Here is a 576,716-nt window from a genome sequence, read left to right as displayed (position 1 = left end):
ACCATCTATATTTATACTCAACACTTTATTTAATCACGACATTATTATTACAACAGCCTCTAATTCTTTAGAGGTGAAATTTAAGTCTCATTTGCACCCCTCTACCATGACTTGGATCTTGTTCCCACTTTCCAAAGAAGCTACCTTTTCCTTCACTTTCAGAAAATAGATACTCAGTTCCACATACTTCCATATAGGAGAAGAAATTTCCTTTAGCACCTCTTTTACCCCATCCTCAAATTAAATCAGTGCATAGAGAAGTCCTCCTCATACAGAACATCAGGTTTTCAGATGCTGAGAAAGTGCTTGACACTCCTGACACTTTGCATTTGCACTAATCATTCTCCAGTGTACTCCTTCTCTTCACATCTTAGAATTTCTCTTTCTTTTTTTCCTTTCCTTCCTAAAACTCTTACCTTCTCTCTTAGAATCAATACTGAGTATCAGTTCCAAGGCAAAAGAGTGGTAAGGGATAGGCAATGGGGGTTAAGTGACTTGTCCAGGGTGACACAGCTGGGAAGTGCCAGAGGCCAAATTTGAACCCAGGATCTCCCATCTCTAGATCTGGCTCTCAATCCACTGAGTCAACTACCTGCCCCCCAGCCTTATTTCCTTCAGAACCCAGTTCAAATGCCACCTTCTAGATGAAGCCTTTCTTGATTTCCCTCAGTGTCTAGAGCATTCCAAATTACCTGGTATTGCAATTTATATGTGTGCATGCTGCTTCCTCCAAAATAATTTAAGCTCCTTGAGTACATGGATTGTTGCATTTTTGTTTTTAAATGCTCAGAACCCTGCATAATGCCTGGTACATAACAAGCACTTGACAAATGTTTCCCGTTTGCTTCATTGATTCATTGAACTTATGCCAAGCTAACATCTAGCCCAAGATTGGGCAGAAGAAAGGTGGACAGTAAAGAATCAAGGAGTTTAACCAAATGTCCTGTAGCCAATGCTAGGGACCAGGGTAAACCATGAGAACCTTCCCAATTAAGGAAACAGCTGGTCTTACAAACCCCCTGCCTGCCAAATGAGGTGCTTTCCTATATTACTTCGTAGAGGATGGGGAGAATTTTTTGCTGACTGTTGAATAGTGGGATTCCAAGGTGGAAGAAGCCCATTGTACACGCCAGAGCCCCATGATTTCTGTTTGATTCTTTTTTTTAAAAGGTTTTCTAGTTATTTATTTTTTGGATTGACTTCAGTTTCAAGTGGACACAAAAGCACTCATTTTCAGAACAGGCAATGTGAAATAAAGAAAAGAAGGAAACTCTCCAAATTTTGTAGAAAAGTACATGCGCCACAAAGGATGATATCTATATCAGGTACATTTTCCATGTTGGTATGATCAAGAGTTTCTGCTTCTTTTCATGATTCAGACTTTGGAAACCAGAAAATTCATCAAAATCAAGACAAAAACTTACTAACTTTTACCATCTTATCCTATTTATTGAATTGTTTTTTTCCCCCAAACATGGGGTCTAATTCTTTCATATACTGCAAAAGATGGAGGAAACTGAAGGAAAAGGGAACTGAGAATTGCCATGTGAAAGCCCAGCTACCATGAGTTTTTTTTTTTTTAAACATTATTTTATTTGGTCATTTCCAAACATTATTCATTGGAAACAAAAATCATTTTCTTTTCCTCCCCTACCCCCCCACCCCCCACCTTCCCATAGCCGGTGCATGATTCCACTGGGTATCACATGCGTTCTTGACTTGAACCCATTTCCGTGTTGTTGGTATTTGCACTAGAGTGTTCATTTAGAGTCTCTCCTCAGTCGTATCCCCTCCACCCCTGTAGTCAAGCAGTTGCTTTTCATCGGTATTTTTACTCCCACAGTTTATCCTCTGCTTGTGGATAGTGTTTTTTAGATCCCTGCAGATTGTTCAGGGATCATTGCATTGCCACTAATGGAGAAGTCCATCACCTTCAATTGTACCACAATGTATCAGTCTCTGTGTACAATGTTTTCCTGGTTCTGCTCCTTTTGCTCTGCATCACTTCGTGGAGTTTGTTCCAGTCACCATGGAATTCCTCCACTTTATTATTCCTTTGAGTACAATAGTATTCCATCACCAACATATACCACAATTTGTTCAGCCATTCCCCAACTGAAGGGCATCCCCTCATTTTCCAATTTTTGGCCACCACAAAGAGCACAGCTATGAATATTCTTGTACAAGTTTTTTTTTCCTTATTATCTCTTTGGGGTACAAACCCAGCAGAGCTATGGCTGGATCAAAGGGCAGACAGTCTTTTGTCGCCCTTTGGGCATAGTTCCAAATTGCCCTCCAGAATGGTTGGATCAATTCACAACTCCACCAGCAATGAATTAATGTCCCTACTTTGCCACATCCCCTCCAGCATTCATTACTTTCCATAGCTGTCATGTTAGCCAATCTGCTAGGTGTGAGGTGACACCTCAGAGTTACTTTGATTTTCATCTCTCTGATTATAAGAGATTCAGAGCATTTTTTCATGTGCTTCTTAATAGTTTTGATTTCTTTATCTGAAAGCTGCCTATTCATGTCCCTTGCCCATTTATCAATTGGAGAATGGCTTGATTTTTTGTACAATTGATTTAGCTCTTTGTAAATTTGAATAATTAAACCTTTGTCAGAGGTTTTTATGAAGATTGCTTCCCAATTTGTTGCTTTCCTTCTGATTTTAGTTACATTGGTTTTGATTGTACAAAAACTTTTTTAATTTGATATATTCCAAATTATTTATTTTGCATTTTGTGACTCTTTCTAAGTTTTGCTTGGTTTTAAAATCTTTCCCTTCCCAAAGGTCTGACATGTATACTATTCTGTGTTCGCCTAATGTTCTTATAGTTTCCTTCTTTATGTTCAAGTCAATCACCCATTTTGAATTTATCTTGGTGTAGGGTGTGAGGTGTTGATCTAAACCTAATCTTTCCCACACTGTCCTCCAAATTTCCCAGCAGTTTTTATGAAATAGTGGATTTTTGTCCCAAAAGCTGGGTTCTCTGGGTTTGTCGTATACTGTCCTGCTGAGGTCACTTACCCCGAGTCTATTCTACTGATCCTCCTTTCTGTCTCTTAGCTAGTACCAAATTGTTTTGATCACCATTGCTTTATAATATAGTCTGAGATCTGGGACTGCAAGGCCCCCTTCCTTTGTATTTTTTTTTCATTGTTTTCCTGGATATCCTTGATCCTTTGTTCTTCCAAATGAACTTTGTTATGGTTTTTTCTAAATCAGTAAAAAAATGTTTTTGGAAGTTCAATAGGTATGGCACTAAATAGATAAATAAGTTTGGGTAGGATGGTCATTTTTATTATATTGGCTCGTCCTACCCATGAGCAGTTAATGTTCTTCCAATTGTTCAAGTCTAGTTTTAGTCGTGTGGAGAGTGTTTTGTAGTTGCGTTCATATAGTTCCTGTGTTTGTTTTGGGAGATAGATTCCTAAGTATTTTATTTTGTCTAAGGTGATTTTGAATGGGATTTCTCTTTCTAGTTCTTGCTGCTGAGCTGTGTTGGAAATATATAGAAATGCTGATGACTTATGTGGGTTTATTTTGTATCCTGCAACTTTGCTAAAGTTGTTGATTATTTTGATTAGCTTTTTGGTTGAATCTCTAGGATTTTTTAAGTAGATCATCATGTCATCTGCAAAGAGTGATAACTTGGTCTCCTCCTTGCCTATTTTAATGCCTTCAATTTCTTTTTCTTCTCTAATTGCTACTGCTAGTGTTTCTAGTACAATGTCAAATAATAGAGGTGATAATGGGCATCCTTGTTTCACTCCTGATCTTATTGGGAATGCATCTAGTTTATCCCCATTGCAGATTTCTGTTTGATTCTTAAATAAGACTCAATTTAAAACAACTCTCAAAGACGTAAGAACTCTAGTCAATGCAGTGACTACCTATTTTCCAGAGGACCGTTGATGAAGCTTGGTATCCACCTCCTGATAGATGAGCTCAAGTTGAGACATATATTTTTGGATATGTGCCAAAATAGGAAGACTTGTTTTTGTTTGACTGTGAAGATGGACAGTGCTTATTTATTTTCCTTTTCTTAAAATTCTCAATAGGTAGAGGGAGTAGGAAAGATGAGACTAATAATAGCTTGTCCAAAAAAAAAGCTTAATAGGAGTTTGAGAACTGACTAGCATCTTGAGTTTTAGAAGTTCAGAGGGGAAAGTGTGTATTCCCTTTCAGTCAAGAGAATGACTGTGACTATCATGATCTCTGAGCCATAAGGCAAACACACACAGAAGTCAAGAGAGCAGATGGAGAGAATGGAGTCAGAGGTGAGTGGCTGTACAGCAGCTGTGGGGAGACTCCCCAGACCCACCTGGGACTTAGGTACCTCCATGGAAAGAATCAGAGGCATAAGGACAACAGACAAAATGAAACTGATAGGAGGGAGGAACTGTAAGCAGAGCAGGGAGAGATCAAGATGGCCCACTGGGCTCTATAAGCATCCCTGAACAGCAGACTCTCAGTGATACTCAACTCTTTAAGGACTGATGGAAGTTCCAAAAAGTTTTCTCTTTCCTCGATTTCTCTTCCCCATGCCTATAAAGTAGGTTGTTTAGTAGTTTTTCAGTTGTTTCTGATTCTTCGTGACCCCATTTGGGGTTTTCTTGGCAAGGATGCTGTAGTGGTTTGCTGTTTCCTTCTTAAGGTTATTTTACAAATGAGGAAACAGAGGCCAGTAGAGTTGAGTGACTTGCCTAGGGTTAGACAACTAATAAATATCTGAGGCTGGATTTGAATTTAGGTTTTTTTTGACTCCAGACTCGTAGTTCTATCCCTTGCATCACCTAGCTGCCAACCTGTAAAGTATAGACCCTGTAAAATATTCTGCTTACTTGTTTACTCTAAACAGATCCTGTATCCTTGGGAAGATCATGAAAGTAAAGGGATTTTAAAATTCTGAACTAAAAAAATACAAAAAAGAGAATTTATGTATACTCAAAAAACTTCAAGAAAATATACATCTTCATTTCATATTTCTTAGTTTTTGAAAAATATATGTTCTATACACTACTTTCAAAACTTTTGCATTTTGTGCTTCCTTCTAAATCTCAGTTCTCTTCTATTCATTTAAAAAAATTTCAGCGACCCTTTTTTTGGCATTACTTTTTACCCTGTTTCACTCCACTCCATTAAAAACCATAAGGAATAAATATCAATTTAACAAATAGTCCTTTTTATAAAGTAGTTCACGCAGTAGCCATATCCGAAAATGTCTGTCTCTTTTTGTGCCTTGAGTTTATCACTTCTCTAAAAGGAGGTGAAGACCATGTTTCATCAAAGGTTCCCTGAAGACATAGTTGGTCATTGCATCAATAGTTTTTAAGCTTTTCAAAATTATTCTTCTTTATAATTTGGTTCTACTGATTGTAGTCTTTTCATTCTGCATTGGTTTAGTATTACATATGAATGTCTATAATCTCTTTTGTCATTTCTTATAGTGCAATAATATTCCATTACACTAATATGCCATGGTATGATTGCCATTTTCCAATTATCTAAAAGATGATTTAAGATAAGGCAGTTAGTTGTCCTAGTAGAAAGAGTGTCAGGCCTGGACCCAGGAAGATTCATCATCCTGAGTTCAAATTTGACCTCAGATACTTACTAGCCCTGTGACCTTGGGAAAGTTACTAAACTTTTCTTGCCTCCGTTTCCTCATCTGTAAAAGAAGGTAGAGAAGGATATGGCAAACCATTTCAGTTTCTTTGCCAAGAAAACCCCAAATAGGGTCATAAAAGTCAAATGCAACTGAAACAATTCAACAACAATCTAAATTACTCCATCACACTCAGGAAATTAATTTTGTTTGCAGTTTTCCCCTCTTTGCCATTATCTTCTTTTTTATTACCTCTTTCTCCCTCCATCATCCCTTCAAAAGATAGAGATTTTGGCCACAAGTCACCGTAGAACTCTTTAAGTCAGAGAATTGCAGAGCTCATCAAAATGGCTATCTGAAAAACCAGACTAGCCAGTCATTCACTCACTAGGAAGCTGCATTGTTCAATAACGAGGACACAGCTCACTGTATCACAGTTCAGATCAGCCCCCTTATGCCAGGGAAGCTGTTAATACAAAGTATCTACAAAATCCCCTCTGGTTTTCCTCATGAAGCTACAGGTGGCAGCAGAGAGCAGCAGAGTTATGAGAAGTTCGCCTCTCTCCAAACTCTAGGTGGTGCATAAAGGTAATAACTATCATTGACAATCTTGGCCAGCGAAGTCAGTTCTCTCCCCTAACAATCAGGAATCACTGGGCTGAAGCCTTCTCTCAGCTGATTGTTTTTGACTCCCACTGCTTCTGATTCCTACATCTTCATTTCCCAACAGCTGCACTCCTTGGAATGAATTCCATCATGGCCCCGGGAAACCTCATCACCAGGAAACACATCACTTTCCAAGACTGCATCAGCTTTGGTACTCATACCTCATCAGTGCCTTCTGCCTGACTGATTGGAGGGCTGGGGGGTGGAGCAAAGAATTCCTCCCAAAGCATCCATTTAAAGAAGACTTTCAGGCTAGCTAAGTCTTAATTTCCCACCAGCTGTACTCTTTGGACTGGATTCTACCATGGCCCCAGGAAACCTCACCACCAGGATACTCATCATCCTGTGGCATGGGCTTCCAAGCCAGCCATGTCTTAATTTCCAACCAGCTGTACTCCTTTGGACTGGACTGTTCTTAGTCTGGGTACCTTCTTCCTCCTCTTTTCAGCTTCCTTTTGGGCATTGTCTTTCCCCATAAGATTTTAACCTCTTTAATGGCAGGAAACCGTCTTTTTCATATTTGTAATCCCCGTTCCTGGCATATAGTAGGCACTTAATTAAATATTTGCTGGCTAGCAGCTTCACGGGAACAACTTTTCAAGTCATTCCTCAGCTTTTATTTCACTTTTTCCTCAGGTTATTGTACCTGGTTCCTATATACTAGAATGACTTAAGTGAGATCCTTAATGACTCACTTTTCACTTAAGTCACAATTCCTCAAATTTTCCTTATCAAATTAATAGTCCTTTCCAAAACAGCTTTCATTTTTTAGCCTTCAAAATTTTCACATGTTTTGGGAGTTTTAATTTTATTTTCCTTCTTTAGTTATAAAAAAGTATATGCAAATGCTGCAGTATCCCTAGTAATTAGCACAACACCTGGCACATGGTAAGCCCTTAATAAATACTTATTGACTAATTAATACTGAAAATTTAAATTCTATAAGGATAAAATAACTCCCCTTCATTTTTAGGAATTTGAGAATTTTTTTGAAGAAATAAATGTTTAATAGAAATTGGGATTATTTTTTAAAAATCTAGACCTGTGATTTCAGTAGCGTGGGGGCTACCTGGTTGAAGTCTGTTCAGAGTGACAACTCCTCTATCATTATGTTCTTAGAGTCACCTGGGGGCAGTGAGGGGTTAAGTGAGCACATTTGCTATGTGTGGCATAAACAGAGGTTAAATGACTTGTCTATGGTCACATAATCAGTTTGTGTCAGAGAAAAAGATTTGAGAGGAGAAAAGAAAGGAGTGGCTGGGGAGAGGTGAGGAGAGATGGAGAGGAATAGGAGGAGGTGAGGAGAGCCCATGCATTCTCCTTTTCCCAATTCTCAGAGTACCATTTTGGTAAGTCTGCTAAGATAGCAGCTGTGCGTGTATATACATGTGTATGCCCATGTGCTCTGCATTTATACACACATGTTGGTTAATTACTACTCAAAAAGCCCGTCTTGTTCTCTTCAAAGCCTGGCTCCTAGAAAATTCTGCACATGTTACGACTTTAGTCAAAGATAGAGTTGGTAAAAAATGGAGACTGTCCCAATCAAGTCACAAATGATATATAGTCATGTATGAGCCCTTGAAACTGCTTTAAAATAGCCTGGAGTATTTTATACATTTTAAGCAGAAACAGCACAGAGTTTAATGAACTACCATGGCCAGATGGTAGAGAGTATCTGATTATCTCTGCAGAGAAACTCCACTGTAGAACAAAAGGGGATCATTCCCAAGGGCTTCCTGGGCAGCTGCTGCTGTTGGGGCTTGCAAAGAATCCTTGAAAAACTTTCTTGATCTGTAACTGCTTCTGTGGGTGGGCTAAGTGCTAGGAAGAGCCCATACTCTGGGTTAATCGATAGGATGACAAAAGCAGCAATTGTTAGAACAGCAAGAGTCAGACTCAGATAGCTTCCTTCCTTTGATATTTATGTAAAACTGGTAACATTTAGCAAGAATGCTCTTTCTCTGTTGTCTAGTAATCATGGGGGGTGATGGAGAGTGGGGGTTGGTTCTAGAGAAAGGGAATAAGCCATGGGTCATCGAGGTGGCACCCTGGATCTGGAACTTAGGGAGTTTGCTCACTGAGAGTTCCATATACTAATGAAATCAGATCCAATACATTTTTTAAACCCTTGTTTTCCATCTTAGAATCAATATTGGATACTGGCTTCAAGGCAGAAGCGCAATAATGGCCATTAAGTTACGTGACCATGGTTTTACATCTCAGAAGTGTCTGAAGCTAGATTTGAGCCCAGGTCCTCCCATCTCTGGGCCAGGAGCTCTATTCCTTGAGCCATCTAGCTCCCTTGCACCCAATACATTTGTTTTATTTTTTTTTTTTTAAGCAGCTAGATAGTACAGTGGATAGTGAAGCAGGCTTGGAGATGGGAGGACCTGGACTCAAATCTGATCCCAAGACACTTCCTAACTATGTGACATTGAGCAAATCACTTAACCCCAGTTGCCTGGCTTTTACCTTTCTTCTGCCTTAGGATTGATGTGGTATCATTTCTAAGAGAGGGTAAGGGCTTAGAAAAACGAAGGTAGAAACAAACAAAGGAAGCAAAAAAGAAAAAGAAAGGGAATAAGACTGAAATTTCAGTGGTTTAGGGAAACTAGCAGTTAAGGGAATCTTTTTCCAATGAAGATTAGCCCCTTTTATGCAACATAGTCACATAGCATTTGTTAATGACTTACTATGTGCCAGATTCTGTCTTAAGTGCTAGGGATACAGAGAAAGACAAAAGACAGCCCCTGCTTTCAAGGAGCTCACAGTCTAATTGAGACAATCTGCAATTACAAACAAATTATAAACAAGATAAAATGGAAATAACCAATAAAGAAAAGGTTATAGAATTAAAGGGGATTGGGAACATCTTCCTGTAGAAGACAGGATTTTAGCTGGGACTTGAAGAAAGCCAGGGAAGCTAGGAGGTAGAGATGAAAAGGGAGAGACTTTCAGGCATGGAACACAACCAGTCAGAGAAAATGCCCAGAGATGAGCGATGGCCTGTCATGGATGAAGGACAGGAAGGATGCTAGTGTTGTTGGATCACAAAGCTTGACAGGGTTGACAATGTCAGAACACTGGAAAAATAGAAAGGGGTCAGGCTAGGAAGGTTGATCCTAATAGGGAACCATTAGAGTTTATTTAATAGTGGGGTGATGTCTTCAAACCCTCTGTTTTAGGAGGATAAATTTGAGAGCTGAGTGGAGTAGGGAGAGACTTGGGAGAGGAAGAGCAACCAGGAGGCCATTATTATGGTTGAGGCATGAGGTGATAAAAGTCTCAAATTTATTATAATTTATTCCAGGGTTGTTGCAGCATCAGGGAAAAGAAGGGGGCATACAAGAAAGATGTTGCAAAGGTAGAAATGATAGGAGTGGCTAGGTAGCACAGTGGAGAGTCAAGCCCAGATTAGGGAGGAACTGGGTTCAATTGGCTTCAAACACTTCCTAGCTGTATGATCCTGGGCAAGTTACTTTTCCTCAATTGCCTAGCCCTTTCCACTGTTTTGTCTTAGAATTGATATCAAGACAGAAGGTAAGGGTTAAAAAAATGAAAAGGAAAGAGAAAAGGGACAAGAAAAGGAGGACAAGATATGAGGAATGAGGGAGAGTAAGAACAGAGGTATAGTGGAGCAATACAGAATGATTTTAGAGAACAGATTGTTAAATTTTCAGTTAAGTATTAAATTTCAGAGAATTTACATCTTAGTTATCAACAAAACACTACCAATCAGGGTTTGACCTGTTGTCCTCTTGATTATCTAATCACTTCCTTTGGTGAAAATTATTAATCTTGTATATTAAATTTCTCTTTAACCTGGGTTTCTAGAAAGTCAGTTGTTCAATATTTAAGAACATATCCATGGGAGAAATAAAAGATTATCTCTAACTTGTGAGCCTGGATGACTCTCAGAGAGTTGCTTAGAGAGTTAAGAATTTAGGTCCAGGGTTCCATTACTAATATGTGTTAGAGGCAGGAGTTGAATCTCGACCTTCCTAACTCTGAAACCAGGTTTTCCCTTCTCCCTCTTTCTTTTCCCTAGTTTTATTAATAATATGAAATTTTTATAGCCCTTTTAGGTTTGCAAAATGCTTTGCACATATCTTATTTGAGCCTAGCAACATCCTTAGTATTAGGTATCATTATGCCCATTTTATAGATGAAAAAACTGAGGTTAAAAAAAAGGTTAGGTTACTCCCCCAAGGCCACACAGCTGGCAAATGTCTGAGGCAAGATCTAAACTCAGGTCTTCCTATTCCCAATAATGCCAACTAGCTCCCTTGAAGTATTCAATTTCCCTAGTAGCCATGGATTCATGAAAGTGCCAATTCACAACTAATCCGAAGCTGTTGGAGGAAAGGGAAGCTTCAGCATGGTTCCATTGGAAATACTTTGAATAAGTTTCCTGTCTAAGCGATGCAATTAGATTTATTTTAGTTGCCCTTTTATTGTAGTAGCAACTTAGATTTGGAAGGGAGATGTTGAAATCCTGTGTCAGACACTTCTGGCTGTTTGTATTTCGTATATGCTTATATATAAATATATATGTGTACACACACACACACACACACACACACACACACACAAAGAAGTAAACTTGTGTAAAGCCCTTACGGGGAAGGGAAGAAAGAAATAGCGCTAATCCTCAGCATTCACTTTGGGGACTTGGAGCACGGCGGCCGCGGTTTCAAGGGGAAGCTCATTTTCACCTTCTCAGCTGACCTGGGCTGGACGGGAGGAAGTTCGGGGCTCCTGCAAGGACAGAGACGCCCCGCAGGGTCTGTGCTTTTCACGGGGGAGGAGATCAGCCGCAGAGCCAGAGTGGGGGGCTGGGGGGGGGAGGTGGCAGGTTGCCCCTTCCCCTTTGGTCCCCGCTAGCTCTTCTGACCTCGCTGGCCCTGCCCTGCGGCTCCTGTTCTGGTGTTCTGGGTGGCCTCTCCTCTACATTTTCGGGGGTATTTCATGCCTCCTGTGTTAGGAAAAGTGCCGGGAATCAGAAGTAGTTTTTTCTTATGAAGGATTAGAGGCAAAAAAGTGTTTTTTTGACAATCTCTAGTGAAAGGTTCCGTTTGGGGCCATGGCAGTCACCTAACCTCCTACTTACTCTAGTTCAGTGTATCAGTATCCATGCTTTGGCTTTTTGTGCCATCTTCTAGGAACAGTTAGTTTCCCTTTGAAAGTGGAGGATTGACTGTATTTATATAGTACCTAGTTTGTCCTCATCACTTTTCAATTAATATTTCTTTTGATCCTCATAACAATTCCAGAAGGTAGGTGCTATTATCTCTATTTAACAGATGAGGAAACTGAGGCAATCAGTGTTAAGTGACTTTCCCAGGGTCACACCACTAGTAAGTGTCTGAGGACCTGACTTAAGTACCTTGCTTTATCCATTGCCCTGCCTAACAGCCTCTTATGGCAAATTTTAAAACACTGCGTAAATGCTAACTATTATTGTTGTTATATGGGTACAATCATTTCTCTTGAGCAATATAAACCCTTTAAAAGTCAAAAGACTGACTTACTGATTCATTTTTGTTCTTTGTATCCCTAACTCTACCATCAAAGTGGCACAATGTTTGTAGTCAGGAAGACTCATTTTCCTGAGTTTAAATCTGATTTCAGACACTTACAAATTGTGTGACCCTGGGCAAGCCACTTAACCCTGTTTGTCTCAGTTTCTCCATCTGTCAAATGAACTGGAAGAAGGAAATTGCAAACAACTCTGGTATCTTTGCCAAGAAAATCCCCAAATGGGATCACAAAAGTCTGAACAGCAACAAATCCCCAACTCTTAAGGTGTTACATAGTAGGTGCTATGTAGACTGATTAATTAATTGATATTAATAATGAATCTGTCATTACTCCGAAACCCATTCAGAGTAATTAGCTTCTGAAAGAGAAGTTTTGTCACTGACTTCTCCCTGATCTCAGCCAGCAGTCTTCCTAATATATAACTTGAGTGATGAGGGAAATGGGCTGAAAGATCATTAATGATTGCAAATTACAGCTATGTAACTGGGTCCCAATTAGTGCAAATAATGAATCCCCTCAAGAGGTTCCATCCATTCCAATTCTCACTATTTGAAATTGTAATTATGTAAAATATTGTAATTGGTTCCAGACCCATGGATATATGCAATGTGGATTTGAATAATGTGAATGCTTTGGGGGATCCATTATTCAAACCAACTGGTACCTAGTTGTATCCTACTACTAAAAGTAGATAATTCATTTTGGAAATCAAAATGAAGTCCATGTCTGAACACAGGAGTTCAAATCCTGGTCCTGTCATTTATTTGTTGCATAGCTATTTTATTTGTAAGTCATATTTTCCTTATCTCTAAAATGATAGGGATTATCAACTTCAGAAGATTGTTGGAAGGATTAAAAGCATTATAAGCTTTTAATTTATGTAAGCTATTATTACATTTATGTAGGCTGTTATTACAGTTAAAAAAAAAGAAGGGATCTAATATTCTGCTTATCATCGATCCATAGTTGTTGTTATGTCATTTTACAGTCATGTTCACTCTTCATGACCCTATGGGGGGGGGGGGGTTCTTGGCAAAAATATTGGAGTAGTTTGCTGTTTCCAGTTCCAGCTGAGGAAATTGACAGGGTTAATTGTTTTTCCCAGTCATACAACTAGTGTCTGAAACCAGATTTGAACCCGGGTCTTCCTGCCTCTAGGTCTGGCACTCTATTCATAAGGATCCTAGAATATGAATCTGAAAGAGACCTTAGAGATTATCTCATTTACCACTCACTTGTCAAGGTTAATCTTGAAATAGAAAGAGCAACCCAGAGAACCATAGAATCCTAGCTCTAGAGCTAGAAGGAACCTCAGAGGCTACTTACTTCAACAGTTATATATTGTAGGTGATAAAACTGAGTCTCAGGGAGACTGAGTGACTAAGGAAATGAACCTCACAGGAAATGAGTCTTTGTGATGAAATTTGAACCCAAGTCTTCCAACTCTGGAGCCTGCACAATTCCAACTAAACCATGCCTTGTCTGCAATTAGTCTATTCTTTTCTAATGACCCAATTCACACCATCATTGGAGAACCCAGTTTGTGTTTATAAGAAACAAGCATATGTTTCATTGTATGATTTAAGTTAGCCTAGTTTCTCATCTGTGGCTTGGTGACACTGCATTTTGTTAAATTAAATGAGAGGAGAAATGTAGTTTATGGATAAAAGGATTTCCAACTTTTTTTGTGACAAGGCGCCACCAGAGGAGTCCTTAAATCTCTTTAGAGAATTAAGTATGATAGTCAAATCCTTGAACAGACCAGGACAAGCTATATCATTGCTGCCTGTACTCTCCCTGTCCTAGAAACCTTGGCAAAATGTTAAGAGAAGGCAATTGTGGCAGCAGCTGAGTTATTGATCTACCAGGTGAGACTCTGAGGTATGCCTAGACATTGTGTAATATTTATTTGAGGAAAGATGGGGGGATTGGAAAAATGGGGGATATGGAAGGTTTGTAGCAGGGTACGGAGGAGTTGAGGGGAGAGAGGGAATATTGCTCGGTGAATCAAAGGAGAGAGATGCCCCCTGCTGAGAGGAAGCAGTGGGGGTCCAATAAGGACTGTTTGTCGTTGAATTGTAGCAGTTAAAATTTAGTTTCTCTGCTAGAAGTATTATATTTTATGAGTTTATTAAAGGTTAAGAATTAAAGAAAATACAGAATAAGAAAACACATGTCTAGGCCCAGAGAGCCCATTCACAACCACTCACATCTTGCCTGCTAGGTGGAGAGTTGCATCTGCTTGGAAGTGGAAGTAGGAAGAGAGCGAGCCGAAGGCAGAGACCCTTTAAATAGTAATTTGTTCTCGGCCTAGGTGGGAAGTCAGGTGAGGTTACAAAGCATTCTGGGAAGTGACCAAGGACTTCTGGGGATTGAAGTCCGGGGTTCAAATCTCCATTTTTACAGAATGACTGAACTGATGTTCAGCTCCCTCTTTGCCCCAGAAAAGATAGTCCACTTATCTGACTGTGAATTCAAATAAGATAAAGTTTAATAACCAGTTTAGATTTTAGAGGTATCAGGAAAGAGGGGCAAGGGATGTCCCTAAATAAGGTTGGAGTCTTCCTCAGCTTTGGAGCTAAGGCCAGGCCTTACAGGCTGGTGGAGGGTTTCTCCCATGCCCGTCTACTCTATATCTGTGTTAGCTTTGTCAAATTCAGAAACTTAGCAGTAGACAGCAAGCAACCAAGGAAAGTTCTAACTTTAAGAGTTGATTGGGCCTGTGTCTTCAGGCTGAACCAAGAAGAGGCTCTCCGAATCCAGACTGGGAAGCCAACACTCCTCCCACCTCCAACACCAGGAAGGAAGTAAAGCCAGCAGGAAGGAAGTGCTAGTCACAAGACCCAACTGCCACTCCCAGTTGCCCCTTCCCCCACCAACTGTCAGTCTTGACAATTTCTTCTGTCTTGATATTCCCTGGCAAGAACTCTCACCGACAAATGCCGACAAGAGCTGCAGGCATGCCAAGACACCAAGACACCAAGATGCCCAGTGTGCTCCCATCAGCCACACCATTGCCAAACAAAAAGAGTGTAGAGAAGATGTTTAACCTATCACATTAAATATTGCTCTAGTGCTCAGCTCAACCTGGCAGGGCTCTAATCTCTCCAGAAGCCAGGAAAGGAAGGCCAGCTACACTCACCCAAGAAACAGTCCAAGAGCCAAGGTTTCAAGTTGAAGTTGATGTCCAAGTCCAAAGTCACCTCCAAGAGGCAAGTCACCAGCCAAAGACCCCCAACCAAAGACTTTTAGGACTTTTTATAGTCACCTCCTGTCCCTTCCCCTCTTCACAGGGGCTCATCATAATTTCCAAATTGCCTAGCACTGCCCAGGGGGTAGTGTTTGTGGGAACCAGTTCTCATCCTCTGAAGGTGTCAACTCTTATCATAGGCCTCTGAAAGTGTCAACTCATCATAGGATTCACAAGTTTCTGATTGATTGGGTCAACAGGGTGGAGCTCTCCAAGTAAGTGACTATGAACTCCCTTACTTAGTATTAAGTAGGACTTAAGTAGGGGTGTTTTCAGTGTGAAGATTAAATTTAACTCTCCCCTGATTGTGAAAATGAAATTAATTAAATCTCCCCTGATTATAAAAATTAAATGAACTCCCCTGCCTATTTTTAGATTTAATCACCAAAAATGTAAACATGCTACTTAAGGTTAAGTGGGGAGATCTGCCCATTTTTAGATCTAATCACCAGAAGTGTAAACATTCTACTTAATCATTTAGTGGGAAGGTCTGTGACCCATGTGTGCAATAGTGCGTGAAGAATCAGAATCAAACTGACTTCTCTGTGGGCCATCCTAAGCAATGCTTCAACTGTGATTGGTAAACGTAAAATTAGGGAAAGACACAGGAAGTGACACCAAAGAAAGTGTCTTTAAAAGGGAGTTACAACTTCCTGAGTGGAATTCCGCTTGGACTTTGGCTTCTTCTGGAGTTTTGAGTTTGAGTTTGAGGCTGGTGAAGAATCTGCTGACTGGACCTGAGACCCTGTTCCTGGTGAGACTGTCCTTAAATCTCTCCCTTTGGACTGACACATGGTGAGTGAAAAAGCTGACTCCTTTCCTGTATTTTCTGAAGAGATTAGCCTCAGGAGAGACCTATCTCTTAAGAGAGACTTCCCCAGATCTTCAGTTCAAAAGCGGAGGCCTCTCTGGCTAAGGACTAACTCTCCCTACCCAGGTTGAGCCAGGGGCCAGGAGTAAATTACTTAGTGCTTAGGCTAGATATCTTACCCTATCCTCTCTCTGATTTTCTTACTTCATTCTTTCTATATTTTGTAAATAAAATGTAAATAAGTCTCTTTGGAATAAATTAAATTCCTGGAGACCCTATTCTTAAATAATCCAGTCCAACCTTTTACAAATAACCCCCTTTTCACCCTTACATCAGTTTTTGGTTGGTTAAATTAAAAGTTGCTCATTGATAAACAAAGAAAGTTTGATTCACACTTTACACTATCCACTGAGTCATCTCACTGCCCCTATATATCTTAAATGGATCCTTAATACAAATGGCCAAAATGACCTACTGAAAATCATCCCTATCTAAAATGAGGACAAGAATTTGTAATCACATGGCAATCACTACCTCTGATATTACTCTAAAGTAGTATGCAAATTCTTTCTTTTTGAAGTTATGTATGATTATAATGCCATGATTACTGCAAAAGAAAATAGCAAGCAAATATTTAGAACATGGATTCCTGAATCTGAGATCAAGGTTTAGCCCTCTTAGCTGCTTACCTTTTGCCTGAAATGACCTCTCCTGAATTATGAGTCATGTTTCAAGTAACTATAAATTAAGAAAATATTAAATATTATGGTTCTGGAAAAGTAAGGAAGATTTTCTTCCCTTTAATCTTGTTTCTACAACATCTGTTTAGATATTACAATGATTAGCACCCTGTAAATAAATAGACAATTATTTTCATATAATTTTGACTAGAAATTTTTTTTAATTTGCAGACTACATTCCAGATGATTGTCACAAGCAATGTGACACAATGTTGTTTTTTTGGATTCTTTTATACAGAATACTATGCTCAAATATTGATCTACTATAGAACTTTTGAGTTGGAAAAAGAGCTCAGAGGTCATCTAATATAATGCAAGAAATTTGGATATATATATCCAAGTCAAATGAACAAAAAGAAACTCTGTTTCAAGACTCCTAGTGCCATCAAATATCAGCTCCTTAGATAATCCATTATATTTGTGCATAACTCTAAATTGTTAGGACTTTTCTCCTTATATTTATTGAAGCAATATCTGATCCTCTATATCTTCTACCCATTGACATTTTATCTTTTGGAATTACAATGAATGAATTTAATCCCTTTTCCACATGATAGCTGCTTTCAAATAATTACTTTTTTGGGGCTCATGATCATATGTAAGAATTTTGTACAAACTGGGTCCCATAAATACTCAGGGACAATTTTTAAATTATGTTATTCCCCACCTTTTGCCTGAAATTTTTTTCTAATTTTGGGACTGAATAGTTTCAATTAATCATTCTCTATATTTAATTTGTTGTTCATCTTCCTCTGGATATATTCCAATTAGTATACTTATTCAAATGTGGCACACACAGAATTTTAGAAATAGGGCAGAGAAGGGTGGAACTATAACTTCCTTTGATGTGGATACTATATTTCTACTTATGTAGCAAAAGTTTGCATCCTAATGCAAATGTTCTATTCTGATGCCTTGCCATGATATTGAAATGAATCCTGAATTTTAAAAGCGAGGCCAGCAGAACACAAGTTTTCACAGTCCTGCTAAAGTGGAAATATTGTGAGTATGGCCCTAGTTATTAATATAGCTATTGTCCAAAGACAAGCCTAACAACAAACTGGCTGGAGGAACTCCAAGTTTAATGAACCCAGAAATTCAGTCATCAAAGTCCATTGTTTTAGTCCTTAGAAAGAATCTTGCAAAGAGATGAGAGAGAGGAATTCATATATCAAAAAATACCAGCTGAACTATATATGAATACATGTGACATATATTATGTATAAATATAAATTTATTCATTTAAATATCTATCTACTTATCAATCTATATTCATGTATATACATATGACCAAACATGCTGTTCTGAAAAAAAAAAGATGGAAAATCAGTTCATGCCATAAAATAGCAGATCCTAGAAAGCTATTCTTTTCATGGGAAAAGACATCTTCTCTAGTATTAGGCTTTCTGGAGTTCTTTCTGTAAACAGAGTTGGATAGAGTACAAACTCAGTAATTAAAAGAAGTTGAATAGGGCAAACAATTTCTCCTAGCATGGAATGAAGATGTGATAACTCAGTGATCACAAACTATTAGGAAAAAATAAAACTACTGTTTCTCCACCTTCTTTGATGGCTATTGAGGGGCTAATTTCATCTCAGGCAACTCTTTTTAAAGTGTTCAGTACCTGTCTGCTTTGGAAGATGACCTTTCATTATGAAACCACAGATGTGGACCAAAACAAAAACCCACAGATGGAGAATACACCAGCACAAGAGGGGAAGGGCTTGGGCAGGGGAGCTGTGTATCATTTACACCATGGTTTCAATATTACAGAGGGTAATTTATATAAACAAACATTTGGAGATGTAGGGTTGGAATATGTTCCAGGTATGTGGGATAGCCTATGCAAAAAGCATGGAGGTAGAAAGAGGAATGCTAAGTTTAGACAAGTGGACCAATTTTTATTTTTTCTCCTCAATTAAATATAAAAAGTTTCCAATATAAAAAAAAATGTCTCAAATTTTCTTCTTTCCTCCTTCATCCCCCAATCCTCAAGCTCCCTTGAGATATAGATATAGCAATCTAATATAGATTTTACATGTGCACTCATGCAAAATATTTTCTCTATATTAATTCGTTTGTGGAAGGAAATTCAAATAGAAAAAATAAGGGAAAAGGTTTGTTTTTACTAGATTCAGACTCAATTCTTTTTCTTTGGAAGCAGATGGCTTTTCTTTTTTTAATCATAAATCCTTTGGGATAGTTTTGAATCATTGTATTGCTAACAATATCTTTTATTTATAGTTGTTCATTGTAAGTATTACTGTCACTGTATAGCATTCTCTTGGCTCTGCTTATTTCCCTCTGCTTCTTATAGGTCTTTCAAGATATTTCTGAGCACCTCCCTGCTTGTCATTTCTTACAGCACAATAATATTCCATTACGATCACATACTACAACTCAGCCATTCCACAGTTGATGGGTATCCCCTCACTTTACAAATCTTTGTTTCCCCAAAAGAGAACTGATTTAAATATTTTTGTACATATAGGTCCATAATGGTGAACCTATGACACATATGTCAGCACTGACACATGTGGCCATTTTTGATGACACATGGCCATATGCAGGCTCAGCAGGTCTTGGGGCCCCACACACCCTCAGTTGTGACTGGGGCCATGCCCTGACTGGGGGGCAGAGGTCTGCTCTACATTCTGGCCATGGGGCATGGGGCAAGCAGTAGGCAGTGAGCCAGGTGACTGGGGTGTGTGGGGCTCCCAAGGTGGCAGGGAAGAGGAGCACACATGTGTGCCTGCACACTTGGGCAGGCAGGCTGGAAGGCAGCAGCTGCTGCTCTTGGGTGACTCTGGGCCAGTCAACTGGGGAGGGGTGGGGCTTCAGCCCATGTGCAAGGGAGGAGTGCCTGGAACCCATTACCAGACACTTTTAGCACCCTGAAAAATATAGCAATGGTTTTACTCACAATTTTTCCCTCTACGTGCTTTTGTGAGACCTTATTCTCAATGTTAAATAATATCAAAACCAACAAAAGAAACAGATTGACAGATGAAGTTAGTAGTGCTTGCTTGGGATTAAAGTATACAAATACTAACCTTCAATTGAAGATTTAGCCAATGAAATTCAGCAACAAAAAAGTAACTAATAGGCAGGTTAGTTAAAGAATTTCCCTTCCTCCTCACTTATCTTAGTTCACAGCATGCTACACAAGTTAAATAATATCAAGACCAACAAAAGATACTGACTGACAGATCAACGAAGTCACTAAGCAAGTAAGTAAAATAATTAGTTTTTGGTTTATTAAATACAATTATATATTACAATTATACATTTTTGTTATTTAAACTATAAATATTGTGAAATTATGGTTTTTTTCTCAAAGTGACACACCACCCAAGTTATGCTTGGTTTTTTGGTGAATTTTGACACACCAAGTTCAAAAGGTTGCTCATCACTGGTATCGCCTCATCACCTCCCTGCCTTTTTTCCCTATATCTTTTGGATAGTAATGGAACTGCTGGGTCAAAGAGTATGTACTGTTTTTTCACCCTTTGGACATTGGTCCAAAATGCTCTCCTGAAAGATTGAATCTATTCACAACTTCCTCAACAATGCATTTGTTTCTCAGCTTTCCCACATCCCCAAGTTTTGTCATTTTCCTTTTCTCTCATAATAGCCAATCTGATAGGTGTGGAATGGTACCTCAGAGTTGTTTTAATGTGTATTTCTCTAATTAATAGTGGTTTAGAGCATTTTTTTTGCATGATTATAAAGAGCTTTAATTACTTTGAGAACTGCTTGTTCATCTCCTTTGGCCATTTGTCAATTGGAAAATGATTTGTTTTCAGATATTCAACTTATTTCTTTATGGTTTTGAAAAATGAGGCCATTATTAGAGAAATTTGTAAAAAAATTTTGCACCATTATGATTACTGTGCTATACTTTCCATGCCATTTATCACTGTTTAGTTTCTGACCTCCATCTCCACCAATTTGCCCCCTTTTCTATCAGTCCCCATCCTCCCTTTCTTCTCTTATCCCTTTTACCTCCTATTTTCCTGTAGGTTAAAATAAATTTCTGTATTCAGTTGATTTTGCATGTTTTTCCCTCATTGAGCCATTTCTGATGAGAGAGAATAAAAAGTTCACATGCTTTCCTCTCCTACTTCCCCATCTTCCTCCACTGTGAATGCTTGTTTATGTGCAATAATTTAACCCATCTTATTTTTCTCTTCCCACTCCTCCCAATGCATTCTTCTTTCTCTTGTCTTAATTTAATTTTATTTTCAAAAAAAATCATCCCATCATATTCAATGCACACTCTCACCCACTGTCTATGTATACTCTTTCTAACTGCTCTAAAAATGACAAAGTTCTTTCATGTTACAAGAATCCTCTCCACTTGTAGGGATGTATACAATTTAACTTATTGAATGTTTTTTTTTTATTTCTCTTTCCTGTTTACCTTTGTATGATTCTCTTCAGTCTTTGAGATTCAGGTCTGGTATTTTCATCAGGAATGTTTGAAAAATTCTCTTTTTCATTGAGTTGTCCCCCCCCCCCCCTTTTTTTTCTCCTGAAGGATTATGTTCAGTTTTGCTGAGTAAGTGATTCTTGGTTGAAGTCCCACCTTCTTTTTCCTCTAAATATCATATTTCAGACCATCCAATCCTTTAACATAGAAGCTGATAAGTTTTGTGCTATACTGATTGAGACTCCATGATATTTGAATTGTTACTTTTTGGCTGCTTAGCATATGTTCTCCCTAACCTGGGAGTTTTGGAGTTTGGTCATGATATTCCTGGGAGTTATCCTATTCTTTCAATTTCTATGTTGTCCTCAGATTCTAGAATATCAGAGTAGCTTTCCTTGATGATTTCTTGAAAGATGATGTCTAAGGTCTTTTTTAGATAATGGCATTCAAGTAGTCCAATAATTCTTAAATTATATTTCCTGGATTTATTTTCCAGTTTAGTAGTTTTTTCCCCATGAGCTATTTCACAATTTCTTCCATTTTTTTATTCTTTTGATTTCGTTTTATTGTTTATGGATGACTTATGGAGAGTCTTTAACTTCCACTTACTCAATTCTATTTTTAAAGCATAATTTTCTCGAGTTAGCTTTCATTTCTTTTTTCATTTGGCTAAATATACTTTGTAAAGAGTTCTTTTCCTTAGTGAATTTTTGTACCTCTTTTTCCAATAGGCCAAATCTGTCTTTCAGGAAGTTTTACTCTTTAGTCATTTTTGTATATCTTTTTCTATTGGGCCAATTCTGCTTTTTAAGTTCTTCTCCTTTGATTTTTATACTTCTTTTGCCAATTGGTCTATTGTGTTTTGTTAAGGTATTAATTCATTCAGTATTTTTTTTTGTCTCCTTTTAGCTGTTGACTCTTTTTTAATGATTTTCATATGCCACTGTCATTTCTTTTCCCAATTTTTCATCTACTTCTCGTAGATTAAAAAAAAACTTTTTGAGCTCCTCCTTTAATCCTTTTTGGTCTTGAGAAAAATTAATATTTTTCTTGGAGGTTTTGGATGGAACAGTATTGACTTTGTTTTCTTCTGAATTTGAGTCTATCCTATCACTAAAATATCATTCTATAATGCCTGCCATAGCACTACTGGGTTTATACCCCAAAGAGATAATAATGGGAAAAAAAACTTGTACAAAAATATTTATAACTGCACTCTTTGAGGTGGCAAAAAATTGGAAAATGAGGGGATGCCCTCCAATTGGGGAATGGCTGAACAAATTGTGGTATCTGTTGGTGATAGAATACTATTTTGCTCAAAGGAATAATGAACTGTAAAAATTCCATGTGAACTGGAAAGACTTCCAGAAATTGATGCAGAGTGAAAAGAGCAGAACCAGGAGAATATTGTACAGAGAGACTGATACACTGTGGTACAATTGGATATAATGGACTTCTCTACTAGCAGCAATGCAATGATCCAGGACAATTCTAAGAAACTTATGAGAAAAAATACTATCCACATCCAGAGGAAGAACTGTGGGAGCAGAAACACAGAAGAAAAACAACTGATTGATCACATGGGTCGATGGGAATATGATTGAGGATGTATACTCTAATGAATCACCCTAGTGCAATTATCAATAATATGTCAATAGGTCATGATAAATGATACTTTTAAAACCCAGTGGAATTAGATGTCAGATACAGAAGGGGTTGCAGGGAGGGAAGGAAAAGAACATGAATCTTGTAACCATAGAAAAATATTCTAAATTAATTAATTAAATATTTAAAAAATATATCATTCTATAGAACATTTCTTTTTGTTGTTGTTGTTTGCTCATTTTCTTTTCTTTTTGTTTAAAATACTTTGAAAGTTGGGCTCTGAAACTGTGGTGAAAGAAGCACTGTTAAAAGCTTCAGGATCTTTATGCAGCTGCCTTCAGAGCTACACTGGACCTATCTACTTTCAGTTCTTCCAAGGTGGTATATGTAAGAAGAGGTGTGTTTAATACTTAAAGGTCCTGTGCTCTGATCTGTGAGTAACCCCAAGCACTCTTTTACCACTTGCAGCTGTGCCCAGGTATCCTGCTCCTCTGTGGAATTGTGAGTCTTGGTATCTGCTACAGTTTCTCCTCACCTTGTGATTGCACCCCAGGGCTGTGACCTGGTTTTGCAGATGGGCAATGTGACAAGCATCATGCACCCTGAACCAGCAAAAGAACTGAGCAATTGTTCAAACTCCCTTAAGCGATTTTAGTTGAATGATGTGTTTAGAAGCCAGATTGTCGTGTTCACGAGAGAATGAGGAGACATCTATTGAGATGGCTTTCTCAAGGAAAAGTGTTTAGCCACAAATGAGAAGAAATATAGGAAGAGAGCTCATAGTGGCCAAGACCTCTAGAAGCCTTAGCTGCTGCTCCAGCTGTGCCCAAGGCCTGAAGTGGGTCATGCCCTCCATGTACTCCAGCTATACCTTTGTACATTAGATCTCTTCTGCAAGTCTTCCAAGTTGTTTTGAGCTGAAAAATAATCTCACCATATCGTTTTGTGGGTTATGCTGTCCTAGAATTCATTTTGAGGTGTTTAACATTGCTTTTTGGAGGGTAATTTGGTAGAAATAAGATGGGTATCTTCTCCGTCATCTTGGCTCTAAGTGGGCCAATTGGACTAGGACAGAAAATGCATAATGAAGAGTAAGTTAATAAAGTCTAGAAATAGCAGTTCTCATAGTTGGACCATGTCAATATAATGCAATCATCAGTAGTACATAAATTAATTTTTATATATTACATTAATTTTAACAATTATTATTCAAAAATTACATTAATAAAATAATTATTACTACATAATAGAATTTATATATAATATAGAATAAATTAACTGATGGAATTTATATGTAGTACTATATCAAATTATTGCTGGGATATTTTTTAGAGCAGTCAGATAACAAAGATTAACTAAACACTTCTATGTGCCAGACACTGTGTTAAGCACTGGGGATATGGCCAAAAGCTACAACACAAATCCTGCCCTCAAGAAACCCACATTGTTATAGGGGTAGGGCAACAAAGCGACTATGTACATATAAGATGTATACCATATAAATGGGAGGTAATCTGAAAAGGGGGGAGGCAGTTAGATGGCTCACTGATAAAACCCTAAGTCTGGATTCAGGAAGACCTGAGTTCAAATCTGTCCTCAGATGCTTACTAGTTGTATGACTCTGGGTAAGTAGCTTAATCTCTGTTTACCTTAATCCTCTAGAGAAGGAAATGGCAAATCTCTCTAGAGTCTTTGCCAGAAAAAATCCCACAAATAGCCTAGGTTTGTGGTGGTCCATGGGGGTCATGAACTATTGGATATTACCGAACAAAAAGGGAAGTCACTAATCAGGATATTGGGAAGAACTGGGGGATTCTCTTGCAGAAAGCAGAATTTTACCTTGGTCTCAAAGGAAGTCAGGTAAACTGAGAGGCAGAGGTGAAGAGGAAGGGCACTCAAGGCACAGGACACAGTCAGTGAAGAGTCACAGAGTCCAGAGATGGAGAACTCTGTCTGAGAAATAGCAAAGATGCCAGGATCTTACAGGAAGTGGAAGGGAGTAAAGGAAAACAAGATGAAATGGGAAGAAGGGAGTGGATTGTAAAAAGCATTAAATGTTAAACAGAAGATTTTATATTTAATCTGAAGGTGAAGCCATTGGAATAATAGAGTTATTGAATGGAGAAGAGGCACAGGAAGAGGGACCATGGTCAGACAGGTTTTATGAAAACCACTTTGGACCGAATGGAGGAAAGATTAGAACTGGGAGAATCTCCAGGCAGTAGTCAATCAGAAATCTAATGCAGTAGTCCAAGTGTGAGGTGATTAATTGGTAAATCAATAACCATTTATTAAGCACCTACTATGTGCCAGGCACTATGCTAAGAGTTTACACAAATGAGGTGACTCTGGAGAGAAAGGGGCATAAAGAGAAGATGGGAAGGCAGAAACATCAAGATTGGATATGGAAGGTGAATGCAGAAACAAAGTTGAAGATAACACTTAGGGTTCAAGTCTGAGTGACTGGGAGAATGGTTGGTGCCCTTGATAGTAACGGAAAAATAAGAAACAAGAAATGTCTTGAGGGAAAGATAATGAGTCTTTTTAGACATGATGAGTGTGAGATATGTGAAAAGCAACTGTTGCTTCATAAAATAGAAGAGAAATCTGTACTGGATCAATAGAAGTGGGATAGGAACTCAATGAGAGGGAGACAGCCTAGAGGGGGAAAAAAGAGGATAGTTCAGGATAGACCTTTTGAAGGTGTGACCTGGAGGAGGATCCAACAAAGGAGACTAATTTAAAAGACAGTTAGGAGGAGAATCAGGAGGGAACACATTAACCTAGAGAGCAGAGAGTATTTGATGAGGATGATAAAATGTCAAAGGCTGCAGGGAGATTAAGGAGGATGGGAACTGAGAAGGACATTACATTTGGCAATGAAGAGATCCCTGACAATGTTGGAGAAAGCAATTTCAGTTGAATGATGAGTTTAGAAGTCAGATTGTAGAGTTTACAAGAGAATGCGAGGAAGACGGCACCTATTTAGATGGCTTTCTCAAGGAACAGTGTTTAGCTACAAATGGGAGAGAAGAAATATAAGAGGTCATGGGAATAATCAGATCAAATGAAGGTTTTTAAAAGGTGGAGGAGTGATATGGATGTATTTGTAGGCATCACACAATCAGCTAGTAGATAGGGAAAGATTGAAGATTAGCGAGAGAATGGAACTGACAATGGAGACAATCTGCTGGAGAAGGTAGGATGGAATGAAATCAAGGGTGCATGATGTAGGGTTTGCCTTAGGAAAGAGAAAGACCATTTCTTCATGTTTGTCTTAGCAAAGAGGCCAGTTCATCAAGGGTGAAGGAGGAAAAAGAAGCAGAAGGTATCTGAGTGATGTAAGATGATGAGAAAGGGAGAGTTCTTGGTAAATGGTCTTCAACTGTTTTTTGAAGTCTGAGGTGAGGTTCTTAGTTGGACAGTGGAGGTAGGAGGGAAGGAAGAATGTCATGGGTAGCTTGAGGAGGAATAAAAAGGTTTTGGTACAACCATTGTGGTGAATGGGATAGAGCCACAATGTTTTGAGACTCAAGAGAATAAGTATAAAAGTGTCTCGCAAACATAAGAAATATTATATAAGTGTAGTTGTTCAGTCCTTTTAGTCATGTCTGACTCTTTGTGATCCCATTTGGGATTTTTTTTGGCAAAGACACTGGAATGACTTGCCATTTCCTTCTCCAGTTCATCATAGATATGAGGAAACTGAGGCAAATGGAAGTTTAGTGTTTAGTGGCACTTAGAAAAATATATCAGGGCACAGACAAGCCAATCAAGAAACAGAGCTTTGGTTCCTAACATTAGCTCAGTGACTGATAAAGTGAAGAACATAAATTACCAGGGGAAAAGGCTCTCTTCTTGACAAGAGCTGCTGTGAAAACTGGAAAGCAGCTTAACAGAATAGCTTTAAATAAACATTTTATACCATATCATAACTACAAGCTCTAAAATATAAATATGAATATAGGTCATCTATAAAATATAAAGGGTCATGTAAAAATTCAAAGAGAACAGCTACCTTTCAAAAGTATTTAAAATGAGAGAACTCTTAACCAAATGAGGGGGAAAGCAGAGTAGAAAGGTAAAATGGAAAATGCTGATATTGTAAAATTTAAAAGTTTTTGTCTCAATAAAATAAATTAAAATAGAATGAGAAGAGCAAATTCTGATGCCCTAAATATATATGTGTATATATATATATATATATATAGGCTTAAATATATGTAACACCAATAGCTATTCCTCAACAGATAAATAATCAAAAGATACGAATAATTTTCAAAAGAAGAATGAAAAAGCACATTGAAATTCACTGGGAAAAAAGGTTCCCTTAATCACTAGTAGTAAGAAAATACAAATTAAAACAGCTCTAAGGTTTCTACTCACACTATGCAAATTTAGAAAGATGGATGGGAACAATTCAAACATTCTGGATTTCAACTCAGAATTATTCAAGAAAAATGATTAAGCTGTCCATATCCTGTGACCTAGAAGTCCTGCTATTTGGCATTTATACCAAAGAAGTCAAAGACGGAAACAAAAGACTAATATATGCCAAGATAATCATAGCAGTACTTTGAGGTAGTAAAAGATTAGGGCCAAGTGGATACTCATTGATTGAATAAGCAAGAAAAATTATCATGTACAAGAGAATAGAAGATTATAGATTCACAAATAATAGATATGAAAAATTCTGAGAAACACTGTAAGATGTGGAATCTTCTGCATAATCGAAGGGGAGGGGTATCATGGGATATGAATGACATGTGCTAGACAGATTCTAAACTTATTCTCATACTCTCTACCCTGTTACACACACACACACACACACACACACACACACACACACACACACACCACCTTCACAGGCAGAGTTGATCCTCAGAGGGCGGCTACTATATAGGGTTAATTTTTTGGGGGAAATGGCAAACCACTCCAGTATCTTTGCCAAGAAAACCACAAATGAGGTAATGAAGAAGAGAAGATGACTGAAATGATTGAACAACATATTTAATTTAGATGTGATTAGAGGATGCTCAAACCTGTGGCTGATTGATTGTTCTCACTTGACATAGGTAACTTGTCATTGACTTTAAGAGGAACTGAGTTATTGATTGATTTAATCAACCCCCATCATTAATACACGAATGGAATATGAGTGAATTGAGAGTAGTGAGAAAGAAAGCTTCTGCTTAGGCAACCTATGACTGAATCACAGGGTTTTTGAGTGGTACCATACATAGTACAGAAAATTGTTGTACCCGTCCCAGTAGAAATGATTTAGGGAAAGGGGTAGTAGTGCTTGAGTGATTGTGTGTAACCATCCCTTCTCATCTTTGTTTTCTATTTGGTAATGCAACACATGATGCGGTAGGATGTTTGGATCCAGTATTATGGATGGAGAGTTACTGAAAGAGAAAAGGAGTCTGTTTTAGAAACCTTAACAATTTTTTTTTCCATTCTACATGTGTTTGTTACCTTTTTTCTAGTTTTCTCCTTAAATGTCTTTGGGATCATCTTACTTAATTGAATCTCTCATAAACTAGGCTTTTTTTACTCAATTGCTTCTTGTTGTATTATGAGGTAATAATCATCCTAATCTTCCAACATCTGTCCCCGTAAAACTTTACAAATGAGTTTATGTTTCAAGCTGTTACTGGCATATCTCTCCACTTGGCAAGGAGATGGAGTATATCTGTGGTGAGGTGGCTTGTCCGCTGTCTTGATCTGCTAGTTGATTTACATAAGTTAAACTTCTTTAGAAAATGGTGATAGTCTACCTCAGTGTCTATTCTTTTATTAACTTACCTTTTTTTTCATCAATGTGTTTTAAATTGGTTTGCCCTAAGTTGCCTCAATGGCATGCCATGTATTTTTGTTTAAAGTCTTCTAGTCTCATATTGAATTTTATATTTGCATCAACAAATCTAATAAGGTTCAATGTGCACAGTTAGTTTATTCAGAAGTGATTTACTATCAATAGCCAGCCATTTTTACCTTTGGAATGTTATGTGGTGCTTTTTGTATCCATAACACACAACCAAGGTAAAAAACTCGAAAGGTCAAATGGCTTAAATTAGAACAAAAAATTTGTTACAAAGACAGTATATAAAGAATTACAGGTATACAAGAATATAGAACTAGAAATTGAAAATCACACAAGGAGAAAAGAGAAAAATAAATTAGGTGAACAACATTCTTTTCAGTAATAATTATCTGCATATTTAATTTTATAGTATTACATTTGAACCAACTTGTAGTTTCAAGGGATAATTATAAGAATGGACCTCAGTGGATTGAGAGCCATGCCTAGAGATGGGAGGTCCTGGGTCCAAATCTGAAGCTGTGTGACTCTGGGCAAGTCCTTTAACCCTCATTGCCTAGGCCTTACCACTCTTCTGCCTTGGGATCAATACACAGTATTGATTCTAAGATGGAAGGTAAGAGTTTAAAAAAAGTGGACCATATATATGAAAATTCTTTTTGTAATGTCATAAGGAATAAGAATTTTCCCCTTAAATACCCATGTACTCTAAATCCAAGATATTTCTTGCCCCATTTTAACTCTGGGCAAGGAAATCTCACTTGATAGAAAAATCAGAACCTTTTATAAAGTGTAGGTTTTGATATTCATGAGCCATTAAATTTTAGAGTGAAAAGGGATGCCAAAGGTCATCTAGTCTAACCCTGGTGGCTTGTGCATTTAATTCCTGAATTTTATCTTTTGTATAACTCCAAAAGAAATTAGTAACAGATAAGTTTTTTAATTAAGTTTATTTATTTTATTAGTTAATTTAAATATTTTCCCATGGTTACATGATTCATGTTCTTTCCCTCCCCTCCCCCCCCCCCCATAGCCAACAAGCAACTCCACTGGGTTTTACATATGTCATTGACCCACACCTATTTCCATATTATTGATATTTTCATTAGGGTGATTGTTTAGAGTCTACATCCCCAATCATATCCCCTTTGACCCATGTGATCAAGCAATTGTTTTTCTTCTGTGTTTCTACTCCCACAGTTCTTCCTCTGAATGTGGATAGTGATATTTCTCATAGATCCCTCAGAATTGTCCTGGATCATTGCATTGCTGCTAGTAGAGAAGTCCATTATGTTCAATTGTACCACAGTGTGTCAGTCTCTGTGTACAATGTTCTCCTGGTTCTGCTCCTCTCGCTCTGCATCACTTCCTGGAGGTCGTTCCAGTAACAGATCAGTTTTAAATGAGTCATTGAACGTTCCAACTTCAATTGCATCACCTAGAATGGTTTGGTTGGTTGTTGTCCTTCCAACTGGAAGAGGATCAAAATGACATCACTGGTGGTGTTTTTGGACTCATGAAAAAATTGAATTTAAGAGAAGCAGAGTGGCACAAAATCATCAGCCTCACTCTCACTTCTAGAATCAGAATAAAAGCCATTCAAAGCATTCATTTAGGTGCATTTCATTGGAATAGACAAATAATGCTAATTTGTATGACACTTTATAGTCAAGTGTTTTTAAATGAATTATCTTCATAATAGCCCCAGCAAGTAGATGGTCAAAATATCATTATCTATCTTTCCTACCATCCATTCATTCAATAAACATTTATTAAGCATTTAGTCTGTGCTATGCACTGTGCTAAGCGACCACTGGCGATGTAAAAAAGAGGCAAAAACTCGGTCCGCAAGGACCTTGCAGTCTAATGGGGCGACAGTGTGAAAATAAGTGTGTATAACAAGCTCTCTACAGGATAAATAGGAAGTAGTTACCAGGGTGAGTACAGGAACCAAGAGGGGAAGGCTTCCTCCAGGAGGAGGAATTTTAGTTGGAACTTAAAGGGAACAAGGGAGGTCAGTGATCAGAGTGGAGAAGGGAAGGGTTCTAGGCATGGGGGACAGCCAGAAAGAATGCCAGGAATGGAAAGATGGAGAATGTTGTTCTTGGAACAGTCAGGAGACCAATATTGCTGGATTCAAAACTGAAAAGGTAAAAGGAGGAGGGGAAAGGATTAGGCTATGAAGGGCATTGAATGCCAAACCGAACATTTTGAATTTGCACCCGAAGGCAATAGGAAACCCTTGGAGTTCATGGAGTAGGAGGGTGACATAATCAGACCTGCATTTTAGGAAAATCATGTTAGTGACTGAATGGAGGGTGGATTTGGGTGGGGAGAGACTTGGGGCAGACTTATTGGGTACAACAAGCAATCCATTGCAATAATCCAGGTGTGAAGTGATGAGGGCAGTATCAAAGGAGGGAAGGGAACATATTGGAGAAATATCACAAAGGTAAACTCAGTTGGCCTTGGCCACAGCTTGGCTATTCAGAGTGAGAGTTTATTAATCCTCACTTTATAGGGATATAAATAAACAGAGGCTTTGTGGTTCAATGACTTGCCCAAGACCACACAGATAGTCTTACCTCTGGTAAGTGGACAGAGTTCTGACTTCAACTGAGGCCTTTGACTTTGAGTTCTTTGGTTTTTGTTGTTGTTGTTGTTTTTTAGGATTTCATATTGTCTGCCAAATGTTGTGTGGGATTTATCATGATAATATAGTAATGTGTAGGTACCTAAAATATGAGATTTGTATATTGCATGGATGCTCAAGGTTATTAAGAAACCAAGTATGAAAAGTGAGGGAACTTTTCATTTATGATTAACTAAAGAATATTTGTGTCTGTTGCGGGGGCACATTTCTATGGATCTACAGATAATATCAATGTGGATACTATTTCCAGGGTTTCTGACCACAACTCATCCCCATCTTCTCATCCTTTATTGTTCCTGTCTGTGTTCTTCCATGAATTCTTCATAAAAATTTTACTCAACATTTTGGAGGTCTGCCTCTGATTGTTTTAATATTTCATGGATATCAATGAAGAAAGAAGGAAGCAAGAAGCATTTTTTCAGTCCCTCCTATGTGCCAAGTTCTCTGCTAAGCACTTTAAAATTATTAACTCATTTGCTCCCCATGATCACCTGAGAAGTAGGTGTTATTCTCTTCCTCATTTTATAGATGAGGAAACTGAGCCAAACAGAGATTAAATGACTTGCTCAGGGTCACCCAGCCAGGAGGGATTTGAGGCTGGATTTGAAATTAGGTTTTCCCAACTCCAGGTACAGACTCAAAATCAGGTTTGTTAGAGGTATTATAAAGAATTTCTTAACCTTATATATGTAGGTTATCAAACATTAAAGTTGCATCCTAAGACTTACGAGAAAGAATGCTCTCCACATCCAGAGAAAGAACTGTGGGAGTAGAAACACAGAAGAAAAACAACTGCTTGATCACATGGGTCGATGGGACTATGATTGGGGATATAGACTCTAAATGAACACTAGTGCAAATATTAATAATATAGAAATAAGTCTTGATCAATGACACATGTAAAACTCAATTGAGTTGCTCGTTGGCTATGGGGGGGCGTGAGGTGGGGAGGGAAAGCACTTGAATCATGTAACCATGGAAAAATAGTCTAAATTAATTAATTAAATAAAAATTTTCAAACCAAAAAAAAAATAAAGACATTTCTAATATTAAAAAAAAAAGTTGCCGCCTAAGCTCTTTATGATTAGTACTACAAATAGTTCACTATGTGGGATTTTCTCATTTGCATTAGAACACTACCTGCTACTAGGCTTAGTATTCCTATCATACCCTTCCCCAAAGACTCTTTACACACATGGAAGATGGTTCTCCAGGGTCTATTCTATTCCCCTTAAGCTCTGCAGGGCTTTACTCTATGAAAAACATAACCTTCTTTCTTGCTGAATATCTAGAGAGAGAAAAGTTATTGTTAAACATATACACTCAAATCTACATCTCTTATTATGCCCTGTTTTAAAGGGGCACATTGCAAGTTATTATGTATTGTCAAAAGACAATCAAAAATCAAAAGAAGAATGAATTAATGTTAGGGGATGGGACTTTGGCAACATGACTTCCTATTAGTCTTTAAACTGTGGTGTTGAGGTTTAAGACAGCTTGTCTGGTTTTTTAGTAGCTTTCATCCTAATAATATTAGATTAATGTTCCAGTCATGCTTTGACAAAAATAAACCCCTCAGGTGTGCTCATTTGAGCACTATAGAGCAGACCAGGCAAATATTGAATGTGCCAGAATCCCACGATTGGGTTTAAGCAGCAGTAAACTAGTCCTTGATCTCTTTCCACCAACCTTTCCTGCCCCCGACCTCTTGAGCTCTCATCAGAAAATGCCAAAAGAATAGATTATGCCAAACTAAGCAATACATTTTGCAGTCTCCCCTTTGGAGTAGCTCTTATAAACTACCACAATACTCTTCAATATCCTTTAGTGTATTGTCTATGTTCATTAGAATGTAAGCTCCCTGAGGGCAGGGCCATCTTTCTTTTTGCCTATATTTGTACATCCTGTGCTTATTATACTGTTTATCACAGTTTCTTTCACATCATTCCTTCACATTATCATATTAGTTTCCTTCATTGAGAAAGAGAGAGAGAGGGAGAGAGAGAGAAAAGAGAGAGAGAGAGAGAGAGAGAGAGAGAGAAAGGGAGAGAGAGAGAGAAAGGGAGAGAGAGAGAGAGAGAGAGAGAGAGAGAGAGAGAGAGAGAGAGAGAGAGAGAGAGAGAGAGAGAGGGAGGGAGAGAGAGAGAGAGGGGAGAAGGGAGAGAGATTGCATTAAGTGTTTGCTCAAAGGAGTAAAGATGTCATGTCACATGCAAGGAATACGAAAATGGTCAGGTTGGCTGGATCAAAGCATGATAAAGGAAAGAAATGTATAATGTGAAAGGTAGATTGGAGCTAGGCTGAGAAGGACTTTCGACATTAAACAAGAGCTTGCATTTTGAGCCTGGAGGTAATAGAGATCCCTTAACTATTATATTGTGCTGGAAAGGGATGTTTACATGAATTGACTAATCTAAAAACTGGAGCATTTTAATAGAATGTATAAGAACTACCCTGCATTTTACCTTTTTGTCTTCAAATAGCTATATTGGGGGAACAAGAAGTCCAAAGAAGTTGTGGTCTTGGCTAGGGTCACCTAGCTGGTGAGTGACAGAGCTGGAATTTTAAGCCTTCTTTCTGATTCCTACACAAGTGTTTTTTCTCACTATACTGTGCTGCCTCTCTCAGGGGCTTCAGAAATGGAAGAGGTCCCTACTTCTGGTGACTTTTTTTCCAGAGCATTGCATGAGAGTTCTACTGGTCTTGAGGATCATGAGCCTTTAGGGGTTAACTCTGTGTTCCAGCTGGGTGGGCACAGTGTTTAGAGCACTTGGGTTCAGGGAGACTCATCTCCATGAGTTCAAATCCAGCCTCAGACACTTAGTAGCTCCATGACCCTGGGCAAGTCATTTAATCATGTTTGCCTCAGTTTTCTCATCTATAAAATGAACTGGAGAAAGAAATAGTAGTAAGTCACTCTAGTATATTTGCATAAAAGATCTTAAGTGTGGTCATAAAGAGTCAGACACTACTGACTAACTACTGTGTCCCAAAAAGCTCCATATTATTGGCAACTATTTATGTAGAACTCTACTATTAGCTTCTACTTATCTATAGAATTATAAATTTAGAATGGGAAGAGATCTTGGGAGAATTTAATCTGACCTTATTTTTTTACACATGAGGAAACTAAGGTCCAGAGTCGCTAAAGAACTTGATAAATGTTGCATAGGCAGGAAGTCTTGCAAGAAGGCACTCTAATTTCTTCATCCAGTGCATTTCAATGCATCCAAATCCACTATATGATGCTACCTTAGCAATTTGATATGATAGCATAATGATGAAAATATCAAAGAAAGATCAAATGATATTCATTATAACTTTAGTCTTTAATATTTCACTAAATGCCCTTACAAATGGGTTGTATTCAAGGAGTTCATTTTTTAAGTCATTTCTTAAAAACCCCAAAGATTCTCCCCTCACTGAAATAGGATATTGGTTAGGTTCTTGCAACAGGTCCAAAATCCCTAACTGATACCTCATCATGTTGCTTAGAGTTACATGGGATGTTCAGGAAGGACTGGCATCTCTGGTGTGAGGGCTTGTTGAACCGTTTTCAGGGCTTCTCATCCTCCTTTTGTGTTTACCTGCCACCCAGGGCTCACTTGTGGCTCCAGGAAGCTGCAGCCTGCGAAGCAGTCACACTGTGATAATACCATCTCAGCAGATGGGCTAAACCAGGTTGAGGGTAATCAATAGGACTTAAATCTGTCTGTGAGTTACAGGAATGTCTACCTCAAGCATGTGAAGACTTCTGGTGGAATGGGCTAATGGGAAAAATGTGTTCCAATAAGCCATGAAAGAAGCTAAAGCACACTCTGGAGTGCTTGGAGCTTCTCTAGACATCAAGGATGCCAATGTCATCCACTGTACCCTGGGCTATCCCTACTTTTGACTGGCCACTGGACTTTGATGACTCTGGAAGAGAGAGCGAAGCTGAGGACTTTATCCAGCTCTGTCTCCCTTAAATCCAATCCACTTGCAAGTCATTTGCATTGCCCTTTCTTGAAAAACAACAGTGAAGATGCTTACAAGGACTGTTGCCCTCCCTCCAAACATACACACACATCCAACCATTACTCTTAAGCTTTGAAAGGCTATGGATCAAAGCATAAGGCCTTGAGGGTAGATCCAGTGACAAAATCTGTGACTGCCTTTGTAGCATTGGCAGAACTTATGAAGATCTACCTCAGTGCTACTAAGGCATGGATTGGATGCTATCTGTATAGGTGGATAGATAGCTTGGTGTAGTGAACAGAGTGCTGAACTCAAAGATAGGAATATCTGAGTTTCTAGGATGGAATATGAACAAAGGAATAAAATGTTCATAAATATTCATTTATTTGATTTGTTATTGGTTTTGTTGGCATATAGTTGGGGGAAATAGTTTTTAATAATATCCTTTATTTCTTCATTTGTTGTGAATTCTCCTTTTTTCATTTTTCATGCTGGTAATTTAGTGTCTAGAGAATTTAAACAACTTGGTTTCCAAGAAAGAAATTTAATAATCCTTAAATTAACTTCCAAAGAAAAAGACTCCAGGACCAGATTGATTCACAAATGAATTCTACCAAGCTTTCAAAGAACAATTAATTCTAATATTACATAAATTATTTGTCAAAATAGCAAAAAAAGAGATCCTATCTGTAAGAGTTAAAATTTTGAGGAACTGAGGCAGGTAGAAATTAGTTTCTCTCTTCAAGGAGTATTATTTTTATGAGGTTTATTAAAGGTCAAGGGTTAAAGAAAATACAAGCAAGAGAAGCACATGCTAGGTGGGCCATGAGGCCCACCCAAATTTCACTCACATCATGAGATGCATCTGTTTGCCAGCGGAGAAAAGACCCTGCTGTGGGCGGAGACCCTTTAAATAATGATTTTGCTCTCAGCCCAGGTGAGAATTCAGTGAGATTACAAAGCATTCTGGGGAAGTAGAGCAAGGACTTCTGGGGATTAAAGTCCTGGATTCAAGTCTATTTTTACATATCCATATTCTTCTATGACACAGATATAGTCTTGTTATAGAAACAAGGGAGATACAAAATAGAAAAGAAATATATAGACTAATATCCCTAATTGAACATTTTAAATAAGATATTAGCAAAGAGACTAAAACAACATATCACAAAAATTTAACTTTATGACTAGGTTGAATTTATACCTGACATACAAGGTTTATTTAATATTATAAAAACTACAAACTTAGCAATAGCAAAATCAAGTAAATAATTATATTAATGGATGCAGAAAACGTTTTTGACATTCATTTTGTTAAAAAAACACTAGGGAAAAATAAGAACAAATGGATCTTTCTTTAAAATGATGTATAGTGTATATCTAAAACCAAAAGTTACTATTATTTGGAATGGAGATAAACCAAAATCCTTTACGACAAATTCAGGGATAAAACAAGGTTGTGCAATCCAGGAAGTGGAACTTTGGAGGGCATTTTTCTCTTTTCTGTGGCTAGGAAGTTGATATTAAGTAATGATGATTATTCTGATTGAATGCAGCTCTGGAAGAACCTGTAGTTAAATAAGCATTTAGAGAACATGACTAGATGCTCTAGTAGTTAGTTACCTCAGGGATTATCTTGGGTTCATTTGTGTCCCCTGTGTTATGCTCCCAGACAACACGATTGGGCATCCTATTATAGGAGATGTGGTTAAACTCTTGAAGTTTGGAAATTGGCATGAGTTCGAGCCTTTGCTATGGAATCTCAGTTATAGTACCAATCAATGGCCATCGTGACTTATTTCTGAAAAGTATTACTTTGTTTGAATGATTTAACAGGTCATCTCATGGCAGAAAAGGGAAAGTCTAATAACAGAATCTGATAGAGGATGTTGTTCCAAAAACAATAGGATGAATTTAGCAATGATATACACAGAGCATTAAATGTTTGTCTTCTGACAAGTTTTTGTTTTTCTTATTGATTAGTTTCAGGAATGATTGACTCTTTACGAACCCATTTGGGGTTTTCTTGGCAAAGATATTGAAGTGGTTTGCCATTCCTTTCTCCAGCTAATTTTATAGATGAGGAAACTGAGGCAAACAGAGCTAATAAGTACCTGATGTCAGATTCAAACTCAAGATTTCCTGTCTCCAGACCTGGTACTCTATCCACTGCACCATTTAGCTGCCCTCCAATAACAATAGATAACATTTATATGACTTTTTTAGGTTTTCAAAGCACTTACTTGTGTTATTTCATTTGATCCTTAGCAAAGTGATATTATGCAGGCTAAAGGGTAGTTTGGTCTTTATTCTTAGAGAAGAAAAGAAAGGGTCTTGAAACAATGTCTAACCAGATTATCAGGGAACTGAGTCAAAAGGAATTTGAATGATTTAAGGAAACCATAAATCTGAATTAGAAATTATGACCCTGAGCAACTTATTTCCTCAGTGTTTCTCAAAAACATTTTTTACCAAAATATTTGGTATCAAAATAGAATATGGCATTTATATGGAAAATGAAAATTTCATAAAACGATTTTGATGATGGAAATAGGAGAAGACTTAAGAGATCGCTTAATCCACCTTTTCACTCAGTCTTACAAACAAAAAACCCAATGATTGACTTATCCAGTCATGTAAGTAGCACTCTCATTTCCTTATCTGTGAAATGGGCATAAGATTGGATGCTTTCTAAGACCTCTTCTGGCTCTCAATCCATGACCCTTTGATTCTTTGATGGCAAATCATTTTATAAAAAACCCTTACCTTCTGTCTTAGTATCAGTACCAAGTATCGGTTCCAAGGCAGAAGAGTGGTAAGGCTTAGGCAGTTGGGATTGTGACTTGCCCATGGTTACACAGTCAGCCAGTAATTGAGGCTAGATTTGAACCCAGGACCTCCCATCACCAGGGCTGGCTCTCTATCTAGTGAACCACCTCACTGTCCCTTGAAGACAAATTCTTGCAGGATCCCATATATTGACACCAAAGTCTAAGATTTCTTATTCAAAAGATTTTTTGAGTTCTATTATTAAGTTTTTATTGTGAATACACAGAGAGGTTATTGAATTGACCCCAAGGAACAGAGCAAGGCTGGAAACTATGCCCTTTAAAATTCTAGTGGTTTGCTTAACCTGTTTGTTTTTCTCCTTGTTTCTTACCTGGACAGATTCTGGTCCTCTCCTCTGGAAAGAAGAGCTTCATTAGTGGGAAGCTGGGCAGGTGTGTGGGCTGTCGGCATCAGCAGCAGCTGGGTTAAAGCCCTTGTCCAAACCCACAGTGCCATGAGGAAACAATGCTGGTTCTGTCACAGAGTCCAGGAAAAGCACAGGTCTGGAGTCAATCTCATCTCACCTGCAGAGCAAGAATAGAGCCTCAGTTTTAGCACTGCTGGACCAAAAGAGACTTTGGCTATTTATTGTACGCCAGAGTGCACTAAAAAGCATTCTTCTTCAAAGACTACGTTTTCTAGGTAACAAAACATGGCACAGTATCAAACTGGAAGGAAGCTTTTTCAATAAACCTTGTGCCATCAAGGAAGCAAAGCTAAAAGAGTCAGAAGAAAAGGCATGATGAATTAGCTAGGATGCAATATTTACTGGAGAAGAACTGGGTAATAATATTAAGAGATGACATTTATGTAGTACTTTAAGGTTTGCACCATACTTTTACACATTATCTCATTTGATTTGTACAATACTATGAGAGAAGTGATGCAGGTGTTTTTAATTCCTATTTTACAGAATCTTAGAAAAATTAAGGGACTTGTCCATGGTCCCGCAGCTAGTCAATATCGCCAAGGAAATAAATTGTTCAGGGTCATGAGTTCTAATTCAGATTTATGGTTTTCTTAAATCAAATTCCTTGTGTCTCAGTTCCCTGGGAACCTGGTTAGACATTTTCCAAGACCTTTTCTTTTCTTTCTAAGAATAAAGACCTAATTCTACGTCTAGTAATCTCTCTGCTATGAAGAGGCAGCTAGATGGTGAAATGGATAAAGCACTGGGCTTGAAGATATGAGTAAATACAGCCTCAGACATTTACTGGCTGCATCATCCTTGGCAAGTCACTTAACCTCCATTCTCCTCAGTTTCCTTGATTGTGAAATAAAAATAATAGTAACGATAGTACCTACCTCCCAGGATTATCTTAGGAACCAAATGAGACAATATTTGTAAAAAAGCACTTGGTATAGTGTCAAACACATAATACATGCTTTATAAATGCCTATTCTTTTTTCTCCCTATCCTATGCCATGTGGTCTTTCAGTAAGCCTATCAAGGGCAAGAGCAATCAGCAAAATAGACTTTGAATCTCTGTACCACTTCTATTCCTTTGATCTACCAGGAGTTACTTTTTCAATTTATTAACCATTGTATCAATTCTATTTTTTAGAGGAGCCACAGGTTAGGAGCAGACAATCAGAGCAGACGTTAGGGAATACTGAGTGGCCAGCCTTTGAGTCACCCTAAAGAACCTGTACATTAACACATAAATCCTCTTAAGCAATTCAATTCAGCTTACGTTTATTGTGAAGCACTTTTTGTTTATTTTTATTTTCAGTTCCAGATTTTCTCCTCTCCACTCTCTCCCCTGCCCATTTAAAAGTCAAGATATTTGGGTTCCATTTTGCATATGGAGTTATTCTTCTATGTAAAGTTAAGGGGCAGAGAAACTAGAAATGAATTTTATTTCATTAGAATATATTGATTTTATACTTATCCTCCTAAGCTGGCTTTGTTTTTTACTGCAAAAATGTGGTGAAGTTATAATTATTTGGGTTAAATGCTTTAAGAAGGTAATGTTGAAAATAAAAAATTGAAAATCTTGTGGTGTGTAAAGTATTCCTTAAGATAGCAGTTTAGGAGTTCAATGCCCTGCCTATTTCCAGTGACTCACTACTTTATATGGCGGAATTTGTTTAGCCACTGCTGAATAACTGGGAACATATTTAATCTTCAAAGCAAAAACTCCAAAAGCAATAATTCCTTTGTGCTTTCTTTGTCATTTACCTTCTTGGGATATATGACCAGTAATGGGAATCACTGGATCAAAAGGTAACACTGCTTAGTAACTTGGAAAATTCCAAATTAATTTCCAGAATGGAAATCATAGGCCAAATCATAGATCCACTAATGGTATATTAGTGTGTCAATTTTCCCATATACCCTCCAATATGTAAAAATATTATTATTTTAGATTGCAAAATTTAAATTCCTTTTGAGAAGAATTTTAGGTTAAGAAACAGACTACCTCTCTGAATCCAGAAATTGAACTGTTTGGAGAAGACACCATGAAGATGCCTACAGACCATAAACTGCACAAGAAGATCAAGAATGAACTTTGGGTGTGGTTGAGTGAACATTTATTTGTATGTATACTTTCATGCCAAAGGGGACTGCCCCCTAACTGGTTTTTTATCAATGTGTCTAGCAATTATTGGTTTTGTTCTTTTTTCCTCTTATCCTCAAATTATTGTAATCTTTAAGTTGATTATGTTTTCATGATCCTTTTGGGGAAACTGGTTTCCCAATAACGATCAAAGGGGAAAAATGTAAAAATGGAGATTTGAACCCCAGAATTCAATCCCCAGAAGTCTTTGGTACTTCCCAGAATTCCCTATAATCTTACCTGAGTCGCCACCTGGAGGAGATCACAATTTATTATTTAAAGGGCTCTCTGCCTCTCAAGAGCGCTCTTCCTCTACTCAGAGATTGCAACATCTTGTAAGTAGGCTGTGAATGGGTTAATCGTGCCCTAGGCACATGGCTTACTATTTTGTATCCTTGATTTCTAATAATCATTAATAAATCTCATAGAAATATAATACTTTTAGTAGAGAAACTAATTCAATTTTTACAAATAGTGACTATTTCCATCTTTCATCATCTCTGCCATTTTAATAGGGGAGGCAATATCTCTAGGTTATATTAATTTGTAGTATTTTATTATTAGGGATGTGAAATATTTTACATGTTATAATTTATATTTTCCCTTTTAAAAGTTGTTCCTATTTTTAAATGATTGGTTTGTGCTTTTTTTTCAATTCTTTCTATATTTTCAATGTCAGATTTTGTTTAGAGATGTTTCCCCAATCAATAGCTTCCTTTCTTGTTTGTTGTTCAGTCATTTCAGTCATCCGCAACTCTTCATGGACTTAGTTGGGTTTTCTTGGCAATGGTACTGGAGTGACTTGTTATTTCCTTCTACAGCTCATTTTACAGATGAGGAAACCAAGGGAATGGGGTTAAGTTAGTTTGTCTGAGGTCAAACAGCTTAGCAGGTATCAGAGGCTGGTTTTTAATTTAAAAAGATGAGTCTTTCTGACTTCAGCCCTTGAACTCTAGCCAGTGTACCACCTACCCTTCCTCATTTTTAAAGATAGCTATTGAGCAATTAAAAAAATATGCATCAAAATGCTCTATTTTGAATTTCATTACCTTTATTCCTCCCTTGATTATGAATTCTTTGATCCTCAAGTTTCTTGATCTGTAAAATGAGAGAGTTGAACTCTAGATGGTTTCTAAGGTCTTTTCCAGCTCTAGATCCATGACTAGATTCTCTGACTTGTATGAACGAATGCAGAAAGAAATAAGTGAAACTAGTAAAACAACATATAAAATTAATATAAAAAATAATCAAACTAAGACAGACATTATGTAATGATAATTTTGACCTTAGAGAAAAGATGAGGAAATGTCTCCTTCCTTTCTTTGGAGAAGTGGAGGACTATGGATGTGGAATGGCAGGTCGGTAGCCCAGTGGATGGAAGTAGCCCAGAGTGGGGAAGACCTGAGTTCACCCTCAGACACCTATTAGCTGTGTGACCCAGGGCAAGTCATTTAACCCTGTTTGCCTTAGTTTCCTCATCTGTCAAAGGATCTGGACAAGGAAATGGCAGACCACTCCATTTTATCTTTGCCAAGAAAACCTGCAAATGGGGTCACCAAGAGTTGTCAGTGACTGAACAACAATTTTTATCATCAGCTCTCTTTATATTTGCCTTATTTAAAGTGAAGTAAATAATACAGGAGCTCCAGCAGGGATCAAACCTGATGAATAATGCTAAATAGGAAAACATTTAATGGCTCAATTGACTATTCTTAAAATGTTCTGAACAGATTTCCTCTTGACATGCATTAGACCCACACAAAGCAGCCAGAATCTATAGTAACATTAACAATTAGTTAACTAAAAATGCTAATCCAATGAAAACAAAGAAAAGCAAAGATAATCTATATCACAGACTTTCTAAGGCTTTGAAATTGTACTTGTGTCCAATTCAAATCTCAATTTACTAACTACCTGTCTTCCAACAGTCATTACTAAATAAAACTTGTTACCTTTAAAGCTGATTGGGACTTTACAGAAGAAAGAAACCTAATTTTAGATGTACTGCAAAGGCTACATAATCCTTTAAGTATTTAACCTTCTATCCAAACAAGAAAAAATAAATTTTATTACATTAAAATATAGATGTCACAACTTTTTTGTCTATTTCTACCATTGTCAAGCAATATAAAACACAATGAATGTTGCAAAACCTTAGAAATAACTATGAAAATATTGAACTGGAATAATATACATCTATATAGTCTGTCTTATTTTTGACATTATTTTTAAAAGATTTAATCAAAATAATTATAATTTTGTTATATTTTACAGCAATTTTTACAGTTATATTTTACAGCAAAAAGAAAACAAAAAAAATCAAAGCCAACCCAATGAGATAGCTATAAAACAACATATCATAGTGAAATCATCTCCAGTTCTGCTATGCCTTGATTAAAAAACTTCAATAATGTTAACAATATTTGACTCTAAGCCACAATAGGATTTCAATAATTGATTTCCTTTTAAAGGGTTGTTGGATAAATAATACATAAACTGAGTTTTCACCTCCTTCTACAAAGTTTCCTTGGGAAAATATTTTATGTCAGAAATCTTTAGACCCCTATCTGAGGATTTTGGTAATGGATATACAGAATTCATGGTTTGGGAGATCTTTTTCATTTTTCTTTCATTTCTTTCATCCACAGAAAGGGGTGATTAACTACTTTAAAAATATTTTGAATAAATTTTCTTTTGACATTTTTTAGAACAATACAAAGCAGTAAAAATTCATAATAATATAAATAATTGCTATACATAACAGGAATTTCTGGGTCAGTGTTCTTGGGAGTAAGCATACAAAAAAAATTGTATCTTTCCAACTGATGTTCCTTCACACATGACCTTTTTCCTGACTGTCTAAACTAGTGTTGTCCAATGTTGGAGTTTTGGTTTGATTATTATGTTTCTTGGTAAACTAAACTTGGATCTTCTCTCTTATGACATTTCACAGATTAAGTAGATGTATATTTTACTCTTTCTTACTTTGGTGTAATAGTCTAAATATTTTATTTTTCCCCAATTACAAATAAAAATAATTTTAAACACTTGTTTTTAAAAATTTTGAGTGCCAAATTCTATCCCTCCCTCCTATCCTTCTCTAATTTTGATATAGATTATACACGTGCAGCTATTCTGTGCAGTGTTCTAACTTTTCAAAGTATGGTATACAGACTTCCTTATTTTATCATTTTTTCCAGAAAGAACTATAAAATCTTTGATTATCTTTTCACTCCAAATCTTTGGCTGGGAACATTCATGTGTGTCCTTCCAATCTTGTCTTATTTAATTTTATTCAACCAATCTTTCCTTATAATATTGCATTTTTCAGTTCTAATGCTGCTGTTATTTTCAGAGGATCTATTCTTTGGTAGAGATTCATAATTGTTTTCTCTGAATTCTCTAATATCTGTTTGCCTTTTTTTATTTATGAGTTCAGATAACTTATTCATACTTTCTTTTCCCCTAAAATGGATTAGAGGACCATACAGCTATAGCTGAAAGGGACTACAACCAGACAGAATTTGAACCCAGCTTTCCTGATTTTAGAGCCAGTGTTCTTTCTATTGTACATTATTGCCTCATGGCTACCACCCTAGTTTAAACCCTAATTATCTCTTTTCTGGACTATTACCAGAACCTCCTAATTGTACTCCCAATTTTAAGTCTCTCCCTTCCCCAAGGGGTCTTCTACACAGTTGTCCCCCCAAAGTCTTCTTAAATCTTAAGAACCTTCACTGGATTCCGTATGCTTTTTCTCAGCAATTTTCACTGTGTAAAGCCTTTTATAACCTTGTTTCATTCTTCATTGCCAGAATTGTTGCCCATTACTTTCCTTTATATACTCTCTATTCTAGTTATTCTTGATAATTTGCTATTTCCCTCAACTCAGCATCCTATCTCTGGCAACTATAAATTTGCACAAGCTGTTTCCTTTGCCTGGCGTGCACTGTCTCCTGTTCTCTTACCATGAAAAATCTCTAATTTTCTTAAGAGTTCTTCTCATGTCGCACTTCCTCTGTCAACTTTTTACATATTCCTCTGGTTTTTGTATTCTCTTCCATCTTTCATTATCACACATATATACCTGTTTACTTGCTAAGTAGACTAGAAGGTCCTTGAGAGCAGAAACTGGTTTTAATATTGCTTTTATATCCCCAACACCAAATATAGAGCTTTAAAGATGTTGTTCAGTTATTTCAGTCATGTCCAACTCTTCATGACCCCTTTTGGGGTCTTCTTGGCAAGGATACTGGAGTGTTTGGTCATTTCCTTCTCCAGCTTATTTTACAGATGAGGAACTGAGGCAAACAGGGTTAGGTGACTCAACCAGATTCACACAGTCAGAAAGTGTCAGAGACCAGATTTGAACTCAGGAAGATGAGTCTTCCTGATTCCAGGTCCAGTACTCTATCCACTCTGCCATCCAGCCTACCCTTAAGAGGCTCTTAATTAAATCCTTGTTTGGTCAGATTGGATTACTTCAAAGTTCAGAATTATATCTTGAATCCTATTCTTATTTCTTGTTGAAATTCTTGCATTGTTCTTAATGATTTCTTCTGGGGGTTTAATTTTTCTACTATCCTTCCTAGGCATCCAGTGTAATTAGTTGTGATATTTTCCCTTTCATCAGGGATTTTCAAGTCAATTTCCTTCACTCTGGCAGTATTGACTCATTGTATTGGGCCCTTATCTTGCTCATATGCCAATTTCCCCTTCATTCCAGTCTTTCTCCTGGCATTTCCATGATGTCATTGCCGGAATTAGTTCTTTCTTATTCATTCTTTTCTGTTTCTTGCAATTTATTTATACTCTATGGTTCATTTCTGACATTTTGAGACGATGATGGGAATCTAGGTTTAGACACAACCTCCCCTTCGCCCATCTTGGCTGAAACCCCTTGTAATTGTGATTGTCTGGAGAGTCCGATGTCCCATGATTCACAGCGCTGTAACGTTCAGAGAATATTGATGTTAAAAAGATGGGCTTTCTGTAGCAGCAAGCAGATTACATAAAAGTGGAATTTGTTACAAATAGTTTATTACAAATAATGGACAGCCCTGTTTTCAGTAAGCAATTCAGTATCTGTGTTTCTGATGTTCGCCCAAATAACTGCGAGGCCCTGCCAATTTGTGGCAAATACACATTGATTTTCTGATGTACTAGCCACTCCACTGGGGACACAGTAAAGATGAACAGTATTTCTTTACAGGAGTTGATCTAGCCCATGTATCCGGGAAGTAAAAGACCATTTATCAGTAAAGTAAAATGGAACTTTCTGCTAGAAAAGATCCTACAGACATACCAATAACCCAAGATGAGTGTGTCAGATATGGCGTGCTGCATTGAAGTACAAATGCGCGCGCGCGCACACACACACACACACACACACACACACACACACACACACACACACACCCGTGCGCGCACACGTGGAATTTTGTGCTAAGAAGCAAGCACAGATAAGGTATCTTACACCCAAACCTGTAGGCAGTAGACTGAAGAAAAAAAAATCAATGTAAACAAAAGTGGTTCCAAAAGAAGTAAATTGGCATGAACACTGCAGGCTCAAATGTTTTTCTAGGTAATAATGGGGAAGTTAACATTTCTTTTTCTCTTGTCCCTGTTCTTGACATTTTTCAATTTGGGACTCATCCATTGTGGGGATAAAAGATTGCTATCTGTTGTATCTTCTCTCCCACTATCTGCCCCAGTTACACTATACATCGGCAGACTCTACCACACATTTTAAAGAGCCATCTTTTTCCTTTCTTGTTATCACTATCCTCATTTTTTTTAAAAAAGGCAAAGACAATTGAGGAAAACTAGTATGCCATGATACACCAAAATGTCACATAAAGTACTGGCCAGGAAAATGGAAATTAATATTAGAATTGCCTAAAAAGGTAGCATCAACCCAAGCCTAGAATATTCCATATTTAAGTAATGGAGAAAAAGGGAAATACTTTCTTTATGCAGGATTATTATTACTGTGGAAATCTTATTTGTCATTTTCAGAGAGTAAGCAAACTGATGAGAGTAGAAAGTCCTAGAGCTGCACTTCAATGCTCTACCCTTTATTTCTACTGCTGTGTCTATGCAGAAGACCTAGGTGACAGGTTGATTGTTGTTGTTTCTCGGCCATTTTGGGGGGATCTGACTCTTTGTAACCCCATTTGGGATTTTCTTGGCAAGGATCCTGGAGTGGTTTACCATTTGCTTCTCCAGTTCATTTTACAGATGAGAAAATTGAGGCAAACAGGGACTAACTGATTTGACACACAACTATTATGTACCTGAGGCCAGATTTGAACTCGCCAAGACAAGTTTTCCTGACTCCATGTCTGACACCCAACTGTCCCCAGATGAGAGGTTGAGTAATGCCATAGATGAAAAAAGTTTCTGTAATGTGAAGTTTTTGTTTCATTTATTTATTTATTCATTCATCTATTTATTCATTCATTCATTCATTCATTTATTTATTTATCTATTCATTTATTTATTTATCTATACATTTATTTATTTATTTGTTTATTTGTTCATTCATTCATTCATTTATTCATACATTCATTCATTCATTTGTTTATTTATTTAGTTACATTTTTTGGCATCATTTTTTTCTTTTAACCCATAACTTCTGTCTCAGAATTAATACTTTGTATTGGTTCCGAGGCAGAAAAGACAATGGGAATTAAGTGACTTGCCCAGGGTCACCAGGCTAGGAAGTTTCTTAGGTCATATTTGAACCCAATATCTTTTCTTTCTTGGCCTGGCTCTCAATCTACTGAACTACCTATATACCCACTGTCTCACAGACTTTTAAGGGGATGTTTTTATCCCCAAACACACTCTCTACTTCCCAATCTGGCTAAGTCTTTTGCTTCTAGAATTTTCTTTTTTTTTTAAACATTATTTTATTTGGTCATTTTCAAACATTATTCATTAGAAACAAAGATCATTTTCTTTTCCTCCCCCACCCTAACCCCTCCCATTGGCCATGCTTGATTCCTCTGGGTATCACATGCTTCTTGAATTTTCTATGGTAAATCTTTTAACTGAGTTGGCTTCCTTCTGCCTATTACCCAGGACATAACTCAGTTGGTTCCTTCCTCAACTTAATCAGTATTTGTAGAAAAGCAAATTTCCTTAGGAAGGAAAAAAGATGACTACCTTTCTAAGGTGAAAGAGGAATAACTTTCAGAAATTCTAGGTCATTGGAACTATTATTCCACTCTCCACATGGGGAAGACCTAGATTCAAGGTCTGACTGGTAGCACAAAGAGTATGTCAATGATAAAGCAAAACATCTTTTTATTAATTGTGAATTATGGGAATGCCTATAAACATGTGCAGCGATATGGCACAGTGAATAAATAGTGAGTTATGCCTGAAGTCAGGAAGACTCATCTCCCTGAGTTCAAATCTGGCCTCAGATACTAGCTGTGTGACCTTAGGTAAGCCACTTAACTCTGTTTGCCTCAGTTTCCTCATCTGTAAAATGAGAAGGAAATGGCAAACCATTCCAGTATCTTTGCCAAGAAAACCCTGAATGGGATCAAAGTTGACACAACTGAAAAACACATCAGAACTGAACCTGTAATAACCTCTATTCTCTTCTTGGGTTCAGTATCATTTATTTGTTGCCAATTTCTTATTGAATCTTGAAGACGTCACCACTCAGTACATTTTCTTGTCTAACGTCTGAAGAGACCTTATAGATGATGCAGTCTGATTGTATGCTCATGGCTGAATGACAAATGCTCTGATAAAGAGGCAGCATAGTACAGGGGTGTAGATGTGGAGACAGAGACTGGCTTCAAATCCTGTCTCTGACCTTGGCCACCTCATTCAATTTCTCTGAGTTTTAGTTTCCTCCTTTGTAAAATCGAGATAATTATATTTGGTGGTACCTACTTCAGTGGGTTATTGTGGGGCTCGAGGGTTTATGACAAGTGCTCAGAAAACCATTAGGGTATTGAAATATCAGCTATTGCCGTGTAGTTGTGTTTACTGCCCAATTATCGTACCCTAGTACATTACACTTTGTGAGTTCTATGAAGTGAATGATGTTTATAGGAGACCAATTGTCATTTTATAAAAATGCATTGGCTGGGGCATTTGGATCATCTGAGTCATAAAATGTTTGAGATGCTCAATAAAATGCCAAGCTGAATTTCCCTTTTTCTCTTTGCATTGAGATGGGCATCCATTTTTCTTCACTACTGATTATTCATCACTATATATTGTATTTACTATTCTCTGAGTAACACAGAGACCTCGAGACTGAAAGAATAACCCAGCAGTCACCTTGTCTTGCCTTGTTGTGGGGACGAAATTCTCTGAAAAATAAAAGTGATCCAAGGAAATGGCAAACCCAATATTGAGGTGGGAGGGAAGGGGAAAGAGCTGGTCTATATTTGAGAATCATTTTTCTTCCATGCCATCCCCTTCATTTTACAGTGGCAGAGACTGATGGGGTGGTTCAGTTTGCCTTTATAGACTGAAACCTTTGTAAATTCCACTGGGGAACAGCTGATCAATCACTTCACAGAAAGGGAAAAGGGGAAAAATGTTTTCTCTCTCTAGTCTCTTATCAAATCAGCACCACATCCCTTCCCCACTTCCCAAACACACACACACAACCAAGCTGTTCTCTCACACCATTTTTGATTGTAGAAATACATAAACTAGAAGATTTGGTGTTTGTTGTAAGGCTTTTAATGGAATAATTGCCATGGACTATTACAGCTTTGAAGCATAGAATCTTAGAGGTACTTAGGCAATACAAAAGGTGGAATGTGAAGCCTAGAATAGAAAAGATCTGAATTCAAATCCAGTCTCTGACACTATCTGTGTGGTCCTGGGAAAGCCACTTAACCACTGTTTGCCTCAGTTTACCCAACTATAATGGGGACAATAACAAGATCTACTTCTCAATGTTGTTGTGAGGATCAAATGAAATATTATTTGTAAGGCACTTAGTGCAAAGTACTATATAAATATTCATTCCCTTCTCCTGTTAGATATGGAAGAAAATATTGAATTTAACCAATTCAACATGCTGACCAATGAAGGAGTCTCTAATAATAATAATAACATAATAGCTAATATAGCACTTGACAAATATTATATTATTTGATCCTCACAACAACTCTGGGGGAAGTCTGACTATTATTTTCTCCATTTAATAGAAGAAAACTGAGTCAAAGAGGGGCTAAGTTACTTGCCCAGAGACACAAATCTAGTAAAGGTCTAAGGCAAGACTTGAACTCAGATCTTCTTGATTCTGTGTCTATCACTCTAGATATTGCATATCAGAGAAATGTTTTTTCCAACTTACACATTCATAGGATCATAGTTTTGGAGGTAGAGGGGGTTTTAGACATTGCCTAATCTAATCTCACCACTTTACAGATGAGGAAAGTGAGAGATAGTGAGATTTAATGACTCGCTACAGATCAGAACTCAAATTTGAACCCAGGTCTTCTTGATTGCAAGTCCAATATTCTTACCAACCATACAACAAGTTAGCCAGTTCCATCTAGAGACAGCTCTAATTCTTACAAAGTTCCTCCTAATGTGTTGGGGATTATCCGACTTCTTCCTCAATTTGATGAGCTTGGTCTTTGAAGAGATTATGAAAAGGCTTGTATCTTATCAGAAGGGGTACCTCCAATGGAGAACCCTGATACTGGAAGCAACTTCTGCTTTTGAGCAAAGGGCCAATGGAAAGGGCTAAAATGGGGTAAATAGGCTCATCTGGGATGCAGGTACTGGAAGACTGGGGAAGAAATAATAGCACCTATGGGATATTACAAGTCTATGCTTCTCCCCCACCCCCCACATAAGGTCATTAGCTTGTGGCTATAGCTACAGAAGAAGAACACAAGAGAGAATTATTTCCAGTGACTATCTTCTTGGCAATCTCAAATTTCCCACTCTGGGGCAGAGCCTTCCCCTACTCCCACCCCTCCTATAGCTCTCCTTAAAACCTGTAAGAAACACTGTTGTTGGGGACTGCTGGGTGCTCAGTGAATAGAGAACCAGGCTTAGAGATGAGAAGTTCTAGGTTCAAATCTGTTTGGTCCTAGGCAAGTCACTTAACCCTATTCTTCCAAGGATATGGTCTTACTCCTCTTTTGCTTTAGAACCAATATATAGTACTGATTTTGAGATGGCAGGTAAGGTAAGGGTTAAAAAAAAAGAAGCCCTATTTTAAAGTTGGGTCCTTCAACTACTAGGGTCAGATTTATTAATTTTTCCTAGTCCAACTACAATTTTTATATTTATTGTTATTAATTTTAATGGGCTCAAATGTCTTACAATACGATTCCAGTTTCTCTTATGCACTATTTTAATTGTTTCTCAAAGCTTTGTCATACTCAAATCAGATAAGCATCTCATCTAGGATTTTGTTCAACTCTTTAAAAAAATCTATGAAAAAGATGTCTTTTTCCAGCATTCCCTATGCCAATGCAATCACAAATATGGATTAAAAAATATTTTCTATTAATCCATATTCAAATTCTTATTAGATTTGGCCAGTAAAAATACTTTTCTGATATGGTTATCCAATTATCTATTTAAAAACTTAATTGTGTTAATATCCAAATCATACTTATCTTTGTAAAGAACTCCAGAGTCTTTATGCCATTGGCCCATATCTATGAAAGATAGAATAATTATGAATAATATCCATTTTATCTCCTCCTACTGCCAAAATTGGGCTGGGTGACACAAGATAAAAAAGAGTAAATATTGAAGGGACAGATCAATACTAAAATACTAACTTAGAGCTATAACTTGGTCCAACCATTCCGGAAATTAATTTTGAATTATTCTTTTTTTAAAAAAGGTACTAAAATGACCATACCCCAAGAAGACCAGAGGCAGAAAGATCCTCTATGCATAAAATTTTTCATAACAGTACTTTCTGTAATAATAAAAATTAAAAACAGAATACTCATCAACTGGGTAATAGTTAAATTATATTTCACAAATGTAATTCATGAATTGCAATTGAATTCTAATATTATTATATTATAAGAAATAATGAGGATGAAGAATTCATAGGGAGCAGCTAGGTGGCCCAGTGGAGTGAGAGTCAGACCTAGAGACAGGAGGTCCTGGGATCAAATTTGACCTCCAGTACTTCCTAGCTATGTGACTCTGGGCAAGTCATTTAACTCCAATTGCCTAACCCTTATTGTTCTTCTGACTTGGAACTGATACTTAGTATTGGATAAAAAAAAAAAGATAAAAAAGAATTCATAGAAGCATAGGAAAATTTATGAGAAATAATGCAGAACAAAGTAAACAGAACCGGGAGAAAAATATATAGCATGACTACAGTAATGTAATTGGAAAACAACAAATAAAACTATAAATTGTACAATTATAATAAGTGAGTTTAGCTCCTGAGTCTGAAAGCAAATAAGAAAGTACAGTGATCCCTCATCTATCAAGGGATTTACATTCCAGAGGACGCCCCCCCCCCCAGGTGAAAATCCAGAAGTAGCGACATTATATTCATTTTATTATTTAGATATATTTGTAAGGCTCTCATAAACTCTTCCCACGCTCCTATAAACCTTTTCCACACTCTTATTAACCTACAGTTACTGAGCCAATCAGTGCCCAGGATTCAGAACACAGGTGCTGTGGTTGGTCACCTTTTATCTATCAGTCAATAGTGTGCTGCAACAAGTATAACTCCATGATACAGAATTATATATATATATATATATAATTCTTATTAGAACGAGAATAATGATATTATATATATATACATATACATATATATATATAACATATATAAACCCATATATAGTGAAGCCTTGATAAGTGAACTGGGATATAGTGAGGGATGACGGTATATTCTCTCTTCTTTGCAAAGTCCAGGAACACAAGATAATGTGTGTATACTGTGTATACTGGGGCAGCTAGGTGTCACAATGGAGAGCGGGCTGGTCCTGGAGTCAGGAGGACCTGAACTAAAAATCTGGTTTCAGACATTTAGCTATGTGGACGTTGGGCAAATCACTTAACTTTTTTTGTCCCAGTTTCCTCATCTGTCCAAAAGTTCTGGAAAAGGAAATGGCAAAGCTCTCCAGTATCTTTGCCAGGAGAACCCCAAAAGGGTGTCAAAAAGAGCTGGACACAGTGGAAAATGACTGAACAAGCCAAGACTAGGTGCCCAGGACTGCCTCCTTCTAAAACATCTGTAATGTTTTTCCAAGGAAGGTGTTGGAGGAAATAGGAGCTACAGGACGAAAATGGTAGTCATGGAGGTAGGCAGATGTTTGGAGTGTTGAGGAGTAAAGAGTTCCAAAACAAAGGAAAACAACTGTAGAGGCTGGAACTAAAGAAAAATGAGGTACAAAGCCACCATGCCACCTGTGCTGCTGGGACAGAGTGCTGGATTGTTGGCATCCCCTTGGCACTCTTGTCCCCTCCATCCATGGCCAAGCTTTCCAGTGCCTTCTTGAGATTTCTCTGGGTCTCAGCTATTTGCCATGGTCTGGCCCAAGTCATTGAGAAGCTGACAGAATTTGGAGAGGCCAGTGGAAAAGACTTTAAGTGGGTTTTCCCCTGCCTCAAAATGATTCAGTGGGAGGTACTGATCCCATGTGCATATGCCAATGTTTTATGACAAGTGCTCGAGATGAAACCTACTCACATGAACTAGAGGGCTTTGGTGATAAGTCACGTGTTATACTCCATAGAACATCTTTCTAGAACACTAGAAGCCTTTCTCTTATTCTTTTTGTATTTTGAGAGGCCAGCACATTAATTGTCTCTCATCTGTTGATCTTAATTTTGCTACTTGATCTGCCACTCTCTAGGCAAACATTTCTCTCTCTCCTCTCTCTCTCTCTCTCTCTCTCTCTCTCTCTCTCTCTCTCTCTCTCTCTCTCTCTCTCCTCTCCCTCTCTCTCTCTCTCCTCTCCCCCTCCCCCCCCCCCCCCTCTCTCAAACCCTTACCTTCCATCTTAAAATCTATACAATGTATTGGTTCCAAGGCAGAAGAGCAGTAAGGGTTAGGTGATGGAGGTTACATGACTTGCTCAGGAAATGTCTGACCTAGGAAATGTCCGAGGTCACATTTGAACCCAGGACCTTTAGACTCCAGGGCTTGGTTATCAGTCCACTGAGCCTCCTAGCTGCCCCTTGAAACATACCTCTATAATCCTTTCATTCTTCTTCCTGAAAAGAAGTTGACTTTAGTAACTACTTATAGTCACCATGAATTCCTCCATTGTCCTTTGAATTATTTGTAGTTATAACTTATCTGTGTGTGCGTGCTCCATGATTCATGGTTATACAGCATCACCAGGAAAATACTGGTGTTAAAGAGACAGGACCTTGTTGTGATCAATAAAGATACCGTGTAATTTCCCAAATGCCAATTGATCCAATTTTCTCTTTTTATTCATTTTTTTCATAACAGATTCCTTTCCTTCTGCCTTAGAATCAGGCCTGTGTATTGGTAGTGATTCTAAGATGGAATGGAAGAGAAAGAAAGAAAGAAAAAGAAAGAAAGAAAGAAAGAAAGAAAGAAGAAAGAAAGAAAGAAAGAAAGAAAGAAAGAAAGAAAGAAAGAAAGAAAGAAAGGAAGGAAGGAAGGAAGGAAGGAAGGAAGGAAGGAAGGAAGGAAGGAAGGAAGGAAGGAAGGAAGGAAGGAAGGAAGGAAGGAAGGAAGGAAGGAAGGAAGGAAGGAAGGAAGGAAGGAAGGATAACTAGATGGCATGGTAGATAAAGCACTGGGCCTGGAGTCAGGAAAACTTGAGTTCAAGTCGAGCCTCAGATATTTATTAACTGTGTGACCCTGGGCAAGTCACTTATTCCTATTTGCCCCAGTTTCCTCATCTGTCAAGTGATCTGGAGAAGAAAATGCAAACCACTTCAGTATCTTTGCCAAGAAAACCCCAAATGGAGTCACAAAAAAGTTGGACACAACTGAAACAACTGAACAATAAAAACAAAATGTATAGATAGGAAATGAAACTAGGTAAGATTATATAACTTGCCCAGGGTTACATAGCTGCCTCACTTAAATCCAATTCACACAGCAGACATCATCCTTAATGTCATTGGTCCTATTCGAAAGTAGAGGACAAACAACTACACAAGTAATAAATGTCACAGCCAGAACTCAAACCCATGTCTTAAGATAGCAAATCTAGTGTTCTTTTCATCTTATCAAACAGAACTCTGGGTTTACATTTTGTCACTTTTTTATTGCTATCCAAGTATTTTGTGACGCAAAGGGGAAGAACGGTATCTAAACATTTGCTAGTGTTTAGAAAAACTTGCAGTAGGTAGCTGAAAGTTTCCAAGCAAGGAATTTCTCTGCAACCCTGAGTATTTGTGATGTTTTTAAAACAGAAAATATGTTCCTTGCTTGAACCGATTCCCATGTTAAATGTCTGCCTTCATCATTCATTTTTATTATCCAGTCTAAACACAGACTGTTTCAATGAAGGCCATTTTATAGCATACAATAAAACTGATTCATTACTCATTTTCCTCTTATTATCTTTCAATTGGTATAGCTTTTGATACTGCTTAAAGTGGACATTAGGCCCCAGTAGCCAATACGTTGCAGTAACACAATTGATGATAATACTTACCCTCAAGCACACAGACAAGAGAACTCCATCCTCTTCCTCCTTCCTTCCCTCCCTCCCTCTCTCTCCCTCTCTCTTCCTCACTCTTTCTCTCTCTCTCCCTCCCTCCCTCTCTCTCCCTCTCTCTTCCTCACTCTTTCTCTCTCTCTCCCTCCCTCCCTCTCTCTCCCTCTCTCTTCCTCACTCTTTCTCTCTCTCCCTCCCTCCCTCTCTCTCCCTCTCTCTTCCTCACTCTTTCTCTCTCTCTCCCTCCCTCCCTCTCTCCCTCCCTCCCTCTCTCTTCCTCACTCTTTCTCTCTCTCCCTCCCTCCCCCCTCTCTCCCTCTCTCTTTCTCCTCTCTCTCCCTCCCTCTCCCCTCTCTCCCTCTCTCTTTCTCCTCTCTCTCTCTCTCTCTCTCTCTCTCTCTCTCTCTCTCTCTCTCTCTCTCTCTCTCTCTCTCTCTCTCTCCCCTTCCTCTCCCCTAATCCCTTAATATGTTCAGCTTTTCATCATATTTACTATAATTTTATATCATTATGCTTCACATTTTTCATGGAAAGTTCTCTGACTTTCACCATATGATGCTTCCCTGTTAGTTTGCAACAGCCACAGGCTCTGTTTGGAAGCCTTAATTGTCTTCTGTTAACACACACACACACACACACACACACACACACACACACACACACACACACACACACACCCACATTACTATCATAATTAAATATAATTTCCTTAGAGACAAGACAACCACCACCACAAAAAATTAAACCTGAGATTCAATTACAATGAGGTAGGGGAAGTGGAGGTAATATAATTTTGGCTGATTGTCAATTGGTGACTTTACAATCCAAGTAGAGATAACAGCCTCAGTCAGGCATACCATCTATCCTGTTGCCTATTGACTTCTCGCCAAGCTATTTGTTATCTTTCACTAGATTCACAACAATGGTACTTTGATATTTGGAGCCGAGTCAATGTATCACCATTCTCCAGAAAGAAAAGATGTGTCCACATTACAAATGGAAGCCCAGTTACATGGGGCTAAGCATAGGCAGCCCCTGTGTTCCTTGCCTGGCACACAGTAGCAGCTTTATAAATGTTTGTTCATTGATTACTTGATCGTGATGTAGGGGGAAATAACACTCTGGAGTCACCGAGTAGTTCAGATTTCCTCCCATCTGTCTTTTGCCCTGGGTCCCTGTTGGACTTGTGATCCCCTTAATTTGCTGACACTTGTGTAGTATTTGTGCAAGCAGCCCAGATTTGCTCAAGTATTTCCTTCTCTAAGCTTCACCAGAGTGTGAATTATCTAGCATGGAACTGAAATATCTGCGTTTCTCATGAGGTGGCATTTTACTTGCGCCACTCGCTCCATGGACTTCTCAGTTCCTCTCTAGTGTATGAATGGGGCAGGTTTCTTTTCTTTTTGGAGGGCGGGTATAGGTTTCTTAAAAGCCATAGCAGACCCACTGGTTCCACCTTCACTGGCCAGAATCAGAATTAATATAGGGGACGAAGTGGCCAAGACAGTTTTACTGGAATGTGGCCTCAGCAAACGCTACAGCTTCTCGGAACCACCGGTTAGGTGACACATGGAGATCAATGGCGGATGAGCAGCCCTGAAAAGGACTTAGCAAATCATCATGCCAAAGGTGCTGATTCTCCTCAAACACCCCCTACAGATCATGATAAAGCGTCAGCTAGAGTTTTTGTGGCCTGGCCCAGGAAGCTAATGAACATCCTTTATCTGTTGGAGGAGAAACTTTTGAGTTCTAAAAAACTGATTTAAAAAGGAAATCTGAACTCCTTGACTATAACTGATTTAGAACCCTGGAGGAGGTCTAGCTTCTTTTCACTAGTCCTTGGACCAAGTAGGACAGGCTAGGATGCAAGTGCTAAAGGAAGGGGGGCGGGGAGAATTTCAGTGATTAATTTCAATAATGCTTTACTCAAAAATACAGTTAAGCAGATTAGGAAGCAGGAGGAAGATGTTTCACCAATATTTCCATCTCCTTAACTTCTTGCAGTGCCACTCAAGACCTGAGCGCACACACACATATATCTATAGATCTACATATATGTGTGTATATAAAACATTCTCCTCTTCATTACTTATGCACATGTACTCCAAAAATATACATATATGCATATATGTGTGTGAAATGAAGGGAAGAGCTGTGATTTCTCTAGTCCTGGAGAAATTCCAGTGTAGGAATTCTTCTCAGTAATCACAACCTAAGACTTGAAAATGAAGGAATTAGAATGGGCAAAGAGGGAATAAAGCTATCTCTTTTTGCAGATGATATGACAGCATCTATGGAAAATCCTAGAGATTCAACTAAAATATTGGTCGAAACTATCAATAATTTTAGCAAAGTAGCAGGTTACAAAATAAATCCACATAAATCATTAGCATTTCTATTTCTAACCAACAAAGTTCTTCAAGAAGAGAGAGCAATGGATAATTCATTCAAAATAATCATACCAAGAATAAAATTCCTTGGGGTATATCTGCCAAAACAAATGTAGGAACTACAGGAACATAATTATAAAACACTTTTTTATACAAATAAAGGCAGATTTAAATAACTGTAGAAATATTAATTGTTCATTGGTGGGCATTAAAATGACAACCCTACCTAATCATTAATCAAATAAATCAAATAAAATAAAATTCATTTGAAAAAACAAAAGAATAAAAATATCAGAGGAATTACTGGAAAAAATGTAAAGGAAGAAGGTTTGCCAGGATTGGATTTTATTTTATTAAGTAGTAATTACCTAATGTATCTGGTATTGACTAAGGAAAAGAAAAAAATAGATTGAATACAACAAACATTAGTGTTTGACAAAAGTAAAGACCCAAGTTTTTTAGATAAGAATTCATTATTTGGTAAAAATTTTTAGGAAAATTGGAAAGTAGTCTGGCAATAACTAGACATAGAGCAATATCTTACACTATTTACTAAGATAAGATCAAAACAAATATATTTAAGTGATTGTGAACCAATCCAACCATTTTGGAAAACAATCTGGAAATATGTCCAAAGAGTTATAAAACCGTATATACTTTTTGACCCAGCAAAAATACCAATATTAAGTTTATTTCCTACGGTGATCAGGGAAAAAGGAAAAAAAATCCTTTATGTTCCAACACATTTATAGCAACTCTTTGAGATTGCAAAGAACTGGAAATTGAAGGGATGCCCATCAGTTGGGGAATGGGTAAACAAGTTGGGGCATATGATTATGATGGAATGCTATAGCACTGTAAAAAATGACAAACAGGTTAATTTTTTAAAAACATGGAAAGATAGGACATTATGAAGAGTGAAATGAGAACCAAAGGAACATATACAGTAACAGAAATATCACTGGAATTTGTTTGTCCACTGCCAGAAGAAGAACTGATAAATAGAAACAAGAAAGACAATTTTATATATAATTTTTTTTGTCAAAAGATGCCTTCTCTAACTGGGGGAAATACAAGGAGGGAGGGAGTTAACTGGATATTTTAATAGGGAATATATGCACATGTATATACATATACACATTGGGTATATATGCATATATATATACACGCATACATATATTTGCACATATATATGCATCCTTCTACAAAAGGTAATTGATTGCTATTGAGGAGTTCTCAGTTGGTTAGCAGATATTGGGGAGCTAATGGAAGAGTTGCTCCCTTGCCTAGCAGGACTGGATTCCTTATGGTTTGGGTCAAGCAGGTCAACCAGCTGCTATGGTGGTACCTACTGGTTCTGCTCGTCATTGGGACTATTTTGATGGATTTCCCAGTTGCCTGGATGTGTCTATCTGAGGAAGCTCATTTACCAAAGATCAGGAAATAAGAAACACAGAGGTGCCATGAGTTTGACATGGTGGGGAGACAAAGCAGTTGAGGCAGCTGCCTCTTCCCCTACCCAGTTCCATAGCTACTGTGGTGGTGGTTGTTTATTCTTCATTTAGAATGTTTTTCAAAACTCTTACCTTCTGTCTTAGAATAGGTATTAAATATTGATTCCAGGGCAGTAGAGCCATAAAGGCTAGGCAACTGGGGCAAGTACCTTACTCAGAGTCACCCAATTGGGAAGTATCTGAGACCAGATTTGAATCCAGTGTCTCCCATCTCCATGCTTGACTGTCTATCCACTGAGCCACCTTATTCTTCATTTCTGAAGAGGACCAGTGATATCACGAGGTAGTGTCTTGATTTGTGCAAGAGTGGATTTAAATAAGGCAGTGTTGCCTGAAATCATCAGCTTCACTTTATCTTCCAGTGTCATCCAAGTCTAGCGGTCTAGAATTATTTTAACTGTTTAAGAGAAGTTTTGAGGACTGAATGGCATCTTGAGATTCATAGTTCAGTCCTTAAAATGATCTGAAACTGATAATCTTCAAACAGAAGTGTGATCAGATTTTTTGAAAGGGTCACAACGTTTTTGAAACATAGAGAAGGAAAAAGAAGAAACCTCAAGAGCTAAGAAGCAGTAGCAGTGGAGCAAAATCACCCTGGTCCTTCCCAGGACTTAATGAGCTGAACCAGAGAGCATCATCAGCTTGCCCAAAACATGGAGAGAAAATCCAAATGGAGAAAATAGCAAGGACAGAATAAAAGGAGGGCTGAGCTGCTTTAAGGAAGAGAGGTATTGAGACAGGGTTATCAGCTTCCCACAGATAGGTCAGAAAAAGAAATCTTGGGCTAATGGCACCAGTTGTACCCCCCTCTTCAGGGATTTTGTGAAATCCAAAAAAAGAAGGCCTGCTTTTGGCAACCTTCTCTCTCTGTACCTTTCTAGTAACTATATTATTGATCATATATTCTGCTAACTTCTTTTATCTAAATATTTCCTGTTTCCTGAGTTTTGCTTCAAATACGAAGAGGTAAAAGAGTTGTTATAGTTCAGTTGTTTCAGTCCTGTGGTTTTCTTGGCACAGATATTGGAGTACATTTCCTTCTCCAAGTCATTTTACAGATGAGGAAACTGAAGCAAATACGGTCTGAGTGATTTGCCCAGGGTCTCACAACTAGTAAGTGCCCGAGGCTGGATCTGAACACATGCCTACCTGATGCCAAGCCCAGTGCTCTTTCCACAGCACTAGAGAGAATCACAAATTTAAATTAGGTAAAGAATAAAACTTCTGCTTAAAAATTAGAAATTCTAAAAATTGGAGCCTCTGAGTTATTGTGATTATATTCCTAACTTTTCATCTGATATAAATTCTACTAAGCAGAAAGGATAGGACAAAATGGACTTGATAGTCCATTATATGGCCCCTAAGATTAAAAAAAAAAGGCAAGCTAATTATTTTTAACATAATGTAGCTGATGAAATCTCCAGAGACAAAGTGGGTAGGAGTACCTACCAGTCAACCCTCTGCAATGACAGTCATAATTATCACCATTACAACTTAACTAAATGGCATATCCTTTAGATATAATTCACTCTGGTACTCTGATTTCAAATATGGATTTAATGGACATGTGAAAGTTGCTAAATTATTCATACCCTCTTGGCCCAGTGAATATCCCCACTAGGCTTATAACTCAAAGGAATCAAAGCAAGATGAAAAGGATCCATATGTCCAAAGAAGTTTTGTAGTGACAAAGAACTCGAAACTAAGGCAGTGCCCATCCTTTGGGAAATGACTGAACAAATTATGGTGTATGCTTTTAATTGAATATCATCGTCCAATAAGAAATCATGAAGGGAATGGCTCAGAGAAAATTCAGGAGATTTATATGAACCGATGAAGTAAAGTGAATAGGAACAGAAATTTTTTTTCTGCTAACAGCAATATTATGAAGACAAATAACTTTGAAAGACTTGAGAATGCTGATCGACATAATGACCAACCATGCAGCCCATCAGAGAAGTGATAGACTCCAGGAGGAGGATGAGATATTTTTTGGACATGGCCAGTGTGGGAATTTATTTTGCTTACCCGTGCAGATTTGTGATGAGGGTTTTGTTTTTCCTGATAGGATTAGAAAGAGGCAGAGGAAGGAAGTATATTTTTGTTAATTAAAAGGAAATTAAATCTCAAAAGCCAGAAGTGTTTTAGAGGGAAGAAAAATTGAAGCACATAGATATTCAGATAATATAAAACACATATTGGTCAAATATTATAAAATATTATGAGCAACATTACAGGACCAGTGTATGAATGGGTCTCCATCTGCAAAGATCATTTATCGGGTTTTCACTCCGTGCATAGAGCTACATAACTACACAGATCCTGTTAGACATGGTCCCTGTCCATATAGAAAAACAACTCAGATGTAGAAAATTGCAAGTAAGATACACTGATGTGTACAATGGTACTAAAACTGAATGAACACACATAGTAGATAGTCTACCAACAATGTACAGAGCTTGCTAATAGCATTTCTCTGTTGCACTTATTATATAATATGACTAATTAAAGTTTGAACCCATTTTTCCCTGCTAGACCACAAACTCCTTGAAAGCTGGATGTGTATGGTCCTAAGCGTTTTGTAGGGCACTCCAAAAATACAAAGAACATGCTTAATAAATGTTCGTTGAATGAATATTAAATATTAAGAGAAGTTTGGTGTTTGATAATCAAATTATAATATTTTGTATTGTAAATACAAAATATAAAAAAAAATTTGTATTTGTAAAAAAAAATCAAAATACAATAAACAATATCTGGGCATAAGGACAAAATGCCATTACTTTCCCCCCCAAAAGATACATATAAGTTAGTGAAAGTTTCTTATCTCTTATTCTCTTTTTCTCTTCCCCCCCAATTGGGGCAGTTTTCTTTATAAAAAAGTTTAGACTACATTTTCCATTTACACATGGGAAAAGCAGGCTAGCATCACAAAGTCACATGTTACTCAATAAATGTTTATTGTTGAGAACTGTATTCCTTTTGAAAAGTGCCTTTAATGTGGTGAAAGAAAGAAATGAGAAGGCTAAATGAGTTAAGTGAGCTCAAGCACACTTCGGTCTGCATAATGACTTCACTGTAGGGTGAGCTGGCCCTTGTCTACTTCTTGAGCATTTGTACCAAAGAAGGATTCCAGCAGGAGTGGAGAAAATGGAGAAGAACTAACCTCTCCATACAGTTGCCACCATGGTGTTCATAGCTATGTCCAGAAAAAAGAAGTGAGCCTTTTCTAGTCAATTTAGGATAGGAGAAACAAAACTTCTTCCATCTTCCCAATACACACACACACACACACACACACACACACACACACACACACACACACAGGCACACACATGAATTACAAAGACATCATAGGGTATCATGCAGATGTAAGCAAAATACCATGTTGTGGCTAGTTGGTACCTTTTAATAATGTATTTTATTCCTAACTCAGCAAGGGAACAGTGGCGAGTGCATCAATTTCTCTTTCTGACACTCCCACTTAAAGGAGTCTGGAAAATAGGTCAATAGATTTTTTTTTTCCTGAGTGTAAATGGAATGTGAAAACAAGGCTGGACGGTTATGAAGGAAAATGAAGATTTAAAAACTGCAGAATCTGCCTCTCCTTCCCTATGGACTTTGAAGTCTTAAAACTGAATGTTAGTTTGAAAATTGATCTTAATTATGGAAATATAAGTAATTTCTAACAATGCACAAATGAACTTGGAATATAAATTGCATTTTCATAAAATTACCTTTGTCAGTGCAGCAGGGAAAAATCCTGCAGGTTATTCCTGTTCAGCTTTGGCTTTCTCCATTTTAAACACAATTGCTTCCCAGTTCTCTTTACTTGCTTCACTTGTGGAAAACTGTTTGCTATATTGAACATTTCTCTCTTTGTTTATCTTAATGTAGTAAACTGTCTCTAGTGAATTCTGGCTTAACATAATATTAAATAGTCACTAACACCATCAATTATTTTGCCAGCAGGAATGACTTGTTTGCTTAATCTCACTTTTTAAAACACAGTCATTTCTTAAAAGGCATTTCATACCGTACTTATTTTGACAGCGGCAGGAAGCTCCATTGTTAATCAGAAGCACATTAAATCAGACAGACATATATAAAGGCAATGGCCAAGATTTGTCAGCTGGATTGACTTTTATGGTGGAAAGCTGTAAAAACATTTTAGAGTAGGAAAATCATATAGCAACCCCACAAATGTAATAAGACAGAAACCAAACTCAATTGTATCTGAGTGCCAAGACCACAAAATAAAAGATCAATTTCATTTTAATATAATTGTTTTTGTGGAACCAGAGATTTTGGAAATTAAATACCAGTAATGAGAATGAATGGTGAAAATTAATAATAGTTATTAGACTGAGAGATTCATTCAAAAAACACTTAAGTGACTACTATATGCTAGGTACCACCAAGGGAGATATAAAGATAAGTAGGATATGGCTCCAACTTCATGGAATTTATAGTGTAACTTGTAAGAATATAAAAATTTAAATTTTTATGCTAATATGAAAGTTCTAAAGTAATATTGTGGTCACCTTTGTAAAGATATTATAACAAGTCAAAAATGACTTTAGTAGATTTATTTACAAAGAGGTAGATAGAGTGAAAATGGAAAAAGGTAGTTAAAGAGACAGGTTTTAACAAGCCTACTAGCCCTTCTCCAGTGAAGTGAGGCTCAGCCCTGCTAGGGCTTCCCCATGTCTGGTAGTGTCTTCATCTAGAGTTCCACCAACGCAGACTCCTTCAAAGCCAAGGCAGGAATCTTTGGAACCAATCTTTCCAGAAGTCTGGAAAGGAAGGCCAGCTCTACTCACCCACCCAAGATGATCTCCAAAGGAGAAGACTGAAGGCCAAGTCCAAAGAAGAATATCCAGGAGCAGTCCTCCAAGAAGTAGTCCAAGAACCAAAGTCCAAAGTCAAGGTCAAAGAGAAGGTCCCTGGACAGGAAGTTCAGGATCTTTTATAATCCTTTTTTCCATGTCACTTCCTGTCCCTTCCTCCATTTTCTGGGAACAAATTGCAGTCTTTCAATTTGCCTAGCACTGCTCAGGGACAGAGCAATGGCTTCTGGAGTTGTCACTCACTTTAGCAAATGACTTGAGAACTCTCTTATTTAGTGTTAAGTAGGGATGTTTAAGCTTTTGATTGATTAATTTTAAAATTGCTGATTGATAGACAAAGAAAATTTGATTCACTCTTCACAAGCTGGAGACACATCACATAGATTAGTATGTGTTACTGTATGATATTATACAATAACAGTCATATAGAAAAGAATATGAGAGGTACGAAGTACTTTGCAAAATCAGAGAGAGAAAAGTTCATTTCTGATAGGAAATACTGTAGACACAGTGTGTCTGGATTTCAGTAAAACATTCATTAGAGTATTTCACAAGTCCTTGTGAATAAGATGGGAAAACATGGGCTAGATGATAATAACTAATAATAACTACTAGTATCTAACATATGTTGATTAGTGAAGACATATTTGCATGGAGAGGTCTACATAGTTGCATACAGCTTCTTTTATTTTTTGCCCTACACAAAAACAAAATTCAAATTGGAGGCAGCTGGGTGGCTCAGTAGATTGATAGCCTGACCCAGAGATGGGAGATCCTGGGTTCAAATCTGGCCTCAGACACTTCCTAGCTGTATGACCCTGGGTAAGTCACTTGACCCCCATTGCCTAGTCCTTACCACTCTTCTGCCTTGGAATCTATACATAGTATTGATTCTAAGAAGATAAAGGGTTGAGGGAAAAAAAAAAACAACCAAAGATCAAATTTATGGATGAAGCAATGCTGGGAGGGATGGCTAACACAAAGTCAGGTTGAATCTGATAGGATAGAAATTTACTAACCTTATCACATAGAGGAATGGATTTTAATTGACTGAATGTTCGATGAGTCAACACTGTTGGGATGGGGTGAAAGAAGGTGACATAAACTCTATTAATAGGGGTACAGTATCCAAAATAAAAAAATAATGGGCTGACTATGATCTGGATTGGTCAGACTCCAACTAGAATACTGTGTTCAGTCTGAGTCTTAGATGTTAATGAACTTGAAAGGGTCTAAAGGAAGCCAACTAGAATGTTGCAGGCAGACAACAACAACAATAACAATAGTTCTCATTTATATCATGCCTACTATGTGCCAAGCATTATACTAAGTGCTTTACAAATATGTCTTTTGATTGTTGCAGTATTGATTCCAAGAGAGAAGGTGAGGATTTTTTTTTAGAAGAATGAATTGTTATTCAAGCTTAAATGTCAATGAAATGAGAATTTCAGAGAATCTATTATCTGATTCTATTGCTTCAATGTCAGTATTTATCTGACGCTTTTAGAGGATTATCATTTTGTGAATAGGACCTTGTGAGAATCATTACTATTAGATACTATAAACCGTGCTATTAATTTATCACTCCAGTTAGACAATTCACTTAGTTTCTTTACTTTAATTTTCCATGTATGAAATAGGTGGAACAGTTTCCTGGGAAGAGAAGGAAGAATTTTATGTTCTCTTCTTGTAAAGGGTCTCTATATAAGGGGGGAAATGTCATGTATTAGGAGATAAAAGAAGAAAAACATATGTAGATTTAAATGCTGAAGAAGCTCTTGAAGAGTAAAGAAAAAATATCACAGGCATATGATTATCTCTTTACCTCTAGAAAGATACACACAGCTAAATAGATTATAGTACAATTGTAAAAGATATGTTAAAGGGAGTTTGATGACATCTTCATGAAATTTAATACAATATTAGCAGCAAGGTTATTTCTAGACAATGCAGAAATTCTAAATTAAACCTAATTTCAAAGATGCTGAATGAAATAAGAAATTAGTGAATTCAACCTAAAATCTAAGAATCTAAGAAATGTCTCAGAAATGTAAGGGGAAAAGTCATATTTTGGAGAGAGGTCTGTATAATCATTTTCACCATATAATTAAGGCAATCTCTCTTACATCTCTCCCATTAGCCTGGAATATCCTAGATAATTGAGGAAAATACACCATTATTGCTATTGTTGGAGAGGATGACAGTTGGCAATCTACAAAAGCAGATGGCTATTCACATAATGTTAGTTAACTAAAAAAGTTTCCATCCTTCCATTTTCTTTTTCCTTTACAGATAAAGCTTCCCTTTGTGACACCAGAGAACGAGAGATAGCTTCATGGTTTTTTACCTCTTCAAACTCCAGGCAATTGGTCTCACAGGTTCCCTCTAGCCCTTTCCCCCAGCTATTTTGAGGAGCTGATTAAGGCAAATATTCATGGAATTCAGTAAGTTGGGACAATAAAAGTCACCTTATACTTATCTGGAGACAAAATCCATGGCAAAAGCCAAAACATTAAGTAAATGAGGTTTGAAAAGATGAGGAAACTCCAGATATGAGGCAGCAATGTGGTGGTAGTGGGTTGCAGTGAAGAGTAGATAAGTTTACCAGGTCTTAACAGCAATTACAGGACTGGCACTTTTAGATAATCAGCAAGTTCAGTACAGGAAGATCACTCCTTAGGCAGATCACTGAACTAGGCAAGACTCCAATTGCACATGATTATCATTAATTCTATAGCCAATCTAGGGTAGCAGTAGTCTTGACCTGCAATCAACTCCCACCACACATGCATATATATATATGCATGCCCCACTTCCTCACAGAGCTGTGAAATTCCTGGTCTCCCTTCTTCCATGTAGTTCCTGCCATGGAAGATCCTTCCATCTCTTCTTTCATCTGGGAAAATTGCATTTCTCAGCAGCCCCTGATATCAATATAGGGCTTTAAAGGGCTAGGAAAATACCTAGACATTTTTGCAGATAATCCAAGCTATATACATAGAAAGATTCATATTTTCCAAGGATTTTTAGAATTAACATGCCTTGTTTTGCCAAAGTAGAGATGAAATAAAATAGAAAGTCACCAAACAGAAACTATATCTCCATAAAAAAATCTGATGATAATTATTGTCAACCACTAGATGAATAATTTACATTCTGAGATGTCCACAAAGTCCTAGAATTACCTTGAGTCTGTACTTATTTTTTTTTTCATCAGTTCTATCAGCGTCTTAGTAGTGTTAAGATTGAGATGTCTCAAAAACAAGTCAAACAGATACATTACATGGGGAAAACTCTTAGAGGAGATCCACACTTAGTTTTTTTAAAACCACAAATCAGACGACTTGGCTGACTCAAGTGGCAAACATTGGCAGAACATTTTTCTCTCCCTCTCTCTTGATTACTCTGTGAAGCAGGAAACAGGCAGATCTATAACATTACTTGATGTGCCACAGGAAGGAAGGAAGTCATAGTCAGGCTGTCAATATAGCATTTATTTAAAAACACCTACTATGTGCCAGGAACTGAACTAAGCCAAGGTGAGAACAAACCTAAGCTCTTAAAATTTTATTTCAACCTTTTTTCTTCAGTATAATTTTAGCTATGGGGGATTAATGCTGTCCTGCTATCAACTATTATTTTATTTCCTATGGAAATTTAAATATTCAAGCTACTTCAAGACACCAATTAACCAATTATTAAGCATCATTAAGAATTAGTAGTAGGAGCAAGTATTATTAAATGTATTATAAATGGTGAACATGTTCCTGAGATGAAAATATAAATGCTTCTTTTCTTTGAAAGGAAAAAAAATCCAATAAAGACTTATCTGATTTGAAACTATTTAGAAATCAATTGAGAAATTAAAATGAGTGATAATCACAGTGTGTGTGGCACAGACATTGCATTTAACATACGTATTTTTAGACAAGTATTACATCTTAAATATAGTAGTAATTATCATATCATGGGGAAGACAGCCTAACTTTTTTGCATTTGCACCTGAAGGCTGGGGAGAAAAATATGTAAAGGAAATGTTACTGCTACTAAGAAGATAAGAGAGAGTATTGATTTTTATGGATAAAGGTGCCTAGGGAGATATAGAACTGCCTGGTCCAGTTAAATCTCTTATACAGAAATGAATGTTAGTCCCTCTTTCATCATTACTTATTACTATCATTGATATAAATTGGAATTAAGTACAAGCTTCTGTTTTAAGTTGCATGGAAATCCCTTACATATAAAAATGTTAGTTCTTTAAGATGAACCCACTATTAATTAAATGATGACACTATTAGCTTTTCCCTCTCCATTTACCAAATTTTCCATTTTTCTATTTGAGTCCATTCCTCCATTTCTACATTACCCTAAATAAACCTCTCCTTCATTTTAATTTCTAAAGGATCTTTATAGGCTACTCTTTGCTGCCTCTTTTGAATGGTAGGCATTCCCAACTTTTAATGAATTCAGGCCCCAAACATAGAAAAGGCAAGTTGAGCCCACTTTAATTTGAGACGACAGAACTGGCATTTACACAGTTACCTCACCCATTCTCCCCATGCGATATTTTTATGTTCTTCTAGTACCCAATTAACACCTCATTAAATCACAAACATGCAGTACATTCCATTGCCAACTCTTACAATGCATCCCTCACCTGCAAATGAGAAAAATCTTACAGTTTTTAGATGAGGAAGGGTGGTCCAGAAGCTAGAGTACAGGGCTGAGCTTCAAGAAGTTCTTTTCACTCTTCTTGATATAAAGAAAAACAATCAGAATTATCTGAGAATGGAAGATTGTTGGAAGTTTTCAAACAAAGCCTCGTGTCGAGTGTGTTGCATGGGGATTCCTTTTCTAATGTAGGGGTACCCCAACTATGTATTTGAATGATGAATTCCCCAGGCAAAGCAGATTCAAGGTATTCAAAAACCAGAGCTTAAGAGCCCCCATTACTACATGTTTATCTTTACTCCTCAGCCAAAAGACATAATTAATTCAAAGCAAACGCATTTAATGAACTTGTAGTGTAAGAAAAATAGCAATAAAGTATTGTTTGTAATAAAACAGAGGACAAACTCTCCTGCAAGAGAACATACATGAAGAGACACACATGTAGGGAGCCCATGATCAAGATACATACATGAAGGGATAGAAGGGTAGACGCCCCCCTCAACCTGCTTTACCCATTTGTCCAAACAGTTTTTAATGGGGGATGGCCAACTTCTGGGAGCCACAGCTGCAAGCTGGGTAGCAGGTGGACACCAGTGGGGGATCAAAAGAGCTCTGCAAACTCACACCAGAGGTACTGATCTTCCCTGAATACCCCACATATCCTGGATAAAATTAGTGGGAAATAATAGAGCAACAGCATCAGAATTAGAAGGAATTATGGGATAGAAGAATGATCCAGAGACTCTGAGGGACAAATTGTGTTAGAGGGCTGGTTTGGGTATAATGGTGGAAAAATGGATGATAAATGCCCAGAAGGTAGAAGGAGGGTGAGATGGATTTCCCCCTTCAGTCTTCCCCAAAATAGGTCTCCCCAATAAACCCTGCCTTTACTCCCTTCTAATAACTGATTTTAATGGGTGAACCTCTTCTCTTGGGGAAAGAGAGGGAAATCAGCTCTCTCCCCCTTCAATATGACAAGGAAGTCAATTTAAGATAACTGACAACTTTATTCTAACAAGTGGTGGTCAGGGGTAAGATAAGCAAGATGTCTGCAGTTTGGATTTTATAGGAAAGAGGGTAAAGGAAGTCCCTGTCTGTTTAAACTATCTTTTTCCGGGGGGGGGGGGGGACTGGGTAGCTCAGTGGATTGAGAGCCAGGCCTAGAGATGAGAGGTCCTGGGTTCAAATCTAGCCTCAGATACTTCCCAGCTGTGTGACCCTGGGCAAGTCACTTAACCCCCATTGTCTAGCCCTTACTGTTCTTCTGCCTTAACCAATACACAGTATTGACTCCAAGACAGAAGGTAAGGGTTTAAAAAAATAATAATAAAACAAAATATCCTTTTTCCTCCCTCCAAAGTTGAGAGACTCAGGCTTGCCAGCCTGGCCTCTAAGAGACTCAGGGTTTTGTGACCCCTGGTCTATCACAGCAGAGCCAATGTCCAGACTTAGGGGGTCCCAGGAGCTGTGTGAGATTTTCTGATGCTGTTCTTTTCAGGTTCTGCCACAATTCTGGGATCTTTGGGGGAAATGATGATTAGGTTCATTGAGGGATTTGAATAGCTCAGGAGAGAAATCTCTGAATCAGACTGTCACCTTGGCTTTCTCAAGATAGAGATCTCCCCCCTGGAATCTCTCTTCCCTCAAGATTCCAAGCCTTCTCCACCATCCCCCACTGTGGATGCAAATCTGGGCATGTCTTCCAGGCTCTGCCCTTCAAAGTCTCTGGATAATTCCTCTATCACAGTTATGGATATGCACACGAGAAACCTCTTTCTCTGGTTGCCTTCCCTAAACAGCAGGGCATAAAGATGCCCTTGGAAGGAGGGCATCTAGTGACCCACCAGTGTCTGCCTGAAGACTTGGATGTAGGCATGGCCTTTTCTATCACTTTAGTCTTCCCTCCACCCCAAAACAAACCCAAAAAACCTCCCCCCCCCCTTGGGGATTTAATCCTCTAGGAACTGTAATAAAGAGATTTGCTAAAGCTAAGAACAAGTTTTTACACAGAGGAAATGGTCTGGATATTTGGGATTTTTTCTTTCCCTCTGCTAATTTGGAAAGAGCTTCAAAAATAAAGATGATCAATACACAGTATTAATAAAATTATAACAGCTCATCAAGGTCCTAAATGGCCTCTGCTGCTAAGCTGGAAAGGAAACATCCCAGCCAATTAAATCTCAGCTAATTAAATTAAATCAGTCCGACAGCCAACCACTTCCCTATTTGTGCTGCTGAACACAATTAAAGACGCAGAACAATTCAGATCCAGCTCATCTTCTATCAAGAGAAATCAAGTTTAAGGTACTATTGGAGCAGTAAAGAACAGCTTGAAAGGAGATGGGAAATCTCGATGGAAGCGTAACCTCCATAAAGGGAGAGGGGAAAGGAAAGTGAAAAAGAGGAGGAGGCACTTGATCAGCTACCTGGCTTCTCAGCAAGGGCAAGTTTACTCATGATTGAGTTTGCCTCAATCTAGTCACCCGCTCGTGTCTGTTTCTGGTAAATAAGAGCACTGCTGCCTTGGCAGAAGCTGGCAATGCTCAGTGTCATTCTTATCTGTCTCTGCGATCTATTCATCTGGACATTTCTCTGACTCAGAAACCCAACCCCAAGTTAAAAGCTTCCCAGGCTCTCCTATAGCCCCTTGATAGCCCCATTTCTCTCCAGGCTACAAGACTACATCTCCCAGGGTGCTTAGTTGTTTGTTTCTTTGCCTACCAGAAGACTGGCTCCTTTCAGAAAGTTTAACTCAATAATGAATTGGTTTCCTATTGCTGTTTTTTTTTAATTGATCAAATACTAACCTACTCTATATGCCTTTGGTTCAAATTTTGGATTTTTTATTCTATTCCACTGACTGATTTTTCTTTTTGTTTTATTCATCATTTGTTGATTACAAAAAAGCATTTTATTTGAGAGACCAAAATGTTGCCTTAAAGATTGTCCTCTGACAAGGTGTCTTCCATGCACATGCTAAAATCATACAAGGTTCCTCAAAAATATATATATAGCAGAGATTACCTTGTTTGACAACCTTTTGAGTATTAATATCAAGTGTGACATAATACAGGGAAATATGTGCTTACCAACTGTGTTTGTTGGTCTGGTGGAGGATATCCAGTGCAGCATCTAAGTCAAAGAAAGATTCCCTATAAATGGTGAAGTCCTCCAGATGCTCCTCTTTGCAGACAATTCTGTGCTTATTGCATTAAGCTCCAGAATTTTGCAAAACTCTCTAAATGAGATATATCCATTCTATAGGAAAAACCGTTTGGATGAAGAATTCTTTTTGCCCAAACTATGAAATATAGTTGGATGGAAAAGCTTTAGAGTTTATCAGTATATGATTCTTTTAATGACTCTAAGCTTCTAGCTGAAACCAAAGTCCATTCTTATTATACCACTATTCTCCTGGTGGTATTGTATAACTGGGCAGCTAGGTGGGACAGGGCAGTGGTTAGAGCACTGGGCTTTGACTTGGGAAGACTCATCTTCCTAAGTTCAAATCTATTCTTAAATATTTACTAGTTGTGTGACCCTGAGTTTAACTCTGTTTGCCTCAATTTCCTCATCTGTAAAATCAACTAGGAAAGGAATAGCAAACCACTCCAGTGTCTTTGCCAAGAAAATCTTAAATAGAATCACAAAGTGTCAGATATGACTGAAGGACTTGAACAACAACAACAATAAATGATATAATGATGTGTCCTGGAATATTACAGTATTTTAAGAATTTAAATTGACAGCAGTTACCCAAAGGTAATATTGGTTGGGTGTTGACAGCAACACATTATAATTAAAGAATTATGCAGGAAGAATATAAAGGGTTTCATCAAGGAAAAATATGACCAGAAAAGAAGATGTGAGAAGGAGAAGTAGTCAAAGTATACACCTCAAATACTCTGTTGGCATTCTTACAATGTCAAAAGAATACGAAGAAGGTCCTTTACAAGTTGGGTGAACTTTCTGGAGAACATGGATAAGTCATAGAGATGGGCCAGGAATTGTAATCAGCATTGTGGGAGGAAACATCTATAACCGCGAGATCCCAGATACACTGAAACATGAGAATATCTGGTATTAACTATTTTTTTCACTTACATGTAGAAATAATTTATTTTCTGATATTTTGCAATTCAGATTTTCTTCCTTCCTCTCTCTCCCCCATTCCCTGAGGCAGTAAATAGTCTGATATAGTTTATACTGGAGCTTTCATGCAATACATATTTCCATTTTATCAGCTAGTTTTGATAATTACTACTTTATAGTGTAGTTTGAGAGTCTGACATTACAAGTATCCAATAGCGTATATTCAGCTTTACAGTTAAGCCTTACCACATATATAATCTCACTCTCCACAACTCCTGTTAATAAGCTATATAAGTTTTATCTTCATTGTGTAGATAAGAAGATAAAGACCAAAATAAATTTTACAATTTGTACAAGGTCTAGCTAATACCTGGAAAAGATAAGTCTAGGACGCAGATCTTCTGTTATGACATGGAGTGTTCTTTCCATAGGAACTTGAACTCGTGTCTTTTTATTCAAAGTCTAATGGTCTTTCCATCATAGAGGGAGTCAGAGTCAGCAAATATTCATTAAACACCTTCTATGTTCCAGGCACTGTGCTAAGCACTGGGTATGCAAAAAGAGGCATAAGACAGTCCCTGCTCTCAAGTTATTCACTGTAATGGGGAAGACAACATGTAAAAAGAGGCAGGGGGATTTTTTTTGCCTGGGGGACACATTGTCATGGAGCCAGGGGTGAAATGATCTGAGGAGTGAAATAGATCCTGCTTCTTCTCCTCAATGTGGCCAGAAACCCCCCAACTGCCACTGCTGGGAACATTCTGTTGGAACCTTCTCTTGATTGACAGCTAGGTCTCCAGCCTTGGTCCTTGTGTCCTCTTTCTAGCCTCTACCACAGGAGGTAGGAGTTTCTGAGTTGATTTAATCTTACAAAAAGAAAGGTTGTATTACATACTATCTAGGATTCCTTCTAGCTCTGAATTCTTTGACCTGCCCTAAATTCGATATTATTGAAGATGAGATAAAAAGTGAGAATATCAATTATAATAAAAGGGTTGACATATCCTCCCTTCTCCTCACCTCTCACCTGTAAAGAGGCTCCTCTGATTGAGTAGTGCTTGATTAGGAGGGAATCACTCCTGTCATCACCCACTTATAGGAGTGAAGATAACATTTTGTGTGTTCCCAACTCATGCACAATCCCTTTGTATTATCTCCCTGAGTATAAACTATAAGAAACCAATACCTCTCAGAAGGGTCGAATGGAAGGAGAAGGGACTGAGGAAGATGAAAGATGAGCCAATCAGTTGTTTAGCTTTTCTGTTTATTTTTCAAATTCCTCTTCCTCTCACTCTTAGAAACGGCACGGGGGACTTTCTCTGCAGATGGTTCCCTAGCAATTCTTCTAGGCAAGAGGGAGATCACTTTCAGGTATTGTTGTTAGTATATATATATATATATATATATATACATATATATATATATATATATATATATATATATATATATATATATATATAAAGAGGACCAAAAATATCATGAATGATGTCTTGACTTGAATCTGAATTGGCTCTAAATGAGGTAGAGTTGCCCAAAGTCATGAGCCGAACTCTTCCAGAGTCATCAAAGTCCAATGGCATGACAAAAGTCAGCACAACTGGCAATGGATGACCATGGTATATTCCATGGCGGACCAAGCTCCCAGCATTCCACAGTGCCTGCTTCAGCCCCTTCATGGCTGTTGGAACAACAGTATTCTCATCTGCCCACTTGAAAGGGGCAAGTCTTTATATGCTTAAAATCAACTTCCCACTTGACTCACCCACCTGCCAGTGACCCCCCAACTTCCCTTAGTCAAGGCCAATTCCTGGGGTAAATCTGAGAGGGCAGAAAAATAGTTTTCTACATTTCCATTCTCAGAATGACACCCTTCGAGTGCCCTCTTGAAAGTGAGGGAGAGAGTCATAAAATGTAGAGCCGGAAGGACCTTAAGGATCACTTAGTTTAACGAAGCTCCTGACTTTACAAGAAGTGTCCCTGTGGTGAAGTGACTTCATGGATGTTACACATCTAGTGGGTGGCAGCAGAGACCTGAACTCTGGCCTCCTGACTCCCAAGTGCTCTTTCTGCTATGGCCAATGAAAATCAAATCATCACACAAATTTTGCATATGTTAAGGATTGCGTGCTATGTTCTCTGGAGAAAGTAAGCTGGTGACCTCACTGTACTTCCTCTAACTCTCATGACCACTTATTTAAACAAAGTAGAACATTTAGACAACTTGTAGTGAATTTGGACTGTCTTTACATTCATTTTAGATGATTTATTATAATAATGAAAATTATGCTTGTTTCACAGCTCCCTTCTGTGTTAGCACCCACAGCTTTCATTACTTCTTAGCCCCTCCCCAACCACTACCAAGTCATTCTGATTGACTGACTAGATGCCCCCAATGTATTGGATAATTACATAACCTTGTGATTTACCTTGGTTATATAGAAATACCCTCAGAGCATTGAAATGAGGCAGAAAAGCAAATTGCTGTAATAATTGCTTCCAGACAGCACACAGTATTACTTTATGCTGTGAATGTGTTCCCAAGAAAGAGTGTGTCTAGGAAAGCACTGGGTCACAGGAGGAAAAAGCCCTGGAATGAAAGCTGGGAGATCTGGGTTCTGATTCTGGTTCTGTCCCCAAGAGGTTGTTTGATTATACTTGTCTCTCAGAAGTATACGGTCTGAGAAATGGAACAGAATCTTAGAGGCACTCCAATTTCTGTTTGTTTTTCAATTAGAAGTAAATTGTCTTCATTCATTTATTTTGTTTAGATTGTAAGCTCCTGGAGGGCAGAGACTCTTTTTTTTCCTCTATTAACCTCAGCACTTAGAGCAGTGCCCGGCACATAGTAGGTGCTTAATAAATGTTTACTAATTAGTTATATGATTCTTCTGCCTTCATTTAATTCTATCCATTCCCAGAGAAGAATCCTCTTTACAACTACAAGAGCACGTTTTTGCCTAGGGTCTTCTAGCTTTGAAGAACTCATTATCTTCCAAAGCAGTCCATTTTAAGTGAGAGCAGAAATTGTAAGGAGAATTTTTTTTGTTGGTGTTTCACTGAACCAAAATCTTCTTTTCTGAAATTTCCATGCATTACTCCAAGATTTGCCCTCTGGGACTAGTCAGATAAATCTAATCCTTATTCCACTGAGCAGGACTCAAAATTCTTAATGACAGTTATGTCCCTCTTTAACTTTCTCTTCTTCAGATAAACACCACTAATTCTTTAATTCCCACCTCATCATCCTGGTCATCTCCAGATAAGATTTGTCAGTGTCATTCCTCAAATGGGTTTCTCACTTTGCCTTTCTGGGTTTCGGTTTTTGTTCATTTGTATATGAAAGATGAGAGGGTAGGAATAGATGATTTCTCATGCTTCCTTTAAGTTCTTAGATACTGAATTTTGGTAGATAGAGAATACCTCCCCATTGACATGTACAGATTATAAATATATTTCCAAAATATGTTTTACTGATGTGTTTAAAAATCATTGCTGTCATTTGCCATGGCCTCGGAGAAGCTGCTGGTAACCGAGAAGTTCCCTAAAGTGAAAAAGTTGAACACGTTACCTGTGTCTGATGACCTGTGCCTTATTATGCACCAAAGGCTAGCACTTCTCTGCACAGAGCTGGGATAGATCTTTCATTGTCCTCTAAGTCAAGACTAGAGCATTGACTAGAGTTGTGATGTCTTTCAAAATTGTCTTACTTTACGATATTGAGGTCATTGTGTAGACTGTTTTCTTGGTTCTGATTGTCATAGTCTCACTTCAATTCACAAGAGACATCCCTGGATTTTCCACTCCTTCATATTCCCTGTTTCTTACAGAATATTATTCAATCTCTGGTACTCTTCTAGTTTATTTTAGAACATAATCTTTAATATCTAGGTCACATATCTCTTTTGATTGTATTGTGATATGTGGCATAAATATTAGTCTAAATTTAATTTCTGCCAGTCTGAATTTCAGTTTTCCCAACAATTATTATCACATGAGGGATACTTTTCTAGGAAATTTATATTTTTGTGCTTATTATATCCTGTTATTTAATTCCATTATTTCTGATTTTTCTTGTCTAGTATATTTCAATAACAAATATTCTTTCTTTTAAACTAAAAAAAAAAAGAATATTATTCAATCACATACATATACCACAATTCATCCAACTGTTTCTCAATCAATCAATAACTGCTTTGTTTATAGTTCTGTTTTAGCCTAGGAACCCAATAATTTCTGTGTCTTAGGGATATTCCCCTTGCCTTTGACCTTCATTGTATGGATGTTTTAGTGATACTTCTAGAATGATTATGAATTGCCTTCCAGAACAGGGGGATCAGTGCGTAGCTCCATCAGGACTGGATCTTCCACCAGTACTGGATAGCTGTGTCTCATTTCCTACAGTCCTAAAAAAAGTTATCAGTTTCACCCTTTGTAATTTTTGTTTATCTGATGAATCTGACATAAAATCTCAGAATTGTTTCAGTTTGTATTTCTTTTATTAGTAATGATTTGGGGCATTCTTTTATGTGGCTGTTGAGAGTTGATATTTTTCTACCTTTGAAAACATTCCATTGATATTGTTTGACAACTTTTTCTCCCAAGGAATGGTTGTCTTGTGTCAATTCCCAATACACCTTGGAAATCAGACCTTAAATCAGAGGTATTTGCTACAAAGATTTTTTTTTCTGAATCGACAGTTTTTCTTCTTAGTCTATCTGTACTATTTTTTAATGGATTTCCCCTCAATTTCATGGAGTCTGAATTCCATATTATTCTTCTGTGACCACCTGTATCCTTTATTTAGTTAAGAATTCTTCCCTTAGCTATGATCGTGCATATTACTCTTTCTACATTTCTCTCACTTATTTTGATGATGTGAACTTTTATATTTTTTCTAAAACTTATTGTGATAAGATGTTGACCTAAACCTAATTTCTACAAATTGCTTTCCAGTTTTCACATTTCTTATCAAATAGCCTCTTCATCCTAGCAGTTTATATTATTGGTAAACATGAAGCTACTTTGACCACTCTTAATCTTCCCTACCCATTCTGTTCCATTAATCAGTTTTTGTGTTTTTTTTTGTTGTTGTTGTTTGTTTTTCTTTTAAACCCTTATCCTTCATCTTAGAATCAATACTATGTATTGGTTCCCAGCCAGAAGAGCAATAAGGGTTAGGCAGTACAGGTTAAGTGACTTGTCCAGGGTCACATTCCTAGGTAGTGTCTGAGGTCAACTTCTTGTATTTTTTTTAACCAAAGTCAAATCCTTCTGATGATTATTGTTTTATAATGTTGTTTGAGATCTTCATTTCCCTTCATTTCTTCTCCCCACCAATTATTTCCCTTGAGAGTCTTGACTTTTTATTCTTCAAAATAAATGGCTTTTTTATTTTATTTAGTTTTTAAAATAATCCCACAATAGCTTAATGCAGCTCCCAAAGGAATTGACTACATTTCCCCTTTACAGTTCTAGGGATACCCCTGAGGGATTGGACAGAATGTTTTTCTAATGTTATCAGATCAAGCCCCCACTCTAGTGTTTTCTCCTCTGTTACTGTTAATAATTAGCACCTCCATTCTATATAGCCAATTAACATCAATTAGCCTTTACAAAAAGATGTCTGCTAGAAAGATATAGTAAGAAAAATGTTATAAATGGTTTTTTTTCCAACCCCCTCCCTTCTACCACCTCAGTCTCTGAGGAGAGTAGGCTATGCAATTTCCACAGAGCATTTGCCCCAACCAAATTCATTTCAGAATGGGGTATGGCCAATGATTGATGAGTGCTAGTCTTTATTCAGATATTCCCAAGATTTGGTTGTCTCAGGGGACTAAGGGCTCAGTCTGTTGGTCACTTCTCCATCATCTAAGTACAAAGCAGATGAGGGGAGTGGGTTTGGGAGGAGGCCTTTCAAATGCTTGGCTGGTGGAGAACAATGGGAGTGGGCAAATCATTTTGAAATCTCCTCAATGCCTATCCTTGTTGAATATCCTCAGTTTGCTATAGGTAACTTTTTTTGTTGTTGCTAATTGTGTCATGATTTATGAGTGTCCTATTTTGTTCCAATATTCAGCCTGTATGATTAAAATTAATATCCAATAGCTCCAAGTACTATATTTTATAAGAGTTATTAATAATCACTTGAAGTAGAGGAAAAGTATAGCCTGAGTAAAGAGCAGTATTTCCCTACCACATTCACGGGAAAAGAGAAAGTGTCCAAAACGCAAGGACTTATGGTGAGGATGAAAGTGGGATTCTGGGAAATGTAGTCCTGGGGTACAAAATTCTAATTATACAAGCCTAAACTGGCAGGGTCCTGGCTCAGACCTGAAGACAAAGTCAGTCATCTCTGTTTTTGTTTGTTTGTTTGTTTGTTTTTTCCACCTAAAAAAAGACACACACAAAGACACAAAGGCTACAAATTGGCCCCAAATGAAGAGGGACCACACAGCATTATCTTTCTCACTTGAATTCCCAGGCATGAAAAAATTAGAACCAAGAGCAAGGACCTAGTCCTAGGAGATAACACCTTCTGAATTCATCCAGTTTAGACTCTGCAGCCAGTCAACAATCCATTTTTTTTTTTCACCACGTAGTTAGACTAGATTGCTTTGTTATTGAGTTGTTTTCAGTTAAGACAAAACTCTCACCTCATTTAAGGGTGTTTTTTGGGTTTTTTTGGCAAAAACACTGGAGTGGCTTGCCATTTCCTCCTTCAGCTCATGTGATAGATGAGTAAACTGAGGTAGGCAAGGTTAAGTGATTTCCGAGGGTCACACAGCTAGTAAATATCTGAGACCAGATTTGAACTTAGGAAGGTGAGTTTTCCTGATTTCAGGCCTGCCTGGCACTCTATTAACTGCCAACTAATAGACCAGAACCAGTTACAAAATAGCTCCAACTTGGGGAGCAATGTACATCCACTGGACCTCATCATTCCTTTCTGGAATTAGGTTTTCTAGATAGAATCATTCTCCCTCACCCTTCCTTTCCCCCTTACACTATGGAGATTATTTGGTAACTTTATTCGTAGTAGACATCAATGTCTTGGTTGATTCTTCCATATTTTCTCTGATTTGCTGACATATTTTTAGAAGTATGTTATCTCCACTTTTGTTTGATCTTCCACTGGCAGTGACTTCTCTTACTTTATTTAATTTTAAGCTTATCTGATAGCTTTTCACTGCCTTCAAGCTCTCCCTCTCCCCCACCAGTTAATGATTTCTAATCCAACACTTAAATTAATCTTTTCCTAACTACTTTTAGCCAGTAGTTAATCTATTTTTCCATTGAATTTTTCACAGATCTCATAGCTCTTTCTATGAATTTATTCTCTTTAATTTTGCATCATAATTATGGGTTTGTGCCATTTGTTTTTTTGTTCTACATTATAATTTCATTGAGTGTGATTATTATGTTTTATTCATCATTATAAGTACCTCTGGTCACCTATATGGTACAGAGGGTAGAGTGTTGGGTCTAGAGTCAGGAAGACTCATAATCCTGAGTACAAAACTGGCCTCAGACACGTCCTAGCTGTGTGACCCTGGACAAATTACTTAACCCTGTTTGTCTCAGTTTCTTCATTTGTAAAATGAGTTGGAGAAAGAAATGGCAAACCACTCTAGGGTCTTTGCCAAGAAAACCCCAAATGGGGTCATGGAAAGTCTGAAACAACTAAACAACAATAATAACAAATTTTCTTGATTTATAATCTTTCAAATAAGGTAACATCTTTGGAATTATTTTTTTTTCATTTGTCTCTCTAGAGACCAACTCATAGGAGGCACTTGATGGATACTTATTGGGTGATTGAGGAAGTAACTATTCCTGAAAAGATTTTTATAGGGCTTTAATGGTAAGGGTGATGAGATGTAGTAGAAAGAGCACTGGATTTGATGTCAGAGAATCTGGTTCTGCTGCCTGTAGTGATTTTAGACAAGGCATAATTCTTTAAGGTCTTGGTTTCCTAATCTGTAAAATGAGGAGGTTGGCCTACATGATATCTGCAATTCTTTACAGATGGATAGGTAGCTAGGTTTTGCAATGGATCAATCGCTGGTCACAGAGAGATATGTGCTCAAATTTGGCCTTAGACACTTCTTAGTTAAGTGTCTCTGAGCAAGTCATTTAACTTGCCTCTCTCAGTTTCCTTCTTGGTAAAATGGAGATGATGGTAGCTGTGAAAATCAAATGAGGTCATAAAGCATTATGTAAACCTTCAGGTTCTATGTAAATGCTAGCTATTATTATTATGTAGTACCTAAAAACTAAGATTCTGAGTCAGAGGACAAATGGGTTTTTAATCTTGGCCCAGTTATTTACCAATTTTGTGATTTTGAGGGAATTATTTTTCTCTTGTTGCCATATCAATAAAGTTGAGAGACTGATCCAAATAGGTGTTTCTTAACCATTTATTGTGTTGTCGAAAGTGAAATTTATTATTTATTTATTTATTTATTTATTTACTTTTAAACATTTTATTTTATTTGGTCATTTTCAAACATTATTCATTGGAAACAAAGATCATTTTCTTTTCCTCCCCCACTCCCACCACCCCTCCCCTAGCCGACGCGCGATTCCACTGGTGTCCTTGATCTGAACCCATTTCCATGTTGTTGGTATTCGCATTAGGGTGTTCATTTCTTGAAAGTGAAATTTAACAAAAAGGTAAACCAAGGCACATTTCTCCAGGCAAGATATTTTATTAATAGGGACATGAAACATACCAACCAAAAGGTCAATGGCTCTCCCTCTGGTCAAAGATCCTGAGCAAAAGGATAACTCTTCTTCATAGGTTTTGGGGATACAGAATGAAGAAAAGAAAGAATTAGAGGTTACCATGGGACTGAGGACAACATGGCTGGTTACATAGCTAAGGTGAGGGGGGACTGACATGATTTGGTTGAAAGTTTGATAATGAGGAGCTAACATGGACCATGTGTGACTAAGAAGTGCTCATTCTTTGAGTCCAGCTGTAAATGGCATCCCAGACTTTTTGGTCAGCCAACCAGACATCCTTAAAGGCTAGCTTGGTGGTGTAAAGATATCAGACTGGATGCTGTCATGGAAAGCAGCATCCTAAATTCTTTGAGGCAAGAAAAGAACAATAATTAGTAGAAGAGCTGGATTTTTCAACTTAACCATTACATTACAGGGCTCCATCTCTGAACTAAGTTCCCTGACTTAAGTAGTTCTAGACAATATCAATTAATTGTCAATAGGGTCAAGAAGAAAATGATACAGGATCAATTTTAATCTTCTCAGGGTTATGGTTCCCTATAGCAATCTGATAACCATTTAACCCTACTGAGAATGTTTTTAAATATATAAAATAGGGGGCAGCTGGGTAGCTCAGTGAATTGAGAGCCAGGCCTAGAGATGGGAGGTCCTGGGTTCAAATCTGGCCTCAGACACTTCCCAGCTATGTGACCCTGGGCAAGTCACTTGACCCCCATTGCCTAGTCCTTACCACTCTTCTGCCTTGGAGCCAATACACAGTATTTATTCCAAGATGGAAGGTAAGGGTTTATAAAAAAAATTTAAAAAAGATATATATTAAATAAAAAATAGGAAACCAATTATATTGAAATATAGCTCACCCCCCTTTCTCATAAACATTCAAATTCAGAGACTTCGGGTTCAGAATCCCAGATCCTAGATCTCTAACGTTCTGCTTCTCTCTAAAGCATATGATGTCTTCTCAAGTTTTAACAATATTATTTAAAGGCACAAACCTTGTCCTGAGAGGAGCTCCATCCCTTAATTTTATGCAGAACAGATAAAAGCCTGCCTGTTCTGAATCTTGTACAAGTTAGATGAGACAGAGCAGCACTGACCAGATACCATCTGAAATAGAACCAAAGTACACAGACTTTATTACTGTCAGCCACATGGCTGCTCCAGTCCTACAGGATTACTCTTAAAAGTTCATCTTTCTGCAAGGGCCTCTATTTATAAAAGGAGCTTGAAAGTTGCCTTCATTCAGAGAAGCCTCTTAAGGTAGTTTGTGAAATGATACTTATAATTACATTGGGATCTGCAGATGAGTAAGGCATGGGGAGGGGTGGGAGTGTGACTTCTTAAGGCTCTGAGTGAGATTTGTTTGGGACCAGCCTGTTTTGTCTTTTGAAATTCTTTCCAATTCTTAGACTCGGTTCAATTAAATTACTGCACCTCATAAAACGATAAGACTTAAAAATATACCAGAATGTTCTCTCCTCTAAAATGCAGCTTTAAAAAATACATTAAGTTATCAAAGACCCCAAAAGGGTGATTTCTATCCACCAGAAGAGATCTATTCCCCATCCTAGAATAATAGGACAAAAACAATGAGGCCTCAAGACTGAGAACAACAGTTCTGTGGAGCAGATCCTAGAAGATGCTCATGTCGGTAATGTCTTCTTTCACAAAACAAAAACCTACTGTGCCTTTTCTTCCAAGAAGCAAAAATGTGGCAGTGCTAGAATGGCTTCCATAAAATCTCTCATGAGGGAAAGGTGACAGATCATCTCTGGATGCACATTTTGTACAAGGGACTTCTCAGGCATAAGTCATTCCATGCAGCTTTCTTCTTTTTTTTCTTTATTTGTTATACCTTCTGTCTTAGGCTCAATACTGTGTTATGGTTCCAAGGCTAAAGAACAATAAAGGCTAGACAATGGGGGTTAAGTGACTTGCCCAGGGTCACACAGCTAGGAAGTCTCTGAGATCAAATTTGAACCCAGGACCTCCCATCTCTAGTCTTGGCTCTCAAGCCACCCAGCTGCCCCCCTCAGTTTTTTTTTTTTCAACTCTAAAATGAGGATAATAATAGCACCTTCCTCCCAGGGTTGTTGAGAGGATTGGATGAAATACTATTTTTAAAGTCCTTAAGCACAGTGTCTGGATGTAGCAGTAGACACCTAATAAATGTTGATTCCTTCCCTCCTTCTCTCCCCCTCCTGTTCAAGGAGGACAAGCCAGAGGAAAAGATCTTATCCATAGACACATACACATATATAATATAGATTTAAGTACACACAATATCCATTTCCTTGGTAGGATATAACTGGAAGCAAAACTTATTGTCAATAACCATTACTTGAGAAATGGGTGAACAAAATACTATTTGAATATAATGAAATAATATGATAAAAGTAATAGGGAGTTACTGAAATTTATTGAACAGGGGAGAAGCATGTTCAGAACTGTTCTTTAATGATAGCACTGGCAACTATGTAGAATATAGATCAGAGAGGGGAAAAATCTGAGGCTGGGATATTAATCAAGAAACTATTGAAGAAGATAAACTGTGGGAGTAAAAACACCGATGAAAAGCAACTGCTTGACTGCAGGGGTGGAGGGGATATGACTGAGGAGAGACTCTAAATGAACACTCTAATGCAAGTACCAACAACATGGAAATGGGTTTGAATCAAGAACACATGTGATACCCAGTGGAATTGTGCATCGGCTGTGGGAGAGGTGGTGGGAGGCGGGGAGGGAAGAAAAGAAAATGATCTTTGTTTCCAATGAATAATGTTTGGAAATGACCAAATAAAAATAAAAATAAAAAAGAAACTATTGAAGATTGATGACCTGAAGGATTTCTATATAAACTGGGAGAACCTCAGTGATCTGATGCAGACTGAAATGAGCAGAACCAGAACATTGTACACGGAAAGTAAAACACTGTGGAACAATCCAATGTAATGGGTTTTGCTATGCAACAATCCAGGACATTCCTGAAGGACTTATGGGAAAGAATGCTATCCACATTGAGAGAAAGAACTATGGGAGTAGAAATGCAAAAGAAAAACATTTGACATCACTTATCACATGTATATATGGGGATGTGATTTGGGGTTTAGGCCTTTAAAGGTCTCTCTATAGCAAAAATGAATAATATTGGAAATAGGTATCAAGTGATAGATAGAATAGAATTGTTTGTTGGCTCTGGGAAGGGGTAGGGAAGAGGGGAGGGAAAGAAAATGAATCATGTTTAAAAATAAAAATGTAAAATTAAAAAAATTAAAATAAAAAGAAAGAAATTATTGAAGAATTTTTGAAAAAAATCAGAAATTTGACTCATGGTTCTATAAGGGCCCTGCTCCTTGATCTTCCCTTTTAAGAAATGAATTTTAAAATACAATAAAGAACAAATTTAAAAAATGTTATTTTTTTGGATATCTTTAATTTTCCATTCCTTTTACTTCCCGATGTATACTTTCCTTCTCTTCTAGATCTTTAAAGGGGACAAAAATATATATATATATATATACATATATATATATATATATATATAAAATATATGTTATATATATATATATCAACTTTGGTTCTTTTATTTTTTTCTCCAGGCAAAGCTTGGACATTATAATTTTACAATCTTCCTTCCTTCCTCCTTCCCTCTATCTCTCCCTCTTCTCTCTTTTTTCCTCTCTCTCCTTCCTTCTCCCTCCTCCCTCTCTTTTTCTTTCTTTCCTTCCCTTTCCCTCCCTCTTTCTCTTCCTTTCTTTTTGTAACATGTGAGATATGGTTCTCTCTCCCCGATTACACTGAGGCTCTGAAATAAATCAGTGCTTAAGCAGGTTGTAACATTTGACCAAGACTCTGTAAACCTTAAAATTTCTTAGACTTGTGAATGTTGGAAATTTCACCATTGGAAGATTTCATGCTTGTAGGGAATTTCATACTGATAGTGGGAACTCTATTGGAATGTGAACCCCATTGGCAAGGGAGGTTCCTCCTCCTCCCTTCTTAAGATTACTTTAGGACAGAAACCTTTTGCTGAACAATGGAAAGGGCTGCAGCATAGATCAAAATTTAATTATTCCAATCTCCACCCTACTCAGGGTAACAGGATTTAGGAAGGACTGCAGCAAAGGATCAAGATTTAATTATTTGAGAATATGACCTTCAACAGACATGTGCAAGGCCACAGACCTCTGGGTGGTCCTGGGTTAAGCTAGAGCCACCATTGGCACAGGGAAGACATGGACAGTGATTGGTAGATGTGAGAACTGAGGGGAGGGAACTTGGATGGTTTCCTTAAAGATAGCAGGTCTGAGGACTGAAGGGAGGTTGGTTGGAGGAGGTTTTGCTCTGAGCAAGGTGGCTCTGAAGGAGGACTGAGGAGGTTGCTCTGTGGGAGGACCAGGAGAGAAGCCTGGCTCTGAAGGAGGAGAATTCTCTGGAAACATTTCTTGAAAGGAGGCTCTCTTGAAGGTGTAGCCTGAGGTTGGCATGAGAAGCCTTACCTAGAGAGATCTTGGGTGAGTGATAAAACCAACTGACTGATTTATTCATTCTTATTCCTTTCTTACTTTCTCTCTTTTTCTATTGATTAATCTGTATATTATAAATTAAATTTCTCTATAAAACCCAGTTGGCTTGGGCATATTCATAAATTAGAAATATATTCCCTGACAACCATCTTATATTTATATAAAACCAAGACACAGTAGAAAACATATTTCAGCAGTCATAATTGATATATATATTTCCCTTGCTCCCAAACATTTTAATTATCACAACTCTGACTCTCAGATTCCTGAAACTTATTTTCCTGACCTTTTGAAAACTCCCAGTGTTGGAGGGCCACTGGTCACAATGAGAGAAGGGGCCATCCAGCTCTCCTAGAAGAGCACAAGACAAAGAAATAGTAGCTACAACTGACAAGATTTTGTTGTTGTTGTTGTTGCCTCTACAGTCAGTCACTTTCCCACATGGTTAACTAATTTCAATCAGTTACAGAATGTCTATGCATTCACCCCAGTCTGTCTCTCCAAGGCAATTTCCTTACTCATCTTCAATATTCTCCTGGAAGTAGGCTTCCCAGGTTCTCCAGTGAGATAGGCTATCCCAAGTGCTCTGCACATGTGCCAACCCCCCCCCCCATTATGTTAATATTGCAACAGTCTCCTTGTCTCAAGTCTCTCCAATCCACCCTCTACACATCTGCCAAAGTGATTTTCCTAAAGCTTCTATTTGTCCATTTTACCCCCCTACTGGATACACATAACCTAGGATCAAATATAAAGCCTTCTGTGATATTAAGCACTTCACAATTGATCCCTTTCCAATCTTTATAGTTATCATCATCATCATCATTAGCATTTATATATAGTCTACTATAAGCCAGGCATCATGCTAAGCAATTTAAAAATATTATTTCATTTGGTCCTCTCAACAACCCTTGAAATATCCCTATTTTCCAGTTAAGGAAATGGAGGCAAACTGAGGTAAAGTGACTTGCCCAAAGTCACACAACCAGTAAGTATCTGAAATGGAATTTGAGCTCATGTCTTCCTGACTCCAGACTTAGTGCTTTATCTACTGTGTCATCTAGCTGCCTAAACATTCTTAAGCATCACTGTCCTCCAAGTCCTCTTTGGTCTAGTCTACTTGCCCCATCTCCTAGCTGCATCTTTGTCTTTTCACTGGCTGTTTCTATGCCTGGGATCCTCTCCCACCTCATCTCTGTCTCTTAGAATCCTTGTCTTCTTTCAAGACTGAGTTTAATCCTGTGTTATTGCCTTTTCCTCTAAGCTAACCTCATACCAGCTTTCTGTGTTTCTTATATATTCCTTCATAGAAATGGCTCAATAACAACAAAACAAAATTAAAAAGGTATGTTTATATACACTTTATAGGTATATTTTATATATGGGTGTATTCTTATATATACTTCTAAAGGAGGGTTGTCTCCTCCCATTAGAATGTAAATACCTTGAGAGGTGGACACTATTTCTACATTTTATTTGTATCTCCAGAATACATCAGAGTACATGGCACATGGCGAGCACTTCATAGATGTTTATTAATTGATTGGTTGCTTCATTTAAATTTCATATTAATTTTTTCTGATCCTTTTCTGAATTTTCTGAATCCTTTACATTCAGGAGCCAGAATTTGTTTAACCATTTTCCAATCAATAGTCCTACACTTTGTTTTCAATTCTTTGCCATTATAAAAAAAATGTTTCCATGAATACTTTGGTGAATATGGAAGAATTCTTTTAACTTTGAAATCTGCTGGGCATATAATTATAATGGAATCTCTGGGTTAGAGGATATAAATTTGAAACTTTTTAGCATAATTTAAAATTCCTTTCTAAAATGTTTGGACTAATTCATAGTTCTACTCAATGGGTTTTGGTGTAGGGTGTTTTTTTTTTCTTTACCATCTCTAATAATGACTAGTTCCATCTTTTTGTCCTGATTGCCAATTTGTTTGGCAAACCATCAGAACTATTTTGATTTGCATTTCTCTTAATACTTGGAATTTGTAGTAGGTTTTCATATGATTTTTGATATTTTTTACTTCTTTTGAGATTTGTTTGTATACATCTTTTGAACACTTCTGCACTGGGAAATAGAGCTTGCTCATATATTTGTGGTTGTTTCTGCATAATTAGAATTTTCTCCCCAGAACTCTTTCCCAGCTTTCTATTTTCCTTCTCACATTATGTGCTTATGCTTTAAAGATAAAGTAGTGAGTGTAGCTCCTCCCACTCTCTTTGCTCCCAGGAAAATGGTTGTGGAGGTTGGGAGAGAGCCAGGCAGGAGAATTTTACTTATATGGTATTACTCAGATGTTTTGTTTTTTTTTACTTTTGTTCTTTTATTTCTTCTACTTCAAGTAGTTACTAATAAATCTTATAAAATATAATACTTGGAGTTATTGGATATTAATTTAAATTTTACATTTTCAATATATTCCTTATCAAAGGTATTCCTGGCTGCATTGATTTTGTTTGTGTAAAGCTATTCAATTTTATATAATTGAATTGATCTAGCTTATCTTTAAAAAAAATCCCTTCTAATCATTGTTTTCTACTAGTATAATGCCTGGCATATAATAAATGCTTAACAATTTTTTTCTGATTGGTTGGTTGATGTAAGAATTCTCCTACTAGACATTGCTATGAAAGGTACCTGATTCTCTTCAAATTTCTTTTTCTTTCTTTCTTTTTAAAGTAGTGTAAATTTTTTTCTATTCAGGTTGCATATTGAATTTGAGCTTGTTATCATGTAATGAATAAGGAAGTAAGTCTAACCTTGATTTTTTCCCAAACTACTTTCTCAGAAGTTCTTGTCAAAGAAAGAGTTCTTCAAGTAATTTTAAAAGAACAGATTTATAAGAGAACAGTAATAGCAGTAAGCTGCAAAAGAGCACCCCCCACCTCATTTCAATGAGTCTTTTTCTTTCTTACCTCCATCATAGCTTATCACTCAATGAATCTACAGTTTAGCCCTCATTCACAATCTAGCACCATGTTACTATTGGATTTGGGAGCCTTGAATGAAGGGGTAGCATTTGTGATGTGCTCACTTGTGTCTACCTCTATGGTGTTTACTTACCCTTCTCTTCTTTGGGGGTTGTGGTTTATGGAGCACAGCCTGTTCCTTCTTGGGCTCTGGACTATCTATACACTAGTCTATTTTATCAGGATGAGAGAAAGCACAGTGTTCATTATTGGCTCCCATGACTCATGGACATTTTATCCCACTAGGAGTTCTCTTGGTTATTCTGGAAAGGTGGTTAATGATTTAAAATAGCCATTTGGCAGGAAAACTCCACTTTCATTCATCTGTATAAGTTTCCAACTAATCCTGCATAAGGGACTAGGGTAGGGTTTTATTTGAGTAAACATCCTACAGGTGCATAATGAAAATTTAATTTTTGATCTTTTTAATATCAACAAGAAGAATAGGGAAAGATGGATAATTTTTTAAAAGTGAGAAAAAGTCAGAAATAGAATTTAAACCAATGGTTCCCAACATTTTTTGTTCCATGAATTCCTTGTAATAACAACAAAATGTGTTGTGAACCTTCAGGGTAATTTAATATACTATTCATACAATTATTTATTGCTTACCGAGCTATTAAAGAATTTTTAGAGAGAACCCTTTTGACCATTGTTGTAAACCCAAACCACTAAATGGGAACCACTGATCTAAATCAACAAATTTATTGGCAGATACTCTGTCAGTTTCTATAAGAATTGCAAGGAAGTATAAAATATGGTCCCTGCTTTCAAAGAGTTTATAGTCTAGTTGAAGCAATATATAAGAACATAAAGAATTAATGAACAATAGAAGCCAGTAGTTGATAGAAAGGATAGTGTGGTACAGTAGACTGAGAATCAAGAGACAAATTCAACCCTTTGCCTTGCTACTAATTAGCCGTACAACTGTAGGCAAATAATAACCTCTTTCAGCTTAGCTTCCTCATTTGCAAAAACAAGGGAAGTTGGAATGAATACATGACCTCAAAAGTCCAATAGGGTCTACTTTTGTGATTCTAGAAATAGCCAGGAAATGCTATGATGAATTAACATTACAGGATTTCATAACATGGAGAGGTAACTCTGAACTACTGGGGATGCTATAGAAAGTCAATAGTAGGACTGAAGCCAGAGCTTGAGGTTTTACTAGTTTGTAGACAGGAAGAAAAGGAGCATGCTGAAAGGAAAGAAGAGAAATGGTGTGAGCAAGTTTGGAGAAAAAATTCATAGTAAAAATTACACATAATTAAAACTTCTGTTGAGAAACACTTCTTTTTGAGAGTTACTTCTAGTCAGGGACCCACCGGCGAGACAGTTGTAGGCTTTGAGAGTTCTTTTAGAAGTCTCTAGGCAGAAGTTCCCTCTCCAATTTACACTTTGACTTGGGCCTTAGACTGTTGCTTTACTGTAGAAATACGGACAGTGAGATGATCCAAGGGATGGAGTCAGGAAGACCTGAATTAAAAATCTGGCCTCAAACACTAGCTAGGTGACCCTGGGCAAGTCACCTAACCCTGTTTACCTTTGTTTCTTCATCTGCAAAATGAGTTGGAGAGGGAAATTGCAAACCACTCTAGTGCTTATGCCAAGAAAACCCCAAATGGAGTCACAAACAGTCATACACAACTGAACAATGAGTAATATAACAGTGCCTTGATTACAAAATGCTTTGTTTACCTAGTCTACACATTTTAGACTCCTCCCTGATCCTAATATAAATGCTATTTTGTAATTTAGGCCACCTATATCAAGTAGAAATTCTCTAAATTCCTTTCTGGGCCTTCTGCTAGATAACTCAGGGCCCAGAACAAAATCCTAAGGAATTCTGCCTAATATCTCCTGTTGATTTATCATCAAACCACTGAACAGTCATTCTTTTAAAATGTTTTGTAACTCTGTCCCTAGTCTCATATTCCTCCTCCGATGCCTCATTGAGATGTGAAGGTGATTCTGGGTTGGTTTGGATAGATTCTATGCACCAAATAGAAAAAGGTTTGGTGAGAGACTGTGTGTTGACCAAGAGCTGGCCTGTCTAAATTTAGAGGAAAAAGGAAAAAAGAACCTATATGTTTAAACATTTTTTCCTCATGAGAGGATGGCTGAAAAAGCTGTAGGATATGATAGTAATGGAATATTTTTGTCATAAGAAATGATGAACAAGATCACAAAAAATCTGGAAAGATTTCTGTGGAAAGGAAACTAGACTATTAGTCTATGTCTACACACTTCTATGTAGCTATGCAAAGTGAAGTGAGCAGAACCAGGAGAATGTTGTACATAGTACTAGCCATTTGTATGATGGTCAATTATGAACGATTTAACTATTATCAACAAGACAAGTATCCAGGACAGCTCTAAGAAACTTGTAACAAAAAAGGATCTCTGGTGTCATAGAAGGAACAGATGGAGTTTGAATTCATTCAAAATACATGAATTTCCTCCACAAATTTTTCTCTAGTGTAAGCAATATGTATCTTGTTTCACAACAGTGTAGTATATCAATACATGGGCAACAAGTATTACCTGTTGTATAATTAGAATCTTGTACCCTTGGACTTCATCTCCCAGAATCCCTTTCCATTCATCCTCACGTTGCATCCTTACATTTTGAAGATAAGTTTGTGTAACTCTCCCCCTCCTACACACCCCCTCTCTTTCTCTTCTCCAGCATGCATAGTCTGGGTAAGCTTCTCTTTACTGAAGGTTTTTTTTTCTTTCATCTACTTTAAAAGATTATTAATAAATGTTAGAAAAATATAATACTTGGAGTATTAGATATTCATTTTAATCTTACATTTCTGGCAAGCCACAAAAGGATAGAATCCTTGAAAAAAAAATTTTTAAGAAAGCCTTTCAATAAGGACAGTAAGTTTTTCCTGGTTGTAGGGCTCTGACCACCATGAGAACCAAGAGTGGGATTGCCACATCTCCACAAGCCCTGTGGTCTCCCAGCCTCACTGCCATTCTGGCTCCTGCCCCTCTGTGGATGTCAAACTACTGCTGATGCTCCTGCTCCTGCCAGAGCTGCTGCTGCTGCTGCTGCTGTCACTGCTGTTAATGCTGTTGCACCCCTCCCTTCTGCCCCAGCCTCCCTACCGCTGTGGTGTGCTGGGAGGTCTGAGAGTTGTTTGGAAGCTCCTCCTTGGTCCTGTAGGAAGAATAAGATCCCAGTTCTGTTGGCCATACCCCTCCCCACCCACACTTAGGTTTCAAAAGAACAGTAGCCTCTTCAACACCCAGCTTCCACCTGAGGTGGCTTTTAGACTCCTGACCAGCAAACCCGTGTTATCCAATCTCAGCCCCCTTCTAGCTTCCAAGCTGAATTTTTAAAGCTGATCCTGAGCTCCTGGCTGAGAGGGTTGCCACTGAGGGTTTTTCACAGGGGGGGCCACGTGCTGAGTCAGTGGATTTCAAGCCAATTAAAAAAAAATAAGCCTCTAATATTTTTTTCTTTTTCTCCTGACCAAAAACACCATGAGAAGCCTGTATTTCATATTCAAATATCCTATTGTTCTCCCTGGCAGTTTTGCCCCTGGGGAGAAGGGAAGGGAAAGGAAGGTTACTCATCCAAACCTCTTGACTCTAGGCAGTGCTACTAGGGTAGCACCACCTCTGCACAGGAAGTAGAGATTGCAAGCATGGCCCAGTTTCCTGCTTAACTCAAACAGTTCCTGTTTCTGGAGAGCCTTACCAAGCTCCTGCTGCTTACTGCATTAGGATGCCTTTTCTTACTTCTGTTCATGGGTATATTGATTGGATATCTTGCAGTTGATAGCTTGAGTAATTCAGCTCCCTATACCCCTTTGTCTTTTTTTTGCCTCCCCAAATCTCTGCTATACATCCAATATGGGATTTGTCTACACTATGCCCAGTATGGCTATGGGGAACCCCAGAAGTGTGACCAAAGGAATCTAAATGGATGATGATACTGGGGAGGGGAAGGAACTATAATGAGCTCTTGAGGTGAATTTTAAGCCTTTTCAGACTCCATTGTTTTATTGATGCTAACTCGTTCAGTTTTGTTCCCCTCCTAATAGTGGACAAGTCTCTATTAGAATTGGAGAAAAGGACTCCTAAATTCAATGCTTGTGTCCTATCACACTTATTGTATTTGCTGAGTGTTTGATTTAAAATTCAGTTTTGTTTTTTTAAGTTCACATATTAATCTGATCTATAGTATTCTGTTACACTAAATCATTTTCAACTCCTGTGTTTTGGCTATATATGTTCTGTCACACTGTTTTTACTTGCACCATCCTACCATCTTTATTTGTACCTCCCCTATGACTGTACTGGAAAAAATACCATTGTAAAAGCCCATAGTCAACTTGTACATACCCCTTACAATGGCAAAACCATACATCCTTATGGATGCTGGGTTTGTTACCAGATCTATTGAGGTCACATATTGCCTATACTGCCTTTTGTTCCATTTTGCTTTTGTTAATTGTCACATAGATGATGGCGGCTGGACTCCATCAAACTGATTACAACCTATATATACAACCTTTGGAGAATTTAATGAGATAAATATCTCAATTGATTTTTAAAGGGTTTTCAGATATCTAGTAGCATTCCTACCTCTGACTGATCATTTCCCTGCCTCTGAGTTGTTGTAACAAGAGGTAAGGGTCCATTTGTAGTTGAAATTAAGTACAATAGCACTTTTGTGTTCCCCATCTCTGCATTTATTAAAGATGTAATGGACGAGACATCTGAAGTGATTTTCACTATTTAGACCTTGGCTCCACATTGAAATGGATGGGACATATTGGAAACAGGTCTTTTACACTTTATAGTCTCATACCAGAGGGGGGAAGGTACCCCAAAAAGGGACTTGGCTACCCTGTAATGGGTTATTATCTCATCTGGGAGGTGTGAAGGATTTTTCTGGGAAGCCTAGTAGCTTCTGATTGGGTTTTTATATTTGTTACTCTTCAGCTTACTTTCCCCTTCCACCAGAATGATCTAAATTTTTGGTGACATTTTTATACCCAAAGGTTTTCATCAGCAGTACAGAGGCTTCTGTGTGTTTTTTTCCCCTGGGATCCTCTGCCAAACTTTTGAATGATGGCAGTAATAGGCTGTTAAAAATATCTCAGCTAAGGTTGAAAGACTGACTAGATCTATAGAACTTGTGACAAGTATCCATGAACTTCAGAGGTTTTTTAAATGTCACACAGCAAGTGGATATATAGACTCATGTGAATCCTAATGATAGCAGATTTCTTTGCTATTGTCATGAAGGGGGTATTTGGGAGGAATTTTGTTATTTCTTTGAATGTGCATTAACTGCTGTACTATTGTTTTATAAAGCTGTTACTTAGTGAAAATCATTTGCATTCATACTGTGGATCATGGCCAAGTTAACAAGGAAATGGATCTCATTTTTTTGAGTGAGAAACCTTTGTATTCTACCTCTCCTTGACTGACACAGTATGTCACTGATTCCAAGCTATATATATTCAATTTTTAAAACATTTTAATTTTGTTATTCTTTTTCTTGTCTGTGCAATACAGTATTTGAGTTTTCTTCTTTTTTCTTTCATTTTTTTGTACTTAAAGCACATGTTACCAGTATTAAGGTTTTGTGTTTTTTTTGCACTATATTTAAAATGTCCATTAGCTCTAATATCAATGCATACCCAAAAGCTTTAGACTATGGAAACAGTGCCATTGATTGATTAAAAATTATGGGACTTTGCTTAATGATTGTGTCTGATTCCAGGAGGAAACACATAAGAGTCACTGCACAGTGCCAATTGAGCACACAGTCAAGGAAACCAACCAATCCCAGTGGGATTGATGAGATTCTGCGCCAAGCGTATTTGAACTTGCTTGAGGTTCAAGGTTGTGGCTATTTGACATATGTTAGACATAGGACTTACTGATCCCATATTCTACCAAGCACCTCACTTTGACTGCCATCCTGGCTCCCCTATCTCTGAGAGAAAAGGTAAAATCAGGCCATGGAATGCTATTTCATATTTGCTGCTAAAATCTAGTCCCTTTTCTGTCTTTCATAGCATGGCAAATTTTCTGTAGTCCTGGCTGATGTGAATTTTAGATTTACTCCACCCTGCTTAGTCTTTAGAATTCTAGCAACCAGGAATGTATACACACCCTCTTAAGGATTAACTGTGATGAGGATGGCCTGTGACTGATATGTGCTAGCAAGTGACAAATCAGAAACAACTGACAGACCCCCTGAGCTGTCCTAAACCAAGCTTAAGCTACCACTGGTACATGTGAGATGTCTGAAGTGATGTAAAGAACTGCCTATTTATTTCGTGTCACTTCTTTTCTCCCTCTCTCTCTCTCTCTCTTGGCAAGGTTGGTCTCTCTTGGTGATGTTGGACTCTCGCGGTGGCATTGGGAGCTCTGGGAGGCATTTTGACGTGCTTGTGGCATTTATCTCTGTAGTGTGGTTTAAGTGAGATGTCTTCCCTGAGTGACCTTGGTGAGTGGTTAGGCTGATCCCTCCTTCCTTTGACCTCCTGAAAGGTACTGTCCTTTGAGGAAGCCCCTCATCTTGGATGAGACCTTGTGGCTGGAAGCTGAGCTAGATTTAATCTTCTGAGAAGGCCTCTTGGCTGAGTCCTCTGAACTTCCCTTGGCTTAGGTTAGGCCGGAGAATTCTTATACCCTTTCCTCCCTCTTCTCCTTCTAAATTTCTTCCTTCTATTGTAATTAAACCACCATAAAAATCCCAAACTGACTTGAGTATTTTATTGGGATTGAATTTTAATCCCTGGCGACCACTAATATATTCAGTCAACAACCCTAATTTTATCCCTAATACTGATGATTGGGTAAGTGCATAATTGCTACTACAGGCTTATGTGACATATATCACTTTAATTGGGTCCTGATTCAAGAACCTGTTATAGGTTTATTTTTCCTTAACTTAAAATTTTTACACATAAGACTTTGATAGTTTATATTTCATGCAGAATCTATTTTTTCTCTTTTATTTTGATTTTTTTTATGTTTTTTATTTTCTTATGGCAATTGATTCATATACCTCATAACTCAGCCATGTATCCCTGTGTGATCCCTGTTTGTCAATATCCTCCTGGGGTGGGGGGCAGGGGAGGGGAGATTGGGTTATTATCCTATGATGCAAAGTTTAAATTCTTTTGAGAGTAATTATAGGATAAGAAACTTGCTACCTCCCCAAGTCCAGAAAGTGAACTGTTTGGAGAAGTCACCATAAAGATGCCTGCAGAAACCACACACTGTACCAGAAGATCCAGAGTGAACTTTGGGATGTGGTTATTTGAACTGTAGAGGGTTGAACACATTTGTTTTGAACATGATTATGCCAAATGGGACTGCTCCTTATTTGTTTTTTTGTCAGTGTAGCAGTCATTGATTTTGTTCTTTTTCTCTTTTATTTCCCTTTTATCCCCAAATTATTGTAATTTCCCTTTAGAAACTGCAATATTATATATACCTTTAGTTAAAAAATCTTTAGAGATATAAATTGATTATGTTTAAAATGATCCAATGGGGAGACTAGTCTCCCAAAGGATCACAGAGAGGAATGTGTAATTAGAATCTTTAACCCCTGGACTTCATCTCCCAGAATCCCTTTCCCTTCATCCTCATGTTGCGTCCTAACATTTTGAAGATAATTTGTGTAACTCCACCCCCTCCACCTTTTTTCCCACATGTGTGGTCTGGGTAAGCTTCTCTTTACTGAAGGTTTTTTCCTTTTGTCTACTTTAAGTGATTATTAATAAACCTTATAAAATATAATACTTGGAGTATTGGATATTAATTTTAATATTACACTGTCTTCTTGGAGAGGGAGACAGGTGGGAAGAAGCAAGAAAACATGGATTGTAAAATATCAGAAAGGGAACTTTAAAAATTGTACTGACATGCAATCTGGAAAAAATTAAAAAATAAGATAATCAATTGTGGGGCATGATATAGAAAGCAACATATGTATATTCTTAAATAACCCATAAGCATATGTGAACCCTTAGGTAAGACAAACAGTAAAAACATTATAAACAACAACAAAAATTAGAGGGGGTCATTATTCCAAGAGTCTCAAAGTGATGAAATTTTTGGCCTCTGAAACTTTCAAACCAACTACTAAGTTATACAAAAATTGGTATAGTCCTCAGTGGAAAGAGTACCCTCAGCAATGAAATCATGGGTCCTAAAAAATGGATAGATTCCCATAATAAGGCAGGTTGGTATAGTGATAAAAAGCCAGCCTGAAAGCCTGGACAAATCTCAGTTCAAGTTTCACCTTTTTAACTTATTGTCCATGTAATTCTAGATAAGGAAACCCTAACCACTTTAGGCAACTCTTTAGGACTCCAAGTTACAGAAATGGTGATCTTCATGGGAAGAGAGAATCTCTGCATCTGGAAATTCCCTACATCAATGAAATCACAGATCTAGTCCTTATTCCAATAATATAGGAATATTACTATGCTAATAAGAGAGAAAAGGCAGAGGCATGTAGAGAACTGAAAGTTCATTAAGTTAACTACAGAGAATTCTTTTATTTTTGTGAGATATTGCACAGTATTCAGGAAGACTAAGAATGGCTATGAATTTGCATTATGTCTTTGGAGAAATAATGTTTTCTGCTGCTGTTTATTTTGGGGGGATAGTTGTGTCCATTGCTCAGATCATAAATGATATTCGTTACAATAACTTCGAAGGGTATATTTAGCACATTCCTATCCAAAAGGACAAAGTAATCCTTTAAATCAGATGTTAGTTTTTGTTTTCCATTAGTTAATCCTTTCCTCTCCCTGCCTTCTTAATGGGCAATATTTTTTCTTTGAAAAAGTTTTCCTCTTCTAGAATAAATTGGTCTAAAAACATGAATTGGTTGGAATTAGTTGAAATCTTAATCTTTGTCATGGAAAATCTCTCAAAACCTGCAGAATCCTTTCTCCCTACTGTGGAAAAGAGAGGAAATTTAAAAAAAAAGAGAGAGGAAATAATAATTTCTAATTTCCTCTCTTTTTCACACTACCCATTTCAGCAGTGTTTACAGAAACACAACCAGATTTTTACTGAGGCAAGAAAGAAAATTCTAGTCCTTTGTTACCAACATCTTCATTTTCAAAAGTGGAAGTAGCAGGAATTATCATTTCAGAAATATTGGCAATCATAAAAACTAATTTCCTTTCTAAAAGTTTGAAACAAATTACATTTGGAGTCTATCCTTGAGTATAGTTTTTAAGATACCATTTGTGACCAGTCATTTAATACTAAATAATATAAGAATATAATTCTTTCTGTGTTGTCCATACGTTCCCAATAATGCTCCTTCCTTTAAAATTAAACTCTAGATACTTGAATGAAGTTAATTCAGTTTGTTTTTCCAGTAGATGGCACTATATATCAAGGCTTTACAGATTTCACTATGCTAGTACTTTTATCATTTCCTTTTATTATCAGTGGTGTTAGTAGTAGAGTAATAGTAGTAGTAGTAGTAGTAGTAGTAGTAGTAGTAGTAGTAATAGTAATATTTTAAGTAGCCAGACCCTCATGGCCATCATTTGGGGCTCCCATGATAAAAGAAGTCAGTCATTCCCACCAAATAGCAACCATTTGTTATCCATAAATATGGCAAGCCAGCCTATCTGAAGCAATGGGGCATTCTGCAGGAAAGACAGGAGGCATCCTAGGCCATCACCACCATCTTGGCAGTCAGTCCATCAAGGGTCCTGGGTCCAAGAGTTTTGGTAATAGAAGTATCCTCTGAAGAATCAAACCAGACCCACAGCCACCACTGAAGGGAGAAATCACTGCAGAGAAAGCCCCCCACCCCATCCCATCCCTTCCTCATTACCATCAAAAACAACTGCTGAATGATGGCCACCAACTGGCAGATAGGACCCAAGAGCCCTGGTGGTGTCAGCAGCTCTCAGGTCCTCAGTCCTTCTTCCAGCACATTCTTCAGTGTCATTATCTGGAGAAACAACTTCTATGAGAAAGGGTTAGCCCTCCCCACTGACTGCAAACCAACCCACAGAGCAAGCACTGAGACACCCTGAGAAAAAGATAGGAAGCCACGTGTGTCAAGCAAGTCAAAATATTCCACTACCATCTTTTTGACATGCATCTCTTCTCAGCCCTTGATGGAGACAGTTCAAGATCCTGAACCCAAAGGCCTTGGGAGTAACAGTGCTTCTAGCCTGTTGGCCTTAGCCATCATCCTGAGGAGCAGTCACACAGCTATTGGAGATCCCCAAAAGAAAATCATTGCCACCAAAGTTCCTGGCACTCTTAAATGGCTCAACACCAGAAACTGATAGGATTGCATCATTGGAAAGGACATGAAAGAAGAGACATCAGCCTTTCTATTTCCCCCTAAGGACAATGGGGCCATTCCATCCAACTTGCCCCCAAATCTCCCATCTATGTCATCTTCTCCATTCGAATGGGAGCTCCCTGGGAGAAGGGACTCTTACTTTTGTTTGTATCCCTAGCACTTTGTACAGTAAATGCTTAATAAATGCTTCATTCGTGTATTGGATAATCGGAAAGCATAGTCACTGACTTACAGAAAACCCCCCACGAATGCTCTGGAATCTTTGAAGATATGATAGAACAATACTCTTATGGTAGCAGAACATAGATACCACCTAGCCTGCATATAGATATAGGTGTATATATATTGTGTAGGTGATCATTTAATAAAATTGTTGTACTTCCAAAATGGAAACTGTCATCTACGTTTAATACTAAATACTAGATGCATTTAATGCTAAATACTAACTAGATCAATACTACATTCTGCATTTAATACTAAATGCATTTAATGCTAAATACTAACTAGATCAATACTAAATTCATGCATTTAATAGTAAATGCATTTAATGCTAAATATTAACTAGATCAATACTAAATTCTGCATTTAATACTAAATGCATTTAATGCTAAATACTAACTAGATCAATACTAAATTTCTACATTTAATGCTAAATACATTTAATGCTAAATACTAAATAGATCGATACTAATTTCTGCATTTAATACTAAATAAAATTGCATTTAATGCTAAACATTAAACTGAATACTAAATACTAAATCTGATATGGATTTATGGTCACTTGGTTTAATTTAATTCAGTCTACTTTTATGTTGTAGTCTGAAGGGTCTCCTGATAGTTTTGTACCTTGACAGATTCACACCTGGGTCAGTTAGTTTTTAATAGGAACCCTTCCTCCCCCAAGACAAACAAATAAATCTTCCATGGCCAAACTGTATCTTTAATCCCTTTTAGCTTTTCATAAATGTGTACCCTTTGTCAAAGACAGCAGAGGTAAAAGAATGGATAGGCAAAACAACCCATACTATTAAAGAACCACACAAGTGTATATCCCACTGAGTATTGGACAGAGCTTATCACCTGTTTGCAAAGGGTAGTATACTTTAAAATACTGGTATTACATATTACAGTATATTATGCTGTATATTCCAAAGGAGTGTAAGATTTATTCAGTCCTATTGAGCTTGAATGGTTAGAAATACAGACTTACCAGGAGATTTTTGTTTGTTTTCTAAAGAATAGCCTAGTTGAGTCTGGAAAGATTCTTCACCAAAAGGTTGGCAACCAGATTTTGGCCAAAGCAACTCAGGAAGCTCCAGTTCCCAAGGAATATTTCTAATCAGTGGAGGGAGCTGAAATTAGTAAACTAGTGTTATATAGAGACTGGGTAGTGAAAGGAATAGAACACTGAACAAACACTGGCCCTGTATTCAGGGAGAACCAATTTAATAAAAATCTATGCTAATAAGATCTGGCTTCAGGTATTATAGGTATTTATTATGTGACCCTGGGTAAGTCACTTAACTTTTGTTTGCCTTGGTTATGTGTTATATATAGTCATATATATATATATATATATATATATATATACATATATATGAGGATATGAGGATATGTAAAATGGGAATAATAGTACCTGCCTCTCAGGATTCTTTAAAGATAAAATGAGATAATATCTGTAAAATACTTTGTATACCTTTAAGCTATAGTTATTTATTGTTTTTGGTCATGTCCATCATCACCCCATTTGGGGTTTTCTTGTCAAAGATACTGGAGTGGTTTTCCATTTCCTTCTTCAGCTCATTTTACAGATCAGGAAACTGAGGCAAACAAGGTTAAGTGACTTGCCTAAAGTTACACAGCTAGTAAGTATCTGACTTTGAATTTGAATTTAGGAAGAGGAATCCTCCTGACTTCAGACCTAGAACTCTATCCACTGTACCACCTAACTAATCCACTATTATTATGTAGTGTATTAACATTAAAAAAGGGGCTTGAACATAAGTACATTGGAGTCTCTGCATTCAAATACATATGACAGAAGCTATAGAAGTTTGTGACTGATTTCCATCAGAGAATTTATCTTCCTTAGGGAAAAAAGGAATCATTCATCAAATCTGACATACTTGAAAGTAAACCATACTAACTCTAAATAAATGTCATTGGAAAGTCCAGACATCCTGTATTTTTTCTTAATATGTGCTAGAAGCTGTTTATCTAATAAGGAAAGGAATTCCTTAGGGTCATGAAGACTATAGTCCTGGGACTTTGATAGTTGTTATATTCAATCAACAAGCATGTTATTTATCAATCAACCTACCAATACTTATTAAGCAAAACAAATACTGGGCTAAGTGCTAGGGATACACAGAAGAAAACCAAAAACAGTTCCTGCTTTTAAGGAGCTTATATTTTCATGGGGGATATATATATATATATATATATATATGGACATAAAGATATATTTTGAGAGACTCTGATCAATGGTTTAGTGACTTTTTCCATCAGGTTGCCACAGAATTGGGACAGAGAAAGAGACAGAGACATCATGATATGGAGGGGAAAGCTTTGGACTTGGTATTGAGAGGGCTTGAGTTTAAATGCCACCTCACTTATTAACTATTTATATGTTATTAAACAAGTCACTTAATCTGTCTGGTCTCTTCTTTCCTCATGTGCAAAATGAAGGGGTTAGATCCAATCACCTCAAAGGTTTCTTTCAGCTCTAAATCTGTGATCCTATGATTCTTTTTCCTCCCTCATTTTTGGGCCTAGGATTTAAACTTTTCTCCTACTTATAGAGAAAAAATAAAGTTAAGGGAAGATTCATAGAATCATAGAACTTCAGAATTAGAAGGGAGCTCTCTGGCCATATGAGTTCAACTCATAGCCAAAAAAAGAATTCCCACTCCAATATATTCTATAAGCTTTTGCTTGAAAACCCCTATTGAGGAGCAAACTACTACACCCTGAGATAGCTCATTCCACTTTGGAGGTGATGTCTGCCTTTGAATAGAGATTGAATTTTCAAATCTTTGCACTGGAAGGTACTTGGGCATCATCAAGTCTGACAGCATCCTTTTACTGATGAGGAAAACTGAAACCCAGACAGAGTTAGGTAACTTGTCTAAAAGGACACCTGAATATTAAATGACAGAGATGTCATTAGGCATTCTGAATCTTCCACTTTAATTCTTTTTATGCTCTGTTTGACAAATGTTTATTTTGGGAGGAGGGAAAAGAGGAATGAGAGATGGAGTAAGATGGGGAGGAATCTCTCTACATCTCAGATCTCCCAAGAAAACAAACAAACCCTAAGTGAGATTCTGATACATTACTATAGTAGAAAACAGGTAAGGTAATGATTGACAAATGCATTTAATGCTGCCATGGAGGAAATCTGGAACCAAGTCCAAGCTGAAGAGCGATCTATAGATAATGAAGTCCTCTAGATGTTCTTCTTTGCCAATGACATGATGATTAGGTCAAGTTCCTTTAGAGAGGAAGTATCATGAACAGAGATGAGTAAGTACGAACCTTAGGCAAAACAATTTCTTAGGGGAGAAGGAACTAGCAAATGTAGTAATCAGGATAGACCTCATACAAGAAGAGGCACTTGAAATAAGTCTTGATTGAAGGTAGAGTTTCTAAGAGGCAGAGTTGAAAAAAAGGGGCATTTCAGGCTAAGAAGAAAGGTAATGAATGCTAAGAGATGAAAATGGGGAATGGAATGTTATGGGCACATAATAGCTAGTAGGCTAGTTTGGCTAGAATAAGACTGAATGGCTTTAAATATCAAACAGAGGAGTTTGTATTTGAACTTGAATTAATAGGGATCCACTTGAGTTTATTGAGAAGAAAAGTAATATAGTCAAACCTAAGCTTAGGAATATCAATTTGGTAACTGATGGATGGATTGGAAAGGAAGATGAATAGAGGATAGATTGGAAAAAGGAAGAGTTTGGGAAGCCAATTAAGGGGTGATTACAATAATTTTTGTAAGAGATGATTAGGTTCTAAACAAGGGTCCTATGAATAGAGAGAAGGGAATGGATGTGACATATGTTGTAGAGATAGAATCACATGACCTGTAAACTGATTAAATATGGTGAATGAGGGAAATGGAAGAGTCAGAGAATATTCTGAGGTTGCAGACCTGGGTGAATGAACATATGGAGGTATCCCCAATAGAAATAGGGAAATTAGGTACAGAGGAGGATTTTGGGGAGAAAGAATAATGAGTCTTATTTTGGATATTTCAAATTTAAGATACCTTCATGACAACCATTTGGAAATGACCAACAGGCTTTTGGAGATACGGGATGGGAACACAAGTAAAAGATTAGGTCAGTACATATTAATGTGGGAATCATCAGCATGGAGATGATAGCAGAACACATGGAAGCTAATCAGATCACTAAGAAAATGTTCAGAGAAGAGAAAAAGGTCTGGGACAAAGTCCTGGAGAACATCCATGCCATGGGATGATCAATGAAGAAACTGTGCAGAAGAGGCAGTCTGGTAGGAGGAGAATTCATCAAGAGCCATGTCATAAAAACTCAAAGAAGAGGAGGAAGGACATGGTCCATGGTTTCAAATTCTGTAGAAAGGTCAGAAAGAATAAGACAAAATTGGAATTGGCAATTAAGAAATCAGTTGTGATAAGGTAGTAAGATAGATTGTAAAGGTCTGAGAAGAGAGTAGAAGAAGACATAGAAACAAGAATAAATATTTTTCAAGCACTTTGAAAGATATTTTATATATATAAGGACATATAGTTGGAATGATAAGATCAAGAGAAGGTTATTTAAGGCTGGAGAACCTGTGCATGTTTGTAGGTAATAGATAAGGAATCAGAAGATAGTGAAAGATTAAAAATAGAGGAAGGGGAAATGATTGTATAGGCAAGCTACGATAATAGAAAGGAGTGGGTGAATTCAAGGACACATGTCCCATTAATTGAGAGAATGTTATTGAAAAATGTAAAGGTCAACCTTTATCATTTGCTTAATTCAGAAGCAAATCAAGAAATGTTGGGAGATGAAGTCAAGAGGTTCTGAAATGTGTAACATGAGAGAAGATGTAGTTCACAATGAATGACTACTTTCTTAGCAAAATTATGAGGTGAGGTCCTCTGTTGAGAGGGAGGAATGAGGATATAGTTTTAGAGGCAATGCTTAGCACAGAAGAAAAGTTTTAGAAGAATCTGCCTGTGAGGCAGATAGTCAATTAGAGAAGATGTGCTGAAGTGGAGATTCAGATGAAATTAGATAATTTCATATTTATTATATAAATTATATATATATATAATTATATATAAATTATATATAAATTATATAAATATATAAATATATATTATATAAAAATACATATTTCTAGTGGACCCAGATAGCACTAAGTGACTTTTGTAGCACTAATTCAGCAGCATGAGTAATAATAGTGAAGGTGAATAGTGAGGAGGATATCCTCTTAGTAAGGCATTGAGTAGATAGGACAAAGGGCAACGGAGGTTGTGTAGAGGACAGTCTTCAAAGAACTCAAAATAAGTATTTTGGAGGAAAGTGGTTATATTTGGTCAGGCTGTAAAACATTAGAGCTACAAAACAGAAATGGAGTAAAAGTTATCAACAGACAAATGTATGTGTATAAAAGGAAGATGGAAGAAAGAAAAGATAAACTATATGCCAGTTTCTTTGCTAAGTGCTGGGGTACAAAGAAAAGCAAAAACAGTCCTTACCTTCAAGGATCTAATAATCTAATGGTGACAATATTTTTATTTATAAATGACATGATTCATCAAACTAAAGGAACAAATTTTACATTTTATTAAAATTAATTAAGCTTTACTGTAAAAAGAGAAAGGAAAAATAGAAATTAAGCACAATATTGTTTGAGAAATTAGGATGAGCTCAGGAACACCTGGCATGTCATTGGAGGGAACAACGACCCCACCCACTGAGAATACAGGTGTTCTGAGATATTAGATTAGATCATAGAATCCACTCTGTAGCACCCATCCTGAGGCCCCTGTTGTCCTGATTAGAGTAAATCACAAGGTTCAGTACAGTTAGCTGGCCCTATCTATCTTTTATTTTACTCTTGGACCATCTTCTTGTCTGCTACTCTCTCTCCCTTCCCCTCTCCCCTTCACAAAATCTCTCCACCTGCCAATTCTGGAACCATAATCAATTCAATACTGTCATGGAAAAGGTATGCCATTCTATTCTCCTCTAATCATCATTCCCGTGACTTTCCAGACCAAAATACCCTGAAATGTCCACCACTTTTGGTAAGATTTGTTGTTTTCTTTCTTATATTCCAGCACTCAATATAGTGCTTAGCACATTGAAAACAATGTCTCCTTCCCTTCTTTTCCCTTTCCCTCCCACCCTCCCTCCTTCTCTTCCTTTTCTTCCTCCCTCCCTCTCTCCCTCCCTTCCTTCCTTTCCTTCCTTCCTTCCTTCCTTCCTTCCTTCCTTCCTTCCTTCCTTCCTTCCTTCCTTCCTTCCTTCCTTCCTTCCTTCCTTCCTTCCTTCCTTCCTTCCTTCCTTCCTTCCTTCCTTCCTTCCTTCCTTCCTTCCTTCCTTCCTTCCTTCCTTCCTTCCTTCTCTCCCTCCCTCCCTCTCTCATTTCATATTTTTAGAGCTAAAAGGGACCTTGGAAACTATATAATCTAACTCCTTTTTCTGATGAGGAAACAGATCTAGAGAAGTTGCCTGCTATCATAAAGGTGATATACTTCAGAGATAGTATTTGAACCCAGGTTTTCTGACTCCAGTTAGTATTCTTTGATCCTGGGAAGTACTAAAGTTTTCCACTGGTTGGTTTTGATAAAATTTGAGCTTTTTTTTTTCTTTTGTTCTAAGCTAACACTTTAAGCATGTGGTCATATTTGAGTCACTGGTATATTAGGGGGAAAAAAATGATGGCTTCTCTCCCATACGACATTTATCTTCTTCAGTGGGGAAAGATAATTTAGGAGAGGCAGAGCTATGAGTCAGTTGTCCCAGCTCTTCCCATGAAGTAAAGATTAATATCATAAGAGATGTTATCCTGGATCTTTCGTATAAAGCATCTACATATAGATGTGATAGTATCTAGATTTTGATCTCAAAGGGATCCCAGGGGTTATCTGAGTCAGTCTCCCTTATTTTATAGATGGGGTAATGGAGGCCCAAATAGGTTAAATGCTTTGCCCTCAGTCATAATGTAATCAGTGACACAGCAAAGATTCTGTGCTGCCCTTCATCACCTTTGAGGTGATACTTGGGAGGATGAAGTATGCTTAGCATGAGTGAGAAATATGTCTTTTGACTTTCATTTTTATTTCCAAAAAAAATGATCCACTGGCTATGCATTACTAAATTTCAGTTTAAAACTTATAGCATATAAAGTGTTAAGGACATGATAAAAAACATAATTTTTAATGTAGTGTATGTAGCACTATGAATCCTGAAAGTTTTTCAAAGACTTACAAATAACACTTTAAAAAATACAGCTTTGTTTTGAAAGGAGTAACTTGCAGTTTATGGTCACATGGCAGACAGTGAAATAAAAATTTTAATCTATGGGTATGGTAAATGCTTATTGCTATATTTAGGGTAAATGTTTAACATTGTACATAGGGATTGGTGGTATTAATGGTATTAATCATAATGGGGTTTGGTTGGCTAAATCTCCTTTCATTGAAAGTATAATTCCCAATAAAAAGCACATTAAGTCTCCTTGACTTGGGAAAAGCATCCGTGGGTTTTGCCAATGTTTTAGCTTTGGCCAGTTATTCTTTTTTTTTGGTGGGGGGTGCGGTTAATTGATTTACTGTGGCTCCTAACACTGAATATCTATATCCCCAATGTACCTACTTGTGAAATAAAAATTAAAGTTGGAAGGTATTGGAATGGGAGGAAGGGGCCACTTTAATTGCCTCAGGGAATCACCTAACCAATTTTCATCTTTCTCATTGGTGTCCTTGGAAAAAGGAGAATGGGGAAGAAGTTTAAGGAAGAAAACCAAGGAACTTCCAAAAGCCATGAAGGAACAAGTAGAAAAAACAAAAGAAGGCTCAAAGGGAAAATGGAGCTTCAGGCTTCTGCTCTAAAAATGGAAATACTTTTATGTGACTGCCAAATATATAGATTATACTCTTAAAAGTTGGACATAGTTACCTTTAGTTAATAATTTGTATAGGGACAACCATGAAACCCTGTTATGTGTAGCTATTTTAGGTGTCACCCTCCCTGAACTAAATGGAATTAAATGCGACTCTTATAACACTTTAGGCACAGGTGTCAGGTATCTTAACCACCAGGGTCTCAATGCTAATATAAATGAAGAAGCATTTAGAATTGGTCCAGTTCGCATACATTGGTAAACTGTAACAGCTGTCTGTCTGGGGACTGAATGTTCTTTGCCTATCTGTTCACTCTGTTGAGAAGGACTTTTCCAGACCCGTAGAAGTCCAGGAATTGGATGGGAAAGACTGGAGATAATAGAATGAGTAGCTTTCCATTGGCTTCTCACACCCCATCCCACGGCTGCAAGGACGCACTTCAGACCGGGAGAGAAAGCCTCCCCCCACCCCGAGAAAACACCCGGACTTCGGAGCAGTGTCTGGGAAGCTGAAAGGGCAGCCTTTGGCCAGCCTCTCTGAAGATGGAAAGAAGGGTTCCGAGAGTCCACCCCAGTGAATTGGGGCAGTGCTAAGGGAGTGCGCCGGCTGAAGCAGGGCTTAGCAAGTAAAACTTTAAGGCTCCCACGCGTACCGGGACCAGCTCTAGAGCCATTTGACTTGCTGCCATCTCTGGGTTTCGCCCTGATCTTCCTTCCACACGCTGCGACCAATGCGCACAAGGTCATTCTCAGCTCCTCCGCGGTGTAGCGATATACTAGGATGGGGAAATGCTGGTCTCAGGAGCCTGGCTCCATTCTCTTAGCTGATCGGGCTGTGAACGTCCGTGACTTTTGTTGCCCACAAGGGTCCCAGCTATGCAAAGTATCTGCAGACCAATCCCGCAAGTCCTTGGGATGAATTGGAGGATGACTTGTGGCGTGCGCATGGGCTTGGAGAGTGGTGGGGGAAAGCTGGATGAGAGAGTCTTTCCGTCCAAAGGGTATTTGCGTCCATTCCAGGCATTGATCCCACTCTCCCTAGAGTTAGAATCCCGGGATCAGATGGAAGTTTTGTTGGGGGAGGGGAGGAACAGACGGATTTGGAGGAGCTACGCGCCCCGAATCCACCGTTTTGGCGAAGGGGGAACTTCTGAGAGATTGAATTTTGAAGCATATTCTTCCTCCGGTCGCCCTGGCATTCCAGCCGATTGTTCTTCAGAGCTGTTGGACTGACACCAAAGGGTGAAGGGAAATTCCGGTTCCCCTCCTGAACCCCGTCCCACTCCAACAACGCCCATCCTCCCATCTTCCATCCTGACCCAGAGTCACCACTTTAGTCTTTGAACTTGTGGACCACACTTCGCTGATTCTCTGTCCACCTCCGGCAGTCAACCCTTAATACTGTCCAGTAGCCCGGAGGCTAAACAGAGGTTAGAGCAAAGTACTCAGACAACCTTCCTGCCAGCCTGAATCCTGGAGGTTACTTATCTCCAGGGGTGAGGGTGGGGGATGGGGAGGAATGGGTGGAGCAAGGGATTAGATTGGGTTTTACCTAATGGACCTTTTTCTATGCTGAGACCATTTCTCTACCACCCGGGCCATAGAGGTGGAAGAGAGAGGGAGGGAAGGAAGCATCCAGAAAACCCAAAATTTTCTCCTTCGGCGACAATTGAGGGGACTTTCCCCCCCTTTCCACCCCTACATCAGCTTCCCCAAGGAGAAAAAGTACACGCAAAAATTCCCTTAACATTCAAACACCAACTACCACAAAGCCTGCCTTTCCCCTCTAAAACCTAAACTCCAAACCACGCGCAAAACCTAAATCCAATCTTTTAAAAATAATCAGTCTTATTGACCACCCCATTCAATCTTCTGTACGGGGAAGCTGAGATTTCATCAATCAATCAAGGATGCCCCCCTACCCCGCCCCCCAAGGGTAGGGAAACTATGTCCTTCCCTATCTCCAGTCCCAAACTGCTTCTTTCCCTGGCAGCTTTGGGATGAATTCACTCCGAAAAACTGCGGATTGTAAATTTTCGCTGTCGCTGGGTCTCTAATGTTTCACTCCCAGTTTATCTACCTTCTTTTCTCGACGTCTGCCTTCTCTCCAGTCCTGACCCGGAACCTGGAGCCGCATACCGCCGGGGCCGAGCCCTCTTTACTGACAGGATTATAGGGTTTTTACAATGGGAAGTGATTTTAGAGTGTGACCAGTCCCAAACTCCTACCTAGTGCCGGACATCCCAAAGTTCCCACTTGAATCTTTCTAGAAGATGTCAAATAAGTAAGACACCTTTGTTTTTCTCTCCACAAATCATCTCCCCAAACCGACGATAGCAAAATACAGCTCTGGGAACACCTAACTCATTTCCTATTCGTTGGGAAAGTTTCCCCCATGTGGTCTCCTCCATTCCCTGGACTAGACTCAATTTAAGTCAAGGGTTGGGCACAACGGAGTGGGCGGGGTAAAAGTTGCTTACAGTTATGTTATTTCTCCACACTTGTAACAGAAAACACACACACACACACACACACACAACTTTCGAAGAACCTGCAAATTTGTGCACTTGGACCAATTTAAAAAAAAAAAAAAGCTACTTAAAGAGTGAAGGAAGCAGCCAACGGACAGAAAGCCAAAAGGACCCAGTCACATTTTGTACTTGTCAGTTTTACCGCTGGCGACTTAAACTTTCAGTTGCTCGCCCATGAAGAGGATCTAAAGAAAAGGAGGAAGGGGGAGCTGGGTTGGAGTGGGGTGGGGAGGGGCAGGTGGGAACTAAGGGGGTGCAGAAAGGAGTGGGTCTAGGGAGTGGGCGGGTACAGGGAAAGGGAGTCTATATTATTAACGTAGGCCATTTGTTTTAAGAAATTTTGCAAACGCTGGAAAAGGTCATTGAAGGAATTGAATGCAAAAAAAAATCATCTTAAAAAAGAGTACCGGGCATGCGCAGAGAGAGGATGCCATATTGGAATGAGTCTGTAGTGAGAGAGCGGGAGGGAGAGGAGAGCGCAGCAAGCAAAGGAAAGGAGAGAGAGAGGGAGAGAGAGAGAGAAAGAGAGAGAGAAAGAGAGAGAGAGAGAAAGAGAGAGAGAGAGAGCGAGCGAGCGAGCAAGGGGGAGAGGGAGGGAGAGAGAGGGAGAGATTGAGGGAGAGAGAGAGAGAGATTGAGTGAGAGAGAGAGAGAGAGAGAGAGAGAGAGAGAGAGAGAGAGAGAGAGAGAGAGAGAGAGAGACTGATCGCCTTTTCACAACTGAGCTGAGGGGGGCTTTGCCCTTTTAGAGACTGGGAAAAAAAAAAAAAAACTTCATCCAGGTAAGACGTCGCTCCGGGCGCTGCTTCTCCAGGCGTCCCACACTTAAGCTTGGTTTAGGAAATCTCTGGCTGGCAGGTTGAGCGCGCAGATTAGCTTTTTTTTTTTTTTTTCAGTTTAGAAAAAAAAGGGGGGAGGTGGAAGGAGAGCTTTGGGAGCAAGGGGCAAAGGCTATTCTTGGAAGGAAACCATCCCAACCTTAAACTCTCGAACTCTCTGATTGCCTGCCTGCAGTGGTTTTTAAATTTTAAATTTTTTTTGCCTTTTAAAAAATCTTATTCCCTTCTTTGAAAAGCGAGGGTAGATGTGCAGGAGATCCAAGCACCCTAGTTGCAAAGTGTTTGCTTGGTTTTGTAAACTGCGTCTTCCTTATCCTCGGACCTACTGGCCCGTTTTACACCTTTATTGCTGAATGTCCTTTCTGCATTGGCAGCACTATCCCCCTTTTTGTAGTTTTTTTTTTGGGGGGGGGTGGCATAGGTGAGTGGGAATAGAAGCTGGAGAAGGTGGGGGCAAGGATGGTTGGAAGAACAGCTAGTGAATTTAAAGATATATATGTACACAGATATGCCTTTATTAGTATTGGGAAGAATTTGCAGATGCAGCTAAAATGAAATAATCACTAGTTCTGAAGGGTGTTTTGGGATGGATGGGCTCTCCTTTTTTCTTCTATTTTTTTAAAAAAGTAATATCCTGCCATTTGGGGCTTTCCTGTTCATGTGACTTTCTTTCGAATTGACTAGACTTGATCTCTCTGTAGGCTAGTTTATTTTCTTGCTTTTCTTGGTGCTCTCCCCCACCAAGCAAAAACTACACGAACTGTTTTATTTATTTATTTTGATAAGGGCTACAGAAGGGAGTTAGCAATAGGAGTGTGTGTGTGTGTGTGTGTGTGTGTGTGTGTGTGTGTGTGTGAAGGTGCATGAGATGTTAGACAAATATCTAGAGCCTGATCCTTACGTATTTTCTCCGAAGCTCTACAACTGCGGTAAATGAATATTTATAAATCGTGTCAGTTTCAACATGGCGGGCTAAGGTGTCTTTTAAAAACTGAAAATAAAGATTTTGAGGTGGGAAAAAATCCAACCAGAGATGACACCCCTTAGGTTCTTCTCTCTTTGGTTACCCCAGGAGGTGTTTTAGCGAATTAAATGGAAAAGCAGAATAGGGGCGAGCCTGCCCTAGTTTTTTCCGCGGTAAAATTCTCGGTGTGTAAAGTCCATTACAGGAAGGGAAGGGAAAGGAAGGAAGGGGGAGAAGACAGCGAAGTTCCCTCCTCGCGTTCTGGGTCTGAAAAATACATGGTGATAGATGTAAGAATTTATTTCAGGTTTATATGAGATAACTTCTTTGCCCCCCCCCCCCCCTTTTCTGTGTTTATGTTGTGGTCTTTTCGCTGTCAAAGGCTCTCAGTAGGTGGAGCAAGGAGGTCCCTATTAAAAAAGGCTAATTGTCCGGTGTGTGATGCAGTTGTGGTTGGAGACGCTGGTGGCTTTTCTCCCCTTCTTCCCTGTGCTAGGAGACATGCTGTGCTAAGAATTGGACTGCTCTTTCTTTTTCTCTGTGTGTAGAGGGGAGTTGTGGGCTGGGGGGTGGAGAGGATGGTAGCGCTGAGTGTAGAGCATCCGAGGATGATAGGACCTTAAAAACAGCGTCGAGGTTGCTGGTCAAGGAGTTTATTCCTGGTTACTTTTTGGAGATGCGCTTATGGAAGCCAGGAGATGTGGAGGGAGAAAGGTTTACGTGGAAGAATGGGCTGCTCTTTGTAGGTAGCGTTTGGTTTTGGAAAGGTGTGATGTAGGGGTCCGCAGGAAAGGGGAGTGATGGAGGAGATGGGGTGGTGTCTTTGAAATTGCAGGTTTAGTGCCTCTGGGGTGTGGTGGGTGGGAGGGTTGCAATCATTCCGAAGGGCTGGATACATCCTGGGGGGGGGGGGGTTGCTCAGTCACCCCAGGGAGGGGGAATGGAAGAAGAGTCCCGAATTTGGGGGAGTATACTTTAGAAGCGTAGAGAGAACAAATATAGAAACAAACCCAAATTATGGGGATGGAGAAACCCAAAAGCTGAACTAGTGTAATGATTTCTTCTGCCAGGGAAGCTCTGGATAGGATGCCTCAGATGCTAACTGTGTGACCTCGAGCAAGTCACCCACCCCTCTTGGTGCCTCAATTTCCTCCTATGTAAAATGAGAGACTTGGACTCCGGTCCCTTCCAGCTCAAAATTCTTTAATCCTTTCTGCCACACCGACAGGGGTCGCCAAGAGTCACTATGCAGCCACCGCGGCGCAGCGATTGCTTCTAGGGTAGTAGCGGGAGAAATCCTTCCCCCCGAGGGAGTGGGGGCAAGGTTAGTGCTCTAGCGTAGGGGAGGGGGAGGGAAAACGGAAAGAAGAGGGAGGGGGGCGTAGACCAGCCAGGCTCTGCCTTCCGCAGTGTCTGCAAACTTAACCAGAGCGGAGCCGGGCGCACCATCGTGCAGAAGTGAAAGTTAGTGGATTTAATTTTTTATTTTTAAAAATTAGGTTTAAAAAAAAATATAGAGCTATTTTGGGTAGGGTTGGGAGTAGAAGCAGTAATATGGCCTTTAGGCATTTGGAGTGGCGTGGAGGAGGGATCGATACAGTCTATTCTTTCTCCCTTTTAAACGGATGCTTACATTGTGTGAAAGGTCCTTACAATTCATTTGGTTCCGGGGGTCTTTTGGGAGGGTTTGGGGGAGGGAAAAGGGGGGGGGGACTGTGGGCGTGCGCGTGTAAGTGTGTACAATGTGTGTGTGTATTGCAGAGGTGGTGGTGGTGTGTTTGTGTGTGTGTGTGTGTGTGTGTGTGTGTGTGTGTGTGGCGGGGCGGGCTAGCAAAGAGGGAAGGAGCGTAATTTTAGCCCCATCAGTATTGCAGGGGCTTGGAGTTGAGAAAATATAAAATAAAGAGTTTTGATAACGGAGAAAGCAGCCGTGGATCCCTCCCCGTCCCATTCCTCACCCCAACCTCCCCTTCTCTCCTCCCCTTGTTCCAGATTGCCTGTGGGAAACAGAGGAGGCTTTGGTAAAGTAGGAAACCAGCCTAAAATGGCTCTTTGCTCGTAAACTGCAGTTTCAGCCGGGAACACCTCCCCTCCTCCTGACGTCGCTTATGACAAGCAAAGAATTAACTCCAACTCCACGAAACCAGCATTTTTTTTTTTTGCATCGTGCTCATACTGTGGAGGTGGAAATGCATTTGTGCGTGTGTTTATCCAACTGCTCAGTTTACGTGTGTGTGTGTGTGTGTGTGTGCGCGTGTGTGTGTGTGTGTATTAGGACTTTTCTTTTGGGAGAGAGAAAATCGAGAGGTTGGTTGTTAAGAAGTCGGGCCAGACCCACCGCCTCTTAACTAAGCTACCCTGAGAGCCAGCTCAGCTGTTTCTTTGACTGGCAAGGTTACTAACCAACGGGTGCCAATAAATGGATTAAATGACGTGGAAACGGGGATCTTTACGAGCAGAAGAACCCAACCACCCTCTTCATCCACCACCCCCATCTCCCTACCCCGGGACATCACAACTTGGCTTTTTGTGACTGGGGAGGCCACAGGTGACACTCTAGGCTCTGGGGGAGGGGGGGGGGCGGTTCCCTGGGAAATAGGAAGAAAGCATCCCCAAACTTCTTGCAGTTTCACTTTCAGAATTCGAATTCCTCCCTGCTTCCAGGATCTTTTATTTACAGAGTCGAGTGGGGACTCTAGGGAGGCTGGGGGTGACTTTTTTTTGGGGGGTAGTACAAGTAGGTGCCGTTCTTAACAAAAGCCCTACACTTTGCCGGAACTTTTTGCTTCTCCATCTTCTCGAATATGCCCTGCCTTGATAGAGGGATATTTTTTCCTCGGGACTCGGAGCCCCCCTCCTTCCTTTGCCCCCTTTGCCTGGCGCAAGGACGCGGAGAGGAGACAGCCCCCGGCTCCAAGGAGAGTCTCCCCCGCACCACGTTTTGTCAGTTTCAGCAGTAGCGCAGACGCGGCTGAATCTGAGCGGATTGGTGGGAAACCGATTTCCTACGTAGGGCCGAACCTGCTTTAATCGGGATCAATCGCTTCCCCTTTCTCTTCCTTACCCTCCCCCTTTCCCCTAGATGCTTCTAACCCAGTAGAGATTTGGGAGCTGAGAAGGCGAAGCCTGTGTCCTACACCAAGTAAATGGTCCAGGCTTTTCATCCGGGTGGAAAACCCAGCGAGGGGGCTTAAATCTGGTATGCTTTTTACTGGGGAGGGGTAATGGGGAGGGGGGGAAGGATGGGGAACTGTTGGGAGCCCTGGGAGCCGGGAATACGCCCTTGGCTAGGGTAGGAGGTGTGCCACTCTTTCCTCTCCCCCATTCCCCTTTTAGCTTTTCTATTTTACATCCCCTCCCACATCTATACCTTTCCTAACAAAAACTGGCTTACCCTAAAAGGAGCCCCTTCCACTCCCCAGCTCTAAACTGCCCTACAAAGTATATTAAATCTCTGCACTGGGTTGGTCGAGCACTAGACTTTTACAAGATCAGGAATTCTACCCAAACTGAGAACCTGACAGCCTCTGAGGCCTGAAATTGTGATTTTGAAGCCCCCTGCATTCTGACTTGTTTATGGCAAAAATATTCTGGAGAAAATCCCGGACCCTAGGGCTTGGAGGGGGTGGGGCTTGAATCACCCCCTCACTTTTCTCCCCCCACTCCTAGAGTCTTTGAGTAGCTGAGACTCCCCATCCCCCCCCTTAAGTTTTAGCGTACCCATGATAGGCTATCCCGCTAGGGACTGAAATGCGCCAGTGATGAAGAGAAATTGATTGGAGTTTTTCATCCTCACCTTTTCTTGAAGCAATTATGGACTAATTTTTGAACTCTCCTGGCTATAAATATCCCTAGACTGCATGATTTTTTATTTATTTTTATTTTGAATGGCAGAATGAATTCTAGGGGAGGACTTGGTGGCCCAGGACTTTTCCCCTTTTATCCGGAGTCATTCTAAATTGCCAGAATCTCTTCCTGCCCAAAATAGCTGAGGAGACATCTTCTGGCTTTGTTTCTGTGATCCTTCTCCTCCTTTCCCCTCTCCCCATCATACTTTATCAGTATGGGGAATCATACATAGTGATGATGACTTTTAGCAGCAAGTGAAAGGGAAGGATGTACTTCAGTTCAAGTGGTGAGCTTTGGAGGGTTTAGGAATTCTATACAGTTAAGAACAGTCTGGGACCATGCTAGATCCTAAAGCTCTTCTCTTGCTTGTCTGCTTCCAGAAAAGAAAGGTTTTATTTATAAGGAATCTGAGCAGTAATAAGTGGTTGAGTGTAGCTTGAGAGTTAACACCTCTCTTTGTACTAGATTTTGTACAGTTTCTGTCCCCACTTTCCATCCTGTTAAAGAAGATTGGGCTTGTCACTTAACCTCAGTGGGCCTTAATTTCTTTACTTGCAAAATGAGAAAGTTGAACTTGAAGATCTTTTGAATTCAAAAATTCTTTGCGTTTCTTAGCCCATGTAGATGGTATACCTAAATAACCTATCTTCTGAACTGAAATTAAATAATAAGAGTGAGACATAGATAGGTTCTCTAATGTGGCCCTACCTAGTCCTCAGAGAAGTCATTTAGTCTCTTTAGGCCTCAGTTTTCTCTTGTGAAATGTGGTGGTTGAATTAATTGATCTCTAAATTAACCTATTATGACTTAGATTTCCTAAGTGTATGGGTGTGCAGCTGGCCTAGAGTGGGCTAGAGAAATCAAAACAGAATAGCCAAGTGTAGAGTTCACAGATAATGTAGGAATATGGGATATATCATTATGTGTTTGTCTAAAGGTGAAAAGTCTTCTGAGAAGTATGTGTGACTGGCTTCAGCCATCAACATCCCAGGGTTTGAAGAAACCATTCTTCACTTAGAATCATTTGTGGCTGAAGAGTATCAACATTTTACTTCTAAAGAATTCTAGCGATGGACATCCCATATGGGCCCCTTCACAACTTATTCCATTTTTTAATAGAACCAAAAATGAAGCTCAAGACTTTCCCTACTCCCTTTGGAAAGATCATCAGGAGAAAAAAACACCCCAATGCCTCCTCCCCAACTTGAGGCAAGTTCATAAGAAAGTTGAAAAATGGGGAAACTGAGGGCGTGCAGTAACCATATTTGTATGCCAGATGTTTATTAGGAGAGATATATACTGCATACCAGGGTCGATTTTCAACTGACAGCTTTGGATAGGACATGAAATCTTATTCACTTTTTAAAGTTGCCCAATATAATTATTGAGTGTCAGTGAATCATGGAACACTGTAGTCTCTGAGGATTTAGAAATGAGTGTCACTCAAAAGGCAATTAAGTGGTGTGTGGTGAATAAGAGCAAGTAGCAACGTATAACTGATAAGGAACTCTGGAGAAGAACTTGAGTAGAATCATCAAAGAAAGGTATGATTGATATGGGCTTGGTATGATTGGACGATGGACTTATCCTAAGGTAAAGAGCTAAGGAATAACTAACTGGTGGCACTCTTTTTTTAAATTATTGGATTAAAACTTGACTCCATTGGTGTAAAAGAATTATTATAGTAAACATACCATTTTTATATATTGCCATTCTTTTTTCCCCTGTCCTCTGTATTATATAGTGAATTCTTAAAAAAAAAAAAGGCCATACCAGCACACTTTAATTTTTTTATAGCTCTTGGCACCTCTATAAATGACAGCTATCTGGGAGTCCATAATAATCAAACTGTCTTCACTTTCATGTCACTTATTCTTATGACAAGATGCCATCTTTTGACACTGGCATGAGAAAGGAGCTATTGTATTTATTTTCTTTTTCATGTATTTTTGATTTATATAAAAATGATATGTCTGTCTAGATACACGGTGTTTATCTACTGTAATAAAAAATTCTGCAAAGTAGGGCAGAGAATGACATTGCAGACTGTAACTATAGAGAAAGTACAAAGAGATGTACTGTAACTCCTCATGGGGAAGATTTTCATCCTGTGAATTTTCTCAGTGTGTTTTATTGGCTGAGAAGAGCAACAACAAACAAACAAAAAACTATTGACATAGTCCTATTCCTCACTACATTTGGTAGTTTTTCTTCCATTTCATTCAAAATTAAGTAGGAACTGAGAGTCTAAATTCCTTGGTTTTCATATATGATCTGTGGGTATCTGACTTTATTGTCTGCTGCTTATTTAAAAATCAAGGATGCTATGTCTGATGGGTAAGGGGATTAGGGACCAAAAAGTGGTTCTGAGTTGATCTTTTGACATTGTTAATTTTATCCATGTACTGGCCTATAGTATTTTAAAATATCTTATTGGACTAGCTCTTCTAATAGAACCTTCCCCTGTTAAACAGAAACTACAGAGAAAAATAAACATTGTCCATGTCTGACCACTTCCATGGACATCATTTCATAGCCATAGTTCACTATTTTTCTGCTGAGAAGAGGAGGCAAGCTTTACCAACAATCCTCAGAAGTCAAAATTATTCACTACGATGATCATAATTTAAATATTTTTTACTTAAAAAAACCCTTACATTATTATGATCATTTTATGAAATATCCTGACTCAGCCTACTGTGATGTGCATCCGTTGATATATGCTTTTTAAGTTTCTCTGAATTCTCCCTATTTGTCCTTTCTTATGGAGCAATAGATTTCATGCCATTCATATACCACAGTTTGTTCATCCATTCCCAATTGATAGATATCCTTTTTGTTCTCACAAAGAATACTAGTGTAAATTTTTTTTTTACATGTGGGACCTTATATCCCATATGTCCTATGGGAACATACCTTCCCAGTATGTTAGCGTTATATACCCAGAAAAGTAATAATGGCTTGGGTCAAAGGATACCTACAAGTCAGTAACTTTTACATTGAAATTAGTGTAGTTTTTTGAGTAGTTTAGGAGGTATAATAGAGAGAACACTGAACTTGAGAGTCAGGAAGATCTGGGGAGGAATTCCACCTTTGATATTAGCGTTTTTTTGTTTTTTTTTTTTTACTTTATGCAAGTCATTAAAACTCTCTGAGGCTCAGCTCCTTCGTATTTAAAATGAGGTTGCTAACTCCAAGTCCTAGGATTATTTTGCTGATCAAATGAGAAAATACATATAAAATACTTTGTAGAACTTAAAATATTACATTTATATAACAGATATTTATCTGTTATTATTTTCTAAAGTAGTTGAATCAACTCATAGCTACCCCAATAATGTATTAGTGGACTTGACTTTTATCAATTTACCATTGCAAATCTGATGTATTGAAGGGGAAGCTTTTGGCTTGTATAAATTTTCATTTTTTCTTAATAATACTTCCTAGCATCCTTTTTTTTTTAATCCTTACTTTCTGTCTTGGAATTAAAACTGTGTATTGATTCCATGAAAGAGGCTAGGCAATGAGGGTTAAATGACTTGTCCGAGGTTACCTTGCTAGGAAGTATCTGACGTAAGATTTGAACCTAGGAACTCCTATCTTTAGACCTGGATTTCAATCTCCTGAGCTACTTTGCTGCCCCTTTGAGTATCCTTTATATATTTGTTGATAGTCTGCTCTTCTTTCTTCTTGCAAACTTCCTCTTACAATCCTTGGAACCCTTTTTTATGGCTCAAATATTTGTAGTGGACTTTCTATATGTCTTGGATAGCAGATCTTTATCAGAGATCTCCTGCAAAGATTTTCCCCAGGTTGTAGCTTCTCTTTTTGTAGCTGCATTGATAGAGATTTTAGCACCTCAGCCATCAAACTACTTATTTAAATAAGTTACATTATAGAACTAGAAAAAATAATAAAACTAATTTGGAGGAACAAAAGATTAGGACTCTCAAGAAAAAGGATGACAACCAGTAAGAATGAATTAGATCTAGCATGACCAGAACTCAGTCAGTAGTTATCAAAACGATGTTTTTAGATTCATCAGTGACTTCCTCAGTACGGTGAAGCCTGTACTAATAATAGGAAATAATCTCTCCTAGTGTTGATCAGTACCCGTTTTATCATTTCTATTCCTAGAGAGTTTGCCTTTGGCATTTTTCACCACGTAGGGGTGATGGTAGTAAACTCCTAAGTGGTATCTGATCAACACACCCCAAGAGAGGATGCTGGTTTGCTACAGCCCACCAGCACAGCTACCCTTTCTCCATGGCAGAGCCATCCTCCTCTCTGTTCCTTCCTTTCCTTGTCCAAGCTCCCAGTCCTCCCTAGGATGAGCCAGGGATAGGCTTTCTGGGGCGGTGATTAGCCAGACATCCACAGCAGCAGAGATGGGAAGGCGCTGCAAGGAAAGCTTTCTACTACCTTCAGCTTATGGGGAAAAAATACCCATGGGGTGAATGATCAAAAAATGTGGAGACCATTGGCACTGAGAGAAAGGGGCTCAGCCAAGGGCCTGCGGACACAGAGTATGACCTGGGCCTTTCTCCCCTCCTGTCTACTGCTCCACCTCGGTCCTGATAAAAAAAAAAGAGAGAGAGAGAAATTGACGGGCAGGGAAATGAACAAAGTTGCTTGGTGTTGTGTTAACATAAGAACACAACTTATTGAAATCAAAATTCCTTACTTACCTCAGTCTTTGGGGAGAACTGGAAAGCAGTTTGGCTTAAATTAAATTTAGGTGACTGCTTTCTACATTATTCCACTCTTAAGTTCCAAGTGGAGAGATGAGCTAAAATGAAATGGTCACATCATAAAATCATTAGAGGAGAATAAATGGAGGCATTTTATAAAACTATAGCTAGAAGGAAAATTTTAATTATACAAGGGATAGAGGTGATAATAAAAAGGAAAATAGATAAATTTGCTTGTATAATATTTTTGTGGAATGCTTTCTTCAAACCAACACGTTAAAGACTGGTTTTGAGCTTTGGTGGTGTTTCTGAGAGGCCTTCATTTTACTATGGGATGAAACTAGAAAAGAGTACATTGATTAAGTGATCATTTCATTTAGGAGTTATTGGTAGGAGGCCCAGGCAGGAAGATGCCAAGGCAGCCCCACTGGAAGCACAGCAGGCATCAAATAGCCTTGATGCTAAGTGCATTAGCACTTAATGGATCAGGCCAATGTGGACATCAACTCTGCAATGTTTAATTCATTTAATTATTAAGTGTCTACTGTGTGCAAAGCACATGTTGAGTTCTAAACACATGAATGCTAATGTGATTTTTGGGTAGACTAGAATGATGTTCACTGACCTGTGACTTGAACTATAAGTGGTAATGTATGGGAAATAAACTTTGGAAAGGTTGAGTAATGAACAAGGCTGAGATGTAAGAGTTTTGGGTCACTAAAGATTTAAAAAGATTTGAATTTCTGAAATTACAGTTAAGATCCTAAGAAGAATTTGCTTTTAATTATAACGTGATTTCAGTTTTTCTCCTCTGTCAGTGCTGCCCCCTCCCCCATCCCCCAATATATAAACAAGAAAAAAATAAGGAAACTGTCTTTTGGAAGGAGTAGAAAATATGAATCAAAAGACACTGCTGAGGGGTTGGCATTTTCATTTTCTAAAAAGTGTTGGCAGTTGATGAAAACAGATTTTGGATTCAAACTTAAATTTTTGGCTTTTCTTTTGTATTTTATTTTCTTGATCATGAAGAAAACTAAAGACAAAAAACAAAAGCTGGTATTTATGTTAGTCCTACATAAACACCGTCTTGTGCTTCCTCTCTTGGCTCATCAGCTGTTCGTAGACCCTATTCCCATGGCAGAGTTGACCTTAGGCAATGATGCTGACAAAACAAAGATTCTTTACTCTTTATGAATGAAAATTAATTTCAGCTCTTTTCAAAGCACAAGAGAAAAATCAATTTTTGCCAAGTGGAAGTGGCAGAATTTTCAGAGAATCATTTGGCTTTCATTTTCCTTAAGAGTTGAAAACGGTGAAGAAGGTGATGTAGTCTGGTGGTTAGCATACACCAGATACATGGAATTCTGAAGTTCATGCTTTTTAAAGAGTACTTTTAGTTTTACAATGCACTCTTCTTATAACAACTGTGATGAATACAGTATAAGTATTACCCCCATTTTAGAAGGAAAGAAAGTTGGGGTTAGAGAAGTACAGTGACTTGTCTCAGGTCACATAACTCAATACATATTTAAGCTGCAATTTGAACTGGGCTTTCCTGACTTGTCAGTGAATTGCTTTTTCCACTTCCGTTTAAAAACTGCTTTCTAGGACACAGAGAATCATAGGAAAGGAATTAAGAGATCTAGTTCATCATCTCATTTGATGGATGAGAACATCAAGGCCCAGAGAGATGAAGTGACTAGTCTTGCAGTCGAGGCAGAATTCAGATTCCTTGACTCCAAATACACTAACCCTTTCTTACTAGTGTCTCCAGTTATAAATGACCAATTACGATTCTTGCCTATTTTCTCATAGGACAGTGGTGAAAACTCAAATCATATTTTATGATAAGCATAATAACCTTTATAACAAATTTCATTTGGTTTTGCTATTTTAAAAATTTTGTTTATCCATTAAATTAAAAATTTTCTATTTCAAAAAATGTGTTTGTCCATTCCCTGGGATTTCCCTCACCCCTCATAAGTGTGTGGTTAAAAATCCACCTTTCTTATGATCCATTATCATTTATTGCTACTAAGGCAATCCTTTTTCTAGATCTGTGTCCTTAGGATCTTCTCTCTTCCTCTCCTCCTTTTCCCCATGTTCATACATTCTTTGTCCTGGGAAGCACTAATCTTACTCCCAAAAGGAAGTTCTCAGGTATCCAAGTCAGATTCCTTTGGCATACTGGTAAAGTTCTTTTCTCAGAATCATGTTTTCAAATGTATAACATAAAATACAGAGGATTATAAAAGAAACTTGTTATATTGAAAAAAAGGGTTTCTTAAAACTCCAGATTAAGAACCCTGACCCTAGACAAAATTCATTCATTATATTACTCTTATCACAGACATACACTTTCCCTCCATTCCCTTGGGTGAGTTCTTTAATAGCATCTTTCATTTCTTCTTCAAGGGAGAGATCTTCCTTCCAATCTTCCCATCCCAGGCTTTCCTCTCTGTTGCTTTTACCTAACTATTAGAGCCACCTATAACTGTTTAGGCATTAAATTACTTTTCCACTTACCTCTGGACTTGGTGGGATGATACTTTCAGCCTCCTTCTGTCCTTTACCTCCTCTGGGCTTGAGTGACTTCCCACTGTGCTGCTGCCCACACAGAAGATACTGATTTACTTAGAATGGGATTGAGTCCAAAGAATATTAATTCAGTTCTTTTTTCCTCTCTCCTGATTGCTTAAGATCCTCTTAAACCTTGAGCCTCTTAGATCTGTTTTTCCCCTTATTCCTCTTTTTCCCCCCTTCCCATTCCATTTTTCTCTTTTTAAAGAAATAACTCACAAATAGGAGAGAATTGATGCCATTTCTTAGTCTTTTCTTGGTAATTATATTTGTTTATACTTCTTGTTGGAATGCTGGAGTTAGATGTTCTACTCATCTCTCTCTCTCTCTGTTTTCTCACTCTCTGTCTCTTTGCCTATCAGTCTCACTTTTTGTGTTTCTCTTCCAGATGTCTCACAAATGCCTCTTGCTGAAAATCTGCCTTTTTCCCCTCCATGAATCATTAGCCTCAGCTTTGCAGCATGTTGTTTGGAGTTGACATTTGAGTTCCTTTGTTTTTTGGACCATTCTAGCCTATTATTTTCTTTGATTTCTTGACTATGAGTAATACTGAGTAATTTGAATTGGGATTATTTCATAGTTGAAGACCTTTCTCCTGGTCGCTGGCAAACCTGTCCAGTACTGAAATTCTGAAGTATTACCATTACAAGCCTTGGGGTTTCAAGAGTAAAATTTTCCTTCTGTAATGATCTTTAAAAAAAAATTCAACCAGTACTTTATTGTCTGTATTCAAAAGTTCAGGATATGTTTCTTGTGCTATTTCTTGTCATACGGTCTGCATGTTTATAAAGTTATCAAGTCCTTCTGGGTGAACTATGGTCTTTAATTTTTCTCTGCACATGTCTTCAAGGTCAGTTACTTTGGCTTGCAGAGAATCATGTGCTCCCTTTTCTTGTTTTTATTGATATTTAACGTTTTTTGCATCATGACAGTAGCCCATGCAAACCTTCCTTCCAGAGAGCCATCCCATATGACAAATAGTATTTTTTTAGAATTAGAAAAAAGTCTACAAAGCTGATTAGTACATTGAAAAAATTTGAAAATGTGTGTAATGTGTAATATCTGTGGACCCCCCATTCCCATGAAAGGTTAGATTGAGAATATTTTCTTCATTTGAGTTGTTTGTGAGTTTTATACTTTTGTTACATTTGTTTGCTTTTGATTTTTGGTGTCATTATTCTTTCCATTTTCATTGTTGTAGTTACTGTGTATATTGTTTTATTGACTTTGCTTATTTCACTCTACATCCTTTCATATAGATCTTTCCGTGCTTCTCTGTATTTCTCACACGAATAATTTCTTACAAGACAGAAATATTATAGTCATGTAAGCAGAATCTATTTAGCTATTCCTCAATTAATGGACATCCACCTTGCTTCCAATTATTAGCTATCACAAAAAGTGCTGCTATAAATATTTTGGAGTATATGGAGACTTGGGTCTTGTTCAAAGGATCTGGATGCTCTAGGCCTTCTATTTGCCTAATTCCAAATTGCTTTCCAAAATGGTCATACAATTTCACAGCTCTCCTGACAATGTATTAGTGTGCCTATCTTCACATAATCCCTCTAACCTTAACTGTTGACATTTTAGGGTAATTTTTGCCAATTTTTAGGGTGAGAGGTGAAACCTCAGAATTGTTTTGATTTGCATTCCTCTCATTATTAGTACTTTGAAATTTTTTTTTTGCCTCTGTGGTTATGAATACTTTTTTAGCTCTTGTGAGAATTGTTTGTCCGTATCTTTTGAATCTTTATCTTCTGGGAAAAGGCTTTTAGTCTTATATATATACTTATTAATTGTTTATGTATCTTGAATACAGACCTTTATCAGAGAGATTTGATACAAAAGATTCTTCCCATTTAACCATTTCTTTTCTTATCCTAGATGAATTAATGTTATTTCTATAGACTCTTGCCTCGATATCTTATTTGTTAAGGAATATACTATAGCTGCTAGAGGCATATGATTTTTTTATCTTCTAATTTTTTAATAGTATGATCTTATATATTATTAATATTGTTACTAAAGTCATATCCATTTAGAATGTATTACGAAATGTGCTGTAAGATGTTGGTCTAAGACTAAATTATGCTTTCCAGTTTTCCCAGATGTTTTTAATCAAATAGGAAGTTTTTCCTTAGGTGATTTATATTTTCCACTTTACACAACGCTCATTGAGTACTCTTGTTTCTGAATCTTCATTGTCTAGTATGTTCCATTGATCTATCCTTTAACCAAATACCATATGGTTTTGATGATTGCTACTTTATAATGTAGTTTGAGGTCTGGAAGTTCTGTTCTCCCTTGTCCATACTTCTTAAATAATCTCCTTTCATACTTTAGATATTTTGTTTTTTTTAACGAATTTTGTTATTATTTCATTAAGCTCTGTAAAATATCCCTTTGGTAATTTGATTGGTATAGCAATAAAAGTATGAATTAATTTTAGTACTATTGTCATTTTTATTGTATTAGCACAGCCTAGCCATGAGTTCTGAATATTCCTTGAGCTACTTATGTTCTTTATTTCTTTAAAGAATTCTTTGTAATTCAGTCTGTACAAGTCTATTTTTTACTTTGGAGGGGAGATAGATATTTTTGTGCATCTTGTAGTTATCAGTATGGGATTTCCCTTTCTATTATTGCTTCTTGTGTTTTGTTAATATGTGTTGATATTGTATATTGATTTTGGGGTATTTGTTTTGTAGCCTGCCACTCTGATGAACCTAACAGTTGTCTCAACTGGTATTCCTGGGGTTTTCCAAGCAAACCATTATATCATCAGCAAATAGGGATAGTTTTATTTCCTTTTATGCTTTTAAATCTTTTCTCGTCTTTTTTGCTATTGCTGGCATTTCCAGATCTGTATCAAGTAATACGAGAGGAGAGCAGGTGTTATTGTTTTACTCCAAAATTATTAGAAAAGTTCAGTGTATCCTCATTGTATGTGATGCTTCATTTTCCTTTGAGATGCTTTTCAATATTAAAAGTCACTCTATGTTTGTACTTTATAGTGTTTTTGGCATAAAAGGATGTTGTATTTTGTCAAGGGCTTTTTATTCATCTGTTGAGATGATCATGTGGTGTTAGATGTTTTGGTTTTTAATACTATTAATAATGTTGATTGTTTTCTTAAAGTTGAAACATCTTTGCATCCCTAGTGTAAATCCCTCTTGAGCTTAATGAATGATTTTTGGGATTAATTGCTGTAGTTTTTGATAGGATTTTAAAAATTCCTGTGTTAGTGTTAATGAATGATTTTGGCCTTTGGCTTTCTCTGTGTTTTATCTTTCTCTGCTTTAGGTATTAGGATTGTATTTGTCTCATAAAAGGATTCTGGTAAGGTCCTTTCTATCTCAGTTTTTGAGAATGATTTACCAAATATAGGTACTAATGGTTCTTTAAAAGTTTGACCGATTTTTTCTGTGAATGCATCAGGACCAGGAGTTTTACTGCTAAATTTATTTCCTTTTCTGAGATCAGATTATTTAAGATATTTATTTAGTTTCCTGGTAGTTTAGATATTTTACATTTTTAAAGGTACTCTATTTGTTTTGCCTTCTTAATTTTGTTACTTTATTTATCAAATATATTCTGATTATTCTTTTTATTTTTGTTAGTTTACTCCTTGCTCATTAGCTATTTTAATGTGATTTCCTTCTCTCTTTTTAGTCAAATCAATTAAGTTTTTTTTTAAAGCCAATTGATCAAATACCAACTTGTTTCCACAATGCTCCCTAATCATGTCTTTACTTCATCAGATAATCTGTTCTCATCCCTTGTGTACATTTAGAAAAAAGTCTTCTTTTGGTCTCTCTGTTGTTGTCTTTGCCTGGACTATTTCTTTTGTTTAGAGTGACTGAGAAGTAACTATTCTCTTCAATTATGCTTTTCTTTCTAAAAGTATTTCAAACTCTTCTTTCTTTTTGAATGTACATAATTTTTTCTTATATGGTTAAGCACAGATTTTCAGGATTGGTCACTGTGGGCTGTATTCTGGACTCCACTGCTCTTCAAAATACATTATTCCATTCCCTCCTATGTTTTCTGGTCCTTATGGAATAGTCTTGCATTATTTGAATATCTTTTCCTTTGTATTTGAAGGTATTTTTTTTTTTTGATGGCATGTAGAACCTGTTGTTTCTGTGTTGAATTACTTAATTTAGCCAATATGTGTTTTGGAGTTTGCAGCCTTATTGTTATTTTTTCTGGTGGTGATGTGTGAATTCTTTCAATGGCAATTTCCTTTTCTTTATTAATAAGTTGAAGATAGTTCTCATCTATTATTTACTTCACTATGGGGTTAAGGTTTTTTGTCTTGGGTACGGGAGACCTATGATCCTTAGGTTGTTTCCATGTGTTATATCTTCAAGATCAGTATGTTTTGCTTACATAGTTGGAGTATTTTCTTTTAATATTTTTTTCTTGTTTTAGATTGTCCCTCACTTTTGGGTATTTGTATTCCCAGTTGATTCTCTTTTTGGTTTCTTTGGTGAGTGATTACTATCTCAGATTCCATTTTTTCAGTTTTGCTCATCATTTTTGCTGTGTAGGCCATCAATTCTGCTCTTGTAATTTCTCTTTTAAACCACTCAGGATCAGTGTGTTGTGGTTCCATATTCTCCAGAAATTCCACAGGGTCCTCTGTCTCTTCAAGTGTTGTCTCATTTTCCTTCATTTTGCAGCAATTATTCAGATGCTTGAACTCATTTACTAGACCTGGAGGCCACATTTCCTTCTGTTACTGTTTTTCCTGTTGGTTTATCTGTTTCTGTTCTAGCTTTTTAGGTTTTAGTCTTCCTGAAATATTTGACACCTTTAAACCCACCCCACACTCCTTTCTTTTTTCTGTCACTTATTTTCTAGCTCCCCCACCTCTCTGACAGTGGTTTTCTTGGGGGGCCGGATCTCAAAGCATCTCTTCCTCCTCGTGGGCCGGGCAGCTCATGGTTTATGGGCCTAAGCTTCTGCCCTAACTAACTTTGGAGGGGTCGCTTGGCTCGATGGCTGTGGGTACTTTTCCCTTCTGTCTCCGGGACTGGGCTCAGCCCTCCACACGGTTGGTGCCTTGTCCCTGTGACGTGCTCCTCTCTCCCTCTTCTTTGGCCTGGAACTGGCCATTCAGAGCTATCCCTTGAGGGCTGCCAGGCCAAAGCCCTTCAACAGGGCTGGGGCCTAGCGGACCACTGAGGCTGGAGCAGAAAGAAAACTTTTTCAGACTGGAGCTGAGATTTCCAAGCACTGGAATGAGGCAGGGGAGAATGGGTTATGGGGGTAGCTTTTGTTGTAATTCTCTGGGGTGTCCTTGGGGCTACTAATGAGGCCTCAATCCTAGAGGAAGAGGAAAGAGTGAACTCGGGGTCAGTGGGTGTGGGGTCATTTTTTTTTTAAACTTCCTTTCCATTCTCAGTGTCCTAAACCATGGGGATAGCTGAAATTGCTTTATTTTGGGGGCACAATTTCTGTTTTGGAGAAATTCAAATGGACTCAGGAAGAGAAGGACATGTCCAGTCCATCATCTATGTTGTTCAGGTGACCCAGAAGTCTTCTGGGTCCTTTTAAAGCTATTTTCTTTTTTGTCACTTTTTTCCACTTGGATATTTTGAATTCTCTTCAAATATGCCCTTTTCATGCTCCCTCAGTCTCATGTTTTAAAGAGATTCTCTAGTGAATATTCTAAGTTTGTCGTTTGATTCTTTTAATTCTGCTTTGGGAGCTTTGATTTCCAGCCCAATTCCTGCTGTTATTTCCTTTAAAAGTTTTATTTAATCTTTGAACCATTCTGGAGTTTCTCACGATTGTTCTTTGATCTCTGCTGCATCTACTACAATTTTTTTCCCCTTTGGAAATTTTGGTATCCCCCTATAATATTTATTCAATGTGTCCTTTGGAATTTTTAACTCATTTTTCTTTTTGTCATTTTGCGAGCCTACCTGTTGATTGAGTCTATCTGCTTGGGAGTTAGGCTTCTTTTTTTTGTGTATTTTTTTCTAGTAACTTTGATTCTAAACTCCCTTATAATGATCTGCCCCTTTCCCTTCTATTGCAAAGTCTCCCTGCTCTGAAGTAGAACCCCAGACATAGAACACTGAGATTTAGTTTTCTGCCTCCTGTGGCCTGGGAGAAGAGCCTTCGTGGGGAACTAGAAGAGGCCCCAAAACCAGACCCTGAAACACAATCATGAGCTTTCCTGCGTTGGCCACAGTCTATTCAAGGGTGGGAACAGGGAAAGGGGTTTAGAGCTTTTAAAGTATTTTACTTCTCAGATATTATTTCATGAGACTATTATCTGGTGTTTCTATCCTCATCCTCTGGGTTTCGGCTTTAATTGCCTTAGATTTGGCATGCATTTTTCTTTTTAGGTTTTTAGGTTGGAGTTATATGGAAGTCAAATACTCTGCCATCTTGTCCCAAATCTCTCAGGTTTTAAAAGAATAAAGGAACATCCATCATTAACTCTTTTACCAGGTAGAGCACTTAAAAAATTGCAAGAGAAGCATTTGTATTGCCACTGAATTATTTTTCCTTTTTTCCCCCATTTCCAGATTATAAAGATGTTTCTCTTAGTGTGTTCCTTTTTTAAAAGTAAGCAAATGAAAATCCTTAAACCTTTGTGTGATGATAGTAGAACTAAACAAAAGCAGAAACTGAATATCTACAGAAAATAAAATCTGTCATTTGATGTCAGTGGTGCCAGTTTTCGTGTGCATGTCTTGTTTTAGGCCCCAAATCAAAAAGCAGATGTTCAGAGGCAGTTATCTTGAACAGCTTTCCAATGAGTACTCAGTCTGCAAGAGGGGCAGGCTGCTACTTATTTGGGGATTTCAGAGAAATATTCCCTAAAATTGAAAGCCTTCTAAAAAGTGCAGTGGCATGGGCTTTGGAAAATTGAGATGGATAGATAATGATATCCTGCTGCCAGTATTTTGTATGCTGTGGGCTTTAACCCAGATTTTATAAGCCTCCACCCAGTGATTTTTCTTTTTTTTTAATTCTATACCATATTTTTCTCCTACTAAATAACCCAGTGATCAATCCAACTCATTGGATATTGATTAGATTTATCAGTTTGCTTTGATCTGCATTTATTTACTCTTGCTGGAAAGCTGTTCTGACTTAGCAGCTACTAGAGAGGCAGGAAGTGGCAATAAGGAATTTGATGATAGGAAGCAATAGTTCTCATTCAGAGATCCTTTTCTTTGATTATTCTACCCAGAATCCTTAGCTTAGTCTTCAATGGAAAAATGAATGGAAATAAAATGAGTGATCAGCAGGTCTTCAGGTTACTCTGTTCCTATTCAAGAAGATGTATCTTTAATAAAAAAAAAATTAAAATTGGAAGAGACCTTAACTAATATCTAGGCCTTCTCCCTTATTTTATAGATGAAGAAAATGAGGCTGAGAAATTAGGGAAATTAGTAGCATCAGAATTAATCATCAAATACAGAAATGCTCAATAAACTCTTGTTTTCTTGTCTTCTTCAGAAAATGGGACCTTGGACATAGGAATTTAGATACTTGCTTGCAGAATTGAATGCTGTTTCCTTGAGCTTTCTTTCTTTTTCTATTTTTTTTAAAATTCTGTTTCTTCCTCCATGTATCATACCTCCTTCTCTTCTTCCTTTGTAGGACTATATAGTACATTTTGTTGTTATTCAGTGGTTTCAATTGTGCCCAACTCTTCTTGATCTCATTTGGGGTTTTCTTGGCAAAGATCCCAGGATGGTTTGCCATTTCCTTGTCCAGCTCTTTTTATGGATGAGGAAACTGAGGCCTGTAAGTTTAAGCAACTTACTCAGGCTCACACAGCTAGTTGAATTCATAAAGATGAATGTTCCTGACTCCAGACCATACACCATCTTAACTGCCCAAAATGCATTTCACTCAATGCCCAATTTACTCAAAATCGGTAAAAATCATAGTTATATAGCACTTCATGGTTTGCAAAGCAAAGAGTGAATCCATGTAGTAAATGGCAAAGTTAGGATTTAAATCTAGGCCTTCCCTGACTTCCACAGCTAGCACTTTTCTATGATCTAGGCTTTATTTAAAATTGTGGACTTCTCTTCTTCCTTAATCCTCACCTCCTAAGAGCAATGATGGAGAAACTCTTCTCTTGACTCCTGTGAGTGGTCATTTAACCTCTATTTCAGACAAGCAAAACCTTTGAGAAGTCCAGTGAAGCTCCCGCCTGCCCCCAAATTCATGTCCTGAGTCAAGATTTTGCCGTGAGTGTTTAAAGCCTTGTCAGGCTAGGCCATCCCTGGCTGATCCTCTGAGGAGGAGGGAGGAGGTCATTGATAAAAATTATCAGCGACAGGCTAATTATAGAAGCAAAACCAGCTGGTGATGGTTTAATAGAGAATCTGACAGTTTTCAAAGATTCTTTAAGGCCCGTGCCTCAGTGGGTGCGATTTCTGCCAATGGCGCCCCTTCCGACTTTTCCATAAGGAGACGTGGATGGTTGGTGACTGCCCTTTTAATAACATTTGACAGTTCTCTAGCGCATGGATTCTTCCTGTCCTCCTCCATCCTCTCATCCATTCCTTGTAGCATCCTCTTTGAAATAGAGCCCTCTCTGGGGTCAACATGGGAGTGGGAAGGGTCTCTGCCAAGACTGTGCTATTAAGTGGAGAGAATATGCTTAGACAGTTGGAAAACTTAGATTTTCTATTCTAATTGTTCACAGAGTTGTTTTTTTTGGGGGTGTGTGTGATTATCTTTGGCCCTTCGCTTATTCGTTTTTCTAGATTTCTCCCCCAAATGTTTCTCTTAGTTTCCCAAACTTCCGTTGTATCTCAGAATCCATCTTTGAATTCTCTAGGAAACAACACAATTTTAACATGTTATCTTCTTCCTTAATAAGCCACCAGAGGTACCAATTGCTTGTCAAACCCAACTCCATGGGCTTTTCAGATCTCTTCATTAGTTGGCTTCTATGATGTGCCCCCTGTGCCCAGACACGCACTCAGTCCTTGAATCTGACTATTTTTCTTATACCCATGCTAATGCTGTTTTCTTGTAGTGCCCCAAATGCTCCCTCCTTGAATTCAGCCTCTTATTTTTCTTTTAGGGACCCACTCAAGATCTTTCTCCTTCATAAAACCTTCCGTGACACGTCCCCATCACTGAAGTTTATTCTCCTCTCATTTATATTGTTACTGTTATCTTTAAATTTCCAATTAATTAATTAATTATAATAACAAATAATATAATATATAATATATTTCATAATAAACATATTTTATAATATATAATGTTATATTTCTTATAATATATTTTATTAATGATAAAATATATATTATATTATACTATATTCCCATGTTCTATTATTTGCTGTTTTATTTAAGTACACCTAGCTTTAGTCTTATAAATCAGGATTTTCCCACTTCTCTGTTTTGTTAGCTGCGATTGTTTCGTTTTAGGCAGTTCCGTGTCATGGAGAGAACTGACTTCAAGCAGGATGATTAGGTTCAAGTCCTGTCTCCATAACCCTTGGCAGGTTTCTTAATCTTTCACTTACGTGAATTCTCTAGGACTGTAAATTAGAGAGGAGACATTGATTTGCTTGGGTAGAGGACGTTTATTTTTCCCTGTGAAGGCCCAGGGGGAGTTCCTCTTACTGGTGCTAACTGGGGAAGGCCGGAGCTGTCATTCTAAATTTGGTATTTCTTCGAGCTTTTTGGAAGCACATCTTGTACCTAACATGGGGAAATATTTTTTCTTTTTTAACTTGTGTGTCTGTTTGTCTTCTCCATTTGATCCTATATTCCTGAAGGTTGGAATTGATTCTTTAATTTTTTCCCATGGTCTAATTGACACACAGTAGGGACTTTAAAATGTTCTACAGAATGAGATCTAAAAAGATTTTTTGACTAATATACAAAACATTTGTAAAAGTTCCTTGAGTGCCATGAATGAAACTAACTAACTACATGGGGGGATGTATTACCACTGAAGATCTGTTCTATTTGTGGAAAACTCCACATACAAAAATATTTTCTTGTTAAAACAGAAACATTAGAGGGTGATGACTGGCCTAAAAAAAATTAAATAGAGAAATTCAATATGTACTTTGATTTAGACAAATTGTACTTGTAGACACATCTATTATGTATCACATATGCAGTATGTTTGTATTTATTAGAGATACAGGCTGATTTATGATTTTGTTGGTATCCCACTGTGCCACCTGGCTGCCCAGAACATAGTTCAGGTACTTAATAATAAAATTAAAAATAAATAATAAAAAATAAAAGCAAATAATAGATAATAAAATAATGATAATAATAAATAAAATTAATAAATAATAAAATGATAATTATTAAAAGAACAAAATGATGATACTAAAATAGAATAAATACTAAAATAACAATAAACAAAAATTCTAATAAATAAAAATAACCAATCAATCAACAAGTCCCTGTAAGCCCTGGGCAGTGCCCTCTGCCGCTGTTGGAATTCAATAGATATTTGTTGCATGAATGAATACTGTGGCCCTTGAGACACCCAGCTGATCAGCCAGGATTTTGAATAACTAGCTGTTGCTTTATTGTAGATGAAGGCTGCTTTTCCATTTCATGGACTGCAGGGCCATTTCTAGGGCCTCACAGTTCACTAGTCGTTTGTGATTGTAAATCAAATTCAGTTTTAATTGGATGAGAGGACTTGCCACTTAAAGAGACCCTGGAGTGAGTTTTGTAAAGTAAATGATATTTAGGTAATGTGCAAATACTAACAGAACTGGATCTCTTTGGTAAAATTAGAAAGGACATAGTTAGGGAGGAAGGTGAGTGCGTAGGAAAAAAAAATCAGAAGTTATTAACTAATTAAAGCAAAATGTTAATTGAGTGTCAACTGTTGTGTGGGGCACTCTACCAGGTGCTGGGGATATGAAGATAATGAATGAAATAATTCCTACCTTCCTCAGAGGAGAAGCATCCATTCTAAGGCAACCTGTTGACTTTGGCCCTACCTCATGAGGATGGGTTGGAAGGGGAGATTATTAGAGAAAAAGATGATTGAAAAAATATCAATTACCCCTGTACCTCTACTTTTCTAGTTCTACAAAGCCTTTGAAAATTACAGCACATATATACACATCAGTATGTACACAAGATGTCTATTGAAACTGTGTGTAACTGTGTAATGTGCATTTATGCAAATATATTTATTTAAACTTATAGTGGCAAGGAATATTTACTTTAAAAATATCAACTGAGAAGCAGCATTTTTCTTAGGAAGACTTGAATAATTTTAATTAGTTATAAGTATTGTTTTTACATATTTATTATAGTCACATCTTAAAGTTGCCTCATTGCAGCTTCAGTCCTTCTGTGGCTGTGGCTTTTGCTTTTTGTTTGAAATATACCTTGTACAGCTTGACGACAGTCTCATCATGGGACCTAATTTATTGTGATGTTTGAAATGTTTTGTGTCATAGCAGAGATTAATCAAATAATGTCAGATATGTGTTTCTCAATTTGAGGAGGTTTGCTTCCTAGCAATGTCCAGGGTTAACTTTCATGGGAATTTATGACCATCACATTGGCCAGATCCATCTTTCTCAATGATTTTTGTTTGTTACATCTAAAATTCCTTATTTGAGTTTCACACTGTAAAATAAGTTGCCCTGACTCAGGATGCCGTGTCTGATACTCAAAAGTTACCCTTAAGGAAGAAAGTCTAAAGCATCAATTCTCCCTTGCCACCCCCATGGGCCCACCCTAAAGGTCTCTTTTCAACCCATAAGAAGTATGTGCTTCCCAGATCGGGGTAGTCCCAGGAAGCCAGCAATTATGAAGCATTTATTATTATCTTGTTAATTTCATTTAGTATATTATTAATATTAACACACTATATTAATGACACATTATTTTCATAGGAATGTAATTTATTATATTATTAATTATATAAATATACATAAATGAATTACACATTAATTCTACATTATTAATAACATTTATTAAGCCAGGCACCGTGCTAAGTGCTAGATTAATTGATTGGGTAGGCACTGACTTGCTCTGTGATTCTGGGAAGGCACCACATTCTGGGCCTTATTTTCTTCCTATTTAAAATGAGGTTGGTCTTGTGGAGCTTAAGGCCCTTTCCAGGTCAGGCTGTAGGAGTGGAGTCCCTGCCTAATCAAGTCTTATTTGGTTTTGTAATCGTAAATACATATTGAATGAATATGGCAGGGGGAGGCAAGAAAAACAGGGCCTTTCAAAGAAATGCAAATCAGGCCTGGACACCCAGGTTGGGATTTTCTCTTTTCTGGACCCACAACAATTTATAGCATTTAGCTTCTTGTTTCATATATTTCATATCCAAACAACCCATGTAATAGTGGCCTTTGCCATGGACCCTGTCCTTAGTGACTGCTCTTTGATTGGGGGACCTGGAAGGCTTCACATCCTGGTCTTTAGTTGTCATTGTGGCCATGGTAGGTGGCCTAGACCTTGCTGTTCACGACAGGACTCTGCTCTTATTCTGTATTATGTTTCTTCTCATGGAGGTGTGAATTTGCTTGCAAAAAAAAAAATAGTCCTCTCTCAGATCTGTCTGTTTTAAATGAAAACCAAAGAGGGCATTTGGAGGAAAAAAGAAAAGGAGATTGCTTTGCTAATCAAGGAAAATCAAACCCCAAGCCTGTGAGGTTGGTGAAATTTCACCAGCTTTCTACCTGCAGTCAGCTCATTCCACTTGCAGAGGGAAGGAGGCAAGGCCTGTGGATGTTCTTGAAGTATCCAAAGTCGGAGGATGAGGGTTGAAGGCTACTTTCTTAGACATTTTTCTGAGTGATCTTGGTGACAGTACAAATAAAAATAGATAACTCACAGCAATAGTACTATATAGCCCATAGCACATTGTTTGTCATCCTCAAAGCTTATTTACAAATATTGATCTCATGGAATTGTCTTGAGATGGATCGCTGTGATTTCCTGTGAGATCTGCAGGGGAAACTGAGGCTAGAATCACTGAGAATTTGTGTGACATTTTTCCATCAGAGAGCCCTCTTTTTTCAGTTTTTGAGTTTGGTTAAGTTTCCCCCCACCCCCACTCCCCCAAGTTTTCTCACAAGCTGGTTTCTAGTAATCATTTTGAATTTCTCTGAATGTCATACGAGGTCTGTTTTTTGAAAAACAGCTTGATTTCCAAGGGTAGTTGGAATTGTATAAATTCTCACTTTTTAAGTTCCACATCTTTCTGTCAGACAGAACTAACAAGCAAGCTCTTTTCCTCTCAAACTGTTCCTCAAAAGTAAAAGACATAATAAAGTGACTCATTTAGATTCCTTTGCTTAGGTTATTCTGAATTAGGGAAGTCTCTAGGATAAGGTACCAGTGCAGTATTGCCCTTTTCAGACCACCTTCAGAACACCTTTGCTCAGACCATTTCATCGCCCTTCTTTTACATTGTTGATGGTTTCTTTTGCCACTTTAGGAATAAAGGCCTTTGTTGGTTATAAGTCCACTAGCCTTCATCGTTTCCTTTTCTTTCCATTTTCCTTTAGGTCACCCGAAATTGTCATTCTCTTGAGATCAAAATGTTCTTTAGTTTTGGAACTAATAAAGGATAAACTTTGTGGCAAAGAGAAAATTGGGCTAATTGAAAGGGATGCACCATTTCCCTGATTCAATCCAGCCTGCTTTGTTATTTCTGTTACTTCTTTTTGGTTTTGGGCCTAAGTCATTTCCACCCTATCTCTCCTCAGGGGAGAGAATATAATGTGCCCAGAATCCTATCTGGAGTCTTTTCTCTTCCTAGAATGCTCCTTGTTGTTTTGTAGAGTTATATGTGCTAGTCTTCTCTTCTGTTTGACGGTGGTTTTTTAGAGGCTTGTCCTCTGAGGCTGGTTCCCTCAGTTAGTCCTTCATAATTGATCATTGTGTAATATCTCTGTTAATATACATATGATGTATATTTGTGAAATGAAACCTTTGTCAGAGATACTTGCCATAACATTTTTTCTCAGTTTTTTATTTCCCTCCTAATCTTGGTTGATTTTGTTTGTGCAATAACATTTTATTTATTTATGTATTTTCAAATATTTTTCCATGTTTCTATGATTCATTTTCTTTCTCTCCCCTCTCCCCTCCTAGAACTGACAAGTAATTCCACTGGTTATACAAATGCTGTCACTTGATACCTATTTCCATATTATTCATTTTACAGTAACTTTTTAATTTTATGTAGTCACAGTTATCCATTTTACTTCTTATGGATCTCTGTATACTGTTTGGTCATGAGCTCCTGCCCCTATCCATAGATCTGATGGGTAGTTTCTTTCATACTCCCCTAATTTGCTTGTACTATCACCTCTTCTGAATCATATATCCATTTTGAGCTTAAGCTGATTTATAATGTAAGATGCTGATCTCTGCCTAGTTTCTACCAGATTACTTTCTAGTTTTCCCAACAGTTTTTTTTTCTCAAATATTTACATTTGTGCCCCTACATCTAGGATCTTTGAGTTTATACAACACTAGGTTACTGTGCTCATTTGCTTCGGTGCATTGCGTACCAATCTTTTCCATTGATCAACCACTCTATTTCTTATCTAGTGCCAAATTGTTTTGATGGTTACTGCTTTTTCAGTAGAGTTGGAGATTTGGTACTGCTAGGCCTCCTTCTTTCATACAACTCACCCTTCATTGGTTCCCTTGATATTCTTGTCCTTGTTCTTCTAGATATATTTTATTTTAGTTTTTCTAGCTCTATAGAGTAATTCTTTGATATTCTTTTATTGGTATGCCACTAAATAAGTAAATTAATTTAGGTAGTATGTCATTTTTATTATATTGACTTGGCTAACTCACAAGTAATTAATATTTCTTCAAATGTTTTAGATCTGTTTTTAGTTGGGTCAAGAGTGTTTGTAATTGTGTTTGCATAGTTCCTATGTTTTTCTTGTCAGATAGGCTTCAAAGGATTTTATATTGTCTACAGTTATTTAAAATAGAATTTCTCTTTCTCTCTCTGCTGGGTTTTGTTGATAATATGTAGAAATGCCAATGATTTTGTGAGTTTATTTCGTATCTTACAACTTTCCTAAAACTGTTTCAGTTAGTTTTTCAGTTGATTCTACAGGTGTCTCTTAAGTAAATCACAGCATCCACAAAGTGATGTTTTGTTTCCTCCTTGCCAGTGTTTATTCTTTCAATTTCTTTTTCTTGTTTTATTGCTATAGCTAGCATTTCTTGAACAATATTGAATTAATAATGCAAACTGTGGACATTCTTGCTGCACTCTTGATCTTATTGGGAAGCTTCTAGTTTATCTTCATTATAGATAATGTTTGCTCTTGGTTTGAGACAGATACTCCTCATTTTAAGGAACACTCCATTTATTTCTGTGCTTGCTAGTGTTTTTAATAGGAGCAAGGGAGTTTTTTTTTTTGTCAATCTTTTTTTTTTGCATCTATTGTGGTAAACTATTTATAATTTTTGTTATTGATGTGCTTATAGTTTTCCTAATATTGAACCAGCCCTACATGTCTGGCAAAGATCCATCTTGATCATAATGTATGATCTTTACTATACCCAATAAAAGTTTCACTACTTAAAACTATAGTATTAAGAAATCATCCCTGGCCTCAGATATTTCTTAGTTGTGGGACCCTGGGCAAGTCACTTAACTAATCCAGTTGTCTAGCCTTTACTCTTCTGCATGGGAACTCATCCTTGGTCTCGATTCTGGGACAGAAGGTAATTCAGTCATGAGCAGTGTTGAATAAGCTCTCAAGTTGCAAATGTCATTAAGGGATAGTTTGAAGCAATGAGAATGAGTGGAGTAAATGTAGACATACATGAGCCAAGAGCTAGTTTATGTAGAAAAGACACTTTGACATGATTAACTTATGGGTGTGTCCCATCAATTTCTTCTTAGACACTCACATTTTTTTTGATATTCAAAAAAAATTTGATATTTGTCATACTAGACTTTACTGTAAAAATAAGTTGAAGGAGTCTGGTGGAAAGTCTGTTGTCATATATGACTTGGGAATCGAGAAATGAAAGATGCATATGGATTCCTTAGAGCTTTCAGACATGAATATTTCCTTTGAGAAGGGAATTGGAAGGTGCTAGAAATGATGATCCTTAACTGAATCATAGAATCTTAAATGATTGCTCATGAGGAGAGGGACTGGGCAGAGACAAAAATGATCCTTCTAGAATCTTTTATCCCTCCTAGATTTTTTTTTTTTAATTTCCCTATTGCCTAATGAGTGAGTCCTAATAAATACTCAATAAAATGGATCCATTTTGGTGGCTTGGAACAAAAGTCAAAGTCAACACTCATGAATAAGAAAGGATAAAGATAGAGAAGATGCTGCTGCTTGAACAAACAATTGAATTTAAATAAAATTGCAGTTAGTGGGCCACCTTCTTTGGGGAAGATAAAAACTGATATTTTCCAAAGAACTTGACTGGAGACCAACTCCTAACTCTGGGATTCCACCCTTCCAGAAGAGCATTCAGGTTTGTTTGTATGTTTCATTTATAGAGTGTATTTCTGCGCTGAGCACTGCCTCTTGTTATTTCACTGAGTGCATTATAGTGTATTAAGCCTGACCTAGCATACATCATATCTTCAAAAAAGTTCCTTTGGCTTGGGGTGCCTTCCTGCTGGTAAAGCAGACTTCATCCATGTGGACTGCCTGGGGGCGGGGAAGGGAACCAGATCTCACTTGGATTCCTTGTGTTGGATTTCTTCCCTAATAACTTTCAAAGTGGAGCCATTAGGGTTTTAAAATTTTGAGTAGCAGAAGAACTTAGAACAATGGTGTAGGAGATAATAGACATTTCAAAGAAGGGTGGGGAGCCAAGTTATTCTGAAGAAGGTAACACATTGGCCCTGGGGAAGGGCAAGGTTTTTTTTTTTTTTTTGGACAATATTCAATAAACTAATGAAGCAGTTTGGAAAACTTAAAGATGGAAAAGGAAAACAGTTTGTCTTCTTTCTTCTATTACTTCTGCTCTTGTATTTATAAACCAGTTGTGTTAATTTTCTTCCAAGTGTTTTTTAGTTACAGGACATGGATTCTATGATCTATCTTCTGATGATACAAATGTACTCTTCCTGGGTCTCAGTTTCCCCATCTGGTTGAATCAGAGGATATCTGATGTCATGCCCCTTTCATCTTTAAATCTATGATTCTAGGAAATGGCCCACAACCCCATGTCCCTGAATCTCATCAGCTCCTCTGGATTTAATTAAATTATTTTTAAATTAATTTTTAATTAATCCTCTGGATTAATGAAATCATCTAGGTGCTGATGATGCTCATGTCTATTGCCTCCTCACTTCCATTCTCACATTGATGCCTGCCACTTTGATACCCCAAACTGTATATTCTCTAGAGAGCTTAAACTTAATGTATCTAAAGCTGAATTCATTCTCTTCCTCCACCAAGTTCTCCTAACCCCCTTTTTGAACTTCGGATTCTATTGAAGGCTTACACCATTCTTCCAGTTACCTAATGTGTGGCTTAGAGGATGCCCTCCCTCCTGGCTTCCATCAAGTCTTAGTTAAAATCCCACCATTTGCAGGAAGCCTTTTGCAGCCCCACTCCATCCCCTAGTGCCTTCCCTTCTGAGATGACTACTCTTTGCATTGCATATGTGCCCTATTATTTTATATATTGGTTCCTCCATTAGATTGTGAGCTCCTTGAGGACAGGGACCATACTTTTACCAAGTATATGCCTGGCATATAACTGGGTGATGAATAATGCTCATCACCTGCACGTCTTTGATCCGCTGTATGAAAAACTAGATATGACACTAAAAGAAAACCCAGATTTGAGGAATATCTGTCCAGGCCAGACATGTATACACAGGAAGTCTGTATTGGAGGGAGTAGAATTTTGAAGACAATAATGAATTGATTTTTATTTATTAAAGAGAATATTATTATTAAACATTATTACCAAATAAGTGATGAAGAAAATATTGATAACTAGAACTCTAACCATATTCTTCCTTTTCCATTTTTGCAAAATTGCTGTAAGAATAATGTTATGAAAAATAATAATGTTTGGAGAGTAATTTCTACCTTCATCAAAGATAGTTTAGATGAAAATGTGAAAAGGGAACAGACCGTCAGAAGTTATATCCTATAGCAGACATTATTTTTACAATTAAACTGACTGAAAGGGCTAGAAAATACAAGATCTCATTTGTTTGTCAACTGCAAAAAACAATTTGATTTGGTACAGCAGAATGTTGCCTTAAAGGCTTTTTATTCAACAAGCTGTCCCTTCAGCATATGTCAAAAATCTTTTATAAAATAAATAATTTATTTATAACATGCATTTAAAAAAATTGAGTTCTGTATTCTTTCCCTCCTATCACATCCCAATTCACTGAATGTAAGAAATGTGGTTATCAGTGAAATAGTGCAAAACACCTTTCCATATTAGCCATGTTGCAAAAAAAAAAGCAAGAAAAATAAAGTAAAAAATGTTATGTTTCAATCTGAATTTAGACTCTATCAGTTCTTTCTCTGGAGGCAGATAGCACATTTTATCATAAAGTCTTTTGAAATTGGCTTGGATGGGGCATCAAGGTTGTTCAGTAGATAGAACTAGGCTTTAAGTCAGGAGGTCCTGGGTTCAAATATGACCTCAGATACTTCCTAGCTATATGACTGAGGGCAAAGCACTTTACCCCCATTGCCTAACCTTTACGCCCTTCTGCCTTGGAACCAATGCACTGTATTGAATCTAAGAGGGAAGGTAAAGGTTTAAAAAAAAAATCATCTTGGATGATTTTCTTGATCAGAAAAGGTCACTCACATAAAATCAGTGTATAATGATGCTGTTACTCTGTACCATGTTTTCTTGGTTCTGCTCAGTTTATTTTGTATCATTTCATATAATTCTTCCAGGATTTTTCTGAAACCATCTTGCTTCTCATTTCTTTATCCATCAAAGTCATATACAACATCTTGTTCAGCCATTCTCCAAATGATGGGCATCCCCTCAATTTCCAATTTATTGTTACCCCAAAAAGGGCTGCTGCAAATCTTTTTATACCTGTAGGTACTCTTCCTTTTTCTTTGTTTTCTTTGGGATACAGACCTAGTATTGGTATTGCTCAGTCAAAAGATTCACCTAGATTTACAGCTCTTTGGACAGAGTCCCAAATTGCTTTCCAGAATGATTGGATCAATTCACAATTCCACCCCCAGTGCCTTAGTATCCTGGTACCCCTCCCAACCATTTGTCATTTTCCTATTGTCATTTGCCAATCTGATAGGTTTGAGATGGTACCTCAGAATTGTTTGAATTTGCCTTTCTCTAATCAATAGTGATTTGGAGCATTTTTTGTATGAATAGAGAACACTTTGATTTCTTCTTGTGAAAGCTGCCTATTGATATCCTTTGACTATCATTTGGAAAATGACTTTTATGCCTATAAGTTAGACTCAGTTTTCTATATATTTGAGAAATGAGGCCTTTATCTGAGAAATTTGCTGTTAAGTTATGCACTCCTCCCCTCCAATTTCCTGCTTTCCTTCTAATCTTGACTGCATTAGTTTTTTTTTTTTTGGTGTGTAAAACCTCTTTAATGTTAACAAAATGATTCCTGTTATCTCTTGTATGATTTTTTTCATCTCTTTTTTGTGATAAATTCTTTCCCTACCATAGATCTGAAAGGTAAACTTCCACGCTTTCTGCATTTGCTTCTTTTACCTTTTATGTCTAAATCATGTACCTGTTTTGACTTTTTGGTCTACTATAAAAGATTTTGGTCTCTATCCAGTTTTTGCCAAACTGCTTTCCAGTTTTTCTAGCAATTTTTGTTAAATAAGTGAGTTCTTAACCCCAAACCTTGGATCTTTGTGGGGATCAGACATTAGATTATTATCATCATTTACTCTTGAGCATTGGCTACCTAATCTATTCCACTGATCCACCACTCTGTTTCTTAGCCAATACCAGATTATTTTGATGATTACTATTTTATAAGATATAATTTGTGATCTGGTATTGCAAAGCTACCTTCACATTTTCCCCCCCAGTGATTCCCTTGATTTCTATTATTTGTTTTTACAAATGAATTTCATTTTTTTCTAGTTTTAGAAAATAGTTTTTTTTTTTGTATTTTGATATGGCATTTCAATAAAAAAAATTAGGTAGAAATGGCACTTTTATCATATTGATTTGGCCCACCTATAAACAATATTTCTCCAGCAGTTTAGATCTCTCTATATTTGTGTGAAAAGTGTTTCGTCATTGTGTTTATAGAGTTTTTGAGTTTGTTCTGGCAGGTAGATTACTAAGTATTTTACATTGATTGCAGTTATTTTAAATGGAATTTATCTTTCTTTGTCTTCCTCTTGGACTCTGTTGGTAATAAAAATGCTTATTATGTATTTTTATTTTGTATTTTTCAACTTTGTTGAAGTTGTTAATTGTTTTAAACTAGTTTTTCAGCTGATTCTCTATGGTTCTCTTCAAAGAGTGATAGTTTTATTTCTTTAATTCCTATTCTAATTCTTCCCATTTTCTTTTCTTCTACTGCTCTAGCTATCATTTCTAGTACAAAAATTGGATCATACCCCAGATAAACATAGATAATGGGTATCCTTGCTTCCTCCAATCTTATTTTGGAAGACTTCTAGCTTATTCCCATTATAGTTAATGCTTGCTGATAGTTTTAGATAGATACATCTTAAGATTTTAAGGAACGATTCATTTATTTCTAGACTTTCTAGTATTTTTAGTAGGAATGAGTTATATTTTGCCAAAACTTTTTCTGCATCTAATATGATAATAATACGGTTTCTGTTATTTATTTATTTATTTGCTGATATGGTCTATTATGCAGATAGTTTTCTTGATACTGAACCAGCCTTGTATTTCTGGTATAATTTCCACCTACTCATAGTATATGATCTTTGTGATATATTGCAACCGGCAGTGTTCCTCAATCATAATCCCTCACCTCTGGAAGGATAGGAGGAACTTTGTTTTCTCAGCTGTTCTCCTTTTGCCATGATAACATTCTGGTGTGTGGTGCCACCAGAAGGAGCCAGAGAAGGGTACCATTCTGTTTCGCATGTGGGGGGATGCTTGGTGACTGCATGAACATCTATGAGAGGCAGATGGCTCAGGCTTTGCTGCCTCACTTTTGACTGATCTCTGGTTTTATCTGAGGAGGTAGGACATTTTTTTATGGGTTTTGCCAATAACTTTTTTCTTGAGAGGCTTTTGGCTTGCCTAAGTTAAATGCTATTTCAAAATCAGAAGTTGACAAAGCAGGATCTTTTGTTGTATCTGCCTCTCAGTTTTGTTATCAATAAAGATGTAGTTTATGATAGAAACAAGCCTGTGACATTCTTCTTTTTTCCTGGATGTATATTTATCAAGGATTACTAAATTTTTAGAGGGATGGGAATTTATGTGAATGAGTGGATGGATTTAGGGATGGAAGGTATATTAAAGGTCATCTTGTCCTACTTTCATTTTATTGATGATTAAAAAGCAACTTTCCCCACAGAAAGTAAAAGTGACTTTCTGACCCAGTTAAGGGCATAACCATAAGGGGTTGAATCCAAGTCTACTCATGCTGAGTTCCTTTAAAATGATGTCACCACTACCACAATTTTTTTTCTGTGTGGCCCAGAAGTTTTTTCCCCCCTTTAATACTAACACTGTAACTTTCTCATACAATATACTGAGAATTTTGTGGTGTTGAGTCCAAATGTGGTTGTTGTGATTTCATGGATGATTAGTTTAGTTCACCATAGAAGTGCCAGAAGATTTGTTCCATGTGGTCTTTCTTTCTCATTATGTTTTCAGTTTCATCTCTCTTGGCTGAGTTTCACACCAAGCTCTTACTTTTCCTCTCATGTTTTGTCTTTTTAAATCTTCTTTTTGCATGACCACATAGCTTGTATCTTTCTGTATCTTCAAGACTTTGCAAATGTGCTTGAGTTCTGAATAGGCCTCCACCCACCAATTAAGTGCTTGCTGTCCCAGGTAGTTTCAGTCTTCTTCTGGTCTCCTTCTTGTGGTGACTTTTTATCATCAAACTTCCCAAAGAAATGGTAGTAATTTGACTTGATGTTTCACTTGTTTGTTTCTTAAATTTTTTTTTTATCTTCAGTAACTTATTTCATTAAATTGTATAGACAGGTGCAGCATTTTTCCAACTTTATCCTTCAAACTTGATATTGATTTGGTCTAATCAATTGATCTAATTGCATAGATAAATGATTTTGAAATGACATTGGATGGTTATTTCTTGTCCATTAAATTCCCAAAAAGTTGCTTAATAATAATTATCCGCATCTACAATGTGTTTTACTTTGTGTTTAGAGAGTCAGGAAACCTTGGAGTCAGGAAAACCTGAATTCAAATTCCAGTTGTGTCAAGTACTAGCTGTGTGACTTATGTAAAATTATTTTTAACTTCTTGGTGCTACAGAGCAGTTGCTGAATCACAAAATCACAGGTCTAGTTCAGCAATCAAACTATAAAGCAAAAATAATTTAAAAAATAGGTTTAAGTCACTAAGTTGTATTTTTCTGGGGTATTTTGTATTGCTATCTATCCATGAGTTCTGTTGGAAATGATTTGCTTCATTTATGTTAATTTCTTAAACAAACAAAAGACAGGAAATATCCCAAATTAACTTCTCTGCACTATCTTGATTAGAGTCAATTATATAAATATCTTAACCATTAAGGAATAATAAAAGCTTTGGTGCTTAACAGAAGTTTAATGTAGGCCACTTATATTTAGATGATTTATTATTAGTTAGATTTATGGAAACTGCCCTGTTCTTGGCATTTTATTTTTTCCAGGAAAAATTTTTACTAACTTTTTTTTTTGTTTGTTTTGGTGCTGGTGGTGGTAAATATTTTTTTTTTCCATTCAGTGTAGAGTTAAAAAAAGGCATGACTGATGATTAGCTTTTGAGAGAACTTTTAAAAAATCATTGCTGTAAATTCCTTTTTTAGTAAGACTTTATATGAACCATTTTGATGGGAAAGTCTTTTTTGAAAAGCTATTGCCTATATTGAGTTCAGTATATTTTCCTAAGGTTTTCTTCTCTTGTCACTGACCTGAATATCTTATAAGAAGTCTTAGAATTTATGACTGATAAATAAGTATGTTTCAGACTCTTAATTTTTCACTCTGGATTATCCATGCTAAAACTAGAATGCATAATGCAAAAACAGGAGATAATCCTTCAGCATTGTCTGTTTGTAATACTTACTTGATTCCTCCCTGCCACACACCCTACCCCCCCTCCCTCTTTTCCCCAGGAGATTTAGTTTTTCAATTTTGTTTTGCTTAGCTTAGTATTAAAATTAGTTTATATTCCCTGAGGATGTTGAAAGTGATGGCAGGCAGGTAAGAGAATCCTAGCTTTCAATGTGGAGAGAGTCTTGGAGAAAGCTAAGCAGTTCAACTGTCCTCATTTTTTACACTTGGTAAAATTGAGGCCCAGAGATGATAAATGCTTTTCCTTACATCTCACAGCTAATGACTAGCAGAATTAGGATGTAAACTCAGGCTCTTTGATTCTTCCTACCTGGGGCAAAGTGGGGATCCAAGATAGATTTTCATTAGTAATGGAAAATGTTGAGAATTACTACATTTTTGAACAAATAATGATGGAGATGGCATGTGATTCATTTCATTAGAATATGCAACAAGGGAATTTTAAAAGTAAATATTTATTAACTATTCAGCCATAAATGATTTTATTTTTATTCATTCAATAAAATAAATTATAATTTTAAAATTAGCAAGTAAGCCACTTAAAAATGCAAACTTTTCAAAGGACATTTTAAATCAAACCCTTCACCATCATCCTTTTCAACCTGATCTTCTTTGCTCAAAAATGCATCTTTCCAGCTGGGTCTTCCTCTTCTAGCCCTGCACTTGGCCATAAAGGGCCTGCAGTGCCATTGGTGAGCTTTTTAACTTTCTTTGTAATTATTGCCAAGTATAGGTCTGGGAACATATTCTATGGGCTGAACCATGGAAAATGAAATTGCTAGAGGTATCATAGGGGAAAATGTCTCCTTGATTTTCCTCTGACCCAGCTAGGACAGGTTAGAGAACTCTGGGCAAGAGATGGCCCTCTGAGGCGGACAGGAGAGCTGAAGCCTGCCTGATAGTGCTGGAGAAGAGCATTCCTGGACCAGGCCAGCCTTCACAGAGTGGAGAGTCTGGAAGGGTGCTGGAGGGGGTCCTGAGCTAGACTAGAACCTTCTGGAAGCTGTGGAGGGAAAGTGAGTGGGAAGGGGATGAAGGAAACCAGGAGAAGCTAGAGAAGAATTAGTAGCCAGGGGACCACAGTTTGGAATGAGAGGTTTGGTCCATCTGATAATCAACAAACAAAAAGAAGTCTATTTTACTGTAGCTTGGAAAGTTTATTCAACAGAGACAAAGAGCATCTAGATCACAGAGTGGATGAAATGTTGGACTTGGGATGAGGAAGACCTGATTTCAAATCCTACCTATCAGATATGTGTCTCTAGCAGTGCCAAACACATACAATACCTTGTTTCAGAGGAGTTAGGTGCTCATTAAGATATCTCTCGATTGGTCAGTAACAGTAACTGACTTACACCAAATGACCTTCATGTCCCGTCCCCCCCTCCCCCCCCCCCCGCACCAATTTAAGGAAAATAGGAAATAAGTGATTAAGAAAATGATAAAAATTAGGAAAAAAAATTTAGGAAATTAGAATTTTGGCATTAGTGGCAGGCCCTTTGTACCTGGGCACTTAATGTTAATGGAAGGATGTAGTGTTTTAAAATGTAAAAAATGTAAAATATTATTTATTAATTTTTCTTAAATTTAAGAAATGTTAAGGAAAAATCAATTTAAAGAAAATAGGGAATAATAGAAAAAACATAGGAAATTAGAGATTTGGCATTAGTGGCGGGTCCTTTGTACCTGGACAGTTGATGTTAATGGAAGCATTTTAAAATGTAAAAAATTTAAAATATTATTATTTATTTTTTAAGTTTAAGAAATGTTAAGGAAAATCAATTGAAATAAAATAGGAAACAATAGAAAAATATTTGAAATGAGAGATTTAGCATTAGTAGCAGGCCCTTTGTACCTGGGTACGTGATGTTAATAGAGGACTATGGTATTTTAAAATTGAAAAAAGGAAATTTAAGGAAAATAAATGCAGGAAAAGAGGAAGTAATAGAATAATTTAGGAAGTTAGAGTGTTAGTGTTAGTGGCAGGCTATATTGTATCAAGGCAGTTGATGTTTAAAGGGGGGCTCCAACATTTTGTTTTGGGGGTAACTCAGGGCAGTATTGATGGTTATGTAATAGAATGAAGGAGCCTCCCAAACTCTGGCATTGCTGGTCTACGCTCCTATTATTGGGAAAATCCTGGAAGCTCTGTTCCTGTTCTTTATTCTGGCAAAAAGAAGACTGATCCAGCTAAATATCTTTGCCTTATTTGGGGGTGGCAGAGTGTGTTGAGGGACAGGTGATTCCAATCAATCACCATCATTTTCTCTGATCCCAGGTTGTCTCTGAATGATCTCAACCCATTTCCTACCCTGGATAGCAAAGGAGATCCAGTCGTCTGCCTGGTAGATTGGAAAAGAGATCCAGAGCAGAGAAGGGTGGAGGACCTGGGAAGTTTTAGCTGACAGAAGAACAGATTTGAGGAAGGAAGCCTTCTTCAGTGATGGGAAGGCTCTTGTGACATGTTCTGCTTGGCCTTAAGAGCAGAGGGAGGGTGTTGCAGAGAGGCAGATTTAATCGGAAATTAGAGCTATCCCAAAGTGGAATGTGCTGCTGTAGGAAAAGGCGGCTTCACCCCCACTTGAGGTCTTCCAGGGAGGGCTGAATGACCTTTTATTGGTGATGGCTGTAGAGAGGGTTTGTCTTAAAGTTCAGGCTGTGACATCTGAGGCCCCTTCCTGCTTGGCTTAAAGATGCCAGTGTACTGACCAGTCTGCAGTTTTTAAAATAGATCTTCCCCAATAGGATGTTATCTTAGAACTTTAAATATATGTAAATATACTGTATTAAACTGCTTTCGCTGCTGTTTTGCTTTAGCTAATGTTTTAATTTGGAACTTGCTCCCTTAGGGGATTTTTTGGTGAAGGTATGATTAAGAAAATATACAGATGTAGATATATAAATGGTAAGAGAATACAATTGGGAGAATGCAATTTTGCCCCTTTGGCATGTGAGTGATTTAGAACATTAGGGTTCCCAGAGTACATATTTTCTGTTCCCAGTCCTGTGTATAAGAATGTCCTCTGGTAACCCTCTGTTAAACCCATCTGTCCATTAGGCAATTTCCTTTTAGTTAATGATATTTAGGAACTAATTATTCAGGAATGGAGCTTATCAAGTGATTCATTGGCAAGAAGAGCCTCGGCTTTCTTTTTATACTGCCTCTGGGATGATGAAGAAAGTGAGATCCTAATGGTGGGACAAATCATTCCCATGATATCTGCATGTACTGTTGAGTTGTTGGTGTTGGGCTGCAAGTTTGTTGTGAGAGACAAGAGTTGAGTACTTGAAATGCCCAGTAAAAGCATGCTGCATTGCTCATCATCTTGACTCTTGCCTTGCTGCTTGACTTTGATGACAACGGAGGAGAGTCTTGGGGCAACTCTGTCCTATTTTATGGTTCCGTTTGTTCTGCCATTCCATGTATTTCACTCCCATTTTATTGATTTTTGCAGTTTCGTATCTTTTGCAGCAGTGGGAAACTTGGGGTAGTAAATGAAACAGCTTAGCTATGACAGTAAACCTACCGCTTCTGTCCAGATTAGTCTCTGTCTCTCTCTTTGTATAAAGAAAATAATCACATGTTAAATTCTTCAGAAACTTTTCCTCATTTACTGGCAAACCTTGGTGGTGGTCAGTTTTTTTTTAGCATTATTTTATTTGGTCATTTCCAAACATTATTCATTGGAGACACAGATCATTTTCTTTTCTCCTCCCCCCTCCCCCCATCTCTCCCTGAGCCGACGCACGATTCCACTGGGTATCACATGTATTCTTGATTCGAACCCATTGCCATGTTGTTGGTATTTGCATTCATTTAGAGTCTCTCCTCAGTCATATCCCCTCCACCCCTGTAGTCAAGCAGTTGCTTTTCCTCGGTGTTTCTATTCCCACAGTTTGTCCTCTACTTGTGGATAGTGTTTTTTCTCCTACATCCCTGCAGATTGTTCAGGGACATGGCCAGTTTTTTTTTTTTAAAAGAAGGATATTGTAGTCCGTTGATACACACGAGGGTTCAAATAAAACAGATGCTTTCTGATCTGTGCGATCAGGGGTGTCCCCTCACTTCTTGGAGATGCCTCATCTTTCAAATCAAGAGATAATGATAGCTGTCGTATTTATACTTCCCATGCTCATGGAGAAGAGCAAACGATACAAAGTATGTGTAAGGCTTTTGCAAACCTTTAAATGCTGTATAAATGTCATCCCTTAAAGGAGTAAGAAACTGGTGTTATTGGAGGACTTGCTGGGGTTGGAATGTTGACTGTGAAATCAACTCTGACATGATTCTTGGTACACTTTCGCTGAGTTAATAATAATAGTGACGAGGGTGTATCCACTGCTTTCCCCTGCCTTCTTGGGATGCCAGCTTCCCAGAGAGGAGTGCCATTCCCCTCCAGGTTCCTGGGCTCACGCTGAGGGTTGGAGGCTTCTCGGGAGGTCCGGTCTGGTACCCTCCCCATTAGCCATCAGGTTGTTTTTATAAGAGGATATTTCCTGAGAAGGTGTATGAAGCAGAGCGATGGGCATCCCCCTCTCCCTCCAGCGTCCCTGGGACTCCAGTGTCCAAGTACGACTGAGGGGTGCCCCTCCTCTCCTGTTTCCCCCTTTGGAGGAGCTCCCATGGGTATAGCGGACAGACGGCTGTCCCCAAGGGTCCAGCCAGAGCCAGGCGCTCCCTCCGCCTTCCCCACTAGATTTGGCAGTTAATGAGTTGTCTGTGGGACTTCTCTGATCTCTCTTTGTGACTCACTCATCACGGAGGCACCTTCATCTCAGGATGCTCACTGTCCGACGGCCGGGAGAGAAGCAGCATCAAAGACTTGGGCCCCAGACCAGGACTGTCGGACAGCAGACATTTCCTAAAGTGCCAGGTGATCAAGAGAGGCAGAAGGAAGGTGTCGCCTCTGTTGTCCAGAACCTCAAGTGGTCTAATTGGGAGACAAGAAGTGGACAGCTACACAAGGGCTGAGGGACGTCTAGATGGATCCTTTTGGACCAGGGCTCGGTTCTGGCCCACTATCTTCTGACATTTCAGCCAACCAGAGGACTGTTCTTTACCAGGCGGCACCTTCCCGCCAGAGTCACCCCACGCCGATGGAAAGCCACCGGAGAATATTTCTCAAATATTCTAATCTCCACCAGGAAGCCCAGCCCCCAGCCCCTCCACCCTAGCCATCCCAGGAGCTCCCCTTTACGTCTCGCTTTAAGACTGGCCAAGTTCTCAGCATGCATAGTTATCTCCTTGGATCCCCACAGTGACCCTGGGAGGGAGAGATGATTATCCCACTTTACACAGTGGCTTTTCCTTTCTAGCGAGTAGCCCAGGCAAGACTCACACTGATTTTCCTGCCTTCGGTCTGCCCAGTGTCCTGTAAGTGGCATGCATCGCCCCTCCATGAGAGCTGGCCAAAGTTAGGCGTTTGACTCCGCTGTTTCAGTTTAGTGACACGACCTCGGGGTTCTGATGGCTGCAGAGCCGCAGGGAGCCAGAAAACTTTAGATTTTAAGAGTTATGATAAAAAAAACGTAGTTAAAATAAAAATCTCTTATTCTGGAGAAATAGGAAATAGGTTGACTTGATGATCCTATCCTAATGCTTGATTCTGTTGTCCTGAATGTTGCCATTTTTTCCTTTTTAAAGGAACGTCTTCCTACAGGATGAAATAGGGAGCAGAAGATAGTTTTCCTTGAATGGAGAGCAGCGTGTCTTTGATTTCCACCATGCAAGAGACGTCTCATTTGTCATTGGAGAAATGTAGCAGTCCAACGAATGGTAACAATGAATATGATTCAGGTGAGCTGAGTTATCCAGATTCACTTTATTATTTGAATTATAGAATCATTGGTTTGTTTTATTTATTTATTTAATTTTTGGTGGGATAGGAGGAAGGAAATTCCAGTTTTATAGAACTGAATGGAGCTATCTCTTTCAAAACCATATCTGACACATTGTGGATGGTTAGCTTTCATGTTTTTAAGTGTGCCTTTTGCAAGGTGACACTTAAAATGAGCAGCATCATCTTCATCCCCAAATCTGAGTATATCGAACGTGAAAAGTTTATTTAATTTAATTTATTTAATAATTTAAAGAAATTAAAAAATTGCAAATTTACAAAAATTCTTCCTTCCTTGCTTCTTTCTCTCTCCCATTCCCCATCTACCATATAGTCCAAGAGGTAAGGCCTTCCATTGAGTCCTAACATTTTGCCGATCAATGGTAAATAGTATAGAGCTGGGGACATTGTTTCAGAAAGACTTGAGTCTAGAATGAACTGAAGCTCCAGGAAGAAGCTAAGAACAACAAGAAGGACATTTCCCCTCACTTTCTAAACTCTTATATTTCATGTTAGAATCAATACTGGTATAGGTTCCAAGATAGAAAAGTGGTAAGTGCTAGGCCATGGGGTTTAAGTGACTTTCCCAGGGTCACACAGCTAGAATAGGTATGAAGCCTGATTTGAACACAGGACCTCCTGTCTCTAGGCCTGGCTCTCAATCCATGGAGCCACCTATCACCCCAAAAAGGAATGGAAAAAAAAAGGACTGTTCAGAGCAAAAAGAATTAAAGGAAAGCTAGATCCACGGTTAAGAATACATTGGTATCATGATAGACAGCAGAGAGAGTGCAGTTACTTAATTTCTGTTTTGGTTCTGTCTTCACTATCTATGAGAAGATAGGGAATTTAAATGCAAGCTAGGTGATGAGATAGTAAGAGAACCTCTGACTATTTGTAAGTTCTAGATCATTGGTCCAGACAAATTTTATCTCAGAATATTGAATGAATTGAGTTGAGCCCACTGAATTGATATCAGTAATCTTTATTATATAATTATATATTTGTAGAGAATGAGTTATATCATATTACATTATGTTATTATGTAATAACATATATCATATTATATTACACATACTAATTATATACATTATGTAATTGTGGAGAATGAGTGAGTGTCCAGAAGACTGGAAACAGGCATATAATGTCCTGATTTTTAAAAAGATGGGTTCTAGACAGCAGATGGGGGGCAACTAGGAGGCATAGTGGATAGGGCGTGGGGCCTGGAGTCAGGAAGACTTATCTCCCTGTGTTCAAATCTGGTCTTAGACACTTACTAGCAATATGACCGTAGGCAAGTCACTTAACTTTGCCTCAGTTTCCTCATCTGTCAAATGAGCTGGAGAAGGAAATGTCAGACCACTTCAGTATTATTGCCAAGAAAACCCCAAATAGGGCCACAAGGAATTGGACAAACACTGAAATGGCTATTCAAAAAGGACAACTAGACAGCAGTGATAGAATGTTGACAGAATGGTTATTCCAAATGGATGGCTTGTAGACACTCAGCGATCTCCAGGTTCCAGCTTGGGCTTCTTGACCAGGAACTTCATTCCTTTTTTGATGAGGAGGCCGTTAGACCGCTGGATTTGGGAAAGGCTCAGAGAAGGTTGTATGTGGATTTCAGTAAGACATCTGACAAGATTCTTTCCAGGAATCCTTATGGACAAGATGAAGAGAATTGCCAAGGGTCTCCAGCTCAGGAAATGAGGTTTCTCAATGAGTGTTGATTATATGGAACGTGCTTGGCAGTGACACAGATAAAGATGTAGGATTATCAAATTTTCACAGAACACAAAAAAGATGAGAGGGTTAACCAATGTGCCGGATAACAAAGCCAGGATTCAGATAGATTTGGACTGAATAAAAGAAAGTCCCGAAATGTCCTCTGGGCTAGGGGCATCCTGGAGCTGGCTAATCATTTGTCCAGTAGATGGTTAAATTTTCAGTGTGAGAATTTACGCCATCGGAATCTGTAAAGGCTACAAATTGGGGTCTGCATGATCATTTTGTTGATTGTTTAGAGACTTTGGAAAGTGAAGGATAAAATGTTAGTGATGCTGATGAAGTCTATCATGAGGACATTTTTTTAGGGGGGTGGGGAAGAACTGGTTGTTAAATATAAGCTGTGAAAGTGAGAAAACCCAAATGGACAAAATTCCTTCCCCAGGGGAAATCTCTAGAGTTCATTTTAGACCTAATCTTTAGGAATGTTATAATCAAACTGAATATCTCATTAGTTCTTTTTACACCTCCTTAGTCTGACTGCTACAACCTGTAGGAGGCATTTCTTGAACTCTTTCCCATTAACCTTCCAACTTCAGGGCAATCAGGACTAAGTTTTAATCTAGCTTCAGACTCTTATTTAACCTCTGTTTGCCTTAATTTCCTCATCTGTAAAATGAATAATAGCACCTGCCTATTAGTTGTTGTGTGAGGTGTTGGGCTTGGAATCAAGAAGACTCTTCTTCCCCATTTCAAGTCTGGTAGATGACTTAACCCTGTGTGCTTCAGTTTCCTCATCTGTCAGATGAGCTAGAGAAGGAAATGAGAAACCACTCCAGTATCTTTGCCAGGAGAACCCCAAAGTGAGTCATGAAGAGTCAAAAAGAACCTGAATCATAGCTGTTACGTATTTACAATAATAATTGTGAAGTACTTGGCACCATGCCTGGTGCATAGTAAACATTCTATAAATGTTAGCTATTGTTTTTATTGTTATTCCCTTGATTATTTCTCTGGATTTGTCTCCCAATAAATGAGCGGTCCTTGAAGGCATTTATTTTTCCATTTTGTCTTTTCTTCTCCAGTCCTGGGTATGCAGGAGGCACTAAGTAATTGCTTGCTGGATTGGCCTGAATGAGTGTCTTTTTCTCTCTTGTACCCTTTTCAGGCATTTCTTAAAGCCTTTCTTTTCTCAGGGCTTGCTGAACAGGATGGGTTCAACTCTTAAAGCTTCTGGCTTTGACCATATCTTGCTTCGCCTATCACCCCAAAGCCATCTGCCTTCAGTTGAGGTGGGGCCCCTTTCCACAGAAGTGTTCTAAAGCCTTTAGATGCCAGCTAAGTACTGGCTTTTCACTTCTCTGAAATCTTAACTGTTTCCTTCTGTGCTTTCTTCTATTCATTCATGACACTATCATGTTAGAAATTTGATACCTTTCCTACTGGAGGGTGGCCTCCTGTTCAACGAAAGCCTGTTCTGACATGGTTTATGGGCATACTGCAGACAATTTTTTCCTCTTTGGACTTTTTTTGGGATATAATATCATATAATGAAATATGATATGACTTAAAGGTGTGCAAAGTGCTTTACGTGTTATCTTATTTAGTCCTCAGAAAAACCTAGGGAGATAGGGCTGTGATCATTTCTAATTTATAGAAAAGGAAACTGAGGTTGAGAGGGGTTAAGTGACTAGGGGCTTATATGAAATACTAAAAGTCTGAATCAGGATCTTAGACTGTTGGGGGTAAAATTTAGGGTTGTTGACTGTATACATTATTTTAGTGGTCGCCAGGGATTTTTAAATTCAATCCCAATAAAATACTCAAGTCAGTTTGGGATTTTTATGGTGGTTTAATTACAATAGAAGGAAGAAATTAAGAAGAAGAGAGAGAGGAGAAGGGAATTGGACTTCTCCGGCCTGGTCTGAGCCAAAAAGGAGTTGAGAGGCCTTGGCCAAGGGACCTCTCCAGAAAGCCAAGGGAAAGGGGAGTCAGTCTTATCACTCACCACGTGACTGTCTAAAAGGAAGCAGTCTGAGGAGCTCCTCCAGACTTGAGTTCCAAGCCCAAGTCCGCCAAAGCTCCCAGCGCTGTCCAGAGAGCCCAGAGAGCCCAGAGAGAGGAAGTGATGCGAAATAAATAGGCAGTTCTTTACACCACTTCCTGAGTCTCATATGTACCAGTGGTAGCTTAAGCTTGACTTAGGAAAGCCCAGGGGGTCTGTCAATTGTTTCTGATTTGTCACTTGTTAGCACATGTCTGTCATAGACCATCCTGCTCACAGTTAATCCTTAAGTGGGAGTGTATACATTCCTGGTTGCTAGAATTCTAAAGACTAAGCAGGGTGGAGTCAATCTAAAATTCACAGTACTCAAGTCTTCCTGACTCTCAAGTCTAGTGCTCTATCCACTGTGCCACCATGCCCTTGAAATCCATGGTGTATTTAATTTTCTAAGGATAGGGTTCTTTGATTCTTCTCCTGAGTATTCCCTATCATTTTGCCTTCACAGGTTCATCAGGGGAGCCCTTAGTGACTCTCAGAAAAAAAAAAAGAAACTTTGTGAAATCAGAAATAGTGTTAGAATTAGACTCTGGAAGGAAGAACAAACCCAGTCACTTTGTAGTCAGGCAGAGGGAGATGCCACCTTGGATAGACAAAGGAATGGGGGGGTGGGATCTTAATTTGGTTTCATCCTTCAGTGATAAATTAAAATCATGAATACAGTAAATGCTAAAGTTTGATATTTACTAATAAAATAAAAAAATACTAATCAGATTTACTAATAAAAATGAATCCTTTTCAATTCTGGAGCCAGTTTTGGAAAGCTTGCCCAGGATTTGCCAGGAGTCTTTCTTATGTTGAATACTGTATAAACATTTGGTATGTCCTGATCCTATTTAGGAGTCTATATACTCCCACAAACCCATACTGCACCTCTAGGTATGGCTATTTTAAATGAACATCTATCCCACTTTAGATGACTTCAAATCTCCAATACTTTTTTTTAATAACTCACAAGTCCAAAGAGCTGTGATATGGGGCTCAGTGAGCTCTTCTGTCTTGGCACGTGATTTGTTTCCTTCCATCCCAAAGAGAACGCAGTTCCTTTTCAGACAGAATCTTGGGACGAAGAAGGGTAATGGCTCACCCTGCCCTGCCCCAGGCTCTTTCTCCCATGTGTATCTCTCTGCCTGTTGCTGGTCAGGCAACTGCTGTGATCCCTGACAGTGGTGGGTTTTCTGAAACGAGTCCGCAGGTTAAAACAATGGACTTGGAGCCTAATTAAAAACCTTCTTCCCTCTCCTGCCCTGGTCTCTTTTCCTTAAGAAAGCTCAAATAATAGTGAGGCTGAGTAAGTGACACCCAAGTCATGTAAATGAAAGAGGCACAACATAAAATTACTCCTCATCCTGTGAACACAGGAGACGTGCCTGGAATGAGCACAGATAGATGAGGTAACCTAGGAACTGAAGACCTCTCCAGCAGACAAAATTGACAGCATTATCACAAGAAGCACAAAGAAGAAAATATACTAAAATACAATTTCTGGGAATTCTCAGCTCCTTCAATTTCTATGTGATAAAAGCAAGCAAAACAATATTCTGACACAGTGATAAATGGATTCCTTGACATTATTTCTACAGACACAATAAGTATAATTTCCTGATGAAGACTGTAGATAAAATGTTGATGTAAATTTCAGTGTGGGGGAGTGTCAGGAAGACTAGGAGGCCTGTCTCTCCTTCCCCCCCCCCCCCCCCCCGGGCCTCCCCAATGATGGGAATAGATCAACCATTGTTTTCTTGGATTTTTCTTTTTGGGAAGGAAGAAATCAAGACTCATTGGAAAGCCTGACCTTTTTATTTTACCTGTATCTCCCTTATTCATTTTGGGATTTGGTTTTGTGTTACTTTGATGGGGTCATTTCCTATTTCGTGAAATGATTCAAGTAGGACTTAATAATATTCTTTTTTCTCCCCATCTGCCCTAATTTAATTTTATAATATATAAAAGTGGTTTTATTAGGATTTCCCCAGGAATCTCAGCCAGCATCCTAAAACTGTCACAGGGGCTTCAAGGGCCACTGCATGTACTTTTACTCATTTAGAGATTCCTGACCAAGATTCTCAGAAAGAGATGTCCCAGTTTTTTCTTCAGAGCCTTGAGTTTATCTTATGTATTGATACATTCAAAGGTTATCTTCTCCCATGAGATGGCTAAATCTTTTTTGTATAATACTAGAACATTACTACCTAGCAGGAAGTTTTCAAAAAGATGAGGGAAAAAAATATAACAGTAACATCATCCAGAAACTGCTCAGGTGAGAAGCAGTTTGCCTTTCTGGATTTCAGATTTTTTTTTTTAATCCCCAGGATCATGCTTAGCATTTCATTCAATGCCACTCAGAGAGCTTTCCAAAGGTCAGAAACTTATCAACGTTTCTTTCTCGGTATTTACTGTTTTTTCTTTTTTAAGGTTGTACAAATTGAATTCTTACTGACAGCATTAGGGCTGAAGGATAATCAAATAAAATAATATTAGTTAATATAAAAGAATGTAGACAAAAACATGTACTTTTTTATCCCATCCTCCCCCCTTAATTCTTATTTGCTTATTCAGGAATATGTTGTAGTTTTAAAATTAAACTTGATTGTAATGGAGTAGATAGGGCACTGGTTTGGGAGACCAGAAAATTTGGTTTTAAATCCCACCTCAGATATCATGACTAGCTTTGTGACCCTGGGCAAATCATTTAATCTCATTTTTCTCATCTGTATAATGAGATGGTTGGACTTGATGGCTTCTAAGATCCTGTCTGCCTCTTGATCTATGATTCTGTGATACTAAAAGTATCTTTATTTGACAACAAAATAATCTATGTCCATATTTTTTCTTTTTCCTCTATTAAAACATTTGTATTGCAAGTTCTTCTGGGAAAGTGAAAATGATTTTCTTTTTTATAGCTGTAATATTTTGGCCCCCCACATAGCTATCTGTTTTCCAAATCAAGAGACTTTACAGTGATCCACAATTGATTAATTAATATACCTGTTTTTCTTCCAAACTGAAGAGTTATGGGTTTTATTTATTTATTTAAAATATTTTCCCATATAACCATGATTCATTTTCTTTCCCTTGCCCCTCCCAGTGCCGACAAGCAATTCCACTGGGTTGTACAAATGTTGTCACTTAATACCTATTTCCATATTATTCATTTTTGCTATACAGAAATCTTTTAAAGTCTAAACCCCAAACCACATACCCATATATCCATGTGATAAGTGATGTCATATGGGTTTTCTTTTGCATTTCTTATGGTTGGGATTTTCTTGATGGGCCATTCAATGGACTTTCATTGCATCAATAGGGACATTTTGTTGAGTAGCCCCTTAGCCTAGTGCCTGGCACATAGCAGGCCTTTATTAACTACTTATTGGTTTGGACTTGATAAAATGTTTGAGTGTAAGAAGTTTATGGATCAGCTACAGAAACATGCTCTGCCTTTATTTGTCTTACACTGAAAATATTTTCTGCACTTTATTTGGAATTTCGTGATGATGTATCTTTAAAGAATTTACTGGTCTCATTAGGACGTAGTATATTGGACACAAATTTTAAAGTCTTCAAATGGGAGGAAGAGGCAGCAAGATAGTGCAGTGGATAGAGTATTGGGCCTGGAGTCAGGTAGACTCATCTTCTTGAGTTAAAATCAGACCTCAGACCCTAGCTAACCCCTGTTTGACTCAATTTCCTCTTCTATAAAAAAATGGCAAACTTGTTCAGTATCTGCCAAGAAAATCCCAGATGGGGTCACAAAGAGTTGGATATGACTGAACTACAACCACAAATGTGAAGAAGCCCAAATTTTTAAGCCAGTTGTAGATATTTTTTCAAAGTGGTAGTCACAGAGAGGCTTAAAATCTCCCTTCCTGCTGGTTTTTTTCCTCATCTGTCCTATGAAGGCAATAGCACTGAGCTTATCAAGCTGAACGAACATGAAATGATTTGTAAAATGTTTACGTTTGTTGTAAGAACAGTATTAAGTTATGTGCCGGGCACTGAGCATAGGTTTTGAGGGTACCAAACCCCCCTCTGTCTTTCAACAACAGCAACAAAAGCTAAACCCCATCAAAAATCCAGTCCTTATTCTCAAGGAATGTAAGTGCTGTCAGGGGAGGCAACATACACACATGGAAGTAGATACAAAGTGGCTGCGAATTATAATGAATTGAGAACATTCCTGGAAAGGAAAGAATATTGATATTGATAATTTATTAATAAAATTTTTTTACATTATTTTATTTGGTCATTTTCAAACGTTATTCATTAGAAACAAAGATCACTTTTTTTTCCCTCCCCCCTCCCCCCCAACTCTCCCATTGGCAATGTGTGATTCCTCTGGGTGTCACATGCATCCTCAACCTGAGCACATTTCCATGCTATTGGTTTCCATACTAGGGTGTTCATTCAGAGTCTCTCCTCTATCATATCCCCTCCACCCCTGTAGTCAAGCTGTTGTCCTTCCTAAGTGTTTTTACTCCCACCCTCTGTCCTCTGCTTGTGGGTAGTGTTTTTTTCTCCTTGGTCCCTGCAGGTTGTTTAGGGACATTGCATTGAGACTAATGGAGAAGTCCATTACGTTTGATTGTGTCACAGTGTATCAGTCTCTGTGTACCATGTTCTCCTGGCTCTGCTCCTCTCACTCTGCATTAGTTCCTGGAGGTCGTTCCAGTCTCCATGGAATTCCTCCACTTTATTATTCCTTTGAGCACAATAGTATTCCATCACCAACAGATACCACAATTTGTTCATCCATTCCCCAATTGAAGGGCATCCCATCATTTTCCAATTTTTTGCCACCACAAAGAGCGCAGCTATGAATATTCTTGACAAGTCTTTTTCCTTATTGTCTCTTTGGGGTACAAACACAGCAGTGCTGTGGCTGGATCAAAGGGCAGACAGTCTTGCCACATCCCCTCCAGTATTCATTACTTTCCTTCACTGTCATGTTAGCCAATCTGCTAGGTGTGAGGTGATACCTCAGAGTCGTTTTGATGTGCATCTCTCTGATTATCAGGGATTTAGAACACTTTTTCATGTGCTTATTAATAATATTGATTTCTTTGGCTGAGAACTGCCTGTTCATGTCCCTTGCCCATTTATCAATTGGAGAATGGCTTGATTTTTTGTACAATTGATTTAGCTCTTTATAAATTTGAGTAATTAGACCTTTGTCTGAGATTTTTGTTATGAAGATTGTTTCCCAATTTGTTGCTTCCCTTCTAATTTTGGTTACATTGGTTTTGTTTGTACAAAAACATTTTAATTTGATGTAATCAAAATTATTTATTTTACATTTTGTGACTTTCTATGTCTTGCTTGGTTTTAAAATTTTTCCCTACCCAAAGGTCTGACATGTATACTATTCTGTGTTCACCTAATTTACTTATAATTTCCCTTTTTATGTTCAGGTCATTCACCCATTCTGAGTTTATCTTGGTGTAGGGTGTGAGGTGTTGATCCAAACCTAATCTCTCCCACACTGTCTTCCAATTTTCCCAGCAATTTTTGGCAAATAGTGGATTTTTGTCCCAAAAGCTGAGGTCTTTAGGTTTATCATAGACTGTCTTGCTGAGGTCACTTACCCCAAGTCTATTCCACTGATCCTCCTTTCTGTCTCTTAGCCAGTACCAAATTGTTTTAATGACCACTGCTTTATAGTATAGTTTGAGATCTGGGACTGCAAGGCCACCTTTTTTTGCATTTTTTTTCATGATTTCCCTGAATATCCTTGATCTTTTGTTCTTCCAAATGAACTTTGTTATGGTTTTTTCTAATTCAGTAAAAAAGTTTTTTTGGTAGTTCGTTGGGTATGGCACTAAATAGATAGATCAGTTTGGGTAGGATGGTTATTTTTATTATATTGGCTCATCCTACCCATGAGTAGTTAATGTTTTTCCAATTGCTCAAGTCTAATTTTAATTGTGTGGAGAGTGTTTTGTAGTTGTGTTCATATAGATCCTGTGTTTGTCTTGGGAGATAGATTCTTAAGTATTTTATTTTGTCTAAGGTGATTTTGAATGGGATTTCTCTTTCTAATTCTTGCTGCTGAGATGTGTTGGAAATATATAGGAATGCTGATGACTTATGTGGGTTTATTTTGTATCCTGCAACTTTGCTAAAGTTGTTGATTATTTCAATTAGCTTTGTCTAGGATTCTTTAAGTCTCTAGGATTCTTTAAGTAGACCATCATATCATCCGCAAAGAGTGATAACTTGGTCTCCTCATTGCTTATTTTAATGCCTTCAATTTCTTTTTCTTCTCTAATTGCTACTGCTAGTGTTTAAAATGTTAAATAATAGAGGTGATAATGGGAATCCTTGTTTCACTCCTGATCTTATTGGGAATGCATCTAGTTTATCCCCATTGCAGATGATGTTTGCTGATGGTTTTAGATGTATACTGTTTATTATTTTTAGGAATGACCCTTCTATTCCTATACTTTCTAGTGTTTTTAATAGGAATGGGTGTTGTGTTTTATCAAAGGCTTTTTCTGCGTCTATTGAAATAATTATGTGATTTTTGTTGGTTTGCTTGTTGATATGTTCAATTATGTGGATGGGTTTCCTAATATTGAACCAGCCCTGCATTCCTGGTATGAATCCTACTTGATCATAGTGAATGACCCTCCTGATCACTTGCTGGAGTCTTTTTGCTAGTATCCTGTTTAAGATTTTTGTATCTATGTTCATTAGGGAGATTGGTCTATAGTTTTCTTTCTCTGTTTTTGACCTGCCTGGTTTTGGAATCAGTACCATGTTTGTGTCATAAAAGGAGTTTGGTAGAACTCCCTCTTTGCTTATTATGTCAAATAGTTTGTATAGTATTGGGGTTAGCTATTCTTTGAATGTTTGATAGAATTCACTTGTTAATCCATCTGGCCCTGGGGATTTTTTCTTTGGGAGTTCTTCGATGGCCTGTTCAATTTCTTTTTCTGATATGGGATTATTTAAGAATTGTATTTCTTCTTTTGTTAGTCTAGGTAATATATATTTTTAAAATATTCATCCACATTGCCTAGATTGGCATATTTATTGCCATATAATTGGGCAAAGTAGTTTTTAATGATTGCCTTAATTTCCTCTTCATTGGAGGTATGGTCTCCCTTTTCATCTGTGATACTATTAATTTGCTTTTCTTCCCTCTGTCTATTTTGTTTGTTTTTTCAAAGTACCAGCTTCTTGTCTTGTTTATTAATTCAATAGTTCTATCATTTTCAATTTTATTAATTTCTCCCTTAATTTTTAGGATCTCTAATTTGGTTTTCTTCTGGGGGTTTTTAATTTGTTCACTTTCAAGTTTTTTGATTTGCATGTCCAATTCATTGGTCTCTGCCCTCCCGAATTTGCTAATATATACACTAAAGGGATATGAATTTTCCTCTGAGTACTGCTTTGGCTGCATCCCATAAGGTTTGAAAGGATGTCTCACCATTGTCATTTTCTTCAATGAAATTACTAATTGTTTCTATGATTTGTTCTCTAACTAACCAATTTTGGATTATCATATTATTTTATTTCCAATTGAATTTTTATTTTGCTCTCCACATACCCTTACTGATCATTATTTTTATTGCCTTATGATCTGAAAAGATTGCATTAATTATTTCTGCTTTTCTATATTTGCATGCCATGTTTTTATGAACTAGGTTATGGTCAGTCTTTTTGAATGTGCCATGTGTTGCTGAAAAGAAGGTGTATTCCTTTTTGTCCCTATTTATTTTTCTCCATATGTCTATTAACTCTGATTTTTCTAAGATTTCATTCACCTCTTTTACCTCTTTCTTGTTTATTTTTTGATTTGATTTATCTAAATTTGATAATGGTTGGTTTAAGTCTCCCACTAATATGGTTTTACTGTCTATTTCTTCCTTCAATTCTCCTAGTTTCTCTATTAAAAATTTGGATGCTATACCATTTGGTGCATACATGTTGATTAGTGATATTTCCTCATTGTCTATACTCCCTTTTAACAGAATATATTTACCTTCCCTATCCCTTTTGATTAGGTCTGTTTTTGCTTTGGCTTTGTCAGATATCATGATTGCAACTCCTGCCTTCTTTCTATCAGTTGAGGCCCAAAAGGTCTTACTCCAACCTTTAATTCTAACCTTGTGAGTGTCAACCCGCCTCATATGTGTTTCTTGAAGACAACAAATGGTAGGGTTTTGAGTTCTAATCCAATCTGCTATTTGTCTACGTTTTATGGGTGAGTTCATCCCATTCACGTTGAATGTTATGATTGTCATTTGTGAGTTCCCTAGCATTTTGATATCCTCTCCTAATTCTGAGCTTTCTTCTTTTGCTATTACCTTTTAAACCCGTGGTTTATTTTAAATCGGTCCCCCTAGTCCCCCTCCGTTGTTATGCTTCCCTTTCTAGCCCCTCCCTTTTTGTTTCCTTCCCCTCCCCCCTCTCCTTCCCTCCATTTTTGTGTTCCCCCCCTTAATCCCCTTGGTCTTCCCTTCTCCCTTACCCTGTTGGATAAGATAGAATTCAAGATCCCAATGGATCTAGATGCTCTTCCCTCTCAGAGTTGATTTCACCGAGAGTAAGGTTTTAGTATTAGCAATTGGCTCTCTTTTCCTTTCCTTCTTATGACAGAATTCTTCCCCTCCCCTTCCCATGTATATCTTCATGTGGATTGTTCTATTTAATTTATTTCTATTTCTTCAAGAATATCTTAGTACCTTCATTGATTCTCCCTTTCCTTTTTCTTTCTTTTTTTTCTCCCTACCCTCCAAATCTTGTTAATGCCCCAATCTTTCCCTATGAGTGATTCTTCTGATTACTCTATTAATGCATACAAGTTTTGAAAGTCACATATAACATTTTCCCCATATGTTAGTATATATAATTTGATCTAATTGTGACCCTTATAGAAGAGAGTTTGAATAAAAGAAAAAATAAAGCACTTTTCTACTTTTTCTTTTCTTTCATATTTACCTTTTCATGTTTCTCTTGCTCTTTGTGTTTCTATGTCAAACTTTCCACTGAGTTCTGGTCATTTCTTTATGAATATTTGGAAATCTTCCTCCTTTGTCAAATGCCCATACTTCCCCCTGGAAGTATATAGTCAGTTTTGATGGGTAGCTGATTCTTGGTTGAAGACCCAGTTCTCTTGCTTTTTTTGTGAATCATGTTCCAGGCTTTCTGGTCTCTTAGTGTTCGCTGCTAGGTCATGTGTGATCCTTATTGACACGCCTCTGTATCTGAAGTTTCTCTTCCTAGCTTCTTGTAATATTTTCTCCTTAGTTTCCAAGCTCTTGAATTTGGTGATTACATTCCTGGGTGTTGTCTTTTGGGGATTTAGTATAGAGGGTGTTCTATGAACTCTTTCAATTTCTATTTTTCCCTCTTGTTTGGGAACGTCAGGGCAATTCTCTTCAATGATTTCTTGTAGTATGGCATCGACGTTTTTGTTAATCTCTGTTTTTTCAGGTAGACCAATGATTCTCACGTTGTCCCTCCTTCCTCTGTTTTCCTGGTCTGTCACCTTGTCAGTGAGATATTTTATGTTTTCTTCTATTTCATTAAATTTTTGACTTTGCTTCATTAATTCTTGCTGTTTTGCAAGATCACTGTCTTCCAGTTGCTTAATTCTGGTCTTTAAGGACAGGCTTTGCTTTTCAGCCTTCTGTTAGAGGCTTCTAGCTCTTTCTCCAACTGAGATTTTGTCTGTCGGGCTGAAGATCTTTTTTTGAATTTGTTCCCATTTTTCTTGCCAGAAGGTTTCCATCTTTTGGATAAGCTCCATTTTGAGTTCTTCCAGAGCTTGTGGGTAGTTTCAATTTTTTTGGGCGTGTTTTGATTTTCTTTGCATTTCATCCTCTTTTTCGTTTGTAGCCTGGGTTTTCCCTCCATAAAAATTTTCAATAGTCACGTTTTTCCCTTCCTTCTTGGAGGGTTGATCTTGGGCACTCTGAGCCATCCCTTTGGTGGTTTTCCCTTTCCTTTTCAGTCCAAAATCTGAGTGAAATGGGCGGATTTTGATGTTTTTTCCTCAGGCTGATTCTTCCCAGCCTCTGAAGTTTGTTAGCTCTCCCTCCCACACAGTCAGTGTTCTCTTCTCCCCTGGGCATGCAGGCTTCCCCTGTAAAACTGTTCCGCAGGGTAGTTCCCTGGTAGTCCTTCTCAGTTCCCAGGGACTCTGGCTTGCCCCCCTCCACCCCACTACTGCGTGGAGTGGAGGAGATTTTGCCTCAGGCTGTTTCTAGAGCTTCCGCGGCATTCGCAGTTTGCAGGAGCCCCCGTGGTCTATGCGCTCTCCAGTGAAACTGCTCTGAGGGGTAGTTCTCTGGGAGTCCTCTTTAGATCCCAAGGACCCTGGAGTGCTCCCCACTCACTACAGAGCTGTTCCTCACTCACTCACTGTCTCCAGCGAGTGTGCTGGTCCCTATTCTGGGGTGTGGGAGGGCAGCTCAGCTCAGCTCACACTTGGCAGTGAACTTTCTCTCCCTCTTATAGTATGGAAGTGTTCAAACCCCACGTACCTTCATTGCTGTGGGCTGCTGGAGAGTCTCTCCGATCTTCTAAAGATGATTTTTATGCTCTTTTGAGGTAGTCTATTTCATTCGGTTCAGGGGGGAGGAAGCAATTCACATCTAGATTGCTACCATGTTTACCAGGAAGTCCCCCTTAATAAATTTTGTAGTTATAACTAATAGGAAGTTTGCTGGTAACAGAGTGACATCAGATGAAAATTCTGTCATCAAAAAAAGCTGAAAAATAGGTAGAGTTTTAGGTTCTGCCCCATTAGATTTATTTATTTTTCCTTTCCATTATTGGGGAGGTGACACCCCCCCCCCCCCATTTTTATAGAGTGGAGGGCCTTTTGAAGCAGAGACTTTTTTTTTTTTAAGTGAGAAAGGCATCCCTGTGCAGTAAGGAAGAACAGTGAATTGGGAGGGCTGGAACTTCTAAGTCTGCTGCTCATCCTGCCACCAGTTAACCAGGGGGACCTTTTTTTAGTATAGTAGACTTTCAGTAAGGAACCTTTGAACAACCTCTCTGTTGTCATTTCCTCATGCACAAAATGAAGAGCTTCAATGACTCTAAGAAGACTGATTCTATTTACTGTATTGTCCATAGAACTCAATATGGTGCCACGAACCTAAAGTAGGAGGAATGTATAAAAAGTCAGGGGGCTCGTATTTGGGGAGACACATTTCATTGCTACCTCAGTTCCCATGGACATCCCCCTGACGTCTGCGTAGCTACAGCTGATAGCTCCAATCCAGCACTCGGCAAAGATGTCAGGGAAAGTCCAGAATATTTGAGAGCAGCTCCTTTTGTTCCATTCAAAGCTTATTAAAACCCTTTGACTCTGATAACATCTCAGAGTGGAATTTCTTCATGGCTTCATTTCCCCAGCAGTCATCTTGATAACTTGCAAACCAAAGCCATCTGTAGAATCCAACAAAATCCCTGTAAGCCAGTGTGTCAGTTTGCATTAAAGATTTTTCTAGTCTGAGGAGCGCTTGCTTTTACATATTTCACTTTGGGATTAGTATTTTTTATGTTTTGGAGGGAATTTCTTTTGGTTTAAACTCTACCTTGTTTTATTTTTATTTACAGATGAAGGTTCAAGCATGGAAGATCCTGACTTTAATTGGGGTGAATATTTGGAAGAAACAGGTGCAGTTGCTGCCCCTCATACATCATTCAAACATGTATGTAAAACATTTTTATTTCACTTTGTTTCTTCTTGTTTTGCATTTAAGTGGTTGGTGGGGGGTGGGGTGGTGAGTATAGAAATAGATACTAAACAATGACCAAGAGACAAAAAACCATTGAAAAGTGTAGGATGGAAGGAAATGGATTTTTTTTTTTTGGTTTGTTTTAAAACAGAGCTCACGAGGAAATATGATAAATTGGGTTTTACTTGCATAGGCTCTACTATGGAGGAAACCCTTGCACTTAAACATATTATCTTCATTGCCATCAAATAATATGGATTTAAGCTTACCAGTCTAGGCTGTAAACTTGCCCATCATTTTTCTTTTCAGACATCATAGCACCTAATTGCAGAGCTTTGCAATGGTGGGCACTCACTCAGTGATGGTGGTGTGCTGGGTGTTGTGCAAAACAAATTAGACAGATGTTGTCCCTGCTCTCTGGGGGCCCACAGCCCAAGGCAGGTGCCATTAATACGGACAAACAGAAAGTCAGCAAACAACCTGAGGAGTTCTGGGGATGCTCTGTTAAAACAGCCAGGTAGACAAGTGTTTGTTCAGTTTTATTTTTTACTCTTAGTTGGGTACAAAAGCATTGTCTTACGTGAATATAGGAAACTTTGGACCAGGTGAAAGGGGATGACGGAGTATTGCTTAAAACATGTTTTATTGCTGCTCTTTGTTTTTATATCACAATTATTTCTGAATATCCCCTCCCCCAATGAGTACCCCTTATAACAGAGAATAAGCATTCCGTAAAATTCTGCAGCGCAAGAGCCCCTGCCTCCCTATGACATCTCTGTTCCTTGGGTCCAAGACTAATGATCGTCATTATGATTGAGGAGAGTAATCATTGTCTTAGTGTTCTTTTGATTTCTATTCTTATCATTTCTTAGATTGTTCTGTGAGGTTCTGCTCACTTCAGTCCATTCAACTTATGTAAACATTTCCATTCTTCTCTAATTTTGTCATGTGTCTTTTTGTTATTACAATTACAATTCTTAAATTGTAAGCTCCTGGAAGGCAAGGACTCTCTTTTACCATTTTTTTTGTATCCTTAGAGCTTAGCATACTATGTGGCACTTATTAGGTGCTTAATAAAATTTTATTTATTCATTGATTGATTATGGTGCGTTATTATTATTCTCTTGGACTCATTTTCCACAGTTGTTTCAGCCATTCCCGAGTTGTTGGGCACCTCCTTGATTTCCAATTTTGGGCTCTTACAAAAAAATGCCTCTCTGATTTATATTCCTATGTACGAGGTCTTTTATTATTATTTTTTTCTAACTGACCTCTTTGGGGATATTGCCAGTGTCAGTGTCAGGATAGGTGAGTCAAAGTATGAACAGTTTGATTACTTTTTTTTTGCAAAATTGTTTTTTTCTGAGCAGTCAGATGAATCCATAGCTGTACCAACAGTGTATCACTCTACTTTTTCCTCTGAAGTTCCCCAAACATTCACTATTTTTGCCTATTGTCATCTTTTGCCGATTTGTTAGATATGAGGCAAAACCTCAGAGTTGTTTTGATTTATATTTGCTTATTATTACTAATGTCAAGTCTTTAAAAAGATGATTGGTGATAGTTTGTAATTCTTTTGAAAACTGTTCACGTCTTCTGACTGCTGGTCTTTTGGGAGAGATTTGCAAGAAAGTCTGTAGATTGGATTTAATGAGTTTTGTATAGTCATTTTAAAGAACAGGGTTTATTGAGACCTCCAGCTAGTGGACTGGGGGCTTGGAGCCACTTTTTCTTGACTCTGTAAGAAGTCATGTGATGAAACGGAAACCTTTATTTTTTCTCCGTTACTTTTTTCCTGTTCTCTTTTCTGTTTCTATATAGAGTGCCTATTGCTTCCATCAAGGGGTTTACTTTTATTCTGTATTTATTAATATTTTTCAAGATAGGATTTAGCTTTTAACTTGAAGCATAGTGGCTGAGGTTCAGCAGTTGGAGCAGGCAGGGGATGCTTATGTGGTTAGAAAGCCTTAGTTATAAGTCACTATACATTCGCATAAAATTTAATGAATATGAACCAAAAAAACTGGTGCTTATCATTAGCATTGCTCTTCCAGAGAGTACAGATGATATATTTTCCATTGTCCAAGCTTCTAAAGAAAGTCTGGCCCTTTTCTTAATTGGATGATTGCTAATAAGGAAATTTTATTTAATCGCATCATGGAAGAGGTTAAGCTTCAGGATATGTGCTTTTAGGTATTATAAACATTGCTTTGTAGGAAGCAAGAGTTTGTCTGAGGAACTTGTTCCATCTAGGGCAACTTTCTTAAGTGTCCAAGGCAAAAACCAATCTGAGCATTATATACCAAAATTAGGGTATTTGGTGCCTCTGCTGAATCACTAGGTTTGGCAATTATGTTGGAAGAGAGATGTTCCACCTTTGTTAGTCATCTTCTCTACTATAAGGTATGCTTCTGCCCCTACCTTTAGGGAATGGAACTTTAGTGCTTAAGAATGACTGGCAGCTTATCAAACTCCCGAGTCTTAAGAATTAGGCACAGCCTGACAATGTCAAAAGAACCAAGTCTCAGACCTGCTTTTCTTAGAAGTCATTTCATTCCTGTGTATAGAAGGAAGAAAACAAGCATTTATGATGCCTCTACCAAGTATGATGCATACACCATATGCATATTTCATTCGATCCCCACACCTCCCCCAGGGACAGGTATATGCTATTATTATGCCCAATTTATAGATGATGAAACTGAGGCAAATAGAAGTTAAAAAATAACTCATCACAGTCACAGAGCTGCAGGCCCATCAGTTTTCCACCATGCCACCAGCCTATGATAAGTTTTACTTCCATACTTCAGAGATCCATGATTTCATTAGTATAGGTATGCTGTTCCCTGACACAAATCACAACCCCATCTGTGCTTTATTGGTGGTTTTGAGTAATTGCAATAGTTGAAAGAAGTAAACCACTTAGTGGCCCACTTAGAACTATCCTAGCTCCCTCTTTCAGGCCCTGGATGTTTATATCCTATTAGACGGTGAGTTTCTCAAGGGCAGAGAACATTTCTTTGTCTGTGTATCCTCCATAGTCCAAACATAGTGATTTCCACAAATTTGGTGAATGCCAATGGCTTTTGACCTATCATCGATGGGACACTGAAATTTAGACCCAGCTTGGGATGTTTTTTTTGAGCTGACAAAAATGTTGATAGATTTCTGGGTTTAAAAAATATTGATCTGCTGGGGTTTTTGAATAATAATAATATTAAATTTGTACATTCCTTTCTTTTTAAAAATTATCCTTTTATTTAATTAAATTAAGTTAATTTTAATTTTAAAATTTAATTAATTCTTTAATTAAAGAAAGAAATCTGCCCTAGAACAGATACTACTATGAGTCTGGTAAGGGTTAGCTATTGGGATTAAGTGACTTGCCTGAGGGTCACCCCTCTAGGAGGCCAGACTTCCCCTTTGGTACTCCCGTTTCCGACCTCTTTGCCCCCATGCATGACTTTGCACAGTGGTTCTGGGGTGGCCTGGCCTTGGCTGTAGACCTTGGTTCCCCTTACCACTCTCTCTGTCATCATCAAGGTGTACTTTTGATTTTTTTAGGTTGAGATCAGTCTCCAGAGCAGCTTCCAGCCTGGGATGAAGCTAGAAGTGGCCAATAAGAATAATCCGGACACCTACTGGGTGGCGACCATCATCACAACGTGCGGCCAGCTCTTGCTGCTGCGGTACTGCGGCTACGGAGAGGACCGCAAGGCTGACTTCTGGTGCGACGTCATGACGGCCGATCTCCACCCGGTTGGATGGTGCACACAGAACAACAAGGTGCTTCTACCCCCAGATGGTAAGCACCACTCCTCCATGCGCCACTCCTCCGTGCGCCATTTTGAAGACTCCTTATTGTGTAGGAGTAGAAAGGAAAGCATGTAGCCGTTTCAGATGGGAACCAGTAAGGAAAACGTCTCTGTAATATTTTTTGGAGTGTTGTTTCATTATCTGTGGAGTAGGGCTTTTTTTGGTGGGGGAAGGGGAAGACGAGGCAACCACTTCTAGAGGTCAGAGTCTGATCCAACAGCCTCACCATCCCTGGCCTTTCGCAGAGCAGGGTATTTTGAGCATGGAGCTAACATTGCTTTTTTGGATGCAGTGACAAGAGCGAACCAAGGGACATGGAAGGGGGTGTGCCAGAAGAGAGTCTGGTTGTCTCTTTGGTGCTGGAGGACATCATTTTTTTCTTCTTCCTTGGGAAGCTGACATTTTGAAGGCTGCCACTGAACAGCTTTTCTCTACTAAGCTTTCATTGGCCTCACCAAGACACAATGAGAAGTGTTGAGAAAACCATGCAGATGTGGATAAATTACATCATCTATCCCTAAGGTCACTTTAAAACTGGGATTAGGCCAAATGCTAGAAAGAGAATTTGCTTTAATTAGAAAATTGATCTGTTCTGCTTTATGGATTAGCACGTTCAGCTGGATTGAAAATATATGATCCTGGGGGCAGCGAGGTGGCCCAGTGCATAGAAATGGGAAGTCCTGGGTTCATATCTGGCCTGAGACAGTTCTTAGCTAGATGACCCTGGGCAAGTCACATAACCTCCTTTGCCTGGCTCTTATTACTCTTCTGCCTTGGAACTGATAACACAGTATTGATTTTTTTTTTAACCCTTCTGTCTTGGAGTCAATACTGTGTATTGGTTCCAAGGCAGAAAAGTGGTAAGGGCTAGGCAATGGGGGTCAAATGACTTGCCCAGCGTCACACAGCTAGGAAGTGTCCAAGACCAGATTTGAACCTAGGACTTCCCATTTCTAGGCCTGACTCTCAATCCACTGAGCTACCCAGCTGCCCCCCATAGTATTGATTTTAAGATGAAAAATAAGGGTTTAAAAAAAATCTGGTGTTACCTTTTTCCTTGTAGTTACTTAATGTAAGACTCATCTTCATGTAAGACTACTAGGTAGCTCAATGGATTGAGAACCAGGCTTAGAGACAGGAGGTCATGGGTTTAAATCTGGCCTCAAACACTTCCAACCCTCATGACTTTGGGCAGGTCACTTAACTGCCACTTGCTTAAGTCCTTACTACTCTTCTGCCTTGGAAGCAACACAGCATTGTGCAAAAAGTAACAAGAGGTGTTTTGCGTGAAATTTCAAATCTCTCTCATGTATTGTTATTATTGTTCATTTGTTTCCATTGTGCCTGACTCTTCCTGACCCTATTTGGCTCGCCACTTTCTTCTCTCATTTATTTTACAGCTGAGGAAACTGAGGCAAACAGGGTTAAATCACTTGTCCTGAATTACACAGCTAAGGAAGCGCCTGAGGCTGGATTCAAACTTGGGTCTTTTTCTCTGCATATCTGGCACTCTTTCCACTGCACCACCTGGCTGTCCCTTAGTCATCACTTGTTTTTTTGTTCAAGTATATTAAATTTTCATCTTGTTACTTTTTGCTCTGTCTTGTTTGTGATTCTTTCTGGACTTCCTTTTCTTCTATAAAATGCCTCAAACATAATTGATATGAGCTATTTTAACAGTAGAATATTAAAAACATTTCCCAGGTGATAATAATAATAATAATAAAAATAAATAGCTAGCATTTAGAGGATGCTTTGGGGTTTTTAAAGTGCTTTACAAATATCACCTTACTTTATCCCTATTTTTATAGATGAGGAAACTGAGGGGAATGACGTGGCCAGAATCACATAGCTAGCAAGTGAGGCTAGATTTGAACTTATCACTTCCTGACTAGCACAGATAGGTGACTTTTTCCTTAAGCCACCTAGTTTTGCCATAAAGTTGCATTGTGTATCAATCATTTATTATTTTTTAAATTTAATTTAAATTTTTTAAAAAAAATTTTCCATGGTTACATATGTTGTCTCCCTCCTCTCTCCTGGAATTGACAAGCTCTTCCACTGGGTTATACATATATTATCACTCAAAACCCATTTTCATATTATTCATTTTTGTAATAGAATAATCTTTTCAAACCAAAACCCTCAATCCTATACCCTTAGAAACAAATGATAAATCACATGTCTTCTTCTGGATTGTATGAGTCATTTATAATGATGTCCTTTTAGTAGAAGGTCATTTGGTCCCTTGGGAAGGGGTCCAAGTTAGCCCCATTTTAGAATGAATTCTCTCTCGTGAGGAGCGGTGAAATTTCAGGGCTCCAGAAGAGCTAATGGGCTCATTCAGTAAAGGATCCCTGGCCAAAAAAAAAAATAGTGTGTTGTTCATTAACTAATTCTCTTTTCTCACTTAGATGACATGTGTGTCAGCAGTCACAGTTTCAAAAACACTCTCCCATGTATAACCCACTGACTCATACAGTGAAGCAAGACCCAGACATCCTACACATGACAAATTCAAGATGAAAAACGGAAAAACCTTTTAAAAAAATAAAAGGAAACCAACAAAAAATGGGGCCTAATAACTCCACACTAATAGAGTTGAAAGGTTTATTATCCCAACAATAGTAAATTATGTTAATTTGAGGATGTTTCTCTTTTATTATTCTTTAAAAAAAAAACCTTAAATTTTAGCTGATAATCAATATGACTTAGAAATCTACAGCACAGAGAACAAAGTCAGGAAATACCAAGGTCATGGGGCAAGAGGTTTTATTGATTGCTGTAGTACAGGATAATTATTGCTTTGTAGCCGGAGGCTGTTTGCTGTTCTTTGGGGGAACAGGAGAATCTCCTTTTGATCCAGAATTCTTGTTTTTGGATTTTTGAGCTTTAGAAAGGCAACTATAGACCCTTTAAATGGTATAGTTGAAGCTTGTGACTGTTTTAGGTTAGGTATGACTAAATTGGGAAGGTAACATTGTTGAATGCTAATTTGAATGATGAAAATGCATGATGTGATCTGTCTGTGAGTTGCGAGAAGACATTGTAGACATTCTTGTATTTGTAGCGTATATTAGAGTGTAAAAAGCCTTGGACCCAGGAGTCAGGAGAAATAGATTTTGGTTCTATCTCTGGCACTCAGTGAGGTCTGTGTCCTTGGATGAGCCACTCCTTCTCTAATCTAACATTTCTAGATCTATAAAAGAAGGAGATGGAATATAAAGTCTTTTCCTGGGATCATCTCTATTGTCTCTTTGGAAACAACTCAGGGCTACAAGATTTTCTCCCAGTTTCACATCTGTGTACCCTGAAGCAAGGAGAGATTGTGAGCTTAAATTGGAAGAAGTTGTTGGTTCCATGTTGGAATTTGAGAGCGCCATCTTGGTCCCTTGAAGCCTAGCCCAAGGATTCCATATGGAGCTCAAGAGTCAAGTGGCGCCACTGGAAACTATAAATTTTGAATTGACTCATGTGTAAAATCCATAGTGAGAGATTTATTTGTGTGTGCTTTGACCCAGTTCTCTGTTGCCACTGTATTCAGATGATTCTGGCCACTGAGTAGAGAGACTATGGAAAACACAAGCCACATGTTTCCTATAAATAGAGAGAACAAATGCAACTACTTGAGGCTCTGATTTGAGAGCAGAGTCCACCAATAAGGGGGTGATTACTGCTACAAAGCAGGGCTGAGAAGAAGGGCATGGGGCCGTTTCCAGCTTTGGGGGGTGCCAGTGCTTCTTTAGGGCAGGCACTTGGGGGGGGGTCATGAAGGAGAGGGAAGACGAGAGAATACACATTTATCAGTGCCTACTATGTGCCACACACTGGGATAAGTGACTGCCTTTCTCTGAAATTCAAGGGCCCCTTCCGTGGGTTGTAAGACACACACTGGTATTCTGAGATTATCAACAGGGTCATTATGCATTTCTCAAGTCATTTTTGTTGTGAGGGGAATTTTATTATTTTAGATGACAGTTTTACAAAGCATTTTGAGCTCTTCACATTGCCATATTTTCCTGCATTGCTCTTTTAAATTAATTTTATCTGTGAATTAATGGGAGCAGCAGTTATTCCATTAAGTGTTATGAGAAGGCAAACAGCATGGCGGCAGCTCAACTATCTGTCATTAAGATTTGATTTTAATCAGCCGTTGGAGAACTCCATTAATAAGGATCTGTTGGAGAGGCCCAGGTTTTAGTCACAGATTGCCTATTCAGAGAGCCATGTTCTTGCTTGTGAGCTACATAGGACTAATCGGTACTAATCTTTCATATTAAAAGTATTAAGAAAAAATACTACATTTCTGCAGCAGAAGATGATGGCTCTTATTAGAGGAGTGAAATGTAAAACATTTTGGCCTAACAAATCAATAATGCCTGATTTATTTATCAGCACATACAGTGCTTGGAAAGGGCAGCTGCCAAATAATTATTGTTTATGGTGATAATGTAAGGAAATCATTTAATCCACTGACTGTTTCATTGTTATTTATTGAGAGAGAGTGACATTACCTCATAGCGTAGTATCTGTGGGCAGGAGCTGCCTTGCTTTGGCAGGTGCTCTTGGCATCCTTACGAGATGTCACTGTAGAGGTCCATGTCTATCTGACCAGCCCATCGAAGCACAATCCCTTGTTTCATGAACCAAGAAGGTTTTGTGTCCGCTTGCTGTGGTCAGCACGAAAGAAGCAGCCTCCTCCAACATGCAAAACCCAGTCCTCGGTTTTGTTTTCTTCCTTATCACTTCTGTGATTTGAATGACAAGCTTAGCCCTCTTGGCATCCTGACTTTTGGTTTACTTACTCAAAAGAAAAGCCGCATTCCCAAAATCAGAAAGCACTTATAGCCAGACTTCCTCCATTGTCGTTTCGCTCTATCATAGGGTCGGGGCAAGAAATTAAAAGAGAATTTGGGGGGAGTTTTTTGGAAGCTGCAGATGCCATGCAGAGGCCGGCAGGCTTCACGGAAAAAGTTTAGAAGCTCAGAAATGCTTACGTCACCCAAAATTTATAATAAGGTACCGTAAATGCCCCATAAAAGACAAAGAAAAACTTCAGAGTACTTCTCTGCTACGAAGGGAGGGCCAAGACGTTGTCCGTGGACCCGGGAGGTGCTGCGTCCTGGCCCCCAGGACGTTGAAGGGATAAATGTAGAGACGGAGTGACCAGGCCTTTGGCATGGCTTGTTCCAGTCCAGAGCCCAGGATGGGAGTCAAGATGCCCAGACCAAAACGAGGCAGGCCCTGCCCTTAAGAAACGTGCGCACCTTTGCAGGGAACAAGAGAAGGACATGGGGATATATAACTTTATTGGAATAAAGAAATGGTGGTGAGGAGATGAAAAAAGACTGAAGCCAGCCTTGGGCCCCGTTCTGTTGTTGCTGCGGACTTCCTGGGATGGATTCTTCCTGACTCCTTTTGATGCGATCGTGGAAAGGAGCAACTGCAGGATTTGTCTGTGGCTCTTCTTCCCTCGGACCCCTGAGCTCATTGGGTGGCCGAGGACGGCAAGGGTCAGTCTGGACGAGGCGCCCTTTGGGGAGCGTAAGAGAAGTCTAACCGACCTTGGCAGCCTGCCTAGACCAGCGAGCGGCGGGGAGGGCCGTGGAAAGCAGCAGCCCTCCTAAAAAAGGAACAGAAATAGCCACGGCGCAGGTGCCAGAGGGGGAAGGGAGCCCTCTGGAGACGCTGCCTTCTGCTGGCAAAGAAGCTAACGCCGGTACAGGAGGGCCTCTTTTGATGGGCCCCGGGCATTCTAGGACCCTTTGTGTGAACTGAAAAGGGTGCGCAAGAGCAGACCCCACTCTTTAGTAAGTATTTCTTATTTGAACATGCCTAGGCACTTGAGGACTTCTTAGGCTTCTCTGAGCCACCGGCACCACCCTGTTGTACTTTGAGGCCAGGCCCCTATTAATAACTAAACGGCATTCACGACACAAATTGAAGCACTTCTGATAACGCACGGGCTTGTTACCGGCGAGAACCCTGGACAAGGACGGATGCAGGAGTGACGTTCGGTGCAAGACGGTGTCATGACTCCCCTTAATGGGGAAGGAACGTTCATTGGATTGGCTGAACAGCGTGCTGAGAGTTGACACAGCTTGGGGAAATGGTGCCGATGTGGTGTGCCGTCCACCATGGTGACTTTACCTATTTTTCTGCCTCTCTTGTTTTGGCGGCCAGCCCCCTAGACCTGAAAAGGAGCTCCTCCTGTCATGCTCCATAGTAGGACTGCAGCAGGTGGGACATCCAAGCCATCCTTCTGGGTCAGTGACCTCAAAATGGATCAGACATTTGAAGACACAGCAATAACACCTGTAGGATGTTTGGAATTTGTATAGAGAATCCAGAAGAGGACGGTGAGAATGATAGGAGGGTTGGCCGTCGGTCAGCCGGAGGACCTTAGGTTACTATTTAACTAGCGTAGACTTGGAGAGGTGATGTTTGGTTTCCTTTTCACCTAAAACATTGCATCCTTTTGGTCTTACTGCCCAGGGGCCAGGAACTGGTCCTCTGACTCTTCACTAGGACAGAGTGTAGAATTAGGACTCTGGGATCACATTCCACTCACTTTCTAGTTGGATAATTTTGGGCAAATCGATTTCTCAGGGCCATCCATTTCCCGGTCGGTGAAAAGACGGGGCTGGACGAGGTGCTGTCTATGGTCTCTGCTCGATTTGGATCTGCTCTTGGGGGGTTCTGACAAGGATTCTGGGGAAGGTCTGGGGGCGGACGAGGGGCACGGGGTGTCCGTCTGTTTGTCTGTGGTGGGGAGTGCAGGGAGGATGTCAGAGTGGTGACCCCAGTGTGTAAGCAGGTTGTCTTTAGAACCATATAAAGCTCGAATGCAAACATTCATTTTGTGCTCCATGAAGCACGCGCTCTGCTCTTGTGATGGACAGCTGGATTTGGTACGGATTTCCGTCTCACAGCTGAGCCAACAGAGCAGAATCTCCGGCGGCATTATCTTTGCACCTTCTCTGGGATGTATTATAGGCGCTAAACGAGGAGAGGGCTGTGGACGTGTGTGATTGCCGTGGTAGTTTTTGTCTTAACATTTTTGACAGACAATAATTCAATCACGCGGGTCTCAGAATATTATGATATTAACAGAAAGCTCGCATGGAGACCCGAGAGGTCCTAAGAACAGTGGGAACGTATTCCTATAGACTTGTGTTTTTGATGCCTTAAAAAATACCTGAAGACATTTCCTGAATTCAAAATAGGTTTGCCTCCACCTCCCATGATAGGGGGCCTGCAACCCCACGTCCCCCCCAACTTGCTCTCTCAGAAAGATCACAGGATCATCAATTTGGAGGTGCGAGGGACCTTCGAGGGCTTTGAGCTCCGCCTCATCCTAGCAATGAAGAAACTGAGGCTGAGGGAGGTTCAGTGTCTTGTTCGAAGTCCTAGAGCGAGTTAGAAGCGCATTGTCTTTCCTCCGGAACCAGGTTAGCTACCTCTTAATGCTGCTTTCATTTACATCTTTTGTACTTGTTTATTTATGAAGCTGTTCAGCAGTACTGAACCTGAAGTCCAGAAGACCTGAGTTCAAATGTGGCCTCAGACACATAGAGTAACTGTGTGACCGTGAGTCAGTCCCTGAGCCTCACTTGACCTCAGTTTCATTTGTAAAATAGGGATCAAAATAACACCTACCTCAGAGGGTTTATGCAGGGATCAAGTATTTGTATACTGCCATGTACACCATAACATGCTTTATAAATGTTAGTGATTATTATTTTTTCATTGTTTTCATTTTTTCATTGTTATTATTTTATTTAAAAAATCTCAATAACAAATTTCCACACAAGTTTTCCAAAGTTATAGTATCCATATTGTCTCCCTCCCTTCTTCCTTCCCCTCTCCTGGAGCTGACACACAATTCAATCTAGGTTATATATGTATTATCATGGAAGACATATTTCCATATTATTCATTTTTGTAAGTGAATAATTATCATTGCTATTATTTTATGTTTTAATTTTAATAAATTTCTACATAAATTTTCCAAACTTATATGATCCATGTTGTCGCCTTCTCTTCTTCCTTCCTGAAGCTGACAATTAAATCTTGGTTATATATATCATGCAAAACATTTCCATATATTATTCATTTTTGTTAGCAAATAATTATTATAATTTTATTTTATTTTTATATATTTTTATTTTTATTTTATTTTTTAATTTTAATAACAAATGTCCACATAAGTTTTCTGAAGTTATACAATCTATTTTGTTTCAGTTCCTTTTTCCCTCCTGGATCTGACAAATAATTCAATCTGGTTTATACATGTCTTATCACATAACACATTTCCATACTGTTCTTTTTTTAAGTGAATAATTATCATTATTATTATTTCTTTTTATCATTGACCTCTTTTGTGGGATCATTGAGTCAAAATATAGGATCGGTTTAGTGACATTGATAATGGATAGAAAAGTTATTTCTTAGTGCTTTTAATTTTTTGTGGGGAGAGAGAGTGAGGAATGGTGAGTGGGAGATGAGGAAAGGGAGGTGACATAGTGGATAGAACATTGGGCTTGGAGGCAGGAAGACATTTATTAGCTTTGTGACCGTGGGCAAGTCACTTAATCCTATTTGCCTCCTTTTCCTTATCTGTAAAAAAATGAGCTGGAAAAGGAAATGGTAAATCATGCCAGTATCTTTGCCAAGAAAACTCCAGATTGGGTCACAAAGTCAGACATGATTGAAATAGTGGAATGACAACAAAATGAAGAGATGTGTTTGAAGCTAAACAACATAGCCTAAATAGGTCAATTTCTTTGAAACATAATCACAAATTATGATAGTTTTTCCTTGAGCTTTAACGCCTGAGTCTCAGTAGGACTGGATGCTTAGCCTGGTCTGTTCCTTTAGTTGCGTAATGTTCACCAGGTACACAGGTCTTTCAGGGTTTACCTACAAATAATTCATCTATAAATATCTTTCTGGTATAGAAGTGTTTGTTACAGATTTGAATAAGACAGTTACTTATGTGCCTTCATTATGAAGTGTGTCTGGGGCCTGAATTTGCTTTTTGGATTTTTTCCTTAATTCTCCCATGAGGAGGCTGTCAGATGTTGCTTCTTTGTGCTGCTACTAGATAACCAAGCCTTTTAAAATGAAAGTATAATTGGGTAAATAGGCTTTGAGCGATGATGGTCCAAGGACAGGCTCCATGGAATAAAATACAGATGTGTATACTTTACAGGTATTTCTGTTGCTCAGAAGCTTTCAATAAAAATGAAACATTTTCATTAAAATTGAATACTAGGCATCAATACAACTAACTCAGCTTTCTTTGTAACTATTTACATTTAAACTAATTTTAGCGCATGAGATAGAAAGATTTTAAATCCCCCCCCTCAGATTTCTTGTCCATTCGGTCTCATTCTCTTTCCTTGTGTTGGAACGTGGCCCCATTCTTCTGGTTTTGCTTAGAAAGGCCCTTTCAGATTTCTGTGTCTTCCTTCTTGTTTGTTTCCATAGCGTCCTGTCGGTGGCTGGTGTTTCCTTCCCCTTCCCAGTGTCTGTCCTTGCTATTTGCCCCTTCCTTTCCCTTCTTCTTTCCCCTCACCTCTTCCCTGAGTGCCTCAGCAAATTGATGGTTTGACAGACCATGACTCTCCAAGCAGTTTAGTGGATACCAGTTGTCTCTGGGTGGAAATGCAAATTCTTCCATTTGGCATATTAAACCCTGTACCACTAGGCTCTGGACTGATTTCTTATTCCTCTCCTGTTATCTCCCTGACTCCCCAGCCAAATGGGCCTTCTCGATGTCCCCTTGACGTGATGGGCTACCTCTTCCCTCTCGGTTTTTGTACAGGTTGCCCCTTCCCCTCCCCAGAATCCAAACTTCCTTTTCAGGTCAGCTCTGTTTCTTCTCCCCATGCATTTTCTGCATTTTCTACTTAACCTGCTAGTTGCCAGGCTATTCTCCCCCCCCCCCCCCCATCCCCCCAGTAGACTATAAGTCCTTTTAAGGCAGGAGCAGTTTTCAGAGATATCTATTCCTAGCGCTGGGCCATTGTAGGTGCCTGCTTGATGCTTGTTGAATACCTGTTGAATACTTTGGGGCTAATATTTGACTTGCCAGTGTTATTCATCTTAGAAAACCAAATACAATACCTGATATTGGGACAGTACAGACTGGACAGAAGGGTTCTTGAGGTTCCCTCATCGTTCCTATTTCCTTATGGCAAGTGTTAAAATTAATTGTGGTTGAGACTGAAATACATTAATTAGGTGGTCGTCAGGAATTTAATTTCTAAATCCCAAAGTGAATTACTAAAGTAAATGAAATTTATGGTAGTTTATTTACAGTAGAGGGAAGATATTAAGGAATGAGAGAGAGAGAAAGAAAACTCTGGCTTCCTCTGAGCCAGGTAGAAATACTAAGCCCTAATCAGGCAAAAGAGTCTCAAGATGATGGGCTTTTTCTTGGAGGTGTAGGCAGGGTCACTAAGTCAGCCTTTCACTTACCAATGGTGACCATCTAAATGGAAAGAAGTCTGGGTGTCTGTCTTCTAGTCACTCTTCAAGTGTGTATCTTCTAGTCTCTCCAAGTCAGAGAGCTCTTTGATCCCCTAGAATCGAATCTTGAATTGAATATATCTTCTTCTGGCCTCTTTTAAAGATCTTTTTCTCTTGTGTCACCTCCCCTAAATTTCCTGTCTACCAATCACAGTAGATGCTCCTCTCCAGGACTGCCCACTCCTTAGTTCACACCTTCTTTGGTTAGAGTATACCTTTTATGGTTATTTAACACCTTTTTTGGTTAGTTCACCTTTTGTAGTTAGTTAACACCTTTTTGTAGTTAAAATGGGTAGATGTACTTCAAATACTGAGTTACCACATTTTGGGGATTAAAATCTAAAGTAGACTGTGGATTACAATTCAATCTTCACAATAAAGGAAGAGCTAAGTATCTTCATTGTTACAGTCAGGAGATAGCTAAATCCAATCTTCATACTAGGCTATAGATACCTGATGGTAAACTTGAGGCACTTGTGCCAGAGGGGCTACTACCCTCCCCCTCTCCACTGTGTCTGAGGACATTTTTCACATGACTCATTCCTCTGCCCAGCAGCCAATGGGAGTGCTTTCTCCCTCTCCTGTTTGGGGAAAGGGGGGGAAGTTTGGGTACTCTGTCTCTAAAAGGTTTACCATGACTACTGTAGATGAACCAACACAACCAGACAGGAATCTCCACCATTTTAAAGTAACAAAAGCAAGAGGGTCTGCCTGGGGCTTGGATTCTGACTGAAACATGAATTCTGTCCCTTTGGGCAAATTACCCGCTCTGAGCCTCAGTTTCTTCCTTTGTTAAAAAAAGGTGATGATGTAACATCTCTGCCACAGTCGTCATGAAAGCCCCTTGCAAGTCCTAAAGCCTTGTATTTAATTTGGAGTTGTTGATGGACTTTTTGAGAGGAGGATACATTTTCACGGGCCCCTCAGTGACCAGGCTAGTATACTTCACTGTCAAGAAGTCGTGTCTTAGAGATTTAGATGCTTAGAAGTTTAATCATAAGAGTCTTTGCAGTGGTTCATTATCACTAATAACTTGTAGAGCAAATGCATTTATGTGACTGGGATGACCCAAGTGTCTACCAAGAGAAATGGGAATATTTCAAGTAGTCATTTCTTGACACATAAGAGTTGTTTTACCAAGAAAAGTCATGGGGAACCAAGAAAGGAGAGTTAAAAACATTCTGGAATCATTTTCAGCAACAGATATTTCAATAAAAAATATTAGTTATACATTTGTTTCTGTCAACAAGCATGTGAAATCATATGAGAGGGAAGTGATTACCAAGATGAATTTAAATGTTTTAAAAAATACTTGGTTTCATTAAGATAAACCAAAATGTACTACAAAACTGAGAAGCACTGATTTAGACATTATGAGAACATATAGTTACATGTACATTATATAGTAAATAGTGTTTGAAAAGGGAAAATTCACCATTATTATTTGTTCCCCCTTATTTGTTGATTGTGAGCCTTATTTTGTTATTCTTGGTTCTGTGAGGTATACAGAAAAGCTGAAAGTTTCTTCTTTTTCATGTATTGGCAAAATGTAGATTTGTAATAAAGCAAGCATTTGGACTTTTAAAATGCACCCAGATGACACCCTCATGGGTCAAATTGATGTTTAATTGGTTAGACACTCATGTTGGTCATCCAGGCAACAATTCATTTTGGGTATATTGGCCTTTTCCCTTTGGCATCTTACATTCTCATCTTTTAAAAAATTTAGTACAAAGTTATTTTAATGATACATCATTTTACAGATAGGGCAGCTTGTCTGGAGTCATGAATACCTATTTATGGGCATGTTGTCTCCCCGTTAGAATGTAACTCCCTTGAGGGCAGGGGTTAGTTTTGCTTTCTCTTTGTACCTCCAGGGTTGTGGAGAGCCCTGATTTTGATACTTTAATTTAACTTTAATTAATTTATTATTATTATTATTATACAATGCAACATATAATAATACATATTATATTTATTATTAATTAATCCTTTAATCAGTATTACTCAGTGATTGATGTTGAGATCAAATAGAGTAAAGATGAATAGGTGACAGGTGGATTCTTAGTTGATTGGTACATTATGTAGTAAGTGCTAATTATATTTCTGCTAATTATAGGCATACGGTAAAGTCACATAGACTCCTAGGCGTATTATAGATGATAAAGCAAAGTGATAGGACTGTGTATTGTGTAACATTACTCCTAACTTGTTATTGTAGCAGCGATGCCCCTCTGCCCAAGAGCCCCCGCCACCTACTTCCTCAGTAACCTTTCCGTTTGCCCACAAGGTGGCGATCTCCCGGGATAGTGTTGGTCAGACCTGCAGTTGGTGGCAGAAGATGCCCGGTCCAGGGAAACCCGAGCTGGGTGACCCGCGGAAAGCCTGACGACGGGATATTGGTCATTGGTGACCGGTGAAAAAGCCAGCTGGCCAAGTGGTTATGATTGATGTGCGTGTCCCTTAGCCAATCAGAGGGACTTCCCCACTTCTGGAGGTGACCAATCAGGAAATCCGACGCCCTATTCTATTTTTGGTGCCGCCTTAATGGCTATAAAAGAACTTTTCCCCTAAGCAGAGCCAGCCTCAGTGAGGAAGGGCTTGGACCCAGTTGATTAGGGGACCATCAGAACCCCTCTTAAATGGATTGGTCATACCCAGAGCTTTGTGACTTTGATTACAGATTGGATATTTTTGGCCCAACAGGGCTTTAACACAGTACCTGGTGCTTAGGAACCAATTAATTAATGTTTGTTCACTGATGGTCGGTTGAGTTGCCTATATCTCTGTCCTGTTGAAAGGCTATAGAAATGGTGTGAAAATGCTACCTTTCAAAAACCTGGATAGTGCATTATTCATTAATTTAGGAGACCCTTTCCCCCTCCTTTTCAATTAAAAAATACGTATCTGTGTCTGTCTCTGTCCATCCATCCATCCATCCATCCATCCATCCATCCATCCATCCATCTATGTACACATCTATCCATCCATCTAAAACATCTTAAAGGGGGTATTAGTTTGTAGTGAAAATTTATGGCATTTGAACTGACCTGGTGCAGGCACAGTGACCTATAACTTCTGCAGTGGTGGGTCAGTGGCTACTAAATTGAAAGGTCTCTCTCTAGAGTATAATCTGCCAGTTTTAAATCAAGGAAATTGGACCCGAAAGAATGGCAAACTCATTCTTTCCTTCAGATTGACTAAAAGACCTTTTTGTTTATTCTAACCTACTCATTCAAGGAAATGGGTCTATTTGCAACTGAAATTTCTTGGACTTGGGCAAAAGGGGTGGGGGAGCCCTTTGTAATAGAGAGAACACACCCACACTGGGAAGGGTTTATATTCTAAAAGGGGCATGGATCAATGAATAGCAATAATGTTTATTTGGAGGTCACTTATCCAACACTTTAAACTATCCAGAATATTGCTGAACCTGTAAAAAAAAAGATCTATTCTGATGAACTGGAATTGATGTCACATTGGCTAGGTACTTTTAGCTAATTTATACTCTACTCATATTTTTATATTCAATCCTAATGAGCTTGGTTAAATAGTTTCCAAGCTCATGATAAATTAGAAAGATTGGCAGGGATGGAAGAGGACTTTGAAAGTGTAGGTAACAGTTGATAGTAAAGAAGGAGCTAGAAAAAATGTTATTTTTAAAGAAGAGACTTGATATCCCATTACAATGACTTTGGAGTAATTTAGCCTAGGGGTAGAAAACCCTATACACAGGTTAATGGTCGAAGAGGGCATCTCTCTATTATATATAACATAATTTAGTGACTGATACTATTAATAAACCTCCCCCAACTCATTAAAAAAAAATTATGTTCAATATACTTTGCTTGCAAAAGTGATTTGATGGAGTGGAAGACACACTCAATTTGGAGCCAAAAGATCCAAGTTTTGATTCCAGGTCTGTTCTGAATTGGCCTTATGGCCAAGTCACTTTACCTTTAGGCCTCTGATTCCTTATCTGTAAAATGAGGGTTTGGAGGGCCCTTTTAGCTCTAAATTTTGTTTCTATAGAACATATTTTAGAATCTGACACAATATGGTTAAAGCCATAAAGAGCTAGAATTTTTAAAAGGGTTTGTACTTGAAAAGGGTACATTTAAGTTATCTGAAGAATTCAGTATGTGGGTAAAAATCCAGTTCATTTTCTTACAGTGTTGAATTAATGAGGTCCTAGTATGTTTTGGTCAATTAATTAACCACAATAGTAGCCTCCTAAATTACTTACCTTTTAGAAGGTGACTGAGAAAAATGAGATAATAGAAAAATGTTTTGAGCTCTTTGGCAGAAGGGTACTGTTTGAGTTACAGTAAAATGACAGAACTGTAGTTCAGCTCTCCTGGTGGTGAGTGGGACTCTTCCAGGCCTTCCCCCAGGCTGATCAAAGTTCTTGGATGAGCCAGCAGACACCAACTAGAGTATTTCCCATATAATAGAGAATCTCCAGGACTCCAGATCGCTGGGCATTGCCCTTTGACCAGTGCCTACTTGAGATGCCCTGAACCTTGCCATCGTGACGTCTGCTACACATTTAGACTTGATGGACCCATTCTGTCTCTGCAGCTGAACTCGATTTTAGATATTCTTTTTCCCAATTGGAGTAGAAACTTCTTAAGAACAGGAACTGTCTTGGTCTTCTGTGTTGTCTCTCCAGAACTTGGTATCTAGTAAGACTAATTAAGGCTAATTCTTTTATGACATGAGAAGCAGGACTTGTCCATTGTCCAGGGTAACACAGGGCTCTTTTATTTAAACCCAAGATTTCCTGATGACTAGCCCAATGCTCCATCCATTATGCCATTTTCCCTTGGATATAAGAATTACATTATAACCTGTTATTAATACTTTTTTCCCAACATTTGCATTATCAAAGTTTTTTGCCACCAAATGTTGACAATCTGACATTATGTTATCATTTTTACTTTTGCCTCATCTTAGCCCCTCACTCTTAGAACTGAGTGTGGAGGGATAGTCGGGATTAAAATCTATGTCTCTTGACTTTCCACTCACTAAGTAACTTCTACATTGCACAATGGGGCAACTAGTATATATCTTGTTTTTTTAAATAGGTGAACAATGTGTGATAACATAGCTTGTTCTCTGGTGTTGTTCAGTTTCAGTCACATTTGACGCTTTATGACCCCATTTGGAGTTTTCTTGGCAAAGATACTGAAGTGGTTTACCATTTCCTTTTCCAGCTCATTTGACAGATGAGGAAACTGAGGCAAACCAGGTTAAGTGACTTGTCCAGGGTCACACAGCTGGTGTCTGTGACCGGATTTGAACTCATGAAAATGAGTCTTCCTGATTGTAAGCCCAGGGCTCTATCTACCTGACCACCTAGCTTTGCCACAGTAATAGTGCCATGTATTTAAAAAAAACCACCAAAACATGTAAGGAAAAAATACCCACACTTTCCCTTACTCCCTTAGAATCATAATGTCAAAAATATATTAGAAATGATTAGGTCAAATATGTCTTCTTTTAAAGTAGTTATCAAGTGCCTACAATATTTTAGGCACTAAACTTGAAAAGGCCCTTTGTTACATTTAAAATTGAACTAAAAAAGAATTTTAAGTGTGAATTTTAGAACTTTTACAGAAAAGGTACCTATATTTTATAGACATATCCCTGGCATCTTCTGAAGTTGTTGCCATGATCAACCTATATCTCAAAGCTCATATGACTCCAGAGGGGTTCCATAGTGTTGAAAAGGAAGGTGTATATTAAGAAATTCCATAATTGTTCATTTTTCTGATGACCTCTTATCAACCAACAAAGCTGTTAAGGATAGTTGAGTAAACAATGCTAATTTAAAAAAAGCCCATAATACCATATTTACACAATAGTTAGTAATGGTTTCTTAAAGCCCATCACAGATTATAGAGTACATTATAGCCATTAAAAAATCTGTAATTATTTTTCCACAATAGACATTTGTTTTGTGCTATTAGCATCTGTTCTGTTCATTTCTCAGAAAATTGCATGATGAGTTTCTTTTAAGGCTATTGTAACGCAAACCAAACTGTGCAGAACACGTCATCCAAACAAATAAACAAAAATCTTCAGAAATCCCCAAAGGCAGTTTAAATTCATTTAACGGCTTTTCTGGCTCAAGTTTTTTTTTTATTGCTCTTTAGAGATCAAATGATAATTTATATGCTTTGTTTAATCTGATTTGCAATATTATTTAGTCACAGATGTATTCTGTGAAACTGAAGAAAACAGTATTTTTTACTTTAACATTGGGAATATCAGTGAAGGAATTGCCCATTTCCTGGCACATTCTTCATCTGTTGGTCTAGTGTGTAATTTGTTAGCCCATCAAAATTAATTTTAGATCCTCTAATGTACGTGGATCTTTAGATTTATAAGTACTGTTAATGGTCCTTTCAGTTAAGTGTATGTATTTATGTGCCTTTCTAGAGTGGATTTCCGTGAAGTATTATGCAGGGAGGATGTTAACATAAATAATCAGGCAGCAAATAAATGTCAATTAAATATTCTATTAACATAGCTGGTAGAAGCCCTTTAACATATAAGTACAGAATATTTCGATCAGATTTTATTTTTTGAAAAGCTTGCTTATTTAGCATTTTGTAGCATTTCTCTCTCCTGCCCCCTTTCTTCTTTTTTCTTTTCTTTTTGGCTAACAAAAGAAACTGTTTATTTTCAGAGAAATGTAACTCTGGGTGTGAACACAAATCCTCTCTGTTTTAGCCATATAGAGATTTTCAAGTGATATTTAAGATGTAAAATCAGTGAAATAAACACATTTTGGTAGTCTTTTTTTAAAATACCATTTTCTTTTTTTGGGGGGGGGGGATCCTGACCTTGTTCTTCTCCATCATCCCTCCCACTTCCCATTTCCCAGTTTCTAACTATATTGAGGCACTTGATTAGATGCCTCATTTAGCTAATTTGGATTTACCTTATAAGATGATGGTTTCAGCCATAGAAAACATCTCAAAGACGATGTAAGAAAATTCTTAGATCTAATACCCCAACCATTTTCTCTTTGCTTTTCCAGGACCAAAAAGGCTTGCTTTTTTCCCAGTCAGTTTAGTATGTTGAATTTTTAAACTTGCAGTTACTGGTGTTGATTTAATGGGAGATGTACTTTCCCCTGTATTAACTTTTAAAGAGATTAATGACCCACACTGTTATCTCCTTCCCAATACTTGGGATAAATCAGCGATACTGTTTAGCTGTTCCACTGACTCTGTATTGTGGCAGAGCTATAATAGTTAATGCATGAAATCAACCACTCTTTGTGGATTCTTAGGCCACTTAAGGAATGGGGGTAGTTTTGTTTTTTGTCTCTGTACATATACAGAGGTGAATACAGATGTAGCCCACATGCCTATAGAGCTCTCTGCTATGTATCTACTTTTACTTTCCTTCATTTCATGAACTTGGATTTCTGCGTGATTGGCTCATCGCCATATGGTCAGACCGGGCCGCCAGTGCATGGACATAGATACCCACACGCACGTTGGCCCCAGGGCCCATACAGAGGCTCAGGGTGCGAGTGTAAGAGAAAAGAGCGTGACTGTCGGCCCGGATCTGCTCCTGGGCTCTCTGGGGTCTTGGACGAGTCATTTTTATTTCACCGACTCCTAATTGGTTAAAAGAGAGGGTTGGGCTGACGGATCCCTTTCTTTCCTCAGATTTTATAGTGCCACTAGAGGCTTATTAGATTACTTTCCGCTACTGGGCCCTGATTCTTGTTGTCTCCAAACTTTGGGGCCTGCTGGTCAGTATTTTCATTCTAAGTCATCTATACAGAGCCACGGAGAGAGTCTGCTGTCAGGGTCTTAGTTCTTGGTTTAAGAGAATAAGCTTTTTTTTTTTTTTAATCTCATTGGGAACTTGATGGATCTTTCTGCAGATGGGAATACTGAATAAAGAAGGCTGCGTGTCCTTTTCAGCAAATGAGAGAGCCACAAATCAAGGCTGTAAGGTTGAGGGACAAGGACTGTGCCTTATTTTGGTTTGCTGCCTGGGACTTTATTTGCACTTAAAACAGGGCATCTGTTTTCCAGGATGCTGATAGAACTAAAAGGAGGAGGCTGGACTAAACTGCTTCTGAGGGCCTCTTAGAGTATTGGAACTTTGTTGGGGCACAAGGGATGTCCTTTAGACACTGAACTGTCTAAAAGGTAGCTGATAATTTCTGTAGGTTTTTTTAAAACTCTTGCCTTCCATCTTAGAATTAATACCATGTATTGGTGCTGAGGCAGAAGAGTGGTGTAAAGGCTAGGTAATGTGGGTCAAGTGACTTGCCCAGGGGCACAGAGCCAGGAAGTGTCTGAGTCTAGATTTGATCCTAGCACCTCCCATCTCTGGGCCTGGTGCTCTATCTACTGAGCCTCCTAGCTTCCCCCTTCTGTATGTTTTTTATGAAATAAGAGAAAGACTTGGATGAATTTAGGTAGATCTCTTTGAAACAAGGCTAGCAGACTCCATGACTTTTATCAAGACTTTTTCCAGCTCTTTTTCATTTTTTTCAGTTCTACCTCTCATGTTTCTAATTTATATTGTAGAACCTTTTGACTATAATACTTTTTTTTTTTTTTTGGTAAATCAAAGAAGGGGAGTATATACAGTGTTTATTTTTTGAGTTTAAAATAAAATTTGCAGATATCAGAACTGCCACTTAGAAGAAATATTCAGTATTTTCTCAGAATACCATTATGAGAATGCTTTGTTTTGGAGATCTTCTGGTTTGCAGTCTTGTGGTCAGCCTTCAGAGGTTGCAGACTCCTGTGGATGTGAATTCGGGGAACTCTACATCCTAGGAACTGGTCATCATGGCATACAAACCTAACACATCTCCCGCCACTGACTGTGACACAAGCACGTTGATAAACACATTATGGCAAAGAGTGAAATGGAAAGAGGATTTCAGTGGACAGTCTCAATGCTCACCTCGGCACATCCCCTTCCCCGTGAATTCTGTGACCACTGCATTGGTACAGTACTTAGGGGGAAAATATCCTTAAAAATTAGCCAAATGTGGGTCACTGGGATAATATTCCAAGATGAGCATTCATTCTCTAGCCTTTCATTCCTACTTCATTGTCTCTTTACCTTTGTTCTTTCTCATGTGATCGTGGATGTCAGTTTGTACCTAAGAATGATAATAATATATAACTATATATAAAATGTAAATAATAATAATAAAAAGAATAATAAGAAATAACCACATTATTTTTGAGAAAATCCAGTTTTGTAGTGGGTTAGGAAGGAGTGAGTTTTTGGTTCCCTTATCTTTGTTTGTGTATGGCTTTCTTTGATTTTCCAAATTAAAAAAAATCATTAACTCATTTGGTTAAACTTGATACTGTTTTTTAAAAAGAGAAATTGTTCTGATGATTTACTCTTTTCTTCATCCATTTTAAAAATAGCTTATGAAGTTCTTCGGACAATGTGCTAATAGTTGTGTCATCTCTACTGCGGCCTCCCGTATCAGTCTGCCTGCCATACATTCTATGTCATTTCAGACATTATTTTCCTGGCAGGATTTTAAGTGAATCAAGAGAAGTGTGTCGCCATACTGTATTTCTTACCACGGTATGGTGAAGAGAATATACTCTTTTTAAAAAAAGAAGAATCGATTCATTGGAAGTAAATTGTTTTCTAAGTTGTTGGTTCTCTTTGATTCTAAGAGAGGGGGGTGTTTTTACTTTTTTGACTTCATGATGATTCACTTGTCGAGTTTCCTCAAGTGTGCAGTGTTGTGAGCTTGATTCAGAATATTGATGCTTTAGGCAGCTGTAATTTTAAAGTCACCAACATTCAGAGTTGGAAGGGGCCCCAGTGACCAACCTATACCAGAAAAATCATTCCTTTTCCGGCATATTGGAAAAGGATCATATAGCCCTTGCGGAAATCACTCCCATGAGAGGGAGTCTACTGTTCATTTGACTTTTTAGCACTTGTAAATGTTAGGTTTTTCATTATATCAATTATGCTCAGAGTTTTTAATCTTAAGTCACCTTTTTATACCCTTAAAGATGGTCAAGCACCACCCCTTTCTCTCCCATAAAGAGCTTTTATGTCCGTCATTTCTGTTGATTGATATTTATTAGAAAAACAGGGTCTTAGTATTATTATGGAAATAGTTTTGACCTTGCTGACCCCTTGAAAGGGTCTCAGGTCATAGACCACACTTTGAGAGTCACTGCATTAGAGCAGGCTTAAACCTCCCTCTTGGAGACTTTTACTCATCATTCCTGGTTGTCCTCCTGAGCTCAAGCAGAAAGTGTCACCATCTGGAATTCAGAACTGGTCTCAGATACTTCCTAGCAGTGTGACCCTGGGCAAGTCCCTTCACTCTATTTGCCTCAGTTGTTCATCTGTAACATGAGCTGGAGAAGGAAATGACAAATTGCCCTGGTATCTTTGCTAAGAAACCCCCAAATGGGCTCACAAAGGCTTAGATGGGTCTGAAGAGATTAAACAACAGCAACAAAATAAGTTGTCGGATTGTCTCTGAGAAGTGGTGTGGCTTCATTGCCTTTCCACCTTGATAAGGAGCCTCCCCCCCCCCCCCCCCATGGAGCTAGCTGGTGCTTCAACATCGTTTAATCCTTCATTGGGCTCATACTTGAAGCTTTTTCAGCATATGTCTGCAGATTTTGTATTCTTTTGGCACAATTTGAGCCCCCCTAGAGTCACCTCCAGGATGGGATCCATTAATCAGTTATAAAACGTTTATTAGGCCCTACTATTTGTCAGGCACTCTGTCCGGTGCTGGGGAAAGACAAAGAATTAAACCATCCTTACTAGAGGCAGCAGTGGATAAAATGCTGGGTCTGCAGGCAGGAAGGACCTGAGTTCGAATGTGATCTCAGACATTTACTCTGTGACCCTGGGTGAGTCACTTAAGCACTCTTTGGCTCAGTTTCCTCAGCTGTAAAATAGAAATTATAATCCTCCCAGGGTTGTTGTGAGGGTCTAATGAGAATATATTTGTCATGTGCACAGTGCCTTGTACCATAGTAGATATTGAATATATGCTTTTTTCCTGTTCCTTACCTAAACCGATAAAGAAGTTACTGTTATTGGCTTGTTTTCATAAATTGACATTGTAGTGAAATGAAGAAGTTAGTTATTTTAGTGCATTTCCTTGAGAAGCCCATGATATTCTAAACTAAAATAAAGCGACTTCTGTATGGATGTCATGCATGTATGCATGTCAAAATGAAGGCCACCATCGACTCTCCATTATGATTCCTATTTTTTAAAAAATCCTCATTTGAATGATAGTAAAACATTGAGTTGCTACTCTTGGAATGTTTTATTTTGGTTTCATTAAAATTTTTAAATATACATATAATATTGAATAGAAGTTAAAAATCTGACATCCTCAGCACCGAAACAAGATACAAAGCAAGACTTTGGTTTTGTCACGTTGTAGGACAGTTGAAAATTTAACTTTTCTTTCCTAGACCCAGGATGAATATCTAGATTAAAACTCCTTTCTTTGAATGTAACCATTCTGGGCAAAATGACTTTGTCACCAAACAGCTGTGCAATCTCCATGTTATGTATTTATAAATGTCTAATAAATTCAATAGTAATCATTAGTCCACACAATAGTAAGATGTTTGGCTGTGATCCTTGAATAAGCCAGGATATCATTAAATGCCCCAACAGTGGTAATTTTCCAAATGATCCCCTGAAGGCATTCACTTACTGCCTGGGGATGAGCAGCCTGCTCTGGGAATGTATTTATTGGACTCTCAGATCAGGCCAGTTCTTTGAGAGGATTCTTCTGAAAATTTCAAGAAGAAAGCCCCACTGTATGGAGTTCTTCTGTGTTATCAGGTCCTTATCTGGGCAAATAAAATACTCTTTTCTTTTTCTCATTCTTTGTTTCTGGCTAGGCTTCAAGTACTTAAAATAAACCCTGGGCTATTTTCTTGCATAGCCTTTCCATTCATATATCTAGATCTTTGAATTGTAACCTGATTTGGGAAGTGGGAAGAATGCTGTTCTTTTTTCTTTTTTTCTTTTAGAACATGAAAAAGTGGTATCATTAATCTATTTGATATTAAATTGAATCATGACCTCCCTTTACACAGGAATAAACAATTTAGTACCCATGTATTCTAGAATGGGATCAAGATGTACTCCACAATTGTGTCTCAAATTCTTTTTCTATTTTTCTCAGAAATATTTCTTTCTGAATGGTTGAACGTCAAAACTGTATCTTTAGATTGTGCTCATTTAGTAAGTGTTTTCTCTCCCTACTGCTTCCAGACATAGACACCTATGGCATCATATATTGTAACTATCCCATATTGACTTTTGGTACCCTCTACATTACTTACATTTTTTATCTTTCTTTTTTTTTTGCATCAAAAATGTTAAGTCTTATCTGGGATCAGAGCTATAGTTATTTTGTTAATCTCTCTGCTTGACTTCTCCCTTGTTACACAAACCCCAGTGGTTCTCTATTACCTCTGAGATCAGATAGGAGCTCCTCTCTTTATTTGGCACTGAAAGGTCTTCACAATGTGGACCCTTCCAGTTTTTTGGGCTTTCCTAAAATGGGCTGCTGTAAATGTATTGTCATTACATGGGTCATTAGCGAGATGACTGGGTTAATGGGCCTGTACAGGGACCTGATTTAACATTTGCTCCACAGGCTGTTTCTTTGTTTTTCTTCACTACTAAATGTTTTCTTCACATTTAGAGTTGAGAACACTGTTAGTTGTTGTCAGTGAGCTCTGTAACCACGGGCCGTCCTAAAGCAAAGTTCCCTGTCTCTAATGAGAAATTGGCATGGGGGGTGTGGGGAACAGCCCTAGGAATACCTGTGAGGCTGTGGTGGGGGCCTAATCATCTCAGAGATTCTCCTGGTCCTTCCCTGCTCTTATGTAGCCTGAGGGATAAAAGGTTCCTCGTGCAGAGTGGATGGGGAACACGGCCAACGTATTGGGTGCTCATTCTATTGGTCAAACTTCTCAATTATGAGGAAACTTTCCGTTTGACTCTTGAATCCATTACAAATTTAAGTAGAGACTGTGAATTGGGAACTTGAGTCAATTTATCGCTGGTCGCAGAACTATTTCTATGAGTAGGACTAATAATTGACATTTATTTGGCATTTGCTGCTGGGCACACAGTTCACTGAGGGGACCCTCTGTTGGAGATATAGGAATACTCTGATGGTTCAACCTTGGGGAAGCCTGGCCTCTCATAGAAGGGAGACTGTGCTTCCTTTCCTCCTATTCCTTCGTTCCTTAGGACCCTACCTGGGCACCCTCTGGACAGTTTATCTAAAGCTCAGCTCCCAGCTCACTTGTAGGCTTTCCCCAGGAGTGTGTGTGTGTGTGTGTGTGTGTGTGTGTGTGTGTGTGTGTGTGTGTGTGTGTGTGTGTGTGTGGAGGGGAACCGTATTAAAAAGATACTTAGTGAACATTAGATAGGGGACAAATATTTATTTACTCTCCATGAAACGGAATGTGGAGCACAGAATGTTCACAGGCGCTCCGCTGATAAAAAACAATCTTTAAAGGGATTTGGTAAAGGTTTACAAGTACTGTTACACTCTCCTAGGGAACGTGGGTGAAACCTAGAACAGAATGTGGTTTGTGGGCATTTTACACTTCACCTCCCATCTGCACTGTCTAAACAACTCCCGTGCGTGGTGGATGGCCAAACAGCCTTTGATTCAATTCAGGGAACATTTACACTAACTTTGTCTCAGACACTGGCTGTACAAGGATATTTTAATATGATCCGGTCCCTGCTTTCAAGGAGCTCATCATTTAACGTGCACCGTCCGGACCACTTAATTCACACACTTGGGCATGCCAGTCTCTGGATGGATACTTGCTGCCTCCAGCTCACTAGAGAACAGGCTCTGAAGAGTAGGGGGCAGCCAAGGGCTCAGGTGAAAGCTTGGCCAGCTGAGTTTCTCTTGCACTACTTCCTGCCATGTGGGTGAAATCGTCAGACTGTACCACAGAGGAACAGGGTCTGATTGTCTCCTCCCCACGTTCTCCGAGTCATATTTTGCTCCCTGGAGGACTGAGGTGAGAGCGGGTAAGCCAGAAGCCACCTGTCTCACTCTCTTTCTGTAACTGATGGGGCACATCGCTGTTGTCGTCCCAGGGACCGCAGGGAGGACCAAGAAACCACTCAAAGGTTTGCCGCTTCATACTACAACTCAAAAGGAGTTTCCGTGTTCTATCACCATGTGGCCAGAAACAGCCAATGTAACTAATGCTTTGTCCCATGTACCCAGGCCTCTTAGAGAACCTCAGGGGCATGTTCCTGGGATGGCTCCAGCTCCTGCTGAATCCACCTCTTATTGGATCTTCACAGTAATCCTGTGAGATAGGTGGTGTTATCTCCATTTTGTAGATATGGGAACCGAAGCTCCCAGAACAGAGGTCATCATTACATAGATGAGTAAAACATTGGTGGTACAATAAACATGTGTCTTTCCTAATCTCAAGTCCACCACTCTTTCTAGGATACTTTATTGCCTTTATTTAGTGGGTACTCTCATCTGTTTTTTCAATAACCGTATTTTTTCAACAGCCATTTGTTTCAGAATCAAACCTATTTTAACCAAATTGAATTTATTCTCCTTTGGCATAACAGAAAGACAAAGTGGAAGATGTACTTTAAAGTTGTTATGTATGGTATTTGAGGTAAAGATTTGTAACAGTTAAAATTAGTTTCTCTGCTAAAAGTATTATATTTTTATGAGGTTTATTAGAGATTAAAAATTAAAGTAAATACAAAATAAGAAAGCATGTGCCTAGGAGGGCCTAAAGGCCCATTCAATTTCACTTGCACTACATCTCAAGAGAAGCGTGTGCTAGGAAATGGAAGCAGGAAGACAGCAAGTTTAAATAGAAATTTTGATCTTGCCCAGGTGGGGATCTCAGTGAGATTAGAGGGCATCTTGGGAACTAGAGCAAGGACTTCTGGAGATTGAAGTCCGGGGTTCAAATCTCCATTTTTACAGATTTTATTCTCAATTATAGTTCTCCCTCTTTTATCTCTTCTGCCCCCAATCCTCTTAGCTTTTTCTTGGAAAATTCTAGGTATATGAAATTCAGGCATTAAAGCGCAGTTCTAACTTTCTCTCTTAGCATTTGTTACTTGTTACCAGAAGGTCAAGACAACACCTTGTGATGTCATGACAATTAGTCCTCTTTGGAAACAAAGGACCATTTCCTCCACCACCACCACCACCACCACCATGAAGAGTATCTTAGTGCAATCTGTATCTTTGCAATGCTCCAATTTTCAAGTCTTAATATTATAAGCTTATAGATATAGAACCGGAAAGAATTGTTTGAGATCATCTAATCCAACCCTTTGGAGAAGGAAACTGAGATCCAAAAAGGGTGAAACAACTTCTTTAAGACTTCAAGGGTTGAAAGAACCAGACAAGTTCAAACTTAGATCCTCTGACCCTATATCTGCCTCCCTTTCCTTTGTTACCAAATTAACTGCAAAGCAATTACTTTTTAGTTAATTAATTTAATTGTAACTTATTCTGATTTTTTTCAATGGATATTAGTTCCTTCTTACCTTTTCCCCAAGCCATTTGACAATGAAAGAAAGAAAAAGAAAAAGTAAAACCTTTATGACAGACATATATAGATGAGCAAAACAAATGCTTGCCTTGGTCATGTCTAAAAAATGAAGGTCTCATTTCTGTTTCTCAAGTGCATCACTTTTTTGGCAGGAAATGGATACCATGCTTTGGAGGTTCTCTGAAGTTGTTGATTATTGCTTTTATGAGAGTTCTCAAGTCTTTCAAGATTGTATTTATAATGTTATGGTTTTTACATACTTTTTTCCTCCTGATGATTTTACTTCATATCATTTCATATAAATCTTCCTGAGTTTCTCTGAAACTGTCCCCATTGTCTTTTTTTTTTTTGTAATACAATGGTATTTCATTGCATTCATGTACTATAATTTGTTCAACCATTTTCTGATTGGTGGAATTCCATAGTTCCCAGGTCTTTGCCACTTCAAAAAGAGTATTTATCTATCTATATATCCAATTTTTATAAATTTGAGTTCTTTACAATTCTTTGAAATGAGGCCTATTACCAGGAAAACATGTAGGAAAGTTCCCAAGTAACTTTCCTTAGTAATTTTAGGGGAATTGGTTTTGTCTATGCAAAAGCCTTTAAATTTTATGTAAACACAATTATCCATTTTATAATTAATTCTCTCTGATGGTTGTTTGTTCAAGAATTCTTCCTCTGTCCATTGATCTGAAAATACATTTCTTCCATATTCCTCTACTTTATTTATGATGTGGTCTTTGTGTATAAGTCATCTACCTAAGTTGAAAGTTATTTTGGTATATATATATATAACTTGTCTAATACATGGCTGAACTAACTCATTTTCTCCGGTAAGAGTCATATTTCCTAGTTTTATTATATGTTATTTTAGTTTTTAGTGAAATGTATGAACATTTTGAAGATAATTAGTCAGTCACCAGGAGTGCCTACTGGGTGTAGATTGTGCAGTTGTAGGAGAATGTTATGATAGTAGAAGATATTTTTAAGAAAATGACGATAGAAAGCTTCATAGAAGTAAAAAAGCAAGTAGCTTTTGAGGGCTTGTGGGATTTCATCACTTGGTAAAAGCAAAAGATTTTGGGCAGAGAAGATGGATTGTTGACATTGAACAGATTTTAGTAAACAGTGTGGTCACTTCTAAAATCACCTGAATGAGCTTCCACATCAGGGGAGGAGAGTTATGATGTAATAGATATGTGAAAATAATGTAATAGCTTTCTTCTTTCACTAAGGATTGAAGCAGCCATTTCATTCTTTGGCACTGCATAAGAAATGTCACCAGCTGATGCCTCAACTGGGAAAGAAAATTGTGTCTAAAATGTAAAGGAAACATACATTTTTAAAAAAATTAAAAATATTACTTTTTTATTTTTTTCTTAAAACAAAAAACCTTACTTTCCATCTTGGAATAAATACCGTGTATTAATTCAAAGACAGAAGAGTGGTAAGAGCTAGGCATCAGGGGATAAGTGACTTTCCCAGGATCACACAGCCAGGGATTGTCTGAGGCCAGATTTATGCCCAAGAACTCCTGTTTTGAAGCCAGACTCTCAATCCACTGAGCCACCTAGCTGCCCCATAGCATTAGTTTTAATATAACATGTTATTGGCACAGGTTGACCCAGTGAAAATACAATCAACTGTCCAATGGAGGCATCCAGAATCACTTTGTCTAGAACCAAAAATCCTCTCTTCCTTGACAATGTTAAAAGATACCCGTGTTATATAAGGATTTGATGTTTGGCTTAAAATAAATTGTATAGATTTCTAATAGAAGTCCAGGATTGAAGAGCATATAGCTGGTGGTTAGAACCATTCCTTGTGATCTCCTTGTTTTTTCTGAGTCTTGTGGGATTCTTGGAGAGGGCAGGTCTGGATGGAGATGTGTCATTATATGTCTTGAAAAAAACTTTCTTGAGGTCTCCTCTGCTCTTCCCTTCCTTTTCAGGACACCATGCTTCATCTCTTTTGACTGTGTCTTTCTCTTGGGGATCATGATGGTGAGGAGAATTATAGTAAGGTTAGGAAGGAAGGAAACAAGCGTTAAGTGCCTATTATATGCCAGGAACTGTGCTAAATGCTTTACAAATATTCCATTTACTCCTCTCAACAACACAGTGAGGTATTATATATTGTTATCACCTTTTAAAGCTAAGGAAATGGAGGCAGGCAGAGCTTAAATGATTTGCAGGGAGTCACAGCCAATAAGTATCAGAGGTAGGATTTGAACCCCAGGTCTTTCTTTCTTTTTTCTTTTTTTTAGGTCATTTTCAAAGTATTCATTGAAAACAAAGATCTTCACCCCCCATACCCCCCCCCCCTCCCATAGCCAGCGCATGATTCTTCTGGGTATCACGTGTGTCCTTGATCTGAACCCATTTCCATGTTGTTGGTATTTGCATTAGGGTGTTCATTTAGAGTCTCTCCTCAATTATATCCCCACAACCCCTGTAGTCGAGCAGTTGCTTTTCCTCAATGTTTTTACTCCCACAATTTGTCCTCTGCTTGTGGGTAGTGTCTTTTTCTCCTAGATCCCTGCTGATTGTTCAGGATCACTGCATTGACACTAATGGAGAAATCCATTACATTCAATTGAACCACAGTGTACTAGTCTCTGTGTACAATGTTCTCTTGGTTCTGCTCCTCTCACTCTGCATCACTTCCTGGAGGTTGTTCCAGTCTCCATGGAATTCTTCCACTTTATTATTCCTTTTAGCACAATAGTATTCCATCACCAGCAGATACCACAATTTGTTTAGCCATTCCCCAATTGAAGGGCATCCCCTCATTTTCCCCTTTTTTGCCACCACAAAGAGTGCAGCTATGAATATTCTTGTACAAGTCTTTTTCCTTATTGTCTCTTTGGGGTACAAACCCAGCAGTGCTATGGCTGAATCAAAGGGCAGACAGTCTTTTATTGCCCTTTGGGCATAGTTCCAGATTGTCCTCCAGAATGGTTGGATCAATTCACAACTCCACCAACAATGCATTAATGTCCAGACTTTGCCACATCCCCTCCAGCATTCATTACTTTCCATAGCTGTCATGTTAGCCAGTCTGCTAGGTGTGAGGTGACACCTTAGAGTTGTGTTGATTTGCATTTATCTGATTATAAGAGATTTAGAACACTTTTTCATGTGCTTTTTTTTTATTTTTTTGATTTCTTTATCTGAAAATTGCCTATTCATGTCCTTTGCTCATTTATCAATTGGAGAATGGCTTGATTTTTTTGTACAATTGATTTAGCTCTTTGTAAATTTGAGTAATTAGACCTTTGTCAGAGGTTTTTGTTATGAAGATTGTTTCCCAATTTGTTGCTTCTCTTCTGATTTTAGTTACATTGGTTTTGTTTATACAAAACCTTTTTAATTTGATGTAATCAAAATTATTTATTTTACATTTTGTGACTCTTTCTAAGTCTTGCTTGGTTTTAAAATCTTTCTTTTCCCAAAGGTCTGACATGAATACTATTTTGTGTTCACCTAATTTACTTATAGTTTCCTTCTTTATGTTCAAGTCATTCACCCATTTTGAGTTTATCTTGGTGTAGGGTGTGAGGTGTTGATCCAGACCTAATCTCTCCCACACTATCTTCCAATTTTCCCAGCAGTTTTTTTTTTTTTAAATAGTGGATTTTTGTCCCAAAAGCTGTGGTCTTTGGGTTTGTCATAGACTGTCTTGCTGAGGTCATTTACCCCAAGTCTATTCCACTGATCCTCCTTTCTGTCTCTTAGCCAGTACCAAATTGTTTTGATGATCACTGCTTAATAGTATTGTTTGAGATCTGGGACTGCAAGGCCACCTTCCTTTGTGTTTTTTTTTTCATTATTTCCCTGGATATTCTTGATCCTTTGTTCTTCCAACTGAACTTTGTTATGGTTTTTTCTAATTCAGTAAAAATTTTTTTTGGAAGTTCAATGGGTATGGCACTAAATAGATAGATAAGTTTGGGCAGGATGGTCATGTTTGTTATATTTTTTCAAGTTTTTTGATATGCATGTCCAATTCATTGATCTCTGCTCTCCTTAATTTGTTAATATATGCACTCAGGGATATGAATTTTCCTCTGAGTACTGCTTTGGCTGCATCCCATAAGGTTTGAAAGGATGTCTCACAATTGTCATTTTCTTTAATGAAATTATTAATTGTTTCTGATTTGTTCTCTAACTAACCGATTTTGGAGTATCATATTATTTAATTTCCAATTGATTTTTAATTTGGCTCTCCATGTACCCTTACTGATCATTATTTTTATTGCCTTATGATCTGAAAAGGTTGCATTTATTATTTCTGCTTTTCTGTATTTGTTTACCATGTTTTTCTGACCTAGTATATGGTCAATCTTTGTGAATGTGCCATGTGGTGCTGAGCAGGTGTATTCCTTTTTGTCCCTATTTATTTTTCTCCATAAATCTATTAACTCTAATTTTTCTAATATTCCATTCACATCTTTTACCTCTTTCTTATTTATTTATTGATTTGATTTATCTAAATTTGATAGTGGTTGGTTCAGATCTCCCTCTAATATAGTTTTTCCACCTATTTCCTCCTTCAATTCTCCTAGTTTCTCCTTTAGAAATTTGAGTGCTATACCATTTGGTGCATACATTTTGATTAGTGATATTTCTCCATTGTCTATACTCCCTTTTATCAGGATGTATTTACCTTCCCTATCCCTTTTAATCAGGTCTATTTTTACTTTGGCTCTGTCAAATATCATGATTGCAACTCCTGCCTTCTTTCTATCAGTTGAGGCCCAATAGATCTTACTCCAACCTTTAATTCTGACCTTGTGATTATCTACTCGTCTCATGTGTGTTTTTTGAAGACAACATATGATAGGGTTTTGGATTCTAATCCATGCTGGTATTCATCTACGTTTTATGGGTGAGTTCATCCCATTCACATTCAAAGTTTATGATTGTCACTTGTGACTTCCCTGGCATTTTGATCTCCTCCTTTTAAACCGGTGGTTTACTTTAAATCAGTCCCCCTAGTCCCCTCACTTGATATGCTTCCCTTTCTAGTCCCTCCCTTTTTGTTTCCTTTTTTTATTTTAATTTTTTTTAGGGTCTGTTAATTTCCCTTACCCCTCTCCTTCCTCCCTTTTTGTACTCCCTCCCCCCTTCTCCCCTTAATTTTCCCTTCTCCCTTACACTGTTGGATAAGATAGGATTTAAGATCCTAATGGATCTAGATACTCTTCCCTCTCAGATTTGATTTCACTGAGAGTAAGGTTTAAGTAGTACCAATCATCACTCTCTTTCTCTCCTTCCTATAAGAGAATTCTTCTCCTCCCCTTCCCATGTGTATCTTTGTGTTACAAGGATTATATTATTTTATTTGTTTCTCTTTCTTCAAGTATGTCTTGATACCATCATCGATTCCCCCCTCCCTTTTTCTTTCTTTTTCCCCCTTTCTCCATATCATCTTTATGCTTCAATCTTTCCCTGAGTGATTCTTCTAATTATTCTAATAATGCATTCAATTTTTGAGAATTACACATAACATTTCCCCCACATATTAATATATATATAATTTGATCTAAATGTAGACCTTATAGCAGAGAGTTTGAATAAAAAAAAAAAACATTTTTCTCCTTTTCCCTTTCTTTCATATTTACCTTTTCATGTTTCTCTTTCTCTTTGTGTTTGGATATCAAACTTTCCACTGAGTTCTGCTTTTTTCTTTATAAATACTTGGAAATCTTCTATTTTGTTGAATGCACATACTTTCCCCTGGAAGTATATAGTCAGTTTTGATGGATAGCTGATTCTTGGTTGAATACCCAGCTCTCTTGCCTTTCTGAATATCGTGTTCCAGGCCTTGTGGTCATTCAATGTGGAAGTTGCCAGGTCTTGTGTGATCCTGATTGGAGCTCCTTGGTATCTGAATTGTTTCTTTCTGGCTTCTTGTAGGATTCTCTCCTTAGTTTGAAAGCTTTTGAATTTGGCAATTACATTCCTGGGAGTTGTCTTTTGGGGATTTAGCGTAGAGAGTGTTCTATGAACTCTTTCAATGTTTATTTTGTTCCCTGGTTCTAGAATCTCAGGGCAGATTTCTTGGATGATATCTTGTATTATTATGTCAAGATTCCTGTTTATTTTTGGCTTTTCAGGTAAGCCAATGATTCTCAGATTGTCTCTCCTTCCTCTGTTTTCCTGATCTGTCACCTTGTCAGTGAGATATTTCATTTTTTGTTCTAATTTGTTAATTTTTTGATTTTGCTTAATTAATTCTTGCTGTTTTGCAAGATCATTGTTTTCCAGTTGCTTAATTCTGGTCTTTAAAGACTGGTTTTCCTTTTCAGTTTGGTCTTTTCTGCTTTTTGTGTTTTCCAGCTGTTTTTCCACTTGGGAGTTCTTGTCCCTCACATTGTTAAATTCTCATTTTATTATTTCTCATTTTTCCTGCCAGAAGGTTTCCATCTTTTTGATAACCTCCAATTTAAATTCTTCAAGAGCTTTTGGACAACTTCCATTTTTTTTTGGGAAGATTTAGGAGCATTCATTTGGGTTTCCTCTTCTGCTATTTCCTCTGTATTCTGTATTTTTCCTCTGTAAAAAAATTTTTTCTCTGTAAAAAAAATCCAAAGTCAACCCCTTCTTCTTGCTTTTCTTGGTGTTTGGAAGTTGTTTTTGGGCATGTTTGCCATATCTATGGTTTTCCCTTCCCTTTCCAGTCAGAAATCTGAGTGAGGAGGGTTGGCTCTCTGTGTAGTGATCTAATGGCTCAAGGCTTTTTGCCTCGGGCCAACTCTCAATTCTCCACAGGTGGGTTATCTTCCTGGGGGAGCCCAAGGTATTCCCTCCCCTGCCTGCTGGCATTTCAGGTGTTACTGCTCTCAGGGGTGAGTCCTTGGTGGTCTTAGTTAACTCTCAAGACCTATAGGTGCCCCTTGTTCACTTTAGGGGTACATTTTGCACATTCATTGATTATGGGGTGCTGGTTCTGAGCACCTGAGGTCTGCACTCCCCTTGGCAGCCAGCCGGGGTTTTGGGTGTTACTGCTCTCAGGGGTAAGTCCTTGGTGTTCTTAGTAGCTCTTCCAGACCTGGAGCTGCCCGGTGATTACTCTTGGTGAACCCCTCCCTCACTCATTGGTTCTGGTGCACACTGACTTTAACTCTGGCTCCGTAGGTGTGGTAGGGGAGGGTAGGAAGCTTTTTCAGCTGTAGATTCCCTCCGTGCTTATGAGGATGTTTTTTTTTTTTGGGTCTTTTGAGGTTGTCTGTATCATTGGGTCTGAGTAGGAGAAGTGAGCTGCGTCTAATTTGCCGCTCTGCTTACCCGGAGGTCCCACCCCAAGTCTTTCTGACTCAAGTCCTAGCACTTTATTCCCTGAGCCACCTAGGCTGCTTCAGGGATAGGAATTGGACCTTTGATTTTATTGGTTTAGGGAATTCCCAGGTGAGCAAACTCCTTCTAACAGTGTGGGTAGGTACCTTCTTTTCAGCTTAGCTGTCTATGAGGGTTTAAGTGATTTGTCCTGGATCATGAAACCAGTATGTGTTTGAGGCAAGGCTTGAACCCAGGAATTCTCAGCTTTGATACTAGTTCTTGATCCACTACACTATGATCCTCTTTAAAAATATTTTTAAGGTTAACTTTTAAAGATTAGTCATCAGATCATAACTTTAAGGAAACTTGAACATATTTTACATGGTCTATGGAGATTTGTATAAATCACCTGCAAATTAACTGCTAGTTACATGTAAATATACTTTTATTCATCAGAATGTGGGCCTTAGGAAAAATCCTGTTAGTGATAATTAGCTTAATTTGTTCTCATAGTCAGTGACTTTTTTGGGGGAACACCTACTTTGTAGAGATGTCTGCAGAAGTACTGTAGGAGATAGAATAATTATTTAAGTATGGGTCTAATTTTCAACGGACATGAAAAACTAAGCCTCAAATAATTTGTAACTTGATCACAATCACAGTGCTAGTCAGTGGCAAGAAGAATCCTGAATGAATGTGAAGAATGGTATTGCTTTAGGTTGAACATCAAAGAGAGAATTTAAAAGATTCATATTCTTAAAAAGGCCATTAGTTGCATATGGCTTGGATAGTGGTGCAGAGAGAAAATCAACTAAGAGGAGATTGAGATGGATTGTGCTTGGAAAGGTGTCTTGGATCATCAGTCATTCCAACGTGTTTTCCTGCCACCTAAACCCCCTTTTAAAAATATGAAATGCCTACAGATTCTGGAATTCCAGAAGACTAAAAATGGCAGACTCTGGGAAGGTTCATGGTGGTGGAGAGAAGGCTGGGACACAAATATTACTAGTAATGATTTGCTTTCAAGAAGTGGTATAATGTCCCTCAGGGCATGGAGGACTGGAACTGTATCTTGGCTTGCTGATATGTTGAGAGTGAAGAATAATAGTTGAAAAACCTGAATGTTGCATCTATATCCACAAAATGTAAAAAGAACAAGAGGTGGGTCTTCAGTACTTCTGGGGAGATTTTCTAGGCAGGATTTATGGAAAGACATGAGTAAGAATCACACAATATGAGAATGTATAGATTGTACATTGTGTTGGAATTGCGTGAGGAAGACATGAGTTGAATTTTAGCTGTAGATACTTTTTATCTGGGAGACCATGGAAAAGTCACTTAACCTTTGCCTCAGATTCCTAATGTGTGAAAAGAGTATAATCATGGAACCTACCTCTTGTAGTTGTTATGAGTAGGAAATCAGATTTTTTTACTTTGTAAACTTTGAAGATTCATCTAAATGCTAGCTATTAGTTATTATTATCATTAATTACAATAATATTAAATATAGAGAAAATATACCAAAATCAGATCACAAATCCTTCAAAGTAATGAAGATATGACAAAATCAGTTTACACAATAAAATATGAATCTGATGATCACTGTTAACAGTAATTCTACAAGAGATTAATTGGGGTCCAACAGGAGGAAGATCTGTAGACCATATTTGAGAGCTACTGTTATAAGGTGACCTTAGAATCAAAGTTTCCCCTAGCTGAGAGTTTATCCATTTTTTTCTTTCTGAAATAATGTGCTCCTTTGAAAAGGTGCTCCTTAAAGAGACTTTTAAAAGGTTGTTTCTTCATTTGGAGCCTTCTTGCTTGAATGAATTTGTAACTGTAGGGCAGTTAAATCATAGAAAAGTTAATTTGTGCTGATGAACCTCAGAATTACTTTAATTTGAGCATTGCATGTTTTATCAATAGGACTAGGAGGCATTTCAGCTGAGCACACCTTTGGACATTCTAATAAGGGCCACAGTGTCAGCAGTTCTGAATATTAACTTCTAGATTAGAGTTTATGTGAATGGAACATAATAATGACAGTAGTTCCCTGCATTTATATAACCCTTAATAGCCACAACACTGCTTTATAATTTAGTTCACTTTTCATAAGTTAGCTTATTCTTCTGACAAAACAAAAACCAAATTTAGTTGGAATACTAACTCAAATGAGTCAGTTTGGGCAGTGGGACTAGCAGAGGACTCAGTACCTGGTGTATTTTTACCTTATTTCTCCCAAACAAGACTTCCCTCCATAGTGGCCATAATCAAATAACAGTTTAGTTGAGACTCATAAACAGCTTTAGTAAGTCGAAATAGTCATTATAAAAGAAAAACATGGCCTAAGTCAATAAAAAGTAATCAATGAGAAATCATTCCAAAATTTCTTCAAACCCCCCCCCCCCCCCACCCCCAAGTTTGGAGGATAGTCTGCATCTCTGTCAGGATTCTGAACTTAGAAGGAATTTTCTGGCTACCATTATTACTTAGAATTTTTTTTTCCCTTCAACCCTTTCCATCTTAGAATCCAAAGGGGAAGAGTGCTCAGGGCTAGGCAATAGGGGTTAAGTGACTTGCCCAGGGTCACACAGCTAGGAAATGTCTGAGTTCAGATTTGAACCCAGGACCCTCCATATCTAGGCTTGTTTCTTCAATCCACTGAGCCAACTGACTGAGCTGAACTTTTAGAAGGATACTAGAGATATCTAAGAAACTGAGGCACAGACTGGGGTGCATTCTGCCCTTGGGTAGAAAGAATTTGGAGATGGAACATTAGTTGTAAGAAGAGAAGTATGATATAAAAAACCTGGAAAGGAAGACTAGAAAGAGACTGAAGGGTCTTAAATGCCAGGGACTGGAGGCAATAGGGAAAAGTGAATTTTTTGAGCAGGGAAGTGACATAGACTCTGTAATGGAGGAATTGGAGAGGGGGAAGGCAAAGGAGACCAATTACAATTAGCACAGGGATTTTTGATCCATTAATTTGTTTTTAAAAATATCTTAATAACTGTTCTAGTAAATTGATTTTCTTGGTAATCACATATGCTTTATTTTATACATTTTAAAATATTGTTCTGAGAAGGAATCCAGGCTTCACCACAGTGCCAAAGAGAGCCAGGACCCAAAAGAGGTTAAGAGCCCTCCTATTAGGGAGATGATTGCTGGAATCCAGGGGAAAGGGGATGAGGACCTGAATTAGGATGGTGGCCTATCCCAATTGTTAGTGGAGAGAAGGGGATGGATGTGGGAGATGTGGAAATCAAATCTTCAAGGCATGTCCAATCAGTTGCTGTGCATTTTCAGTCTTTGGTACTTTCATATGCTAAATGGGGATGGTTGTATGGATTAATTAGTTAATGTTTATAAAGCCTTATGTAAGTGCCAAGCAGGATTATTGTTAAGGGTTGAGCTCCAGCTAATTCTAGTGTTAAGAAAGCAGTGAGGAAGAAAACTGGAGAAAAGGAAAGGTAATTACACAGAAAATAGGCTTTTATGACTCAATTTAACATATTAACATACTCTTTTATTATTATAAAGTAGAATTTTATTTTAAAGGGATCCTATGCCTTCCCCCTATTATGCAAATAGAATTATTTAGAGGTAAGTTGAATTCTAAAACACTTTGATTTCCCTTTAGTATGTTTTCCTGAATTTTGTACAAATCAGGAAACAAAATACTGTATAAAGAAGTGCTACTTTTTATTTTGAGCTGGTTTTCTACTATTCCTTCTCACCCTTATTTTTTTTTTTTTGAATTAAATAAATGTCCCTGGACAACCACAACTCAAAAGTATAAAAGATATGTGTTAAAAGTTTAAAGTATGGATAGAATTTCAGTATTTCCCAGATTATTAATTGAATCAATTAATTTACTAAATTTTAAATGATAGTTTAGAAGGTCACAGAACAGAATCCTTTGCCAGGCTTTTTTGGGTAACGTACAAAAATAGAGTCCTTTGCCTGTTATTTGCAATGTCACTTTTAAAAAGGACCTTTGTTTAAGAAATCTACAATTGATTGGAATGTTGCTCATTATTTATGTTGTATTACTTATACGAATAAAACTGAAGTGATTTCCTTTCTAACATTAACACAGTTTTTATTCCAATTTGCATTTATCCTCAAATAAGCTTTTCAAGATAAATTCCTGTCTCAAGGAAAGGAATGCATTTAGTTTGAAAATTTAATCGTGATGATCAGCACATTCTCCATAGCAACCTAGAAGTACATACTGCTTAGATTCTTTAAGCCCAGGAGCATAAGCTAATTAGGGTCACCATAAAATGTTAGATTGCAAATCATATCATGGAAACAACAACATATTGTAATATATTGCCTTCCCAAAGACAATGTGAGCGAATTAAATTATAAGATACTTTAAAAGTTCACTTACATGTAAATTTAACCTATGCCTTTTAGGATAATAAGATCATAGTTTTAGAGCTGGAAGGGAGTTTAATGGCCATCAAGGTCAGGTCCTTTATTTTACAGTTGAGGAAATTGAGGCAAAGACAGATTGAATAATTCGCTCATGATCACCTAGTATCCATGAAGGAATTTTTTTTTTGAGGCGCGCGTGTGTGTGTGTGTGTGTGTGTGTGTGTAGTTAAAATAATAAATTAAATGAAATTAACTCAGCGTGGGAAATAAAAAGTGTGTTGAATGCATTTTGTGAGAACTGAAAATGGCAAGTTAAAATAGACATATCTCTTTAGCTGAAGGTGAAACAAAGATATTGTAGTTACTAAGAGCTATTGAAAAACCTTTATGCTGGCCATCAATATAATAGCATTTAAGGCTAAAGTCTGTGCAGGTAAAGAATAATGTTCTTAATTAACAGTGCAACCCAGGGCCCTGGGAAGATGATTGGGAACCCTCTGGAACACTTTATTCACCTTCTAGCTATGGTGTCTTTAATGATGCTGCCCTACACCTCTGTGCCCTCCTATGAGTACAGTGAAATGAAGGAAGTAATTTTGAGCTATACCATCGAGATACTACTCTGAAAATCCAAAGCAACAAATAAATAGTAAGCTTTAGTGCCCTGCTCTGGATGCTTTGGATTCTGGATTGGAGTCTTCATTTCTTTTTGGACAAAAGGAAAACAAAAGTGTGATGTCTGTGCAATGAATGCTTGGTGTTCCTTGGGCCAGGGGTCGCTGACAGGGTGTTGTTGGGCCAGCTGTTGATAGTATTTGATTTTTCTTTCATTATACAGTATTATGTTGGGCCCATAGTCATCATTTAAGGGTACTATTGTTTCCTGAATAAACTGAACGCTCCTCAAGTCTAAAAATGAAGTAGTAAACAATAATACAGTAGTATTATTGTTTGCATGTAGTATATATAATTATGTAATGTGTACATATACAGATTAGTATGTAGTAAATAATAATACTGATTGAATTTATTCAAGCACATGTGGTGGGGTTGGGTGGAGAGGAGGAATTTTTTTGGAGAAGCCATTAAAAAGTCATCTACTTAAACAGAATAGATTACTGAATAATCTCTAGATGGTATTCAAAAGCAGTTGCTCTCAAAGGATATGCCACGGCACCCTTGGAATAGGTGTAACTGAGTTGTATGGAACTCGCACTTGTAATTCCATGCTGCCTGGGTCTCTTGGGTGGGCATTTGTAATGACAATGATATTAGGCTTGGAGGAAAACAAAAGAGGAATACTGTCCTTGAACCACTTATTCCCAATGTATGTGAAAATCATGGGCTGCCGGATTATTTTGATCCCGTAATCATCTTTCCCCCTCCAAAAGTGTATATAACGCCTCACACAACTCTTTTCTTTTTTTTTTGGAGGGTGGAGGAACTGCTCTGAACGTGTGATTTCAAAGATATAGGAAATTCCCAAGGAGGAAACCTACTCCTAGTGCCCATTGGGAAGGGAGGAGCACAGTCATTTACCTAGCACCTACTAGCAGTGACTATTGGGAAAGGGAACGAGCACTTATCCATGCATCTATAAAGTCTTATGGATTCCAAGAGCTCCCCAAACAGGCTGGTTATTACTGCGATCATTGTTATTGGGACGATGGTGGTAGTGTAACCCATCTGTAGCTCTCCATGCTTGATGCCCCCGTGGAGTCCTATACTCAGAGTGAAGCTATGCACTGTATCCAAGGTATGAAGTTGCTGCTTTCATGGTAGCAAATACAGTGAGGTCTGTTATTCTCTGGTTCCATCTCCCATCAGAAGTCACATTTGTAACAAGTGTCATAGATGTGACTGTGACAGGGATGTTAATCCAAGGAGAGATTTTACAATAATTATGCATTCGTTGTTCACCTCTTTAATTGAGCCTGAGGTAGGCGAAAAGCTGGAGGGTGGGATCTGATAAAAGCATTTTCATTGTTTCACAGGAGAATAATAACACACTTGGGGTAGTAGAGTGGCACAGTGGATAGTGTTGGACCTCGAGAAGGGAAAACTCATTTTCCTGAGGCCTGGCCTCAGACACTTAGCTATGTGATCCTGGACGAGTCACCTAACTCCATTTGCCTCTGTTTCCTTGTATGTGAAATGAACTGGAGAAGGAAACGGCAAACCACAGTAGTATCTTTTCCAAGAAAACCCCAAATGAAGGTCACAGAAAGTTGGACACAACAAAAAACGACTGAACAACAACAAAATGACACACTCAGTTGGATACAATGAAAATAGGAATGATTCCTTGGAGAAATTGTCCTTTTCTCCAAGGAACTCCGCTCACATGAGGAGCATCATTGACTTCAGCCTTGTGGCATCCCAGTGTAGCAAGAGATGTGATACAACGCCAATGCCTCTCGATAATCTATAAATGTCAGCCGGCCAATCGGCCCACGTGATAAGCTCTAGCTATGCGGCAGGGACAGCGCCAAGCGTTAGAGATGGGAATCGATGTGTCGTTCCTCCCTCAAGGAGCTCACCGTCTGATGGGGAGAGAATTGCCAGGAACTGTACATGGAGAGCAGAGTCACGCTGGACCCGTCAGGCAGTGTGCAGGGAGCGCTGGCAGTCAGATGAATGGGGACCAGCTCCTGGAGAAGATGCGGGCCGACTTTGGAAGGAAGTCAGAGAAGGGAGGAAGGAGGTGGATGTTGGAGCGAGAGCAGAGCATTCAGGTCACGGGGGACAGCCAGCTGGTGCAGAGGAGTGGAGGCACGGAGATGGAGGGTTGTGTGTGAGGCACTGCAAATAGGCAGTGCAGCCAGGGCCTGGAGGGCATCGGTGGCAGTCAGTTCTCAGAAGACTAAAAAGGCAGGAAAGATCCAGATTGTGGAGGGCTTTAAATGCTAAACAGGGTTCTTAAACGCAAGGTAATAGGGAGTTGCAGGAGTTTATGAAGTAGGACACGTAAACCAATTGTGTGTGTGTGTGTGTGTATAAGAAATTAATCCACTGGGCTGGAAAAGCTTCTTCATTAAACCTCCCTTTCCAATTAAAATATTTTGTCTATTATTTGTTTTAACATATCAGATTTTCCTTAAATAGGTATATCTATATCCCTGTTTTTATAGATGGGTAGAAGATGATCAAGAATGACAATTACAAAGTTTACACTATACATGCCTTTCTGAAGTATGGCAATCCTTTCCCTGTGAGCTCCTCCCATTCTCTCTAAGAGCAATATGGTACTCAACTGAGAGTCCAAAGACACAGGAAGAACTGGTCCTAGCATGGGCATTCATTTCTGCATTGTTTTGGTCCATTAAAGGAACTTAAACAGACATTTATTAAACTCCTGTTCTTTGTTTTATTATCTTTTATTTTCCTTCATAATATTCTATTTTTCCCCAATTACATGTAGAAGCCATATTTAACACTTCACATTTCAAGTTCCAAATTCTTCTCCTCCATCCCTCTTCTCCTCTCAAGTGCCTATTGTCTAAAAGATACTTCACAAATTGTCCACCGTTTGGGGAACTCTGCTTCTTCTTCTGTAATAAATAAATAAATAAGGAGTTGGAGTAGATGACTGAGTATCTAAAGGGCACCTCATAGGTGTCCAGTCTGATCACCTCATTTTATAGAAGGGAAAACCGAAGACAAGAGAATTTCTTTCTAAAATCAATCTCTGAGACCCACATCACTGTTTCTTGTATGTTCTGAGAGTGGAAGACCGTGTTTGATAGACATGTTGGTGACATCTCGAGCACCAAAAGTGAGAGTTAATAACACGGATCTAGATAAACACAGGTGGCTGACTGGAGGTGCAGGAACAAAAACCCAGAACATATTACAATGTCAGCTCCTTTTGAGGAAGAATAGTTCCTTTTGTGGGTCAAGGCAATCCTGCCATATTTACAATCCATAAAAGAGATTTGATGCTTCATTTCACAACTCCTCTGGGTAGCATTTCTTCTGTGCTAAAAGGTAACTTTGCATTTTATTTTTATCCCATACTCTTAGCACAGTGATTGGCACATGATAGGTGCTTAATAAATTCTGTTGATTGATGATACATTGTGTTTGATAGTTGCCTTCTTTGATGAGTATGATGGACATACTTTGTTTGAATTCCTCATTCAATCTGTATATGTTGTCTTTCTATCATGAAACATAAACTGCAAAAGTAGTACGAGTGTGTTTGGCATTAATTTATATGATTAAATGGACTCCAAAGTGATGGAAGGGTAGGATAAGATTTTAGTCTTTTGGGGATAAATGAGATGGTATAAAATAGCGGGTTGTAGTTCTGGCTTTACTTATTACTTCTTAATAATAACAAGAGGCTAAATAAAGATTCAACAGACTGTAATCCCTTTGTGAGAGCACAATCCCAAAAGAGATCCAGACAATTGTGCTGATTTTAAAGATAGCTAAGAGTTAATGTAATATCTGTTCCTGGTCTCACCAAGGGTAAGTGAGGGTTGTAATGATGTTGTACTTGGATTCAAGGCATGTTATATCTGGGTTTCACTGTACCTGTGTTTGAAAATGATTTCAAACATGCTGACAGTCACTCATCAATAAAGGGTTTTTCTGTGCTACAAAAATCAGACACACAGAGAGAGTAAAGGAATCAAAAGTCAAAGATTAGAGAACTTGTTGTTTTTTCCTGTCTCTTGACAGCAAGAAAGATATGACAGTATGTGATTGGTTTTGTGACAGCAGCAAAAATTAAATTAAGCACTTTTGACAGGGGAAAGGGCATGCTAGAGACAGACAGAAAGACAGAGAGAGAAAGAGGGGGGGGAGAGGAGAGAGAGAGAGAGAGAGAGAGAGAGAGAGAGAGAGAGAGAGAGGGAGAGAGAGGGAGAGGAGAGAGAGAGAGAGGGGAGAGAGAGAGGGGGGTCGGGGAGAGAGGGGGGAGAAAAGAGGGGAGAGAGGGGGGGAGAAAAGAAGGGAGAGGAGGAGAGAGAGAGAGAGAGAGAGAGAGAGAGAGAGAGAGAGAGAGAGAGAGAGAGAGAGAGAGAGAGAGAGAGACACTACCCTTTTACTAGGACAAAAGGTGACTTGATGGAGTTTTTCTTGATTATGTAATTATGGTGATTATAAATTAACACCTTGTATTTAGCGTGTAATGTACCTCCTGGGGTTATGCTGTGTTGAGGATGCATGATTAAAAGTATGAAAAGATATGTGATGTATGTCCATAAGGCCACTGGGGTGCTGATTTACTTGGCTTAACATGCTATATCCTTATGGGACAAAAGGGGATTAATTAGTATTTGATCATAAGAAGTCAGGTGATGTAATTCAAATTAATTATGGGCTGTGTTCTGGAGGGAAGAGTGGACCTGAAACAGTTGATTTTATAGGCTCTCAAAATAGCAACCACAGACCTTGCCTGAGTCGTTATTTTTGAAAATAATGAGAAATGTAATAAAGTTGGCTGATGGTATCGATTCATCTTTCACTATGTACAAAAGGGGAATCTTGAGAAATAGGCTGGCTACATGGTGGTAAGAGGGAATAATAGAAAGCTCCCCCTCTTTAAAAAAAATAATAACAAGCAAAGCTTCACTGCCATTCTTCTGGCAAGAAACAAGGGAGAAAAAAGGATGAGACCTTCGGACCTGCAAGATGCTCCCTAGGGCAGGGGCAGCAGAATCTGCTCATAGTCCTGGAAACATGTTGCCTCGGGGGTTTCTGAGATGAATTCCAGTGGCCTTTCTCTTTGCTTACTTTCACCTTGTCTGGATCCAGGTGGAGCAGGCGTCACCCGTAGGCATAGATGATGTCTGATGCCTGGGCAGCACCTGAAAACTTGGGTAAAGTCATCAATTTGGCAAAGCCTGTTACACAGATAGTTTCAATTTCATCCCTGTAATGTAACTCTGTGATAATAATAATAATAATATTTAGTGCTTCAAAGTTTACAAAGTGCTTCACATGTATTGAGGGAGGGGTTGTTATCTTCATTTACAGACAAGGAAACTGAAGCTAGAACAGTTAAGTCATACAACTAGTACATGCCTTCTGAGGCAGGATTTGAACTCAGGTTGGTCCTTCTGACTCCCAAGTACGATACTCTCTCCACTGCTCTCTAGCTGCCTGAATATGACAGGTGTCACTACCCCCATTTTACAGATGAAGAAATTGAAACCAGTTTAAGGACTGTGGTCACAGAGAAGACAATTCAAATCTAAAGTTCTTTTTTCCTTAACTGTAAATCCAGCCTAGTTCTCCTATACCATGCTGCCTTTTCTGATTCTTCACCAAAGGGTTGATCACCAGATATTGACTTTCTGACTTTGTTGAATCTTTTTTGTCTTTGTATCCCCAAATGCTGCCTGTGCTGTAGGTGCCTGATCAGCCATTGCTGGATTGAATGGCCAGTTGGTTAGCTACCAGAGAATGAGTGCTCGCACCATGACAGTTTATGGAACCTTTCTAAAAGGCCTTGGGCAGGCTGTGATCTATATTGGTGGGGAATGTGACAAGCTACAATCACTGATCTTTGAGAATTTTTAGCAAATGGTCCAGAGCACCAGGCCTCTCATTTCATAGAACTTATTTATTTTTTAAAATCTTTACCTTCTGTCTTAGAATCAATACTGTGAATCTGTTTCAAGACAGAAGGGCTGGGCAAGGGAGGTTATGTGACTTATCCAACGTTTGAACCCCAGATCTCCCATCTCTACGCCTAGCTCTCCATCCATTGCGCCAACACAAGAGGTAAGCATCAGAGGAAGAATTTGAACTTGGGAGTCAGTGCTGTGCCCAACTCTGCCTTTGATACATTCCATCCAGATCTTGCCATAGTTCATCAAAGGAAACACAGAACTGCCTCTGAGGATTTCAAGTTTAATTTTGCAGCTCCGGTGTAGCTCTCAGCTCTCCGTAGATGATATTTTATTACTTATAACAATATCATCTCCGTGTAGTACTATCCTTTTCTCGGCTCTTGAACATTTTCTCCTACTTTATCTTTGCTAGAGGGTCTCTGCGGCGGGGGAAGATAAGCATTTTAAATGAAAAGATATTTTAAAAGAATATGGGTAGATCCAGTATAAGGAAGAAAACAAAAGCAAAACACTCAATCCAAATCTAAGTGTTAACATGAAAAAAACTGACCAGGAAGAAAATGCTTTTTGTTGTGGTTGTTGCTATAGGACTCATGCTCATCTCTTGGAGGGCTTTGACCACCCTGATTTGTTCATGCCCATTTTCTCTTACCCATCATCTACATTTGTGTCTTTCCTTTTATCTCTCTTCACAACTGTCCCCTACACCCTGTGCCCTCATTTCCTAAATGAATGATTAATTAATGGATTGTTGTTTATTTGCTGGGTTTGGGATAGAGGAAAGCCTCATACAGAGAACATTGAGTCAATGGATGCTTCTGAAGCAACAATTTCATTCCCAATCTAGTAAGGAAATGCATGAGCCTGGATGGAGATTTGGCAAATATCCTGATTGTGTCTGTCTCCATCGGGCATATCATTTTTGACAGGATCTGAGACTCAGCTTCTGCCAAGATGCTTGTACATGCTGTGGCAAAGCTTTAGGGCAAACTCTCCTTTTGAAAGGTTGGATGTTTTTACACAAGGGTTTTCTCCTATTTCCCTCCAGAATGATTGTGAGCTTGTATTATACATGAGTAATTCTGTAATAAAACTTGTCACATTATTAATTAAAAACAACACATGGAGGGTCCTGGGGGAATAGGTTATAGAAAAAGTATTCAGTGTAATGTTGAATAGGAAATTTTTTTGAGATGGTCTGTTTCATTCTTTTTATTATTCTGACCAGTGATAGCATTGGTGACAGATATAGCAGATAGGGAAAATAATCCCGTTATTGAATGACTTTATTGGGTGGAAATCTTTGGACTGCTGGAGTATACAGATAATGAATGAACAATACATTTCCTGCACTTGGGTAATTTTGGTTCTAATCATTGAGTTGGATTTCGCTAACTCTGTTAGTGGGGTGGATAAAACTCCATTTGGAATCTTTTATCATGTTATACACCTCTTCCCCTGGATTTCCCATTTAGTTTAGAAAATACCATTTTCTTAGCACCTCTTAGCAAAATCAGAGGGAAGGAGCTTAGTTTCCAATGATAATTAGAGGTTCAACTAATTGTGCCTGATTCAGTGTATGACTTGGAGAAATGGCTCAAGTATTTTAGTATCTCTGTCTTCTTTCTAATGTTTATCATAGGGAGGATACCCAAGAATATATTGTATGATTCTTTTAAACTCTTTGTGGAAGCTACAACTCAAAATGTATGAGTTACTAATTAATTTAAAATAGCAAATGCTCTGAAAAAGACACATTTCTGGTTTGATACTAAAAAGAAACATGCTCAGTGAATTAAAGTTTTTTAGTATGTATCACAGCTTATTTGAGTAAATGAAGGTAATTCAACTTTTTATTTCAGTTTGTAAGGCCTTTGAGCTCCTTTGTTGTTGGGTTGCCTAGTTTCCATGACCTTTTTCCAGGGGGAAGGAAGGACCAGGATTCTACTGATTTTGTTTTATTTACTAGAAGCAGATGGGGAAAATACCAGGTATGATATAGTCTTGTTAAATCTAGAACCCAGTTTGTTTAAATGTAGGATTTTGAACCATGTCATATAAAATATGAGACTGTACTTTGATGTAAACAATATCATGCTCCACAACAGTTCCATCTGGTCTCTTTTACCTTGAACTTGCAGTTAATATTTATTAATTGACTACAAATATATCTATAAGTTAGCAAATCCTGTTAAAAACCTTTGATCAAATACAGAAAATAGAAAGATGGGTCTTTATTCTTTGGGAGAGGTTCATGAGATTCTAGTTTTCAATGAGTACAGAAAGGGGATTTGGAGGAGCTGTACGTGATAGTAATAATCTCATTGGAATTAATTTCCTCATTTCTTCTTCATTCTTTTTGTCCCTATTCTTTCCTATACTCTTCACTTCTAGTTCTTGCTGTTGATATCTGCTTAATAAAGAGCTATTGGCTCTTTAAAAAACTATTGGCATTAAAATACACATGATTAGCTGGGCCTGGACTTAGGAAGACTTATCTTTCCAAATTCCAATCTGGTCTCAGACACTGTGACTCTGAGCAAGTCATCCTTTTTGCCTCAGTTTCCTCATCTGTAAAAGGAACTGAAGCAGGAAATGTCAAACTGCTCTAATACATTTGCCAAGAAAACCCCAAATGGGACCACAAAGAATCAGAAACAATGAATGAACAAGAGTTGTTCATTCAAATGAAACTTGAATTGGTGGAATATGTAGTTGAGGTAATTTTAAATTCTTTTGATTGTCTTGTCTTGTCCTTGTCCTTGTCTTGTCCTTGTCCTTGTCCTTGTCTTGTCTTGTCTTGTCTTGTCTTGTCTTGTCTTGTCTTGTCTTGTCTTGTCTTGTCTTGTCTTGTCCTGTCCTGTCCTGTCCTGTCCTGTCCTGTCCTGTCCACTTCTCTTCCTTTCTCTCCTCTCCTCCCCTGCCCTCCTCTGAGTTCAAATCCTTTCTTTAACTGGGTACCTACGTGACCTTATACAAGTCTTTAACCTCCCGAGGCCTCAGTTCTCCTCTGTAAGTTGAAGGAGGGGCGGACTGAATGACTCTTGAAGTCCTTTCAGTTCTTAGTCTATGATCTGGTACTCCTGTGAAATGTAACATAACCTGCACCCAAATAAATAAGAAATTTCTTCTAGAAATCCTCAAGAACCAAGGGGGTGATTTAGCATTTTCTCAAAGACCTCTAGTGAAGAGAAACTCATTACTATTCATTTATTATTAGTTCATTATTCTTTGGCATTGCCTCACTACAGTTTCCATCCTCCTCCTTCCTCATCATGTAGTGCATCCCCTCAGCAACATGGAGACAGGCACGAAGGTACCTGCGTATACATTCTTGGTAGTACTGAAGTTAACAACTGTCACCAACATGGCAGGATTGTTTTGATCCCAAACTGGCCCCAATGAGTCATTTGGATTAGATTTATGAGGTGATTTTCTATTAAAGGGGCAGGAACCCTTTAATTCAAAATGGATTCCTTTCTTGAAATAGAAATGCATTCTCCATTGACCTCCAGAGCTAGAAGGAGTAGGAATGTAGAGAGCTATTTTGAATTCGTGTAAACTTTTACTTTTGTCAGTAATAAATTTCTTATTATTAGATTTGGATGTAATTTACAGCCCAATGGGATCTTGTGGAATCCTGATTCTGTCACCTAACTTGCTCTGCCTTTATCCAAGTTATGAACATATTGTTTCTCCTGATAGACTATAAGGTCTTTGAGGACAGGATGTTCCATTTTTTTTGGGGGGGTATCCTTAGCATCTAGCTCAGTTTCTTCAACATAACATATTTTATAAATGCTTTCTGATTAGCTAAAAAGATATTGCAGTGGCTTAGGGTCAGGGTCAGATTCTCAGTACCTTCCATAAGTACTTACTCCAAGTTGACATCTACCCATTTATTTTTTTTCTCCTGTTTTAAAGGAATTATCTGAGTGAATTCCATTTTGAGCTAATGTTCCATTTTCTTTCACTCAAAGAAATTATTTGAATCAGACAATCTTGCAAAGGAAAGAAACTCAATCTATGATGTATAAGCAGAGGGGAAATTGTTAACATTCTGCTTAATTATCATGTTTGGGTCTTTTCTAAATATTATGTCAAGTCAGTTGGGCACCATGGCACTTTTGGTGCCAGAAACTGCATATATTGTCCTCAAGCATCAAAATCAGTTGGGTTGTTGTATGCTGTCCAAATCAATTCTCCATCAAAGCAGCTTCATAGCCTTCATCTTGTTTGCTTAATCCAGTATAAAGCAATCATAAATGCCAGCTAGAATTGTTATAATATCTCTTCTCTTGTCTTTATCTCTTACATCAGATTTATATTTATATTTATACATTTATAGGATTTAGCTAATTTTATCACTTAGATGTAAATGTTTTTCAAAGAATTTCTTAATCTTTTCTTTCTAATTTGGTAGTTTGTCTTTACGTATTGTTATTGTATCCATTCAGCAGTAGTTTCTTTCTGGGTATTTTTTGGGTTTGGGTTATCCTCATAGTTGTCAGCATTCACAACCTTAAAAACTCCCATGGATGTTCTCAGTTAGTGGCTTGCACGCCAAGGTTCTAATCTGTGAGGCTTTTCCCAAATTCTCTGCAGAATCATCCATATTCAAAACATCCATCATTTTCTGCTTTATGGTGAGCAGACAGACTTTCTGGAGAGCTCCTCGTATACAGTTCTCAGAGAAGGTCAACTCAGCCTCCTACTCATTTATTATTACTTTGAGGCTCTTGCCACTTCAACCAGGTCCAAATCTACCTATTATCCTCTTTTTTTTTTTCTCAGAAGAAAAACTTTATCAAATGCTTTGCTGGAGCATTTTAAAACTATATAGCTCTCTTGTTATTTTACAGTTTAATAACTAAAGAACTAAAATAAGGTTGATCTACCATGTCTTTGTCTTTGTGAAACCATTCTAGTTGTTTGTGCTTATTGTTTGTTTTTTAAATGTAAACTAAATATCCTATTATTACTATGTTTCCAAATTTTGCCTAGAATTAAGTCAAGCTTGCTGGTCTGGAGTCTCATCCCTCCCCTCCCCTTTCTTTTAAAAAAAAAAAAAATATATATATATATATATATATATATATATATTTACCTTTCTCTTGTAATGAGACTAATTCTATTTTCCCAGGGTCTTTCAAAGATCACAATAGTGACTCAGCAATTACACTTACAAATTCTTTCACTCATTACCATTTCCTTTGGACCTGATGTTGTGGACTCCTCAGCTATGCTCTCTTTTCTAAACTCTTTGCTTTTCTTATTAGCATGAAGTATCACTTGTGATAGTGACTATCCAAAATCAGAATGGAAACTCCATGGATACAATACAATTTAATTTGACATGATGTATTTGGTACCTATGGGAAGTCAAGAAATCTAGAAAAGGACCATTCAAACTCCCAATACCATATGTCAGAAACAGAAGATTTTTTGAAATAATAAGGATAATGCTTGTTATCCATCACTTTGTATTTTTTTATATTTAGCCTCTTGTTTATTGTACCCTTAGGATATTCTCAAGGATGTCTGAATGTAATATTCCTTTCTGGACTAGCCTCCATATCATTTGGGATGTTTTAGGTGGGTGCTTTTATGGAAATAAAATGTCATAGGGACATCATTGGTTTGTTTTTGGTCAGCTGAGCTTTTTCTCTTTATTAAAGTAGGGAATATGAAGTCAGTCATTGAGTACAATAGTAAATTGATCACCAATGGAATTCTGCAGAGGGAGGAAGGAGGAGTCATGCATTTTTTGCTTTCTTTGAAGTTTCTGCTTTTTCTTTGTGTACATCTCTGTGTGTGCACGAGTAGGGAGAATTGGGAGTGGTGTGCACATGTATTCTAGCATATTTTTAAATTAGCACTGCTTAGGGTCCCAATTTTTCTAACTCAGATTTGATTTAGTTCTTTGTGTCTGGACATGAGCATATTTGTTTCCTCTTTCTTGTGCAGGCATGTACATAAACTTGTTGACATCAACCCCCAAATTCTCTCTGTAGCCATCGACTTCTTTTTTCTGTTGCACATTTTCAGTCACTGGACCTAGTTTATTACCTTGTTCAGGTATTTTTGACTCACTTCTACAGTGCTTTACATGCCTGTTTATTCAAATTATAAAACAGTCCAGTGGTTTCTTTGCTTGAAGCTGAGATGATATTCTTCTGCATGTAAATCCCAGTGATCAAATAATCATTAAGAAATCAGAGTTTGGCTGCTTGATTAGTCTTGTGGAAGAACATTCGTTACTGATGTTCAGTTGCCTAGAATTTACACTTACATTAAGTAGCAATAATGCAACAGTGGCCTTGTTGTTTGTTAATGTTGTGTGGATTTTTATTTAACTGCTGATACCAGGTTTGCAGATTGAATTATTTTGAAACCAAGCAAGTGGAAACAGCTAAGCCTGTTGAATGTTGTAAGTTCCATCTGTCTTATTCCATCTGCTGCCCTTTTGAAAAGAATTTTTTTTTCCTTCTGACAATGGAGTGAAACCTTTTTTTTTTTAAACACTTTTTTGGAATAATGTATAGTTCATAGACTTCCTACGTTATATCAGGCTTCTAATATATTTATGTTTGACAGGCATGATCTGACCTGTGTACAGGTCTGAAGCCATATTATATTTGATATTTATATTAAAATAATTTATTTTTAACTGGCATAGTTATTATTAACTGGAGAGACTTACCTCTATAAGATGGAGGAGTTGTAGATTAATAGCAGTTTGTTTGAGGCTGGATTTGAACTGAGGCTTTCCTGGGCCCAGCAGTCTATCCACGGAATCTCCTAGCTGCAAAGAGGCAAGTTTGGACTTCCGATGTATGCTCTACCTACTCAGTCATTAGTGCTAAGTGGAAATGGAATGAGCTGCCCCAGTAGGTGGTAGGTTCCATCTTCCCTGAAGTCTTTAAGGAAATTCTTGTTAGATGTACTGCTAAGGTATCTTTTTTCAGGTGCGGAATGACACAATTGTGAACTAGCTCAACTCTAAAATACTGTAGTTCTATGGGTTGTACTGGTGGTATTAATTATGACGAAGTCTATTGAGCCAAGGGATTTAAGTTTGTAAATGTGGTATTACCATAAGACAAGGAGATGTATTTTGGGATGCTTTTCAAGAGTCCTGAGAATAAAAGAAGTTTAGAGGGAAAAGCGATCTTTACATTTCAGGATCGAGCTCTTTTAAATCATCACAATATAGTCTTGATCACTTGATCTCTTCTTTTGCTGTCAGGGAAGGAATTCTTTAGGTCTACATCCCCCATTCACTGCTCCTGGGTGGGAGATTATATCCTGTTGGTATTAAATACTGCTTTGCTCTGCTTATGCTTGAATATGCTATGTGCCTAGGACTTAACTTCAGGATTATTCTTTTCCTAAGTTTAAGGCTAATTAAGACTAATGGGGGAATTGAACACAAACATAATTTTCATCTTGCCAGAATCAACAAACATTTTGATGTGCTAGAAGCTCCCTAGAAAGGCAGGCATCACCCATTGATTAAATTAAATTAGATTGAGAACAAATGTTAAATCGGGTCAAGATCACTCTTTTTTTTGTTCTTTAGATATTCAATCTACAAGTTATAGACCACAGAACAGTTAAAGATATAGCATCCATTGACCAGTTCACATTTTCAAAGTACCTCAGTGATCTCATCAATGTGCCTATTGCCTCTTATAACTACCACTCCTTGTTCTTAGTTCTTTCTTCTAAGGCCAAGCAGAATAAATCACACCCCTCTCTCCCCCTGCAGTCCTTCCCATCCTCGAGGACAGGGACCATGTCCTTCTGAGTGTTCTAGTCTTGGCTCATCCCCATGCCGCCTGCCCTCTTTGGGATGCTCTTTATCTTTCCTTTATCAATTTCCTTTCTAACATGTGACACACAGAACTGACCAAGTTTTGTTCTGTTCCCCCCATAGGGGAAGAATACAGCAAAAATGATGATTTATTCTTAGAAGTTTTGACTCTCTTTTAATAGTCTCATCAAAGTTTGACTGTCTTCATACATTGTTGACTCATCTTTTTCAAAAAGCCTTAGAGTTGAGAAGATGATTTTTTAAGACCCAAGTCTGTATCTATCCTTACTAAATTTTAATTTATTAGATTCAGCTAAGTACTTTGGTCTGTTAGGACAGCTAGGGGACAGTGCATAGAACACTAGACTTAAATTCAGAAATATTTAGTTTGTGACACTTTATGTGACTGTGTACAAGTCACTTAACTTCTCTCTGCCTTAATTTCCTTTTTTGTAAAATGAGGTTTTTCAATCAGTGGCTTCTAAGGTTCCTTATAGCTTTAAATCTGATTCTATGATATGATTTTTTGCGGGGGGGAGAGGGAACTAAATTGGCCACTTGGTAGGTGAATTATGTCCTTCATGTTTATGTCAGGTGGAAATTCTATAAATACGGAAGCTTTGCCTTTATCCAAGTTGTTGATAAAAATGTTTAAATAACAGAGTGGCATCAGTCACAGGACTTTATCTCCATCAAGCCAGTTTTGGGTCTTACTGCCTAGTTTCCTATTCATATAATCTGACCTTTAATTGAACCTGTGCCTCTCTCTCTTCTTCACAAGAAGAACATGATGGGATTTATCAAATACCTTGCTACAGACTTAGGACAATAATCTCTATAATGTCTGCCATATTTACCTGATTTGTCAGTTTGGTTCTTCCATCAAAAAAGGAAAACACAGTCTAGCATGAACCTTCTTTGTATTCTTAGACTAGCCCCAGTCAGCTATAGCTCCTTCTTATTTAGTTTAATCCAGTACTCTTGTTTGGGTGTAAGGATGAGTTAGGTATATGGTGAGAGTGACTGTGGATTCAAGATTGACACAATATGAGCAGCAAAAATGTGTGTGTGTGTGTTTTGCCAATTTTATGCTGGAGGACAGTGTGTGAATATTTGGTGAGTGAACTAGTAAAGTCGATTCTGAAAGGAAGAGAATTAAAGCCAATGATACTTCTTGATAGAAGGGGAATTGTAGAATTTTCTTTGGAATCAAGGCCAAGCTCAGGGGTCTGTGCTTTGCAGAATCCTCTTCCTCTTTCAGTTCCCCTTTTCTGGCAAGTCATTGAACCCTGTTTGCCTTATTTTCCTCATCTGTAAAATGAGCTGGAAAAGGAAATGTCAAACCACTCCATTATCTTCACCAAGAAAACCCCAAATGGGGCTACAAAGAGCTGGACAGAATTGAAATGACCAAACAACAAATTTGTTTAAGTTCTATAGTGCCTGCACTTTAGGAATCATATCCACTTGCTTTAATGTTATAGGATATATTTTCCTAGACTGGGTGACATATTGAGATGAGTGAGGTGCTCTCTTAATATTACCTGGCTTCTATTGGGTTATAACTCCCCATGAGTGACTTTTGTTCTTTCTTCCCCATTATGAAGGTCATTCTTTTTAGCAGAAAAAGAAGAAGCAGAATAAGCTTTGACAAGTTCTGCCTTTTCAGGGCGTACTATTATTATTGCTCTTCTATCCTGCCTTGGGCATAACCCTACAAGATTTCTTTTTGTCAACAACCCTAACAGTGAGCCACAGCTCATTCTTAAGATTTATTGTCCTCTTCAAAGCTCCTGCAAGACTTTGCCAATCTTCTGTATTCATTCTTACTTACTTACTCTTATTTCCATTTTCTCTACTTGTCTTAAATATATGTGTGTATGCTGTTCTCTTTGGACAGCTTCCTCAATTCTCCCGTAGCAGAACTATTTCTGTTAACAGTTTCTGAATTTCATTTAAAATGGCTTCTCATTCCTCTTGAGCTGTCTTCCTTCTCTAGCATCTTCAGCCAGGAGATTCAGTCTTTCCCTTTCCTAACATCTACTCTCCCCAAATTGGAAGCCTGGGTCAGCCCATACCCAGATTTCTTTTCCTTCTCTTTGGCAAATTTTAAGAGGGAGCATCACTCACCAATGCTCCTTTCATTTCAGCCTCCACATCTGGGGCTTCCTTGATGTTTGGAATTAGGTCTAGAAGAGCATCTCCCCTTGTTGATTCCTCTGCTTTCTGAAAATGAAATGCTCATTGAAGCCATACAGAAATTTATGAGCAACATTTCATATTGTTGGGGTAGAGCACCTGCAGATGCCTGGATAGTAAAAGTCCTTCATCACGGCTCAATCGTGTCTCCATGCCAAGGGGGTGATCTGTTTACAGATTCCTTATCTAGTCTCCCCTTCTTCCTAAGTCATGTGGAGCTCACTCTGGCATTTCAGTTCCTCTTTCTAGTCCTCTGTACTGAAATGATTTCTCTTAGACTTCTTCCCCTGGATTTCCTGAAGCTCTGCTGCCACCACCACCACCACCACCACCACCACCACCACATTACTACTACGGCCGCTGCTGCTCCTCCTCCTGCCACTACGACCACTGCTACACTGCTACTCACTATTACGACTAGTACCACCACCATTTATTTATTTTTGCTGTTCTTGAATCCCGTCAGTCATGTCTGACTCTTTGTGACCCCAGTTGGGTTTTCTTGGCAAAGATGCCAGAATGGTTTGCCATTTCCTTCTCCGGCTCATTTTACAGGTGAGGAAACAGAATGAAGTGACTTGCTCTGGTCACACAGCTAGGAAGCGTATGAGGCTGGATTTGAATTCTAGAAGATTCATCTGCTGTCCACTGTGATTTATGGAGTACTTTAATTTCTCAAACACGTATCAAATATTATCTCACAACAATCTCAGAACAGTGAGCTCTGTCTGCTACTGCTTCTTTTAGAATTAAAAAAAAAAACACACCCTCCCTTACTTTCTGTCTTAGAATCGACTTTCCCAGGGTCCCATGTTCAGCCGCTACTTCTTAACATAGCCAGAGTAAAAATCCCATTAATCTGATATTTCTAATTAATTAATCTAATCAGTATATTTTAAATAAAGAAAATGAATGCATTCTTGCTGGTCAATCCCCCAAAGGAAATTGAGAATTAATGCATGGCATTGTCTTGATATATCATCAGATCATAGCTTTTAGAGCTGGAAGGGATCTTAGTTGTAGGTCATTCATTGGGTTTATTTCACAAATAAAGAAATTAAGGTACAGAGTAAATAACCAGGGGCACACAATTAATTAGTCTTTGTGGCAGGATTTGAACCCAGGTATTCCTGACTCCACTTTTAGTGCCAATCCACTGCTAAGTAGGTGCGGCTATTCCTACCCTCATTTTATAGATGAGAAAACTTGAAGCAAACAGATTTAGTGATTTTCCCAAGGTTACATAGTAAGTGTTTGAGGCTAGATTTGAACTCATTTCTTCCTGATTCACACTGCACCACTCTCACCTAGATGTCTCTTATGTATAGGGCCACTTTAATCCATTCTTTCCTCATTATCAACTTTTGAATAATATCCCTCCCTTCAGAACAGTTTTCCCCTTAGGAGTACCTTTCTTTCCAAGCTTAATGACTTAGGCTGCCCACTGAGGTTGTTTGGTGCTTTGGGAAGTGGTAGGAACCTTTTTATTTTTTTGCTTATGTGGGTGATGATGGCAATTGTATAGGGCAAGATCCTTGCAAGGATTACGAATTTATAGTTTCAGATGTTGTTATTCTCTTATTTATAAAGCTCTCCTCTGACTCTGGCACTAATATGAATCCTTTTAGAGGCATTAAAAGATGGCTGTGACAACTGTAGTCACAGCAGATAAATTTAGCTCTTATATTTTATCTACATAATCTGATTGTAATTTATATGTCTTCCGTCTAGATAAAGTAAAGCCATTTCTCATTACCAAATTTTTCTTTTTGCCAACATGATGTGAGTGGAATATTGACTTTAACTGAAGGCTGGTGATTAATCATAGCCGTTTGCAGGGAAATCATTTATTGCTCTGGGTAGCTCAGTGACTGCTTGGATAGTTGGACTTGCTGTGAGTCAGTCAAAATAAACTCAGGTGGGTTCGTGCTACCTGGATTCCAGTGGAGGGTGTGAAGGATTTATTAGCCAGATTTTCTTTCTGAATCATTTTACATTCTCCTTAGTTTAATTGACAAATAGAAGAATTATGAGTCTCTCTCTGTGGAAGAATTTATCAACTGTTACTCCCCAGGAAAAAGCTTCTGCATCGAGGACTGATGGTACATCCCTGGCCCCTAGAAATGTCTGTTCTGTGCAAGAGTTCAGAAGCTCCCTTCTGGATTCAGATATATTGCAGATTATTAAAAAGAAAATAGAGGATTCTCTGTCTGTTTATGCACGGGGTTGTCTTTTGAGAAGTCATATGGTTGTGGGAAATTATGTGTGGATTTTCCAAAGCAGATTTGAAATCCAGGCCTGTTTCTTCCTGCCCCATCACAACTTCAGTTTGTTTAATATATTGCTGCTTGGAAATCACTTTGCTTATAGCAACCTGGGGAGTGAAATAGTATTGGTGTGACTACCACCATTTTACAGATGAAGAAACTGAGTTAATTTAGCTGTAGTTAAATGCCTTTCTTAGAATTATTTAGCTAGTCAGGGCCAGAGTTTGGACTTGAACCTGGGATTCTCTTTCTCTAAGACCAGCTCCTTTTTTTGTTTGTTTGTTTGTTTTTGTTAATACCATACTCCTTCTTCCTATCCTTAAGACCTCTTCAGCCCTGCTATTACTGTGTATTCAGGACATGCCCATCAAGTTTGATATTAGTCCAACTGGAAGGTGATTAGAAATATAGCTTGCTTAGAGCAACCAGCCTGTAACATAAAGAGATTTTAGATTGCTTATAGTTTTGACTCTTTGTAACACTTTTTCTCCATTCCCGTGGCTTATTGTTAGCTTGCTTACATTAGTTTAACACAAAGGTAGGCTTTTATTAAGAAGGGCACCCTGGGGAGATGGCTGGTTGGAGTTGGGAGGAATGCCCAGGCTCCCCTCTCCCCTCTTAAACCTGACTGTGGACAAAGCACCGCCTCTCTTGGGCATCTTTCTATGATCACAAGTTGCTCTGGAAGTTCCTATGATGCAAAAACAGGTCCTTGAGCTACTAATGGGTTGAGCTCTGGGATGGAGTCCAGAAGTTCTGCATTCACATCCTGCTACCAGTCAGAATTAACTGTGTGGCTGGTCAAGCAATGACCTGCCTCTAAGGGCCCTTCCAGCTCTAAAAAGCTACAATCCTGTGATTTTGTTATTTATTTGTCTCCGTCATGTTCAACGCTTAGTTTCCCTATTTGGGGTTTTCTCAGCAAAGATACCGGAGTGTTTTGCCATTTCCTGCTCCAGTTCATTTTACAGCTGAGGAAACTGAGGTAAACAGTGAACCAGTATCTGATATTAAATTCTGCGCATAACCTTTGGCATTTGTGGTGGTATTTAGGATTTTCCCAAACCTGAGGTGGTCACTGCTGTCTCCTTCTAGTTAATTAGAAATTTTCTCTGAGGAAAATGAGTGATTGCTTTTAAATTAGAGGGCCATCCACACCCCAGATAAGTTTAGTGAAAAAAATAGTAATTATCAGCTCTATCTTCTACCTGAATTGTCCTTTTTCTCACTAATGTTCTAGCAATGGTGCGTCAATGGCATCACAGAAAAGGTGAATGACAGCCCCAGTATAGTTCCACAAGGCAGTAAAGGATGGAAATGAGATTTAATTCTGGACCTCTGACTCCAGATCCATTATTCTTTCCATAGTACCAGGCTCGCTTTCATGACCGAGGTGGGCTCCATGAAATTTAGGGGAAGCCAATAAGGAAATGACCTGACTGTTTAAGAAAGTGAGGCTTTTGTGTTCCTTTTTAATCAAGGCACTTACTCATTTGACATAAATATCCATTTCTGAAGGGATTCGTTTCTTAAGTGTAACAGAAAATGCACTTAATCATCAGACCTATGTTTTTAGCCCTACTTTTTAGATTTAATAGGTATGTCATTTTAGTACAGTGGATTTTTACTACTACTTATTTAACAATGTAACCTTAATTAAAAATATTCTATTTTCGATGCCTTTTGTTTTTATATTATCTGAGTTTAAGATGTCTGGTGCTCAGCAGAGAGGTCATTCATGTAGCAAGTGGCAGGCCCAGGATTTGAACACAGGTTCTCCTATTATAAAGTCTTTTTTCTTTCAATTGTACTCGACATCCTTCCTTGTCTATAAACAAAGACTTGTTTGCAGAAGTTGATGTAGTGTTTTCATGGTTGCAAAGCTCTTGGGAAACATTCTCTCTTTGTATCCCTCAACTAGTACATAGTAAACATTAATAAATGATTATAGTTTGATTTCCTGTGACATTCATTCCATTCTGGTATTTATGGTGCTGGTGTTGCTTTTGAGGAGTATCTTTGAACTGATGCTCTTATTCCCTCCCCTGGGTGAACTATGGAGCTCCTGTACCCTCTGTAATTGTACATTTCTTTTATTTTTCACTGACAAAATACAATTAAATCTCTCTCTCTATATATTTTTAAACCCATAACTTCCATCTTGGAGTCAATACTGTGTATTAGCTCCAGGGCAGAAGAGTGGTAAGGGCTAGGCAATGGGGCAAAGGGCTAGACTTACCCCGGGTCACACAGCTGGGAAGTGTCTGAGGTCAAATCTGAACCCAGGACCTCCCGTCTCTAGGCCTGGCTCTCAATCTACTGAGCCACCCAGCTGCCCCCAAATCTATATTTTTAAACACTTAGCTTCTTTCTTAGAATCAATGATAAATATTGGAAGGAGTAAGAGTAAGAGTGAGGCAATTGAGGTTAAATGTTGTTTTTTTTTTTGCCTCTGGGGTCATCTAGAAATGGTTGAAGTCAGATTTGAATCCAGGTCTCTTATCTCAAGACCTGGCTCTCTACCCACTGACCCACCTTGCTGCCTCCATAAAATTCAATATTGATGGGAGGATAAACATAGTAATCGGAGTCTAGCTGATCATTTAGATGGGGGAAAAAGTTCTACCACTACCCCGTGAGTTGCGAAGATTGAATTTAATTTAATTATTGGAGGAACATGGAGCCATCTCCTGTTCTTCTGGGTTGCAGAATTTGACAAGACATTGTGTGCTCCTTTTTCTTTTCCTCTAAAAACTCCTGAGAAAGTGAGGCTGTACCATTCATTTTGGAGAGTACGGCAACCACTTTTCAGTCCTAACCGATCGGTTCCCATAATCAAAGCAACCTTTGGGGACAAGATGTAGTTAGAACATTGGTGCCAGGACGTCTCGTGGCGGTGAATCCATTCAAATCTTATTGCAGTAACCAGCGACCCTGGCCTCGAGGCTTTGTCAGGGGAACACAAGACCTCACGGGTTGAGGACCAGCCTAGGTCAGCTTGGATGCGCTCCTCACCAGAAGGAGAGGCAACCGGGACATTCAGCCCCAGCAGGTGCGATCTGGGCCAGCTCAGGCTTCGTCTTCCTTGGAAGTGGAAAAGCAAGCAGAATATTCCAAAGCAACAAAGATGGCTCTGTCTCCTCTGGGTAGTTCTCCTTTGCTTGCTTCACTGTGGGGCTCTAGCCTAGAAAGTTCCGCAGTGTTCACTGAGCTCTTGCTAAGTTCTGTTCGTGGGATTAGAAAAAATCTGTAGTGATAACTTAAGATAATGAGACACTAGACACAAGAAGCAGGCGACACAAGAAGAGGGTCAGCTCTGGAATACCGAGTGTGAAATCCCAGGGATAGGGCAAGTCAGAGTATGAAGGCAATTAAGTGCAATGAAATCCAAGGATGGCGGAATTTAGAAGTGGCTGAAACATTAATGATGTATTAGGGGTGTGTGCTGATAAATGTTTTAACAACCAGCTCCCCTCAAACAGATAAATAAATAAAAGTACATAGGACCCTTTTTCCCCCCATAGGACTTTTAAGTTTAATCTGTGTCATTAACTTCTCTCCATCACTTCCTCAGGTTTAGGCAATTAACAGAACAATAAATCAAGCCCTGATTGGTAGTGTTTGAGATTTTCCTGAGTGTAAACGCTCACACTGAAATGTTAAGCTCTGATTTGAGCTGTTTCCAGAAAACCCCTGGATCTATTCAAACAGTTTTAAGTAAGAGAAAAGGAAGGCATTGGATCCAAAATAGACTCCAAAGACTAACTTAAAATGATAATGATGTTAGCGCTGAAAGGTTTACAATGGCCACCATGAGAAGTAAGTGCCCCAGTTATTATTGTTTCCTTTTTTACAGATGAAGGATTATAATCAGAAAGGTTAGGTGACTCATGCCATGACAGTAGTTACATCCCTAATGAGTATCAGAGATGGGATTTGAACCCAGGTCTCTTCTGACTCCCAAATCTAGTTTTGCATGAAAAAGGAACTTAGTGAAATAGCTTTCTTTGGTACCTTGGGGCTTTTCACTGGAGAACCCTGTCCACTGGCTTTCCTAGTGTTCACAACTGCAAGTATATGGAGTATTTCGATGATGTTGCTTGTGTGCTAACACCTCTTTTTAGAGTTGTTTCCTTAAGCATTACATGTGCTCTTGTTTAGGCTAGTTGATAGAGTATGATTCCATAACCTTGCTAGACATTTTCAAGTTTAGCCTGTAAGAGGAAGATTTTCAAAGGGATTGATTGCTCAATTGCAAACTGGCTCACTTTGCATTTGCTTTTTGTGCAATTAAGAAGTTGGTTACACAAGCTTCATTTTTGCAGCACTACCCTCCCTCCCCCCATGGGTTTGGTTAAAAATGACATATTTTTTCTAATTCAAGAACTTGGAAAAAAGAAAAGCAAGAGAGAAACTGGTTGTTTTCAGTGTCTATTTTCAATGGAAGTTTTTGAAGAGATCTGGTTATTAGAGAGGGAGAGAGAATGCCTTGCCAAGTGCAGATGCCACTCCGGACCTGACACACCAATGCAAGCTCTTAGGTTTTCCCACAGACAGGTTTCCGTTTATTTAGCAGTGTTGAATGGTTTTTCCTAGTTGATAATGTAAATGGAGACGCCTACTATTCAGAGAGCTTTTTGGAAACCGGGAATCCCTAATTTTCTCAGCAGTTGATTTAAGAGCTAAGAGTAAGCCTGGCCTCTGGCGCCTTCCCCTGGTACCCATCTGAGAGCTGGAGCCCCTCATCAGTGTATTTCTTCTCTCATCCTTCATTTCAGGGCAGGGGGGTGGGGAGTGGTGGCTCTGTAGAAGTACTTTTTGTCACGCAGATATCCAGTGATCCAGTTTTGTTGGCCCAGTATCATCTGTTCCCTTCAGGGGACAACCAAACACCAGACAAAAACCATTGTGCTTACTTTCTCTGCCCAGCTGTTACTGCTTCTGGGACTGAGGAAGCAACTTTTTAACGTGCCTCCCAAATGTCCTATGGGGGCTGGGGGAGGGGAGGGTGAGTAAAAAGCCCAAATAAAACTAAGCCCCTGCCAAACACTGGTACCCATAATGCACAACAGTGTTTGCATGTGCATAACAAAATTTCTGAGTTAGAACTTGGCCTGCAGCATTTACCCATCAAAACAATGTTGATGGTTACTTGTAGGTGAAATGGCTTATTCCCCTGGCAATGGTACAAGTGACTATTATTTCTATGTGAAAATATATTCTGAATTGACTTGCAGATTAGTGTGTGGGCTGCAGTCTGTTTGTATATTGGCAAAAGTCTTTAATTGACTTTTTTAATAAGCCACATATGTATGAGTGGTATTTTTGAATTGAAGTCTTGTATCTACACAAGACTACTCACCATGTTTTCCTCATCCTCCATGCCCCTTCAGCCTGTTGGAGGACCCTTTTCACATTGCTGGATAATCTTATCACCATTTCCCTCTTCCATGTTTGGTAAAACCAGATCTGATTGATATTTAGGAAAGCACATTTTGGGAGTTCTTTTGGAATGGACTTAATCAAGAGTGGAGTCATCAAATTATAGACTACATTAAATTAAATTACATCTGGAAATAGCTTTAGATACATAATCCAGTCTTTTGTTGTAGGACAGCTTTAGAAGGCTGAGGCCCAGTGAGCAGAAAATGACTTGAGTGGAGTTTACTCAATTTCTTAGTGGAAGTGTCATTGTTCTGTTTCTCCTCAGCGGTTAAACTTTTGCCTTTTCTTCTCAATGACATCCATCTCCTTACTGGACTTGTATCCAAAGAGGCATCTCCTAAAAAGAAAGTCAGATGGTGTCCTAAGAGGATTTGTCACAGTAGCACTGTTTCTGCTTTTCTCTCCCGGTTGCTTGTTGATTACAAAGATGGCTTTATCTGTGGAGAACATTTCAAAGGACTGGTACCTGGCTGGATAGGACTCCCTGGAAAGGCAGATTTCCACATTTATTCTCAATATTCACAGAATTTGAGGGATTCTGTTGCTTGCAGGGTTGTCTCTTGCAATACAAAAAGCGGTAAAAACGGCAAAGAGCTTATGGGAATTGTGGCAGTATGCCTAGTCGTCTTAACCTAGCTTTCTGATGAAAACAAATCCTACCTAGCCTTGATGTTTCTTTTCTTCCACCAATTAGCTTGCCTTCCCCAATGGAGGTATACTGTGAATAAAATAAGGGAAAAATTTTTTTTTTCTCAGTTAGCATGAATTTCTTACCCAGCATAAATAGTTGAATAGCTTTTCTAGATTGACAAAATGGCTTTATTTTGTTAAACTCCCAGACCTTGTTTACTGGGGTTTTAGAATTCAAATGAACAGGCACATAAATGGGTATTCGTCACAATGTTATCTTATTTAAAATAATTCCCATTGTAAATGCATATTTCATCAAATATCTTTTGATCTCATTTTATTAATAGAGTGAAGATTTGGGGAATTTGCCCAGGCTCTATTTATAGCTGAGTTCTTGAACTGCTACATGCAGTGATTCCAGATGAGTTCTATTTGTGTAATAAAGCAGGCAGAATTTATGGTACACTCAGAATGAATTACCGTCATGCAGAAAAACGCCATATTCTTATACATACAGTGACCCTGCTACACAATGGTTATTGAGATGTTTTATGATAGGTTACAGTGTAGGCTTATTTTTTGGTGGTGGTTTGCTTATTTTTAAGTACCAGAGAGGACAAGTCCTTAAGGTTCTCATCATTCTAAACAAGCTTTCTCCTCTAGGAACATAATGAGGGCAAGAGTTAAAGCAGTTGGTGCACCACTGTTTGTTAACCGAATATAGAGAATGCTTTAAGTATTTTTGCCGGAAGTAAAAACTTCCTCAGGAGCCTTTATTTTATTTTTTTTTCTGTAGGAGATACTTAAAAACCATACTTGAGCTGTTCTATAATACTTCATGCATAAACATTCTTTAAAATCATCCTCTTTAGCCATGATTTCTCAAATCCTTATTTGGTCAATCTGTTTCATTGCTTGAGTATCTCTATAGGTTGACCACAGGGAGAACTTTGGAGAATTGACTTCAGGACACACCGAGTCATTGTCATACTTGCCATTAGTGTACTGAGCTCCTTCTCGGGTTCCTCATCCTAGCAAGTGTCACTAGATTGCCACAAAGTTGATCCATTAATAGTAATTCCTCGTCACATTGCGGTTAAGCAGATACTATGATTGTGACCATGTTGATTAAAATTTAGAAGGCAGATTATTCAAGTGACTCTGTGATTTCATCTTTGAAGTCATTCCCTCCATGGATGAAGATCCGTACTTGCCCATCCTGGGTCACTCTCGTCCATGATCCACCCTAACGAGGCTTGGGGGTGCAGCCAGTGTGTAGGACCAGGATTTTCTGGAATTCTGCCAACTTTGAGAGGAATTCCTAGCCTCTCTCGATCCTTGGCTTTCCTTTTCCATGCTTTCTTTTTAGTCGCTGAAGATGATTTTAGGACTTTTGAACTCAAGTCACTTTAAGCGTATTTTAAGGACATGTATAAGAGTGGCCAAATTTATGATTAGTAAAATTAGTCTGTGAGTATTCAGTTCGAGAAGAGGACAGGAATCGAATCTGCCACTAGGTATAATATTTAGGGTAGGGATAGGCAATAAGGGACTTTAAAAGAAATTACAAAGGGGAGTTCTGAAATTTTCCTAATTGGATAAGGTTGATGATAATAATACTAATGATGATTACTAGCATTTATATAGTGCTTTAAGGTTTGTAAAGTTCTCTCTGCTATCTCCTGTAAAAAATAGACTCGAATACAGGACTACAATCCCCAAGAGCCTTTGATCCACTTCCCCAGAATGCCTTGTAATCTCACCTGGGCCAAGATCGAGAAGGTAGTTAAGCTGATTCAAAGGCTTTTGAGGCTCTCTCTCTTGGCTCTTTTTGGACTTCCGTTTTGGAGCAGGCGGTCTCTTGCGTGATGTGAGGTTATTTTGTCTAGGCCTCTGGCCTAGGCACATGTTTCTTACTTGTATATTCTTTAATCTTTAGCCTTTAATAAACCTCTAAAAAATATAATACTCCTTGCAGAGAGAAACTAATTTCTACCTGCCTCAGTCTCCTTCCTTCCTTCCTTCCTTCCTTCCTTCCTTCCTTCCTTCCTTCCTTCCTTCCTTCCTTCCTTCCTTCCTTCCTTCCTTCCTTCCTTCCTTCCTTCCTTCCTTCCTTCCTTCTTTCCTTCCTTCCTTCCTTCCTTCCTTCCTTCCTTCCTTCCTTCCTTCCTTCCTTCCTTCCTTCCTTCCTTCCTTCCTTCCTTCCTTCCTTCCTTCCTTCCTTCCTTCCTTCCTTCCTTCCTTCCTTCCTTCCTTCCTTCCTTCCTTCCTTCCTTCCTTCCTTCCTTCCTTCCTTCCTTCCTTCCTTCCTTCCTTCCTTCCTTCCTTCCTTCCTTCCTTCCTTCCTTTCTCCTTCCCTCCGTCCCTCCTTCCCTCCGTCCCTCCCTCCGTCCCTCCCTTCCTTCCTTCCTTCCTTCCTTCCTTCCTTCCTTCCTTCCTTCCTTCCTTCCTTCCTTCCTTCCAGGAATTATGGATCCTTTAATTACCTTCTTAATATGATTTGAATTTGCTTTTCAGAATTGCCAATCCATTACACAAATAAACCACTTCACTTTTTTCAGTGTTTTGAATGTTGGCAGCCTAGCTCTACCCAACCCTGTTCCATCTAGCTTGACTCTAGGAATGGAACATCTGTTGAGCTTTGTCTTTTTGCATTCACTAGTCAAATATATGCACATCCGAATCTCTGTAATAGCAAAACATGGATGCCAAAGTCCCAAAGGTATAATAGCTGTTTCAAAGATAAAATTCTGGAGTTGACAAGAGAAGAGATAGGAGAAGGAATGAGGTCAGTCCTTGGATTGAAATGGAACCTCTGACATTCCATTGCTGGGAAATATACACTCAACTTGTGTTTCTCATTTTTCAGGGCAAACGCCTATGTAACCAAAATATATGTACATTCTTCTCCTTAATTTTCTTATGAATGACCCTGGTAGTTTTTAGCTTTAAATATTAATACATGTTGAAGACACCAAATATATTTGTGATTATGTTTATGTATGTTTGTATATATATGTCTTAGGAATAATAAAGTACATTTGGAGCAATCCTGAAAAGAATTTAAATCTGCTTTAACTGTAAAAATTTTGTTTTGAGACAATTGAGCTTGTGTAAATAGTAGAAAATTTTCTTTTTATGAAGAATAATGCCTTGAATTTCTACTTGTTCCCAAGGAGCAAAGATTGCTTCATAGACAGAATTCTAATTATTTTTGAAGCAGCTTGTGAAAGCAGGTAGTGGGCAGTTTTTCTTTAGCAGTACAAAAATTTGACTACATTCGAAGGGCATGATTTGCTTGCAGACATGCCTGTTAACTCCCACCTGTCTAGCCATTTACTTGATTGCCTTACCAAATGCTTACAGGAATATTGTGCTTAATAAAGCAGTACTTCATTGTTCACGTACTGAGCATTTCTCATGAAGTGCAGGCTTCCAATCTTGTTCTACTTTTATTGAAGAGAGAAATTTCATTGTGTATTAGAAACATGCTAGATCTTGGGTTGCACGCTTAGAATCGTTATATTGACCCTCTTCAATAAGAGTTCATTGTTTTTCAGAGTTGTATGTAAAGATAATTGTATTTACTGTTGCTGAAGGTAGAATCAAAATGGATTTTTCAAAGTCATAAATTAATACTAATCTGATTTGCATCTGTTGAGAGGAGTATTCCATGATCTCTGTCACAAAATTTAATTTTTTTTATTAATAATATAATGGGTTCCAGATGGATTAAATTTAATTGAAGCATTTATTGAGTACCTACTCTGTACAAGTCACTCCGTCTGGGTGAAAGATTTTCAAAAAATCTTTATTTGTAATAAAAATATGACATTTTATGTTTTTGGACCTGCTGATCTAGTATAATTGGAAGATATTTAAAATCTACATGAGAAGTCAGTGACTTAGAGATATTATATTTGAATTATAAATATATCCTAATTAGTTATGTTTTGGATCAGTGAACGTGTATTGTATTGTTATTGGTTTCTCTTGGCTCTTATGTGCATCTTGACCCTAGTTAACCAGTTCAACTTTGCATTTTCTTGTACCTTTGAGTTTTTTTCCTCTTTCTTCTGTTGCTGCCTTTCCTTTTACAGACTCCAACTCCTGGATTACTCCCGTCCTCAGCCTTTTTAATTTTACACATGCACCACTGATCACTGTTGGGAGAAGAGATCTCATGATCATGCTAACTGGGTTCACTGCAAATGTGTGTAATGTTGTTCCAATTGTACATTCTTTGGGCTTCATGCTAATCCTTTTCATTTCCCAGAGTCACTCTTTATTATCCTTGGCACCTGTTCTATACCTTCTCTTCTTCTCCTACCACCTATAACATCCCTGCTTCCTTCTCTTTCTGTCTCTCTGCCCCTCTGCCTCTGACTCTTTGTCTCTGTCTCTGTCTCTCTCTGTCTCTCTCTCTCTGTGTCTCTCTCTGTCTCACTGCCTCTCTCTCTCTGTCTCTCTGTCTCCCTTCCTTTGTCTCCTACCTCTCTCTCTTCCCCTCCTATTCCTCTGCCTCACTTCCCACCAAAATTTAGCTCCTTTCAATCTGACTTCAGACCTCATTACTCACCTGAAACCGCTCACTCTCTCTCAAGGTTAACAATAATGTATTAATTACTAAATATGATGACCTATTCTTAGTCCTTACCCCAGGGGTCCCCAAACTATGGCCTCGGGCCACATGTGGCCCCCCAAGGCCATGTATCCAGCCCCCACCAAACTTCTGGAAGGGGCACCTCTTTCATTGGTGGTCGGTGAGAGGAGCATTGTATGTGGCAGCACTGCAAAACACGGCCTCACTCACATACAGTACTACTTCCGGTGACATAATCCTTTGCCTGGCACTTTGTTCGGAGAGTAACTGAAGGAGAATCAGGAGCCGCACAAAGGCTTATGTGGCTGCACAATGGAAGAAGTCAGCATAGTGAGCGGCAGTCTGGGGGAGGGAATTCCTCACTGTACATACTGCTGCCTGATATAATGGTGGTGGTGATGGTCTTGTGCAAGGTGTGGCAGGCCCATCACCGCCAGCACTGCAGCTCTGCTCTCCCAGACAGCAGTATACAATGTCACAGGCCCAGCACCACCTCCAGTACTGTATACAGGCATCGGATAGCAGTGATCTGACCCTCCAGTGGTCTGAGAGACATTGAACTGGCCCCCTGTGTAAAAAGTTTGGGGACCCCTGCTTTACCCTTTTTGACCCCTCTAGCACTTGAGCTGTTCTGTTATCCAAGTTATACTCCTAGATCAGGGGTTCTTAATCTGGGATTTCAGATTGTCTGTGAATTTAGATTGAGAATTTAGTCTGAGAATTTAGATTTATTTTCATTAACTTTTAACTAAAAATTACCATTTTCAATTATACATTAAAAAATACCCATTATTCTGAGAGGGGGTCCGTAGGCTCCACGAGACTACTAAAGGGTTCCATAATACAAAAATGATTAAGAATCTCTGTACTAGATATTTTCTCCTACCTTAATTTTCATGTTTCTGCCAATCTCCACATCCTTTTGTCTGACTTCTCCTTGGTCTCTTTTGTCAGAACATCAGCCATTCCCTAAAGTTGTAAGTGCTCTTTCCCCTCTGAAATGATTTATTATATATTCTATATTTAAATTTTATATTTAAATTTCAGTATATACATTGTTTCTATCATATAACATCTCCCAGCAAAAGTCATTTTTTGTTGTTTGGGAGTATCTAACGCCCATTGTAGTTTGATTGCTCATGTATGAGAAAAGCTTGATTCACTTTTGCAGTAGATGAGTGCTTTAAATAAATTGTGTAAACACAAGTAGAATTTTTTCTAAATCAGATGACATTTCAAATCCATGAAATCTAAATTTAAAATAATCTTGTGATATGAGCCCATCCTCTAAAAACACATCAAAGAATCTTCTAACAGTATATATATATATATATATGTACACACACACACACACACACACACACCCTTCTGTTTTATCCATTTTAAAATTCAGTTTTTTTGTATGTTTTGTATGTAAGAAAAGGAAGTAAAAATTCAAATATTATTCAATAGTTCCCCTAACAGTTATAGTTTAAGTTATTTAAGGTTCATCTAAATTAAGACACAATGAATGTAATTATTTTCTGGCTACCTTTTAACACATACATGCATAGATATTCCATTAATATTTTATTGATTTTCTGTTTGTCATTTATGAATACTAGTTCCCCATCAAAACCTTCCTTCATGACAGAGAATTATAGTTGATTAAAAAAAAAAAGAATCTGCTGACATCTGCTTCATTCCACACCTGTAATCATGACCATGATCTTCTCTACAAGAGAAGTTGTGTCCTCTTGCATCAAGGATAATCCTCATGTTGTTCAGCATTCTGCCTTTTAGTGTTTATGTTATCGAGGCCATTGCATATATTGTTCTCTTTGTTTCAGTTCAAAAAAAGCCCGAGTTTCTCTGAATTTATCCATTTCGTTTTTTTAGCAGTCTGTTAAGTTAAAACATTTCATTATATTCATTTCCTTCCATGTCTTCATCCATTTTCAAATGATCAAGCACCTTGCTTATTTCTAGGTTTGCTTACTAACAGCAGCTCCCTCATGACTACTTTGGCCCCTTAGGAGCCTTTCTGAATGGCTTTGACCTCCTTGGGCCATCGGCCTGGCGGTGGTGTCTCCCTGTGTCAGACTGTAGGAACGGTTTATTTACTCCTCCCGCGTAGTAAGCATTCACTGTGCTGTTGATGCCCAGAAATCCTGGAGATCCTGCGGGATAATGTCATAATGGCACTTTTTAGACACAGAACCTGCAACAAAGTGTGTGGCCTCTAGAGGAACAGGAGCGGCTTGGTTTATCTCCCAGGTTTGTGGTGAGGTTCAGATCAGATCCTGTGAAAGCCTTTTGTAAGATGTAAAACTCCATCATAATTTAAGAAATAATCATTAAGAAATGATTCGGTATTCATGTTTGAGATTGAATAGTGATGTGGATAATTTTTTACCCTGGATACTTACTGTCCATCCCTGTCCGAGACTCTGCTAATTCATTTTTAAAAAATGGATATAATAGGGACAATGAATAGAGCCCAGAGAATGGAGCGCCATGCCTGGAGTCAGGAGTCCCTGGGTTCAAATGTGACCTCGGACACTTCCCAGCTGTGTCATTCTGGGTAAGCTACTTGGCCCCATTTGCCTATGCTCTGCCTATCTATCCTAGCGCTGTTACTAGGATAGAAAGCAAGTGTTTAAAAAGATGGGGATTTTGCATGTTGGTTAGGGGGGAGGGGTGGGAGGAAGGGACAGAATGAACATGAATCTTGTAACCACTGAAAAATATTCTAAATTAATTAAAATTTTTTCAAAAATTAAAAAAAAAATTAAAAATGGGGATAATACCCACAGAACCTACCTCCGAGGGTTATTGTATTTTCTAAACTTCTCCATCATCATGAACATTATGAACAAATCAGCAAGGTCGAAAAATGCTTTTGCTCAGAACATTTCCCCTGAAGAGATAAAATGGTGAGATCTCCCACTCTCCACCGGGAAGCTATGGAACTCATCCGAATCTGTAACATAGTATTCCTAATACTATTGTGGCCTAGGGAACATGTCCCCCTTGGTCTTCACTACTCCTGCTTCACCTATTCTTTTTTTGTTGGACTTTCTGCTATTTTTATGTACTTACTGAATGATGTGTACTTCAGTGAAGGAGGAAGTGAGGAAAGTCAAGAAATATTAGCCTTCATTATAATGAATGTAATAATATATAATATATAATAAAAATACATATATATTTATATTCACATATAAATAAATAAATCATAAAAATAATTAATAACAATTTTAACTTGAAAATTGCCTGAAAACAAACAGAATTATTTATTTGGACACAGGCAATTCTCATGCTCATGTGCCAACTTTATGCATGTTCACTCATTGTTCTCTGATTTCTTATACCTAAATGTGGCATTTTGAAAAGTCACAACGAAGCCAGTTTTATTCTGACACACAAAAATTATTTTATGAAAGTAAACAAGAGAAAACCCTCAGGGCACAAAATTTTTGGCAATCGGGTGTCTAATTCCATTGACCTTAGTACTGTGGACTTTTGGCGACTTGTCAGTTTGGATTTGATGGCTTTGGGAAATAGGTCCTCAAGAAAACTATGAGGAGAAAGGAAAGAAATAGAAGAACCTAATGCCTTAAGAGGAAGTGATTTCAAATGCAGGAGTGCTTTGAGCAAAGGATTTAAAATGAATGTTGTTATTTTTATTTCCAACCCAAACATGCATCCAACTTGTCATGAAACTTATGGAATTTGGAACAAACTCTACATCTACATTCATGATATTAGGCAATTGGTTCCTGGAAAAGATTTGGAGGAAAAGAACAACAGCAGCAATCCAATTTTTCCTACTGGATGAAATCTCTATAAACGATGGGCCATGCCAAGAGTTTAAAATTCTCTTTAATAGTTTTAAAGACCACTTAACTTCTTGGTCCCTTAAATCTAGCCAGATGGCAGGAGGTGTACCTAGACTCTATTAGAAGCAGGTGTTAACATTAATTCATTGAAGTAATTCCTTTTGCTTACTAGACCTCCGATGACTCAGATGAACAAGCAGGACTTCAGAATCTTCACAGGGAACAATGGATCCCATAGGGGTGGAATTATGGCACTCTGGAGCCTCCTTAGTCTGGGCGTACGGCCCCTCGCTGAAAAGGGACCTTCGTTAAGATGCTCAGAAGACCACAGTTAAGGAAAACTACAGGGACTCCTTTTAAGTCCTTGATCCTGTACTTGATCCTTAAATTCTGAACCATGCCAACTTGATATGAATATGGGAACATCTGTTACAACAGAAAAAATATAAATTAAAATGTGACTGAGAATGTAAACATTACATATGTATGTGTATATGTTATATAATAAATAATTATATAATAAAATATAAATAATTTATAGAGAGATATACTTTTTTTTTGAAATCAGGCAGAAAAATATATATGAACATAAACTATATTGCTAGTTAAATCTGATGTTATTGAAGGTTATGCCAGCAAAACTACATATGAGACCTGTTGATGATACATAATAATTGCAACTTGACAGAACTTCAGTAAATTTTATCAAGCACAAAAATGTATAAAACAGATGTTTCTGCCAGTTTGTGAATGCTGCTTTTTGCTCTGTTTGAGATTATTTTGGGGGGTTATTTTATTTGTATCCCCCTCATTTTAGAGGAGCAAAGATTATAGGACAGAGAGAGAAATGTGGGTTGAAGGAGATATTGTAGTGAGGACAGCTTTGGGTGAAGGAAGATGAATGAGGCAGCTGACCTGGGCTTGGACAGAGAGAAAGAGAGAGACAGAGAGAAAGGGGGGAGGAAGGAAGAGAGAGAGAGACAGACAGACAGAGAGAGAGAGATTGGTATAGAGAAAGTAGAGATTCAGGATCCTTGGTACAATCAAAACTACAATCTATACATCGAGATGCAGAATCTTTGTCCGGAGGGATCACTTCCTTCAGCTCTGACTCTGCCACTGCAGCCCTATATTATAAGGAAACCAAAAAGAAAATAAGAGGATGATGATGACATCACATGTGACAGTTTCTCCTTACAATGAATTGGGATCACCTATACTAAGGAGTTATGTATATTAAGGAATAAATGAATAATAGAGTGATGAAGCGAATGGTAAACACAGATACACAGTTTGAATCGAGGTCAATCTCTTCCACATTGGATGGATTTTATGGTTATAGTTGTGTTCATGTGTAAGAAATTAGAAAAACATCTGACTATCATATTTTTCTTTTTAAAAAGTGCTTTACTACATGACTTGAAAAGCACTAAAACACATACATCTGATTTAAATGGAGGAAAAATAGCCAACTGATAGGAAATAAAGTATGAATCCCGTGTGTATTTATGCATTTGTCTTGATGTAGGTGTAGTTTATACCACGGGTACAATATTGGCTTTTTTTTTTCATGAAAATCAAATTAATGAACTATCTGGTATAAGTCATTTTTTTATTTGTAATTTTTAAAACTTTTTTAAAATTTATATGTAGAAACAATTTCTGATAATTTTTTTGACATTTTGTGATTCAGATTCTCTCCTTCCTCTTCCCAGCAGTAAATAGTTTGATATATGTTATACTAGTGCTTTCATTCGATACATATTTCCAATGCCATGACAGAAGATACATATCACACATTCAATAAGAAACTTATGAAGGAAAAGTATGTAATTCCAGAAGTAAAAGATGGCTTGACTTTGATCTGCAGTCAGATTCCAACAGGTTCTTCTTTGACTGTGGATAGCATTTTTTTATCCCAGGTCATCATAGGGTTATCTTAGGACCTTGTTTTGCTGAGAATAGTTTAATCTTTCATAGTTGGTTAACATGTAATATTTCTATTACTATATATACTGTTTCCCTGGTTCTTCTCACTTCACTCTGTATCAATTCATAGATGTCTTTCCAGGTTTTTTTCTGAACCATATACATTTTGTCATCTCTTGTGGCACAATGGGTATTCCATTATAACTGTGATATGATAGCTTTTTAAAAATTGTTGATCTTTTGTCTGAAGATTGTTGCGAAGGTAAATTAGAGATATTATTTAGTAGGAAAAGACCAGGTTTAGAAGATACTTTTGACTACTTTAAGAAAAAAAATTGAATTTAATATAACATGAAGAAACATTCAAGTTAATTTTATTTTTATTTTCCAGTAGTTTCCTTGATTCACAAATGATTCTAAACAGAATTGTCATAGCCAAATTAGTGCAGACTTATAAACTCATGATCAAAACGGCTATGTATAGAAGAAATTGTACTCTGGGAAATAATTTTTATAAAAAATAATTCTCATAAAAGTTATGAACTATATAATTTTGATGCTTAGAGTCATCAGATTTGTCACATAGAGTATTGGAGCATTGCTATTATTTTAACCTATATTATCAGTAGATTGTTTTAAGTTTCAAAAGAAAAATAATAGTTTTAAAGTTAATAAAACTTGAATTTCTAGAAAGGGAAATGATTATTTAGATTATAAAAAAGATTCTTCCCTTCAAAGGGGAACTTGTCTGCTTTTGAGTAATGTTTTCTTCTTGCATTTCAACTGCTGTTTATTTAAGCTATTAAAATAAAAATTTAAATGAGACTTTTCAGAGCTATTTCTCTTGTATAGGTACACTCACATTTTCAATTTGTCTTTTATCATGTCTGTCAGAAAATGAATGATTCTCTTTTGCTTTAGAGATCAAGGTTGAATAGACTTCTAAGAATTTGTCCAGTGAATGAAACACAATCTCATATTCATAGAATAGAATTGCAGTTCTGAAATGTGGTTTTACTCCTAGGTGAAACAAGAGAAGTGAAAATTATACAATCATATACCAATTATGTTATAGAGTAACAATATTGCTATCTAAACCAGCTTTTTATTTTTATTTTATTTATTTTTAACTAAAAGCTTTATCTTCTATCTTGCAACCAATATTGTGTATTGGTTGCAAGACAGAAGAGTGGTAAGGACTAGGCAATGAGGATTAAGTGACTTGTCCAGGGTCACATAGCTAGGAAGTGTCTGAGCTTAGATTTGAACACAGGACCTTCCATCTCTGGGCCTTACTCTCAATCTACTGAGCCACCTAGCTAAATGGAGGCACATTCCATAGATTAGGTGGGAATTTCCTTGAAAGTATAAATTGGAAAGAGAAAATTTTTCTTTTTAAGAATTGTTAATTGAAAAGAGCTTATGGGACAGAATTCATCACTGACTGTGTCACACATTTAAATTAGTCCCAGGTTTTATTCTATTAGGATATTTGTAGGTTTATTTATTTTTGTTGTGGTGGTGGTTCATTAGTTTCAGTTATATCTAACTTATGGTGACCCCTTTTGGGGTTTTCTTGGCAAAGATACTGGAATAGTTTGCCATTTCTTTCTCCAGCTCATTTTATAGATGAGGAAACTGAGGCTACAAGAAGGATCAAGAGACTTGCCCAGTATCTGTGGCCAGATTTGAACTCAGGAAGATGAGTAATTCTGACTCTAGGTCTTGGGCTCCATCCACTATGCTACCTGGTTACTTAATTTGTTTATTTTACCTTTATGTCATTTTATAATAATAGATAGAGGCCTAAGATTTACAAAGAACTTCATGTGCATTATCTTGCTTGATCTTGAGACCTTGTAGGGCATTTAAAAAATACTTTGATGAACTTGTGTTGTCATTGATGGATATTCTCTCTCTCAGTGATGCGGATTATAGTTCTTCCATTCCTTCCCTTTGTGATGTACACATAATCCTCTTCAAGAGATTATTCCAGCCTGCTTGGGTGGCTTTTCTCTAGGACTTGTCAAATTGTAGGAAGACCAGCAAAGTAGAAGTGTTGCATATTGGTTATAGCTTGCTCTCAGTACATGGTGAGTCTGCCTTCTTTTCTAGTCTTGCAGCTCTCAAAGTTAGCCTTGACACTACTTCTTCTACATGTATTTTTGATGGGATACATCACTGCCTATCATATCTGCCATCGTCCTTAATAAGCCCTCTGACCGGAGAAATAGCGGACCCCTTCAGAGCTTTGGAGACCATGATAGAGCTGTGCAACATCCCCCATTTATGTTCAAAAGATGAGCCCTTATTGAACAAGAAGCAGAAATCCCAGCCCAGTTCCTTAGGTCCATCTAGCCCTTTTTTTTCTCTATTTGATGCTGCATCCAATTTGTTACCCACCATCGGTTCTGTTTTAGATACCTGTACTAGTAATTCCTGCTTCTGTGGGTTGTCCTCCCAACTGTAGAGTCTAGGGCAGTGATGACAAACCTTTTAGAATCCAAGTGCCCAAATTGCACTCTCATGCCATATGTGAGGCAGAGGAGTAAGGAAACTCTCCCATCAGTCTGCTGGGTAGAGGGGTGGGGCATGTGAAAAATGCCCTCCTCCTGGGTGGAGAGAGGAAGATCTTCCATTGGGCTGCTGGGTAGAGGGGCAGGGCTTGTGAGAAATACCCTCAGCCTGGTTGGAGAGAGGGGATGGAGAAAACCCTTCCATTGGGCAGCTGGGCAGAGGGGTGGGACATGTGAGAAATGTCCTCAGGTATATTGGGAGAGGGGAAGGGGAGCAGTCCCATTGGCATGTGTGCCATAGGTTCCCTACATAGGCCTAGCATATGTGGCAAGGTAGCTACTTCAGGCGATATTTTCCTTATTTTACAGATGAAGAAATTGAGTCTCGAAGGTTAAGTGGCTTGTCCAGGTTCATACACTAATAAGTGTCAGTCAGGGTTTAAATGTGCTGAGTCCAACAATTTTTACTACTCCACATCCTAATTTCTCTCTCTTTAGATTGTAAGTTCCTTAAAGTCAGAAATAATGTTCTCTATTTCCTTTGTGCCCTTTATCCTCCCTAGTATTATCATGCTTCGTATGCAGGCACTTACCACGTGCTTTATTTAATCGATCAAATCATGGAACTGAGGGCTCCTCTGGACTCGAGGAGAGAATCCTGTTTGTTGCCCCACTCTTGTGTGAAGCCACCATGAAAGATTTTGTTGTTTTCTCCTTATAAGCCTCTGGCTAACACAAGTGAGTTTCTTAGTGATTCTATCCCATTGAGTGCAGTCTCTCCCCGCCCCCTCCATTGACCCACAACACAACTTTTCTATCCCCCCCGTGACCTGAAATATGCCACCGTCCATTGGTCCTGATGCCCAAACTCTGTTGAGCTGGGAAGATCCTTGGACCGCAGACAGAAAACCCAGCCCTGGGCCCACCCTCAAAGGGCTTTCTGCCTTGGTAGCATCCTTCAAGGCTACTGGCACAGTCTCTGAACATTTGGTGTTCTCTCCCCTCTCTAATGACTTGTCTGAATAAGACTTGAGGAGAAGGACCCAGTTACTGAGTGCTTGAAATGCCTTTACTGGCACAGTGTCCCTGCAGGGTGTGTGGTACAAGTACTGCCACATTTTATTCATTAGTCAGTTCATATACATGTATCAAGCACCTGTGCAATGCCAGGAATTGCTCTAAGCACTGGGAATTCAAAAAGAGGCAAAACGGGGGCAGCTGGGTGGCTCAGGGGATGGAGAGTCCTGTCTGACTTCAACTGTGGCCTTAGGCACTTCCCTGGGTTCAAATCTGGCCTCAGACACTTCCCAGCTGTGTGACCCTGGGCCAGTCCCTTAACCCCCACGGCCTAGCCCTGACCGCTCTTCTGCCTTGGAAGGATTGAATGTAAAACAGAAGGCTAGGGTTCAAAAACAAAAACACCAAAGGCACAAAACATAAACCCCTCTGCAAGCTCACACTCTCCTGGATCAGGAGATTGAGATTCCAAGAGGGAACATTCCAAAGAGGAGACATCTGAGTCTCAGTCCGGTGATCTGCACGCGGGAGGCACCTTAGAAATGTTTGTGGATGGACCCTTTCCTCTATAATGTCCCCTAACTTTGGGTGGTAAAAATCCAAGAGTGCCCCGCCTTAAGTTTCCAGGTGCAGCAAGACACCGTGGTCCGTAAGCTCTCTCCTTCGCCTGTGTGCTTTATTGGAGCATCTCCTGTAATGGGCCTTTTCCTGCTGTTAACAAGGGTGAGTTTGAATGGATCAATTAAGTCACAGATGCACCTTTTAGGAAGAGATGACTTTTTCCAAGTGGGCACAGTTCCCGCGTAGAACGTGAATTGCCTGGAAATCACCCCTGTCACCCTAGCTATTGATACGTGGGCTTGTCTTCCCCATTCAGCCCTTCCTCTTCCTTCTTGGGCATTGGTTTTATTATTGTGTGTGTGTGAGTGTGTGTGTGTGTGTGTGTGTGTGTGTGTGTGTGTGTGTCTGTGTGTGTGTGTGTGTGTCTGTGGGGGATTCTTTAAATGGCCAGACTATACTGCAGCATGTTGTGCACCGTTGACTGCATTTTTGCTACAGATTTCTTGTGCCTGCAGGAACCATGGCACATTCTTAAGATTGTTACAGTCCATTAGAGATGCTGAATTAGGTTTTTGCTAACATAGTGCCAAATCGCTTTAAATTGTGTGTGTGTATGTGTGTGTATGTATGTATGTCTATGTAACAGTGCAACACTAGTTAATGGAGTTGTTTGATATTGTGCAGAAACCTGTTTTGAAAACTGTTGTTTAAATATATTTTACAATGGATTTGGACCCTTTAGGAGAGAAGTAGGAGTCTAGGAACCACTGGTTGTTGAAAAAAATTATTTTTAAAAAAGAGAATATTGCTGGAAAAGAAAACCTCTTTGATATTGTAAAGAACAAGGAGAACTTAGGTTGAGAGATGAAGTAACTTGAATTATTCTCTATTTCACTCAGGACTGTGACTTATAAATATCTTTTGAGGAACATAGTACTAACCTAAAGAAGAATTCTAGGTAGGTAGCTAGCTAGTCTTTTATATGTGGAGACATTTTACTCTTAAAAACATTTTTAAAAAATTTTAAATGAATGAGTTATTTTAAAATATCAAGTTAATGCTCTCCTTTCCCCTCATTTTAAGAGAAGACATCATTTGACTAAAAGATATTTGTATATATAAATGTCTCACTTATTTCTATGTATCAGTTCTTTCAGTGGACATAGACATAAACTGTCATTCTTCAAATGATATTTCTCTGGCTGTATAGAATGTTTTCTTGGTTCTGCTCGTTTCACTTATAGTTTCATGTAAGTCTTTCCATGTTTCTTTAAAACGAACCTGTTTGTCATTTCTTACAGCGCCGTAGTATTCCATCCCAATCGAATGGCACGGCTTGTTTAGCCATTCCCCAACTAATGGGCGACCCTTCAATTCCCAGTTCTTTGTCACCACAAAGACAGCTGCTATAAATATTTCAGAACGAAATTCTTCATAACTCTGCATACCTTTTGACCTGGCTATCCTGCTATTAGGTTTATTTCCTAAGATGATCAGGGAAAAAGGAAAAGAACATCTATGTTCTAAAATATTTATAACATTTGCTCTTAATAGTGCATGCCCATCACTCTGGCTCATCATGGAGCTTGTCTTGTCTGTAAAAGTAACGTGATAGAAATTGTGTTTTCAAATTATTGTTTATGCTGCATTAGCCCAGGGGTAAATGACGGGAAATTTGGCTTTTCTGAGAGGAAGCAACTGCCTGCAAACAAGTAACAAGTATTTCAAGAGAAAATGAAAAGAAATTCCAGTTTTGTTATTTTGTAATCCAAGGAATTTCCTGACTGCTTGAGCCTGAGTAGAAATATTTCAGAATGAGACTCATCTGTATTTCAGAAGAGAGAACTCATCCCCCTCCTGAACTCACAAAACTGAGGGAACAGCTGATATGTTTAGGATACGGCGTTTAAATGGCTGTCTGCAGCATCAATCAGAGAGATAAGGGGAGTAGGTTGTCACTTTTAATGTACTTGACCTCCAGCACGCAGCCTGATTGTTCAAGGGAGAGGGCCTGAATGTGCTGTACCGCCTGGGAGCTGTGCATGGGGAGGCCAGTTTGTCCTGAAAAGGCTTCCCTGAAAGTTGATGAGTTATTGGACTATTTACACCCAGCTGGCAAGCTGGGTTTGAAGTTCAGAGTAGCCACATCTTCTCTAATTTTAAAAGCTTGAATCAGACTTACCTGGCGCACTATCTCCTGTCCTGTGCTTGTTTTCTTTCAGAAGACATTTCCAGTTCTGATTAAAATAGGTAACATTTTCCCGTCATCTTGGAAATACACTCGCTAGAAATGATGGTGGTTTGGAATTTAGATTTACTCTTGTGCTTATTTCTTGTTGGGACATGGGACTTCTTCATTGAGGCCCTGCCGTGTAAAATCATGTTATTTTAATATGCTATTGGATTTACAATTGCCTTGAGTTAAATAAGATTTTGAAATAGCGTTTAATGATCTGCCTGGTTTTAGTCATAGTCGTAAGAATGGCTTGAATAGATGCTGGGTTGATAGGGCTATCTGCTGGAGGTTAAAATGACTCCCCTTAATATTGAAAACATGGCCGTTTGATGATTTTAGGAATAGCTCAATTTCCTTGTTTCCAGAAAGTTTAATAAATGGACAGAAGTTTATTAAAAAGAGCTGCTTTGTAACATTAGGCATTTCTGACCTCAGTTTGAAACTACAAGTAAAAATGGACAATATGAAGATTTTATTATTTATTAAGGACCAAGCATTTATGATTTGCTTTAAGTGCTCTATCTTTAAATGTTTAAAAATATATTGATTATTGCAAAATATTATCTTGTTTGATCCTCATAAAAACCTTGAATTGAATTATTGATTATATATAATATATTTGATATATGTACAATATGATTATTATTCTTATTTTACAGTGGAAGAATTCAAGGCAAACAGAGGTTGATATTTATATTGACTTGCCCAAGGTCACACAGCTTGTCAGCATCTGAACTTAAATCTTCCTGACTTCTAGTTCAGTTCTCTCCACTGTATTCCCTAGCTGAGAATACCAAGATGCTGGAGAGTATCTTCCTGGACATTTATTCTCTGTGGATGGGTGTCCTGTCCTCTTGTCTCCAGCCGCTGTCATTGTTTCGCCCTTGCTGTCTCTTGTAAGAGGAGGGCCTTCTTAAGAGTGCTGGTGGCGAAGAACAGGAACATTTTTGAAGTTTTGTGTCCCTCTAAGTGTTCATAAACAAATTTTATATATGATTTTGCAAGATTGTAAGAAATCTTCCTTTAGAAAAAATTCAGTTACCGCATAGGCAAGTGTTTGTATTTTGTGCCGATTTGTACTTTGTTGTATGTGAAATAATAGACCCCAACTCGGTGCATCCTAAGACACTCCCAAACTCTGAGTGAGTCTTTGAGTTCCTCCCAGTCTGTCTCATGGTTAACAACCAAATGTTGTTTATCCTTCCTCAGAAAGAGTCTCCTATTTGTTTTTTCCTCATTCTTAGCACTCTAGCAGGCTGTGCTAGGTGATGCAGCAGAGAGGCATTGGGCTTGGAAATCAGGAAGATTCAAATCCAGCCTCAGACTCTGGCTGTGTGACCCTGGGCGAGTCTCTTAACCCCTGTTTAACTCTGTTTCCTCATTGGTAAAAACCAGCCGGAGAAGGAAATGGCAAACCACTCCAGTCCCTTCGCCAAGAAAACCCCAAAAGAAATCACAAAAAGTCAGAGGGTACGCAACAGCAAGAACATCCTGTTCATAAGGCTGTCCATCCTCCAGGGTTCAGGTCCTGCCACCTCCCTCCTGGCATCCGGCTCCCCTCACCCTAGCTTTTGCCCTCTTGGTCCCAGTCCCCTCCTTCTGCCCATTCAGAGCCTTTCGGGGCTCGGCCCTTTGCTCTGCATTTTCTCCAGGCTGGCTCGTCCTCACCAGGTTTTTCATCTCTGGATTTCTATGTCTTGCGTGTGCCCTTCTGTTCGGCAACCTCTCGTGGGCTGGTTTGGTTCCATGTTGAATTCCCATCCATCTCCGGTCTTTATTCAGCTGGTAAAGTTCTCCAAAGCAAGATCTTCAGCTCTCGTTGTCCTTGTTTCTCTAGCCCTGTGTAGTGCTTGTCCCAGCGTCGGTCAGGCCCTCCGGATTGCTCACCACCTGTTGGAGTCCTGGAATCAGCGCTGGGGCTTTGGATGGGTTGATTTCTTCCTGTTTCAATGTTCCTTCTTCCTCTTTTCTCTTAACAGCCATCAAAGAGAAGTACACCGATTGGACGGATTTTCTCATACACGATTTGACTGGCTCTCGAACAGCCCCTGCCAATTTACTGGAAGGTGTATGTATTCTGTTGCTTTTTGACTTCTTTTCTGGATTGGGGTAGTCAGTTGAATTTACTGGTGCAGACTCTCTATCTCAGGACCCCAAAATGTCAAATGTGTTCTATTTGGCAGGAACGTTTTTGATCTTGAGCCTGTGGGCACTTAAAATAGCTCTGCAGGAATCTTGGCCACTTATCCTCGTGGCAGTACAGAATCTCCATCTGTGCCAACACGTGCATCAGTCATTCTGTTACTTACTCTAGGACCTCGTGTTACCACCGAAGTTATACACATTCTAGTGCAGACTCTCGGATTAGTTTAATAAATGGTTCCACACTAAATATTTTATTTCAGGAGGATTACCCTGAGGTAAGATAGCTCAAGTGAAAATTAATTACCTAGTAAGCTTTCCTTATACAAACCAGAATGGAAAGACCTTACTATTTTTTTAAGGATTAAGGTTAATATTAGACTTTTGGTATTAAACCATAGGCTGTGCTGAAGAAAATAATATTATAGCTGACAATCATGAGGGTGCATTTGGAAACAATATTTTGCAGTGACAGACTGTTATGACAAGACATATTTGTATATTTACCATGTAAAATGAAAATAACAAAATTATTGTACAGAGGTACAAACCATTATTGGACTGAAAAATGAACTGCCAAATGTGTTTCATCTGGTTTTGCAGAATCATTTAATAATCCCCTAAAAAAAGGCGCATTGTTTTGGTGCAGCACCTTTTGTACAAAAATGCTATTCTTTTAGGTTTCTAAAAAGTGATATAGTGTGTGTGGGTGATTTTTGTTAAGATCTTTCTCCCTTTACAACACACACACACACACACACACACACACACACACACACCCCTATTAAATACATGTCTGTATCTGCCCTCTATTAGCAAATGGCCATCAATAATTCAAGTGAATAATTTTGACATTTTCTTAAATAACAGAAAACTCCAATGTTCTATTTAGTTGATGACTGCTGTCTTCATTTGGTATGATTAGCAAATAAAAATGTGTTAGAGATACATTGCACTTTATATCATTCTTTTCCCAGCAAGCATAATTATTTAAATACCTTTTAATGTGCTAACAATAGTAATGAGGATTTCAATTGCGGGTTAAATAAACCATCAGGCCAGTTTGAGAAAAGAAATAACTATTGAGGCCTGCTCTACAAATTAGTCCATTATTGATGGACATTAACCATGACATATATCTAGGAGAGGAGGGACTAGTTGGTATCTAACCTAATGCTAATACTTAAAGGAATATTTTTGGAAGAGTGATGCCATGTCATTTTAATGACCCCTATTATAACCATCACTTGAGAGAATAGCCTTTTCTCCATTAATGAACACATGTCTTATGCCCCAGCATTATTCTCTATCTTAAAATTAAAATGATTCCCCCAAATATCTTTACTTAGATAGGGAAGGGAGGTGGGGTGGTGATGGTGGTGGTTTATTTGGTAAGAAATAAATACAAACTGTCATTTTCTGTTTATATGTGATTTTGTTGCTAGAATATAGAAATTGGCAAAATAGATTTGAGTGTGTGTGTGTGCGTGTGCGTGTGCATGTCTGTGTGTAAGAGGGAAGTGTGGGGGTTGTCTATGGAGAGGATGGGGTGGGGGAAGGGAAGCACCAGACTGTTTGATGATAGCTTGGATGGTAGTGTGAAAAAATATAATCTTCTGCTGTCATCTGTTTCCATGAGAAGTTTCAAAATAAAGTTTAAAATAAGGAGTTTTGCTTCTGTTTAAACAGCCTCTGCGAGGGAAAAACCCTGTAGACCTCATTACAGTTGATTCCTTAATAGAACTTCAGGATTCTCAGAACCCCTTTCAGTACTGGATAGTTAGTGTGATTGAAAATGTTGGAGGAAGATTACGCCTTCGCTATGTGGGATTGGAGGAGACTGAATCCTATGACCAGTGGTTGTTTTACTTGGATTACAGACTTCGACCAGTCGGTTGGTGTCAAGAGAATAAATACAGAATGGATCCACCTTCAGGTAAAAGTTAATGCGGATAATAACATTTTAATGTGGACAATGTCTTCCAAAAGAATTTTCCCTCCTTAGGGTAATATGAGTGTCTGGGTTCATTTTTGGATCTTGGGAGATAAATTGGTAACTAGAAAGAAGTTTGGGCCTTGTGTGGCCTTGCCTGTCTGTAGCCATAAAGTTTTATTTCATGTTCTTCTTCTTTCTGGCTGATTAAGCTAGAAAAAACTGAAATTCAGTGGGGTGCCCTTTAAAAAAGGGGGAGTTTGCATTATCTGCTGAATTATGTGCATATTGGACAGACTTCTAGTTTCTTTATATTCCAAATACAGAATGCTGAAGGTTAAATAAACATTTGTTAATAGCTTCTAAAGACTATAATTCTAGAATTTAGTAAATATTATGTCTAAGAAGGGCCAAAAACCCTTCAAACTATTTATTAAACACATACTGTGTACACAGCCCCCTGCTAGGTGCCCTAACATTGGAATTTACAGTTTAGAAGGGTTTAAGAGGTGACAGTTTGGTACATTCAAAAGACCTCTGTCCAAATCCTGACTGATAATTTATTGCTTGTATGACTTTGCAAATAGCTTAATCTCACCAGGCATCAGTTTCCTTGTTTGCAAAATGAGGAATTTCAATTTGATGATGGTCTCTGAGATTCCTTCCAGCTCAAGATTTATGATCCTCTCAGAAGTTGCAGAGTTATAGGAAATGAGAGCGGTGATCAATTCGGATGAGAGACAGAATAGGTCATTGAACGTTGTATGGACAGTTGGAGCTTTTAGAGTTCTTTCCAATTTTCCAGGAGTTTTTCTTTTGACACCAATTTCTTTTAACCAGTTGTATTGCAGCCTCTATTCGGACAGCTGCTTAACACGTATATGAGGAACACATTTATTATTGGCTGTGGGACATTTGGCAGTATCCCATTAAGTGTCTCACAGCTTATGGGCCGTATCAACATTTGGATGTGAACATTTCAGTTAGAAAGAAATGGAGTTATTGAGGAGCTAAAGATACAAGGGAAAGTATTCTTCCCTTTTGAAAACCATCTTTGGAAAGATACTCTACTTCTCATGTTATTAAAGATATTATAACATTTCCCATAAATATTAGTTTCTTACAAGAGGCACCATAGGTCAGTGGTTAGAGTTGGCTTCAGAGTCAGGAAGACCTGCATCCAGTTCCTGATAAACGCATACTGTTTATATGACCCTTTGGGTAAATCACCTACCCTCTCAGTTCTGTAGGTAACTCTCAAAGACTGTAAATACCAGAGGAGTTGCTGATCAGCTTTAGTAGAGATTTTTTTTTAATGGATCCCATTAAATAGAAAGCTCAGACCTTTCCTAGGAACGTCCTCCTCATATCCTGAAAAAAATAGAGAACAGCTACTTAATATAGCTCTGATCATAATACAAATCCAAGTCTCCCACCACCCTGTAGTTTTTTCCAAGGATGTTTAATTGAAAAATATTTTTGCCCTAGCTCTCTTCCCCCAAGTATTTGTATTCCTTTTAAAATTTGTGAGAGTATAGAAATGTTAGATGGTGTTTCATGATTATTGTTGCTGGCAACAATTTGAACGGCAGCCAAGAAATCTATTTATAACCTGGGTCATTTTGGAGTATAACAACAATCCATTTCTATAGGCAGAGAAACAAAGGGCACTTTAGTATTGTGAGGAAGTATCTAGGATTGGACCCCATGGAAAAGCCATCACTTAGCAAAGAAAACTGGATTTGGTGTAAAAAGTTGACTGTGTAAATATTCAGGATATGATTACTTTATAACATTTTGGAGGAAATTCTTTTGTCATTCATTTTGAGAACTGATAACCAAAGAAAGAATGTTTAATGTTTGGGGATTTTCCTAAAACTCTGAAATCATCAAATCACCTTCAATTAGAAGGGATGGAAAATGTGATTCTGAAATATTTGTCTTTGGAATCTGTACTGTAACTTCCCTTTAGCAGTGGATGCCTTGTTTAATATTAGAAAAAAATTTTTTTTCTAGACAAATAAATGTAGTCCTTTTTTTCTCTGGAGAGCTCTTGGCACTGTTTAAAGATGTGAGAAGAGCCTGTTCATCATTTGAAACTTTTCTTTCATCATTTTAATTGGGAGAGAGGGTGGGATGGGAGGAAGAAAGAACAGGAAATGGAAACACAGAAGCAGTACCTTTCGATTCTTCTCCAAATATAGTAATTACAAGATGAAAACTTGATTGTAGTTTTATTAAGGATATCACTATCCTTTGAACTAGGAGGAAAGGTATTATCTTTGCATTAAAATTGGGGAAATCGAGAAATCGGGTTGTTGCGAGTATTTAAAAATTTATTTTAAAGACAGAAATAAATACTGTGCTTATGTTAAAATCTCATTTCCCTAATTCCAGAGAAGGTGAATTACAGTTACAGGCTCCATTCAGATAGCAAGGATACTTTATCTGACCCCTTTTACCCCTCACATGGGTGTTGCCTCGTTTGAGCTCATCACTGGCTCATTGTGGACAGCTAGGGAGATGTGATGAAGATAGTCACTAGTTGGCTGGTATTCTGCTAACTTCTCCTCACAGTATTTACTACTCTTCTCTTTAAGAAAGCTCTTTTCTTTTTTTTTTCCTTCTCTCTTCTCATTTTTCTTTTTGTTTCTATCTTCCTCTGTTTGACTTTCTCTACATTACATTTTCCTTCCCCTCCTTATTTCCTGAAGCATTTCTTTTGGCATGTGAGTCAAGCTTTGAAATTATAAAATGTGGGGAAGTCAGAACCTATGTCCTCTGACATCATTTTGTTAGAGTATTCCCTAAAGCTTTGGGGAATATATGTGCATTCAATCTTAGATCTAAAGGAGTATGTGACTTTAGAATAAGAGAACAAAAGGCTTGGCTGGATATGTCAGGAGACCATAGATGTCTCATTCAGGTTCATCTCTTCCTGAAGGTTTCTGACAACCCTTTCAGTTTCCCAAGAGGCCATCTTTTTACAAATGGGAAAATTAGCTTGATGTAGTTAATTTTCTTAAACCTGTCCTGTAAAAAAATTTTTGCCTTTTTTATTTTCCTGTTTTTGTGTTGGAAATTCTTGACATGGGCATAGATCATTCTCATAACAGTTTTGTAGACAAAAGAACGTAGGCATATAGGTCAGTAATTACTTTGTTTTGAGGGTAAAAATCATATTGTTATCTCCAGTTTTTTTCAGTATCTTCCCTTTTTTAGTATCCTTGAAGAGTAATTAGGGGGTAGCTAGGTGGCTTAGTAGATAGAAAACCAGGCCTGGAAAATGAGAGGTCCTACTTTCAAATGTGACCTCAAATACTTCCTAGCTGTGTGACCTTGGGTAAATCACTTATCTCCTATCACTCTTCTGCCTTGGAACCAATTCCTAATATTGATTCTAAGACAGAAGGTAAAGGTTTTAAAACCTGCTTTTCAAATGTGGCTTTTTGCACTGCTTCTTTTTTTTTTTTAAATATATTTTATTTGATCATTTCCAAGCATTATTCATTAAAGACATAGATAATTTTCTTTTCCTCCCCCCCCCCCACCCCCCATAGCCAACGCGTAAGTCCACTGGGCATTAGATGTTTTCTTGATTTGAACCCATTGCTTTGTTGATAGTATTTGCATTAAAGTGTTCATTTAGAGTCTATCCTCTGTCATGTCCCCTCAACCTCTGTATTCAGGCAGTTTGCACTGCTTCTTAGTGGATCTGGTTATGTTCATCATAGAACATCAGGTATGAAATTCATGAAACAGTTTTTAGAAACTACATTCTAATACAAAGTGGCGAATGAAGGCAAAAGGAGGCAAAAGTAAGAAGGCATTATCTTATTATGACTAATAATAGAGATAACAGCTAACATTCATTTTTATTTTTTCTTGTTTGCACCTGGTTTATTCTTTGATTTAATTGATTAACTTAACGCAGAGTCCAGGTAAGTTTCACTCATACATAAATGAGGAAATTGAATCCAGGAAAAAGAAGGCTTTCTTTTTACACCCAAAGGACACTGTGTCACTTAAGCCTAGAGTTTAGGTCTTTTGGCTTTCATTCAGTACTCTGCATAATATGCTATTAAGTTAGCACACTCAGCAAAAATCTTTCCTGGGCCAAGAAAAGATGGATAGTTAAAAAATTGATGATGATGATGATATTGATGTTGATGACATTGATGATGTTGCTGATGATCTTGATGCTGCTGCTGATGTTGTTGACGATGACATTGATGTTGTTGTTGATGGTGTTGTAGTAGATGAGGTTGATGATGATGATGATGATGATGATGGTGATTGGAGTTGGAGGTTTTCCTTCCATTTGAACCTTTCTGACTCTTCCCACTATAATGATTAAAATTTTCTTTTAGTCTATTTCCAGTCTCTTTCACCTTTCCATTGTATTGGTCTTCTTCTCCCTTACCCCCATGTGCTTCTTTATGAAATATAAAATTACCCCATTTTATTTCTTTTCCCCTTTCTCTTTTTTTACCCCTAGTTTATATATATATTTGACATTTAATCCTATACAGTTTGTCACTGTTCCCTCTAAGTATACTTCTTTTAGCTATTGTGATGATGATAACAATTTTTAAGAGTTAACAATATCATCTTTTCTTATAGAAATACAAATCATTTGAACTTATTTGGTCCCTTCAAAAGTTTTTCCCCCCTTTCTTAATTACCTTTTGGTGATTCTCTTGAGTTCTGTGTTTGGGCATCAAATTTTCTGTTTCAGTCAGGTCTTTTTTTTAGGAATGCTTGGAATTCTTCCACTTTATTCAATGACCATACTTTCCCCTGCAAGAATACTTTCAGTTTTGCTGGGTAAGTTGATTCTTGGTTGTAGACCCAGTTTCCTTGCTTTCTGGAATATCATATTCCATGCCTTCTGGTCCTTCAATATGGATACAGCCAGGTCCTGTGTTATCCTAACTGTGATTCCATGATATCTAATGGTTTCTTCTTAGCAGCTTGTAGAATCTTTTACATGGTCTGGTAGTTCTTGAATTTAGCTATAACATTACTGGGCATCATCAATTGGGTATTAAATGCAAAAGGTGATCTGTGGATTCTTTCAGTTTCCACTTTTCCTTCTTGTTCAAGAATGTCAGGGCCGTTTCCTTGGATAATTTCCTGGATAATGATGTCCAGGCTTTTTCTTTTGTCATGATTTTCTGGTAGTCCAATAATTCTTAAATTGTTTTTTCTGGATCTATTTTTTAGGTCTGTAGTTTTATTAATGAGATGTTTTATATTTTACTCATTTTTTTCATTCTTTTTATTTTGTTTTATATATTCTTGCTGCCTTGTGAAGTCATTTGCTTCTAGTTGTTGTATTCTGATTTTTAAAGACTGAATTTCATCTCTGGCTTTTTGGTCATCCTCCTGGTCTGTTTTTCTTTGTACATTTTCTTTCACTTTCTTTGCCTCATTTTCAAGTTGGTCAATTCTGGCTTTCAAGACACCATTTTCTTGTTTTAGTTCATGTGTCTCTGTTTCCAGATGAATTATTTTGCTTTTTAAGTTCTTTTCCCAATTGTCTTCAGCCACTCTTAATTGTTTTTTGAATTATGTTTTGAGTTCTTCCAAAGCCTGAGTCCAGTTTGCTTGTGTTTCTGTGTTTTTGCTTGGTGTTCTCTGGTCCTCCTTTGTTCCATTCGCTCTTTGTTCATTACCTGGATAGAAGCTGTTGATTGTAATTTCTTTTTTTCTTTTTCTGTTGTTTACTCATATTTTTTCCTTCTTTCCCCTCTTTTTGACTGTAATCTTGCTTCTCTGTTTATTTGCTGGATCTGTGGGTTTGGGCTATTCTGTCCTGAAGGGGCTTCTTCTCTGCTCTGCTGATTGCCTAAATTAGGCTGATCAATAGCTATCATTTATATTTGCAGAATGACTTACCAGTATTCATTTTAATCACATAACAATCCTCTGAGGTAGGTGCCGTTATTGTCTTTATATTGTAGATGAGGAAACTGAGGCTGACAGAAGTTAAGTGAATTGCCCTATTAAGTGTCTGAGGCAGGATTTTAACTTGTTTCTTCCTGATTTCAGGTCCAGCACTCTATGCACTGACCTATTCAGCTGCCTTTACATAAATATATATTTTCTCCTCTATATAATATAATCTCTTTGAAAACATAGACTGTGTTACTTTTTGGTTTTGTAGGTGTTTGTTGTTGTTATTCATTTCAGTGGTGTCCAGCTCCTTGTAAAATGTTTTGAAAGCTTAAAGCTCTGCATAAATGTTAGTTTTTACTGTTATTATTCTATCTGTGGTTTATTCTAAACTTGTTCTCCTACCCGTCTGACCATTCCAATTTCCTCGCCATTTCATTATGTCTCTGCTTCTGGCTAAGGGTAATTTTCCCCCTCTGACTGTACCTTTCTCCTTTTCTTTCTGTTTCACCTGTGACTTTGTCACCATGGGTTCAATGATCATTTCTATGCTGATCATTCCCAAATTGATAGAGTCAACCCCCTAAATCTCTTTTCCCATTTCCACATCACCAGTTGGACATCTGCATCGGGGTGTTTCCCTGGCACATCAAAGTTAACATGCCCTGATTGCAAGGCACCATGTCTTCTTCCTCCTTCCTCATTCTCTCTCCTTTAAACCTGCCTATTCTAAGGATGCTTCTCCTACTCTCCCAGCTGGGTAACCTTGGCATCATCCTGGATTTTTCCTTCTACCTTCTACCTTCTACCCCTGTACTAAGGGCCGAGTCTGAAAACAGGAATGTGGGCAATATATCCCCCAATCTCTTGTCTCTCAGTATTCCATCTTTCTGTTCAAGCTTGACTTGGCCATTCTGCAGTCCACCCTTCCCCCCATTCTTGCCAACCATTAATATTCTCACCCTCCTCAAAATTTCTTGTATTTGCTTATTTAGGGGAAAGGAATGAGAAGTAAATACACATTTATGTGTGCCAGCCACTGTGCTAGTACTGGGTTTCTTAGCTATTTCTGTGTCATGGGCATTCTGATAAAGCCAGTAGACACCTTCTCAGAATAATGTTTTTAAAAGCAAGAAATAAAATAAGTAGGATCACAAAGTCCACAGGCCTCAGGTTAAAAACAAATGGAAGCTTCATGAGAGCAGGCACCATATATGTCTGTCCTTCTGTCTGTCTGTTTCTCTCTATCTTTCTATCTCTCCATCCATCCATATATCCATCTCTCTCTCTCTCTTTTTGAGGGGTGTTGTGGAGTCTTTTTATTCTCCTGTGCCTTGAATAAGCGGCTTTAGACCAACAACTAGTAGGAGTGACATACCTATTTCTGCTACCCAAGGCAGTCAGTAACCTCCCAGTGCCCCAGGCAACTCCCCCAAACTCAGCACTTATGGAGTAGGCACTGATCTTCATTGGTTGAGGAGTTTCCTTACTGGGTGTTCTCTATACCAGTGAATCCTGCCCCCCTCCAAAAAAAAAAGCCCAACAGAAGACCAGGAACAAAACCAACAACCCCCAAATCTGTGCCTAGCATGGTACCTTGCGTAGAGTTGACTCCTCGTAATTGTTTGTTGATTTGAAGAGAATTGTTTGGTCTCTGGTTTTTCCAGGTTATTTTTTTACACTCTTGCTTGCAGTAACATTTGTTATAAAGCAGCCTGCCAAATCCTACAAAGGAAGATTGCCTCATTTTCATGTAGGCTTCTAGTTAAAGATGAATCAGGACACATTTTAATTGCTTATTACTTCCCCTAAACACACATTGACATGGTGCACTTTGTTAAATTACCTGCAACACTAGCATTTTAAGAAAATGCTTTATGCTCTTTTAACAGTACTGTTTATTGTCCATAAACTTGCCAGTGTAATCTAAATGCCTCTGTCTAATGAATTGCACACATGTGCAATTCTGCTTATTGAAACTATTAGGTGTTTAGCTTCTGCAGGTGGTTGAGTATAAATGACAACAGTGCAGTTAATTTTCACCTTTTAAAAAAAGAGAAATAAGCCCTGGGGTTAAATTCCATGTTCCTATGCAATATTCCTGGAAAGAGGACAGAGAGAGATTTTCCTTAGACTAGTGAGAGTGCACAGTTTGGCTTTGTGATTTCCCCTCATACTCCTATGCCCTTGGCCTTGGAGCTTTGAAAGGAATTTCAGTAATCTCTAGTTTGGAGGTAGTTTGAAGACTTATCAGTGTCAGAAATCCAGATGGAGCCCTTCTCATGGGGTGCCTCAAGGGCTGGAGAAACAGAAATTGCCTATTAGTCTGGTGAAGTTGAGTAGCATTTGGTCTTGCCTTTAAACAAAAGGTCAGTGCTTCTCCTGCCCTCTCGCCTTCCCATTTCTGCTTAGAGAGTACCTTGTGTTCCAGAGAGTACAGGCCATACCTAGGAGATCCCTAGCTTTCCTTTCTCTTTTTCATTCCCCTTTACCATTCCCAAAATGCATTGTGACCATTGCAATACATCATAGCCACTCAAGTGCTCAACTCATCTTTACTATATTATGAGGGAATCTCAGGACATGCTATAATTTATTAATATAGTAAATGTTAATAGAATTTTATTGTCATTATTTTGTGTATTTGTTTTATTATTAACATAATCAGGTAATTATTAATTGAATTATGAGTAAATAAAACATCATAAACCCATAACTTTTCATTAAGTAGGCATAGAATTAGAGCATTAAAGAGTCTCTTGGGTGTTGCTTACTTTTATTTCTTTTCTGGTCAACAATTATTATAATAATCCTTGGGGTCACTGCCATTCCTTATAACTCTGTCTTGCTTCTATTACAAGCCTAGACTGAGTAGTCTGAAGAGAAACCTGCAGGCCCTTGGCATAGTAGAGTTCTTTTGTAGCTGGACCTTGGACCCTGTGATTCAGGTTGAAATTGTTCTCTTGATGAAACTTGACCTGGTGACTTAATGTCTTTTAGTCTCCCTCCACAGGAATCTCCTATTTTTTTTTGGGTGAGGGGCTCCAAAGGATACAACCTTTTAGCCTGATTCTCTCAGTTTAGCCACACATCTAATTAAATTGCTTTCTATCAGCTGATTATTACCTCTACTTCTCCATTTTTCATTCATTTTTTCTCAGTTTATTTCCCTCTCTGAACCTAGTTCCTTTAAAAGGTTTCCTATAACTTGGTTCCTCTCAGTAATTAGCATCCTGGGTGTGGCATGCTGGCGCCATGTTCCTGTCAGTACCATTCCCGGCGGTTCCCCCTCTGGCATGCCTCTCTTTACAGGAGGCATACTCCTAATGTGAAAGATGACCCACTTTAAGCCCTGTGCATTTTACTCTAACCACCCTCTGGCTTCAGTCTGGTTACCTGCTAAGCAAGAGATGAGCTTTCTTGACTTGATATAGATAGAGAGCAGCCCCTTCCCACTGTTGCCCCCAAATAGCTCTCCTTGTCCTTGCTGTCCCTGAAGATCTGTTGGGGTTACCTCTTGTCCCTGGTGTGACAAGGGAATCACTTTAAAAGACTGATATATATTAATTTAAGGTCGCCAAGGAATTCAGCTATGTAATTCCTAAATGAAAACTCAAGTCAGCAGTAAATCTTTTATGGAGTTTAATTACGATAGGAGTAAGAAAGGAATTAGAGATAGAGAGAGAGAAAAAGGGAGAGAAGGGAATAGGGCTTAAATACCCCTTCTGTTTAGGCTGGGCCAAAAGGCCCAAGCCCTTAGATAGCTGGGGCAAAGAAAGGAGATCAGTCCCTATTACTCACGTGACCAAAATGGAGAAACAGTCTCAGAGGCCCCCACTTTCAGCTTCCTTCAGAGCAAGCTTCTCAGAGCCCACACGAACCACACCAACCAACTTCTCCACCACACCGAGTCTTCAGACCCCCCTGATCTTTAAGGAAACCATCCAAGTTGCCTCCCCTCAGTTCTCACATTTACCAATCACTGTCCATCAATTTCCCTGTGCCAATGGAGGCTCTAGCTTAACCCAGGACCGCCCAGAGGCTTTGCACATTGTTGTGTTGTGTCTGTTGAAGGTCATATTTTCAAATGATTAAATCTTTGCTCCTTTGCTACAGCCCTTTCTAAATCCTGTTAACCTGAGTAGGGTAGAGATTGGAATAATTAAATTTTGATCTAGGCTGCAGCCCTTACTCAATCCTGTTAGGACTGAATAGGGTGGAGATTGATTCCAAATATCTCCATTGTATCAATTCTAAAATCAATCATGACTCAAAGAAATTCCTATTCTATGCTTAAGCATAGGTCAAAGTCTTTTCCATTGTTCAGTAAAAGGTTTCTGTCCTAAAGTAATCTTAAGAAGGGAAGAGAAGGAACCTCCCATGCCAATGGGGTTCCCATTCCAATAGACTATCAGTAAGAAATTTTCCAAGTATGAAATATCCCAATGGTGAAATTTCCAACATTTATAAGTCTAAGGAATTTTGAGGTTTACACTGGAAAACAAAAGACACCCAAAGAGTGTGCACAAAGTTGTCATTGCTATAAATTTGCATTCTTTGCCAACTGCCAAAGTCTTGTTCATACTCTATTCATCCACTCGTCTTCCCATCCTCCCCCTCATTCTCTGCCCTCACTCCCCTCTCCCCATCCAAGTGAAGGATCAGCCCTCATTCTTTGCAGTGGTTCTAGGTCTCTCCACCATCAAGAACATTCAGAGTTTTAATCCTCCATAAGGGGATCCCTCTTTAGCCTGGACTCTGCTCTGGAACTCCTCCATGGTAGTGGTAAATGCTTTGCTTTTATCTCCCCATTTTGTTTCATAGAATGATATTCCAGGTCACACCTGGAGAGGCTGGGCAGGAAAAGCCTTTAATATCCTTTATTATATATGAATAACATTAATTTAATGGCAATTAGTATTATTAATAATAATTAATATAACATTAATAAAATCAATATCCTTCCCTCAACCCCAGGGAGGAGACAGGATGAGAGCAATGATATGGATCACCTTGTAGATGAGCTACGAGTCACCCAGTACAAACTTTCCAAAAAATATTGTGCGGGCTTCTGAGTCCCAGCCCCAAATCTGCAGGTGCTCCAAGCTACTTACTCTGTTCTTCTGCTCTGCCCCCCTGATCCTTGATCCTGCCATAAAACCCACCACTGACCTCCAAATTCTTTTTTATGCTTTGTGATCTGCTCTTCAACTCTGTTAAGGTTTTTCAGACCTTAATATCTGCCCTAAGGCTGAACATAACTCCTCCTATTTAGAGTATAAGCTTTTCATGAGTTCGGGATGGCTTTATCCTTTGAATTTATATTCTCAGAATTTAGCACAGTGGTTGACACATACTATTAATAAATGCTTTGTCATTCTTTCTGTTAATTAATTAATTAATTCATTAATTCAGTCATCCATCCACCCACTGAGGATATCTTTTGTTCGATCTTTCTGCAGCTTTTGGGTAGCTTTGATATGTGGATAAGCAGGCACCTTGTTAGAAGAAAGTGTTCAAGGCAGTCTTTTGATCTAATGAATCAAATGCTTTTTTATCATCAACATTAAAGGAGAATGCAATGCTTTATTTGCTGTATCTTTCTGAGAATTGTATGATGGTGTAGGTGTGGTCCATTAGGTAATGCCGCTTGTGAGAGCCTGCCTGCTCCCTTCTTACACCCTCATCAAAGAGTGCTCTTGATATGTGTGTAGAGATTATTTTCATAAAAAGTTTATGCACATGTGAACGTAGTTATAAAATGGTAGACCTTCTCCACACCTTTGCTCTTTCCCCCTTCTTTGGTTACTATGTGTTTGTGTCCTTCAATACCCTCACAATTTTGTCATCACCAACAAAGATCTCCTCTATGCACAGTTAGTCTATTCTAAATTCTTTTCCTTTGTCTCATTTAATGTCGTTTCTATCTCCTTTATAGGGGCATTTAGGATAGCAACATTAGAGTCGAAATGGGATGACTATTCCTCTTGATGGTGATAAAAAAAGATTGTAATGAAAGTCTAGGTCTGTTTCATTTTTCTTTTGCTTGTTTACCTTCCATTTTTCATGTCTAAATGCTCTTGGGATTATTTCCTTATTTAGATCAACTACTACAAAGTTTTATTTAAACTTATTTTACCCTTAAGTGTGCCTGTCTGATTTGATATAGTGCCCATAAGCTTCATCAGCCTTGGCCATAAGATTTTACGAACAGTTTTTTTTCTTCCCTTAACCAGTGTTGTCTTTTGCTCTCTTCACTTGGGATTAAATCCAGTGTGTGCTGATTCAGAAACCTTTTAGGCCATTTTGTGGTCTCTTTGTTATGGTAATTGATTCCTATTGGAAAAATTTCTGAATAAAAATATTGTAGTTTGTGGTTTGTGTTCTTTCTTCCATCTGTATTCCCCTTCCCTCCCCCCCCCCCCCTTTTAGGTCATCAGTAATTATATTTGTCTACTCAGATGGAATTGTTTAGTTGTACACCATATATTTTTTCATTTTTATTTTAGTTTTGTACTAATTTTGTAGTTGGCTCTAACAAGTCAGTGGTCTGACTGTACACTGTCAGATGATTCAGGAATGACTCCTGTTATCAGTAGTGAATCATTTCCTGTCAGTTAACATATAGCCGACTTCATTATTTTCTGTGTGTGTTGTTTAGCTTATTGTGTTTAGGGCCTACAATTTTTTTTTTCTCCTGGAGGAACATCCTATGATGTAGAGAGGGGCATCTGTTTAGGCTTTACATTTTGGACTATCTCATTCTTTTTCTTTGAATTCAGACTTTCCAAAGTTTCCTCTCATCCTCACCTTTCATCTTGCATTAAAGTCATCTAGTATCAATGTGGGTATATATAATTTGGGGGATCTTACTGCGTTCTTCATAGAATTTTTTAAAACCTCTTCAGCCTTTTGATTAGATAGGCGTGGTACATAAGCTATGGTTTTTCTGATGTTGGTCTTGTAATCTCTGCAGAGGAACAATATCTCATGGAGTAGTGTTTCTAGTTGCCTTTGAGTAGGCGTAGGATAAAACTTTCTGCCTCTCTCTCAGAATCCTCTGAGCCATCTGCTCTTTCATTATTTCACCTTTCTGGTTCCATGTAGAGTAAAAATGTCAACATTGATAGGATTTAGTTCTTCTAGATAATATGTTTACTCGTTGATCATTGGTCAAGGATCTTGCTTTCAGATGACTAGGTTAGAGTATCATTTGTGATAGAGCAACCTTCACACAACAAATTTTAGACAGGCAAAAAGGGATTCTTTTACTTTTTTGAATCATGGACCACGTTGGCATTTGGAATTTGGGCAATATTTTGTGCCCACCATAAAAAGGTTTTGAAAATAATAAAGAAACAATGTGAACACAGGTGTATCCTACAAGGGCTCAAAGTACAAGATGAATCCAGAAGCATTGGGCATATAGGCCTGCCTATAGACATCTTCATAAAATAATATTTTTAGATATATAAAACATATGAAAGAATATGATTATTTGAAATACAGATCTATCTGTCCATCCATCCATCCATCCATCCTTCCATCCCTCTCTTTCTCTCTGTCTCTGTCTCTCTTTCTCTTCCTCCTTTCTCCATGCCTTTTGTTTTTGAATCAATACTGTATTTTGGTTCCAAGTCAGAAGAATAATAAAGGCTAGATAATGGAGTTAAGTGACTTGCACAGTATTACATAACTAGGAAGTGTTTGAGGTCAGATTTGAACCCCAAATCCCTTATCTCTAGCCATGACTCTCAATACACTGAGCCACCTGGCTGCCCCCCAGTCACTTCCCTTAAAAAAAAATTCTCCAATGCAGGACTTCCCTCACAAAATACTGAAGTATTGTTTGTACTCAATTATAGGCTGCCATTATTTACTAGCAAAAGTAAGTTACATCTTGCTTTTTTGTTGCCTGCTTAGGCACCAGTGCCTCGGGGGGAGGCATTGATGGTTCAGTGATTTTGGGTAGCATTTTGTACTCATCATAAAAAAGTATTGAAAATAATGAAGAGAAAATGAACCCAGGCACATCCTACAAGGGCTCAAAGTACAAGGTGAATCCAGAAGCATTGAGCATCAAAATATATGGCCACATGTTAAAAAGCAGACAGACTAGGAATTAAAAATATAGCCCCAAATGTTTAATGTTGCCTTTTAACTGTACTTAAATTCATATTCATATCCTGTCTGTCTGTCTAAAGTAGCCCAGGTTGATATAGTGATGGTATAAACATATCCACTTCCAGTGAGTGCTTCTGCAAATCCTATTTTGATAAGGCCTTAAATCTGTTGAGATCAGATCATAAAATTTCCTTGAAGTTTCAGCCACAGGTAAAAACATTACTTAACAACTTCTTACTTGTTTTTTTTTCCTCCAGTTTTTATACTCAGAATGAATAACCCACATGGTTAATTCCTCCCCCATCCTCAGAAACAAATATGGGTAGCATGTGGGGCATTAGTAGCAACCTTTCAAGTGTCAATATTAAATTTGGTTGGTAGATTTTAATGTACCTTTCAGTAATTTTATGATTTACGTGGATCTCTTTTTCAACATGCAGAAGGCTTAGAGATTGGGTGGTAAATGTGCTGCAATAATGGTGACTGATAGGCAAAAGAACATTTTTTAGGATGGAAATGCATCCGATATTAAGTTCCTTCATCAGTGGATATTGTTTCCTAGGTGATTTGTGGGAAGTGCATCACTGAAGGTCTTGCTAATGTGATTAATACCATTAAATCCCTTTTAGAATGCTTGTAGAGTGTATGCAAATGCTCTCTTTACAGGAGCCTTGTTTAGCCCATTTTGCACATTGTATAATGCAATTCCAAGTTGCCATTAATCTCACAAATTTGGGAGTGGGTCTTTGTCCTGGCTACCCGGAGACTGCCGTGGTTATTAGGTTTTTAACTGAGAGTTTGCAAAGTTAACACTTGTGAATGAATATGCAGAGCTGTGGCACTCTTTAACCTCTACACTGTGATGTGATTTGTTGTTGTTCATCTAGAAATCTATTCTTTGAAGACAACATCTGAATGGAAATGTGCTCTGGAAAAATCCCTTAATGAGGCCGCAAAATTTCCTCTTCCAATGGAAGTGTTCAAGGTAAGCTGTTCCTTCTTCTCTAGAATCTGGGTTTGGACAGATGAGGAATGGATGAATTTCTGAATGTTTTCCAAGTCACACAGATCAGCATGCGTATTGCTGTTCCAACTAACCATTTCCCCGTTTCCCATGTGGGAAAGCTTCATTTTTGGTGATGTCTCCATTTAAATAGGAACCATTTAGGTGGAATGCTATCATCTGAGTCAGGAGGCCTGGGTTCTAATCCAGGTTTGTTCCCTGTTTGACCTGAGGCAAATCCCTTCACATTCCTTAGGCTCCCTCTTACATTTGTGTCATGAGGAAGTTGTCCTCCCTGTGGATGGCTTTCTTGCTGTGTAGATCTATTTAATAAAAGGAATCAGGTTTCCTATAGGAAGTCCAGTGTGGAGTCACTGCCCTTTTTAGGCTCGGTTTTCATTCCGCAGACAGTATTTGTGTGTAAGGCAGCCCTGTGTAACTTTTGCAGCCTTTCCTTAGGATTACCCATGAGGATAAAGGTATGGATTATTGAATAGATGCCCAAGAGGGAGTTACATACCTGCTGGTGATAATGAAAGGAAATTGGCAACATTTCCGTCAGTCTGAAATGGATTGAATGTTCAATGCTAAAAAAAAAATTAAGAACTTTATTTCACAGGCATATTTTTTTCTCCTGGGGAAAAAAAAAATATATATATATATATATATATATAATTATAGCATTTTAGAAAAGAAAAAAAATCCCCTGTGTAGATGAGGTCACTGAGGCCCAGAGACATGGAAGCTCCTGGTAAAACAGAGCCTAGAACCCAGGGGTCCAGGCTCTCAGGCCAGCGGTCTTTCTCCTATATACTGGGCAAAGGGAAAACATTGCATCTAGCATTTGTTTAGCAATTTGAAGGTTTGCAAACCACTTTTCTTTTTAATCCTTACCTTCTGCCTTAGAAATAATGAGTAGTAAGGATGAGGCAGCTGTGATTAAGTGACTTGCCCAGGGTCATGTAGCTAGTAAATATCTGAGCAAGGATTTGAACTTAGGTCTTCTTGATTCTGGGTGCTGTGCTTTATTTCATCCATTTGTATGATGCAAAGTACAATCTATAGAAGAATAGCATAGTCCGGTGGAAAGAGCTTTGGCGCTATAGCCATAGGCCTTCAGTTTAAATTTCAGCTGAACTAAAGGCCTGTGTCTATAGAGCCTAGGCTAGTACCCCTGTGGCCTTGCTTGAGATCTTTAATTTCTTTGGGCCTCCATTTTCTTACCTGTAAATTGGGGAGGGGGGTGGCAACCAGGTGGCACAGTGAGGAAAACTCCTCTTCCTGAGCTCAAAACTGGTTTCAGACACTTGCTAGATCTGTGACACCGGGCAAGTCTCGTCACCCTGTTTGCCTCCGTTTCCTCATCTGTAAAATGAGCCAGAGAAGGAAAGGACCAGCAAGTCCTGTCTGTTTTTGCCAAGAAAACCCCACGTGGGGCCACGAGGCCAGATGTGATTGAACGCTGACGACGCTGACGACCAGAGAGAGCGAGGAACGGATTAGATGATCTTCGATGTCCCTTCCAGGGTTCGATCGAGGATCCTTTGCATTCTAGAAATGGTTCTAGTTCATCCCAAGCCAGCCTAAGAGGAGTTCACCTTCTAGACTGGAAGAGCACGGTTGTGTTTTAGAGCGATATCGGCAAAGGTTTAAATTTTTTTACAATGAGTTTTGTAAGCTCTTTAAGCAAAGGAATTGTTTTCAGAGCGCCCTGTGGAGAGCAGCCCCGTACTCTACACTGGCTCGCAGAAGGAGGAGGTACTCCCGGCTCTGGAGGTTTGGGTTTGGGTCTCATTTCCATTCCTGATCCAGTTTTATGGCAGTTGAGAAAAAATGGCTCATCTCTCCATTTTGTAATTTCTCTGCCTACAAATGGGGCTAAGAAGACCTGTGTCTTAATTTACTATACAGGTAAGCAGGGACGGCTTGATGTGTTTACAGCATTTTAAGCTGCTTGACTGAAGACATTCTTGCCCCCGCAGCAGGCATTGCTCAGGGCTGCCTAGGCATTTTTTTTCTGACTGATTCTGTTAATAAAATAATGTCTAATCGCTTCAGATAACGTAACACGCCATCCTGGGTGCTTTCCTGAGGTAATACTGAAAAATGAAGCCATACCGAAACCTCCTTAACGTTCTGATCCCAGTTTTAAGGAATTTTGTCTCGAGTTAGTGTGATGAGGGCATCATCAGAGGCGCAGTCTGATTATTTAGAAGTACTTTTGAAAATGCTTATGTCAGGGGCAGCTGGGTGGCTCAGTGGATTGAGAGCCAGGCCTAGAGATGGGAGGTCCTAGGTTCAAATCTGGCCCCAGACACTTCCCAGCTGTGTGATCCTGGGCAAGTCACCTGACCCCCATTGCCTCGCCCTTACCACTCTTCTGCCTTGGAGCCAATACACAGTATTGATTCCAAGAGGGAAGGTAAGGGTTTAAAAAAAAGAAGTAAAATAAAATGCTTATGTCAAAAAAGTGAGTAAACCTACTAGTAGTTTTGGTTGTTATTTGTTTGAATTAAAAAGAAAAATGCAGCCCTTCTTCCTGTTTCAGTAGCTTGCCTCTATTTTCTAAAGTATAATCTTTTCATTCTTTTGACTTCTGCTTTGACACAGGAAGTCATTTTCATGAGAATTTGTCTCTGATTATTTTTCTTCTGCCTAGTCTTCCCTCCCTTGATCAAAATCTCTTTCAGGGCAAAGTCTAGGTAATAGGCCATTTTTGTCTCTCAAAGAATGTCTGTCTAACCCAGTGTGGGTCATAGAGGAAGTGCCCAATAAATAGAGATTTGCATGCAGTCTTAATGGCTGGGTTTATTGCTCCAATCAATAAAATGGAAAAGAAATATTGACACAAATTCTCTTAATCTTACGTTTTAATGAAGGCTATAATTTCACATCTTAAAACCTAATTTGGTCCACAGTTACAACATTTCTTCCTTTCTTTTTAAAATATCAACTTCTATTTGCCCTACTTTATGAAATTATCACCTTATAATATGGAAAGATTTCTAATTAGTGAGCAGGGAAAATCTTAAAAGTCTTAATGGTATACAATGGTATATATACCAGTCTCAGGCTGTTTGTGGATTCACCTTTTTTGCTGGGCACTGGTCCAAGATTTTGTACTCATCATTTAAATGTATACATATTGAGAGTAGCTCCCTGAGGGAAGGGTTTATCCCTTTTTTTTTTAAACCCTTACCTTCCATCTTAGAATCAATACTGTGTATGGGTTCCAAGGCAGAAGAGTGGTAAGGGCTAGGCAATGGGGGTTAAGTGACTTGCCCAGGGTCACACAGCTGGGAAGTGTCTGAGATGTAGTAAGGAAATTAGGAAATATATTGATTAAGTACTGATAAGATAAGAACTTTAGGAAAGGGTCTCTGAGGCTGCAGCTAAGACAGAGTGCTGTGCATGAGATCAGAACTTGGAAGGAGGGAAACAGGCCAGAGTTGAACCCAGGATCTCCTGTCTCTGAGCCTTACTCTCAATCCACTGAGCCACCCAGTTGCCCTCACTTCTTTTTATCTTTCCCAATATAATCCTTGAAACATAGGAGGCAATTAATAAAAGCTTCTTAATAATGTTCTAGGATACTGAAAAATGTTAATTTTTAAAAGTTTGGAATATTCAGCCAAATTTTGTTGTAGGAAGTTATATTCACATGAATTAATTATTAAGCCTAAAGAAATGATATGGATCTAATGTCAGATTACATCACTGGTGGTCATAATTTACCAAAAATAAAAAATATAAGAAATGAAAAAAATTTTTTTTCCCCTTAAGTTTTACAGCAGGCAAATATGTTCCTGCAGAGTCCAGAAATAGATTCTGTATTTTCCCTGTTATCACTGTTTGATCATCACTGTTTCCCAGCAGGCAAACTTATTTCTAGTTATTTTCATTGTGGTGCAAGGAATATATGTTTGGATTCAGCCATGAATCATCCTAGATGCATGTTGTGGTGGGAAATTGTCGTAATGTTCAGCTGTTATGAGACACAAGTCAAAGCTAAGCACGTTTAATGGGCTGAGATGAGCAATATTTCAAGGCCATTCTTTTTACACTTCAGATAAATGGGTGTTTTGATGGGATGAATCACATTAGCCAGCCAAAGTTTTTGGAATCTAGGAGGTGTGTGCGCTTCTGTGATGAGCCTGCCTTCGCCGCGGGGGTATACAGGCAAGCCTGGCGAAAGGCAGACCCACTCCTCATTCCTGTGGGCACCGCCGTTCCCTCTCTTCACAACGGCACGATTTCCCCCTCTTTTCATGAAGGACCTCTTTCTCTTTCCCATTTCTTGGATGGAGGTGAGAGTGCCTGGGAAAGAGAAGCATGTCTACACCTACAACTATCAAAACAACTTGTGTTTTTGTGGGGAAAATGGGTGGCCTTTCTTTTACTGAAACTTTTGGCAAAATATGTCTTTCATGAACCCTCTGTGCATTAATTAGCTTTGAGCTAGTCCCTAATCAGTGGATAGGATGGATAAGGATCAGAACGGCTCATCTTTCTGAGTTTGAATCTGGCCTCAGACACTTACTAGCCCGTGGCTCTGGGTAAGTCACTTAATTCTGCTTGCCTCCGTTTCCTCATCTGTAAAATGAGCCGGAGAAGGATGGAAAACCATTCCACTATTTTCCAGGGCAATCACAAATGGGATCGTGAAGAGTGATGACTGAATGACAACAGTCCCCCCCACAGCCTTAGTTTCCTCATCTGCAAAATGAGGCAATGGGACTAGATTATTCCTGAAATCCCTCCAAGCTTGACCTTCAGATGTGATGCTAAAACTGACCCACTAGCGGGTGGCTGCTTTAAAAGTTAGTTTGGCATATCATTGAGTCTTGAATACATTGTCTTAAGCGGGGTAAGTGTGTAATCATCAGATCTCCGGAAAGACTGACCATTGACTGAGAATGTATGAAAATATCTGGCAGCCAAAATGGCCAAATTAATTTCCTACTGAGCCCTTCCAGGCAGTCCCGGAGCCATCCCGTGCTTCCTGCGTCCCTCAGAGGGCCAGTCTTTAGTCGTGAAGGTTCAGTTCTGATCTGGGAAGTGGCTCTGCTATCCCAGGGTCCCTGACAGACTCGGCCCACACGGAGACTCCTACGATTCTATTATGTCATTGCCTCTGGAAGGGAAGGCCCTCAGCAGATGGGTCATTGTGACCCCAGCCTCCTGCGAATGACTATTTTAACTCTGGGATTCACTTAAGAGTATAGAGATACCAACTAAATGTGTTTGAAAATGTGTATCATTCTAGAAAGATTTTGAAGGAATACTATGTGCATGGTGATAGGGTAGAAAAATACATTTATTGAGAATTAATGGAATATATTTTCTGATCTTCACAGATCCATGTTGTTTATTATAATTTATATTACTTTTCATTCTTTGTAATTTTGTAACTTGTAATCTACACTCTACCTCACTTGCTTGTAAATTTTAAATTATAGCAGCTTCACTGGCAGCTAATGTATCTATCACAGATGTTCTGCAAATGAAGAAAAGTATTCCCAATTTGCCATTTATTGGCAAACTATTTCTGTCTTCCAAGGAAATGCAAATTTCTGAAGTTGGAGGGGAGAGAGAAGGAAGGGATTTGTCAAACCATCCTCATTAATGTGTAAGCGTAAGGAAAGAAAAACATTGTTTGAAATGCCACCAACCATCCATTATCCCTTTTTACGTCTTTAAGAAATGACATCGCTTGATCCTTTTTTTATCCTCTGTGAAAATGTTTGAAATGTATAATAAGTGACGGAAACACTGAATGTGCTTGTGTTTCATTTTGAGGTAGAAAGAAAGGTGTTGGTAGCTCAACCTAGGAAATTGAATTTGAAATACAGAAATCATCCCAGCTGAAGAGAATTCGGGGAAATCTATTAACTGTTCCATGTATATGGCTGCACACGTGTGTATAGAAACCTTTGGAGAGAGAGAATATAGAGTTGCAAGAAGAGGTAATGCGGTCGAGTGGATAGAGAGCTGGCCTTCAAGTCAGAAAGACAATGTATTTGCGTGAGCCTGGGCAAGTTATTTAACCTCTCTCTGTCCCAAACAGTCCAGTGAGACTGTAAGTTGCAAAGAAGGTTCTGACCTGCATTGTCAGATGGAGTTCCTTTTGAAAGAGTTCATTCTGGGTATATATCTATAGCTCCTTCCTCCCTCCTCCCCCTCCCTTCCTCCTTCCCAGAAGGGCTAAATGCCATAACTAAAATGGACATTTTCATTACCAACTAAATAGCACAGATTTGCCCAACTATATTAGGATCACTGTGTTTTTAAAAGAAAAGAAAGTCCAGTCGGCTATGGGAGAGGGAAAGGTGGGGGGGGGGGGAGGAAAAGAAAATGATCTTTGTTTCCAGTGAATAATGTATGGAAACAACCAAATAAAATAATGTTTAAAAATTAAAAAAAGAAAAGAAAAGAAAAGAAAGTCCAGTTACATAAAACCTGAGGGGGGGTGGTGGTGAAATCCATCCTACGTTCAATATTATCAAAGCCACATTTTATGTGATCACATCTTATGCTTATATATGCATTCTTATATAAAATAACTTATTTATACTTATTTAGATGATTGCTTAAATCAATCAACAAGCATTTCAGTGCCTATTGTGTTTTAGGCACTGTTTTGGGATCTGAGGGTCCAAATATTCATGATGAAATAATCTCTCTTCAGAAGGATCTCATGTTCTGATGGGAGAAGGAATTCATTTATAATATACCTACATAAAATAAGCAGAAAGACAATAATATAAAGAAATAAGAATTTTGGAAAGGAGAGCAGCAGCAGTGGAGAGATCAGGAAAGGCGATCTTCAAGGAGAAGAGAGTGTTTGAGCACTATCTTAGAGGAAGAGAAAGAGATGGACTTTATGAGGCAGAGGTGAGGAGAGTCCATTCAAGGGATGGGAGATGGCCCGGGATGGAGATGCAGACATGGGAGATGGAATTGCACGTGTGCAGAACAGAGAGAAGACATTGTAGATGTCGATGATTGCTAGATTTGGCACCCGAATTAGGACGCTGAGGGAGAATGAGGAGTTGAGGATTATGCCGAGGTGATGAGCCTGGAAGGCTGGAAAGATGGTGAAACCTTTGATAGAGGAGAGGGTTTTGCAGGAATGATAGTGAGGATGGTTAGGAAGGGTGAGTCAGCACAGGGAAAGATGGAATGATGAGAGGTTTTGTTCCGAGAGAAGACCATGAAAAGGGATGAACTGAAGTTTGCACATTTTGGGAAGACTGAAGGATCCTGGCATAGTTCATCCAAAGCTGAACTCAGGGAATGCTTGATTTGTTAGGCAAATTTCAATCTGCCTAACAAAGCCCTGAGATCTATTTAGGAAAGGCATTTCTGATGGTATATCATAGTGTGAAAGCAATTAATTAAAGCTAAGTGAATCTGGTCTCCAAGACCTCTCCCAAATATTGTTAATCCTTTCTTTAGTGTACTTCTCCTTTTCTATAGATTACCATGAAAAATATTGTGTGTAATATTGATCTTTTTAGAGACATTGAAAAATGCTTGCCATGTGCATATTTCCATCTGATTAAGAATATTCAGACAATTTGACCACAGGACATGCTGAGAATTCTTAACCCTATTATTAAATTCTTCTTAGATATAAATGTATAACTGTAAGCATGCATATAGACTTAACCTTTAGCAAAAACATCTCTCTTCCATTTTCCCACATGAGGCTAGGGTTTGGGTCTGTGAAAGAAAGATTAAGAACCACAAAGAGAGAAAAGACTTTCTTTCTCACTCCATCTGGTATAGCCAAAGGGGTAAGAAAGGATGTACACCATTAGAATTTTAGCATGGATGGATTGTGATTTTGCAGTTTCTATGGTGATTAATATTTTGTTGTTCAGCAGCTTAATACATTAACTACCAAAAAAAAAACAACAAAAAACCTGTGGCCATGTCTAACGACAGACTTTTCTTTCCCTGATAATTTCTCTTATCAAGAAAAAATGCAAATGGTATTTTGGAATTAGATTTGTTTGAAGGTTGACTTTCCTGCATTTGTGTGGCAGCTTGCTGCTCTTTGCATTTGCCAGTCAAATAAAATTTTGCAGAGAGTCTCTCCATTATCTCCCAAACCAATTCCCCTGCCCCCTCCTTCTTTAGAAAAGCCTTCATTATGAATATTTGGTAGAGAGGAAGGGTTCTTGTTAATGATTTCATAAATAGTGCTAATACTATTGGAGTAGTAGTTCTAGCTACTGTTTATTTTCCTTCTGTGTTATAGGTAATAGTTTGCTTTGGTAGAGTTCCCAGATTGGTAAATTGCAAACAAATGAATCTCATAGAGAAATTACTTTTAGTAAGACATGAGGGGGAAAAAAAGGTTATTTCTAATAAGACTTAATTCTTTTTAAAAGTTGAGAGAGGTGCTTTTTCAGTAGTATGGAGGAAGGAGCGTTTTTGCTTTTTTTATTCATTGGATCTTGAATTTTGAAGCACTTGAATGTAGATTCCAAATGGATTGGAGGAAACATTGACTTTTATGGAGCCATGACCAAACAATAATTATAGCAGGAAAGTTCCTTGGGATATATGTAGTACAATATGATAAAATCCAAATCCCATAGTTATGTCTATTAATAATATGATAGGGTCATAGATGTAGAGCTGGAGGAGACCTTAGACTCCAAGTCCTTGATTTTACAGATGAGGAAACTGATTTGTGAAAAGGTTAAAGGATTTGTGTAGGGTCTGCTGGTGGTAGATGGCTGTGTTGTTGTTCATTTCCTCATGGCTTCGTGGCCCATCGTGAACATGGGTTTTCTTGGCAAAGATTTGGGGACCGGTTCTCTATGTCCTTCTCGGGGTCACACAGCTCCTGGGTGTCTGAGGCCAGATTTGAACTCTGTCCTTTTCTGACTCTGGCATTGAAAGTCAGGGGTTATGGCTCCCAAGGCCAGCATTTTTTCTAATGCACCATTCTTTCAATGGCATTCATTCTGCCAGTTTTCATTCTAATCACCGAGAACTTAATAACAGAGCAATTGTTCAATGATCCATTCTGAACTCTCCTTTCTGGATCATTTTTTTTTAATGTCAGCCTTACCCTCAGCGGATTCAGTTCTTTAAGGATTTGCCGTCCCCCTCAGTAGGAATACGGAGCACTCATCTCCCTAGTCCAGGTCCCAAACCCTCTGTCGTCCCTCTGTACCACGTGTCAGAAGGTAGTCCTCATACACTGTGGTGACTGTAGAAGATTTACTGGCCTTAGGAAGCCTTTGCAGCGGGGGAGGACCTGCCAGAGCTTCATTCCCTATTGGAGCCTTTGGGAAGGCCATCAGTAGTCTAGGATAATGGTTGGAAAATGTAAGGTATTTTATGGCTAATTTTGGACAAAATGAAATATAATTAGGAAGAATATTTTTTTCTTACCCCAAACCTCTTGTAGTAGCAATTTTGGCCACATACACATACACACATGTGAGCTCTCCTTCCTGTTAAAAAGAATAAAAGGTGACCATTCTCATTTTATGTCTGTGAGAAGGCATTAACCACACTTGACATCAGAAGTTCAATTTGAGCATCAGATGTGCTATTTATTTACTTGTATGGTCCTAAGCAAGTAATTGAACCACTTCGAACCTGCATCGTCTCTAAAATGTTTTGGTAGATTCTGTCTAAAGTCAGGCTCTCAATATCAGCCACCTTTCAGATTTCAGCGAAAAGACCCATAATTAGACATAGATTTGGTCACCAAATATTTTCATCAGTAGGAAGGGAAAGGAGTTTTTGTTCAGTCGTTTTACTTGTGTCTGAGTCTTACTCGAAGGGGTTTTCTTGGCAAAGGTACTAGAGCGGTTTGCTGTTTCTTTCTCCATTTCAGTTGACAGATGAGGAAACTGAGGCAAATAGGGTTAAGAAATTTGCCCGGCTAATAAGTGTCTGAGGTCCTATTTGAACCTTGGGTCTCCCTGACTCTGGGACTGCCACTCTATCCGCTGTGCCCCCAGCTACCCTTAGGAAAGGAGCTAGGAAAAGAAAACATGTGAAGGTACAAGCTTTCTCTCGATGCATACGTGGAGATTGTATGTAGGCCATCTCATGTGACCTTTAGCAGAAATGTTCCCTCTCTCAAAGCACAGCATCTCCAAACGCCTATGCACATTCGAAAGGGACTAAGCCCGGGGACAGCCCATCTATAAAGATGGGTCATGCTGCTGGATTCAGATCCTCACAGACATCTGGGCCATCTGGGTGGCCGTGGTCATACATGGGCACGGGAATCACGATAGCTCTCTGCAGGAAGCCTGTTTCACCTATTTGCTACCCAGCCTTGGTGAGCAGGGTGCCCAGCGTCAGGCAGGGAGGCCACCAGAGAAATCGGTGCCCTTGTCACGGACCCCTTTGGTGCTCTTGTGAAGCCTGTGGACCCCTTCTCAGAATGCTGGTTTTTTTTTTCCCCTCCTAAAGTAGATGGTTGATAATCAGTTTGAAAGTAAAGCAGGAAGCAAAAACAAAATCACAGCAGAACGTGCAAAACCAGAATGCTGTTTTTAAATGCACAAAAAAATAGGCTTGCAAAGGAAGCCAGTTGTATTAAAATACGTTTATAAAAATATCAAGTGCCAAGTTAAGATCCCCTTGTCCTAAAGGGACTGTGCAAAAGATACCTGGCTTCCCCACAGCAGAGCTCCTGGTGTAGAGTCGTTAGCTTCTCTCCTGAGCAGACCCGTGTCATTTTAAGGACTTTTCTTTTGCTTTCATTCCTGAAATAAGATGAGGTCTTGATTCCCTGTGTTTCTCCATTTATAACTTCAAAAATATGTGTCCACGAGGACCCTAACAGTCCCACAACACCTGGCAGGGATTGGAGATACAATCTTCCACATCAGTACTTATTGCCCTCCTTGCACCATTTCTCTTCCCAGAATAGTTGTTGCAGTTGTATGATTTCGTTGGTACAGAGAACTCTTAGTGAAGAAAATGCCCCTCCCAGCAACTCTCCTATGACCTGTGCCTTAGTGACCCGTGTCCCTGAGAGTTTCAGTGGCCCAGCCAGGACCAGGCACCACTCCATAAGAAATCAGTCCTGGAGGTAACCCCCAAAGCCGGGGAGATGTTACTGTTGCGTTGCAGAGATGGTGAATGACTATCTGGAGACAGAAAGAATTTGTGGTTACCAAATGTCATTCCAACGTCATCAAGAAAGATCTTGTCAAATCCACCTAAATTATTTTTCTTTTCTTAAATAGGCTTTGTTGTTCTTTAATCATTTCAGTCATGTTCAACTCTTTGTGATTTAATTTGGAGTTTTCTTAGCAAAGATACTAGAGTGGTTTGCCATTTCCTTCTCCAGCTTACAAATGAATAAACTGAAGCAAACTGGGTTAAATGACTTGCTCAGGGTCTCACAGCTAGTATGCGTTTGAAGCTGAATTTGAATTTAGGTTTTCCTGACTCTTTGCTATGATTAAATAGGATTATTACTCTAACATATCAGAGGAATTCTATAGATGGGCTTTATTTATATTTTAACAAAGTACCTGGAAAAGTCTCATGCCATGCTTTCTTTAGGGCCACTAAATATGAATCAATAGGAATGAGATTCCTCTATGTTAGTTTGAGGAATTTTAAAAGGAGACTTCAACTCATTGTAGCCCCCACTTTAGTTCTCACATTTAGCAGTAAAGGCCTCTTCAAATGAGTGATTGATTATATAGCAAGTTGGATAATTCCATATTAATGAAGGCAAAAGGAGAAAGCCTGTGTGTAAGACTTTTATGTTCGAATGAGATATGTTTAAGGAGATTTGCTTCAAGGATCAGGTGGGGCAGAGATGGGAAGAAGGTTCTATAGTTTCTCAAAGCTGTTTTCAGATCAAAACATATATGTGGATCCATATTTGTGTTTACACATACATAAATATATAATATATACTAGCTATTATGACTTTTCTGTAATTTCATATCAAAATAAAATAAACAAATCATTGTCTTTTATTGAATACATAATTCATTGAATTAATTAGGTATAAGTCAATGAATTATATATTTTGTAAAAGATGGGTGATGTTAAATGTACTGTGACCTTGGACAAGTTATTTAATCTTTCTAGATCTCAGTTTCGTCACCTACAAAATGAAGTAGGGGTGATGGGGTGATTTCTGAAATCTAAAATTCTATATTTCTACTCTTTTCTATGCTTCTCTTCATAATTTTGCATTGATAACAAACGACTAATCTTATTTCTATAAGGAAATGGGGATTGCCAGTTGAGAGTAACCTTATCTTGGAGAATGGGGTTCGTGTTAGGCATTTAAAAACCTTGGTTGTATTTTTTCAGAGTACTTAGTATCCAAGTAGCCTAGCATATTGAACCTTCTAGCATCCTAGATATAAAGAGAATAATGAGGTCATGAATAATCTGCCCCTTGCCCAAGCCCCAAGTTTACTGAATGAGGTGAGAAGTCTATATGCCCTGCTTTGAATTGGTATTTAATATTGGTAGTTAATATGCAAACGAAGCAGAGAATGGTGAATAAGTCACGGGATTCTGAATGGGAGAGTAGTCCATGTGTAAAGAAGCCACAGGTTAGCTTTTTCACTAGTTATTTGTTATTCGTTTGGCAAATTAATGTTACATTCCTTAGTATGTAAGCTCCTTGGTTGTTGCCTTTTATCCTCACTGGTTAGCACAATTTCTAGACCTTCGAGCCCTCATTAAATGCCCGTTAATGGATTGATTTGTACCATTTCTGACTGTAGACTGTGAGCTCTGTTAGGGCAGGGATGGTGGCTTATCTAAATTCATCCTCACTCCAGCCTTCAGAAACACTGTTTTGCATGTAGTAGGCACTCTGTATTTACAAATGTTTACTGATTTAACCCACATTTCCAGTGGGCCTAAATAATGACCTCCATCATCCTGTGCCCGAGGTCAGAAAGAGCCTCCCTTTTCCTAAACAGAGACTCAATTATTTACAGGATGTTGTTCTCTGTTGGGATAAAGAAAACTTCTGCTATTCAACAGCCTCTCCCTTTCTATAAACATAGATTAAACCCTATGAGATAGATACACCGAGGGGGTGTCAGGACCATTATTCTTTTTTTCCTGAGCTCTTTTCCAACAGGCTTTCCTTATATATGAGCGACTGTTTGTCTGGCTTTAAAGAAGGGTGACCGCAGCCCAGAATGCCATGGCATAAGCCGCCATGGGAGGTTGGCAGTGGGACAAGAGCCTGGGGCCGTGGGCAGCGTCCCAGAGGGGCTGAAGGTAGCCTGGGAGGCTTACCTAGGGAGGGAGGCAGGGAGACCAAGGCAGGGAGTAGACGGGACGGCCCTTTGAGGAGGCCGGAGCTTGCCTCTGACCCAGGCCCACAGATCACAAAAGTCTACTTTGTCCCCTCTGCAGGAAGGAGAGGGGTACCAGGTTGAAGCGGAGGGCAGCAGGAAGGAAAAAAGGACATGAATGGGCTGGGTGCAGTATCGATCCCTTCCCAGGGAGGGGAGAGTAGGCAGGGTCTCGGTCCATTTTATTCACGAGATGATGACTCTCGGGGGTCATTTTTCAATAGCCGCTGGATCCACAACGAAGACAAGAAGGAGAAGCAAGATGGTGCATTTTGTGGGGACTTCCCTCCCGCGCCCCCCTAAGAAATGTTCGTCGGGCCTCCTTCCTTCTTTGAAGGGAAAGGGCTGAACGAGGACTTGGTGGTGGGGGCAGTCAGTTAAGAACATTCAGTGATGTTTCCATGGTAACAGTTAGTTGTCTCCATGCCCTCGGCAGAAGGGGCACACATCAGTAATTCCACCAGCTATTTTCTCAGGGTCGGGGTAGGAAGCTGGGTGTGGGGGGAGATGGTCCAGCAGTGACACGGCCATGCTCTCTCGCAGCCCGCGGTACTCGGACTGTGGGCAGGGTTGCTGCGGTAACCCGGGAGCTCCTGGTGCAGGGGACAGATTGAAGGAGAGCGGAGGAGGGCAGGGTGATCCTTGCTTGTAGTTAAGTCACCTTTCTCCAGATGAATCTGTACCCTTTTAAGTATACACTCCAGGCCCTGGAGGCTATCTTCCAATGAGAGCAGTTAATAAGGACCCTCCTTTATTGTATCCGTTTATTTACAGGCTTTGGAGAGTGTCTTGTTTAGAATATTGTAAAAATAGTCATTTCCAGTGAGAAACAGTGTGATTCAGGTTACAGAGGGTGGTTCTCATCACAAAATTTTTTCAAAAGCATTTTTCTTTAGCTTTTGACTTGTAAGAAACAATAACGAACCTTTTATTTTGCGACCATAGGCAGAAAATGAAAGTGCTTTTTATGAGTTTGACTTATAGAATCTTACATTTTTGTTATAAATAAACCAATATGTTGTTATAAAGAGTTCATGGGTTTGATTTGATTTGTTCTCAGAAAATGGAAATCCTGTGATCTTATTGATTTAATGAATGCTGGCATCATAATGGCTGTTTGAGGATAAAACTAATATTTAAGGGAGTAATGTTTTTATTGCATGAGGTTTAGTTTCAAAGTTACCTACCAAATTGGATCATTGATAGAAAGAAGATAGCAATAACACAATAATTGGGGTGGAGATTTTTAAGTGTGGCATACTACCATCCCTATTTGAATAAAGAAAGTAAAGAGCAGTTCATTATGTATCAGGTTGAGTGTAATACTAATTTAACAGCCTTCACTGAAACCTATTCTTAGAAATTATGTAAATTAATTGGGGTCTTGAAGAGAAGCCTATGCAATGTTCTAATTCCCTATAGACTAAAGCAATCAGAGCATCAGAACTGAAAAAAAAAAATTCTTGTGTGGTACAGCAATGCTTTTGATGAAAAGATGATATACCCTCATATATTTTATTACTCTTTTAAAAGATTTTTCTGCAGCTATATTATTTTTCTTCATTCCACATCATGAAAAATAGAGAAGAAAAGTAATGATGGAAAGAATAGTTAAAAGTTTGACTTAGATAAGGCCTTAGCTGTATAATATTCAGTAGTGGACCCTTCTGTTAGTGTGTTGATTTTTGTGTTGTATGTTATTTTTTCTTTTAAATAATATCCTTGACAAGTACTTTCAGAAATGTTTGTGGTGACTATTTGGAACCTGTTCTACCTTGTACCAAATTCTGCCTTTGTATATTTATATATGGATGTATGTATAGAATGCCCCCAAAGTCTCAGCACAGTTTTAAGCTTTAATAGCTCTATTTTTCGGTGTATTTATCAGATGGGATGGGGTCATCCAAGGGGGTAAAGAAAGAAAGAGGCATTAGTTGATAACTGTAATTCAAATTAAAAAGAGCACAACTTGAAATTTCTCAGTCATCTGGGATGACAAGAATAGTTCAACTCTAACATGACATACATGTGAGAAGAATTGAGTTTAAAATGGCCCTGTGTTGTGTTCTGTTCCTTTTCCTTCTTTTTAAATGAAATAAATAAAATACTCTGCTCCCTACAACACAAGCTTGGACTGGAGCTTAAAGTAAAGCCTATCATTTATCAAAAGCTTCAGTTTGTCATGATATAGCTTGTTGTCATTCTGGGGAAAAACAAACAAACAAGCAAACAACCACCAACCCCAAACATTGTTTATGCTCTGTCATTGTTGACTGATACCAAACCATGTCTTTTGGCAGTAGTATTTTATTAATAGCTATATTTATATAGTGTGGCTTTCATCCAAGTAAAGAGCAGGCACTACCATAATCAAGGTTTTATTTTATTTTTCTAGAAGGAAAAAAAAAACCCTCTACAGATAATTAATATGATTCATCATTTTTAACATTTTTTTCCTAGGAGTTAAGTGAGTTTGGTCATTCACCTTTTCTGTATTGTATAGATGAGAAAACAGAGGTACCTAGACAGTGAAATGCATCTTTTGTGAAACTTAATCATAGATGCTCCAGTTCCTACAGTTGATTTTAATTTGTCATAATTTGAGTCTTTTCACCCACCATCCTGGACAGCTTCCCCAGAATATATTCTGTCTTAGCACAGTGCCTTTCTTAAAGTTCGGCATAGAGGCTTGGCCGTAATACTCCGAATGTACTTTACCATGACACAAGACCATGGAACTCTCCCTTCTTCCACCCTAGCGTCCTACGTCAGTGGATCTTTGATCTTGCTGATGTGGTGATTCCTGATATGACACATCACAACCCATTCATGTGTTCTTCAGTCTGTACAAATCGTACCCACATTCTCTTATAGACCCTTCACTTAGAATCCATGAAGTATCTTTATGGCTTTTCTTCCTGCATTTTGGGTATCCTGCTTGTGGCACTCATAGATGCCTTTGATAGAGCAGCAGACCAGGGGCCAGGAAGACCCAAGTTTAAATTTAGCCTCAGACACTAACTTGGGCAAGTTGTTTTTCCTTTCATAGCCTTAGTTTCCTTATGCATAAAATGTAAGAGGTTGGTCTCAGTGGCCTCTAATAGCTCTTTCAGCTCTGAATCTAGCATCCTGTGCTATCTCCTGTGCTGCAGCATCTTCCTTTCCAGTACCCTTCCCTCCGAGAAAGAGGTGTCCTCTCTCAGGACATCACTGACCTTTTCTCCATGAGCCCCCTCTCTCCTCCTCCTCGCTCTCTTCCTACAGCTCGCTCCATCATCCCTTCCTTCTTTTACTCATCCTCAGTCCCTCTCTAGCTATTAAACCAAACCAAACCATGAATCCACATTTCCCCAGTTTAGCATTCCATTACAGTATCTTAGAAAGGTGAATGTGACACCTTTAACCAGTTATTTTTGGTCATTACAAATAAGTGCCTTAGAGAATTAAGGAAATTCAGACTTTGAAGGAACACCCGAGGTTATCCACTACAATTCAACTCACACCTAGGCACTGGTGAGAAGAAAATGGATTGAAATAGGAATGCAGAAAACAAGTGAAGGCTTTTAAGGTCCCTTTTTCAATGTCACTAGTACTCTACTTGACTAAGAATAAGCTCCCTAGAAGAGAAATGGTTACAGCTACTTGAAAAGTCATTCCTCAAATAAAATGAATGGCATTTTAGTTTTGATCAATATGAAACTACTTTAGGGCAAAAATAAAATGTGTAGTGAATGAATGTAGCTGGGAATGGGATTACCAACATGTATTAAGAAGTAGGTTTTCTGCATCCCATTTGACTGGATTCTAGTATGTTTAAAAAATGACCCTTTTTTGAATAGATCTCACATATTTGAGAATTTTCTGAGGCTTTAGCAAGTACCAAATGATTTTAGGTATAATATCATTCTTTATTTAATGATATTGATATTTGAACTGCACCCCAGAATTTATCAAAGGCAAAAATGAATCTTTCATAATGAGTTCTCAGTGATCAACAAGCAAATATTCTATTCTGTGAGTCATCTGCAAGATCTGCAAGAACCCTGAACCTCATTTCTCATATTTTTTTAGTAGGGCTGGACTCAGGCTGAGTCTGTTCAGAATGAGTTATCTCTCTGATTTCATCCCAAATTTAATAGTATGGCTAAGGATAATGTGCTGTTTTCTTTTTCCCTACACTGGTAGTGGGAGGAGGGGAAGAGGAATGGGGTCTTAAAACTTTGCATATGACAGACTTTTAAAAAAATTGGTTAGTTTTGCTGTATTGTTAAAGATTATCTCCCTGATCTTTTATTCATTTATGAAAATTTTAAAATAAGGGAAAGGCATTAGAAAATATAGGTAATGTGAAAACATAAGAAATAAAAGTTTATTTCAAAAAATCTAAATTAAAAAACTCATCATGAATTTTTCCCTAGTTGAAGCAACATTTGTTTTTTCCTCAACATATTAAACAGGGAAATATGTATTTTATGATATATGTACAACTTACATTACCCACTTTCTTGGGGAGGGGGGAGAGGAAAACATGAGAAAGATTTTTGGACATGGCTAATCTAAGAATTTGTTTCTCTTGGACAAGCATATTTATTAGTATTTATTATATATTTATGACATTATGCATTATATTATTGCTACATTACATATTATGTTATATATTAAAATGATATAAAAATAAAAGTAACTCAAAAAACCTCCCAACACCCCTATGTATGTGAGATTGTCCCTCGTCAGTATTACTATTGAATGAATTAGCTTACAGTTTTTAGATGTACAGTACTGTCATTTTAATTAGCATCCTACATCCTTGCCAGTGTGGTCTGTGAATCATACAGTCATTTTTATAGATGAGAAGAGAGACGTTAAATGATTAATTTAAAGATACAAAGATGAAGAATTAAGGCTCCAGGGAGAGATGCTGTGTCTTATATAGAAGCCAGACTGCTTTCTTAACCCAGAAGCCTTTCCTAGACCACCAAGCAGAAAAAGAATAAATAACACCTTGAACAACCCACTTACCTTGGAGTTTGCATCCAGGAACATCAACCCTGAGGAGGAGCGCCATGGCGGTAACTGGATGGAAGAGACCCAAAAGTCAGAAAAGCCTCCGAGGAAGTATTTTTCTTTAACTCGGTGTCACTTATTCCAAAAGAGAGGCTCTCCCCCAGACAAAGGGGAGTGAAAAGAAGACAGCCCAGCAGATGCGATGGACTCCTGACATCGGCCCAGAGTTGTGGGAGATGGGGAGGAGAGCGAGGACTTCATTGGTGGAGGGATGCACTGCAGGGGGGAGATCATGGGCCAGGCCTGGCGTCCTGTCATCCAAACAAGGTCAGCTAGGATGCAAACCCATGCAAGGGTCAGGCCAGGGAGAAACTTGGAGTGAACGAGGTCACTGCAGTTAGCGGTATCCTTCTGTTAAGAGAGTGCAGAAACAGGACATTGACCAACAGGCAGGAGGACAATTTCTCATTTGTATGATAGTCACGGAAGGGCAGCTAGGGGGTGCTATAGAGAACAGAGCACCAGGAAGACTCCTCTGCCCAAGTTCAAATTCAGCCTCAGGCGCTTCTTGCTATGTGATGCCTCAGTTAATCTGGTTTGCCTCAGTTTCCTTACCTGTAAAATGAGTAGGAAAAGGAAATGGCAAGCCTCTCCAGCACCTTTACCAAGAAAATCCAGATGGGAGTCTTGAAGAGTAAGATTTGACTAAAACGACTGAAAAACAACCATCTAGAATGGATAGAAAGTCAGACCCATAGCCAGGAAGACACGAGTTCAGATCCCACCTCTGACCCATACTGGCTGTGTGAGCCTCTGCAAGTCCCCTTCACTCTCAGTGCTCTAGAACTGTTGTGCAGAAATGGGTAGAAAGGGATAATGGCAGAAAGAAGCTGATTTTCTCCTGGGAGGGGAGAAAACATGTACCTTAATGAAATCCCATCTGGGTCTTACATCCCTCTTATCACCATTGAGGTTCACAGGAATGGCCCTGGTCATCGGGTTGAAATTACTTTTAGCCTTCTAGGCTGTTCATAGAAAAAGAGCCTCTCTAGAATACAATTTCAAAAAATTTCCATGAAAAATGTTTTAAGGTTTTAGTGCTTAAAAAATCCCTAGTTCTCTGTAATTCGGAAGCTCAACTTACATAGGAAAAGGAAGCATTTCAGTGCTGCTAACTGATTGTTGACAATCTAGAGTGCCTCATTCACAGTCTGTAATTTTGTCCCTGTTCCCTCCATTGTCACAGATTGAAAACCTTCTTCCATAATTAATAGATGAAGTGCTGCCCTGGAGAGAAAATTCATCCCCCTGATCCAAGTCTCTCCCAAGTAAATGCGATCAGTCCTCAGTCCTCAGATCATAGGCAGGTTAGAGTCACTCACTAGGGTGCTCTAGAAAGCCTTTCCACTTGGGAAGCACTGTCGGAGCTTAGGGGCAGCTGGCAGGGCCCCCAAGACCCTGGGGGGTTTTAAGACATCAGTGCAGGTGTGATGCCTGTTCCTTCTGCTGCTAAGACAGACTGCCCCCAGCTCTTGTGCCCAGGGTCCAGTTCAGCCTCATCCTCTCTGGATTTCTTGCTTGTCCATCTTCTCCAGCCTCAGATACTTAGTTGCTTAAGGGATCTTGGCCAAGTCACTTCCCCTTTCCTTGCCTCAGTTTTCTCAGCAATAAAAGGATGGTAATAATTGCCCCTCCATCACAGGACTACCATGACGATTAAATATGATATTTGTAAAGCACTCAGCACAGTATCTGTGGCATGGTAAGCTTCATATTATTATTATTTCTCTTTTCTGTCTTGTTTTGCTGAGAAACCTTTTTTTAATGATTTTTTAAGAGGGATGCTGGTTCTTACTTTGAAATGTAAACTGTGTAACATCTAAATTTTATAAATTGTGAATTTTGGGTGTGGCATGGAAATATAAACTTTGTGAGGACTGAGGCTGATTTTTACAATTCTATCTTTTCATCCCCCTGACCTTAGCATACATAGGATGCACTTAATTAATGCTTCTTCATTGGTCCAGTAAAACAACAATTTTTAGAGTACAATAAGGCCCCTGTATCTACATCTGCCGGGTTATGTCCCAAAACCTTGGATAGAAGCGAACACCTGCTGACCCTGTATATAGTCACAATTTTCTTGTACATACTTATGTTTAATAAAGTTTAATTGATCAATTAAACACACGGTAAGGCATTACTAATGTTAAATACAGAAATAATAAAGTGCATCATACATTTATTATAGAGTATTTTACAGTAGTCTCCCCTTTCCCCCCCAAGACCTCCCAGGGAATGCCTTAAACCTCAGAGTACTCAACCTCAGAGAGACATTTCTTGCTTTAATTTTTAATACCTATTTCAACTTTGCCATCAAATACTGTGTGCTTTCTCCTCACAACTTCCATTCAGCTTGGCCTCTATTTCCTCACACATGCAAAAAAAGAACCTTAAAGAAAAAACTCTCCCAGTGAGAGCAGAAGAACTGAGTGCTTGCCCTGCCCACTTCCGGCAGCCTTCAGGGCACATAGGACCCTGCCTGGAAAGTGAACCTTTGAATAAAGGGCGAGGGGGCCACTCTATTTCCTTGTGCTGCAGGATATGGGATAAAAAATTTAAGGGGGAACAATGGGTTCTGGGCAGGCGTTGATAATACGGGTTCCTATAAGGAAAGTGGAATGGGGAAGAGCAGATCCTGGGGAAAGGGGTGGGAACAGGCTGCTAGAGGCAATTCTAGATCATTAAATGGTTCTGAGTTTGGGGACTTCACAAGACCTCATGCTTCCCTTTGAGCATTGTCCCCTTAATAAAATATATTCCAGAGAGGTTTTCTCTGCATTGGGTGGGCTCTGTAGGCTGTCATCTAACCTCTTTTAGCCAAGCTAAATTAATTAGACTAGCTTTTAATTGGAAGGAAAAAAGGAAACGATGATGACTCCCCAGATTGGTCTGTGTGCTTCACACTCACCCAAAGTAAGTATTTTGAAATGCTAGAATTTATCTGTGGCCATTATTTCCTATGGGTTAGGCTATAAATACATCCATTTATCTACCTCTATTTATATAGCCTGTGAGTGATGAGGTGGCCTTCATCTCAGAAAGATAAATCCTATTTTCAAGCTCCTAGCCAGCTGTATCTATAGCTGAATGACTAAAGTGAATGTTGGAATTTGTTTTTCACTCTGAAGGGGACTACAGCGAGGAGGTTATAAATCTGGCATTCCAGTAGTAAACAAGAAGAAGTTCTTTAACTTATTTAGTAGAGGGGAGTTCTTGATTGCTCTATGCAGCTATTGGCAGTCTTTTAAGCACCAATCTCCAAAATATATGTGATCAATAAGTGTTTATTGATTGATTGGGGAATAGGATACATTTAATGAAGGAAGACAGGGTTAAAACTGTGTTATCCATAAGATGGGGGCTAGAGCATCTTTGTCAGGAATCCTTTGTCAGTCTCCTGTAGCCTAGGGAGTCCTTCTTAGAATGTTGTTTTTAAATGTGTGAAATAAAACACTTGGGATTACAAAGAAAAACGGTTATATAGAAATGCAGTTAGCACATGTTTTTTAAAGTTCAGACCCCAGGTTAAGAACCCACACTCTTAGAGTAATTGTGATCTGTAATAGAAAAAAAAAAAATCCTATAATTTAATCATGTTGCTGCATCTGCCTTAAAAAGAATGATTGATTTTACCTGCTTCACAGTGTGGTAAGGAAAATGTTTTACAAACCTTAAGGGCTATCTAAATGTAAGTTGTTGCTATTCTTATTCTTACTATTAGTACTATAACTGGGCTATATATTATTTTCCTTTGGAGTTATATTTATTAAAAATTTTTTATTTTAAAAACAAATTTCCACATCATTTCCCCAAAGTTATAGAATCCAAATTGTCTCCCTCTCTTCTTCCCTCCCCCCTCCTGGAGCTGACAAGCAATTCAGTCTGCGTTATACATGTATTATCATATAAAACATGTTTCCATATTATTCATTTTTGTCAGTGAAAACCTTATAAAGCCAAAATCTTAAAACATATACCCAAATAAACAAGTGATAAATCATGTGCATCTGCATTCTTACTCCAATAGTTCTTCCTCTAAAGGCTTTTTCATAAGTGCCTCAGAATTGTCCTGGATCATTGTTTACCTGTTAGTAGCAAAGTCTATCACATTTGATCATTCCACAATATATCAGTTACTGTGTATAATGATCTCCTGGTTCTACTTATTTCACTCTGCATCAGTTCACGTAGGTCTTTCTAGTTCTTTCTGAAATCATCCTGTTCATCACTCATTAAAGCACAATAGTATTCCATCACCATCATATACCACAACTTGTTCAGCCATTCCCCAGTGGATGAGCATCCCATTAGTTTCCAATTCTTTGCCTCCACAAAAAGAGCAGCTAAATATTTTTGTACAAACAGGTCCTTTCCCATTTTTTTTCTCTCTTTGGAATATAGACCTTGTAGAGGTATTATTGGCTCAAAGGATAGCGTTCTTTTATAGCCCTTTGGGCATAATTCCACTTGGTCCTCCAAAATGATTGGATCAGTTCACAATCCGCCAGCAACGCACTAGTGTTCCAATTCTGCCACATTCCCTCCAATATTTATCATTGTTGGTAGTATCTCAGAGTTGTTTTAATTTACATTTCTTCAGTCGAGTGATTTAGAACTTTTTTCTTTATTGATAGCTTTGATTTCCTCATTTGAAAATTGCATATTCATATCATTTAACCATTTATCAATTGAGGAATGACTTGGATTCGTATAAATTTGACTTAGTTCTTTATATATTTGAAAAATAAGACCTCGATCAGAGAAATTTAATATAAACATTTTTTCAACAGGGCTATATTTAAACTAATATTTCCTTCCTATTAGGAGCAAAGCAGTATTATGTGAATTTGTTCTTTATTCTTTCTAAATCCAAAGATTAGTTTGGACAAAACCCTTTTTCCCTCCCTCTAAATTCCTGGGAAAAAACCTATTCATTTACTGCAGAAAATAATCAGTTACTATATGTTACAGTAATTAGAAATTTGAAGCAGGGAGAGTTAATTATTTCAGGCAGATTTCAGTTGTTGCCAAATAAAATGTTTGAAAATATCATCCTGACAAGTCTCTGAGTTAATTTTCAGCACTGTAGTTGCATTCATTCTTTCTTTCCCCCTTCAACAGGATCATGCGGATTTACGAAGCCATTTCTTCACAGTTGGTATGAAACTAGAGGCAGTGGATATGAGTGAGCCCTTTAATATCTGTCCTGCATCAGTGACTAAGGTGAGCCCCCCTGAAAAGAGGATTAAAGAAGGAGTTCAAGCTCAAAATCAGGCCTCTGAAATTTTTTTGGGGGTGTGGGGGGGTCCATGGAGAGGCAGGAGGGGCCATCTAGAAGGAACACACATAGCTACTTCCCCATCTGGCACTATTTCTCATATGGCTAGAGGTTCTTTGAGCCATTTAGGGTGAATCCCATTAGATGCCTTCTGTATAAAATGGGGAGTGATACATCTCCTTCCCGTCTTCCTGGGATGATATATTTCCAGGGTTTGTAAGTAATCATGTCCCTGAGCTTGGAGAGAAGATCCTGTCCCTGTCACCTCCAGGATGAAAAAGAAAATCCTCCAGCATTCAATGCCCCTCATAACCTTCAAGCGGGTAGATGAGGGTCGAATAGTGTCCCCCAATAACAGCTTCAACATGGTTGTTCTTTTTCCTTTTTTTCCCTTAAATTTATGCAATTTGGAAGCCCCCCCCCCCTTTACCACCGCTTTGATGCTTCATCATGGTGCAGAGTTGACCATGTGTTCTTGGAAGCAGTTGGTTCTGGCAGAGCCCACCCCTTTGGAAGGGCTTCAGAGAGAGGCCTGGCCACTGGCTGTCAGTCTGTCGCCCGAGGAACAGCCTCGCTAAATTTGGGTAGACTCATCACCATATTGGCTGCAGGGTGATGAATTTTTCAGCCATAACAAATCTCAGAGACCTGCCTGCTCGGGCACACAGGGCCTGGTGGGATGTGTGTGAAGGGCGGCAGTCCCCCTGGAGACCAGATTATGGAACCTCGAGGTACAGAAGCGAGAAACACTGCCGGTCGCTGCCCTGGGTCACCCTAACCGGTGAGCTGGGCCCTTGGCTCCAAGGTTCATTTTTTAACCATTTCTTCTTGAGGAGTTTTTTGCTTTCTGATAGAAGCCGTCACTTTCTAGGAGCCGCTAATCCTTACCATCTGTCTCCTTTCAGTTTTTAAGTCCCTAGATACTATGAATATTGTAGAAGATGGGTGGTTTGGGGGTTTTTGCATGGTTTTTTTTTGGTGGTGGAGGCAGAAGAGGGAAAGGATGGAGAAACAGGATTCAAAATTGAGAAATTAAATAGAAATTTGAGGGATGATAATCCAAAAGGCAAAGTACATAGGTTAAAAAAAACAAACATTCCCCTCTCCTATGCTGGGTCATCTCACCATTTGGAGGCCTTCCTACTGTGCTGCTTTTAGGGTTAGCCTATTTTTTCCAAATGCTGAAGAATGATAGCTTGCTGGAGCCTGGCCAGTTCTTTCTAGGAACAGTTGACACAGTAATGTCAGCTGCAGGTTTATTTGTATTATTTATCAGGTTGTCTTAAAAGACAACTATTTCTGCAATGTCACCTTCACCTGGTGCTTAAAGAATAACAAAATGGGATGACAGCTTTTAGGGAGGGCTAGCATGGTGCTACCAAAGAGTCTACCTCTGCCCTACTTTTTTAGGGTTAGAGTTCATTATTATGGATGAAGTTAAATCATAGTTGCAGAGTGAGAATGGAAGTGACACTCTAATTCTAATTGGTGTAGCTTTGTGTCTGTATGTGTTTCTGATTCCTTTTTATTCCCAGACTAGTTGGAAATACCTCTTTTGGGGGTTTTACTTGTGGGAATTGTTTTTCTCCATTAATCAGTCCTATTTGGAACAAGTTTCCCCTAATATTTTAATTGTTTTCTTTATCATCCTATTGTTCTTTTGTATAGAACCCTTGTATCAAAGATTAAAAAAACAATTAGTCATCCTACTTAACATTTTGCCCCTCTCATAATCATACTTCTCAAACATTTTATGCTTGCAGTGCAAAGAATTATTATGAGTGTCTATCCTATGTTGATTCAAGACTCATCTTTCAGTAAAGAAGCACCATAAATTACCAGAATTGTCTTATGTATCAGGAATTTTACAACTATACATTTCCTTTTAAATAGAGGAAACATTTTAGAATGTTGCCCTATACAGTATTATATAAACCATATTGTTATGACTACTATAATTTAAATTGCACTTTTTGGTCCAAGGTTCTTTTTAGAAAATTGTTTAAAAGGAAAAAAATATAATAGTGTAACACAGAGACAAATGTGGACAGGCATGAACTGGAACTTTTAATAAAGAGCCCCACTGGAGCATTAAAGGAAGCATATTCTTGTGATTCTAAATAAGTGCTCACACCTTTAAGGTAAAATAGACAGAACCCAAAATGGAAGTGAAAAATTGTGACTTTTCATCTGGACTCAGGCCTTGGACAAGGCACTTATTCTCTCAAGGCCTCAGTTTCCATCTCTGGAAAATAAGGGCTCGTTGAACGAGATGGTCCCGCTCCATGGTTCTGTGACATGTATATAGCATATACTGGAAGCAAGGAAATGGGCCAGCTGGCCTCCTGAGAGCTGGGTAGAATCCTAGTGGTACTACTTAGGTGTCAGAATGATCATTATCACATTGTCTGTTACTGAAATTGACCACAGAATTGAGGAACTCGTCCTCAATCTTCTCAGACGCCGCCTAAGACGTTGGCCAGGAACCCTCTCCTCAGAAAGATGACTTTTGTATTTGGAATCATAGACAAGCCAGGGAGAGTTTACTTTTAACCTTTTGGCATTATTTTGATCTTCTCTTTTCATCTTTCCTTCTTTTGGAGGTGACCCTTTTGTCCTGTTTGTACACATTGCTTTAACCTCTGAATGAATTGCCCTTTTTTCTAATTTGGTCTTTCACATTGCCTGGGACAGTGAGTGGTTGGAATCCTCCTCCTCATCCCCTCTGCCTTCTGGCTTCCTCTTAAGACTCAGCTCAAATCCCGACTTCTCCATAATGCCAGGTCCCAATTACTCCTCCTCCGTGATGAACTCCAGGGATGTTTTCTACATATGTAGTGTTTATCTCTTGTCTCCCCCATGCCAGCGGGAGTGCCATGTGACCGAGGGGCGAAATTTCTTTGTAGCCCCATAATTTAGCCCAGTGCTTGTTGACTGGACACCCGACAGATCTTTCTATGTCCATCTTCATTTTCCTTAAGGTCCCTTCTAAGTGTGCTGCTTCTGTGTGTTTTTTCTTTGTTTTCCCAATTCTCTTGATGTTCCCTCCCTCAACCACTCTCATCTCTTTTAGATTGGATTTTCCATTATCTTCTTTATCTGCCTTAAAAAAATGTACCAGGAACCATTAAAGTTTCTCTTTGAAAAAAACTCAGGATTCATATCTCTCCTTTTTTTTTCCCCTTCAGACTGATTCAGTAATATGTATGGAACATAATAGTTTCTGATTAAATCATCACTATCAAAAGACATTCATTGTCTGCCTGTGCATAGAAATGTGCCAATATTTAATGTGTAAGGATTCAGTAGCATAAGACTAATATTTGGCTTCCTTTTTTCTTTTACCTTTAGGTTTTTAACAATCATTATTTGCAAGTGACTATTGATGATTTGAGACCAGAAGCTAAAAAAATCTCAATGCTGTGCCATGCGGATTCCTTAGGGATTTTACCTGTACAGTGGTGCCTTAAAAATGGAGTCAACCTCACACCACCCAAGGGTTGGTATTCACTGATCTCCGGCTTTGACTTGGGGTGCATGGGACACGTTTGGGCAGTTTTGTTTTTGTTTTGTCTAATCCACATGTAAATAATGCCTTTGCTTAGGAGAATAATGGCTAAACAGGAATTGCCAATTGTTGTAGAAAGTAATGTAAAGGAGCCACAGTAGAGGTGACTACAAAAGCAAAGGTGGTATAGGTCTGAAATTGTTTTTCCTTGAACCACCATTCAATACTAATTCCCTAAATCCTCAACTTCTCTACTTTGTGTGTGTTTTACTCAATGGACTCATTCTTCTCAAAGATCCCAGTTCTCCCCAGTGCCTATCTATGTCTGATACATTAAAGATCATGTAAAGAAAAGGTTAAATGGATTGTTGTTGTAAATCAGGGACCAGCAATTCCTTTCATTCTTTTTACCATTGTCAGACGCTATAACTTAGTATTCTCATCATTCCAATTTGGAATAGTTCAAAGACCTGGGTTCAAATTCTGTCTGTGCCCTATGTTTGCTTGTGAACTAGAACAAGTCACTTCCCCCTTTGAGGCTGTAGCTTCTTCATCTGTAAAATGATGTGATTAGACTAGTTAATGTCTAAGGGTCTCTACCTATTTCTTGCTAAGATTCTAGCTCCTTTTTCAAATCTAAGGCAGCATACCAAGTCCAACTTTCATTTCTTCTTCCTGCACCCCCTCCCATCTCCTCCGTCCCCATAGCAACCGGGAAAACCAACTGTGATAGGAAAGGAGAACCAATTAGATTAGATTTAAAGTTGAATTTGAACAGATAATGAAGGTAGCTCAGTGGATATGAGGAAGCAAGCGATTCTAAGTTAAGTGAACAAAATTAGAGGAAAAGACTATTTATTTATTATTAATTCTGGTTGACTTTAAATGCCTCCCAGTTAGGTGTGTCATTTGTAATATACTTGAAATTTGCCCCAGAAAATAAAATATTGAATTTATAAAGAAAAGCTACAAAACTATAGAACATTTGAACCAAGCAAGTCATGTATTTCAGACTGTTCAGTTGTTCTTCATCTTTGAAGATCTCTCCTGTCACTTTTAACTTCAAAGAGGTTTTAATATAAAAGCTAAGAGATTTACTTTTGACATACGGTATTGTAATAGTATAACCACACAAGATGGCATTGGATATAATGTTTTAACTATATCGCTTTCTAGGGTCCCATAATGACCATTTGTATGTATAATAGTGTCAAAAATATTCTGATTGAATTAATTGTATTGAACTAATATGTTTTTTTGAAGAAAATGCTAATATTTCTTTGCATCTCTACTTTGCATTTCTCATTCTTAGTCAAGTAAATTTTCAGTTATTCTCAGAAGTTACCTATTTCTCAACTTCTCTTCAGACTTTTTCTTCCTCTCATCATCTGGAATTCAAGATTCTCAACCAAAACTCTAGTTTTTAATTTCAAATTTGTCTTATTTTCTCTCTTATTTGATATTTGCCAGCCAGGAGCATTTTTACTGGTTCTCTCTCAGCCCTAGAATTTTTCTTCCTTCTCAGTCAGCCTCATGACTTTTTTCAAGCCCCAGCTAAAATCCCATCTGATAGGAGAATCTTTTCCTGATCCCTTTTAATGCTAATTTTTGTTGTTGTTATTGAGTCTTTTCAGTCATGCCCAACTCTTGGTGTCCCCATTGGTGTTTTCTTAGTAAAGGTAATGAAGTAGTTTGCCATTTTCTTCTCTATCTCTTTTTACAGGTAAGGAAACTGAGGCAAATAGGATTAAATTACTTTTCCAGGGTCATACAGCTAGCAAATGTCTGAGGTCATATTTTGAACTTGGGAAGATAAACCTTCCTGACTCTGGGCCCAGTACTCTAATACCTGCGTTTTCCTTCCGTTGATTTTCTCCAGTTTGTCCTGTATCTATCCTGTTTATGTGTAAGTGTTTTCCTGTTTCTCCCTCATTAGACTGTAAGCCCCTGGCAGGCAGGAGGAGAAAACAGTTTTCCTTGGATACCTGGCACTTGGCACAGTGTCTTTAATGAATGCTTATTTCTTGGCTGACTTGACCGACTGAAAACTGAATCATGGACTGTTTCTGTACCCCCTCCTTCATGGACGAGCCGGCCTCCTGGGTTCCTTCCAACTCTCTGGAGTGGTTCTATAAAAACTGAGGTCCACGGTCACCGGCCAGTGCCTGACCCACCTATCTGATACTTCAATTACAGAGCAGCCTCAGGGCCTTCCGAGGCCAGACTTCATAAAATCAAAGTAGGAACAGTCCCCGGGGGGCTGTCGAGCCTCGTGGTGCCTGGACGAGAATCCTTTCTAGACGGTCTCTGACAAGTGCCCGCTTTACTTTGGATCCCCACGGGCGGCAGAGCCCAGTGTAGCCCGTTGTCCTTGTGGAGAGCTCTGCTCCGTGAAACGCGTAGCCTTGTGCCTGAGAGCACGCAGATCCATCCAGGCTCATCTTTGCGGGGCAGTTCTTCCATCCCACCTCGCTATTTGTCCTGGCTCAGAATAGCGGGGGAAGCGAGCTAGGCAGAGAATCGCTAGAAGAGAATTCTGGCAGGTATTCCCTTCTTGAAGTCGGGGGAGGAGAAAGCCTGGCGACCGTGCTCAGGACAGACGCGGCGACGGAGGCCACTCGTCCCAGAAGGCTTGCCTGTGCCGGCGGTGACCGCTTCATCTTCTGTGCCTCCCCATCACCGTGTTAGTGGTTTACCTTTGGGGATTAATTGGATTTGGGCATTCATTCCAAAGTCAACCCATGGTTATTGGCTACAGATCCTTCCCACGTTTCCATTCTCATTGCTGTTTGCTAAGGTTAGATTCTCTTACTGAACGCTTGGAATTTTGAATGTTCCTGGTCCCCCTTCATGACCCCAGACTTTCTCTCCTGCCATTGAGCTTGCAGATCCCCACCAGACTCTGTCCTAATGTTACATTTTTATTCTTCACTCTGCTTCTTCATGCCACCGTGGAGTCGCATCTCAGGAGGAAAACACACACATTCAAGAGGGCTGGGAAAGGTTTCTTGTAGAAGAAACTGACTTTTGAAGACATCCAGATTGCAGAGATGGAGAGCATTCTAGACCCAGGGGGATAGTCGGTGAAAATGCAGGGGTGGCCGGTGGGTGTCCTGCTTGGGAGAAAGCAGAGCTCTCAAGTGTCCCTGGATCATAGGGCACACGGAAGAAAGGCACTGAATATGGAACAAAGTGATCCTGTTTTCTAAGGACCAGTCTCATGAAAACAGAGGTGCTGACGTCGCCAGGAGGCTTGCCGCTTGGTGATGAATTCTTTGGCCCTGTGAAGCAAAAATGTAAACGAGCCTGCAGGCCTGTGGAATTACAGGTCACGAGCTTCTGTAGTCAATGGCAGCTGAGAAGATAGGCGTGCTAAGGATGATAGGGATTTTGATGACAACAAAGATCTACAAATGTTTTTATATCAATTTTTTTTTCACCATTAAGGACAGTAGAGTCTCATACTGTGACTCTAATTTTAAAGAATAGTAAGAGAACAAAGACAGGAAAAACAGCTGGAATTAATCTTTTTTTTTTTAATAGAGATCTATACCAGGTGTGACAATATAGTTGTATGGATATTTAGGGATCGATTCACAACATACATATGAGTGGAGGCAGGGCAGGAGACCAAAGTTGAGAGAAGAAATCTTAGATATTATTATTACTTTTTTTAAAAGACTGAAAAGCAATTTGATAGAGTAAAAAATCTTGCAGTAAGACATCTCCCACTTCAAAACTATTCCAGCTGTCCATCACGTTCTTTTTCCACATGAGGGAACTAAGAATGTTAAAAGAGTTGACCAGGGAGCAGCTGGATGGCTCAGTGGATTGAGAGCCAGGCCTAGAGAGGGGAGGTCCTGGGTTCAAATGTGACCTCAGCTGTGTGACCCTGGGCAAGTCACCTAACCCCCATTGTTTAACCCTTACTGCTCTTCTGCCTTAGAACCAATACACAGGATTGATTCCAAGATGGAAGGTAAGGGTATTAAATCAAGAGTTGACCAATGGCAGAGAGATAGCAAGTGGCAGAGGCAGAATTTGAACCCGCGTCCTATAACTCACAGTAAGGTGCTTTTTCCCCACCCCACCATCATGATTATCACGATTGCCATTTTTTGCATCTGCCATAGTGCTCACTGCAGCGCTGAATGCATGGTTGATTCCTTTGAATAGCTTGAGTGCTCTCCCAGACACAGGTAACAGAACGGGGAGCTCTCCTGCCCAGTGCCAGTTAATTTTGGTAGTAAGCAAACGCATCCTCTATTACATCCCCCTTGGACGGCGCCGGTCACAGCTGCATCCTGATCAGCCAGGCTCGGCTGTGGTGGAGCGGGCTCCCCTGGCTGCTTAGTGCAAATCTCGAGAGTTCTCAAGTTCTTCACCCCCAACTTGCTTTTCTTCTTCTTTGGGGTTTTAACCACATTTTCCTGACGTCAGTTAAGCCGTGTTCCTTCTTGTTCTGTCTCTCTTGATTAATGAGGGTAATTGACCCCTGTCTCTTTATAACACAATCCAAAGCAATTTGTTTTTATATAGTGGTTCTCCAGGAGCTGTCACAAAACTGCTTTACCAAAAGAGCTCATTATCCAGCCTAGACGAAGGAGACTTTAAAGAGATGAAGTGACTCGAGGTCCCTTGGGGAGGAAGGAGAAGTCTAAGCAGGTGGTGCAGCACTAGGAAACAGCGCTGCTCCTGGGGCATGGGAATGAGCGGCCTGTGCTGAAAGGAAGGGACTGGGCCAAAGAATCACTTGGGGTTCCCTCCATCCAACTTGAATAATTCCACGCGTCTGACTCCCTGAAGAAGTAGGCATGATTTTAGGATTCTGGGCAAAAGGGATAGGATGGGAACCTGGTTTTTTATGCTTTCATCTAGTTGGAATAAAAAATGAATATTTATTAAGCTGTTCCTTATTAAGATAGTTCCTAGGTTATCCCCCTCCCCCCCCCCCCTTAGAAATAAGCCCTTTCCTTCAGGAGCTCACAAGGGGATGCAGCAGGTATAAGGAGAGAAGGGAAGAGAGGAATCGGGTCTCAGAAAAGGCGGTGGTGCTTTTCAGAAGCTTCGGATTGCGTCAGGTGGTGTGTAGGATTGCCTACACGAGGAAAAGTAGGTAAAGAATTGAATTAGGGCGCATGGAAAGAGCTTTGTTTGGAGAACCATTGTGTATTGTTTTGGGTCCAGAAACGGGAAGGATAGGTCCTTGATGACTTTGCTTTTACTTAATGGACAATGAAGATCGAGGCAGTTGTGCCCATCATATAGAGCCAGGCTACATAAGCCATTGGGGATTTCTTGGGATTTATCTTTGTTGTCACCTTCATTTTAACTTAAATGTTCCATGACTGTTCATCGAGGGATTCAGTGACTGCAGGTTGCTTGTTCCAGTGTCCCTCAGAGCTAGCTCCAGGTCTAATTGTAACCCTCATAACGAATAAGGGAAAAGAGAGGCCCAAGTAAGGAGGTGTGGAAGTTAAGAGAGGACCATGAAGGAGGCGGACCCGGCTACAGAAAGGTCCAGGAAAGAGACCCAGGGAGGCTAACAGCCGCTGCATCTGAGAAAGTCCAGGCATGGATGGGGCAGTCATAGAGGTCAGCGTCCGGGGAAGGACCTTTGGAGGATAGAAATACTGAGGTTAAGAAATCAATCTAGATGCGGACTTTTCTACATTTCTAAATGATACATTTCTGAATATTATAATAATCTGTTGTTTTTTGCCTTCAAGCTTAAAGTCTTTTCCATCTCTAGAAAATGATGACATACACTTTCTTCTCTTGAAAGGGAGAGGGATACTGCTGGTGCCGAATATTGCTTAATGTTGGCATCTTACACAGGCTGTCACATCAGGGTTGTTCTGTTTGTTAGTTTTTCATAACTATTTCTTTTCTTTTGCTGGTTGTGTGTGATGTGTTTGGGGGGTTGGGAGATAGCGACAGATGTCTGTGGTGTAAAAACAGAAGCCAACCATCCAGCTTTAAAAAATAAGCTAAATTCTCTCAATTTGAGATTTCCTAGAATTCTTTTTTTTCCATCATCTTTGAATCTGAAGAAGCAAACCAGTCCTTTACCTAAAGATCCCAGGCAACGGTACTAGTAACTCACATTTCTATCCATTTTACATCCTTCACTTGGACTTAGTGGGTGCTCGTGTGGAGACCTTCAGGACGTGTGCTGGACTCCAGCGGCCTCTTGTCCAGTTTTCTTTTTCCCTCACGGAGAGAGAAGAGGATGAATCTTATGCGGAGAAAGTTCTGCTATGTCAGGAAAAGGAATTCCATTGATCCAGATAGCTTCGGAGAGAAGAATGTTAGGCCCGGAGGGGACCTTCACAGCTTTGGTTGTGTGAGTTCCCTCCTTTTTATGGCTGAGGACGTTAGAGCTAAGAAAGGTTGGTTGTCCAGGGTCACACAGCCAGTCGTGGCACATCCAACGCTTCGTCCCAGCTCTCTTTCCCAGACGTGTTCTCTGAATCTCACCGTGCCCCCACCTCACCTGGCGATGCTACCTTTGACCTCGAAGACAGTCTCCAAAACTAGATGATTATAGACTCTCTCCAAGAAATCAACTCAACCTTAAAAAAGCAACAGACCAACAATAACAACTTTTATTATTGCAAGGAAAGGGGTTTGGTCCTTTTAAGAAGTTCGACTGTAAAGTGGAAGAACTTATCAGCGGGACAGAGAAGCTCCAAGGGAGGCAGCAGAGATGGAGCCGTAAATGTGGGGGCTTCATGTTTCTTTGAGAAGGTCGGAGATAGCTGTAGAGGCACCAGCCGAGGCACCATTTCAGTCAAGAAAAAAACAGGGCAACAGAGAAGCGTTAAAGGAGTTGTTAACCTTTTCTTTCTCTATTGACTTGGGGTGGTTTGGAGGGTGGATAGCCCTGACGTGGTTACAGATAAATGTTGGGGTTTGAATTTTGGCCTTTATTTTAACTAAAGCACGACTGCTTTCAAAGGAAAAGGAAGGGAACGTATTCTAATTTCTTAATTTTTTTAAAGAAAATTTTCAAGCGAATCGAACTCGATGCCTTTTTTTCCTCTTAGCTCTTCATCCCTATATAAACCTGCCCACTGATCCAGTGCTACTGTGAACATAATCACCACCATCTGACCTCGAATGCAATCCACCTGCCCCCTTCCTCCATTTCTAGTCTTCTTACACCTCACATCCTGACTCTCATTCTTCCGTCTAGTGACCATGGGCTCCTGGCTGTTCCATGAACAAGACACACCGTCTCTCATCTTAAAGCCTTTTCTCTGACTGTCTCCCATTCCTGGAATGCTTTCCCCTCCTCTCCTCCAACTGTGGACGCCCTTGGCTTTTCCCTAAGGGACAACTAAAACCCTCCCTGCCCTAATGCCTCTTACTTACTTTCCTTTTTAAGTTATTTCCTATTTATCCCATACAGCTATTTAATTATTTCCTTTGTAGTTTATTTGTTTTAATTCCTATTTATTTTTATTTATATCCAAATATATAACTTGATATACATATATATCTATATCTATTTACATGCTATTCCCCCTAAACCCCAGTAAATTGTAAAATCCTTGGGGGCAGGAATTTTGTTTAACCCCTTTTTGTATCTTGGCACATAGTAGGTGCTTAATAAATATTTCTGGTTTAATCAATTAAAATTAATTAACTATTAGGGCTAGGTTTTAACATTGTTATTATTTATTATTATTTTTTATTTACCCATTCAACAGTAGAAGTATCAGCAAACTACTTGACTATCTCTAGTTTGGCCTAACAAGTGCTCTTTCAATCTGTTTTATCGTATACAGGTTATACTGGACAGGACTTTGACTGGGCAGATTATCAGAAACAGCATGGTGCCGAGGCTGCGCCTCACTTCTGTTTCAGAAATGTAAGTGTGTTCTTTGTTACTGAAAATAAATAAGATTTTTGTCCAGGGTTGGTGCTCTTTCCTTGGTTGGTTGACATACTGTTTTCTTTCTCCTCCTTCATGGCATGTATTAAAACTTGAACGATTATCTTTTGTGGATAAGTATCCTGTCTGTTGGGGCTCTCGTGGAGGCCTGAGACACCAATTTGCTCAGTGGATCCATAGGCGAGTCATTTAGCCTCTATCTGCCTTGGTTTCCTCAACTGTAAAATGGGGATCACAACATCTGGTGTTCTGTTTCCAAGTTCTTTTGTAGCGTCTCAGGAATGTGCAAGGACAGGAGACATCATGATCTTGTCCTATCCTAAAAACATTGGAATTTTTTTAAAAAATTAAAAAAATTGTTAATGCATTTATTTAATTAATTAATTTAGAATAAGAGTTTTTGAATCAAGTCTCTGACCTGGTTGCCTGTGAGCCTTAAATGCTATCCCAGGAGTGTTACAAATGACTGAACTCTGCCACCTCCCAAGCACATCCTGAAAGCACATTCTCCAAACCCCCTTAAACATGTACCTATGCTTTAGTTTGAGGAAATTCAAAGACTTTTAATTGGCTTATTCTTTTATATTCTCTTCTTACCTAGTTTATTTCAAGGCGCTCTTATTGGTATAGGCCATGTTAACCATAATTAAATATGAGAATACCTTATTTTACATACAGTGATTGCCTCCTTAAATAGTTTGTGGAAATGATTCATTTTTTATTTCATGGTAGTCATTGGAAACAACAGGCTCATACATTTAGCGCTAGAAGGGACCTTGGAAGTCATTAAATTCAACCAATCTCTTTTTGCAGATAGCAAAACGCGTCTCCCCTCAATTTGAGTGACTTGCCCAAGACCACAAAGAGTGAATAGTAGAGCCACAATGGAAATTCTGGTTCTCTGATTCAAAGAAGGGGAGGGGATAAAGCTTTATAGAACACTATGTGGAATTGAGATTTTAGTGGACTCCAGGCTCAGAAAGAGTCACCACTGTGACCTGACAGTCCAAAATGCTAATTGGATTATGAGTAGAGTATAAAACATCAGTACAGGCCCAGCCTATTCCACACTGATCACACCCTATCTGTAGTTTAGGCAGGCACCACATTAGGGAGGATATTGATCCATCCGCTGTATTCCAAGGAGACAAGCACCTGCGATGTACCAGACGCTGTGCTAGGCCCTGAGGTCAGAAAAAGAGGGAAAAGCCTGACCGGCGTTCAAGGCCAAAACCATGGACTCTCCAGGCTGTACAAAGAAAGACTCCCAGGCACAGAACATCCGGCCTTCAAGTATTTAAAGGGATGGTGGGTGGGGAAAAAGTGGTGTTTCCTCTGCTTGGTCCTCGAGGGCCTTCCATCCAAGCAGCATTTATTATGGCCTTACTGTGTTCTAAGCATGTCTACTGAGGCCTTGGGATACAAAAGACAAGCTGAAACAGTTCCTGCCCTCTTGGCCCCTTTGGCTTCCATTCCAGTGGGGGAGACAGCATTTATAAATGAGTCCATAGGAGATGAATGCAGGGCAGAAGGGTGTATAGTATCTATGTGTATGTTCTATATCCTTCTGCACATATATATGCATATGGATGCTATGTATTTTCTGCAATAATAGCCTCTGTATCTGCATGATATTACATGTAGACGCTATGTATTTTCTGCAATAGCCTCTGTATCTGCATATTACATGTAGACACTATGTATTTTCTGCAATAGCCTCTGTATCTGCATGATATTACATGTAGACGCTATATATTTTCTGCATGAATAGTCTCTGTATCTGTGTGATATTACATGTAGACGCTACATATTTTCTGCATAGACTGTCCTGCATGTATATTTCAGACATATAGGTTATATATCTTTTAGCATGCATATTCCCTAGATATCCTTCTGTGTGTGTATATATTATATATGCTACACATATAAATATGTGTATGTGTGTGTGTATCCCTTATAGCAAGATTCTTTCTGTGACATGGATTCCTTTGGCAATCAAGTGAAGTCCATCAACCCCTTTTTAGGAAAAAAAAAAGATTTATAAATATCTAATATAAAACTCATGGGATTACAAAAAACAAACCAACAAACTATGTTTAAATAGTTATTGAGCTGTTTTTCTAAGTCCATGGATCCTCGGTTAAAAATCCCTTCCTCAGAGGGGAGGCACTAGTAGGTGGCAGGGAAAGGGGAGAAGGCCTCCTTGGAGGGAGGCATTGATATGTTTTGAAGGAAGTTGGATAATTTTTTTTTAATATTGTATTTATGTAATTAATTGATATAACTAAGTTGGATCCTCTCTGAGGCTGAAGTGAAGAGGGGGAGGAATATCCCAGGCACAGGGGCCAGCCAGTATAAAGAAACAGATGGTCCCTGGACTGTCATGAGTGATGAGGCGCTAGTAGGCTAGTATAATTGTACTGTAGAGTGTTTTTAAAAGAAATAGTCTCTTAAGGCTGGAAGCTTAGGAAGAGGCTAGCTTGTAAAGACATTTAAATAGCAAACAGAGGTGTTTATGGTTGATTTTAGATGCAATAGGCTTCTAGGTTCATCCATTATACCCCCAGGAACCACAGAGAACTCCCTGAGAGTTTTCTTACTGTAATTTTTTTTTCCCTGCCAAAGGAGATATTTCCACAAAAGCCTTTTTGAATCCAAACATCTCTACCTAGTTTCCATTTTTAAGTGCCAAGCATCCTTCCTGACTTTAGACATTTCCTTAGTTCTTCCATCACTGGGACCCTCTGCGACTCTGCCTCGGCTCCTCCCACTGTCACAAAAGCTTTAAAATAGAGGGGCTCCCACATGGCCACCATCCCCCGCCAGCTCTTGAACCTTGACGGATGTTCTCTGAAGATGAAATTGGTTTTAATGAGTTTGTTGTTGTTCCTGCTGCTGCTGCTGCTGCTGTTGTTATGTATTCATTAGTAGAACGCTCATTGCAAAAATGCTCCCTTTTGTTGACTGGCTCTCAACTTATTTAATAGGCAGGATTATAATCTGCCTGTTGGCATCTGCCTTGCATTAACTGGCAAGTTGTTGAATTTGTCAGCTTGCTACAAGCTCCTTTGGATAGAATGCTTATTATAAATTCATTCTTTAATCACACATCTCCAGTGTAGCACAGCCAATCTCACATGGAAGTGCACGCATTGTCGCCATTTCCCTGGGGATGTTTAACCATTGCAGGCAGTTATGAAATGGAGAGACACAGCCAAATGCTTAGTAAAATAAACTCACCGGTAACTGTTTTGTTATTGATCCTTTACAAATTAGCCTCAAGCAGGGAGTTGATATGAAAGTAGGTTGTATAGTGATAGTTTTTCTTGGGTAACTAGAAGAGGAAGAAGCCGTGTAACTCACTCACCAAGACGGTTAGGAGGCATCCTGGCAGGTGTTTAAAAGAAGCTCGATGCCCAAAGGACAGGGAATGTGTTTGAGTCAGACTTCACAAAGAATAATAATAGCATGGAACCAACAGCGTGATTCAGATATAATTGGGTGCAAATAACTTCCATTCCCCTCACATCGAAGTATATGTGTTTTCTTCCGCTTAAAGACTCTATCTGACTTTAATTGAATGACACAGAGGTGTTACACAGTAACGAGACAGATTTCTTTGACATGTGACGATCCGGGTCATTACTTTATAGTCTTGTATCGTGGGCGTACAATACCAGATATGCATATTTTTCCTCAAATATTTTAATTCACTCTATACAATTTTTTGGACTAAGTAATCTTTGGGTAAGCAGGTTCATGCTGAAGCAGTTGTAGGAGTTGTTACTATCCATCTAAGTAAAGCATGGGAAAAGAGGTAAAGAGAGTCATCCCACTAATCACTGATTCTACTTTAATTTCATGAATTTTCTAGTTTTTCCTTTTTCTTACTTTTCTTTTTTCTTCCTTTGTTTGCTTTTGGTCACTCCTTGTTTCATTAGTAGCCCTCCTTTGCCTGATCCCCTCTATATAATCTCAATCCTATTTATATATTAAGTATATAATTCTATATTATTGTAATTTAAGTTAGTACCTGGGCAGAATGTTGCTTGGGGATACTAGATGTGATATTTGTGTGTGTGTGACCAGATAACTCAGTTCTTTAGATATAATCAGGATTCTTATTATCTAGCAATTCTCTTGGATTTGAATCCTGTATGAATTCACTATGGATTCATTATAAATTCATTATAGATCATTCCTTAATGATAGATTTTTAGATTATTTCTTTAACTCTGCAAAAATATCTTAGAGACATATATTATCCACCATGATCATACAATTATGGGAGTATAAGAACTATTATCCTGAATATAAAAGCAAAGCAAATCTTTTTTTTTTTTTAAACCCTTACCTTCCCTCTTGGAGTCAATACTGTGTATTGGCTCCAAGGCAGAAGAGTGGTAAGGGCTAGGCAATGGGGGTCAAGTGACTTGCCCAGGGTCACACAGCTGGGAAGTGTCTGAGGCCAGATTTGAACCTAGGACCTCCCGTCTCTAGGCCTAGCTCTCAATCCACTGAGCTACCCAGCTGCCCCCTCAAAGCAAATCTTAAAAGTCCACTCAGGGTGGGTCAGTCAGTCATCTTTAATTATGAATGGTTATTTAATTATCTTCAGAAAGAATGGACTTCAAAAAAGGAAGTGTTCATTATGTTTCTTGTTCCTGGGCATTATTTTTAAAGATTGGTCCAGGAAGGACTTTGAAATTGTGGATTAACAGTATTTATTAAGCCTGTATTATGTGCCAGGTACTGTGCTAAGTGCTAAGAATACAAATATAATGTAAAACCCAGTGGAATTGCTTATTGGCCCCTGGAGGGGGAAGGGAAGAAGGGAGGTAAAGAATATGAATCATGTAACCGTGGAAAAATATTCTAAATTAATTAATTAAATAAAATTTAAAAATGAAATTAAAATTAAAAAAAGAATGCAAATATAATCTGAGCGAAAAACACTTCTTGGACTCAGAGATCCTACTTTCTAAAGAGGGAACTGAAAAGTTGGGTTTTGGGAATGGAGTCAATAAAGAAATTCAGAGAGTTAGGCATTGAGCCAGAAGAGGAATTCTGGAGGTCCTTCCATTTCTTTAGGAATTAGGAAGTAACTCCCCTAGAAGAGGAGACCAAAAGAGTAGAAGGATCTTCTGGAGAGAGAAGGCTGCTGAGCCTGATGGAGAAAGATGTCTGTAGAGACAGGAGGGATGCCCCGGAGGAGTGACGGATGTTTGGGAGAGGACGTCCTCAGGGTCTCCCAGTAGCACCCATCATTGAGAGAGGACCCTGCTCAAGAGCTACAGAAAGAAAGATATCATTTGTACTGAGCCAATACTTGTTGTAGCACTTATGTAGGTCTACATTCTTTGGACCTTGACTCTAGAAAATAGTTATACCTTGGGGACCTTTTCCAAGTCTCCCACTAACACGTGTTTTCTCATAGTAAAGTGGGGTCAGCGAGGAGGTTAATGTCCTTTTCTGACAGAGGGATGTGGAAATGAAAATGACGTATCCGTTTGTGGCGTGTTCTCATTTTTGTTTCTCAATGAAATGCCATTTTGGTAAGTGATCATGCGATGATCGGGACAGGCTGCGTGGCATCATGAAAAATGACTGATCTCAGGGTTAGGAAGAACTGGGTTCAGATCCTACCTCTGGCACACTTTGGAGGAATCCCTTAAACCTCTCAGCACCCTAGACAGCTTTCTGAGTCCACAGGCTGGGAAGAGAGGGCCCGTGTCCCTTCCTTATGAGGGAAAAAGGCCCAGGCCCCAGCCTTCTCTCTGGCCTCACACACCAGGCCAGGAAGTTTAGGCTGAGATAAAGCCCAGCGTCTCAGATTTACAGGGATGTGGCAGGTACCACTGGCATGGGTCTATTGCTTGCCATTTCCAGAAACTCTGAAAGCCACGTAAACTCTGCACATGACCCAAGAGCCACCAAGCCTGAGGGTCTCTGCCATTGCCAAATACTTCATAAACTCACACGCTCTTTTGTTCTTTTGCTATTGATCCCTTATGAATTGCTTTCCAGTAATTGAGATTTGCCCTTTAATAGGGCGTCAGATAAGTTCTAATGGATATTGATGTAAAAATTGAAATTAATGAACATTAATTTAAAATATTTTATTTATTTTATTTCATTAATTTATAACATTACTTAAAATATTTAAGAGATTTATTAATGATCATTAATACATTGGGAAGAAGGTGGAAGAAGACACGGTTTCCTGCTTCCTCCATTTTATTGATACAAGAAAAAGAGCTGAAATAGAAGAACTAACAGGTAGAGGAAACTTTGAACTCAGTCAGAAGAACCTAGTTTGAGTCCCAGTTCTGTCATTTAGCTCTTGTGCGTCAGTCCCCCATGATCTCGATTTTCCTTAAACTATAAGAGAAGGGGGTCGGATGAGTCCTCCTTAGAGCTTTGATGCCATGAAATCTTCTATTTCCTCTGAGCCTCAGCACTCCGTCTCCCCATGGTCTGGTCCGTCCTGACTCACTGTGGGTGCTTTATTCCTTTCAGACATCATTCAGCCGTGGATTTACGAAGAATATGAAGCTTGAAGTCGTAAACCCCAGGAACCTGGGGGAGCTCTGTGTGGCCTCCGTGATCAGTGTGAAGGGAAGGTTGATGTGGCTTCACTTGGAAGGTATGTATACGCATGTGTCTGGAGCCCTGATTGGCTCCTCCAATTGCTTCTCCCCCAACACCATGCCTTTGAGCTGCCTTTATGCAAATGAGCCTTAAGTTATTCAATATTCTTAAGTAAGTGAAACTAATCAAATATAAATTCATTCCGAGCTTCTCTTCTTAACTAATAATTTCATGAAATGAGATGTTGGTGAGATAATTATGTTTGGAACACAGTGGTCTTTTTGCTTGTAGGATCATAAAAGCTAATGCTACAATCAGATTAACATGAGTCACTAAAACTGTAGTGTTGGGCTCTTATTATCTAGATAAAATATTTGCATGCTTGCATTATTTTTTTGTTTGCATTATTTTTGCTTCATTATCTTTAGTAGATGCTTTGTTTCGTTTTCCAAAAAAAAAAATAGAAATGATTAGCTTTTGTCTCAAATGTATAATAAATAGGATTTTAGCTGAGTGTGTATAGATCACTTTATGTATGTTCTGTAGGGGAGTATAAACATGATCAGTGGAGTTGGGAAGATTAAGAATTGTATTTTTTTGAAGAATGGAACACTAATGAGATTTTGGATACCTTAGAAATAAATCCATAGTTTTCATTTGCCACTTTTTCAGGAGGAAATAATTAGAATGGATTTGAGCTTTTAAAAAAACACTTCATTTTCTCCTAACATTTAATTTTGTTATTTTAGGCACTTAATAAGATAAGCGTATCTTCCTGAAAAGAAAATGTAAAAAATTAGTTTGTGTTGGTGTATTGGAATAATCTTGGCTCCGAAGGCCAGTGGTTTTTTATCTTACAAGCTTTAACAATATGGGCATCTAAGCAGAAAGTAGAAAAGCTCATTGAGATACCTTTGTCTTTCTTTATTTCCTAGAAAATAAATTTACAAAATCAAGGGTTCCTAGATAGGTCTATGGTTTTCCAAGTATCATTCCCAGCCTTATGATATTTCACATTCTAATGTTGGTTTGGCAAAGGTGGGGAGCAACTGTTCTGGGCATTAACTTTTAAAGAGAATTCTATTTGTATTGGCACCATTAGTACCCAAGAAATACTTTAAAATTCACTAACACTTCATTTTAATGACTCGTCAGTTGGATTGTAGCATTGACTTTTATGCTCATGCAGTCCATGTACTGTTCTTTGAGGTCCTGTTAAATGATATAATAATCCTCTAAAATGTTCAATTTCTCAAGTTAGTGTGTCTCAAAATGGCATGGCCTGTTAGGGTTAAAGAGAAGAGAGAGATTACATTTTGTTTTCATTACCACATTTAGGACCGAGTTGGCTGTCCTCTGAGAAATAAGATTTTTCTTGTATTTCCAAAACACTGAATTTAATTTGCACTGGGATGAAACATGTATTCCAAGGCTTAAGGTTTGTTTACATTCCTCCTTTGAAAACAAAAACGGTAAAGTTGGAAGCCCATGTTTCATTATTATTTAACACATTATGTTTAAAATTCCTCTGCAGTCATTATTTATTTAGCAGCTTATATTTTCAGAGTGCTTTACAGCTGTTAATTAGTTAACAAACACAGCAGTAATAGTGTCCTGAATTTTATAGGTGGGGAAACTAACAGAGCCATTAAGATGTGCCTGGGATTCAGTTCCAGGGATTTTGATATCCTATCTAATGTCTAGTTCACTAGATTCCATAAGTTCCCTGACCTCAAGCATTTATGAGCAACATCCAATGTTTATTTAATTTTTTATGCAATAATCACCTCATTTCAGTAGTCTGCCTTGTATGCTGTTGTATAATGGAATGAATACCCTTCAAAGATATTTCAATCAGCTTTTTATTAAGTACTCTTCACACTTCCAAAGTGGTGGTCATTTAACCTGTCATGTGAAATCTAGTTAATATAGAATATGTATACTAGATTTGGAAAGCAGAAAAAGCCCAGCTTTCTAGACCCTACAAGGGTATTTAAAAAAAATTTAGTATTCTCACCTATGTTTTAAAACTTTTAATATAATGATTTCAGTGCAAAGGATGGGGGAGAATGACAAAAATTATGTTAAAATATGCCTCAGGTTTAAGAAACAAAAGAAGTCAAAGGCTTACAGATTATTCAGAAGCCTCATGCTTTTGTATCTTGCACAATTTCTTGCATGAGAGACCTAGAAGGTGGTGAGAACAATGTAGTATTATTGTGAACTAATATCACAAAAAAATAAAGTTCATTATAGCCTAACTGAAAGGAAATGTCTGGTTATTGATGTGGGAAGTTCTATCAGAATCAATCATGCATGCAGGTAGTCAAACATTCAGCTACTTAGATCAGAGGTCAACCTCAACAGCAAGTCACTTGCATATAGTTATAATGGTTTCAACCTGACATATCAAAATAAGCCATCAGTGCCAGGAAATGGAAGAAGCAGAAATATTGACCTTAATTACCAACAGTTTCAGAAAAAAACAAAAACAGATGTAAATCATTCACTGCAATAAGGAAGCACTAAGACTCCTAAAACCATATTAATGATCATAATGCCAAAGGAAAAGACTTGGAAGTCAAGGCCAACCTTGGTTTAGAATAGAACGATATCTGCAAAACACTACAGAAAAGTGTTCAGAATGTTAGAAGCCGCAGTAACTCATAAAACGGTGGAAGCAAGGATGAGTCTTCAAAATGTATGGAGTAAAAGCCAACTGTATACCACCTCCTCTATATGGTAGATGAAGGACAATAAGATTCTGGGAAATGGAGCCAATGTTTTATAGCTTCTTAGTGGCTTAATACCAGAGGAATTCCTCTTTTAGGAAGTAGAAGTGGTGCATGAGAAAATGAAAATAGCAAAAGTAGTTAGAGCAAGCCGAGAATACAGGGAGGAAATCTGTAGACTTTTGGTCTCCACAATCATGGCCCCCAGGCATGGTCTGTGCTGTAATCTGCCAAACAGAAGGCTCCTCTTGAGCACCGCCATTCGCCCGGTATTGGCTTGGCACCTCCTCTGCGCTGCCCTCTCTCACTTCTTCCCATCAGACAGAGGTGGGCTTCTGGACATAGTTGTGCTCGAACCCGCTGGGCTACCTCTGCCTGTCCCTATTCAGGTGCCATTGGGAAACCTTCCAGCTCCTTTTCCTTGCCCCTGTTGAGCATCTTAGAGGACGGAGACTGTTTGCTAGGGCGGTGACTCATGACCGAAAGCCCTCCTGCCCTCTCCTCTTTTTGATTCTGTGTGACATAGAGTAAATCCAATGAGATGGCCCGCCGTGAAGGGCTTGCCCTCCGCATTGAGATCTCATTATGTTCTTCCCCCCACCCCCATGATAAGCCCCTTTAAAATTTCTCTATATCTGGGGGCCGCTAACTGGCTCAGAGATTTGAGAGCCAGGCTTGGAGACAGCAAGCGCTGGGTTCAGATCTGGCCTCAGATACTTCCTAGCTGTGTAACTCTGGGCTCTTCTGCCAGGGAACCAATGCAGAATATTGATTCTAAGACAGAAGGGAAGAAGGGTTTTTTTAAAATTCCCTATTTCTCTTGATGGTTCTACCTTCTTCCTAAGTGTTCCAGTGCGCTACTCAGTTCTCAGTTGTCACATCATGTCTTTTCAGTGTCCACGTGATTTTTCTCACCTCCATCCCTTTCACTCCTGTGGCCAGCACTCTGCAAGCCGGCAGGCACCTTGCCCGGGTGAGGACAGCCTCTCCCTGGTCCATTCTTCACATACACGCCAAAGGCCTGACTGCGTCTCCCCCACGGGCTCCCTAGGGCTCTCTAGTCAGTCAGCTGCTTTCTCTGGCATTGGAAGCCTTCACAGCCACCCTTAACCCACCTGCATTCAGGAGGTCAGCCCCATCTTGCCGCTTTCTCACTCGTACAGAAACAATAAGAAAGCTAAACATCACTAAGAAATTAACGTGTCTAAGCAGAACCACATAAGGAAAGAGAAAGAATTTAAACTGAGGACTTTCTGTGGAGATGAAATCAGGCCCACTCACTTTGTTTGCTTTGTGCATGAGGATATATATGGATGCAGATATACGCGGGTCTACACACACATCGATATGCAGAGAAACATGACTCCTGCTGAGAAGCTGTTATGTTTTCTGACTTTATTATCTATTATTTTTGATTGTCATGTTGTAGAGTAATTGATAAAAACTAAACAAAAATTAATATACTAGGCTAGCTACATTGATTAAGTTAACTGAATAATGACCATCTTTTATTTTTACAAACATACAAAGGACATAATACACTTAAAAAACCCAACGCTGATTCAATCCCTTTATAGTCATTGAAAAAATATTATACAAATAGTAATTTTATTAGAGGTTGAAAGGGTTTTTTTCATCTTAATTTTAATTTAAAATTTTAATTATTTCATTTATCTCATTTTAAATTTATATTTGTCCGCACCTTTTGATGTCATATATATATTTGTATATGTTTATTATGTAGGATATACATATATAGGATGTTCATATTTATATGTCATTTATAAATATGCACATATTGGGTGAATGTGCTTAAGAAATGCTTACCAATAAGTATCCATAATCAGAAAAGTTTGTAGGATGCTGATAGAGATCATAATTATCTTGAAAATATCAAGGGATCATTTTATAAGATATTTCAAGATAATGATCCCAAAAGAATAGAAAAACCCGCACAGCTGATAGTATTACTCCAGAAAGATGATTGAGAGTGCCTGAATAACCATGTCCCCAAATACCTTTTTGCTCATATTTTACATAATCATTATAAGAATAATATAGATACATATAGAAGGGTGCCCCGGATTAAAATAAGAAAAGGAGAAAGGGCAGCGGCTGTTGTAAATAATTCTGTACAGCAGTCTCTGTGTATGCGGTTGCATTACTGACTGAACTGTGCAGCAAACACAAGATTTTATTGTGTGTATGTGTTCATTACAGAAAAGCATTTGATTTAATAGAACAAAACTCATCTCTAAAGTCTTTTTTAAGAAGGGATCTGTCATGCATATGTTGAAATCATACAATCTTTGAGAAATGGAGCCACAAGGTTATCTTTGTTCAGTGACTGATGATTAGCATCAGGTAATGCCTAAGACAGAGAGCAGTATAATCACCAAGTTGCTCCTTCTGCTCATGGAGGCCGCCTTCCACAAGGTCCAAATGGAGACTCTCTCTTGATGGGAAGGTATTCCCAGATGTTACTGGTGGTGGATGGCATTTTGCTTCTTGAATCAAGCCCCAAGCCTCCCAGGACCTCTTTTGAGATCCACGAGATTACACAAACAAGATCTTTGGAACCTTCCAATTGGATTATAAAAAACAAAAAACAAAAAAATGCAGCTACCAATTGTCCAGATTCTAGATAAGTTCATTTATTCAGACAGGGCACTCGATCTTGTGTATTGGCTCTAGAAGGGAAAGGGATGGCTTTGTAGAAAATGTATTTTCCTTTTAACAGTCTTGGCCCATGAGTCCATCTATTAACAGAGTTCTTCTCTTGAGGATGACATTACATCTGTGAATCTTGAAATATCCCAGCCTCCGAAGAAAACAAAACAGAATAAAAACAAACAAAAGAAAGAAAGAAACATCCCAGCCTCTGAAGAAAACAAAACAAAACAAAAACAAAAAAGAAATATCTCAGCCTCTGAAGAAAACAAAACAAAACAAAAACAAAAAAGAAATATCTCAGCCTCTGAAGAAAACAAAAAAAAACAAAAACAAACCAAAAAAAAGAAATATCCCAGCCTCTGAAGAAAACAAAACAAAAATAAGAACAAAAAAGAAAGAAATATCCTAGCTCCCAAAGAATCCACCTGGTGGGTGACCCTCAAGGCAGCAGAGAGACTCTGCCTGGTGCTGTAGCATCTTTTCAGGGGCAGCCTCTGTCATAGGAGGAATATGGTACGGGAGAAGAAAGATGGGCTGACCCTGGGCTGAGAGGGAAGGCCCAGGGACCTAACAGCCTCTGTGCCACCCTGATCCTAACTATCCTTCCCTATGTAAAATGATAGGGAGCCTGGAATCATTAACATGTGGAATAAACTTCCACTGGAAATGTATTTATTTATTTGTTAAATGTTGGAGAGAGTACACAATAAGCTTGATCTGCCCTGATGGAAGGGAAAACGTGTCAGATGAAATCACAGATTCACTCAATCAAACAGAAATCTAACCCTTGTGCTGAAAAGATTTAAAACCACTGAAAAACTTCAGGAAAATCAGGCCTTTCACCCATCACTTACGAAACAAAAATTCCTGCTGGTCTTTCCTTGATTGTTTTGCCCTTGTTTAGCTTTTCATGTTGGAAGTGACAGATTAATCATACTTCTCATTAATCATAGCTTCACTATTTATTACTTTTTCTTTTCTCAAGTCCAGAGCGGGGGTTGGGGGTGGGGAGACGGTGACAAGGAAGGTTCATCCTGGTCACTTTGTGGATGTTAAATTATTTTTATTATGGTAGCTTTTCTGATTGTAGAGCATTGAAATCACACTTTAAATTTGCAAAGTGCTTGTCACTAATTATATTAGTTATTTTTATGCATTAAATTGATTTGAAGTATTTTTACCGAGTTGTTGATGGACCACTTTTAGATAATTAAAAGGATCATTTTGGTATAATGGTCGACTCCTCTGAAGTTGCATATCCTTTCAAGGGCTCGTAAAAGAGCAGATGTTGGAGGGTGAGGAATGAATAACAGATCTGCGGGTAGGATATTTTTATTTTAGGTGCACGTTTGGAAATGATTCCAAGCTCTTTCATAAAAGCTTCTGATAGTCATCAAGAACAATTCGTGGTGATGGGACTTTGTGTTTGGGAATGGGTTTTCTTTTATATAAACACTAAGCTTTAGATAATCATTTCTATTATTGTCATCATTGCTATTATCATTAGGACTAATATTTATTCTGTCAGTGCCAACAGCATAGTAGCCACCCTAAACCAGGCACAGAGAAAAAAATCCTCAATAGCCTGATATGCATTTAGATTTCCTTTTAGGACCAACATGGATCAGAGGAGCCTCTGAAATATTATTTGGTAGACTGGCTTGCCTTCATGACTCCATGTGTATACCTTAGCCGTGAAACTTTGCAGGTAGAAACTGTGTTACTCTTGGAGGTGACGTCTCCTGAGAACAAATGCTTCTAAGACCCTTGAAAAAAACTTCCTTTTCATTTTAAGCCAGGGGCAATCAGACTTCCCTGCCTCATGCTCAGGAGCTGATGTTTAGGACAGATCACTTCTTTTGAATATTTTGGTTTTTTGGGGTCCTCTGTGGGGAGGAAATAGAAATCTGCATTTGGATATGGCAAGGATCTTTCACATACATGTCCATATGATCAGACAATCCTCATTAGGCACCTCCAGGTAGGGGCAGCTAGGTAGTTCAGAGGGTGGAGTGCTGGGCCTGAAATAAAGAAGACCCAAGTTCAAATCCGGCCTCATACGCTTCTTAGCTGGAGAAGGAAATGGTGAACCACTCCAGAATCTTTGCCAAGAAAACCCCATGGACATGCTGTGGTCTGTGGGGTCTTGAAGAGATGGATACCTGTGGCTGAATGAACAGTCTTCTAGGCACTGTGCTCAGCATTGAGGATAGGGAAAGGCAAAAAAAGTCAGCCCCTGCCTTCAGAGTGCTCACAGTCTACTGCGCAAATAACTGCGTGCAGGGAGATTGGGAATAGTCCTTAGAGGGAAGGTGTTAGAATTAAGAGGGCTTGGGAAAGGCTTCCTGGGGAAGATAGAATTTTATCTGGGGTTTTAAAAAAAGCCAGGAGGGTGTGTCTGCCCCAGATTGCGGGGGAGGGGGAGCTAGCAAAAATGCCCAGAATCGTGGGGTAGGATGACAAGGAACTGAGGGACCAGATGGCATTCTTGTGTAAGGAGCAGGGAGGAGGCCAGTGGGTCACAGCCCATGGGCCACTTTCATTTACAGATGGACAATGGCACTTGGAGATGTTCAGTCCCTTTATTAAGACTGGAGACTGGGTCTTCCTCTCATGTACCTTTCATCTCCTGATGCTCGGAAATCCTGCTTCTCTCGTATCACTCCTGCTGGGGGCGGGGAGGGGGGTTCCTGGGGTGGACCAGTGGACCGAGCGCCAAGCCTGGGGATGGCAGAATGTAGCTTCACGCACATCCTACCTGGGTGGCCCTGGGCAAGCCACTTACTCCCAGTTGCCCAGCTCTTATCCCTCTTCTGCTTTGGAACAGATGCTTATTCCCAACTCTAAGACTGAGGGTAAGTGTTTAAAAAAAAAAAACACAAACAAAAAACACCCTCTATGACGGGTCATTTCTAGTCCTGCTTGCAGTATTGTATTGCCCCTCTCTACTCCCATGTCATTCCACTGGTCTAGAACCATGAACCACGATCCAATCTCCTTTGTCTTTATACTTGGATGGAGCATGTTAGTCTATTCTTCTAAGATCTACTCATCTTGTCTTTGTACACCTAACTGTCCCCCTCAAGCCCGTCCCCACTCCCATTTTTGTTGTCTCCCCAATTAGAATATAAGTTCTTTATGGGCTGTGACTGTTTTGCTTTTTGTATTTGTATTATTAGCACTTAACATAGTATGACACATGCTAGATGCTAAATAATGCTTGTTAATTAGTTCACTTATTTATTTTCCTTAGGCCTATGAGGGATTAAGAATCATAGCTGCTGGGTCCCAGAAAGAGAATTGGTCCAAAAGGGGGTTATTTTGCTAGCCATTGAGAACAGACACAGAATTGGCTCCGCCTAGAATGGGTCGGAGGATATTGACCTAAAGTCAGTGAGGAGACTGCTAAACAACGTGAACGACATTGATGGATACATTTTGTGGTCTAGTCCTGCTAAATTCACATCCTCGCCATATTCCCTGTGGAAAGGGGGTTCCTATACAGTGATGGAGTTCTCCTGGGCCTTGGAGAGCAGCAGTTGGCTTGAATTGGATATTTCCCAGTTGTCTGCCCCCAGAAGGAACAGCAAGCCCCTGTGAGAAGACTGGAAGGATGGGGATGTGTGTGAAGATACAAATCATAATTAGAATGAAAGGCACGAAGTGTGAAATCCATGTAGGTTCAGAGGATGATCCAATCATTTTATTGGGATCCCAGGGAGTGGTTAAAATGTGAATTAAATATATGGTTTCTTTTTCAATTTGGCTACAAGGCATAAGCCATAGATATCTTGATATTTATGTCTAGCAAGCTCAGAAAAGCCTTTTGCAATTGGAACATAAACTGGGTACCCCGACCAATAAAATTTAAGAAAGACCATTTAAATAAAAAACATGCTCAAATAGAAATAGGGAAGACTTGGGAGTGGGCTCGTAGGGTAGTATGCATGCAAGAATGAATCAGGATATTTTGTTGAATAAGTTGAAGAACACCAGGAACTACAATGAGGCCCCCCAGTTGAGGAAGGTCAGTGATACAATTCAGAGACATTGGCAGTGACTGCAGTCCTACATGTGGGTGCTACTAGGAACCCTTTGGACCTTCACAGGGTTCAGAACAGTTCACCGGGTCCTGGTCTCTGGAGGACCAAATGGTCTAACTGTAGTGTCTTAGATGGTGGTGGAGTTGTTTTGTGAGACTGTGGTTCTCTCTATATCAGAGAATTATTATATTCTTCTTTGATGTAACAGCAGCCTCTGATGAAGTTGTCAGGAAGTAGACTTTTCTAGCTTTGGACAGTCCATTACACAGGACCAGTTGGGTTTATATAAGCAGATAGAATTAAAAACAAACAAAACAGTGATCAGCAGAGTTGAGTTTATCAAGTCTTCAGAATTATCCTTCTCTACATTGTAAGAGAAAGTATTTTACCATGCCATTTTGGGAGAGTGGGTCATCACAGAATTAAATTTAATTATGTATGTAATTATGTGTCTGTGTAGGTTGGAAGGTGACATTCAGTACGGGACCATATCTGTTAGGCATGATAGAGTTTTAGGTATTTCATCACTTGCAGTTTTTCTTCTTTTCTTAAAAAAAATGATTTGAGGAGGTTGGCTATCTTTCAGAGTTTGAGGGAATTAACAAAGGCTCCTAGAAATATGGCTCTTAGAGTTGGCAAAAACCCCAGTGGGCATCTAGGTCCCTTCCCCAGTTTACAGGTGATGAACTAGAGGCCAGCAGAGAGAGTGATTTATTCAAGATCATGCAGAGAGTAAGCAATAGAGATGGAATTTGAACCTGGATCATCCAACTTCAGTGTCGTACTTCTCATTGTACCACATTGCCTTGTTTTGGGGTAGAGGTATTAGACTAAGTGGATTTAGAGGTTGGTTTTACCCATTTTCACACTGACAAAGGCCCTTTTTGATGAGTCAGTCAAAATCCACATGATTGCATTTTGAGTAGAATTCTTCCAATCTACCAGGGAGGTTTCAGAGCTTAGATAGAGGAACCCATTCAGAACAATAACTTCCTTTTGTCATCTACATATCTAAATATTTTAAAGCTCTCCCCCAGTGAGAAAGCAAAACGACAAGTATTTGTGAGATGTACTGCTCACAGCTTTTCACTGTAAGCTCATGGGGAGGGCGGCCCCCAAGAGCCACATCTAATGACTCTAAACTTTATATAGCACTTTGTACAGGATGAGGCACACAGTAAGCGCTCATGAAATAGCCACTTAATGATTTTACAAGAGACTGTAGTCATGAATAGTATTTATAGTAACATTTTCACGATGGCCCTTGGATTTTATAAGATTAGTGTCAAATTTATAAAGGACCTCAGCGACCATCTATCCAGCGTACCTGTATCTGATGAAGAATCCCTTCCACAGCCTCTCCAGCCCTTTGCTTGGAGACCCGGGCCCTCCGTCCCACAGCTCTTAGATGCCTTGTGGTCAGTCGGGCTCTCCTAATACCAACCCTCCATTTGCCTCTTGCTGCATTCCACCTGCTACCACCTAGATCTGCTTTTGGGAGCCAAGCAGAAAGCATCAATTCTCTCGCGTACGTGACAGCCCTTAAACTATTTGAAAACAGCTCTCATGTATTCTCATAAATGGGTTCTTTTACAGGCTAATCACTCTGACTCCATCGAACTGCTCCTCTCTCAGGACATGGTTTTGCGTTCACTTTCCTGGTCCTTATACACTAGGCAGATTCCGCCTTGTTAATGCCCTTCCTCAACTGTGGTGCTCAGGAAGTATCTCAGTATGGCCTGAGGACCCAAGAGAGAACCCTGGGTGCCCCGCCTCCTAATGCATTCTAAGGTCACCCTAGCTTTGGTGGCTACGTCTACACAATAGCTCATGTGAAAAAAATCCTGAGGAGTCGACCATGAACTCATTATGAGTTACCAGCTCCATTCAAAAAGCACTCACTAAGCTCTTTCTATGGAGCAGGTCGTGGATGGCATGGCAGCCACCAATTTTCTTATACTTGTGAAATTAATTTTCTTCACCTAAATTGTTCATAGTTGCCTTTGTCTATAGAACTTTCTATTTATCTATATAGCTATGATCTTCACATTTATTTATTTTATCTTGCATTTCATCTTATGAAATTCACCTCAATGTTCTAGTCTGTTGAGACCTTTCAGATCCTGATTATTAATCCTCCCAGCTTTGTGTCATCTGAAGATTGGATAAGCTTGCTTTCCATGTCTTTATAGAAATGATTGCTAGAACTATTAAATACCTAAGGGGAAAGGATAGCTCCCTCATATTCTGTCAGAGATCTTTTTCTAAGTTAACATTAGTCTGTTAATGACGCTCTATTGTGTTTGTCCATTGAGATCATTCTAAATCAGCCTCACTGTATTACCATCTAGCCCCTGTCTTTCCATCTTTTCCATATGGATAGCTTGAGAGAGTGCCAAGTACTTTGCTAAAAAAAGAAGGACACTGACCCTATGACTCTCTGCTATGTTATATATTTGTAAATGACTCAGATAAAGGCATTGATGACATACTTTTCCAATTTGGAGGTGACCCAAAACCAAGACTCATGGCTAACACATGGCTCGTAGGATTTAAAAAGATCTGGACGAGTCATAATTTCTCAGCTCTTTCTACTGATATCATACCCTACGCAAGTCACATAACCATTTATGAGAAATTCAAAGAAGGTGACAAAAGTCAATACATTTTCTCCCTTCCCATTCTGTTATCACTCAAAGTAAATAAGACTTCTTAGGTAATAGAGTGGAAAGTACCTTGGATTATGAATAAGTGATGCAGTTTATGTTTTTCTGAAGTTAATGAAGACAACAATGATTATGTTTCTTTTAGCAAGTTGTAAAATGGGAATAAGACTGTACTTGTACCACCTTCCAGTCAGGGGGGGGTGGTGGGGGGAGGGAAGCATTGCACTTTGCAAACATTAAAGGGATTAGGATAAAGGCTAGACGTGTTTTCAAAGATGTTGGGAACTTCCCATGGGGAAATTCCCCATAACAATTCAGATTGGCATCTTATATGCAGCTTAGAATTCTGGAGAACTGTTTAGAATACAGAGAGCTTCTAATTTGTCCAGGTTCATCTAGCCCCTATGTGTTAAAGTCTGGACTTGAACCCAGGTCCAGTCTTATGTCCACTACACAATGTTTCCTTTCTGTCTCACTATTAGCTTCCTTCTAGAGGCTTTTAGACACCTTCAACTTCACACAAACTCTTAAATCTAAAAAAAAGTGGGCAACTTTTGATTATTGATATTATTTTTACTTCATCTTTCTGCTTCCTTCAGATTTGTAGACAGTTGTAAAGGGGAACCTGGACCAAATGATCATTTTAACCAAATTAGAGCTGAAAGCAGGATTTTGAAAGGCAGGTCAGTGGGTACTGAGAAAATTCCCATAGAATCTATATTAACTTTACTTATAATTCTAAACTTCCACGGACTGATTTCATTTCAATTATGTTTTTATTTGTTAGCTGTAGCAGCATAAGATTGAAATAGGAGTGTGTGTTTGTAAAGTGTTCTTACAACAAACTCCTTAGTTTGTAAGAAAGAAAAAGAAATGTAAGGAAAAACAAATAGCAATTGATACTCCCTAAATCAGTAATGGTGTCAAGATATAGAAACGATCGAATCAGATTGGGCACGTTAATGAGAGGGAAGACGTACTTGCCAAGTGAATTTGTTTACTGTATAACAAGAGTATGTTTTGTGAGAGGACAGAAAAAGCTTTTTAGTTACTGTGTAGTTTTTAGATTATTTATGTTTATATTGAACTACCTTGCCTTTATGTTTAGGGCCTGGAAATTCAAAGTCATTGAATTTAGAGGTGCCATTAAGGAAACGGTGACCTTGTATTACAAAGCAACTGGTCCATTTAAGACATAGGAGACTGGCATACGGTCAGTAAAGAATGGTGGTCCATTTTAGCAGTGAGGCAGCGAGACAAATTATACTTTCCTTCTCCACCTCGAAAGGCAGAATTGATTCCATCTGAGCCCCTGGAGTTCTCTTCTGGCTTAAGCTGGACCTGGAAGATCTGATTTGGTAGCAAGTGGCCCCTGTTCTCATTCCAGTCTCAAGATGGGATCACTTGATGTACTATGGGATGAGACAGTCATTCTCATTGACTCTGAGTCTCGTGGTGCTGCCCTCAGATGGCTCCCAGGCCTCTGTAGAAGGCCTGGAATCGATCCGAGCTGACAATTGTTAGGGTGAAGGGAGATTGTCCAATGGACCGTGGTACCGTGCTGGCCAGAGCCTCTGTCAGGCACGTCATGATCTAGAGCCTCATTGACCTGAGGTGGCAGAGAAAGAAGATACTGTGCACCCCCAGCATCAACTCAGGGTTCATTGTTGCTTTTCAGTATTTGTGGAGATGGATGCAGGAACCTAATTTTGAGCAGTAATTTTAAGGGATGGAGCACAGGACTGGTAGGCAGAGTCCACCCAGGGATGAGATTCAGAGAAGTTCAGAATCTGTGCAACCAAAAGTCAGTATTGTTTCCTCCTTCCTATTATTCTCATCACGTTTATAGGCAGCTTAGTGAATAGAATACACAGGATCTTGGATGGTGACTTAGGCAGTTACATCATATTTTCTAGTTAACTAAAAGAGAAATGAAGATTTTTCTTTTAATAAAGTAATAATGCAAGACATCACATGTCTATTAAGCCAACCTGTTTGGGCAAGCAACTAGTCGATGAACTTAATGCATTCAATATCACTAATTATATACCTTTATATGACATGCATTATGCCCATTTTTATTAGTAGTAATTACCTTTCTCACTTCCTCATTTCTCTCTCTTTTCATTCCCACCCCTTTCAGATTCTGCCATCACCTCTGCTAAGAGGGTTAATATGGTTATTCCCTTTTATTTTTTCTCTACCTGAAGCATTTTCTTTTTATAAAAGGTTCATTTGTTTTTCCAGTATTTCTTCATTCTTCCTTTCACTTGATAATTTTCATTCTGTTGGATAGAGGTCCATGGAAAGCACGTTCTTTGAGCAAGAAACAACAAAATAAATGCTTGTACTTTTAACTGCTGGGAGAGCAAGAGCAAAACAAGGGAATGAAGGAACACCATTTTTCTGTTCTTCACAAAGGATGAAGCCAGCTTTTCATCATTTTGTTTTCTTATTCCTTTGCATCCATTTTTGCTGAGTATGTCTAAATTTAGAGATCCCTTTGGATTTTGAAAAAGTGAGGAATAAAACTAGAAACTGATCCTCAAATTATCATCTCTGATTCGTCCCACATTAATATTGAACTAAGCTGCAAAGAGGAGAGGATTGTGAAATAACTGAAGAAAAAACACAGAACCAGGGAGTCAGGAAACCCAGCTTCCTGTCCTAGTGCTATCCCTAATGCATTGAGTAATCATGAGCAAGGTTCTTCACCTATCTAACCCTCTCTTTTCTCCTCAATAAGTAGGAGGGGATTAGATGGTATCTAAGGTCTAAATATCATGACTTTAAATGGTAGTCTTTGTCTTCTTTCTCCTTTAAGTTGCTTCTTAATTATCTCTACCTCTTATGTGCTTCTGCCTTCACTTTTTAGCTACTGTCTTGAATATAACTTCATTAAGCACTCAGAAAACTGATTTTTCTGTCATTTGAACTATCCTTCCAGAGGAAAACACAACATAAACAGAGTGTAAACTTCTTTAAGGCAGAGAGCCCTCTTTTATTTGTCTCTTTGTATCCCCAACACCTAGCAAAGGGCCTGGCACCTAATAGAAACTTACCAAATGCTTGTTGAATAAACTAATAGGATGCATAAGCTGTTTATATATATATATTTGCTACAATATTACTTGAATTAATTCCTAAATAGAACTAGACTGAATTCTGTTCTCAACCCGAGTTGTTTGTGTCAGCAGTCAAATGATACCATGCTGCATTGATTGCTATTTGGGAGGGCAATTTGAGCTTTTTTGGAAAATGAAAGTATCAGCTGATCTGAGATCATACCCCTGCCCTCCCATGTCAAAGAATAGAATTCTTTTAAGCTCTAAAAATGGACCACGGCAGTTAGCAGGATCATCATGCATCAGAAAATATTCTTAGATCTTTTATTATTTTTATCCCATTAAGAGGGAAGTAGTCTGTCACTTTGGGAAATGGCTTACTTCACTTCCTGAAGGTAATTTGACCTTCATTCATGTGACCTTTAAATGAGCTTTGCAAAAAGAAACAGACTTTTTCCTCAGTTATTATTTATTGAGTGACTCATGAGTATGTAGCCTAAAGGGCTTGAGTTCAGAACTGAAGTAAGGTGGCCTTCATGGATAAAGAGTGACTGTAATGAAATAATTTTTTTATGTGAAGATTTTCAGTTTGACACAGATAAATAAATATGGATAATAAAACTCTAAGTGGCAATTCAGTAATAAGGTTCAGAAAACAATTAAATGGAAAGTGAAAACACATTTTTGGTTGCCTTTAACATAAAATCTTTTGAGCACTGTAAATCTCACTTGTAGCAAAGTATAAATTTGGATGTATAGATCAATTTAAAAACTGAATCTCAAGAGTTAATGAATACATCCAGCGGTTGTAAAGTAAGTAGTGTTTTATGTTATCCTTTCAAATCCCTTTAGCAGTGTCTTCCTGGGGAGAATAAAAGACACAGTTTCTAGAAAAGGGTAAAGACATTGAAGAGTTTGCCATTTCTGGCCACCTTTGGGAATCAAGATTTTCAGAAGAACAAAAGTCACTTTTCCATCTGGGTTCCATTAATTTAGAGCAGTTATTTCGGCACTTGCAGGCATTTTGGGGATTTATTACTTGGTTTTGCTTTTTGCCAACTGAGTTAGATGTTGGACTGGAACGATTTTTAATCAGTTCCCTTTGTTGAAAAATATGCTCCAGAAAACCTGTTCTTTTGCTTAAACTTACACGCCCATCAAATTATGGTAGACTTGAGCAAAGAAAGTCAGAGTTGAATAATAATTATAATAATTTTGTGCCTTTGAGAACAAATTGAAAGTTCAAGGTAACTAATAATAATGGTAATGTGTATATGTACATAGGAAGACCTGATTCATATTTCAGGGTGATTTTATCTATGTCAGTCGCTTTATTTAACACTAGGTTAAGAGCACACACTCTGCTAAGTGATGTATTTAAAGCCTTTCACAATCTGTCTCGAGCCTATATTTCCAGACTGATTATACATTACTCCTCCTCATGTACCCTGCACTCAAGCTTTCCTGGCCTACTTGCTGTTCCATGCATGCCTTCCCCATCTCCCACATCAGTACCTTGGCAGAGCACCTTCCACTCCCTCCCCACCCCCCCACAAGTGGAATTCTTTCCCTCTGCCTGTGGGCACCCCTGGCTCATTTCTCAGTTCATGGACCCATGGATCAGTTCCAGGGCCATCTCTTTCAAAAGACCGTTCTCGATTCCCCATGTTGTTTCAGTCCTCTCCTCCCATCTCCAGGCATTATGCACTTATTTTGCATAAACCCTCTATGTGTGAAAATGTTTTATATGCCCCCATTCCTACAGAGCAAGGGCTGATTTAGTTATGTATTTGCATCTCCAGCAACTAGCAGAGTGGTATGTTATATATGCTTAATAAATGCTTGTTAACTGATTGATTAATGTGTGCAATCCTCAAACCATTTATTTATAATAAATCAAAAACAAATGAATGAAAACTTCTCTATAAATATTAGGGACTACACTTAGCACTTTAAAAAAAACAGTCTCTCAAGCTATTACTGTTAGACATTTTCTTCAAATAGGTAAGGGAAATAATTTAATTCATAATATGAGTTGGTATAATAATAAGCATGTTCTAATAAAATTTCACCATTTCATTTCATTTCATTGGAAAAGCAAACACAAAATGATTAAGTGGTTAGAGTTAGTGACTCAGTAGCCTAGTTATTTATAGATCTCTTATCTTTGGATCTGTGGTCCAAGAGTTACTGGGATTCCCTCCAAGTATTTTCTACTCCATAAGAATGACTAATTCTTTATAGGCATTCTGGAAAATGATGATTGCTTTCTTTGATTGAAAAAAAAACTACTAAGTATTAAACTTGTTTTTTTACCAGTAATCTGCTTGGAATAGATTTCCCCTTATTGACTGAACTTTCGCAACTGTTTTCCTCATTTCATAACTAAGCAAAATTACCATTGCTAAACAGGATGAGGTAGTTAAGAATACTGTAAGAAGTCATTGCTACACAAGTCTACTTTAGTATATTGGTGAAACCCTGCAGACCATCAATCAAGAATTTATTAAGTGACTTCAGTCAACCTGATAAGTTAGCAATTCTCTTGAGATACTGTCTTTTCTAAGTTTATTGCTTAGGATTAGCTTTATTAATTTTTATTATTTACTTTCAGCTTTAAATCTTAACATTCTTGGTTTGAGTAGAAACGAATAATAGCAGATACTCAGGCAGAATTAATAAAGTTTCATACACATTCTAATGCCCTTCTGTGCACATACCTGTAGTTTCTATGGGAGGGTGTTAGGGAGAGAAATTTTTATTATTTACTTTCAGCTTTAAATCTTTAACCTTCTTAATTTTAGTAGAAAAGAATAATAGCAGATACCCAGATAGGCAGAAGAATAAAGTTTCCCACACATTCTTTTGCCCCTCCTTGCACATACCTGTAATTTCTATGTGAGGATCTTAGGGAGAGAATTAGGTTTTACTGGGTAGGATTTGTCAAGATTTGGATTATGGTGTTTTCCCTAGATTAACTGGGAAAGGGTATTGGGAATCTGGAATCATGTCCTTTGTTTGCTTTGAAGAGACAAAGAAATCGGATTCTTCTTTCCTGGCTACATTATTTTGTTGTCATTTGCTCATTTCAGTCAGAGCCAACTCTTTGTGATCCCATTTGGGCTTTTCTTGGTAAAGACACTGGTGTGTTTTGCCATTTCTTTTTCCAGCTCACTTTACAAAAGATGAGGAAACTGTGGCAAAAAGGGTTAAGTGACGTGCTGAGAATGAGTATCTGTGGCCAGATTTGGTGACTCTGGACCTCATGCTCTCTCCACTTGTATCAGCTCACTGTCCCAGACATGCCATTAAACCCCTACAAATCTCCCTTTTTTCTTAAGGTGTAAATATTTTCAGTAAGGTATTTAATAATAACTTCCAGCCATGAGATGTAACATTATACGATATGTTATTGCTTGGTCATTTCTCTGAGTCTTGCTTTCAAAAGCCTTTCTCTCTTATTGCACGGCTCTCTCATGGGCACATTGGCCCGTGGTTCCTACAGAGCAAAACCTCAAATTGAGTTTCTTTATAGTCCGTTCTGGTGCTGCAGGCGAGTCGGACCATTGGAGGAAGTATTTATCCTGGAGAAGAGAAGATTGGGAGTGGGGGAGCAGGGGAGAGTGGGACACACACTAGTTGGCTTTCAGGTTTTTTGCAGGGCCAGCGAATGGGGTTAGACTTGTTCTGCTTGGTCTCAGGAGGAAGAAATAGTTGCGATGGGTAGAAATTAAAGAACGCATTGTTCCTCGGTGTAAGGAAGGAGAAGCTTCCTCCAAAGTGCGAATGAAAGGTGGCACACTCTCTGTCACGGGAAATCTTCAGATGGTGACCGAATCGTGGATAGATTAGGAATGTTTCAGGACAGATAGATTAGATGCTAACCCCAATCTTAGGATTTTGACATCCATTTTAACTCAGAGATCCTGCATTCAGGGATATTTCCTAGAGCATAGTTTTCCAACATAAAAAATGAAAGGATGTTACCCCCAAGATACAAGCAAATAAGTGAAATAGCAACTGTAACTAATGAAGTGAGGTGGAAAGCTGTTGGACCATCTTTTTGTTTCTCTGTAGGTTTCCCAAAAGGAAAGAAACAATGGCCTCATCATTTCTTCACCTACTCCATTGGAATTATGTTCTTTAGTGTAGAGAAGAACAAAATTAAAAAAAATAATAACAATGTATACATATGTAGATCCATTTGGTGTGGTATCCATGAAGGGTACCAAACAAATAAATTATTTCCCTATGGCTTCATCTAGAGGAAATTTAGAGAGCCGGTTATTGGTACAACAACGTTACGATTGAACTTGCTTTGTATTATAAATGATCAGATTTTCATGTCAGAGTTTCTAACACAGATGAATGGTGAACTTGATCAGTGGAATCATTCCCAGTGAAAACAGGAATTATCTGCCAAATTAAACCTAATAACTTGTTTTTGACATTGTGGAGGATTTGTATTACCTAATCCTTTGAGGGACATTATTCTTCAGATATTCTGTTATTTCTTATAATTTCATTTCTCTCGCTGGTGAAGAATGTTTCAGATGTGTAATGAATGACATCGCTTCTTTCCTCGGCAGGCTTGCAGCCTCCTGTTCCAGAGTATATCGTGGATGTAGAGTCTATGGACATCTTCCCCGTTGGCTGGTGTGAAGCAAATGGGTATCCCTTAACTCCACCCCATAAAGCCGTTTGTAAGTACAGTAACTATGGAAAGCTCTATAAAGGAAGAAGTTTATCACAATTTTGAAGCCATGATCCTACGGGGTCTTTCTATGAACTGATTTCCCTTTTTTTTTATTCATCCCTTGAACATCGGGCAGTCATTATGGGCCATTTCACAGGCTGGACATGGGGTGGGGTAAAGGGAAGAAAACAAGCATTTCTATATAACCTGCCGGCACTGTGCTCAAAGCTTTTACAAATATTACGAAATTACAGACACCAGAAGTCCTTATTCCATATTTACTGTCTAACCAGGAAATGACCCTCAGGCCTTTAGACCAAGTCTCCTTTGATTTGTGGGTCTGTGGTCCTTCTGCTCCTCTCTATATCTTCATTGTAGAGGAATTCCTCAGGGACTTCCTGAAAAATAAATAAGAACTCCCATGGATGACAGGCGGCATTTTCCAAAGTGAGGGGAGCCAGTGCAGGGCAAAGGGCGCTAGGCCTAGAGTTCAAATCCAGCATCAGACAGCTGCTTAGCTGAGTGGCATCCCTTCCCCTCCATCTCCCTCAGTTTCTTCAATTATACAAGAATAGCACCTACCTCCGGGATCATGAGGATCCACTGAGATAGTACTTAGGAAGCATTTAGCCCAGTCCTGGAATATAGTGGGCTCTTAATAAATGCTGCTTCCTCCTTCCTTTCATCTCCACCTCAGAGAAGTATGAGCAGAAAAACACAGTTTTCATTTCTTTCCCATTGTATTCACCATGCACAAATAGCTGCTGTGTGCACAATAACTTTAAAAATCTTTCATGAGATGGAGCATGTATTCAGGTCCATCTTACCCTAAAGTGGCCTAAGTTTTATAGTCATCATCATCATTACCATCTTTAGTATATGTAATATATATAAACTATTATATTTTTATTTACAAATGTACTTATTATATTAGTATATATCTATTATATATTATAAACATATCAAATAAATGTTTACAAAATATTATATATATATATAATAAATATAATTTATAAATAATATTTTAAAAATATATAATTGTTGAGCTTCTAATTCCCATGGAAGTCTGGCCATGAGAGAGAGCTTGGACACAGTAGAAATATGAATAGAATGTCAACATTGAGGAAAGGGCAATAGGGAAGAAATTGGATTTAGATCATTATTTGACATGTTATTCCAAGATAAGCTCCAAATGAATATGTGACTTAGTTATAAAGGTCACATTATAAACATAACAGATAAACATGAAAAAATTACTTGCCATATCTTTCTATAAAATAAAGCTTCATGACTAATAAAGGAATAAAAAGGGTATTATTCCACAGGCCCAGGTAATGGATTTACTGCATTGGTTCTCTTTCCCTAAGGTTCTCACTTCAACTTTTTTCTACAATTCTATTCTAAAATGTAATTAGCCACAAAAGTAATTCTATTACTACTACTACTAATTGTTAACATTCATATAGCACTTTAAGGTTTGCAAAGTACTGTGCCCATCTAATTTAATTTTCATGACAACCCTATTAGGCAAATGGTTTGATCCCCGTTTTGAAGAGAAGGCTGAGGAAGATGAAGTAACTTGGCTAGAACTGCACAGCTAATGTCCGAGACAAGATTTGAACTCACATCTTTCTTGAGTCCTAGTTTAATGTTATAACCCACTATGACCCTTGGCTTCCTTAAATACTACTAAGTGGTTTTTACGATCTTAACAAAGTTTCCCATCTTTTCTGGGCCTACCCTCTTTGTGATAAAAATGAAAAAGTGAAGTAGCGCCTGTGGTCAAAGAGCTCACATCCTAATGCAGGAGATCATATGCATAGGATAACTCCTTTAGGTGAATGGAAATCTTGAGTAATCTTTAGGGCACACTTATAAACCAGCTGATAAATATTCAATAATGTTATTTTAAAAAAACTTTACACTCATCTTTATATTTGTTGTTTGAACCTGATTGCATAATTGTTCCAAATATCAATGAGAGCTATGAGGACTCAAGGACATTAATCTGGTTGCATATCCTTGACATTTTGAATTAGAAGAGTTTGAGTAAGTCTGTTATCCTTGAAAATACATTACAGTTTGGGGATGTAGACTCTAAATGATTTCTCTATTGCAAATAGTAATAATATGGAAATGGGTTTTGAACAATGAATGATACATGTAAAACCCAGTGGAATTGCTCATTGGCTACGGGAGTGGGGAGGGAAAGAAAATGAATTATTAACCATGGGAAAAGACTCTAAATTAAATAAATAAAGAAAAGAAAATACATCACAGTCTTTGATAGGCCACTACAATTTCCTTTTCCATCAGGCTTTCTCTATCAGAAGTTCAGAACTCCTCACCTACTCATTATTATAAAAACCTTCCCAAGTTCTGCTACACTCAGAGACTGAAAAGCCCTGTTTTTGGAAGTGTGTTATTTTCCCTGGAGTCAATTCTTAGGTGCATGAATATATTCCTGAAAATTATCCTTTGTGACCCTGCGCAAGTCACTTAACCACCCCTTACCACTTATCTGCCTTGGAACCAATACACAGTGTTAGAATATTCTAACACAGGTTAGCATTTAAAAAAGTAGATGTCTAGAGTGAACATTTATTAAATATCTTCTATGTACAGATAATACAATTTCCTTCATTCTAGACATCCAAAGAAAGATACATTGCCCTTGATTTACTGAGATTTAAGTAAAGTTTCCTCTAATGAAGTAAGATAACTATGACTTAAAGAGAAAGGTGGTTACTGAAAATGACATGTCTGGTTAAGGGGCCATGAGAAATTTAACTAAAGAAAGAATCCCTTGGGGAGGTGAGAGGCTAGCAAAGGCTTTGTTGAGCCTGTGGCAGCTGAAAATATGCAGAAATTTCACTGGCTAAGGATCAATTAAAGAAGATTTTGTGGGGGGGGTGGTGGGGAGGACAAAAGGGGAGAGAGGGAGAGAAAGTGAAAGAGGAGAGGGAAAGAGGGGAAGAGAGAGAAAGAGAGACAGAGAGAAAGAGAGAGAGGTGGGGGGACAAAAGGGGAGAGAGGGAGAGAAAGGGAAAGGAGAGGGAAAGAGGGGAAGAGAGAGAAAGAGAGACAGAGAGAAAGAGAGAGAGAGAGGTGGGGGGACAAAAGGGGAGAGAGGGAGAGAAAGTGAAAGAGGAGAGGGAAAGAGGGGAAGAGAGAGAAAGAGAGACAGAGAGAAAGAGAGAGAGGTGGGGGGACAAAAGGGGAGAGAGGGAGAGAAAGGGAAAGGAGAGGGAAAGAGGGGAAGAGAGAGAAAGAGAGACAGAGAGAAAGAGAGAGAGGTGGGGGGACAAAAGGGGAGAGAGGGAGAGAAAGGGAAAGGAGAGGGAAAGAGGGGAAGAGAGAGAAAAGAGAGACAGAGAGAGAGACAGAGAGAGAGGTGGGGGGGACAAAAGGGGAGAGAGGGAGAGAAAGAGAGGGAAAGAGGAGAGGGAGAGGGGAAGAGAGAGAGAGAGGAAAAGGGAGGGAGAGAGAGAGAGTGAGGGAGAGAGAGAGAGACAAGGAAAGAGGGAGGGAGAGAGAGAGAGATTGAAAGAAAGAGGTAGAGACAGAGACAGATGGGGGAAGGGAGAGGCTGGATCAGAGGAATGAATACTAGGGCTATAGAAAGTAGTTCACTTTAGCCAGGAACATAGCATAAGTAAAGGGAAATGGTGTGAGACAGGGCTGGACAGATTACTTGGTGCCTGAATCCAGAGGCTGTTGTGTAACAAGATAAGAGACTGATACTTTCTTCCCTGGGCAGTGGGAAACATTGGGGTAATTAGAGGAGTGCTAGGCTCAGCCTGGTGTAGTGGGAAGATTATGTGAGCCACAGTGTGAAAAGAGGAGAACTGGCTACAGAAGATCAGTGAGGAGGTATTTACAGTAAGTCCTGCAGGTGAGAGATAACGAGGGCTTGAACCAGAGTGATTGCCGTGAATGGCAGAGGGGCACTTAAGCTTGGCATCCAAAGAAGTGTGGAGCATGAGGTGGCTTTTGAATTGCCTCCCATTCCCGTTTGAGAAACCCCCTCTCGCAAAACCACCACTTGCTGGTGTTTTAAGATGAGAAGAATCCTTTCATCCCCAACAGCTGGTGTTTTTGCCTGATTTGATGGAGTTTTCTCACATCAGTTCTATAGTGTTGCCCTTTATGAACAATCTCAGATTTCATCAGTATCAGCTGTCATTGACTTGATCCACATTTTCTTTTCCCACTAAATTGGGTGTGTTTATGGCTGATTCTTCTCTGTAAAAGACCTTTTGAGTTTTTCTGTGTGGAGAGGCTACATAAATTAAAGGTGAATGTGATGGTATTCCCACACCCTTGAAACCTGCTGTGTGTAGTATTTACTCCCTAATTTTATTAACAGGCTTTGATTATAAGAAGAATTCTAGATCAGTCATTGAATCTAGAATTTCACAGAGCTGATAGCAATTTTTGGTTATGGAAACTGAACATTACCAAAGGGAGTGAGGTTTTATTGACTATCTTAATTATCTCTAGATCCTGCCTTATTTGCTGCTACTAGCTTCATTTTTTAGAAGTAAACATTTGGGCTCATAGACAGCTCTCTGGAAGGGACCTCAGGGGTTATCTAGGCCACCATTCATTTTAAAGTTGAAGAAACTGAGGCCTAGATTTCTTAGTGCCTCAAAGGCAAAATTCAAACTGGAAGCACTACTCTTTCCCTTGTACTATAGTACATCGCATAGAAGGCTGGAACTCCAGTGATGGAAAGAAAAGGGTTCAACAGTAGCCTCCAAAGTAACATACTGCCATTGTAACCTTATAGAAATCATTTAACTTTAAATTCTTCAGGCAATCTTCTAAAACTAGAGGGTTTTCAGCAGCAAAGAAGGTCTATGGAGAGAGGGCATGTGTACAACCAAAAGTTCCCTATTTCAGTGACATCGGAGGTCCAGATCCAAAAGAAAAAAAAAAAGACTTACAGTTAATAATCCAAAATATGTCCCACTTCTTTACAATTTTCCCAGTTTTGATGTATTAGAATTAGTTTCTGCTTATTTAGGGGGAGAAAGAGTTAGTTAATGCCAAAATTAATAAGTACCAGGAAGTGATGGTCTAATTTTATTAAGATGAAGAATAGACAGTATTAAATCTAAATGAAATGGGTTGTTTGCAGAAAAACATCCTCAAATGAGAAAAAAAAAATCAATCTATGTTCATATTTGACAGCCAAATTTGAAATGCATCACCCATCCCTTTTAAAGAGCAAAATATATTTTAGTTAAAAATCATACTTAATTGAGATTATAGAAGTGTAGCAATAGTATTCAGGTTTTACAGTTTTTATAGAAAAAATGCTGGGTAATCATGCTTGCAACAACAAATACTGTGTATTTCGGTGTGGTACAATATTTGTGAATTTTTCCACTGCCTTTTCTTAAAAGAAGATTTAAAATACAGCACATCATGCAGTCAGAACATTAAATGTATTCTGTACTATTTAGAACTTGTTTCTGATTAGCTTATAACTTATATGAATTTATTATTATTTATATGCATCTATATGTTTTGTATTTATTACATAGTACCTAAATATAATATATGATAAATATAAAATGAAAAATCTTACTTTATATATGTAAATATATTATTATTATTATTGGTTATAATTTACATATAATTTAATATACAATTGCAGCCTAAGTAACATTTCTCTGTTAAAAATGTTAACTTAAGGTCATTATATTTTTATAAGTATTTTCTTAAGGTACACTTGCCTGAGTGCCAGAATAATGGAATTCTGTTTGTTTTTTTTTTCCTTTTGCTTGCTCTTTGTGTAGTACAAAAGAAGAGAAAGATTGCAGTCGTACAACCAGAAAAACAGTAAGTTCCCCCTCCCTCCCCAACTACACTATTGACATTTCTTATTTTGAGAGATATTGTAAGGAGCGGTTGAGCTGACATCGCTGGAGAGCTAATAAAATAACCAGTCTGGTACCACATCTTTTCCTTTGTTCATTTAATGCCTGCTAATTAAGCTACTAGTGTAAGAAATTCTGCTTAGCTCTTAGGATCGAGAATATTAAAACCCAAAAGAACCAGGCCCTATGCATGTGGAATTGCAGGATCCCAGAGGTGCTGGGGATCCCCTGTGCTAGGCTCCTGTATCACCCCTGGAGCCTCCTAGGTCTTCCTTATTATGCTGAATAGTCTAGCCCTGCCTCCGTCCTTGGGAAGCCCAGGTAGGGGATTTCCATTTCCCCGACTCCATTTTGCCTCATTTGTCTGCTGTGGAGTTTGTGGGTCCTGACTCCTTGGCTGTCTCTTCTGGCTTTGGGATGTGTGTCCCTGGGATAAACCCGCCATCAGTCAGACCCCGAGTGCTCTTGGGGATCCACAGGTGTTTGGGGAGATCTTACCCGGCTTCCTCCAGAGGTGGGGAGCCATGTTTTAAGCACCAGCACAGGGGACAGCGCCGTCCCAGAAGTCACCAGGAGCATCACTCCAGACCAGTCCTCAGGATTATTAGCACAGGAGGGAGAGCTGTGAGGAGATGAGTGAGTCAGGGTGAAGAGAGCAGCAGCAGGTGGTACCCAGCAGCGGGAGGAAAGCCCTCCCCTTCGGGTGGTTGCTGTGAAGTCTGGGAAGAGAGTGAGACAGTTTTGTCAGTAATTCAGGGCCCCCACTCAGATTACGGGGAGACAATATATACCTCTAAGAGGGCAGCGGAGAGAGCATTGGGCCTAGAGTCAGGAAGATCCTCTGCAAGTCACCTAATCCTTGACCTGCCTTAGTTTCCCCAACTCCTAAAAGGGAGTGGTGATAGCAGCAACCTTCCAGGGTTGTTTTTTTTTTGTTTTGTTTTTTAAACCCTTACCTTCTGTCTTAGAGTCAATACAGTGTACTCGTTCCAAGGCAGAAGAGTGGTAAGGGCTAGGCAGTGGGGATAAAGTGACTTGTCCAGGGTCACACAGCTGAGAAGTGTCTGAGGCCAGATTTGAACCCAGGACTTCTAGTCTCTACATCAGGCTCTGAATCCACTGAACTTCCTGACTCTCTGAAGATAATATTTGTGCAGTGCCTGGCATATAGTAAGGACTATATAAATATTACCTTTTATTTGAATAAGGGATGAATTCAGAGCATCATTAGGGTATGATGGCAAGTTAGATGGCAGTAATCTGGAAGGCACAAAAACAGGGAAAAGAGTAAAAGTTGGCGAACCTTAGGGAGCAACGTGGGGACATAGGGTAATGCTCATGGGTTCACCATTTTTCAACTTAAATCTCTTTTCATTAGAGAGGCATCATGGTAGAGAGCCAGCCTCAGAGGCAAGGAGACAGGGGTCAGCTCTTGCCTCTGTCAGTATGTGGCTGTAAGACCCTAGGCCAGTCCTCTAACCTTTCTCTACCCTAGATCATTCTGCCATACCAGATGTTGTAGAGAAGCTTCTACCCTGCCTTAGTGGGAGGAGTTTCCTAGTCAAAGAGTTATCCTCCTCCACCCATCAATGAAATTCCAACTCCCATCCTCATCCCTTGATTAGACTTACAAGATGAGGTAGATATATTAAAAAAAAAAAAAAAAGACCTCTTTAGATAACCCTTTGTCCCTGGCCGAGTTGCTGTTGTTCCTGTTTTGAGCTATGGTCCGGAAATCCAAATCCATTTATCAGATACCACCTTCTCCATCATCTGTTCAGTTTCTGAATCCACCGTTCATCATGTCCTTGCCAACAGAAATTGGGGTGAGGGACCCCTCTTTGTTCCTAAGGTCTTTGGTTTCTTGCCCGGCTCCTGTCCTCGTGGGTCTTACACTTCCCAGGAGGCCCATGAGACCTGTGTATGGACAGAAACACATAGCTGTGACCCCATTTGGGGTTTTCTTGGCAGAGATACTGAAGCAGTTTGCCGTTTCCTTTTTCAGTTCATTTTACAGATGAGGAAACTGAGGCAAACAGGCTCATATAGCTAGGAAGTGTCTGAGGTCACATTGGAACTCAGGAAGATGAGTTCCTGACTCTAGGTTCAGTGCTCTATCCACTGAGCCATCTAGCTGCCCCTTTATATTAACAATTACATTTCAAATCAGGCTTCAAAATTTCTGGTTTCCTTTATTTTTCCAAATAAAATGTACTCTGTTTTTAAAACATCAGCACTGTGCCACGTGACCCTTCTGAAAGAGAGCACGACAGAGCTGATTTGCAACAATAGGTTGAAACAAATTTGGCCTCCAGAATCTGGCATCAGTCTCTTTTTTAATATTGATAGAGGTGGCACAACAAACAACACAGCATGATGGACAAAAGTCTGGCCTTTGAGGTCAGGGTCTGCCTCTGAAATATTCTAGCCCCATGAGTAGTCATCATACCTCTTAGATTCTGCCGATGATGTGCAAGAAGAGGCAAAAGGTAGTCCCTGCCCTCCTGGAACTTACAATCTAATGGGGGAAATATTTTTATTTTGTCCATCTTAAGTTATTATTTATTCTAGAATATTCTGTGGCTTTTATATATTTTATTTCCCTCAACTTTTTTGTTGTTACAGGTAATTGTTAAAAGGTTATGCTTGGAATGAGGGGGAAGCCTAGCCTCGATAGTTCTCTTTTTCCTGATAGTTTAAAAAATATTACGGACCAGAGGGTAACGGGACTGTTTCCTGTGCTAGCAATACCCTCTCTAGAAGTTGCTAGCAAGCTGTTTGAACAATTGTAATTGAAATCTATGAAACATAGTCGTACACCCGATCTTGTGTCTTTATGCCCCACTTTTAAAGCAGCCTCATAACATTATGTTTCATAATAGGCTTTTTACAGTATTATTGATTTGTTATTTCTTCTTCAATCTTTTAAAGCAGATTAGTTTTGTGGTTCCCATGTTACTTTGGAGGGAATTGATATACAGAGACATTAAATAGTTTCCCTACTCTTAAGACTCGATGCTTCTGAAAAACAAGTAAAAAAAATAATGAAAATGACCAGTGAGCTGTTTTGGAAACACTCCATTTTATGTGATTTTATAGCAGGAACAACCTTTCCCCCAAAACCCAGACGACAAAACATTCCCCAAATCTTCACTGTAGAGAAGTGGTTCTTCAGGACAGGTACTTGACAGACCCACAAGGTTTCTCCACATGTTTTACATGTTTGACTTTATTTTTTTTTTAAACTTGATGCTTGCTTTCACTGGCATGGGAAACTCCCAGTGCGAAAGTTCTCTCTATCACTGTTCTCCTTTTGTAGTCTTAGAGTCATCCCTCTGGTTCTGAGCCATCAGAAAGCCTGTGTGTCTTTAAGAAGCAAAAACTCCCTCAAACCACGCGCCTCCTTCCGGCTCAATAAATTCCAGGGGCTCCCTGTGGCCCCCAGAAGCAAATACAAAATGCCCCTGTTGGCATTCCGAGGCCTTCATGGCCTCGCCCCCTCCTGCCTTTCCAGTCTTCTTATACCTTCTCCCCAGCACACATTCCTTGTTCCAGTGACTCTGATACAGAGTCACTGGAGGAGGCTCCATCTGCCAGTTCCCGGAAGGCTCTCCCTGGCAAGGAAAACATAGGAACCCTTTTCCTGTTCACTCCAGTGCTTTCCCTTCTTTTTCCCATTCTCTCATCGGGCTGGTATCTAGTTGGATTTGCAAGTATTTGTTTGCTCTCAGTCTCTCCCCATTAGATTGGAGGCGCGCTGAGAGCAGGCGCTGCCGCTTGCCTTTTTTATCTTTTTGAATCCCCAACCTTGAGCGTGGCACTTAATGAACATAGTGGGTTGATTGGACCCTGGGCCTTCCTCATTGGGAGCTGACTTTTCTCCGGCACACCACGGCGCCCTCCTCAACAGCTCTTACAGGCCTGACGCGGACGCTCTCTGCGCCTCATAGTGGGACTCGAATCGATAAATGTTTTACTTAATGTAAAACAGACTTGACATAATTAGTGTCTTATCAGAAGCAACACAGAATTTCCCATTTATTGTGGTAAATCTTACACTAGCAAATGAGAGCGTGCGGATGACAGGCTTCTTTTCCTGCAGGGCTTTTTGTGGATTAACATTGACGGTGAGCAACTCTTCTAAATTTACCTTTTCAGAAATTATTATTCACACGGCTCACACACACAAACAGCGCTTCTTGCTCTCGCTAGAGTCGCCACGCATGAATAATCAGAGTTGGCATTTCTGTAGAGTCTTTGGGGCCTACAGAGGCCTCTGCGTCCCCTCATTGACTCAGTTAGCTAGCTGCTCCTGGAAGGGCCCCCGCGGTATGGTCAGGGGAAGTGACCGGCTCTTGGGGTTATATGGAAGCAGGAAGGGGCGAGGGCCGGAGTGGAAGCTGGGCCTGCTCAGGCCTGGAGGCCGGCAGCGAGCTTTCTGGACCCTGAGACTCCCTCAGAACAAAGTAATCAGGCTGGGGGGGAGTCACGAAGCTCGAGCTCCCTAGCCAGGCTTGTTTGACTCGTGTTCTCTTCTTTATTAACAGATTGCCATCCACAGTGCCTGTTGAGAAAATACCTCATGATCTTTGTTCCTTTCCTCAGCCAGACACCACAGGTGAGTTAAGGTAGCTCCGGCCTCCTACATCCCTGGGCAGCAGGGACCCTCCTAATGTCTCCCTCCTCTTTACAGCTTCTTTTGTCAACCTAGTAATCATTGGTTTTGTTCTTTTTCCCCCCTTTTATCCACAAATTATTGCAATTTGTAAGTTAGTTATGTTTCCATGATTCTTTTGGGGAGACTGGTCTCCCAGCAGGATCACAGGGGGAGTATGTGTAGTTAGAAATTCTTGAACTCCTAAAACTACATTACCCAAAATTCATTTCTGTGCCTAGAACCCTTTTCCCTTTTCCTGCATCCTCACGTTTATGGGATGGTATTTGAGTTTGCTGTGACTCCTCCCATGTCCTTTTTTTACTCACAACTGGGCTGAGTTCAGGTAGTTCTTTTTCTTTAGTTTTTATTAATAAACTTTTAAAATATAATACTTAGTTATTGGATATAAATGATAGTTTTCCACTCTTCTGCTACCTTCTGCTCAGTAGCTGTATAAATTTTTGTCAACCAAAGGACACATTTTTATCGGAGTATGATAGATTCTTTAATTATTGGATCAATTCCTTTTTATGACTCTTTCAACTTTGAGAATTGGCTGTAGATTGTGTGGGTTTTGGAGATGGGGGAAGGTGTTTTTTCCTTTGGAAAAAAATTAATATGATTTCTTAAGAAATCTTTATCCTCTGAAAATGCTAATATTGGTTACCCTTTGTTAATCTACAAAGATAATAGCAATGGTTGTGTATTCAGTAATATTTGATACAGGAATTTGATTTGGTCCAAAAAAACATTAGCTTTGAATTCTTTGAAGTTCAGAAACTTAGAAATCTTAAAATACATGATCCTAAGTTTAAAAGCTGCAAGCTATTGAAAGAATGACTTTATCTAAAGCTATCTTTGTATTAACAAGAATAATTTTATGGATAGACTTACTAAAATTATTTTTCTATGAAGGTCTTGGCAGGGTTAATCCTACTGAAGAATTTTCATGTAAATGCAAAAGCTCACTTAATAATCTTACCAGTTGTGTAAAATTCAGTCTAAAGAATGGTTCAAATAATCATGTCAGCCACTTTTTTATAGTCTATAATTGTTCTTTTACTCACATTTTCCTGTAGGCAAATAACATCTTTTCCTTCTACCTTTTGCGTCCTTTGTTGGAGTCTTCATGAGAACAAGATTTATTGAATGAAATCTGTTAACACTTCTAATTCCAACTAGAAATCATTTCAGCTGAAACATCAGTGTTACCTAGAATTTAGAGCTGATTTAAATCTCTCTTCAGCCAAGCTTTTTCTAATAACTTAATTTTATCCCCAAATTATAAGAGCTTGCAGGAGACAAGCAGTAAACTCACCTAATGAGTTATTACTTTTGCTGCTGTACACACACATCAAAAAGTACTGTCCTTTATAATTATCCAGAAAATAAATTTTACCCATTGGCGTTTTTCCAGAGACTTGCAACATTAAAAGTTAGAATTTTTTTTTAAATTTTTATTTGTCCACTTATGTCACATAAAGATTAACTGACTTGACCCTTGTCTTTTAATAACAACAATAAACATTTGTAATGATGCATTAAGGGTTTGTAAAGTATTTTAAATATTTTATTTTATTTGATAATTAGAATAACACTATGAGGTCGATTTGATTTTTACCCTCATTTTTCAGATGAGGAAACTGAGGCTGAGAAAGTGGAAGTGACCAGAGTTACATAAATAGCAGCTCAGACCCTATTGATTCCAAGTTCCTCTCTGTGTGTGTACTGTAAGAATTCTAACTGCATTTATAGAAAGGCATTGTGTCTTATGCTTACAACTTTGGGCCTGGATATTTCCCAAGTTGCTCAATAAGATTTTGACTGGAATCCCTGTCTGCAGCTTGATTTTTGCCCTGTCTCCTCTAAAACTTGCCAGGTATTCCACCCCTGCCTCTGGACACTATTCTCTTTTTAACTCTGGATTTTCTATCAGTCAGGATGTCTGATGACTCACTTCTTCAGGGAGCTTTGACAGCCCAATGAACTCACCTGGGTCCTTGCTTGTTTTCCTGGTGCACAGAAACAGTGATCTTTAAGCAGGAGTCATGTTAATCTTTTTCCTTCAGGTACTGTCAATGGGAAATACTGCTGCCCTCAGCTTTTCATCAACCACCGGTGTTTCTCAGGCCCCTACCTGAACAAAGGAAGAATCGCCGAGCTACCTCAATCCGTTGGACCTGGCAAATGTGTGCTGGTTCTTAAAGAGGTATTCCATTTTCATGATTCTGGATTATTTACTTTAGAATATGGATAAAATTAGTTTGATACCATGGTTGGAATTTGAGGGCAAAACTGTGGGGGGAAATAGGGTAATAGACCCAGTTATTGTTGCACACCCTACTTTTTTTTTCATTTTTGAAAATTAAAAATCTGTCATTTATCCTCAATATTTATAAATGTAGCTACAAGAATGATGTGCAGTTTACCTTCTTGTACAAGTGACAAGGAAGCCATGGTTATTTACAGAGCAGTTTGTAAAATTAAAATTTACATGGTTATTTCTTAGACAGGGCCCCCCCTTCAGCGGGTGCTTGGATGGCTTTTGTGCCAGAGGAGCCCCTGCACCCCTGATGTGGGCACAGCAGCTTGGTCATCACCCAGCTTCCACCATCAAGGTTCCACCACTATGCAGCACATGGGACTGTGGATGAACACTTAGTTTTATTGTCTATCATATTCCATCACATACGCTCCAATAGAAAAACATTTTATTTCATTGTCCTCCTTTCTATGAGAGGATAGCTTTGATGATTTAAAAAAAATCACTTTTAATGATGCCGGTTAGAATTGGATCCCCAATAGCAATTCTTTTCATCAGTTCTGTTACCTTTTTTTGGAAGGATGAAACTGTTACTGGGAAAACAAAAAGTGAATGGTTGCTCTGCCTTTAGCATTATGCCCCTAAGAGATGGCCGAGTGATTGAGGTTGGCCATAAATGCATCACGCTTCTATACTGGACCTGTTAGGTCTTCTAAACTCCTCTTTCCCTTCTTTCTATCCTGTTGTTCTGTAGTATATTTTCTTGTTTCTCCCTTCATTGTTCGTCAAGATACAGTGTTTCCTACAACTGTTTTTTCCCCATGATGCTTAGATGAACATCTCTTAAGACAGAATGATACTCCCCTCTCCCCACCCATCCATCTCTCATCCTCTCTTGTGCTCTTCTTTCAAAGAAGGCATGGGTCTCCCTGGTATCTGTGAGTTCAACTGTGCCTGCTTCTATTTGGATTTCTAATTCCCCATGTCTGTTATCTGTGTTTTGTGTGTTTGTGTTAGCTAACTAAGATATACCCTTGACTGTTCTTTTTTAGGATAACAGGCAGTAGCATTATGTGGCAAGCAATGCTAGAGTGGAAAAAATCGATTGATTTGGTGTCAGGTTCCAAATTCACCTCTGGATCTTACTAACTTTGTGATGCTGGGAAAGGCATTAAAAACAAACCAACCTTCTTTTTGTCTCAGTTTCTTCATCTGTAAAATGAGAGGGTTGGATTTGATAACCTCCAAGGTTCCTTCCAGCTCAAAGTTTTTGATCCTTTTTAGGATAGTATTATCTGGAGTTGTTGTCTATTATCCTTTGATCACTATAACAACTCTTTAGGTATCTAGCCTTGTATCTTGTATCTCCATATATTCCTCTTTGCTTTTTAAGCCTTTTGACTTACAAGGCTACAGGCAAAATGCATTTTTTACCCCACCCTCGTCAGTTATATTTCCTCTCTGGTCATGAGATAGTGTTCTTATTTTTTAAGCCCAATGATTCAATCCAAATCTCATTCTTGGTCACTATCACTTTAATCAACTATTCATGTCACAGATTTGCTTTCCTTTTTTTTTTAATCCTTGAATTTGACTAGAAACAACAATAAAAACGACGTATCACCTACTTTCTTCCTTGGGGTTCACAATTTTCAGCTTTTGGCAATATACATTTTTTACCACACGAAGGACCAGAGGTAGGTAGTGATCATCAGTCTTGGCAAGTTCTTGGTTGCCCCCAAGATCTGTGAATTCAGAAGACAACAGACAGACCTCACTATTATTAATGTCAGGTTCAGGAATAGCACCCTCAGTGCTCCCTTCTCATCAGGAGATTCTTCAATAGATGTTTGTACATAAGAGGACGGAAAAAAGGGGGAAAAACACCCACCCACCATTCCTATCTTACTCCTATCCTTTTAGGTTATCATGAGCTCCTCTCAGTTTAAGTGCTCTGTGGTCCCTTTCTCCTGTTTCTTTTGTATCACATTTTTCTACTGTCAAGTCTCCCAAAATATTTTAGTTCCTCAGCTACTTTGGATCCTTTTTAACTTTTATTTCTGTTTGAAAATTCTTAATTCACTTTTTATTACCCCCTTGATCAACTCCTCAAAAGCCTAACAAATGTGGATGCTCAGGAATCCAAATTTATACTTCACATGAGGGAAAATTAGATCTGAATTACAGTGGAGTGGTCTGTCCAAATGGCTAGAATGTGATGCCATTACTAGAAGTCTTTAAGGAAATTCTAGATGACCACTTGTAGGGGAAGCAGTAGAAGGATTCCTTTGCAGGGGTACAGCGGCCTAGTTGACCCTTTAAAAATCTCTTCCAACTTGATCATTCTTTGTGATTCTGCCTCTTTCTAGGGGAGCTTGTTGTACCAGTACCACTAAGTTGACTAATGGAGGCTACAGACCAGTCTCTGAACTTTTCTTACAGTTAGTTCTTTTGTTTCCTTAGGCATCAAGGTTCTCTCTTAAGCAGAGGGCCAACAACATCCTTACTTTTCATCTTAGAATGGATACTTTGCAGAAGTTTCAAGGCAGAAGAGTGGGGTTAAGTGAAATAAATGCCTGAGGTTGGATTTGAACCCATGATCTCCCATCTTTAGATCTGACTCTCAATCCACGGAGCCCCCTCACTGCCTCCCTCTCCCCATCTTCATTTGTGACAAATATTGAATAATGACTCCTTTATGGTTAATATGTCTTTGAGGACAAAAAAAAAAGAACATGAAATGGAACAGCAGCAAAATAAAACAAAATTAAACCCTCTCACCCCAAAGTAATTTATCAGAGGAGAAAAATACAAGATGTTGATCCTATTGAGTAGTCCAAGCTGGCTGGCTGAGGTTCTGGCCAGCTGAGGTAGAAAGTAGATGCCATTATTAGCAGGGACTCTCCAAAGCTGTTCTAGGTAGGAAAGGAAATGGGATATATGATATGATGCCTTGATTAACAATTTCCATACAGTTTACCAGGGGACCACCAACCCAGAAGAAATTAAGCTGAGCCAAAAAGAGATCAGATTGTTAGGCACAAGGAAGAATTTTAATAAAACTTTAAAATGAGATCCTCACTAGTTATTGCCTTCCTGCTAGCTACTACTCCTCGGGTGCCCACAGGCACATCTTCCTTATGACACTGTGTGTGGGTGGGTGTGGGTGTTTTGAAAAGGCCTGGGAAAAAATGTTGAACTAATGGATTTTTCAAGGCTGTTTCTGAGTGAATTGTCTTTTCCAGTTGTTGAAATAAGATATTCAGATATCTGTCAGGTATGTTGGTCAATGGGGCAACCTAAGGTTAAGCCCATTCTATGCTTGGATTGTTTGACTTTTATCAAATGATTTAAAAAAAAATCAAAACTATAGTTATTCCTAATCAGAAAGCTCATGGTGTGATAGGTGACAGTGGCTAAATTTCAAAGCAAAGCCCTAGCAGTTTGCTGATGGTAGAACTAGTTTTCTGCTGATGTTTACAAAGTGCGTCAGGCAGAGGATTGCAAGCTCTTCAGTTCCATAAGTGTAAGAAAAATATGTTATACTGAACCAATATTTATGCTAATGCTTTTCCCCTTAGCACCCGTGCCTCTGTGTGTGAATGTTCAACATTTAACATTGTAAAGGTAATTGAAGGGAAGGCAAAGCATCTCTGCTTCTCTTGGCAATCTGTGGTCATGTCTAAAAATTTACAGAGATGGGTTGTTGAGACAAGTATGAATTATTGCATCTAGTGTCTTTTGGATTTTTTAATGTATTGATTGGTTCAGGTGAATTTTTTTCTTTTCCTCTTTAAAAAAAGTCTTAGTCATAATTGATGGCTCTCAGAGGATATGGAACAGGAGAAATCACAGTAAAGTAAAAACAAAGGATATCAGTATAAGGAAATTCGTATTGCTAACTGACCATTAATTTCCCAGTAATCTAAAGGAGCAACAGTGGTGTTTGTATTTGTATATACATAGGAGTGGTCTTTGGAAAGAGAGAGCCCAGGGTGAGAGAGGAAATCTGAGTTAATAATTAAGTGCCTACTATGTGTTAGGTGCTAGAGATACAAATACAAACAGTGAAAAATCTGGACTGGAAAAGATTGCATAATATTACAGAGGAGTTAAAAGGACTTTCACAAATATGTTCAGCATAAATATTGAGTTAATACATTGGTTGGGAAGGCTGTTTGGTAAAGCTTTGATGTCAATATAACAAAAGGATATTTATCAGTGAAATTTCGCTGCTTAGTGTATTCCACATCCATTTAAAAAAACAGAAAATAAAAATTGCCTTTATTAAAGCCTAAAATATGGTCATCTTTCTTCTTACTACTTGCCTAATTTTTAATACCTAGTTACATCTATCATTGAATGGCAACTACCTCATGAGCAATCTCATCATCAAAGCTCTTATTAAGCACTTATTGGTTACCAAACGCTGTGCTAATAAGCATAGACAATTAAGGCAGGCCAATCCAGCCCCTGCCCTCAGATGATTCACATGAGACACTGAGGCTAATCTCAGAGGGGAAGCCTCTAGCAACCAAGGCAGAATGAAGATGCCTCTGGCAGAAGATGTGACTTGATCTGAGTCTTGAAGAAAGCCAGAGAAAATAGGGAGTGGAGGGAAGGAGGGGGAGCATTCAGGTGGGGAGACCTGCCAGTGGTACGGCGCAGAGAGGGGGCAAGAAGAATAAGTAGCAGCAGTTAACGGGGAGGATGGGAACAACATTGTCAAGAATGCCCTTTAGGGATAAGGTCACTTTGGCAGCTGAGTCACGGATGGATCTGAGTAGGGAGAGACTTTGGAGAGAAGGAGGACAACTGGAAACTTATTGCCAGAGTCCAGGTTTGAAATGACGAGGGTCTGCGTCAGGTTTGTCAGAAGATACGGAAATATTTCAGCTATGGCACTTGGTAAACCAAGACTGGGATTTGTGGTGTGAGAGTCGGGTGTCAAGGATTGTGACAAGGAAATCACTTTAAAAGACTGATATATATTAATTTAAGGTCGCCAAGGAATTCAGCTATGTAATTCCTAAATGAAAACTCAAGTCAAACTCAAGGTTTACAGGATGGCCCTTGGGTAACAAGCCTGGCTGATTAGGAAGATGGTGGTGCACTCAATAGTAATAAGAAGGTTTGGAAGAAGGGATAGTTTTAGAGGAAAGGTAACTTAGTTTTGGACAGGTTGTGCTTCAGATCCCCATGGGACATCTAGCTTGAGATGTTCAAACAGCAGGAGAAAGACTAGGACTGGATATATCAATCTTAGAATCATCTGCAGAGGGAGGATAAATGAACTCGGGGGAACCGAGATCATACATAGGGAAAAGAGAAGAGAACCAGAAAAAGAACCTTGGGTGAAAGCCATCCTTAGTGGGTGTGACATTGTGACGTGGTTAAACATTCAGCCAAGGAGACCCAAAGTCAGGACTAGGAAAGAGCAGCATCACAAAAACCTGGAGGACAGAGACTTATCCCAGAAAGGACCGAGATCCAAAGTATTAAACATCGCTGAGAGGTCAGCAGGGATCAAGACTGGGAAGGACCATTAATTAGGCTGAGCCATGAAAGAGGTCATCGATAACTGTGGAGAGAGCATTTCATTTGAATGATGAGTTTGAAACCCACATTGCTTTGCTTTCAGAAGAAGGTAGCAGAGCCAGACACTTTGCCATGCTGGGATTCACCTACAGGGGCTATTTCTCTCTGTCTTCACTCACAGAGGTTTAGCTTTTGCCTCCGTCCTGGCTGTCCTCCATGCTTGGAATACTTTCCCTCCGAACCTCTTCCTTTAAGATGCAAGTCAAGCACTGTCTTCTCCATGAAGCCTTTCCTGATTTATTACCCTTTTGCTGTGTCCTCTCTCCCAAACTAAATTGTATTTAACCGCTTTGTATTTATTCCCTTCATTTTAATCTGTATATTTTATTTATTGTCTCCTGTGTGAGAAAGTAAACTCCTTAAACATAGATTGTTTCGTTCCTCATCTTTGTTTCCCCAGCACCTAACGGAGGCTTGGCACACAGTAGATACTTAATAAATGCTTGTCGATTAACTGATTTACTTACATCCCTAAGTGGCAATTTTGGAAGGCAAGTTGTGCTAAAATAAATCATCTGGGTTGTGGGAGAAATTAGAAGCCAGAGTTTCAGTGTTATCTTATCTGCTGTAGGTCCTGGCATTACAACTGTACATAATAGAATAAAAATGCCTCCTTCCGGAGTATGGCCTTTATTGAGCAACCTTTCAGCCCATTACTAACCTGACTCTTAGGATTTGTTAGAGATCACAATCCATCATTGCAATTCTTCTCTCCAGCTTTCTTGGGATAATAGAATATTAGCAAGTCTGCAAAACGTTGCCGTCTTGTAATTATCTCTGGATTTGAGATGGTTCCAATAAGTATGACAAATATAAGCCAGTCAAGTGGATTATGATTTCCAACAACACAGTGGAGGATTGAAATATTGCCCATCCACACCATCTGAAGTGGAATGAGAGGGAGCAGACATGCTGTCACTGAGGATTCCGGGCCTATTGCTACCCTTCTTTGCTTCACTGACATGTGAAATAGGTTTGAGCTGGAAGCCCCAATGAAATCTCAACTTGTTACACCGCACTGAAGCTTTATTTGGTCTCCATGCCCCAGGATTCTACATTGAATGGAGTCATTGCTAACCTCCTGCCTTAGTTGTTCTTCGGGTTAGGAGGGTGCTTTGTCCAGGATGTTATTTTCTATTCACAGGAATGAGGCTATCCAAAAAATGGTTTAAAGACCAGAGGTGGATCTTCCTCTTAAAACTGACTGTATCTACTTCTTGTTCTTAAATTTTTGGTCAGTAGGAAATTTTATCCAAGTTAAAATTTTTCCATCTTTGTCATGGTTTTTATTTCCCAGCCAACAAAGTTGTTCTTTCCTTGTGAAGTCTACTTCATTGTATATTCTGCAGTTTATATTGGCTTCCTCTCCTAACAGGTTTTAGAGAAGAATTAGCAAATTTTGATGACAAAGAATGCAAGAAGGAAAAGAATCTTAAATAACCTATAGATCATGCTAATTTAGGAGACATGGAATTGGGGCAGCTAGGTGGCTCAGAGGACAGAGAGCCAGACCTAGAGATGGGAGGTCCTGTATTCAAATTTGACCCTCAGATACTTCCTAGCTGTGCCACCCTGGGCAAGTCACTTAATTCCCATTGCCTAACCCCTGCCACTCTTTTGACTTGCAACCGTATTGATCCTAAGACAGAAGGTAAGAACTTGGGAAGGGTGTGGGGGGCAGGACATTATATATATATTTTTAAGAAAACTTGGAATTAACTAATTTGTTATAAATTTTGATGTAGTATATGAGTAGGGAACTCATAGCACCTGTTGCTCTTCTTATGCTCACTGCCTACTTTGGAATAATTCCCTTCTAGTTCTACTATTGGAATCTCTCATCCCCAACCCTCCTTAACTATACCCTTGCTGCTTCAGTCTCTGTCTCTGCCCACTGCGCCCTCTGGAATTCCAGGATGAACAAATGGCTTGCTAGTCTTCCCTTCCTCCTCTCGTACTCTCAGCTCTTTCTCCTCGGAGACCTGGCTTTTTCCAGAGCTTCCTCCATCCTTGGCTGTTCTCTTTAGTACCAGCTGTATGCACCTTCTCTTATACCCCCCAGTACCCTGGCCCCAGAGAAAGAGTCCGACATTCCTTGCTCCCAATGCTTCTTTGTAAACAGTGTCGATGACTGCCTCTCCTTGGAAATTCATTCCTTTTTTACCCTTCCCATTCGAGGGTGCTGAGGATTACCCCTGCTCTGTCTGCACCTTCCTCCCCTCCAAACCTCAGCCTCTTCATTAATCAGTTCAGTTCCATAAGGCCTCCGACTGATCCTTTGATCTCCTGTCCTTTTGTCACAGTCATCCCTTGGCAAACCCCAGCCTTGGGTCATTCACATCATGTACTACCTCTGCAGCTACTCCTAGCCTGCTTATGCAGTGCACATGTGATCTAGACCCTCCCTGCAGCAAGGCATTCCTTTGACTCCTCTTTGCAAACACTTCTGAAAGCTCCCTGCAATTCCCCCTACTCCCATCCTCTCAGCTGAGACGCTTGCCTCTTGTTTCACTGAGAAAATCAAGCCCATTAGCTTTAAGTTCCTTATTCTCTCTTTTCCATCCCAAGGCCCTTGACAGGATTCCTCCCTCTCTCTGCATTCCTCTAGCCTCTTAGAGTCAAGCGGATCTTTTCCTTGCCAAAGCCAGCTCCTCTACATGATGTCATTGAATGTCCCATCCCTTCCACTTTATCCACGAGATGACAGCTGTCTCTGTCTCCTCTCAAAAAAACTATCTGTACTCATTGCTTCTTCTTGGATCTTATCTTCGTCATATTTCTCAGCCTGTCTGCAGCCTGGCTTCTCACCTTGTCCTTCCTAATTACCACATCTCATAGTCTTTTTTCAGTCCTCATCCTCTCCATCCTTGTATTCAATACTATTGACGACCCCCCTTACTCTCCTCTCGGGGTCTTTGAGACCTCCCTGCCTGTCTCACTGCTCCTCCTCAGATTCCTCAGCTACATCATCATCCCTATCATAATCTTCCTCTGCCCTGGGAGTTCCCCAAGGTTCTTTCTTGGTCCCTTTGATCTCTCTACACCCTTGGGTAATGTCTGAGCAGATGACTCATGGATCCATGCATTCCTTCTTAGTCTTTTGCCTGAGTTTTGGTTTCACCTTACTCATTCCCTGTTTGACATTTCAAGCTGGATCTGAGACAGACATCACAAACTAACAAGAATTGTTTCATTTTTTTTTTGTCTTTGAGTCCCTGGCACCTAGTAGGCATGAACTAATTACTTGTTCATTGAAGAGATTGATTTGTAGCACTTATCAAAGCTGTGAAAGTTCAATCTAAAAAGGCCATCTCAGATTGCTGGGATCAGAACAAGTTTTCATTAATAGGAGACTGACCACATGCTCCTTGAAGGATGGGTAGGGTTTGGCCAAGAGAGATGGGCTACGACATTCACTAACCTCCTCTCTCAAAACTCAAGTGAAAAGAATTTCTAGCTGCTATTCCACAAAGAGAAACATCCCAAAACATGTGAGTTATAACAAGGAAGAACATGTATTGAATGTAAATAATAATCCTGTTATTGCATTAGGTCCTGATATTGCTCTGCTCTCTGGATTTTCACACAAGGAAATCTTCCAGTAAGAAAAGTGAAAAATGTCACTGCAAAGTCAAATTGACCTCTTAAACTCACTTTTCTCATGTGTCCTTATGCTTCATGCCTCTAGTTGACTTCATGGGGAATTGAGTATTCACTACAGAGTAGACCACGGTCATCTGGTACATTTTACTCTGTTCTTTTCCCTGGAGAAACATTTTTTCAAGTATTGTCAGTTTTCCCCAGTGCTCATCTGTATGTGAATGAGATTAAAAGATAATGTCATTGGAACAGGACATTGCTAATATGATAATAGAATCCTGCTGGGAGGTGGAAGGAAATAAATAGCCTTTCAAAGTAAAGGTGGTTTTGTTCAAATGATATATTTTCAAAGGAAACCTTTTTGAGAATCTCAGTACTCAATTTGAACTAAGTTACCAAAATAAAAACTATGCTTTTGGAGCTCTGTCAGACGGGACTTGCTGAGCTTCCGAAGCATTTTATGATACTACCTGATAAAGCTTCCATAAACTCACACATAAAACTCCATTCATTGTCAGCTCCCCCACTTAGGAAGAAATTCATGATTCAGCCAGGACAGGGTGGAAGAGCTTCGGGGGAGTTGTCCTTGCATTCCTTTTTGGACAAGGTGGAATATATGAACCAAATGAAATCTGGTTGATCTTGGGAAGAATTTGAAGAGAAGAAAGGTTTTTGTTATGCTTGGTTTCTAGGCAATGTTCAAGCGACATAATTAGGAACTGCTAGCTGACTGAGAAACCGAAAGGACCCTGACATAAATCTAGACAGAAGTGACGAAATGCTAACTCCCTAGTAACAGTCTCATTCCAGACACTACAGAAGAGAGAATCCTCAGTGGATTAGTAGATTTTTTTTTTTAATCAACTAGTTAAACCTCTGTAAATTTACTTGAAGTCAGAAGATTTCAAGACCATAAAGCCTTGATTTATTGTTGTACTAAGTAAACTAGAATCAACTTGGAAGAATCATACTTAGTAAGAGTGGGAATTTTTTTTAGCTCTGGCATGTAGCTATATATATATGTATATATATATATATATATACACATATACATATATATAGTGCTTAATAAATGTTTTTTTATAGAATGATTTATAGAAACATTTTTGTATTTTGACCTCTTGGGGACCAAAATATCTCATCATCATAAAATGTATTTGAACTTTGACCCTACAGAATAGCAAAAATGCCTAAATTATATTTGGTGATGTGTAAGCAAGAGTTCCTCTCTTGCTTGTTGGAAAGCCTATAGGTCATGTAAGAATCAGCAACAAAATTAAAATGTAGTTCAATTTGCATAATCTTTAGGCCAGGAGGACATTGGGCAGGGGCAGGTGGCAATCTTAAACATTCAGGTTGCAATTTAAAATTTTAATTTGTTTTATAATACCCAAAATTAATTTAGCCTTTTAAAGTGATTTCTAGAGGGCAGTCATTTAAAAATATTTCAATTAAATAGAAAGGTGATACAAGTGATATGATTAAGTTTAAGGCCAAATTTCACTCCTTTTATTAATATTGGCCTCCTGAAAACATGTAAAATATATTGTAGAGATTATGAGTTAAAAAGAATGATTGAGCTAATAATCATGTCTTATTTGATGATGATGGTCATAATGATGTAAATGATGTAAATATAGCACTTAAAATTTGTAAATCACCTTGCAGAGGTAGCTATAGCAGAGAGTATCCCCATTTTACAGGTAAGAAAACAGACTGACTGGAGGTTAGTGATTTGCCAATGGATGCATGGACTCCAGGAGTCTGAAGCCATGTTTTTCTCACTACAACTTCAGTACTTGTCTGTTATTCCTCTCTTTAGGGCATTTTTTAAAAAAACAACTAAATATATCTTAGTTAAAAAGTGCATCTTTAGTGTCTTGATATGATTTAAGGATTCTTAACTAATCTTTATAAGGAGTAAAGAAAAAGTTGAGTTCTTGTTAGAGCAATTCTAGTATTTCTTGAATCTCAACTTTGTACCTTTTGTGGTTATTAGGTGGTATCCTCCAATTCTGCTTGGGGTTTTCTTGGCAGAGATACTGGAGTGCTTCGCCATTTCCTTCTCCAGCTCATTTTACAGATGAGGAATTAAGACAAACAGACTTAAGTGACTTGCCCACTTGTCACACAGCTAGGAAGTATCTGAGGCCAGATTTGAACTCCAGGAAATTAAATCTTCTTGGTTCTAGGCCTGGAACACTATCCACTGGGCCACCTGGCTGGCCCCATGTTCCTAATTCTCCTTAAGCCACAGGAGGAGCAGAAGAAGAAATCTTTGACCTGAAGATGTGTATTATTGATTTTTTAAAGAAAAAAAGTCATTTTTAGGTTAACCAGAATATGATTGATATAATTAATGACAGGAAAATGGGTCACAAAATAAGAAAATCCAGTTAGGGTTACTACTACTTTTAGTAAATACATAGAGAATTAACTACTTCTACTCAGAATGTTATATTGTATACACATACACATTGGTTGTATGTGTATGTGTGTATATATATATATATATATATTTTTTTTTACATATTATTATAAATTATATTTTATATTAATCATATAACTATAATTTATATTTTTCTAAATATAATTTCTATAACATGATATATAAATGATATATAATTACAAAGTATACATGTTTAAAATATGATATATTATAATATAAAATATATTATGTAATAAATATACAAATAATTTAAATATAAACTAATTTCTAAAATTATAAATTTTTAATTAAAATATAAATTATACATATATAGATTTTTTGTGGGAGAGAGTCTCATTCATCCTCTTTCAAGGGTTTTTTGAAGTCTTTTATGAGCCAGAGATCATTGGCCCAGGGTATCAGATTATTAAAAAAAGAAAGACTTGAGAGTTGGAGAATAGCCTAAAGCTAGGGGAATATGATAGAGCAGTGTATTGGTAGGATGTGAGATACTTTTAAAAGTTTGGGTGTGATCAGAGGAATTTAAAAGGGAATTAGACTATTACATGGGTTGAAATTACTATCTCCAAGAGAAAGTTGGAAAAGGAGGCATTTTAACATGTTGCTCTAAAAGGAAAGATCATTTATATTCAATATCTGAAACATTTTTAAAGCCTCATGAGCACAGACCTCAGTATAAGATACTTAGTGGCTAAATGATACCATACCATTTGTTCTAATGTTTATAATAAATAAGATCAAGGTTATATTGATATACATCAATATTTGTTATTTATAGTAACGGTTCTATATGAGGGTAGGGACAGGGTAGAGTAACAAGAATTTAAGTGTATATTCCAAAGTCCCTTATTGTAGAATCAAATATGCTACACATTTTATATTGGGGGGAACTGTGAAAAATACATGTAGACGGAATTATAAGGCTATGTAGTAATGCACATATGTAATCTGGGTACAAATAATTTACTACATAGTAAATGATAGGTCTACAAGATGGGAATTCACCTTATTAATTTATTCATTGTATTTTAAAATCAGTTAACTTGTGAATTTATAGCGGTGAAGGCCCTTTGAACCAAATCACATTCCCATATAACATATGTAAACTAGATTCAAATAAGTAGATAATACATAAATCACATTCATTAAGATGTTAATGAAGTATCTAGTATATGTATTTTACAGATGGAAGAATGAGTCTGAACTGAATTTGTGGTGTTTTTAAAATTAAAAAGCTCCAACTTTCTCCCACACAAATGGATTATATCACCACAACTTGCCTGGGCAGGGAGGGGGGTCAAATATTTTTAAAATAAGTAAATAAAAACTCCAATAACAAATAAACACACCAGAGGAGAAGAGAAAAGCTAAAGCATTCATACCCATTTACATATTTTTAAATGATCAAAGCAAAGTTCTGTTTCAGTTAAAAGGATTATAGATGAAAAGTTCTTAATATTTTGTCTGTCATGGACCCCTTTCTCAGAATTACACATTTTAAATGCATAAAATAAATATATAAGATTTCAAAGGAAGACAGTTATATTTACACACACAAACACACACACACACACACACACAAACAACTTCATGTATGCAAGGTTATGATGCCCCTACTTTAGAGCAAATGAATCCCCTAAAGTACCAGAAACAATGGAAACGAAACTCGGAACTATATATAAACTATCCTAAAGACGTATTCAAAGGATAATTCAATGAAATTACAGAGCAGTTTTCTACATTAAAAAAGGACCAATTTGGGAAATAAAACTTAAGGGATTTTTTAAAATCATAAGTTAATCTATAGGAAATTGAGAGTTAGGAAAAGCATATGAATAAATAATGAATACTGAAGTGCTCTGCTGGATGTGCTAGACTTGGATTCAGGAAGACCAGAGTACAAATACTCCCAGCTTTGTGTCCCTGGATGAGTCTCTGTCTCTCTGTCTCTCTGTCTCTCTATCTCTCTATCTCTCTCTCTCTATCTCTCTATCTCTCTATCTCTCTCTCTCTCTTTCTGTCTCTCTTTAACTGAGATAATGTATGTAAAGTGTTGCATAAATGTAAGATATTCCTGTTATTGCTATTAGTATGATTTTTATCATAGAAAAACCTCACAATCCAAACAAGCAACTACTAGCAGACTTATTCCAGTAGAAAATTGAATTGTACATGATGAGGAATAGAAAGAAAATAGGAACTCCCCCCCCCCCCAATCACTGAAATATTTCAAGTTTTATCCATATACCTCAACCCAAGCAAAATAACAGGAAGTCAGATCATGACAAAATAATCACAGGATTACTAATGTCAGAGAATTGAGGGAAGAAGGAAAGGATCTGGATATTATATTTCAGACAATCATCCAAAAAATTTCTCAGAATTAAGTAAAATGCCCAGGACTCCAGTAAGAAAGAATCAGTATTTAAAATATACATGCATGCATGTACACAAATATGTGTCTTTATATACATATATATATATATATATATATATATATATATATATATATATATGATAGTTAAGCTTAAGTGCTCTAACACTAAAGAAAAATACTTCAGTCTCCTAGAAAAAAAGAAATAATTTACCTCAGATCTCAATGTTTTTTTGTTTTTTTTTCATGGAGGACAAAGGAAAATGAGATTTTGGAAGATAACATAGGCTACAAATACAGAATTATCTACCCAGTAAATTCAGCAACTTTATAATGATGGGGGAAAGATTTGGGAAGCTTAGAGACTGAAAATTTTATATAAAAAGCTAACTACTTCAAGGAAATATTTAATAAGCAAGATTCCCAGCTTAAAAAAAAAAGAATATTTAAACAATTAAGGTAAGACCATTGATCACAAAATGGGAAAATACTTAGATTAATGCATTGGTTAAATCACTAGTCCTTCAATGGGCTGTCAGAGAAACAGAGGCTGGGAAGAAAAAAAAGAAAAGAAAAACTTAAAAGGGCAGAATAAAAAAAAAACTATCCTTTAAAAAAAAACCTTTACACTATAAAAAGTAAATTTCAAGGCATCTTATCCCATCTCTCCCATCACCACACCATAGAAGGCATCAGTCAACAAAAATATGTACATAAATTATTTCTTTTGTGTTTCTGTTTACCATTTCTTTTTCTGGGAGTGAGCATTAGCAAATTTCTCTTCAAATATCAATTTTGTAGCTGTATATACTGGTCTCTTGTTTCTCCTACATTTACTTAACTTTATTATTTCATGTAGGTCTTTCCAAATTTTTCTAAAATTAGCCTGCTGATCATTTCTTACAGAACACTAGTATTCCATCACAACAATACATTTCCCAGTTGATTTGGATATCTCTTAAATTTCTAGCTCTTTGACTAAGACAACTGCCATAAATATTTTACAATGTTCTTTTCCCTTTCCCCTGATCTATACAGGAAAGAGATCCAACAGTAAGGGTATACGTAGTTTTGTGACTTTCTGGGCATAATTCCCAATTGCCCTCCAAAATGATTGGGTCAACTTGCAATTCTACCAACAGTGTATGAGTGTTCTCACTTTTCCACATCTTCTCTAACGTTTGTCACTTTGCCCTTTTGCTTTAGCCTGTCTTCTAGATGATGATATCAGAACTGTTTTCATTTGCATTTCTCAAATTAGTAGTGATTTAGAGCATTTTTCATATGCCTTGGATGTCTTTGATTTCATCTAAGAACTGTTCATATCTTTTGACCATTTATTAATAGGGGACAAACTATTATCATTGATACAGGTGAAGTTCTTGTTAAAGTTACTAATAGCAGGAATAACTGCCTTCAGGGCAATTTTGTTAAATTTGAATTAATACTAAAAAGTATATGAATAATTAAGACTACATTCCCTTCAAAGAGAATAACTGGACACCATTTACTAAGAATTGTAAGATGAAATTTTTGAGTAAATGTGAATTGTACGTGTGTGGCACTCAGACTGTTCATCTGTCCATGTTATGTTAGGTCCATGTTCTTTTCCAGATGTGTAGTTCCTTGATGATATTTGTGACTTTCTTCGTTTGCAAGTGATACAAACCTGATCTCATTTTTCTTTACCCTCAAGGCGAGTCCAGGCACCCAGGTTTGCCTCCTAGCTGTCATCCTTTCTCCTCATTCTCTCTCATTCCCTAGATTGAATCTGTCTCCAAGTTCTGACAGTGCTGCCTTCAGAGCATCTCCTCCTCATCACTTATACCTTGTCTGTTACAACAGCCTTCTGCCTCCTCTCCTTCCTCTTTGGTCCTCCACTCAGCTCTCCTCGAGAGCTTCCTAAAGGTCTGTGACCCTATCACCTCCATCCCCTCATCCCTTCTGAGTAAACCCCAGTGGCTCCTTGTTACCTCCAGGATAAATATTCAAGTCCCTGTTTGGCTCCGAAAGCCTTTCCTAACCCGTGCCCTTCCTGCCTTCCCGCTCTTGTACCTTATGCTTCTCAACATTCTCTGTCTGCAGGCTCAGGACATTCCATTTCTAGGGCTCTGAGCATTTTTCAGTAGCTGTCCCCCGTGCCTCTGATGCTTTCCCTCAGCTCAACCTCCTGGCTTTCTTTAAGCCAACACTGTAATCCTGACTAGTTCCTTTCCTTTTCGGAATTATTTCAGTCTGTCCTTTTATATATCTCTTTTGTATGTAGTCGTTTCCATATTGTATCCCCCATTAGTCTGTGAGCTCTTCAGGTGAGGATCTGCGTTTGGCTTTCTTTTTATCCTCAGTAATTAGCAAAGTACTGGGCACATAGTAGGTGCTTTATGAATTCTTCTTCTTGTTGACATGAAGTCATAAATCTTTTTGCCACTTTAACTTTTCCAGTACAGTGTGAAGGTCACAGAAGAGTGATGTTCAGAGCCAAATAATATGAGGCTTACAATAAAAAAAGATCCAAGTAGATTTCAAGTAAATAGCTGCTCTAAAAATTTCCATGCTGTTGCTGAATCATGAAAAGCGAGTGTGGCACGGGTATCAGACTAAGTTAAATTCAAACTAGAAAGTATTACAATGAATAAAGGATATGACAGCAAGCCTGAAGGCTCTGGGTAGGTAGAAGGAGAGCCTATCCATTTTAAATATAGATGTAAATAGTAATTTATTTTTCTTTTAGATTACTTTTTTTATGGAAGTAATCATTGCTACCAGCAGTTAAACCAGTCACACACATCTCTGCTGCCCATTAGGTCATTCATAGTTTTTGATGCTTCAGAGATCACAGCTTTCCATCATTCATAGCCACAAAGCATTGGCATTGAGTGATGATGGACTTTTTTTAAACTCTCATCTTCCGTCTTAGAATCAATATGGTATTGGTTCCAAGGCAGAAGAGCAGTAAAGGCTAACAAATAGAGTTAAGTGACTTGCCCAGGGTCACTCAGCTTGAAGTGTCTGAAGCCAGATTTGAACCCAGGAACTCCCATCTCTTGGTCTGACTCAATTGACAGAGCCACCTAGCTGCTCCTTTATGATGACTCTAAAAAATATAAATATATATGTACATTACATATATGTATATATTAAAGTTGTGTCTGTATATTAGAGATCAGCTTAAGATCTTTGGAAATACTGTGTGTAATTTCCCTAATTCAGTCTGTTCTCTTTTTCTGACTCGAATCTGGGGCCATCTCATTGCTTCACTGCTGTGCCTGTTCAGAAGGGTAAAGAATCTCAGAATTCATAAGGATCTCAGAAACAATCTAGCCCAACCTATAACTGAACAAGAATCCTCTTTATGGCATACTCAACAAGTAGCAATTCAGGCTTTTCTTGAAGATTTCTAGTGAAAAGAATTCCACCTGAGGCATCCCATTTTACTTTTAAATAGCTCTAATTGTTGGGAAGTCTTTCCTTCACATCAAATCTTAATTTTCTACTTGGCAATTTCCACCCTTTCCCCCTACTTCTGCCTTCTGGGTGCAAGCTGGAAAAGTCTAATTTCCTTTTTGTTGAATAGTCTTTCTAATATCAGAAGATAGCCATCATGTTCTCATTTTCAGGATAAATATCTTCAGTTCTTTCAATTAGTATATTGCATGATGAATGAGAGATCCTTTGCCATCGTTGTTGTCCTCTTCTGAATGCTTCCCAATTCATTAATATCCTTGCTGATACCGAACGTGGTAACCCTAATGTGATGTGATCTGGGGACAATACATCCCCTATTATGCTTCTTCCATAGGCTGCACCCTTCACTGACTTGGTTTTTTTTTCTTAGGTGGCTGTGTGGAGAGAGTGGGTCAGTCTCTTTTGTTTAAGTAGGAGCTTCAAGAAGGATATCCTATTGCATTTTTATGTTTTATTGGCTTTTTTTTATTACGGACATTTCTGGAGAAAAATCCTCTTTCCGCTCTATATTGAATCCTTTATTGCAACAAAGGAAAAAAAACAATTGAGAAAAATGTCTAATATAGTGACTACATCTGACAGTTTGTAAAACGTTTTGTCCTAGTAAACTCCTACATCTTTACCTTGAGGAGGAAGAAGTGTTTCATTAGCTGTTCTCTGGGGCCCTAATTGGTCTCTTGCTTCACTTTCCTGTTAGTGATATTTTTATTTACATTTTTGTCATCATTATATTGTTTTCTTGTTTCTAGTTATTTCACCCTGTATTATATATAAGTCTTCCAGGTTTCTTTGTTTTTTTTTTCTTTTTTGAAATTTGTCATCCCTCATTTTTCAGTCATATTCCCATTATATTCATATTCCACATTTTAGGAATTTTTAAGTGATGAACAAAGAGTTCTCCTAGTAATATAATGTGGGTCTTGTAGTATTTTAGGTATAATACAGTCAACATAACATCATTTTCAAACAGGAGCACCTGTGGACACATCCTCTTATAAGAGTTCTTAGAAATCTTTTTGTGTGTGTGTTTTGGACCACTTTGGACAGTCTGCTAAAATCTCTTCACTCCTCAGAGTGCAGATCTTTTTAAAATTCACAATTGAAAAAATGCTAAATATCAATTAGAAGTTAGTGGGAAAAAAAAGATATGTTTCCTCCTTTATTCAAGTTCATAGACATCCTGAAAACTATCTATAGACCCCCATAGTGTTGTAGAAACCTCTGGGAAACCCGGGTTTAGAAGGAATTTCTCACTTGTATATATTAGAACCTCTTCCACATTAGGGGGATTATGGGCATGGTGCCACCTGGCTTCTGGAAAATCCACATACAATATTTTTGGCTCTCCGGTACCAGAAAAGTCCAAATTTTGTCTTTTTCTTTTGTAGGAATGTATTTTATTGTAAAATTTGGGTTAGTATTTGGTCACAGGCAATATGTAGGTTAATGTTAAGTAAAAATGAGTTTCTAAACTTTTTCTATGGCTTCTGCTGGCAGTTGTATGTTGTCTACAGTTTCCACAAACCTCCTTAAAATTTCCTTTTTAATTTCTTATGCCAACCCGTAATGTATCAAAACCTTGATGGGGAAAGTCACAATGTGGAAGTGATACTTGTACTCTGTGCAGAATGTTTTTTATGATAATGATACGTATCTTTGGTGAATAGAGATCTTGTTTGATGCCTCAGTTCATAATTGATTATTAAAAATTAGTTGGAGTGCAGCTAGGTGGCTCAGAGGATGGAGAGCCAGACTTGGAGACAGGAGGTCCTGGGTTCAAATTTGATCCAGACACTTGCTACTTTGTGACTGAGCAAGTCACTTAATCCTTATTGCCTAGCCCTAATATTCTTCTGCCTTAGAACCAATGCAAAGGGTTTGGGTTTTTTTTTTTTTAACTTCTCTGAGCAAAAGTTACCTCTGTGTTGATGTGTATTAAAGAATCTTCTACATTCTTAATATGTGTATGGGAGACACCTTAGATTATCCTTTAATGATGCTTTTTGTATTTTGTATTATCTCTTCAGGATATAGTTGGATGTTCTTGGTAAGAAAGAAAGAAAGAATAGCTAGCCTTTATATTGCACTTTAAGATTTTTGTATAATGTATGTTAAGATAATAGTATTTCATTTGATCTTCACAACAACCTTGTGAAGGAGGTGAGAGCAGGGTGTCTCATTTTTAGAGGTGGGGAAACTGAGGCTGAGAAATTAAATGATTTTACCAGGGTCATGTAACTAGTAAGTTTCTGAGGCAGTATTTGAACTCAGTTCTTCCTAAATCCGTGTTTATATTCTTTCCAACAAAAGCACCTTGTATTTTCTACCTTTTCCATTTATTTGTGTCCCTGTGAAAATGTGTTTGCTTTAGAAAATTGTAAAAGCTTGCCTGTTTCTCTTGTTTTCTTCAAGGATAAGTAGGAAGATGACTCTAGACTTAAGAAAGTAGATATTTGTATTTGTAATTGTCTTCCGATTAATCTCCCTTCCTTCCTCCCTTCCTTCCACCTTTTGTATCTTTTTGTTACCTTTCCCTTCTCCAAAATATCTTAAAAAACAATCCTTCAGTGCTTTTACGGTAGCCTTGCCTATGGCATGGATTTGGTACTTGGTCTTATGAATCTACTTTTCTTTATTTCATGGTCATAATATTTCCATTTTCTTGAGTTTTGTGCTGCCAGACTCCAAATTTGGTACTTCCATTGTAATTGAGGTTTACCCTTGATTGCCAGATTTGTAGAATGTCTGTCTTGATCTGATCTCATCGATAAATTTTCTTAGGATGATTTAGTTGATCTGATGATAAGCCTTGTACAGCTGTACCCCTGCCTTTCTGCTGATTTACGAGGCGATACTGCTTGCCTTCTTTTTCATCTTCCTAATTGTTCTACAAAGAAGCTTGGATCATAAGCCAGTGGTGTCTAATGAGAATAGAAATGGATGGCTATGGGCGGCGTATAGACGTGGGAAACCCCAAATTCACATTTTCTAGGTTGTATTGGATTTTTATTTAGTTTGTTGAACAGATCCCAGGTAATCTGGTCCTGGCTGTACTGTAGGATTTTGTGGGGCTGCTTACCACTGTCTGCTCTGCTCTCAACCTTGTTGGTTTTTGCTGCCCACCATGTCTTTGTGATTGGCTGGGAAACCTGTACAAGATGCCTTTCCAGCTCTAATCTCCTTGTACTAATGACTACTTCATAATAATTTAGCTTTGCATAAAATTATGGACAGAGTCACTGTCATGACCCTTTTCCCAGAATTTTAACAGCTTGTTAAAATAGGTGGCAATGGAGCGATCATAATCAGACTGAATATCTTTTGCTTTGCTCTAGGTTTTTTTTTTCTCATTTGCCTCCTTACAAAAACTTTCCACGCTGTTTTGATACATTTTGTTCACTACAAACATTCTTATCATTAGCTTCTATAAAACAGCAATTAATTTCTGCACTGAAACTATTTTTCAAGGCTAAAAATTAAATTCCAGCATGCACTTGGCATAGGGACCAAGTATTTATGGGAGTAGCTGTGTGAAAGAGAACATAGAGTTACAGTTACAGTTGAGCTATTTCATAGTCTAATTCCCACTATATTATTGCATTAGGCAGAATATCAAATTATTATACTCCACATAAGGTGCCATTAAAAATTAATCTTGTATATTTTCTTTAAATTTTTTTAAACCTTAGATCTTATCTTCCAAACTCCTTCACATATTTCTTGTACGCAGGCATAGTCTCATATTTCTTTTAGTCTTTGGTGCAATATACATTTTAGTTATTCATTTAATACTTATTGAGTAACTGATTTGGATGTTATTAAAGGTTGCATTGATTTGTTTAGAAGTAAGGGGAGTCTATTTTTGGTGTGGCAGTAGACATCCAATTGATTTTTGAGGATGATTCCACAGTGAATTCTCGGGGATCCCTTTGGGACTGTGCATTATAAGAAGCATAAGACTCGTTTTCACAATGCACTTTTTGCAACCTGCATACCTGCAAATTGGGATTAGAAGCTCTGTTGATTCTGCATTTGTGACCCTTCCCCTCTTATCCCAGATGCCTGGGGCACCATCAAGACCGGTGCTGCCCTTTTCTTATCACTTGGCATCCTTAGCATATACACTAGAAACCCTTTGAATATGCATAGCAAATCCAGATAAGCTCTTTGGCCATTGTACCCTCCCTAACTATTTCATGGGAATGGCTAAAAAGTCCTGCAAGCTACTTAAGGGAGAGGTTTCAGTTCTTTGTAAAAAAGGCTGAGAGAATTTGGAGATGAATGATATGTTACACCCTTATTTTTAAGGTACAGCATTTGATGTTTTTTTGTACTATGTAATTGCTGCCTACTCCTGTATTAAATTTAGCTAGATGGGTCTTTTTTTTTCCACAAGAGCAAAATGCATTTCAGCTTACTGCAATGTAGCTCTTGGGGTTTTCTCAGCAGAAAAGAATGAACAGAATCAGCTGAAATTTTATTGTCTGTTGGTAAACACTTTGTACATTATTTCAGCCAGCTCTAATTAGATTTATTTTAAAGCTCAGTTCCCATAAACTGTAGTGACAGCCACCAATAAAAATCAAATGCTGATTCTAATAAAAACACACACACACATACATTCACACTAGAACTGTTTGTAATTCATTCTTGTGGCCTTTTAGCATACCTACTGAAACATGGTGTTGAGGAAGAGACCTTTGGGGAAAAAGAGGTGTACCTGCCTTGAAGCTTTTATGTCATGAAAGAAGATGTTATAATTGATTTCTTAAATGTGAGGACCAAAAAAAATTAATTTGTTTTCTGAAATCAAGGTCCAAACCTAGTTGTTTGCATTTAGAGAGATTTCCTATTTTGGGTGCAGCTAATATTTGGAAGTCATCTGTGGTTGGGTCATTATGACATTTCTTCAAGTGCTGAGCATTCATCTTTTGCCTCATAATGGCTCCCCTACCCATGTGGCATTGCTTTAATGGCTTTGAGTGTCAGTTCACCAGTGAAGTAAGACATTTTTTCTCATTTTTAGAATTTATTTTGTTGTATAAAATTTTCAGACTTTTTCTATCATCTAGAATTTGTATATTTCTTGAATTCAAAAAATAGCAAACTTAAATACTAAATTAAATGAACATTTCTTTTTTTCATAGAACAGGAGATTGTACATGAAATGAAATCTATTTTATAGGACTTGTTTTTCTTTTTAAGTATATAATAATTTAAACATTCAGCTTTCAAAACTACTCTACTTATGTGTAAAACCTTCTAGCCTTTCTTTTCTTCTCTGCATTAAAAAAAGTTTTAGTTTCCTTCATTCATTTTTTTTCCTTTTTTTCTTTATTTTTTGAGGGGAGGAGTAACTATCCATAACCCCTCTGCCTCCTGTATATTTTTTTTTCATAATGATTTTTCCTTAAAAATTCTTTGGTCAGCCCATCTAATTAGAAGCACCTCCATGCTATGAATTCAGTAAATATAAATAAATGATGATAATGTATTTATTAAAAAAGCAAGTATGCCAGAGCATCTAGGTTTCCCAGTTCTCTTCATCATTAAAGCATACTGAAATCAGTATGGCCCTTAGTTCATCTGGGAGAGCATGCAATTAAATGCTCAACCCTTGAAGAAGTACTGTATTGGTCTGAATACGTGTAATTCCCTAAATATATAGAGACTGTACCCACAACATGAAATCTCTGGAAAGATAAAAGGGAATTTTGATATACACTGATTTAGGCTGCACTCAAGTTTATACTGGTTAGACTTGGGGGAAAAAAGTGTCTCATGAGATGAGTAAGTTGTGCCATGAAAAAAAAAATGAGCATGTTAGGTTCCATATATATATTGAAATGCTCATAGAAGCCCTTTTTAATAGAAGAAAAAACAAATATGAAAAGAGTGGTTACCCATTAATTGAGGATCGATTGAGCAAGTAGTAATAAAATGTGATACAATATATAATGATGGGCATGAAGAATCCAGAGAAACATGGGAGGATATGTAGGAAATATGATTCAAGGAATTTGTAAAACCATATAAATAGTGATTACAATATTGTAGATGAAAACAGGCTATGGAACTTAGATTAATTACTATGACTACGTTTGTCTCAGAGACTATATGCATTCCCTTTTGCTGGCGCTCTCAGAAATGGTTGTTTTGGCTCACTTGTGCTTAACCATTTTTCTTTGTGTCAAGGGAGCCTTCCCTTTGGGGTGGTATACCACAGGAGATGATGGTGGTATTAAAATAAAAGATTATTGATATAACTTTTTGAAAAAAGATACTCTCAGATATTTGTTTCCTTGGCCATTGAGTTGGAGTGACAAGTTGGGGCAAAGGTATGTGAGAATTAGACCCAGAGCCAAAACCTCCTGAATAGATATGTTTCTGGGGAAGTTTGCCAAGGATTAGATGTTCAGAAATTGGAACAATTCCAAGGAAACTGCAGAGGATTGTTACCTAGCTACACCTATTCAGAGGTCAGGCATAAATGAGTCTGTCAGCACAGGAAATGGCAAAACGAGTAGGTTGTCTCATTTTTATTTGTTCCATCTCTGTATTTTAGTTCTTAAACAAAGCACTTATCAGAACAACAGAGGGGAATACATTATTCTCTTTTTTTAGAAGTGGTTTAATTCATTTATCCTGGAAGAATTAATGAAATACTTTCACTCTCTGTAATGAGTAACCAGTGGGATTGAGGTCATCACCTGCTGTATCCAATTGATGGGGAACCAGCTTAGTGTTATCTTTCAAAATGATTTCGTTGTTTTTAGCCAAGATGTTTCACTTAACTTAGGTGAAACAGTTATTGCTTTAAGTGTCAAGGGGGTGAGGGTGATGGCTTGTTTCTGTACAAATGAGCTTCATTGACGTTCACCATGATGATTGTTTTGCTTTGTGTTTATTCTCCCCCATTAGGTTCTTAGCATGGTAATTAATGCAGCTTACAAGCCGGGAAGGGTATTGAGGGAACTACAGCTTGTGGAAGACCCACAATGGAATTTCCAGGAGGAGACCCTGAAAGCAAAGTAAGTGCTTTCTACTCTGGGAACCCGGCTTTGAATAATGCTTAATTTGCTATGTCTTATTGACCCAGTAATGAGCAATTAAAAAACTAAAGGAAGTTCAATTATTGTCCAGAAGTTATACGTGCCATGTATAAATGTAGATTTATGTGAGTTTTATGATCTCCAATTACATTTAGGACACAAACTTAAGTAATAGATTTATGTAAGCATAGATTTGTAAGTTTTTTTTTTAGTTGTTCAGTAGCAACTATTTGATTGCACTGAAAAGCAGACAATATGGTATCTTTGATATCTTTGATATCAAGTATGAATAACATACTTGATACAAGTCTTGATTAGTACAAATAATGAATCCCCTAAAGTGGTCATATATATTTGAATTTATATTTTCTGAAGTTATAATTTAAAATATGGTAATTGGTTCCAGCCCATTGGAAATACGCAAATGACAATAATACACCTACCCCAGGGAATTCATTTTACAATCATCTGAACCTAGCTGTATTGATATCTGTAGTTAAGATATTGGAAAGAACACATGGAAAAACACATACCTTGTTCTCTGGACGTGTTCTTTTATTTTAGGACAATGGATCAGCATTTCTTTAGGGCTGATTGAGAGGGGAGGGTATTGGCGATTGTGTCTTGGAATGGCAGATATTTTCTTCTGATCTTCATTTATTTGCAAGTAAACTTACTAGATGAGTAATTTTTACTTTGTTTTTAGTGCCTTGAAATATGAATTTGAGATCCTGTAGCCAAATGTTTGATGGATATGAGTACATAGATAGAAAATATACTTTGCTCCAGGCAAGTAACTTAACTATATGCTGAGCAAATACTCTGAAACTTGATTTTTTAAAAAAATACTCATTGCCCTAAAATAGATTGGGTTTTTTTTCTGGCTTACTTCCTCTGGAATCCATATTTCCTCCTAACTTACTGTACAAACACGTTTTTCATCCTTCGCCTTGGCACATTGTGTATATTGAAGACAAGTTGGATAGAGAATGAGTGTATCTCTCCAGTCCAGGAGTTCTTAACCTGGGATCTGTGGACTTTTTAAACTATATAATAATTTCAACATAATTGGTTTCATTTGTTATCCTATATATTTTATTTGATGAACTTACTGCATTATTCTGAAAAGGAGTCCATGGCACAAAAATGGTCAAGGATCCTCTGATCTAGTGTGCATATCTCCCTCTTGGTGAAATTACACCCTGCACAGAAGGTACCTTAATTCTAGTCTTTAAAAGTCCAGAGAGAACATGCTAAAAATGTTAAGAATCAAGAATTTCTCACTTATAGCTAAACTAATTAATCCTTCTTCAATATAAGTTCATTATCTCCTTTGGATGCTCAGGTATATTTGAAAAACTAGCACATTGCATTGTCCTCATCTTGAATATACCTTGAATACTTATTGACAGCAATTGAGTGTATTCAGGGCCATCTTTTGAGTGTGACCTGTTGAAATCACTGATAGGCTAATGAAGCTATAAAGATAAGACAAGATAGAAAGTATATACCAAAAGGAAAAGTCTTCTTTTGGTTGTTTTTTCTTTTTGATGGATGCTGTGGCATGTCCATCCTACTCAGTGAAAAATTAGTAGATTTTTCCTTCTGCTCTCTTATTTCTCAAATATTAGCATCACACCATTTCAAATACTTGGTTTTTCTGTCCAAGGAAGTTTTAGGGAAAGTATCTGAAACCATCCTCACCAACCTCATATTTGACACAAGAAAAAGGAAATGGGGATTTTTCTCTTCTAAGAGCATATTTTTTTCTGCTCCACTGAAAAAGGAATCAGTAATAGTAGAGTCTTCATCCCATGTAGTCAGTTCATAATGGTAGAGAATCATAGTAAGTCTGTTCGTTATTAGAAGGTGACTCTTTATCTGGGCAGTCAGGAAAATCTCTTATTGTTTGGTGTTTTTTGTCCCCAGCCATAATCTCAAATTCAGTACACACAGAATCCATCTAATATCCACAGATAAGAGTATATTTTAGTGGATCTATGATCTCAGTGATGCAGGTATTGATGCAGGTGCCTTTTCATCTATCCGACTGTTGTCCAGACCCTTCCATTCATTTTACATGGGGGATCCCCCTCATTCCATGGGGCCTTTGTAAGAGCCTCCTGGCATTTCCTGGATACCCCAAAGGCCTCTGGACTGTTATCCCCCTCTCTTTATACATCATTTTGCCATATGTCTCTTTAATAATAATGTATGTAATATTCCATTCATGATGCAAGTCACTGGTGCTATTCTGTAGCTTATTAACATTCACTTGCATTTTCCCTTGCTTTAGGGAGGACGTGCCCCAGTTTGATTTCCCAGATTTAGGGTTCCATCATTCAAGACCCCACGCCATCACCAGAAAGTACTAGACTGAAGGTTTTAGGCTTTTATTTCAGGAAGACGCTCAAAGCCATTAAGAGCACCATTTGCTTCAAATATCTTTCTCTTTAATACTGGACCGGTTTATCGTCCCTCTGTAGTGTCCATCCAAGAGACGTAGACCTACATAGATAGCGTATGACCGTGACTCCGTCTGGAATATTAGAATACCGTACAAAACGATACGTGTCTGCACACATCCACACATGCTCGCGGACGGGTCGGCTCGAGGAGCTCGCCTTTTCCTGGCATCTCATCGTTTGGGAAGCGGCAGTCCTGCAACCGTTTGCTTTTAGCTGTGCAGATGGTTGGGTTGAGCTTTTTGGAGTGATTCTAGATCTTAATCGAGGAGATTCTACTGTGTCGGGATTGGCTTTATCAGCAGAATGTCATCTGCTTTGCTGCAGCAATTCCTCCTCAGGTGGATTCCGTCCTGAGTGCCCCTCTCGCAGAGGCACCACTCGTGCCGAACCCTCCAAGGCGGGAACGGCCCCTTTTGCAGAGCTGGCACTAGTTCTTGTGCTGCCGGGGCGATCGGTGCTTTGATGAAATCCAGCCTAACAAAATCAAAACAGGCTTTGCGAAATCTGGCTCTGCCCTATCTAAAAGCAACGCCTTCCCTAGTCGATCAGCTCTGACAGTAAGTTCCACTGCAGAATCTTCCCAGCAACTTCTAATGAGAAAATGTCTGTCTCCACTGGGCTTCAAGTGCGCTCGATCACAATAGCATCTTTGAGCAGCTGCTAATGATGACAGGTTTATAGTCAGCAGGAATGTTAGTGTTATCATACTACATGTTGAGTCACCTCCTTTCTGATGTAGAATGACAGCTTTTTAGATCTTGACAACTCGGCTGTTTACTGGAGGAGGAAAGGAGAGAGGGAGAGCGCGATTTCCCTCTTAGCAGAGAGGCAGAAATCTTTGCTGTCATGAATAAATTAACTCACATTTAATTCACTTAGCTGTCAAAGGTATATGTCTCAGAATCCATTGAAAATGGCGTTTCAAAGAAAGGTGGGAATCGTTTTTATTCTCCATGAGGGCGAGGCGATGACTATCACTTACCATTCCCAGTTCCTGCTTCACAGAATGGTAAAGACAGACCTACATCCTGGACGAGTGTAAAATATCCTTGAGAAAAGGGTCTTGATCGATATGTAAACGTTCACAAGAACTACCATATGTCTTCATAGGAATCTTCTAATATCTTTTTATTTACATTTAATTTATAGTCTGTGAAAAAGATGCTTGTCATTCTTATAGCGTTCAAACCGTATAGATGTTTGTCCATTTATTATTGTTTACTGAATGCCAGTGATGAAAATGTAACTTACGTGTGTAGTTCAGTCAGCTGCAATTAGATATTTGGAAGAAAAGACTCTTTTATTGTATTTCCTTTTTCTCCGGTGACTTTAGACATGCTGCTTAAGCCTACTTTTTCAGGATTGTTGTTAGAATCAAATGAGAATAATTGTAAATGCTTAGCACAGTGCCTGACACATAATAGACATTATATAAATGTTAACTGCTGCCACTGCCATCAGCCCCAATGCCAGACTGAAGAGTTCCTTCCCCACTCTAGGTTTGGTTTGGTTTGGTTTGGTTTGGTTTGAAAATATACCTTCTTTCTTAGAATCAATAACATGTATTGATTCCAAGGCAGAAGAGCAGTAAGGGCGAAGCAATGGGGGCGAAGCGACTTGGCCAGGGTCACCAGCTAGGAAGACCTCCCCTCTCTGAGACAGACTCTCTATCCCTTGAGCTATCTAGTTGCTCCCTCCCTCCAGTTACAGGTTTAAAAAAACAACTTTTTTTTTTTTTAATATCAAGCATCCTTCACTAGTTACATATTATTTTGAGCTTTAGTGCTCTTGATACTAAAAACAATTTCATGAGTATCCATCATGTCTGAATAGATCTATCACTACCAACCTACCCAGAAAGCTACCTTTTGTAATAAGTTCTCTTAAAGAAGATAAAAAGCAATTTGGCACGTGTAGCCAGCATGAGGCACTGAAGAACAGAAAAAGCCAGGGCAAGAGGGGTTGGTGGCAAGGTGGGAAAGAACCCAGCAACCATCTAGAGCCACTTGTGTTCCCCAGAAGTCACTGAGGGAGAAGGTGATGTGGAGGCTAGTGAAATAGGAAGGTTGGAGGTAAAACAACCTCATAGGGAATGGAGTCTGAAGGGGAAAATGATTGGGGGAAATCTGAAATGACCAAAGAGATCAGGAAGTAGAAGACTCTGAGCATCAATCAACAGATAAATCAGATGAGATACTAGTAACAGAAGGGAAAATAGCCTCCGAATCAGGGAAAAGAATTCAAGCATCTATGAAGAAGGGCAAGGTGGAGGAGAATACATTAGTGAGGCAGTGGACTCTATGGAACCACAGCACATTGTTCCTTGATGGTTTAAAAGAGAAATAAGAATTGTGAAAGAATTTGTGGACTGCACAGGAAAAAAAAATGGTAGAATAGATAAATTTTAATCCGGAGGAGTAAGTCTCACCAGAATAAAAACAAAGAGAATAACTGGCTTGGAATGTGTCTATGGAAGTAAAGGACAATCTGAAAGGAAAGAAGCAAAAAAAAAACAGTTAAGAGTTAAAGGAAATGTGGTCTTATCTGCAGGATAAAGATGCATAGAGATAATTTAAGGATTAAAGATCTCCCAGAAAAATTAATTGCAAACTCAGGGGGCCACAAAACTGAACCTAGGCAGGTTGCCTATTAGAAATTAGAAAAATTAGAAAAAATATTAACAGTATTTATGATGTGTTGTATTTTTATTTTTGTTCAAAATTTCCATATTATATTTTAAATTAGTTCAAGCACTGAGGTTTATTTGATACCTCTATCCCAGAAGAACAAGGTAGATTAAAAAAAAAACAAAAACCCTGATATAATGCAAGAAATAAATATAAGAAAACTGCCTAAAATGTCTGAATACAGAAAGCAACATTTCCTTTAAGTCTTAACTCTTTTTTGCTTCTCTCCTTTCAGATTGTCCTTTACTTCCATAGATTTACGCTCCAAATCAGTTATTCTCTCTTTGAATCTTTGATGGCTCAGTGTCAGGTTTTCCATCTGTTTCCCCTCTTTCATTCGAGGTATCTATTCTGACAACTCTTTTAGTCCTCCCAATCTCCTGACATCATTGCTAACCACATACCATTCAGGGCAAACCTCCCTGAAGAAAACAAACAAACAAAAATAAAGGTTTCTAAAGGAGAGCAAGAGAAAGAATTTAGGTGAAAGATTTGCTTCGAGTACCCTAGCTAGGAGCTGCCTGAATGGGTATTCCCTCTTTCATGCAAGATGCCTTCTGGACCACTTTCTTTGACGCTATCTTTGCCATTCATCAGTTCTGATCCAGTGATCTGTCCATTTTATTTTCCTTTCCTTCTTTCTGAGATGATTTATAATGTCAGGGACTTTTCTATTGTGTACCAGCTTAGTTGTCTGCTTTACTATCTCTCCATTGCTTTATCTTTTCCTTACATGTAAGATATTCTTTAAAATCTTCTCTTAGTGTTTACTCTAGCCTATATGGGCCATTTAATAAATTATATGGCTAAAGATTTTTTTCTCTTCAGTTTCATGGCTGCAGGAGAAAATGTGAAACCATGCATTTTCAGCAGTTCCTCTTTGTAACCAACAAAAGAGTTATTTCTTTGCTATATACTTCCCCTCAGCTCTGGGGAGAATTTCGCCGGATGAATTCTACATAGATTATAGTGTTTCTTTGCAATATGATCTCGTATTATTAGGAATCCAGGACTCTGGACTATAGTCCTAGCACTACCTGATTGGTTATATGAGCTCAAATACATTGTATGACAATTGAGACCATTTCCTCCGGTCGTTTGCCCTAGGTAAGTTATTGAAGTGTCCTGTGAGTCTTAGTTCCCTCTGTAAAATGGGAATATTTATAAAAACTTTCCTACAGGACTAAACAAAAGAAAACATATGAAGATGTTTGAAAAATTATTTAAGCACTCTACATTTACAAACTGTTATTGTTCATCGTCAGCAACATCCAATTTAGCCCTTTGATACCAAAAACTCAATTATCCTTGGCCTCTCTTTCTTTATTATTCTTCAGATTTCTTCCTGTCTTTAATGACACACCTCACATGCTGCCACCTCTTGTGAAGTCCTCCTAAGCAACCTCCTTCCCTTTGCCAATCAGAACTCATAGAATGTCTTACACTTTACCTCTTCATTTCTCATGTTCTCTGGCATTGTTTTTTGCATGTCTTATCTCCCTAACTACATTTTAAGGGCCTTTAAAACAGGACTAACATCTTAGTTATCTTATTATTCTCATTCCCTGACAAACAACAATAATAATGATGGTTTTTGTGTAGCATCAAAATTCTGCCTAGACAAGGTGTATAATTACATCAACATTCAATAAATACATCAATACATAATTACATCCACAAATATAATTTATTGGTTTTATATTGATTTAAGAAATATTCTATAATTAACCTTTTCTTGGGTTTTATAGTACTTTCCAACTGAATCCTAAGAAACTATCTTCTTCCACAAGATCAAAATATACTTTGAGGGACCTGCTCTCCCCATCCTTTCTCAGACACTTGAATCTTTACCCAGTATGCACATTGGTCATAGCATAACTTGTTTGACCATTTGCAGTAGGAGTCTCAGAGACTCAATTGTTAGAGAATTCAGTAAACATGTACATATTTGTGAGTCCCGGCCTCTGCACTTTAAGCCTTGAACCCAGGCCCTGTACTTCAACTTTATATAAATTTTAATGTTATCCCAAAGTTTGGAGTTTAACCATTTAATAGAAAACCTCAGCATCCCAAAGAATATTAAATTAGAAGGGATGACAACAACAAGGGACAAATGTACAGTTTGGGTGTCATTTTAACCTTTCTCCCAAAGACTTCACTTAGGTCATGCTACCTACCAATTTGATGCTATTTTCATTTTGAAACACAATGAATGCTGTTTGTGAGAGCCACCCAAGAGTGAATCAGAGGCCCTATTAAATCTAAGGAAGGAAGCTCCTGATTAGAAAGAAAAAGTAAGGGTTAGGGAAGTTGAAGCCTTAGAATATGGTCTTAATGCCAAAGATTTTAAATTCTTGAATTTAATTTAATTTTAAATAAAAATATCATACCAAAAGTTAAGTTTAGCATACCATAGGGGCTGATCATAGAGGTAGAATTGGGATTTGAAAGTGTACAAGGTCACTGAAGACAAATAGATTTTTTTTCCTAACAATGTTGGGAAATAAAAAGCATTAGAGAAAGCTATAACCCTGTGGCACAGGGTAAATGGGACCTTGATAAAGAATGATGGACAAAAGGCAGAACTATTTAACTCTTTTATTTTCCTTTCTTCTTTAGACTGAAAAGATAGCACAAAATATATCTGATAGGGAATTGAAACTCAAGATGAAAGCGTTTAGAAAGAAATGTTGGATGGAAGCATTGAATTACTTTTGGTGACTTCTTCAAGATTATAAAGAATTGGAGAATTGTTGAAAAATGGGAGAAGGGCAAATGACCTGAGGGCGTAGGCTCTAGACAGTAGACAACTCTTCCATCCACTTAGAAGGAACCCATGGCATCATCTTAACCAGAGATGTTGTTGCCAGGGCTGAGTTATTCTTTGCCACATTATATCTCATGCATGTGGTTTCTTTAAGGCTGTAGCATAACTCTTCAGCAAAGAGCTCTGAGCTGGGCATCAGGACATCCACCGAACTTGGGAGGGTTATATAAACTTTCAGTTAGTCTGTTTCTCTTCATTAAAAAAAAAAGAGATGAAATGTTAAGCTTTGATATAAGGAAAATTTCTGACTTTCACCAAAGCTGTATCTTCTTGTTTAAGTAATTTCAGAAATCGTGACTATATAGAAATTATCTCTCTTAACTTTAATAAGTAGTCAAGCTATTCTTGAACAATAACACTAAATGAGAGATCTAAGTACAGTGGTTTTTGCTATGGTCACATGTCTCATTAGAACTGACACTCCCTCATTACTTTGTTATTTGTTGCATTTGAGATTTGCTCTGGGCTCTTATTTTGCTTTCTTTCTTCATTGTGTTTGTCTTTTAAAAAAGTGACCATGCATTATTTGTAGGTCTTTCTCCCTGTCACTTCTTTGGAGAAATGCCATTTTTGAATAATAAAAATCAGTTGAATTACTAGAAGCAGATAAGCAATCTTTTCCAAGACAAGATTTCTTTGTCTTGAATTGCTTAGTTTTCAAAATGATAACATAATTACTTATGTACCCAATTTTTCAAAAATAAAATGTGATGATAAAAACATTGTTTCATTTCATAACATTTATTTTTGGAACTAATATTCATTAGTTTATATATCATGTATTAACCTGTAGTTTACCAAATGAGAATATACTTAGTGGAAAACTTTATTATAGTGGATTATTTTAACAGTTTTTTATATTTTTGATTTATATACACATTAATTATTTATACATAAAGTTCATTGATGTTACAGCATAAAAGTACTTCATGACTTTGCTACTCACTCACTTCCATTCTCATTTTTCATTCTTGCCTCATCTTCTTGTCTCCCATTTTAAAAATAAAATTCTCTCTTCTTCTACTCATTAGTGCTGTTGGAAATCTTTTCCTTCAAGGCCCAGCTTCTGGAGTTAGACACCTCTCCCATGTAGCTTTGTCTCATTCCTTCGACTAGAATTGATTTCACCCTCTGTAAATTTCTTGTACTGTTTTGCATGGCCTCACTCCTTTGTAGGTCATGACTAATGTATATTTTGTGCATCTGTTACTATTTCTACTATATTCTAAATTCTAAGCAACTGTCTGATTTCATCTTTGTGTCCCCAGGGCTTCACACCCATGTGCATGTGGGCCTTAGGAATTTTTTGGCAACTAATAGATTCTTACATGTTGGTTGAGTAATCAAATTTGCTTAGAAATATGAAACCAAATAAATTAAGCCATTTTGCATTTGCTTTAGTTTAAAAGGTTAATATGATATGTGTGGAACTTGACCTAGAAACTGATCCTATGAATAAAAGTTAAGTTTTCAAAAAGCATTTTTCCTCTCTCTCTTCCTAGGTATAGAGGTAAAACATACAGGGCAGTTGTCAAGATTGTACGAACGTCTGACCAAGTAGCAGATTTCTGCAAGAGAGTTTGTGCCAAGCTGGAATGCTGTCCAAATCTGTTTAGTCCTGTTCTGGTTTCTGAGATCTGCCCAGAAAACTGTTCTATCCATACCAAAACCAAATACAGTAAGTCTTAATTGTGGAACTGGCACCAGCCAATATCTTCCTGCCCCCCCTTCCCCTTCTCTCACCCCCACATCCCTGGTCTCCTTTCCTCAACTCCTCCCCCTCCAAAACAACCACATAGGCTATAAGTTACTCTTCCTCTTATTTCTGGTCATTTTCCAATAATTTTTATAGCCATGTCTATGGAATGATTCTGAGTATCTGCCCTAGACAAATAGTAATAGTATGAGTTGGGAGGAGGGTTTTGGCCAAATCTGTGTTTTTACTATTTTGAAGAACTCCCTTTACTATTGAAAATCAACAGCCATTCTGAGTAGAGAAGAGAGGGAAACCTTAAACTTCCGTGGTCGACTCTTTATCCACTGAACTACGCAGCCTTTTAGAATGGCTGTATTGGAATAGTAAGAGATGATGAGAAGGAAGGATGATTAGGAAGAGGCTGGAATTCATTGTAAATCAAATAGAAAGGCTGAATGATTTTGAACATCTTAAAGACAATCCAGAGTATAAAATAAGAAAGGGAATACCTTTGTTGATGTACAGATAAAATTTGTTTAACTTCGTAGAACAGTAGTAGTGTAGTCGTTTCATTCGTTATGTTTGCCAAAGCAATCTAGTTTATAGACCATTTGTCCAAATACTCCGGGGCACATATATTATTTTCCTTAGGTCATTTGGGAAGCGGTGGCTTTTGCGAAGGAATATGCTCTCACGAATGGCTGGACTCCTCCTGCAGGGATGTGGCCGTCTCCTTATCTGTCCATCTTGTGCTAGGTGTTCCCCTGTAAAGATCACCCCTTGTCTTGGTTCGTGGAGTGCCTGAGAACCTCAAAAACACCATGGATGCAGGATGCTTATAGGACTCGATAGGCATCAGATATGGTTTATAATCTAAATTGCCACCTGTCATTTTTACCCCCCAAAGTCCTACTGACTTCCAGCTCAGCTTGTCTATTCTGGCAGCAAATGATTAGCTCCAAGAGAATAATCTTTACTGAACTGGACTGTCTGCTTGTACAGGATCATGGACAAGATTCTTCCTTCTACAACACTACTCCTACCTATTGACCTCTCCAAGCTTCCCCCTCCCCCCACTCTTCTTCAAACAATGTCTATCCAGTCATATTGGTCTTCCGCTTATTCCTGCACGGTTCTCTGAACTCTCCCAGCACACTGTACCTTTTTTAAGCATCGATCCCATTCTGCTTGGTATGATAATTATTTGGGTGATGCTGCGGACTGTCCCGGACCCTTTCGTTTCTTTTCCCTCCTCTCTTCTGGAAGGGTCAGAGCTGATTCTCAGCTGTTTCACCTACCTTACCTTTGTTGTAGTTGTTCCATTGTGTTGTTGGAGTGTTCTGGGCGGAGGTACTAGACTGGTTTACCATTTCCTTCCCTAGCTTATTTTACAGATGAAGAAATGGAGGCAAAAAGGGTGAAGTGACTTGAGGAGGGTCATATAACTAGTATCCGAGGCCAGATTTGAACTCAGGAAGATGGATCTTCCTGACTCTAGGCATGGTGCTCTATCCACTAGGCCTCCTAGCTGCCTTGGCCACCTTTACATATCTTACCTTTGTCTTGCCTACTCGAGGCTAGAATGCCTAAAAAATGCTTGGCCCCCTTTGCATTCTCACCTCAGAGGCTAGTTATTTGATGAGCTACATGGATTATAATTCATTGATCACTCCTAGGGGCAATAGAATATCTTTTTGGTACACATGGCTCCTTTTCTCAGCTCTTTTTATGGATTTACTATTAGATGAAAAAGTATGAACACAATTACAATAGCTCAGAGCCCCCAGTTTAAAAAAACAAAATCCTAACCTTCAGATGGAGATTTGTCTCTCTGTTGTAATTTAAATTTAATTTAAATTAAGTTTTGTGTATCTGTTAATTAATCCCTGGTATCTTTATGTTTGAAGTAGCATCATGACACAGGAGACTTTTCTATTACCGAAGAATCTCAGTGAGAGGAAGCTGAGGAAAAGAGCAGGTCTCCAGGGGAGCCTCCTAGGGGCCTCGAGGAAGTAAATACAAGCAATGCCCTGACTCCTCTGATGGGTGATGCTTACAGGGAGCCTGGGGACCCTCCTCATTCTCTCCCTTCTCTGCCACCTCAGACTTTCTTTCAGATTTTTCTTTAAGTTGTCATCCTCACTGGCCACTCTCCCTAGCTCGTGTCAGGAAGCCTGTGGACAGTGCTCCCTGCTGCCGCTGATGGTCTTCCGCTCTTACTGTCCTTTTTCTTCCTCTCTTGAAGACTGTGTGGCTCCCTTCTGGTACTCCAAGCATGACTAAGATCTGCCTTCATGTCAAAGAGTTCAGCAGGCCTGTGTTGCTCTCAGGTCTCCCAGGAAATGTTTGTCCCTCTGCAAATTTCAGGATTCCCATCAGTTCTCAAACTCCTCTTCTGCACGCAAGCCCCAGACAAATATGTCTATATGGGTGTGTAGTTAATTTCTGTACCCTAGAACTCCAATTTCTAGCATCCCATGTTCCTTCTCATGTTACATGCTAATGTAGGGAGGATATAAATTTGGTGGAGCCCCGCCTCCTCCTCCTCCCTCCCCCTCCTGTGATCCTGTCTGGTGGAGGTGTTGTGAGGTGAGTGGCAGGAGAATCTATTCATGTGGCCTTATATTTTGTTAGATAATTATTTTTTATTCCTTTACTTCAAGTGATTATTAATAAATATTATAAAATATAATACTTGGAGTATTAGACATTAATTTAAATCTTACATGGGTCTATGTATTTATGTATACACATCCACACATATATAAATAGGAGTTATCCTATGCATATAATTATTTGTTTACACATCTTTTTCCATATTAAATCATAATGTCTTCCAGAGCAGGGACTCTATTTTATTTATCTAGATATTCCTCTCAGAACCTGATATGAAGCCTTGCACAGGGAGGAAGCTTAATAAGTCTTAGAATTGAATTGGATGGCTCTAAAACTTGGATTCTCTTTGTAGGATTACAATGAGCTAAGTGTTCACAGAATTGTGGTCAAGTCAGCAACCACCAGCAGTGAGGACAGCAGGACATCACTGAGGGCTCACCTTGGCCTCTGATATTGAGGGGAAAAACAAGCTACCCTTTCCACTTAGGCTTAGGGTGGGGGGAGCAGGCAACTGCAATTAAAATTAAATACTATTAAAAGTGAAACTAAAGATTTTTCTAGGTCTGGCTTTCGAAGCTACACAATCTTTTAAAGTCCTTTGGGTCAGCTCACAGTGAACATTGCTGATGACTGAACTGAATTTATACAGAGCCAGAGGGAAGAAGATAAAACAATCTTTGGATAGACTTTTGAACAATAAGTGACAACAGTCATTGAATGAAGTTCAAAAGCTGGAAAACATGCCACCCTTTCTACTTCATTCAGTAAAAACAGTCCTGATTTCTGAAGTCCTTCTAAAAGTCAGACTTCAACAGACTTTGCATAGCCAGTCTGGAATTTCCCAACGTAGGTGGATACTTGTTCACTTGTATCTTGTACATTGAGCTAGATAAATAGGAGAGATTCTTCATGTTACAGTAGTTTGTGCATGTTCAGCAACTTGTGTCCCAGGGGAAATAGAGAGAGAGCTATATAATAATTCCAGGTTCCTGGGAGGTATTTTGCCTCTATTAAGAGACTGATCCAAAGATGATGATAAATCATATTTATGTAATGCTTTGTTTGGAACCTTATCAGGTGGAGAGTGCAAATATCTTCCCTAAGAAATTTTTCACTGTGACTCCACTGAATCAATGGGGTTAAAAATTACTTGCTTTCATTTACTTCCATAATGTATGAATATGGGCCATTGAACATATAGGCACTAAATTCTAGCTTGTTTATGAAGGAATCATTTCATTTAGGAGGAATATTAGAAATCCTCTGACCCTACCAATATCCCATAATAGATAACGATTTAAGGTTGTAGAGATCATTACGGATCAGACAGTTGCCCCTAAAGTTGAAATTTGAAGAATGGTTTGGGTTTTTTTCATGACTTCTCCATCCACAAATCTTCCTTTGCTACATTTCATTGTTCTGTTATAAAATGAGAACCACATAGTGGGACAGATGAGCTTCTGCTTAATTAATGAGCTCTCTTGTTCATGACCCTAAGTATTTCATTCTCAGTAGTGATTTTAATTGAGTAATTGATTATGAGTTTAGTTCATATAATGAATACATTATTCATCAGTGCTGATCCAAGATACCTTTTTCTCTCTGGAATGTTGGCATGTATACTGATAACTACTACTCACTATTTAATATGTCAGAAAGCTAAATTCTCTGTTTTGTTGAGTAGTTGAGTTGGAAGAAAGCCAGAATTTTTAATGATAGTAGCTAATATTTTACAGCACTTTAAAGTTTGTAACCTGCTTTACAAATATCATTTCATTTTGTCTTTATAGTAATCCTGGGGTGGGGGGTAGGTGCTGTTATTATCTCCCATTTTAGGTGAGTAAATTAAGGCAGCTAGAGGTAAGAGACTTATCTAGGGTCACATAGCTAGTAAGTATTAGAAGATGTTTTGCCCTGTACTCTGAAATCAGTACATGTTTGTATTGCTCAGATTAAGACAGAGAGAGAATAAGGTCCCTTCAAGAACACTCTATTCAGTGCTTCTCAGGAAATATGTATGTCCTCCAAAATTCAGACTTTAATCCCACTGGTAAGAATATTCCACTTAATTGCTGTTGCAGCAACAAAATGAATAGGACAATGCAAAGACCACAAAAAGATATGCCCTATATCTGTTTTTTTTTCTTAACTCTTACCTTCTGTCTTAGAATCAGTTAATTTCCAATGAAAAGATGGAATTTTAGTTGAAAAATTAAGGAAAGCTAAGGAGATCAGTAGGCAGAGCTAATGCAGCCCTGAGGGGCAGTTCGAGAAAATGGTCAGAATTTTTTATCTCTGTTGATAGCAGAAAAAACACCATATTAGTCAATAAACTATTTATGAAAGCCTTTTGTTCATTGAGTTTTTGCTTTTACCTTTCCTATAGCTTATTATTATGGAAAGAGAAGAAAGATTGTTAAACCCCCAATTGGAGAAAACAATACTGAAATTGGGCCCCCGAAGCCCACTAGACGAAGGAAACGACGGAAATCGATCTTTGTACAGAAGAAGAGGCGATCCTCTACGGTAGATTTCACAGCAGGATCAGCAGAGGTGAGCATCACTCAAAAAAGTCTTAGCTCCCCTTGGATGAACATGACAGTTGCCTAGAGAAGATTATAAGAGTTATATAGTGATTGTTGCCTAGAGAAGATTATTAGTGTTATGCAAATTTCTGAGCCCCCAGTGATTGTTGTACAGAGAAGATTATTAGTGTTATGCAGTGATTCTTGCATAGAGAAGATTATTAGTGTTATGCAGTGATTCTTGCCTAGAGAAGATTATTATAAATGTTATGCATTGATTGCTGCATGGAGAAGATTATTAGTGTTATGTAGTGATTATTGCCTAGAGAAGATTATAAATGCTATGCAGTGATTGTTGCATAGAGAAGATTATTAGTGTAATGCATTCAGTGATTATTGCATAGAGAAGATTATAAATATTATGCATTGATTGTTGCATAGAGAAGATTCTTAGTGTTATGCAGTGATTGTTGCACAGAGAAGATTATAAGCAATATGTAGAGCTCTGAGCCCCCAATGATTGTTGCATAGAGAAAATTATTAGGGTTAGGCAGTGTTTGTTGCCTACAAAAGATTATAAGCCCTATGCGTAGCTCTGAGCCCCCAGGTGCTAAACTGGAGGATCCTAGCTGTGGAGCATACACAATCATGTGTGGCCTGGACCAGAGGACTGGGAGCAGAGTATAGAACACACATGAGCTTTCCAGGCCAGGCAAGCTAGGAGAATGCAGCATCCCCATGGAGTCACTGGTGAAGTCTTACAGGGCCTCCTGGAGAGACAAGAAGCCACAGTGAATCCTTGCTTCTTCCCAGCCCCAGGTAGGAACACAGCTCTCCTCTAACTTTACCCATTAGTGCGCATTCCCTTTCTGTGTCAGGAAAGTGAAGAAGAGGACATGGATGCCATGGAAGAGGACACTGGGAGCGAGGAAACTAGCTCAGAGCTCCGAGATGACCAGACCGACACGTCCTCAGCTGATGTCCCCTCAGCCCGGCCCAGGAGGGCCGTCACCTTGCGCAGTGGCCCAGAGGCAGAGCGGCCCCCACCTGTGGAGAGGGCCCGGAGGAGCCGCAAAGCCCAGGCGTTCCCCTGCACAGAAGGGGAGCGATGCACTCAGGTCAAACAAGAGAGGCTGGAGGTGAGACTGGAGGAATAGGGTAGCCAGGTGACTATTAGTAGGAGGGTATGAGGTTCAAATCTGGCCTTAGAGACTTCCTAGGTCTGAAACCCTGGGCAAGTCACTTTACTCTGTTAGCCTCAGTTTCCTCATTTGTAAAATGACCCAGTGAAGAAAATGGCAAAGCAAGCCAGCATCTTTACTAAGAGAACCCATATGGAGTTACCAAGAGTGGGATGTGGCTGAACAATAACAAACAACTCGATCACTTCCTGCCTTTTTATTCCTATGTGCTACATTAAGCTATTGCTTATATACTGCTTTTTTTTTTTTTTGCTCCAATGAGCCTTGCTCGGAAGGCACATCCCTCCCTGAAGGCATGGCCCTGACCCTCATCATTGATGGTATATTTAATGTGGCCTGGGGACTGGAGAGAGTTAATTTTTTTTCTTTAATTTTTATTTGGTCATTTCCAAACATTATTCATTGGAAACAAAAATCATTTTCTTTTCTTCCCTCCCCACCTCCCACCACCTCTCCCACAGCCGACGTGCAATTCCACTGGGTATCACATGTGTTCTTGATTCAAACCCATTTCCATTTTGTTGGTATTTGCATTAGAGTGTTCATTTAGAGTCTCTCCGCAGTCATATCCCCTCCACCCCTGTAGTCAAGCAGTTGCTTTTCATCGGTATTTTTACTCCCATAGTTTATCTTCTGCTTGTGGATAGTGTTTTTTAGATCCCTGCAGATTGTTCAGGGACATTGCATCGCCACTAATGGAGAAGTCCATCACCTTAGATTGTACCACAATGTATACATTGTGTATACTTTGTGTACAATGTTTTCCTGGTTCTGCTCCTTTCGCTCTACATCACTTCCTGGAGGTTGTTCCAGTCCCCATGGAATTCCTCTACTTTATTATTCCTTTTAGCACAATAGTATTCCATCACCAACAGATACCACAATTTGTTCAGCCATTCCCCAATTGAAGGGCATCCCCTCATTTTCCAATTTTTGGCCACCACAAAGAGCGCAGCTATGAATATTCTTGTACAAGTCTTTTTCCTTATTATCTCTTTGGGGTACAAACCCAGCAGTGCTATGGCTGGATCAAAGGGCAGACAGTCTTTTATCACCCTTTTGGCATAGTTCCAAATTGCCCTCCAGAATGGTTGGATCAATTCACAACTCCACCAGCAATGAATTAGTGTCCCCACTTTGCCACATCCCCTCCGGCATTCATTACTTTCCATAGCTGTTATGTTAGCCAATCTGCTAGGTGTGCAGAGAGAGTTAATTAATGGTATCTTCCATCCTACAAATGCCTTCTGTTTGGGACGATTTGGTTCAGTAGCTTTCAGAATTAATCAAAATAGTCACAGAAGTATTTATAATTTCATTTGACTCATTTTCACATTTGGATTTCTGTAGGAAGTAAAACATGAAGAGGAAGAGAAACTTGTCCTGGAGAGTAACCCCTTAGAATGGACGGTAACAGATGTTGTGAGGTTTATTAAACTGACAGATTGTGCTCCCTTGGCCAAAATATTTCAGGAACAGGTACAGTATTTTATTTTATTCCTTTGCACTTCTTCCTTGAACACAGGAGGTGTTTAATAAACTTCTTTAAAAATTTAATTTGATCTTATTTGAACATTCATCAGATATGTTGTATTTGGACTTCTTACTCCATGATGAGTTGGGCAGGATGCCCTCGGAGGCCCATTCCAACTCAGATTCATCTCATGAGTCTTCCTTTCCTTCTCCTACTAACTTTCACTATAGCATTGCTACCGATTTGGGTGACTTATTATTTTATTGCAGAAAGTGTGCGTGGGGTAACTGGGAGAGCCTTGCCAAAAAGATGCAACAATATTTTCTGTCTATATAACCTGCAGATGGACATTTTCTTAGGATTTCAACAAAAAGGTTAGAAGTTTAGGGCTAAAAGGCTCCCTCTCATTCTACGGATGCAAAAAATTGATGCTAATGTTTCCTTTGTTCTAATTGTAGCATTTCCCTTCTAGTCCATTAATAAAAAGATGCGATCAAAATTTTGCTATTCATCACAGTAAAGGAAATAAGGAAATTTGCTTTCCTTGGAGGCACATTATTTCTGATTAACACCCATGACTGACTTGTTAGCCTTATAGAAAAGTTTAAGCCAGTGAGTGTTTTCTTTTATATAATGCTCAATGTAGCACATTATCTGTATTTTCATAATGTTTAGTTACAGTGTGATTAGAATAAATAAAAGCATATTTTAAATTATCTTCACAAAATAAATTAGAAAAAGGGACAATATGTCTATAATTATGACAGTATGAACATTCAAACAGTAAAGGGAGAAAAATTCTACCAAATTTTTCATAGTCATTTGCATGTCCCTTTTTCACAAGAGATATGGTAAAATGGAAGTGAAGCAGAAAAATTAAGGAATAGAAGGGACATGAAATTTTTTTACCTGGTACTTCTGGTCTGTAACAGGGCCAGAATATATATATTCCTTAAGTTTCACAAAATTATACATGTATAATTTTGTGAAACTGAAAGTTTTAGGCTGATTCCATAAAGTGGAGTTCATAGGCTCATGACTTGGAAACCTTTGGAGACAATAGCCCACTCACTTTATAAATTTAAAATCAGATCTTCTGAGTCCAAATTCAGTGTTCTTTTCCCTCTATACTACATTGTCTTTATTCTGGCCCTACATATTAGATCTGGTAGATTCCTTAATCCCCAGCTGGCCTTTCCAAAATCAATTAGAAAAACATGAATCCAAATATTGACCATTGAGAATATTATTATTTTTCCCCTGAAAGGGAAGATGGAGTAGTTTTAATGGAGAGTATACTTATCCATTTTAAAATTCAAATTTAACATTAAGCATTTTATCTATCAGAGTAGAAGGCTATTACTTACTGAACTTCAAATGTGAATGGGCACTTGACAGCTCTCTTTTTGTTCAATTAGAGCTTTAATTACTATACTTTGCTAATTAGTTACCATTATTGGGCCAAATACTAAGACTCTGATTTCTCTGAGGTTTCCTTTGGGTGACGTTCAAGTATTTTAAATGAAACATATATCCCCACAGACTTTATCATTTTTGTTTTTAACCCGTACCTTTTATCTTAGAATTGATACTAAGTATTGATTCCACGGCAGAAGAGTGGTAGGAGCTAGGGTGTTGGGGTTAATTGACTTGTTTAGGGTCACATAGCTAGCAAAGTGTCTGAGGTATTAAAACATATTTTTTAAAGGTGAAATAGTTATACGCATTTATTACTTTTAATATCTTAAACTATTAGATTGTTATAAACAAAAAGAAACATTTGCAAGAATTACATATTATTCAATCAGATCTAAAATTTTGTAGCTCTTCTGAAATGGGCTTTTTAAATACTTAACATTTCATGTTCCTTCTGCTCTTCTGAAATGGGCTTTTTAAATACTTAACATTTCATGTTCCAAACATGCACATTTATATACCTACTATCCATAGAACAGAAAAGCTTAAATAACTTGATCCTGGGATATCAATTTTCCAATATATTTTAATAAAAAAGAGTCCTTGATAGAGAAATTAGCTGAATATCCGATATCTAAAATGGGAGAGGGGCACCCTTTTTATATCCTCTACCCCTACAGAAGTGTATATTAATAATTATTGTTCAAAATAATTATCCTGAACCCTTGCAAAATACTGAATTGCCTTCAAAACCAAAGATTAAGTTTTAATCTATGTCAAGTCACAAGTCATTTAGTAAGTGTGCATGATGTGCCAGGAATTGTGCTAACCGTTGAGTGGTTCAAAGAGAGGCAGAGACCTCTCCCCACCCCCACCCCCCCAATCTTCAAAGAAGTCCCATTCCAGTGGGAAGACAACATAAAAATAATTGTGTGCCTATTTGGTGGATTCTGGGAGAAATGACATAATTCCATCATGGATCAGATACATGAGAAGGAGACTTGAAGAATTGAGGGGGGTGCCAGGATTACAAGCCTGGGTTGTGGGTACAATGAGGATCCCCTTTGACAATAATAGGGAAGTGCAGAGGACACAACTGTTGGATCATTTAAGTTTTTCATTCTCAGTGTCAGAGTAGCAGGCATAGTTAGTGCGTAATAAAGACGCACGGTACTGACCTATGGGAATGTAATAAATCAGGTGGCACAACAGATACTGACTGGATCTGGAGTCTGGAATTCCTGAGTTCATATCCTGCCTTGGAGACGCCAGGCCAGTAAATTAGCCTCTTTCTGCCTTAGTTTACTAATCTGTAAAATGCAGACAATAATAACATCTCTTTCCCCTGGATTATTGTGAGGATAAAATGAGGTCATATGTATCAGTGCTCTGCAAACTTTAAAGTGATCTATAAATGCCAGCCTCTTATTAACAACATTAATAATACTAATACTACTGATAAGATTTTCATTCTACCTGCTTCAAGGACGTTACTGACTCGAATTCCCACTCCCAATGTGGTAAATGTGCATATAAAGTCAGGTGTCACCGGTTCAGGCTAGGTCGCTGAATTACTATGTAACCTTTGGCAAATAACTTTACTTGTCTGCTAGGCACTAATAGGCATGTTCTGAATGTATAAATTTATATATAAAATAGAAATGTTCTGAATAATAAAATTAGATACTACAAGTGGAAATAAGCCTGATTAAACACAATGAATAAGAAACTGAAGTTTCTGTGAGTTAAAGCTTATAGCATCAAGTTTGAATTTGGGCTGACGTGTGTAATTTATAGTCACAAATGCAATCAGATTTGAATCTTAGAGATCATATAGACTGGCCTCTTTATTTGACAGATGAATCAGGGCACAATTCCCTAAGCTCCCTTTATGGCCCTAAAAATCTATCAAAACTCTGCATCTTTAGCAATAGGGCAGTGATTTCTTGATATATGTCATCCCTACCATTTGTCAGAGATCAACAAATTAATGGACTGTCCTGTTATCAACATGTCTGTACTCAGCCCTCTGGTTTGTTTATAAATCTGGCAGTGTTCATTATTTTAGTGTGTGAGCACATAAATATGACAGTTTTGAACTAGACCAAATGGTAAATAAATGGTCCTTGTGTTTAGTCTTTTGTTCCCAAGATAGAGGGACCATTTTCTGCCAGAATTCTGATCACTCAGTTCAATTGGGAGACCATTACTTTGAAGACAGAAGCCTTTGCACAAACAAAATAAACTAATCATTTTCTGTTTGTGGATATTGGCCATGTCTTATACATTACTTGCACTTGTGCGCTTATAGCTTAGAGGGATCATGGCTGGGATAATCTTGGAAGTTTCAGACTCTCTGAGGTTCTCGCCACATCCAGACAAGTGTCACGGGAAGGACGCTGGCAGCCCACTCACCAAATCCACATCATGCAGGATTTGGGCATTTGTTCACAACAAAGGCACTTCTTATCCGGTGAAAGAATTAAAGTGTTTAGGCTTCAAGTGTTCCTCTAAATTTCTCCTCTACAAGAGGACATCTCTTTATCTTGTGTGTATGCTTCAGGCTGGCTTAACAAAAATTCTGATGCGCTCCATTGCAGCGCTCCCTGTCCTCATTTTTGGTGCCTTTAGACCTTTTCTGCCCAGGCCCCTCTTCACACCTTTGCTCTGCTTTTACTCCCAGCCAGCTGTCGATTACTCCTACTCTATCAAATACTTCTGAACTCTCCCCACACAAATGTTTTTTGAAGACCCAAAGAACTGACTTTTCATGGTGATAATTCAGGCTTCAGCAAGGCAGGGGATCCTTCTTGGGGCCATCCCTATCCCCATCCCCACAGGAGCAGCTCCTGGTCCTCCTTGTAGGCGTAGCATCTGCAGACGATGCAGGTAGCTGCGTGTTCCATTTCCGATCTCCGTGGCAGCTTCACCTCCAAACGTTTCCCCTCCATCACCTCCTTGGTGAAGTGTATTCTTTGTTTCAAGGTACAACAAATGCTGTGTGAATAAGAACTTTGCAACGGCTGGGTGGGCTAAAATAGGCTTGGAGCAGTATCCCTAAATAAAGGTGAGAAATTCCAGCTCGGGGCTTTTGTAATTTTTGTTGGATTCAGGGTAACCCAAAGGTCTCCAGACCTTCACAAAAGCAAGAAAGCAGCACTGCTCCAGCCAAATTCATTTACTGTTCCTCTCCCTAAGGCAGGAGTTTATCCACTAAGGATCAAGAACTTTTAAAAACAATTTCAATATAACTGGTTTCTTTTGTAAAGACTGTATTTTATTTTGTGCATTTGAAAACATTATTCTTAGAAAAGCATAGATTTCACCAGGCTACCCAAGGAGTGCATGATAGAAAGTAATTGGAGACCCCAACGTCTAACCCTTGTTGTCTTCTGCCAGGACATTGATGGCCAAGCACTCCTGCTGTTGACCCTTCCCACGGTGCAGGAGTGCATGGAGCTGAAACTGGGACCTGCTATCAAGCTTTGCCATCAGATCGAAAGAGTTAAAGTTGCATTCTATGCACAATATGCCAACTAACTTCAGCCCCTCTCATCGAGGAGAATTTCTTTGTGGGGAAAGAAGGGCCGTTTGGCAATAGACTTTCTTCTGCCTGCAGACATGTGAAATCGAAGCACTAAGGAAAAATCTCAGTGTGAGGAAGACCCAAACTGCTTAACTAACTCTGACCCCCACAGATTTCTGGAAGATGTCTCTGTTTTAGAAGCACACTGACCTCTCCCAGCCACCGCTTTCTGAGAGCAGAACTCGCCGTCTAATATTGTGGCCTCCCCTCGATACAGCAGAAGCAGAGGGAACCTGGCTCCCTCTTTCCCACCAAACCCACAGCGCCTTCTCATTGGGGCGTCCTACTCATTTCAAGAAAAAGGTTATGAGTCGGCCGTGTGTTTATTCAGCAATTATGTGGGATATGGACTGGGTAATTAAAAAAAGAGAGCTACAAATAAGCCTCAAGCAAATTTGTCCACACGTCTTTCATATTGAAATGTGTGTGATCAAAATTTCAAGTGGCTTCTACCCTTGCAAATTGATCTCAAATTGATCAACACATTTCTGTCCCATTTATGATGTGTGAGAGTCGATAAATATACATATTAAAACAGGATGTGACTCTGAAAAGACCAGCTAATCCTCTAGGTCTGTCAGCACTCTAGGAAAAATGAGCTTGGGAAGGGACAGCTGGAGTCTAGAAAAAGTCTGCAGAGACACAGTATTCACAACTCTTAATGAAATAAAGCTTTGGCCCCTTTCATTTGTAACCAGATCAGGAAGGGGGTTCTTCTAATTCTCCTAAAGAAGTGGATCTGCAGGACATGTTGAAGGGAATGACTTGAGCATCCCCCAACGAGGCAACGGAACTTTTCAGACGAGGGGTGTCACAGACAACCTAAAATTACTTCAGTGAGTCCCACAGTGTGTTGTTCCCTATCTGCGTGGCATGGTTTTGCTTTGGTTAAGTCGCCCAGATTTCACAGATTAAACTTCAACACAACGAATGGGAGAAACAGCAATGATTGCTGTGTACCGAACACCACCTGCTCTCTCCTCCCTTTTTGTCTGCTCTCTTAATGGCATTATCTGGGTAGACAGAACTGGACCCCCCCCATAACCTCCCCCTGAGCACAGTGAACCCCAACTCCATCCAGATCCCCAGACCAACCTGGAACCTTGTGCAGGCATCAGTCCTTCGGGAAGCAGACTGCCTACATAGACCTCTCTGTGGCTCCAGGATGAGTGCTCTTGGACCAGCCATTCGTCAAGACATGGAGGTGTCTCAGTGATCCTAAGCAGTTGTGATTTTAATCCACTGGGTTTTTAAAAATAGATGAAATGAGGAACAAATTCTAAATGATTCAGGAGTTGAGCTCCACAGCAGTGGTTTCCCATCTTTACTCGACTCCTCTAAAATAACCATTTTGATCATTCCCCACCCAAAATTTGGTCTCCTCAGTGGCGGTGTCTGTACTCCCGTGACCTGGGCTCCCATCATGGGAATATTTCATCGGTCAGGCTTGCTCTGGCAAGTCAGATTGGAGATGCTGACCTTTGTCTAGCATTTGGGCACTGGCGTCAGCCAAAGCAAGATGTTTACATGGATATCTTCTGCTATTGAGGTTGTTAAAGCGAGTGCTTACAGCCTCGTTATTCACCTTTACTGAATGGAGTTTCGTTTGGAGATCCCTGATGGAGCATCATTTACGAGAGTGCCTGTTGGCATCATTGTAATGCTAGAAAAATGCCGTGTGATTCACCATTGGTTTGTAGTAGAGTTTTAGCCAATATTCTCCAAGCTAGTTCGGACCTCCCTGTGGGTCTCCTGGCCCCGTGAAGTTTCACTTTTCTGAGACTCAAGAATTTGGGCCTTTTCTCTGTGCAGATTCCTTCATGATCTTTTTTCTGTGGCCTTTTCAAACCGTGTGATTTCTGTTTCAGCAAATGTGAAGGAATGCGCCGACTGCGCCACATTTGCTTTGGGCATTGTTACGCACTTCTCCTGCCCTTTCCAGAAAGTGCAAGGAGATTGGAGAGGAAAGGGAGAGAGGTCTATGACCAACTTGTGTGTTAAGGAAGCCCATAAATCAAAGCTGGGCTAATTTCTAACTGGATACTCAGCCTTGCCTTGGATTCGTGGAACTGCAATGCCGATGGTTTTCCCAATGCTTACACTTTCTCTCCATACTCTCTTTGCCAGATAACAGGCGAAGAATGGGGTGAGTGTATTGTTGACTCAATCTTTGTGTGCATGTAGGAGGAGGAGAGGGCCACAGCCTCAACGTCGAGCCCATGAGTGCTTGGACCAAAGCCTCTTCCATGGTGACCATCCTCACAGCTCTTGAGTTAAAAAAACAAAAAACAACAAAAAAAAGTTCATTTTAGGGCCATGATATTTAAATCAAATACATGCGGGATTTGGGAAGCTTTCTTCCTTTAGCTTATGATGCTACTATATAGCCCGACATAGCTTGATTTACTTGCTGATCTCTTCCAGAATTTTTAAATTCAGTGTGTATCATTTCTGCAAATTAAAAACCACTGTGCTCCCCCCCCACCAGAAAAACCATATACGCAAAGATTCCTTTAGATATGGTTTTCTTCCATTTCTACTAAATTGATAAAAGTTTCTGAAGACCAGTTAAATTTTCCATCTTCACCACTGCTAATCAGAAGGGCATGAAGACTCTGAGACCATGTATTGAGGGTCCAAAAGTCCACCACCATCACCATTCTGGGCCTTCCCCAAACTTCTCACTGCAATCACTTTTTGCCCCTCTCAAGATTGTAGCTATAGCCTCTTTTTATTTAACTGCTCTCCAAAGAGCTTTCTTAGTTCTTCCACATTGTTTCATTCTAGTTACCTGTAATATAATTTGTCTCCTTTAACAATACTTTTGAGATCAGATTCCCCCAAATACGTTGGACCTTTGTACATTACACAACTTCTATCCTTGACGCCTAATTTAATTTGCCTCCTGTTCCATGGCAAACAAACAAACAAAAATTATAGATTATATTGCTATATCCCACCAGGAGGATTATATTTCCAACCTTGATATAAATATTTCCTTACTTTTAAGTGTGACCAATAGCTGTTTAAAGGAGAAAGATTGACATATGGTCATGATGAAGGATTCTGTATAAGAGAGTTCCCTAATATTCTTTTTATAGAATAAGCTCCCAGAATGTATTTAAAACATGATGTGAGTTTGCAAAATTTTATGGAGACAAAGTTTAAAGTTTCCTGCTTTTTCACTCTGTTTTCCCCCCACCCTACTACATTTAAAAGCTAATTCTCATTCACTCCTCAGTAAGTTATAATGATCTAAACCTTTGATGCAGGCTAATACTTTTAGGAAACAAAACATTTTTTGTCCGTTGCAGATTGACAGGAATTTCCTGATCTTCTTAGAACTGTGATAGTTAAGCGAGGCAGAACACTGAGCCTTGCTTTTGTATCTTGTAGCAAACACTCCATTCTAAGATGCTTCTTCTTAACCTGCCACATTTTGAAAGCATTGGGGGTTTTCATATTTCTTTTAAAAAGCAATTTATATTTGTGTTTATAACTGAAAATGAAAAATCACATTAAAAACCACTTTGCTGTGATTTAGATCATCAGAATCACTTTTTGACAGAGATCATAAGGCTCAATTTCTTCCATTTTTAGATTACTATTAGAGGGCAGAGATATTTAAAGAGAGCAGATAAAGCAAGACATCCATAGTTTCTGAAGAAGAAACCTTTGGAGTAACAGATAATCTCATTTTCTCTTTGGTGCAATAATAATTCAGAAGCAGGTGAAAATTAGAGAAAAGTGGTAACAATAATAATGTAAGGTGTCCTCATAACAGGAATGTGCAATTTTTCTTATTATAAAATGTGCTCAAAATTAGTCTATGCCCCTCCCTTTAAATTAACTAGCATTTGCCCTGGCTAAATTATTGTATTTTCCCAGTTTCAACCATCAGAGTCATAATATGCCATGGACCTACTAAATATTTTGGTTTGAATCTTAATTAGCCTGGTTCAAATCACTCATTTTACCCAAACATCTTTCGAACACACTAAAAAATGCCAACATATGAAGCTGCTTTTTTGGTTTTGGCTAATTTTTCTCACATTTATTCCATTATTTTAAATCATAGTTTGATATCCAAAGTTAGATTTGATTTTCATTTATTTTTGCTTAAACGATCAGTGAAAATGGTTAAGGTCAGATAACAATGAGAATGTAAACAGTGCCAAACCTTAACCAGAAATTACAAGAGTCCCATGTGGGTGGAAAAGATGCAGTGAAGAAAAAAACGAACTTGTAGGATGACAATCTTTTGCTAAAAATAATAATAATAATAATAATTTGTATGCTGGGTAATTGAGACAAATGAGAAACGACAGAAAAAATTCATTTATTGTCCAAAATGGGAAGTAGCATGATATTTAGAAGCATAAATTCTTTCTAGTGGCGATTGTTGAAAGCCCTTTTGCTGTTTTGCATTCCAGTTTGAATAGTTTGTATTGAAATTTGATTCATGTTGTGTAATTTTTGGTGTGTAAAAGAAAAAATTGATGGTGTTTTTACTTTTGAAATTTGCAGGACAAAGGGCATGTTGTTAGTTTGCTGTAAGATTGTATTCTGTATATATGTTTTCATGTAAATAAATGAAAATCTATATTCAGAGTTATATTTTAATTTTTATTCTAAATGAAAAAAAATCCCCTTTTTACTTGAAAAATTGTAAGCCACATTGTTAATAAAGTAATAATGAATACCACCTTTAGTGCTTGTGTCTGACCTATGCCCGGAAGATGAGCAATGAATGTACTTCTTTCCTTCAAATGACTCATCTTTTCATAATAGTTTTTGTTTTATTACAAAGTACAACATAGAAGATAAAACAGAAATCTGGGAACCAAAATTCAACGATGTTCATTTTCTGCCAAAGCAAAGTATATGGCCTTTCCTAATTACATATCAATTCTGATCCAGATTGATCAACCACAGAATATGTGAAGAAGTTGATACAGAAAGCTCTTTTTGGTGTTAGGAATGTTAAGGTATACACTCAGATAATTCTACCACCACCTAGCAAAATGGGAATTGGAGCCAGGGTGAGTTGCGGGAGCATCTGGGTCCAGGTCTGCCACCGCCATCATTGGCTGCCATCAGACTTGGCATTTCATGGCTATTGACCAGAGCATTTTTACTGGCATCTTAATTATGGTACCAAAGGAAATGGATGCACATTTCCAAAGACTTCCTCAGAAACGATAGATAGCCTACTAAAGAATAGAAGCCCATTTGGAATTATATAGGTTTCTAATATTTAGCAGAATAAGCTAAGCCAGAACCCCAAATCCACCCTGCTTCTCTCAAGCCAGAGCCGACAATCCTGACAATTCTGAATGGTTCCAAGCTTGTGCCGGGTTCATGGGCCACCTTACATAGGATAGACACAGACCGTGTGTATATTTGTGTTCCCAAAGGAAGCATGGGGGGAGTAAAACCTGATTCAAGACCTTCTGGAATATCAAGCCAATTTCTTGGGCAAATCACCAACATTCTCTCTGCCACTATCATTTTTATAACAGAGGTAATATATGGTCCATTTCGTCCTAGTGCTTTGGTTATGATTATTTAAGGAAATAAATATAAAGGCAGCTAAGATGAGGAGAAGTTAAAAGACCAGCTTTGGGGTCAAGAAGACCTGGGTTCAAATGTGACCCCTAACATGGTGATTTTGGAAAAGGCAACTTATGGATGAATTATTGATCTTCATGATTGAAGGGAATTTCCACAGTGAGAAATTTTCCCCAAAACCAATGAAATCTTGGGTCTGGATCAGTTTAAAAAAAAAACTGAATAAAAAATTGAAGCACTATTTAAATGTCAAGTATTTTTTCCCTTAATCCTACAGATCGATTTCCAACTTTGATAAATTATTTAAGCCATTTGCACTATCCATATTCACCAAGCCTCTTTTGTGTTGTGTAAATTAAGAAAGCAGACGGGAAGAAAAATCCCTTCCACCACAGCCGTTATTAGACCGAGTTCTGAGTGAGAACATAATCAATGCTTAGTAAGTGGTTCAAAGACCACCTAAAATATATGCTCCTAAGAACTCAACTTTCATTAACTACTATGCAAAGATTAGACATTTTGTCAGAAAGAGAAAATACAGCAGCAATATAATAGATGGGCTGCAGTGATTTATAAGGAAATAATTCCATCAAGGGTTGTAGTTGTTTTTTAATGTCAACCCAAGCCACAGTTAGACCTCATACAAATCATTTTGGCTTTGGTTTGACGTATGAGGCTCAGCATACTATTATGAGTGATGTGTGTAAATGATGCTTTAAAAAAAGCACTTAAAAACTTCAAATCATTCACATATACACATGCACAAATTTCTACTCAGGTCAGTTTGATGATGGCATTTTGATATTTTCTGGATTATGGTTTATTATGGCTATCGCCTTTGTGATCTATCAAACTATTGGGTACAACTGTGTGTGTGTGTGTGTATATATGTGTGTATATATATATGAAAGCGCTTTGATGCTACCAAAAAAAAAACCAAACCCAAAAGACTAAATACTCAAAAATTGGAATGAGTCATGTCCTAAGTGAAAATTAATTCCCCATACAGTATTTTTGGTGGTTTTGTTGTTAATGCTTTATTTTATGTTTATAAGTGCTTTGATGCTATTAAAAAAAAAAACCTCCCCCTAAAACCCCAAAGACTAAATACTCAAAAAATGAAATGCCACATCCTATGTGAAAATGAATTCCCCATACAGCATTTCTTTGGTGGTTTTGTTAAAATTGCTTTATTTTATGTTGGTTTTTCCCCCCAAAATGGAGTGCTTCTCTTCATCTATGTGCTGCTACTTCTCATGATTCTAAGCAACATTTATCAGAGAGTATTTTTTCTTTATAGAGTATCCAAAATTAGACATTGCATTATTTACATCACTTCAATATATGGGAATTTAGGCATTAGGGAAATTGAGATTTATTTCAGCTTATAGTTTTGGGAATACTCAAATAATTGGTATTTTTACCTTTCCTTGGATTTGATTTATGGATCTGGATTTCTTTACTATTAATTAATATTTAATAAATTATAATATATGTAACTATACAATGATTCATAAATAATAAATCAAAAATTTAATTAATCTTTACTAATAATCAACTATGGATTTGAATTATTGCTTAAAAATGCATTAGCTGCTTTATTTGCTGTTACTTGCACCTTTCTCCACCTCCATCTAGGTCACCAAAGTTTCACTAAGAGTAGGATGGACCCTCTGCATGGAATTAGGCCTTAGAAGAGTGTACCTTATTCAGTAGGAGCATTAAAGACCCAAAGGGGTGTGATATTGCTAGTATTATATATACACATACAAATGCATGCATTTTATATAACATATATAATATAATACATACTTTATTAAACATATCTATTAACTTGAGAAAAGTTCACAAACCATGGGGGAGGTATGAAGGAGAGTATTTGAGTAAGTTTCAAATGGAGGCAGAAATAAACTATTTTCATCAGAGAATTTGGGAAACAGATCATAAGCCTGGCACAGAGGTAAGACATTGAAATAGTAATGATGGGAATGAGGAGGGGGCAGGGTGAGAGGAGGCTTCGATTATCCAGACATCTGCTGTAGTTTTCTGCCAAAAAGCAGAGCAATTAACAATTTTTTGACTTGCCTCAATAATAATTTAAAATCCTTCAAAAAGTGGAGAAACCAATAAGGAAAACTTTAGTTTGGGGCCTTATTCTCAACAAGGTTCTCCACTGGTTTCAGGAATAGAAATAATAGATACCTTGAGGGAAAGTGATTACGTCATCGCAGAATTTTCGATAAGAGTAGGGAAAACCAACAGTTGTCTGTCATGTGCCTTAGAATTTTAGGAGAAAAAAATGTCGAAGGATTCCATTGTTGACTAATGAATAAGAATTAATGAAATACCCTACTCTGTGCTAGGTATCAGGCATGCAAAGACAAAAACAAAACAATCTTGGTCCTTAAGGACCTTACATTGAGATGTTCTGGTAAATGTTTAACAACTCACTCTAGAGAGGGGAGGAAGTAGTAATGACATATTTATACTTTAACCTAAATTAACATTTTCTCTCTCACTTCAAGTCTAGACAGTCGATGAATCAATCACATATTTGCAGACCCCAAGTTAAAACTCCTTGCTCTAAAATGATAGATAGGATTATAATTCCAGAATCTACATATGGTGGCTTGATAGCCTTTTGTGGTGAAATATCTTTATTATGAAGTTTTTTTAGACCATTAACTCTTTTTGTTTGTGTGTTATCCTTCCATTTCCATTCCAGAGAATGACTTTGTTCAGTTGGATCTCTCCCTAAGCTTACTTTATTTTTTTTTAAACCCTTACCTTCCATTTTGGAGTCAATACTATGTACTGGTTCCAAGGCAGAAGAGTGGTAAGGGCTAGTGTGAATTTCAAAACTACTCAACCCTGTTCAAACCATTCTTTAGAGGATGGGATTTGGCTATTTCCTGATCAATAACAATAGAGATACTTGGGATGACAGAATCAGGTCTTGGAAACTACAATCTCCACCCTACTCAGGGCAACAAGATTAGGAAGGGCTGCAACAAAAAACTCAAGATTTAATTATTTGAGAATATGGCCTTCAACAGACATGTGCAAAGGGGACAGACCTCTGGGCGGTCCTGGGTTAAGATAGAGCCACCATTGGCACAGGTGAGACACAGGAAGTGAGGTAGAGGACAGCTCAGGAGTTCTGGGGATTTCCTGTGTGGAAGGAGAAGGTGGTGGTTGGAGCCTGGTGCTTGGAGTGGAGGAGCCCTCAGACTGTTTCTCCATTTTGGTCATGTGAGTGATAGGGACTGAGTTCTTTTCTTTGCCTCGGCTATCCAGGGCCTTGGGCCTTTGGCCCAGCTTAAGCAGGGTGGGTATTTAAGCCCTATTTCCTTCTCTCCCTTTTCCCCCTCTCTCTCTTTCCCTCTAATACTTTTCTTCCTCCTGTTTGTAATTAAAACACCATAAAAAGGTTGACAGCTGATTTGAGTTTTCATTTAGGAATTACATAGCTGAATTCCTTGGCGACCTTAAATTAATATATATCAGTTTTTTAAAGTGATTTCCATATCACACTAGGCAATGGGGATCAAGTGACTTGCCCAGGGTCACACAGCTGGGAAGTGGCTGAGGCCAGATTTGAACCTAGGACCTCCTGTCTCTAGGCCTGCCTCAGCTTTCTTTAAACTGAGTTTTCCTTCTACTCCTCACTAATTTATATGGTATTGCTATTCCTATTTTCCATCGATAAACAGATAAATATATGTATACATTCTTACACCTACATATAGATATGTGCTTACATATACATACATTATAAATGCATACATAGTGCTGGAATGTATACATAAATATATGTATATATGCATACGTAAACATGTGAGAGAGATGACAAATACCTATTGAAATGATACATTTTTTGTATTACCTCTGGGTGTATAATAAAACCCATTCCCTCACCCTCTTTGCCTAAGGAAAACCCGAGAACCATCCTTCCATTTAGCTGCGACTTCTCTTTGCCTTCTGACTTAATTTATAACAAGAATGTCAGAGCTGTGGTTCAGTTCCTCAGGCAGTCTGTCTGGTGAATGGTCTTTGGAAAAGACGCTCACATTTAGAGTAGCAGCTGCTGAGTTAATGTTTATTGACAGCCGAAAAGCTGTGCGATTCTGAACAGCTCCTGTCCCTTTTGTGGCCACTTTGCCACGGTCACTGCAGAGGCAGAAGTGGCCCGTGTGGCACCAGAAGACATTCACTATTTGCTTCAGGGTTTGCCATGGCCAATGAATCCATCGATGCGTGTTTATTAGGTACCTACTATGTGCTAGTCACTGCGCTAAGCCCTGGGGATGCAAAAAGGCAAAAGAGGGTCCCTGCCCTCAAGGAGCTCCCAATACACATGTAAAGGAATTTATACAAACAAGCTCCATTCAGGATAAATAGGAAATAGTTAACAGAGGAAAGGCACTAGGAGGAAGATGGGTTGGAAAAGGCTTCCTCTAAAAGATAAGAAAAAGAAAAAATTTAGCTGAGATGTCAAGGAAGCCAGGGAAGTCTGGGGGCGCAGTTGGGGAAGGACACTTCCAGGTAGGGGGAACAGCCGGAGACAATGCCCAGAGCTTCAGAGATAGGGCACGTCCTTCATGGAGCAGCCAAGAGGGATCTGGAAGAGAACTGAAGAGGTGGAATGGGGCTAAGGATCTGAAGGTCAATGAGAGCATTTTATATTTGCTCCTAGAGGTAACCGAGAGCAACTGGAGTTGCTTGTGTGTGTGTGTGATGGTGAGCCCCCAAACTCAATTTTACATGGCTTTCCAGGGCTGGGTGGTGCCGCTTTCTGAGTTGAAATCTGGCCTCAGGCACTTCTGGGGGGACCCTGGGCAGATCACGCACCTCTGTTTGTCTCATCTGTTGCTCTGGAGGAGGGAATGGCAAGCCATCCAGTATCCCTGCCAAGAAAATCCCATAGAGTCGGACCTGACTGAAAAGTGACTAAACAACAACAAAGGATGATTAAACCTATTCTCTTCCTCATAATAGCTCAGTGTAGCTAGCACAGCACCCACTTTTCAGAGGTGAAAACTCAGACTCAGAGTTTCAGGGGCTCACTAAGATCATGCAGCTAGCAGCACTATTGAGTGACATAAATAAAATAAAATAAATAAATGAAATGAATCACGGGATTTTCAGTGAAAATGTACCATGGAGGCTCTCCAGTCCAAGCTCGAGAGATAAACTGGACCTGTGATTTTCTTGGTAGCTAAATCTGATGACAGAAGTCCCTTTACCCATGCAGGTTGGCTCTTCTGCCATTTATAATCTTAGAGAGTTCCTAGAGCACTTGGCAGTTAAGTGACTTGGTCAGGGTCAAGCAGCCAAAGGTGGCAGAGTTAGGTCTTGAACCAAAGTCCTCCAGGCTTCACCATCCATTTCTTCTCCACTGTCTCATGCTGCCTCCAGCAAGAGCATAAAGAAAGATCTGCTTGTTACTTAGGGCTTTATGAATGTGATTGATGATATTCCCCAGGAGATGAGTCCCTCTTACTGTTAATGGAAAAAGGGAGTACCCCAAAATTGAAGCACGGTCTCAGGAGCAGCATGTTAGAGGGAATAACAAAAAGGAGGGACAGCCTTGGACTACTCCTGTATAGTATCTAAATGAGGAACTCGGCCGCTCCATAAGGACTTCTTCTAGAAAACAACTTGGTGCTGTCATCATGCTTCTCAACCAGCTAGGTCTCCCCTGAGCCACCCTGGCATACAGGGCTGGATCTTGAAGTCCACTTGCACCTGGGTGTCTCTGGAAGACCTGCTATTGGGAATTCCAATAGCAGAAACGGGAAGGAAAGGAAACTGAGGATTTTAATAGAAAAGTTATGCATGTTCATAACTAATGGATTCTGTAACCATTCTTTGTAGCCCTGTGGATCTCAGTATCTGACTGATCTTCCACTAGCGACAATGTCAGAAGATTCCTGTAGTCTGTCGTCTTATGTTGTTGTCAGATATCACAATAAAATTGCATAAGCAGAAAGGAAACAAGATTCTGGAGAAAGAGAAAGAAAGAAATAATGAAGTTGCAGAGAAATCCCATTTCAAGCTCCAAAACATCAGCAAAAGCACCGATGTACCCTGGAATATTCCATTAAAAAATAAATTATATTCTTAATGTAAATACTAATGTACAGGGGATGGTTATGCTGTGCATTGAATAATACTATTAAGGAGTCTATTACAAATACACATTTGCTAATATCCACAACTCTGTAACTCTAAATGTGTAGATAATAACCCTGTTCAGTGTTCCTTTACGTCAGCAAAGTAATATCATAATGTGGAATAGGATAAATGTTGCAATAAGATGTTCTTGAATTTTCATATGGGAAGTTGTACAAGAATATTGTTGTAGCAATTAGCCAAGGCTACTTGAAGTTAACAGAGGTCTCCGAGCTGCAGGTGGATTAGAGGGAAATTTTAATTGGTGCTCACTAACCAAAGAAGCATGAAAGACTTCGGAAGGGGCGTTCCTCCACAAGGATGTGTTCCTTGACCCTGTCTGTGAGTATTTAACTAATGCGTGTGTTTATAAGTGTCCTCTGGGCAGCATTTGTCATGCTTCCCTCTTTAGTGAGGACGAAACTCAACCAGGACTAAAGAGGATTCTTTAAACCTGCAAGAAAACATTCATCTCAAAGGGCTGAACTGCACATTCCTGGATATCTCTTATGCCACTTGTACTCATCACCATTGTGGCAGCCTACTTACGCCAGCATTGCAGCTTTTCGTTCCTCTTTGGACCATCTGCAGCTTTGCTTCATCGGAGATTGTGCTGTTCAATGATTCATAGCCATATAGCATAGGTAATAAAGAGGAATTGCATTCAAGTGATGCAAATGAAAGTTCAACTAGGAAATGTCAGACTTAAAAAGTCATGGAGCAAGAATGAGGGCTAAACAGGTAGATAAGCTGAGTGCTAATGCTCCTACCCCAAGAACTAGAGGAGACTTCTACCATGCTTGCTTCTTTGCAGTGGATTTCTAGGAAATCTCACACAGGAATCAAAACATGATATAAAAGTAAGAGTTGATTGTCACTTGCTCTGGTTTAGTATCTGTACCCAAGAGGTCCAACGATGGACTGCTAAACTGAAGGAAAAGATCAATAAGAATGACCATTTAGCCACTCCAGATTCCTACTGCTCCCCACTCCAATATTTCTTAATATTTTGTTATTTAATTAAAATTTAAAGTATAAATATGAATATATTTTAAAACATTTATTTTTATATATAGATATACATATTTTATTTAACTTAATTTAATATTAAATAAAATGTTAAAATTAAATAATATAGATCAATAAGTAATAAAATATGTATATGAAATATAAATAATTATGAATAAAATAATTTATATTTAATATTCCAATTCCTTTACTATTCCAACAAATGTATTTTCTTCTACCAAGTCAACCCTCACAATCTACATGGAATATTATGCATATTGAAACCCCCCTAGTTTAAGGTCAGGGATTGAAGTAGAGAGGAAGATTATGAACCATGTACTGAAATACTTAAGAAAAGAAATCCTGGTAGATGACTGCAACAAGATTTTAGAGTCAATGATCCAGACAGAGTAAACATTGAAGGAAGAGAAGTTGCTGAGTGATTGTATTGAAGGAAGAGTCTGGCTATGACTACAAGGAATAAGGAATTTGCTCATTGCTTCTCTTAGCCAGGATGTTGTAGGCACAAAAGAAGAAACACTGAAGAGGGTATCTATGGTGACTAGGTCTTCCCCAAGGAGGCAGGTTTCTAGGAAGACCAGAAGCTCTCCGATGAAGAGAAGTTACATAGCAATATAAGCAGGGTTGCAGAGGACATTGCAGAATTTGTGGGCAAAGAAGCTGAGATGGCTGGGGATGAGAGTACAGAGTAAGATAGAAGGGGGAAGGATTTTTTTTCTGGGCAGCTGGTAACAATTACAGGGAAAGAGGGACCAGGAGGGAGGAATTTGCCAGTTGTGGGATTTGGGTTCTATTTACACTCTCTCCCACACATCATCTTTACTTTCAGTGCCACCCTTCTCGCATTTGTGCTCTCATCACTATCTCTTTGAACTATGAGAATACCTAACAGAACTTCCATTCTTTCCCCTCTAATTCATCTTTAACAGCAATGCCAGATTAATCTTACTTATATACAGATCCGGGACAGCTAGGTGGCACAGTTGATAGAGTGCCAGACCTGGATTCAAGACGATTCATCATCCTTAGTTTGAATCTGACCTCAGACACTTACTAGTTAGTCGTATAACCTAGATAAATTGCAAACTACTCCAGTATCTTTGCCCAGAAAACTTAAAATGGGGCCATAAAGAGTCAGACACGACTAAAAACTGACTGAAGGATATACAGCCTTCTTTGACTCTAACCAACTGAACAAAACAAACCTCCCAGGCCTCCACAATTTGAGGCTGTTCAAATCTTATGATTTTCCTTCATGTGTTCTATGCTCCAATAAAACTGGTTATTTGCTGTCCACTGTACTTGGTTGGCCCTTTACCCATGTGCATGCTGTTCTTTATGATTGGAACTTTTTCTTCTGTCCCCATTTGCTTTTAATAGTCCTTGTTATCTTTTAAAGCCAGTTCAAATGCTACTTCCTCAATGGAGCCATCTGATATTTCCCTTCCCCCCACTGAATCATGCCTTTTATTACCTTGGACTTCTCATAGTATTTTGAAACTACTTAATGTACTTATGTGTCATTTTGTATTATGCTTATTTGTTCATGTCATATTCTTCTGTATTTATTTAAACTTTTTTTCTAACCTAGTGTTCTGCACAAAGTCCAAACTTAATAAATATTTGTTGGACTTGAATTTCTTCCCCATCCTGTTTGGGAGAAAAGGGAACCAAGAAATGTGAAAGCACAAACACCTTATAATTGCCATATCCTACAGGCAGTGAAGAATATTCTGAGAACAAATGCTTTTTGATGCCACATTATAAATAAGCTTATACTCCTTTGAGGTTCACTTTATCTGTCTCTGTCAGTCCAGCTTCTTGTCGTTGCCATCTGCTAGCTCCAGGTTGTTTTTTTCTCAAAGACTCCAGTACCTGGTTCATTGTCTTCCTCTTCCTTTCAACATGCATGAGATGATGTCCCATCAAACACTCTGATCTCCCAGTTCACCAACTACCTCAATTTCCTTTCCTTGGTTTACATTTTTTCATATCACCTTAGCCAGCCATCACTTAGATTTCACAATTACTGATAACATTACTACTTTCATAATCTCAAACTTTAAAATTTTGCTTCTCCCATCTTATTTTTTTCTTCTATCTCTTCTGCCTCAGTCCTCATAAATCTATTATCCATCTTCTCTAGGACTTATTGTCATTCCACTCCTCCCTGTTCTTCTTCATGATTACCCCCATTCTGGCCTTGATTCCCCCTAATCACAGCCTTGATTCCCTGCACTCTGCTTGTGAATCCCTTGCCCCCATATCCTATCCTATCACCAATTGCTTCCTGAAAAATCCCAAATTGGGATTGATTACATTGTATATATATATATATACATATATATATATATATATACACACATATATATTCCTTACTTCTTTTTTTTTTCTTCTGAAAACTGGTGGGAAAAGTTACATAACTGCCAAGTGAGTGCATAACAATTTTGTTATCTCAATTAGGTCCTCACTGCTTTGTAGTGTAAGGATAATTTTAGTATTATGACCTAAACTATATTTAATTGTTGGTCACCATGGGATATTCCAAATAATAAAATACTCAAGTCAGCTGGAAATTATGGTTATTTTAATTAATATAGAGCAAAGGAATTAAGGAGAAGAGAGAGGAAAGAGTTAATTTAAACTGCTCTGGCTCAGGCTGAGCCAGGCAGGAGTTAAAGGCCTTGGCCAAAGGGCCTCTAATTAAAGCCAAGGGAAAGGGAGTCAGTCTTATCACTAACCACATGACCATCTCAAGGAAGCTATCTGAGGGAGCTCCTCCAGGCTCAAGTTCCAGGATTGAACTGGCGCCAGGCCTGCTCACAGGAAGTCACCAGCCAGATCCACCTCTCTGGGGAAAGAGCGCGAAGAGAGGAAGTGATGCACCCTATATAGGCGGTTTTACATCACTTTCCTGCGTCTTATCTGTATCAATGGTAGCTTAGCTTGACTTAGGACAGCCCAGGGTTCTGTCAGCTATTTCTGCACATATCTATCAAAGGCCATCCTCCTAGATACTTAATCCTTAAATATGGGTGCAGACATTCCTGACCTTGTTAGACTAAGTATCTCCATTGTTACAATCAGGAGATAGCTAAATCAAATCTCCTAAAGTACAGTCTAAGTAGGGTGGAGTATTTTTAAAAGTTCACAGTAGCCAACCTTTTTAATCTTCTCTAATTTACTTTCAGAATCCCTACAGTAAACCCCCTTTCTCCTATACAATCATCTTTTCCTTTCTTCCTAACAGAAAATTTTTCCTCCTACTTTTTGAACAAAATAGAAGCTACTTCCTATAAGCTCCCTATTCCCTCTACTCTGTGATTCAAAATTCTTAATTATCCCCTATTATCTTTTCCTTTATCCTTGGCTCTGATGAAGTGGCCATTTTCATTGCAAAGGCCAACTCCACTATGTGTACCCTTGCTCTACTCATGACCAAATAATTTATCTATTCTAATACCTTCCCATTTGAATTCAAATTTCTCTAAAATTAGTGCCACTTCTACTTTTCATGATTTCCCAATAATTTTATTTTAGAATTTTAGAACTGCCTTTCATTTTGAATCTACTTGGATCTTTTTGAATTAAGCTTTTTTTTTTCTTGTGTGTGAGAAGCAAATTATTGGATCCCACTTTTCAAGCCATTTTGTGACTCTTTGGCATTATATATATATATATATATATATATATATATATATATATAGTGAAAGTTGCAAAAGATTAATTTAGGTTGGATGTCAACAATAATCAGAAGCAATTTGGTATGCACTTACTATATGCTACACACTATGATAACCACTGGGGATACAAAGAAACACAAAAATAGTCTCTGTCCCAAAGTGATCACAATTCAGTGGAATAGAAAGCATATAAACATAGACATAATATATATTAGATAAACTGGAGGTAATTTCAAAGGAGACACTAGAATTAAGAAGATCTTGAAGAAAGTGGGATTTTAGATGAGAGTTGAAGAAAACTACATAAACCAGCAAACAGAGACAAAGAGGGAAAAAAATTTTACACGTAAGGACAATTTGCAAAAACACATGGAATCAGGATATTGAGAGTCTTGCGCAAGAAACATCAAGAAGAATAGTGCCACTACATTATAAAATATGTGACGGCGAGAAATGGGTGAGAAGAATAAAAAGGTATAAAGGATTGTAAGAGCTTTAAAAGCCAAACAGGGAAAAACTCCTTAAAGCCCTTCATCCTTAATCCTAGTGTTGCTTTTTTTTTTAATGAGGGTGATATTATCAGATCTGTTCTTTAGTTACTTCAGTTAGCTAAGTGAAAGATGAACTGAGTAGTAATAGACTTGAGGCAGATAGACCAATCAGAAGGCTACTGCAATAGTCTGGACATGAGGTGGTAAGGGCATGCCAGTATCGTTATAGTGTCAGAGGAAAGAAAGGGGCACATCTCAGAGAAGCAGGGAAGACTTAAGCAATCAATAAAACTTAGCAAAAGAGTGGAAGTGATAGTGATGGATAATGAGGAGATAAAGATGATTGTCAGGTTGAGAATCTGAGTGATAATGGCAATACTGTCAGCAGCAATAGGGAATTTAGGGAAAGGGGACAATTTTGGGGGAAGTTAATGATTTCAGTTTTGGATATATTGACAGGACATCCAGTTCAAGATACTGTATTCCACAGGTGGAATGATGAGACAGGAGGTCATGAGAGAGCTGAGCAAATAGGTCTGGGAATTATAGGCAAAGAGATTATAATTGAATCCAGAAGAATGATGAATTCACCAAAGAAAAGAGCAGATCACATAAGTTAAAAGTATAATATATAAATAGTTTAGTATATAAATTCAAGAAAGGAGGCCTTCCTTAGCAATGGAGCATGTTGACTATCTATTATTTACTTGTTACTCTTTTTTTAAAAAATGCTTACTTTCTCTTTTAGAATTAATTCTAAATATTGGTTCCAGGGCAGAAGAATAATAAGGAGTCAGTGACAGGATTAAGTGACTTGCCTAGGGTTATACAACTAAAAAAATGTCTGAGGTGAGATTTGAACCCAGGATCTTCAGACTCCAGGGCCTGGTTCTCAGTCTAGCTGCCCCTACTAATTACTCTTACAAGGAAAATCACCCTGTGTTTAATTCTGATTATATATTTCCTTGATAATCTTTGATATCATGTCCCTTTGAATTATGTTGGTTGTAACATATTGTGACATGCTCTCCCTCACCATGGCACAGGTAACTTGCTCTTTGAGAATTTTAAGTATAATACAAAATAATATTTGATATATAATATCAAATTATAATATATAATATAATAGAAGGGTCAAAGAAGTTCTATGTGTTGGCCAGTGAGAAAAGTCATTATGGATTTGAGAGATTGTTGAAGACTTTATAGAAAAGTTAACAAACTGTACTTTAAAAGATCAATAGAATTCCAGCAGATCAGCAGGTGGGGGTGGTTGAGGAAAGGTATTCCAGGCATATTAAAGAACCTCATTAAAAGAATTGCAAAATGTGGTTCATATGGAGGACATTAGGATAGCCAGAAAAGTAGAAAACTTTCCATGTCAAGCTAAGAAGCCATTAAAAGGGTTTTGAGTGAGTAGAAATGCTATCTCAAGGTATATGGGATGAAGAACCTGCTTAATTTGTAGCATTATAAAAATGTATTGGAAAGGAGAAAAAGGAGTGGGGTGGAGCTAAGATGGTAGAGTAGCATGGAAAGCTGGACCCATTCTGAGAATCTTCTCAAATTACCCCTTAAAATCGTATCTCCAAACAAATACTGGGGTGACAGAACCAACAAAGGAATCTAGTGAAATAGCTCTCCTGCAGGAAACAACTTGAAAGGTAGGAAGAGTGGGTTTATGTCACAGGAGTGAGAGGACAATAATACACTGGCAGCAAAGCCATGCACCAAGACATACAAGCCACCCATTCCCCTTCCCCCACCTGCTATCCCAGGTTCTGAATCTGGGCTCAAGCCAATTCTGAGACCCTGCCTAAGCCAATAGCGGAGCATCCCACATTTACCCACGGAAGTTCCAAGCTCTAATACAAGTCTTCAGTGAAACTCCAAGATCTAGTGCAAGGCTTTCCCCAGTGCCTGGCCCATTCAAGCCTAAAGGGAGGCTCCAAACTCCATTGCAGAGAGTCCACAGTTCAGTGGGGTGGTGTAAGCCCCAAGTGGAGTTCTGAGGCTCTGCCCAAGCCAGTAGTGAAGACTTGAACCCCAGAACAAGGCAGTCCCTTCTTGGCTGGTGCTAGCCTAAGGGGAGTCCCAGAACTGTGCCTATAAGCCCCAGGGCAAAGCAGTCTGCAGTACACCTCATCCGCGGAAGCCCAGAGCCACTGGCCAGCCTTGAAGTGAGGCCCTGAGTCCCAGTACAATGTAGCTCACAGTGCTTTGAGTTCTGCAAACCATCAACAATCCCTAGAAGAGACTGAATTAGGAGTGGGAGGTAGTTCTCAGAGCTTTCAACCCCCAGGCCATTATACCATTTTAGAAGAACTAAAACTTGTAAAAACCCAGAACTAGAGCTGAGGGTAGCAACAAGGAAAAACTGAAATTTAAGAGAGTTCATTCTCTACCCTGAGAACAGAGCCCACCTTTAAGATAAAAGTAAAAGAAAAAAGACTTGGAAAATGAGTAAATAGCAAAAAACAAAAAATACCCCCACCACACACACACAAACATACACACACACATACACACCAGGCATAAAATCACAGAACCATAGAGAGCAAGGCATAGATTCAGAGAGGGAGAGTAAGATCAAAATAGCCAAAAGCAAAATGTCAGAAAAGTGGGAATTGGTCTCATGCTCTATAAGATCTCAAAAAGGAATGAAAACACAAATAAGAAGGGCAGAAGGGGGCAGCTGGGTAGCTCAGTGGATTGAGAGCCAGGCCTTGAGACGGGAGGTCCTAGGTTCAAATCTGACCTCAGACACTTCCTAGCTGTGTGACCCTGGGCAAGTCACTTGACCCCCATTGCCTAGCCTTTACCCCTCTTCTGCCTTGGAACCAATTCACAGTATTGACTCCAAGACGGAAGGTAAGGGTTTTTAAAAAAAAAAAAAGAAAAAAAAGAAAGGCAGAAGAAAAATGGGGAAGAGAAATGAAAGTAATGCAAAAAGAAAATAAGAGTAGAATTGGTCAAATGGGAAAATAGGCAAAAAATAAAGCCAATGAAGGAAAGAGTTTCTTATAAAGTAGAATTGGCCAAATGGAAAAGGAAGATCAAAAGCCTGTGGAATAAAATAATTCTTAAAAATTAGAACTGGGCAAATGTAAGCCAGTCACTTCAGGATACAAGAAAAAATAATAAGACAAAATCAAAATAATGGAAAAATAGAAGAAAATATGAAATATCTCATTGAAAAAAACAAATTGCCTGGAAAATAGACCCAGGAGAGCAAATCTAAAATTATTGGACTACCTGAAAGTCAAGAAAAAAAAATTTTTTTAAATACCTAGACATCATATTAAAAGAAATTATAAAAGAAAACTGGCCTAATATTCTTAAACAATAGGGTAAAATAGAAATTGAAATAATCCACTAATTACTTCTTGAAATAAATTTCCAAATGACTATTCCCAGGAATGGTTTGGTCAAATCCAAATGCTCACAGGCCAAGGAGGAAATATTGCAAGCAGTAATAAGGAAACAATTCAAAGATCATGGAGCCGAGTCAGGATTACATAGGACTTAGAAGCTCCTACATTAAAGGATATGAAGACTTAGGATATTCCAGAAGGCAAAGGAACTAGGTTTACAACCAAGAATCACCTACCCTTCAAAACCAACTATATTCTTTCTTGGGGGAAATGGTCATTTAATCAAATAGAAGATTCCTAAGCATTCCTGATGAAAAGGCCAGACCTAAGAGACAATTTGATGCCCAAATAGAAGATTCAAGAGAAGAATAAAAAGTTAAATAAGAAATAGAAAATGTAAGGGACTCAATGAGGCAAAATTGTTTATATTCCAATGTGGAAAGATGATATTTGTAACTCTTAAAACTTTTATCATTATCATAGTAGTTAGGAGGAGTATAAATAGACAGTAGGTGTGACAAGCTATTTAGGATGATAGGCCAAAAAAAAAATCAAAAGGTGAAAAAGAAAGTTGCACTGAGAGAAAAGGGAAGAGAGAGAGGTAAAATGAGGTAAATTATTTCACCTAAAGAGGCATGAAAAAAACAAAATCATTTTTTTAGTGGAGAAGATGAATGTGGTGATGGGCAATGCTTAAACCTTATACTCATCAGAATTGGCTCAGAGAGAGAATAACAACTATACTCATTGGGGTATAGAATCCTCTCTTAACCTATAGAGAAGTAGAAGGGGAATAAAGTGAGGGGTAAGGAGAGGTATACTATAATGAAGGTGAATTGAAGGTTGATTAAAAGCAATTAAATTAATTATTATATATTACATATAAAAACGATTAAAAGCACTTGTGAGGAGGGACAAGGCAAAAAAAGTGATAAAGAACAGGATGAAAAGAAGAAAATAAGATGGAGGGGAATACACAGATCATAATCATAACTATGAAAATAAATGGGATGAATTGTTGTGAAATAGAAGTGGATTAAAAACCAGAATCCTACAACATGTTGTTTACAAGAAACACATTTGTGGCAGGGAGACACACACAGAATAAAGGTAAGGGGATGGAGCAGAATGTATTGTGCTTTAGCTGAAGTAAAAAAAAAAAGCAGGGAATAATAATCATGATCTCAGACAAAGGAAAAGCAAAAAATTGATCTAATTACAAGAGTTAAGGAAGGAAATTATGTCTCAAAAAAAGGTACTATAGACAATGAAGTAATAGCAATACTAAACATATATGCACCAAATGGTATAGCCTACAGATTGTTAAAAGAGAAATTAAATGAGCTTCAGGAGGAAATAGTAAAACTATTTTAGTGGAGGACCTCAATCTTCCTCTCTCATAACTAGAAAAAGCTAACCAAAAAAAAAATAAATAACCAAAAGAAGTCAATGAAATTTTAGAAAAAGTTAAATTTAATAGATCTCTGGAGAAAACTGAATTGGGATATAAGGAATATACCTCCTTTTCCATAGTACATAATGTGTTCACAAAAATTGACCATGTACTAGGGCATAAAAACTTAATGGCCAAAAACATAAAATCAGAAATAAATGGATCCTTTTCAGATCATAAGGCAAAAAATTTATAATCAATAAGAATTCATAGAAAGGCAAATTAGGACATTATAGAAACAATAATTTCATTAAAGAGAATGATGATGATGAGAAAAAATGCCAAAATATATGAGATACAGTCAAAGCAGTACTTACGAGACAACAGAGAAAAAACAGATCAATGAATTAAGCATGTAACTAAAAAAACAGAAGAAGAAATTAAAAGTTAACAATTTAAGATTAAAATGGAAATCCTAAAATCAAAGGAAAAAATTCATAAAATTGAAAACTATTGAACTAATAAATAAATGAGGAGTTGGTTTAATAAAAAACCAAAACAAAATTAATAGAACATTATTTAATTCAATGATAAAAAGAAAAAGAAGACAATCAAATTATCAATATCAAAAATGAAAAGGAAAATTCACCACTAATGAAGAGGAAATTAAAGCAATAATTAGGAGCAATTTTGCCAAATTATATCACAATAAATCTGACAATCTGGGTGAAATGGATAAATATTTATAAAAAACATAAATTATTTAGATAAACAAAGGAGGAAATAGAATACTTAAATAATACAACATTAGAAAAAAGAAATTGAACAAGCCATCAAAGAACTCTCTAAGAAAAAATCCCCAGAGGCAGATGGATTCACAAGTGAATTCTATCAAACATTTGAAGAACAATTAATCTGCATACTATATAAACTATTTGGCAAAAACTACCAAATTTTTTTTTGTGATGGTGCCAATACCTAAGCCAGATAGACCAAAAACAGAGAAAGACAGGTACAGAATAATTTCCTTAATGAATATCAATACAAAAATCTTAAATAAAATACTAGCAAAGAGAATACAGCAATATATCACAAGGATCATTCATTATGACCAGGTGGTATTTATACTAGGAATGTAGGGTTGGTTTACTATTAGGAAATCTATCAGCATTATTAACCATATCAATAAAAATGAATAGAAATCACATGATTATCTCAATAGATGGAGAAAAAGTCTTTGACAAAATACAATAGCCATTCCTATATAAAATAATAGAAAGCATAAGAATAAATGGTCCTTTCCTTAAAAGGATAAATAGTATAGATCTAAAAGCAACAGTAGGTATCATCTGCAATGGTGATAAGTTAGGGGCTTTCCCAATAAGATGAGAGGTGATGTAAGGATGCCCATTATCACCATTATTATTTAATATTATAGTAAAATGCTAGTTTTAGTAATAAGGAAAAAAAAAGGAATTGAAGGAGTTGAAGAAGTAGGCAATGTGAAAACTTAACAATCACTTTTTGCAGATAAGATAATGGTATTTTTAGACAATTCTAGAGAATCAACTAAAATTCTGTTGAAATGACAACTTTCACAAAGTTACAGGATATAAAATAAACCCACATAGATCATTAATATTTCTATATATTACCAACAAAGTCTAGCAGGGAAATATAGGAAGAGAAATTCCATTTAAAATAACTATACAGTATAAAGCACTTTGGAATCTACTTGCCAGGACAAACACAGGAATCATATGATTATAATTACAAAACATTTTTCATATTATAGTATATAAATAGTCAAATCTAAACAATTGGAAAACATTAATTGCTTACATGTAGACTGAGTTAATATAATAAAAGTGACCATTCTACCTAAATTGATTTACTCATTCAATGCTATACCAATCAAACTATAAAAAATTACTGAACTAGACAAAATCATAACAAAATTCATTTGAAAAAATAAAAGATAAAGAATATCAACGAAATCAATGAGAACAAAGTAAAGAAGGTAGCCTAGCAGTGCTAGACCTCAAACTATATTATAAAACAGTAATCTAAAACAAAACAATCTAGTAATGGATAAGAAAAGGAATGGTATATCAACAGAATAGATTAGAGGAAAAAGACTTTAGTAATCTAATGTCTGATAAGTCCAAAGATGCCAGCTTTTGGAATAAGGACTCACTATTTAACAAAAATTGCTGGTTAAACTGGAAAACAGTATGGCAGAAATTAGGTATAGCCCAGGATCTCACACTCTATACTAATATGAGATCAAAATGGGTATATGATGTAGATGTAAATGATAATACCATAAATAAATAGGGGAATACAGAATAATTTACCTGTCTGGCCTATGGAAAAGGGAAGAATTTATGATCAAACAAGAGAGAACATTACAAGATGTAGAATGAATAATTTTGACTATATTAATTTTTAAAAGTTTTGTATAAATGAAACATGCAACCTAGATTAGAATGGAAACAAAACTGGGGGAAAATATTTATAGTAAATTTCTCTGATTAAGGCCTCATTTTTAAAATATTTGGAGAAGTTAGTAAAATTAATAATAATACAAGTCATTCCCCAATTAACAAATGGTTATGAAAGGCAATTAAAAGCTCTTTATAATTATATGAAGAAGTGTTTGAAATCACTGTTGGTCAAAGAAATGCAAATTATAACAATTCTGAGATTCTACCTCACACCTATCAATTTGGCTAACAGTACAGGAAAGGAAAGTGATTAATGTTGGAGGGGAAATGGTGAAGTTGGGACACTAATGCATTATTGGTAGATTTGTGAATGGATCTGACCAATCTTAGTTTTTGGTTTATTAAATACAGTTATAATATGGAAATAGGTTTTGATCAAGGACACATGTAAAACACAGTGGAATTGCATGACAGCCACAGGAGTGGGTGGGTACAGGGGAGGGAAAGAACATGATTTTTGTAACCATGGAAAAATATTCTAAATCAACTAATTAAATAAAATTTTCTAAATAAAAAAAATACATTTTTTTAAATAAAAAGAGGGTGGGAAGACCTATTTCTTCAAAAAAAACTATAGCAACTTTTTTGTGGTGACAAGTAGTTGGAAATTGAGGGGATATTCACAATTGTGGAAGGACTGAACAAACTGGTATATGATGGTGATGGAATATTATTTTGCTATAAGAAATAATGAACAGGACGAGTTCAGAAAGAGCTAAAAAGACTTACATGAAGTGATGAAGACTGAAATAAGCAAAATCAGAAGAACATTGTACATAGTAACAATATTGTGGAATGATGATCTATGAAAAACTTATTCTCAGCAATACAATGATCCAGGACAGTTCTGAAGGACTGAAGACAAAGAATGCTATCCACCTTCAAAGAAAGAACTTTTGGAGTTGGAATGCTGTTCAAAGCATACTACTTTTCACTTAAATTTATTTGGGTTTTTATTTTAGGGTTTTGGTGTTATATGATTTTATGCTCTTGCAAAAATGAACCATAGAGAAATATGATTTGAATGATAAAATATATAACTCATATCAAATTGCTTAAGATCTCTGGGCAGGGGCAGGGATTAAGAGAGAAGGAGACAATTTGGATCATATAACTTCAGAAAACTTATGTGAAAATTGTTAGTACATGTAATTAGTAAAATAAAATATATTTATATTTAAAACAACAACAACAACAACAACAAAGCAGCAGAGGGGAGAATATACTTCCAGAAAGCTTGGTACTATTAGCTTTAGTTGGGATCCAATTAAGTCAGATCTGCATGTGTTTATATGTGAAATTGATGGTAAAACAACAAATAGGCACAATGTGCAATGGAAGTTCCAGTCATTTTATGAATGAATGAATGAATGAAAAAGCATTTATTAACCATTGACTATATACAAAGAACTAACATATTCTCATCACCTGTGCCAATGACAGTCTCTTAGACCCCATCCATTAAAATGAAATACATCCAATTCTACACATATGTATTATCAATATTAGGCTAAAGCATATTTCCAAATTTGAGATGAGATCAAGGAAAAATCAATGAACAGTCTAAATGCTAAACTGGTAAACAAAAAGTATATAAAATATTTTAGAAATAGGTTACTAGCATATTCAGGTAACCTATGAAAGATTAATGGAAATACAGGGAGGAGAGTAAAACGTTCTAGATTTGTTACAATCCACCTTAGAAGGATTGCCCAAATCACTGAAATCACAAATACACCAGTCTACAAAAAACAATGAACTATATGTGCAAATTCATATATAACACATTAATAACACATCTGATATCATAGTGGAAAGAAGAGGCTATTTTCTTATGAGTCTTGGGAATTGTAACAATAATTCAATAACCACATTAATTTCTATACTCTGCTACTTAACTTGGAGTATGTTCAGGTATTTTAATAGTTAAATGGTACTTTGATAGATTCATGTTTCATAATAAAAGTAATAAAAATAATAGTCTACCAAGAAAGGAGAGAATGGAGTACAGTGATATACTAGACCTAGTTCAAACCTACTACTGGTAATTGGATTTTCAGTGTAAGCAAGTCAGCAAATACTACAAATTAGGGTTTGATTTATTATTTTATTGGTTGTATAGACTTAAGAAAATGATGGGAAATATGTTAATCATGTAGACTAAATTTAAAAGGGTGTTGTGGGTAAATTTTTTTGGAGAGCTTGTTGTTAAATATTTACCAGCACACCACTGAGAGAGGGCACAATGTATTAACCTTATTGCAATAGTCTAGATTGCTGAAGTATAATTAATTACCTCTTTAGATAGCTTAATCCTCGATCCTTAACCAGTAGAAACCCCAAAGAACTAACAGGAATAAAACAATGTAAACAAATTTTTCAAGATTTTGATAATAGCTTCGGCTACGTTAAAATTACTTGTAAGCTGCTTTTTGTGTGTGTGGAAAAGAACACACTTCGTGTGAGTGTATGGAGAGAAGAAAAGAGAAGTACACCTTGCTGCCTTCAGAAAACAATAATAAAGTGTCAAGTCTAAATTAAATATTGAAACTAATTTCCACACAGGGAAATTCATTTGCAATAAGTAATCAGGACTGAAAACAAAATGAAAGGGTCCCATTTCTCACCCTCAGTTCAATGCATACAAATCCCCAGATTTGCTCAATGAATTTTTGAGTGGATTGGGTTGCTTGGGTGTTAGCAGAGAACTGACAGGAAGAGGAATTTCCACAGACTATAAATTGCCCCAGTGGCCTAAATCAACTTGAATAAAACTTGGATAAGAAACATTCTTTGTAAATAACAAGAACTGTATCTTGGTGATTTCTTCTTTGAAAGTCAAGTAACAAATTATGTACTTAACTTCAGACCTAAAGAAAATAATCATGAAAAGTAGCTTCTAATCTTCATTAGATGTAATTTTCCCATCTAGGACAAAGAATTGGGACTAGATCACATCATAATAGCTCACGTTTATAAGAGAAGACCTGATAGGACATCCTAGCTCTATTACTAACTATATATGTGACTTCCAGCAAGTCCCTTCCTCACTCAGGATCTCCATTTTATCATGTACAAAAGGAAGGGTTAGCCTAGATGATTTCTAAGGTCCCTGCCTGTTCTAAGTCCTTTCCACTCTCTAGAATAGTTTATGGTCACAAAGACCTTTGTTGCTCTGTTTGCTCCTCACAACCATGTAACATCAAGAATCACAATACCATCATCTCAATTTATGAATGGAAAATTTCGCTCATATGGCGGATCTTAAAAGCAGGTCTTTAGACTACAATTTTCATCTTCCTTCCCATCATAGCATTCTATTTCTCAGGAATTTCAGACCCCTCCATCCATGATATTTATCCTTCTTTAACTTGCTTGATATTGTAGGTTAAAGATATCAAGACAAAATTAAAAGAAATTAATTATGTCAAGGAACAAAGCAGAGAGAGCAAATATAAATAATTACAAAAAAAAACATCACTGGGCAGCTTTTGTACAGTGAAAATGTATACATGTACCCCCTTCTACACCCATTTACCCCTCTGCTGCTTTACTAAATTTTGAACCTTTTATTTGAGAGGAGACAAGTAAAAATCTATAAAGACTTATATTTAAAAAACAAAACAAAAAACACATTTCCACTGTACAAAAGCTGCCCATTAATGTTTTTTTAAAAGGTTTTAATCATTTTATTTGCTCCACACTATGCTTTGTTTAAAATGTTATCATGAGATATTTTTCATACTTTAAAATCATTTAGAGTCAATTTTAGACTCATTCCCATGTAATAGATTTAAGAAACTGAGAGGACAGTTCTCTTAATATTCTTACTTGAGATCACACATAACCCAATGGGAGAGATAATCCAAGAATTAAGAATGGATATATATATAATTCTTAGATGGTCTGTCTGCAGTCAAATATGGATTTTAAGGATTTTTTTCTTTCCTCCATAATTGTATACCTATCACAGTAGTCATTTTTAAACAAATACAATCTTCTAGGAGCTAATAATGCTTATTTTTCAAAGTATAGCCAACAAAGTGCCCTTTACTTACTGTTAAATTGATAAAGCACTGCTTATATTTCAGTACAGCCACTGGGCATCCTGCTATGTGGCTCAAAGTATTTTATTGACTTTTCAAAAAGAAAAAAATCCAGCAATCCTTAGCAAGATTTGAAACAATTATACTGGTTGGGAGTGGAAAAAAAAAAACTCAAACAGAACAATTATATTACCACTGAAAAAGGGCTGTTGGCAAAACTTGGGAAAATCTATGAATAAAATCTTAGTTCCTTGATGACTTTAAAACAACATTCCAAGGGCGATACGCAGACATCATTAAAGTCTTGGTACAGTCACAAATGTTCATAGAATATACAATTCATTCTCTGGTTAAAATATTATTATCACCATCCTGAAGTTTATCATCTCCTGTTTTGTTCTTCTCCCAATCCTCGCCTCACGTAAAGCCTACAAGAATAAGAGGAAAGATTCTGAGAAGCAAAATGAGGGTGAATGGGTGGCCATCAGAAGGGTGTTCTGGGCCAGGCGTGACTGACATTTTGACAGCTGGACAAAATCCCTCAGGCACAAGGCCCTGATGCTGAACTGACTAAGTGTGTGACAAAGTTAGCAGCTTATGACTACCTCCAGTATCATGTTCAAGGCTCTGGCAAATGAGTCCTTATCTCCCACAATATTTATACTTTCTCGAGTCTGTCTTCTGCCAATGGTGAGGTAAGGAAGGTTTTTCACATTTGATTATAGATATTAGAAAAATGTAAAACAAAACAATTATCCTATTGGCATTAGTATCTTGGGAAAAGACTTTTCTCACCAAGGAGAAAAAAATCCAATTTCCTACTTAGAGTCTTTTTGTTGAAAATATTGATAGAAATTTCTGTCATTCTCCTTCCAAAAAGCTGAAATGATTGTGGCAACGGAAGCCAAAAGCACACCTGGGATTTCCAAAACCAGAATAAATGCATTCTCCAAATGCAAAGACTGACTGCATTCTAAAGTTGCAGAACAGTCAAAGAAGCAGCCAAGCTTCACTAGAAGTGGCATGGAACAATGCAAAATGCATTCTTTTGATGAAATCTAAGTACATCCAGGAAAGATTCTTATGAAAGCTGCAGAGGAGCCCAACTCCCATTTTTTACAGTAGCCATAGTCTAAAAAAATACTAGACAAATCCTTGTCAAAAACCCCATAGAAATTGAGTGAACTCGTTCAGTACTGCCTAGTACTGAACAATGAAGATAGCCAGAAGCTGGAAAGCTTGGAAGAGGGGTCTCCAGATAAAGAAGCCAGCACGCGTGGAGGCAAATAGGCTATGTTGTAGGATAAGGATCCCTCATTTCTCACAACAGATTCATTTCCCCCCATTTCTCAGAACTGGGATTAGTTTCCCCTAAAAATGATCAAAGCTGTCCCTAGGATTTTATTGACTCCTGCCTCTGTGGATGCTTCTTCCTGGGAACCTAGAGGCGTAAAAGCCCCGCCCACATGGAACCAAGGTCCCTCCTACTTGTCCATTTCAGAAAGCTGCTGCAATAAACATTTCTTGCTCTGATGACCAGACAGACTTCCAGATGGAAACAAGGCAGGCTAGAGACAAGAGAAGCTACGTGTCACACTACCATCATTGCATATGCTTGCTGTTTTAGGGTAAAGTTGATTTTATTAATGGTTTATTAACTGTCTAATGACTTTCCAATGCTTCATTTCACCCCAGTGTCAAGCCTCAACAGGTAGCCAGTATTAATAGGCTAGACACCCCAGTATAGGGGACTCTGGCAAAGCTCTAACTGAGAAATCCCCTAACCAGGGAGCATTGAAGTGGCACAGAGGGAGCACTGTCTTACCAGGAAAGTCAGGGCAGCTCAGTAGATCTCAAAAGCATCCTGCCTGGGAGGACAGAAAACATAATACTCTGACCATAAAACCTGGGAAGGATGGTAAACTTCAAGAGTGCTCTGAATTGGGGGGGATCCAATGGGCATAGATCAATGCTCTGAAAGGAATCAGGGAGGGGGGCTACAGAGGATCATCCAGTCCCCTGAGAAGCATCAGTCAACCACAGAGCTCTGGGTGGGAATACCCAGAATCTAACAGTACTCGGCCAGAGAAACTCCAAAGGAAGGAGAAACCAGCAGGCAGAGCCTAGGACCTAATGGGGTCTGAGTATCCTAATCAAGAATGTGGTAGGACATAGAGCTTGGCACTAAATCCCCAATTATAGAAATATATGTAAAGAAATATCATGAGTTGAGTCATCCAAGAGGATAGCATTGGAAAAGGAAAAAAACTTCACAAATAGAAGTAGAGCCTTAGAAAAGAAAATGGCTTAATCTCAAAGACTATAAGATTACCTGGAAAAAAAATAAAGCATAAGATAATGTAAGAAATGAAAGTTTTGAGAGAAAGACTTGAAAAGAAGATTAAGAGTTCAGAAAGAAGGAACAGCAGAGCAGAAACAGGTTGTTTCAATTATAGCTCACTAGGGTTAGTCACACTCTTTGTTCACCAACTTCTTTATAAAAGAGATAGGGGGATTTGGGGGGAGCATATAGAGGAAAAAAACCCATAAGAATAGGATGAAAGAAAACACAAAATTAAGAAGCATAACTTTGCAAAGTAGAAGAGAATAGCAGAATGTATCATAAACTGAAATCCAACAATATGTTGTTTCCAAGAAACACATTTGAAATGAAGATTTACACAAATAAAATGAGGCCGGAATAAAATATATTATGCTTTATGTGAACTATAAAAACAAAGGTGGCAATCATGATCTTATGCAAGGCAACAGTACAAGCAGGTATGATTAAAAGACAAAAAAGGGAAACTATTTCAAATGCACCACTAATAATGAATCAGTATTAATAATTAACAGATATGTGCTAAATGGCAGAGAAATGAAAAAGTAAGTCAACTAAAGGAAAAATAAATCATTACACAGAGAAAAAGTAAAACTATAATAGTAGGGATACTTCAAATTTTCCCTTGTAGAGCTAAACACATCAAACAAAAAATTAATCGAGTGAAGTTAATACTTGAATAAAATTTTAGAAAAGTTAGATATGATTGCTCTCTGGTGATTACTGCAATGAAATAGAAACAATTTTATTTATTTCTGAGCTGTGTATAGCACATATATAAAAGTTGACTCTGTATTAGCACATTAAAATCTTATAAATAAATAAAACCTTATAAATAAACCAATTAGTGGACATTTTTAAACTTACAATAATACAATAAAAACCACATTCAATAAAGGTCCTTGAAAAGAAGATTAAAACAGAGATGAAGTAATTATTCCTAATGAATTTGTGAAGTTTGTCAAAGAACAAAGGTAGACAGAGGGTATTTTCAGAAGGAAGGCATTAAAAGGCCCAGGAAAAGAAAAAGATAGGATATTAGCTGGAATGTGAAGGAAGTCAGGAGGGAGAGACAAGGAGGAAGATCATTCCAAACATCTGAGACAACAAGCAAAAACGTATAAAATTGGGTGAGGGAAACAGCAAAGTGGCCAATGTCATAGTATCATACAATATGTGAAAGTAAAATGTGATAAAACTGGAAAGGTAAGAAAATGCTAGGTTTTAGAGGTCTTTAAATGTCAAACATAGAATTTTACTTTTCATCTTGGAGGTAATAGTAACTGGTATTTAATGAATAGAGAATGATATGATTAGACTTGAACTTAAGAAAGATCATTTTAGTAGTTCAGTTGAGGATGGGCTACATTAGAAAGAGATTTGAGACCATAACTTTTTTTTCTGAAACAATCATAAAACAGATAATTTATAGTTTTTTTAAGAGAGAAAAAAATGAATTGCCAATATCAAAAAGGAAAAAAAGAGAATTCCTAAGAAATGAAGAAAAAATAATGGAAAATATAAAAAACTCATGTGTCTAAAACTGACCTCTTAGAAGAAATGAATGCATGTTTACAAAAGGATTAATATACCCCGATTAACAGAATAAGAAATGAATTCAAATAAAGGCCTAGTTTAAGAAAATAAAACCAGACCAACCACAAATAAATTCCAGAAAGGAAAAAAAAAAGAACCAGATGGATCTACCAATGAGATGAAAAGGAAAAGAGTTGTCCATTATCACACCTATTATTTGTGAAAGTGCTAAAAATGGTAATTATAGCAATAAAACATGAGCAAATAATCCTAGCAAAAAGGAAACAAATTTATTGCTTTTGCAGATAATATATTGGCCTATTTAGAAAATCTTAGTGTCAACTTAAATAAATTAATATAATTAAGAAGAAAATTCACATAAATACTCAATATTTCTGTATATTACCAAGAAAAAAAATAAGGAGGAAGAAACTGAAATTCAAATCAAAACACACACACAAAATGTGTAAAATCTTTAGGAGTCTAGCCAGCTGGAAACACACAAGAACTATATGATTCTAACAACAAAGCAGTCTTTATAGAAACACACATAAATAGGATAATTGTTAATTGTCAAATATCAGCTTTCCAATATGATAACATGATGATATTATCTAAATTTTTTTATTTATTAATTTCTTATTTTACCAAACTACCAAAGAATTACTTTATAAAGTTAGAAAAACAACCCAAAATTCATCTGGAGAAAGAAAAGGTCAAGAATTTGAAGGAAAATAATAAAAAAGAACTGAAAATGAAGGGGAATCTAGCATTTCTAGGTCTCAAAATATATTAAAAAACAATAATCATTAAAACTAGTTAGTACTGTAAATAATAGAAAAGTCCATCAATGAAAGTGAATACCTATTCACAGCATATAGAAGCAAATGGTTTAATAGCTTCATGAACACATAGACCCCAAATACTAGAGTAAAGACTCATTTTCCACAAAACTTCCTGAGAAAACTAGAAAGCTGTCCAACAGATTTGGGTTAAACTAATAACTCACCCCTTTTACAAAGATAAGTTTCAAATAGATACATGACTTAGATATCAAAGATTTCATCATACATGATCAAGGAGGCAGTCTTTCTTCTGAAGCTATATGTAGGGAAAGGGTTCATGGCTAAAGAAAGGATAGAAAAGACTATAAAACATAACAGGCAATTTTTATTATTGAAAAACTGATGAAATTTATGCAAATAAAATCAAGTCCACTACGATTAGAAGAGAGTTAATTGAGGAAAAATTTACAGCAAGTTTTTCTAATAAAAGTCTAATGTGCAAAGACTATATAGCATTGGTGTAAATTTATAAGAACAGACATTCAAAATGGTGGAATAGGAAAAAGGAATATAGACCAGTATCCTCTATAATCATTTCAGTACTTATCTAAGGAGAGGACCAGATCAGATAACAAATAGGAAGATGGAGAAATTGCAGTGGATCATCTTTCCAGCCTGAGATAAAACAAATTAGACTTTCATGTAAGTAACCAGGGCAGAAATTAAGGAAATACAATCACAGGTTCAGAGCCCAGAGCACCAAGTTAAGCCAACAGTTTAGGGATTCTCAGAAGACATGATATAAAAGTTTTCCTAATATATACTATATTCTATATAATTATTTTGGTACATTAGTTATTATAGAATATATTTCTATGAAAGATATTATTTTACATATTAGGAAAACATAGCTGATTACATTATAAAATACATGATCCCCATTAGAAAATCTGTCATATTATAAAGGTAGAGATTATTTTTTTAGCTTATACTTTTATCTCCAGTACTTAGTGCCTGGCACCTAGGAAGCTATAATAAATGCTTGTTGACTTGACCTGAAAACCATGACACAAAAAAGGGTATGGGTATCAAATTCCAGAAATCATGAAAGAAAACCATCCCTATTTCTTAGAATCAGAGAGCAAAGTGAAAATATAAAGACTAGTCACCTCTTAAAAGAAGTAACAATAAATCTTCCAGGACTATTAAAGCAAAAAACAAACAAAACAAAACAAACAAATAAACAAACAACTAAAGCTTTGGGGTAAAAGAAAAAAAATACTATAATTAGCCAGGAAGAGAGACTACAAAGTACTAAAGAACCAAAGTCAACAACACATCAGATCTAGCAGTTATGACCATACAAGAGCAGAGAACACGGAATATCATATTCTAAAAGGAGATTATTATGGTATCTAAGTGGCACCATGGATACAGCATAAGCCTGGAGTTGGCGAGCCTGGGTTCAAATCTGGCATCAGTGACTTCTTGTATGTAACCCTGGGTAAATCACTTCACTCTGCTTTCCTATCCCTTATCCTTTTCTCTCTTAAAGTTGTTACTAAGACAGAAAGCAAGGGTTTAAAAAAACCCATAGGCAAAAGATCTAGTTACAATTAAGAATCATTTATCTAGTAAAACTAAATACAATCTTATAAGGGAAAAAATGGGTCCTTAATGAAATAGAGAATTTTGGGGTATTTCCAATTAAAAGAATTACAGCCGAGCATTTAATTTCAACTACAGGTGAGGAAGTAAAGAGAAAAACATGAATATAAATCTAAGCAACAGTCGGAAAATGGAGGAGGTAATACCAGTATCCCCCAAGAACAATGCAGACATCATTGGAGTCAAATAGGATGGAATATCCAAGAGTGAATTTTATCATATTTTGATGATCCTAAAAGAACAAAAAAAATGTATTGGGGAAAGGAGGATGGATATATTTGTGAAGAAAAAAGATGAATCAGGGGACAATAAAATGTATTACCTCAATGTTATGGGCGTCCAAGTCCAGATTTATTCAAACGAGAAAGAAGGAGGGTGGGCACTACATGCACCCCATTTTTAATTGATGTAGGGTGAAATAATAGAATCAGAAGAACAATTTATACTGTAATGACAATGTCATAAAAACAAATAATTTTCTAAGTCATAGGAACTCTAAACAATGCCAAGATCAACAATGAAAGAGGAATGAGGATTTATAATGTTTCCATCTCTTGACAGAGATATGCAGCATGAGACATGTATTTCTGAATATGGGCAATGTGAGAAGGCATTTTGCTTAACGATGAATATTTGTTTCAGAGTCCCCCCCTTCCCCAGTCTAGTAGTAGAGGGGGGAAATTTCAGGGGGAGGAAAGGTCAAAAGGGAAGATGCTCGTTAATTGAAAAAAAATTAAAATGTATAAATACAAGGCATTTCCCAATAGATAAATTGTCAAAACATATGAATAGGAAGTTCTCAAAGGAAGAAATCCAAGCTATCAACAGCCATGTGAAAAAATGCTCAGAATCACTACTAATTAGATAAGAGGAAATTAAAGCAACCCAGAGGTTCTGCCTCATGCTAATAAGACTGGCAAAGATGCTAAAGGAAAATGATTATTGGAGGGGCTGAGGAAAACAGATACACTTACTGCTAGTAGGACTATGAATTGATCCAGCCATTCTAGCAAACAATTTGGAACTATACTCCCAAGATAACTAAACCACTAAATTCTGGGTGCCCTTTGATCTACCACACTAGAATTAGGCTAATATCCCTAAGAAAAGTCCAAGAAAGAAGGAAAAGACATATACATACAAAAATAGCCATGGCAGCTATTTTTATTGTGGCAAAGAAATAGAAACTAAGAGTATGATACATCAACTAGGGAATGAACAAATTATGACATATGAATGCAGTGCTGTTATTTGTTATAAGAAATAATTAAAGGGATGGTTGCAGGGAAAATATGTAGAAGACATATGAAATAATGCAAGTAAAGAAGTGAAATTTAGAAAGCAAATTATAAAATAATAGCATAAAGAAAAATCTTTGAAAGTTTAAGATTTCTGATCAGTGTAATAACCAACCACAATTCAAAAAGATTACTTATTGAGCATGTTAACACCTATGACAGAGTAGTGTTAGATTCAAGATGCAGAATGAAACATACATTTTTATACTGTGCCAATATGGGAATATTTTTGCTTGATTATATGTATTTGTTAGAAGGGGTTTGTTTCTCCTTTTTTAACTGAGGAGACTAGAAAAGGGGAAGATTGATATTGATAAGGTTGTATTTAAAAAATGGAAAAGAATGCAGATGTAAACAGAAGAAAAGCCTAAAGGAAACAGATGAGCAGGAAAGATTGGAAAGTTTTTTTTGAATGTATATACTGCACCTAAAAGGAAAAGCAAGATTATATATAATAAATATTAGTGGGTTTGTGTACAAACCTCTTTTCTTTTTCACAAAATAAAAAATGCTTGTTTTATTTGATTTTTGGTTGAATTCAGAATGAAAATAAAAGTATATTTAATATATTTTACATTATTTTTATCTTTTTTTGTTTACATAAATAATTTCAAACTTCCCTTTTTTAACCCAGCTGTTCCTTTTTAACAGAGGTGATGACAGTGGATAGAGCACTGGACTTGAAGTCAAAAAGACTTAAATCCTAATAAAGCTTCAGATATTTACTATCTGTGTGATCCCAAGCAACCTGACCTTTGTTTGATTCAAATTTCCTCATCTGAAAAATGGGTATAATAATAGCACCTACCTCCCACTGTTGTGAATGAGATAATGATTTTAGAGTGCTTAGCATAGTGTCTGGCACATAAAAGGATTCTATAAATGCTCTTTCTTCTCCCTCTTCCTTTTCTCTCTTTTAATTAATTATCCCTTGTGGTACAAACAGTTAAAAGACCATATGATTGGTTAAAATGGCAAAGGGAAAAATGACAAATGTTGGAAGCAATGTGGAAAAATGGGGACACTAATACATGGTTGGTGGAACTGTGAACTTATACAAGTATTTTGGAGAGTGATCTGTAATTATGCTAAAAGAGTTATAAAACTGTGTATACCTTTTGACTCAGCAATATCACTAATATGTATTCATAATAAATATATATATAATATATTATATACAGTTGTTTTGTTATATTATTTTTATAATATATTAATATATGCTATAATACTATATAACATAATATACAAACATATATTTTATAATATAATCAGCTATTTTCCTAATATGTAAAATAATATCTATCATATAAATATATTATATAATAACTAATGTACCAAAATAATTATATAGAATGTATTATATATTAGGAGAACATACCTAAGAGTTCTAAGTCAAAAAGTATGTATATGTATATATATGTATATACATATATATGTCCTGAAATATTTATAACAGCTCTCTTTCTGGTGCCAAAGACCTGGAAATTGAAGGAAAGTCCATCATTCAGGGAATAGGGAATGGATAAAAAAATTGGGGCATATGATTGTATTGAAATACTAATGTGTAGTAAAAAGTGATGAGCAGGTTAATTTTTTTTTTAAATCATGAAAAGACCCACATGGAATTATGAAGAGAAAAATGAACATTTCATAGAGCACATTATATATAGCAAAAGACAGATTATTTGAAGAATAACTGTGAATGTCCATCTCCAGAGAAAGAACTGATAGAAACACGCATGGCATAGTTTTACATATGCAGACATATGTATAAATGCCAAATGATGCCTTCTTTGGGGCAGGGTTCAGAGGGAGATACCTGGAAATCTAATGTAACAAATAAACAAATTCATTTTTAAAAATAACTTTTAACCCAGAGACCCCATCTGATATTTTTCTATTGTTCTGTCCTAATAGTCTTTTGCCTCTCTTCTCTAATCATTCAATCTAATCAGCATTTTTTAAAGTACTTACTATGTGTCAGATCTAGTCCTAAATGCTGGGGTTATGATGAAAAAGAAAAAGGTGTATTTGCCTTCAAAATTTCATGCATTTAGGAGTTTCTAAACTGTTAAAACTATCTCTACTTTTCTAGCCTTTGTATATTGTCTTCTGGCTTTTGTATTCTTTTTCACAAGCCTGAATTCTTTTACTTATTTTAGCTTAAAAAAGAAATCATGTATGTTTATGATATTAAAGGATAATATATGATATATAATACTATATATATATATATATATTTATGCCTTTATGAGTGTCTAAACTTTTTCTGTGTTATCCCTTAGACTTTGCATGTCCTTTGCAGCTTTTGCAAAACTCCTCTAAGTTTCCCATTAAATTCCTTATGCTGATTTTCAAGAAATTAATACCACGATGGGCAAAGTCCTGATGTGGAAGAGATACCCCTCTGTCTCAGGATGTATACTTTTCTTCTAGAGGAATATATGCATATCCCCTTAGAGGAAAAGTTGTTAGTGGCTGGAGGAACCCTGAAAGATTGCCTCCAGAAAATAAAACTTGAGCTGGGTCTTAAAGAAAGTCAGGTGGCCCAAGAAGCAAAGGTAAGGAGGGAGAGTATTGTAGGAAGGGAGAGCACTTGGTGCATCCTATGTGGCAAACAGCACTTAGGTCATTATTACTTGACAGATTGTAAAGTATGTGGAGAAGAACAATGTGGAAGAATACTAGTAGAGAAAGGCATCAAATTTCAATAACCTTTTAATGCCAGACAAGAGTTTATATCTGGTCCTAGAAATTATAAGAGCTCATGGAGTGTGGGGGTAACGCTGTCAGACCTGTGCTTTAGGAAATCACTTGGTCATCCATGTGGAGGTCATCTTAATGATTCTTGATCAGGGTCATCCTTGATTCTTCTCCATTACTCACTTCACATATACAACCTATTGCCAATTTTTTTCCATTCTGCTTTCACAACTTCTCTAATATATCTTTACTTTTCAATACATACTCCTTGCCTTCTAGTTTAGGCTCTTATCACCTCTTGACTATTGCAATAGAATTATATTTAGTCTCTCTTCCTGGTATCTCCTCATTCCAATCCATCTTTCACACTGCTACCAAGGCAAATTTCCTAAATCACAAATCTTGTTACCTTCCTACTTAATAAACTTCTGTGGCTCCCTATTATCTCCATACTGAACATAAAGTCTTTTTTTTTTTTTTTAGCATTAAAAGTGCTTCACAATTTGATCTGTTCTTAGCTTTCAAGTCTTTTTACTCTCTTTTCCCCTCCATATACTTTTTTAAAATTCAGTGGTCTTCTTGTTACTCCTCAGTCAGTTAATGTTTATTAAGCAGCCTAGGATATACCAGAAACTGTGGTAAGTGCCAAGATTACCAAACAACAACAACAACAACAACAACAAAAAACCCAAACCAGTTTCTCCTCTTAAGGAATTCATAGTCTAATGGAGGAAACATGCAAACACTATATAGAGATAAAATTTGTGCAGGATAAATTGGAAATCAACAGAGAGATGCCATTAGCATTTAAAGGGATTGGGAAAGGCTTCCTGAAGAAATTGGAATTTTAGTGGAGATTTGAAGAAGGCTAGGGAAACAACAAAAAAAGTTATGGTTATGAAAGTTATGAAGGAATTTAAGAGACAAATAGAGGATACTTAGGTATTGTAAGCTTAAAAATTAATATACAATAACTACAAGTATCATATTAAATAAGATTTATTAATAAAAACTAAAATAAAAAGCTATAGTAGAAAGGGAGCTAACTCAGCCTTGGTCGTGAGAGAAGAGAGTGAGAGGCAGAGTTACACACAATTATATACAATACACAAGCAAGCAAGGTGGGGATGAAAGAGGAAAGGGATGCTGGGAGATTTAGTTCAAAGGTACAAAATTTCCATTTATACAGTAACAATAATGCAATTATCACATAAGTTTATTAGAGAGGTGCTATGTGAGGTCTGGGAGTAAAAGTTAAGTGGACTTGGGGTAGATCAGGAAAGATTTTGTGGAGGTGGAATTTAGTTTGAGCTTGAAATGGTAAGTAGGAATTCAACCAGGAAAGACAATAGGGGAAGAATATCATAGGTATAATGATGAATAGTATTGGTGAAAGAGGAATACTCATTGGCAAATAGTATGAGAAAGGGATGGAAAGGTAGGTTCAAACCAGATTGTAAACATGTTGAAAGACAAAATTATTGAGTCTGAATTTTATTCTGTAGGGAGTCACTGAAGATTTTTTTAACAAAAGAAAATGACCAGATCAATTTAGAAGGAAGTATTGACAATACCTTACAATCATTCTTTGCTGAGTATTTGAATACAACACTCCATCACCATCACCCATCTCCCTACCTTTATAATGGCCGATCTCTAAACCTAAAATTCTCTTATTCCCACCCTCTGACTTTTTGAATCATTTGCTTCATCTCAAGCACTTTATTTCTCCAGGGAGTCTGCACCCCCTTAAAGAATTCTTGTAATTCTTGTAAGGGTCAAATATATACTAACATCATCATCATCATCATGGTTATTATTATCATCATCATTATTTGGCAATGGAATGCAAAGGGTGTTCCTGGGTGAGTAAGAAAGAAATTGAAGCCAGTACTACGAAGAGTGTCCAGGGAGGGATCTGGGTCTCAGAGAATTTTAGAAGATGAAAAGAATAAGAGAGAAAGTAGTATAAATGAATAAAAGAAGTCTATTTTCTTGGTGACCCCTGTTTGAGCCAAGGTAGCAGAGTTATATGTCATGTAAGATTAAAAATGAATATCCAAATACTCTAAGTATTATTTTTATAAGATTTAATAACACTAACTTGAAGCAAAAGAAAGAATAGCTTCAGTAAAGAGAAAGCTTCCCAGACCGCACATCTGGGAGAGAGCCTGACAGAGCAGCCAGAGAAGCCCCAAGGGCGGGGTTTCCATCAAACTCATTTCCCAAAGGTAATGATACAAATGAGGACGTAAAGGAAAGGGATGCTGGGTAATGTAGTTCAGGGGTATAACATTTCCATTTATACAGTCACAAGCAGATATGTGAACCTGGTTAGGCAAATTCTCTTTTGTAACTGCTTATAGAGAGGAGTGACCCTCAAGGTTTCATTCATACCCAGGTGGTCTGCATATCAGGGGCTATAGTAAGGTTCCCTTACCAGTCCTTTTTCAAAGTCTCTCCCTGGACTTCCTCCTCCTATTGAAAATCAGCGTAATCTCTTTTGAAAAAAAAAAAGGTCTTTTTGCCACTAATTTGGAGATCTAACCATCTGGATACTTCCCATAATTTCAAGTGAGCCCAATGAAGGTTGTGCTAGGGTAGGTTTTGAGAAAGAGATAGACAACTGGGTTTGGGAGTTAGGATTTGTTCTTTGACAGATAAAGTTCTATATCACTGGGATGGAGAAATTATAAGAGGATGGAAGTGCACTAACATTTAGGAAGTAAGTCCAGGTAGAGTTCCAGTGAAATCTCCTGAGAAAGACAAATAATTTAGAAAAAAAATTTTTTTGATGATTTTTGTCTTAACATCAGTCATTCTGCCATCCATCCCAGACTGAGCACTCTTTTGTAGCAAAGAAAGACAATGAAGCAAAAACACAGTGATTATATCTGATTATATACACCATTTGCTCTAGTAGTTCTTTGCCTTTCTGCCATGAAGGGAGAGGCATTTTTCATTATCCATTCTCTGGAACCTTTATTGACTTTCCAATTACTAAAACCACAGCTTATTTTTAGTTGCTATTCTCATGTACCTTGTCACTTCATAGCTCACCAAAAGCCTATTATTGTGCCTGTTTTTCCATAGCCCCTCCAACATTTGCTATTTTCACCCCCTAGAAATGGAGAAGGGTGAAAGATTTTTTAAGACCTCCTTGATGCCACCTCCAGCTCAAGAATAAAAAGCAAGGAGGGCTTTACAGCTACTTTCATATCCTCGGGAGCTAGTTTAAAGAATCAGCCTGAAGTGTGTTTCTGCAAACTACATTCTGATCCAACAATACAGGATTCAAGTGATTGAATAACTAATTGGCTGTCTGGTCTGTATCATCCAGAGGTAGCTAGTCTGATGAGCTTTGTAGTTCTCTGGCTTAAAGACAACTGCTATTCACATTACAAGCTAACATTTTCTAAAAAATCCTTTAAAGGTGATGGCTCATTGAAAGAACTTGTAAAACGATGTTTGAGTAGAAAAGATAAAAGAATTCCCCAGCTGAAGAGTGGGAAGGATCAACAGTTAAGCAGTAAGCAGAAAAGCAGTTTGTTGTGGTGCAGATGTTCTTGAATGGATCAATAATAGTGAAGCCTGCTGTCCAGAGTTGTGAATTACCCTAAGCACATGAGATTTTTTTCCCCTTCATGTGTCTCCTTGCCAGATTCCCGTAAGGATGTGCTTACTCTTCAGCATTGCCATTGAATGCATTGATGAGAGTGGGATCCAAGTTTAATATGTCTATTGTATTTTATTATTTATTTTGCTTTCCTGTCTAATAAATGGTTATTTTTAAGATCACAGAAATGTCCTTATTGTGAGTGGTTAGTTGCGTAAATAGTATACACTGTATGGGTGGTTGATTGTGTATATAGAAAGTGCTTTGAATGGGGGCTCCAGACCTAGAGTGGTAATCAAGAAGAAGGGTGTTTCCCTCAACCAGGCTATACTTAAGACTCTAAAGCATTTCAGTGTCACTATGTGAGGGTGTTCTATCTCTGGGAATTTGTGTGAAAAGAGGTTAGAATAAGCAGAGATAAGTAGAATGTCTAACATACCTAGACAAGAGATCACATGGGTGCCTTCATTGTACCCAACTTGTAGTACACTTGTGAGGGTGTCCAAATAGACTATACATTTCATTGTTGATTCACCATCTAGGTTCCACATCTATTAGAAGCCTCAGATTTAGTGGACATCCTTTTGGTCCCAAGACCTCAAATCACCTTCTTTACTATATAAAAAAATATTGCGATGAGTCCCAGGACAGAGAGAGGGCAGAGGAAAGGAGGTGGTTAGGGCATGAGTCCTATCCCCATGATGCTTCTTCATCCTCTTCAAAAAGCCCAGGGAGGGGGAATCAGCCAGATGAGCAATGACCAAGAACCTACCTAGAGACTTCCCTCACCCCTTACCAATGGAGTGAGGATATCAGTTAACCTAAGGAAAGTATTAAAGGAAACCATACATTAGATGAGTTGATTAGTCTCTAGCTCTTACACTTAAGTTGGACTACCAATTTGTATATCCGGAAAGGGAAGGACCTCCTCCAGAGTTTTACCTATTTTTCCCTACTGTATAAATGGAGATTTTGAACCTTTGACTTTATTCCCCAGAAGTCCTTAGTAGTTCCCAAAATTTCCTATAATCTCTCCTGCATCTCCACTTTGGTGGGATCATGTTATTGGTATTTAACTGGTGGTAACTCCTCCTACACTCTTTTTTTGTTTCATGATGTAGCATCAGCAGTGATGGTGGTAAGGTGGGGAAAATTTGAAAATGGTTAACCAGTCAAGGACATGTGGTTTTTATTTTGTATCCTCTTTATTCTTTGATTTCTAATGGTCTTTAATAAACCTCATAAAATATAATATTTTATTATTTGAGATTAAATTCTAATTTTTATACTACCCAGGTAGTATACTGTGATATATACAAATTATATACATATAAAATAAAATAAATACAAAACAACTGAGAAACAGAATTTCAATATTCTAAAGACCTTTAAAGGACATATATACTGTCCTTTAGCTGAATGAAGATGTAAAGATTAAAATTAATATACAGTAACAAAGTATTATATTTTTAAAGTTTATTAATAATAACTAAAGTAAAAAAAAAGGGTAACTAACCCAGTCCCTCCTCCTTTGGTAAGGAGAGAAGAGAGTGATAGGGAGGAGCTACAGAACTTATAAACAATTATGTGAAGAGGCAAACAGGCATAAAGGGAAAAGAATTCTGGTAATGTAGTTTTAGGGGTTCAAGATTTTCCTAACTATACAAAGACATCCGCTACCATAATCTACCATAATTCAATGAGAATCTATCTAGTTTGGAGGAAGCTTATGATGTGATATGAGATAGAACTCAAAAGATCATTTTTAGGCAACTCCAACATACTCTGATAAGATTACTAAGACTTGGTCCTTGAAAGAGCTCTACAATATCACAACTTCAAGAGAGCCAAGGAGAATTGCTTTCTGGTTCTCTCTAGAAGGCTTGGGAAAGGGAGCCACAGACTTTGAGAGAAGCTACTATGAACAGAAAGCAGATCAGAACCAATGGAAATGCATGCTACACAGAAGGAATATGGAAATGCCAATGGGAGTAGCTGACAAATATAGCACACCAGGAATTGTATTTAAAATAAGAGAGTTTATTAAAATTGGGCACTCTATAGGGATAAGTTAATAGATTCAGGGTTCAAGGTGTTAAGTAAGGATTGCAAGTAGAAACCTACTAGAATCATTGGGCATCAAGAGAAGTGCTGCAACCCCCCTAACCTTGTACAAAGAAGATTGACAACCCCACAACTGCCTTAGTTTAAATAAGGTTTTTCTATCTAGAATCTCCCAGTTCAGCAAGCATTACAGCCATATCCCACCCACTCCCCAAGCTTTGGTGGAGACTTGAGCCAGAAATAAAGACTGAGCAAATCCTAAGATTCTTGGTGGGAGGGGTGCGTACAAAAAAAGAAGATTTAAAACTATAATTAGCTTTAAAATTCAATCTATAAATAAATGGGTTAAACAAGACAGAAAATATAAATTGCTAAACTCTGAATGACACAACACACAAGAGAAGAAGTATCACAATCTATTTTAATCATCTGTTTAGAGCCTATATCTACTTTTAAAGATAGAAGACAAGTTTCTTCTTTTTCCTTTAGTGGATACATAAGTCTTGCAAAAACAAGTAAGGTTATTTAGGTACAAAAATAATTTAAAAGTATATTATTCCTCTTTAGAAATTGTGGGGAGGAAGGTAGAAACCTTACATTCTGGTTTAGAGAAATGAACTACAGGGATTTTCAGACACACCACCAAAAAAACAAACAAACAAACAAAAAACTTGATAGAAAAGAAAGGAGACACTGGAGAACACTGTCTATTATTCATTGCTCCTGGTTGAAACATGCCATATGATAAAAATGACAACACTACCTAATTTATAAATGCTTTGTTCCATTTTGTTTGCCAAATGAATACTTTTTAGTACTAGAAAAGAATTATTTGTAACAATAAAAAATCTAGACTCTCAAGGAAACCAAAAGTACAAATGAAGGATGCCAACTATATTATAAACTTATAGTCATCAAAACTCTTTCATAGTAGTTTAAAAAATATGTTTTCATCTCTTTTTGTGCCTCACTTCTGACTCCGCTAACTTTCTCCACCTGCCTCAAGCAGTCTTCTTGACTTCTTCCTCTGACTGGTAAGGTGTTTCCATATTTTTTTTTTAGGAAAGTACCCAGATCATCTATATCTTCTTCATCCTTCTCTGGACTTTATTCCTGATTCCCCAGACTTTTTCTAACTTCCTACAGTAGAATTTGTGATCTGAAAATTCCTTCTAACTGTTGGGCTCCTTCCTCTGATTGGGACTTCCCAGAGTTGCCATTTTAAGAAAAGAGCCCATGTCAGTCATGTCTTCACTTCTTTCCAGTTTCTACTCCTGGCTTTCAAATATGCTTGATTATGCCCTCATATGGGTACCTTTCCCCTCTTCCTGTGTTCTACAATTATAATTTAAGCTCATTAATGGCAGAAACAGTCTTTGTTTTTGCTTATATTTATATTCCCAGCATTTAGCACATGCCTAGTTCACAGTAACACTTAATAAATTCTTCTTATTGACAGTAGAACTGGATAAGTGAGAAACAAAAGCAATGGATAATGGCAGCCCAGAATTTGAATGAAACTAATAACATATCCTGGGAGAAGTCTCCCTTTTTAGAAAGGAATTTTTTTTAAAAAAAGTAGTTCAAAAGAAATTCAATTTAGCCTGACATACCATATACCACAATAACGTTGACATGGATATATGACTTAAACAGCATTATAAAAATTACAAGAGAACAAGATCAAAGACCCTTCACAATGATAGATGGGGGAGGGGTGAAAACTTAACTAAATTAGATATAGAAGAGATCATTAAAAGATAGATGATTTCAATTACATATAATTGAAAAGATGTTGCACAAATAAAATCAGTGAAGATAGAATTAGAAGAGAAATGGTAGAAGAAACCAAAATTTGCATGAAGCATTGCAGCTAAAATTCTGAAATCTAAGGCACACAGGGAACATAAATATATCACACCAGTAGCATGTCCTAATAAATAATTGGTAAAAAGAGTATGAACAGATTGTTTTTAAAAGAAGGATTGCAACATATAAGCATGGAAAACATACTCCAAATCATTAATGGCAAGAGAAATTGAAATTAATTTGAGAATTTTGCTTTTTATCATGCACTTGACAAATATCAAGAAATGGGCATTTCAATATGCAAGCAGGAAAAGATTATATATGAATCAATGTCTTTCTATTAATGTAAATTTAAAGTATGTAAATAATTTAATGTTAAAATAATGAAATGGTGCTTCTTGTCTGTGTCGCCTTCTGAACCTGTGTATTTTAAAAACTTTCATTGATGTTCTTTTTTTTCTTTTTTTTTTTTGGTATCCATATCACCACCCATCACCACTCTTCCATGTATTTGCAAAAATATCCCTCCCTTTTTGTCTTATTTTTTTTATGCTGTTTGAATACCTAGAGCTTATATATTCATTTGGATTTGGTTTTGGTATGTAGTGTGAGACATTAATCTAAACCCCATTTTAACAGTAAAGCTTTCCATTTATGCCAGGAGTTTTGTAGAATGGGTAGTCTTTAGTTCAGTCCTTTGTGTCTGTGGGCTTATTTAACCCAGTTATACCATGTTTAATACTTCTGGTTCTTATTTCCCTAATTTGTAAAATTAATCAACTAATTTTGAATGAGAACTAAATACCATTCATGATTTCTGCCTTATTGTATAGTTTGAGATGTGGTTCAGGTAGATTCTCCCTGTTCCCCCTTTTGTTTTTATTAATTGATAAAGTTCTGAACCTTTTATTCCCCTAGAAAATAACAAATTATTTTGTCTAGATTTTATGAAGAAATTCTTTGGTAGCTTATTTATGTATGATTGTCATTTTTTATTATATTAGCATGATTCAACCATGAACAATGAACATTTCTCTAGTTATTTGTTTTTTATTTCTATAAAGAGTATTTTGTATTATATTCATATAAATCCTATTTATCTATCAGTAGGTGAAGTTCCAGAATCACACACACACACACACACACACACACACACATACACACATATATATATTCTGTAATTTTTTCTACCTCTTCCTGCTTATTTTTACTGGTAACATACAGAAAAGATGATTGTGGGCTTATTTTTTTTTATCCTGCTACCTTATTCAAGTTGTTTTTTCAACTAATTTTGGTTGAATCTCTGAGGTTCTCTAAATAAACTATCTAAAGATTTTCAAAAAGCAAAAATTATATATATATATATACATATATATATATATATCTTCTTTGCCAGTTCCAATTCTTTCATTTTCTTTACATAGACTGATTGGGATAGTTAGCACTTCTAGAACTATATCTAAGAAGAATAGTTTCAGTGAACATCCAGTGTTTACCCTTGATCTTACTCTTTTGCCTCAAGCTTTTCATCATTTATCAGTAATGCTGGGACTTGTTTTTTAGAGACACTATTATTTTAAGAAAAGGTCTACTCACTTTTATGTTTTTTAATTTTTTAAAAGCAGAAATAAGTGTTACACTCTTTCAAAAGCTTTTTCTGTATCTATTGCTATACATTTACACTATGTGTATTTTTAGATTTTAAATTTAGATTACATTTAAAGTTTTCCTAATATTGAACCAACACTGCATTCTTGATATAAATATAGTTGCAGTATATCTTATTTTTAATGTGTGCTGCAGTCTAGCCTTTGGGATATTTGTTTCAATGTTTTTATATCAATATTCATTTGGAATATTGGTCTATGTTTTTCTTTCTCTATTGAGTAGTTTATATCAAAAAAGGAATTTGGTAGGTTAAAACATAAATGCAAATTAAACAAACTCACTGGTTTCTCCTCACATCAGTCAAATTGAGAGTGATGACAAAAGATGGGAAGAACAGATCTTAAAGGAGTTACAGAAAGACAGGCAACTATTTCTAGTGCCATAGCCTATTAGCAGAGTTGTGAAGTGGTTTATATATAATAAAAGTGATTCAGCTATCCATATCCATTGATCACTTAACATTAGACTGGAAATAATGCTCAAAAAGCCAAAGGCAGAAACAAATGTTCAATATATACCAAAAAAAAATTTTCATCCTACTGTTTGTAGTGAAGAAATAGAAATAGAGTGGGTATCCATTGACTGAGGAAACAGCTGAAAAGATTGGTATATGAATTTAATGAAATATTATTTTTCAATTACAAATAATGATTATTAGGAATGCAGAGAAATATAGGAAGGTTCCATGAACTGATGTAGAACAAAATAAGCAGATCTAAAGGAATAAAATGTACAGTGACTATAGCAATGTAAATTAAAAGAGCAATAAAGAAGTAAAAAGCAGGGAAAGTGCCAGAGATGAGAGAATGAACCATACTTCAGAGAAGAAGAAGATGACTAAGACAGAGTATTATATTCATCATCAGTTATGGTCACTATATTGAATGTTTTTTTATTAACTTTTTTTCCCTTCAAGAGAGTATTCAATCTGGAAAGGATGGTAAAATGATTATGATGTGGAAAAAAAGACAAAGGAAACTTTTTAATGTCAGATGATAAATATTGCTTATTCTATGGGGGGAGAGGAAAGGGAAGGAGGGAGGGAGAGAGACAGACAGACAGACAGACAGACAGAGACAGAGAGAGATAGAGACAGAGAGAGACATAGAGACAGAGAGAGAGAGAAGAGAGAAAGAGAGACAGAGAGACAGAGACAGAGACAGAGAGAAGAGATTATATTGGGGGTTTTATTGGCATTAGGACTTTCCAGATTAGGAATTTCTTCCTTCTAATGTATATTGGCACTTCTTTTTTCAATTCATAGCATTAGAAAGTTTCCTAGGGCACTGAAAAATTAAGCAATTTGTTCAGAGTTCCATAACCAGTATTGAACTAGAAGTAACTGAATCCAGAACTTTGTGACTCAAGTCTATTCTCTCTTCTATTCCATGATACCTTATTTGTGTTATGGATACAAATCCAAAACATTCAATAGTCACTTTGACAGATAAGCTTACATTCAGTTGTGCAGATGACAACATATACATTTATCAGAGTAAGACAAGTTGACCATCTTCTAATACCCACTTATGAATATAATTATCTAAATAAATTTTCTAAATATTTTAAAAAAGTATTAATTTATTTCTACTTTGCTGGAACAAATTCCTCCATTTTCTTTAGATTTCTTTCTACACTTTATAGCACTTCTACAATCATATCTAAAAATGGTGGTTTCAGTGTACATCCAGTGTTTACCCTGGATCTTACTCTTTTGCCTCAAGTTTTTCAACATTTATAAAATAATAAAATTAGAATGATGCTTGACTTTCCCTTTCAGCCTGTTACCTAGATTCCTATTTTGTGCAAGAAAAATTCTATTTCAGGGGACATCTAGTGGTTCAGTGGATTGAGAACCAGGCCTAGAGATGGGATGTCCTGGGTTCAAATTATGTGACCCTGGGCAACTCACTTAACTCCACATTGGCTATGCCCTTACCACTCTTCTGCCTTAGAACCATTGACTCTAAAAAGGAAAGGTTTAAAGATTGTTTCATCACAAAATATTTTTAATTAATATTGATAACTTTAATGGATTACTGAAAGTGTGGACCAATTATACTTTTTGAATAATAACAGGTAATGCTTTGGGCAACAGTGGAGATAAATTTAAACAATTTTACTTAATAGGACAACATACAGGCTAGCCTTGATTCATGTCACCCTCCACTCTCCTCTTCCTCCTTTCCCAAGGGTCAGACCTGACTCAGGCTGGCAACCTATCTATTCAGGTTCAATGTTGGCCTGAAATGAGGCACTAATAGGGCATCTAGTATTTTAAAAAAAAGGTTTACTTACTTTGAACATAGAGAGGATATCCAATAAGAACATGGTAGCATTGGACTCTAGTAGACAGAGCCTCCCTCATTTCCATGTGGAAACTCTTCTGGTCAGCAGAGCAAGATCTAGTGACTTTTAGGGTCTTGGGACTTCCATCTAGTGCAAAGGGTGTTGAGACCTTTTAAGAGAAGCTTCTTTAGGGTCTTGGATAAAAGCAACTAGAAGGATAAGGAAATGGATCTAAAGTGAGGAAAACCTGAGCTCAAATCCAGCTTTTCCTTATTTTTTGGTCACAGGAACAGTCCTTCTCCTGACGATGACTGTTCATCATACCTGGAATGTTCTCCTTTACTTCTAGCTTGGAGGTTCTCTGACTTCCTATGAGATTCAGCTAAATCCCAACTTCAGCAGGAGACCTTTTCTGGTCTTAGCTTCTCCCTATTCCCCTACGGTCCCAGTGCCTCCTCAGTGAGTTCCAGTAGATCTTCTATAGACACAGTTGTTTGCATGTGGTCTTCCCCTTTATAAGGGGAGCTTCTTGAGACAAGAGACCTTGTTTTGGTATTTTTTTTGTATTTCTATTTGTTTAGGTGCCTAAAAATACTTTTTTGCTTCATTGCCTGATTTAGGCTACTCTAACGTTTCAGGTTTAGAACTGGAATGAAATGAGCCATTTCTAGAACATGTAAGAGTTTAGCTTTTACAGGGGAAGGCTATTCAAGGATAAAACACTGATTCACGTGGGTACAGCTTCCCTGCCTGGGTATTGCCCATTCTGGTCCACTAGCTTGAGTGCAGAGCTTTTTAGACTCCTCTTTTTCTGTCTTTTAAAAAATTGGCCAATAAGAAACAAAATCAGTGGTGTTAGCCATAATTCCCTGAGTCAAATCATGTATATATGTATATATGTATATATGTATGTATGTATATATGTTGTATTTAATATAATTACTAGACTAGAAGGTAAGAGTTACAGTTTACTTAGATTTTAAAAAAATGTTTGATAAAGTTACTTCTGCTCTCTTGAGGGAAAGAGAGGAAGATATGGATTAAATGATATCATCGTTAGGGAGACCTGAACTGATTAATAATAATAATTATAGCCAGCATTTTGGTAACACTTTTAGGTGAGTGAAGAGCTTCATATGGTATCTCTTTTGGCTGAATGTCTGGATGTAAAGGATCGTTTTTAAATGGTTCTACAAGTGGAAAGGAGAGTCTCTAATGGATTGGTTGAAGGTTCTATTCTTGGTCCTATGATGTTGAATGAATGAATCATGACAGATGACAGAAATGAATGATTTATTAAGCACCTTCTGTATGTCAGGTGCTTTGATAAGTACTGAGTATACAAATATAAAGACAAGATAATCCATGCTCTCAGAGAGAGAGCATATAAAAATAAACAGCACACATCAATAGGGAATGGTGGCCAGGGAAATTTTTTTGGTTTGAGAAGTCAGGGTTTGGTAAATGGAACAATAAATCAGTAAACTACTATGCCCTTTATAGAAGATCTAGACTATTTAATGTTTATATAAAGTTTTAAGGTTTGCAAAGCACTTTACATAGAACATCTCATTTGCAAATCAGATACTTCTTAAGGAAAAGTAACCTAGCCTTCAAAGATAGGGAATTAGGAAAAGCTAAAGGGTCCTTTCACAGGGTAGTAGTTATTAATGCAATTATTATATAGTCTCACTCGAAACTCTGAACAAGCAATTTTGTAAGTGACTCTTTTTGGTGAAGCTTTTAGCTCATTTGGTGCCATTAAGTACCTCACTCAACTCTTTCCACTTTCTTTTGACCATGATAGTGTGTGGGGAAGTATGCCTAGGAAAAGTTGGGGATGACATTTTGTCATTATGGCTCTTTTTATTGGGAAGTCCACTTGCCTCTTAAAATATATTTCAATTTCCACCTCCATCACATCACACCCCTGCACTTCACTCCAATATAATGCAGTAAAAATGTCTAAGTGATGTTTTATTAACAAATCAACATTTAGAAATACCAATATCTGGGCATACTCATGTTTTCAATTCAGTTGAAGGGTAAAATAATCAAATTTCTCAATGTTTAAAATCAACTGCTGGGAAATATTCATTATTCCAACATTTATTCCTCAAAATAAAAAAGCTGATAGTGTTGAGTATTTTGATTGGTTTATGCTGTCTAGTTCTATTACCCTTTGATACAGCGTCTATTATAGATTGCCTCTATGCATGACTTGCTCTGATATAATTCATGAGTGATACTAAACGTGGCTCTTTGAGACCTCTAGCATTCATCACCATCAGAGCTGTGTGCAGGCCCCTGTAACTGCCCTTTGAGAAGTTACACACAGAACTGTCGCTTTTTCCCTAAAGGCATTCTTTATGATATAAGGCAGGAAGACAACACCCACTTGCACACTCATAATTTACCTGTCATTAATAATGAAAAATGATTCATGTGAACAGGCTAGAGTTTGGAACTCAAATTTGTTGCCTAGTCAAGCTATCAGTTTTGATGAAATAATGCCACTCACTAGCTTTGTCAAAGATGGGAGCCTTGTGTCAGAATGACATGGCAATTTGGTATTTGGTACATTCATCTAACAGGACTTCAGAACTCCCAGACATCTTTAATGTTCAACCAGTGCCAATGCTGCCATGCTCCCTACCCTCTGGTTATCTTCCTCATCTGTTTCCTGGCACAATCTTGAACTCTTACCTTAGAATACTGGCCCATGATAAATTACCTTTTGCCTTATTGGTCCCAGAACTAGGTCCTCATCTCACTTCTTTTTAATCCACACATCATGCTAGTGCTTGTGCACCTGGCCTTTCCCCCTTCCAGCTCCCTTTTTACTCTTTGTTTCCCCCATTAGATGATAATCTCCTTGAGGACAGAAATGCTTTTGCTTATTTACATAGCCTACACCAGCAAAGTATTTTGTTTATCTATCTATCAAATCAAAAAATTCAGATAGATGGATATCCCATATTTTCTCACTTTCTTTTAATTTGAAACGCAAGTAAAAGAGGATTTTACCTTTCAATAATTATCTCAGGAAGGGAAACAGAGGGAGAAGTAGTAAAACTAGATCATTAAAGTGCTTTTCAAATCTGAAGGCAAATGATTATATAAGAATCACTTCCAAATTGTGGTATATGTTGGTGATGGAATACTATTGTGCTGAAAGGAATAATGACCTGGAGGAACTCCATGTGAACTAGAACGACCTCCAGGAAGTGATGCAGAGTGAGAGGAGCAGAACCAGGAAAACATTGTACACAGAGACTGATACACTGTGGTACAATCGAATGTGATGGACTTCTCCATTAGTGGCAATGCAGTGACCCAGGACAATTCTGAGGGATTTATGAGAAAGAACACTATCCACATTCAGAGTTAAAACTCCTATGGGAGTAGGAACATTGAAGAAAAACAACTGCTTAATCACACGGGTCGATGTGGATATGATTGGGGTGTAGACTCTAAATGATTACCCTAGTGCAAATATTAATAATATGGAAATTGGTCTTGATCAGTGACATATGTTAAACCCAGTGGAATTGTGTGTCAGATATGGGAGGGAAAGGACATGAATCGTGTAACCACGGGAAAATATTCTAAATTAATTAATTAAATAAAAAATTTCAAAAGTAAAAAAAAAAAGAATCTGATCCACAAACACTCGGTTATGGCCATGGTCACTCACTCCTGCTACATATTTTACTTTTGGTCAGTAGGGGACAGCTGGTGGAACATGTCCACTCAAGGCTTAAAACCCAACTCTACATTTGCTCCAAAATCAAGGCTCAGATACTGCTTTCCTAATCAATCCCTTTCTCTCATTTCAACATTTTTATATTTAAATTAACAGAATAAATAGCATGGGGTATTCACAATTTCTAGGTGATAAATCTTATTGGAAAGAGATTAGGAATTTACTTGAACTGATACTAAGGCTGCAACCCAAGAGTCTAGGTTCCCAAGAGTACATGCACCACTCATAGTTTCTTACAGAAAAATCCATAAAGTAATTCTATCTGTATTAGTTCTATCCTTTTCAAGAGGTAGGATAATATAAAATAAAAAGATTATATTAGCTCTAATTTACAACTTACATGATGAAACAAGCCTAGTGGTAAAAGGATTAATTTGGAAGTCAAGTAAACTGCAAACACAATATAAGTCAAAAAGGCAGGATAAAAAAGAGGCATGATGAATCAGCTAAGAAAATGAACATGACCCTAAGCTGAATGAAGAGAAAAATAATAGTAAAAATAACTAATATATCTTTGACATAGATATTTTATGATTTATAAAGCACTTTACCAATATTGTTTCATTTTATCCTGACCTCAAAAAACCCCTGGGAGGTAGGTGCTATTATGATTCCCATTTTACAGACAAGAAAGAGAGCTGAGACAGACAGAAGTTAAGTGACCAGCCCAGGTTCACAGGAATAACAAGTATCTGAGGGAAGATTTGAACTCAGGTTTAAACTACATTTAGAAAGGACATGGCTAAGCTGGAAAACATGCAGAAAGAGGGTTTGAGAATGAAGGACTTTGAGTCCATGCCATATGAGAATTGTGTTAAGGAACTCTGTGTGTCAGGTCAGGAGAAAAGAAAGCTCAGGGGGAAAATAACAATTATGTTCAAGTAAATGAAATGCTATTGTGTAGAAAAGGGACGGGATTTGTTCTGCATGATCCCAGAAGACAAAGCTAGTTGCAATCAGTAGAAGTTGTCAAGAAGCAAACAGAGGTTTGATATAAAAAGAAAATTTCTAAAAATTAGAGCTATCTACATGTGGAATGTCTGTCTCACAACAAAGTCAACTCGATAAACATTTATTAAACATCTACTAGATGCCAAACATTGTGTAAAGTTCTGGAAATACAGAGAAAGGCAAAAATAGTTTGCTTTTTCAGAGAGTTCATAATCTAGAAAAGGAGACCACACAAAACAACTATAAATATATAAGATGGATATAGACTAAATTAGAGATAATCAACAGAGAAAGGACACTAGAATTAAGGACAGGAAAAAGCCTTTTTGAAAAAGGAGGAATTCACCTGTTAAATCTATGGAGAAGGGAATAATTTGTGACAAACAAGGTGGAAAACATTATGAGTTATAAAATGAATAATTTTGATCATATTAAAAGGGTTTTTAGAAACAAAAACAAAGCAACCTAAATTAGAGGGGGCAAAACATACTGAGAAAAAAATTTACAGTACATATTTCTGATAAAGGTTTCATTTCTCAAGTATATAGAAAACTAAGTGAAATTTATAAGAATACAAGTCATTCTCCAATTGACAAATGGTTATGAATAGGTAATTTTCAGATTAAGAAATCAAAGCACTTTATATTCATATGAAAAAACATTCTAAATCACTTGGTTAGAGAAATAAAAATTAAAACAACTCTGAGGTACTAACTCATATTTATCAGATTAGCTAATAAGTCAGTAAAGAAAAGTGACAAATGGAGGGGATGTGGCAAATCTCATCATTCTGCAGGGCAATTTAAACCAAACCCAAAGGGCTATAAAATTGTGCATAATCTTCAATCCAGTAATACCACTACTGGGTCTGTATTCCAAAGAGAATTTTTTTTTAAATTAAAAAGATCTATTTGTACAATAATATTTATAGTTGCTCTTTTTGTGGTGGCAAAAAAATGGAAGTTGAGGAGATGTTCATCAACTGGGGAATGGCTGAACAAATTATGGTATATGATGATGATGGAATACTATTACACTATAAGAAATGATGAGCAGCAAGATTTAAAAAAAAAAAAAACTTGCAAAGACCTACATGAACTGATGCAGAGTAAAGTAAGCAGAACCAGGAGAACATTGTACACAGTAACAACAGCATCAGATCATCGATGATCAACTGTGAAAGAGTTAGCTATTCTCAGCAACACAATGATTAAAGACAATTCTGAGGGACTTAGGGCAAAAAATGTTATCCATCTCCAGAGAAAGAACTGATGGAGTCAGAATGCAGATTGGATCATACTATTTTTTTTTTACTTTATCTGTGTGTGTTTTCATATTGGAGTTTTGGTTCTCTCACAACATGACCAATATAGAAATGTTTTGCATGATCACACATATCTAACTCAGATCAAATTGCTTACTGTCTCGGAGGAGGGAGGGAAAGGAAAGAGGGAAACAATTTAAGTCTTATAATTTTACAAAACATGTTTAAAATTATTATTACATGAAATTGGGAAAATAAATTATTTTTTAAAGGGAAGAATTTAGCTGAAATAAGAAGAAAGCCAGAGAAGCTAAGAGGCAGAGATGAGAAGGGAGAAGATTACAAGTAGGGGTGGGAGGGATAATCAGTGAAACCACAAGATGTTGAGAGATGGAGTGTCTTGTGGCTAGTGTCACTGAAGCAGTTTATGTGAAGGTGAGTGGAGTATAAGTGGATTTCCATCACTGGAGGGAAATTCTGGACATGTATTTTCAGGGTTTTTTTTTTTAATTTGATTTTGATTTGATTTGATTTGATTCAAAATCAAATTTTGAATTTGATATTACAATCCCTTTCTAGCTCCAAAAATCTATGATTCTATGAAGTGATATTTTCTAGGTCATGTAACTTATTATTGACAAAACCATAACAAGAAAAATCAGTTTATCTGACCAATGTTACAGGCTGAATCTCAGTCTGTATGGTTTAGGTGGAAAGCTTCCTAAAACCAATGGACTGAAAGGTTTTGTACCATCCTCCTAGAACCCAAAATCTCCAGGTGAAGACTGACTTTCACAGTTTAGGGTCCCCACAGGGTAACTGACCTTTTACATGGAGGTTCTAAGGATAATCCTGTGGAGTGGAGTTTCTCTGCCATTGCTCCTGAATCCCCATCAGTGTTTTCACTATTACCAATCAACCAGTTGACTTCACTAGCTTTTAGAAAAGGAATTTATTTAAATGGTATAGCAAAAACAATAGGTCTAAAACATTCACCTCAAGTTTGGGGCACACTCCTTTTGCACATATAACATGAGTGGACTTAAACTTAAAGAATAATAGTAGTGAGGCATAGTTGTGGGGAACATGTGTGGTGAAGGGACACTTTCCATCTCTGGCCCTTTAATTAGTTCTCTTTTTTTGGAGTCCTTACCAAGTTCTCCTTAGATGTTGCTTCATGCTCTGTTGGATCCCTGCTTCTGTTAAGTTCCTAGTGGGAACTTTTTTTTTTTTGAGCATCTGCACTTACTCAAACTGATGCCATCCTTGGATGGTCATTCTGTATTCATCTGAATTTCTTTCCACTGCAGTTGGCTACCATCATGACTATTGTTGATGGGATCTCTGATGCGACCTCTGGATCTTTTGAATTCATAATTTCTCTGCCTGAACATGTCTACCTTACAATACTGATTTGCCTAAGATGAGAGAATAACAAATACCAGAAAGAAACAGAGACACACACATTCACAACCAACATGGACAGGTTGGAGAACAGTCAATCATTTCCCTGCCCATCTCTCAAGCTTCTCAAAGTAGTCCTGCCTCCCAGTAGCTAGACAGGAAAGAGAGTGACATATATACCCACTCAATTCTGACTCAGAAATTTGATTTATCAGTTCTAGCTCCACAGTCCATTAGAAGACCACATTGTCACACAGAACTAGTCCCTCAATCACATTTGGCCTAGAAACTGGATCTCCTTCAGTTTTCACAAGATCACTTGGACTGAAACCAGTTTCAAACTCCCCCCAAACCTCTAGAGGTTATTTAGCCCATGAATGCTTTAGATATTTTTATATTTATATATTTTACATATTTTAATATATGTTATAGATATCTTATATTTAGATATTTTCTTCAATAATAGAATATAAGACCCTCCATTATTTTTCCATTTATATCATCTCTTTTCCTTCTTAGGGAAGGAAGGTGATAAACATCTGTGTATTATCCCTGTCAACCAAATTTTCCCTATTCATTATTTATTCTTAAAACAATTTATTTTTTCAATTACATGTAGAAACAATTTTCACTTCCCTTCCATCCCTCCCCACTCCCTAAGAAGGTAAGTAACATAATATTAATTGTATGTATATTATCATATAATACAAAATTCCCTATTCATATTGTGAAACAAGATATATATTGCTCATGCCAGAGAAAAATTCATTGAGGAAATAAGGTGAAGAATGATATATTTCTATCCGTATTTGGACTCTGCTCCTTCGAAGGTGGTGAATATCCTTTTTCTTGATGAGACCCTTGGAGTTGCTCTGGATCCTTGCCTTGTTGATAATAGTAAGTGATTTGTAGTTGACCATCATACATTTTTGTTGTTACTATGAACAGTGTTCTCTTGGTTCTGCTCATTTCACTTTGCATCACTTCACATAATTCTTTCCACGTTTGCTTGCTTTTTTTGGTGTGTGATTGTCTTGTTTGTCATTTCTTATGTTACAATAGTATTCCATTGCAATCATATATTGCACCTCGTTCAACCATTCCCCAACTGATGGATCTCCCTTCAGTTTCCAGTTCTTTGCCATCACAAAAAACTGCTTTAAATATGTTAGTATACACAGTTTCTTTTCTTTTATCGCCTTAGGAAATAATGCTAATAGTGGTATTTCTGGGTCAAAAGGTAGACACAGATTCATAACTCTGAGTATAATTCCAGATTTCTCTCCAAAATGGTGGAAGGATTGTGCCAACTCTTACCTCCTCCATATAATGGGAATCAGAAGACCTAGATTTGGCCCCATATTTGATAAACACTTTCGATAAGTCACTTTATCTCTTAGTATGTTTTCCTCATCTGTCAAATGGAGGTAATATGTCTACCTCCTACCAATGGATAGTATCATAGATCTAGAGTTGGAAGAGGTCTTAGATGTCATCAGAGGCAATCCTAATCCAACCATTTTCATTTTACAGTGGAGGATACTGAGGACTATGGAAATAAAGTCACATGGGTCTTAAAGGTCAAAGATAGAGTGTAAAATTGGATCTGACTCCAGAACAAATGTTCTTCCTCTCTTAAGGATAACTGTGAAGAAAGTAATTAGCTAATTCTTTACATTTTTGTGTAGTCATTTCGTTTCTGATTGACTCTATGATATTGTTTGGGGTTTTCTTGGTAAAGATATTGTGCATTTTACAGATGAGGAAACTAAGGTAAACAGGTTAAACAACTTGTCTAGTCATGAAACTAGTAAGTGTCTGAGGCTAGATTTGAACTCAGGTCTTCTTGATTCCAGGTCCAGTACTCTATTCTTTGTGCCACCTAGCTGCCATATAAGTCTATTATTATATTATGATTATGACCCTAGCATTAACCTTCTTTAGACCTGGCTGATGTGTTGGTTTTTTTCTGTTAAATCCATTTCCTCTTAAAAAAAATCTTTGTTACAAAGGATGGCTTACTTGTTACAGGAAAGAGGAATATGCTTGAAAATGGCATATTAAAACAAGTTTCCAATGTGAGTCTTTTAAAAAGCATTTAAAAAAAGAAGGTATTTGTGTAATTCACCTTGTGAGGAGGCTTGTAAGGACAACATGATACAATCTAGGTGAAAATGTACATTATAACATGCTATCCAAATATCAGATAATTCTTGCCATTAATGATTAAATAAGCATATTGGCTTTACCATTCAATATATTCTCCTTCATTGTCCTATAATTGTTTGTTGTGTATTAGTCTTATCTCTCCACATAGATTGTAAACTTAATGAAGGCAGGGGCTATGCCGCAGCCTTTTACACTTACTGCTGTACCCACCCTCACCCTCTAATTTCCTCTCCAGCATTTAAACCAATGTGGGCTCTAACTGGCTATTCAATAAAGATTTACCAAATTGGATTTCCTCTAGAGTAATCTGGTTGACAAAGATTTTCTGGTATCTAAGAGATAGAGGCAGAGAAGCTATTCTCACCTTCATAGGAGAATTAATCATGCCTCAGCATAGCATTTCCTAAGGTCATATTATTTAGATTGCAGAATCTACTAGAAAACCCCCTTTTTCCCCCTAGATCCTTGGCTCCTTCCTGGACTCAGCCCCGTTTCTGAGCTATTTGATCTAGCCCAGGTATGGTGTGGCAGTTAGTTTTACTCTTCCCAGAATACTGGCTTCCAACTCTTTTTGGGTTCAAGGGCACGAGAAGATGGTTTAGTCTCATACTTTCTTATACTGGCCTTCCTCTTCCTGGTCATTCCCCACTTCTCAGATATGTAAGTCCCCATGATACAATTCCTAGATACCATTTAGATATGGCAATATTATGGGAGACTTTATCTTGTACTTTCCCTTTAAGGAATATCATTTATTTTTAACTAATCCACTTTATAAAATATAAGCATTTCTATATTACAATAGCAACTTTAAAAATCAATAAGAAAACCAATTTTCAATGAATATTCAACATCAGATTAAAAATAACAAAAACCAAAACCCTTCGTCCAAAAGGGCAGAATATAATAAAAAAAAAATTGATCTGATAAAAGAGCTGCTGTGTAGAATGAATCTTTTCCTATGAATTCCACTAAATAGTGATTCATAAAAACAGGCACTAATGAATTGTTGTTAAAGTTAAAGTTCTATGCAGACAATAAATTGTAGATATGGCAGCAAGATTTCCATTACAAGTATATTTATAATTGAACTCCATGCTTGCAAAAAAAGAGCCATAGAAACTCAATAGCCTTATTTGGTTGCAGAATGCTTAAAAGCTTGGAAAGCTCCCAAAAAGTCTAACACTTTCTCTCTTTGCTAAAGCTTGTGGACTCTCTAGGCATCCCAGCTGCAGCTTTTAAGATATGTGTCCTTCACCTGGAGCTGCATGGCAGTAAGTCAGAGACTTGCACACACAGAGATATTATGCCTCGGAGCTAAGGAATAATTGAGAATTCTGGGGTCCTGTTCCTGGCTATTCTATTTTTTGTTTGGGTCCATGACCACATCACCTGATTTCTCAATAACTTCCATTTTCTCAGTGGAGAAGGCAGTCTGCATTTTTCACCACTTCACATTTTGCATCCCCATAGATTTAATACTGCCTAATAAACCTCTCATTTTCATTTTTTCTACACATTCCATTTAAGTGATATCTCTGCACATCATGCATATTACACAGACATCTGCAAACAGGAGCACCTGGAGAACCTCATCATCCATAGGGATTCCATCTGATTTTCTCATTATAGTGGCAAACATTTTAGGTGAGCAAATTATCTCTCTGTTTTATACCTCACTAATATTTGTGGTCAGAGGGGCTCTGAACAGGAGAGTTTCTGTTGTTTTGTCTCTCAAGGTCTCTTCAGGTTAGAAGAGATGCCATTTGATGTTCTAGAAAAGATCGCTGTAACAATAAGAAAACAAAATTACAGGTATAAAGATCAGTAAAAAGGAGAGAAAATTAACCTTCTTTGCAAATGGCAGAGTGATGTTCTTGGAATACCCAAGAAATTCACTAAAGAAACAGATGATTAACAACTAGCAGAACACAAAATCATTAGAATTTGTATAGAATTAAGAAAAAAATCTTTCTGTTTCTGAGAACCAAGGTGGCAGAGTAAGGCAGGAATATTCTAAGTTCTCCCAAACCTACCTCAAAACAACCACAAATTGCCTTGAAACAAATTCTGGAGTAGAAGAACCAACAGAGTGCAACAGTGTTCTGGCCCATTAGAACATAGAAAAACAGCAAGACAGACTCATCTTACTAGGTTAAGAGGGGAGAACAACCCAATACAGGCAGCATCTGAGGGAAATGGTTATGGAGGGAGTAGAACCTAGCTCAATCCCACAGAGGTTATCTGAGTAAAATAGGTGTGAGCCTTCCCCCAGCAAGCCAGCCAGGATACCCTCATGAAAGCCACATCACAGAGCTAAAAGGCATTCCAGCTGTCCCTGTCAAACACACCACAGGACCCAAGGGCGCCCAGTAGGACCCATAGATAGCCAGGCCTCCTCTAAACACTGAAGTAGATCCCCAAACAAGCTTGGGATAGCACTCTGTTCATCCCAGGAATAGAGCTAAAGTTTAAAATAATGTCATGAAATAGGCTGCATCAAATCTATAAGAATAAAAGTCATTTCCCCAATTGATAAATGGTCAAAGGATATAAACAGTCAATTTTCAGAAGAAGAAATCAAAGTTATTTAAAGTCATATGGAAAAATGCTCCAAATCAGTATTGATTAGAGAAATGCAAATTAAACAACTGAGAAACCTCCTTATAACTGATTGACTGTGAAAGAAAAGAAAAATGATGAAAATTGGATGAGATGTAGGAAAATTGGGTCATTAATGCAGCACAGTTGGAGTCATGTAATGATCCAACCATTTTGAAGAGCAATTTGGAACCAGACCCATAGGGCTACACAACTGTGCAAACCCTTTGATCTAGCAATTCTACTACTATATATGTATCTCATAGAGATTTTTAAAGGGAGGAAAGGACTTCTTTGTACAAAAATATTTATAACAACTCTTTTTGTTGTGGCAAAGAATTGGAAATTGAGTATCCTTCAACTGGAGAATGGCTGAACAAATTGTGGTATATTATGGTGATGGAATACTACTATGTAAGAAATGAGGAGAGGATTTTAGAAAAACCTGGAAAGATCTATAGGAACTGATGCAGAGTGAAGTAGGCAGAACAAGGAGAACATTGTATAGGGCAACAGTAATTATGTACAATGAACAACTGTCAATGACTTAGCTATTCTCAACAATGATTCAAGATAATCCCAAAGGATTTATGATGGAAAATGCAATCCACCTGAGGAAAAGAAATGATAGAGTCTGAATACAACTAAAGCAGACCACTCCTCACTTTATTTTCTTCATGTTCTTATATGTCTTCTAAAAAATGACAAATAGGGATAGATAGAGTTTTCTATGATAGCAGATGTTTTAACTAATAGCAAATTATTTACAGTAAGGGGTTTGGGGAAGGACAATGAGAACGTGGAGCTCAAAATGTTAGAAGAGAAACACCAAAAATCATTTTTATATGGGAGAAAAATAAGATATTAATGAAGAGGGAAAAGAAAAAATAAGAGGAAAAGAAAAACCAGGAGAAACTAGAAATTTATTCAAAATATTTTTAAGGTTCATAAATTATCTAGCTATTTACCTGCCAAGATGTACTCAAAATTTATATGAATACAACTAATCTTTATAGAAATAAAATAGCAAGTAATTGGAAAGAAATAATAGTTTGTAGATGGCTCATATGAATATAGTAAAAATTATAATACTATCTGAAATAATGTACAAATTTACATGTATTCTAATCAAATTATGAACAAGATGCCTTATAAAACTAAATAAAATTCATTTGGAGGAATAAAAGACCTAGAAAATTAAGGAAAATAATAATGAGAAATAAGGGGCATAGCAATACCTATATTCAACTATATTATACTATATTCAAAGCAGTAGTTATCAAAACAGTTTGATACTGATGAAAACCTTAAAAAATACACAAGTGGAAAACAAGATGAGTGAGAAATAGAGGCTAAAAATAATAAAAGTGTTTGATAAACTCAAGAACATAATTTTTTTGGTTAGGGCTTCCTTTTTGATAAAAATTGCCACAAAATCTGCAAAGCCATTTAGCAGAAATTAGGTTGAGGCAAATCTTATACCTTATAACAATAAGTTTTAAATGAACATATAGTCAGAATATGCAAGGTCATATCATATTTTTTTTTTTTTGTAGGACTAAATACAGGTTGGGTAGAATTCTTGACCAAGTCAATGATAGATAGCATGAAGGAAAAAAAAAGGCAATTTTAACTAACTTCAAATCTAAAAAAGAATTTTTTCATGAATAAAATAAATGGAGAGACAATAAGAGAATCTCTCAATTGGGAGAAAAAAATGTTTGCATCAAAAAGCACTAATGAAAATCCGATATCCAAATTACATAGGGAATCAATATAGACTATAATTTCAAGAGCCACTTCTTAGTAGATAAATAATTTTAAAATAAGCAAATAGTTTTCAAAATAAATTACAAGCCACAAAATAACATTTTCCAATTACTAATAGGAAGAGAAAGGCAAATTAAACAACTTGGAAGTTTCATTTCAAAATGTGAGAAATGGCAAGGATTACCAAAAATGGGAATAGTCTCTATTTGAGGGGTATGAGAAGACAGGTACACTAATATGCTCTCTCTCTCTCTCTCTCTCTCTCTCTCTCTCTCTCTCTCTCTCTCTCCCTGCTTTAATATTCTCTTGATGGAACTATTGTAGAAATTTATTTGGAATTATCTAAGAAAAGTGATTAAACTGCTCATTTTCTTTCACTCTATTGGGGATATATACCTCTAGTGAAAGAAACAAAAGTCAGACACATAAAAAATATTCACAACACTTTGTGTGTGTGTGTGTGTGTGTGTGTGTGTGTGTGTGTGTGTGTGTGTGTGTGTGATATCAGGAGTTGAAAACAACATGGGTACCCATCAGCTGAGGAATGAACCAGGTATAATCTTGGAATCAATTATTATTGCACAGGAGGTAATAGAAAATAATAGGAATTAAAAAAAAAACAGAACGATTTCCATGAACCACTACAGAGTGAAATAAATTAACCCCCTGATCCCCAAATATACAAAATCACTATCACAACATTAATGAAAAACTGCACTTTGAGTAATTAAGAAACCCAAGAAGACTTTTAAGAAGGAATAATGAAATATGGCAGCGATGCAGGGAGCTACTAGGGCAGAATATTGTATACAATGTCATGTGTGGTGATTTTGCTGGGTGTTTGGGAAGAATTTTTTTTTTCTTTGCTGTGAGGGAGGATTCATTCTGGAGGTGGAAGGAAAGGTTTCTCCATCCACAAATGACTGTTATATAAAGCAAAAATACAGCAATAATATATCCTAATAAAAGGGGGAGGGAAGAGATGGAGAGTCTTCAATTAAAATTATAGAATGTGGAATGTAATGTCTAAGATTTAAACTAAACTTCACTGGGGAGGAGCTGAAAAACTTCCCAAAAGGAGCATGACCAGAAACATGTTAGCTCACAAAAGTGGAAATAATACATGGACCTAAAAGATTTTGCTCTTATTCTTTCTTGTTTGGTAGGAGAGTGTATTCTCTTCCTAATGAACAAAGAGCTTGTCTCAAGCCTTTCTCCTCTTTCTACTACATGTGTGGTAGGTCCTACTGGACCAAGAAAAGGTCCTCTCTCTCTCTCTCTCTGTCTCTCTCTCTCTCTGTCTCTCTCTTTTTTTTGCTCTAATATTCTCTTGATGGAACTATTGTAGAAATTTATTTGGAATTATCTAAGAAAAGTGATTAAACTGTTATTAAACAGTTAAACAGATTAGCAATACATTGCCATCTCCCTTTCTGGACTACTTATACGCATCCTATTTGGGACTCACTATTTTCATGATTGGAATTATTTTTGATGACTTTATATTTCTATGTAAAATGACTATAGATTTTCCCTTTTAATGAATAAGCTTGTTACTCCAACATTCCCATGAATCTTTGATCTCATCAATGTGAAATATATACTCCAGTACTCCAATTGTGAGGTTACAATCCATCTTTGCTGGTTGTACTACATACCTCTTTTACTCCAATAAGTCATGCAGTACAGAAGGTATATCTAATTGATAACATACCCATCTAACCTAGATGTTGAATGGATATTAGTGGGACACATATGAGACATCCAGTGGTCATCCCTGAACTTATTTTTTCCTATACAAACATTTCTCTGATCCTTTATTATTAGAGGTAGTTAGGTATTGTAAGATTAAAATTAATATCCAAATACCTCCAAGAATATATTTTATAGATTTATTAATAATCACTCGAAGTAGAGGAATGTAAAAGCAGTGAGTAAAGGGAGATTTTATCCTGACCATGGTCTGGGGAGAGGAGAAGAGAACGGAGTTACAGAAACTTTTATCTACAAAACATAAGGATGCAAAGTGAAGATGAAAGAGGAATGCTGGAAAATGTAGTTCAAGGGGTACAAAATTCTAATTATACGGCATTAAATTAGGTATTAGGCTATTAAAGGTAGTTAGGTATCTCAGTGGCTAGAGCACCAGACCTGCAGTCAGAAGGACCAGAGTCTTGGACACCTACTAGCTGTGCGAACAAGTTATTTGATCTCTGGATGAGTTCTATGTGTTGTCTGTCTATCTGCTAGAAGATGGGCATTATTTATTTGTTTTTTTTTCCCATTTAGATAGGCTAAACTTTATTTTAGTGACTAAGGATATCATCTAAGAGGTTCCCTAATATTCTGGGACTTGATAGCATGACACTATCCACAGATAAGAGAATGTGGAAAACATGATATAGAGATTCCATCTTTAACTTGAATTCTCTAGTAGACATGCTCTCTGACAATGGTTTTTTGGTAATTATGGATTTCTCCATTTTATGCCTTATGATATCAATGACAAGAGGGTCAGTGAACAAAATCACCTTCGTTTTTTTCTCTCTTTCAAAAGAATCTTGTATGACAGACATATGCATTGGAAACACCTTGTAGAAAGAAAACCCTTAAGGAGATGTTGTACTCTACTGAGTCCATGATTAGAGGCAACAAACAAACAAAGAGATCTCATATCTCATAGCAACTGCGTGACTAATGACACTGCGGAGCATCATTTACAAAAACAACGTATCTATTCTTCTATGTTCATCAAGGATGCTTTTGAGGCACGTATAAGCTATAATAAAAATTGTATAGAGGCTAGGAAATGAAACACAGGTTACTAGTTATTAATATTCCTATTTGCCATTTTCAATAAGGATTAAAATGTTCCCACAGCCCTAGCATATATCCCCCTCAAGAATAAATCCCTCAGGATACCCCATATTATATTCCCTTGAGGGTAGATGTCCATTGTATATATTTAGTTGCTTTTCCTATCTCTGTCTTCACCGAAATTACTGCTTCTTAATAGAGCACACCCAGGACTGATATTTAACTACCCATTTTAAATGTCTTCTTCCATGACAACAGGGAACACCTTTGGCAGACATGAAAGCCTACTTTATAAAACCATTATTTGAATAGGCTCATTAAAACATGAATACACAGAGCAGTATTTGAATCCCCTCCTCAAAATATAATAAATCCTATCAAGTTATTATAGGGTATAGAAAATTATTCTGTATTTCAAAGGGCTAAAAATATATGAACATTGTGAACAGTTTATCAAAATGCTAAATCTTTAGGGTTGTAGATGGAAAGATGGAAATGGGAAATACAGGTCTTCTTTCTTGGGAACAAATAAGGCTATAATAAGTGCCTAATGGACAAAGTGTTACCGTTGGTCTCAAATGAGCTAGAGTTGTATTCTTGGTTAAGTCATAACCATTAAAGGGCATTATGGTTATCTACAAAGAAGAGGAAATAGGAATTATTTAGTTTAATAAATGTAAAATAGACTACCATATAGCTACGTATAGTATCTTATAATTACAAATACAACTATATTAGGTTATCACATTTTGCCTTCAAACTGCTCTTTATTTTCATTTTGTGGATTTAGGAATTGAAGCTCAAAGCGGTAACATTTTAGCAACATAGCTATAAAGTAACCAAATTTAAACTTAAACGGAATTCTTGACCAGTGTAAAAATTAAATATACAATGCTTAAAATTATATTTTAAGAGATTTATTAATGAGCATTAGAAATAAAGAAATAAAAAGGTAACAAAATAAAAAACCACATGCCCATGGCTAATCAGCCAGGTCAAAATCTCCGCTTACCACCACAGTTGCTGACAGGAAATAAAGAGGCCAGACCAGGCATACCCACCGAATTTATTCTTCTCTCTACAGGAAGTATATAATGACAGGAAGTCAGTGGGCTCCTGGGAAATGCAGTTTATAGGGTAACAGATTTCCAATTACACACCAGAAATATGATATTGTCCTAGAAAGTAAAGGAACAAGACAGTCCAATAGTACATTGGGAGAGCAGTGCCTTTAGAGATCAAGAGATCCAAATTCAAATCTAGTTAGTCTTTTTCTCTCTTTGTGACTTGTAGCAAGTCACTTCATCAATGCCTTCCTCAATTTCCTCCTCTGCAAAAATGTGATTAGTACCTTCCTCTCAGGGTTATTGAGAGGATAAAATAAGAAGGGAAGGAAGAAAGGAGAAAAGAAAAAAAAGGTGAAAAAGTAAAGGAACTTTTAAGGTAGAACTCTTCACCTAGAGTCTGTAGACTTTTTAAAAATATATTTTAGTAACAGAATTAGAATACAATTTACTTAGCTTCTTTTCTAATCCTATTCATTTATTTTCTGCATTTTAAGAGCATTATTTGAGATGTCTATAGATTTCAATGTGACACACCAAAAAAAAAAGGGGGGGGTTAAGAACTTTATTTTAGAAGAATTAGGGAGATTTGAATGCTAATAACAATAATACCTGGGTAGAAACTGTGTAGCTGCCGCTGGGATAGGAGCTGGATCTGGCTCTGAGGGAGAATTGTAGCAATGGCAGATGAGATTAGCAAAGCACAGACTGCCCAGCCTGGCGGAGACACCATCTTCGGGAAGATAATTCACAAGGAAATCCCAGCCAAAATAATTTTTGAGGATGACCAGTGTCTTGCTTTCCATGACGTTTGCCCACAAGCCCCAACTCATTTCCTGGTGATACCTAAGAGACCTGTTACCCAGATATCTGTAGCAGAAGATGATGATGAAAATCTTGGACACTTAATGATTGTTGGGAAGACATGTGCAGCTGACTTGGGACTGAAGAAAGGATACCAGATAGTGATTAATAAAGGTCCTGATGGGGGGCAATCTGTCTATCAGATCCATCTGCATATCCTTGTTGGACGTCAAATGAAATGACCTCCTGGATAAATTGTTGGAATGTGGGCAGCAGGACAGGTTTATAACATATGTTAAGCTTGAAGTTAATACTTGAAGTTTTCTGTTAAATAAGAAATTGGGAAATCATTTCAAAAGGTACATGATAAAAGATCAGTTTTCCATGCAAAAACAAACAAACAAAAACAAAAACCAATAATACCTGTCATTTAGTTCTTTATTGTTTGTATGTCTTTGAGAAAGTCACTTTTTTTTCTCTTTCAGTTTTGTATCACTAAAATGACAGGATTTTCATGAAAATTGGGTCAATTTCCACTTTAAATCTATATTTTGCATGTTTTATTTCATTTAGGTCTCTAGACAACCCTATAAAGTAGATATTACAAGGAACATTTCCCTCATTTTGCATTTCAAGAAACCAAAGTATTGAAGAGTTAAATGACTAACTCCGAGTCACACAGTTAAGAGTCAAAGAGAAGATTTGGCACCCCTGTCTTCCAGATTATAATTATAGAAATCTATTCATTAGCATGAATTGGAGATAATGGGATTATGGAAAGAATAACAGATATGAAGTCAGGACCTAGATTTGAATTGCCATTTTTCCTCTTCCTAGCTGTGTGAACTTAGAGGCAAAGCATAACCTCTTGGGGTCTCAAATTTTCTTAGCTGTAAAATAAAAGGGAAGGATATGACTGGGTGATTATTAAGGAAGGCCATCCCAACTATCATTCCCCAATATTTTAGAGGCCATTGTTCTATCTAGTATCACTTTTTCTTGTATAAATACAATCTACTTTCTACAGGGTGTGTGACTTATGATTATGGCAATGTGATGGCAACAGCATCTTCTTTTCAAATCTTTCTCTTTTTTGGTGGTTGTTGCTGTTACTGTGGAGATTTATGACTTTGTGTTTCTTTCTTGTACAGGCTACCACATGGTGCCCAACTCTGGCTTTGATTTTAAAGGCAGTAATTAAGCCCTTGAAAGTTAGGATGCCAAATGCTGTTGTACAGTACCATTGGTAGACTGTAAATCTTTATCCTTTCCTCCCTTGGGGCTCTTTCCCAGAAGCTGTCAAAGGCAGCTCCATGTTTATGTGAGAGTCTCTTGACGCTTTACACTCATTGAGAAGAAATTAAGTCAAAGAGCATTCAGTGAAAATGACAGGGTAATTAAATGAGCTGTGCTGTGTCCCTCAATTTAAAGGCTCAAAACACAGTAGAATGAGGGCTATGGGCCCCCTCCCTCAGCTCCCCACATTCATTGGTTTGGGCCACTGAGTGTTTTGTGAATTTGTCCTTTTGGACTCAAAGATCAAATCTTGGGGCACTTCCCATGTTTCAAATTCTAGTCCCCTTGTCCACTGAGTTTAAATACACATGGATCCAGAGGCTCTTGTGCCATGCCAACAAGTGAGCACTCATTAATTATGTGCTCATTGGATGAAGAGAACTATATTCGGTGCTCAGGAATACATATTAGGTCTTGGAAAGACTTCTTCACTTGCCCTCCTGACTTTGCCTCCAATTTGAAGCTAGGAAGAGACCTCCTATGATTTACAATTAAGGTCATTCCAGAGTTTAGGAAGAAACCTCCAGTATCAGAAAGCAAGAAAGGTTTGTGCTGGAAGATGCCCATAGAGAAAAGGGTAAGAAACTAGAGGAATCATTTTCAGGACCAAAATTAGTGGCCAGAGAGACAGAGGCTGAGCTAGAAGAGCCTGAGGTGGAAAACAATGTTAGGACGAGAAAAAGAAATCAGTAATTGGATCAAGCAGTGTCCAACACAGGGGTTTTGCAGTGTGACCCACAAGTCAGACAATATGTTACAAATAAAGTGTTTCATGGAGAATGTAAACATTTATTTACTTCCCTCTGTTTCCTGCAGACAGTGTCTTTGCCCAGCCTAGATTGACCCCATCTCTCAGGTGCCTCCTCTAAATAAGTTGCATCTGGACAGCATTTACCATTTCTGCAATCTGCATTACTTTCCATGGAAACAGCTCTCTCTCTAAGTAGAGAGCAGACAGGTCTCAGAGGTGTTCACAGTCTAGTAATGGGTACAATACCTTAAATAATGCCAATGGGGATATGTGGAGATAAATATGATCATTGAAAGAGTGGAGTTAGGGAAAGAGATGAGTCAGGTTGTGCTGGAGGCAAAAGTTTAGAATTAATTGAGGAATACTTAAATGGGAAATGGCTTTAAAGACCAAAGAGGAGAACAGACCCATATACTAGGTCATCCAATCAATCTCAATCATATCTGGTAGATCTAATTCCTTGGTGGCACTGTGGATAGAAGAATCAGATAGTCTCAGAAGTTCCAAATAGGAGATTATTTGGGTATAGCAATCACTCCTCCAAATTGGGCACCACCTCCTTCAGGGTGCATGAGACCATATTAAACTTTGTTCACTATTTCTTGAAAAAAAAAATAAACCTGAGTTCTAATCTGGCCTCAGACTCTCATTCATTATCATGATCCCAGGCAAATCACACTCTGCTTCAGTTTCCTCATCTGTCCAGAGTTGCCCAGCTAAGAATTGTCTGAGGTCAGATATGAACTCAGGTCTTGCTGACTCCATGCCAAGAATTCTATCTGCTGAACCAACTAGCTTTCTCACTGGCTCTATTAGCTCTTTCAGAAGGATCTGCATGTTGGACTGGCTAGCTGCAAGGTTCAGTATGGGATCCCCTCCCAGACCCCTGGAGTGCTCACCATTCTAACATTCTGAAGCTCACAGGTTGTAGTCATCTCTAAATTCTGTCATTTAAAAGCAAGAAACAGTCAACAATCATGGTTCTCTTGACTTTATACCAGCTCCAGCAGGGAGAGAGAGAGGTCCTGAAGTTCTTCATCTATCCAGTGACCAATGTAGCTTATTCTCCTGCTTAAATGCCAGTAAGACAAGAAAATGGTAGAGTTCTGACTATTATAATGGCAGGCAAAATGGCTATTACAAACCTCCTCCTGCCTCAACATCTCCCTCATCCTCTACCATTCCAGTTCTTTTTTTTTCTCCTCTAGCAGACACCCTCATCTATTTCTCTGTTAAGCAAATTGTGAAGCCTCTCATCTCCCCTACTTCCATACCTCAATATCTCTCTACATCTTCACCCATCCTCTCCTTTTTCCAATCTAAAGTTACTTGTATCCTTGACTCCCTTTCTTTTATCTCTTGGGATTGTGCCTTATTAGCCATTCCCTTTCTCTCATCTTCACTCTCACCCTCTCTACCCAGTCCACATCTGTCAAGATCTTCTTAAGACATCTTCATTTGATCCTGACAATCTTTCAAGTTATAGTCCAAACACTTTTTTCCTTTCTGCTCCTAAATTCCTAATAAGAAGAATTAGCTACATTTACTGCTGCTATATCTTTACCACCTGGTATCTCCTCAAACCCTTGCAGTCAGGCATCTGACTGTACCAGTCTGAAACCTTTGAGAGAACCTCAAAGATTGCCAATGATTTATTATAAGTCCTCATTGTTCTTGACCTCTCTTCAGCTTATGTACTGTTAGCCAGCCCTTCTTCCTGAACACTCTCTGCCCTTATTTTACTTGATATTATTCTTTCTTTGTTCTTCTGCATTTACCAGTTTAACATGACTTTAGACATGCCAACAGCCATATCAAAGGAGCTTTGGAGGACCCATGTAGTCTATCTAATTGGCAGTCTTTGAGAGAAACACTTTACTCAGCATAGGTAACCTCTGGAATACCATACCATGTTCCTTTCTGGGTAGCACATTTCAGGAAGGATTTTAACAAAGTGGAAGACAGAATTGTAAGGAAACTTGAGACCATTCAGCGAATACAAGGATCAGTTGAAATAACTAGGGATCCCCCCCCCCCGCCCGAAATAAAAATATTTCATGGGATATAATTGTTTTGTGGACAGAAAATTGGGCAGAACTGAGTAAAGCAAAGGATTGCATGAAGATAGACTTAGGTTCAACATAAGAAAAAAATTCCTGATAAAGAGAGCTGTCACAAAAAGGGCTGCTGTGGGAGGTAACGAATTCTCTTTCACTGGAGGTATTCAAGTAGAGGCTGGAAGGTACTTGTCAAGGATGTTGAGGAAGGGGTTCTTCTTCAGACATAGGTTAGATTAGGTCACTTTTGGCAACTTTCTTTCAATTCTGAGACTTTGTGATTCTGCCAATCCCTTCAGGGAGCTATAGACAGATAATAACTCATCTCTCCTTTTATCCACAAGTGTTCTTCATTCTATAGCATTTTCCTCAAATCACAGAATTTGGAACTTGTCCTCAGGGTCATCTTGTTCAATCCATACATTCAAGGAATATCCCTTATAACATATCTAACAAGTGGTCTTTTATCCATTGGAATTCCAAGATCTTTGGAGTTCTCCACTGGAGACTATGATTTAATTGAATAAAGGAAACTCTGGGGAGGAAACTCTACTAATTTGAATCAGTAACATCTCTATACCTTAGAATTTTAAAGGGTTTTCTAGAACACTGAAAAGGTAAATGATCCTTTCTAGTGTCAAACAACCAGAAGGTCAGAGACAGGATCTACCCCAAGATTTTCCTGGTTCCTAGACCAATTTTCTATATGTTGGATATATATACACATATGTATAATATAAAAAAAAACTTACTTCCTCTTCTGAATGCTAGAGTAGAACAATAAAGGCCCTCTTAATGTGTCAATAAAGTGAATACAATCATTTAAAATAAGATTTATGCAGCTGGCAGTTGAAGCCTTTTGCTATTTGCCAATGTAGTTTTATGTAACAACTGAACTTTGAAAGAATTTCATAATTCATTTAAAACTTAATTTTGTGCATTCATTATTAGCTGAGAAGTGTGCAACTATGATAAAATAGCTTGCTAACAGCAGTTACCCAGGGATTACACAAACTGTATTGTATTATGCAGTTGTTCTTTTGCATATTTCAGTTACTCGAGGGGGAAATATTATAATTTGTAATTTCCATATTGCCAGATTATTGTACACTCTCCAATGATTACTCCTTCTATTTGTTTGGAATCTGTCAATTTCTGCACAATTTAATAAGACAATTTGACTTCCCAAACATCAGAAGAATCTCTGAGGGCTGCATTTCAATTGAAAATTGGAGCGACTATAGTTATTTCTCAGGAATACAAGCTCAGCATTACCATTTGTTAAACCATTTTCTCACTACTTTTCCATTCCTTTTCCCTGAAGCTGAGCTGTTTGATTTCATCTTGTTAGAGTAAAATTTTCAGGAAATGCTTAAATATCACCTTGCCATAAAAAGGTGATTATTAGAGGTTTGTTATATACTTGAACTAATGTGATACTTCTTCCAAAACCTTAAAATATTTCCAGAAAACATACTATACAAACCTAATAAATAGAATATTATTAAGCTAAAGAAATTGCATGTGGCCCACAGGGTTTGCGTCAGTTTCTCCCGTATTTACTAATACTCTACTCTTACACCCCCACCTAGCAGTATATTTCTTTTTCTCTTGATCCCAATATCCCAATATCATTATACTGGTTTCATAACAGTCTCTTTCACTTTGCTTTGCCTGATCGCTTTATGCTTCTAATAGATTCTGCAGCTGACACTCAGGCAATATCAGTTAATAAATCTGTTTGCTAAATTCTGTCTAATTAAACAAGTGCCTCCTGTGGATCCAAAAATATACTCTGTGTCAAAATATTCCATTATGCAATATTCTTGTTTATTGATTCTCTTTCCCCTTTCACTTCTATCACTGAGTTTAAATTTCTGGCTTGATGATATGGGTCAATATGGTAGAAAGACAAATGCAATGCTGGTGGAGTTGTGAATTGATGCAACCATTCTGGAGGGCAATTTGGAACTGTGCCCAAAGGGTGCTAAAAGACTGTCTGCCCTTTGATCCAGTCATAGCACTGCTGGGCTTGTACCCCAAAGAGATAATAAGTAAAAAGACTTGTACAAGAATATTCATAGCTGCACTCTTTGTGGTGGGCAAAAATTGGAAAATGAGTGGATGCCATTCAGTTGGGGAATGGCTGAACAAATTGTGGTATATGTTGGTGATGGAATACTATTGTGCGCAAAGGAATAATAAAGTGGAAGAATTCCATGGAGACTGGAACAACCTCCAGGAAGTGATGCAGAGTGAGAGGAGCAGAACCAGGAAAACATTGTACACAGAGACTGATACACTGTAGTACAATTGAATGTAGCATAGTTTTCTACTAGCAGCAATGCAATGATCCAGGACAATTCTGAGGGACTTATGAGAAAGAACGTTATCCATATTCAGAGGAAGAACTGTGGGAGTAGAAACACAGAAAAAAAATAACTGCTTGATCACATAGGTTAATGGGGATATGATTGGGGATGTAGCCTCTAAACAATCACCCTAGTACAAATATTAATAATATAGAAATAAATCTTGATCAATGACACATGTAAAACCCAGTGGCGGGGGCTGGAAGGAGGGGAGGGAAAAACCATGAACCATGGAAAAATATTTTAAATTAAATATATAAATGAGTAGACAAAACTTTTTTTAAATGGTAGAAAGATAGACTTTTACAAAATGTTTTTTCTGTTTCTATGAATAATGAAAATATGACTATTGGTACACACATATACATGCACATAAGTTCTGGGCAACAATGAATGTTTGTTGATTGAACAATATTATTTAACAAATAAGGCCATATATTATTACTATGTGATCCAGGGCAAGTCACTTTACTACTCGCTGCCTCAGTTTCTTCATCTGTTAAAAATGATCATTTAATTTAGACATATAGATATATTAGTCATATATGTATGGTCATATAGATAATTCCTGTGATGTGTGGAATTCATACTTACTTGGAAAAATAAAAAACATAATCTCTTCTGCTTTTAGTGGTTTAAAAACATTATTTAAAACAAATATTTGGCCTTACCAATAAAAGTAAAAAAAGAACTGTAATTCATTTTGTAGTTATTCCTCTCTGATAAAGATTACTCTTGAATAACATTTGAAATATTCAATGTATAGCTCTGTATATATATATATATATGTGTGTATGTATAAATATGTATGAAGTCTGTTGCTAGACTATGACACACATATATAGAGAACTATAAGAAAGAATTTCCTGTTTATAAAGATTTTGACCCTTGAAAATGCTGTCAAGGGAAAGATTTTTTTAAAAAAAGTTTTTGATCAAAGAGATTTCAAGAGGAAAAATATCTACAGGTACTTCTGCTATCATTTTACATAAGGTTTCCAAAAAGCAGAGACATGCAAGATTGAGCAATAAAACCCCAGTAGCCCTCATCACATCCTGGATTAAGGAAGATGATATCTACAATGCTTTCCTACAGTTAAAGTCAGGCTTCTCCCTTCCCACAAGCCCCATTATAAGCTGGTAAAGTGAGGAGAGGGCAGCCCATCCAGAGAGGTCATCCCCTTGATTCATGGTGAACTAATGGTGTAGTCACTACACTAGTTCTCCTTAATGATAAAATCATGCATAACCAAAGCCCAAATTCTCCATGAGCTCAAAATTTTCTCTAATATGTCAATTGTGTTGGAACAAATCTGAGTTTTTCAAATAAGTGTTCTTGCAGAAGGCTGCCTATTTTATCCAAATCAGTTCAGCTGCACACTATTGAGTGGCCAGGTGGAAGATTAGCCTTTCCTTCAAGGGCCCTCAAAGCCTTAAATGTTTCCTCATCAGTCATACGTGGGAGGTTGGACTCGATCTCCAAAAGTCCTTCCCACTTCCAATATTCTATGTGTCTAGTCTTTATCAATTATGGACTATGGCATATGATGGTTTTATAAAGGTTTTATTATATACTATTAATGATTATTTGATTAAATAAAGGACTACTTAACCATAATTAGTTAATTTAAAGAGTCTGGACAGCATCCATTAAAGTTAACAAGGAAGGAATTGTATTGTAAATGATAAGAGATTATAAATATCACCTGTCATTATGAGTAGCACTCTCATTAATAAATGCATGTTTCCTTTCCTTTCTTTCATAGTAATAAGCTTCAGGACATATTTAAAGTGGACTAACAACATACAGAATTGTAAAGATTCAGTCCTATAAGAATTGAGGAGCCTCTCTATAGGGAGATATCAGAATGCTCTGTCTCTTTATTAAAGAAGAATTAGAGATTTTCAGTAGACTTCAGAAACATTTTACCTTGTCTGTACTTAGCGCTCTCTCTCTCTCTCTCTCTCTCTCTCTCTCTCTCTCTCTCTCTCTCTCTCTCTCTCTCTCTCTCTCTCTCTCTCTCTCTCTCTCTCTCTCTCTCTCTGTCTCTGTCTCTGTCTCTGTCTCTGTCTCTGTCTCTGTCTCTGTCTCTGTCTCTGTCTCTGTCTCTCCCTCTCCCCCTCCCTCTCCCTGTCTCTCTGTCTTTCTATCTGTCTGTCTATGTCTCTCTCTCTCTCTCTCTCTCTCTCTCTCTCTCTCTCTCTCTCTCTCTCTCTCTCTCTCTCTCTCTCTCTCTCTCTCTCTCTCTCTCGTATTGGGCATGAGCTTGCTTTTCTGATAATGGCTGCATCTGATGTACAAGTACTGACCAGGAGAAGAGTGAGGTGTTTTGATGGGCATCATGAATGAGTGACTGGCTGGGCACATCAAGTAGCCTGCCTGCCTGCCAAGAAGCAAAAAGCCTTTGAGCAGACCCGTGTGACGTAGAAGCTGGGGCAGAGCTGAGCAGAGAATGGGATCAGGAATTGAAGCTAGGCGCATAGTCTCCTTGGCTAGAGTAGGAACATCAGCCAAAGAAAGCAGACATCCCCAAATCCATTCCCACCCCTTGGACTTCCCCTGTCGGTGTCCTGAGGGGAGAGAATTGTTCATGTAGAGAGGACCCGGCAATCATACTATGCAAACTGGACTCAGGTATGCATCCTATTTGTTGTTTTTCTACATGTTTAAATAAATATACTTTATTTTAGACTGTCTAATAGATGTTTATCATGTGTGTATATGTGCATGCATGCACATGTGCTAGAAGTAGGAAGTGGAGCCCTCAGGGAAGAAGTAGGAGTAAGTCAAATTCAAGTGTCATGAGAAAATATTTTGAAGGGGAAGAAGGACATTAATCATGGGGTATAAATTATTCTTGTTTCCAATTGAACAAACTTTTCTTAAGTACCTGCTTTTATAGTATAGAAGACACAGTGCTCAGCCTTAGACATACAAAGAAAAAAATCAACTAGTTCCTGACCTAAAGGAGGGACACAACATAAAATCATAGATTTAGAGATAAAAAGGTTCTTCAGGGAGTCATATAGGCCAATTCCCTCATTTGCAAGAAGCTAAATTTGAACTCACCTCTTCTGACTCCTTTAACTACAAGTAAATATATATGGCCATTCAAAGTCATCTCAAGAAAAATAACATGCTTATGAATTTATAGCTCCAGAGCCTTGTGGACTGGGCAAATATAGCCCTGTATGACTATGGGTAAGTTACCTTATCTGTACAATGAAGGGGCTAGACCAGGTAATTTCCAAGGATACTTCTAGATCTGATTCTGTATGACAAAAAAACTAAAAGGAAGTGAATGAAGTAGAATGTGGAAAGAGCTCCATCAAAGGGCAGGACACTTCCCATGCTGCATTATTCTCTTGTTCCTCATTGGGGTTCCACCCAATTACACAAAGGAGTTGCCCCCAGTGAAGAACCATTCTCTCTCTTACTGCAAAGGGCTGTGAATTTTAGATTTACTCAACCCTAAATTTACCCTTAAAAGGCAGAGAATGAGTGTATAGGGGGCACCCAGATGTTCTCTTCCTCTCACCCAAGATAGTAGCTGAAGAGGGATCTGGGAAGGAAGCCTTCATGTGGCTTTGTGAGTTCTGAAGTGGCCTGGGGGTACTTAAGCTTCTTATTTGTCCATCTTCTCAGTCCCTGGCAGCTCTCCCTCTCTCACAGTCTCCTCCCCCAATGAGAGTCCCACAAAACTTGATTTTGCTGTTTGATGAGCAGAGACAAGAGTGACTGTGACAGGTCAATGGAGTTTGTAGTCTGAGTAGTGCATTCCAAAATAAGCCTCATTCAGGCTATGAAAGGGGGAACAGGAACTTGTGGGAAGTTGCTGGAAGTGGAATAGCCCAATGGAAGTGTAAGTGTATTTTGAGAAATACACTAGGATTCACCCTGGCTCATAATCAGAGAGGGTGCAGGGATTCTGACAGTAAAAAAAGTTACATTTTTCTTGGCTCCAGACTCTAGACTGCCCCACAGGCATTTAATGGAGTATGTATGCAGAGGAGAATATATATATATATATTTATATATATACATATATATGTATGTATGTATGTATGTATATGGTCAAGGTACACACACTGAGAGTCACAAATAGTGGGAACAGGTATGGTCAAGTTATATAAGTAGCTCTCAACTTTTTGGATTCCAATTTCTTCAGTCAATGTCATCTTGCTGCTTCTGCTGCTACAGATTTGGCATGAATTTAGCCTTTATTGGTTGCATAATTTTAATGAAATGATTGCTTCTTGCTTATCTCACCTGGTTGATGCTCACTTGGTCCCATGGTTGCTATTGGCTCACTGCTGGCATGGATTCATTGGGCATGTATTTGTGAATCTCTTTTTTCCTTCTTCAGGGTTCAGATGGAGTCCTTTTCTATGGAACTCTCTTCCTTATCAGAGGAGTGGCCTCTGCTATGACTCTTCCAGATTAAAACCCTCAAGACTTTTTGTTTTTTTAAATATACTTTTAAGATAGAAATCCTACACACCTGGTCATCAAACATAGAGAAAGATGTTCCAAGAGAAAAGTCATGTCCAGATGTTTTCTCTCAAGAGTGATCCTTTCCCTGCCCTCTACTACCCCACTCCTGACCCAAGCAGTTTAGCCAAAATTAGATTTCCTCTATAAAAGAGATCTTGCTTTGGAACAGAGAGAGCCACTCCAATCTATCTAACGCCATCAAGATTTGTACTTTTAAAAACTTTATTTCCTGTTCCTCTCTCTCTGCCTGGGAGTCCTGTTTCACTGGCTATTAATTCATTCTCTGTTGGGGCTCCTGAACATTCAAATTCATCTCTGGGGAAGTCTATCATAGAAACCCCACCATGGCTATGAGTCAGCTCCCTTCTTCTATATTTGATGATTCAGCATGCTTTGCATCTGCTTTTCTTTAAATTAAAAAAAAAATGATGGATTTAATATATCTCAAGAAAATGAGAAAAGAACATTTCTATATACAAAGAAGAACAGAACATCTTTATTATATACAACTTGCTATAAAAAAAACCAGTATGAGATAAATTTAACATATTTCTTTCAAAGTTATACTCTTGGTCTGTATTTCCTTTTATATTTTCTTCAGTTCTCTTCCATGCATTTAAAAATTCTTCCAATGATCCTCTTTGCTGTATGTTCATCTGTTTTTATACTTTATACAACTTTATACCCAACTCCTCTCTCAGTTGTCCCCTCTAAATACAAAAATAAAAAATGTGTTCCTTATTACAAATATTTATAGTCAAGCAAAACCAAATCTACACATTTATAAAGTCCAAAAGTGTTATGTCTCTTTTTATACCCTGAGTCCATCATCCTTCAATCAGGAGATAAGTAGCTTCCCCATCACTCCTCTTGAGCTGAAGTTGTTCACTGCATTGATTAGTTTTTACAAGTGTTTCATAGTTATTTTTCTTCAAAGTGTTTAGCAGTCATTTCTGAATTGTCAGTCAGTAAACATTTATTAAGTTCCTACTATATACCAGGTACTATACTAAGAGCTGTGGATACATAGGAAGGCGAAAGAAAGACAATTCCCTCCCAGCAGGAACTCCCAATCTATTAGGGAAGTCAGTAAGCAAATAAGTGTATACAAGTATGTTCTGCTCACTCTATTTTTATCACTCCAAGTGAGTACCCTACGTTTCTTTTAAAATATCCCTTACTTAATTTCTCAGAGGACAGATCTACTTTTCAAATGAATCTAATCTGCTCTGTCCTTATCAACTCTATCTCATTCCCCACAGCAGCTCTTTCAAATTTTATCTTGTACCCAATCTCTTGCTTACCAACCTTTGACTCCCTCACAATTTATATACTTCAGGGATCTGAATACAAGAACTAAATAAATATTTATTTAATTGTTTGAGTTGATTTTGCAGAAAAAATGAAGAACATTGGGATTACGGTGTATGTGCTTATATTCTCTGTCATTATCTCATTGTTAAAAGAAATTTTGTCACAAGATTCAAATAAATAATGTCTTCTAACAGTCTGTAGATACGTGACTTGCAAAATTAACCTCTTAAAAATAGATGCTTTAAAAACTATAATTTGACAAATTTTCTATCACATTATAATCCATAAAATTGTGGTTGCTATAAAAGTCAATAAAGAGGAAACAGCAGGACTCTAAGTAAATAAGTCACATGATCCACTCCCAGAAAAAAACACTGGACAAATCTATCTGCATCATTTTGCCACATAAACACATCTGGTATTTTAGACAAGAACAAATAATTGTTCATATGTCATGTATAAAAACTATTGCTGTTGTAAATTGCTAGGTAATATATACATTTTGAAATGGTTTTCCAGGGCTTGGGAAATGGTTTTCCAGAGGTTGTTTTTTTTTTTTTAACTTGAATACATTTTGATCTTTAATATGCTTTGACCAACATTCAGTTGAGATTGATGCTAACATAATTAAAGTGCTAAGAGCTGTTGGCCTAATTGGAATGAAAAACCCAAGAATGAGCCTTAACTTATGTGTGTGTATGTATGTATTCATACATAATTCTATATCTATATCTATATATATCTATCCTTAACTTTTATCCTCAGCCAAAATCTAATGTTTTAAATCTGCTGACACCCTCATGTCATTTCTACACTTAAAAAAAATCCTCTGGGACGGGCTGTGGATAGGTATGCTAACTCATTGTTGATAGAGCTGTGAGTGGTACTAAACCTTTTGGAAAGCAATTTGGAATTCATTTATGCTAATAAAATAGTGAAGTGATTAAAAGGTTTATACCTTTTGACCTAGACAGCCCACTCATAGACACATACCCTAAGGAATTAAAAAACAGACTAATGGAGAACAGGATTCCAGGTACACCATAACATAATATTAGTACATTTGTAGAAGCAAAAAATCTAGAAGTAAAGTAGATGTCTGTTAATTGGGAAGTGACTAAATAAATTGTGATACGTGAAAGTAATGAACTATTCCTATATCATAAGAAACAATAACTATTTCAGAGGAGCAAAATAAGAATTTTATTAATGTGAATGACTTATATAGAAGAGGTTTCTTTGAAAGGTGGTGAGTTCTCTGTTTTGGAGGTCTTTAAGAAGATTTTGAATGACCCCTGAGTTGTTTGGGGATTCTTTTTAGATGTGGGTAGGACTAAATATCTTAGGTCCTTTTCAATTTTAAAATTATGGTTCTGTAACTGATACATATTAAGGTATGCAGAAATAGGAAAACAATACTCATAATGACCGTTACAAATTAAGCAAAAAGAAAAAAAATGTTGGAATTATAATATTGAGGCTTACTTCCAGAGAAGGGTGGGAAAAATATATAACCTCTCCTTTTCACTTATATAATCGTCATATTCTGCAATTCTAAAAGATAGTAAAATCCATTCCTTTTCATTTCTTTCTTTCCTAGAGTATTGTCTTTTCTTTCTCTTTTCTCTTACTATCATTAAGGATACAGCAAAACTGATCTCAAGTCCTCTGTACCTCTAAGATCTTTGAGGACAAATTAAAGTTCCAATGGGACATTTTCTTCTCTATTAGAATACAACCTCCCCCTTTTTTTTTTTTTTGGTATGGTCCTTTTCAGTTACTCAAACACACACACACACACACACACAATCTGTGTGTCTATGCTTCTTGTATTTGCATTTCATATTACTCAGCTTTTGTTTCATCATTAGCAATACTTGAAGTTCTTAAAATGTAATAAATACTTATTTCCCCCTTCTAAGATAATACTCAGTTTTGCCATGTAAATTATTTTTGGCTTTACATCTTTATCTTTTGCTTTCTGAAATATCAGATTCTACCCTGTCCCCTTTTTAGCTATCGTTTCCAGGTTTTGTGTGGTTCTGACTGTACTTACTTGGTTCTTCAATTCTTTCTTTCTGTTTTCTGTGTTTTTTCTTAGATCTCAAAACTCTGCATTTTGGCCATGGCATATAACTAGAGGTTTTCATTTTGCCATTTCTTTTAGGTGGTAACTAGTAGGTTTTTCTATAAGTAGTCTTTATTCAAAATTTCTCGAAATATGATGTGTAAGCTTTTTTACGGTTGAGATTTTCAGGTAGTCAAATGATTCTAAATTATCTTTCTTTGTCATTTTTTCCCATGCCAGTTCTTTGCATAGAAGATAGCTTACCTTTCATATATTTTTGCAATCTCCAATCTTTTCAATCTTTTGGATAAATATTATTGGTACAAGTGTTTGCTCATTATCTCTATCATTAGAATCTGATCACTTCCTTTATTTATTTATTTTTTGTATTACTAGTGCTTAGTACTTTGCCAGGCACATGTGCTTAATAAATGCTTGTTAATTTGAATTTACTCATTTCAGAATCCAGCTTTGTGCATTTCTGGGAAAAAAAAATCTTCTTTTTGGTACTGACTTCCCAGCTACTCCATGAACAAGACATTTCATCTTTTGGCTCCAGGCATTTTCTCTGGCTATTCCACATGCCTGGAATACTCTCTCCCCTCAACTATGCTTATTGACTTCTGTCTTCCTTCAAGTCCCAATTAAAATCCTCCCTGTTATTGAAAGACTTCTCTCACCTCTCTTCAATCTAGCGCCTCTCCTTTTTAGTTATAGTTTCCATGTCCTATCTTAATCACATCCTATTTATTCTCCATATAACTTGTTTTGAATAGATTTGTTGATGTATTTTCTCTCCCATTGGATTATAAGCTCTTAGAAGGGAGGCAACGTCTTGTCTCTTTTCATATCCCCAGTGCTTAGCACAGTGCCTGGCACATAATCGATGCCTAAGAAATGCTTATGGATTGACTGATTCTTTGTTACTGATCTGTTTTATTTGGGGAATGAATAACGAAGACTATGTTCTTTCAGGACCTCAGTTTGTTGTGCTTGGACAGTGTACATGGGATACCCTGTGCTGGGGCTGAAAGAGAGATGGGAAGGTGCAACCTACATCTGGGTTGATGTCTATGCTAGAGGAAGTACCCCGATGATTGCCTTCCAGATGCAAGCTACCCTGCCTTCTGAGCACTGGTTCTTGGGCAGAGTAACTCAGTTTCAGTTTCTATGCCTCCTTCATTAGAGCCTGATCCATGTCCTCATATTCCTTTCCTGGCACAGAGCTTCAGGCTCTTGACTTCTTGGCTCACTCCTAGCCTATAAAATCATAAGTTCTGGAGGAACAAAGGGCGATATTCTCAAGTGAAATGATATAATGAGAAGAGGAACAATTAAACATTTCCCACATAAAACTGGAGCATTCTGTCCCACAAATACAGATAACATCAGAGGAAAGAATGAACACACAGACAGATCACATATGGCCAGGCCACACAAGTGGAGAGTAACAAATACCCAGTAGGCTGATGTTCTGGTAAAGACTGCTACCACTGGGTCTTCTCCCCAAATGTGGCATGCAATCTCTGATGGCCATGTAACTAATCTCTATTGGAGCTGTTATTTCTGCCATGAATTACTCCTTGCTTGTCTCCAGTGGTCACTGCTTGACAGTGCTCAGCTGGTCTTGTCTGGTTGTTGCTGCTGGTACGTTCCACTGGGCATAAGGTTACAGAGCTTCCCCCCCATCCCCCTTTTCACTTTTTGGCTTTAGCTGAAATTTTCAGCTAGGGATGTTTTATTTTCCTCAGAGGAGAAATAGTGGGCTCTGCATTTCTATTTTGGCTTAAGGTCCATTAACTTTTTCTACCAGAGCATTTTTATAAACACAGGACACTCACATACTTAGGGGACAAAGGGAAATCCTCAGCTTTCTCCTCTTGTTGAGGGGCAGGTGGAGGGTAGATTATTTGTTTCTCAGAACCTTAGCTGGAAAGGTAGAATGGATGACTCTTCCCTGGAAGGAGATTCATTTAAAAGCCAGTCACCGAAGAGTTGATCTAAAAGTTTCAAACTACTTTGAATAGTAATAATATTTCTATAGTGCTTTAAAAGGTTTGTGAGGCACTTTGTATATGTTAATTCATTCTATTCTTGCAACAACCCTGTGAAACTGGTGCTATAATTGTCCCCATTTTCCAGATGAGGATACTGAGACATAGTTAAGGAAACTGAGACACAAGGTTGAATGACTTACCCAGAGTCATACAGCTAGCAAGTTTCTGAGCTAAGCTCTAGTCCAGGTCTTCTTAACTCCATGTCCTATATGCTATCACCAAGCTTTTTTTTACCCACCTTTCATGAAAAGGGTCTCTCTCAAACCTCTTTGTCTGATGTGGGGTCAGAAAGTCCACCTGATGCCGTATTTAATTTCCAATAGCTAAACTGAACCCTTTAAGAGACTATTTTCCAGCAAGCTTCCAAGGGCTTTGTCAGATTTGGTGTCTTTCATTTTCTCATAGCTCTTTTCTCTCCTAGGAAAATGAATAAATGAGTGGGATGGCAATGGGATGCATGAGCAAAATTAGACAGAGGACAAGGTCATTGTCTTTCTTCAACAACTGTCTCCTAGACTTCCCTATTTGCATGTGGTTACATCGCCTTTCAGTGCTGTGTCCTGTCCATGAAAATGAGTATACCTTCTTAGGATGCAATGCTCCTTCACCCTCTGCTCCTTCCTGGTTTTTGCTTTTTTTCCTTCCTTCTGAATAGAGAATAATCTTCCAGAGCCTTATTCACATTCTAATGCAATATACAACATGCAAATGACTACCTGAATTCAAGATATGTGGATTATTATCTCAAAAGGAAAGCACCAGCAGTATGTGTGTGCATGCATGTATGCCATTTCATATGGGAGTGGAATGGAGGAAGATGAGAAAAGTCTCTCTCCTAAAGGTGGCTTTTGAACTGAGTCTTGTAGGATGTAGAAAGCTAAGTCTTGTAGGATGTAGAAGCTAAGCATTAGAAGGGAGGACAGACAGCATTCCAAGAATGGACAAGGGATTTTTTAGTGTAACTATCTTGAGTGCTAGTTTCTCTTCTTGGATTTTATCTCCTCTGGACCCTTCCTGGGTTATTCTTTCTCTTACAATGTAGCAATTCACTATATTTATAGCTTATGGACATTTAAAGACATTTCCCCCCTCCCTTTTTCTTTTCAGTTAAAAATTTTTGACAAGATTTTCAAGACTTCAGGCAAATACTATATATTCTTAGTAGTTATTTTAAGTGAATTCAAAACCAGCCAGGAGCCCATTATTGCTATTTTATAAGCTATGGTCCAGAAGTTCAAATTATATTCTCATATATCAAATTATTATATAGCTATTTACTTCCCAATCTACATTTTTCTTTTGCCACCCTTGCTTTGTCAGTTATAAAAAAAAAAACAGCAGTTGTGATCATAAGTACTCTAGCGTCTTATTCAAAAATTATCCAAGCTTTCTAGATCCTTCAGAAAGTATAATTTTTACTTGTGTGAATGACCAGAAGTGATTTACATCATCAGGCTTCATAAATCTTGGGAGTCATAGCCTGGTTACATGCCCAGGGAAGAAAGTAGACCTTTTATTATTTGGTCAATTAGGAAGTAACTTCTTCAGTTATCATTAACTGGAATCATGGACATTGCTTTTCTTTCTTCTGTATCTGAAACTTGTCTATAATCTCTCATTTGATAGATAATTATAATTTCCTGGGAGATAAATAGCTCTTTCCTTTTCAGTGGGGTTAGCTCCATTTTTTATGGGAAGATCTTTTCAAATAGTCTTCATGAACTGACTACAAATCTAATGGTTTATTCCTCCTGTGCTACTGGTCCCCAATTTAGCTTTTTGTTTGACCTAGATGGAGAAAGCTATAGGGTTAGAACCAAGTCACATCATAAGAAACTGTTGAATCTCTGATAGTTTTGATTTCATTCTAATGCTTTTGCATCAATGCTTACACACTGTGTTAAGAGATTCCTGTAATTCTCTTCCTTTTTAAGATATTTCTTTCTTTTTAACCTTAATGCCAAATACTCTTCCAGACTTTGCCATCCTGATGCCAACATTTCAGACTCATTCTCATACCATTGATCTTTATACCTATTTCATTTTAAAAATATTTATTTATAACATTTTCCCATGGTTAAATGATTTATGATTTTTCCTTCCCCTCTTCCTTCCCCCCTCCAGGAGCTGACAAGCAGTTCCACTGGGCTATATACACGTATCATTGTTCAAAACCTATTTCCATGTTATTCATATTTGCAGAAATCTTTTAACATCAAAACCCTAATTATATCTCTATAGAACCATATGATCAATCATATGTTTTTCTTCTGCATTTCTGTTCCCATAGTTCTCTCTCTGAATATGGATAGTATTCTTTCTCATAAGTTCCTGTGGATTGTCCTGGATCATTGCTTTGCTGCTAGTAGAAAAGTCTGTTACATTTGATTGCACCACAGTGTATCAGTTTCTATGTACATTACTTTCCTGGTTCTGCTCCTTTTGCTCTGCATCAGTTCCTAGAGGCCTTTCCAGTTCACATGGAATTCCTCCACTTTATTATTCCTTTGAGCACAATAGTATTCCATCACCAACATATACCACAATTTGTTCAGCCATTCCCCAATGGAAGGGCATCCCCTCATTTTCCAATTTTTGCCATCACAAAGAGCACAACTATAAATAATTTTGTACAAGTCTTTTTCCTTACTATCTCTTTGGAGTACAAACCCAGCAGTGATATGACTGGATCAAAGGGTAAGCATTCTTTTAAAGCCCTTTGCACATAATTCCAAATTGCCCTCCAGAATGGTTGAACCAATTCTCAACTCCATCAGCATATACTTATCTCAGTTAAAAAATCTGCCACCTTATGTGCTGGGGATAGTTAGGTGTTGTAGTGAAAGGCATGAGGTGGTGCAGGGGATAGAATGCAGGACCTGAAATCAAGAAGGAACCTTCTTCATTTCAAATCTGGCCTCAGACACTTATTAGCTATGTGATCTTGGGCTAGTCACTTAACCCCATTTTTCTCAGTTCATTATCTATAAAAATGAGTAGGAGAAGGAACTGGCAAACCACTCCTGTATCTTTGCCAAGAAAACTACAATCTGGGTCATGAAGAGTCAGACCTGACTGAAACAATTCAACAAAACAGTCATGCAGTGGATAGAGCAACTGAACTGTTATCAGGAAGATCTGAATTCAAATTCAGCCACAGACATTTTCTAGTTGTGTGATCCCTGGACAAGTCACTTAACCTCTGCCTCAGTTTTCACATCTATAAAATGAGAATAATAATAACTCCTTTTCCAGAAGGTTGTTATGAGGATCAAATGAGGTAATGACTGCACGTTAGTGTTTAGACAGTGTCTGACATATATTAAGTTCCTTATATGTGTTAACTATTGTTATTATCATTATCATTGTTATCATTATTGTGTTCCAAATAATGACAATATTTTTTTTAAATCAATAGTTCTAGATTAGAATAGAACAACAATTGAAGCATTTTGATTTTCAAAGATTCTTTAAATCTCTGGAAAGTATTCTCCAGCTAAAAAACATGATACAAAAATGTAATGGGATATAATTGCAGTGTAAGAATTTTTTAAAATGAAGAGTATAAGAAATGTGGGAAGACACATCAAAATACAAAGTGAAGCAAGCAGAATCAGTAAAATGACACAATGTCTACAATGGAAAGACCAAAATAAATAAATGAAGCTAAGCTCTCCATGATTATAATGAACAAGTTTGGCACTGGAGAATTGAGAAAATGGATCTTTCTTTCCTCTGCAGATTTGGGAGACTATGGAAATTGACTACCATTTATATAATGAGATATGGTTGCTTTAACTGGCCATTTTTCCCCAATTAATAAAAATCTTTGTTAATGTTCACTGGGTAAATTTTGGAGAGAATGTTACACAAAAGCAAAGTATGTCAATTAAAATAAAGTGAAAGAACAACATGTTTTAAAGTGTTTATTCTCATTAACCATGTCTTCTCAGTCTCCTTTTCTGGATCTTCATCCAGGTCATTCCCACTAATCATGGGAATGTCCCATAGAGCTCTGTCTTGAGATTTCTTCTCTCCAAATATTATTTCAATTATCATCTCCATGTTCTTGAATCTCAAAACTACTTATTCAACCCTAATATCTCTGTTGACTTCCAATCTCAAATTTCTAATTGCCTATTGGATATCTTGAACTAGATATTCCATTGCCATATTAAACTCAATTACTCCTAAAAGTGAACTCATTATCTTTCCCCTTCTTCCTATTCCTATTTACTGTTGAGGACACTATCATCCCCTTAGTCCTTCAGGCTCACTTCCTAGGGGCCATTGTCAACTCTTTCCTCTGTCCATATCCAATCTATTGCTAAAGGTTGATGATTTTACCTTTATAACTAACACCTTTTATATATGCCTTCTCCTCCCATCTGACACTCCCACTGCCTTGTTAGAGGCATTCATCATCTCACAACCAGATGATTATAATAGCCTGTCAGCTTATCTTCAGGTCACAAGTTGCTGCCCTTTCTAGTATTTCCACTGCTCAGTAGTCAAAATGATCATCCAAAAGCATTGGTCTGACCAACAGACTTTCAACACCCTCCTCAAAAAATTCCCCTGTCTCCTCTAAGATCAATTATAAAATGCTCTGTTTGTCATTCAAAGTCTTTCATAGCCTCTCTTGCTCCCACCTTTCAAGTCTTCTGGCATCTTATACCTGCCCTTTCCTCCCCTGAAGATCTCCAAGTACTCTTATTTGAACCATTGACATGGGCCTCCTTGGTTTGTTTCAGTCAAGACAATTCATCTACTATTTCTGGGAATTTCCACTTAGGTTATTATCCTTCCTCATTTCTGCCTCTTAACTTCCCTTACTTCCTTCAAGTATTAGCTATAATATCACTGGACATGAGTAGCCTGTCCATATCTCCTCTGATGCTAGTGCCTTCTCTCTGAGGGTTGTATTCTATTTATATTACATATATCTTATTTGTACATAATTATTTTCATGTTTTTTCATATTAGATTGTGAATTCAAAAGTAGGGTTTTGTAGTACTTAGCATAGTAGTTAGCACATTATAGGTGCCTAAAATGTTCATTGATGGCTAATCATAAGGTAATAAGGTAATTATATTAATAATTAATCATAAGGTAGTAGAGAATTAATTTTTTCAGCTTCTGTAATTCACAAAAGATGAAAAAAAGATTGTGACGTGCATTGGAGGATAATTCTACACTATTGAAATCACAGAAGGAAAATTATAAGAAATTAGAAGGAAAGCAATAAGTTGGGAGGAAAAATTATAGACAGTTTTTTTGGAGAAAGGATATATCTAAAATAGAGAGAGAACTTTTCTGGAACTCTGTCAAACATAGAAGAATATGAGTCATTCCTCATTTGATTAATGATCAGAAGATATGAGAAGACAGTTTTTGGATAAAGAAATCAAAGTTATCTATAACTAAATGAAAATGCTCTTAATAATTAATGATCTAAGAAATATAAATCAAAACAATATTGAGATTATCTCACACCTATCAGATTAGCTAAAGTTATCATAAAAGGGCAAAATGACAAATGTTGGAAGGGATGGAGAAAAATGGAGATGCAAAGAACTGCAAATTGGGGAATAACTAAAGTTGTTGTGGCATATTATTGTGATGGAATAATATAGCACCATAACAAATGAAGAACAGATTAACTTTGGAAAAACACAGAAAGACTTACGTGAAGTTGTGAAGAATGAAACAAGCAGGACCTAGAGAACATTATGTATGGCAACAGAAATATCCTTTGAAGAATGACTTGTTGTATGTCTACCTCCAGAGATAGAACTGACAAATAGAAATAAACAAGATATAATTTTATATATACAAAAATCTTTTTGTCAAATGATGGAGGAAGAGAGGGAGGGAGTTGAGTATCTCAATATTTTAAATGTTACAAACAAATAAATAAATAAAAATTTTAAAAGAGATCAAAGTCCTTGAAGTAAGAGTTTGTTAATTATGAAAAATCATTAATCTTAGTATATATGCATACCTACACAGAGACTAATTCATTCCTTTATAAATGTGCACAGTCTGTAACTGTCAGAGTCACACAGGAGGGGATCTAACCCTCAACTAAAAGGCAGCCAGATAGATTGAAAAGAATGCTCGGTTTGGAGTTAGAAGACCTCTGTTTGAATATCAGCTTTGCTATTTACTATCTGTGTGATATAAGGAATATAAGCTCTTTAAGGTCAGGAATGGATTCATTTTTGCCATATTCCCAGACTTCAGCATATAGCCTTTGCACATAGAAGGTGCTTAATAAATATTTGTTGAACGAATTAGTACCGCTATCCTTCAAATCAGCGAGGAGCCTCTGACACAATGGTTACAGTGATATTGGACTAATTGTATAATGAAACATAATCTAACTATCTTTCTATGAAAAAAAAAAAACAGAGAGGGGAAGGATTCCATTAGGAATTTACATTTATAGTCTTGTTCTAACTACAGGAAACCCTTATATATAACAAATCAATAGACCCATGAGTATACTCTCACCATCTGTTTCTCTGACTTTAAAGCTTGAAAACCTCCTTTAAACTCCTCTCCACCCTCCAATTTTTATTAGAATCACTTAGAGAATATCCATTTACAAGCCAGCTTCGATCCCAGAGATGATCACTGATTGTCATTTTGGACAAGTACTACTTTGCTCACTATGGAAATGTGGTCACCCCTGCAGTGGAAATAGACAGCTGTTTAGCAGCTGCACAGCATCAATTCACAGCATGTTGGGAAGGGAAAGGAAAATGATGCTACCCAGTTGGTAATGTGAAGAAAACTCAGGTTGGTATAATGTAATTTAATTTCCCAAGCTGGAATTGACCTAGACGAATAGGTTGATAATACTCTAACATTTATTTCTGCCCTCATCCCTAGGCTCACTGGAACTATACAGGAAATTGGATATATAAGACCAGCATTTTTTATTGCCTTTTTATTAATTTATTAATTTATTATTTATTTTTATTTTTATATGAAAGCATAGATCCCTGGCTATCTTGTAATTAAAAAAAAAAACCAACAATTCCTGAGAGGACATTTCCATAGAGTGCTCTAGTAATTCATTCCAGTGTTTAGCAACCTGTTTTTAAAATATTTAACCTAAATCCATTTGCCAATCAGAATGCAATGCCTTTTGTACTACCTTCAGTGGAGATGGAGAGAAAGATATTTTATGTGTTAACTCCTCAAAGTTCATTTTGCCATCAATCTTTTAGGCAAATATATTTCAATTTAGATTTTTCTTGCGGATACTATGTTAAATACCTCTCATGTAGCTTATGTGGGATGATCAATTCTCATTGCTATTGACTCATTTTCTTCACTCATTTTGTAATTCCAGTTCTACGTTAATCAGGGGAGTATTGTCTGTTTCCTTTTTAATTACTAAAATTGCAACATTTTTCTCATTAATTAATCAATTAGTTCTGAGCTTCCACTCCAATTTGTTAAATGTTATTTATTTAATTAGGAGGAACCTCTTTTCCTATAGGCTCTTATTTGTCTCTTTCTATATTTCAAACCTATTCTCATAGATTTAAATAATTTCTGTCTATGCTACTTATTAACAGTTTAATGACAAAAAAGCAAAGAAAAAAATGATTATTTATAGTATACTACCTGTGATATAGACCATGACCGAAGTCATCTTTAACCATCACCTCAACTACTGTCTTCCAATTCTCGAAAGCCAATCTTGCCATTTATTTCTTTCATGAGGCCAATTAAAGTCTTTTCTCAAAAATCCTTAACATATCTATTTAAAAAAGAAGGGTAAAATTCAGTTCTTTCAGGAAAAAGTTCTCTTAATCCTTTTGCCCCTTTCTTCAGTCATCACAATCTATAATCTCTCCACAACACCATTTAAACTCTTGGTTTCCTCACAGACTACATATTGTCTCCTAAAGCTAACATGGTGATATCTATAGTTTGTGGCAAAGGCCATTGGGGCTTATTATATATTTTTTAAATCAGTAAAATAAAATATCTCCTCTTTCTTTCCTTTTCCTCCTCTTTATCTTTCTTGTTGTCCTCTGTCTCCCAGTCTTTCTGCTTTCCTATCGCCATGTTCTTGTCATGCTCTGATGCTTCCTCCTCTTCTTTCTCCTCCTTTCTCCTTTCCCCCAAGTTTATTTCATATATCATACAGTCTTGAAATAAAGAGTCTGAATCCCATAACTGGAATTTTAAAGAAACTATTAATATTTTTATACACACTTTTTTCTAAATAATGATTGAAAAAATTTCACTGAAAAATTCCAGCTTGAGAAACATTTGTTTTCTGACTCCACTTTCAACCTTACCTCTCAAGCTTAACACAATCTGAAATTCCATAGCCAGAATTCATTGAAAAGATTTGTCCTTGAAAGGTTTGGTTCTCACTTTGCCTGCTTTGTTCTTTGTTAATCAGTTACTGCTTTTTAATTTCTGGCAACAAATGTGTGGCTTTGTTTTATAACCCTTACCTTCTCTCTTAGAGTCAATACTGTGTATTGGTTCCAAGACCAAAGAGCAGTAAGGGTTAGACAATGAGGTTTAGATGACTTGCCCAGGGGCACATACCTAAGAAATGTCTGGGGTCAAATTTGAACCCAGGACCTCCCATTTTTAGGACTGACTTTCAATCCACTAAGCCACCAAAGCTGCCCCTCTAACAAATATTTTATTTCTAGCTCTGGGGAAATCTGCCATTTTCTTTTCAACCTTTCTGATGGGTCAAATTCACTGGTCATCTTTAAGCAAAAGAATTTTTGTTTAAAATGGCTATGGTAGTGAGAGTAAAAATGTGCATATGGTTTTTATAGGATTATAGAGTCAGAGCTAGAAAGGATTGTAGACAAATTTAATTCAACTTCCCTCATTTTATACATGAGAAATTGAATCCCAGAGAAGTTAAGAGGTTTGCTCAATATCACACAGCTATTGAATGATAGAGTCTGTGGTTTAAACCCAGGTCCTCTGATTCCAAATCCAGCACACATTTCTCTGTATTTTGTCATTTGTACCACAGTCTACATTAACTTAAACAACAACAACAACAACAACAACAACAAAAGCAGATGATAGGATCTTTGGTAGTAGTGAGTTCCTATCAGTAAAGATCCTTAATCAGAGAATGAATTAATTGTCAGAGATATTGTAGAGGCAGTTTCTCTTGAAATATGGCTTCTTACTATTTACAAAATGAATCATTTGCATATAAGGATCTAAAAGCCTTGTGTTCTTGAAGGTCATAGGATCATAGATTTGAGCTAGAAGGGACTTTAGAGACCATTTGATTGAACCCTTTTCATTTTTGATATAGGAAAGTAGGTGTTCAGAAAGGTTAAAAGATTTGCTAAGGGTCTCCTAGTTATTAAGCAGCAGAGATAGGATTTAAGGTTTTCCTGATTCTAATCCAGAATTCTATCCACCATGCCATGCTAGTTCTCATGAATTAAATAAACGAATGAAAAAAGCCTCAAACCCCGCTAAGTCTCCCAGAAGCTTCTTTTTCAGATTTCATTTCTACCATTGAACTAAAAAAAAAAAATAGAGCTTGACTAAACTATTTGGATTTAAATGTCAAGAGTATATCATAGATGGACTGGTTCCAGCCTGCAGTCCAATCTACTTTATGGGACATTATCTCATTCTGTGGCAAGCCAGGCTAGATACACTTATTTCCATTTACTAAGTGGGGGACATAAGGCCAAGTGGCCCATCCAGAACACTGAAGTCAGGTCTTCACAAGCAAAGGAAAGCAGGGAATTGAAGTGATTTCCTAATTCTTCTGAGAGAAGAGACTATAATTTATAATTTTTATAATATAAGTATGTGCCATTCTTCATGCAATGAAAAAAGCCCTTTACCACTACATCTATATGCCAGTAAAATTACAGGCTCCCCCCCCCCCAACTCCCTCAAAACAACCAAATATTACATAAGAATACACTCTAAAATCTTCATTTTATATTTGATATATAGTGCAGGCTCTGAGCTATCTCTCTCAGCCTTCATGCACATTGGCAGGTTGGGTCCCCACAAATTGCTCCTACTTCTCCCCTCAAGGTTCTAGGGATAACTCTAAGGAGTTGGAGTAGTCCAGTGCTTTGCTCATAAGCTCTTTCTAGGGCTTTTCAATGTCATTTAATGAGTTGATATTGCTCCAAAATCAATGAATAATAATTATATTTACCTAGCATTTATACTGAACTTTAAGGTTTGCAAAGTGATATATATATATATATATATATATGGATTTTATTCTCAAAACCATCCTATAAAGTAGGTGCTATTAGTGTCCTTTTGTATGGATGAAAAAACGAAATCAGATGGAGGTTAAATGACTTGCCCAGAGCCACACTAGTGGCTAGTGTCTGAGGCTGCATTTTAATGTAGATCTTTCTGACTCATGGTCCAGCTCTCTATCCATTGAGCATCTAGCTATTGATGTTAACAAAATATCAATAAACATTTACAAAGGGATTTTAACTGAGAAAGAATGCAAAGAATCACAGTAAAATGTTTTGCCCCTCTGACCCCAAATATTTTGGGCACACCCTCTCACTAAGTACAAAGAATCTAGGAGAAAGAGGTTCAGCCTTAGGGAATACAGGTGTCCCCAAGGTAGCTACTAGATCCTGATTATTGCAAGTCTTTCTCTTTGTCGATGGCTCCTGAAACTCCTCTTTGGGGTATCTCTGATGGGTTCTGAAGGTCTACGTCCTTCTAGAGTTCTGAAAGTACCTGTTCTCATTGTACCTATTTTGTCTTCTCTCAGCTTCCTGATGGATGGATTGTTTGTTACTAGTTCAGTATCTCCAGTGATAGTCAGTTGAAGAAGGGATGGAGGGAGAATAAATATACATACATGCACATATAAACATATACACACATAATAGGTCATATATACACGGTAAATACACATACACAGTATATATACACCTCTTTTGTTGTTAATCATTTTTGATCCATCTGATTATTCATTATCCCCTTTTTTGGGGCAAAAATCTTGGAGTGCTTTGCCATTTCCTTCTCCAGTTCATTTTACAGATGAGCAAACTGGGTCAGACTGCTAGTAAGCTATTACAAAGTATATACCTATATTCTATCTAGGTATGTTTCTCTCTATCACTTATGCATACACTCACATGTGCGCAAAGTGTATGCCTTCTCAAAGTGCTTCTGAACCTTGAATTCTAAAGCAGTTGTAAGAATGTTTCCCATCATCTTTTCTTGTTCTGCATTCATAGACCCCGAGTGTATAAATCTCATTAAACTAATCACAATAAATTTCCTCCTGCTCCTCTTCCTCCTCCTCCTCCTTCTCTTCCTCTTTCTTCTCCTCTTCCTTCTCTTCCACATTATCACCCATCATCATTATCCTCATCATCATTGCCATCATATAATTTTATTAGTACAAAGTACCTCATTCCTTCCTAACTTGATTACTTTGTTCCTGTCTTTCATGGATGCCACAGAGGTGTCCAAGAATTCTTCATACCTATTTTACACCTTTTTTGGGGGGTAGGGGGTTGTTGTTGAATTGATTTCAAATTCTATCAAAGAAGTATTCTTACCTAATAAAGGTATGAAGATAGAGAATACTTTGTTAATTTAATAATTAGGATTGTGTTATAAAACCTACCCTTTTATACACACATGGGTTTCCTTAAGTAACTCACAGGGTTACTTAAATAGCCTGGCTAATGTTACTTCACTATTTAAGTAGCAGATTTTAACCAAGCCTTTCTGACTCCAAATGCAGTGCTTTTCCCACTGGAGTGTGATTTTTAAAAATAAATCCACAGCTAAGTAAGCTGTTGCTTTTTAATCAAAATATTGGACAATACAAACTTGATTTACTTCAAACTCCCCCACTAACCACCTTGTATTTTAAATTAATAAGATTTTACTGTATACAGTACTGTAAAATGCTATTAATAACATAAGTGTGCTCTTCTCCTTGACTGTTTCCATGGCAGTTATATTTAGGGTATGAGGCAAACTAAATGCCAAGCATGTATAATACCCAATAATTCATCAATATTGCCATATTAGAAAATTTCAGGACCTTTCAGAAAATGATGACGTTTCCTAACCCTCTTGGGCACTTATGCCTTCTTTTCCCGGTGGCTGCAGCTGCCTTCTCTCTTGAAACAGCAGTTCTCCTAATGGCTGAATCTTTTCCAAGAATAATAATGACAACTGCATTTTGTGTTTTCCCTGAGGAGCTCCAAGGATTTCACAGGGATTTTTTATCATTCTATATAGCACCAGATTAGGGGTAGATGTCATTTCTGTGGATGGGATTCTGAAAGCCAAGAGGCATGAATGGAATGTGAAGGAAATTCTTTCTCTGAGTTTTAATCTCAGCAATGTCCTTAAGGTACTCAGTAAATTATATCATTGGGGACCTGGACCAAAGGCAATTATCCTTTTTTTAATGAATAAAAAAAAGTATTTTTAAGTTCTTACTATGTGCCAAGCTCTGTGCTAAGTGCTGGGATACAAAATACTAAAGTAATTTACATTATAATTGGGAGCAAGAGAGACAATATTTTTAGGAGAATGGTGGCAATAAAGAGTGTTTTGGCTTGGCAAATCACTGAGATAGTGAATGGATCAATAGGGCAGTGCCCTTTCCAGGAACAAGACTAGTGTTACTTTAAGTTCTATTCCCAGAGTAAGAAACAAAAAGATAGACCAGATTGCAAAAAAATGACCATGGTGAAAGATGGCTAGTCTGGAGTAGTCTAGATATAGTGGCCTCTTCACCAACATGGTAGCATGGACTTAGCATTAAACTGCCTTTTGTATTTCAATTATCTTCCCTATGCAAAGGAACCTGCCACCAAAGTCTAAGAGATAAAGAACAGTGACTCATTGATGATTAATACCAGTATTGCTTGAGAAAGTCCCTTGACCTTGAAATTCAGCTTCCTCATCTATGAAATGACAGGGTTGGACTAGATGGACCAGTAAAGTCTCATCCAGTTCTGGAACTGTGATACTATCATAATGATTCATCATGATATGTTGGTGATCTTGTTTTCTAATATTCTACTAAGTCCAGTTGATTTGGAAAGGCTTTAAATAAGGGGCCATGTGATTGAATAGAGCTGGAAAAAGTCACAAAACCATGGTGATTGGGTCCACTATAAATTTGTCTTATCTAAATGGAGATATCATATATTAAGTCAGCTTTTTATTACTTTCATTGATTTTTAATCTTTTTAAATTTTTCTATATTACATATTGACACAATTTTTAATATTCATTTTTGAAAATTTACAATCCATATTCTCTCCTTTCATCCCACCCCTCCTCCTACCCCAATACATCAGATAATATAATATAATTTGTATATATTATCATATAATACATAGTTCCCTGTTCTCCATGTTGTGAAAGAAAACACGTTGTTTACACTGGAGAAAAATTCATGGAGGAAATAAAATAAAGAAGGGTATGTTTTAATGTGCATTAAAACTTTCTGTTCTTTCTGAGGATGTGGATATGCTTTTCCATCATAAGTCCCTTGGAATCTTCATGAATCCTTGCTTTATTGATAATAATTAAGTAATTCATAATTGATCATCAGGCATTATTGTTACTGTTGTATAGTGTTCTCATGGCTCTGCTCACTTCATTTTGCATCATTTCTTATGTCTTTCCAGGTTTTTTGTGATCACCTTGTCATTTCTGATGGCACAATAGTATTCCATTACAAACATATACTACAACTTGTTCAGCTGTCCCCCAATTGAAGGAAATCCCTTGAGTTTCCAATTCAGAAAGAGCTGAATTGTAAAATGGATAATTTTGAATATATTAAATTGAAAAGATTTTGTACAAATAAAATAAATGTAGCCAGGATTAAAGGGATACAGTGATTTTTGGGGAAAATTTATAGTTAGTTTCTCAGATAGAGGATTCATATCTAAAATATGTAGAGAACCTGCCAAATTTATAAAAATATGATCCATTCACCAATAGTCAAAAGATATGAAAATATAATTTTTGGATAAAGAAATCAAAGTTATATGTTACTATATAAAATACTTTCTTGATTAGAGAAATACAAATCAAAAGAACTCTGAGATACCATCTCACACCTATTAAATTGGCTAAAATGATAAAAAGGCAAAATAACAAATGTTGCAGGGGATGTGGGAAAATGGGGACACTATTGCATTGTTAGTAGAACTGTGAATTGATCCAACCATTCCAGAGAGCATTTATACACAATGAGTTATAAAACTGTGCATGTCTTTTGATGTAGCAATACCATTGCCATGTTTATTTCCTAAGATGAACAAAGAAAAAGGAAAAGTATCTATATGCCCTTTATTGATTATTTATTCCACTATCTACAGTGACTGCTCCAAACTTTTCTTCTTTCCTCAAGCCTTCTACAACCCACTTCCCTCCCCCTCCCCCCCTTCATAGGTGAGAACTTCACTTGTTATTTTGCTAGAGAAAGTAGAGTAACTGCTGTCAGGCTCCCTCTTTTCCTCTATATCTCATAGCCCTTAACAATATCCTCCATTCTCTCATCAAATAGAGAGGTGGCTAACCCTTCTCCCCAAAGCATACCTCCCTATCCCCATTCTAGCACTCTACATACACTCTCTTGATATTTTCCAGCTTATTGTCCCCCAGATTGTCTCCCCTCTCTCTTTCTTTTATTTTCCTTATTTACTGGACTGGCTCCCTCTCTGCCCAAGAATTTCTATTTTTAAAAAAGCTCTCTCTAGACCCAACCATCCTTTCAAACTATGTCCTATATCTCTTTCCTTCTTTTCTCAAACTCCTAGAAAAAAGAATTTGATACTTGCTCTCTCCATATCTCTTTTTATTTTCTTCTCAACCCTTTGCACTCTTGCTTCAAAACTCATCATTCAACTGAAACTATTCTCTCCAAATTCACCAAAGATCTCTTAAATGTCAAATCTAATAGCCTCTTCTGCATCACCCTACTGATCACTCTCTCCTCCTAGATCCCTTCTCCTCATTGTGTCCTTATCACTGCTTTCTCTTGGTTTTTGGTTCCCCTAATTTTCTTATCACCCCTATTCCCCACATCCACTACCATCCTTATCAAGAGGTTTTTAAGTTTCTTCAGGTTAGAGATTATCTTCATTTTATTTGTATGTTCCTAGAACTTTGTACAGTTCCTGGAATACTTAATAAATGGTTATTGGATGACTTTCAATTTTTTTAAATGGTATATATGAAAGTGATAGAAAATTGTTCTGTGTTGTCTCACAGACTACAAAAAAGTAGTTTATTAACTACACCATCATGTAGTCTTCTATAAGAGGGAATGTTTGCAGAAACCTTGACAAGATCGAATGCAAATAATCCCCAGAACATTTATGGATGAAACTGGAAAGACCAGAAAACATGAAAAAATAGAGCAGCTCCTTAAAGTATTTCTATAGTAAGACATTTTCATCATTGGTAGCAGTTGAACTACTACATCTGAACACAAATAACTTGATCTCCAGTGTACTATATGAGGACTTGGAGGTGAAACAAAGCTGGGAAGAACAGCTAGACCAGAGCAAATATGCACAGGAGAAATTCGTGATATAACTTTGAATTCTGATAACAATTTATGTGGTAGTAATAATAAATTGTGATATAACTTTGAAAAGAAAGAAGTGACTATTTCTAAGTTACCTAAAAGTGGAGAACATAATAAATTCCCAGGAGTAAAAGACAGTATTATACTAAAACAACAAGAAGCTAGAAGACATAAATATTGACCCGTATATTTATTGTCTTACCTTTATAAATATTTATGAGAATGGTCTACACAAATTATTGTTGTTATTATTACCTTATAATTTTCTTAACTTTTGCAATGAAATTCAAATAAAAGTAGTCTTGGGGCAAATTGTATACTGCAATTTATTATTTCTTAACATTCAATGCTTTATTGATTATTGTTTTCTTTTTATATTTAGAAGGCATTCTTGATGAAAATATAAAATGGGAACAGGAAGATTTTTGTAAGTGATTTTCTCAAAAAAAAAAAACCTAACTTCAAAACAAAAACTAAAAGAGCCCCAAATATCCACATTTTTAGTTACAAAATTGGCTGAAAGGTATAGAGATTTCAAGGTTCCACTGCATTATTTCTTGGTTATTAAGCAAATCATTTGGCTTAGAGCCAAAAGCTGCCTTAAAAAAGCTCTCCCAGCAAAGAGCTTCCTTTGCAAATGTTAAGAATGTACAGTATTTCATGAAAATGCTCCTACAGAGATAATTTTATCCCTTTTCTATCTTAGGCATGTGAGGAGGGAATCTTGATGAATATGTACATACTATAAGAAGCTAAGACTTGCCCAGATAGCAACTGAAGATTTCCCCAATAACTTGCTTCTCCATTCAAATCCAATGGTTAATAAACGTAGCATTCTAAACTTGTTTTAAAAAAATATCCAATTTCAGAAGTGTAAGTCAGAAGAGGAAAGACTGAGTAGATAGCTTTTATTTGAAAAAGATCTGAGGGTTTCAATGGATTCCGAGTTCAATGAGTCATCAGTGTGAATGCCAAAAGTGTGTCTCTTAAGACTGTTTCCTTCTTTCTCTATACTTTCTCTTGTAAGCTCCCAAGGCCCAATTGTATAAGTGGAATGGGAAGGGGAAGAAAGCTAGTCTGGGCTCAATTCTGATTAGTAAGGAAAAAAATAGTTGTTGAGGGAGAAACAAGGAAAACCTTGAGGGAAAGTAGCCCCTCCATTTTAGAACTCATGAGAGAAAAGGAGAGAAAGGCTGAGCCTTGTCTAGTATGCCTCCTAGATTTTTGATACAGATTCTAAAGAGTTCACAGAAAGGGTAGGCAAAATCTCAAAATTCTAGAGGGAAGTCCACCCTCAAAAGAAGGAAGGCTCTTGAGATTGACATTCTGAGGAAATGGAAAAAAATAATTCCAAAGAAGATAAAAAAGGGAGAGGGAATTATCTGAAGAGATTCATGTGTATTTATGTAAAGGGAACTTACTGATCAATTTAGATTTTTTAAAAAATTCTATAGAAGGGGGAAAGGAGGCTTCTCATAGAGGACTTCCAGCATCTGTGATGTTTAATATTTCTGTCATCACTGTCTTGACTTGGGTAATGTGGTGATGGCAAACATTACATTTACATAGCCCAAGGCTGAGAAGAGTAAGGTTTTTTTAAGCAAGCTATGAGCAGCTACTAAGTAATCTCTTAACTTACATCAGTTAAAAAGACAGGATTTGTAAGAACTCTGCAAAATTTAAAATGTTATATAAGTAGTTATTATTATTATTTCTCCAACAAATTACATGAAATTGTCAGAAGGGATTAAAGATAGATGACATAAGTTCTTTTGCCAAGAAAGGGATGGAATATACATTGGTTTTGATTTGCTTCCCTAATTTTAGAAACCCAGACATGTATTTCAGTGAACTTGACCTGGAATTTTAACTTAGAAGATAGATAAAATAGAGAATTTATCTATTTTTACATAACTAGCATCTCAGAACCTGAGAAAAGGGGATTGAAATACATTATTTGTCACTACTTTTAGTAGTTAAATGTAATTTTAAAGCTAACTATTATAAATCCAAACAAAAGGAAAATACAGAAGCAAAATTTAGAGGGTGTGTGTGAAAAATGTATGGTTATGGTATTTAAGTAAGGAGAAATTTATGATGTCAGAAGTTTTAGCAGGAAGTAAGGCATACAACTTACTCTTTTTAGTAGATGCTCTTAGGGGCAGCTGGGTAGCTCAGTGGTTGAGAGCCAGGCCTAGAGATGTGAGGTCCTAGGTTCAAATCTGGCCTCAGACACTTCCCAACTGTGTGACTCTGGGCAAGTCACTTGATCCCTATTGCCTGCTCTTCTGCCTTGGAGTCAATACACAGTATTGGCACAGGGTTTAAAAAAAAATAGATGCTCTTAAAAAAAATTCACTGTCCTCAGTTTTTCTTCCTATGCCTCCAATTAAAACTCTTCCTTGTTAAGAATGAAGTGCATTTTAAAAAAAAAGAAAGAAACACATTGGTCATCTATTACAATGTGGACCTTATTTCATTTTTACATTGCATCTCCTTTGCTAAAAGAGGGAAGCCTGCTCCAACAGACATGTCTGGTCTTCTCATGGGGTTGGATCAAGGGAATTCTTTTGATGAGTTTAACTTGATGAGATGATGGGCAAATAGACCTTTGTTTGGGATGTTTGCTAAATGCCTCTCCTGATAGAGTATGGATATGTCTACTGACTTCTTGTTAAGAAGAAAAAGGGCAACATGATTAGGGCTCAGAGATGTAGGCTATTCAAAGATTAACTGATAGATTCTGTGAGATTCACCTTGGTACCATCTAGAATCTGAGTTTCTGTGCCTGGGACTGCCTTCAAGATAGCTTCCTAGGCTAGGAGGCTTGCCAATCTACCAATGAGAGTGGCAGAATTCTCTTTTCCTCTTTTTCATATTTCCCTTGCTACTTTTATTCTAACATGCAGCAGGAATGGGAATAAGGAGGGGATTTCTTTTTCAGAAGTCCTTAAAGCAAAAGAAGGATTAGAGAATCCTTAATCAGAAAGAGAATTCCTAGAAATTATGTTCCTGGTCATTTCTATCTTTTCACTTCCCTTTTGAGCATAGGTCTAATCCTGGAGATCTAAGATTGTCTCTATTCTAAGGCTAAGGGACCAAGGCACAGATGCAGTACAGGAGTATTAAGAGTTCTTATACAAATACATGGCAGGGGTGAGGGTAGTGATTGAGAGCCAGGCTTAGAGGTGGGAGCTCCTGGGTTCAAATTTGATACCAGACACATTCTCACTGTATGACTCTGGGCAAGTCATTTAACTCCCATTGCCTAGCCTTTACTACTCTTCTGCTTTGAGATCAAGACACAATATTTAAATCACATGTCAGCAGAAAAACCTGGGAAGACTTAAGTGAACTGATGCAAAGTGAAATGAGCTGAACTAGAACATTGCAAAGAGTAACAATAATATTGTATGATGATCAATTGTGAATGACTTAGCTATTGTCAACAATGTAACAACCTAATATTTCTGAAGGACTTATGATGAAAAATGTGATCCACCTCCAGGAACAAGAACTGATGGAGTGCGAATGCAGATTGAAACATATTTTTTTCTGCCTTCTTTATTATTCTTGGGTTTGTTTGTTTGTTTTGGTCTGCATTTTCTTTTGTAACATAGCTAATATGAAAATGTTTTACATCACTCTGCATGTATAATCTATATCAAATTGTTTGCCTTCTGAAGGCAGGGAGAGAAGGAGAGGAGAGAAAGAATTTGGAACTCAATTTAAACAAAAACTAATGTTAAAAATATTCATTTACATGTAGTTGAAAAAAATACAACAAAAATTAAATGTAAAATCCTCCCCAAAGCATGCTCACTCACATGGTATGGCCTGAGACTAGAATTCTAGAACAATGTTCCTGAATCACAAAATTCTATGTAAAGGAGGGTTTTTACCCTGTAGTTAGTATGATTTTTCAACTTAACTTTCTAGCAAGAATAAGGACATTTTGTGTGCAGCAAGAGTTTTGAGAATCGTCTCGCAAGTAATTCCATGTTTGAAAGTTGGGGGTTTGGATTTTTTAGAAAGAGAAGAGCAGTCCTTGAAGAATATGTCTCTTGGAGAGAGAAGTGGTTTTTCCAGTATGGATCCTGAAACTGAGGGAGAAACGAGATTAAAAGCAAGGAATTAGTAGAATACATGTATTTTGCCTTCCCAAGAAACTTCACTTCCTTTTCTACTCCTACTAGCTATTATTGTGAGTTATTTAGAAAATACAGGTCCAATAAGAAATGATTACCTGTCTAGAATTCTCAAGGTATGTTTGATTTCTTGTGGGAGTTAAAATTGGGGGATCATATTGAATCCATAGAGTAAAGATTTTGCCAGAATGTCAAGACATTGTCCAAATGGTAACCCAAGGTTCAGTTTCCCTTTCAAGGGGGGTTTACGGGATATTTTAGTGCTATATGTGTTTTCATTTTCTCTTTATGAGCTCCTGAGAGTTCTTTGAATTTTTTTTTTCATTTTCTTTGCTACAAGATAAAAAAAAAACAACAACATCTAGTACATAAGATGCATTTATTTTCTTGAATACTTGCATGGGAACTGGGAAGCCTGTTACCAACATTTTTAGGAATCTTGATATAAACATATCTGAGATTTTCTAGAATATCTTGATCTTTCTGGTTAACCCTCTATATTGGAAGCAGTGTGTTTGAGCACAGAGCTTAGAGGGATTCTAAGCTGTTGGTTATATTAAGATTATAAGGTAGTTTCCTTATTCCAAGTTCGAATATCTTTAAATGTCTTGTCACATTCTTGGTCACTGCATACCTTTTATCTTCTAGTTCTGCTTACTTCATTCTATATTAGAGGAAGATCCCTTTTCAGTATAAAATACCACGCTTAAGTGTGAGACAGCAAAGGTACATAAAATCTTATTAAGAAGGAAAAGGTGAAATTCTAGGTTAACAAAGGTTATGAGTTCCAGCAGGCATAACGCTGCATACAAGGAGTATTGAAAGAACTCAGACAAGAAGGTTTTCAGGTTTTGATTTTACTACTTAGCATTTCTGTGACCATAAGAAAATCACTGACTTCTCAAAGCTCCAGTTTCTTCATTGTAAAAATAGGTATAACAGGATTTTGAACCATACAAGGCTATTTTAAGGGGAAATGTTTTATAAGCTATAAACTCTTCTATGTATGAACTGCAGCAGATTGTCACCATGTACACTAATGCACATAATATTAGCCATACCAATTCTAGGCCTATGGGACAAGAAGTTCAAAGAAAGAAGAAAAAAAATATAGCAGCTCTTTTTGTGGCGGCAAAGGACTGGAAACTCAAGGAATGTCTATCCTTTGGGAAATAGCTAAATAAGTTGTGGAATATGTTTGTAATGGAATACTCTTGCACTATAAGAAATGAGAAATGAAATGATCACAGAAAAACTTAAAAAGATATATGACATGATGTGAAGTGGAATGAGCAGAACCAAGAAAACATTGTACACAGTAACAGCAACAATGTATGATAATCAACTGTGGATGACAACTTTTATGAACAAGACAACGATCCAGGACAACTCCAAGGGACTCAGGATAAAAAAAAAATGATATAAAAAAACTGCTATAGAGGAAACTGATGGAATCTGAATGCAGATTGAAGAATGCCATTCTTCACTATATTTCCTTCATTAATTTTTCTTTAGTGTATGTGTTTTGTGTCTTTTTTTTTACAACATGATGAACATGGAAAAATGTATTGCATAATAGTACATGTAGAACCTATATCATATTACCTGCTGTCTTGGGGAAGGAAGAGGGTTGGGAATGATGGAGAGAATACGGATCACTTAATCCCATAAAACAATTATTGAAAATTATATTGACATGTAATCTGGAACAAATAATTTTTTAAAAAAAGGACTGGAAATAGAAGAGTCTGATGAAAGTAAGGGTAAAATTTAAAGGGTTGGATTAAATTTATGAGAAATGTGGTCACCAAAATTATTACTCAAGTCAGAATGACTTAATAGCAATTTATTTATAAAATAGAGGAAAAGAGTGAAAACAAGGAAATTAGAGAGTGGATATTTATTTTGGACTGGTCCAAACCAGGCAGGGCTTCTGAGGTCCCAGCAAAGGGGGCCCAGAGGTAAATTAAACAAGGGGTTTAGCCACAAATCCTCCTCCAATACAAGGGGGCCTCTCTGGAGGCTAGTACCTCCCAAAAAGCCAGGAAGGGGAGTCAGCCTTTTTTACTCACCCATGTGGTAGTTCTAAGGGAAAATCAAAAAGCAGTCTGAGGTCCCAAGCCAGAGCTCCTTCAAGGTCAAGTTCCAAGGTGAAAGTCCTGGTCACAGGAAGTTCTTGCCACTTTTAAATACCCATCCTTTTGTTACTTCCTCTGCCTTCCTTCCACTTTATGTGAAGCAATTGCAGCTATAGCTTTGCTTATGAGTACCCAGGGAACAGTTGGTCAATTCTGATTGGTCACTCACTATAGCACATGTGGGTCACAGACCTCCCCATACTTAAGGATAAGTGAGAGGTAAATGCTTCTGGTGATTAAGTCTAAAAATTGGGAGGGGAAGAATTAATCCCATCTTCACATAGTCAGTTAGAGAATGCCTAAACAAATAACGAAAGGGCTGGTTTCAGAGCAACTTGGGAAGACTTTATGAATTGATATAGAGCAAAGTGAGTAGGACCAGAACAATTTATAACAACATTATTAAAAAATGAGTGACTTGAAAAGATTTTAAAACTTTGACTAATATAAAGATCAAACATGATTTCAGAGAATTTATAATAAAGAATATTACTCACTTCTTGAAATAGAATGTATTAAATATGCAGAATGTTTGGACATGGCCAATTGTTTAACTCTGGTTATTTTGTTACAAGGTTTTTATTTTTATTTCTTTTTTTTTAATGAGGAAGAGGAAAGATAGTTGGAAGGTGAGACAATAAATTTTTATTCATGGAAAAATACTTAATAAAAATTGATTTGTGTTTATTGAAAATAATTAACATTTTAAAAAAAGTAATCAAAACTGAATGCTAGCCATCTAAGGAATACTTTAATCATTAATGCAGTACATAAAATGAGACACATCCCTATATCAAGGAGTTCTTAAATTAAATGCAACTTGTCAGTACTAACATGAGAAATAAGAGAATTATCAGGAAAAGGTCAGAGGTTAGGAATAACTGGCGTTTTTTTTTTTTTGCTCATCTTTCATTCTTCCATATTAGTTGCATGATGTCTCCTAGTATTATCTCTGTGAGGTCATAGATTAAGAGCTGGAATGGACATTAGAGGCCATCCAGTCCAATTTCCTCATTTTGCATGTGAGAAAGCTGAGGTTAAGAAAGTTTAAGTGACTTGCCCAAGGTCATTTAAGCAGCAAGTCAAAAAGATGGGAGTAGGAGGGACTGAGTTTCTACTCCAAAGTCAGCACTCTTTCTATATTTCTGTTAGAATTTTAAATCTTAGTAAAGATGACTTTAAATTTTAGGGAGTTGTTTTTGATAGTGTAAGAGGGGGATATATCTATTTAGGCAGCTGATTAATTTCCCTCTCCCTTCACCTCTTGTAACTGCAAGAAGTTTTATGTATATAGATATAGATATAGATGTGGTCTATAAATAGATAGATAGAAATATAGATAGATAGACAGGTAGAAAGACAGATAGGTAGATAGACAGACAGACAGGTCGATAGACAGACCAAAAGATAGAAAGATAGATAGATAGATAGAGATAGATAAATGTGTGTGTATCTAGCTATCTCTCTGACGGGGGGGGCTGCAAAATGTTTTTCCCCTTCTCAAAAGGAATGACAAATCCCATTTAAAAAAGGAAAAGAGAAGACCTCATGTCCCCACTGGAAAATAACAACATTGTAGATCACACTAACTGAAAGCTTCGCATCTTATAAACATAACAGGCTGCATTACTCAGGACTGAGTTATTATGTTACACTGCAGAGAGCAGCAGCCTCTGAATATATTAATGATTCATGCTTGCCTTGGCAGAACATAATGTATACTAATCATACTGAACCAGGGTACAGGGGTACTTTAAACGCATTTGTCCAGTTAATAGTTTGACTTAATCTGATATTTCATTGGGTCACTGGCCTTTTCATTGTAGGTAATGTACAGAAGAAAATGTATAGTCAACACACTGTTGAATCAACAGCGGACTCTTCTGTTACTAGGCAACCTGCTACTTAAGCTTTACCTCTGCATAATTCCACAAACACTTCTCCTTCTATCAGCTGATAAACCTAAGCAAGGGCTCAGCGAGCATGTGTGAGTGTGTGTGAGTGTGTGCATGGGAGCTGAGGATGGGAAAGTGACAAAAGGCAGAGAATGTTCCAGTTGTACTGCTTTTTACAAGCATTAAGCAATAAGCTTCCATAATAAACAACTATGCCAGAGCTAATACTCAATAAACAGTATGCTTTATAAGCAATTAGGGATCTGAATCGCAGAATAAGACATTTCGGCAAAGCAGAAGCTCCTACCCTAACAATGCTTAGTAAGATAAGTGGCTTGTTAAAAGTGTCATAATTCTCCTTTAAAATCAATTAACAGTTGGATGTATTTGGGTCTGCCAAGCCCAGAGTTTCTTAATCAAATGTGAACGCAATCAAAGAGCCACTTCTTCACTCATACAATGGCCAGCCTTTTGCCCAGAAAGCACAGTCAAAAATAAAATGATGGATTGATGTTCTCACCAGTTTAGAGTCTGTTGAAGATGTTAAGATGAGTCAGATAAATGTATTTGTTGGGTTTTTCAAAGAAAGCCAGGGGGCCACTCCTGTACCAGTGCCTGTATTTTTCTTGACAATATTTTCATTTTTTTTTGTTTTTTGGGGTTTTCTTTTTGAATGTCATTATTGCATGGACACCAGCAAAACAACTGTTATTATGGTAACTTCTTTATATTATAGAATTATTAGGGAAGTGATCAATTTGTTTCATTTTACCTTTGTTGAGAAAGACAGCTATCTATTTCTCATTCTTAACATCTGCAGTGACATCACTACCTTTTGATGGGATTATTTTGAGATATTTTAAGAAAGAATTTAGAGACTCAAGCTTCAGATTCCTGTCCCCCTTTCCACTCACCCACCTCCCTCCTCTCCACTGTGTGGGCTTAAATGGCTGTATTTGCAAAGATATTATTAAATTAGAATAGGCTTTTGCATCATCTCCCCCAACGTGCACACACTACTAAGTAGTCATTTACAAGTGGTGCTGTGCTTGATGCTGTAAAAAGTTGTGTAGAAAAATGTGGACGCTGCCCTCTAGGAAGCCACTTGGCAAACCTTAAAGCACTATGGAAATGTGAGCTATGATTATTATTTTTAAGAGATTATAGTAGAATACAAGGCTTCACAATCAACTGTCCATTCAGTATTAGAGGAAATGAGGCTAGGCAATAGGTCAAGGGCACTAGACAGAACACTAAAGTGAGATTTCCATGAGCTACTAAGAGAAATGTCCCGAAGTGCCTGGCCTGGCATATTATACCATGTTTTGGATTAAAATTGACCCCCTGGTGGCTATTCCTTTATGCAGAGAAAATTTCATCTTTGTTTAGTCCTGAATTATGCCTGGTAAGGTCACTTATGAAGATTGATCATATTGGAACTGTTGCAAAATTATGATTTGTTGCCCTTCTTTAGTGGAATGATTAAGCTACAAATATAGTAATACTTCCACTACTAACTACTACAGTCTGACCCTGGACAAGTCTCTCTTTGGGCCTTTTACTTTTCTATTTTTCAAAATAAAGATATTGGACTAGATAATATCTAGCATTCTCTCTAGCTCCCAAAGTCAATGATTGTGCAACTTACTGAGTTCTTTGGAAATTTATGTAACATGGATATGAATTCTAAGAATAGCTTATTATTCATGGATTGGAGAATATTGCCCTAAATCAATGATATGAAATCTATTAGGCATGTGAATGGATGGGTAAGTCAAAAAGAAAACCAGACTTAAATCTTAAGAAGCTGAAAATCAAAACTCTTGAAACATTTTTCTCATTTTCACAGTCAAGGTAATATAATGTCCAGTCCTTGGTAGACACTTTCAATTCACAGCAGAGTCCTTCATTTTGGTATCTTATACATAATCTGAAAAGTAAAAATCCTCTTCTCCAATACCATTTAGCCAGCTGAACACTTCAAACATTCAATTTTCTATTCTGGGGCTCTTCATTTCCTTCAGAAGCAATAGTATGCTAGGAAATGCTTAACAACTAGCTAGGTAGGAAAAGGCTGGATGCACTTTCAAGTTTAATCTACATTATTAAAATTTTGTTCCTCAATTCCTTAAATTTGAATAGTAAATAAAATAGTAATCCAAGTTCTAATTTGTACCATTATCTGATTGCTAAAGTGTAAATGTTTCCCCTGGAAATATAATAACCAGTGAGCCATTTCCAGTTGACGTAACACATCCCTCCCAAGAAGCATTGATTAAAAACAGTGATTATGGACCTAAAACCTTTAGCCTCTTATCTATGATTATCATTCAGTTCAGTTCAGTCATGTCTGACTCTTCATGACCCCACTAAGGGTTTTTTTGGCCAATATACTAGAATGGTTTTCCAGTTCCTTCTTCAGCTCATTTTACAGATGAGGAAATTGAGGCAAACAGAGTTAAATGACTTGCCCAAGATCACACAGCTAGTAAGTCTCTCAGGTTAGAATTGAATTCAGAAGATGAGTCTTCCTGACTCCAGGCCCAGCATCTGATCCACTGTGCCACTTAGCTGCTCTTATCTATATAGTATTATAATCAGCTTTCACTTAGAATGAGTGATCAAATCCTTTCTAATGCTACAGTTAGTGGAAAGTAAAATTGCATGTGGGCAGCTAGATGGCAAATTTAAAATAATCTGTAGAAGAAATGGCCAATCATTCTAGTAACTCTGCCAAGAAAATCCTGAATGGATTCGTGAAGAGTCAGATGTGACTGAAAGGAGAGAATACCAACAAAAATGTTGTATGTGGATGTTGAATGTAATAATTAGGTTTTGTGTCACAGGGTAGAGACATAGGTATAGAACATGGAAAATCCTGTAAGGGACAGCAAGTCTCACTAATGTGCCTAAGTAGAGGTCTCGAGTAATGAAGCTATGACCAAACATATCAAGACAGTCTATGAACTAACTGTAGGCAGTCATGTTGGATTGGGGGCAGAACCTTTATCACTTACGAGCCTTTGGGTTTTAGGTACATCTAAATTGTTCTGAGACTTAGTTTCCTCATCTCACAAATGGGGATATGAAGACCTGTACTATCAAAGTTGCAGGATTTATAAGGAAATTGTTTGCAAATTATAAAATAGTATGTAAATATGTGGCAATATCATTATTATGTCATCATGAAGGCACTGGGTAGTTGGAGTGAGTGGGAGAAGAGTACTAAGCATTGGGAAGAGACTAATGAAAGAGGACATAGGAAGGGCTAAAGATTTTGTAAGAGTACTAGATCAGGTGCCAGGGAGCTGAGTTCCAGTCTTGGCTCCACTATTTATTAACTATATGTCTTTGTGCAATTCGGTTGGCCTCTGTTTCCTCATCTTTAAATGAGAGGATTGAACTTCATGAGTATGAAGGTCTCCAATTCCCATGTTTGTGATTCTTAAGCTCTCTTCTCTCAACTCTCATTCAATCATAAGCAAGTATTGAATTCATGTTTGAATGAATATCAAGATTTATTGAAGTGAGAAGTACAGTAAATATTGACGGAGGCAATGCAAAGGTCAATATTTACCTCAAGGGACAATAAATCTTGATATTCATTCAAACATGAAGTCAATATGCAGTCTGTACAGTCAGATGGATCATAAATGTCTTTATCAGAAGTATCTGGAAATCTTTCTCTGATGAGTGTGCATTTATTTCTTAAGCCTCGCCATTTTTCCATTTAAGCTGATGCTTTAAAGAGAAGATGAATTGTGAAACCTGGGGAACAGAACCACTACCTTATACAATTGAAAAGGCAGAGGAAACTCATTGCTACCCATCAGAATCACATCTGCCTCATCAATGGGCATCTTTTGCATTATTTTTATTTTTTGTGAATTTCATGAACCAGGATTTTTCTCTGTATGTGACAAATAGACAATATGATGCAGCTCTCCAGCTTAATATTCCTTTCAGTTATTGCACAGTGGGTGAAGCAGAAAGGAACATCTTTGAATACATTTATTCCTGCAGAATATATCTTTCTCCTCTCCTCCCCTTTCCCTCACTCCTGTCTTTCCTGCCCACTACCACAAAGGACTAACATACCTTCAATCATAAATTTTTAATTTATTCCCTTTAAACTTGACCTCACTTTCCAGGATTAATTATTAAACCATTAAGGCTTAAAATCATATTAGGGAGAATTTACAAAAAGAAGCCCCTCTCTGATAGCCCCTATTTAGGATGATTGGATATTGTAGCTCTTATAAAGAGAGTAAAACTTCAACCAGGGAAAGATGTCTAAAAGTCATTAAGGGCATGTTCTTTGACCTCTTTTCTTTGCTGTGTAGCAAACGGGATAATGCTGTTTGATTAAAGATTGGATTGGATGAAAGCTATGGGGAGCTATGGATGGAGAGCATTGGACCTGCAGTCAGCAAGTTCAGTTGTTTGCCATGTCCAACTATTCTAACCCCAGACAAAGACACTAGAGTGGTTTGCCACTTCCTTCTCCAGATCATTTTATAGATGAGGAAACTGAGGCAAACATGGTTAAGTGACTTTCCCAGGATCATATAACCAGTAAGTATTTGAGGCCATATTTATTTTTTTTTAATTATTTATTTTTTTAATTTTATAGTATTTTATTTGTTCATTTCCATGCATTTTTCATTAAAGACAAAGATCATTTTCTTTTCCTCCCTCCCACCCCCCGTGGCCGACGCGTGATTCCACTGGTATCATATGTGTTCTTGACTTGAACCCATTGCCATGTTGTTAGTATTTGCATCAGAGTGTTCGCTCCAAGTCTTTCCTCTGTCATGTCCCCTCAGCCATTGTAGTCAGGCAGTTGCTTTTCCTCGGTGTTTCTATTCCCTCAGTTTGTCCTCTGCTTTTGGATAGTGTTTTTTTCTCCTTGATCCCTGCAGATTGTGCAGGGACATTACACCACCACTAATGGAGAAGTCCATTATATTCGATTATACCACAGTGTGTTTGTCTCTGTGTACAATGTTCTCCTGGTTCTGCTCCTCTCGCTCTGCATCACTTCCTGGAGGTTGTTCCAGTTCACATGGAAATCCTCCACTTTATTATTCCTTTGAGCACAATAGTATTCCATCACCAACATATACCACAATTTGTTCAGCCATTCCCCAATTGATGGGCATCCCCTCATTTTCCAATTTTTGGCCACCACGAAGAGCGCAGCTATGAATATTTTTGTACAAGTCTTTTTGTCCATTATCTCTTTGGGGTACAAACCCAGCAGTGCTATGGCTGGATCAAAGGGTAGACATTCTTTTATCGCCCTTTGTGCATAGTTCCAAATTGCCCTCCAGAATGGCTGGATCAGTTCACAACTCCACCAGCAATGAATTAATGTCCCTACTTTGCCACATCCCCTCCAGCATTCATTACTTTCCATAACTGTCATGTTAGCCAATCTGCTAGGTGTGAGGTGATACCTCAGAGTTGTTTTGATTTGCATCTCTCTGATTATAAGAGATGTGGAGCACTTCTTCATGTGCTTATTAATAGTTTTGATTTCTTTATCTGAAAACTGTCTATCCATGTCCCTTACCCATTTATCAATTGGGGAATGGCTTGATTTTTTGTACAATTGATTTAGCTCTTTATAAATTTGAGTAATTAAACCTTTGTCAGAGGTTTTTATGAAGATTTTTTCCCAACTTGTTGTTTTCCTTCTGATTTTAGTTACATTGCTTTTGTTTGTACAAAAGCCTTTTAATTTGATGTAGTCGAAATTATTTATTTTACATTTTGTGATTCTCTCTATGTCTTGCTTGGTTTTAAAGTCTTTCCCTTCCCAAAGGTCTGACATGTATACTATTCTGTGTTTACCCAATTTACTTATGGTTTCCTTCTTTATGTTTAAGTCTTTCACCCATTTTGAATTTATCTTGGTGTAGGGTGTGAGGTGTTGATCTATTCCTAATCTCTCCCACACTGTCTTCCAATTTTCCCAGCAGTTCTTATCAAATAGTGAATTTTTGTCCCAAGACCTGGGATCTTTGGGTTTATCGTATACTATCTGGCTGAGGTCGCTTTCCCCCAGTCTATTCCACTGATCCTCCTTTCTGTCTCTTAGCCAGTACCAAATTGTTTTGATGACTGCTGCTTTGTAATATAGTTTGAGGTCTGGGACTGCTAGGCCCCCCTCATTAGTGTTTTTTTTCATTATTTCCCTGGATATCCTTGATCTTTTGTTATTCCAAATGAACTTTGTTATGCTTTTTTCCAAATCAGTAAAGAAATTTTTTGGGAGTTCCATGGGTATGGCACTAAATAGATAAATAAGTTTGGGCAGGATAGTCATTTTTATTATGTTGGCTCGTCCTACCCATGAGCAGTTAATGTTTTTCCAATTGCTCAAGTCTAGTTTTAGTTGTGTGGCGAGTGTTTTGTAGTTGTGTTCATATAGTTCCTGTGTTTGTCTTGGGAGGTAGATTCCTAGGTATTTTATTTTGTCTAAGGTGATTTTGAATGGGATTTCTCTTTCTAGTTTTTGCTGCTGAGCTGTGTTGGAGATATATAGAAAAGCTGATGACTTATGTGGGTTTATTTTGTATCCTGCAACTTTGCTAAAGTTGTTGATTATTTCAATTAGCTTTTTGGTTGAATCTCTAGGATTCTTTAAGTAGACCATCATGTCATCTGCAAAAAGTGATAACTTGGTCTCCTCCTTGCCTATTTTGATGCCTTCAATTTCTTTTTCTTCTCTAATTGCTACTGCTAGTGTTTCTAGTACGATGTCAAATAATAGAGGTGATAATGGGCATCCTTGTTTCACTCCTGATCTTATTGGGAATGCATCTAGTTTATCCCCATTGCAAATGATATTAGCTGATGGTTTTAGATATATACTGTTTATTATTTTTAGGAATGACCCTTCTATTCCTATGCTTTCTAGTGTTTTTAATAGGAATGGGTGTTGTAGTTTATCAAAGGCTTTTTCTGCATCTATTGAGATAATCATGTGGTTCTTGTTGGTTTGCTTGTTAATGTGGTCAATTATGTGGATGGTTTTCCTAATATTGAACCAGCCCTGCATCCCTGGTATGAATCCTACTTGATCATGGTGGATGACCCTTCTGATCACTTGCTGAAGTCTTTTTGCTAGTATCCTATTTAAGATTTTTGCATCTATATTCATTAGGGAGATTGGTCTATAGTTTTCTTTCTCTGTTTTTGACCTGCCTGGTTTTGGAATCAGTACCATGTTTGTGTCATAAAGGAGTTTGGTAGAACTCCCTCTTTGCTTATTATGTCAAATAGTTTGTATAGTATTGGGATTAACTGTTCTCTGAATGTTTGATAGAATTCACTGGTGAATCCATCAGGCCCTGGGGATTTTTTCTTAGGAAGTTCTTTGATGGCTTGGTGGATTTCATTTTCTGATATGGGATTATTTAAGAATTCTATTTCCTCTTCTGTTAGTCTAGGCAGTTTGTATTTTTGTATATATCCATCCATATCACTTAAATTGGTATATTTATTGCCATATAATTGGGCAAAGTAATTTCTAATGATTGCCTTAATTTCCTCTTCCTCAGAGGTGATGTCCCCCTTTTCATCTTTGATGCTGTTAATTTGCTTTTCTTCCTTCCTTTTTTTAATTAGATTGACCAGTACTTTGTCTATTTTGTTTGTTTTTTCAAAGTACCAGCTTCTTGTCTTATTTATTAAATCAATGGTTCTATCACTTTCAATTTTATTAATTTCTCCCTTAATTTTTAGGATTTCTAGTTTGGTTTTCTGCTGGGGGTTTTTAATTTGGTCACTTTCGAGTTTTTTTATTTGCATTTCCAATTGATTGATCTCTGCTCTCCCTAGTTTGTTAATATATGCACTCAGGGATATGAATTTACCTCTGATTACTGCTTTGGCTGCATCCCAAAAGGTTTGAAAGGATGTCTCGCCATTGTCATTTTCCTCGATGAAATTATTAATTGTTTCTATGATTTCTTCTCTAACTAAACGATTTTGGAGTATCATATTGTTTAGTTTCCAATTAGTTTTTGATTTGGTTTTCCATGTACCATTACTGATCGTTATTTTTATTGCCTTGTGGTCTGAAAAGGCTGCATTTATTATTTCTGCTTTTCTGCATTTGTGTGCCATGTTTCTGTGACCTAATGTATGGTCAATCTTTGTGAATGTGCCATGTGGTGCTGAGAAGAAGGTGTATTCCTTTTTATCCCTATTTATTTTTCTCCATATGTCTATTAATTCTAATTTTTCTAAGATTTTGTTCACTTCTTTTACCTCTTTCTTATTTATTTTTTGATTTGATTTATCTAAATTTGATAATGGTTGGTTCAAGTCTCCCACTAATATGGTTTTACTGTCTATTTCTTCCTTCAATTCTCCTAGTTTCTCCATTAGAAATTTGGGTGCTATATTATTTGGTGCATATATGTTGATTAGTGATATTTCCTCATTATCTAAAGTCCCTTTTAACAAAATATAATAACCTTCCCTATCCCTTTTGATCAGGTCTATTTTTGCTTTGGCTTTATCAGATATCATGATTGCCACTCCTGCCTTCTTTCTATCAGTTGAAGCCCAGAAGGTCTTACTCCATCCTTTAATTCTGACCTTGTGGGTGTCTACCCGCCTCATGTGTGTTTCTTGGAGACAACATATGGTAGGGTTTTGGATTCTAATCCATTCTTCTATTTGTTTACGTTTTATGGGTGAGTTCATCCCATTCACGTTCAATGTTATGACTGTCACTTGCGGACTCCCTGGCATTTTGATATCCTTCCCTAATTCTAACCTTTCTTCTTCAGCTCTACCTTTTAGTCCAGTGATTTACTTTAAATCAGTCCCCCTTGTATTTCCCTTTCTACCCCCCTCCCTTCTAATTCCCTCTCTTATTTTCCCCTGTAGTCTTTTTAAAAATTCCCCCCCCACCCTCTCCCTCCCTTGTACTGCTTCCCTCCCCACCAGTCTGTTTTTTACCCTTCTACTCCTCTATAGGGCGCAAATCTATTCTCTTCCCCAATGGATTGGATTGTTCTTCCCTCTTTGGGTCAGTTTCAAAGTACGTAAGAGTTGAATATTTCCTATCTCCGACCTCTTTACCCTTCCAGTGTATCGATGTTCTCCCCTCTCCCGCCATGAGCTTCTTTGTGACATATAAATTTACCCCCATTTGTTTCTTTTCCCATTTCTTTTAGTCATAACCTCTTTTCTTTTTTAGCTTTAGTCATGTATATATATATATATATATATATACATACACATGTATATGTATTTATGCATGCATATCTCTATATACCTATTTATGTCTTGTCCTTTCATCCTATACAGTTTGTCACTGTTCCCTCTGAGTGTAGTTCTTCTAGCTGCTTAGGTGATAGCAACAGTTTTTAAGAGTTGCCAATGACCTCTTTTCTTATAGGGATACATATCATTTTAACTTATTGAGTCTCTTAAAAAAAACCTTTGTTGTTGTTGTTGTTTTTCCCCTCTTTTTTAATTACCTTTTGATGATTCTCTTGAATTCTGTGGTTGGACTTCGAATTTTCTGTTCAGGTCTGGTCTTTTATTTATGAATGCTTGGAATTCCTCTGTTGTGTTAAATGACCATACTTTCCCCTGTAAGAATATAGTCAGTTTTGATGGGTATTTTATTCTTGGCTGTAGGCCTAGTTCCCTTGCTTTCCGGAATATCATATTCCATGCCTTTCGGTCCTTCAGTGTGGATGCAGACAGATCCTGTGTTATCCTCACCATGTTTCCATGGTATCTGAATGGTTTCTTTTTGGCAGCTTGTAATACCTGTTCTTTTATCTGATTGTTTTTGAATTTGGCTATAACATTTCTTGGTGTTGTCAGTTGGGGATTAAAAACAGGGGGTGATCTGTGGATTCTTTCAATCTCCACTTTCCCCTCTTGTTCTAGGATTTTGGGACAGTTTTCCTGGATAATTTCCTCTAGTATTATGTCCAGGCTTTTTCTTTTGTCGTGGTCTTCTGGTAGTCCAATTATTCTTAAATTGTCTCTTCTTGAACGATTTTCTAAATCGTCTGTTTTGTGAATGAGATGCTTCACATTTTCCTCAATTTTTTCATTCTTTTTGTTTTGTCTTATAGTGTCCTGCTGCCTTGTGAGGTCACTTGATTCTAGTTGTTTTACTCGGGTTCTTAAAGATTGGATTTCATCTTTGGCTTTTTGGTCGTCTTTTTCCTTCTGGTCTGAGTTTCTTTGAAGATTGTCTTTCATCCTCTTTATCTCGTCTTTCATCTCCTTTGCTTCATCTTTCATCTCCTTTGCCTCATTTTCCAGCTGGATGATTTTGGCTTTCAGGACACTATTTTCTTGTTTTAGTTCAAGTGCCTCTGTTTCCAGATGACTTATCTTAATTTTTAAGTTCTTTTCCCAATTGTCTTCAGCCTCTCTTAGCTGTGTTTTGAGTTCTTCCACAGCCTGTATCCAATTCGCTGGGATTTCTGGTTTATCGTTTGCTGATCTCTCCCCCTCTGTTCCATTTGGTGAGTAGTAGCTGTCTATTGTAGTTTCTTTCTTCTGTTTCTGTTGTTTGTTCAAATTCACCCCTTCTTTCCTCCCTGTATTTGTCTGTGCTCTTGTTCCTCTCATTTTTTTGTTTTTTAGGGACTTCTATCAGTCTCCCCTCTTGGAGCTTTAACAGAGGATCTCTTGGTGTAATCTCTGAGGGAGGGTTGTTGGGGGTTTGAGCTTTCCTGTCCTCTGGAGGCTTTTGATTGGCTTAAAGTTCAGCAGTCAGTGAGGATGGATGGGGAGCCTGGGCTTCCCTATGTTCTGGAGACTTTTGATGGGATTGAGTTCAGCTTATTTGGGATGGGTTTATTCTGAGTTTTAAACTTCCTGGACGGCTGGAGCAGATATGGAGGATCTCTAAAGCTCTGGCCAGGCTGCCGGGTCTATGCTCCTTCTAGGCTGCCATCTTGACTTCGCCTCTAGGTTTCTGTTTTTTCAGAAGACCCAGCTCTCTAATGGGGGAGGGGTTGTGGCTTGCCTGGACTCTGAGGGCTCCTGATGAGATTAGGTTCAGGTGGTGTGGGCCGAAAGATCCCAGAGCCAAAAAAGGGAAGGGAAAAAAAAAAACAAAGCAGCCACCTCCTCTTCCACAGTCTGTGTTGAGTGCCCAGAGACTGGCCGAGTTACTTTCAAGGAAAGCTCTTTGGAGCAACCCCTTTGCCAGCCCTGAGTTTTCTGTTCTTTCAGTAGCTCTGAGCGCTCCTGATGGGATTAGGTTCAGCTGGTTCTTTCAGAAGACCCTGCTCTCTAAGGGGGGAGGGGTCGTGGCTTGCCTGGACTCTGATGGCTCCTGATGGGATTAGGTTCAGGTAGTGTGGGCCGAATGATCCCGGAGCCAAAAAAAGGAAGAAAGAGAAAAGCAGCAACCTCCTCTTCCTCAGTCTGTGTTGAGTGCCCAGAAACTGGCCCGGGTTACTTTCAAGGTAGGCTCTTCGGAGCCACCCCTTTGCCAGGCCTGAGCCCTGTGTCCTTTCAGTAGCTCTGAGGGTTCCTGATGGGATTGGGCTCAGCTGGTGCCCCGAAACTGGGTCCTCCCCCGAGACCCAGAGGGAAGAACCCAGCCAGGAGGCCACAGGCTTCCCCCTTCTCTCTATGCTTCCCTGCCGTCTGTGTTAGGCGCTCCGGAGACTGGCTCGGGTTGCTTTCAAGGTGAGTCCTCAGAGCCCTGAGGTTCCCGCTGCTGCCTTGGGCTCAGCACTCTGGGTTGGGGGGGATGGGTCCTGGGACCTTCTTTCTGTCTACCCCTTAGATCTGAGTGATCTAGGGTTCTGGCTTTTGGGGTGCGGTACCTTTTGATCCAGGTCCAGGAGGAGGTTTCCCCAGGTCTATCCTGTTGTTCAGCTTGAATTTCAGTGGCCTAGGAGCACTTTGTTTGCGATCGGTAGGGAAGGGTTTCGGAGGTCTGAACTTTCGCTGCTTCTACACCGCCATCTTGACCGGAAGTTGAGGCCATATTTAAACAGAGGTCTTGGGACATCTAGGTGGAACAGTAGAAAGAGTGCCAGGACTGGAGATGGGAAAACATATCTTCCTGAATTCAAATCTGTCCTTAGACACTTACTAGCTATGACCCTGGGCAAGTCATTGTACTCTGTGGGCCTCAGTTTCCTTATATGTAAAATGAGCTGGAAAAGGAAATGGCAAACCACACCAGTATCTCTGCCAAGAAAACCCCAAATGGGGTAATGAAGAGTCAGATAGGATTGCAAAGGACTAAACAACTTTCTGACTTCAAGCCCAGTCCTCTGTCCATTGTGCCCACCTAATTGCCCTATGCTACTTAGCAGCAAGATCTAAGTTCAAATCCACTTCCAGATACTTACTACTTGTGAACCTCTGTCTGCCAATTTCTTTGCAAAATGGAGATAATAATGACACCTACCCCCTAGGGTTGTTGTGAGAAAAAATAGTATTTATAAAGTGCTTTTCAAACCTTAATGTGTTATCTAAATGCTAGTGACAATGCTGCTGCTACTGGTGATGAGGAAGTCCTTTTCCATTCTGAAATGATATGATTCAATGATTTCCCCTTCATATATCGATTACTTTAATGGATCCTTGCCATCATTAGGCATTCTTTCATGATCCTTCATGACCATCTGCCTCCTTTTCTGTGCATAGATTTCTATATAGGGATAGAGGCAGGACTTGTAATTTAATTGACATAGAAGTCAGTTAGTTAACAAGCATTTATTAAGCACTTACTCTATGCCAGGCACTGTGCCGAGAAACACAAAACCTTTTCTGTAACTTATAATCTTAGAGCATGACCTTCTGGAGCACCAAGAGATTAAGTGATATGAACAATGTTTTAGTCATATTTATCACAAGTGTGGCCTTCTTGATTTCCAAGATAAGCTCCTTATTACTCTCTCACCTGGCCTTTTTTTTTCTAGTTAATACATTTTATTTCAGCTCATATACAAAAAATGATCCGTTATAATGCCCTACAGTCTACTTATTCCTAATAATGCCCCTTCCTTATTTTTTTGGAAATTGTCATATCCCATAATTTGCAGTTATACAGCTCTTTTGGAAGAATACTGATATTAAAGAGCTGGATTTATTTTCATGGAACATCTTGGAAAGCACTGTTTTTCCTCCCAAATGGAAAGCATCATGCTTTCTTTATTCTACTGGGAACAGTTCACTGTCCATCTTTATTGTTAATCCAAGGTATATAGATAACATTAATGAGTCACTCATATAGCTGGCTCTATGAATTCTCTTTATTGATACAGAACCCAATCTGACCCTATCTCCTTGATGATTCATTCAATATTGATCATCAGAGGGTCCTCAAAGTTACCAATATTGTTTTGCATTTCTAGAACTCTTGCATTCTTTTGGCCTTTGCAGGGAAGACATGTTCCTGGAGAAGAACCTTTAAGATAGTTTTGTGCTCTACAGAATAAAAATCTCTTTTTAAATAGTCAATAGTTAGCAATCATAATGAGACACTGTATTATGAGTAGAACTGGTTCATATAATAGGGAGAATCAGTGGAGGAAAAATACCTTTGCTGAAAATTTGGTGAGAGATCTAACTCTTCAAAATTATCCTGATGGCATTTGGGGATGAACCTGGATTTTGAGGTTTACATATTATTTACATAAAGCTTTTGTTGAGATGGGAAAGTAGGCATATGGGTCAGTAGTTTTTGATATTTTCTGGCAATTAGTTTTACCCCCATTTTTTCCATTCTTTTATGTAGTAACATCTATTGAAGAATATTAGAAGGTAGAGAAATTCTATAAATAAAACCTTCCAAAGGAAGTCGGTGTATACTTTAATGTGAAGGTGTGCATAGAAGAAGAAAAAAATATTAGAAAACATGAGTCAGGAATGAGAAATAAGCATGGTTTTCAATGACTAAAGAGGATTTATATCATTAAGAATTTCTTTGAGAAGAGAATCATAAACTATTGGACATGGACATGACATATGGACAAGTACTAAATAATATAAAAAATGAAACATTATGTAGCAACAGTCTGGAAATATCTTGTTATACATGTGGGAGTAATTTCCAAATCAGTGGCTTGTTTTCAGTCAGATCAATGATCTATATTAATAAACATAAAAATCAATACCAAATTTGAAAAATGATTAAAAAATGAGAGAATGTATTGTGGTGCCTAATTGAGGCAATCTTGACGACCAGTCTAAGCATGATATTCACAATGAAACAAAAGGATATAGATTAAGGAATAACATCATCATACCCTATCATCGCTTACGGAAATTTAGTTGATATAAATAAATCATCACAATAAGACAACTAAGAAACCATGTTGGGAAACATTAATCTCTTTATGAAGTGGAGAAATATGACCATCAAAGACAACACCCAGTTTCAAATATAAATTTGTTTATAAATTCCTGTGGAAGAGAACAGTAGAAACTTTGAGCAGTCCTGGCTCATAAAATAGTGAAAATCAGTGGAGAGAAAAACAAGCTTACAGAAAGTTTGGTGAGAGACCCAATGACCGTAAATTATGCTGAGGGAATTTAAGGAGGAAACTAGAAGACAATGAACACCTTCTATGCCACAAAAAACCTATAAAAATGTGTATGATATGTACTCTTTCCCATCAATTACACTAAATTTGTACTACAACATCACAGCCCCTTGAGATGCTACATGAGCAAGTAAAAAAATGGAACTGAAGAAAACAAATATGGAAAGAGCAAAGTATACATAGAAAACACATGTGACTGAGGAACTATGCAAACAACTATAACATGCTTTTTATATAAATTAAGTCAGATCTAAATGATTGGAGAAATATTGTCTATGGCTGAACAAAGCCAATATAATTAAAATGGCAACCCTACCTAAATGAATTTACTTATTCAATGCCATCCCAATGAAATAAAAAAAAATCCTGTGCTAGAAATGGCAAAAATTTTAGGGTGTTGAGAGATCAGTTCTTAAGCTTTCTGAAGGGTAGGGGAAAAGCAAAGGTTTAAAAAATCTTGTTATTACCCATCCCACCAAAAGGTGAAAAAAATTACCAATAAGCCATGTAGATACTTTTTGATCTTTCTAAAACATTTTGAAATATACTAAGAACATCCTTGATGAAAGTAGGAGGGTAGATGGGCAAGTTCTTATAAATGGTATTCTGTAGTTGACCATATAAGCCATACAATTGATTTGAAATACATAGAGAATACAGGACCCAACTATATCACTGCACTTAGTGCATTTCATTTAGTTAAAAATGCATTCTAACATGCTTTCAAAAAAAAAAAAGACATCACTTCTGTTTGTCAAAATCCTACAAAGGTCCATAAGAGGTGTAATGACATTGATATCTTTGACTTATGTCTCCTTAAAATCAAGCATGACATTAGATCTTAAAATGGGAAGACCTATGCTCACTCAAAGCATTTTGAGTATCATGGATGAAATCGAATAGAGTCCCAATGAAGGAGGGATATTTTATACACACTGAAGTCCTCCATGTTCTCCTTTCAGATGACAGCGTACTGATTGAATCTAACACCTTGTAAATGAGGCTCAAGATCCCTCCAATATGCTTCTTGTAACTATGCACAAAGGCAAAAACCAAGTGGCTGAAGTATCTATTGTTCAGGTTGAGACAGACAGTTGGATGGACCCATTGGTCATGTAGTTATATGAATGTGTATACATACATGCATATACACATGTATATAGAAAGATATACATAAATATGGAAATAGATGGGTTTTATATTCTATACACACATATGTGTATACACAGACACATTCATACACACAATATTGTATCATACAATTGGGTCATCTATATGGACATATATCTGACAACCAATAGAACTGTCCCATTAAGGTGTGTGTATACATCACACCCACAGATATCTGTATCTATATTTGGCTAGATAATGCCCGTGGACAGTGACGTAGGGCTAGGAACTGGGTAGAAGAAGGGAGGGGGAGGAGGGTGGTCTGGTTTTACCTCAGGAAAAATGTGCAGAGCTTTTTAATGACTCTAAGTTTTTCTCTGAGTCGGTGTGACATTTTAAAAACAACAATATTTTCCTGGTAATGTTTTATGGCAATGAGTCACAGAAGATGACAGTCTTATTTACAGAATTAAAGTTGCAAATCACCAAAATGGAGTAGTGTGTCATGGATGTGAGTAGGTTATAATATATTATAAATGAAGAGTTACAGAAGAGAAAGCAGTGTAAGCATAAGCACCCATAGGGCATGGGCCAGGTGTGCCAATTCATGCCCAGGGCACACCTATCAGTATGAGGTTTGAGTGTTAACATAGAGATATATGACTGTAAAAGAAGGTGGGCCAGTCATGCAACAAGAACAAGGAAGATCACTGGAAAACCTATTCGTTTTCTACTCAGTGACAATGGTGTGAGAGAAAGCCCTGGTTTGTTGGAAGTGCTCTTTGTGGAGGAATTATAGGAAAATATAGACAAAAGTTGTAATCAACTCTTTTTTTTAACCCTTACCGAATATCTTGGAATAAATACTGTATATTGGTTCCAAGGCAGAAGAACAGTAAGAACTAGGCAATGGGGGTGAAGTGACTTGCCCAGGGCCACACGGATAAAATTTCAATTTAACTTTTTTATTTCTTTATTTATATGTATAAATACTTTTTGACAACTGTTTTTTTTTTGACATTTTAAAATTCCAATTTTCTCCCTCCTTATCCTCCCCTTACCCAAGGCAATGAATAGTCTCATATAGGATATACCTGTACTTTCATGAAAAGCACTTTTCCACATTGCTCATGTCATGATAGAAGTCACACATCACACATACAATAGGAATTTTATAAAGGAAATATAGTGGAAGAGGGCATTTGGACCATGATTCCCTTCTGGCTATCTTGGAGACTTGCTTTGCTGATAATGGTTTAGTTCTTTCCAGTTGTTTATCATATAATATTTCTGTTACTATATGCATTCTTTTCCTGCTTCTGCTCACTTTACTTTGCATATAAATACTTTCCAGGTTTTCCTGAACTCATCCTATTTGTCATTTCTTATGGTGCAATAGTATTCCATGGCAACCATATGCCACAATTTATTCATCTATTCCCCAAGTAATGGACCATCTCTCAGGTTCTAATTCTTTGCCACTACAAAAAGAGCTACTAAAAATGTTATGGTACAGGTAGATCCTTTCCCCTTTTTTCTGACCTCTTTGGGATTCAGACCCAGTGAATGGTATTGCTGGGTCAAAGGATATGCCTAGTTTTGTAGACCTTTGAACCTGTTTCCATATTGTTCTCTAGAATGGTTATATCAGTTCACAGTTCCACCAACAGTGTATTAGTGTCCCAATATTCCCACATCTTCTCCAACATTTATCATTTTCCTTTTTGTAATTCTTAACCAATCTGGTAACTATAATGTAGTTTTAATTCATGCAATAAACTCTTAATGGTTCTTCTTATCTTTATTCTCTCCCCTCTCCAATCTTCTGTTCATATTGGAGAGAATATAAACTCTGGATAACCTTATCCCAACTCCTACTTTTTTTTCTTTTTCTTTTTTAAACATTATTTTTATTTGGTCATTTTCAAACGTTATTCCTTAGGAACAAAGATCACCTTTTTTTTTTCTTCCCTCCCCCCCCCCCCACTCCTCCCATTGGTGATGCATAATTCCTCTGGGTATCACATGCATCCTCAACCCATGCCCATTTCCATGCCATTGGTTTCCATAGTAGGGTGTTCATTCAGAGTCTCTCCTCAATCATATCCCCTCTACCCCTGTAGTCAAGCTTGTCCTTCCTCAGTGTTTTTACTCCCACCCTCTGTCCTCTGCTTGTGGGTGGTGTTTTTTTTTTCCCTCCTTTATCACTGCAGGTTGTTCAGGGACATTGCATTGAGACTAATGGAGAATTCCATTACATTTGATTATACCAGAGTGTATCAGTCTCTGTGTACAATGTTTTCCTGGTTCTGCTCCTTTCGCTCTGCATCACTTCCTGGACGTTGTTCCAGTCTCCATGGAATTCCTCCACTTTATTATTCCTTTGAGCACAATAGTATTCCATCACCAACATATACCACAATTTGTTCAGCCATTCCCCAATTGAAGGGCATCCCCTCATTTTCCAATTTTTTGCCACCACAAAGAGCACAGCTATAAATATTCTTGTACAAGTCTTTTTCCTTATTATCTCTTTGGGGTACAAACCCAGCAGTGCTATGGCTGGATCAAAGGGCAGACAGTCTTTTATAGCCCTTTGGGCATAATTCCAAATTGCCCTCCAGAATGTTTGGATCAATTCACAACTCCACCAGCAATGAATTAATGTCCCTGCTTTGCCACATCCCCTCCAGCATTCATTACTTTCCTTCACTGTCATGTTAGCCAATCTGCTAGGTGTGAGGTGATACCTCAGACCAACTCCTACTTTTTCAAAAGAGTCAGTTCCTAGCCACAGCCAGGCTGACTACTTCACTAGATTACTCCACTAGAGAAAGGTGATTCTTCAGTGCTATTGGATAATTCAGCATTATCATTAGAGAATCAATTTAGGCAGTAGTTTAGAAATAGATACTGAGGTAGTGCCATAAGAACAGTTTGTTCAAACTATCTCCTCCCACCTCTACTATCTGAGACACTTTCCCACCAGCACATAACATCTGAGGGAAAGTGGGTATTATAAAGTAAGGAAGAAAGATGAGAAGCCAGGCTGATGGACAGATCAACCTGAGGAGCAGCAGAGGAGGGACAAGAGAGTCCTGGGAGTTCTGAAAGGGGGATAGAACTCTGAAGCCAACTGACAGGACACTTCCAGCCTGGGAAGGAAAGCTGAGAAAGAGCTTAAGCAGATTTCTCTTGCAGTTGGGACTTGTCTCCATCCAGAGAGCCTCAATACCTCCACTGAGATTCAATCAACAACTATATGATTGTCAATAGAGATTTTTGTTGGACTCACTCTGGCCTGAGCCAACCTGAATCCTTTCCTTGGGATCTCTCTGCCTTACTCATCCCTTGAACTCAACACTAGGACTTAGACCATAAGTTAGGGATAAGAAACAGTTGGTGAAGAAGGGGGCCAAGACCCAGAAGCCTCTGGCCTCCAGACTTTCAAAGCCAATCTGTAAGGGGAGCAGACCATAGGGCTGACCTTCACCCACTTATCTTTTCTCTCACTCCTCTGTCATTACCCTCCTCTCTTGACATCTAAATAAATTATATCTAAGATATTTAAATCTGGGTTTGGGCCTGTCTTTAGATAACAACCTAGTGGATTAGGATTAATAGTTTGAGACAGGAGTTCAAGCTGAAATCCTGTCATTGTGTGGTGATAATCCAGACCTGGGTTTATCACACTTCCAGAGAGAAAAGGATCAGATTCTGAATCCCTGTGGCTCAGTACCACTGACTAAGGAATGTTTGTCATCTTTCCTTGCCAGTTAGTGCCATACCTTAACCCCCAAAGGCAGACAGTCAAAGTGCCTGTGGGAAGAAGATCCATAAGGGAACATCTTGCCTCACTGAGATAGACTAGCTCAGGGGCCCTGAGCTCCTCTGAGGGAGACATATTGCCACTTTTACTGAGTTAACCTGGTTCATATCTGGCTGCAGCCCCTACTTCTCCCTTTCAACAACTTACTGGAGTCACATCCTTCCAGTGAAGAAAGTGTCTGGTTTACCTCTCCCCATTAGTAATAGAGGAGAGGAATCATTCTCTCCCCTTTTTACCTCCTCCTTTACAGTTGTAAGTTAGAAAGAACATGTGGCAAAGAGATAATTCACATATCCTGGTTGCTGGAAGTCCTTTTCTCCTTTTCATGGATAGGGGATGCTCAAAAAGATTTTTTTTAGGCATGGTATAAGTTTCTTTGTGAGACTCCTTGCAGAACCATGAGTCTAATGTGTCACTGCTTGGTTCCTCCTGCAAACAATGCTGGCATCTGATCCAGGGAAACAGTTAGGAAATTAATGGGAAGAGATGAGTCCATCATCATCGTCCTCACCATCAAAGCTAACATTCTATAGCACTTACTATATTCCAGGCTCTGTGCTGAGTGCAATACAATTATGATTTCCTTTGATCTTCAAAACAACCTTGGCAGGTAGGTACTACTATTACACCCCATTTTACAGATGAGAAAATTGAGGCAACCAGCTGTTAAGTGACCATTGTACTAGTGGGGGATCAGGAACCAAAACTTAACAGGTCTCAGAGAGTGAGGGAACATATAACTAAGAATACCACTTCCTCTCCCAGCCAGAACTGCCTCAGAGATGATGAAGTTGGATTCATGTTCAGAGCTGAAAGGTAAAGAGGAAATCCCCTTCAGTCTCTGATTTCTATTTCCTTCCCTAGATAGATATTAGCTTGTCCTCCTTAGTACATTTGAAGAATGAGATGTTTAGTTCTTCTGTAATTTATAAGATCTCTTTATTATTTGGGGATTCAGGATTTATAGTTTTAGGGAAGAGGGAAAATGTAGGAAGTCCCTATTTCTATTTCACCCTAAATTCCCTTCAGGGGTTGAGGGCTCAGGTCTGGAGACCTTAGTCCTTGGGGACTGTTGTAGAGTTAGTCAGGTGTAATTTCCCAATATAGAGATACAGCTTTGAAGTTATCACTGAAAAATCTTCTGGGTGAATAATCTCTTGCCTTTCCCAAAAGGAAAAAGTCTCTATGCATCACTATTGAGAAAAGGATGGCTAATCTAAGTTCTTCAGGTTCCTGAGGGATTATAGCAAGATAAACTCAGTGAGATTGCTCCTTCCCCTCTCAATTCCGAAGGGATAAGAACTCCTTCTCAACTGTCCATCTCCTTTTCTTGACTGAAGGCTCCAGTCTCATCCCCCTTGTCAGTCAAAATTCCATTTGCTTTCTGCATAAGGTTCCCTTGTAATCAAGTCCTTGTAGTGAATACTGTATCTCTCTCATCCACATGTTCTTAGAGTCCCAAGTAAGCATCTGAGGTCTAATTTGAATTCAGGTCTGGTACTATGTCCACTACACCATGTCCTTCAAACCTTCCAAAGTTCACAAAGTCCTCTTCTGGTCAAAGGCCAGACTGAGGGGAAGAGGAAGAAGATCTGGCCAATACTAGAACCAAAGTCATTCCCCCTAATACCTGGCATTTTCTTCCCAGGATTGACAAGTCAACTCACTTAACAAATACTGTTTTTAGTGCCAAGAATATAAATAAAAGCAAAGACAAATAAATAAAAACCAAAACAAGTAAAGAATCCTTTCTCTTGAGGATCTCATAGTCTAATGAGGAAGCCAACATGGAAATGATTATATACAAACAAGATAGAGACAGGTTAGTTTAAAGATAACCATAGAGGGAAGGATTTAATATTAGGGGTATTTGGAAAGACTCCCTGTAGGAGTTGGGATTCTATCTAGAATGTGAATGAGTTGGAGATGAGAAGGGAGAGAATTCCAGGGGGACTGCCAGTGAAACATGCCTGGTTCCCAGAGATGGAGTGATGTGTTTGGAAAATAGCAAAGAAAACAACCCATGTGATCAGATGGAAAACTATTAGTTATTTGCACCACATTCTAGAATTCATTCCCTTTCTAACTTCTTTTATAATTTATAGATGATACTCAAAGAAGGGTTGAACCTTCCCAGTTTTTTCCCTTTCCTTTTAATTATATTTTATCCATTTACATGAAAATGCAATTTTTAATCATTATTTTCTGATATTTTAAGATTCATGTTTACCCCTCCCCAAGATGGCAGGTAATATGATATATGTTATATATATATATATATATATATATATATATTCATGCAACACACATTTCTATGTTCATCACGTTCTGGAAGAAGATATATGTTGCTTAAATAAGAAAAAAACTCATGAGGGAAATAAAGTAAAGAATGGTATGTTTCAATCTGCATTCAGATTCCTTCTCTAGCCATGGCTAATTTTTTTTTTTTTTGTCATGAGATCCTTGGCGTTGTCTTGGATCATTGCATTGTTGACAATAGTTAAATCATTCACAATTGGTTTTTGTACATTATTGTTCTAACCATCTTCAATATTCTACTGGTTGTGTTTATTTCACTTTGCATTACTTCATATAAGTCTTTTCAGGTTTTTATGTGATTGTCCTGTTTGTCATTTCTTATGGCACGATGCTATTCTACTATAATCACATGCCACAACTTGTTCAGCTATTCCCCATGATAGACATCTCTTCTGTTTCAAATTCTTTGCCACCACAAAAAAGAACTGCTCTAAATATTTTTGTACAAGTAGGTCCTTTTCACCTATATTTGATCTCTTTGGGATGAAGACTTAGTAGTAGTATTGCTGGGTCAAACTGTCTGAACACATTGATGGCCCTTTGGGCATGGTTCCAGACTGCTTTTCAGAATGATTTTATTAGTTCACAGCTCCATCAACAGTGTATTAGTGTCTCATTTTCCCCCAATCATTTCCAATGTTTATCATCTTTCTTTTTTGTCATAATAGACAGTCTGAGGTGTGTAAGGTGGTATTTGGGAGTTGTTTTAAGTTACATTTTTGAATTAATTGTTATTTGGAGAGTTTTATCATATGATTAAAGATAGTTTTAATTTCTTCATCTGAGAGTTGCCTGTGCATATCCTTTGCTCATTTATTAATTGGATAATGACTTTTTTCTTATAAATTTTGCTCAGTCCTCTATGTATTTGAGAAATGAGGACCTTGTCAGAGACACTTGCTACAATATATATTATATATATATATATATATATATAATATATATTGTCCTTGTGTTTGTCATTTCCCTTTTAATCTTGGTTGTAATGGTTTTGTTTGTGCAAAGCCTCTTTAATTCAATGTCATCAAAGTTATTTATTTTGTCTTGTTCTTCTCTATATCTTGTTTGGTCATAATCTCTTCTCTTATCCATAGGTCTGACAGATAAGCTATTTTGTGCACCCCTAATTAGTTTATGGTTTCCTCCTTTACTTCTAAATCATGTATCCATTTTGACCTGGTATATAGAGTAAGATATGTTGGCCTATGCGTAATTCCTGCTATACTGTTTTCTAATAATCCTAGCAGTTTTTGTTGAATAATGAATTCTTCCAAAAGCTTGGATATTTTTGTCAAAAACTCAATTACAATGGTTCTCTTTAATTATTTAGGAAGATTTTTACAAAGTCATCCTAGTTCAAACTCTTTAGTATTTGGTCTAAAGCTTCTGATTGATTGAGACGTAATAAGAAGCTAGTAAAGGTATCAATGTTTAAGGTATCAAGGCTAAAACAGAGTTATGAAGTTGATATCCCTAAAGCATGGAGTTCCTAAAGCATGTGACTCTCCTATTCAAGATGTCCATTATGGTTCTCTACAAGTTGTTATCTCCCACACTGAGGTCACAATAGAGACTCCACTCTTATATTGAAGATTTATCTTGCCATGCTGAATTTACATTACTTCTCCTCATGTTATATAAATATAGTCCATGTCCTATGTATATGACCCTCCATCTCCTGTCACATATCATTAGAAAGACAGTGTTCCATGGTTTATATTTCTCTCATCATCTCTACCTCTTGGAATCCCTATATTATTCAAGGCCCAACTTAAGTTTCACCATCCTAAAAATATCTCCTCCTGCCCCCCCAAATCTTCCCCAATTTCTCCTTCCTTGCCACACCATTAAAATGACTCTGTATTTATCTTGTCTTTATATTTGCTCTTTTTTTCTTTATATGTCATCTCCCACCACTAGAATATAAATTCTTAGAGTTATGAATTTTAAAATTATATCTCTAATAATAAAAATATTATAGTTTAGGAGATTTATTAATGATCATTAGAAATCAAGGAATAAAGAGGATAAAAAATAAAGACCATGTGCCCATGGCTGATCAACCAGTTCAAACACTGGCCTTACCACCACCAAGCTTGGAACAGGAAGTAAAGAGGCAGGATCTTCCACATCCCTGCCTAATATCCTCTGTCTACAGGAAGTATGTAATGACAGGAAGTTGGTGGGATCCTGGGAAATATAGTTCTTTTTTTGGGTAACAGATTTTTCAATTATATATCCCCCCCCCCCCCCCCGAGATCTTTGGAAGACTAATCTCTCCAATGGATCTTGTAAAGTTAACCAACTTTGAAATTATAATAATTTGGGGATAAAAGAAAAAGAGAACAAAACTAATGATTGCTAGGTGCATTAACAAAAAGTCAGTTAGGGGGCAGTCCCCTTTGGCATAAGAGTATACTTACAAAAAAAAATGCATTCCATCCCACACCTTTCAAATCACCACATACCAAAGTTCACTCTGGATCTTCTGATGCAGTGTGTGGTCTGTGCAGGCATCTTAATGATGCCTTCTCAAAACAGTTCGCTTTCTGGATTCAGAGAGGTATCATGTTTCTTAACCTAAACTTACTCTCAAAAGAATTTAAAATTTGCATTTTAGAATAATAATACATCCCCCCCCCAAGAGGGTATTGAAAAACACAGGGATCACTTAGGGATGCATGACTGATTTATGAGGTATATGAATCAATTGGCAAGAGAAATAAAAAAAATTAAAAAAAATCCAAATAAAAGAGAAAAAATAACTTTTGGATGAAATATAGACTATTAAAGTCTTATGTGTAAAAATTTTAAGTAAAAGAAAATAAACCTATAACAGGTCCTTGAATCAGGGCCCAATTAAAGTGATTTCTATCTCACAAGTCTGTAGGACAAAATGCAGTAATATTTCACTTACCCATTTGCAGCCAAGACTACAGGAAGCTGCTATACTATAAGAGAGAAAAGGTACTAGATCATAGGAGCAAATGGGAGCCAGGATGGAGCCAGAATAATTGATTTCATGTATTTTATATAGAGTGTGTGGTACAAGGAAGACCTGCATTTAACACATGTTAAACAGCCTCAACCTCATCTCACACATGATGAAGCCCTTGTTCCCTTTGTGCAAAATGTCATCATTCAATGTAGGATTAGTTTAGTCTCTTTGACCTTGTGCTCTATTGGCACTATGCAAGTATTTTGTGCTTCTTTGGCACTGTGCAATGGCTCTCTTTTTCTTCCCTTCTCCTGGAATGAGACAGAATCATTAATCAAAGACCCATATATTTTTTAAATGATCAAAGCCATCATTTTTATAGTCTAAAGCTTTTTGGGTATGCATTGACATCAGGGCTTATGTATTTTAAACTTATATTACTGCAAAATCAAAAACAGTTAAAGAAAAATCTTCTCAATACTGTTAACATGTGCTTCAAATACAAAAGGGAGAGAAAAATAAAACTGAAATAGTATATAGCATATGCAAGCAAAAACAATAATAATAGAGTTTTAAAAATAAAAAATATATAGCTTACAATAATTGAAACACTGTGTCAGCTAAGGAGAGGTAGAATATAAAGGTTTCTCACCTAAAAATGAGATTCATTTCCTTTTCTTTTTTTTCCTTCTTAGAATCAATACTGTGTATTGGTTCCAAGGCAGAAGAGTGGTAAGGGCTAGGCAATGGGGTTTAAGTGACTTGCCCAGAGTCACACAGCTGAGAAGTGTCTGAGGCCAGATTTGAACCTAGGATCTCCCATCTCTAGGCCTGGATCTGAATCCACTGAGCCACCTAGCTGCCCCCTCCATTTCCTGTTCAAACTTGGCCATGATCCACTGTTTACAAAGTAACAATTTTTATAAAGAACAATAGTACAACAGGTAATTCACATTCAAGAAGTAACAAAATCATCAAAGTTATAATAGCCCATTTAATGACAATAGCAAACAAACCCACTATTATATTTTACACGAGTCTGCTGTCTGATATTTAAAGCTAATGCATACTTGTCAAAGGTTTTTCAGGTGCAGTAAATCTTTCAACCTTGGTTGAGATATTTTTAAACAAAATAAAACTTCTTTGGGTCTAGAACATTACAAAAAATCTAGATTGTTCTGGTGGAAGTAATTAAACTGAAGAGTTACAAATGAGAGATGCTCCCTTTTGGGAGCCATCCATGGGTTCCATGCCCTGGGATCAACTTTCTAGATCCTTTGGTATGAGACTTTTATATCCTATCCATTCACATTTTTACAAATGCAGGAGGTGGGGATTATAATTGTACTTCACTTCAGTGACTAAAATGGACCTTTTACCTCTTGTTACAAATAACTCAGAGGTAGGTAAAATGACCAGTCAGAGTTGTTGACAATTTTTTAAAAGTCATGTCTAAAGACCCCTTAAAATCAATTTGAAATATTATTAAGCTCATTAAATTTAACAAAGGTTGTTATACAATTATAACCAGTTTTTGATGAAGTCCATCTATGTGACAATTTATAAAACCAAAATGTAAAAAAGCTGTTTTTATAGGCTTATTCAATAATATTTGTTCAGTATAGTTATAGGGGAAAGGTAACAGAATATAACAGTAGTTAAAACACAGTAGATTAAACTGATTCAGTGTAACAGAATAGTATTGAATACATTAATATATGAACTTAAAACTACAAAATTAATTTTTTTAAACAGTTGTAGATTCATTAACAAGGATAAAAAAAGATTGGGTATTGGGTTGAGGGCTTGGAGATTCCCTAGCACTAATAAAATCTAACTTTTCCCAGCCTGCTGACCTTGCAGAAGGTCTCTTCAATCTCCAACAAATGTTGGAGCTACACTCACTTCCTCTCTACTTAGAATTCCCATGTTTCCTTACTTGTTAACCAGGCTAAGCCCACACAAATAGTTTTATTTTCCATTTGAATTAGTTTATTTCATCAATTTAGAACATTATTCCTTCGTTACAATAATCACACTGTTTCCCTCCCTCTCCTCCACTCACCCTTCCCACAGCCAACTCGCAATTTCATTGGGTATTACTTGTGTCCTTGATCAGCACCTATTTCCATGTTGTTCTTTGCACTAGGATGTTCATTTAGAGACTACATCCTCAACCACATCCCTTTGACCCATGTATTCAAGCAATTATTTTTCTTTGGTGTTTTTACTCCCACAGTGTTTCCTCTGGTTTTTCTCGTAGATTCCTCCAGGTTGTTCGGGGTCATTGCATTGCCACTAATGGAGAAGTCCATTACATCGATTGTACCACAGTGTATCAGTCTCTGTGTACAGTGTTTTCCTGGTTCTTCTCCTCTCACTTTGCATCAATTCCTGGAGGTTGTTCCAGTCCCCATGGAATTCCTCCAATTTATTATTCCTTTTAGCACAATAGTATTCCATCACCAACATATACAACAATTTGTTCAGCCATTCCCCAACTAAATGGCATCCACTCATTTTCCAATTTTTGGCCACCACAAAGAGTGCAGCTATAAATATTTTTTACATGTCTTTTTCCTTATTATCTCCTTGGGATACAAACCCAGCAGTGCTATATGGCTGGATTAAAAGGCACACAGTCTTTTAGCGCCCTTTGGGCATAGTTCCAAATTGCCCTCCAGAATGGTTGCATCAATTCACAACTCCACCAGCAATGAATTAATGTCCTGACTTTGCCACTTCCCTTCCAGCATTCATTACTTTCTTTTGCTGTCATGTGAGCCAATCTGCTAGGTGTGAGGTGATACCTCAGAGTTGTTTTTATTTGCATTTCTCTGGTTATAAGAGATTTAGAACACTTTTTCATGTGCTTATTAATAGTTTTGATTTCTTTAACTGAAAATTGACTATTCATGTCCCTTGCCCATTTATCAATTGTAGAATAGCTTAATTTTTTGTACAATTGGTTTAGCTCTTTATAAATTTGAGTAATTAGACCTTTGTCAGAGGGTTTTTTTTTAAACCCTTACCTTCCATCTTGGAGTCAATTCTGTGTATTGGCTCCAAGGCAGAAGAGTGGTAAGTAGGCAATGGGGGTCAAGTAACTTGTCCAGGGTCACACAGCTGGGAAAAGTGTCTGAGGCCAGATTTGAACCTAGGACCTCCCATCTCTAGGCTTGACTCTCAATCCAATGAGCTACCCAGCTGCTTCCTTGTAAGAGGTTTTTGTAATGAAGATTGTTTCCCAATTTGTTGCTTCCCTTCTAATTTTGGATGCATTAGTTTTGTTTGTACAAAACCTTTTTAATTTGATGTAATCAAAAAATTGATTTTACATTTTGTGATTTTTTTCTATCTCTTGCTTGGTTATAAAATCTTTCCTTTCCCAAAGATCTGACAAGTATACTATTCTATATTCGCCGAATTTGCTTATAATTTCCTTCTTTACATTCAGGTCATTCACCCATTCTGAGTTTATCTTGGTGTAGGGTGTGAGATGTTGATCTAAACTAATCTCTCCCATACTGTCTACCAATTTTCCCTGCAGTTTTTATCAAATAGTGGGTTTTGGTCTCCAAAACTGGGAAAATTGGGTTTATCATACAATGTCTTGCTGAGGTCATTTACCCCAAGTCTATTCCACTGATCCTCCTTTCTGTCTCTTAGCCACTACCAAATTGTTATGATAACCCCTGCTTTATATTATAGTTTGAGATCTAGGACTCCAAGTCCTCCTTCCTTTGCATTTGTTTTTTTTTTTCATGATTTCCCTGGATATCCTTGATCTTTTGTTCTTCCAAATGAACTTTGGTATTTTTTTTTTTGTAACTCAGTAAAAAAGTTTTTTGGTAGTTCAATGGGTATGGCACTAAATAAGTAAATTAATTTGGGTAGGATTGTCATTTTTATTATGTTAACTCATCCCACCCATGAGCAATCAATGTTTTTCCAATTGTTTAGATCTAGTTTTAATTGTGTGGAGAGTGTTTTGTAGTTGTGTCCCTATAGTTCCTGTGCTTGTCTGGGCAGATAGATTCCTAAGTATTTTATATTATCTAGGGTGATTTTAAATGGAACTTCTCTTTCTAATTCTTGCTGCTGAAATGGGTTGAAGATATATAGAAATGCTGATGACTTATGCAGGTTTATTTTGTATCCTGCAACTTTGCTAACGTTGTTGATTGTTTCAATTAGCTTTGTGGTTGATTCTCTAGGATTCTTTAAGTAAACCATCATATCATCTGCAAAGAGAGATAGCTTAGTCTCCTCATTGCCTATTTTAATACCTTCAATTTCTTTTTCTTCTCTAATTGCTACTGCTAGTGTTTCTAGTACAATGTTAAATAGTAGAGGCTTTGGGATCAGTACCATTTTTGTGTCATAAAATGAATTAGTTAGAACTCCTTCTTGGTTTATTCTGTCAAATAGTTTGTATAATATTGGGATTAGTTGTTCTTTGAATGTTTGATAGAATTCATTTGTGAATCCATCTGGACCTGGGGATTTTTTCTTAGGGAGTTCTTTGATGACTTGTTCAATTTCTTTTTCTGATATGGGGTTGTTTAGGTCATTTATTTCTTCCTCTTTTAGTCTAGGTAATTTATATTTTTGTAAGTATTCATCCATATCACCTAGATTGCCATATTTGTTGTCATATAATTGGGCATAATAGTTCTTAATGATTGCCTTAATTTCCTCTTCATTATAGGTGAGGTCTCCCTTTTCATCTTGGAAACTGTCAATTTGTTTTTCTTTCCTTTTTTTAATTAGACTGACTAGTACTTTGTCTATTTTATTTGTTTTTTTTTCAAAGTACCAGCTTTTAGTCTTATTTATTAAATCAATAGTTCTTTAACTTTCTATTTTGTTAATTTCTCCTTTGATTTTTAGGATCTCTAATTTAGTCTTCATCTGAGTATTTTTAATTTGTTCACTTTCTAGTTTTTTAATTTGCATGCCCAATACATTGACTTCTGCCCTTTTTAATTTGTTAATATATGGAGTCAAGGAAATAAATTTCCCCCTGAGTACTTCTTTGGCTGCATCCCATAGGTTTTGAAAGGATGCCTCATCACTGTCATTTTATTCAATGACGTTATTAATTGTTTCTACGAGTTGTTCTTTAAATAACCGGTTTTGGAGAATTGTATTGTTTAATTTCCAATTAATTTTTGATTTACCTATCCATGTACCCTTACTAATTATTATTTTTATTGCATTGTGATCTGAGAAGGTTGCATTTATTATTTCTGTTCTTTTGTACTTTTTTGTAATGTTTTTATGCCCTATTACATGGTCAGTTTTTGTGAATGTATCATGTGTTGCTGAACTGAAGGTGTATTCCTTTTTGTTCCTATTTATTTTTCTCCATGTGTCTACTAACTGTAATTTTTCTAAGATTTCATTCACCTCTCTTACCTCTTTCTTAATTAGTTTTTGGTTTGATTTATCTAGTTCGGATAGAGGAAGATTCAGGTCTCCCACTAGTAGTTTTTCTATCTCTTTCATCCTTGAGCTCCACTAGTTTCTCCTTTAGAAATTTGGATGCTATGCCATTTGGTGCATACATGTTGAGTATAGATATTTCCTCATTATCTATACTCCCTTTTATCAGTATGTAATTGCCTTCCTTATCTCTTTTAACTAGATTTATTATTACTTTAATTTTGTCAGATATCATGATTGCAACTCCTGCCTTCTTTTTATCAGTTGATGCCCAATAGATTTGGCTCCATTCTCTTACTTTCACCCTATGTGTATCTACCTTCCTCATGTGTGTTTCTTGAGGACAGTATATGGTAGGGTTTTGGATTCTAATCCTCTCTGCTATTCAGTTGCATTTTATGGGTGAGTTTATTCCATTCACATTCAGAGTTATGATTACTAGCTGTGTATTTCCCAGCATTTTGATTTCTACTCCTGGTCCTGCCTTTTCTTCTTTCACTATTTCCTTCTACACCAATGTTTGTTTTTAACCCGTTCCCCTAGTTCACATCCTTATTTTATTTCCCTTTTGACTCCCCCTCCTTTCTTGTTTCCCCCTTTACTTTCCCTGTAGTCTTTCTAAAACTACCTGCCCACCCTCTCCCTCCCTTATACTGCTTCCCTCCCCACCAGTCCTTTTGTTACTCTTCTACTCCCCTATAAGGCACAAATCTATTCTATGCCTGAATAGATTGGATTGTTCATCCCTCTTTGGGTCAATTTCAATGCATGTAAGAGTTGAGTATTTCCTGTCTCCAACTTCTTTACCCTTCCAGTGTATTGATGTTCTTCCCCTCCCACCATGAGCTTCTTTGTGATATATAAATTTACCCCCATTTGTTTCTTTTCCCATTTCTTTTAGTATTAACTCTTTTTAGCTGTAGTTGTGTATATATATATGTATATATACATATGTATATGTATTTATGCATGCATATATCTATATACCTATTTATGTCTTGTCCTTTCATCCTATACAGTTTGTCACTGTTCCCTCTAAGGGTAATCCTTCTAGCTGCCCAGGTGATAACAACAGTTTTTAAGAGTTACCAATTACCCCTTTTCTTATAGGGATACATAACATTTTAACTTATTGAATCTCTTTTAAAAAAAGTTTTTTTTTTGGTTTTGTTTTTCTTTTTCCACTCTTTTTTAAATTACCTTTTGATGATTCTTTTGAATCTGTGCTTGGGCATCAAATTTTCTGTTCAGATCTGGTCTTTTCTTTACAAATTCTTGGAATTCTTCTATTTCTTGAATGATCATACTTTCCCCAGTAAGAATATAGTCAGTTTTGCTGGGTAGTTGATTCTTGGTTGTACACCTAGTTCCCTTGCTTTATGGAATATCATATTCCATTCCTTTTGGTCCTTCAGTGTGGATGTAGCCAGATCCTGTGTTATCCTCACTGTGGTTCCATGGTATCTAAATGACTTTCTTGGCAGCTTGTAATATATTTCTTTGGTCTGATAGTTCTTGAGTTTGGGTATAATATTTCTGGGTGTTGTCAGTTGGGGATTAAGAACAGGAGGTGATCTGTGGATTCTTTCAATCTCTACTTTTCCCTCTTGTTCCAGAATATCAGGCCATTTTCCTGAATAATTTCCTGTAGTATTATGTCTAGGCTTTTTCTTTTGTCATGGTTCTCTGGTAGACCAATGATTTTTAAATTGTCTCTCGAACGATTTTCTAAATTTTCTCTTTTGTGAATGAGATGCTTCATATTTTCCTCAATTTTTTCATTCTTTTGGTTTTGTTTTATAGTGTCCTGCTGCCTTGTGAGGTCACATGATTCTAGTTGTTGTATTCTGGTCCTTAAAGACTGGATTTCATCCCTAGCTTTTTGGTCATGCTTCTCCTTTTGGTCTGATTTTCTTTGGAGGTCATGTTTCATTCTCTTTACTTCATCTCTCATCTCCCTTGCCTCATCTTTCATCTCCTTTGCCTCATTTTCAAGCTGGTTGATTTTGGCTTTCACAAAACACTATTTTCTGTTTCCAGATGACTTATCTTAGTTTTAAAATTCTTGTCCCAGTTTTCTTCAGCCTCTCTTAGTTGTGTTTGAATTGCATTTTGAGTTCTTCCCAAGTCTTTGTCCAATTCACTGGGATTTCTGTTTTATTACTTTCATCCTCCTGTGTATTGTTTGTTCTTGGTTAGTTGCCTGTGCAGAAGCTGTCAATTGTAATTTCTTTCTTCTTTTTCTGTTGTTTGCTCATATTTACCCCTTCTTTGCTCCCCATATTTGTCTGTGCTCTTGCTCTTCTCATTTTTTTGGTTTTTAGTCCTTCTGTCAGTCTCCCCTCTTCAAGCTTTGTCAGATCTCTCAGTGCAGTTTCTGGGGGAGGAATGTTGGAGTTTTCCCTTCCCTTTCCTTTGGAGGCTTTTGATTGGATTAAAGTCCAGCAGTCAGTGTTGCAGCCTAGGCTTCCCTGAGTTCTAAAGACTTTTGATGGGATTAAGTTCAGCTGAGTTGGGCTAGGTGGGCTCTGAGACCAAAAACTTCCTGGAAGGCTGGAGCAATATGGAAGATCTCCAGGGCTCTGACCAGGCTGCCAGCTCCCTCTCCAGCTCCTTTCCCGATGTCTGTGCTTGACACACTGAGTTTGGCACTGCCCTCCCACAAGGTATACCCTCCAGACCATAGCCTTTGCCCACTGTCGCTGGAGGCCCAGAGCTCTAAGTGGAGGCGGGGGGTGGGTCCGGGGACCTTCCTTCTGCCTTCCCCTTAAACTCGAGTGTTCTCGGATTCTGGTTTTTTGGGGGGAGAGGCATACCTTTTGAATTGAGTTCAGCAGGAGGGTTCCTTGGCTCTTGTGTTGGGTTTGATTTTCAGTCCCCTAGGAGCATTCAGTTTGTGATTGGTATGGAAGGGTTTTCAGAGGTTTGAACTTCTGTTCCTTCTTTGTGGCCATCTTGACCCAAAATTAAATTTTAAACAAAACAATCAGCAAAATACAATAAAATACTGAGACTTTCATAAAAAATGGAGTCTGAAAAAGCTTAAAATTTCCACCTCCAGACTCTTTAAAGTTTCTTTCTCTATCCATTGAGATTCCTTTTATCAACACTCTTGAATTTCATATAGCAAGGGAGAACATGGGTTTTAGGAATCTCAAGCTGGGCAGGTCCGAATGACAAAAAGTTGCACAGAGATGAATTTCTCCCCTGAATCTCAGGTAAGATAAGTAAAAGGATCAGTGCACTCATGAAAAAAAAATTCTAAAGCTGGAAGGTGTTTGAAATAAGTAATGCACTGCTCTTTCATAGAATATGCCATACTTGTAATCAACTTTCTGTTTTGGAAGAGTCTCTTCCTTTTCCTTGTCCTTCTCCCTGTGGTCCTCTGCCACATGGTGGCTAATTGTTGCCTAAGGAAATAACATCCCTTTTTTTTAACCATCTGCCCTGAGGAGAGGCTCCAAGGACTCCTAGCTTCTCAGTGGCAGCAATAAGCAACAGTGGTCAGGGTAGAGGTCTGGTCGGAGGTGTTATAGACAAAAGAGTGGTTGCCATAAACTGTGATGGCGAAAATATGGGTTCAAGACTTTGAATTGCCAAAATTATAAAAAGATAATTTTTAGTGTCTTGATTTAAATAAAAAATAAGTGGTTGCAATGGGAAAAATTCCCAAATATGAAATACCCAAGTCAGCTGGGTTTTATGGAGATTTTAATTAATACAAATGAAGGAATTAAAGAAACGGAGAGAGACAGAGTAAGAGGAAATAATAGGAAGGCTAGGGCCTAGGCCGATTGCCTAGGCCTTTCTTTTAAGAGAGAAAACTAAGTCAGTCTTTAATCACTCACCACAAGATTGTCCCAAGCAAAACTCTAGTGTTCAGAGATACCCTCCCGTTCAGCTCCTCAGCTCAACTAACTTCAGCCACTAAGCGACCCCACCGAGAGAGCCCAGCTCTCAGTTCCTGTTCTCCTTTTAAAGAGAATTTTCTCCTATGTCACCTCCCCTAAATTTTCATATCTACCAATCACAGTAGATGTTTTCACAGGACTGACAATTCTTAATTCACATCTTCTTTAGTTCTCAACTTCTCTGGGTAGACTAAAATGTCATACCTCTTTTGTTAAAGTTGCCCCTTGAAAGTTGCCTGACCTTTTAGTGATTAATTTGACCTTCATAGGTACTTAGCACCCCTTTGTATTAGATCTAAAAATAGACCTAGCTTAAGGGCTTGGCCTCACTATAAGTATGGGTTAAGTACTTTTCTTTGTTCAGTAAGGAGTTTTACAACTTTATCTTCCCCTAAGGTATGCCTAAGTATGGGTGGAGTAATTTTAAAGTTCCCAATACATTCCTGATCAAGTACCTCCATTGTTTAAATGGGGAATAGCCTTAACCAAATGTTTTAAGGTAGAGTTTGAGTAGTTTTAAGATTCATAGAGGCCAGTTTAGGAGCAGAGTCAGAGATCAGGAGGAGGATCGCTGGGGCCCAAGGCTGAGGCCAGGGCCAGGTGAGCAATCTGGGTTGAGAAATCAGGAGTGGATGACAACCCAGGAGGAAGGAGCAGGCAGAAGGAGCAGGAGTAGGAGCAAGAGTAGAAGCAAGCTACTGGGATTTAGCAGCAGGAGAGAGCAGAGTCATGAGAAGTGGCTTTGTGAGGGTGGGGGTGTGTGGGTGGGCAAAAAGCCTTGGCAGGAGAAACATGGCTTAAAAAATTATCTAGGCTATCTTAAAAAAAATTGAAAGTAATTCTCATCCTTTCTGGTCACCAACTGTAGGTTTTAAAATTTTATCTCTAATAATAAAAATATTACAGTTCAGGAGATTTGTTAATGATTGTTAGAAATCAAGGAATAAAGAGGATACAAAATAAAGACCACCATGCCCATGGTTGATCATCCAGTTCAAACACCAACCTTATCACCACCAAGCTTGGAACAGGAAGTAAAGAGGCAGGACCTTCCATGTCCCTGCCTAATATCCCCTGTCTAAAGGAAATATGTAATGACAGGAATGTGGTGGGTTCCTGGGAAATGTAGTTCTTTTTTTATGGTAACAGATTTCCAATTATACAGAGGTCAGGATCTGTTTTATTAGTTTGCCCTCAAATGTTAGTACCCACAAAGATAAAGTCATGGAACTACTGAAGTAGGCAGGTATTAGTGTTATGCCTTAGTTGGATTATAGTAAAGATATATTCCTAATCACTCTCAAAATAATATTTCTTCTAATATGAACTTTATATATACAAAGTTTAATTCCTCTACCATTTTTTCCTATGGTATCATTTTAGTGTCTCATTCAGTATATCAAGAACTATGATATTAAAATCTGAATGTGGCAGTTCCTGTATAATTGATGGAGGAAAAGGAGGGTTTTTAAAGACATCTTTACAAAGGTTCCTAACTTTTTTGTGTTATGATTATCCTATTTTATCTTTAAATGCACTTGGGATGATTTTGATTTATTTAGTTGCTTGCCCAGATTTATATAAACTTTTTTTCTCCCCTTCTAATGCTTCTTGATGGATTATGAATGATTATAGCTCAGAATTCTCTACTCTTTTCCATAAATTTTCATCCATTAATTTAGTTTTTAGGTCCATCTTTTTAAAGAACATAGTGAGCCTTACACTTACTCCTATTAAATTTTACCTCCCCTTTTATAATGTACCTATTTGTTGAGATATTTGTATCTTTATTCTAATCTTCAGGATTTCCTATCTAGTTTAGGACTAATTGTCAAGAAATACATTGAATATACCATCCATTTATATGTTAGAGTCATTGATTTAAAAACACAATAACAGAATAACAGAAAAAGTATTGCTTTGAGCCACTTTATTAAAAAGTTCCCTCTTTACAACATGTATTCTTTGATCATTACTCTCAGGGACCAGTTAACTTCCACTAACTTTTTTTGTCTTCTGATTGTCCTATTTTATCTTTACATGCACTTGGGATGATTTTGACTTATTTAGTTGCTTGCCAAGATTTATATAAACTTTAAAAAATATAGCCAAATAGCATATATATATGTATATAGATATGTATATATATATATATATCCACCTTTTCACAAAGAGATTATGAGTTATTGTTTTTTTTTTTGAGATCATGAGATATTTTGCCAAATTTTTGCTGGCATAGAGGTGTATTATTCCCATAGATTTCCCTGAAGATAACTCTTTCAAAAAACAGAATGACTAGTTTGGTATAAATTTTTCTTAATGAACCCATGCTAACTCATAGGGATTGTACCTATTCTAAGTGCTCATAAATTATTTCTTTAATCTATTATTCTTCTTTCTTATTTATAGGTTTATTGATTTTTTTTGTTTGTTTTTACAACAGTATCACTTCTGGTGAGGCAGTGTGATGCAATACCTAGAGGATTGGTGAGGAAGGTATGGATTCAAGTTTTACCTCTGACGCATAGTAAATTTGTGTGACCCTGAGAAAGTCACTTAACCTCTAAGTGCCCTCTGGTGTCAATTATCTGTGTTCTTTTTAATTTCTGAGTGTTTTCAGTTCTGACTGTTACCTCTCTGTCTTTTCTTTTACATGAGGTGTTCATAATGTCATTCTGTCTAGCTGATTTAAATTAAATCATTCAAGCTAAAGATGGGTGAGTGACTTTGCAAGTTGGTTTTATAAAGCCTCAGTCATTTTGATTCAGAGTGAACATATGTGATGTGTAAAGTTAAGCATTTAATAATGACACAGAAACAGATTTCTTTGTACTAGCAATTCCAGTTATATCATGCATTGAAACATATCGAAGTTGCTTATGATCTTGGATTACATTTGGTTTTGTTCCATATGGATTTTATAAAATTGACTTGATTGATATCTATTGATATTCAAGGACAACATCCACAAGATCTGGAAAGAGAAAGATTACCAAGGTTCAGAATCTTACTACCTTACCTTTAATTTCAAATTAGGAGGGTGGCTCAGTCCAGCTCATTGATGTGAGGGGGGAAGATTAAAAGTTATCCCCATTGTTATGAAGTAAGCAAATTGTTTTCCAAAGTCTCTGCCTAACAAGTTCTCAATTTTTTTTATGCTTTGTTGTGGGGAATCACAGTTCACCCCCAGAGAATTGGGACACTTGTTCATATGGTATAAGGCACATCTCACAGAACATTCTGAAACACATCCTTTGAAAAGCACTGGCACCTCCTGTTTCCTATAATGTTAGCTGATTTTGGTTTGAAATAGTTCTGGAAGAATCTTATAGGTTTTACACAGTGGACACAGTATTTAGTAGTTTCCTCATTTGGGAGTTCTCTATATAAATGTAATGTCAGGTTCAATCCCTGACCCTTATAATTTCTAGATGTCCTTTGCTCTTTCTCTCCTACCCCTGCAATCTGATTGTTTTCTTGAACTATGAAAAGAGGGGTTAAAAAAAAGAACCAAAACTTAGAATGTGTGAATGGTTTCATCCTTGTAAACCCCCCTTTTTCTGTCAGGAAGGGTATGACAATATTCTGTTCTACAAGGCTATTTTTAGCATAGTTTAGTTATTTTTTTTTTGGTAGATTTTATATCCCTGTTAGTGATCATTTCAATTATATTGTTGTGGTCATTATTTCTTCTGTTCACTTTGATCCACATCATTTCATTCTAATTCTCTCATATTTTTCGGAATGCTATTATTCATCATTTCTTGTTGTACAATAATTCCATTATATTTATGTAGCACAGTTTGTTCAGCTATTTCCATGTGTATGGGCAACCATTTTACTTCTAGATCTTTTCTATCATGAAAACGATTACTATATTTTTGTAAATCAAAATGTTCTTTTTTTGTCTCCTTGAAGAAGATGTCTAGTAGTAAGAATATACTTGTGAACAGTATAGCCACTTTTATTGCAAAGTTACAAATTATTACCAGAATGGTGTGACCAATTACAGCTCTACTGAAAATATATTCATTTGTCTTTCCAAAGTTTTCCAAATATTGACCATTCCTATTAAAAAAAAAATCTTTTCCGGTTTGTAGGATATCAGCTTGAAATCTCCTGATTTTTAATGTTTTTTCTTTCTCTTATTATTTTTGATTTGGAATATATGTGCACATGGTCACTACGAGCTTACAATCCTCTTGAAAACCATTCATATCCATATTTGAGAAGGGTTCTTGACATTATATATCTCTGTCATCTCCTTTTATAAGTTGAATGTCTAATTTTTGTCAATAATTTGATGCAAAGATTTTCGACCACTAGACACTGTTCTTTTTATCCTAGCTGCATTGACTTTATTTATGCAATACCTTTTTTAGTTTTAAAATTATCTCTTATGATCACTACTCTCCCTTAGATTTAGTAATGAAAGCTTTCTTCTTAATCTCAGAGAGGGCATAATGGTATTCTGTAGGCTGCAGAGAATTGCTTGTGAGGTTATATATAAATCAATTGAAGAATCCAGTGAAGTTTGAAATGCCTTTGGGAATAGCATTAGGGGACTTTTTATTATATTGGTAGTCATTGCTATTTCTGCCATTCAACTTCTATCCAAAATGAATTTTGGACGTCCGCCCTGGGCTTTTCAGTTCTTAAAAGGGAATTTCTGCCTTAGCTTGCATAGGATTGGGCCTCTGAGTCATTTTCTGGTCCACACTATGTCTTCTCCCCCCACTCCTCCCCGCCTTTTTTATCTTTCTCTTGTTTTTCCCCGCTTCCATTAGAATCTTAGCTTCTTGAGGACAAGGACTGTCATCCCTGTTTCTATTTGTATCCCCGGTACTTAGTTCACTGCTCAGGCATGTAGTTAACATTTAATAAAAAATCTTTGTCTATATATCTTTCTATACAAACTCTCTTTTTTCAGTTGGGACAATCATTGTCTTCCCACTTATCCGGTTTCAAACCTTGAGTTATCTAAAGGAAAGGCAGAGTGAAAAGCACCTTGGTCTTGGAGGAAGAAGAAACCCACATTCAAAGACTGTCCTCTGGCATATACCCACAGATGATGAGTGTATCCCTATAATATTTCCACATTGTTGGACTACAAAATCATCTATTATAATTTTAAAATAACTTTTTGTAAAGGCAAAATTATGTTTTATGTGTTTATATGATTTTATTTGTTTTTTAAAAATAGCTTCTTAAGGGGGCAGCTGGATAGCTCAGTGGATTGAGAGCCAAGCCTAGAGATGGGAGGTCCTAGGTTCAAATCTAGCCTCAGACACTTCCCAGCTGTGTGACCTTGGGCAAGTCCCTTGACCCCCATTGCCTAGCCCTTACCACTCTTCTGCCTTGGAGCCAATACACAGTATTGACTCTAAGATGGAAGGTAAGGGTTTTAAATTTTTAAAAAATAGCTTCTTATAAAGGTAGAATTATGCAGCATATAGAAAGTTGACCCAGGAGGCTGGTTCAAGTCTAGTTTTTCATATAGACTGCGTGTCTGGCTGTGGTCAAGTCACTTAATCTTTCAATGCCCCAGACAACATCCTAACACTGTGAATTACAGAGGGGGCACTGGGTGACATTGGTAAGAAATTCTTTCATCTAGGAATTCTCTAAACTATTGACATCACACATCATATCTCTAGACCTATAAACCTAATATTACCTATCAAGGCAACTGATTAAGCAGGAACAAATTTCAATGCGTAAAATGAAGTATCTTATAGTTATACTTCTTGTCATCTTTATCATCCAATGGACTTCCATGCGTAATGGACACTAATTAAATAATTGATTGACTGATTTCAAGTATGTGGTTTCTGTGCTTTTTCTTTTAAAATCTCCTGAGACCATGATTATGTGACCTCTCTAGGTTATGAGCCCCAAAGAATCAGTCTGTAATGTAATGTATGTAATCTATCCCTAGACTTAAATTCAGTAGCTTTCAATTTTCTAGTAAAAAAAACATCTTTCTCTCCTGCTTTTTCTCTTCTCTCCCCTTCCTGCTGATTTCCCCATCTCTGTCATTGCTGTTGTTTTTCCCCTCTCTTTGACATTATTCAGACATCTCTCTAAGGTATACAACCCTGAAGAACTAACACTCTTCAACCTGAGGAAAATTTTGACATAGCAGAACCAAATGCCCTCCTTTTCTCCTTCTCCATCCCAATTGCTAACTTTTGAACAATCCCTTCTAAACTGAAATAATGCCACATCAGGAACTGTTGACATTTTCCTGACCAAGTACCTCTCAATAATTCAGCACCTCCAAAATATCCCAACGTTGTTGAATGGAGAAATCAGAAATGTAGTGATCTGTTTATGTCTCTCTCTCCTTGGTAGCATGAATCATTTATGGAGGTATGTATTTCAGAGGAGAATGTGGAAAAAAAAGTGACCAAAGTCACAATGTAGGCATATGTATATTTCATGTTTTGATAGCATGCCCATTAAAAAAAAGAATATTTCTCCTTAATTCCAGGAAATAGGGCATAACAAAGCCTTGTCCAAATGGTCATGGCTTTTTGCTTTTCTTTTTGTTTTTCCCCCTAAAAAGAGTCTTTGAGGCAGGTAGAGCTCCCATTGCAAATTAGAACCTTGACATTTTGGTTTATAGAGTAGTCTATATTGTGAGTTTGTTCAGTAAGAATCTATTCTCTAAACTCTGTTGACTCTGGGGGCAATTGGAATATTCAATCTCCAGAGGCAAGGACTGGACCTTTGACTCTAGTGACCCTGCCAAATTCTAGACTTTTTGTGAGGCTGGGCATACTGACTACACACACACACACACACACACACACACACACATGCACATATGTACAAAGTTCAGTTATAACATGTGTTTAGAAAATAGGAATTTGTTCCAAAATGACTGACATATTAGGGAATATTTCATTACTCAGCATTACTCAGTTTCAAGTTGGCTGAGGTGTGATTTCTTCCGTAAGAAACACTGAGAGCATGGAAGACTGCACCATTTTACAGTAACTCATACGTTGCAATCCTTTTACTGCAAACAAATCTCGGGTCTTTGACAAGGCACAATGTGAGGGAGATCTGGTGTGAACCACCCACACGCCAACCTTCGTTATGGCTACCCAAGCCAGAATTTGAAGCTCACCTAAATTTTCTTCTGAAGCCCACAGCAGGCTGAGGCCATAGAGTTGACTACTGCTTATTGTAGAATTTGTGTATTTCTTAATTATTTAACATGTATAAAACTGTACTACAATTTTTATTAAGATCTTCTCTTTTTTGGTATGTGTCACTGACAAAAAACAAAACAAAACTTAAGCATAGTGTCCTTAATCCCATTCTCCCAACAAACGCCGTGGGATTTTTGCTTGATTTTGTACAGCATATTGTTTTTTGGGAAATGTTTGTGGCAGAACTAATTCACATTCATAATAGAGGGCAGGCAATATCAGCAGGAACTGATACCCAGCATGCATAGGCAGATACTTAGAAAAATAATAAGCATGAATATTAACATGATTGAACTATTGTATGAGTATACAATGAAGTATACAATAACTTTCAGTTTAAAGTACTTTAAGGTTTATAAAGCATTTTTTTCACAATGGATTATGGGAGTATATCAAACTAATTTTAAAGATGAGGAAAAAATGTTTAGATGGAAAATGATTTGCTGGAGGAACATAGCTAGTATGTGTCCAAATAAAGCAAAAAAATTAGGGATATATTTGTGAATGTATTTTGGAGGAGTATTTTGGCTAGAATACAGGACTGTGCTCCATGTCATTGAACCTCTAATTCCAGATCTTCCACTGACTTACATATTAGGAAATATTTTGAGCATAACTCCATTTTCAAAATTCAGATCAATATACTTGATATTCTGATAAATCATTCACACTCTTTATAACTTTCTATTTCTTTTGAAACATCACTATTTCTTATGTATATGGCTTCAAGCTGCCAGAAAATGTCTTGAGATTTAACAGAGATGGTTCTATTAAATTTATTTTGTGGTTGGATTCTGAAATTTATTAATTATGTGGTCACCAGGGATTTAATTTCTAAATCCCAAAATGAATTACTAAAGTAAATGGAATTTATGGTAGTTTATTTATAATATTTACAATAGAAGGAAAATATTAAGGAATGAGAGAAAGAAAATTCTGGTTTCTTCTGATACCAGTTAGAATTTTTAAGTCCCAGCCAGGGGAAGAGAGTCTCAGGAAGATGGGCCTTACCTGGAAGCTTCAGGCCTCCAGAAAGGTGGGGTCACTATATCAGTTAGGATTTCTAAGTCCCAGCCAGGGGAAGAGAAAAGCAAGTCCACTAAGTCAGCCTTTCACTCACTAATGGTGACAGTTTAAAAAAGAAGTCTGGGTGTCAGTCTTCCAGTCATTCCTCCATCCTTCATTCTAAGCCCAGGTGAACTCTTCAGTCTTTTTTTTCCCTCTATTTAAAGACTTTATTCTCTTGTGTCACCTCCTCTAAATTTTCACATCTACCAATCATAGCAGATGCTTTTTTCCAGGACTGCCCATTCTTTAATTCTCACCTTCTTTGGTTAGATTTTATCTTTTTGGGTTACTTAAATCCTCTTTTGTTAAGTTCACCTTTTGTAGTTACTTAACACCTTTTTGTAGTTAAAATCTATTCTAGCTTCACTATTAAGGAAGAGCTAAGTACCTTCATTATTACAATCATGAGATTACAATTTTATCTTTACATTAAAGAAATAGCCAAGTATCTTCATTGTTACAATCAGGAGATAGCTAAATCCAATCTTCACAGTTCCCAACCCCCAAAAGATTAGCAGAAGGAAAATCAGGGTAACTCTACCTTTTAATATTATCATTGCTACTAGGCATGAGTGACTAGGAAAGCCAAGTCATACTCTTCTAAGATACTTTGATACTTTGAAATTCTTGATTTGTTTGGTATGGTAGTGACATAAATTGCAGCGTGACCCTTCCATATTTGCTCATCCTGTGTTAGGATATTTTCTTCTCAAAATTCTTAGGTTGAATCTTACTTGAAGAGATTTATGCCATTTCATTTAAAGAAAGGTTGAGTTAATGTTTTGTAAAATAAACTTGAAAGAAGGCAAGAATCAGGTTTATAAATCACATAAATAGAAAAAGCTGGGTTTTTTTTAAGTCTTTGGAAAAACTTTTAGATAAAAGAAGTCTTTGCAGTATTTTTGAAAGATTGTGTGTTGTTATCACTATAGTAGAATGCAAGCTCCTTGAGGGCAAGGAGTGTTTCTAATTTTGTATTCCCAGATCTGGGGATACAGACAAAAAAGAGAAATAGTTCTTACTTTCAAGGAAATCACCTTTAAGAAGGAACACATATAAGAGGGTTTAACAGCATGGAAGGATCAAAAGACTCAGTGGTCCTCACTGTACAATGGCAAGGAAGGCAGTGAATCTTCTTCATTGCCATTTCTATTGACAAAAGTTTGTAATTTTCTGACAGAATCATTTGACAGTGCCAAAGATTTGGGCATATTAATTAATTCATGCTGGCTACGCAGGAAGGCTATAACATTAGAATAGATCTGAATTGGTGAGACAGTTTGGAATTTTCTCAGAGATCTATGAAAGTGGACGAGAATGAGCAACCATCTGAGCCTCTGGGAGATAACAGTGACTTTCAGTGCTGAGTCTATGACCTGTTGCCAAAAGGAGTAAAAAAGGAACCCAGAGAATGTCCATCTCAAAGGATTTTTAAGAGAAAGGAAAGTGTTTCCCTTGGATCATTTGATGGAGAATCTACCTAAAGGCATGAAGTGAGATGATCTCTCAGTGTTTTTCCATTCTAGGATTTGAAGTAGTCTGTCTGCTGGTGCTGAGAGCAGAGAAATCCTTGCCTAGTTTCTGAAAGGTCTCATGCTCTCATGATGTATGGAACCTCCAAGGACTTTCAATGCCTTTTCATCTTTTTATGACATGAAACAACAAATAAGAAGCCAACTACAGCACCTGAAAATTATAAGCCAAATAAAATAAAAATTAATGCTAAACAAAATGGGCCATTTTTCTTTAGCTGCACTTAACAGACTGTCAAATGGCACTGTGTGTTAGAATTTAATTCTGGAAGAATTCAGAAGGCAATTTTTAAACCTCCACTAACATATTTCTGACAAGCTGGTAACACTCATGGTGGCATTTATGAAAGAGTAGGAGACTATTTGGAGGTGACAACTTCTTCTGCTCTTGTTTGTAAGACCCTCCAGTCAAAGAAAACTAAAAAAAAAAAAACCCAAACAAGCCAACACTATCAGCCCCCAAAATAAATCCATCACAGCATTTGAAAAACAAATATGATGAACTGGTCACCAAAGCTCAAATTCATAGTGAATTTTATTATCTAGCCTGAAGTCAATACTGTTCTCTATTTTGTTTTCTGACAGGATAGTTTAGGCTTTTCAGGAGCACAAGTAATAAACTGTACTGAAGCCTCCGTATCTGAAGCTAAAGTATCTGGATGAGCAGTAAAACAGAAGCCAATCATTTGGATGTTATGGCTCCATAACATTAGACATATGGAGATACAGGCCAGTGTTGGAATGAGAAGAGCAGGAATTACGTAAGCTTTTGAAGGGCAGGGATTATTGAATTTTTGTCTTTGTACTTTGTATCCTAGCAAACGGTGCACTAAATACTTAGTGTTTGCTGGTCGAGCATTCATCATTTGTAGCCCTGTAACCACTCAGCCTCTTGGTGTAACCACTCAACTATTTAGCCATCCTCAAATCATGCTGTCATGCATACATTTCTCTCTTAAATTCCTTCCATCTCTTTCAGCTGTACCTCTAAGAACATCAATACTTCTATTCTTAGAAAAGTAGTGTAAATCAGTTTCCCTAGCATTCTGATCACAATCTGCTGTGACTTTCCTGTACTAACCAGCACTCTCTGTCAACTGCCTTGTGTGGATTGTGTTCTCTTATTTAAAAGCAAACTTCTTGAAGGCAGGAGTTATCATTTGTACTTTGTTTACTTGTATTTGTATACCCAGTGCTACCTAGGAAGCACTTATATTTTTTAAAATTCATTTGTTCACACATTCATTAGTAAAGAACTATGTTCAGAGAGGTACACTTTAGGGGGAAAATTGCACAGAAAGTGATTGTAATTATTACCATACTGGTCAATAGATACACTGAAAAACAATAAATATTATGACGATTAATCATTTTTTTTAGCGTTAAGTGTTGGAACAGAGAAACTGTGAGGAGGAAAGTGTGGCTGACCCAGGTACCATCAAGTTTTTGACTAAAAAATCTAGTTTGTTGTAATCACTAAAAGTTCATATACCAGGTAGATTGGAAATAGGGCTTCATAAGACCTGGGAAACACAGATGTATCTTTATTTTAGCTTTCCAAACAATCTGCTAGTGCTTAGAAGGCTTCACCCATTTTCTTTATAGCTTAAAGCTGATTTGCCATTTGTATTCATTGTATGTTTAGATTGCAATGACTATAGCTTCCACTGATAATATCATTGCTATAAAAACCCATTCCCAGTCATGAAAAAATAAAATGGTAAATGTCTTCACTCATAGTCAGCCTGGGATTATTGCAAATTGAACTGGCACATTAAGTACTGACCACCTTTAGCATGTTCATTGCTTATTCTATTCCACAACTATCATCAAGGGTGGGAGAAAGGTGCTATATATGTAACTTCATTGCTGTTAGGGGGACTGGAAACTTGTCCAATTTTTATGTTGTACTTAGCTTTCCTTCTCCCATTTAGCCTTTGAGTGGTGAGAAAGAGGGTCACTGAGTAGGTCAAACTTCCTCAGGATGGTATTATTGATTTTATAATCACATTGTAAGCCACATTATGGGCAGTAGATTTGAAAAGGGAGGGGTGGTATGTTGTGAGTTTCTACAGTATCATGGAATCTTTGAGAGTTAGACTTTTATTGTTGTGGAGTAGTCAAGAACAAACCACCATGGGATAGGCGCCACCCTATCAGGCATCCAATCAAAAGTGACATCTTTTGGGAGGACAGGTGTATTTACGTGACCAATCTGGGGAGAAGCAAAACAGGATGTTTAATGAAGGAGATCCTGGAAATGAGAAAAGGAAGTGGAATCAAAGAATTAATTCACAAAAGATTTAACAGTCAGCAACAGCAGGGGTCAGCACCCAAATACTCCTTGCAGCTAGATTTGCAATACCAACATCATAGTCCTCATGGTATTTTTTTTTTTGCAAAAGTGGTACCATCACCTGCTTACATCCTGATTAACACTCCTCTCCTGTGGTTTTGAACAAGGCTAAGATAGATAATTGAAGGTAAACCAGAGCAAAAATCCAGGGTAGGGCAACTAGGGCTTTGTCTTACAACCTCCAAATTTATAAGGTTCTTATAGCACTCCTTCTACCATGTAGAAACAACTCAGCCTAGTTCTATTATTGATAGTTATTAATACTAGTTAAAATATAAAGCTACCAGAAGACATGTTTCTTCCCTTTTCCTCCACTCAATCCAGTGCTCCTTTTCTGTATTAACCCTGCACTGCTTTATGGTGTCTTCGAGTTTTTGTCTCTAAGCAACTCCATGGTGTCTGAGTTTTTGTCTGCTTTCTATGGGAAAGGTTCTTCCCATCTCTGAGGGCCTTGAGATGCATTCAATCCAACAAGAATTTGTTAAGCATCTATGGAGTGCCAAGCCTTGTGTCCTGAAATCTGATGGCTTTCTCTTAAGCACCTTCCCCTTCCCCTTCAACTGAATTTATTTAAACTTAATTTGATTATGCCTTCTTGGCTCATTTTATGTTACCCCAGGGACCAGAGTTGCTAGTTATGGCTCTGGGGAAGGCATTAAATTTCTTGAATTCTCTTCAAGATCAAATAATTGATAAAGTCTAGTCTAAAGAACTATGGGAGCAAGCTCCATGTATATATAATTTTCACAAAATCTTAATTCCTTAATTAATGGAATCAGAAAATATTAAAACTATTAGAAAAATATTGTCTATCATCTAATAATTTAATTTAACAGGATGAGTAAGCAGTAATCTGGGGTGGGAGGGGGAAATACATGACTTCCCAAGGTCAAGCATGGTCAGAACTGGGACTAGAATCTATAGTTGTTCAGTCATTCAGTCTGTAGTTCAGTCTTTTGTGACCCAATGAGTCATAGCACACCAGGTCCTTCTATCCTACACAATCTCCAGAAGTCTCTCCAAGCTCAGGGTCATTGCTTCCATGACACTGTCTATGCATGTCATCCTCTGCCATCCCTTCTTCCTTTTGTTTTCAGTCTTTCCCAGCATCAAAGTCTTTTCTAATGAGTCCTATCTTCTCATTATGTGGCCAAAATGTTTGAGCTTCAGATTCAGTATCTGTCTTTCCAATGAATAGTCAGAGTTAATTTCTCTAAGTGTTAATGGATTTAATCTTCTTGCTATGCAGTGGAATCTCAAAAATCATCTTCAGCATCACAATTCACATCTGTTCTGTCACACTCATCTTTCCTTTTAGTCCAGCTCTTACAGCCATGCATTACTACTGGAAAAACCATAACTTCAACTATATGGACCTTTATTGGTAAGGTGATATCTCTGTGTTGTAGTATACTGTCCAGATTTGCCATAGCTTTCCTTCCAAGGAACAATTTTTCTATTAATTTCATGAATTATTTTCCATCCACAATGGTCTGTGAGCCCAAGAATATAAAATCTGACACTGCTTCCATTTCTTCTCCCTCTATTTGCAAGAAAGTAATGGGGCAAGATGCCATGCTATTCTTTTTCTTTTTTTTTTTTAACATTAAGCTTCAAGCCAACTTTTACATTCTCTTCTTTCATCCCCAAGAAGCTTCTTAGGTTTTCTTTATTTTCTGTCATTATTGGTATCATTTGCATATTTAGATGATTGATATTTTTCCTGGAAACTTTAATTCTGGCTTTTGATTCAACCAGTCTGGCATTCTATCTGGTGGCCTCTGCATATAAGTTCAATAAGTGAGATGACACTATAGAGTCTTGTACTCCTTTCCCAATCTTGAATCAGTCAATGGTTCCATATTCAATTCAAACTTCTCCTTCTTGAACCACATGTGGGTCTCTCAGGAGTCAAGTAAGATGATCAAGTATTCTCATCTCTTTGAGGACTTGCCACAATTTGCTGTGATCTATACAATTAAAGGTTCTAGTGTAGTCAATAAAGCTAAAGTGGGCTTTCCCCCCACCCCCCTGGAACTCCTTTGCTTTCTTCATAATCCAATGAATGTTGGCAATATGGTTTCTAGTTCTTCCGTATCTTCAAAATAAGTTGTGGGAGACTTCTGGGTAAACATGGCAGCAGTCTAAACACAAAACTAGTCCTCTCCTCAGCACCCACTAATATAGACTACTTCAAAAAGCTAAAACGACCAAATTCATATGAACGAAGGGACTCTACAGTAGGGCACAGCATTGAAGGTACGTGGGATCTGGACATTTCCACACTATGAGGGAGTGAAAAAGCTCCCACCAAAACCACGAGTTGATCTACCGTCCCCCACCCCACCTATGGAGCCAGAGTCAGAGCCAGAGCAGGCTAGAATCAGTGAGAGAGGGGCACCTCTAGAGTGAGTAAGGGGTACCTCTAGGTCCTTGGGAGCTGACTAAGACCACCAAAGGCCTACCCCTGAGAGCAGCTACACCTGAAATTCCAGCAAGCTGAAGAGCGCAGACCATGGGCACTCATGGGAAAATAGCACAGAGAAGGGCAGCAAACAGCAGAAGCTGCAGAGATTTGAGAGCTTGTCTCAGGTAAAATCCTTTCTCCTTAGCTCCATACACAGAGAGCCTGCCCATCTCACTCAGATTTCTGACTAAAAAGGGAAGGAAAAACCTCCACAGTGATGGCAAATTGTGCCCAGGAGCAACAACCTCCCTCCAAGAAAAACAGGAAGAATGGGCTGACCCTGGAAAATTTTTATGGAGGAAAAACCCAGGCTACAAAGGAAATATGGGAGAAAATTTAAATAAACCCCAAACCTTCCAAAAAAATGGAAATTGTCCACAAGCTCTTGAAGAATTTAAATTGGAGCTTATCAAAAAGATGGAAGCCTTCTGGCAAGAAAAGTGGGAAATAATTCAAAGAGAAAATAACAGTTTAAAGGAAAAACAGTTGTGGTACATGTTTGTAATGGAATAGTTTTGTGCAATAACAAATGACAACCAAAATTATCACAAAAATTAGATTTATATGAAGTAATACAAAGTGAAGTGAGCAGAATCAGGAGAACTTTGTACACAGTAACAAAAATAATGTATGATGATCAACTGTGAATGACAACTATTATCTATAAGGCAAGGATCCAGAACAACTCCAAAGGACTTGTGAAAAATGCTATCCACTGGCATAGAAGGATCAGAGAAAATCTGGAGGCAGATTAAAATGTAAAATTCATTTAATTTCCTCAATGAATTTTCTCTAGTATAAACAATATGTGTTGTTTCACAACATGTTGAACAGGGAAATATGTGTTATATGATAATATATACAACCTATACCATATTACCTGCTTTCTTGGGGAAAATAGAGGGATGGGAGGGTAGGGAGAAAAAAGAAAGAATGAGACCTAGATTTTTGGACATAACTAATATGAGAATTTATTTTTCCTGGATAAGCATATTTATTATAATTTGTTACATATTTATAACAAATCATATGTATTATATCATGTTCCATATTATATTTATATGTATATATAAATTAAATAAAAATAAATGGTAACTCAAAAACCCCAACAGTCTGCACTTCTGGTAATTCTCCATTCACATATTGTTGGAACCTAGCTTGCAAAATCTTAAGCATAACCTTGCTGACATGTGAAATGAAAGCAATTATTTGGTAGTTTGAACACTCTTTGGCATTGTCCTTCTTTAGGACTGGGACATAAACTGGTCTTTTCCAATCATTTGACCACTATTGGGTTTTCCAAATCTGCTGGAATATTGAGTACAGCAGTTTAACAGCATCATCTTGGAAGATTTTAAATAGTTCAGCTGTAATTCCATCACCTTTACGATAGTCCTGAATAGTAGTTATAGAGTTAGAGGTGAAAAAGGTCCCAGGGACCATCAAGGCCAACTGCTTCATTTTATAGGTGAAGAAATTGAGACCCCAAGAAATTAAGTGATTATTCAGCTTACATTGTTTATAATATTTGAACCTAGGTTTCCCAATTTCTGATCTAATGCTGTTTTCCCTTCCTATAAGTGTGTTTCTATCCTTTCTCTGCTGCCAACTTTAGAGAAAAGACTATTTTAAAATTACAAAATTATATGCCATGATTCTGTTCAACTTAGGAGCAAACACTGAAAATATAAACAAAAGAAACATTGAAATTGGGATATAGTACTTAAGTAACAAGCGTGTTTTTTTATTTTTAATCTTCATCTCCATTTTAATTTGTCTTATTTGTTGTCATATAAATGGAGTTCTTGATCCTGGGTCTCAGAGCTAATGTTCTAATTCAATTTTTTTATAAAACTATTTTAATTCACTTTCATGTCTATACTGACATGAGGTCATTCAATGGCTTAGATTTAATTGGCCATTTAATTCACTTGAACAACTATTTATTCATAACAACATGTTGGACATTGGACAAGTAGCAAGGGATCTAGTGTTCCATACATACAATGCACTTTAACAAATAATTTGTGTTGCAGAACAGTTGTAGTAGCTCATATCCATAATCCTTACTGCTGGAAAATGCTGAAACTGACAGATCACTTAATTTTGGAGTTCTAAATTGTGCCAGCCTTAATCCAGGATTCTCAGTAAGTCAGATACCAAGTCAGTGAACCCCAGTGAGTAGAGGGCTACTAGGTTACCCAGGAAGAGGCAACTAAGTGCAGTTGAGAAACAGAACAATTAAAAGCTGCTGTGATGATCAGCAGTGGGACTGAACTCTTGAATGGTTGTTGCATATAACAGTCTGGGTGAAACTGGGAGTCCCATCTCAGATAGATAAGAGATGGATAAATAGATAGATAGATAGATAGATAGATAGAAAGAAACAGATAGACAGACAGATGGACAGACAGACAGATAGATAGAAAGAGAGAGATTGAGAAAGAGAGAGAGGTAGAAAATGAGAGACTGAGACAGAGAGACAGACAGAGATAGAGACAGAGAAACAGAGACAGAGAGAGATAGAAGTGTTGCAAATAAGGACATAGATATTATCTAAGAAAGGAAACATGAACTCTATCCTCAGGCAGCCATCTTAAAAGTACATGCTCAAGTACATGATAAAGAAGGAAGAGAAAAAGCTAAGTATGAGAGTGAATAGTTCTTCCCAAACTGCACCATTAATATTCACTTCACAGATATATCCAGGAATACTTTTCAAGCATTAATATCCAGGCCAATGATTTAAGGTATCAATACCCTTAGTTTGATTGCAGATGAAGCTTTTCTAAGACCTTGCCCTCTCAGAAGTATGTCTTGAAGGACTCATTATTTGACTACATGTTTATAAGAACAGATTATCTCAAATGATAATTATTTTATTTTTTAAAATAATGCTTACTTTCCATCTTAGAATACTATGTATTGGTTCAAAGGTAGAATAGTGGTGAGAGCTAGGCAATGGGGACTAAGTAATTTGCCCAGGGTCACACAGTTAGGAAGAGTCCAATGTCAGATTTGGTCCAAGACCACCCATCTCTGGGCTTGTCTCAATCCACTAAGCCACATAGCTGTCCCTCCTTTTTTCGATGAAGATTATTTTTAATTGTAGCATTGGAATTTCAAAGCAGTATGGTATAGTAGATAGAGAACTGGCTTTACAACCAAGAATATTTGGGTTCAAGTCCGATCTCTAAAACAAATTATATGACCCTGGGCAAATCTCCAAGTTTAGAAGCAATATAGTGCTCTCTAAGGGAGGGCACTCTAGATTTCTTCTTTCATGCCCCAGCTCTTAATTCTGAAATCTTATTAGATCTATCCTTGGAATTCACATACTGGAAGTATCCACACATCCTCTGTTCTCTCTCTTTTTCTCTGATCAAATGGCTCCTCTCAGAATCTCTACTAAACAGTGTCCAGGTCAATCATGTTTCGCTCTTCTTTAGGCTTTATTCACTTCAACATCTCTTTCAGCTTTCTTTTGTCTTGGTGCTCCCCCATTAGGATATAATCTCTTTAAAGGTAGGCACTGTTTCTCTCTATTTATATTTGAATTTCCAGCATTTAGCAAGGTGCTGTGCACAAAGTAAGTATTTTATAAGCAGTGGTTGACAGAGTCTGGACAAGTCACAGCCTTTAAGAACTTTAGGCAACTCTCTAAGACCATAAGTTAATTTTTTAAATAGTATTTTCCCCAATTACATTCATTTTCCCTGTTATAATAATTTTTAACATTCTTTTAAAAAAAAGTTTTGAGCTCTAAATTCTCTCTCTTCTGATCCTTCTTCCTTATCTCCTCATCTCCTCCTTCATGAGATAGCAAACAATATGATATAGATTTTACATGTATAATCATATAAATCATTTTCCCACATAAGTCATTTTGTGGAAGAGTCCTCAAATGGAAAAAAAAAGAAATAAAATAAAATATAGCACATTTCAATCTGCATTCAGACTTCAGTTCTTTTTGTAGTTATCAGAGTCCAGTTCTTTCTTGGAGACAGATGACATTTTTCATCATGATACTCTGGGATTGTCTTAGATCATTTTATTATTCAGAATAACTAGGTCATTCACAGTTTTTCATCAAGAAATATTGCTGTCACTTGTACAATATTCTTCTGGTTCTGCTCACGTCCCTTTATACAAATTCATGCAAATCTTTTGAGATCTTTCTGAAATCATTTTTTGAAAATTTTTTTTTCTGAAATACAAAGCTTTTAAGAAGGTTTACTTTATTATTCAGTTGTTTTTTAAGTATATCCAACTCTTTGTGACCACTGAAGTGGTTTGCTATTTCCTTTTCTAGTTCATTTTGCAGATGAGGGAGCTGAGCCAAACAGGGTTAAGGAACTTGCCCAGGGCCACATAGCTAGGAAGTGTTTGAGGCTGGATTTGAACTCAAGAAGATGAGTCTTCCTGACTCTAGGCACTGTATTCGTATTCTAACCATTGCTTCACCCAACTGATCCTACTTACTTTGGTAGAGGAAATTTCCCCACCCGGAAATTGTCTATACCAATGAAATCCCAGGTATAGTACCTAGCCTGTCTTCAAAATTTAAGGATTATAATGGAAGTATATAATGGCTGCTTGGTTTGGTTTATACTTTGATTAAATTGGCTCTTCCAAATTTTTCCATCCTTCTTCAAAATTTCCAGTACACCCCTTACCCCAGGCCCACTCACTTGAGGACCTTGTAATATTTCACTGAAACACTTAGGTCATACACTCAAAGCTCCCTCTTCTTTATTCCACATTTCATGTCACCCAGGTGACTTCTGCCACCATCTTCTTTTTAAATAGTCTGGAATGATCTCATGCCATAATTTTCTCTCAAGCAGATTATTCTTTATCATCAACACTCTTTTACTTCAGACTCTACTTACTTATACTAGATGTTTGTCTACTATTTACAAACATGAATATTTCTTCCTTATCCTCAAAAACCTCTCATTTTATCTATTCATTTCATTAGCTATCATTCTGTATCTTTCCTCCCTTTTGTAGCTAAACTTCTTGAGAAGACCCCAATTTCCTTTATTGATAACTCTTATTTCCTTTCCTCTCTTTCTCTTCTGAACACTCTATACACTGGCATCCAACCTCATTATTCTAACAAAACTTCTTTCTTCAAAGTTAACAATTATCTCTTAATTGTCTCTTATTTTAACTGTCACCCTTCTTGGGCCCTTCTTCACTTTCTTCTCCTTGAATCTCCTTTTTTTCCCCTAGGTTTCTGGAATAGTACGTTATCTTGGTTCTCCTCTTACCTGACTCTTCTTTCTTAGTTTCCTTTACTTGGTCTTCATCTAGGTCATTCCCACGCAAGATAAGGGCCCTCCAAGAATCTGTGCTGTATCCATTTCTCTTCTCCCTTGATAATATTTCTCCTGGTGATCTCATCAGCTTTCATGGATATAAAATTAAATCTCTAATAATAAAAAATATGATAGTTTAGGAGGTTTATTAAATATCATTAGAAATCAAGGAATAAAGAGGATACAAAATAAAAAACCACGTGCCCATGGCTGATCAGCCAGTTCAAATACCTGCCTTACCATCACCAAGCTCAGGACAGGAAGTAAAGAGATGGGACCCTTCATGTCCTTGCCTAATATCCCCTGTCTACAGGAAGTATGTAAGGACAGGAAGTCAGTGGGTTCTTAGGAAATATAGTTCTTTTTTTAGGGTAACAGATTTTCAAGTATACATTCCCCCCTGAGATTTGTGGAAGACTAGTCTCTCCAATGGATCTTGTAAATATAACCAACTTTGAAATTACAATAATTTGAGGATAAGAGGAAAAGAGAACAAAACCAATGATTGCTATGTGCATTGATAAAAAGCCAGTTAGGGGGCAGTCCCCTTTGGCATAAGAGTATAAATACAAAACAAACGTGTTCAACCCCATGCAGTTCAAATCACCACATCCCAAAGTTCACTCTGGTGCAGCATGTGGTCTGTGGAGGCATCTTCATGGTGTCTTCTCAAAACAGTTCACTTTCTGGATTCAGAGAGGTAGCGTGTTTCTTAACCTAAAATTACTCTCAAAAAGAATGTGAACTTTGCAATTTTAGAATAATTATACATGGATTACATATCCTCTTTATTCTGATGATTCTCCAATCTACTTTTCTCACTGACGTCCAGACTCACATCTCTAGCTACCTATCAAATACCTTATATTGAATATCCAGTAATTGTCAACCTGTCTAAAACCTCTCCACTTCTGAACTTTCCTATTACATAGAGAATGACATCAACTTTCCAGTCACTCAGACTCAAAACCAAGGTTTCATTCTCAATTCCTCACTCTCTCAGTCTCTCACTGACCGTACCCATTCTGTTGCTGAGCCCTGTTCAATTTGTCTTTGTAATGCTTTGTATATGCCTCCTTTTTGGTTCTAATATTGTCTTCTCCTTGGTGCAGCAAGGTCTCACTTCAAACCTAGAATATTGCAGCAGTCTGCTGCTGGTTGGTCTCCTTGCCTCAAATCTCTCCCCACTTTATTCCATCTTCCTCTTAGCTATCAAATTAATTTTCCTAAATGACAGGTCCGATCATGTCACCTCCTACCTCCTATGCAATAAACTTCAGTATCTCCATATTATCTCCAAGATCAAATTCAAAAATCCTATTTGGTATTCAAATCTCTCTATTTCTTAGCTACACATGACTACCTTTCTAGTCTTCTTCTTCCCCATTAACTTCCCTGCTAATCCCATAATACTCTGATCCAGTGGCAATGGCACCTTTGCTATCCCTCAAACAAGAAGCTCCATCTTCCAACTTTGGGCATTTTCACTGGCCCCCCTGCTCCATGGCTGGAAAACCTTCTCTTTCCTCATCTCCAGTGCCTGGCTTCCTTCAAGATCCACCTAAAGTTGTACCTTAACAAGATTTTCCTAGTCTCTCTTAATGCTAGTCTCTCCCCTCTGCTGATTATCTTCAATTTATCATTTATATATATAATTCTTGATACATAATTGTTTTCATCTACTCGATTAGAAGATGAGGTCTTTCAGTGCAGGGATGTTTTTTTGCCTTTTATTTCCTGTCTTCATCGTTCAGCACAGTGCCTGGTACTTAGTAGGTGTTTAATGAATGCTTATTGATTGACTAATGGTTAGATTAAAGTGATTTATCAACTGTATTGTGTCTCACCTGGCTTATATAATTGGTGAAGCTAGAGATAGGTCTAGACTCTTGAACGATTTTTCATTTGTCAGCAGGGAATAGCAGACAGCAAAGTCAGATATGCCAAATAATGATTGCCAGTCAAAGGAACATACATGAGGAGCAGCAAGAACAAGAAACAGAAGCCAGGTGGCATCAGCTGCCAAGGAGACCATTTGTGTTGCTTCTGGCCTGATCTTGGGTACCATCCTATAATGCTGAGAAAACACTGGCTACATGTTCTTCCTTCTCCCAGCCTTCTCTTTAAGGCCACATAACTCTTCATTTCCTTAAAGTGAAAAGAGCCTAAGGCCAGGCACTTGAAACTCACAGTATGCTGAGATATACATAGTCTAGTGTTTGTTCATCAGGTGATAATCAGCTAATAAACATTTATTCAGCCCCTCCTCACCAGGTGCCAGGAAATTGTAGGGAAGGGGGATGGAAGATACTATACGCTTTCCTTTTATTAAGTGAGATTCAATTATTCTTTTAAATACTTTATTTCAGTAGCATGAGGGGAGAAGGAGAAGTGGAGTTGCTTAGTTGGAGCAAAGAGAGTGTTTCAGGAAGCCACAGACCAGATGGAGAGGCAGGGAAGCTGAACCACAAATTGGAAATGAGGCCAAGAAAGAGACAAGCAACATTTTGGTGACCGAGATTCAATGGTACTTCATAACAAGAAGTAAGTGACTTGAGACTAATGACTCTCCAAAAGCATCAGGGAGATGAATGTAGGTCGATTCAGATGAAAGGAAGCCTGTAAAGTAGAGGTTCTTAACCTTTCTTATATCATGGATCTCTTGGGCTATCTGGTGGAGTCAATGGCCTCCTCAGCAAAAATTTTTTTAAATGCATTAAATAAAGCCCAAAGAATTATAAAGAAAATAATTGTATTAAAATTCAATTATTCAAATATCTAAATTCATGTGCAGGGGCCAGCTAGATGGTTTAGTGCATAGAGAGTGAGGAGATGGAAGCTTCTGGGTTCAAATCTTGTCTCAGACACTTCTTAGCTGTGTGACTTTGGGCAAGGTACTTGGTCCCCATTGCCTAGCGCTTAGTGCTCTTCTGCATTGGAATCAATACACAGTATTGATTCTAAGATGGAAGGTAAAGGTTTAAAAAAAAAGTTCATGGACCCCATGTTAGGAAGCTCTGCTATAGAATGATACAAAGCTATGGCATTACCCCCACTTATATATTTTTAAAATTTTTTGTTTGCCATTATTCTAAGAATAAAAGTGGGGAAAAGTCAAATTATCTTGAGATTTTAAAAAAATGATTTATTTAAAAACATATACCAAGGATGATGATGGGGAACACTGTTTTCTTTAATGGACAGTAATATGGTTCAGAGAATGTTGTATGAGATTTGCAGTCAGAAGGGCTAGGATAGCAACTTCTTATTACCTGTCGCTTGGCACAAGTCATGTAACCTCTAATAGCTTTAGTTGCCTGAAATACATGGCCTCTGAGACACCATCTAACTCTAAATCCATGATTGTATGATTAAAATCTGTGATGAAATCCAGGAATTTTATTACCATAATACAGCTATAATCATAAAAATAATAAACCTCCATCGTATGCAACTTTGTGAAGTGCTATAAATCCATGTTCTTTGATTGTCCCCCAAACCCTCAGGTAAGTGGCATAAGGTATTATCCCCACTTCGCAGATTGGAAACTAAGGGTCAGAGAGGAGGAATTCTTCTGTGACCACTAAAAGAATCAGTTTCCAGTGGAAATGAAGTATCTTATTTCCAATAGAAATAATATCAAGTGAGGAATGTGCAGTTTCTGTAGGGTAAAGGACCATATGGACTAATGTTTGATTAATTTATTAAGTTAATCCAATTAAAAGATCAAGTCCTTTTTTTTACATCCTTATTGTCCATCTTAGAATCAATACTAAGTATTGGTTTACTATATACTAAGCATATACAATATTTACAATATATATGATATAAGTATATACAATTCTTACAATATATGATATACTAAGTATCTACAATACTTAAATATATATGATAAACTAAATATATTTAATACTTACTATATATGATATACTAAGTATCTGCAATACTTAAAATATATATGATAAACTATATATAATACTTAAAATATATATATGTTAAATAGATACAATACTTACAATATATACTATATACTAAGTAAGGACTAGGCAATTGAGAATAAGTGACTTGCCCAGGGTCACACAGCTAGGAAGTATCTGAGGCTAGATTTGAACCTAGGATGTCCAGTCTTTAGACCTGGCTCTCTAGCCACTGAGCCACCCAGCTGCCTCTTAATTCTTCCTTCTTAATTTGCTTGTTGACCAAAAGGTGATGAGCCGCACTTATTAATCAGACCTCCTAGATGGAGAATATGAAGTAAATCGTGGTCAGAATATTTTTGAGCATCTCAGAAAGGGTCTGTTTTGATTGTTTATTTGAGCACAGCAGTTCTACTACAAGGAATGATAGGATTCTGGAGTTGGAAGAAGCCTTGGAATTCGTATAGACTGATCCCCCTTTTTGGTAGGTAAAGAAATGGCCCTAGAAAAGGAAGCAATTTGACACATTTCTGTTATAACCAGTTAGCAGGAGAGCTGAGAATGCAATCCAGATTCCAGTTCTTTTTTTATTGAGGTTTTGAGCTTTCCTTTGTTTTTGGAAACAATCTTCCTCACTGATTGATCCCATTTGTTAATAAATATTTTTCATTCCCTAATAGTTTACACCTATAAAACAAACGTAAGGAATCAGCACCACGTACAAACATATGCAGATGATGGAAAACCTATATAAAGCACATGCAAAGAATCAGGGAAGTTGGCTGTGGATCTGCGTCTGGATAGACAGATGAGCACTTGTACTTCTGACCTCCATCACCCAGAGGATCTTGCAGCAATCAGTACTTGGGTCGTGAATGTGACTTCCAGGAGCATCTTGAATGGAATCTGGATGGATGGCCCTGTGAAGGACTGCTACTGCATGGCGGAGGCAAGGCATTTCTCCCCATTCCCTAACCTGCAGAGGTGAACAGACAAGAGCCAGGGACAGATCTGGAGAGCAGAATGAGATGCCCAAACAGGTCAAAGCCAAGAGGCGCAGCTGGAGGTGTACAGATTATAGAGACCATTGTGCATCGCACTTCCTGGCAAAAGCAAAAGGGGATTTCAACTCAGAGCCACTTCATTTGAATTAGCTGGTAAAATGGCTTCAAATCCTTCCACTGCTCCCATCTCCAAGAGTTTGGAGGTAGAAAGGTTTTTATTAAGCAAACAGCAAGACATAGTGGGTGGGCTGCAGGGTTTGGAGTCAGAATGACCTGGGTTTGATCCATCTCGGTTACTTACTAATTACATGAACTTAGGCGAGTCAATTAATCTTCCTCAGTTTCCTTTTTTGTAAAGTGAAGGGATTGGACTGAATAACATTTAAGATCCTTTCCAGCTCTAAATGTCTTACCTACAAACTTGGGAGGGTGATGAAAAGATAAATGGACTCCAACTTGAGAGAGGTGGAATTTACTTTGGAGTGTGAGAGCTTGTTATTTGTTATTTAGTAATAATAATAATAATGAATATTTATATGACTCTTACAGTGTACCAGGCTCTGTGCTAAGCACTTTACAAATATCTCATTTGATCCTTACCACAACTCTGGGAGGTAAATATTATTAATATTATTATTATTTCCATTTTACAGATTAGGAAATTGAGGCAAAGAGGTGAATTGAGCTATCATACAGTTAGTAAGTATCTAAGGGCAGATCTGAATTCAGGTCTTCGTGGCTCCAGACCCAGAGCTCTATCCGCTGTGCCACCTAATTCATGTATTCAGGTAGTGAATGACTTTATTTTTATCCATGCTTTTATTCACTTAACTTTATTTTTTTAGCTATGAATGTGGAGGTGTGAGTGAACTGAAATGACTTGGTGAATCTCGCTGAAGAGAGTGGCCAGTAGGTGGGGACTGAGCTATTGAAAGACAAGTCATGATGGCCAGATAGTCCCAGACAGAGACCTGGGGATGGAAGATGAGAAGCGGAATGCAGAGTTATTGACACTTAGCTAGCCAATTCCTGCACAGGGAGGAAGACAGAGCTCCATAGAAAAGGACTACACCGGACACCTCTGTGGCACATACATTGATTAGACATAAAATGGCAGGTCACTGTGGGAGGGTGGTGGGATAAAAAGGCTTCCTAGGAAGAGGCAATGGAAAAATTCTCTGGCAATTGAAAGGTTTGCGGATCCATCTGAATGAGTAATGAGGGACAGTGATAGGGGGTTTCTCTGGTTGATTAGTGAGTTGGGGGATCATAGGACAGAGATTTATAATTTGGGGCTGTTGGCCCCTATTTCTTCTATTGCTTCACTTAGATTCTTGACCTTGTGCATTTGAATATCATCTTTTATTGTTTTTTGTTTCTGTTTTTTGGCGTGTTTTTGCCTCCTCCTCTGGCATTCCTAGTCCTGAAATTGTGAATATCTTGCTAATAGATGTCCCTGAGCAAGTTATTGTTTCCACTTATGAAATGAGTGAAACCTACTAGACTGGTAAATCAAGGAACAACCATAGACGCAAAATAGCTTAGTCTCAGCAATACATTTGATGTTCATTTAATAGGCATTTTATTAAGTACTAATTCACTTCCAATATCCTTGCATGCAAGATGCACTGATGTGGATTAGTGCTGGGGTATGGTAGATTCATAACTGATTCAGCTATTGGACATAAAAGAGCTGTGATTGATGAAAAGGTAGAAATTGGGGAGAAATCCAGTTGAGTCTTCTGGAGCCCTTTTTCCTGGCCTTGCTCTTTTTAAACTTTCTTCAGTGATCTGAAATGTGAATATAACATGCTTTTCAAATGTTTGTACTTAGATATTAGATCCAAAAAGATATCCAGAAGCTTGAAAGAATGTTTTGTTGTTCAGTCATTTTTTCAGTCCTATTCAACTCTTTGTGACCCCGTTTGGGATTTTCTTGCCAGAGGTGGTAGAGTGCTTTGACATTTCCTTCTCCAGTTAATTTTACAGATGAGGAAACTGAGGCAGACAAGGTTAAATAATTTTTCCCAGGTTCACACAACTAGTAGGTGTGTTAAGGCCAAATTTGGATTCAGGAAGATATCTTCCTGACTCCAAGCCTGGCACTCTATCCACTGTTCCACCTAGTTATTTAGAAAGAATGACTCCCAACAATAAAGAATTTTAATGAAATCAAGGGAAAAAGAAAAACTATATATTCTAAAATATTTATAGCAGCTCTTTTTTGTGGTGACAAAGAACTGAAAACTGAAGAGGTGTCTATCAATTGTGAAATGAATAGGGGGGCAACTGAGAAGCTCAGTGGATTGAGAACCAGACCTAGAGATGGGGGGTCCTAGGTTCAAATCTGGCCTCAGATACTTTCCAGCTGTGACAATAGGCAAGTCACTAAACCCCCATTGCCTAGCCCTTACCTCTCTTCTTCCTTGGAACCAATATTGACTCTAAAACAGAAGGTAAGGGTTTTTTAAAAAAATTGTGAAATGGATAAATAAGTTGTGGCATGCGATTGTGATTGAATTCTATTGAGCCATAAGAAATGACAAACAAGATGATTACCAAAAAAAAAAAACCCTGGAAATACTTATATGAAGTGACTCAAACTGAAGTGAGCAGAATCAGGAGAACACTGTTTTTGTACACAGTAACAGCAATAAGATAGGGTGATTAATTGTGATTGACCCGACTAAGATCAATGAGGCAAGGATTCAGGAGAACCCCAAGGGACTCGTGATAAAAATGAATGTTCAGTGTCATAGACATAGACAACAGATGGAGTCCAATGTCAAATGAAATATGCCATTCTTCATTTTATTTCCTCCACAACATGATAAATAGGGAAATATGTATTATATGATAATATATGTACAACCTGTATCATATTACTTGACTACTTGAAGATGGGGGAGTGGTGAAAGGGAAGAGAAAAAAGAATGAGATCTAGATTTTTGGACCTAGCAAATGTGAGAATTTGTCTCTCTTAGATAATCATATTTATTATAATTTATTACATATGACAAATAATTTGTGTTATATTATTGTCATATTACATATTATATTGTTATATAAATGGTAACTAAAAATAATTTGATATATAAATGTAAAGTCTAGAACTTGGGCTCCAAAAAATCAATTGTAACAAGTATAGTATCATCAAAATGATTAGAGAGCAATACAGGGGGATGGTAAGGACAGGGTCTTTTCCTTTGGTGTCTTTATATTTCATTGCCTGGGGAGTTTGATGGTGCAGTGGATAGAGTACCAGATCTGCAGTCAGGATGACTCATCTTTCTGAATTCAAATCCAGCCTCAGATACTTATTAGCTGTGTAATTCTACATAAATCATTTTACTGTATTTTCTTCGCCTCAGTTTCCTCATCTGAAAAATTTTCTAAAGAAATAAATGCTAAAACATTCTAGTATCTTTGCTGAGAAAGCCCCAAATGGGGTCGCACAGAGTCAGACGTGACTGAAAAACAACTGGACAACAACAAATCCCATCGCCTAGTGAAGAACACTGGATTTGTAATTAAAATACATGGCTCCAAATCACACTTCTGATGCTTACTAGATATATTTTTTGTGGACAAGTCCTGGGAACTCTCTCTGTCTTAGTTTGCTCATCTTTAAAATGGAGGAGTAGTTAATAATATTAGTATTTTTCCCTCATAGGAATATTGTGCAACTTAAGTAAAATAGCAACCTTCAAACTTAAAAGCATTAAAAAATTCTCAGTTTTTACTGATGAGGTTGATAATGTTACCTGATACAAAGTAGGTATATAATAATTGCTTGTGCAACTGAATTGAGTTTACCTCTGTGGTCTCTTCAAACTCTTTGAAGCTGGTGTCTCTTTAGGAAAAGGGTCAGTAAACTCTGGATTGAGGATTATAGCCTACAACTGATCTTGTATGGTCTATGAGCACTGAATAGGATCAATCTACATGCATCTTTATTCCTTCTTTCTTTGGCAGATATGGAGAGAAATTTCTTATCAATGGATAGCAAAGCACAAGAAGGAGACTTTTTTTAAACTAAATTTCTTTCTTTTTGGGGAAAAGCCTAAGGGAGGAAATTGTTATCAAAAAGATGAGAGGTTTTTGCTAAGGTTTGTGACCATGAAGAAGGGAGAGATGAGTTGGGCTGGCAGCAAATGAAGATGAACAGGATTGTAAGCTATAGTATTGCCTTTGTCAAACTAATGCTAGATCTTTATCAAAAGCTAATATGGTGGGGATAGAGCCAAGATGGCAGAGAAGGTACACGAACCCACCTAATTTTTACCAAATTATCTTCCAAAAAACTATGATATAATGCTTCAAAAAATTCTGAAGCAGCATAACCAACAAAAAGATGAGGCAAAATAATTTTTCATCCCAAGACAACTTAGAAAGCTGGCATTAATGATCTAGTGCACTGGGATGGAAGTGGAGCCCAAAGCAGCATACCAAGACAGGTTTCACTATAGTTACAGGCCTTGGGTGCAATTGAATCATCATCAAAGACTTTCTGAGCTCTTAGCCACAGACAGTAAGTGGTGGGTATTTGGATAACTGCTCAGAAGGAGATTACAATGGCTCTAGGTGAAAACTCTTATCACAGTCTCAGGGTGAGGAGAAGCACTAGTATACACCAGTGCTTGTGGCCACAGGGGAGCAGGGGTCCCTGGTCACAGTTTCAAGGAATAAAAGGGGGTTTGAGGTTTATCACAGAACAGAGCATAAGGTAGGAGAGTATTAAACATCTCTCTCCTTACATCATACCACTTCAGAAGAACTGAAAATTTCAAATTCCCCAGACCTACGTCTGAAAGCAACTGCACAAAGAACCTGAAGTTTGGAAAAGTGCTCCCTTCACCACAGGTACAGAGTTGAACATTAACAGTTTTTTTAATTAAAGAAAAATAAAAGAAACAGGCTGGAAAATGAGCAAATAATTTTACAAAAGAAAGACAGCCCCGAAAGTTATTTGGTGACAGGGAAGACCAAAATGCAAACTCAGAAGATGACAATCAAGTCAATACTGCTGCATCCAAGGTCTCCAAGAAAAATGAAATTGCGCTGAAGCCCAAAAAGAATTAATGGAGAAACTCAATAAAAGGATTTTAAAAACCAAATAAGAGAGGTAAAAGGGGAATTGGGGAAAGAAATAATAGTGATATTAAAATCATGAAAAAAGAGACAATAGCTTAGTAAAGAAGGCACAAAAAATGAAGAAATAAATACTTAAAAAACAAGAATAGGTCAATTGGCAAAAGAGGCACAAAAAATCTGTTAAGGGGAAGATCGTGTTGAAAAGCAGAATCAGCCAAATGGAAAAGAAGGTATAAAAGCTCACTCAAGAAAAATCATGTCTTAAAAATTAGAATAGAGCTAATGACTCTACAAAACATCAAAAAACAGTCAAAGTCAAAAGACTAAAAAAATAGAAGAAAATGTGAAATATCTCATTGAAAAAACAACTGACATGGAAAATAAATTTAGGAGAGATAATATAAGAATTATTGAACTATCTGAATACCATGATGTAAAAAAGAGCTTAGACATCATCTTTCTGGAAATTATCAAGAAAAACAACTTTGATATTCTAGAACAAAAGGGTAAAATAGAAATTTAAAGAATCAATTGACCATTTCCTGAATGCAATGCCAAAAGGATAATTCCCAGGAATATTGAATCTAAATTCCAACACTCCTAGGTCAAGGAGAAAATATTACAAGTAGCCCCCAAAATTAATTGAGATATGGTGGTGCCACAGTTAAGAGAACTCAATATTTAACAGCTTCTAAATTAAAAGATTGGAGGGCCTGTAATATATTCCAGAGAGCAAAGGAGCTAGGATTTCAATCAAGAATTACCCAGCAAACTTGATAATAATCTTTCAGGGGAAAAAAAGGGAATTCAATGAAATAGAGGACTTTCAAAGATTCTTGATGAAAAGACCAGAACTGAATGGAAAATTTGATTCTCAAATATAGTTCTCAAGAGAAGCATTATTAGGTAAACAATAAAAAAAGAAATCAAAAGGCATTCATTAAGGTTAAACTGTTTACATACCTACATGAGAAGATGATTTTTTTAAAAATCCTAAGAGCCTTATTATTATTAGGTCAGCTAGAAATATAGACATAGGCAGAGGGCAAGGCTGTGATGTAAAAATGATGGGATTATATAAAAATGAAATAAAATAAAGTCATGAGAAAAGGGAAGCATTAGGAGGAAGGGGAAGGGAAAAATAGAATGGAGTAAATTATTGCACATAAAAGAGGCATGAACGAGCTTTTACTTTGGAAGGAAAGATGGGGGGGAGGGAACGTAGAGCACATGAATTTACTCTCATCAAAATTGTCTCAATGAGAGAAGAACATACACAATCAATTGGGTATAGAAATCTTTCTTGCCTTGCATTAATGTAGGAATGAAAGGGAATAAGAGGAGAATGGAGCTGATAGAAAAGAGGGCAAATTGAGGGTAGGTCAGAGACAGACACTAAGCAGGGTTGACTAGGATAGAGAATAATTCCCAGTAATCATAATGCTGCAAAATTTTTCAAAGTCTTACTAATAAAGGTCTTATTTCTTAAACATATTAAGAAATGAGTTGAATGTATAAGAATATAAGTCATTCACTAATTGATGAATGGTCAAAGGGTAGGAACAGGCAGCTCTTAAAGTAATTAAAACTATAGTTCTGCAGAAAAAAAAAAACAAAAAACAAAGCTCTAAATCACGAATAATTAGAGAAATGAAAATGAAAACAACTCTCAGATACAACTCCACACCTATCAGATTGACTCTTAGGACAGAAAAAAATGACAAAAGTTGGAGGGGATGTGGGAAAGCTGGGACACAAATGCATTGCTGGGGGAGTGGTGAGTTGATTCAAACATTCAGTAGAACAATTTGGACCTATACCCAAAGGGCTATAAAATAGTATATACCCTTTGACTCAGCAATATTATTTCTAGATTTGTATCACAAAGAGATACAAAAATGGGGAAAGGACCTATATGTATGAAAATATTTAAAGCAGCTCTTTTTGTTGGGGCAAAGAATTGGAAATGGAAGAGATGCCCATTAATTGGGGAATGGCTGAATAAGTTATAGCGTATGATATATTATGCTATAAGAAATGGCAAGTAGGTGGATCTCAGAAGAACCTAGAACTGAAGCAGAGTGAAATAAGCAGAAGCCGGAGAACATTGTACACAGTGACAGGAATACCATACAACCCAACTGTGAATAACTTAGTTATTCTCAGCAGCACAATGATCCAAAACAATTCCAAAGGGCTCATGGTAAAAAATGCCATCTGCTTCCAAAGAAGGAACTGATGGAGTCTGAATTCAGACCACAGCAAACTTTTTTTTTTACTTTCTTAATTTTTTTTGAGTTTCCTTCTAACAAAAGAATAAATGTGGAAAACATTTTACTTGATTGCATATATGAAATCTATAAGAAACTGCTTACCATCTTGGTGGCTGGGGGGAGGGAGGGAGAGAATTTGAGACTCGAATTCTTTTTAAAATGTTGAAAACTGTTTTTACATGTAATTGGAGAAAAAATAAAATTAAAAAAGGAACCCGGTATGGCCAAAGAAATGACTTGTGTTCATTTGCAGATATTGGCAGGTTCATTAATATCAAGTTCACACGTACTGTAGGCTTCAGCTCCCTTATTTCAGATGCAATGTCATTTTACCTTGCCCTATCAAACATCAGTGTTAAAGGGTTTATTTTGCAGCCTCCTCAGGGGAGTGGAGGTGGTAAATCTGGTAGGACTAGGTCTGTGGTTGATATTGTTTTCTCTTTCTTAATTATTAATTTCTCTTCTAACTATTTTATTGTCTCATTACTGTTCCTTTCCTGGGACTGTTTGTGTGGTAAGTATCTCAATATCTAGATCAAAGTAGTTGTTTCTAAAATTTTAATGAGGTAAGTAAGGGAAGTCATGGAAGCTAGTTGACATAGTGGATAATGTGCTGGACCTGGAGTAAGACTGATTTTCCTTAAATCAGATCTTGCCACAGATACTTAATACTGGTATGACCCTGGATAAGTCACTTAACCCTGTTGGCCTCAGTTTCCTCATGTGTAAAATTAGCTGGAGAAGGCAATGGCAAATCATTCAGTATTTTACCAAAAAAACTCCACACAAAGTCATACATGACTGAAAAATAACTAACTACTAAAGAAAGGAAGTCAAGCCAAGAGAAGCAAATTAATATTTTAATTAATTAATAAATTAATAGTTTCCATTGTTTGAAATTTCCTCTGAGAGGACTTTGAATTATGATTTACATGGAACCTCAGGAACTACATCTACAACCTTGTGACCTGATATGAAAAAGACCTGGAGAATTTAGTGGTCTCCAAGTTCAGAGATAATTTGGCTTAGTGGGAAGAATGCAGGACGCACAGCTAGGAGATAACTAAGTTCATATCCTGCCTATGACATTCACCGCCTGTGTGAAAATAGATGTCATTTAACTTTTCTGAGCTTCTGTTTCCTCCACTATAAAAGTGTATAATAACACTTGTAGCAATTAAGTCTTGGGGCTGTTATTAGGATCAAACATGAGATAATGTGTGTAAAGTGCATTGTAAACCTTCAAGTGCTATATAAATGTCATCTATTTTTATAGTATGAGTCAATAGTAGGCTGTTGCAGCCAAAAAAAAAAAGGAATCGTGATCTTAGCCTGTGTTAACAGAAATCTCCAGTCCAAAGGAGATGATTAATACCATTCTGGCTAAACGACACCTGGGGTGTTGTGTTCATTGCCAGGCACCATGTTTTTGGAGACAATTCGACCAGCTAACATGCATTCAGAAGAGCATGAACAGGAGGATGAGTGGATCTCAGGGTCAGAGGAGGGTCAGTTAAAGGAACAAGGAAGGGTCGTTTAATCTGAAAAAGTGGCTTAGTGGAAACATGATTACTGAGTTGTCCCATAGGGAACAGGAATCTGGTTTTCTCAGCCTGGCCCCAGAGGGTAGAGTTATGGCAGTAACTCAGAGAATAGGCTAATAGATTTGGAGTATATGGAAGGAAAGCTAAAGGGGCTGAAGTCTTGGGACATAGTTTGAAGAGCACATCCTCCCAGTCTCAAGGGGTGCTGTGCTCACCCTGAAAGTTGGGAGTGACCTAAATCTATCCAGTACCTATATATGTATGTAGTATATGTATATGTATGTAGTATAAGCCCAGTAATAGAGTTTCTGGTTCAAATGATATGGTCATCTAAATAATTCTTAAAGCATAATTCCATTTTGCTTTGCAAATCATAGTTTTTCATGGCTCCACTGACAATATGCTATTGTGCCTATCACTGAACAGTCCCTAAACCATCAGGTATTCAGTGCATTTTTTGGGTAACCTTTGTTAACATAAAGAGTGTGAGGTGAAATCTCAGGATTATTTTGATCTTCATTTCTCTTATTATTAATGATTTGGAATATTCTTTCATATTGTGAATATTTGGCAATTCTTTTTGTTCATATTCTTTGAACACATATATTGGGTAATGACTCAGTCATATCTATATCTATTAAAATAAATACATACATATATACATACAAAGAAACATACATATGCATATATATAGAGAGAAAGAGTGAGAGAGAGAGAGAGAGAGAAGGAGAGAAGATACACTTAAATGCCTTAGGTATCAAACACAGAGATTTAATTTAAACATTTTTCCCCATTTTTGACTACATCTTACCCTAGGTGCATTAATTTTGTCTATGCAGAAGCTATTAAATTTTATATCCTCAGCTATCTATTTTATTTTTGTTATTACTTATATCTCTTCATTGGTTAAGAATAAATACACCACCTATCCATAGGTGTGAGAGCTATATGGTCTACTTCTCTTGCAAAATTTTATAGCATTTCTTTTTAATATTGAGGTCACATATCTATTTAGAAAGTATTGTAGAATATGATGCAAAGTATTGGTCCAAGCTTAACTTTTTTCCAGATGACTTTCCACATTTCCTAGCACTTTTTAATCGAATAAGGACTTTTCCCCTCAGTAATTTATCTTTTCTACTTCATCAAATAGTGGGTTATTGAATTATATTGTTTCTGATTCTTCCAGACCAAATCTCTCCATTTATCTATATTTTTATTTTTAAATCTATATCAGATGGCTTTGATGACTGCTAATTTATAATATAGTTTGCATTCTAGAAATGCTATTCTCCCTTTTCCCCCTCCTTTCATAATTTTCTTTTATATTCTAGTTTGTTTTTTTCAAATGAATTGTGCTATTATTTTATCAAGTTATATGAAATATCCCCTTGGTATTTTGATTGGCATAGCATTAAAAGTATAAATTAACTTTGTTAGTTTTGTCATTTTTATAACATTGGCATAACTTAATCATGAGCACTGAATGTTGCTCCAGTTATTAAATTTGTTCTCTATTTCTTTAAATAATATTTTATCATTGAATGTAAACATTAAGTCTTTTATTTGTTCTGACAGCTCAATTCCCAGATATTTTATGCATTTGTAGTTATTTTGAATTGAATTTTACTTTTTAGTCCTTCTTTGGTTTTGTTACTATTAATTAGAAATGCTGTTGATTTTTGAGGATTTATTTTGTAGCTTTCAACTTTGCTGAATCTATTAATTGACTTAGTATTTCTGCTGATTTTCCAAGTATAGGTTTCTTTTTCATACCATGTGGGTAAAGGATGCTACATCCCTGTAATTGGGAAAATCCATGTAAAATTTTTTTGGCCTTCCCTTTGTACCTGAGAAGTCTGAATTTTTTTCTTTTCTTTTTTTTTGTGGGATGATTACAGTATCTTATTGTAAAATTCAGGTTTAGTATTTGTTCATAGGCTAAAGAGTTTCTAAGTGTTTTTTGAGCCTTCTCCTTCTGTCTTAAGATCATTTTGTGTATTGGTTCCAAGGCAGAAGAGCAATAAGGGCTAGGCCTTGAGAGTTGAGTCTTATCAAAAGTCCTACAAGTAGGATGTGTCTAAGGTCACATTTGAACCTGGGACCTCACATCTCTAGACTTGGTTTCCAATCCAACAAGCCACCTAGCTGTTCCCAAGTTTCTAAACTTTTTCTGTGTCATCTGCAGGCCTTCACTTGTCATGTATGGCTTCCAAAAGACTCCCCAAAAGTTCTCACTTAGTTTCTTACGTGGACCCACGATATATCCAAACTGCAATGGGGAAAATCGTGCTGTGGAAGTATGCCATCTGTATGCCATCAACAAATAGAGGTAGTTTCATTTTCTCTTTACCTCTCTTTATCTTTTTGCCTTTGATTTCTTTCCTCTATCTTACTGCCATTAGCATTTCCTGAAATTTTCAAATAATAGTGGGATTAGTGAAGATTTTGCTTCTCTTCTATATTTTTTGGAAAATGTTCTAGTGTATCCCTATTGCATATGATGCTTACTTCATGTTTTAGAAGGATGCTTTTTGTGATATTTAAAAAGGTCTCTCTATGTCTATACTTTGAGTGGTGTTTAAAATAAATGAGTACTATATTTTGACAAAGTCTTTTTCTGCATCTATTGATATAATCATGTGGTCTTGGATGCTTTATTTTATAATACGAATAATTATGTTGATTGTTTTCCTACTGTTGAAACAAACTTTAAGTGTCCATTATGTATGGAATATTGCTAGGTTCCAGGTAAGTACTGAGATTTTAGTTAAGATAGGCTCTGCTTTCATGAATCTTGCCAAGAAAATATACATACAGTGCTTTTCAAACCTTAAAAGGGTATAGAGGTGATAGCTATTATTGTCGTCTCGGAGACATTAGAGCTTTCCCCCAGAACAGCATCTTTCCAAAGTCTTTCCCTTTCTGTTCCTTCCCTTCCTTTCCCTGGTCCCTCATTGTGGCATGGATGTGACCTGGGATCTTCAAAAGCTGTGCCTTGGCTCACTAGACCTTGCAGTTGCTAACATTCTGGAAAAGCTTGAGTATGATCCCGGTAACTGATGATGCTCACTTCTAATTAGGGCTCACTGGGGCAGCTCATGAAACCAAGAACATCATCCAGTGCCCCTCAGTCCTCTACTCGCCCCTTTCTGCTTCTGCAGGTAGTAGAAGAATGAGGAAGGAAAATGAGGCTCTTCAGATGCTCCCAGTTACAGCTGCTCATGAATGTTAACTTAGCGGTTGATACACTCAGTGTAAGATCCAGATCTTTCAGCGTCCAAGGTCTGGACACACTTTTAGAGGATTTGAATCATATCATGCCAATATTCACTGAGTTTTCATTGAAATAAAGCCAGAAAACAGAAGCAAGTAGCAACTAAATGAAAGGACAGCTCACATGATTTACCTTGGAATAAATAAATAAGGCAAATAAAAAAGTCAGGAGAGTAGGTTCTCTTATTGTGTGTCCAGAGGCAACATAGCCAAAATTGAACTCATTATCTTTCCCTAAAGGCCTTCCTCTTTTTCTAATTTCCCTATTGATACATTGGTCACTGGACAGGAAACTGAATTATATTAGTGTTAACATTCTTGCTATAAATGAAATCAGAGGACAAAGGGAACTTGCTGTTAAAAAGAATGGTTTATGGATTCTTCTTGAAGAGGCAAATGAAGCCGGGGGAGAATATGTTTTATTCTGTGACCAAAGACAATAAGAGGTATTAGTTCATGAAAGAAAATTGTTGGGAAGGTCGAATGAGATAATATTTGAAAGAATGCTTAGCACATACAATGTTTGGCAATAGCAGATGCTATAGCTTATTCAAAATGTAGTTTTACCTCACTATCATTAACAATGAATTGTGTGTTATGTTCTGAGATATTAGCTAATGATAGTATGAAGCCAGCATGATTAAAAAGACATTTAAAAATGAAGCTTTTGATGCCCCAAACAATAGGTTTATCATCCATAAAATCTCCCATATTAAAAGTCTTTAAAAAAGAATTTTTAACCTGCTTAAAAATCTTCAAAATGAAGAGGTTCAGTGAGTTTTTGATCTCTTTGCTAAAATTATAAAAATACATCTTCTTTCGATTAGCTGGCAAGAACATCTGTTGACATCAAGGAAGGCGGAAATTCGCTAGCCAGACTTCAACAGAAACCTTGGCACAACTGGTGAATGTGAGTGGAAAAATGAGTGTCATAATTTTGTGAGCACGGCTGGTGATGCGTACATATCTATGTATCTTTGTGAGGTTTCCTTTTCAAACATGACAGCCATTAAACTGAATATCAGAATAAATTGAACTGAGAACCAGACCTTCAAATCATTCTAGCACAAAATGATACCCAAGGATTCCATAAGTTATAAAGCACATCCAATAATATTGCTTTTATTTTTAAAAAGGGAGAACAAAAGGTTTAATAAAAATGAAATTATTTTAAATGTTATTTTATCATCATCTTATTTTAACATTTCTAATTTTGCATTTTAATATTCTGTGTTTAAATATATATATATATATATATATATATGTGTGTGTACATATGTATTAGTATAGGGAGAGGTAGTGTTAAACAGTGGATAGAGAGGCAGTTGGAGTGATCTGGTTTCAAATTCTGCTTCTGACAACTACTGGCTGTGTGACCTTAGGAAAATCACTTATCTCTCAATAGCTAGGATACTCTATTAAAGTATAAGTTGCAAAGAAAGTTCTGACTTACATTTTTAGAGGGAATTTTTTCAGCACAGCTTTTCCTAAGCCATTGAAATCATAGATTCAGTCCCTATCTTTATCTTTATTTCCTGTATTACTAAAATATTTATAAAATTAACATGAATAAAATATATGTGTACTGGGTCTAAAAATCAGCAAAATGTGAGTTCAAATCTAGCCTCAGGCATTTACTAGCTATGTGTTATCCTGGACAAATCACTTAAATTCTGTTTGTCTCTTTCCTCATCTGTAAAATGAGGATCAAAATAACACCTACCTTCCAGGCTTGTTTTGCAGCTCAAATGAGATAATAATAGTAAAGCATTTATAGTGCCTGGCACATAATAAGTACTATATAAATGTTGACTATTTTTTATTATTGTTATTAATCAACATATATTTGGGGTACATGCTAAAATGCCACATAATAATGATGTGTTCTCAAAAAAGTTTTAGATCATTATATTGGGGACCAATTATATTATTAGAGCAAAAGATAATGGGTACAGAACTTGTGTGCTCCATTGATGTTCCCTGAATATAAATAATCTACAGGGAAAACCCTAGCTTGTGGAGTTGATCCACTAGAAAGATAATAGGGACACATGGTCAGTCATCACACAGAATGGGTAGGTATGGATAAGATGAAGTCTGCACTGCTGGAAGGAGTAGACACTTAGATGAGAGGAAGGAATGAAGTAAGCATTGATTATTTGCTTACTGTATTCAAGAATTGTATTAAGCACTTGGGGTACACATACAAACAAAAAGCTTACATTCTAATGGGGGAAGTCAACACACAAAAAGGAGCTAAAAAGTTGGGCACTGTGGTTTTGAAGTCTAGAAGCCAAGAACAATACTGTGAGGGCCAATAAAAGCTATCCTGGCACTTGCCAGGAAATGAAAGTTCCATAGGGAATTCTCTAATGGGAGAAAGAGGTAAAACTTAAAGGGGGATATTCTAGATTGAGAAGTCTATAGAGGTGATGGATGTTTCAAGGCTAGGGAAACCCAGATACTGAGGGAAGTTACAGAATGAATCATTGGCAAAGATTTTTGAGAGGATAAATCCATGGGAAGTATATAAGTACCATCAAATGGATGCCTACCAGGAGACAAAGAGGAGATATAATAGAGGTCATGTGTAAGAAAAGGAGGGAAAATTGGTATACAGAGCCTTCTGGTCAAAATAATGGCATGAAAGTTTCCAACTAAGTCCTAAGAAGTAGTACATGAAAGATAAAGACAAGCCTGGGATGTAACAAAGATTTCATAAAACCAAAGAGAAATCCCAGTGGATTCCTCCATTAATACAGAATTATACATTAATATAGTTCAAAGCATGCACGTATTTTGGTTGTGGATCTACCTCAGGGGATCTGAAAGATGTCTAATCTTCAGTTGGTCTGGATGGATTCCCACTTGAGGTGAGACCCCAAACTTTAGACTTCTTACTAGGCAAGGTTCAAGGAGATAGAGTTGAGTCTGAGGACAACATATCGGAGCATAGCAAGAGAAAGGGCATAAGGCCAGCTTTCCTAGGAGAAAATAATGAAGCTGAAGACTATAGCAGAAGGTGGAAGCTGGTTTCAGCACCCTGTTCATCCCTCTGATACAAGCCAGGAATTTGGACAGAGATAAGATCTGGTTCCCAGCCATTTCTCAGATAAAGGCTATCATAGGCGACTAGGATCCTGCTACTCAACCCAAAACTATACCAGGGCAGCACCATCTGGACTCCAGTGGAGGGGAAGAATCTAGCCCTGAAACCATTGAATTCCATACCAAGATTGAATTGAGAAACAAGTAATTCAAATTCTCTTCAAAGGTAGGTTTTTCCAACCTATTTTGCCAAAAATTTGGGAAAAAGAAAGTAGTTGGAGGTATCAGAGACTTTTCAGAGAGATTGGGCCTACATACATTTCAAAAGCCCCTGCTACTGTGGAAAGCAGCCATTTTCAGAGCAGTGTTAAATGCAACTAATCTGCCTAGCAACACCACAGCCAAAAGAAACTACTCCTGAAGGGAGGAGGTGACTCTTTAAGGGCCAGACTTAAAAAACATTTTTTTTCCCATTGCAAAGGGCTTTTCAAGATACAAGACGGCAAAGAGCAATTAGACTTTATGATCCAAATTTCCAGGACACTGAAATTCTTCTCTCAGAATTATTTTCAAAAAGGGAAAAATAGCAATTCATTGATGAAACTAGAAATACATTTAACATCATAGCCAGAGGAAGGAACAGACTTAAGAGTTATCTAATAATGCAAATCTACATTATCTAAAAAAGGCCAGAGAAGATCTATTAGAGGCAATGAAAAGTTTTTCCAAAAAGGCCAGATACTTGGGGACAATTTGATAAATTTAGACAGGAAAGTGGAGAATATCCATCAAAGTTCCTTGATGGAGTGATTGAAGTAGCAGAGGATATGCTTGGATTTGAAAATTTAATGGAACAAAATCTCAACACATAAGGAGACAATTTGTGAAAGGCAGTAACACACCTATTAAATCATATTTTAAACTTCAGTGCCCAGACTAGGAAACACTAAGTCTGGAAGATTTAAGAAAAACTGCAACTTACATATTCACAGGTCCTAGAGGAAAAGGATGAAATAATAAAAGAGCTTAAAACCAGGCTCAAGGAGGCAAATAGTACAATTAAACAAAAAGAAATCGAAGAAATAAAAAATCTAGCCACTCTGCAATCATACAAATCCACAAAAAATTACACAAAAAAAAATCAAAGGAGAAATGTACCCATAGTTTCATATGTGGAAAAATGGGTCACATGGTTCAAGACTGTTATTTAAAGGCACAATTAGTCCAAGCTAACAAAAATCAGAGGTCCTGGAAAAGCAACATAAAGTATAGCAGCAACAATACTCAAATAAATTGAAAATGTTATAATTATAATTGTAAGAATTCATTGCAAGCACCAAATTTAGAAACCATGAAGAGATACATCCTACAAAGGGTGAAACCACATTATTCGCAAGTAGTCTCAGGTGCTGAGAAACAAAGTCAGTTATGAAGCCAGGTGCATGGGCTAACATCAAAAAGGAAAAATGGGAAAGGAAGTGGGGAAAATAAAAAGGAAGGGGACTGAATGCAAATAGAACTTCGGGGGGGGGGGGCGGCAAAAGCACAAAATAAAACTAAAGGCAGATAGAAGAAGAAATCCAATTAGATAATGATGTAACAGAGATTAAATAGAAAATTTTTGGAACAGTGGAACAAAATGCAAAGAAAGGGAAAGGAACAGAACTGGCAACAGTCTGTAATACAAACCTTAAACTTATTAGGACATTATAACTTTAAAAGCAAGGAACATGAAAGCTTAGATCCAAGCAATAGTGAATTGCAACATGTCTCAGCACAAGACAAAAGTAACTTAGCAGAAAGGAAAGACTATACTTTAGAAACAGAAAGTACAGAACAAATAGCAAAACCAAAAACAGAACCATATGAGACACAAATAGTAGAGGGTTCTAAAGATTCTAAACAAACTGCGAATGAATTAATTGAAGCACATGAGCAAACAACAGAATGGTCAAATGGGGAGGAAAATTCAATAACAGAGAACATTCAAATTAGCAGACCTCCTAGGGTCAATGACACTAAAAGCAGGGGTGATATTACAAAAGAACATACCAATGTCATAATAGAAAAGTCAAACTTAAATCCTTATGCCAAAGAATTCTAACCAATAGTAACTGCTCAAAAAAAAAGCAAACACAAACATTATTATACCATCCTTAAGTCTCCATGCTAATGCAATTCCATTGCAAACTGATGATGGATTGCAAAAGGAATGTTCAAAGCAAAAAGAGAAGTCTGTAGCTGAAGAACAAAACTGGGACATGATAGCAAATCCACAGGAAGGAACAAACACACAAGAACCAAATTTATCAACACATAACACAAGAATTACAGCATACTACTAGGCAAGAGCTTGCAAAAGACTTGGGGAATATAAAAATCACCAAGCAAGAGTCAGTGCAAGACATGAATCACACAGAACCACTATATACAATGACATTTGACTCAGAAAGCTAAGAAGACCAAGAACCTTATGAATATATCAAACTTTACAATCAAGGTCACAAAGCTTTACAAGAGTGGGAGACAGATGATTACATTAATAGCTCAAA

The 576,716-nt window shown here is 37.7% G+C and overlaps 2 protein-coding genes and 1 long non-coding RNA gene across 7 annotated transcripts; all 3 read left to right on the top strand.

Annotated features, from left to right (window-relative positions):
• Positions 1 to 110,281: 110,281 nt before the first annotated feature.
• SFMBT2 (Scm like with four mbt domains 2) lies at positions 110,282 to 395,789 on the top strand. 5 transcript variants are annotated; one of them, XM_007503935.2, is made up of 21 exons: positions 110,282 to 110,648; positions 151,678 to 151,830; positions 167,235 to 167,329; positions 170,921 to 171,161; positions 252,571 to 252,659; positions 254,423 to 254,669; positions 269,576 to 269,673; positions 293,211 to 293,312; positions 296,719 to 296,866; positions 304,669 to 304,751; positions 311,295 to 311,421; positions 331,135 to 331,248; positions 337,049 to 337,091; positions 341,677 to 341,747; positions 343,856 to 343,995; positions 368,457 to 368,566; positions 378,072 to 378,247; positions 383,268 to 383,434; positions 384,285 to 384,545; positions 385,959 to 386,087; positions 390,898 to 395,789. In XM_007503935.2, exons 2-21 carry the CDS (start codon positions 151,728 to 151,730, stop codon positions 391,036 to 391,038), a joined length of 2,685 nt encoding a protein of 894 aa, XP_007503997.1. In that variant the 5' UTR covers positions 110,282 to 110,648; positions 151,678 to 151,727; the 3' UTR covers positions 391,039 to 395,789. The 5 variants fall into 5 exon arrangements, with proteins under 5 accessions (XP_007503997.1, XP_007503995.1, XP_007503996.1 ...); XM_007503933.3 differs by lacking the exon at positions 110,282 to 110,648 and adding an exon at positions 113,029 to 113,133; XM_007503934.3 differs by lacking the exon at positions 110,282 to 110,648 and adding an exon at positions 114,347 to 114,868.
• A 40,486-nt stretch (positions 395,790 to 436,275) lies between these two features.
• On the top strand, positions 436,276 to 572,250 carry LOC107650111 (uncharacterized). The gene is made up of 3 exons (XR_008912221.1): positions 436,276 to 436,394; positions 570,029 to 570,172; positions 571,944 to 572,250. It is a non-coding gene; the product is annotated as an uncharacterized LOC107650111 (long non-coding RNA).
• LOC100010367 (adenosine 5'-monophosphoramidase HINT1-like) lies at positions 459,419 to 459,999 on the top strand. The gene has a single exon (XM_056799430.1). The coding sequence runs from the start codon at positions 459,613 to 459,615 to the stop codon at positions 459,976 to 459,978; it is 366 nt and encodes a 121-aa protein (XP_056655408.1). The 5' UTR covers positions 459,419 to 459,612; the 3' UTR covers positions 459,979 to 459,999.
• Positions 572,251 to 576,716: the final 4,466 nt, after the last annotated feature.

The sequence above is a fragment of the Monodelphis domestica genome, chromosome 5, assembly GCF_027887165.1.
Source record: "Monodelphis domestica isolate mMonDom1 chromosome 5, mMonDom1.pri, whole genome shotgun sequence".
Taxonomy (NCBI): Eukaryota; Metazoa; Chordata; class Mammalia; order Didelphimorphia; family Didelphidae; genus Monodelphis; species Monodelphis domestica.
Note: the sequence above shows the minus strand (reverse complement) of the source record. Positions and strands in the feature narration are given on the sequence as shown.

Coding starts and splice junctions, on each gene's coding strand:
- SFMBT2 (XM_007503935.2), top strand. CDS start 151,728: ATGGAGAGCAGCGTGTCTTTGATTTCCACCATGCAAGAGACGTCTCAT. Junction 331,249..337,048: donor TCCACCCCATAAAGCCGTTT/GTAAGTACAGTA, acceptor CTCTTTGTGTAG/TACAAAAGAAGAGAAAGATT. Junction 378,248..383,267: donor CCATACCAAAACCAAATACA/GTAAGTCTTAAT, acceptor CCTTTCCTATAG/CTTATTATTATGGAAAGAGA.
- LOC100010367 (XM_056799430.1), top strand. CDS start 459,613: ATGGCAGATGAGATTAGCAAAGCACAGACTGCCCAGCCTGGCGGAGAC.